The sequence below is a fragment of the Saimiri boliviensis genome, chromosome 4 (assembly GCF_048565385.1).
Source record: "Saimiri boliviensis isolate mSaiBol1 chromosome 4, mSaiBol1.pri, whole genome shotgun sequence".
Classification (NCBI taxonomy): Eukaryota; Metazoa; Chordata; class Mammalia; order Primates; family Cebidae; genus Saimiri; species Saimiri boliviensis.
In genome coordinates, this window is record NC_133452.1 from 134521581 (window position 1) to 135098296 (window position 576716).

The 576716-nt window shown below is 44.7% G+C and overlaps 9 protein-coding genes, 2 long non-coding RNA genes and 20 pseudogenes across 39 annotated transcripts in view; 13 read left to right on the forward strand and 18 right to left on the reverse strand.

Annotated features, from left to right (window-relative positions):
- The window catches only part of LOC141584205 (RWD domain-containing protein 1-like), a 21550-nt gene extending 3538 nt beyond the window's left edge, over positions 1-18012 (reverse strand). The window contains 4 exon segments of the mRNA XM_074397109.1: positions 11214-11295; positions 12527-12684; positions 13981-14150; positions 17952-18012. Of these exon segments, the coding sequence (XP_074253210.1) occupies positions 11214-11295; positions 12527-12684; positions 13981-14150; positions 17952-18012 (471 nt within the window).
- A 7760-nt stretch (positions 18013-25772) lies between these two features.
- LOC141584369 (keratin, type II cytoskeletal 8 pseudogene) lies at positions 25773-26718 on the forward strand (annotated as a pseudogene).
- Positions 26719-26851: 133 nt separating this feature from the next.
- Positions 26852-31443, reverse strand: LOC101029995 (mamu class I histocompatibility antigen, alpha chain F-like). 6 transcript variants are annotated; one of them, XM_074398355.1, is made up of 7 exons: positions 31295-31443; positions 30889-31164; positions 30369-30644; positions 29437-29712; positions 29191-29295; positions 28725-28757; positions 26852-27130 (listed from the first exon to the last, which is right to left on the reverse strand). In XM_074398355.1, exons 1-7 carry the CDS (start codon positions 31356-31358, stop codon positions 27123-27125), a joined length of 1038 nt encoding a protein of 345 aa, XP_074254456.1. In that variant the 5' UTR covers positions 31359-31443; the 3' UTR covers positions 26852-27122. The 6 variants fall into 6 exon arrangements, with proteins under 6 accessions (XP_074254456.1, XP_074254459.1, XP_074254460.1 ...); XM_074398354.1 differs by lacking the exon at positions 26852-27130 and adding an exon at positions 27935-28360 and having other exon boundaries at positions 29180-29295; positions 31295-31434; XM_074398358.1 differs by lacking the exon at positions 29191-29295 and having other exon boundaries at positions 31295-31401.
- An 11499-nt stretch (positions 31444-42942) lies between these two features.
- On the reverse strand, positions 42943-65303 carry LOC141584361 (HLA class I histocompatibility antigen, alpha chain G-like). 6 transcript variants are annotated; one of them, XM_074398340.1, is made up of 8 exons: positions 65009-65303; positions 64608-64877; positions 64090-64365; positions 63211-63486; positions 44245-44361; positions 43786-43814; positions 43565-43639; positions 42949-43421 (listed from the first exon to the last, which is right to left on the reverse strand). In XM_074398340.1, exons 1-6 carry the CDS (start codon positions 65301-65303, stop codon positions 43804-43806), a joined length of 1245 nt encoding a protein of 414 aa, XP_074254441.1. In that variant the 3' UTR covers positions 42949-43421; positions 43565-43639; positions 43786-43803. The 6 variants fall into 6 exon arrangements, with proteins under 6 accessions (XP_074254440.1, XP_074254441.1, XP_074254442.1 ...); XM_074398341.1 differs by having other exon boundaries at positions 43782-43814; XM_074398339.1 differs by having other exon boundaries at positions 42943-43421; positions 43565-43814.
- On the reverse strand, positions 45238-50060 carry LOC141584107 (saoe class I histocompatibility antigen, A alpha chain-like; annotated as a pseudogene).
- On the forward strand, positions 50890-51440 carry LOC141584163 (dihydrofolate reductase pseudogene; annotated as a pseudogene).
- A 1658-nt stretch (positions 65304-66961) lies between the features above and the next one.
- LOC101032413 (SH3 domain-containing kinase-binding protein 1 pseudogene) lies at positions 66962-71295 on the forward strand (annotated as a pseudogene).
- Positions 71296-71752: 457 nt separating this feature from the next.
- On the reverse strand, positions 71753-73932 carry LOC141584358 (heat shock protein HSP 90-beta-like; annotated as a pseudogene).
- An 11993-nt stretch (positions 73933-85925) lies between these two features.
- LOC141584206 (large ribosomal subunit protein uL4 pseudogene) lies at positions 85926-87204 on the forward strand (annotated as a pseudogene).
- A 15612-nt stretch (positions 87205-102816) lies between these two features.
- LOC141584365 (HLA class I histocompatibility antigen, B alpha chain-like) lies at positions 102817-106209 on the reverse strand. Its single transcript, XM_074398362.1, is given in 8 exon segments — positions 102817-103116; positions 103402-103449; positions 103591-103623; positions 104070-104186; positions 104306-104581; positions 105180-105455; positions 105713-105982; positions 106102-106209. Coding segments are annotated over 8 exon segments (1095 nt in total). The 5' UTR covers positions 106166-106209; the 3' UTR covers positions 102817-103105.
- A 22023-nt stretch (positions 106210-128232) lies between these two features.
- LOC141584207 (uncharacterized) lies at positions 128233-128932 on the forward strand (annotated as a pseudogene).
- A 1296-nt stretch (positions 128933-130228) lies between these two features.
- On the reverse strand, positions 130229-133668 carry LOC141584364 (HLA class I histocompatibility antigen, B alpha chain-like). 2 transcript variants are annotated; one of them, XM_074398361.1, is made up of 8 exons: positions 133412-133668; positions 133023-133292; positions 132490-132765; positions 131616-131891; positions 131380-131496; positions 130901-130933; positions 130713-130760; positions 130229-130546 (listed from the first exon to the last, which is right to left on the reverse strand). In XM_074398361.1, the coding sequence occupies exons 1-8, from the start codon at positions 133479-133481 to the stop codon at positions 130542-130544; spliced, it is 1095 nt and encodes a 364-aa protein (XP_074254462.1). In that variant the 5' UTR covers positions 133482-133668; the 3' UTR covers positions 130229-130541. The 2 variants fall into 2 exon arrangements, with proteins under 2 accessions (XP_074254462.1, XP_074254461.1); XM_074398360.1 differs by having other exon boundaries at positions 130229-130427; positions 133412-133542.
- Positions 133669-148104: 14436 nt separating this feature from the next.
- LOC120363098 (HLA class I histocompatibility antigen, alpha chain G-like) lies at positions 148105-261779 on the reverse strand. 2 transcript variants are annotated; one of them, XM_074398334.1, is made up of 7 exons: positions 261485-261779; positions 261081-261350; positions 260563-260838; positions 259685-259960; positions 259458-259565; positions 156183-156215; positions 148105-148232 (listed from the first exon to the last, which is right to left on the reverse strand). In XM_074398334.1, exons 1-7 carry the CDS (start codon positions 261777-261779, stop codon positions 148120-148122), a joined length of 1371 nt encoding a protein of 456 aa, XP_074254435.1. In that variant the 3' UTR covers positions 148105-148119. The 2 variants fall into 2 exon arrangements, with proteins under 2 accessions (XP_074254435.1, XP_074254436.1); XM_074398335.1 differs by lacking the exons at positions 148105-148232; positions 156183-156215; positions 259458-259565 and adding an exon at positions 156659-156775.
- On the reverse strand, positions 157178-158084 carry LOC141584372 (patr class I histocompatibility antigen, B-2 alpha chain-like). Its single transcript, XM_074398367.1, has one exon. It carries the CDS (start codon positions 158020-158022, stop codon positions 157789-157791), a length of 234 nt encoding a protein of 77 aa, XP_074254468.1. The 5' UTR covers positions 158023-158084; the 3' UTR covers positions 157178-157788.
- Positions 158117-160486, forward strand: LOC141584367 (uncharacterized; annotated as a pseudogene).
- LOC120363009 (RWD domain-containing protein 1 pseudogene) lies at positions 193090-193654 on the reverse strand (annotated as a pseudogene).
- On the reverse strand, positions 217969-228013 carry LOC141579940 (mamu class I histocompatibility antigen, alpha chain F-like). 15 transcript variants are annotated; one of them, XR_012517389.1, is made up of 9 exons: positions 227868-228012; positions 227462-227737; positions 226942-227217; positions 226010-226285; positions 225753-225868; positions 225290-225322; positions 223597-223692; positions 222335-222481; positions 217969-222243 (listed from the first exon to the last, which is right to left on the reverse strand). XR_012517389.1 is itself a non-coding variant. In XM_074398346.1 (7 exons), the coding sequence occupies exons 1-7, from the start codon at positions 227929-227931 to the stop codon at positions 223657-223659; spliced, it is 1077 nt and encodes a 358-aa protein (XP_074254447.1). In that variant the 5' UTR covers positions 227932-228013; the 3' UTR covers positions 223414-223656. The 15 variants fall into 15 exon arrangements, 9 of the variants coding, with proteins under 9 accessions (XP_074254447.1, XP_074254448.1, XP_074254451.1 ...); XR_012517393.1 differs by having other exon boundaries at positions 217969-219057; positions 220982-222481; XR_012517392.1 differs by having other exon boundaries at positions 217969-220333; positions 220982-222481.
- LOC101050220 (saoe class I histocompatibility antigen, A alpha chain-like) lies at positions 239651-287785 on the reverse strand. Of its 3 annotated transcripts, none has more exons than XR_012517386.1 (8): positions 287296-287785; positions 286898-287167; positions 286364-286639; positions 285493-285768; positions 240818-240934; positions 240359-240387; positions 240138-240212; positions 239651-239993 (listed from the first exon to the last, which is right to left on the reverse strand). XR_012517386.1 is itself a non-coding variant. In XM_074398332.1 (8 exons), the coding sequence occupies exons 1-8, from the start codon at positions 287768-287770 to the stop codon at positions 284291-284293; spliced, it is 1506 nt and encodes a 501-aa protein (XP_074254433.1). In that variant the 5' UTR covers positions 287771-287785; the 3' UTR covers positions 284117-284290. The 3 variants fall into 3 exon arrangements, 1 of the variants encoding a protein (XP_074254433.1); XR_012517387.1 differs by having other exon boundaries at positions 240355-240387; XM_074398332.1 differs by lacking the exons at positions 239651-239993; positions 240138-240212; positions 240359-240387; positions 240818-240934 and adding exons at positions 284117-284301; positions 284588-284635; positions 284778-284810; positions 285257-285373.
- LOC104650427 (saoe class I histocompatibility antigen, A alpha chain-like) lies at positions 241220-245840 on the reverse strand (annotated as a pseudogene).
- LOC120363099 (dihydrofolate reductase pseudogene) lies at positions 247437-247987 on the forward strand (annotated as a pseudogene).
- LOC141584371 (saoe class I histocompatibility antigen, A alpha chain-like) lies at positions 258568-432220 on the reverse strand (annotated as a pseudogene).
- On the forward strand, positions 265911-272001 carry LOC141584108 (SH3 domain-containing kinase-binding protein 1-like; annotated as a pseudogene).
- LOC141584109 (uncharacterized) lies at positions 282115-282817 on the forward strand (annotated as a pseudogene).
- Positions 284117-385875, reverse strand: LOC101047682 (saoe class I histocompatibility antigen, A alpha chain-like; annotated as a pseudogene).
- LOC141584368 (saoe class I histocompatibility antigen, A alpha chain-like) lies at positions 326458-328117 on the reverse strand (annotated as a pseudogene).
- LOC141584373 (uncharacterized) lies at positions 327387-329240 on the forward strand. Its single transcript, XR_012517394.1, has 2 exons — positions 327387-327612; positions 328131-329240. It is a non-coding gene; the product is annotated as an uncharacterized LOC141584373 (long non-coding RNA).
- On the forward strand, positions 390104-391061 carry LOC120362563 (heterogeneous nuclear ribonucleoprotein A1-like; annotated as a pseudogene).
- A 16090-nt stretch (positions 432221-448310) lies between the features above and the next one.
- LOC101040458 (nucleophosmin-like) lies at positions 448311-449178 on the forward strand (annotated as a pseudogene).
- Positions 449179-489984: 40806 nt separating this feature from the next.
- LOC141584360 (saoe class I histocompatibility antigen, A alpha chain-like) lies at positions 489985-494145 on the reverse strand (annotated as a pseudogene).
- Positions 494146-530260: 36115 nt separating this feature from the next.
- On the reverse strand, positions 530261-540190 carry LOC141584374 (uncharacterized). The gene is made up of 3 exons (XR_012517395.1): positions 533655-540190; positions 533398-533515; positions 530261-530768 (listed from the first exon to the last, which is right to left on the reverse strand). It is a non-coding gene; the product is annotated as an uncharacterized LOC141584374 (long non-coding RNA).
- A 291-nt stretch (positions 540191-540481) lies between these two features.
- Positions 540482-546734, forward strand: LOC101046732 (NHP2-like protein 1 pseudogene; annotated as a pseudogene).
- The last annotated feature ends 29982 nt before the right edge of the window (positions 546735-576716 follow it).

Consider the following 576716-nt stretch of genomic DNA (forward strand, 5'->3'; position numbering starts at 1 on the left):
AAGGACTGAGGGGGTGGGGCTAGTTGTGGAGTGGCAGAAGCCTCAGGTGCTGTGTGAAGCTGAGCCTCTGGATCGTCCTGCAAACCCACGTTTGGTTCCTTCCTGGGTGTCTGCCATCCCCAAGTAAATCAAACACTGCAGCTTTGGGGTGGGAAGCTCTCCAGGACTGGCGAGCTATGCACTCATTTATCCTGTACCTCTCCCTCCCAGCTTTCTTCTGATATTAGAAATCAAACCACATTGCCTTCGGGTGTTGGTTCTCAGGCATAGTCCTAGAACAAGTAGCATTGACATCACCTGGAAACTTGATAGAAATGCAATTTTCAGGTCCTGCCCTGGACGTACTGAATCAGAAACTGCATTTTAACCTCCCCTTACTCCGAAGAATTCTGCTTTTCAGATCAGGCTCTTTCTCTCTCTCCATCTGAAGACACAATATTGAGTAACTCCGACTTCTGGATAGTCAGATGTGGGACACACTTTCTTGCCAGAAAAGACTTGGTTTTCTAGTGAGCTTTATCCAAGTCCTGCCATGGCCTGGGGTAAAAAATTCACATCCTGGATTCTGAGCAATGCTCTGTTGTCCTGGACTCCTGTTGGGGTCCTATTTATACCTCAAAACATACCTCAGCATCTATTTTATGAAGCTTCTGTGACTCTGAGGTCAGAGCAGATGGTCTACATTTGGGTCTGCAAAGCAAATGCCTGTCCCACCAACCATTTGTGTTATAATTTCCACACTGATTTCTGCCTGAGCAAGACTGGGCCACTCTCAAGGTCAAGGAGGGTTTAGTTCCTTTTACCTCAGCTCCAGCTCCTCTAAACACAATGACCAGCACACAGTAGGTGTTTGAGAAATGTTCACCAAATGAGGGGATTGTCTTCAATGGCCTGACTGAGACGGTGGAATGCAAAACCACAAGCCAAAAGTCGCTGGAAGAAGATTTTCCAATCCCAGTGCTGTGTGAGCACAGGGTCCACTGACGTTCACTTGTGGATCCTTTCCCATCTGTCTTGTTTTCCTTTTATCAGAGACATCTGTGTCCCTCCTGCCAAGGGCTCTCCTAGTCACACATTACCTTTCAGGACCACCTTTCAGATCGGCCAGGTGCAAACCCTACAACGACTTCCCGCCTTAGCTCCAAAACCTCAGCTTCAGGCCTGGGGAGGTGGCTCATGCCAATCCTAGAAACTTGGGAGGCCGGGGCAGGAAGATCCCTTGAGCCCAGCAATTAGAGGCCAGCTTGAGCAACACGGTGAAACCCCATCTCTACAAAAAACACAAACATTAACTGAAGGTGGTGGCACATGCCTGTAGTCTCAGCTACTCAGGAGGCTGAGGAGGGAGGATCCCTTGAGTTGGGGAGTTCAAGGCTGCAGTAAGCCATGATCGTGCCACTGTATCCAACCTGGACAACAGAACAAAAACCAAAGCAAAAACAAAAACAGAAATAAATGGTTAGCTGCAACTCTGACGGCAATTTCAGTGGGAGTTAGAGCTTATTCTGTTGGGGTGTCACTGGAAGTGGCAGTGGCTGGGTTTATGATTAGTGGGTGTTACATTTAAAAAGAGAAGGCTGCTCCACGAGGGATGCAGTGATTTGGTGTGTGCAGGGGTGGGGTCTTCAGGAGGAAAATGGCAATAGCTCCAGGAATACTCAGTTGGTGACTGTCCCACCCACCTATCACCCACAACCCAGGGCAGGGGCTGGTCTCTCACCTTAGGCCCTCCTCTGTGTGCCCTGGATGTGGGTGGTCCTCAGTGTGAACCCACCTGGGCTCTGACCCTCACTGCTCTTCCCCTTGTGGATCCTCTGTGGGTGAGACGCAGACACAGGGGGGATTCACGATTCACAGGAGACTGAGTGACCTTTATGTCTCAAGATCTACATTTTTGGAGAATCCATGTCAAGTATTCAGGATTGCACAGACTCTGATGCTAAAATCATAAAAAATGAAAGAATCCATCCACTCTCTCTGATGTGGTGGAATATAAAATGTTTTCATCATCCCCCAAAGAACAGCCATGCAGTAAACTTCTATACAGTCATTGAAGGAACTAAGATCAATTTTAAGTGTCATTATGAATAGATGTGTGCCCAGAATTCTTTTAACCATTTTTAAAAGGATAAGGATATACCACATTATAATACCAGTAATTCCACTTACACATTACACATTTTAAGTAAGGGAAAACCTAGAAGATTTCTCACAAAAGTTTTGACAGTGACCCCAGGGACTGAAATAACTTTGTTACTTTCACTTTCTCTAAAATGTTGGAATTTTATATTATATTAAATACTGTTGCTGCAAAGGGGACTTTGGGATGGGGTTAGAGGAGTCTCTCAGGCCCCTCTCAGTGGTCTTCGTCTCTTTTTCCTGGAGGTGGAGGAGTCTGTACTCCATGAGGGGAAGTTCTCTGAAGAATGTGGGAGATACTCAGGAGTGGGGGCCAGAGAGGGACAAGGATGAGGAGGTGGAGACAAAGCACAGGGGGCAGGGCATGAAGGAAGCAGGTGAGAAACTGGGAGGGGGCAGGACCCTCTAGAGGTCAGAGAAGTCACAGGCAGATTTGGTTGTTGGTTTTTGTGTCTTATCGTGATGGATTTAGTAAACCAGCCGGGGTGGGAGATAAGGAGTCTACATTGCAGAGGACATGTGTTAGTCTCCTCCTAGTTGGAACTCATCAGTGGTAGCTGAGAGAAGGGAGCGGGTGCCTTGTGTAGGGGCTGCGATGTTCCTTTGCAGTAACATCCAGCTCAAAAGGAAGGAAGCGTAGGAGGGCTCTAGAGGCTTTGAGTCCTCCCTTGCTGCGCCTTCTCCCTCTGCTATTTATTCCCTGAGTGTCCTCACCTCTCCTCCAATACAAGGACTCCATTATAAAGAAGCACATCCTACACGCTGGAACCGGGAGTCCTCCTTTGGCCTCTGATTCACCCGTGCCATTTTGCTGCATCCTGTCTTTCTGGTCATCATCACCGGGTGAAGTTCAAGAGAGCATCGCCCAGACCCACTGGTTCCTACAGCGTCACTGCCCGCATAAGCATTCTTGAGACTTCAGACTCGAACCCAGCCCGAGTTTTCAGACTTCCTCTGAAAGCCTTTGGCCATTGGAAAGGGGAAACCAATACTCCAGGAAGAAGATTTGCCTCGACTTTGTCTCAACCCAAAGACACTATGGCAGTGCAGTTTTCAACGGTGCTTTGAGTATAAATGGGAAAGTGCGTCTGCCTCGATTTTGCATTTTTCTTTTTATTATAGCCTCTTTTGTAAATGTTATTAGCATCTCTCTACTACACTAAAAGCATTTCTATCAAGAGCACTTTAGGAAAACGTCAATGCCAAGAAAATATGACGAATCCTCTGAAAAGTGTGTTTCTGGTGTTGGGTTTTAATTAACACATTGGTTTTTAAAATATCTGCAACTAGTTGGGTTTGAGACTTAGCTTCATGTTTCAAACAAATATTGTTTTTTAACCTCCATACAAACCCATTTTTATTTTTATTTTTAATATAATTTTATTTTTCATGATTATTTATTTTCTTTTTTGAGACAAGGTCTCTTTCTGTCACCCAGGCTGAAGTGCAGTAGCACCACCTCAGCTCACTGCAGCCTCGAACTCCTGGGCTCAAGCGATTCTGCCTCATCTCTCAGAGCTGTAATATAGAATTCCAACATTTCAGATAAAGTGAAAGTTTCAAAGTTTTTTCAGTCCCAGGAGTCACTGTCAAAACTTTTTTCATTTATTTGTTCCCTTTCCACTCCTGCTGCTTCACCTGACTAGCCTTCTGAGAAAAGAAAAACAAGGAAATGATCCAAGATGGCCTAATAAAAACAGCTCTGGAGTGCAGTTCCTAGCGAGAATGCAGAGGGTGAGTGATCACCGCATTTCCAAACAAATTTTTACTGCCCACAAACCAGGAGATTCCCAGGCAGAAAAGTGCCACAAGTCTCCAGCACTGCTGTTTCAGCCAGCACAGCGGGTTTCCACACAAAAACCCACACAAATCTGGATGCCATTTCAACTGGTGCCGGGAATGCCTGGGAAACAGAGTCACCCATTCAACTGAATAAAAGGGGCTGAAACAGGGAGCTAGGTGATCTGGCTCAGCGGGTCCCACCCCCACAAAGACCAGCAATCTGAATCTGAAACGCTCTGGATTGAGAGTTTCAGAGGAAGCACAGCTGGACGTGGGATGGTCCAGCTCTGTGTGGGGAGGGGTGTCTGTCATTATAGAGGCAGTCCATTATTACTGAGGCAGTCCACCATTACTGAGGCAGTTCACCATTACCAAACAGCTCTAACTATACCTCTATAAACAAAACTGCAACAAAGTTCACACAGCAGCTGCTCAGACACCACGGCAGCTTAGCAGCCACTCTACTGGCCGACTGACTAGGCTACCTCCTCACTGGGCAAGGCATCTCTTAAAAAAGGGAAACAGCATGTCAGGAACTTATAAATGAAGCCCCACTTTCCCAGGACAGAGCACCTGGGAAAAAAAGGTGATTATGAGTTCCATTGTAGCAGACTTAAATGTACCTGCTCAGCATCTCTGAACGGAACAACAGAGTTCACAGCTCAGCACTTGATCTCCTATAAGGGACAGACTGTCTCCTCAAGCAGCTCCCCAGCCCCCATATATCCAAAGAGACACCTCACAAAGGAGAACTCAGGCTGACATCTGGCGGTTTTCCTTCTGGGACAAGATAACAGAACAAGAAACTGGCAGCAATACTTACTGTTCTGCAGCTGGCGCAGGTGATCCCCAGGCAAGCAGGGTCTGGAGTGGACCTCCAGCAGTCCTACAGCAGAGGGGCCTGATGGTCAGAAGGAAAACTAAAAAACAGAAATAACTTCATCATCAACAAAAAGGACGTTCACTCAGAGACCTCATCCGAAAGTCACCAACTACAAAGACCACAGGTAGATAAATCCACAAAGATGGAAAGAAACCAGCACAAAAAGGATGAAAACACCCAAAACCAGAACTCTCCTCCTCTAAGGGATCACAACTCCTCACTACCAAGGAAATGAGGCTGGATGGAGAATGAGTCTGATAAATTGACAGAAACAGGCTTCAGAAGCCTGTTTCTGTGAGCTAAAAGAACATGTTCTAACCCAATACAAAGAAACTAAGAACCTTAAAAAAAGATTTGATGAAATGCTAATGAGAATAAACAGCTTAGAGAAGAATATAAATGAATTGATGGAGCTGAAAAACACAACATGAGAACTTCATGAAGCATACACAAGTTTCAATAGCTGAATCAACCAAGCAGAAGAAAGAATATTAGAGATTAAAGATCAACTCAATGAAATAAAATGAGAAGGTAAGATTAGAGAGAAAAGAGTAAAAAGAAATGAACAAAGCCTCCAAGAAATATGAGATTATGTGAAAAGACATAATCTATGTTTGTTACATGTACCTGAATGTGACAGAGAGAATGAATCCAAGCTAGAAAACACTCTTCAGGATATTATCCAGGAGAACTTCCCCAATATAGCAAAGCAAGCCAATATTCAAGTCCAGGAAATGCAGAGAACACCACAAAGATATTCCTCAAGAAGAATAACCCCAAGACACATAATCATCAGATTCACCAGAGTTGAAATGAAGGAAAAAATGCTAAGGGCAGGCAGAGAGAAAGGTTTCCTCACAAAGGGAAGCCCATCAGACTCACAGCAGATCTCTCAGAAGAAATCCTATAAGCCAGAAGAGAGTGGGGGCCAATATTCAACTTCATTAAAGAAAAGGACTTTCAAACTAGAATTTCATATCCAGCCAAACTAATCTTCATAAGCAAAGGATAAATAAAATCCTTTACAAACAAGCAATTGTAGAGAGATTTTATCACCTCCAGGCCTGCCTTACAAGAGCTCCTGAAAGAAGTACTAAACATAGAAAGGAACAACCAGTACCAGCCAATCCAAAAACGTACCAAATGGGAAAGAGTCTTGACACAATGAAAAAACTGTGTCAACTAATGGGCCAAACAACCAGCTAGCACCAAAATGGCAGGATCAAATTCACACATAACAGAATTAACCTTAAATGTAAATGGGCTAAATGCCCCAGTCAAAAGACACAGGTTGGCAAATTGGATAAAAAGTCAAAACCCAATGGTGTGCTCTATCCAGGAAACCCATCTCACATAGAAGAATACACATAGACTCAAAATAAAGGGATGGAGGAAGATTTATCAAGCAAATGGAGAGCAAGAAAAAAGCAGGAGTTGCAATCCTAGTCTCTGATAAAATAGACTTTAAACCAACAAAGATCAAAAGAGACAGAGAAGGGCATTACATAATGGTAAGAGGATCAATGCAACAGGAAGAGCTAATGATTCTAATGATATACACACCCAATACAGGAGCACCCAGATACATAAAGCAAGTTCTTAATGACCTACAAAGAGACTTAGACTCCCACACAGTAATAGTGGGAGACTTTAACACTCCACTGTCAACATTAGACAGATCGATGAGACAGAAAATTAACAAGGATATCCAGGACTTGAGCTCAGATCTGGACCAAGCAATCCTAATAGACATTTACAGAACTCACCACCCACAACAGACAGAATATACATTCTTCTCAGCACCTCATTGCACTTACTCTAAAATTGGCCACGTAATTGGAAGTAAATCACTCCTCAGCAAATGCAAAAGAATGGAAATCGTAACAGTCTCTCAGACCACAGTACAATCAAATTAGAACTCAGCATTCAGAAACTAATTCAGAACTGCACAACTTCATGGAAACTGAACAACTGGCTCTTGAATGTTGACTGGAAAAACTGAATGTTGACTGGAAAAACAATGAAATGAAGGCAGAAACAAAGATGTTCTTCAAAACCAACAAGAATGAATACAAAAGGTACCAGAATCTCTGGGGCACATTTAGAGCAGTGTCTAGAGGAAAATTTATAGCAGTAAATGCTCACATGAGAAGCAAGGAAAGATATAAAATCGACACCCTATCATCGAAATTAAAAAGCTAGAGGGACAAGATAAAAAATAATTAAAGGTTAGCAGAAAACAAGAAATAACTAAGATCAGAGCAGAACTGAAGGAGACAGAGATACAAAAAAATCCTTCAAAAAAATCAACAAATCCAGCAGCTGGATTTTTGAAAAGATCAACAAATAGACAGACCACTAGCCAGATTCATAAAAAAGAAGAGAAAATATGATGCAATAAAAAATGATAAAGGGGATATCACCACCGATTCCACAGAAATACAAACTACCATCAGAGATTACTACAAACAACTCTATGCACATAAGCCAGTAAACCTGAAAGAAACAGAAAAATTCCTGGACACTTGCACCCTCCCAAGCCTAAACCAGGAAGAAGTCAAAATACTAAATAGACCAGTAACAAAGGCCGAAGTTGAGGCAGAAATTAACAGACTACAAACCATAAAAAGCCCAGGTCCACATGGATTCACAACCCAATTCTACCTTACATACAAAGAGGAGTTCTTATGATTTCCATTTTGTTATTGTTGGTTTGTTTTTGTTTTTGTTTTTGATACATAGTTTCACTCTGTTACACAGGCTGAAGTGCAGTTGTGTGACCGCGGCTCACTGAAAAATCTGCCTCTCAAGTTCAAGCGATTTCGATGCCTCAACCTTCCAAGTAGCTGAGACTACACGCATGTACCACCAGGCCTAGCAAATTTTTTTTTTTTTTTTTAGTAGAGATGAGGTTTTGCCATGTTGGTCAATCTGGTCTCAATCTCCTGATCTCAAGTCATCCACCAGCCTTGGCCTCCAAAAGTGCTGGAATTATAAGAATGAGTCAGGGCACCTGGCCCATTTTGTTGTTTTCTATGCATATATTTTTATAGATACTTTTATTGTACAAGTTACATTCATACGTTATAGGTTATTTTAAATGTTGCTTTTTGAATGTATTATTATACAAGTAGTTTTCCATGTTGTAAATTCTGTATAAAGTTTACATGCTTTTTTGGCCAGGCACAGTGGCTCATGCCTGTAATCCCAGTACTTTGAGAGGCCTAGGTGGATGGATCACCTGAGGTCAGAAATTTGAGACGAGTCTGGCCAACATGGTGAAACCCCATCTCTACTAAAAATACAAGAAACTAGCCAGCAGTCATGGCACGTGCCTGTAGTCCCAGCTACTTAAGAGGCTTAGCCAGAAGAATCACTTGAACCCAGTGGGCAGAGGTTGCCGTGAGCCAAGATCACTATCATTGTACTCCAGCCTGGATGACAGAGTTAGACTCCATCTAAAAATTAATTAAAACATTTAAAAGTTGACACACTTTTATAAGCTGCATTCCATCTCAAATAAGGAGATGATGTAACTGGAGGTCTTTTAGATCCATCTGCTTTCATCTTGTCTTTTGGTAGGTAATATTTTGACAAGCATGCTTGTACGTAAAGATTTTCTTATGATTGGGATTTTAAAAATTCATAGATTCCTTGGGCCAGGTGCAGTGCCTCAGGCCTGTAATATCAAGAGTGGGAGGCCAAGGAGGGTAGATTGCCTGAGCCCAGAAGTTTAAGACCAGCCTGGGCAACATGGCAAAGCCCTGTCTCTACAAAATATATATGTATATATATTGCTTGAGCCTGAAAGGTTGAGGCTGCAGTGAGCCGTGATTATGCCACTGCCCTCCATACCAGGCTACAGAGCAAGACCTTGTCTCCAAAAATAAATAAATAAATAAATTCATACACAACTCAAGTGATGAATATTAAACCAGAGACTGCTTTAAACATTTTAAAGCCTTACTATACTGTTATACTGTGATTGTACTGACATATTTATTTAACAAATACTTACTGAGCTCTGACTATTTACTGATTATGATGGTGGGAAACAGTGGTAAGGAAACAGACCAGATCCCTTTCTCAAAGAACAAATATTTCAGTGATACTGACTGTAATGGTTAATTTCAGGTGTCAAATTGACTGGATTAAGAGATGCCTAGATAGCTGGAACAGCATTGTTTCCGGTGTGCCTGTGAGGGTGTTTCTAAAAGGGATTGGCATGGGAGTGGGTGGACTGAGTGGGGAAGATTCTCCCTCACTGTGCGCAGCCACAATCCAATTGCTTAGAGGGCCAGATAGAACAAAAAGGCAGACAGGAGTCCAATTTTCTCTCTTTCTCTCTTTCAAGTTGGGACACCTTTCTTTTCTTGCCCTTGGACATCAGAACTCCAGGTTGTATGGTCTTTGGACTTTGAGTCTTGCACCAGTCAACACTTTACCCTCCCACACGTCCTCTGGCACCTCAGGCCTTTGGCCTTGGACTGAGTCATGCTACTTGCTTTCTTGATTCTCCAGCTTGCAGGTAGCCTCTCATGGAACAAAATTCACTTTGTGATTCTTAAAGTGTGGTCTCCTGAGCTGCCTTCAGAGTGTCCAGGAGGGAAACCTCTTTTTACAGTAATACAGAGATGCCATCTGCCTGTTTCATTATGTTGACTTTTTCATTAATGCTGCAAATGGCAAAATAGGTAACACACCCACCACCTTAGCAGAACCGAGGCAGTGGCACCAGACTGCATTCTCATTTAAGTTTTACTTTCACTAAATTTTTGATCCTTGAGTACATACCTTTTTAATATTCTTCATGAGAAAATGGGAAGTACACACAAAACACTTATTGCACTCATTGCACAATGGTAATCTTGAGGAAGGCTCCTGTGTGACTGAGTTATGAGTTGAACCAGCAGATCTTCTCATTCATGCACTGAAGGACATTTGTGTTGTAGTAGGGCGAGCATAGAAAGTCAACACCAAGACAAAAGTATGCCAAATTGCAGGGTCTTTATTGCCAGCATCCACGGAGGACTCGTGTCTCTCCAACCTGTGGCCCCGAAAGAAGGGTGTCAAGACCTTTTATACCTGTAAAACCACCTCAGGAGTGAGGGTGAGGGGCTGGGGTGGGGGTGAGGGGCTTCAGACATTCCGAGGGCTAGTGGATTCTGTAAACCACCTCCTGGGCGGAGATGACAGTGAGGGGCTCCGGAACCTCCGAGGGCCAGGGGACTTTGGGCATTTCGATAGTTACTTACGTGGTTCACAGAAGTCAAGATAAGCATTAGTTTACACATTGTCTGGGTAGGGTGGAAATTACAGATGATAATTACTTATTACAAGTCACAGGGGCCAAGTTGGCATGGGTTTGGACTGCTTGCCTGTCACATGTGGGTTACAGAGAGCAGTTTCAACAGAAAGCTGAGGTGTGGTTGAGGTATGCAGTTTTATGCGGCTTTTACCATGTCACATTCCCCCCTTGTTTTACTTACAGGAATGAAATCATTGATTCCTCCAAAAGGGTAGTATTGTTTCTTGGTTCTAAGGGCCCATATTGAGACAACAATATCATTAATTTTATGAGGTCTACCCTAGATTTTATTAACCTGAGCAGTTGGTTTAGGAGGCAGGGACCAAACATGAGTCCCAGTAGGAGTAGGGCCAGAGGTCCCAACAGGCCCGTAAGGAGGGAACTGAGCCAAGGGGACCAGGAAAACATTTTTTTGATACCATCTTTCTGAAGTCTCTCAAAGCTGTTTCTGGTTTTGAGATTCTGTCTGACCAGGGAGAGGCTCTCTCGGATGAGGCCTGACCTATTAGCATTGAAGCAACGTTGTTTATTGAGTGACACATAACCCCCCCTTGTTTTAAGAATAACAAATCTAGTTCTTGCCTGTTTTGCAGGACCATTTCAGCCAAAGACTTAACCTGATCAGTGAGTTGGGAAATGGTGTTTTCCAAGTGGCCTAAAGTAATATCTATGTGCTGGAGAGAGTTTTAAAATTTTGGTCCCCAGTTATAAAAGATGATATTTCAACTGTGAAGGAGCCAGTAATGTCTAATCCAGCCAGTAGAGGGATGACGATAGGGATTTACAGCATGGATTAGGGTGGTGACCACGAAGAGCGCACAAGTCTTAGCTTTAGTGAATCAGAGGATGAGTGTTTGACACTCCATTGTCCTTCCGTGGGGCAGTCTTGACCTGGGTGTGATGAATACAGGACAGTAGTCCATCCACCTTGAGTGCGGTGGGTATTGTCAGGATAACTGTGTAGGGTCCCTTCCAATGGAGGGTGAGGCCAGAGATGGCAAATGTTTTAACAAGGACAGAGTCTCCAGGCTGGAAGGGATGTCTCGGCTGGTCTGCAAGGTCCGATGGGGTGGGATGCGTCTTTTTAATGAGCTGGTGTACCTGGGATTGAACAGACTGGAACACCTGTAAGGACTTAAGGAGTGTATAATTATGGACTTTAGCATGCACGGTATCTGCAGGTCTGCAGAGTAAGGGGGGGGGGGGTCTGCTGAACATATTTTTAAAAGGGGAGAAGCCTTTCTGATAGGGTGTGCATCAGACACGGTGGAGGACAAAGGGAAGCAGGCTGACCCAGTTCTCACTCGTCTCTAGGATAAACTTTGTCAGGGTTTCTTTAAAGGTCCGGTTCATTCGTTCGACTCGCCGTGAACTCTGGGGATGATAAGCACAGTGCAATTTCCAGGATAAACCCAGGGCCTTTCCTAGGCCCTGAGAAATTTGTGCAGTAAAGGCAGGCCCATTGTCTGACCCCAGTGTTAGAGGGAGGCTGAACGGAGAAATAAGGTCTCGTAATAGTTTTATTGTGACCATCAAAGCAGTCTCAGACCTAGTGGGGAAGGCTTCGACCCATCCAGAGAACATATCTATAAACATCAGGAGGTATTTATAGCCATTTGCTGGGGGTTTATTTCAGTGAATTCCACTTCCCAGTCCTCCCCAGGGCTAGTCCCTCTGAGTCTTATTCCTACCTGGCTAGACCTGTTCCCTCCCGGATTTACCAGGGCACATACATCACACTGAGTAGTAATTTTCTTGATAAGTTCATGTAAGTGGGGAATGTAGTATTTGGCTTTTAGCAGCTCAGTTAGTTTGGTCTGTCCTAAGTGAGTGGCCTGGTGTGCGTCCTTAACTAGGGCCCATCTTAGTGCCTCGGGGACCACAATCTTTGTGTCAGGTAGAATTCACCATCCTGTGGAATCTGTGTGCCCTCTTGCTCTTTAGCAAAGTATTTTTTCCATCAGGTGAGTACCTAGGGGTAGGGGGCAGGGTTTGGGCCGGCAGAGTTACAAGAAGAGTCAGAGGTTTTACTGGTCCCCAGGCTGCCTGGCTTGTAGCTCAGCTGCCCTGTTTCCCCTCGCCTCTGGTGAATCTCCCTTCTGGTGTCCTTTGCAGTCTGTTAATGCCACTGCCTTGGGCTTCTATATAGCCTTTAGTAGGGCTAGGACTTTTCTCTGTTTTTGATGGTCTTTCCCTCTGAGGTAAGTAGTCCTCTTTCTTTATAAATGGCCCCATGTACATGAGCCGTAGCAAAGGCATACCGACTGTCTGTATAAATGTTGACAGTCTTTCCCTCTGCCCAGTCTAAGGCTTTTGTCAGAGCTGTGAGTTTTGCCTTCTGGGCCAAGGTTCCATGAGGAAGGGCCTGGGCCCAAATCACCCTATTGAGAGTGACCATGGCTTCCCCGGCATACCTGACTCTGTCGACCATGAAGCTGGTGTCATCAGTATACAGTACCTCCTCTGGGTTCTGTAGGGGGACATCAGTGAGGTCCATTATTTGCTGGCAGTCTTGTATGGGCTCCTCCAGCTCGCTGTCTCGTAGCAGCGTGGCATGGTTTAAAACTGTAGCCTTTAAAAATCTTATGCAGGGCTGGTCCAAAAGTAAGGCCTGATATTGAACTATGCGGGCATTTGACATCCATTTTCTAGGAGCTCCACAGAGTAGTGACTCCACCACATGGGGTGCCACTAAGTTTAACTCCTGCCCCAAGGTTAGTTTGTCCACCTCCTTGACGAACAGGGCTGTAGCTGCCACTGACCTCAGACAAGCTGGCTACTCAGAGGCTACGGGATCGAGTCTTTTTGAAAGGTAGGCAACTGACTGGGACAATGGTTCCAATGTCTGGGTGAGCACCCCCTTAATGACTCCCTGTTTTTCATGCAAAAACAACTGGAAGGGTTTAAAGATGTCTGGCAAGGCCAAGGCTGGGGCCGTAGTCAGGGCAGTCTTGAGCTTGTCAAAAACCCATTGCTCTATCTCTGTCCGTCTGTCCAAGTCAAGGGCTGATTTCCTTCAGTGCAGGCATACAGGGGCTTGGCTATCTCGGCAAATGCCAAAATCCATAGCCTGCAGTACCCTACAGCCCCAAGGAATTTTCTGACTTGGCTTTTTGTGGCAGTGGTGGGTATTTGCAGCACCACTTGGACTCAGCTAGGTGCCAGTGCCCAGTTGCCTTTCTCTATGATATAGCCAGGTAAGTAACTTTTGATTGCCAGAGTTGGGCCTTTTTAGCTGAAACCCGGTAACCCAAAGTCTGTAGGGTCTTTAATAATGACTGGGTGGTCTCTTTACAGGCCTCCTGGGTTTTTGTAGCCAAGAGTAAGTCATCCACGTATTCTAGTAGGGTACACTCAGGGAATTCAACTCGGAAGCCAGCAAGATCTTGGCTAAGTGCCTCATCAAACAGAGTAGGGGAGTTTTTGAACCCCTGAGGCAGTCTTGTTCAAGTGAGTTGCCCCAAGGCCCCAGTATCAGAATCAATCCATTCAAAAGCAAATATGGGCTGTCTAACAGGGGTCAGTGGGATGCAAAAGAATGCATCCTTGAGATCCAAGATGGTGTAATGGTGGTGTTCTGGGCCCAAGAGACTCAGGAGGGTGTACAAATTTGGAACCGTAGGGTGGACAGTTTCCACTCATTTGTTTACCTCCGTTAAGTCCTGTACAGGGCAATAGTCCTTTGTGACTGGTTTTAAGATAAAGAGCAAGAGGGTAATCCAGGGGGACTTACAGGTAGTAAGAATCCCTCCTTTTAGGAGTCCAGTTATATGTAGAGCAATTCCCCATCTGGCTTCCTGGCTCATGGGATATTGTCGTACCTGGACTGGAGTTGCCATTGCTAATACCTGGACCACGACTGGGGTACGGTGACTTGCCAAGCCTGGGGAATTTGTCTCCACCCACACTCCAGGTACATTCTCTTGGAACTGGCAGAAGAGGTCTGATGGTGGTGGTTGGTCTGCCTATGAGGAAAAGTTTCCTGCAAGAGACACTCATCTGGCAGAGCACAGGTGATGAGGATTTGCTGAGGTGGCCCTGATGCCGAAGGAGGAGGAATTGAGAGGCAAGCCTGACTCTCACTGAAAGAAATATTTGTTTGAAGTTTGTGAAGTAAGTCCAATCCTAGGAGTGAGTACGGACCCTCTTGAATGACTAAGAAGGAGTGGGTGATGGTACTGTTCCCCAGATCAATGAGTTGGTTGGTGGTCCAAGGGCTTCTTGTGGTTTTTCCTGTGGTCCCCTGGATAATTGTTTTTTACTGGATAGTGGTCCCAGAGGCTAAGGACCAAGTGGGCCACCCCAGTGTTGACTAAGAAGCTGACAAGTTTGTCCCCAATTTTTAAAGTAACCTGGGATCCTGGGAGCTTATTAAATAAGAGCTCTAGCCCCGTGAATCCTGACCTTCTAAATTGAGAATAACCCTCAGTGGCTTTTCCTGAGTGGTTACTGGTCTTTTTTTCTCTCAGGGCACTCATTTTTTCTAATGTTTTTTACAGTATGCACATTAATTTCTTTCTAATGGGGGTCGGCCACCCCAGGGGCCCTTTTTGCAAGGCCCCCTGCCCTCGTGGAATGACTTGTGTCTCCTGAAGGGCTGCTATTACTGCCTTAGTAACTTTTTGTTTTGAATGGTTCCAGGAGTATCCCTGTTATTAAAAACTTTCTGGGCAGTTTCCAGCAATTGGGTTAAATTTATTCCCTGGAATCCCTCTAACTTCTGTAATTTTCTTTTAATATCTGAGGCTGGCTGGAAAATAAAACCCAGATTGATGGTCCCCTGATTTTCTGGAGCCTCAGGCTGTATAGAAGTGTAGGTGCGATAAGTGGATAAGCCTCTTGTAGACACTTGTCAAGAAAGGCAGCCAGCGACTCCTGAGGACACTGAATTACAGTCCCTACCTTGGAGAGGTTAGTGGGCTTGTGGGCCGCTCCCCTAACCCCTTCTAAATGATGCCAGTAAAAAGTGTTCAGAGCCTGGTGACCCCTCAAGGTGTTGGCGTCGCATTGGAGTTGGGTAGAGAGAAAATCCTTTTCAATTCAGTCCTGTGTTTTTGTTTTTGTTTTTGTTTGTTTTTGTTTTTGTTTTTGTTTTTGTTTCCTACTGTTCCTCTCCCTGGACCTATGACGGCTTTCAGGGCTTCCTGTCTAATTTTGCCTTTTTTCTCTGTGGTGAACAGAATCAGTAGTAATTGTTGGCAGTCGTCCCAAGTGGGGTGATGAGTCTGGACTGCAGATTTTAAGAGCTCTGTCAAAGCCTGGGGCTTCTCAGAGAACGGGGGATGTTGAGCCTTCTGACAGAGCTTACTCCATTGTCAAACCCTGCCGCTGTCTCAAGTTTCCCAGCCTCCCAGCACGGCCCCCTCCTGGGGAACTTTCCATCTCAGCAGGTTTCTAACCCTCCCCTTCTCCCATCTACATTGTAGCAGTTCCCCAGCACGACCACCCGCTGGGAACTCTCTCAGCATTTCCCTAGCATGACTCCCTCAGGGGAACTATTAAACTCAGCAGTTCCCCAGCACCTCCCCTCCTGCACAGCCCCTCACACTGGATGCATCTGCCAGCTTGCAGGCCAAAAAAAAACCATTTTGCCCCGCCATGGATGCTGCATGCCAGTTTTGGGTGCAGCCTGCAACTTTTCCCTTGCTCTTAATAAAGCTTGTTCCAGCACTTGGTGTTTTGGCCCTATCTTTAATTTCTATCATCTTCCAGTTATATATGTCACTTGATGAGAAATGAACGTGAACAAAGAATGGACGACCCCCATTGTCTTCTCCCATTGGGGCACCTCTAGGAGAAGAAGGACCACCAGTGAGCGTGGAACACCGCTGTGAGTGTGCAGGGGTGACAAGGTTTGGTTACTGGTACTGTCCAGGGGGGTGCTGAGGCCCTGGTTCAGAGGGCCTTGAGTAGGGTGGAGGTAATTCTTGATCCTCTGCTGGGGTGGGGAGAATGGCTGGCCCAGAAGGGCCTTTCTTTGGGCCGTCTAACATGACCTGAAGTCTAGCCTGTTTTATGCAGCGTTTTAGCCATGGAGGGGGTTGTTGGACTAAATCCAACCATTGGTTAATGTATGGAAACGAGTTGGGGTGTCCAGGAGTTCCTGCGACCATTTTTCATACAGCCTGGGTAATTTTTTTTTTTGTCATAGGTCCCAGTGTCAGGCCACCCAACTCCAAAAGATGGCCATTCTAGTTTACATAAAGAGTGGAGTTTTCCAGAGGTTAATTTCACGCCATGTTGGCCTGAAAACCCAACCTTGAAGTTGGCTGTCATGGATTGGAGGGGGGTACAAGGCCGGGAGCTAGACTACAACCCCATTTGGTTTTTCCTTCAGCTTTTGAATTTACCCCAAGAGATTTCACTAATTTAAGACTGGCTTCACTGAAGATTTGAACCAACAACCTTGCAGTTGCTGGACCTATACCTTAACTACTGTGCTAACAGGTCACTTGCATTACAAAGAGTCAGAAAGCTTTCTGCTGTATTTTTGGATGCCATATTTTTGGATGCATTTACATGCACCCTGAGGTGGTGTGGCCTGCCTGAAAGCCAGGAAGGGCTGGTGGCCAGCAAAGAAAGAAAAAAAATGCTTTTCACATCAGTTTAAAACAGCTCACAGCCATCTGGCTGGCTGCAAGTTTCCCACACCTGCAGCTTTTGGTCACCTTGACACAGGACCCTAAAGAACATTAAATTCCTCTCTCCCTCTCTCTTCTCACTTTGTTTTTTTGTCTTTGTCTCTGTCTCCTCTCTCCTCTCTTTCTCCTCTCTCCTCTCTTTTCTGTCTATTTTCTCTCTCCCTCTCTCTCCCTGTCTCTGTCTCCTCTCTCCTCTCTCCTCTGCCTACTCTCTCTCTCTTTTCTGTTTCTTCTCTCTTCTTCCTCTCTCCTACTTTCTTTTCTCTCTTTCTCTTTCCTTTCTCTCTCCTAGTTTCTCCTCTCTCCTCTCATCTCTGTCTCCTCTCTCCTCTCTTCTCTGTCTCCTCTCTCCTCTTCACCTCCTCTACTTTTTTTCTCTCTTCCTCTCTTTTTCTTTTGACAGGAGAGACAATTACTCCACTTTTTACCCTAAATGGGCAAAGAGGGCTGGTAGTTTCTTATTTAAAGTTTGATTCCCTAAGACAGAGAAAAAAACTACACCCAAGTCATTGGGGGCATAATTTTCTCTCAGACATGGAAAAAAAAGGAAGAATGAGGCCTCAATGACAGAATAAGAAGAAAAGGAAAGAGAACAAAATTATTTCCAGGGGTGTAAACTCAGTTAGAGTTCCTAGAAGTCAGTGGTCACTTAGCCAATGGAGAATATTATCCACTCAAGAGTAACAGGTCTAAATCACTGTATATCAGCCAACAGGAGTCTAACAAAACTGGTAAATTTACAATAAAGGCAGAACCACATACAGGATTGACAGACAAAGGATGGGTGCCCCCCAGATGGAAGACCAGCCTGATGCCTGCCCGGCCACATCCTCAGAGGGATGTTACAGAGCATCATGGCTAAGGTGTACCCATATAAACCCTGGACTTGGTCACCTCAGAATTTTTAGTCCTGAGATAAATCACTGTTATGCCTTAGGACATCCCCGTGGAACCACAAGTGAGGCCCATACAAGCCCCGTAGCCTTCCAGCTGTGGAACTACATATATACACAGTCACTCTCTCACTCACACCGAGGTTATGAGAAACAACTAAAACTAAATTACCTGAGCCTCCAGTGAGGCAACCTGAGCCTCCAGTGACATCTCATGGTAGGCTTGCTTGGTCAGAGTTGCAATGAGCACATCTGGTCCCCTGACTCATGTCTCTCTGATGGACCAGTCCCCAGACCTGTCTTACCTCTGGAACTTCCTGGGACCCTGAGGAATTTCAGGTGAATGTCGACCAGATAGTTGCTCATCCTTCATGGGGCTGGAACTCCGGGGCCCTGGAACATCTCAGGGGGCACCTCCTCTAGAGGTCCCAAGGTGGGAGCGGTCACCTGGGTGAGACTCTGAGATGACTTTTGACTGGTGATGGACAAAGATAATATCTCGATGGGATATTGATAATATCTCCAAAATGTTGTAGTGGAGCGAGAAAGTCAACACCAAGACAAAAGTATGCCAAATTGCAGGGTCTGTATTGCCAACGGCCATGGAGGACTCGTGTCTCTCCAACCCTTGGCCCCAAAAGGAGGGTGTCAAGACCTTTTATACCAGTAAAACCACCTTGTAGGTGAGGGTGAGGAGTGGGGATGGGGGTGAGGGGTTTCAGACATTCTGAGGGCTAGTGGATCTGTAAATCACCTCCTGGGCAGAGATGAGGGTGAGGGGCTCCGGGCATTCCAAGGACCAGGGGACTTTGGACATTCTGATTGTTACTTAAGTGGTTCTCAGAAGTCAAGATAAGCATTAGTTTACACATTGTCTGGGTAGGGTGGAAATTACAGACCTTAATTACTTATTAAAAGACACAGGGGCCAAGACGGCATGGGTCTGGACTGCTCGCCTGTCACATTAGGGTTACAGAGAGCAGTTTCAATGAAGAAAGTCGAGGTATGGTTGTGATATGAAATTTTTGGGGGCTTTTACCATGCCACATTTGCATTATTTCCAGTTTGTAACTATAATAAATAAAGCTGCTATGAGAATTTGTGTAAAGTTTTCACTTGTTTGGGATAAGCATCCAGAATGGCAATTGCTGATCATACGGTAATTCCACGTTCAGTTTTGTAGAAAACTGCCATGCTCATTTCCAGAGTGGCTGTACCATTTTACATTCTTACCAGAAATATGACGAGTGACCCAGTTCCTTTGCAACCTTGTCAGCATCTTATGTTATTTTTATTTTGTATTTCAGCCATTCTTACAGGTGTATAGTGATGTCTCATTGTGATTTTAGTCTGTATTTCCTTAATAATGATGTTGAGCATGTTGTCATCGGCTTCTTAGCCTTGTGTTTATCCTCATCAGTGAAACGTCTGTTCATGTCTTGCTCATTGCCTCTTTGGTAGTTGGATTTCATTTTTTCTGTTGAGTTTTGAAAGTTCTTCATATATTCTGAATACAAGTCTTTACAGAATATCTTCTCTCATTCTGCAGCTTGTCTTTTCACGTTCTTCATATGTCTCTCACTGAGCAACTATTTTTAATTTTGATAAGATCTGATCTATTACCTTTTTCTTTTATGGATCATACTTTTGGTATTATGTGTAAGAACTCTTTGTCCAGTTCTAATTCTGATGATTTTTTCTTAATAACTTTGTAATTTTAAATTTTTAATTATTTTATTATTTATTTTAGAAAAAACGTCTCACCCAGGCTGGTCTTGAACTCCTGGGCTCAAGGGATTCCTCCCCAATGTCAGCCTCAGCAGTAGCTGAGACTACAGGCCTTTGACACCATGCCTGGCTCAATGTTTGTCGTTTTAAACATATGCTTTACATTGAAGCCTGCGATCCATTTTGAATTATTCTTTGTATAAGACGTGAGAATTAGGCCGGGTTGTTTTTAATTTTTGCACAGTCGTTGTCCTGTTGCTCCAGCACCATTTGTTGGGAAAGCTCTCCTTCCTCCGTTGAGTGGCTTTTGTGCTTTTTTAAAAGTCACTTGAGCATATTTGTGTGTTTTGCTCATTTTTAGTTAAGATCTTCATCTTTTCATATCGAGTTTAAGAACTTGTCACATATTCTGGATACAAGTTCTTCATCACAAATGTGATTTGTGATAAATTGCGAAATATTTTCTCCCAGTCTGCAGTTTATCTTCTCATTTTCTTCATGGTGTCTTTTGGAGCACTCGAGTTTCAGATGTTAACGAAGCCCAATTTATCTTTTCTTTTTTCATTTATAGATCCTGCTTGTGATATGTTATTTAAGAATCTTTTGCCTAACCACTCAAAGTAAGAAAAAATTTATCCTTTATTTTGCTATAGAAATTTTATAGTTTCAACTCACATAGTTTAGCTCTTTAATTTGAGCTGATATTCTATATGGTGTGAGATGTCTAAATATATCTCTTTTTGTTTCTTGTATTCTTTTGCCCACCTGATCAGAGCTAACTACAGCTTCAACTCTTGGGCTCAAGTAATTTTTCTGCCTCAGTCTCCTAAAGCACTGGACGACAGGCACAAACCACTGAACACCGACTTCTCTTTTATATTTAGTTGTCCGGTTGTGTCTAAACCATTTATGGAAAAGACTATTCTTTTCGCATTGAACTACCTAGGCAACTTTGTTGGAAGTCAACTGAAAAAAAAAAGTAAGAATGTCTTTCTAGATTCTCACTTCTGTTCATTGACCTCTATGTCTCTCAGCTGTACACTGTCTGGATGATTATAGGTCTATATTATGTTTCAATATTTTTCAAATCTGTGTTGGTTCTTCTATATCTTTTCCATGTTCACAAGCATTTTAGAATTATTTTGTCAATCGCTAGAAAAGGTCTGCTGGAATTTTGATAGAGATTGTGTTGAATCCACAGATCGATTTGGGGGGAATTGCCATCTTAACAATAGTATTGAGTTTTCCAACCAGCATCTCTCCACTTATTTAAACCATTTATTGCTCTCAGTAACGTTTTGCAGTTTTCAGTGTACAAACACTGCTGGCTTCCTAAATTTATTCCTATTTCATAATTTTTGTAACTATTGTGAAAAGCAATTTTAGATTTTCATTGCAGGTCTGGAGAAATAGAATTGATTTTTGTGTACTCATTTTATATCCTGTGGGCTCTTCTGCACTCTTTTCTTAGTGCTCGCAGGCTTTCACCTGCATGTGAATTCTACAGACGGGATCATGTCGTCTGTGAGCGGAGTTTTGTCTTCCTTTTTGATCTGAATGACTTTAATTTTTAATTTTTATTTTTTACCTTATTGTACCAGCTAGGATCTCTAGCACAATGTCAAATAGAAGTGATGAGAGTGGACGTCTTTGCTTTGATCCCCATCTTAGAGGAAAGCATTCAGTCTTTCATCCTTATACATGATTTTAGCTGTGGGTTTTTCACAGATGCCCTTTATCAGAGTAAGGAAGATCCCCTCCATTCCTATGTTGTTGAAAGTTGTGAACATGAGTGGTGTTAAGATTTTTGTCAACTGTTTCTTCTGCATCTATTGAAATAATTATGTGGCTCTGGTCCTTTGTTATATTAATATGATGCATTACATTAATTGATTTCCAAATGTTAAGCCAATTTTGTATTTCTGGGATGAATCGCATTGGTCATGGAGTGTAATCCTTTTTATATGGTGTTGTATTCAGTTTGCCAATGCTTGTTAAGGACGTTTGCATTTATGTTCATTGGTGATACTGGTCTGTGTGGTATTCCTTTCTTGTGAGTCTTTGTCTGACTTTGATATTAGCGTAAAGCCAGTTCCACAAATGAGCTGGAAAGCCTTCCTTTCTCTCCTATTGTCTGAGAGTGCTTTTGAAGGATTGCCTTGTTATTTAAATATTGATAGAATTCAACAGTGAAAATATCTGGGCTTGGTTTTTTCTTTGTGAGAAGGTTTTTAAATTACTGATTTAGTGCAGAGTTCTATTCAGATTTTCTATTTATTCTGGAGTTGCTTTTGGCAATTTGTATCTTTTATGAATTTATCCATTTTACCTAAGTGGTCTAACTTACTGGCATAAATTTGTTCAAATTATTTACTAATACTTTTTAATTTCTAAAGGATCATTATTTTTCTGTTTTGTTCACAGTTTTGGTAATATATGTCTCATTTCTCATAATCCCTGTTTTGACTTTGGAAGTGAATAAAACTGTTTATCATTTTATTTGGATTTTTTTTTACAGATTTTCCTGCACTGTTCACCTTGCAGTAAAATTTAATTAGAAAGAAATTCAAATTTGGGGCCCCCTCTCTAGGAAGGTCTGGTGGGAGATGGTATCTGTGGCCATGGTGGTCTCAGGATGCAGAGGGTGGGCAGAGGCAGCCTCAGGCTGAAGGGTCTCAAGAAATCCCCTAGTCCACACGGAAAAGAAGATCCACTGTCAGCTGCCAGGGTAGTGGCCTAGGTGGAATCCCTGCTAGGAACGGGATAGGAAGGCCTTGCAGCCTCACTGCACAGCCGTCCTGGGGTGAAGCTGGATTTCCCAGGGCGAATGGACCAGGCAGGATCAGAGGTTGCCCAAGTGCAGTTCATGAGCCTGGGTGGGTTCAGGGGTTCAGGGGAGGCCGGACCTCCTCCAGCATGGGGCTCCCTAGGGTGAGGTCAGGTGCAGAACCGTGGCAGTCACGTGATTCGATGCTGGGCCCCGCGAACCCCGGGGCTTCCTGATGGGCTTTCCAGTTAGGAGCTGCCTGCTCAGGGCTGAGAGGAGAAGAACCCCGAGCAGTACATTGAGAGTAAATGTTTTGTTTCTTGGAGAGAGTTGCTGATGGAGTCACAGGAGGAAACATGAGGGCTGGGAAAAGCGAGATGGGAGAATCAATATGAACATTGTTGTTTCTTCTTTCTTTTTTTTTTCCTACGCGAAGTCATGACTTGAAATCTGGAGAGCCTGAGGAAGGATTATCTCTAAGAGGATACAAAGATTTCCCACCGAAACCTGATTTTTCTTTCCCCTCCCAACCCGCCCTCTCCCAGCCAGCCTCAGGAAGCCACAGGCCCAGTGTCAACACCAGGTGGCGCCAACAGGCCACGCAGGCACCTCTCAGTTGGGATTGTTTCTGGTGACCTCGTGGGTCCCTGATTTAACGGGGAAGCCTGGACGCTGCAGTCTGGTGACCTGGGTTCAGCCTGTGGCCCTGATCTCACTGGCGCTTTCTCGCTTGGTGCCTCAGTTTCTTCAACTGTGAAATGGTGAGGACGTTCTTGCACTTACCTCCAGGGTGGGTTTCTCACCAGCAGCCTTATTAACAGTTTGGGCCAGAGAATCCCTTGTGGAGGGCACTGTCCTGGGCATTGTGGGAGGTTTGCCAGAAGCACCCCACTGACCCCCTCCCGCCAATCCCCACGTGACAACCGAAAATGTCCCATGCTTTTGGGGTCTCCTTCGGATCTGGGAGCTGCACTTAGGCATTTTCCCACCCGACACTTGAGCTCATCTCTGCTTTGGTCCAAATAAGGCCTCTCTGTTTTAAAAATGTTTTTCTTGAAAGATTGTATCTATCTTTTAAACAAATCAATCTTCTTCCTTCATCTTTGCATTCAGTTAATTCTTCCACACCCTTTCTTTAGTATGTTTTGAAGTGTATCCATTCTAATTCTAGTAATTAGCATCTCTAACTTGCATGATAACCGCTACTACCCCAGAGCAGCTCTGATTCCTTGAGTACAGGGAATGGGGTGCGTGTTCCTGATTCTGCTCTGGATGATGTAATTCAATTTATTTTACGTTATTGTCTAGGATATTGCTTTTCATTTGTAAAATATAATTGTGGATGTGGCTTGAATCACTGGGTGGTTTTATTTCTTTATTCACCTAATATTTGTTGTGTACCTATGCAAGTCAAATACATGGCATGATATTGGTTCATGGATCAAACCACAGCAAATAGAAAACTATATTAAGGACCTTATAGCCAGGAGTGGTGGCATGTGCCTACAGTCCTAGCTACTTGGGAAGCTGAGGCAGGAGAATTGCTTGAGCCCAGAAGTTTGAGGTTGCAGTCAGCTCAGCTATGATCATCATTTCATTTCAGCCTGGGCAACTAAGCAAGACCCTGTCTCTGAAAAAAAGAAAACAGATGTAGTAAAGTGTCTACATGTACTCTATGTCTCAGGAGACTCATGTCCTGCAATTTTTCTAAGTGGTGTCTCCATGCGATTTTTCATGAATGTTTGCCTGGTATTTCTTTTCTATCCTTTTACTTTCAACTTTTCTGTATCTTCTACCAATAATATGTCTTTTAAAAAATTGTCTATGTTTGTTTATTTATTTATTTTGGCCCCTCTGTGTTATTTGCCTTGTAATTGGGGTGGTTGAGTTATGTTTAATGTCATTGTCGCCCTGGCTGGGTTTAAGTCCACCTTGTCATTTGCTGCTTTCTAACATTACCTCTTTTTTGCTCCATTATTTTTCTTTTATCGCCTTTTTTACACTAATCAAAATCTTTTCATTATTTTACCCTTCTTAATAAGTGTTCTAATTACCTATTGTCTTATCATTCCCTTAGTCATCCATGAAAGAACAATATTAATTAAAGAACAATATTAATAACTTATTATAACCAATTGGAAACTGTAACTTTCCTTTCACACACCTGTGTAAATAGCCCAGGGGAGAAGCAGTGCTCTGGCTCTGAGACACAGGGAGTGGAAGCAGGAGAGTAACTGGATGGTGAAGCTGTAGCTGCAGAGGCATCCGGGCCCCTCACCTGCACTCCTCGTAGATGTCTCCTCCACTGAACGCCTGCGATGCCCTCTCCTCCGTATGCTCCTGCCAGAGTCTCCCCATCTCCACTGACAGCAGCTCCACACTTCTACTTACTGAGTCCATTACTGTGGGTATCCTTGATTCTTCTTTCTCAGATCACACACACTATTGATTAGCAAATGCTATGATGCAAACAGAATCCCATCACTTCTCATTATTTCTACTGCTCACACCCAGGTCTAGGTAACCGAAATCTCTGTCCTGAAAAGCTACATACCTTTCCCACTGTTTTCTCCACTGCCTTGCTTGTCCACCACCTCTCAGTTCTGTTCTCAGTAAAGCAGCCAAAGAGAAGCTTTTAAAGAATATGTCCTACCATGTCCTACTTCTCAAAACAATACCCTAACACCCTATACCATTCAGAGCCGGGGCGGGGAGGGGGGGAACCCTTCCAATACCCTCCAGGCATGTCTGTTCTGGCCACATCTCAGAACTCATCTCAATTACTCTCTGTCCAGCCCTTCTGGCCTCTTCCCACTTCCCAGAACACAGACACCATCATGACCTAGTGTAATTGCATGGGAGCCTCCTTGCCTGGAAAGAACTTTCCTACACATCCTCCTAGATATGTCCTCATTTTCTTCAAATCTTCCTTAAAGACCTAGAAGCAACTTCTCTGCTCCTTCTTGAATCTCTCCCTAGCTCAGCACACTTTCCCCACCGTGTCCATCAGGGTGACCCAGAAGTACTGCAAGGTATTCCACACTGGCCCCCAGGCCTTCAGCAGCTGCTCCTACATGAGTGGGCCTGGCACCCACATCAGCTCCTCAAGCTTCTTCTAAGTGGACAGCAGTGGCAGCAGCTTTGGGGATGGCTTGTGTGCAGCAAAGGTCTGGGTGGAGGCTGTGGCAGGGCTTGTGGAATGTGGGGCATCACAAGCATCATGTTTAACCAGAGCCTGCTGACCCCCCTTAAGCTGGAGGTGAACCCCAACACCCAGGCCATGTGCACATAGGAGAAGGAGCAGATCAAGACCCTCAACAGCAAATGTGCCTCTTTCATCAACACGTTACAGTTCCTGGAGCAGTAGAACAAGGTGATGGCGACCAAGTGGAGCCTCCTAAAGCAGCAGAAGATGACTCAGAGGAAGACAGACCACATGACTGAGAGCCACATCAACCTTCGGCAGCAGCTGGACACTCTGGGCCAGGAAAAGCTAGAGCTGGAGGCGGAGTTTGGCAACACACAGGGGCTGATGGAAGACTTCGAGAATGAATATAAGGATGACATCAATAATCATACAAAGATGGAGAACGAATTTGTGCTCATCAAGAAGAATGTGGATGAAGCTTACATGAACAAGGTAGAGCTGGAGTCTCACTTGGAAGAGCTGACAGATGAGATCAACTTCCTCCAGCAGCTGTGTGAACAGGAGATCCGGGAGCTGCAGTCCCCGATCTCAGTCCCATCTGTGGTGCTGTCCATGGACAATATCCGCTCCCTGGACATGAACAGCATCATCACTGAGCTTAAGGCCCAGTAAGAGGAGATCGCCAACTGCAGCCAGGCTGAGGCGGAGAGCCTGCCCCAGACCAAGTAGAAGGAGAGGCAGGCTCTGGCTGGGAAGCATGGGATGACGTTTGTCACATTAACACGGAGATCTCAGAGATGACCTGGAACCTCAGATGGCTTCAGGCTGAGATGGAGGGCCTCAAAAACCAGTGGGCCCCCCTGCAGGCCATCATCACGGATGCCAAGAAGCATGAGGAGCTGGCCATTAAGGAAGCCAAGCTGTCCGTGCTGGAGGCCGCCCAACAGTGGGCAAAGCAGGACATGGCGTGGCAGCTCTGCCAGTACCAGGAGCTGAGAAACATCAAGCAGGCCCTGGACTTCGAGACCGCCTCCTACAGGATGCTGCTGCAGGGCAAGGAGGGCTGGCTGGAATCTGGGATATGGACCCTGAGTATCCATAGGAGCACCACCAGTGGCTACTCAGGTGAGCTGAGCTTGGCCTACAGGGGCCTCCCAAGCCCTGGCCTCAGCTACAGCCTGGGCTCCAGCTTTGGCTCTGGTGGGGGCTCCAGCTCCTTCCACTGCACCAGCACCTCCAGGGCCAGGGTTATGAGGAAAATTAAGACCATTAAGACCCGTGGTAGGAAGCTGCTGTCCGAGTCCTCGAACGTGCTGCCCAAGTAAACTGCCACAGCAGCTTCTGTCAATCTACCCCTTCCTGTGACTGCCCCAGAGCCTGTGGGGGAGGCCACTGTGCAGGGGAGCATCAGGAACAGGAGACCCACCTGAGGTTCAGCCCTCAGCCTGCCAGTGGGGGAGTTCACTGCCTGGGGTACCCCCACTTGCACATGCTTTCAGCTACAATGTAAGTGTGTGTGTGTCTGTGTGTGTGTGTTTCCAAAATAAAGCCACAATTAGCTCTGCCGACTGTGAAAAAGAAATCTTTCACTGAAGGTCACATTTGAAAGAAGGCCCACACTGACCACGGTACAGCAGCCACCTCCCTGTCCCCACAGCCCACACTCTGCATCACCCCCCACAGCACTTGCCACCATCTAACACGAGCATTTTCCTTCCTTGCTCTGTGTTCATAGTGTATCTTACCTCTGCCTCTTCTCCCTAGAACATATGCACCACGAGGCCAGAAATTTCTTTGTTTTTACTTTAAAGGTGTTTTCCAATGTAAAAACAGTCATTTACCTAGAAGACAAAAAATGTCAGTTCAATGAATGATCACCATAGATCACCTCCCTATTTGAAAGACAGTAGCTTTATTAATGTAGCCTCAGGCCAAATGCTGTTTTGTGGCAGCTACAGCACAACATCCTCTCACACCAACATCAGTGCCACTAGCGCTTTTGTCACCAGTGCTGCTTGTGTGTCCCCCACCCCTCATCCCTCCTCCCACACCAACCCTCCTGCACACTGCAGCACACAATCATATGTCTCTCTTCAGGGAAGATAATCCTAGGATTATAAGTCCCATTTTCTAATTGCGTATAAATCTAAATCAGACTCTGTTTTACAAATCCGTGGGTTTGTATTAGAGTTGGCACAAGGATCACTACAACTCGGGGCAAGAGGAAGAGTAGGAGAGAGAGCAGAAGGAGTTCCAACAGAAAGTTACCTATGATGAGAAAGTATGGGCCTTCCCCTCTCTGCAAACGTCAGAATCTGGTTCTGGTAGGAAGGCTGGTGAAAAGATGGAAAATACAATCCAGGAAGAGCCCTGGAAGGTGGGCAAGCACTGGACGGGACTGAAAACTCAGTCTCTTGATATAAGGACTTCCGTGTGCAGGGACTGCTCTAAACGACATCTGAGTCCCTGTGATCACAGGTCCTGGTGGGACGAGGTTCTACTGAAGGACCAAGGCCATTGGAGCAGCAAAGATGACCCAGCAGAGCAGTGACCACATAAAGCCCACAGTGGCCTGAGCTCCCACTGGCCACAGCCCATCTACTCTCCTCTGCAAGAGATCAGTAGAAGAAACACATAGACTCTGGAAGGTTCTCAGGTCTTCCATTTATTTTGTCTCATAAGTTTTAGTAATCTCCTCCTTTAATTAACTCATCAACCTCTCATGGCAAGAATTTGAAGAAGTAAATTTATATTCAGATTCTAATTTTAAGACGGAAGCAGGAAATTGCAGCTCAGTACACCATGAAATTCACATAGAGATAAAGACATCCAAGCCCCATGTCTCTGGAACAGGTAAGATAATTGGGTAGAAACAAGATGGGGCCGTGTGGGGAAGGGGGTCATGGAGGACATGGGGGTGGACTGGTCCCCCACCTTCTCACATTATACTAACAGGGATGAAGACACATTTGGACACCTTTGCAGAAAGAGAATTCAGGGTACTCGAAGTCACAAAAGGGAGGCATGAACAAATCTTGATTCTCAGTCGCACACAAGGCAGTTATCTCACACTACAGAGAAAATATTCATGAACAAATTCATATTGGTCACAGTGAGAGGTGACACTCTGAACTGCCCATCGCATACTCAGGACATCTAAGTCAAAGAAACCCCAAAGCACACTCATGTTCCCTCTGTTCCCCACAATACCCCACTTACATCAGGGCCCTTGCCCCCAAGTGTCACCTTTTAAGTTATGAGAGACAAATCAAAGCCCTGGGCAGTGTCAATGACTGGGGTAGAACACAAACAGGACCTGGTCAGAGCCCACAGGAGACATGGCTAGAGGAGGAACTGTGGGCTGGGCCAGCTTCCCCTTGGGCTCCCAACCACAATATCCCGATGATCTCAGGGTTCAGTCCCCTTCATACTTACTTGCAGCCTGTGAGTAGCTCCCTCTGTTTCTATCTGTGGGAATAAAATGTCCTGTGAGAGGCCGAAAAGGAGGCAGGGCTATAAGGTCCTAGAGCAACCCCCTAGTCTTTGATCCCAGAGAAGTTCTCAGAAATGTATAACTGCAGATCCAGGGCAGGATCAGAAAATAAGAAGAAAGCAGGTGTGGGTCATGGACCAATTGTCCTCCTAAGGTCTGTCCTCAGCAGGGACCTTCCCCTGTGATTTGTGACTGTTGGTAATCAGGTCCCCACCACCACAGTCTTCGAAGTGAAGAACCTGTCATTCATTTTTGCTTTAAAAATGAGTAAGTGTTGTCACACGGGTACCCGGCTGGGTAGGCCCGGATGGTGCTTCCCAGTAAGGAGACAGGGCACACTTCGACCTGGGGCTCAAAACCACCACTAGGACAAGAAAACTCAGATCCCACTCCTCACCCCTTCCCAACCTGAGATCTTCTTCCTCCACATTACAGCTCCAGTGACCACAGCTCCAAGGACAGCCAGGCCAGCAATGATGCCCATGGTGGGGATGATGGGCTGGGAAGATGGCTCTGGGAAAGGAGGGGAAGGTGAGGAGCCCTGATCCCCAGGCCTCAGCCCTGACCCTACTGAAGGGCTTCAGAAGGGCTCCTGCTTCTCCGGAGAAAAGACATGATCTCTCAACCTCCCCTTTATCCCATCTCACTCCTTACCCCATCTCAGGGTGAGGGGCTCAGGCAACCCCTCGTGCTGCACATGGCATGTGTATCTCTGCTCCTCCCCAGAAAGCACCACCACAGCCGCCCACTTCTGGAAGGTTCCATCCCCTGCAGGCCTGGTCTCCGCAAGCTCTGTGTCCTGGGTCTGTTCCTCCCCATCTCTCTGCCAGGTCAGCGTGATCTCCGCAGGGTAGAAGCCCAGGGCCCAGCACCTCAGGGTGGCCTCATGGTCAGAGATGGGGTGGTGGGCAATGTGTGCCTTTGGAGGATCTGAAAAGAGTCAGAAAATTCAGACACTTTGCACTCCTCATGGGACACCCAGCAGTGCTCACGTGACCATCCTGAGAATGGACAGGACACCTGGGATAATCTTTTATTCCTTGCAGAGTTCGAGTCTCTGAGGGGGAATAGGGACTTCTGGCCCTGACCTAAGTGGAGGCCGAGGGACTTAGAAGAACTGGAATCAGAGCACCACACACATTGTGTGTGAGGCAGAGAAGAAGGCCTGAGAGCAAAAGTCATGGAGCCCAAGGATGTTGCAGGGGTCAAAGGGGACCGATGATCAGTACTTCAGAGACTGTCTTCCCTTCCATTCCCTCAAAGACTTCATCCTTTAACTGTCCCAGCGAACAGGGTGGATACTCAAGAGACACTCTCTGGTACAGGATCCGGAAACCCAGGAGGATTCTTCCCACTCAGGACTAGAGGGAGGGCGATATTCTAGCGTTGGTCCCATTTTCCTCCCCTTGTGGAGGGAAGCCAACCCAGGAGATACACAGACGATGGAAAGCCAGGAAGATTCTTGGCACACAGGACTAGCGGGAGGACGATATTATAGCGTTGGTCCCTTTTTCCTCCACTACTTGTGCATGGCCAGCCCGGGAGATCTACGGGAGATGGTGAAGGCGCCCTGTGGCCCCTGGTACCCGCGCGCTGCAGCGTCTCCTTCCCGTTCTCCAGGTATCTGTGGAGCCACTCCATGCACCCGCCCTTCAGGTAGGTGCTGAACTCCTCTGCATAGTTCTCTGCCTCCCACTTGCGCTGGGTGATCTGAGCGGCCACGTCCGCCGCGGTCCAGGAGCGCAGGTCCTCGTTCAGGGAGATGTAGTCCTTGCCGTCGTAGGCGTGCTGGTGATACCCGCGGAGGAAGCGTCCATCGGGCCCCACGTCACAGCCATTCGTTCCCTGGAGGGTGTGAGACCCTGGCCCCGCCCCCGCGGTCAGCCCCGCCCACCGAGCCCCGCCCCCGCCCGACCAACCCGCGGGGATTTTGGCTTAAACGGAAAATGAAACCGGGTAAAGGCGCCTGGAGCTCTCCCGGGTGGAGAATCTGGGCAGGTCCCGTAGTCTCGGGGTGGATCTCGGACGGGAGACTCGGGGAGACCCAGGCCCTCCGTGGGGAATGCAGTGGGGTCGTGACCTGTTCCCCCACCCGGAGTCGCTCACCGCCCTCGCTCTGGTTGTAGTAGCGAAGCAGTTTCCGCAGGGCCACGCGGTCAGTTTGTGCGTTGGCCTTGACGACCCCTGTCTGGTCCTCCCAATACTCCGGCCCCTCCTGCTCCACCCACGGCGCCCGCGGCTCCATCCTCGGACTCGGGTCGTCGCTGTCGAACCGCACGAACTGCGTGTCATCCACGTAGCCCACACCGATGTACCTGTATCGGGGCTCCCCGCGGCCGGGCCGGGACGTGGCCGTGCTGAAATACCTCAAGGAGTGGGAGCCTGGGGGCGAGAAGGGTCTGAGGCCCACCTGATCCTCCTCCCAGCCTGGCTCTCTGGGTCCTGCGCCCCCGCTGGGCAGGCCCCTCGCTCCTCCCCGCAGAGGCCGTTTCCCTCCCGACCCTGCACTCACCAGCCCAGGTCTTGGTGACGGTCAGGGCCCCCAAGAGCAGCAGGAGGAGGGTTCGGGGCGCCATGACCCCAACCTCCGCATTTGGGGAGACTCTGAGTCACAGTGGGTGCGTGAGGACTTTAGAATCGGGACCACGGCCACGCTGATTGGCTTCTATAGAATCCCAACACCCAAGGGGAGTGAGAACTGGGTCTGCGTCATGAGTATCCTGGAAGAAGAACCCGACACAAGTTGGGAAAGAAAGAGAAACTCTGTGGAGATGGGGAATCCCCAAATGCTGAGCCTCCACACCCCGGACCTGAGCCACTGAGAGCCGCGCCTGGGGCGCTGGGACTTCACTCTGAACGTCCTCCTCCTGTGCAGGGTGTGTCTCAGGGTCTCCCTGAGCCTTCGCCCGGAGGCTGAGAAACCAGGGAGAAACCTTCGCATGGAACCCAGTCTCTCTACCTTCACTTTTCATCCCGGAATCCCTGTCCCTGGACTGAACGTTCTGCCTCCCACTCTGTAGCTGGACTCCCCTGGACTCTTTTGGAAGAAAACTCACTCCAGGAAGCTTGGCGCCAGGGAGTGAGCTTGGACTGGGAATGGAGGTGTAGAGACAGTTTTTATTTTTTCTTCTTTAAATCTGGAAAAGGTGTGCCTGAGTTCATGAGATAGAACGGAGACCAGTTTCGTTTTTATTAGCTGCAGTGAATAGTAGAATCTTGGTAAGCTTTGGATGATCAGGAATCTTATCTGTAAAAATGGTTACTTTGGCCCCTTGATATATAAATGTGTCTAAATATATTACAACCGACAACTCACAGAGCTCCTGTTTTGCTTTCCAAGACTATGTATCTGTGACTCTTATTGTAGTTTAAAATTACCTTCATTCCACTGCCTTGAGTTTCTGTGTGAGTCCCGGACATCTCTTCAATGCAAAGTACACACTGTGTTACTGTATGTTGCAACCAGGAGCCAGTACAGACTTCATTCACCTCACAGTCGCAAGTGTTCAATGCAGTCACAATGCCCCCACCAGTGCTCATGCACTGCCTGCTTTTAGGAAGTGTCCGCAACTAAGTGCTGTGCATATTTTATTGGAACACTTAGTATTTTTTAAAACCTGAAAAAAAAGCATAAAAAGCAGTTAGTTTTGAGGCAGTCTTACACAGGGTGTTAAAGACCAAATGCAAGGAACACCCTGCTAGGCTCTGTAGATGGATGTATTAAAAATCTGTAAAACAATGTGTTTAAACCTAAGAATTCTGCTGCTTTCGAATTCTTTCCCTCTGTTCCTTTTCCTCGCCTCCTGCTTCTCCAGCCCTTCCCTCCGTCCCTATCATCCCTCTCATCCCTCAGGGCTTCCTCTCCCTTTATTCCCCACCACCCTGTCACTCCTGAATTGTGACTCTAACACTGTCCTATTACCTGCTACATGACTGTTCTCTCCACAGTGATCCTGCTACTGTGAGTCAGAGTGTGTCATTTCTTCACCTAAAACACTACAGTGACTCCACCAATCTTGTGACGCTTCTAGTATGTCAGGCACGTGAGCATATGAGGGCATACCTGGTTCAGCTTAGGGACTAAATTAATTTTTCTTGGCTGCCTGAGTGAAATATGATTATTTTAAAATTTAATTGCATCACAGAATATTATACAATGAAAAATACTTGGAAAAGAGAGTATTCTATTTTAGGCATGTAGTGTGCCTATAAATTTATAAATTCATTCTGTTTGTCTGTTGAGCCTGTGTATGAATTTTATATGACTGCGGAACAAATTGCGACAACATTGGCTTTAAACAATGCCCTTTTATTGTACTTATTTATTTATTTATTTATTTATTTATTTATTTATTTATTTTTAGAGACAGAGTCTCTCTCTGTCATTCAGGGTGAAGTGCAGTTGCATGATAATGGCTCACTGCAGCCTCAAACTCCTGGGCTCTAGGGTCCCCCTGCCTCAGTCTGCTGAGTAGCTAAGACTACAGGGAAGTGCCACCATGCTCAACTAAATCCTTTTTTAAAAAATCTTTTTTGTAAAGAAGCTCTCCCTGTAGGACTGAGAGTCCCACAGGTTCATGGGGTGTCCCTTATGCTGTGCTGAGGTGCAGGATCCCAGAAATAAAGACACAGGACACAGAAGTACAAGGAAAATGCAGCTGGGCTCGAGGGGCCACACCACCTATGAGCGGGGTCAGGCGAGGCCCCAAATATCCAGACGCATGTATATTGATTGTGTATGGATTAAGGGGCAGGGCAGTGGGTGAAATCATCTTTAAGGATAGTGATAGGGTCATGAGCAATAAAACAAGGGGTCCACCCCCATTAGGTCACTGAGGCATGGAGGTGGGCTGTGTGCAGTGAAGAGGGTGCAGTGTGCAATATCTCTATCTATGGGCAAGCTACTTCTAATTTTTGTAGGAGGATGCTTTAAATCACACAGCAGTGACAGAGCTGTCAGGGTTACTGCCACCTGCTGGCAGCTTCCAATGAGTTCTATAGAAAGATGCTTTTGAGCAGCATAGTAACAAGAGCTGATAAAGTTCACAGTCACCAAAGTGCAATTACCGGTCTAAGGGCAGCCTTCCACAAGAACTGGAACAAAGTCCTACAACTTCTTTATCAGGAGGAGTGGCTCTTGCCCCAAGCCTGCCATACAGCGGGTATCTTTACAATACTGAACGCTGCCACCTGGGCCATGGGCTCTTGTCCTGGTATAACTGTTTTCCCTTAAATCATGCTCCACACTGTGTCTGTTCCAGACATCCCTCTGATTATAAGCTGCTTATTCCTTAATTCATGCTCTGTACTGTGTCTACTCTAGGCATTCCTCCAATTATAAACTAAGATATATATATATATATGAAAATAACTGAGGGGTAGGATATTCTCTAGACACTCATTCTATGAACTAACATATGATTATATAGAGAGGATTATATAAAGGGAAATAACTAAGTAGTGACACTATAAACTGAGATATTCTCCAAGGCCTAATTCTGTAAACTAATATTTGATTACATAAAGAATTATATAAAAGGAAATTACTAATAACACTATAGACTGAGATATTCTTCAGGCCTTAATTGTGCCAGGATTCTGCTTAGCTCTCCTTCCTATATGGGGGTTGCCCACATCTCCCAGATTGCCCAGGCTAGTCTCAAATTCCTGGTTGCAAGTCATCCTCCTCCATCATTTGCATAAACCTTAGGATTACAGTGGTGAGCTACCGTGCCTGAACAAACCACTTATTTATTTATTTACAGTTCCTCAGTCAGGAACCTGGGCATGATTGGAGGGTTCTCTGTTTAGGACTTCCCCAAGCTGTGTTTTCATTCTGAGGGCCTCCTTCAGGCTTATACAGAGGCGACAGAATTCAGTTTCCGGAAGTTGTAGGACTGAGGTTCCTGCTCCTTGCCTGCTGTCAGGGTAGAGAGAGGCTTCTCTCAATTCCTGCTGCCCACCAGCATTCTTTGCCACACAGTGGAGGAAACCCCTCATGCTGAATCCCTCTCACACTGTGAATCTCTATGCTCAGGAAGAACCCAGTCCTTGCAAGGGCTGGCCAGATGAGGATGGCCCGAACCAGGATAGTCCCTGTCTTAAACTCAATTGATTTAGGATCTCAATTGCATATGTAAAAATCCCTTCAAGGCAGCACCTACGTTATTGTTGGTTGAATAACTGGGGGCAGGTGAATGACCAGGGGCACACGTCTATCATGGGGACCGTGATAGAATCAGCCTAGCATGGCCTGGGTCTTTCTTTTGACTTTAATTGGGACACAGTTGGAAATTGAAGTTAAAATAAAGCAATCACTGTGAATGACAACAAAATGCATCACATTTAGCCATGGAAATTCTTCTTATCTCTTAAAACCAAATGTCATGTTTAATATTCTATAATCAATTTAGTCCGGAAGTCGTGGCGCATGCCTATAATACCAGCACTTTCAGAAGCAGAGTCAGGCAGAGAGCTTAATTTCACAAGTTCAAGATCAGCCAAGGCAGCATGGCAAAACCTTTGTCTCTACCAAAAATATAAAAATTGTAGTCAGGCATGGTGATGCATGCCTGTACTCCCAGCAACTCAGACAGCTGAGGTGGGAAGATCACTTGAGTCCAGAAGGTTGAAGCTGCAGTGAGCTGTCATCCTGCCACAGCACTCCCACCTGAGTGACAGAGCAAGACCCTGTCTCAATAATAATGATGATCATAACAATACTAATAAATTTAGAGCAAATGAAAATTAAAGTGCAATTATTCATCCTCTCTTTTGAAGCTGTATTAGTTATTTACTGTTGTATAACAAATTACTGGAAACTTAACAGCTCCCACATTTTTCAATACTCAGGAACCCAGGAGAGGTTTCCCTGAGTGCTTCTGGCTCAGGGCCTCTCACAAGGTTGCAGCCTAGTTGTCGGCCAAGGCTGCATCATCTGAGCATTCAACTGGAGCTGGGAATCCACGTGAAACATGGCTCAGTCAAATGGCCATTGCAGAAGGCCTTGTTCCTTGTTGTCTGGTCCCAGGAGTTCTCAGTTCTTAGCCACATGGACCTTCCTGTGCTCATGACACAGCATCTGGCTTCCCCCAGAGTTCATGATCCCAGAGACACAGAGAGAGAAGGGGGAAGTCACTGTGAGTTTTATATTCCACACTCAGAAACACAAACTCTTATGTCAGCATTACTCTATCTGTTACAAGTTGTATCAGTCTGCTCTCACACTGAGATAACTGAGACTGGGTAATTTATAAAGGAAAGAAATTTAACTGACTCACAGTTCTGCATGAGGAGGCAGCCTCAGGAAACTTACCTTCATGGCAGAAGGAGAAGCAAATGTGTCCTTCATCACATGGTTTCAGGAGAGAGAAATGCAGAGCAAAGTGAGGAAAAGCCCCTTATAAAACCATCAGATCTCATGAGAACTCACTCATTATTATGAGAACAGCATGGGGAACCATCCCATGATCCAATCAGCTTCCAAAAGGTCCCTCCCCCAGCACATGGGAATTACAATTCACATGTCCATTCAAGATGAGATTTGTGTGGGGACACAGAGCCAGACCATTTCAGAATTGCATCATTAAGTCCAAGCCCCACTCACAGGGAGGGAGGGAATTAAGCAGCGTCTCTGGAAGGGAGGAGTATCAAATAATTTGCATACATGTTAAAAGCAAAGTTAAAATTATTGTCTCAGGATTTTACAAATCAAAAGATTCTTTCATCTGATTATTTTTCTTTAATGCTTTAAGCTTCTTATTTTATTTTACTTTAAGTTTCAGGGTACATATGCAGGATATACAGGTTTGTTACATAGGTGGTTTGCTGCCCCCATCAATCCAGCACATAGGTATGAAGCCTAGCATGAATGAGCTATTTTTCCCAATGCTCTCTCCACCACTGCCCTCCCCCAACAGGCCCCAATATGTCTTGTTCCCCTCCTTGTGTTCATGTGTTCTCATTGCTCAGCTCCTACTTATAAGTAAGAACATATGGTGCTTGTTTTTCTGTTCCTGCATTAGTTTGCTGAGGATAATGGCTTCCAGCTTCATCTATGTCCTTCAAAGGACATGATCATATTACTTTTTATGGCTGCAGAGTATTCTATGGTGTCTGTGTACCGCATTTTCTTTATCCAGTTTATCATTGATGGCCATTTGGATTGATCCCATGTCTTTGCTATAGTGAATAGTGCTGCAATGAACTTAGACATGCATGTGTTTTTATAGCAGAATGATTTATATTCCTTTGGATATACACTCTGTAATGGGATTCCTGTGTCAAATGATATTTCAGTTCTAGATCTTTGAGGAATCTAATTTACATTCCCACCAACAGTATAAAATAGTTTCTATTTCCCCTCAACTTTGCCAGGATCTGTTGTTTCTCGACTTTTTTATAATGACCTTTCTGACTGGCATGAGCTGGTATCTCATTGTGGTTTTGATTTGCATTTCTCTAATGATCAGTGATGTTGAACTTTTTTATAAGTTTCTTGGCCACATGTATGTCTTCTTTTGAGAGCTGTCTGTTCATGTTCTTTGCCCACTTTTTAATGGGGTTGTTTCTTTATTTCTTGTAAATTTGCTTAAGTTCCTTGTAGATACTGGATATTAGACCTCTGTCACATGGATAGATTGTAAAAATTTTCTCCCTTTCTTTAGGTTGTATGTTCACTCTGATGATAGTTTTTCTGGCTGTGTAGAATCTCTTTAATTAGATCCCATTTGTCAATTTTCACTTTTGTACTGGCTGCTTTTGGTAATTTCATCAAAAAAACTTTGTAGATGCCTGTATCCTGAATGGTATTGCCTAGGTTTTCTTCTACGGTTTTTATAGTTTTGGGATTTACATTTAAGTCTTTAACTCACAGTGGGTTTATTTTTGTATGAGGTGTAAGAAAAGGGTCCAGTTTCTGTTTTCTGCAGATGGCTAGCCAGTTCTCCCAGCACCATTTATTAAATAGGGAATCCTTTCCCCATTGCTTGTTTTTCTCAGGTTTGTTGAAGATCAAATGGTTGTAGATGTGCAGTTTTATTTCTGAGTTCTCTATTGTCTTTCACTGGCCTGTGTGCCTGTTTTCATATCAGTACCATGCTGTTTTGGTTACTGTAGCCTTGTAGTATAGTTTGAAGTCTGGTAGCCTGATGCCTTCAGCTTTGTTCTTTTTGCTTAGGATTGTCCTGGCTACATGAGCGCTTTTTTGATTCCATATATTTTAAAATGGTTTCTTTTAATTCTCTGAGAAGCTTCTCTTTTTAAATTAATGATTAAAAGTTTGAGTCATCACGGATCCTTGGGTACTGAGGGGAAAACAGTTTGGGATAGAAAAAAAAGCTACAACAGTATCTCTGAATTTTTCTTATACATACTTTTAATAACAATGTTCTCTTCAATGAGTTAACACCTTTGAGAACATAAAGTAACCAGATCAAATAGTCCCAAGAGTTCAGTCCCATAAAAATAATGGCTTGAAAATATGTCTTTGTTTCGTCTCAAATTTAGTGGAAGTATGCCCCAAGTGCCAATTTTGTTATTGAAGTATCATCTTCAAAAAACATTAGCCTACACTTTAAAAAAATAAAATAAAATAAAATAAAAAATAAATAAATAAAAGGTTACTCTGTCTATGGAGTAGCGATTCTTTTGTTTCTTTACTTCTCTAATAAAGTTGCTTCCACTTAAAAAAAATGCTTAATCAGATTGCTTTTCATTTACAAAATGTGACTCTTGTACCTGGGACAACACATGTAGCTTAGCATAATGCCAATAACTTTGGTCCAATACAGTAGCCTGAAATAGATTAGCTGTTCTGGCAATTTGTATTTTTCTATAAATTTATCCATTTCATGTAAGTGTTCTAACTAATTGGCATAGAGTTGTTCAATGTATTTACTTATTTTTTTGTTAATTTCTAAAGAGTCATTAGTAATATCCCATTTTGTTAACAATTTTGATAATTTATATCTCATTTCTCATAATCCTTGTTTTGACTTTGGAATTGAATAAAACTGTTTATCATTTTATTTGGATAAGCTTTGCAGATTATCCTGCATTGCTGACCTTGTAGTAAAATTTAATTAGAAAGGAACTCACATTTGGAACTCCTTCTCCAGGGGGTCTGATTAGAGAAGGTGTCTGTGACATTGGTGATATCAGGGTGCAGAGGGTGGATAGAGGCAGAATCAGGTTGAAGGGTCTCAAGAAACCCCCTAATTCACATGAGGAAGATCCACTGTTGGCTGCGAGGGCAGTGGCCTGGGTGAAATCCCTGCTGGGAAAGGGGAAGGCCTTGCAGCGTCACCACACAGCAGCCTTGGGGTGGAACTGAGTTTCCAGGGGTGAATGGACCAGGCAGGAGCAGGGGTGGCCCAAGTGCAGGTCATGTGCCTGGGTGGGCTCAGGGAGTCATGGGAGAGCTGGCCTCTCCAGCATGGGTCTCCCCAGGATTAGGTCAGGTGCAGACTTGTAGCAGCCATGTATTGTGATGCTGGGCCTGCAAGTCTTAGGGCTTTCTGATGAGCTGACTTGAACTGACTTGCACAATACCTGCTATTACCCCAGTAGAGCTCTGATTCCTTGAGTACAGGGAATGGAATGTGTTTTCCTGATTCTGCTCTGGATCACCTAATTGAATTTATTTTACTTTACTTGTCTGGGATGTTGCTCTTCATCTATAAAATATAATTGTGGATCTGGCCTGAATTAATGGGGGTGGGTTATTTCTTCATTCACCTAATGTTTGTTGTGTACCTACTGCACGTCAAATACATGGCATGATATTGTTTCACGGATCAAACCACAGCAAATAAGAAACTATATCGGGGTGCTACAGCCAAGTGTAGTGGCATGTGCCTATAGTTCTAGCTACTTGGGAGGCTGAGGCAGAAGAATTGCTTGAGCCCAGGAGTTTGATGTTGCAGTCAGGTACGATCACCATTGCATTTCAGCCTGGGCAACTGAGCAAGACCTTGTCTCTGAAAAAAAGAAAACAGACGATGTAAGGTGTCTACATGTACTGCAGGTCTCAGGAGACTCATGTCCTATAGTTTTTCAAGGTGGTGTCTCTATGTGGTTTTTTATGAATGTTTGTCTGACATTTCTTTTCTGTCCTTTTACTTTCAATTTTCTGGATCTTCTACCAATAGAGTATGTCCTTAATAAATAACCTGTGGTTATTTATTTATTTATTTATTTATTTTTAACCCTCCACACTATTTGTCTTGTAATCATAGTGTTTGGGTCCATTATGTTTAATGTCATTGTTACCCTGGTTGGGTTTAAGTCCACCTTGTCGTTCGCTCTTTTCCAGTATTACCTCATTTTTGCTCCATTGTTTTTTCTTTCCTAGCTTTCTTTAGATTAATCAAAAACTTTTCACTGTTGCAGTCTTCTGAATAAGTGTTCTAGGTACACATTGTCTTATTATTCCCTTACTTATCCAAGAAAGCACAATATTAATCTGAGACTTACAACCAACTGGAAACCGTAACTTCCCTGACTTTCATCTGCCTGTGTAGACAGCCCAGAGGAGAAGCAGTGCTCTGGCTCTGAGATACAGCGGGTGTGGAAGCAGGAGAGTGATTATATGATGAAGCTGTAGCTGCAGAAGCATCTGGGCCCCTCACCTACATTCCCTGTAGCCATCTCCTCCACCGAATGCCTGCGATGCCCTCTCCTCTGTATGCTCCTGCCAGAGTCTCCCCATCTCCACTGTCAGCAGCTTCACCCTTCTACACCCATAATCTAAAACTATGGCTGTCCTGGATTCTTGTTTCTCATAATACAGGCACTATCCATAAGCAAATGCTGTGATGCATCCAGATCCCGTGACTTCCCATGATTTCCACTGCTCACATGCCAGTCAAGTTAATGGACATCTGTATCGTGGAAAACTACACGGCTTTCCCACTGGATTCTCTACTCCCTCGTTTGCCCCCAACTCTTAAATTCTGTTCTCAGTAGGAGGCCAGATAGAAGCTTTTAAAGAATAAGTCCTGTTACATCCTACTTTTTGAAACTGTAATCTAACACCCCATCTCACTCAGAGGAAAAGTGAATACCTTGGCCACACCCTACCTGCTGTGGTCACATGTCTGACTTCATCTCAATTACTCTCTGTTGAGCCCTTCTGGCCTCTTCCCACTTCCCAAAACACAGACACCTTCCTGCCCTAGAGCATTTGTACAGGAGCCTCCCTCCCTGGAAAGAACTTTCCTAGACATCCTCATAGATATCTCCTCATGTCCTTCAAAGCGTTCTTCAAACCTAGAAGCAACTTCTCTGCTCCTTCTTGCATCTCTGCCTGGCTCAGCACACTTGCTCCCAACATGACCATCAGGGTGACCCAGAAGGACTACAAGGTATTCCACTGTGGCCCCCAGGCCTTCAGGAGCTGCTCCTACATGAGTCGGCCTGGCACGCAAATTAGCTACTTGAGCTTCTCCTAGCTGGGCAACAGTGGTGGCAGCTCTTGGGGTAGCTTGGACGCAGCAAGGGTCTGGGTGGAGGCTGTGGTGGGGCTCATGGTATGGGGGTCATCAAAACTATCAGGGTCAACCAGAGCCTGCTGAGCCCCCTTAAGCTAGAGGTAGACCTCAACATCCAGGCCATGTGCACACAAGAGAAGGAGCAGACCAAGACTCTCAAAACAAATGTGCCTCCTTCATCAACAAGGTCCAGTTCCTGGAGCAATAGAATAAGATGCTGGAGACAAAGTGGAGCCTCCTAAAGCAGCTGAAGATGGCTCAGAGGAACATGGATGCATGATCGAGAGCTACATCAACCGTTGGCAGCAGCTGGACACTCTGGGCCAGGAAAAGCTAAAGCGGGAGGCGGAGTTTGGCAACACACACGGGCTGGCGGAAGACTTCAAAAACTAGTACGAGGAGGATATATTCATATAGAGATGGAGAATGAATTTGTCCTCACCAGGAAGGATGTGGGTGAAGCTGACATGAATCAGGTAGAGCTGGAGCCTTGCCTGGAGGAGCTGACGGACGAGATCAACTTCCTCCGGCAGCTTTGTAAACAGGAGATCCAGTAGCTGCAGTCCCTGATCTCAGACCCATCTGTGGTGCTGTCCGTGGACAATATTCACTCTCTGGACATGGACAGCATCATCACTGAAGTCCAGGCCCAGAAAGAGATCGCCAACAGAAGGTGGGCTGTTGCTGAGAGCCTGCACCAGATCAAGTAGGAGGAATGGCAGGCTCTGACTGGGAAGTACCGGACTACATGTGTCACACAAAGACAGAGATCTCAGAGATGACCTGGAACCTCAGCGTGCTCCAGGCTGAGAATGAGGGCCTCAAAAGCCAGTGGGACCCCCTGCAGGGCATCATCTAGGATGCTGGGAAGTGTGGGGAGCTGGCCATTAAGGAAGCCAAGCTGTCCGTGCTGGAGGCCGTTCAGCAGTGGGTGAAGCAAAACATGGCGCAGCAGCCGTGCCACTACCAGGAGCTGAGGAACATCAAGCAGGCTCTTTACATTGAGATCGCCACCTACAGGAAGCTGCTGCAGGGCAAGGAGGGCTGGCTGGAATCTGGGATATGGAACGTGAGTATCCATAGGAGCACCACCAGTGGCTACTCAGGTGAGCTGAGCTTGGCCTACAGGGGCCTCCCAAGCCCTGGCCTCAGCTACTGCCTGGGCTCCAGCTTTGGCTCTAGCGGGGGCTCCAGCTCCTTTAGCTGCACCAGCTCCTCCAGGGCCATTGTTATGAGGAATATTGAGACCCGTGGTAGAAAGCTGGTGTCCAAGTTCTCAAATGTCCTGCCCAAGTGAACTGGCACAGCAGACCCTCCCAGCCTACCCCCTCCTCTGACTGCCCCACAGCATGCGGGGGAAGCCGCTGTGCAGGGGAGCATAGGGAACAGGAGACGCACCTGAGGCTCAGCCCTTGCCCTCAGCCCACCCATGGCGGCAGTTTACTGCCTGGGGTACTCCCATTTGTACATGCCTGCAGCTACAACAGAATTGTTTTCCTTATCTTTTTTTCTTTTCTAAATAATAAAGCCACAATTAGCTCTGCCAACTGTCAAAAAATAAAATAAAATCTTTCCTCGAAGGTCACATTTGCAACAAGGCCCACGTTGACCACATAGTACAGCAGCCACCCCCCTGTCCCCAGAGCCCACACTCTGGGTCACCCCCACAGCACTTGCCACCTTCTAACACAAGCATTTTCCTTCCTTACTCTGCTTATGGTGTATCTTACGTCTGCCTCTTCTCTCAGGAACATATGCACCACAAGGCCAGAAATTATTCTGTTTTTAATTGAAAGATATTTTCCAAATGGAAAAACAGTCATTTACTTAGCAGATAACAAATGTCAGTTCAATGAAAGGTCACCGTAGAGCACCTCCTTATCTGAAAGGCAATATCTTATTAACACAGCCTCAGGCCAAATGCTGTTTTGTGGCAGCTACGACACACATGGGGCTGTGCAGTGAAGGGAGTCACGATGGACGTGGGGTGGGCAATTCTCCCCACCTCGTCACATTATGCTAACAGGGATGAAGACACGCCTGAACACATTTCTCTTTACAGAAAGAGAAGTCAGGGTTCTTGAAGTCACAAAGGGGAGGTGTGAACAAATCTCGCCTCTCAGTTCCACATAAGGCAGTTGTCTCACACTATAGAGAAAACATTCATGAACAAACTCGTATTAGTCACAGTGAGAGGTGACAAACAGCTCATTGCATGCTCAAGGTATTCAAGTCAAAGAAACACCATAGCACAGCTACGTCCCCTCTGCTCCCCCTAACACCCCACTTACATCAGGGCTCCTGTGCCAGGGTGTCTCCTTTACAAGCCGTGAGAGACACACCAGAACTCTGGGGACTATCATTGCCTGGGGTAAAACAAAAATAGAACGCGGTCAGAGCCCACAGGAGATGTGGCTAGAGGAGGAACTGTGGGCTGGGTGAGCTCCCCGATGGGCTCCCGACCACAACATCCCAAGGATCTCAGGGATGGGAGACCTTCACACTTACTTACAGGCTGATAGTAGCTCACTCAGCATCTATCTGTGGGAAGAAAATGTTCTATGACAGGCCAGAAGGGAGTCGGGACCAGAGCAACCCCCCTCGTCTTTGATCCCTGAGAAGTTTCCAGAAAAGTGTAACTGCAGCTCCACGACAGGATCAGGAAATATAAAGAAAGCAGGCATGGGTCTTGTATCAACTGGCCTCCTGAGGTCTGTCCTCAGCAGGGACCTTCCCCATGATTTGTGACTGCTGGGATCAGGTCCCCACCACAGTCACTGAAGTGAAGAATCTGTCATTCATTCTCATAAGTGCTTTACAAATAATTGTTGCCACACAGGGCACCAGGCTGGGTCGGCCCATGTGTGGATGGTGCTTACCAGTAACAAAGCCCAAGGCACATTTCTAACTGGGACATAAAATCTGCAGTGAGACAAGAAATTTCAGACCCCACCCCTCAACCTTTTCCCACCTGAGCTCTTCCTCCTCCACATCACAGCAGCGACCACAGCTGCAGTGACCACAGCTCCAAGGACAACCAGGTCAGCAATGACGCACACAATGAGGATGGTGGCCTGGGAAGATGGCTCTGAGAAAGGAGGGGAACGTGAGGGACCATGACCCCAGGCCTCAGCCTTGACCCTGCTGAAGGCTCCAGAAGGGCTCCTGCTTTCCCTAAGAAAAGATGTGACCCCCTTGTTACCCATCTCAGGGGAAGGGATTCCAGCAGCCCCTCCTGCTTGCACATGGTACGTGTATTGCTGCTTCTCCCCAGAAAGCACCACCACAGCTGCCCACTTCTGGAAGGTTCCCTCCCCTGCAGTCCTGGACTTCAAAAGCTTCGTGTCCTGGGTCTGCTTCTCCTCATCCTGCTGCCGGGTCAGTGTGATCTCCGCAGGGTAGAAGCCCAGGGCGCAGCACCTCAGAGTGACCTCATGGTCAGAGATGGGGTCGTGGGTCATGTGCACCTTTGGAGGATCTGAGGGGAAGAGTCAGAAAATTCAGGCACTTTGCACTCCTCATGGGACACCCCAGCAGCACCCATGTGACCATCCTGAGAAGGAACAGGACACCTGGTGTGGGGAAGGGAGCACAGAACCCAGACACCAGCCTGGACACAGGCACCTGGGTTAATGTATTCCTTAGAAAGTTCTAGTCTCTGAGGGGGGAACAGTGACTTCTGGTCCTGACCTAAGTGAAGGCGGAGGGACTCAAAAGAGCTGGAGTCAGAGCCCCACAAACATTAAGTGTGAGGCAGAGAAGAAGGCCTGAGAGGAAAAGTCCTGGTGCCCAAGGCTGCTGTGGGGTCAAAGGGAACCCCTGATTGTCTTCCCCTCCACTCCCTCAGAGACTCCATCCCTTAATTGCCCCAGAGAGTAGGGCGGACCCTCAGAGTCACTCTCTGGTACAGAATCCGGAAACCCAGGAGGATTCTTCCCACTCAGGACTAGAGGAGGGCGATATTCTAGCGTTGGTCCCATTTTCCTCCCCTCCTGGCGGGAAAGCAGCCCGGGAGATCTACAGGAGATGGGGAAGGCGCCCCATGGCCTTGGACCCCAGCGCGCCGCAGCGTCTCCTTCCCGTTCTTCGGGTATCTGAGGAGCCCCTCCACACATTCGCCCTCCAGGTAGTCCCTGACCTGCTCTGAGCATCTGTTCGCCTCCCACGTGCGGTGAGTGATCTGAGCCGCCTTGTCCGCGGCGGTCCAGGAGCGCAGGTCCTCATTCAGGGCGTTGTAATCCTTGCTGTGGTAGAGGAGCTGTTCACACCCTCGGCGGAGACGCTAGTCTGACCCCAGGTCGCAGCCAATCACCCTCTGGAAGGTGTGAGACCCTGGCCCCGCCCCCGCGGTCAGCCCCGCCTACCGAACCCCGGCCCCGCCCCCGCGGTCAGCCCCGCCTACCGAACCCCGGCCCCGCTCCTGCGGTCAGCCCCGCCTACCGAACCCCGGCTCCGCCCCCGTCCCACCAACCCTTGGGGATTTTGGCCAAAACTAAAAATGAAACCTGGTAAAGGCGCCTGGGGCTCTCCCGGGTCGAGGGTCTGGTCGGGTCCCGCAGCCTCAGGGTGGATCTCGGACCCGGAGACTCGGGAGGACCCGGACCTTCCGTAGGCGATGGGGAAGGGTCCTGATCTGCGCCCCGGGCCGGGGTCACTCACCGGCCTCGCTCTGATTGTCGTAGCCGTGCAGGGTCCGCAGGTTCACTCGGAAAGCCTGTGCTGGGCCTTGATTCCCCGTCTCCTCCTCCCAATACTCCGGCGCCTCCTGGTCCATCCACGCCACCCGCGGCTCCATCCTGGGACTCGCAGCGTCGCTGTCGAACCGCAGGAACTGCGTGTCGTCCTCGTAGCCCATGGCGATGAAGCGGGGCTCCTCGCAGCCGGGCGGGACACGGAGGTGCTGAAATACCTCACGGAGTGGGAGCCTGGGGGCGACGAGGGGCTGAGACCCGCCGACCCTCCACCCTCGCGGCTACCCTAGTCCTGCGCCCGCGCAGGCGGGCCCCTTACTCCTCTCCGCAGAGGCCGTTTCCTTCCCTACCCCGCACTCACCCGCCCAGGTCTTGGTCCGAGCCAGGGACCCCGAGAGCAGCAGGAGGAGGATTCGGGGCGCCCTGACCTCATCCTCGACATCTTGAGAGAATCTGAGTCCGGGGGAGTCCGCGGGGACTTTTGAACCTGGACCGTAGCGACGCTGATTGGCTTCTCTAGAAACCCGACACCCAATGGGAGTGGGATCTGGGGACGCGTCATGAGTATCCAGGAAGAAGGACCTGACAACGTGGATAGTGGGAAAAGTGAATCTGCAGGGATGTGGGGAATCCCCAATACTGCACCTCCCCAGTGCAGACACCCCCTGATAGCTATGCCTGGGGTCCTGGGACTTCGCCCAGACCCTGTTCCTCCTGCACCAAACGCTCTGTCTCAATATGTCCCTGAGTCTTTGACCAGCGGCTAAGAAACCAAGGAGAAACCCTGGGCATGGACCTAGTCCCACCCCCTTCACTTTTCATCCTGGAATCCCTGTCCCTGTATGGGACTTTCTGCCTCCAACCCCATATCTGGACTCCCCTGGGCTTTTTCAAAAGAAAACTCACCCCAGGGAGCTTGGTGCCAGAGAGTGAGCTTGTTCTGGGAATGGAGGTGTAGAGACTGGTTTTTTGTTTTTGTTTTTTTTTTCATCTGGAAAAGTTTTGCCTGAGCGCCTGAGATAGGATAGAGACCAATTTCCTTTGTATTAGCTTCAGTGAATAGTACAATTTTGGTAACCCCTGAAGAATCAGGAATCTTATCTTTAAAAAAGGTTACTTTGGCCCCTTGGTATATAAACGTGTCTAAATGCATTACAACTGACAACTCACAGAGCTCCTAAGTTTTGCTTTCTCAGACTATGTGTCTGTGACTCTTGTAGTTTAAAATTACCTTCATTTCATAGCCCCGAGGTTCTGTGTGAGTCCAGGACATCTCCTCAATACAAAGGACACACTGCGTTACTGTATGTTGCAACCAGGAGCCAGTACAGACTTCAGTCACCTCACAGTTGAAATGTTCCATGAGGTCACAATGCTCCTTACCAGCGCACTTTTTTTTTTTTTTTTTTTTTTTACAAAATGTCCACATCTAAGTGCTGTGTGCGTATTTTATTGAAACAATTAGTATTTTTTTAAACTTAAAAAAAAAACATAAAAAGCAATTTGTTTTTAGGCATTTCCACATAAGACAGTTAAAGGAGAAATGTAAGGAACACCCTCCTAGGCTTTGTAGATGGATATACTAAAAATCTGTAAAACAATGTGTTTAAACGTAACAATTCTGCTGCTTTTGAATTATTCCCCTCTGCTCCTCCTCACCTCCTGCTTCCCCAGCCCTTCCCTCTCATTCCTCTCAAACCTCAGGCCTTCCTCTCCCTTTAGTCCCCACCACCGTGTCACTCTTGAATTGTGGTTCTAGCACTGTCCCATTACCTGCTATCCGACTGTTTTCTCCACAGTGATCCTCCTACTGTGAGTCAGAGTGTGTCATTTCTTCACCTAAAACACTTCAGTGGCTCTACCTCAGTCTTGTGAAGTTTCTAGAATGTCAGGCAGGTGAGCACATGAGGGCATACCTGGTTCAGTTTAGGTACTAAATTTTTGTTGACTGGTTGAATGAAATGTGATTGTATTAAAATTTAATTCTATCACAGAACATTATAAAATGAAAAATACCGGAAAAAGGAAATATTTTATTTTAAGCATGTAGGGTGCATTTCAATTCATAAATTTATTTCATGTGTCTGTTGAGCCTGTGTATGAATTTTACATGACAGCATAACAAATTACAAATTACTACAAACGCTGATTGTAAGCAACACACATTTATTGAGTTTATCTATTCAGTTTTAGAGACAGAGTCTCCCTCTGTCGTCCAGAGTGAAGTGCAATTGGGTAATCATTGTTCCCTGCAGCCTCAAACTTCTGACCTCAAAAGGCTCCCCTACCTCAGTCTCCAGACTAGCTAAGACTACAGGAAAGTGCCACCATGCCCAACTAAATTAAAATGTATGTAATTCTTTGGAAGGGGAAGGGTCTCCCAAAATGCCAGAAGCACCTTGTACCTCACCTGCACAGGCCCAGGGTCCCAGCTCCCCACACACCTTCCCCTGCTTTTCCTTTTCTGTCCTTTCCTTTTTTTGATAAACTACCTGCATAAAGGAAAAACCACTCTGAGAACTAGAAACATCTCAATGAGAAATCCATGGTTGCCAGAGGGTAGAAGGCCCTGTTCATTCACACTGAAAAGCCCAGGCATTTCTGTTAAAGTCTCTCCTTTTACTTTGGAATGCTGACTTCTGCGTCCATCTCAACCTGGGCATCATGTCACCACCTTCAAGAGGAGATAAACTAAGTAGTGCTTTGCAAAGGGGCAGCAGCGTTTTTCATTTCTGACTGTGTCAGGCGTACAGCCATGCAGATGAGCAGGTGGGGGACACAGGTCAGGCCCTAGAACTGCTCTCCTCTGTACATTTTTGAGTATTTTTAAAGAGTTGTGAAAATGCCACAGATACTAGCACCTGTGCGCCACCCCCATGGGGACCATTGCACAAGGCAGTGCCACTCATTCCCAGAACCCCCTACCATGGGCTGCACTTAGTGACCCAAGGCCAAGCCGAGGAGGACACCAGCCACAGCGTTCCATCCTCAGTTCCTAGGGGCATGCTGCCGGCAGGGGCAAAGTTAACCTTAGCAACGAGACACCGAAAGAAAGGAAAAAGTACGGAAGTGTTGTCAGTGGACCGGTTCCAGCTCTTGACTTTGCCACACAAAAGGATTTGAGAGGAAGTCCAAAGTAAAAGTAAGCAAGAGAGTTTATTGCAAAATGAAAGTAAACCCTGACAGCTGATCAGGGCAGCCTGCTCAAAAGTGAGGCAATACCGCGGGCATGGTGGTGCGTGCCTGTAGTCCCAGCCACTCGGGAGGCTGAGGTGGGAGGATCGCTTGGGCCCAGGAGTTCTGGGCTGTAGTGCGCTATGCTGATTGGGTGTCTGCACTAAGTTCGGCATCGATATGTTGAGCTCCCGGGAGCAGGGAACCACGATGTTGCCTAAGGCAGGGTGAACCGGCCCAGGTCGGAAAGAAGCAGGTCAAAACTCCCGATGCTGATCAGTAGTGGGATCGCGCTTGTGAATAGCCACTGCACTCCAGCCTGGGCAACATGGCAAGACCCTGTCTCTAAAAAAAAGAAAACAAAAAGAAAAAGAAATGAGACAGTACCTTCCCCTCATGGGAGTCTTATATGATTATTCATGAAGAGGTGGGAAGTGGTATTGTTTTAAGCATGTCTGTGGTCTCCTGAGCATGTGTGCACTGTGGTTGTACACTCTAGCACATACATCTCATGTCTCATTAGTATCTTAACTTCTCATTCAGGGCTGTGTTTCTGCTATTATAATGAGCATAAATCAGCCCAAGGACACTAATTGTGGGTTTCTGTGCTTGCACAGATTTGGAGATTTTTCTCTTCTGCTCTTCCACCTCCTTGCTGCAGGATGTTCTAACCACAAGCTTAGGACATGGTGTGTGCACTGTGGAACAGCTTGTTCTCTCCATCGACCTAACAAGTCTCTTGTTTCCTTTAAAGGGAGGCTGTGAACACTGATCTCACCTACCTCAGAAGGACAATGCAGCAGTAGCCACCATGACCAAGAGAGATGATTCCAGAAGTGCAGGACAAGTCCCCAGATGCTGTGGCTGTGCAGTTACACACGAGTTGAGTCCAGCTGGCTCTCAGGGTGCTCACTACCTTCATCTGGGGGCCTGGAGGACATCAAGTCCTGAGAACGCCACATTCTAGAGGAGTAGAATGAACTGACAGATACGCAGCAAAGCCCCACGGACTTTTCCTGTTCTCTGTGCTGCCGTGTTCTTCATCAGTGTCCTCTCTCTTTCCAGCTACTACTGTTGACTGGCTGGAAAAAATAGAACAATAATAAAAATTGGAGATGAGTCTTTGGTGATGAGACAAACGTTGACTACTTCCAGGATTTTCTAGCTTTGGCTATGATTGCAGTTTTCCAATTCACCTTATGGGGATGGATTCAGAGAAATCTTCTATTACAAATCAAAATGAACATGGCAGAAATATTGGCTCAAATCAACTTTGTCTGATTAAGCCACTCAGTGAATCAAAAAACCACAGGCTGGGCTCAGTGGCTCATACAGCACCGGAACTTCAGATGTTAAAGAGAAATGGTGTTCATTTTTTTTGTTTTGTTTTTGTTTTTGTTTTTGAGACAGAGTCTTGCTCTGTTGCCAGGCACCAGGCTGTAGTGCAGTGGCACGATCTCGGCTCACTGCAACCTCTGCCTCCCAAATTCAAGCAATTCTCTTGCCTCGGCTTCCCAGTAGCTGGAACTACAAGCACATGTCACCACGCCCAGCTAATCTTTTTGTATTTGTAGTAGAAACAGTATTTCACCATGTTGGCCAGAATGATCTCGATCTCTTGACCTCGTGATCCACCCGCCTCGGCCTCCCAAAGTGCTGGGATTACAGGTTTGAGGCACCACGCCAGGCTGAAATGGTGATCTTAAAAGCAGCCACAGTGAGTGGGCTCAGAGGTGCTCACCGCTGCTGTCATGGTTCATTTGCTGAACTGCCTCATCGCTGTGTCCCAGATCATGGGCATCGGCAAGATCCGGGACCTGCCATGGTCACTGCTCAGGAATGAATTCAGGTATTTCCAGAGAATGACCACAACCTCTTCAGTAGAAGATCAACAGAATCTGGTGATTATGGGTAGGAAGACCTGCTTCTCCATTCCTGAGAAGAACCGACCTTTAAAATACAAAATTAATTTAGTTTGCAGCAGAGAACTCAAGGAACCTCCACAAGGAGCTCATTTTCTTGCCAGAAGTCTGGCTTATGCCTTAAAACTTACTGAACAATGAGAATCAGTAAATGAAGTAGATATGATTTGGATAGTTGGTGGTAGTTCTGTTTGTAAGGAGGCCATGAATCACCCAGGCCATCTTAAACTATATGGAACAAGGATTATGCAGGACTTTGAAAGTCCTATTTGTATTTAGAGAAATACAAACTTCTGCCAGAATACCCGGGTGTTCTCTCCGATGTCCAGCAGGAGAAAGCCATTAAGTATAAATTTGAAGTATATGAGAAAAATGATTAATATGAAGGTGTTTTCTGGTGTATTTTAAGTTGTTCTCCCGTCCCAGAAAAAAAGTATGGATTTTCCATTAGAAAAAAAAAAAAAGACTTTTGTTGACTTTAGATCTATGGATAATTATTTCTAAACAATGTATTTTTATTCCCCATGAATCTTGACTCTATCAGATACCATTTGTGAAATGTTCTTGCTAAAACCAAGTGCCTCTGCAAGACCCCGACTGAGTTCCCAGCACCTGCTCCAGTGAGCTGCCGTTCCACACCCATCACACGTGGCACTCATGGCAGTCCTTGACATTGTCGGGCTTTTCGAATGTCGGTAGTATTCATTAAAGATGAAGATGCACATGCCCTTCAACTGAGCAGTTTTGCTCGTGGGAAATACTGAAAGCTTCCTTCGTGTGTATCCAGAGGTTTGTGGAGACATGTTGCAGCCTTGATTGTAAGCAGCGAAAAACTGGAAACAACCTGGAAGTCCAGTGATGGGAAAATGAACATATTTCTCTCTTTAATTAGAGAACCCAACGCAGGTTCCAAGAGTGACATTTCAGTGAAAGCAGTTTATTTGCTAGATCATATCAGAAATCATCAATTGAGGTATGGAGAAATGGAGCTGAGAAGGTAGGAAAACCAGTTTAAAGTCAGTGAGCGGGTTCTCAGTGGTAACAAGCTCCACACTGCTGAGCTACAGGGACACGGAGGGGAGAAAGCTGGAGTACTGACCCCCCACTCCTTGGTTGTCAGCTCCCTGTCCTGCGTGTGGGCGGAACATACTCCAGCTGCTCCACAGCAAGTCCCAGGTGTCTGCAGTAAGAAGCTGCTGGCATGCACGGGAACAGTGAATGCCAAACACTTAAAGCAATTCCATGTTTAAGTATGGAAGCTCTCCATACTTTTATTTTTCTTTTTTAGACAGAGTTTTTTTCTTTTTGCCCAGGCAGAGTGCAATGGTGTGATTTCAGCTCTCTGAAACCTCCGTCTTTCCTGGTTGAAGCGGTTGTTCTGCCTCGGGATCCCAAGTGGCTGGGCCTGTAGGCGTGTGCCACCACACCTGGCTAATTTTGTGGTTTTGGTGGAGACAGGATTTCACAGTGTTGGTCAGGTTGGTCTTGAATCTCTAACCTCAAGTGATCTGACCCCCTCAGACTCCCAAGGTGCTGGGATTACAGGCATGAGCCACCGCACCCAGCAGATCTTTATTCTTTTTATATAGTAAAAAGTATAAAGCAACACATGGTTTATTTGAAATATTTTATAATTTAAAAAAATACAGAAGGAGGAAAAGCAATTCTACGTTCAAGTGACAGATGATGGCAGTGTGAACCAAAAAGTTGCATGTAGTAAGTAATTGTGATTTAAGATACATTTTAAAGTGGGAAGTAGCGGAATATTCTGATGGAGTTTGACTTTGCTTTTGGGCCCACTGAGTTTGAGATGCTTTTGAGAAATGAAGGAATTAGAGAGAAAAAAACAAGCAAACAAACAAACAAAAAAACTGGCCAGGCACAGTGTCTCACACCTGTGGTTCCTGCACTTTGGGAGGCCGAGGCAGGAGAATCACTTGAGACCAGTTTGGGCAAGATGGTGAGGCCCCATCTCTACAAAAAATACAAAAATTGTCTGGGCATTGTGGCACACACCTATAGTCCCATCTTCTCAGGGGGATGAGATGGAAGAATCAATTGAGCCAGCAGTTCAAGGCCACAGTGAGTCATGACTATGTCACTGCACTCCAGCCTGGGTGACAGAAGAGACCCTGTCTCAAAAAAGAATCTGAAAACAATGGAGCCACGTCTTCAGAATTCTAGAATGAACATTATTTTCAGCTGATAAATCTACATTCACCCAAATAATCAAGGATGAAGGTAAAATAATACATCTTTAGACAAGCAAAGACTCAGGGGTTACCTCCATGTACCCTTTCTTGGGAAGCTATTAGAGAAAATACTCCAGCAAAATGAAGGAGTACACAAACCAGAGAATGACATGGATCCAGCACGTGGGATCCAGCACAAACAATATTCCAGCTATGGAGCTGGCTTTCAAAGGAAACCGTAAAAATATTAATAGATTAGCTGGGTGGAATGATCCAGGCCTGTTGTTCCAACTACTCAGGATATATTGAGCCCAAGAGTTCCAGATTAGCCTGGCCACCATAGTGAGATCCCTTCTCTTAAAAATCATAATAGGTTATTGACAGATTTGGGATATTTGGAAAGAAGTTTATTGAAGAAAAAGCAAAAGTAAAAAATACAAACAAGGCGGAAGGGTTGGTAAGGCAACCATTAATTCTAGGACAGAAAGAAGTACAGGATAGGAAGAAAGAGCATAATACGCTGTTTTCTTCAACAATGTACAATATGCATAGTCATAATGACGTGGTGACTGCTTAGCCCCTGAATCGGGTAACTACTTTGGGACAATATGGGAGGAAAAATGAGGATAGTGATGATGTAAGAGCTAAATCCTCATCTTTTGTATCAAGAAATTCCTATATAATGCATAAAATAATCAAGAAATGATTAAGCAGTTATGTGAGAAACAACAGAAGACATTGTTAAAAGAGTTAAAAGCCATTGCTCTGGAGAATTAGGAAGGACAGGGCCAGGGATTGTTAGGATGCATTATAAACTGAAGAAACTTTTCAACATTACACGTATTAAAATATATGCATTGACTTGAAAAACTAAAAGCATAACTATGTGGAAAAAGTCATGGAAGTATCTACCCGAAGGAAAAACTGAGAGAATGGAAAGTGCTTGCCTCTGGAAGGAACAACTGGCAGGACTGTTGTTTTCATGAGAAGGCTTTTGGTGCCATTTGACTTTACTTAACCATTTTCACATATTTCTTTAATAAAAACAGTTCTATCTTAATAAAAAGTTACATTTGTTTATATATATATATATATATATATATATATATATATATATATATATAGTAGCCACAGAAGAAACACGGATCATCTAAGAAGCAATTGGGTTAAGATGTGACTGATTTTTCCCTGTCAGCCACAGCAGCCAGGAGAGACATACTCATTAAAGAGCTGAGAGCAAACATGTCACACTAGAGATCTGTGGCTGACAAATCCATCTTTCATGAATAAGACTGAAACAAAACATCATTGTATAAATGAAACTTTTGAACTATCCAAAATGTCCACTCTAAAAATAATTACAAAGACAGAGGAATATATAAGAAAGAAATGAGAAGGAAAGCAGATATTTTAATTTGTAATTATTGGTACATGTAAGTCGGTACAGTCATTATTTCCTTACTCATCTTCCAACCTCTTACCTTTGCCATCTATGAGGTCCAGTGTAGTTTGATTCTTTTTTCTGAGATCAACTCCATAGAGTATAGCACCAAGAATAAGTTACTTGATGAATTTTTGCCATGTGAATAATTTTCCTGAAAGTACTTGGCAGATCAGGAATTGTGAGGCATAAACACAATTCAAAAGTGGCTGAGAAGTGACACCAAAGGACATGGTGACATAGGAACTCCAAGGAACCCCTCCGCAACAACAATGTGCTTGTTGAAACACCAGTATAAAAAATTCTCGATGACAGTTGTGATTGGATTTAGTGTTGATATATATTTTTTAATTGTGGTAAAACATACAAACCACGTAATTTACCTTCTAACTATTTTTTCAGTGTACAATTTCATGTCACTAAGCACATTTACAGTGATGTGTAACCACCACCAATATACATTTCCAGAACATTTTCATCATCCCAAACAGAAACTGTACTCATTGAACCATAACTGCCCAACCTCCCTACCCCAACCCCTGGTAACCTCTATTCTACTTTCTGTTTTTACGAATTTGTTTACCTGTTTTTATGAATTTTATGAATTTTTTTGTGAACTTGCTTGCCTGTTTTTATGAATTTTAGCTGCCTCATATAAGTAAAATATTATATTTGTTTCTCATTTCTGGCTTACTTCTCCTATAGTGGTTTTAAAGTTCATTCTTAGAATTTTATTCCCTTTTAAGACTGAATAATAATCCATCTGCATGTACATCATGGGTTATTTACCCGGTCGTCTGCTGATGGTGCACATGCTGAGGGAACAGTGCTGCTATGGGCTTGAGGGTACAAATATGTGTGAGAGTTTCTGCTTTCAGTTCTTTTGGGTATACGCCCCAAAGTGGAGTCATCGGCTCATATAGTAATTCTATTTTGACTTTCCTGAGGAACCACTGTACTGTTTCCATGGTGGCTGCACCACTGTTCACTCTCACCGGCAATGCACAAGTGTTCCAATTTCTCCACATCTTCACCAACACTAGGCCTAGAGAAGTTTAGCCTATGTTCTTATTGGAATTCCTTATTTTTATGTCCTTATTTTATATCTTCTTTGGAAAATTGTCTATTTATGTCTTTTACCCATTTTTGAATGAGATTGTTCTGCTATTGTTGAATTGTGTTTCTTTACCTATTCTGGATATTAATTCTTGATCAGATATGTGATTGGCAAATACTTCCTCCTATTCTGTGCATTTTCTTTTGACTCTGTTAATAGTGTTCTTTGATGCAAAAAAGATTTTAAATTTTGATGCAGTTTAATTTGTCATTTGTCTTATATTACTTGTGCTTTTAGTCACCCACCAAGAAACCACTATCAATTCTAATGTCCATAAGATTTGCCTAAGTGTTTTCTTACAGTTTGTTTGTTTGTTTGTTTTCTTACAGAGTCTCACTCTTGTCACCCAGGCTGGCATAATCTTGGCTCACTGCAATCTCCACCTCCCAGGTTCTATCACTTCTCCTGCCCCAGCCTCCTGAGTAGCTGGGATTATAGGTGCCTGGCACCATGCCCGGCTATTTTTTTTTTGTCTTTTTAGTAGAGGCAAGGTTTTACCATGTTGGCCAGGATGGTATCAAACTCCTGACCTCTGGTGATCAGCCCGCCCCAGCCCCACAAATTGCTGGGATTACAGGCATGAGCCACTGAGCCCAGCCTTTCTTAAGGAGTTTACAGGTTCAACTCTTAAGGTTAGTTCTTTGAGTCATTCTGACTTAGTTTTTAAAAGGGTATAATGGGAGGGTATGAAATTTGTCCAGCATCATTCTTTTGTATGTGGATATCCAGGTCTCCAGCACCATTTGAGATGCGCCATGTGTTGGAGTGGGGCTGATCCATTTGTAAGATGCAGTGAGCCCTAACACATGGGAGCACCATGCATTTATTTACCTGTCTTTACTCCATAGTTGTTTCAAGAAGGCTTTCACTGACAAACCCAACAGAAATTAATATATGTGACTTCTCATATAATCAAAACCAAGTATATTTATAAATTTCAAAATGTTAAGACTGGGGCAAGACTGGAACAGACAAGCTGAAACACAGGCTGAAATGGAGGGTTTATGTTTACCTTGCTACAAATTCTGTTGGCCTACAATCTCTTATGCTTATTGCATAAGAAGCCACAGAGTGGGGTGAGAGCTCACATAATCAGTTCCTGGTTTTCTGCTTCAGAAACAATTTCAAATTATCTGCTTAGATTAAGAAAATTAACTTAAAGATGTCGAATATGAAGTTGGCATCTATGTCAAAGAGTGAGTAGTGTAAACATCAGGAATCCAAGAAAATTCTGTCTTTTTACACAGAAATGGGCTTACTATGCACTGCAGAAGGGAGCAGGTCCCTTCAGGGGAACTTCGTGATAGAGAAAAACTCTATATGATATAGGGATTTTCTGCTGCAGCCCCAAATTGAATTGTCTTTCTCTCTAACTACAGGTCTCACAAAGTTTTATAGCTTCAATGATTTCAATTAGGCCAAGATTTTGGTTTTTTGATGTTTGTTTTGAGCTGCTGCCTAAGACTTAGAAAAATGACTTGGATATTTTGCCAAAATGATATTTTTTATGGAATTTGAAATCCATGAGCACTCTGCTTTCCTGCTGTATCCCCAGAGCAGGTTGAGTACCTTGCACTTCTGGTCAGAACTTCACTAGAAATGGTGGAAGATTTGGAGTTAGGGCCGCCCTCAATCTTTACAGTTTCTTTAATTCAGAGGATCACAAGCTGTTGGGGGAGGAGTTGTGTCTTGGGCCCCAACTGACTTGATGAATATTAATAGCCAGTATCTTGTAAGGAAGTCACGTGTGCACGTAACATCACTTAACATACACGTAGGATTGTGTGCAGTGTCACGGGACAGTGGGTTCCTGGGCCCCAGGTAAGAGCCTAAGCACTACAGGCACAGAGCTAGAGCTCTGGAAGGGGAGGGATGGCTGGGATGGAACCTGGTCTTGTCCTTTAGTCCTGGGGCCTTTTCACTCCTCACACAGTGGGTGGTGGGTGTCTGGCAGGTGACGATGTTGATGGAGTCGAGGGAGGACACTGGTCTGGACTAGGAAAAGCAAGACTGGAGAAATAATTAAGGTGGACATTATTTTTTCTGAGCATAAGTCATGGCTTGAAATCTGAAGAGCCTGAAGGACTATCCCGCTACCCAAACCTGTTTTTCCCTTTTCCCGCAAGCCTTGTTTAGCCACAGGCCCCGTGCCAACACCAGGGGGCGCTCACAATCCATGAAGGCACCGCGGAGCTGGGATTGTTTGTGGTGGGCTCCTGGGTGCCTGACTTAACCAGGGGAGCCAAGACCCTGTAGCCAGGTGGCCTGGATTCAAGCTGCAGCTCTGGTCCTACTGACACTTTCCCTCCCGGTGCCTCAGTTTCTTCATCTGTGAAATGGTGAGGACATTACAGCACTTACCTCTGGGACGAATTTCTCAACAGCAGCACTATTAACAATTCGGGACAGAGAGTGCCTTGTGGAGTGGGCTGTCCTGTGCACTGTGGGAGGTTTGCCAGGAGCACCCCACTCACCCCTCCCAGCAACCTTCATATGACAACCGAAAATGTCCCAGGATTTTGAGGTCTCCTTTGGGTCTGGAAGCTGCACTTAGGCACTTTCCCACCTGACACTTCATATATGACATGGTCTGTGGGCCTTATACTTTGGTCCACATAAGGCCACTTTTAAAGAAGGAGTCTGTCCATCTTTTAAACAAGTCAATTTTCTTCCTTTATCTCTGCATTCAGTTATTCCTTGGACACCCTTTGTTTAGTATATCTTGAAATGTATCAGTTTCAATTCTAGTAGCAATTCAGGCCACCTGCTATGACTTCAGTAGAGCTCTGATTTCTTTAGCACAGGGAACGTGTTCTCGATTCTGCTCTGGATGATGTAAATCAGTTTATTTTGGTCTACTTGTTTGAGATGTTGCTCCTCACCTGTCAAATGTAAATGCGGACATGGCTTGAACTACTAAGTGGTTTTATTTTTTCATTCCCCTGATATTTGTTGCATACTTACTACAAGTCAAATACAAGGCATAATATTGCTTCCTTGATCACACCACATCAGATGAGAAAATCAAACATTATAGCCAGCTGTGGGGGCACACACCTGTAGTCCTAGATACTCGGAGGGCTGAGGCAGGAGAACTGCTTGAGCCCAGGAGTTTGAGGTTACAATGAGGTATGATATCACCAATGCATTTCAGCCTGGGCAACAGACCCTGTCTCTGAAAAAAAAAGTAAAGACACTGTGAGCTGTCTACGTGGACTCTGTGTCTCACAAGATCCATGTCCTGTAATTTTTCTAAATGGCATCTCTGTGTGGTTTCCATGAAGGTGTGTCTGGTGTTTCTTTTCTATCCTTTTATTTTCAGCTTTTCTGTACCTTCTACTGAAATTATGGCTCTTAGGAAAAGCCTACAGCAATTTATGTATTGACTTAGTTTTCCCCCTCTGCACTATTTGTCTTGTCATTGGAGGGTGTGAGTCCACTATGTTTAATGTCATTGTTGACCTCACTGGGTTTAAGTCTGTACATTGTCATTGCTGTCTTCTAATATTGTGTCTTTTTAGCTCAACTATTTTTCTTGTGTTGCCTTCCTTAGATGAATAAAAAGTTTTCATTATCATAGTCTTCTAAGTAAGTGTTCAAGATACAACTTCTCTTATCATTTACTTAATTATCTGAGAAAGCACAATAATCCATGACTTACAACTGACAGCAGATCATAACTTCCCTGACTTTCACCTACCTGTGCAGACAGCCCAGGGGAGAATCAGTGCTCTGGCTCTGAGACACAGTGGGTGGAAGCAGGAGAGTAACTGGATGGTGAAGCTGTAGCTGCAGAGGCATCCGGGCCCCTCACCTGCACTCCTCGTAGATGTCTCCTCCACTGAATGCCTGCGATGCCCTCTCCTCCGTATGCTCCTGCCAGAGTCTCCCCATCTCCACTGACAGCAGCTCCGCCCTTCTACTCACTCAGTCCAACACTGTGGGTGTCCTTGATTCTTCTTTCTCACACCACAGATACAATCCATTAGCAAGTGCTGTGAAGTCCATCTTCATATTCATCCGGAATTCCATCACTTCCCACCATTTCCCCTGCTCACACCCCAGTCAAGGTAACCAGTGTCTCCATCCTGGAATACTGCACTCCTTCCCCACCGATTCCCTACTGCCTCACTTGTCCCCCGCCTCTCAATTCTGTTCTCAGCACAGCAGCCAGAGAGAAGCTTTCAAAGGATAAGTCCCACCATGTCCCATTTTTCAAAACTGTCCTCTAACTCTCCATGTTATTCATAGCAAAGGTCAAAACCCTTCCCACACCCTCCAGGCCTCCCTGCTCTGGCCACACCTCTGACCTCATTTCAGTTTCTCTCTGTCCAGCCCTTCTGGCCTCTTCCTCCTTCCAGGAACACAGACACTTTCCTGCCCTAGTGCATCTGCACTGAAGGTTCCTGACGGAAAAGAGCTTTCCCAGTCATCCTTGGGGACAGCTCCTCACATCCCTCAAATGTTCACTCAAAGGTCACATGTGCAACAAGGCCCATGCTGACCACCCAGCACAACAGCCACCCCCTGTCCCCACAGCCCACACTCTGATCACCTGCCCACAGCACTTGCCACCTTCTCACTCAAGCATTTTCTGTTCTTACTCTGCTTATACTGTATCTATCATCTGCCTACAGAGGTGTCCAATCTTTTGGCTTCCCTGGACCACATGGGAAGAAGAATTGTCTTGAGTCACACATAAAATACACTAATGACAGCTGATGAGTAGAAAAAAAAATAGCAAAAAGGGGGAGAAAAGTATGTGCGTAATTTTCATGACATCTACCACCACAGATAAGCAAAAACGTCCTTACATTTGAAGCTATCCTGAGCCACATGCAGCCTGTGAGCCGTGGGTTGGACCAGCTTGCACCTAGAACATATGTACCACAAGGCCAGAAATTTTCCTGTTTTTACTTTAATGATGTTTTCTAAATGCGAAAACAGTCATATACCTAGCAGACAACAAATTTCAGTTGAATGAGTGATCACTGAAGGGCACCTCCCTATTCTAAAGGCAATATCTTTATTACTGTAGCCTCAGGCCAAATGTTGTTTTGTGGCAGCCACAGAACAACATCATCTCACACTGACATCAGTGCTGCCAGAGCTTTTCTCACCAGGGCTGCGTGTGTGCCCTCCGTCCCTCCCTGCCTCCTCCCACACCAAGCCTCCTGCACGCTGCAGCACACAACCATATTTTACTCTTCAGGAAAGATAACCCTAGGTTTATGGCTCTGATTTTCAAATCACATAGGAATCTAAATTAGAGTGTGCTTTATAAATCCATGAGTTTGTATTGGAGCCAGTACTAGGAGTATTACAACTCAGGGCAGCAAGAAGAGTAGGAGAGAGAGCAGAAGGAGTTCCAACAGAAAGTTACCAAGATGAGAAACTACGGGAGCCCTCCTCTCTGCAAGTTTCTGAATCTGCTTTAAGAAGGCTGGGGAAAGGATGGAAAATGCAATTCAGGAAAGAGAACCTGGAAGGAGGGCGAGAGGAACTTGGGTCTGAAAATTTTTCTCCTGATATCACATAGAAGGATGTATCTCTACATATGTATGTATATATCTCTACATACGTATGTATGTATATATCTCTACATACGTATGTATGTACATAGAAGTATGTATCTCACATACTTAGGTTACATCCAAGCCTCTGTGATCACAGGTCATGATGGGACAAGGTTCTACTGAAGGGCCAAGGACAACAGACAGCAAAGATGACTCAGCTGAGCAGTGACCACATAAAGCCCACAGTGGCGTGCGCACCCACTGGGCACAGCCCCATCTACTGTTCACCCCCGCAACAAATCAGCACAAGAAATACATGGACTATGGGAAGATCTCGGGTCTTCCATTTATTTGGATGCTCACATTTCAGGAATCTTCTCCTTTAATTAACCCATCAATCTCTCATGGAAATACTTTGAAGAAGTAAATTATATTCAGATTCTAATTTTAATAGGAAAGTAAGAAGTTACAGCTCAGTGCACCGTAAAGTAGAGACACAAATGGAGACATACCAGCCCCACATCTCTGGAACAGGAAAGGTGATGGAGAAGAAATGCAGGTCAGCGTGGGGAAGGGGTCATGGTGGATACGGGGCTGGTCTCTTCTCCTCACCTTATCACATTATGCCTATGTGATAAGACACAGACAAATTCAGATGCCTTTGCAATAAGAGAAGTCAGGGTTCCTGAAGTTACATATTGAAGGTGTGAATAAATCTTGACTCTCAGTCCCACTCAAGGCAGCTGTCTCACACTATAAAAAAAATTCATTAACAAATTTATATCAGTCACACTTTAAACAACCCATCACCAGCTCAATACATCCTAGTCAAAGAAACCCCATAACACAGCTGTGCCCACTGTTCCCCCCCAACAACCTACACACATCATCCTCCCGCCCCAGGGTCTTATTTTTACAAGCCGTGAGAGACACATCAGAGCGCTGGGCACTGTCACTGCCTGGGGTACAACAAAAACAGGACCTTGTCAGAGCCCATAAGAGATGTCCTAGAGGAGGAATTGTGGGCTGGGTGAGCTCCCCCATGGGCTCCCGACCACAATATCCCAACAATCTCGGGGTTCAGCCTCCTTCACACTTACCTGCAGCCTGAGAGTAGCTCCCTCTTCTACTGTCCGTGGGAAGAAAATGTCCTGTGCGATCTCAGGGATCAGCTTCCTTCACTCTTGCAGCTGGATGGTAGCTCCTGCCTTTGCTATCTGTGGTAATAAAATGTCCTGTGAGAGGCCAGAAAGAAGGCAGGGCCATGAGGTCCTAGAGGAATCTCCTACTCTTAGAAAGTAGAGAAGTTTCCAGAAATGCGACTAGAGACCCAGGGCAGGATAAAGAAACATGAAGAAAGCAGATGTGGGTCCCAGACCTATTGCCCTCCTGAGGTCTGTCCTCAGAAGGGACCTTCCTCTGTGTCCTGTGACTGCTGAGATTAGGTCTCCATCGCGACAGTCATCAAGGTGATGCATTTGTCCTTCATTGTCACAAGTGTTTTACATAAGTAAGTGCTGGCACATGGCCCAGGCTGGGTCAGTTCATGAGTGTGGATGATGCTTCTCAGTAACCAGGCAGGACACACTTCTACCTGGGGCTTGGAACCCTCAGTGGGACAAGAAATCTCAGACCCCACTCCTCACCCCTTCCTCACCTGAGCTCTTCTTCCACCACATCAAAGCAGCTCCAGTGACTACAGCTCCAAGGACAGCCAGGCCAACAATGATGCCCACAATGGGGATGGTGGGCTGGGAAGACAGCTCTGGGAAAGGAGGGGAAGGTGAGGGGCCCTGACCCCAGGCCGCAGCTCCAACCCTGTTGAAAGGTTGCAGAGGGGCTCCTGCTTTCCCTAAGAGACATGACACCCCATCCCCTCCTTACCCCATCTCAGGGTGAGGGTCTCGGGCAGCCCCTCGTGCTGCACATGGCATGTGTATCTCTGCTCCTCTCCAGAAGGCACCACCACAGCTGCCCACTTCTGGAAGTTTCCATCCCCTGCGGGCCTGGTCTCCACAAGCTCCATGTCTTGGGTCTGGTCCTCCCCATCCCGCTGCCAGGTCAGTGTGATCTCCGCAGGGTAGAAGCCCAGGGCCCAGCACCTCAGGGTGGCCTCATGGTCAGAGACGGGGTGGTGGGTCACGTGCGTCTTGGGGGGCTCTGAAGCGAAGATTCAGAAACTTCAGGTACTTTGAATCTCTCATGGGACACCCCAGCAGCACCCATGTGACCATCCTGAGAATGGACAGGACACCTGGGGTGGGGAAGGGAGCACAAAACTCAGACACCAGCCTGGACACAGGCACCTGGGATAATCTCCTATTCCTTAGAAAGCTCTAGTCTCTGGTGGGGGAACCGGGACTTCTGGCCCCGATCTGAGTGGAGGCCAAGGGACTCAGAGGAGCTGGAGTCAGACCCCTGCACACGTTGAACGTGAGGCAGAGGACAAGGCAGGAAAGGAAAAATCCTGGTTCCCAACGCTGCTGTGGGGTCACAGGGAACCCCTATCAGTATTCCAGGGATTGATTCCCCTCCTTTCCCTCAGAGACTGCAAGCCTTAATTGTATCAGAGAACAGGGCAGGCCCTCAAAATCACTCTCTGGTACAGGATCTGGAAACCCAGGAGGATTCCTCTCCCTCAGGACCGCAGGGAGGGCGATATTCTAGTGTTGGTCCCATTTCCTCCCCTCCGTGTGTAAGGCCAGCCTGGGAGATCTACAGGAGATGAGGGAGGTGCCCCACAACCCCTGTGGCCCCTGATACCAGCGCGCTGCAGCGTCTCCTTCCCGTTCTCCAGGTGTCTGCGGAGCCACTCCACGCACTCGCCCTCCAGGTAGGCTCTCATCCTCTCAGCCTCACTGGCCGCCTCCCACTTGCGCTGGGTGATCTGAGCCGCCGTGTCCGCGGCCGTCCAGGAGCGCAGGTCCTCGTTCAGGGCGATGTAGTCCTTGCCGTCGTAGGCGAACTGTTCATACCCGCGGAGGAGGCGCCCGTCCGGCCCCAGGTCGCAGCCGTACATCCTCTGGTAGGTGTGAGACCCTGGCCCCGCCCCCGCGGTCAGCCCCGCCCCCGAGCCCCGCCCCCCGCCCAACCCGCGGGTATTTTGGCCTAAACTGAAAATGAAACCGGGTAATAGGCGCCTGGGGCTCTCCTGGGTTGGGGGTTTGGGCGGGTCCCGCAGCCTCGGGGTGGATCTTGGACCTGGAGACGCAGGGCAACCTGGGCCCTCCGTCGGGGATGGGGAGGGGTCATGACCTGCTCACCGGGCCGGGGTCACTCACCTGCCTCGCTCTGGTTGTAGTAGCCGCGCAAGGTTTGCAGGTTCGATCTCTGAGTCTGTGCGGTGGCCTTGGAGATCTGTGTCTGCAGGTCCCAATACTCCGGCCCCTCCTGCTCAACCCATGGCGCCCGGGGCTCCTCTCTCGGACTCGCGGCGTCGCTGTCGAACCGCACGAACTGCGTGTCGTCCACGTAGCCCACGGTGATGAAACGGGGCTCCCCGCGGCCGGGCTGGGACACGGAAGTGTCGAAATATCTCAAGGAGTGGAAGCCTATGGGCGAGGAGGGGCTGAGACCCGCCCGACCTTCCTCCCGACTCCGCTCCCCGGGTCTGCGCTCTCACCCGGCGAGCGTCCAGCCCCTCTCCTCTCAGAGGCGATTTATTTCTTGACCCCGCACTCACCCGCCCAGGTCTCGGTCAGGACCAGGGCCCCCGAGAGCAGCAGGAGGAGGGTTCGGGGCTCCATGACCGCATCCTCGGCGTCTGGGGAGAATCTGAGTCCGGGTGTGCGACTGGGGACTTTGGAACCCGGACCGCAGAGACGCTGATTGGCTTCTCTAGAAACCCGACACCCAGAGGGAGTGGGAACTGGGTCCAAGTCGTGAGTATCCAGGAAGAAGGACCCGACACAGGTTGACAGAGGAAGAGAAACTCTGCGGAGATGGGGAATCCCCAGCGCTGCGTCTCCCCAATCCATACACCGCCTTCGGGGGGAATGGAGGTGTAGAGATAGGGTGTTTTTTTTTTTTCTTTAAATATAGAACGATTTTACCTGAGAGCATGAAATAGCACAGAGACCAGTTTATTTTTTGTTTATTAACTACAGTGGGCAGCAGAATCTTGGTAACGCCGAAATGATTAGGAACTTAATCGATTAAAAGTAATATGACTTTGGCCCCTTGATATATAAATGTGTATAAAAGCATTACAACAGGACTCAGAAATCTCCTAAGTTTCACTTTCCCAGACAGTGTATCTGTGATTCCAACTTGTTGTATTTTAAATTTACCTTCATTCCATAGCCCTGAGTTTCTGTGTGAGTCCAGGACATCTCCTCAATACAAAGTAGCACACTGTGTTACGTATGTTGCAAACAGGAGCCAGTACAGACTTCATTCTCCTCACAGTCGCAAGTGTTCAATGCAGTCACAAGGCCCCTCACCAGTGCTCATGCACTGCCTGTTTTTAGAAAGTTGTCATATCTAAGTGGTGTGTGCATATTTTATAGGAACACTTAGTATTTATTTAAACCTGATTAACATGAAAATCAATTTGTTTTCGGGCAGACCTACATAAGATATTAAAGGCCAACTGCAAAGAACACCCTTGCAGTCTCTGTAGATGGATGTATTAAAAATCTGTAAAACAATGTGTTTAAACTAAGAATTCTGTTGCTTTCTATTTCCTTTCCTCTGCTCCTTCTCCTCACCTCCTCTTTCTCCAGCCCTTCCCTCTGTCCCTCTCATCCCTCAGGCCCTCCTCTCCCCTTAGTCCCCACCACCCTGTCACTCCTGAATTGTGGCTCTAGCACTGTCCCATTACCTGCTACATGACTGTTCTCTCCACAGTGGTCCTGCTATTGTGAATCAGAGTATGTCTTTCTCCACCTAAAACACTCCAGTGGCTCCACCTTGGTCTTGTGAAGCTTCCAGAATGTCAGGCATGTGAGCATGTGAGGGCAGACCTGGTTCGCCACAGGCACTAACTTAATTTTATTGACTGAATGAATGAAATATGAGTGTATTAAGTTGTATCACAGAAAATTATAAAATGTAAAACACTGAAAAAGTTAAGAAAGATTTTACGTAACTAGTGTGCATATCAATTCATCAATTCATTCCATAAGTCTGTTGAGCCTGTGTATAAATTTTATAAGACTGTGTAATTATTGAAAATATTGGCTTTAAATAACACTCATTTATTGTATTCATTCATTTATTTTTAGAGACAGAGTCTCCCTCTGTGATCGAGGGTGAAATGCAGTCACATGATCATGGCTCACGGCAGCCTCAAACTCAAGGGATCCTCCTGCCTCAGTCTTTAAAGTAGCTAGGACTGCAAGTACCACCATGCTCAACTAACTGGAAAAAAAAAAAAAGCTGTAGAGATAATGGTCTCACTACATTATCCTGGTGGTCTCAAACTCCTGGCTACAAGTGATCCTCCTATGTCAGCTCTTCAAATGTTAGGATTACAGGTGTGTGCTACCATGCCTGGCCTAACAACACCCATTTATCTGTTTATAGTTCCTTAGTCAGAAATCCTAGCATGATGTGGATGGAATCTCTATTCTGTGCTTCCCAAAACTGTGTTTTCATTTTGAATTCTCCTTCAGGCTTATACAGAGGTGGCAGAATGCAGTTTTTGGCAGTTGTAAGACTGAGGTTCCTGTTCCTTGCTGGATGTCAAGGTAGAGAACAGGGAGGGATGTGGTCAGTTCCTGGTGCCCACCAGCGTTCTTTCCCACATAGCCCCTTCATTTTCAAAGTCCACAGTGGAGGAAACCCCTCATGCTGAATCCCTCTCACACCATGAATCTCTATACTCAGGAAGAACCCAGTCTTTCAAGGGCTCAGCTGATTAGGACAGTGCAAGCAGGATAAACCCTACCTAAAGTCAACTAATTGAGACCCTTAATTATATCTGCTGAATCCCTTCACAACAGCACCTACATTAGAGTTGGTTGAATAACTGGGGGAAGGTGAATGACCAGGAAGTGGTTGTTGGGGCCATCACAGAATCAGCCTAGCAAGGGTTGGATCTTCCTTTTGTGTTTAACTGAGACACAGTTGGAATTGAAGTTCAAGTAATGTGATCATTGTGAACGGTAATAAAATACATCCTCTTCAGCCATGGAAATTCTCCTTACCTTTTACAACCAAGTTATATATTTAGTATCTTCAATTAATTTAGGCCAGTTGTGGTGGCTCATGCCTGCAATTTTACCACTGTGGAAGGCAGAGGAATGTGGATCCGTTGATTCCAGAAGTTCAAGATAACCTGAGAAACATGGTCAAACCCCCATCACTGCCAAAAAATTAGAAAATTAGCCAGGCATGGTGGTTTATGCCTGTCATCCCAGCTACTCAGGAGGCTGAGGTCAGAGGACCCCTTGAGCCCAGGAGGTTGACACCACAGTGCATGGTGATTATGCCACTACACTTCAGCCTGGGTGACAGAGAGAGACCCTGTCTCAAAAATAATAAGATTGATGATGTCAAATTTAGAGCACAAGCAAATTAACGTGTAATAATCCATCCTCTCTTGTGAAAATCTATTAGTTATTTACAATTGCATAACAAATGATGTAAAACATAGCAGCTCAAAACGACAAATATTTATCATCTTCCACAGTTTCCAATGGTCAGGAATCCAGGAGAGGTTTCCCTGAGTGCTTCTGGCTCAGTTCCTCTCACAAGGCTGTAGTCCAGTTGTCAGCCAAGGGCTGCATCATCTGAGTGTTTCCCTGGGGCTGAGGATTCACATGAAACATGGCTCAGTCACAGGGCTGTTGGAAAAGGCCTAGTTTCTTGTTGTCTGGTTCCAGAAGTCCTCAGTTCTTAGCCACAGGGAACTTCCTGCAGGGCAGCTAATGGGACAGCACCTGACCTCTCCCAGGGCTCATGATCCCAGAGACAGAGAGAGAGAAAGTAAAAGCCACAGTGACTTTTATCTTCTACACCCAGAGTCACAAACTGTTATGTCATCATTACTCTTTCAGTTAGAAGTTGCATTAGTTCATGCTCACACTTCTATAAAGAAATACCTGAGACTGGGTAATTTCTAAAAAGAAGTTTAATTGACTCACAGTTCTACATGGCTGAGGATGCTGCCCCAGGACACTTACAATCATGGCAGAAGTAGAAGCAAACACGTCCTTTTTCACATGGTGGAAAGAGAGAGAAATGCAGAGCGAAGCAGGGAAAAGCTCCTTGTAAAACCATGAGATCTCATGAGAATTCACTCACTATCATTAGAACAGCATAGGGGAACCGTCCTCATGATCCAATCACCTTCGATGCGGTCCCTCCCCCGATATGTCAGATTACAATTCGTAAGACAATTCAAGATGAGATTCAGGTGGGAACACAGAGCCAGGCCATATCAGAAGTGCATCATTAAATCCGAGCCACACTCAAGAGAGGGAATTAAGCTGTACCTCTGGAAGGGAGCAGTATTAAAGGATTTGAATATATGTTAAAAGCAAAATTAAAATTATTGTTTCAAGATTTTGTAACTCAAAGGCTTTTTTAAATCTAATTGTTTTTCATTAATGCTTTAAGCTTGTCTTTTAATTTAATTAATTTTAAGTTCCAGGGTACAGGTGCTGGGTGTGCAGGTTTGTTACATAAGTAAACATGTGCCATGGTGGTTTGCTGCACCTATCAACCCATCATCTAGGTATTAACCCCGGCATGTGTTAACTATTTTCCCTAATGCTCCCGCCACCACTGCCCACCCTCAACAGGCCCCAGTGTGTATTGTTCCTTTTCTCTTGTCCAAGTGTTCTCATTGCTCAGCTCCCAATTATATGTAAGAACATATGGTGTTTGGTTTTCTGTCCTGTGTTAATTTTCTGAGGATAATGACTTTCAGCTTCATCCATATCTTTTTATGCAACCATAAAAAGAAATGAAATCAAGCATAGGACTTGATTTCATTTATTTTTATGGCTGCATAATATTCTATGGTGTATATGTACCATCTTTTCTTTACCCAGTTCATCACTGATGGGCATTTGGGTTGATTCCATGTCTTTGCTATTGTGAATAGTGCTGTAATGAACATACACATGCATGTATCTTTATAATAGAATGATTTATATTCCATTGGGTATATACCCTGTAATAGGATGGCTGGGTCAAATAGTATTTCTGGTTCTAAAATTTGAGGAATCGTCACACTGTCTTCCACAATCATGGAACAAATTTATGTTTCCACGAAGAACATAAAAGCATTTCTATTTTTCTGCAACCGTGTTCGGACTCCCGTGTTCTCAACGGGAAGACTGGAATGTTTCCTTCCAACTTCATCAAGGAGTTTTCAGGGTAGTCAGATAAGCTTGGCATTTCCCAGGATGAGCATCTGTCCAAGCCAGGTTTAAGGGAAACCACAGGCTCTGAGAGTGATGGGGGTGACTCAAGCAGCACCGAGTCTGAAGGTGCCAACAGGACAGTGGCGACGGAAACAATCCAGCCCAAAAAAGTTAAAGGAGTGGGCTCTGGAGCCATTTTCAAAGACAAGCCAATCTAACTAAGACCAAGATCAATTGAAGTAGAAAATGACTTTCTGCCGATGGAAAACACCATTGGGAAGAAGTTACCTAAAACTCTGGCAACTCTAGACTCCTCAAAAACAGAAATGGACAGCAGGACAAAGAGCAAGGATGACTGCAGAGTAACATTTCCATATGAGGCACAGAATAGTGATGAAATGACAATCAAAGAAGGAGACATAGTCATTCTCATCAGTAAGGACTGCAGTGAGGTACGCTGGTGGGAAGGAGAGCTGAACGGCAGACGAGGCGTGTTCCCCGATAACTTTCTGAAGTTATTTCCACCGGACTTTGAAAAAGAAGGGAATAGATCCAAGAAACCACCGCCTCCATCCACTCTGTCATCAAACAAGGGACAGGTGCCACTGAGAGAAAACATGAACTTAATAAGATACCTCCTGAAAGACCAAAAATGCTTCCCAGCAGAACAGAAGAAAAAGAAAGACCAGAGACAGAGCCGAAACTGGATTACAGAAGCCCTCCGTTCCTGCCATACCGCCAAAAAAGCCTCGGCCACGTAAAACCAATTCTCTCAGCAGACCTGGCACACTGCCCCCAAGAAGTCCAGAGCTACCAGTGGGTCCACTGACACACACCAGGGGTGATGGTCAAAAGATTGACTTGGCGGGCAGTTCACTTTCAGGCGTCTTGGACAAAGATCTCTCAGACCGCAGCAATGATATCGACCTAGAAGGTTTTGACTCCGTGGTGTCATATAAAGAAACTCAGTCATCTGATCACAGCAGACCAAAAGCTACGGGGAGGCGGCCTCCATCCTAGTCCCTCACATCTTCATTGCTTTCAAGCCCTTATATCTTCGACTCCCCAAGTCCCAAAGAGGTTAAGGAGAAACACATCCCACTTGCGCACAGAGTAGTGGATGCGCCAAAGAAAACTTCCAAGACTGTTACCATATCCCAATTGTCTGAAAACAAAGCATCCCTGCTGCCCAAGCCAGAGACCATGGCAGCAGCTGGTGGTGGGCCAGCTCCTCTGTCCTTGGCGGCGCCCTCCCCACCATTATCCTGTTTGGGAACAGCTGGACACAGAGCCAACTCCTGGTCTCTGTTCGGCACAGAATGAAAACCAAAGATGGAGCCTGCAGCCAGCAGCCAGGCAGCCATGGAGGAGCTAAGAACACAGGTCCACGAGGAGAAGTGCATCATCAAGAACATGAAGGACCAGCAGAAAGGTGAGATTACACAGTTATTGTCTGAGTTGGATGAAGAGAAGGAAATCTGGCTTCGGTTGCAGATGGAAATAAATGACAAAAAAAGCTCTACAATCAAAATTAATACTTGATCAATGGAATGTCACATTATTCATCCTGGGTCCCAGACTCAAATTTTCTGCCCCAGCCAAAATACTCTTGTGCCAAAAGATTGAAGGTTTGCCTCAACATATCCGTGTTTGAAAGATTAGCACAAAAGTCTTGATAGAACAACACAGATTCCATCCAAGAGGAAGATCTTTCCCAGGGTTTAGTCCTGGGGCTGGCACTTGCTGTGACTTACGTAGAGCAAAATTGTGCTTTTCTACTCTGAGATCTCAATGTGAAATGAAAACTCAGGTAGTTTAGTCCATAGTGGTACTATTTTGATGATATTTTCCATTAATAAAATGTAATTTCAGATTTTAAAAATTTTTAATAAAAATTTATTTATTTTTTATTTTGCATACTTTAATTTCAGAACAAAATGAACAAACAAAATAAAAAACCACAATACACAACATCCAATCCTGCTGTCAGAGTAGGGAAAGAATGGGGGCTTGACACCCTTGTTTCCTGCCTTCAACAGAAGGACAGAAGAGAAAAAAACACCAGTCATCAGGAGGGGGAGCCAGGTGGGACAGGGGCACTCATGGGGACACTATACAAGGGCAGTTTTCCAACTATGAACTCCTAAACTACTTCTTCCATGTGAGACGCATCCTGATCACCTTCAAGAGGGGGGATCTCATCAGGAACTGCAGCACTGGGTTCCTCTGCTACCATTTCATCTTCATCGATACCTAGACCTAGCTTGATCATGCAGTAGATGCGGTTGGAGTGGGTCTGGGGATCCTCAAGGGAAAAGCCAGAAGAGAGCAGGGCAGTTTCAAACAGCAGCACCACAAGGTCCTTGACTGCCTTGTCATTCTTGTCTGCCTCAGCCTTCTGCTGCAGCGTCTCCACCATAGGGTGGTCAGGGTTGATCTCCAGGTGCTTTTTGGCCATCGTGTAGCCCATGGTGGAGTTGCTCCGAAGTGCCTGGGCTTTCATGATCCACTCCATATTGGCTGTCCAGCTGTAGGTGCTGGTCACAATGCAGCAGGGTGAAGACACAAGCGTATCAGAGATTGTCACCTTCTCAACCTTCTTATCTAAGATTTCTTTCATGAGCTTGCAGAGGTTCTCAAACTTTGCCTTGCTCTCTTCCATTTTCTTCTTCTTCTCATCCTCCGGTAGCTGCAGACCCTCCTTGGTAACTGACACCAGGCTCTTCCCATCAAACTCCTTTAGCTGCTGTACACAGTATTCATCAATGGGCTCGGTCATACATATCACCTCGAAGCCCCGCTACCACAAAAGCTGAGTTGGCCACCTGCCCTTTGCTCTCACCAGTGATGTAATAGATGCACTTCTGTGTCTCCTTCATGCAATGACATCTCTGACAGAGATGTCATCTCATCTCCAGACTGGGAGGTGTGATAGCACAGCAGCTCAGACCGGTGGCGTTGGTTAGTGGAATCCTTGTGAATTCCAAGCTTGAGATTTTTAGAGAATGCCTCACAGAATTTCTTGTAATTCTCCTTGCCTTCTGCCAGCTCAGAGAAGAGCTCGAGGCATTTCTTAACAATGTTTTTGCGAATGACTTTCAAGATTTTGCTCTGCTGAAGCATTTCTCAGGAGATGTTCAGAGGTAAATCCTCAGAGTCAACCACACCACGGATAAAGTTGAGATACTCTGGTATCAGCTCATCACAGCTGTCCATGATGAATACACGATGGACATAGAGTTTGCTGTTGTTCTTTTTCTTGTTCTCAAAAAGGCCAAAGGGAGCCCAACGAGGAATGAATAGCAATGCCCTGAATTCCAACTGACCTTCTACAGAAAAGTGCTGGACTGCCAAGTGGTCTTCCCGGTCATTGGTGAGGCTTTTGTAGAATTCTTCATACTCCTCTTGAATGATGTCATCAGGGTTTCTGGTCTTGTTTAGTTTTTCCTGATTAATGTATTTCTCTTTGATCTTCTTAGTTTTCTTCTTCTTATCCTTACTGCTATCATCCTCCTCATCTGAACCCACATCTTCAATCTTGGGCTTTTCTTCATCATCTTTATCTTTTCTTCTTTCTCACCTTTCTTTTCCTCTGCCTCATCATCACTAATTTCCTTCTCTCATTCCTTCTCCAAATAAAAGGTGATAGGATAGCCTATGAACTGGGAGTGCTTCTTCACCACTTCTTTGACCCACCTTCCTTCAAAGTACTCTGTCTGATCTTCTTTAAGGTGGAGTATCACTTCGGTACTCCTGCCAATGTGCTCACCATGGTCAGCATGCACAGTGAAGGATCATCCAGCAGAAGACTCCCAGGCATACTGTTCATCATCATTGTGCACTGTGATCAGGACCACTTTCTCTGCCACCAGGTAGGCAAAATAAAAGCCAACACCAAATTGCTCAATCGTGGAGATGTCTGCACCAGCCTGAAGAGCCTCCATGAATGCTTTAGTACCAGACTTGGCAATGGTTCCCAAATTATTTATAAGATCTCCTTTGGTCATGTCAATGCCTGTGTCTACCAAAGTCAAGGTATGTTCCTGAGGGTTGGGGATGATGTCAATTTTCAGCTCTTTACCATTGTCCAACTTGGAAATGTCTGCCAGGCTCTCATAGTGAATCTTGTCCAAGGCATCAGAAGCATTAGAGATCAACTCCTGAAGGAAAATCTCCTTGTTGGACTAGAAAGTATTGCTGATGAGAGACATGAGTTGGGCAATTCCTGCCTGAAAGGCAAAAGTCTCCACCTCCTCCTCTCCATGGTGCACTTCCTCAGGCATCTTGAAAAGAAAAGGCTCACGGGTATTAGAAAGCAAGGTGGGCTAGCTGTCCAACACACCTGAGGCCCAAGAGCAGCATCAGAGTGACTCTAGAGCAATAAAAATTTATTAATAAAAAATTATTTAAAAGTCAAGAAAAAAGATAAAATCAGGTATATCTGTTTTTTCTTAACGTTTTAATAATTGCCATTCTGACTGGCATTAGATGGCATCTCGTTTTGGTTTTGATTTGCATTTTTCCAATGATTAGTGATGTTGAGCTTTTTTTCTTATGTTTTTGGCCTCATGTATGTCTTCTTTTGAGAAGTATCTGTTCACATCCTTTGTCCACTTTTTAATGAAGTTGTTTTTTTTGTAAATTTGCTTAAGTTATTTGTTGATTCTGAATATTAGAACTTTGTCAGATGAACAGATTGCAAAATTTTCTCCCATTCTGTAGGATGTTTATTTGCTCTGATGATAATTTCTTTTGCTGTGCAGAATTTCTTCTCCTTAATTAGATCCCATTTTTCGATTTTTGCTTTCGTGGCAGTTGCTTTGGCAATTTCATCATAAACCCTTTTCCCAGTGTGTATGTCCTGAATGGTATTGCCTATATTTTCTTCCAGGGTTTATACAGTTTTGGGTTTATACTTAAGTATTGAATCCATCTTGAGTTAACTTTTATGTAAGGTGTAAGGAAGGGGTCCAGTTTCAATTTTCTGTATATGGGTAGCCAGTACTCTCAACACTATTTATTAAATAGGAAATCCTTTCCCCATTGCCTGTTTTATTTATCACAAGCACATAGTTGTAGATGTGAGGTCTTCTTTCTGATTTCTGTTTCTGTGCCATTGGTCTACATGCCTGTGGTTTTCTTTTTTCTTTTCTTTTCTTTTTCTTTTTCTTTTTTTTTTTTTTCCTGTACCACACTGTTTTGGGAACTGTAGCCTTGTAGTATAGTTTTAAGTCTGGTAGTCTGATGCCTCTAGTTTTGTTCTTTTTGCTTAGGATCCTCTCAGGTATACAAGCTCTTTTTTTGTATCCACATGAATTTTAAAATAGATTATTTTTTTCTGATTCTGTAGTAAGCTTCTCTTTTTAAATTAATGATTAAAAGTTGAAGACATCACAGAGCCTTGGGTGCTGAGGGGGAAACAGTTTGAGACAGAGAAAGGAGATAATATGGTATCTCTGAGTTTTTCTTGCAAACACCTATAATAACAATGTTCTCTTTAATGAGTTAACACAGTTTTGAACATAGAGTAACTAGATTAAATAGTTCCAAGGCTTCATTTCCATAAAATAATGCCTTGAAAATAAGTCTTTGTTTTGTCTAAGATGTCTCAAATTTAGTGGAAGTATGCCCCAAGGGCCAGTTTTCTTATTGAAATATCTTCTTCAAAAAACATCTGCCTACATTTTAAAAAAAGAAACACTGCTCTGTCTCTGGAGTAGCCATTTTTTTATTTCTTTACTTCTCTGATAAACTTGCTTTCACTTAGAAAGAAATTGCCTTATCAGATGGCTTTTCATTTACAAAAATGTAAATTTCATACTCCATTCAGCATATCTAACTCAGCACGATGCCAATAACTTTGGTTTGATGTAGTAGCCCAAAATGGTTTGCATTAATTGAGAAACAAGTTTTTTCAAAACCTAGCTGTTTAGTGGGCATTCTATAATAAACTTAACATTGTTTGTTCTGATATTGAATGGATGTGATAGAAGTAATTTAGACACCGCTTTGATTCTAAATAGCAATGGTATTATGTGCTTCTGAAGTTTTTTTTAATTGTATTTTTGCAGTCCTATTTTGTTATCCATTCATATTTGCTATCCTATCACTTGTTATCCTTTTCTACTCTTTTCTTGTTTCATTATTTTGATCAATGATGTTCATTTCCAATTTGATAAAAGTTTAATTCAGATGTATGTGTAGTAAAATGTAACATAACATCCTTTGCAAGAAGGAATTACCTTGCACATCAGATTGAACATTGTATACTTAAAAATCTAGAGAAATGCCAGGGAGCCAAGGATCAAATGACCTATTTTTAGCCAAGGCCATTTTCATGGCATCCTCATCCTCTCTGTCATATGGCTCCTTACAATCCTCTATGGTTTTCTTCCAATGTAAGTAGTTCTCGTTAAGGAGACTTGCAATGAACTTCAGTATTCTTTTCTCTTTCATTTTAATAAAAACCAGGTATATTTTAATTTGGAAAACTCTGTTTAAGGAATTATAATCAAGTAACCACCAGGGTGCCCAGCACTGTTGTAAAACACAGAACCTGTAAAGCTACCCTGGGCTGCTGCCCATTCCCATTCCCCAGAAGGAAACTCCATCCTGAGTCTTCGGATTATTATTTCTTTGCATTCCTTAAAAGATTTGTGCAGTAAGTGTATATCTGTATCTACCTATTATCTATATATAATATATACATACAAATGTATCTCCAAACCAAATATGAGTTTTGCTAGTTTTTAAGCTTCTAGTACAGCAAATTTCTACTGCATTTATTTTTTCATGATGCACATTACATATAGGAATTATCTGTGGTGTGGGAGGCTGTCGTTCATTTTTTTTTTTTTTTTTTTTTTTTTTGCTGCTGAAGGTTTACATTTTATGGTTATACCACAATTTCACCAACTTCCTATTGATGTATAGGAGGCTGATTCCAGTTTTTACCATAAACATTAGTGTGCTTGTCTCCTTGGAACATAAGCAAGAAAGTCCCCAGATTGGACAATTAGGAGTGAGGTTGGATGATATATTGCATGGAGGACTTTAACAATACTGGATAATGATAACATGATTTCCAAAGTGATTCTGCCTACTTAAACTTTTTTTTTTTTTTTTTTTTTTTTTTTTTTTTTTTTTGAGACTGAGTCTTGCTCTGTCGCCTGGCTGGAGTGCAGTTGTGTAATCTTGGCTTACTGCTCTGCCACCCCATTCAAGTGATTCTCCTGCCTCAGCCTCCCGAATAGCTGAGATTACAGGCACACAGCACCATGCCCAGCTAATTTTTGTGTTTTTAGTAGAGACGGTGTTTCACCATGTTGGCCAGACTATTCTTGAAATCCTGACCTCTGGTGATCCGCATGACTTGACCTCCCAAAGTGCTAGGATTACAGGCGTGAGCCACCGCACCTGGCCTAAACTTTTAAATAAATGTGTAACACTTGATGTTGATGATGTGTTCTGAAAACACTGGGTTGAAGGAATTGAGTTAAAAGCCAGTGTCTTGGCTGCAGGTTTATAACAGGCATTTTTATTCAGACTCTGTTAATAATTTCCTGCTGTTTACTTGTTTCTCATATACCGTGGCATTATAGTTTTGAAATATAGATTCAGAAAATGCTTACTTATGGCACAATCAGATAGCGTTGTTTTATATGTTAGGAAAATGTTATAATAAAAAGCAAAAAAAAAATGGAGAAAGGGAGGGAAATAACGAGGAATAGAGGAAAGAGTGAAAGAAGAAAAAAGAGAAAAGAGAAAAAAGGAAGAAAAGGGGAGCGAGAGGGAGGGATGGTGAGAGTTTGAATAGAAATAGAGAAGAAAGAGAGGGAGGGAGGAAGAGAAGGAAGGAGAAAGGAAAGGAACAAAGGAGAAAAAAAACTAAAATATAGACAAGACTAGGCGTTGAGAAACTAGAAACTTTATGTATGGCTAATATAATCAAAATAGGAGGAAATAAAACAGAGGTAGTAAACCTCTGTAGAATAATGGAAATGTGAGAGGGCTTTATTAGTTATCCATTGCTGTGTAACAAACTACCCCCAAATTTAGTGACTTAAAGCAACAAACATTGACAAACTCAAAAACATAATACAAATACCAGCAGAATGGAGCCAATGCAGGTAGAAAAATTTGAATAAACAAAAGGATTACAAATTGGAATAACTAAGAGGCCATTGAAATAACTAAGAGGCCATGAAAATGATTTTGTAGTCCAAATGCTCGAAAAAGCAAGTGCCAAAATGGGATTCAAGTTACAGCATTTTATTAGGGGCCACACTGGGAAAGACAACAGAGCAAGACGCAAGTGTGACCCCCAGTGATGGACAGAGGGGAGAAGGTTTACTGGATGTGTCCTAGACCACAATCTAAGGAAAGTTGAGCAAGGCCATGGAGGAGTCCTGGAGTCATAGTTTGCCATCAGAGGTGTCCTCTGTCTCCCTGAAATGTCCTGCCTTAGTGTCACTGGTGTGACCCATCACTGGTTGGGAGCAGCCCATAGGAAGGAGCCCCTCACCACCAATGCTACTGAGGATGTCAGGAGAAGGGCCTTGGGAGATCACCCAGGAGTGTGACTCAAACCTTCTGCCCTGATAGATCTAGGCCCTTGGAAATCAAATGATCTTAAGCTGAATTGCTGGATGATTCTGCTCACACTTACAATGGGGGAAGGGAAACCGGAAGGCTCCCAGGTGGAACTCTGGTTTCCACACATACTTCTGCTCTCATTGTGTGAAAGTAGCCATGCCTCCTCTTGGCTGGATCTATTCAGCCAAGGATGAGGATCTATTATCTGGTCCCGGAGATGAGGAGACTCCTCTTCTGACCAGGTGGTCTCTGGATACATACTATTTACACTTCTCTGGTGACAATCATAATGTGTAGTTCAATGGGCTGTCTCTTGTCTCCTTTTAAGGGTACTCTGGAAACCAGGACCTCCTACCCTACACAGCCCAGTGTTGGGAGATAAAACATGCAAAATACCTCACTGGGGGAATCTAAGAGATTGGACATGGAGCCATATCTGCTTCCACCTTTTGGTTTCTGGACCCACATGTTCTTCCTTTTGAGAACACAGCACTGTAGAGACGTCTCTGATTCAAGCAATGCACCATGTCCTGAAAGATGGCACCCACCCCTGAGTGCTTCCTCCAGACTGGCACTGAGTTTTGCCTGTAGAAGGTCTGTCCAGCATTCCTTCAGGGTGGCAGCCCCTCGGTGGTGCAGATGGTGATAGGATTAGTGGAACCCACAGCCATGGAAACACTGAAACTTTCCCTGCCAAGTGGGTCCTGCAGGCAGATAATGGGCTAGGAGCGATGCCTAGCCTGAAGATCAGGAATGTAACAGCACCCGGAGAGTGGTGCTGACTGAGTGTCTGAGAGCAGGACAGGAAAACATGGCATATGGAATAGGGCCCTAACCCGGTGAAAATGAACCTGTGGCCTTTCCAGGATGGAAGTGTCTAAATGTAGTCACCTTGTTACTTAGATGCTAGTCACCTAAAGAAATAGTGCCCCTCTAGGGCACATCATGGGCCTCAAATGCTGATGAGATGGACATTCAGAGGTGGCAGCAGCTGGATCTGCCTTGGTAGGGGGAAGTCAGTGCTTCTGGTCCCACATACAGCCCCATGCCTGCCACTGTGCTTGCTCCATTCATGAGTCCATCCTACCAGGCCTGGGCTGACCCACGGTGAGGGCCGGCTCATTTCAATTGTCTGTTTGGTTGTTCAGTGCCACTTCAGACTTGGATGTTTTCTGAAGGTGTCAACATGGAATTCAATTCAACCCAGGTGGGCAATTGTCACCTCATGATGGATGCTGTTGGGCCTGTGCAATCTGTGACTTTGTGGTTCACACAGGCACTTGGAACCACATAGTTGCTTGGTGTCCTGTGGTCAACCAGTCTATGAAATCAGGACCAGTAGTATTAAAAGTTGCTTCTAACAGGGGGATTTGGTCTCTGCTGTGGATATTATGATCTTACTCTAGAATTCAGGCCCTCCGTTGTGATTCTCTCACTGGTGCTTGGTTCAGCTCCATTCTCCATTTTTCCCCACCACTGGCACCACCAGCACTAGGGGGTCTGAGGGATGGTGGCTTCTTGCACCATGGCCTGGATCTGCTGCAGGGTCCTTTCCTGTGTAGACCCCACTTGAAGCTGGCCCCCTCCTATGTCACTTAGAGTGTGGGCCAAGGCAACATACCTAAATGTGGAATGTGGTGTCAGAACTCAAAGAGGCTCTTCAGGTGGTGTGCTTCCTTCCTTCTGGTGAGGATGCAAGATAAAGCAGTTTGTATTTTCCCTTGGAGGGGACACATCAGCTTTTCCCTAAACACTCGGCACTTGTTCACCCATAAAATGTCCCTTCAATGGCCACTCCTGAAGCTCTGTAAGGTTTATCTTCACCTGGATATTTTCCAGTGAAGTCCTTGCAGTGCACAAGGACTCCAGTGAACTTTCTAACTGCTGCTTATCTACCCCAGTCAACATGAAATTGTCAATTGAAATGAGCTGATTTAATATCTGATAGGATACCCAGTATGACTAATATAGTCTTAAGACTATATTACAGAGGGCAGGGGAGTTATACTAGCACTGAGGGAAACTATAAATGCATGTCTTGTGGATGCCACATGAATGTGAATCACTCTATATCCACTTCCTAATTGGAGAGGAAAGAATGCACTCACCAAATCCACAGCTGCATGCTGTGTGCCCAAGGCTTTATTAGTCCACTCTACCAGTGATATCAGACAACATAAACACTGCAATTATAACTCCTGCTTGGCCAGACCTGGAGTAATCTTACTCATTCTGTAGGCCTCATCCGGCTTTCTCAGGGACAGGTTGCTGGATTACATAGAGACAATAGAAAGCTCTAACACCACCTCACATCCTTCAGCCCTTCAGCTCTCTAATGATGGTGTGACCCTCACAATACTTTCAGTGTCTTCCACAAGACCCACCCTGGGACACACTATGATTTTTTATTTTCCCAGGATGGGGGTAGTGTCAGAGGTTTCCCTTTGTCTTTCAGCAAAATGAGAGCCCTTACTCCACAGACTAGGGACCCAGTGTGGGGGTGACTCCACTTAGCAGGGCATCAGTGTCAATTATGCACTCAGGGAATTAGAGGATAACCAGGTTTGGGTTATGAGTCCAGTGGTTCCATTGTGGGCCATAATGTGTCCAGGTTTGCTCTCTGGCCTCTGTAAGCCCCGCTGTGATGGGAGACATGATAGTGCTGTGGGCATGTGGGTGTCAATGTCAGCTCACACCCAGTGTCAGTAATCCCCTTAGTTCTGCCTATTTCCCTTCACCGGTGTACAGTCTCCTGAGTAAATAGCTGTGGGTTCCTTTTCCAAAGGACTGAGGGAATTGTCTCAGCATACACTTCCATGGGGTTGCAGGGTATTTTTCCTAGGGATATGGACTCCTCTTCTGTCACTGAGATCTGAATCTGAATCTTGGCTGAGGTCTAGGCACTGAGGATGGGATCATGACTTTGTATTAGGTCAAACACTTTCACCCACGTGCTCCTCAGTTCTTGCTTTCTTATCATAGATATCAAGCAGTGCCATTGATGGCTGCCTGTCCTAATTCTGAGACACCACCTTCTATTAACCTTTTCCAAACTACCTGGAGGGTGAGCCCTCCTAGCTGCTCCTCTGAAGTTGCCATAGTAACTGTGCCCTCTGGTTTTCGCAAGTCACTGCCACTACTTGGTCTTTGTCTCAGCAGGGCCATCTTATCCCCAGACATATTAATAAATGCAACTCTGGGACCATCTTTACTACCGTCACCCCCAGCCTGCAGGGGACAATTCCCCGACACTTGTTAGTGATGCAGGTCCCTCTTACCAGCACGTTCCTGAGGCTCTGGTGGAAGGTGTGCCCTCTGGGTCCTCCTGTGGAGCATGGTCCTGGTGGGCCTTAACCACACCCACTCCCCTCAGCCTTGTTATTCCATCCTCTACGTGTTCCACAAACTAAGCCAAAGGATTTTTATTCATCCAGGCAGAAATTCTGGTTCCTTGATCAAGTGACCTCAAATTCCAGTCCCTGAAGTGCTCCTCTGGCTCCTATGGGGTCGTGCCGGCTAGTTCCTGCAAAACTCCTGAGTGGGATTCCCGCTGCATCCTAAGTGTGAGGCTTCTGCAGCATCTTCCAGCATAGGAAGTGGGAACCATTGCTAGAGAAGGGTGGGCTTCCTCTGCATACCCATTGGATAACCCTGCTCCAGTTTGCAAATCTCAGGTTTCCCCACCAGGGCCGTGACTTTCCTGTAACAGGCCTGCCTTGGCTGAGTGTCAAACATCTCTGGAGCACTGTGGCCCTCATAATGATGTTTTCAACTGTAATTTCACACTACCTTTCTCTACAGGAGATAAAGACCTCTCCATGAGACACAGCAGAGGCTGTCACATGTAGCCAGTGATGGCTGTTAACAATCTGCAGGTTCTCATGATCTTTTTATAGGGCATCAGCACAGCCGAGCAGTAACCAGCCAACTTCACTGCCTTTGTAGGTTTCCTCCCAACTCCATAATTATTGTGCAGGGCATTCTATCACCGCACCTGCCATGGCTTCCCCTAACCAGGGCATCTTCTCAGCTCAGCACTGGGGAGACCCACAGCAGCTCAGCTGCACCTTGTGCTGTGGACTTTCTGTGTCCCCCACCAACCCATGTGGCATCCTCTTGGCCTGGCAAACAAATTCCGGGGAGTCAGACCCTGGGATCTCAGAGAAGGGGCCACTGGGGCCTTATGTCCAGGAAAGGGATAAACAGTGAGGCTCCTGGGGAAGTGAAGACAGGGGGAGAACAGGACATAAGGTGGGTAGAGGGCACCAGGAGAGGAGAAGGAACCAAGGAGAAGGGTGGCAGGGGAAGGGTTGGCCTAGGGCCTTCCTGGAGGGTTGTGTTTGGAGAGTATTTTCCAGGTCCTGGACTACAGAGAAGGAAGGGCAGGTGTCTGTGCCACACCTGTAGGGACCAAGCCTGCTCCAACATTTTCAGGGTTTCTGGGGTACCACTCCCTGCCCTAGGATCTAATGGTCATATATGAGCTTAGCACAGATCAATAAACTGTCATAGACTTCAACTATCCCTTCCTTCCCTATGATAATGGGAGCTTTTGTGCCAGGTTGAGAAGCCCTGGACAACTGTACACTGGATATGCAGGGGGGCCAGGTGCCATCATGGGATACAAGGACCTCAAGGCAGGACCCAGACAACCAACTACCCATTTCCAAGACTTCCACGTGCAGCCCCTGCCCCCTTTGCAACTCACTGTCCATAGGCCCAGGGATGCTGTCTCTGTCTTCTTTGGTGCCCCAAGCACCTATAACCTCAGCCCAGATCCCTCAGGCCCTCTTTCTGCCACCCCAAACCCTGGAACTCAGAAAATCTGCAGCCTCAATGAAAGCCAAAATTTCATTCCTACCCTGATGACTCATCTGGGCATTGGGGATCCAGAGACCTGGGGAGAGTTCCCCAGAGTCCCCCACACTGCAGCTGATCCACGGTTGTCATCTGGACAGCAGCAGCCCGTGACCCTGCAACCTAGACGCCCCCTTCCTGGGTCCAAGAGACATCAGAGGCAGGTGGTCATTGAGGGCTGTGGGGCTGCGGTGCTGGTGTGGCTAGACCATGTATGAGCCTGGGGCAGTGCTGAGCATCATGCTTTTGAGGAACTCAGGAAAGTGAGACCAATTTATTGGTGCCTGACACACATGCACCTCACAGCAGACCCCTGTTATGCACTGAATTGTGTCCCCAAAATTCATATGCTGAAGCCCTATCCCTCAATTTGATTGCCTTTAAGGCAATGTAAAACCTTTAAGGAAATAATTTTGGTTAAACGAAGTCATAAAGGTGAGGCCAAAATCCAATAACACTCATGTTTATAAGAAGAGGTAGAAACACCAGAGTCTCCTCTCTCTCTCTCTCTCTCTCTCTCTCTCTCTCTCTCCTCTCTTGCAATGCCTTGAAGAAAGGCTATGTGAGGATATAGTGAGAATGCAGCTGTCTAAAGCCAGGAAGGAGACCCTCACCAGAAACCGAATTTCCTGTCACCTTAATTTTAGACTTTCGGTCTTCAGAATTCTAAGAAACAGATTTCTGTAGTTTAAGCCACCTCTCTGTGGTATTTTGTTATGGGAGTGCGAGCTGACTAAACAAACATGAAAACTAAACCCCAGTAACCCCCCTTGCAGTCTCAGACCCAGCATTAAAGAATCGTGGTCACAGATTTTATTCATCTATTTAACAAATGTTTAGTGAGTGCCTCTGTGCGAGGCATCGTTTTAAGCCTGGTGATTAATCAAAAGAGAAAAACACTTGATCCTTGATGCCTCCAATCTGACAGGAAAGAAAGACAATGAATAAAGACATGATAGTAGTTAATTTTATAGTGTGTGCTCCTATTATCTGTTATTAAGTAATAAACAATGCACAAAACATGCCCAAAATAAAATATCAAGCTTGCTATGATTTCACTTTCTGTGGGTGACTGGGCTCAACTGGGCAGCTCATCTGCTCTGTGTGATATGGGCTGGGGCTGTCTTCATTTGGAGCCTGCCCTGTTCAGAGCATTCAGGAGGCTCCTGCACAGGGCTACACTCAGTGCTTGCCGGCTGTCAGCTGGGAGCTCACTGCGGCGAAGACCCAGTGCGTGACTTCACATCCACCTGCTGCTTCATCTGAACCTGGCTGATCCCAGCACTGTCCCTGGGACCGAGGAGGCAGTGGTTGAATTGGCCAAGTCACAGCCACAAGGCATCCTGTGTCAGAGGCTCAGAAGTCAGGCAGTGTCACCTGCCCCATGTCTAGTCACCAAAGCTAGTCCCAGATCCAAGGGGAGGAAGATTCGGCTCAGATCTGGATAGGGGATGGCAAGGTTGCATTGCGAAGGAGCAGAATGGGAGATACTAGTGAGGACATCTTTGGACAAAGAAATCTTTACAGTATGTTAGAGAGTCACAGAAGATATATAAAAAAATGCTAAGTCAACAATCATGCAAAATAAAAACAAGGTGACAGTTCTAATTGGGTGATCAAGTCAGGCCGCACAAAGGTGCCATTTGAGCAGACTTGACAAGGAAATAAACAGCCCGGCAGGTATGTGTGAAGAAGGAACCTTCCAGGATCACCCTCTGCACAGACCCAGCACTCTGTGCTGCCACAGGCCCTAAAGCTGCAGTGAGAATAAATGTGGGCATGCTTATGAAAGACATCTGGCAGGGAGTGGTGGGGACCCAGGTCTCCCCTTCCTGCTGGGGCTTTTAGATGTCCCAGGGTTGGGGAGCAGAAGACACTGGCATATGCAGAAAGACTAGGAGACAAGAGGGAAGCTGAGATGTGTCCCAGCCTCATTCCACCTCTCTGTCCTGCATCCAGTTCTCTACCCAGGTTTGGGTTATTGGTATGCAGGACTCTGAGGACAATCACACCTTGCCATGCAGAGCACCTGGCTTCTCACTTGCTAACCTCACTCAAATCTAGCTGCAGGAAGGGAAAGAGCTGACCCTGGACTCGAGGCTCACTGGGACTATACCTGGGGCAGTGTGGGGGGAATGAGACATACCATGGCTAGGGATTTTGGGGGTCCTCCCTAGAGAGAAGCTGAGACATACCTGCCTGAAGGAGCCCCTGGGCTTTTCTGGGCTCCTCAGTGACTGGGTAGGTGTTGTCAGAAAACCAGGGGTATGGATAGGACCGTCTCATCTGGACTCTACCCCCTTCTCTTTTCCTGCACCCAAGTCCCTTTCCTCCCTCCTAAATGGAGATGCTGAGGATGTCCTTAGTCATTCAAGGAGCACTCACACATCACCCCTCGTTTGGAAGTCCTTCTCACTCTAACATCCCTCATTCCTACTAAAACTTCTGCCCCAGCCTCAGGATCTGGCCTTTCTCTCCTCTTCTACAGTCAGGGTGTAATGACTGACTTCCCACTGAACAGCCAGCTCTAGGTGAGAGTCCGGGCTCTCTGTGAGGCTGGGAGAAGGAAAAGGCTCAGAGGTCAGGGAAGGGCAGGGAGAATGGGCACAGCCAGAGCAGAAATGGAAATGTTGGGGGAGGTGATGAAGGCAGATGTTTCCACATCACCATTTCTGTCTCATGGTCCAAGGGAACAATCTTTCCTCCTCTTCCAGGGACATGGAAAGCACAGCAGGAACAGGGAAATATTCCACAGGAAAAAAAAAATGTAAGTGAGCTTCTCCTGCAGCAGCTGCCAGGTTGAGAGGAGCATGACTTTCTTCTCTCCACACCATGGTGTGTGTTTGTCCTCTGATATACTCCGAAAACGGGGGTGTCATCAGGAAGAATGTCACTTTGCCTGCTGTGTTCAACACTCTCATTGAACCAGGTATCATGAGCTTTGTTCACACCAGTTTGCACAAAAAGAGCAGGCAACCCCATGATGTCAGTGACTTAGCAGGTTATCAGACCAGTGCTGACACATGGGATCCTGACATTGCTGTGTCTGTAATATCCAGAGCACCAGGTGGTGGAACTCACTGTTCTGGTCAGAGTGCTTTTGGAAGTATGTGTTACAGATGCCCTAAGTTTGCACTAATCAAAGTCTGTCACCACTGGCACCACAGAGTGAACACAAACCAAAAACAATATGCCATCTGCTCTGACCTGGATGCCTCAGCCTGACCAGTGTGAGTCATGTCTAAAGGTCATCATATTGAGGACACTCCTGTACTTCTTGTGATGGCCAAAGATATAGTTGAAGTCTACAAGAAGCAAGGAGGCTCTTTTGCTTCTTAAGAAATGTAGAGCATGGGATGATATCAAAAAGTCTGTGCCTCTCAGCTAATGAGAGCTGGCAAGGACTAAATGAGAAAACGTGATTGCATCCAGTGCAGGGGACCCCATTTCACCTATAATGAATGAGGTTAGATGGTATCAGCAAGGTCTTCAGAAACATCCCTGAAATTACTCTACTTAATGTAGCAAATTGAGCATTTTGAAACCTGTATCTAGTGGGCATGTGGGATGTTCTGCATTTGGACTGAAAGCGCTTTCCAGAAGTTAGATGAATTGCATGGCACTTGGCACAAATCTGTTTCCCTCAAGAGTAACTACAACCTTTCCAGATACAAGATGATTAATACAGACCTCAGCAGAATCTTGAAAAGCCCAGAGATCCAAAGAGACCCTTGAGCACTGCACAAGAATATTCACTGAAGAGTCCTGAAGAAGAACCCACTGATGTGTTTCTGAGAATGACATTTAAACTAAACCCATAGGCAAAGACCATGTGCTGGAACACCATTCTTCCCCAGACCAGGAACCACAAACTCTGGGTGGATAATGCAGCCACAGTAGCAGCATTAGAGGTCAAATCAGAGGAGAAGGGGGTTGCAAGCAAGAAGTCTGTGGTAGAGAAGTAAGGAAAGAAGGCTGTTGATTCTAAGAAGCAAAAGAAGCCTCTGGTGGGAAAAAGGCAGCAGCTACACAGAAAGCAGTAGCTGAAAAAAAGCCAGCAGGAAAGAAACCTACCACAGAGGAAAAGAAGCCTCCTGCACAAATGCCATAAGGCTCAAATCGTTGTGAGTAAGTTACTTTGGAAAAAGACCTGATCAAAGGGAGAGTGAAAAAATAAATAAAGAAAAAATGATCCCTCTCTCTACACTATTTTTCCTTGAGCTTATTCTGGCAGTTTTGTAAATAAAATCCGTTGCTGAAATGTGAAATTCTTATTTGATGAAAGTCTCCAGATATTTTAGAATAAAATTATCAATGTCTAAGCCATGCAGACTGAAAAAAAAAATAGAAACTTTAGGAAATAAAGCTGTGCATGGGGATCTGATCATCTTGTGGGGGATGTCAAAGGCTGTGCTGAACAAGCTCTGAGGTGGCACTGAAGTGAGAGCCTCTTACTGGACTACGTGATCTCGGGCAGCTCTTGGAATTCCTGTGTCCTCTTAGAAAAGTCAAATGAGGACCCAGTGCCCAGATCATAATTTATACATGTCACTCTTCAGTAAGAAAAACCAGGGCATCTTAGAAAAATAGCTGATTACAAGGTTAGGATAGAGAAAATACAACATAAGCTTAGAACATCATGTAATTCCTCAAAGGAAGCACCACTCCCCACCTAAAAATTGAGAATGTGCCAAAGGGCCACAGGTGGCAATCTGAAATAGCTCCCTATGGACAAACCTAGAATAATTTGAGCAATAACATAACAACAGTATTGAATTATAACCCAAAATATAAAATTATTATCCATTTTATACGGAAAAAAATCATTAAGAAATAAATAATTGAGAGTGAAGGGACCAATCTTTCTTACAGAAGAATTTCCAATAATACATGAAGAGAATTCTTTTCCCAGAAGATGAAACTTAATTTCCATCTTTTGAGTGTGGGCTGGACATGGTGACCCACAGAGAATGGAATACAGGATATAAAGAATCATAAACTTACAGAGGAGAAACTTGGCAGACACCACCTTAACCAAGTGATCAAAGTCCTGTTGATATCATGCACTCCTTGACATGAAGTGATGAGAAAGGCACTTACCACTGTGGTACTTGTCCCCTAAACCCATCACCCTAACCTAATCATGCAAAAACATCAGACAAACCCAGACTGATTGACATTCTGCAGATTATCTGTCTAGTACTCTTCAAAACTTTCAAAAACATAAAAACAGGGAAAGACGAGAAACTCACAGATCAGAGGAAATATGACTACTAACAGCATTAAGGTGACCTGAACTGAATCCTGGAATAGACATAAGACATTAATGGGAAAAACTAGTGAAATTCAAGTAAAGCCTATAGTTTAACCAATAATATTATGCTAATGTTAATTTCTTACATTCCTAGCCTTAACATGGTTTTATTAAATTGTAACATTAATGGAACTTGAAAGTAGGGTAGATAGAACTCTGTGCTCTAGCTTTATAACTGTTCTGTAAATCTAAACATATCAAAAATCAATTAAAATTAAACAAAATAGATAATCTAAGTATCTATTAAAGAAATTTAAGGAAATTAAATTAATTCTTAAGGAGAATTAATTTGAGAATTAATCCTCAAGAAACTGCATCAGTAATTAATACCATTTCAGAACAGAAAGGATTAGGCCCAGATGCATTCAGTGTTGAATTCTACAAAACATTTAAGGAAGAAATTATGCCTCATCTCTGCAGTCTCTTCCAGAAGATAGGCACAGAGGGACTACTTCCCAACTCATCATATTGACACCAGCATTCTCCTTATACCAAAACACATAAAGACTTTAAAAGTAACAAAAATTACAGACTGTGATCTCTCTCATGAAAATAAATGAAAAAAAATTTATAAGTGATCATCAGCATATAGAGTACACAATGCATAAAAAGAACAATATACTACAACCAACTGATATTGCACAGATGTGCAATGGTGATTCAACATTTGAAAATCCATTAATATAATCGATCACATGAATAAGTTAAAAAAGAAAAATTAAATGGTCACATTGATACATGCAGAAAGAGCATTTGAGATGATCCAACATTTATTCATGAAAAACAAAACAAAACAAACAAACAAACAAAAACCCTTTAACACACTGGAATACATTGAGAACTTCTTCATCTTGATAAAAAATATTTACAAAAGTTCATAGCTAACATTATAGTTAATGGTGAGAAATTGGAAGCTTGTCCGCTAAAATCAGAAACAAGTAAGGATGTCCCCTTTCACCACTGTTTTTCAACATTGTATTGGAAGTCCTGGCCAACACAATAAGACAAAAAAAGAAAAAAGAAAAAAAAAAAAGGAAATAAAAGGTATTCAGAGTGAGAAGGAAGAAATAGAACCGCCTTTGTTTGCAGATGTCATGATTGACAATTTAGAATATTTGAAAGAATTAACTACAAAACTAGGGATTATAGAAAGGTTGTGTGAAATGTTTAACATACAAGTCAATCACTTTTCTATATACAGCAATGAACAATTTGAATTTGAAATTAAAAAGGCAATATCGTTTATATTAGCATGCCCAAAAGTGAAAAACTTAGGCATAAATTTAACAAAAAATGTACAAGATCTATATGAGGAAAACTACAAAGCTCTGATAAAAGAAACAAAAGAATTAAATCAGTGAAGAGGTGTTCTATGTTCATGGACAGAAAGACTCAATATTGTTAAATGTTGGTTCCTCCCTGCTCAATTTATAGAATCAATGAAATCCCAACCAAAATCTCAGCAAGTTATATGGATATTGGCAAAATGAACTGATCTAAAGTGTTTTTTTTTTCCTTAAATTTTATGAAAGCACAAGAGTCTCAGAATAGCCAGCACAATATAAGAGGACAAAGTCAGAGGACTGGCTCTACTTTACTTTAAGATGTACAGTAAACTCCAGTAATCAATACAGTGTTGTATCGGTGAAGGAATTGTCAAATAAATCAATGGAGCAGAACAGAAAGCCCAGAAATAGACCAACATAATTATAGTCAACTAATCTTTGACAAACCAGAAAAATGATAAAATGGATAAAAGAGTATTTTAAACAAATGGTGCCAGAAAAACTGGACATCCACATGCAAGAATAGTGAAATGAAAAGAGCTGTCTTGAAAGATTGCTGTGAAGGTCACCTGTGACAGGAGCAGAAAATGCTCATCAGGATCTCTGACACTTAATAAGCTCTCACAGTAATGTAATGGTTGGATTTCAATATCCCTCAGCCACCATCTTCATAAGACTTTCCATGAAAGCTACAATGATTACTGTCAGTGATCTGGCCCTACCAAACTGCTAGGTGGGATGCAATTTTGAGGGGGCCATCAGCACATTGGCCTCAGGACGCTCTGCAGCCCCTTGACCTTGAGGATGATGCTGACCTTAATCCCCTGCTTGTCTCTGGCTAAAGACAGGCTCCTTCTGCAGAGGCTAGAACAGGATGCCTATCTATTTAAGATTATATTAAGATGCAGGTATAACAAGAACAAATAAATATACACAGTAACATAAAACTAGGTAATCTACTTTATGCATATTTATCATTATTTCTTAATTTTTATGATTATGAGACTCAATTCTCATTTTAGGGATTCAAACTGACCCAAAGCCCAGCCCTTTCTTTAGTTCTGAAAGGAAGAAATTCAAATACATAAACTCTGTTGTAACTTATGGTTTAGGACTACTTACTGTAAATTATGGGGGTTAGACCGGTTTGAAATGGCCTACATAAGAAACTCAGATGTTTGGAATATCCAGTTCTCAGGAAGCATACAGAACATCCCATCCAAAAACTGCAGAATACAAATTCTTTCCTTCAGCACATAGATCATTCTCAAGAATAGAGCAAATGTTAAGTCACAAAACAGGTTTTAAAACCTTAAACAAATTGAAATAATACCAAACATCTTATCGGACTAAAGTCTAGATAAAACTAGAAATCTATAACAAGAAGAATTTGGAAACTATATAAACACAAGGAAAGGAAACAATATGCTCCTGAATGACCAGTGGATCAATGAAGAAATAAAATTAAGAAGAAAACTAAAAAGTTTCTTGAAACAAATGGTAATGGAAATATAGCATACCAAAACCTATGAGATACAGCAAAAACAGTACTAAAAGGGAAGTGCCTAAATCGAAAAAGAAAAAACCTCAAATAAACAACCTAGGCCAGGTGTGGTGGCTAACACCTGTTATCCCAGTACTTTGGGAGGCTGAGGCAGGCAGATCACCTGATGTCAGAGTTTAAGACCAGCCTGGCCCACATGGTGACATGCCATCTCTACTAAAATTACAAAAATTAGCTGGGTTGTGGGTGCCTGCAATCCCAGCTACCCGAGAGGCTGAAGCAGGAGAATGGCTTAAACCCAGGAGGCAGAGATTGCAGTGCACCAAGGTTGCGCCCCTGAACTCCAGCCTGGGCAACAAGAACAAAACTTTGTCTCTTAGAAACAAAAACACAAAACAACACAAAAGCAATCTACTGATGCATCTTAAAGAACTAGAAAAGCAGCCAGGCACAGTGACTCTCACCTGTAATCGCACCTATTGAGTCACGAGAATCACTTCAACCTGGAAAGAGGAGGTTGCAGTGAGCTGAGATTGTGCCACTATACTCCAACCTGGGCAACACAGTGAGACTCTGTCAAAAACAAAAAACAAAAACTGAAGAAGCAAGAGCAAACCAAACCTAAAATTGGTAGAAGAAAAGAAACATCAGAGCTTGAATTTGAAGTGAAAAATAAAATACAAAAGATCAATGACACAAAAACGTGGTTTTTTGAAAAGTTGACCTAAATTGACAAATGTTTAGCTACACTAACAAAAAAGAGAGAGAGAAGACCAAAATAAACAAAATCAGAAATGAAAAAGGAGATATTACAACTGATACCATAGAAATTGAAAGAATCATGAGAAGATACTATGAGCAAATGTATGCCAACAAATTGGAAAATCTAGAAGAAATGAACAAATTCCTAGACATATAAAACTTAACAAGATTGAAGTAGAAAGAAATCCCAAACCTGAATAGGCTAATAGTAAGCAAAAAGATTGAAATCGTAATATGTCTCCAGGTGAAGAAAAACCTGGGACCTAATGGCTTCACTGCTGAATTTTACCATACATTTAAAGAAGAACTAATATCAAGTAATATCATTTCTACTCAAACTATTCCAAAAAATAGAAAAGGGGAGAATACTTCCAAGCTCATTCTATGAGGCCAGTGTTATCCTGATACCAAAGCCAGCAAAAGATATATCAAAATAAAACAAAAACACTACAACGAAAACTACAGGCCAGTATCTCTGATAAATATTGATGCAAACATCTTCAACAAAATACTAGCAAAACGAATTCAACAATACATTAGAAAGAACATTCATCATGACGAAGTGGGATTTATCCCAGGGATGTAAGAATGGTTTAACCTATGTGAATCAGTCAATGAGATACATCATATTAACAGAATGAAGGATTTAAAGCCATATGAGCATTTCAATTGATGCTGAACGGCATTTGATAATATTTAACCTTCCTTCATGATAAAAATCCTAAAAGCACTGGATACGGAAGTAACATACCTCAACATAATAAAAACTTTATACAACAGACCACCAGCTAGTATCACACTGAATGGAGGATAAAGCCTTTTCTCTAAGATCTGGAACATGATAAGGATGCCCACTTTCACCACTGTTATTTAGCTGGAATCCTAGAGCAATCAGACAAGAGAAAAAAATGGTGGGCATATAGATTGGAAAGGAAGGAGTCAAGTTATCCTTGTTTACAAATGATAAAATCTTATATTTAGAAAAACCTAAAGACTTCACCAAAAACTATTGGAATTGATAAATTCAGTAAAGTTGCAGGATTCAAAATCAACATACAAAAATCAGTAGCATTTCTATATGCCAACAGTGGACAATCTGAAAAAGAAACTAAAAAGCAATCCTATTTACAATAGCCAGAAATGAAAGTAAATACCTGGTAATTAAGCAAATAAGTGAATGATCTCGACAATAAAAACTATAAAACACTGATGAAAGAAATTGAAGAGGGCACTACATAATGGTAAAATACTCCATGTTCATTTGCTGGAAGAATAAATATTGTTAAAATGTCCATACTACCCGAAGCAATCTACAGATTCAATGCAATCCCTATCAAAATACCAGTGGTATTCTTCACAGAAATAGAAAAAAATTCCTAAAATTTATATGGAACCACAAAAGACCCAGAATATCCACATCTTTTTGCTTGTCCTAAGCAAAAGGAACTAAACTGGAGGAATCCAATAACCTGACTTCAAATTATATTAGAGCTATAGTCACCAAAACAGCATGGCACTGACATAAAAACAGACACATAGGCCAATGCAATGGAATAGAAGGCCCAGAAACAGGTCCACACACCTACAATGAACTCATTTTTGACAAAGGTATCAAGAACATATACTGAAGAAAAGTCACTTCAATAAACAGTGCTGGGAAAACTGAATATCCACATATAGAAGAATGAAGCTAGACCCCTATCTTTTGCCATATATGAAAATAAAATCAAAATTGATTAAAGATTTAAAGGTCTTAAACTATGAAACTACTATAAGAAAACATTGGGAAACTCTGCAGAACATTTGCCTGGGAAAGAATTTCTTGAGCAATACACCACAAGCAAGGCAACCAAAGCACAGATGGACAAATGGAATCACATCAAGTTCAAAAGCTTCTGCACAGCAGAGGAAACAATCAACAAATTGGAGAGACAACCCCCAGAATAGGAGATTTAAAAACTACTAAACTGACAAGGGATTAATAACCAGAATGCATAAGGAACTCAAACAACTCCATAGGGAAAAATGTAATAATCCATTCAAAAATGGGCAAAATATATGCGTAGACACTTCTGAAAAGAAGACATGCAAATAGTAGGCAGGTATATGAAAAGGTGCTCAGCATCACGAAACTACGGAGAAATTCAAATCAAAGCAGTGGATTATCTCATCCCAGGTAAAATGGCTTCTATTCAAAAGACAGGCAATAACAAATGCTGGTGAGAAAAGGGAACCCTTGTCCACTGTTGGTGGGAATGTAAATTAGTACAGCCACTATGAAGAATAGTTTGGAGATTCCTCAAAAAACTAAGGTATAGCCATCAGACGATCCAGCAATCCTACTGCTGGTTATATACCCAAAAGGCAAAAAATTAATATATTAAAGATATAGCTACCCTCCCGTGTTTGCTGCAGCACTGTTCACACTAAGATTTGGAAGCCATAAAAGTGTCCATCGACAAATTAATGGATAAAGAAAATATGGTATATATACACAATGGAGTACCATTCAGCCGTAAAAAGAATGAGATTCTGTCATTTGCAACAACATGGATGAAACCGAAAATCATTATGTTAAGTGAAATAAGCAGAACACAAAAAGACAAGCATTGCATATTCTTACTTATTTGTGGAATGTAAAAATCAAAACAATGAAACTCAATGGGCATAGAAAGTGGGATGATGGTTACTACTGGTTGGGAAGGGCGGTAGAAGGGAGGTGGAAATGGTCAATGGTTGCAAAAATATAGAAGAAATGAATATGACTATTTGATCATACAATGGGGTGACTATAGTCAATAAAACTTAACTGTACATTTCAAAGTAACTAAAATCGTGCAATTCAATTGTTTGTAGCACAAAGGATAAATGCCTGATAGGATGAATACCCCATTCACCATGATGTGATTATTGTATATTGCATGTCTGTATTAAAACATCTCATGTACTCCATGAAGAAATACATCTACCATGTACTCACAAAAACTGAAAAGAAAAAGAACTGTGGACATTAAAATTATAATAGGGTCAGGCTGCTTCTGGAGTGAAGAGCATGCTCGGGAGATGTGGACTAAATTGAGGAAGAATAAATGAACTGGGAATCTGGATGAGTAAAGCAATCCAGATTCCCAGTTCAAGCAATCCAATCTTCTCCTATCAGTTCAGACTGATTGGAAAAGAGAAGTGGGGAGGTGAGACAGTTCCCCACCCTGTTGCTCTGGGTCCTTCTAAGAGTATCAGTGAGGTGGTGGGGGCTGTCAAAACAGACGCAAGGCAGGGATGAGAGCCCTCTGTACAGTAGGACTGGATGCAGGACCTGCCTGGAAGCAGAAGGATGAGAGACCTTAGGTCCTGATACCCGCTGCCTCAGTTCACAGGGCAACCAATAAAGGAGAAGGGGTAGAGAATTCATTTGTGGGCTATTTATCCAGAGATGCGTTTATTGACATATTCTTCTGTGTTTTTATTCAGGGTTGATGTTACATACATATTTAGGCATGACTGTGTTATGTTAAAGTATTTTTATATTTTAGTAAGATTATTGTTATATTGAGTTATAACTAAATATAACTATATTAATTACATTTAGTTATCCCTATAGTTATAACTATATTATATTTAATTATATCATTGTTGAATACAGTTGTCGTTAGGCATAAACTTGCAGATTCGCTATGGTTTTTTCTTTTACTTTAAGTAAATTTACAATTGTCCATAATTGAAAGAGTCAAATATTTGCACAGGATTGCTTGAGAAAAATGAGAGCCTTCTCCGTTTCTTATCAGTTTCTGCTTTTCTAGGGAGCAACCACTTTCGACATTCTTAGCTGATTTTTTTTGACTTGACTTCTATAGCTATAAGTACCATTTGTTTATTAATACTGTGTGTTGTTTTTTTTCAGTTACAGCCATTGTTGCACAGCACAGCGGTGGGCAGATGCAACAGTTACAACACTTGCTCCCTTTCACCCTTTCCATTCCTTCTTCTTCCCAGTATATTATATAGTAATTATGTTTGGTTCAGTCATTCCTTGTTTCCTTCTCCATGACTAATACTCTAATGTCAGCTTTAATATTTTTCACTTCTGGCACATTTGTTCTTCCTGGAGTTAATACTTGCCTTGTTTTTGTTTATTTTCTAGATAACTCTCATTAATTTGATACCTCTTCTGTTTGTATGACTCTTCTAATAAGTTAGAAACTTTGGGCATTCTATTAATTTTACTTTCTTGGAAATATCACTCCTGGGCCCTTCTGGTATTCTCCCATCTGAAATGGAGGCTTCTGACTATGAGCAGAGCCACCGTCCTAGGATGTCCCTCCACCACCATCTGGGACAGTGCTTCTACATGAAGTGGAGCCACCTGGGGTCCTGCCAAAATTCAAACTGATTCAAGATGTCAAGGCTGGGCCTTTGAATCTTGAAAGGCCCAGATGCTGAATCTGCTGGGTCATGGATGATAGCAAGAATCTCTCATGGTTGTCTGTATCACTTTCTTCATGGTAAGCATATACTAGCATATTTTTAATGAATTTCTGTAATTTTTTTCCTCAATTAGTAACAGGGCTTTTTTTTTCATGTGCCAGAAAACATATTACATAAAATTTGGTATCTTCACTGTTTTGAAGTGTGCAGCACGGTGGTGTTATCTGTAAGCACATCTGCTGTGCCACAGATCCCGATAACATTTTATCTTACAAAACTGAAACTCTATGCCGATTGAACAAAAACCCTTCATTAATCCCCATTCCCCCCACCCAGCCCTTGGCAATCACCATACTACTTTCAGGTTCTAAGGGTTCAGACACCACATACAAATGGAATTGTGCAGCACTGGAGCTTCTTTGTGATTGGCTTATTTCACTTAGCCATGTTCTCCAGGTTCATCCATAGTGCAGCCTATAACAGGATTTCCTCTTTTAGGCTGAATAATATTCCATTGTCTTTATGTACCACATTTTTTTGATCAATTCATCTGTTAAGTGATGCTTTGGTTGCCTCTATTTCGTGGCTGTTGTGAATAATGCTGCTATGGACATGGGTGTGCAGATGTTTTTTTCTGTACCTTCCCTCATTTTGGAGGAATTAATCTTTCAGTAGCTACTTCTGACAGCATATATTTAAAGTAAGTTTGTATGTTTCAATGTTGTCCATTATTGTTTTGCTCCTCTCCAGGAGGAGGATAGGAGTGCATGAGGGCGCCCTTTAGCACAGCATTTTATAGGGAAGAAAGAGATAGTACAACTGACCAGTGCTGGGTCTGGACATTCTGCAATTTCATAACTAATGTGGATACAAAAATAATTTTTTAAAAAAGTCCTTCCCAGAAGGGAGAGTCACCCCCAAATATGGGGGACCTGGGACAGCAGACTCCCCTGCCAAGCCTCTTCCATGGGGGCCCTTTTTGCAGTGACTGAGATTTCTTCCCATTTTACTCTAACCAGTGTCTTGACTCAAGGAACAAGGTGTGTCTGCTGCTGTGCCCACACTTGGAGGAAATCTCAGTGGTGTCAGCACATTATAAATATTTGCTTATTATGGGTTAATTATGTATGATGTATGTATTTTGATTTCATTTTACTGGCAACACAATAAACGAGGATGTGGTGAACCTAACAATCACATCCACTTTTCTGGGTCAAAAAGGTCTGCCTGCTCAAAAAGACCTGTCTGAGAAAAAGAGAGTCCTTGCAGCCATAAAAAGAGAATGCGTTCATGTCCTTTGCAGGGACATGGATGAAGCTGGGAGCCATTATCTTCAGTAAACTAACACAGGAACAGAAAAGCAAACACCGCATGTTCTCACTTATAAATGGGGGTTGAACAATGAGAACACATGGACCCAGGGAGGGGAACATCATACATTGGGGCCTGTCAGGGGGTGGAGCAGAAGGGGAGGGAGGGCATTAATAGGTGCAGCAAACCACCATGACACATGGATACCTATGTAACAGACCTGCATGTTCTGCACATGTATCCCAGAACTTAAAGTTAAAAAAAAAAAGGAAACACAGTCCTTGTTAGATTGAGGATTCAGGAAGAGCCAGATGGGCAGGACAGGAGGGTTTTTACTTGGAACCTGGAAAATGAGTAATGACATCCTCTTCTATCCTGCAGCTCAGCCCCAGCATCCACCTCCTGGGTGCAGGAGCAGCACAATGGCGCCACCTGGTGATCGGTGCTCTTCTTTTTCCAAATCAAGCACATCCCTGAAATCCACCTCTCCCTCCTGTGTGCCTGGGATTTCAGAGTCAGCTTTCCTGTAAAGCAGAAAAAGCACGAGGTGAAACCATTTTACGGGAGGAATAGTATCATCTCCACCTCTGGAGAGATCCCTGTCACTGTGTTCAGGGCAAGGGCCAAGCCTCACCCATGCAGAGAGGAGGCTCTGGCCACAGTGGCACCTGTGGAGAGCTGAGGACCTGTGTCTTCTACACTGATGGCCAAAGCCCGTAGACTGGGTGATGGCTTCCCCTGAGCTGTGTCCTATCAGGTTCATCTAGGCCTCAAGGAATAGACCACGCTCACTGCCTCCAGTGGTGTTGAAACTGTTACATTGTATGGCATAAATACCAAGGCTTGTTGTCCTGTGCCAAGGTGGTTAATGACAAGGACACACACGTGGAGCAGGTTAAGGAGTGGAGCGTTTAATAGACAAAGAAGAGAGAGAAATCTTTATCATGCAGAGAAAACAGGTTGCCCCAAGAGAGTTTCAGGGTTTGGGGTGGGATGCAATCAACTTTATGGAGAGGATTCAGGAGGCAGTGATTGATTTACATAGGGCTCAGGGGATTGGTTTGACCAGGTGTGCCATTTACATAGCCCGTGAAGAAACTGGCCCTCCCACCCTAGTCTTTTATTATGCAAATGTGGCCTCTACCTGACTGGCATCCTGACCTGCACACTTGGCTTTAACTGACCAGTGCCATGAAACCCACACATGGGTAGACAAAGAAAAGGGAGGGGAACCGCCATGTTGGGTGTACCTGGCTTTTCGTACAGCTGCCGGCATTTACCCATGCAAGCTTCCAGTTTGCTTGCAGCTTTTCAGGCTGCTTTCTGTTAGAAAAGAAATGGTTTGGGGACTGCTTTTTATTAAAGGGAAATTCCACCGAGAACTCTTTTATTCTCTCTGTTTAAAATAACTTCTTAATAACTTCTGTATTATTCTCCTCAGGAGTGATATCCGTAACTGCTGTTAGGAGGTGTTGGACAATGATTTTTTTGGCTACTTTCTGCTGAGAAGGGGGTGTTGTGTGGGGACAGCAGTTGGGGCTTCTCCTGAGATTGATTTAAGGGTCCTCAGAAGAATGCCATGAACATGTGCGGCTCTGTTTTCAGCACCACTTGGAGTTTGGTTGCTTCTAGGTGAAAGGAGATAGATTTTACAAAAGGGTTTAAAATATAGAGTTAGAATACAAGGATTAAAATTACCATCATTAGTGAGGGTACTATACACCGCAATTACGACAGTAGAGTTTGACACCTGTTAGTTATTTTAATGGATTGTAACACCAGTTTGCCTCCACTAGATGTCACTGTACAATATTAGAAACTGTCATATAAAAATAACATTTTACTTTGGGAAAAACATATATTTTTCTGCTTGACTTGCCATTAGGTGATAACTTTAGGTTTATTCCATTTTTTATAACTTGCAATATGATTGTGAGACACATAATTGGGTGGCTAAAATATCTGCTTTCGTCCACATAAATCTACTTTTAAAAAATTAAAGATTTTGTCCATCTTTTAACAAATTCATTTTCTTCCTTTATCTCTGCATTCAGTTAATCCTTGCACACCCTTTGTTTAGTATATCTTGAAATGTATCAGTTCCAATTCTAGTAGCAGTTCATGATACCTGCTATGACCTCAGTAGAGCTCTGATTCCTTTAGCACAGGGAACATGTTCTCGACTGTGCTCTGGATGATGAAAGTCAATTTATTTTACTTTACTTGTTTGAGATATTTCTCCTCATCTGTAAAATGTAAATGTGGACATGGCTTGAATTACTAAGTGGTTTTATTTCTTCATTCCCCTGATATTTGTTGTATTCTTACTGCAAGTCAAATACATGGCATGATATTGCTTCCCACATCAGATGAGAAAATGAGACATTATGGCCAGCTGTGGTGGCACACACCTGTAGTCCCAGCTCCTTGGGAGGCTGAGGCAGGACAATCACTTCATCCCAGGAGTTTGAGGTTACAGTGATGTATGATATCACCATTGCATTTCAGCCTGCACAACAGACCCTGTTTCTGAAAAAAGTAAAGACATTGTGAGCTGTCTACATGGACTCTTTGTCTCATGAGATTCATGTAATTTTTCTAAATGGCATCTCCATGTGCTTTCTCATGAACGTGTGTCTGGTATTTATTTTCTATCCTTTTACTTTCACCTTTTCTGTACCTTGTACTGAAATTATGGCTTCTGCAAATAGCCTATGGTTATTTATGGATTGACTTCTCTTTCCCCCTCTGCACTATTTGTCTTGTCATTGGAGTGTGTGAGTCCGTTATGTTTAATGTCACTGTTGGCCTCATTGGGTTTAAGTCTGTACATTGTCATTTGCTGCCTTGTAATATTATCTCTTTTCGTCTTGACTATTTCTCTTCTGTTGCCTTCTTTAGATGAATAAAAAACTTTGCGTTATTGTGGTCTTCTAAATAACTGTTCTAGTTGCAACTTCTCTTATTATTTCTTTAATTATCTGAGAAAGCACAATAATCCGTGGCTTATTATAACCAACAGCAAACCCTGACTTTCACCTACCTGTGCAGACAGCCCAGGGAGAATCAGTGCTCTGGCTCTGAGACACAGGGGGTGGAAGCAGGAGAGTAACTGGATGGTGAAGCTGTAGCTGCAGAGGCATCCGGGCCCCTCACCTGCACTCCTCGTAGATGTCTCCTCCACTGAATGCCTGCGATGCCCTCTCCTCCGTATGCTCCTGCCAGAGTCTCCCCATCTCCACTGACAGCAGCTCCCCACTTCTACTCACTCAGTCCAACACTCTGGGTGTCCTTGATTCTTCTTTCTCATACCACAGATACAATCCATTAGCAAGTGCTGTGAAGTCCATCTTCAAATTCATCCAGAATCTCATCACTTCCCACCATTTCCTCTGCTCACACCCCAGTCAAGGTAACCAGCATCTCCATCGTGGAATATTGCTCTCCTTCGCCACCGATTCCCTACTGCCTCCCTTGTCCCCCACCTCTCAATTCTGTTCTCAGCACAGCAGCCAGAGAGAAACTTTCAAAGGATAATTCCTAACATGTCCCACTTTTCAAAACTGTCCTCTTACTCCCCATGTCATTCGGAGCAAAAGTCAAATCCCTTCCCACACCCTCCTGGCCTCCCTGCTCTGGCCACACCTCTGATCTCATTTCAGTTTCTCTCTGTCCAGCCCTTCTGGCCTCTTCCTCCTTCCAGGAATACAGACACTTTCCTGCCCTAGTGCATCTGCACTGAAGGTTCCTGCCTGAAAAGAGCTTTCCCAGTCATCCTTGGGGACAGCTCCTCACATCCCTCAAATCTTCACTCAAAGGTCACATGTGCAACGAGGCCCATGCTGACCACCCAGCACAGCAGCCACCCCCTGCCCCCACAGCCCACACTCTGATCACCTGCCCCACAGTACTTCAGACCTTCTAACTCAAGCATTTTCTGCTCTTACTCTGCTTATACTGTATCTATCATCTGCCTACAGAGGTGTCCAATATTTTGGCTTTCTTGGGCCACATGAAAAGAAGAATTGTCTTGAGCCACACAAAAATACACTAATGACAGCTGATGAGCAGAAAAAAATAGAAACAAACAAAAAAAAAAGTATGTGCATAATTTTCATGGTATCTGCCGACACAGATGAGAAAAAACGTCCTCATATTGGAAGCTGACCTGGGCTACATGCAGCCTGTGAGCCACAGGTTGGATAAGCTTACATCTAGAACACATACACCACATGGCTGAAAATCCTTGTTTTTACTAAAGTGTTTTCTAAATGCAAAGGCAGTCATATACCTAGGAGACAACAAATGTCCGTTGAATGAATGATCACTGAAGGGCACTTCCTTATTCTAAAGGCACTATCTTTATTAATGTAGCCTCAGGCCAAATGCTGTTTTAGGCAGCTGCAGAACAACATCATCTCATACTGACATCAGTGCTGCCAGAGCTTTTCTCCCCAGGGCTGCCTGTGTGCCCTCCTTCCCTCCCTCCCTCCCTCCCTCCCTCCCTCCTCCCTCCCTCCTCCCTCCTCCCACACCAACCCTCCTGCACGCTGCAGCACACAACCATATTTTTCTCTTCAGGAAAGATAACCGTAGGCTTATGGCTTCGATTTTCCAATCACATATGAATCTAAGTTAGACTGCTTTATAAATCCGTGAGTTTGGATTGGAGGCAGCACTAGGATTACTACGACTCAGGCAGGAAGAAGAGTAGGAGAGAGAGCAGAAGGAGTTCCAATGGAAAGTTACCTACCATGAGAAACTACGGGACCCCTCTTCTTTGCAAGTTTCAGAATCTGCTTCAAGATGCTTGGGAAAAAAGATGGAAAATACAATCCAGGAAAGAGACCTGGAAGGAGGGCGAGAGGGACAGGGGACTAAAAATTTCTCTCCTGATACCACAAGGACTTCTAGAGACCACCCTAGGTGACACTCAAGTCCCTGTGATCACAGGCCATGGTGGGACAAGCTTCTACTGAAGGGCCAAGGACAATGGAGCAGCAAAGATGACCCAGCCGAGCAGTGACCACATAAAGCCCACAGTGGCCTGCGCACCCACTGGGCACAGCCCCATCTACTCTCCACCCCCGCAACAAATCAGCACAAGAAACACATGGACTGTGGAAGGTTCTGAGGTTTTCCATTTATTTTGTCTTTCAAATTTCAGGAATCTTCTCCTTTAATTAACCCATTAATGTCTCATGGAAATAATTTGATGAAGTAAATTACATTCAGATTCTAATTTTAATAGGAAAGTAAGTTACAGCTCAGTGCACCATGAAGTTGAGACAGAGATGGAGACATGACAACCCCACATCTCTGGAACAGGAAAGGTGATGGGGAAGGAATGCAGGTCAGCGTGGGGAAGGGGTCATGGTGGACACGGGGCTGGGCTGGTCTCCCCACCTCCTCACATTATGCCTATCGGGACACAGACACATTCAGATTCTTTGTAGTAAGAGAAGTCAGGGGTCTTGAAGTCCCAAATCAAAGGTGTGAATAAATCTTGCCTCACTCCCACACAAGGCAGCTGTCTCACACTATTAAAAAAAATTCATTAACAAAGTTATATCAGTCACACTTTCAACAACCCATCACTTGGATGTTCTTTGACATCCAAGTCAAAGAAACTCCATAACACAGATGTGCCCGCTGTTCCTCCCTAAAACCCACACACATCAGCCCCCTCCCCTCCCAGGGTCTCACCTTTACAAGCCGTGAGAGACACATCAGAGCCTTGGGCACTGTCGCTGTCTGGGGTTAAAAAAAACAGAACCTGGTCAGAGCCTACAGGAAATGCTGCTAGAGGAGGAACTGCGGGCTGGGTGAGCTCCCCCATGGGCTCCCGACCACAATATCCCAGTGATCTCAGGGATCGGCCTCCTTCATACTCACTTGCAGTCTGAGAGTAGCTTCCTCCTTTTTTATCTGTGGGAAGAAAATAATCTGTGAGGGCTCAGAAAGGTGGCAAGACCATGAGGTCCTAGAGGAAACTTCTAGTCTTGAAACCCAGAGAAGTTTCCAGAAATGTGTGACTAAAGACTCAGGGAAGGATCAGGAAAAACAAGGAAAGCAGGTGTGGGCTCTGGACCAGCTGCCCTCCTAAGAACTGTCCTCAGCAGGGACCTTCCCTAGTGACCTGTGACTGCTGGGATCAGGTCCCCATCACCACAGTCATCAAGGTGACACATCTGTCCTTCATTGTCACAGGTGCTTTACACAAGAGTAAGTGCTGGCACACAGGGCCCAGGCTGGGTCGGCTCATGAGTGTGGATGATGCTTCCCAGTAACCAGGCAGGACACACTTCTGCCTGGGGCTTGGAACCCTCAGTGGGACAAGAAATCTCAGGCCCCACTCCTCACCCCTTCCTCACCTGAGCTCTTCTTCCTCCACATCACAGCAGCGATCACAGCTCCAGTGACTACAGCTCCAAGGACAACCAGGCCAGCAATGATGCCCACGATGGGGATGGTGGGCTGGGAAGACGGCTCTGGGAAAGGAGGGGAAGGTGAGGGACCCTGATCCCAGGTCCCAGCCCCAACCCTGCTAAAGGTCTCCAGATGGGCTCCTGGTTTCCCTGCGACATGACACCCCCATCTCCCTCCTTACCCCATCTCAGGGTGAGGGGCTCAGGCAGCCCCTCATGCTACACAAGGCACGTGTATCTCTGCTCCTCTCCAGAAGGCACCACCACAGCCGCCCACTTCTGGAAGTTTCCATCCCCTGCGGGCCTGGTCTCCACAAGCTCCATGTCCTGGGTCTGGTCCTCCCCATCTCGATGCCAGGTCAGTGTGATCTCCGCAGGGTAGAAGCCCAGGGCCCAGCACCTCAGGGTGGCCTCATGGTCAGAGATGGGGTGGTGGCTCACGTGTGTCTTGGGGGGCTCTGAAGGGAAGAGTCAGAAAATTCAGACATCTTGCATCTCTCATGGGACACCGCTGCAGCTCCCATGTGACCATCCTGAGAATGGACAGGACACCTGGGGTGGGGAAGGGAGCGCAGAACCCAGACACCAGCCTGGACACAGGCACCTGGGATAATGTCCTGTTCCTTGGAAAGTTCTAGTCTCTGAGTCGGGAATAGGGACTTCTGGCCCTGATCTGAGTGGAGGCCAAGGGACTCAGAGGAGCTGGAGTCAGACCCCTGTACACACTGAGTGTGAGGCAGTGGACAAGGCAGGAGAGGAAAAATCCTGGTGCCAACGCTGCTGTGGGGTCACAGGGAACCCCTGATCAGTTTTCCAGGGATTGACTTCTCCCCCCCCTTTCCTTCAGAGACTGCAACCCTTAATTGTATCAGAGAACAAGGCAGGCCCTCAGAGTCACTCTCTGCTACAGGATCTGGAAACCCAGGAGGATTCCTCTCCCTCAGGACCAGAGGGCGGGTGATATTCCAGTGTTGGTCCCATTTCCTCCCCTCCTTCTGCAGGGCCAGCCTGGGAGGTCTACAGTCGATCAGGGAGTTTCCCCCTGGCCCCTGGTACCCGCGCGCTGCAGCGTCTCCTTCCCGTTCTCCAGGTATCTGCGGAGCCACTCCACGCACGTGCCCTCCAGGTAGGCTCTGTCTTGCTCTGCCGCATTGGCCGCCTCCCACTTGCGCTGGGTGATCTGAGCCGCCGTGTCCGCGGCCGTCCAGGAGCGCAGGTCCTCGTTCAGGGCGATGTAGTCCTTGCCGTCGTAGGCGTACTGGTTATACCCGCGGAGGAGGCGCCCGTCCGGCCCCAGGTCGCAGCCGTACATCCTCTGGTAGGTGTGAGACCCTGGCCCCGCCCCCGCGTCAGCCCCGCCCATTTTCATTTTAGGCAAAAGTCCCCGCACCGCCCCAGCAACCCGCGGGGATTTTGCCCAAACTGAAAATGAAACCGGGTAAAGGCGCCCGAGTTTCTCCCGGGTCGAGGGTCTGGGCGAGTCCCGCAGCCTCGGGGTGGATCTCGGACCCGGAGACTCGGGGCGACCCGGGCCGTCCGTGCGGGATGGAGAGGGGTCGTGACCTGCGCCCCGGGCCGGGGTCACTCACCGGCCTCGCTCTGGTTGTAGTAGCCGCGCAGGTTCCGCAGGCTCCTTCGGTCAGTCTGTGCGGTGTCCTTGTAGATCCGTGTGTTCTTCTCCGAGTACTCCGGCTCCTCCTGCTCCACCCACGCCGCCCGCGGCTCCTCTCTCGGAATCGCGGCGTCGCTGTCGAACCGCACGAACTGCGTGTCGTCCACGTAGCCCACGGAGATGAAGCGGGGCTCCCCGCGGCCGGGCCGGGACACGGAGGTGTAGAAATACCTCAGGGAGTGGGAGCCTGGGGGCGAGGAGGGGCTGAGACCCGCCGACCCTCCTCCCGGCGCGGCTCCCGGGGTTCTGCGCCCGGGCCCTCGCTCCTCCCCGCAGAGACCGTTTCCCTCCCGACCCCGCACTCACCCGCCCGGGTCTCGGTCAGGGCCAGGGCCCCCGAGAGCAGCAGGAGGAGGGTTCGGGGCGCCATGACCCCATCCTCGGCGTCTGGGGAGACTGAGTCCTGGTGGGTGACTGGGGACTTTAGAACCGGGACCGCGGCGACGCTGATTGGCTTCTCTAGAAACCCGGCACCCAATGGGAGTGGGAACTGGGTCCGCGTCACGAGTATCCAGGAAGAAGGACCCGACACAGGTTGGGAGAGGAAGAGAAACTGCGGAGACGGGGAATCCGCAACGCTGCGCCTCCCAATCCACACACCGCCTTCCGGACCTGAGACCCTGAGAGCCACGCCTGGGCCCTGGGACTTCGCCCTGACCCCGCTCCTCCTGTGCCAAGCGCTCTGTCTCAGTGTCTCCCTGAGTCTTGGCCCAGGAGCTTCTGAGAAACCAGAGGGAAACCCTCAGCATGGGCCCCGTCCCTCTCCCTCCACTTTTCATCCCTGCATCCCCGTCCCTGAACTGGACTCCCTGCCTCCCACTCCTCACCTGTCCCTCCGAACTCTGCTAGAAGAAAACTCACCCCATGGAGCTTGGTGCCAGAGACTGAACTCGCCCTGGGAATGGAGGTGTAGACACAGAGTTTTTTGTTTTTTGTTTTTTTTTTCTTCAAATCTGGAAAAATTTTGCTTGAGTGCATGAGATAGCATAGGGACCAGTTTGCTTTTTGTTTATTAACTACAGTGGGTAGCAAAATCTTGGTAATCCCTGAGTGATCAGGGATCTAATAGGTAAAAAAATGTGACTTTGGCCCTTTGATATTTAAAAGTGTCTAAAAGCTCTCACAGAGACAAGGCAAGAAAAATAAATAAATAAAAAAATAAAAGCATTGCAACAAGACTCATAAAGCTCCTGTTTCACTTTCCCAGAAAATATATCTGTGACTCCGGCTTATTGTATTTTAAATTTACCTTCACTCCATAGACGTGAGTTTCTGTGTGAGTCCAGGACATCTCCTCAGTACAAAGTAGCACAATGTTGCAACCAGGAGCCGGTACAGACTTCATTCACCTCACAGTCGCAAGTGTTCAATGCAGTCACAATGCCCCTCACCAGTGCTCATGCACTGCCTTTTAGAAGTGTCCACATCTAAGTGGTGTGTTTATTTTATAGGAACACTTAGTATTTTTTAAACCGGATGAACATAAGAAACAATTAGATTTTAGGCAGACCTACATAAGGTATTAAAGCCCAAATGCAAAGAACACCCTGCTAGGCTCTGTAGATGGATGTATTAAAAATCTATAAAACAATGTGTTTAAACCTAAGAATTCTGCTGCTTCTGAATTCCTTCCCTCTGCTCCTTTTCCTCACCTCCTGCTTCTCCAGCCCTTCCCTCCGTCCCTCTCATCCCTGAGGCCCTCCTCTCTCCTTAGTCCCCACCGCCCTGTCACTCCTGAATAGGGGCTCTAGCACTGTCCCATTACCTGCTATGTGACTGTTCTCTCCACAGTGAGTCTGCTACTGTGAGTCAGTGTCTCATTTTTCCTTATAAAAAACTCCAGTGGCTCCACCTCGGTCTTGTGAAGCTTCTGGAACATCAGGCACATGTGCATATGAGGGAGTACCTGGTTTAGTATAGGCACTAAATTAATTTTTGTTGACTGAATGATTAAAATAGGAGTGTATTAAAATGGACCACAGAAAATTACAAAATATAAAACACTGAAAACGTTAAGCAAGATTTTATTTTATGTAACTACTGTGTATATCAATTCATCAATTCATTCCATGAGTCTGTTGAGACTGTGTATGAATTTTATAAGACTGTGTAACAAATTATTATAAGCATTGGCTTTAAACAACACCTTTATTTTTCATTTATTTCTTATTAGAGACAGAGTCTCCCTCTGTCATCCAAGGTGAAGTGCAGTCACATGATCATGGCTCACTGCAGCCTCAAACTCCTGGGCTCAAGGGACCTACTGTCTTAGCCTTCAGAGTAACTAGGACTGCAGGCAAGTGCCACCATGCTCAGCTAATTAAAAAAATATATAGAGAGACGAGTGTCTCACTACATTATCCTGCTGGTCTCAAACTCCTGGCTGCAAGTGATGCTCCTGTGTCAGCTCCTCAAATGTTAGGATTACAGGCGTGCACTCCCACTCCCAGCCAAACAACACCCATTGAGCTGTTTATAGTTCCTTAGTCAGAAGTCTGGGCAAGATGTGGATGGAATCTGTTCTGTGCTTCCCAAAGCTGTGTTTTCATTTTGAATCCTCCTTCAGGCTTATACAGAGGGGGCAGAATGCAGTTTCTGGCAGTCGTAAGACTGAGGTTCCTGTTTCTTGCTGGCTGTCAATGTAGAGAACAGGGAGGGCTGTGTTCAATTCCTGGTGCCCACCAGCATTCTTTCCTACACAGTCCCTTCATTTTCAAAGCCCACAGTGGAAAAAACCCCTTATGCTGAATCCCTCTCACACTGTGAATCTCTATTCTCAGGAAGAACACAGTCTTTTCAAGGGCTCAACTGATTAGAACAGTGCAAGCAGGATAAACCCAGCCTAAAGTCAACTAATTGAGGCCCTTAATTATATCTGCTGAATCCCTTCACAGCAGCACCTACATTAGAGTTGGTTGAATAACTAGGGGAAGGTGAATGACCAGGAGGTGGTTGTTGGGGGCCATCATAGAATCAGCCTAGCAAGGGTTGGATCTTCCTTTTGAGTTTAATTGGGACACAGTTGGAAATTGAAGTTCAAGTAAAGTGATCATTGTGAATGGTAATAAAATACATCCTCTTCAGCCATGGAAATTCTCCTTACCTTTTACAACTAAGTTACATGTTTAATATCTTACAGTTAATTTAGGCCTGGTGTGGTGGCTCATGCCTGCAATGCTAGCACTGTGAAAAGTAGAGGAAGGCAGATTTGTTGACTCCAGAAGTTCAAGATCAGCCTGGGAAACATGGTCAAACCCCTATCTCTACAAGAAAAAATTAGAAAATTAGCCAGGCATGGTAGTTCATGCCTATAGTCCCAGCTACTCAGGAGGCTGAGGTCAGAGGATTCCTTGAGCCCGGGAGGTCGACAGTGCAGTGCATCGTAATCAGGCCACTGCACTCCAGCCTGGGTGACAGAGCGTGACCCTGTCTCAAAAATAATAATAACAATGATGATAAGTTTAGAGCAAATGCAAACTAATGTGTAATAATACATCCTCTCTTGTGAAAATTAGTTATTTACTATTGCATAACAAATTATGTAAAACTTAGCAGCTCAAAACAACAAATATTCATCATCTCCCACAGTTTCCAATGCTCAGGAACCCAGGAGTTTTCTTGAATGCTTCTGGCTCAGGGCCTCTCACCAGGTTGCAGTGCTGTCAGCACGGGCTTCATCATCTGAGGGCTTCACTGGGGCTGAGGATTCACATGAAACATGGCTCAGTCACATGGCTGTTGGAAAAGGCCTAGTTCCCTGTTGTTGGGTCCCAGAAGGCCTCAGTTCTTAGCCATATTGGCCTCCTGCAGGGCTACTATGGGACAGCAGCTGGCTTACCCCAGAGATCATGATCCCAGATACAGAGAGAGAGAAGGTAGAAGCCCCAGTGAGTTTTATGTTCTACATCCGGAGTCACAAACTGTTGTCAGGATTACTCTGTTAGAATTTGTATTAGTTCATTCTCACAGTGCTATAAAGAAATACCTGAGACTGGGTTATTTACCAAGGAAAGAGATTTAATTGACTCGCTGTTCTGCATGGCTGAGAAGACTGCTCCAGGAAACTTACAATCATGGCAGAAGTGGAAGTAACACATCCTTCATGTGGTGAAATTCACTCACTGTCATTAGAATACCATGGTTGGGGTGGGGGACAAGTGCAGTGGCTCATGCCTGTAATCCCAGCACTTTGGGAGGCTGAGGCAGGTGGATCACGGGGTCAGGAGTTCGAGACCAGCCTGGCCAACATAGTGAAACCCCGTCTCTATTAAAAATACAAAGATTAGCCGGGTGTGGGGCCTCATGCCTGTAATCCCAGGTACTTAGGAGGCTGACACAGGAGAATTATTTGAACCCAGGAGGCAGAGTTTGTGGTGATCTGAGATTGTGCCATTGCATCCCAGCCTGGGCATCAGAGTGAGACTCCATAAAATAAATAAATAAATAAATAAATAAATAAATAAATAAATAAAGAAGGGAAAGAAAGAGAACAGCAGGTGGGAACTGTCCCCATGACCTAATCACAATCACCTCCCATGTGGTCCCTCCCTCAATATTGAGGGGATTACAAGTCACATGAAAACTCAAGATGAGATTCAGGTGGGAACACAGAGCCAGGCCGTATCAGAAGTGCATCGTTAAGTTCGAGCCACACTCAAGAGAGGGAAGTAAGCTGCACCTCTGGAAGGGAGCAGTATTAAAGGATTTGCATATATGTTGAAGCAAAATTGAAAGTATTATTTCAGGATTTTGTAAATTAAAAGCTTCTTTTATCTAATTATTTTTCTTTAACATGGTTTAACCTTGTCTTTTAATTTAATTTTAAAGAATGCTTTAACCTTGACTTTTAATTTTATTTCATTTTAAGTTCTAGGGTACACGTACAGGATGTGCAGGTTTGTTACATAGGTCAACGTGTGCCATGGTGGTTTGCTGCACCAATCAACCCATTACCTAGGTATGAAGCTTGGCATGCATTAGGTATTTTTCCTAATGCTCCCCACCACCACCCTCCCACAACAGGCCCCAGTGTGTGTTGTTCCTCTCCCTGTGTCCCTCTGTTCTCATTGCTCAGCTCTCAATTGTACATGAGAACATGCAGTGTATGGTTTTCTGCTCCTGTGTTAGTTTGCTGAGGATAATGGCCTCCAGCTTCATTCATATCCCTGCAAAAGACTTGATCTCATTCCTTTTTTAGGGCTGCATAATATTCCTTGGTGTAGGTGTATCGTATTTTATTTATCCAGTCCATCATTAATGGGCATTTGGGTTGATTTCATGTCTTTGCTATTGTGAATAGTGCTGCAATGAACATACACATGCAGGTATCTTTATAATAAAATGATTTATATTCCTTTGGGTATATATCCTGTAATGGGATTGCTGGGTGAAATGGTAGTTCTGGTTCTAAATCTTTGAGGAATTGCCACACTGTCTTCCACAATGGCTGAACGAATTTACATTTCTACCAGCAGTGTAAAAGCATTCTTATTTCTCCTCAACTTCCCCAGCATCTGCTGTTTCCTGACTTTTTAATGATTGCCATTCTGACTGGCATGAGATGGTATCTCATTGTGATTTTGATTTGCATTTCTCTAATGATCAGTGATGTTCAGCTTTTAAAAATATGTTTGTTTCATGTATGTCTTCATGTATGTCTTCTTTTGAGAAGTGTCTGTTCATGTCTTTTGTCCACTTTTCAAGAAAGTGGTTTCCTCATGTACATTTGCCTAAGTTATTTGTAGATTCTGAATATTAGACCTTTGTCAGATGAATATGTTGAAAGATACATTGAAAATTTCTTCTCCCATTCTGTAGGATGTCTGTTCACTCTCATGATAGTTTCTTCTGCTGTGCAAAAACCCTTTTGTTTAATTAGATCCTATTTTTCAATTTTTGCTTCTGTGGCAGTTGCTTTCGGCAATTTCATTGTAAAATCTTTGCTATGCCTATGTCCTGAATAGTATTGCCTAGATTTTCTTCCAGGGTGTTTATAGTTTTGAGTTTTACATTTAAGTGTTTAATCCATCTTGAGTTAATTTTTGTGTAAGGTATAAGGAAGGGGTCCAGTTTCAATTTTCTCAATATGGCTAGCCAATTCTTCCAGCACCATTTATTAAGTAGGGAATCCTTTCCCCATTGCTTGTTTTTGTCAGGTTTGTTGAAGATCCAATGGTTGTAGATGTGTGGTCTTATTTCTGAGTTCTCTATTCTGTTCCATTGGTCTATGTGCCTGTTTTTGTACCATTACCAGGCAGTATTTGTTACTGTAGCCTTGTAGTATAGTATCAAGTCAGGTAGCCTGATGCCTCCAGCTTTGTTCTTTTTGTTTAGGATTCTCCTGGCTATACGAGCTCTTTTTGGGATCCATATGAATTTTAAAATAGTTTTTTTCTAATTCTGTGATAAGCTTTTCTTTTAAAATTAATGATTAAAAGTTTGAGATATCACAGAGCCTTGGGTGCTCAGGGAAAAACAATTTGAGACAGAGAAAGGAGATTCAACAATATCTCAGAGATTTTCTTGCAAATACCTTTAATAACAAGAATGTTCTCTTCAATGAGTTAACACAGTTGCAAACATGGAGTAACTAGATCATATGGTTCCAAGACTTCAGTGCCGTTAAAAATAATGCCTTGAGCCGGGCGCGGTGGCTCAAGCCTGTAATCCCAGCACTTTGGGAGGCCGAGGCAGGTGGATCACGAGGTCAAGAGATCGAGACCATCCTGGTCAACATGGTGAAACCCCGTCTCTACTAAAAATACAAAAAATTAGCTGGGCATGGTGGTGCGTGCCTGTAATCCCAGCTACTCAGGAGGCTGAGGCAGGAGAATTGCCTGAACCCAGGAGGCGGAGGTTGCAGTGAGCCGAGATGGTGCCATTGCACTCCAGCCTGGGTAACAAGAGCGAAACTCCGTCTCAAAAAAAAAAAAAAAAAAAAAAAAAGCCTTGAAAAAAGTCTTTGTTAAGATGTCTCAAATTTAGTGGAGGTATGCCCCAAGTGCCAATTTTCTTGTTGAAACGTCATCTTCATAATACATTTATCTACACTAAAAAACAAAACAAACAAACAAAATAACAAGAACAAACGCTGCTCTGTCTGCTCTGTCTGTGGAGGAGCCCTTGTTTTATTTCTTTGCTTCTCTAGTAAACTTGCTTTCACTTAGAAAAGCATTGCGAAATTTCCTAATCAGATTGCTTTTCATTTACAAAAAAGTGAATCTTATACTTCAGTCAACACATGTAGCTTAGCATGATGCCAATAACTTTGGTTTGATGGAGTAGCCAGAAATAGTTAGTTCAAAATGAGAAGCAAATTTTTTCAAAAACTGGCTTTTCCGTGGGCATTTTATATAAAACATCTTTTGTTCTGGTATTGAATGAGATATGATAGAAGTGATCTGGACACCACTATGATTCTAAATAGCACTGCTATTATGTGCATCTAAAGTTTTTTTTTTTTTTAATTTTTGCAGTCCTCTTGTTTTTCATGCATATTTGCTATTCCATCACTGGTTATTTCTTTCTACTGTTTTGTGGTTTCATTTATTTTGATCAATGATGTGCATTTTCAATTCTGTAAAAGTTTAATTCAGCTATATGTGTGGTAAATTGTAACATCATATCCTTTGCAAGATGGAATTACCATGCACATCAGATTGAACATTGTACACTTGAAAATCTAGAGAGATGCCAGTGAGCCAAGGATCAAATGACCTGTTTGTAGCCAAGGCATTTTCATGGTGTCCTGGTCCATTTGATCCAGCAATCCCATTACTGGGTACATATCCAAAGATTATAAATCGTTGTATTATAAAGACGCGTGCACACGTATGTTCATTGCAGCACTGTTTACAATAGCAAAGACCTGTAACCAACCCAAATGCCCATTGATGATAGACTAGACAAGGAAAATGTGGCACATATACAGCGTGAAATACTATGCAACCATAAAAAATGATGAGTTCATGTCCTTTGTAGGGATATGGATGAATCTGGACACCATCATTCTCAGCAAATTGACACAAGAACAGAAAATCAAACAGCGCATGTTCTCGCTCATTGGTGGGTGTTGAACAATAAGAACACATGAGCAAAGGGAGGGGAACATCATATACTGGAGTCTGTTGTGAGGGAATAGTGGAGGGACAATGGGTGTAGGGTAGGGAGGTTGGGGAGGGATAACATGGGGAGAAATGCCAGATACAGGTGATGGGGATGGAGAGAGAAAACCACATTGTTATGTAGGTACCTATGCAACAATCCTGCATGTTCTGCACGTCTACCCCAGAGGCTAATGTGCAATTAATATATATATATATATATATATATATATATATATATATATATATATATAAAAGAAAGAAATGAGGTCGCCCTCATTGCATGCAATGGAGTCCTGGGGCTGCTGGTTGTTCTGAGTGCTCAGTGTCCAGAAAGTGGGATGGAAGTGGAAGGAGGCTTTGTGCAGAACAGGAACCATGCCCCATAATTTATTATTTCAATCATTAGCCTTCTTGTCATAAAATCAAACACAAGTAACATAAAAGAAAAAAGATTTTAAAATGGGGACTTTTAATCAAAGGTAAACACCCGTTAACCATCAGAAAGAGAGAAGTTTGTCAACTGACCTGGAAAGCCTCATCAATTGTCCCAGCTCAATAATAAATTCTTCCCTTTTAAAAATAAAAATGAATCACATTCTGACTTTTATGGTCATCGCTTCTTTGCTATATTTTATATTTTCATCATCCATAATTATAGTTTAGTTTTACTTTTTAAAATGTTTTTTGTTCTCACTTGTTCTATAGCTTCTCCCTTTGAAATTAATATTGTCTGGTAGAGTTTCCTGTTGTTTGCATTTTGTGGATTGTATCCCCAAATACGGTTTAATATGTATCTCTATTACCTGTATTTTCAAGCATTTGTAGGTTGGTATAGAGGTTTGCTTCTATGCAGTTTTTTCCCCATGAGTTTTGATGGTACTATATAATGTTTTTCATCAAGAGAAAGAGTTTAATATTGGTTATATTCTTTTTTTGTGATGTAAATTGCCATTATTTTTCAATGGCTAGATCTGGTAATTCATTACAAATATCAAAAGAGTTGTAGTCTCAGTCTTCTATTTCTTCTCAAGTATTACTTTAATAATTTCTAAAATAAGAGATTTGTCCTCTTCTACTATTGGCCTATTCATAGAGACTTGATTATTGAGAAACTAAACCACACATCCAACAACCTATGACACAGCAGTTGCACTCCTGGATATATAAATGCATGCATTGGTGTGCCAAAAGATTTGAAAATATTATTTATCACAGCATGATTTGTAGAAATCTGGATGTAACACAAATGTCTATCAATAGTGGAGGGACAGGAAATATGAGCTATTATAAAGTGGGCCACCTGACAGCCATGGGAGTGTACAGGTTACGACCACACACAGCAAGACCCGGGACATAAGGTGACAGTATACAGAACTCACTAATCTCATTTATGCTTTTAGAAATCTAGACAGTGTCTGCTCTGGGGTCAGAGAGAGTGATTTGTGACCAAGCAGAACCCTAGGGTGCTTCCTGGAGGCTGGCAGTGCTGTTCCTTGATGTGGGTGCTGTTTACCCGAGTGTTCACTTTGTGAAAACCCACGGCCCATTTGTGGTTTGTCCACCTTTCTCCATGCATGTTGTCCTTCATTCAAGTATATATTTCTGGTGTTTTGAAACAATTCTCTCTAAACTCTTGCTGACAGTCCTTAGAAAGGCTTCATTGAAAAAATCAGTGCAATTATTAAAAATCCAGGAAATAAATGCCTATGACTCAGATATAAAGAGGAGAATCTACAATCAGAGCAGTCAACTTGGGAGCTGACATCAGAACACCTTTGGAAATGCTTTTTGAGCCAGGAACTAGGAGTTAAATCCCAAACAGGCCCACGGGAGGTGGGGGTGTGACATGATGTCCCAGCAGTGCATGAGTGAATGAAACATGGACAGTGGTTCATGGCTTGGTTGGTCAGTCTGGAACTTGGCGAAAATGAAGTTGGAAAACTGCAGGGTGGAGGAGAGAGGAACACATAGTCTTCTTGCCATGGGCAGAGCATGTGAAGATAGAGCTTCCATGTGAATGCCCACCAGTGGGTCTCTCAGAGAGTGGAGCTCTTGTAACCAGGTGGGCAGGATGGTTTGATGGTTGATGCCACTCAGCCACACAGGGCTTGCTCATGGTTCCTGCACAAAGCATCCATGATAACTGGGAGGGACACTGCATGGGCACAGCAATTAAGTCACCATTCACCAAGGCTGACCTGGCAGCTGCCACTGCTGAGGGCACAGTCGGCTAAATCAGATGTTTGTTTGAACACAGACTTAAAACAGGCAATGTTCACTGTGAATAAAAGTGTTATGACAGATAAAGACGACACTGCAGATATAGTACAGATTTACACCGTTTTGAAACTATGAAAAAGTTATGTCAATGGACTTTCTACAAGTAAAGAAATTAAAACCATTGTGGAAATTCTATTTTCCTTTAACCATATCCAGTGTTACAAGTAAGTTTACCAAACTTTCAAAGAACTTATATAAAGTATATACTGACCTTATATAAAATATTTAAGATGCATAGGAAAATATAGAGAAAGCCAGCAAATTCACTTTATTAGACAGGAGTTACATTGGTCACAAAACTAGTTAGGGAACAAAGAAGGAAAAATGTATTTTGGGAAAATTACTTTTAATAAATCAGATGTGAAAATTCTAAGAAAAATATTACTAGACAATATTAACCAATGTGTTATAAACAGACTATCTTGGCCAAGGTATATATCCCAAGAATGCAAAGATATTTAAAATTTAAACCTTTTAATACATTTTACCTTTTAATTAAAGATTAAAAATAGAGATGATGTTATTTTACTAATGTGAGAAATTATTCTGGATGAAATTTAGCACTCCATCTGACCCATATTTCTTCAGTCATCCCCACTTTAAAGAAATCATGCAATCAGACTGGGCCACTCACATAACCCAAAATAATCTTTCCATCTGAAGTCCATGCTCTCAGTCATATCAGCAAACTCCCTTTTGCTGTGTAAAGTAACATATCTAAATGATCTGGGTCTTAGTGCTTGTTCATATTTGTGAGGCCATTATTTTGGGCTCCACAGTGTATGTGGTCGCTAAATGAGGTTTAACATTAGTCTAATTAAATTCCTAGAAGATGACAAGTAAGTAAATGGAAAGAGGCATTCCAGAAAGAGGTTATTTTAAGACATTAAGCAAATGTATCATAATACTGTGAATAAAAAGAGATCCACATTTACTCATACTGCACTGGAACTTCACATGTTAAAGAGAAGCAGAGATCTTTCAAGTAGCCACAGAAGAAACACAGATCCTCTAAGAAACAACCAGGTTAAAGTGTAACTGACTTTTCCATCTCAGCCACAGCAGCCAGAATATACATCATCATCAACGATCTGACAGAAAACCAACGTCAGACTAAAAACTTGAGGCTGCCAAACCTCTCTTTCATGAATAAAGATAAAACAAAACATTATTGTGTAAATGAAATGTTTGCACTCTCCAAAATAGCCATCTAAAAATATCTACAAGAATGAAGAAATATAAAAGAATGAAAGAGAAAGAGAACAGAAATTTTAATTTGTAGTCATTGGTACATAAAACTCAGTACCGTCATTATAAAATATTAATAGTGTGGTTTTCAAAGAAAAAGGTCATGTCAAATACATAACATGTTGTGTTATAATTTCTTTATACTTGCACCCTCACTCTTGACTTCTATGAAGTCCAAGGAAGTTTGATTCTTTTTCTTGAGACTCAGTTCCATAGACTCAATTCCACAGGGCACAGTACACAGAATTGATGAATGTTTACCATATGCATGAGTTATGTGAAAGTACTTAGCAGAAATTGTGTTGCATATGCACAATTCAAACGTGGCTGAGGAGTGACATCAGAGAACATGGTGGCATAAGAACTTCAAGGGCCAGCCCTGCACAGAGACAATGTGCTTGTAAAACATCCGTATAAAAGAATTCTCTTGGAGAGCTGTTAAAGCACAGATTCTGGACTCATCATTAGATATTCTGATTGAGTTTATAAAGAATCAACTGCATTAAAACCCCGAAAAATCATTAAAGATTTATAGCAACCTAGCAAGTCCAGAGAAATGTACTGGAACACAGGAGCAGAGCTTTGTGGCACCATATCTTACCCTTGACTCATTCCTCCCTCTCCAAGTCTGCAGTGATCTTGAAGACAGCAGCCTAGTAACCCAGTTTGGTTCCTATGCCATAGGGAGCCAAGTGGACCACGTTCTCAAAGTATTGTGATTGTCTTTTCCTGTTGGGTGACTCCTTGAAGGAGGATAAGAAATGGCTTACATTGGTCTGAGCATGGTGACTCACGCCTATAATCACAGCACTTTGGAAACTGAGCTGGGTGAATTTCTTGAGCTCAGGAGTTTGACACCAGCCTGGGCAACATGGTGAGACCCCATCTCTGCAAAGAATACAGAAATTATTAGCTGGGTATAGTGGCACATGCCTGTAGTCTCAGCTACTCAAGAGGCTGAGATGGGAGGATAGCTTAAGCCCAGGAGTTTGAGACTATAGAGAGCCAGGATCATGCCATTGCACTCCATCTTGGGCTTCACAGCAAGACCTTGCAAAAAAAAAAAAAAAAAGTAAATCTTTTGCATTTATTTTCCCTACTGATAACTCCCTTAGTTTAGAGAGGCAGAGGGCACCTGATAAAAACATTTAAATGTCAGTGAACCAGCAGCTGCCCAGTTGGGGCAAAAATTATTACATAAGGGAAATCATAGACATACAGAAAATCCTGGAGGGAAAACTGGGTGAGTGAGATGGGGAGTATGGGGAATATTGGTTTTGAAAAGCTTCCATATCCCTGGAAGTGTGTATACCCTCCTCCATGACCCCCGTATGTAGCACATGCTCACAAAGCACCTGAGAATGCCCTATGTTCACACCTCTTTTTTGGCTAAAGATATTTAAGGAAATATCTGTCAAATCACAAGTTGATCACTGAGCTAACAAAATAGAGACTTCAGTGATTACACACAATACAGAATACAGTCTATACAAAAATAGTTTAGAAAATGTGATTTCCAAAGTTATCTTATGATAGTATTCAAAATAAAAATGAGGGATCCAATTAAGCTAGACAGTAAGACATATTCTCAAGAAAAAGGAGAAATAGAAACTATTCCTGAGAAAGGCCATTGAATGTACTTACTGGAAAAACACTTTAAATCAACAGTCATAAATACGTTCATAGAACTAAAGAAAACCATGGGCAAAAAAACTAAAGGAAATCAGAAGAACTATGTTAACTCAAATAGAGAACATCAATAAAAAGACAGAAAGTTTAAAAAGAGACCAAGTAGAAACTTTGAAGCTGAAAAGTGGAATAACTAAAATGAGAAAGTCACTAGAGGAGTTCAAAAGCAACTTTCACTGTGCAGAGTGAAGAGTCAGCAAGCTTAAAGATAAGACAATTGAAATCATACAGTTTGGGTGCAGAAAGAACAAAATGATGGAGAAAAATGAATAGAACTTAAATCTGTGAGACACCAAGCACATACACTTTGGGAGTCCTCAAAGAAAGAAAGGAGGGAGGAAAAGAAGAATGGCTTTTTGGAGGAATAATAACTCCAAACCTCCAAAATTTGATGAAAAATATGAATCTATACATCCAACACACTTGATAAATTTTAAGCAGTGAAAATTTCTAAATGTCCACACTGAGAAACATGGTAATCAACCAGTCAAACACCAAGAACAGACTGTCTTGAAAGCAATAACAGAGAAGGAACTTTTCAGGTACAATGGATGCTCAATAAGATTAACATAAAAGTTTTTGTCAGAAACCATGGAATTCAGGAGGCACTGAAATGACAAATTGAAAGTTAAGAAGGTAAAAGGACTGACAGCCAAGAATTGTATGTCTGCAACACTCTCTTTCAGAAATAATGGAGAAATTAAGACATTCACAGGTTTAAAAAAGCTGAGATTGTCTCAACCCTACAATGTGCGTGCGTGTGTGTGTGTGTGTAAGTGTGTGTGTGTGTGTGTGATTATTCTTTTGTTTTTCCTATTTGACTTAAAAGAAAAAGTCAATTGACTGATGAAAGGAGAAACAACATATAGTTTATTTCTACAATAAAATATTATTTGACCATAAAAATAATAAAGCCGTGGTATATGACAAAACATTGCTGAATCTTGAAAACATAAGTGAAGGAAGCCAGTCACAGAAGCCTATGTAATTTATTAACCCATTTTTTGGTGAAATATTTAGAAGAAGCAAATCTATAAAGAAAGAAAGTGGATTTGTGGTGACAGGGTCTGGTGGCAGGTGGAAATGGAGGGTGATTGATTAATAGGTAGAGAGTTTCCCCTGAGGTGACAAAACATTCTGGAACTCGGAAATGATCATGGTTATATAACATTGTGAACCTACTAATTGTCACTGCAATGTACACTTAAAATGGTTACAGTGTTCATGTATACTTTTGTGTTCATGTACATTTTATTTTTATCACAATAAAAAAGAGGCTGAGAAATAGATTCCATAGTCTTTTGTATGGTAAACCCCTGAATTTGCTTGAGAATCTGCCTGTCTCTTCTTCTCAGGACGTCATCTCCTACCCAGAGCTCGCCCTTGCTCTTCTGCAAGTAGAAAGCCTTCTTTCAGGACATTGTCCAAGATCAGTCAGGCCTAATCCAAAAAGTGACTTTCTGTCTTGGATCCAAATGCTCAAATGCAACTCCAGGGCTAATTTCAGTGGGAGTAAGAGATTATCTAATGAGGATAATTTATTTGGAGAGAAAATGTTTGGCCTTAGGAAAGTGCTTTGCTTTCCTAAAGTGGATCCTGCTTACCAGTAAGTACAGAGTTTTTGTATGTGTGAGGTGGAGTTCTCAGCAGAGTAATTAAAGATATCTCTAGGAACACCACACAGCTCATGTGTAGCTGACTGACTCACTCATCTGCCACCCCAACTGAAGGAAGGAACTGTATTCTTACCTTGGACCCTCCTTCAGCTGCATTCCACTGGACATGGACCATGACAAGTGTGAAGCTTCCAGGGTTTTCCGTTGCTCTTCCTGCTGTTGTGGAGCCTCCACTGGTGTGACTCACACCCAGGTGAGCCTAGAGGAAGCTGAGTGTCCCCTAATTCTCAAGGCCAACATTTTTAGTGAACCCAGACTAAACCCCTAGATTCTCAGGGACTCTGACTTTCAACTGTGGAAGGGAAGTATCCATCTCACTCTCTCAGGTGTGATGGTAATGACATATAATATAATGTATATATACATAATTATAATTTATATATATATAAATGAGATAATCAGCATTCCATAAACTGATTATATTTTTAGTGTTGACTTCATTGCTCAGCTGAACACTGTAACAGAAAGATGAGTCACGGATTGTAGAGGAAGAATTGTTTTTACTCTCTGAAAGAGCCATCAGCAGGCATTTCTGCCATAAGGACTTCAAATGAGAAATATGTTTTAGGCTAAGATTGGCAGAAGGTCTGAAATCTTTTTATTATTATTATTTTAAAGATGAGATCTTACTATGTTGCGAGGCTGGTGAGCAGTCACTATTCACAGGTGTGATCATAGCCTCAAACTCCTGAGCTCAAGCAATTCTCCTACCTCAGCCTCCTGAGTAGCTGGGACTACAGGTGACTGCCACAGTGTTCAGCCACTTTTCATTGTTATTTTACTTCAAATGTTTTATTTTGAATGTTAAAATATATGTTTCTACATTAGAAATGTGAAAATATATTTGATTACAGAAGACTTTAAAATGCACAGATCAATGCCTGGTTGAATTTTAAAGAAAATAAAATGCACAGAAGAGAGAAATACCACCCAGGTCTCCCCTCAAAAAAACCACTGCTATTATATTATTATTATAATTATTTTTTATTGCATTTTAGGTTTTGGGGTACATGTGTACCTATGCAAGATTGTTGCATAGGTACACACATGGCTATTATGTTATTAAACCTTCCTGGAATGTAGTATGAATGGTGGTTCCTGGAGCTGTCTTTTGCAGTGGTGCTGATTTCCATTCTGTTGTTTTCTATGTATATATTTTTGTATATGCTTTCATTGTACCAAGTTGCATTCATAAGTTGTGGGTTATCTTTTATTTGATAGCGTCTCGGTCCTGTCTGCAGTCACTGAGTGAATTGGTATGATCTTGTCTCACTGCAACCTCTGGATCCCGGGTTCAAGTGTTTCTCCTGCCTCACCCTTTTGAGTAGCTGGGACTACAGACATGAGCTACCAAGCCTGGCTAATTTAGTATTTTTAGTAGAGATGGATTTCACTTGTTGGCCAGGTTGATCTTGAACACCTGACCTCAAGTGATCCACCCACATTTGCTTCCCAGAGTGGTTGAGGGTTATTTTGAATGTTACTTTTTGGAAGTGTTATTATGCAAGTAGTTTTCCACGTTGTAAAGTCTGCATAGAGTTTACAGACTTTTACAAGCTGCATCTCATCTCCAACAAAGAGATGTGGCCAGTGTTCTTGTTCCTTTAGATCCATTTGCTTTCATTTTGTCTTTTGATAAGTAATATTTTGAGAACCATGTTTGTATGTAAAGATTCTTCTATGGTTGTGATTTTAAAAATTCACAAACGACTCAGCTCGGGCATGGTGGCTCATGCCTACACTCACAGCACTTTGGGAGACAGAGGTAGGCAGATTGCTTGAGCCCATGAGTTTTAGGCCAGCCCAGGCAACATGGAGAAACCCTATCTCTACAAAAAAATGCAAAAGGATTAGCCAGGCTTGGTGGTGCATGCCTGTAGTCCCAGCTACTCAGGTGGCTGAGGTGGAAGAATTGCTTAAGCCTGTAAGATTCAGGCTGCAGTGAGCCTTGAACACCTCTGCACTCTAGCCGGCGAGCCCCTGTCTCAAAAAAACAAATTATACACTATTAAAATGGTAAGTATTAAGCCAGTGTCTGTGAGGGTGTTTCTGGAAATGATTGGCATGTGAGTGGGTGTACTTAGTGGAGAAGATCCTCCTCACTGTGGGCAGCCGCAATCCAATCACCTCGGGGCCCAGATAGAACAGAAAGACAGATAGAAGGCAAATTTCTCTCTGCCTCTGTCTTTGTCTCTGTCTCTGTCGCTCTCTCTGTTAGTCTCTCTCTGGAGCTGGAGTTGGGACACCCTTCTTCTCCTGCCTTGGACATCAAAACTACAGGTTCAATTGTCTTTAGATTTTGAGTCTTGCACCAGTGTGCCCCTTTATCCTCCTGCTCCCTTTTCTGGGTCCTTGGGCCTTTGGCCTTGGACTGAGCCCGCTACTGGCTTTTCTAGTTCTCCAGCTTGCAGACAGTCTGTTGTGGGACTTCTCAGCCTCTATCCAATTGGCCCAATGAATCCCCTCTCTATCTATCTATCTATCTATCTATCTATCTATCTATCTAATCTATTATTTATCTATCTGTCCATCATCTATCTGTGCTCTTGGTTCTTTCTTTCTTGGTAGTCCTAATAAAGAACAGACAATAATGAGAAATATATGCTTAGGCTGGAAGACTGGTGGTGGAGGTGGAAATGGCAGGGGATAGATTTCAGAGAAGGTCACTGGACAAGACCTTTCCTAAAACTTGACCATGTGACATTTGGAAAGAGACATTAATGGTGTGAGGAGTGAGCCATGTGGATCCCTAGAGAGCAGGTGCGTGTGGGAGTCACAGCAGGGGCAGGTGACAGAGACAGGACAGAACAGACAAGAGGCTGGTGTCAGTGGAATCGAGTGAGCTGGGCTGAGAGTGGTGAGATGAGGCCAAAGTGGCCAGAGGGGCCCTGTGATAAGGAGCTCATAGGAAATGGTGGGAAAGTGGGGTTTCACTGTGCCCAAGAAGGGAAGGGGTTGGAGTGTTCATAGGATATGCTCGAATTGCCATTTGAAATGCACACTGGTCTGTTGTATTGGCATTGGACCATGGGCATGAGAGGCACTAGGCAGCCCAGCTGAAAGGCCCGTTCAGTTTACTATCCTAGAGATGATGGTTTTGGTGTGGAAGCGGCAGAGGAGTAAGAAGTAATTGGATTTAGTGTTGATATGTATTTTTTAAATTGTGGTAAAACATACATATCATATAATTTACCTTCTAACAATTTTTTTCAGTGTACAATTCATTGGCATTAAGTACATTTACAATTGGTGGTGGTTACAAAAACACCAATATGCATTTCCAGAGCATTTTCATCATCCCAACAGAAACTGTTCCCATTAAATGACAGCTTCCCATTGTTCCTACCCTCGACCCCTGGTAACCTGTACTCTACTTTCTGTTTCTTTGAATTTGCTTATTCTAGCTGCCTCATACAAGTGAAAAATCGTATTTGTCTTTTTCTGGCTTATTTCACTTATACTGCTTTGATGGTTCCATCCAATACAAATATTATTTACTTTTAAGGCTGAATAATAATCCATACACATGTGCACCATGGGTTGTTTAGTCATCCTCTAAAGGACATTTGGGTTGCATCTACCATTTGGCTATTGGGAATAGCGCTGCTATGAGCATGAGTGCACAAATATCTGTGTGCCTACCTGCTTTAAATGTTTGAGGGTATATGCCAAAAAGTGGAATTGTTGGGTCACGTGGAAATTCTATTTTTACTTTCTTGAGGCAGCATCACACTGTTTCTGTGGTGGCTGTACCATTGCTCACTCTCACCAGCAGTGCACAGTGTTCCGTTTCCTCCACATCCTCTCCAGTACTTGGACTAGTGAAGCTGAGCATTTTGTGATGCCTTTCTTGGAATTCCTTATTGTGTATCTTCTCTGGAGAATTGTCTATTCATGCATTTTATCCATTTTTGAATGTGACTCCCTTGCTATTGTTAAGTTGTAGTTCTTTATGTAGTCTGGATATTAATTCTTTATCAGATATGTCATTGGCAAATATTTCTTCCTATTCTGTGCATTTTCTTTTCACTCTCTTAACAGTGTCCAGTGATGTAAAAAAGTTTTTACATTTTGATATAGTTTAATTTGCCATTTTTATTTTATTATTATGCTTTTGTTACCTGCCAAGAAACCACTACCAATTCTAATGTCCCTAAGATTTTTCTCAGCATTTTCTTTTAAGAGTTTTACAGGTTTAACTCTTAAGGTCAGTTCTTTAAGCCATTCTGATGTAATTTTTGTATAGGGTGTAACAGAGGGGCAAGAATTTTTCTAGTATCATTCTTTTGCATGTGGCCATCCAGGTTTCCAGCACCATTTGCTAAAACACCACATGTTGGAGTGGGGCCGATCCATTTGTAAGATGCACTGAGCACTAATACATGGGAGCACCATGCATTTATTTGTCTTTCCTCTAGAGTTGTTTTGAGAAGGTTTTCACTGACAACCCAGCAAAAATAAATGCATATGACCTCCCATAAAATAAAATTCAAGTAAAATTATAAATATTGAAATGCTAAGACTGGAGAAAGATTAGAACATCACTAGAAAAGCCAAACATAGGCTGAAATGGAGGGTTGATGTTCACCTTGCTGCACATTCTGTTGTTGACCCACCATCTCTATGCTTATTGCATAAAAGAGCCACAGGGTGAGGTGAGAGCTCACATAACCAGTCCCTGGTTTTGTGCTTCAGTAACAATTTCAAATTCTCTGCTTAGGAAGAGTAAGAAATTTAACTGAAAGATGTTGAATGTGAAGTTGGCATCTACAAAGTCGAACAGCGAGTAGTGTCAACATCAGGAATCCAAGGAGATTCTATCTTTTTACACAGAAATGTCTCACTCTGCATTGCTGAAGGGAGCAGGTCCCTTCAGGAGAACTTCATGGTGAAGAGAAAAACGCTATATGATGTAGAGGTTTTCTGCTGCAGCCCTTAATTTCACTGTCCTTTTTTCTAACTGAAGGTCTCACAAAGTTTTATAGCTTCAGTTGTTTCACCTGGGTGCAATTTTTTTTGTTTTTGTTTTTGTTTTTTTTTTTTGATGTTGTTTATTAGAGCTTCTGGCTGGAGCTTAGAGAAGTGACGTGAATATTTTGCCAAAATGGTATTTCTTTGCTGGAATTTGAAATCCATGAACACTCTTTCCTGCTGTATCCCCAGAGCAGGTTGAGTACCTTGCACTTCTTGTCAGAACTTCACTAGAAGTGGTAGAAGATTTGGAGTTAGAGCGTCCCTCGATCTCTAGCCTTTCTTTAGTTCAGAGGATCGCAAGCTGTTGGGGGAAGAGTGGTGTCTTGAGTCCCTACTGATCTGATTAATATTACAATTCAATGTCCTGTAAGGAAGTCACATGTGGACGTAACATCACTTCTGCATGCAGTGTCATGGGATGGTGGGTTTCAGGGCCCCAGGTTAAGAGCCTAAGCACTACAAGCATGGAGCTAGAGCTCTGCGAGGGGAGGGATGGCTCGGATGGAAATTAGTCTTGTCCTTTAGTTCTGGGGCCTTTTCACTCTTCACACAGTTGGTGTTGGGCATCTGGCAGGTGCTGATGTTGATGGAGTCGAAGGAGCAAACTGGCAGGGACTGGGAAAAACAGGGTTGGAGAGATAATTAAGGTATAATTTTTTTTTTTTGAGGGTAAGTTATAGCTTGAAATCTGGAAAGGCTGAAGAAATATCACCCTACCCATACCTGTTTTTCCCTTTTCCCTCAAGCCTTGTTTAGCCACAGGACCAGTGCCAACACCAGGGGGCGTGCACAGACTATGAGGTCAAGGCACAACTGGGATTGTTCGTGGTGGGCTCCTGGGTGCCTGACTTAATCAGGGGAGCCAAGACCCTGCAGTCAGGTGGCCTGGATTCAACCTGCAGCTCTGGTCCTACTGACACTTTCCCTCCTGGTGCCTCAGTTTCTTCATCTGTGAAATGGTGAGGACATTACAGCACTTACCTCTGGGGCAAATTTCTCAACAGCAGCACTATTAACAATTTAGGACAGAGTCCCTTCTGGCCTGGGCTGTCCTGTGCACCGTTAGAGGTCTGCCAGGAGCACCCCACTCACCCCCTCCCACTAATCCCCATAGGACAACTAAAAATATCCCAGGATTTTGAGGTCTCCTTTGGGTCTGGAAGCTGCACTTAGGCACTTTTCCACCTGACACTTCATCTCATCTATGAGATGGTCTGTGGGCCTTATGCTTTGGTCCACATAAGGCCACTTTAAAAGAAGGATTCTGTCCATCTTTTAAACAAATCATTTTCTTCCTTTATCTCTGCATTCAGTTATTCCTTGCATACCCTTTGTTTAGTATATCTTGAAATGTATAAGTTCCAATTCTAGTAGCAACTCATGATGCCTGCTATGACCTCAGTAGAGCTCTGATCCCTTCAGCACAGGGAATGTATTCTTGATTCTGCTCTGGACGATGTAAATATATTTATTTTACTTTACTTGTTTGACATGTTCCTCGTCTGTAAAATGTAAATGTGGACATGGCTTGAACTACTAAGTGGTTTAATTTCTTCATTCCCCTGATATTTGTTGTATTCTTACTGCAAGTCAAATACATGGCATGATATTGCTTCCTTGATCACACCACATCAGGTGAGAAAATTAGACATTTTAGCCAGCTGTGGGTCCTCATGCCTGTAGTCCTAGCTACTCAGAGGGCTGAGGCAGGAGAATTTCCTGAGCCCAGGAGTTTGAGGTGACAGTGAGGTGTGATATCACCAATGCATTTCAGCCTGGACAACAGACCCCGTCTCTGAAAAAGTAAAGACATTGTGAGCTGTCTACATGGACTCTGTGTCTCACAAGAACCATGTCCTGTAATTTTTGTAAATGGCATCTCTGGGTGGTTTCCATGAAGGTGTGTCTGGTATTTATTTTCTATCCTTTTACTTTCAGCTTTTCTGTACCTTCTACTGAAATTACGGCTTTTGGAAACAGCCTAGTTATTTATTTATTGACTTATTTTTCTGCCTCGGCACTAATCCTCTTGTTATTGGAGTGTGTGAGTCCATTATGTTTAATGCCATTGTTGACCTCATTGGGTTTAAGTCTGTACATTGTCATTTGCTGCTTTCTAATATTATGCCTTTTTGGCTCAACTGTTTTTCTCTGTTGCCTTCTTTAGATGAATAAAAACGTTTGCATTATCACAGTCTTCTGAGTAAGTGTTCTAGTTACAACTTCTCTTATTATTTATTTAATTATCTAAGAAAGCATAATAATCCATGACTTATTATAACCAACAGCAGAGCATAACTTCCCTGACTTCCACCTACCTTGCAGACAGCCCAGGGGAGAAGCAGTGCTCTGGCTCTGAGACACAGAGGGTGGAAGCAGGAGGGTAACTGGATGGTGAAGCTGTAGCTGCAGAGGCATCCGGGCCCCTCACCTGCACTCCTCGTAGATGTCTCCTCCACTGAACGCCTGCGATGCCCTCTCCTCCGTATGCTCCTGCCAGAGCCTCCCCATCTCCACTGACAGCAGCTCCACACTTCTACTCACTCAGTCCAACACTCTGGGTGTCCTTGTTTCCTTCTCACACCACAGATGCAATCCGTTAGCAAGTGCTGTGAAGTCCATCTTCAAATTCATCCGGAATCCCATCACTTCCCACCATTTCCTCTGCTCACACCTCAGTCAAGGTAACCAGCATCTCCATCCTGGAATATTGCTCTCCTTCGCCACCGATTCCCTACTGCCTCCCTTGTCCCCCACCTCTCAATTCTGTTGTCAGCACAGCAGCCAGAGAGAAACTTTCAAAGGACAATTCCTAACATGTCCCACTTTTCAAAACTGTCCTCTTACTCCCCATGTCATTCAGAGCAAAGGTCAAAACCCTTCCCACACCCTCCTGGCCTCCCTGCTCTGGCCACACCTCTGATCTCATTTCAGTTTCTCTCTGTCCAGCCCTTCTGGCCTCTTCCTCCTTCCAGGAACACAGACACTTTCTTGCCCTGGTGCATCTGCACTGAAGGTTCCTGCCTGAAAAGAGCTTTCCCATTCATCCTTAGGGACAGCTCCTCACATCCCTCAAATCTTCACTCAAAGGTCACATGTGCAACGAGGCCCATGCTGACCACCCAGCACAGTAGCCACCCCGTGTCCCCACAGCCCACACTCTGATCACCTGCCCCACAGCACTTGAGACCTTCTAACTCAAGCATTTTCTGCTCTTACTCTGCTTATACTATATCTATCATCTGCCTATAGAGGTGTCCAATATTTTGGCTTTCTTGGGCCACATGAAAAGAAGAATTGTCTTGAGCCACACAAAAATACACTAATGACAGCTGATGAGCAGAAAAAAATAGAAACAAGAAAAAAAGTATGTGCATAATTTTCATGATATCTGCCACCACAGATGAGAAAAAAAACGTCCTCATATTGGAAGCTGACCTGGGCTACATGCAGCCTGTGAGCCACAGGTTGGGTAAGCTTACATCTAGAACGCATACATCACATGGCTGAAAATCCTTGTTTTTACTAAAGTGTTTTCTAAATGCAAAGGCAGTCATATACCTAGCAGACAACAAATGTCAGTTGAATGAATAATCACTGAAGGGCACTTCCTTATTCTAAAGGCAATGTCTTTATTAATATAGCCTCAGGCCAAATGCTGTTGTGTGGCAGCTACAGAACAACATCATCTCACACTGACATCAGTGCTGCCAGAGCTTTTCTCACCAGGGCTCCGTGTGTGCCCTCCCTCCCTCCCTCCCTCCTCCCACACCAGCCCTCCTGCACGCTGCAGCACACAACCATATTTTTCTCTTCAGGAAAGATAACCCTAGGTTTATGGCTTCAATTTTCCAATCACATATGAATCTAAGTTAGACTGCTTTATAAATCCGTGAGTTTGGATTGGAGGCAGCACTAGGATTACTACGACTCAGGCAGGAAGAAGAGTAGGAGAGAGAGCAGAAGGAGTTCCAACAGAAAGTTACCTACGATGAGAAACTACAGGACCCCTCTTCTTTGCAAGTTTCAGAATCTGCTTCAAGAAGCTTGGGGAAAAGATGGAAAATACAATCCAGGAAAGAGACCTGGAAGGAGGGCGAGAGGGACAGGAGTCTAACAATTTCTCTCCTAATACCACAAGGACTTCTAGAGACCACCCTAGGTGACACTCAAGTCCCTGTGATCACAGGCCATGGTGGGACAAGCTTCTACTGAAAGGCCAAGGACAATGGAGCAGCAAAGATGACCCAGCCAAGCAGTGACCACATAAAGTCCACAGTGGCCTGCACACTCACTGGGCACAGCCCCATCTACTCTCCACCCCCGCAACAAATCAGCACAAGAAACACGTGGACTGTGGAAGGTTCTCAGGTCTTCCATTTATTTTGTCTTTCAAATTTCAGGAATCTTCTCCTTTAATTAACCCATTAATGTCTCATGGAAATAATTTGACGAAGTAAATTACATTCAGATTCTAATTTTAATAGGAAAGTAAGAAGTTACAGCTCAGTGCACCATGAAGTTGAGACAGAGGTGGAGACATGACAACCCCACATCTCTGGAACAGGAAAGGTGATGGGGAAGGAATGCAGGTCAGCGTGGGGAAGGGGTCATGGTGGACACCGGGCTGGGCTGGTCTCCCCACCTCCTCACATTATGCCTATAGGGACACAGACACATTCAGATTCTTTGTAGTAAGAGAAGTCAGGGGTCTTGAAGTCCCAAATCAAAGGTGTGAATAAATCTTGCCTCACTCCCACACAAGGCAGCTGTCTCACACTATTAAAAAAAATTCATTAACAAAGTTATATCAGTCACACTTTCAACAACCCATCACTTGGATGTTCTTTGACATCCAAGTCAAAGAAACTCCATAACACAGATGTGCCCGCTGTTCCTCCCCAAAACCCACACACATCAGCCCCCTCCCCTCCCAGGGTCTCACCTTTACAAGCCGTGAGAGACACATCAGAGCCTTGGGCACTGTCGCTGTCTGGGGTTAAAAAAACAGAACCTGGTCAGAGCCTACAGGAAATGCTGCTAGAGGAGGAACTGCGGGCTGGGTGAGCTCCCCCATGGGCTCCCGACCACAATATCCCAGTGATCTCAGGGATCGGCCTCCTTCATACTCACTTGCAGTCTGAGAGTAGCTTCCTCCTTTTTTATCTGTGGGAAGAAAATAATCTGTGAGGGCTCAGAAAGGTGGCAAGACCATGAGGTCCTAGAGGAAACTTCTAGTCTTGAAACCCAGAGAAGTTTCCAGAAATGTGTGACTAAAGACTCAGGGAAGGATCAGGAAAAACAAGGAAAGCAGGTGTGGGCTCTGGACCAGCTGCCCTCCTAAGAACTGTCCTCAGCAGGGACCTTCCCTAGTGACCTGTGACTGCTGGGATCAGGTCCCCATCACCACAGTCATCAAGGTGACACATCTGTCCTTCATTGTCACAGGTGCTTTACACAAGAGTAAGTGCTGGCACACAGGGCCCAGGCTGGGTCGGCTCATGAGTGTGGATGATGCTTCCCAGTAACCAGGCAGGACACACTTCTGCCTGGGGCTTGGAACCCTCAGTGGGACAAGAAATCTCAGGCCCCACTCCTCACCCCTTCCTCACCTGAGCTCTTCTTCCTCCACATCACAGCAGCGATCACAGCTCCAGTGACTACAGCTCCAAGGACAACCAGGCCAGCAATGATGCCCACGATGGGGATGGTGGGCTGGGAAGACGGCTCTGGGAAAGGAGGGGAAGGTGAGGGACCCTGATCCCAGGTCCCAGCCCCAACCCTGCTAAAGGTCTCCAGATGGGCTCCTGGTTTCCCTGCGACATGACACCCCCATCTCCCTCCTTACCCCATCTCAGGGTGAGGGGCTCAGGCAGCCCCTCATGCTGCACAAGGCACGTGTATCTCTGCTCCTCTCCAGAAGGCACCACCACAGCCGCCCACTTCTGGAAGTTTCCATCCCCTGCGGGCCTGGTCTCCACAAGCTCCATGTCCTGGGTCTGGTCCTCCCCATCTCGATGCCAGGTCAGTGTGATCTCCGCAGGGTAGAAGCCCAGGGCCCAGCACCTCAGGGTGGCCTCATGGTCAGAGATGGGGTGGTGGCTCACGTGTGTCTTGGGGGGTTCTGAAGGGAAGAGTCAGAAAATTCAGACATCTTGCATCTCTCATGGGACACCGCTGCAGCTCCCATGTGACCATCCTGAGAATGGACAGGACACCTGGGGTGGGGAAGGGAGCGCAGAACCCAGACACCAGCCTGGACACAGGCACCTGGGATAATGTCCTGTTCCTTGGAAAGTTCTAGTCTCTGAGTCGGGAATAGGGACTTCTGGCCCTGATCTGAGTGGAGGCCAAGGGACTCAGAGGAGCTGGAGTCAGACCCCTGTACACACTGAGTGTGAGGCAGTGGACAAGGCAGGAGAGGAAAAATCCTGGTGCCAACGCTGCTGTGGGGTCACAGGGAACCCCTGATCAGTTTTCCAGGGATTGACTTCTCCCCCCCCTTTCCTTCAGAGACTGCAACCCTTAATTGTATCAGAGAACAAGGCAGGCCCTCAGAGTCACTCTCTGCTACAGGATCTGGAAACCCAGGAGGATTCCTCTCCCTCAGGACCAGAGGGCGGGTGATATTCCAGTGTTGGTCCCATTTCCTCCCCTCCTTCTGCAGGGCCAGCCTGGGAGGTCTACAGTCGATCAGGGAGTTTCCCCCTGGCCCCTGGTACCCGCGCGCTGCAGCGTCTCCTTCCCGTTCTCCAGGTATCTGCGGAGCCACTCCACGCACGTGCCCTCCAGGTAGGCTCTGTCTTGCTCTGCCGCATTGGCCGCCTCCCACTTGCGCTGGGTGATCTGAGCCGCCGTGTCCGCGGCCGTCCAGGAGCGCAGGTCCTCGTTCAGGGCGATGTAGTCCTTGCCGTCGTAGGCGTACTGGTTATACCCGCGGAGGAGGCGCCCGTCCGGCCCCAGGTCGCAGCCGTACATCCTCTGGTAGGTGTGAGACCCTGGCCCCGCCCCCGCGTCAGCCCCGCCCATTTTCATTTTAGGCAAAAGTCCCCGCACCGCCCCAGCAACCCGCGGGGATTTTGCCCAAACTGAAAATGAAACCGGGTAAAGGCGCCCGAGTTTCTCCCGGGTCGAGGGTCTGGGCGAGTCCCGCAGCCTCGGGGTGGATCTCGGACCCGGAGACTCGGGGCGACCCGGGCCGTCCGTGCGGGATGGGGAGGGGTCGTGACCTGCGCCCCGGGCCGGGGTCACTCACCGGCCTCGCTCTGGTTGTAGTAGCCGCGCAGGTTCCGCAGGCTCCTTCGGTCAGTCTGTGCGGTGTCCTTGTAGATCCGTGTGTTCTTCTCCGAGTACTCCGGCCCCTCCTGCTCCACCCACGCCGCCCGCGGCTCCTCTCTCGGAATCGCGGCGTCGCTGTCGAACCGCACGAACTGCGTGTCGTCCACGTAGCCCACGGAGATGAAGCGGGGCTCCCCGCGGCCGGGCCGGGACACGGAGGTGTAGAAATACCTCAGGGAGTGGGAGCCTGGGGGCGAGGAGGGGCTGAGACCCGCCGACCCTCCTCCCGGCGCGGCTCCCGGGGTTCTGCGCCCGGGCCCTCGCTCCTCCCCGCAGAGACCGTTTCCCTCCCGACCCCGCACTCACCCGCCCGGGTCTGGGTCAGGGCCAGGGCCAGGGCCCCCGAGAGCAGCAGGAGGAGGGTTCGGGGCGCCATGACCCCATCCTCGGCGTCTGGGGAGACTCTGAGTCCTGGTGGGTGACTGGGGACTTTAGAACCGGGACCGCGGCGACGCTGATTGGCTTCTCTAGAAACCCGGCACCCAATGGGAGTGGGAACTGGTTCCGCGTCACGAGTATCCAGGAAGAAGAACCCGACACAGGTTGGGAGAGGAAGAGAAACTCTGCGGAGACAGGGAATCCCCAAAGCTGCGCCTCCCAATCCACACACCGCCTTCCGGACCTGAGACCCTGAGAGCCACGCCTGGGCCCTGGGACTTCGCCCTGACCCCGCTCCTCCTGTGCCAAGCGCTCTGTCTCAATGTCTCCCTGAGTCTTGGCCCAGGAGCTTCTGAGAAACCAGAGGGAAACCCTCAGCATGGGCCCCGTCCCTCTCCCTCCACTTTTCATCCCTGCATCCCCGTCCCTGAACTGGACTCCCTGCCTCCCACTCCTCACCTGTCCCTCCGAACTCCTCTAGAAGAAAACTCACCCCATGGAGCTTGGTGCCAGAGACTGAACTCGCCCTGGGAATGGAGGTGTAGACACAGAGTTTTTTGTTTTTTGTTTTTTTTTTCTTCAAATCTGGAAAAATTTTGCTTGAGTGCATGAGATAGCATAGGGACCAGTTTGCTTTTTGTTTATTAACTACAGTGGGTAGCAAAATCTTGGTAATCCCTGAGTGATCAGGAATCTAATAGGTAAAAAATGTGACTTTGGCCCTTTGATATTTAAAAGTGTCTAAAAGCTCTCACAGAGACAAGGCAAGAAAAATAAATAAATAAAAAAATAAAAGCATTGCAACAAGACTCATAAAGCTCCTGTTTCACTTTCCCAGAAAATATATCTGTGACTCCGGCTTATTGTATTTTAAATTTACCTTCACTCCATAGACGTGAGTTTCTGTGTGAGTCCAGGACATCTCCTCAGTACAAAGTAGCACAATGTTGCAACCAGGAGCCGGTACAGACTTCATTCACCTCACAGTCGCAAGTGTTCAGTGCAGTCACAATGCCCCTCACCAGTGCTCATGCACTGCCTTTTAGGAAGTGTCCACATCTAAGTGGTGTGTTTATTTTATAGGAACACTTAGTATTTTTTAAACCGGATGAACATAAGAAACAATTAGATTTTAGGCAGACCTACATAAGGTATTAAAGCCCAAATGCAAAGAACACCCTGCTAGGCTCTATAGATGGATGTATTAAAAATCTATAAAACAATGTGTTTAAACCTAAGAATTCTGCTGCTTCTGAATTCCTTCCCTCTCTCTGCTCCTTTTCCTCACCTCCTGCTTCTCCAGCCCTTCCCTCCATCCCTCTCATCCCTCAGGCCCTCCTCTCTCCTTAGTCCCCACCGCCCTGTCACTCCTGAATAGTGGCTCTAGCACTGTCCCATTACCTGCTATGTGACTGTTCTCTCCACAGTGATTCTGCTACTGTGAGTCAGTGTCTCATTTTTCCTTATAAAAAAAACTCCAGTGGCATATGAGGGAGTACCTGGTTTAGTGTAGGCACTAAATTAATTTTTGTTGACTGAATGATTAAAACAGGAGTGTATTAAAATGGACCACAGAAAATTACAAAATATAAAACACTGAAAACGTTAAGCAAGATTTTATTTTATGTAACTAGTGTGTATATCAATTCATCAATTCATTCCATGAGTCTGTTGAGACTGTGTATGAATTTTATAAGACTGTGTAACAAATTATTATAAGCATTGGCTTTAAACAACACCTTTATTGTTCATTTATTTCTTATTAGAGACAGAGTCTCCCTCTGTCATCCAGGGTGAAGTGCAGTCACGTGATCATGGCTCACTGCAGCCTCAAACTCCTGGGCTCAAGGGACCCTACTGTCTTAGCCTTCAGAGTAACTAGGACTGCAGGCAAGTGCCACCATGCTCAGCTAATTAAAAAAATATATAGAGAGACGAGTGCCTCACTACATTATCCTGCTGGTCTCAAACTCCTGGCTGCAAGTGATGCTCCTGTGTCAGCTCCTCAAATGTTAGGATTACAGGCATGCATTCCCATTCCCAGCCAAACAACACCCATTGAGCTGTTTATAGTTCCTTAGTCAGAAGTCTGGGCAAGATGTGGATGGAATCTGTTCTGTGCTTCCCAAAGCTGTGTTTTCATTTTGAATCCTCCTTCAGGCTTATACAGAGGTCCAGAATGCAGTTTCTGGCACTTGAAGACTGAGGTTCCTGTTTCTTGCTGGCTGTCAATGTAGAGAACAGGGAGGGCTGTGTTCAATTCTTGGTGCCCACCAGCATTCTTGCCTACACAGCCCCTTCATTTTCAAAGCCCACAGTGGAGAAAACCCCTTATGCTGAATCCCTCTCACACTGTGAATCTCTATTCTCAGGAAGAACACAGTCTTTTCAAGGGCTCAACTGATTAGAACAGTGCAAGCAGGATAAACCCAGCCTAAAGTCAACTAATTGATGCCCTTAATTATATTTGCTGAATCCCTTCACAGCAGCACCTACATTAGAGTTTGTTGAATAACTAGGGGAAGGTGAATGACCAGGAGGTGGTTGTTGGGGGCCATCATAGAATCAGCCTAGCAAGGGTTGGATCTTCCTTTTGAGTTTAATTGGGACACAGTTGGAAATTGAAGTTCAAGTAAAGTGATCATTGTGAATGGTAATAAAATACATTCTCTTCAGCCATGGAAATTCTCCTTACCTTTTACAACTAAGTTGCATGTTTAATATCTTATGGTTAATTTAGGCCTGGTATGGTGGCTCATGACTGCAATGCTAGCACTGTGGAAAGCAGAGGAAGGCAGATTTGTTGACTCCAGAAGTTCAAGATCAGCCTGGGAAACATGGTCAAACCCCTATCTCTACAAGAAAAAATTAGAAAATTAGCCAGGCATGGTAGTTCATGCCTGTAGTCCCAGCTACTCAGGAGGCTGAGGTCAGAGGATTCCTTGAGCCCGGGAGGTCGACAGTGCAGTGCATCGTAATCAGGCCACTGCACTCCAGCCTGGGTGACAGAGCGTGACCCTGTCTCAAAAATAATAATAACAATGATGATAAGTTTAGAGCAAATGCAAACTAATGTGTAATAATACATCCTCTCTTGTGAAAATTAGTTATTTACTATTGCATAACAAATTATGTAAAACTTAGCAGCTCAAAACAACAAATATTCATCATCTCCCACAGTTTCCAATGCTCAGGAACCCAGGAGTTTTCTTGAATGCTTCTGGCTCAGGGCCTCTCACCAGGTTGCAGTGCTGTCAGCACGGGCTTCATCATCTGAGGGCTTCACTGGGGCTGAGGATTCACATGAAACATGGCTCAGTCACATGGCTGTTGGAAAAGGCCTAGTTCCCTGTTGTTGGGTCCCAGAAGGCCTCAGTTCTTAGCCATATTGGCCTCCTGCAGGGCTACTATGGGACAGCAGCTGGCTTACCCCAGAGATCATGATCCCAGATACAGAGAGAGAGAAGGTAGAAGCCCCAGTGAGTTTTATGTTCTACATCCGGAGTCACAAACTGTTGTCAGGATTACTCTGTTAGAATTTGTATTAGTTCATTCTCACAGTGCTATAAAGAAATACCTGAGACTGGGTTATTTACCAAGGAAAGAGATTTAATTGACTCGCTGTTCTGCATGGCTGAGAAGACTGCTCCAGGAAACTTACAATCATGGCAGAAGTGGAAGTAACACATCCTTCATGTGGTGAAATTCACTCACTGTCATTAGAATACCATGGTTGGGGTGGGGGACAAGTGCAGTGGCTCATGCCTGTAATCCCAGCACTTTGGGAGGCTGAGGCAGGTGGATCACGGGGTCAGGAGTTCGAGACCAGCCTGGCCAACATAGTGAAACCCCGTCTCTATTAAAAATACAAAGATTAGCCGGGTGTGGGGCCTCATGCCTGTAATCCCAGGTATTTAGGAGGCTGACACAGGAGAATTATTTGAACCCAGGGGGCAGAGTTTGTGGTGATCTGAGATTGTGCCATTGCATCCCAGCCTGGGCATCAGAGTGAGACTCCATAAAAAAAAAAAAAAAAAAGAAAAAAAAAAAGAAGGGAAAGAAAGAGAATAGCAGGTGGGAACTGTCCCCATGACCTACTCACAATCACCTCCCATGTGGTCCCTCCCTCAATATTGAGGGGATTACAAGTCACATGAAAACTCAAGATGAGATTCAGGTGGGAACACAGAGCCAGGCCATATCAGAAGTGCATCGTTAAGTCCGAGCCATACTCAAGAGAGGGAAGTAAGCTGCACCTCTGGAAGGGAGCAGTATTAAAGGATTTGCATATATGTTGAAGCTAAATTAAAAGTATTATTTCAGGATTTTGTAAATTAAAAGCTTCTTTTATCTAATTATTTTTCTTTAACATGGTTTAACCTTGTCTTTTAATTTAATTTTAAAGAATGCTTTAACCTTGACTTTTAATTTTATTTCATTTTAAGTTCTAGGGTACACGTACAGGATGTGCAGGTTTGTTACATAGGTCAACGTGTGCCATGGTGGTTTGCTGCACCAATCAACCCATTACCTAGGTATGAAGCTTGGCATGCATTAGGTATTTTTCCTAATGCTCCCCACCACCCTCCCACAGCAGGCCCCAGTGTGTGTTGTTCCTCTCCCTGTGTCCCTGTGTTCTCATTGCTCAGCTCTCAATTGTACATGAGAACATGCAGTGTATGGTTTTCTGCTCCTGTGTTAGTTTGCTGAGGATAATGGCCTCCAGCTTCATTCATATCCCTGCAAAAGACTTGATCTCATTCCTTTTTTAGGGCTGCATAATATTCCTTGGTGTAGGTGTATCATATTTTATTTATCCAGTCCATCATTAATGGGCATTTGGGTTGATTTCATGTCTTTGCTATTGTGAATAGTGCTGCAATGAACATACACATGCAGGTATCTTTATAATAAAATGATTTATATTCCTTTGGGTATATATCCTGTAATGGGATTGCTGGGTGAAATGGTAGTTCTGGTTCTAAATCTTTGAGGAATTGCCACACTGTCTTCCACAATGGCTGAACGAATTTACATTTCTACCAGCAGTGTAAAAGCATTCTTATTTCTCCTCAACTTCCCCAGCATCTGTTGTTTCCTGACTTTTTAATGATTGCCATTCTGACTGGCATGAGATGGTATCTCATTGTGATTTTGATTTGCATTTCTCTAATGATCAGTGATGTTCAGCTTTTAAAAATATGTTTGTTTCATGTATGTCTTCATGTATGTCTTCTTTTGAGAAGTGTCTGTTCATGTCTTTTGTCCACTTTTTAAGAAAGTGGTTTCCTCATGTACATTTGCCTAAGTTATTTGTAGATTCTGAATATTAGACCTTTGTCAGATGAATATGTTGAAAGATACATTGAAAATTTCTTCTCCCATTCTGTAGGATGTCTGTTCACTCTCATGATAGTTTCTTCTGCTGTGCAAAAACCCTTTTGTTTAATTAGATCCTATTTTTCAATTTTTGCTTCTGTGGCAGTTGCTTTCGGCAATTTCATTGTAAAGTCTTTGCTATGCCTGTGTCCTGAATGGTATTGCCTAGATTTTCTTCCAGGGTTTTTATAGTTTTGAGTTTTACATTTAAGTGTTTAATCCATCTTGAGTTAATTTTTGTGTAAGGTATAAGGAAGGGGTCCAGTTTCAATTTTCTCAATATGGCTAGCCAATTCTTCCAGCACCATTTATTAAGTAGGGAATCCTTTCCCCATTGCTTGTTTTTGTCAGGTTTGTTGAAGATCCAATGGTTGTAGATGTGTGGTCTTATTTCTGAGTTCTCTATTCTGTTCCATTGGTCTATGTGCCTGTTTTTGTACCATTACCAGGCAGTATTTGTTACTGTAGCCTTGTAGTATAGTGTCAAGTCAGGTAGCCTGATGCCTCCAGCTTTGTTCTTTTTGTTTAGGATTCTCCTGGCTATACGAGCTCTTTTTGGGATCCATATGAATTTTAAAATAGTTTTTTTCTAATTCTGTGATAAGCTTTTCTTTTAAAATTAATGATTAAAAGTTCGAGATATCACAGAGCCTTGGGTGCTCAGGGAAAAACAATTTGAGACAGAGAAAGGAGATTCAACAATATCTCAGAGATTTTCTTGCAAATACCTTTAATAACAAGAATGTTCTCTTCAATGAGTTAACACAGTTGCAAACATGGAGTAACTAGATCATATGGTTCCAAGACTTCAGTGCCGTTAAAAATAATGCCTTGAGCCGGGCGCGGTGGCTCAAGCCTGTAATCCCAGCACTTTGGGAGGCCGAGGCAGGTGGATCACGAGGTCAAGAGATCGAGACCATCCTGGTCAACATGGTGAAACCCCGTCTCTACTAAAAATACAAAAAATTAGCTGGGCATGGTGGTGCGTGCCTGTAATCCCAGCTACTCAGGAGGCTGAGGCAGGAGAATTGCCTGAACCCAGGAGGCAGAGGTTGTGGTGAGCCGAGATGGTGCCATTGCACTCCAGCCTGGGTAACAAGAGCGAAAACTCTGTCTCAAAAAAAAAAAAAAAAAAGCCTTGAAAAAAGTCTTTGTTAAGATGTCTCAAATTTAGTGGAGGTATGCCCCAAGTGCCAATTTTCTTGTTGAAACGTCATCTTCATAATACATTTATCTACACTAAAAAAACAAAACAAACAAACAAAACAACAAGAACAAACGCTGCTCTGTCTGCTCTGTCTGTGGAGGAGCCCTTGTTTTATTTCTTTGCTTCTCTAGTAAACTTGCTTTCACTTAGAAAAACATTGCGAAATTTCCTAATCAGATTGCTTTTCATTTACAAAAAAGTGTATCTCATACTTCAGTCAACACATGTAGCTTAGCATGATGCCAATAACTTTGGTTTGATGGAGTAGCCAGAAATAGTTAGTTCAAAATGAGAAACAATTTTTTTCAAAAACTGGTTTTTCCGTGGGCATTCTATATAAAACATCTTTTGTTCTGGTATTGAATGAGATATGATAGAAGTGATCTGGACACCACTATGATTCTAAATAGCACTGCTATTATGTGCATCTAAAGTTTTTTTTTTTTTAATTTTTGCAGTCCTCTTGTTTTTCATGCATATTTGCTATTCCATCACTGGTTATTTCTTTCTACTGTTTTGTGGTTTCATTTATTTTGATCAATGATGTGCATTTTCAATTCTGTAAAAGTTTAATTCAGCTATATGTGTGGTAAATTGTAACATCATATCCTTTGCAAGATGGAATTACCATGCACATCAGATTGAACATTGTACACTTGAAAATCTAGAGAGATGCCAGTGAGCCGAGGATCAAATGACCTATTTGTAGCCAAGGCATTTTCATGGCGTCCTGGTCCATTTGATCCAGCAATCCCATTACTGGATACATATCCAAAGATTAAAAATCGTTGTATTATAAAGACACGTGCACACGTATGTTCATTGCAGCACTGTTTACAATAGCAAAGACCTGTAACCAACCCAAATGCCCATCGATGATAGACTAGACAAGGAAAATGTGGCACATATACAGCGTGAAATACTATGCAACCATAAAAAATGATGAGTTCATGTCCTTTGTAGGGATATGGATGAATCTGGACACCATCATTCTCAGCAAATTGACACAAGAACAGAAAATCAAACAGCGCATGTTCTCGCTCATTGGTGGGTGTTGAACAATAAGAACACATGAGCAAAGGGAGGGGAACATCATATACTGGAGTCTGTTGTGAGGGAATAGTGGAGGGACAATGGGTGGAGGGTAGGGAGGTTGGGGAGGGATAACATGGGGAGAAATGCCAGATATAGGTGATGGGGATGGAGGTAGAAAACCACATTGTCATGTAGGTACCTATGCAACAATCCTGCATGTTCTGCACGTCTACCCCAGAGGCTAATGTGCAATTAAAATATATATATATATATATATATATATATATATAAAAGAAAGAAATGAGGTCGCCCTCATTGCATGCGATGGAGTCCTGGGGCTGCTGGTTGTTCTGTGTGCTCAGTGTCCAGAGAGTGGGATGGAAGAAGGCTTTGTGCAGAACAGGAACCATGCCCCATAATTTATTATTTCAATCATTAGCCTTCTTGTCATAAAATCAAACACAAGTAACATAAAAGAAAAAAGATTTTAAAATGGGGACTTTTAATCAAAGGTAAACACCCGTTAACTATCAGAGAGAGAGAAGTTTGTCAACTGACCTAGGAAACATCATCAATTGTCCCAGCTCAATTATAAATTCTTCCCTTTTAAAAATAAAAATGAATCACATTCTGACTTTTATGGTCATCACTTCTTTGCTATATTTTATATTTTCATCATTCATAATTATAGTTTAGTTTTACTTTTTAAAATGTTTTTTGTTCTCACTTGTTCTATAGCTTCTCCCTTTGAAATAAATATTGTCTGGTAGAGTTTCCTGTTGTTTGCATTTTGTGGATTGTACCCCCAAATATGGTTTAATATGTATCTCTATTACCTGTATTTTCAAGCATTTGTAGGTTGGTATAGAGGTTTGCATCTATGCAGTTTTTTCCCCATGAGTTTCGATGGTACTATATAATGTTTTCAATCAAGAGAAAGAGTTTAATATTGGTTATATACTTTTTTTGTGATGTAAATTGCCATTATTTTTCAATGGCTAGATCTGGTAATTCATTACAAATATCAAAAGAGTTGTAGTCTCAGTCTTCTATTTCTTCTCAAGTATTACTTTAATAATTTCTAAAATAAGAGATTTGTCCTCTTCTACTATTGGCCTATTCATAGAGACTTGATTATTGAGAGACTAAACCAAACATCCAACAACCTATGACACAGCAGTTGCACTCCTGGATATATAAATGCATGCATTGGTGTGCCAAAAGATTTGAAAATATTATTTATCACAGAATGATTTGTAGAAATCTGGATGTAACACAAATGTCTATCAATAGTGGAGGGACAGGAAATGTGAGCTATTTATAAAGTGGGCCACCTGACAGCCATGGGAGTGTACAGGCTACGACCACACACAGCAAGACCCGGGACATAAGAGTGACAGTATACAGAACTCACTAATCTCATTTATGCTTTTAGAAATCTAGACAGTGTCTGCTCTGGGGTCAGAGAGAGTGATTTGTGACCAAGCAGAACCCTAGGGTGCTTCCTGGAGGCTGGCAGTGCTGTTCCTTGATGTGGGTGCTGTTTACCCGAGTGTTCACTTTGTGAAAACCCACGGCCCATTTGTGGTTTGTCCACCTTTCTCCATGCATGTTGTCCTTCATTCAAGTATATATTTCTGGTGTTTTGAAACAATTCTCTCTAAACTCTTGCTGACAGTCCTTAGAAAGGCTTCATTGAAAAAATCAGTGCAATTATTAAAAATCCAGGAAATAAATGCCTATGACGCAGATATAAAGAGGAGAATCTACAATAAGAGCAGTCAGCTTGGGAGCTGACATCAGAACACCTTTGGAAATGCTTTTTGAGCCAGGAACTAGGAGTTAAATCCCAAACAGGCCCACGGGAGGTGGGGGTGTGACATGATGTCCCAGCAGTGCATGAATGAATGAAACATGGACAGTGGTTCATGGCTTGGTTGGTCAGTCTGGAACTTGGCGAAAATGAAGTTGGAAAACTGCAGGGTGGAGGAGAGAGGAACACATAGTCTTCTTGCCATGGGCAGAGCATGTGAAGATAGAGCTTCCATGTGAATGCCCACCAGTGGGTCTCTCAGAGAGTGGAGCTCTTGTAACCAGGTGGGCAGGATGGTTTGATGGTTGATGCCACTCAGCCACACAGGGCTTGCTCATGGTTCCTGCACAAAGCATCCATGGTAACTGGGAGGGACACTGCATGGGCACAGCAATTAAGTCACCATTCACCAAGGCTGACCTGGCAGCTGCCACTGCTGAGGGCACAGTCGGCTAAATCAGATGTTTGTTTGAACACAGACTTAAAACAGGCAATGTTCACTGTGAATAAAAGTGTTATGACAGATAAAGATGCCACTGCAGATATAGTACAGATTTACACAGTTTTGAAACTATGAAAAAGTTATGTCAATGGACTTTCTACAAGTAAAGAAATTAAAACCATTGTGGAAATTCTATTTTCTTTTAACCATATCCAGTGTTACAAGTAAGTTTACCAAACTTTCAAAGAACTTATATCAAGTATATACTGACCTTATATAAAATATTTAAGATGCATAGGAAAATATAGAGAAAGCCAGCAAATTCACTTTATTAGACAGGAGTTACATTGGTCACAAAACTAGTTAGGGAACAAAGAAGGAAAAATGTATTATGGGAAAATTACTTTTAATAAATCAGATGTGAAAATTCTAAGAAAAATATTACTAGACAATATTAACCAATGTGTTATAAACAGACTATCTTGGCCAAGGTATATATCTCAAGAATGCAAAGATATTTAAAATTTAAACCTTTTAATACATTTTACCTTTTAATTAAAGATTAAAAATAGAGATGATGTTATTTTACTAATGTGAGAAATTATTCTGGATGAAATTTAGCACTCCATCTGACCCATATTTCTTCAGTCATCCCCACTTTAAAGAAATCATGCAATCAGACTGGGCCACTCACATAACCCAAAATAATCTTTCCATCTGAAGTCCATGCTCTCAGTCATATCAGCAAACTCCCTTTTGCTGTGTAAAGTAACATATCTAAATGATCTGGGTCTTAGTGCTTGTTCATATTTGTGAGGCCATTATTTTGGGCTCCACAGTGTATGTGGTCGCTAAATGAGGTTTAACATTAGTCTAATTAAATTCCTAGAAGATGACAAGTAAGTAAATGGAAAGAGGCATTCCAGAAAGAGGTTATTTTAAGACATTAAGCAAATGTATCATAATACTGTGAATAAAAAGAGATCCACATTTACTCATACTGCACTGGAACTTCACATGTTAAAGAGAAGCAGAGGTCTTTCAAGTAGCCACAGAAGAAACACAGATCCTCTAAGAAACAACCAGGTTAAAGTGTAACTGACTTTTCCATCTCAGCCACAGCAGCCAGAATATACATCATCATCAACGATCTGACAGAAAACCAACGTCAGACTAAAAACTTGAGGCTGCCAAACCTCTCTTTCATGAATAAAGATAAAACAAAACATTATTGTGTAAATGAAATGTTTGCACTCTCCAAAATAGCCATCTAAAAATATCTACAAGAATGAAGAAATATAAAAGAATGAAAGAGAAAGAGAACAGAAATTTTAATTTGTAGTCATTGGTACATAAAACTCAGTACCGTCATTATAAAATATTAATAGTGTGGTTTTCAAAGAAAAAGGTCATGTCAAATACATAACATGTTGTGTTATAATTTCTTTATACTTGCACCCTCACTCTTGACTTCTATGAAGTCCAAGGAAGTTTGATTCTTTTTCTTGAGACTCAGTTCCATAGACTCAATTCCACAGGGCACAGTACACAGAATTGATGAATGTTTACCATATGCATGAGTTATGTGAAAGTACTTAGCAGAAATTGTGTTGCATATGCACAATTCAAACGTGGCTGAGGAGTGACATCAGAGAACATGGTGGCATAAGAACTTCAAGGGCCAGCCCTGCACAGAGACAATGTGCTTGTAAAACATCCGTATAAAAGAATTCTCTTGGAGAGCTGTTAAAGCACAGATTCTGGACTCATCATTAGATATTCTGATTGAGTTTATAAAGAATCAACTGCATTAAAACCCCGAAAAATCATTAAAGATTTATAGCAACCTAGCAAGTCCAGAGAAATGTACTGGAACACAGGAGCAGAGCTTTGTGGCACCATATCTTACCCTTGACTCATTCCTCCCTCTCCAAGTCTGCAGTGATCTTGAAGACAGCAGCCTAGTAACCCAGTTTGGTTCCTATGCCATAGGCAGCCAAGTGGACCACGTTCTCAAAGTATTGTGATTGTCTTTTCCTGTTGGGTGACTCCTTGAAGGAGGATAAGAAATGGCTTACATTGGTCTGAGCATGGTGACTCACGCCTATAATCACAGCACTTTGGAAACTGAGCTGGGTGAATTTCTTGAGCTCAGGAGTTTGACACCAGCCTGGGCAACATGGTGAGACCCCATCTCTGCAAAGAATACAGAAATTATTAGCTGGGTATAGTGGCACATGCCTGTAGTCTCAGCTACTCAAGAGGCTGAGATGGGAGGATAGCTTAAGCCCAGGAGGTTGAGACTATAGAGAGCCAGGATCATGCCATTGCACTCCATCTTGGGCTTCACAGCAAGACCTTGCAAAAAAAAAAAAAAAAAAGTAAATCTTTTGCATTTATTTTCCCTACTGATAACTCCCTTAGTTTAGAGAGGCAGAGGGCACCTGATAAAAACATTTAAATGTCAGTGAACCAGCAGCTGCCCAGTTGGGGCAAAAATTATTACATAAGGGAAGTCATAGACATACAGAAAATCCTGGAGGGAAAACTGGGTGAGTGAGATGGGGAATATGGGGAATATTGGTTTTGAAAAGCTTCCATATCCCTGGAAGTGTGCATACCCTCCTCCATGACCCCCGTATGTAGCACATGCTCACAAAGCACCTGAGAATGCCCTATGTTCACACCTCTTTTTTGGCTAAAGATATTTGAGGAAATATCTGTCAAATCACAAATTGATCACTGAGCTAACAAAATAGAGACTTCAGTGATTACACACAATACAGAATACAGTCTATACAAAAATAGTTTAGAAAATGTGATTTCCAAAGTTATCATATGATAGTATTCAAAATAAAAATGAGGGATCCAATTAAACTAGACAGTAAGACATATTCTCAAGAAAAAGGAGAAATAGAAACTATTCCTGAGAAAGGCCATTGAATGTACTTACTGGAAAAACACTTTAAATCAACAGTCATAAATATGTTCATAGAACTAAAGAAAACCATGGGCAAAAAAACTAAAGGAAATCAGAAGAACTATGTTAACTCAAATAGAGAACATCAATAAAAAGACAGAAAGTTTAAAAAGAGACCAAGTAGAAACTTTGAAGCTGAAAAGTGGAATAACTAAAATGAGAAAGTCACTAGAGGAGTTCAAAAGCAACTTTCACTGTGCAGAGTGAAGAGTCAGCAAGCTTAAAGATAAGACAATTGAAATCATACAGTTTGGGTGCAGAAAGAACAAAATGATGGAGAAAAATGAATAGAACTTAAATCTGTGAGACACCAAGCACATACACTTTGGGAGTCCTCAAAGAAAGAAAGGAGGGAGGAAAAGAAGAATGGCTTTTTGGAGGAATAATAACTCCAAACCTCCAAAATTTGATGAAAAATATGAATCTATACATCCAACACACTTGATAAATTTTAAGCAGTGAAAATTTCTAAATGTCCACACTGAGAAACATGGTAATCAACCAGTCAAACACCAAGAACAGACTGTCTTGAAAGCAATAACAGAGAAGGAACTTTTCAGGTACAATGGATGCTCAATAAGATTAACATAAAAGTTTTTGTCAGAAACCATGGAATTCAGGAGGCACTGAAATGACAAATTGAAAGTTAAGAAGGTAAAAGGACTGACAGCCAAGAATTGTATGTCTGCAACACTCTCTTTCAGAAATAATGGAGAAATTAAGACATTCACAGGTTTAAAAAAGCTGAGATTGTCTCAACCCTACAATGTGCGTGCGTGTGTGTGTGTGTGTAAGTGTGTGTGTGTGTGTGTGATTATTCTTTTGTTTTTCCTATTTGACTTAAAAGAAAAAGTCAATTCACTGATGAAAGGAGAAACAACATATAGTTTATTTCTACAATAAAATATTATTTGACCATAAAAATAATAAAGCCGTGGTATATGACAAAACATTGCTGAATCTTGAAAACATAAGTGAAGGAAGCCAGTTACAGAAGCCTATGTAATTTATTAACCCATTTTTTGGTGAAATATTTAGAAGAAGCAAATCTATAAAGAAAGAAAGTGGATTTGTGGTGACAGGGTCTGGTGGCAGGTGGAAATGGAGGGTGATTGATTAATAGGTGCAGAGTTTCCCCTGAGGTGACAAAACATTCTGGAACTCGGAAATGATAATGGTTATATAACATTGTGAACCTACTAATTGTCACTGCAATGTACACTTAAAATGGTTACAGTGTTCATGTATACTTTTGTGTTCGTGTACATTTTATTTTTATCACAATAAAAAAGAGGCTGAGAAATAGATTCCATAGTCTTTTGTATGGTAAACCCCTGAATTTGCTTGAGAATCTGCCTGTCTCTTCTTCTCAGGACGTCATCTCCTACCCAGAGCTCGCCCTTGCTCTTCTGCAAGTAGAAAGCCTTCTTTCAGGACATTGTCCAAGATCAGTCAGGCCTAATCCAAAAAGTGACTTTCTGTCTTGGATCCAAATGCTCAAATGCAACTCCAGGGCTAATTTCAGTGGGAGTAAGAGATTATCTAATGAGGATAATTTATTTGGAGTGAAAATGTTTGGCCTTAGGAAAGTGCTTTGCTTTCCTAAAGTGGATCCTGCTTACCAGTAAGTACAGAGTTTTTGTATGTGTGAGGTGGAGTTCTCAGCAGAGTAATTAAAGATATCTCTAGGAACACCACACAGCTCATGTGTAGCTGACTGACTCACTCATCTGCCACCCCAACTGAAGGAAGGAACTGTATTCTTACCTTGGCCCCTCCTTCAGCTGCATTCCACTGGACATGGACCATGACAAGTGTGAAGCTTCCAGGGTTTTCCGTTGCTCTTGCTGCTGTTGTGGAGCCTCCACTGGTGTGACTCACACCCAGGTGAGCCTAGAGGAAGCTGAGTGTCCCCTAATTCTCAAGGCCAACATTTTTAGTGAACCCAGACTAAACCCCTAGATTCTCAGGGACTCTGACTTTCAACTGTGGAAGGGAAGTATCCATCTCACTCTCTCAGGTGTGATGGTAATGACATATAATATAATGTATATATACATAATTATAATTTATATATATATAAATGAGATAATCAGCATTCCATAAACTGATTATATTTTTAGTGTTGACTTCATTGCTCAGCTGAACACTGTAACAGAAGGATGAGTCACGGATTGTAGAGGAAGAATTGTTTTTACTCTCTGAAAGAGCCATCAGCAGGCATTTCTGCCATAAGGACTTCAAATGAGAAATATGTTTTAGGCTGAGATTGGCAGAAGGTCTGAAATCTTTTTATTATTATTATTTTAAAGATGAGATCTTACTATGTTGCGAGGCTGGTGAGCAGTCACTATTCACAGGTGTGATCATAGCCTCAAACTCCTGAGCTCAAGCAATTCTCCCACCTCAGCCTCCTGAGTAGCTGGGACTACAGGTGACTGCCACAGTGTTCAGCCACTTTTCATTGTTATTTTATTTCAAATGTTTTATTTTGAATGTTAAAATATATGTTTCTACATTAGAAATGTGAAAATATATTTGATTACAGAAGACTTTAAAATGCACAGATCAATGCCTGGTTGAATTTTAAAGAAAATAAAATGCACAGAAGAGAGAAATACCACCCAGGTCTCCCCTCAAAAAAACCACTGCTATTATATTATTATTATAATTATTTTTTATTGCATTTTAGGTTTTGGGGTACATGTGTACCTATGCAAGATTGTTGCATAGGTACACACATGGCTATTATGTTATTAAACCTTCCTGGAATGTAGTGTGAATGGTGGTTCCTGGAGCTGTCTTTTGCAGTGGTGCTGATTTCCATTCTGTTGTTTTCTATGTATATATTTTTGTATATGCTTTCATTGTACCAAGTTGCATTCATAAGTTGTGGGTTATCTTTTATTTGATAGCGTCTCGGTCCTGTCTGCAGTCACTGAGTGAAGTGGTATGATCTTGTCTCACTGCAACCTCTGGATCCCGGGTTCAAGTGTTTCTCCTGCCTCACCCTTTTGAGTAGCTGGGACTACAGACATGAGCTACCAAGCCTGGCTAATTTAGTATTTTTAGTAGAGATGGATTTCACTTGTTGGCCAGGTTGATCTTGAACACCTGACCTCAAGTGATCCACCCACATTTGCTTCCCAGAGTGGTTGTGGGTTATTTTGAATGTTACTTTTTGGAAGTGTTATTATGCAAGTAGTTTTCCACGTTGTAAAGTCTGCATAGAGTTTACAGACTTTTACAAGCTGCATCTCATCTCCAACAAAGAGATGTGGCCAGTGTTCTTGTTCCTTTAGATCCATTTGCTTTCATTTTGTCTTTTGATAAGTAATATTTTGAGAACCATGTTTGTATGTAAAGATTCTTCTATGGTTGTGATTTTAAAAATTCATCAAACGACTCAGCTCGGGCATGGTGGCTCATGCCTACACTCACAGCACTTTGGGAGACAGAGGTAGGCAGATTGCTTGAGCCCATGAGTTTTAGGCCAGCCCAGGCAACATGGAGAAACCCTATCTCTACAAAAAAATGCAAAAGGATTAGCCAGGCTTGGTGGTGCATGCCTGTAGTCCCAGCTACTCAGGTGGCTGAGGTGGAAGAATTGCTTCAGCCTGTAAGATTCAGGCTGCAGTGAGCCTTGAACACCTCTGCACTCTAGCCGGCGAGCCCCTGTCTCAAAAAAACAAATTATACACTATTAAAATGGTAAGTATTAAGCCAGTGTCTGTGAGGGTGTTTCTGGAAATGATTGGCATATGAGTGGGTGTACTTAGTGGAGAAGATCCTCCTCACTGTGGGCAGCCGCAATCCAATCACCTTGGGGCCCAGATAGAACAGAAAGACAGATAGAAGGCAAATTTCTCTCTGCCTCTGTCTTTGTCTCTGTCTCTGTCGCTCTCTCTGTTAGTCTCTCTCTGGAGCTGGGGTTGGGACACCCTTCTTCTCCTGCCTTGGACATCAAAACTACAGGTTCAATTGTCTTTAGATTTTGAGTCTTGCACCAGTGTGCCCCTTTATCCTCCTGCTCCCTTTTCTGGGTCCTTGGGCCTTTGGCCTTGGACTGAGCCCGCTACTGGCTTTTCTAGTTCTCCAGCTTGCAGACAGTCTGTTGTGGGACTTCTCAGCCTCTATCCAATTGGCCCAATGAATCCCCTCTCTATCTATCTATCTATCTATCTATCTATCTATCTATCTATCTATCTAATCTATTATTTATCTATCTGTCCATCATCTATCTGTGCTCTTGGTTCTTTCTTTCTTGGTAGTCCTAATAAAGAACAGACAATAATGAGAAATATATGCTTAGGCTGGAAGACTGGTGGTGGAGGTGGAAATGGCAGGGGATAGATTTCAGAGAAGGTCACTGGACAAGACCTTTCCTAAAACTTGACCATGTGACATTTGGAAAGAGACATTAATGGTGTGAGGAGTGAGCCATGTGGATCCCTAGAGAGCAGGTGCGTGTGGGAGTCACAGCAGGGGCAGGTGGCAGAGACAGGACAGAGCAGACAAGAGGCTGGTGTCAGTGGAATCGAGTGAGCTGGGCTGAGGGTGGTGAGATGAGGCCAAAGTGGCCAGAGGGGCCCTGTGATAAGGAGCTCATAGGAAATGGTGGGAAAGTGGGGTTTCACTGTGCCCAAGAAGGGAAGGGGTTGGAGTGTTCATAGGATATGCTCGAATTGCCATTTGAAATGCACACTGGTCTGTTGTATTGGCATTGGACCATGGGCATGAGAGGCACTAGGCAGCCCAACTGAGAGGCCCGTTCAGTTTACTATCCTAGAGATGATGGTTTTGGTGTGGAAGCGGCAGAGGAGTAAGAAGTAATTGGATTTAGTGTTGATATGTATTTTTTAAATTGTGGTAAAACATACATATCATATAATTTACCTTCTAACAATTTTTTTCAGTGTACAATTCATTGGCATTAAGTATATTTACAATTGGTGGTGGTTACAAAAACACCAATATGCATTTCCAGAGCATTTTCATCATCCCAACAGAAACTGTTCCCATTGTTCCTACCCTCGACCCCTGGTAACCTGTACTCTACTTTCTGTTTCTTTGAATTTGCTTATTCTAGCTGCCTCATACAAGTGAAAAATCGTATTTGTCTTTTTCTGGCTTATTTCACTTATACTGCTTTGATGGTTCCATCCAATACAAATATTATTTACTTTTAAGGCTGAATAATAATCCATACACATGTGCACCATGGTTGTTTAGTCATCCTCTGAAGGACATTTGGGTTGCATCTACCATTTGGCTATTGGGAATAGCGCTGCTATGAGCATGAGTGCACAAATATCTGTGTGCCTACCTGCTTTAAATGTTTGAGGGTATATGCCAAAAAGTGGAATTGTTGGGTCACGTGGAAATTCTATTTTTACTTTCTTGAGGCAGCATCACACTGTTTCATTGGTGGCTGCACCATTGCTCACTCTCACCAGCAGTGCACAGTGTTCCGTTTCCTCCACATCCTCTCCAGTACTTGGACTAGTGAAGCTGAGCATTTTGTGATGCCTTTCTTGGAATTCCTTATTGTGTATCTTCTCTGGAGAATTGTCTATTCATGCATTTTATCCATTTTTGAATGTGACTCCCTTGCTATTGTTAAGTTGTAGTTCTTTATGTAGTCTGGATATTAATTCTTTATCAGATATGTCATTGGCAAATATTTCTTCCTATTCTGTGCATTTTCTTTTCACTCTCTTAACAGTGTCCAGTGATGTAAAAAAGTTTTTACATTTTGATATAGTTTAATTTGCCATTTTTATTTTATTATTATGCTTTTGTTACCTGCCAAGAAACCACTACCAATTCTAATGTCCCTAAGATTTTTCTCAGCATTTTCTTTTAAGAGTTTTACAGGTTTAACTCTTAAGGTCAGTTCTTTAAGCCATTCTGATGTAATTTTTGTATAGGGTGTAACAGAGGGGCAAGAATTTTTCTAGTATCATTCTTTTGCATGTGGCCATCCAGGTTTCCAGCACCATTTGCTAAAACACCACATGTTGGAGTGGGGCCGATCCATTTGTAAGATGCACTGAGCACTAATACATGGAAGCACCATGCATTTATTTGTCTTTCCTCTAGAGTTGTTTTGAGAAGGTTTTCACTGACAACCCAGCAAAAATAAATGCATATGACCTCCCATAAAATAAAATTCAAGTAAAATTATAAATATTGAAATGCTAAGACTGGAGAAAGATTAGAACATCACTAGAAAAGCCAAACATAGGCTGAAATGGAGGGTTGATGTTCACCTTGCTGCACATTCTGTTGGCCCACCATCTCTATGCTTATTGCATAAAAGAGCCACAGGGTGAGGTGAGAGCTCACATAACCAGTCCCTGGTTTTGTGCTTCAGTAACAATTTCAAATTCTCTGCTTAGGAAGAGTAAGAAATTTAACTGAAAAATGTTGAATGTGAAGTTGGCATCTACAAAGTCGAACAGTGAGTAGTGTCAACATCAGGAATCCAAGGAGATTCTATCTTTTTACACAGAAATGTCTCACTCTGCATTGCTGAAGGGAGCAGGTCCCTTCAGGAGAACTTCATGATGAAGAGAAAAACGCTATATGATGTAGAGGTTTTCTGCTGCAGCCCTTAATTTCACTGTCCTTTTTTCTAACTGAAGGTCTCACAAAGTTTTATAGGTTCAGTTGTTTCACCTGGGCGCAAATTTTTTTGTTTTTGTTTTTGTTTTTGTTTTTTTTTGATGTTGTTTATTAGAGCTTCTGGCTGGAGCTTAGAGAAGTGACGTGAATATTTTGCCAAAATGGTATTTCTTTGCTGGAATTTGAAATCCATGAACACTCTTTCCTGCTGTATCCCCAGAGCAGGTTGAGTACCTTGCACTTCTTGTCAGAACTTCACTAGAAGTGGTAGAAGATTTGGAGTTAGAGCGTCCCTCGATCTCTAGCCTTTCTTTAGTTCAGAGGATCGCAAGCTGTTGGGGGAAGAGTGGTGTCTTGAGTCCCTACTGATCTGATTAATATTACAATTCAATGTCCTGTAAGGAAGTCACATGTGGACATAACATCACTTCTGCATGCAGTGTCATGGGATGGTGGGTTTCAGGGCCCCAGGTTAAGAGCCTAAGCACTACAAGCATGGAGCTAGAGCTCTGGGAGGGGAGGTATGGCTCGGATGGAAATTAGTCTTGTCCTTTAGTTCTGGGGCCTTTTCACTCTTCACACAGTTGGTGTTGGGCATCTGGCAGGTGCTGATGTTGATGGAGTCAAAGGAGCAAACTGGCCGGGACTGGGAAAAACAGGGTTGGAGAAATAATTAAGGTATAATTTTTTTTTTCAGGGTAAGTTATAGCTTGAAATCTGGAAAGGCTGAAGAAATATCCCCCTACCCATACCTGTTTTTCCCTTTTCCCTCAAGCCTTGTTTAGCCACAGGACCAGTGCCAACACCAGGGGGCGTGCACAGACTATGAGGTCAAGGCACAACTGGGATTGTTCGTGGTGGGCTCCTGGGTGCCTGACTTAATCAGGGGAGCCAAGACCCTGCAGTCAGGTGGCCTGGATTCAACCTGCAGCTCTGGTCCTACTGACACTTTCCCTCCTGGTGCCTCAGTTTCTTCATCTGTGAAATGGTGAGGACATTACAGCACTTACCTCTGGGGCAAATTTCTCAACAGCAGCACTATTAACAATTTAGGACAGAGTCCCTTCTGGCCTGGGCTGTCCTGTGCACCGTTAGAGGTCTGCCAGGAGCACCCCAATCACCCCCTCCCACTAATCCCCATAGGACAACTAAAAATATCCCAGGATTTTGAGGTCTCCTTTGGGTCTGGAAGCTGCACTTAGGCACTTTTCCACCTGACACTTCATCTCATCTGTGAGATGGTCTGTGGGCCTTATGCTTTGGTCCACATATGGCCACTTTAAAAGAAGGATTCTGTCCATCTTTTAAACAAATCATTTTCTTCCTTTATCTCTGCATTCAGTTATTCCTTGCATACCCTTTGTTTAGTATATCTTGAAATGTATAAGTTCCAATTCTAGTAGCAACTCATGATACCTGCTATGACCTCAGTAGAGCTCTGATCCCTTCAGCACAGGGAATGTATTCTTGATTCTGCTCTGGACGATGTAAATATATTTATTTTGCTTTACTTGTTTGACATGTTCCTCGTCTGTAAAATGTAAATGTGGACATGGCTTGAACTACTAAGTGGTTTAATTTCTTCATTCCCCTGATATTTGTTGTATTCTTACTGCAAGTCAAATACATGGCATGATATTGCTTCCTTGATCACACCACATCAGGTGAGAAAATTAGACATTTTAGCCAGCTGGGGGGCCTCATGCCTGTAGTCCTAGCTACTCAGAGGGCTGAGGCTGGAGAATTGCCTGAGCCCAGGAGTTTGAGGTGACAGTGAGGTATGATCTCACCAATGCATTTCAGCCTTGGCAACAGACCCCGTCTCTGAAAAAAAAAGTAAAGACATTGTGAGCTGTCTACATGGACTCTGTGTCTCACAAGATCCATGTCCTGTAATTTTTGTAAATGTCATCTCTGGGTGGTTTCCATGAAGGTGTGTCTGGTATTTATTTTCTATCCTTTTACTTTCAGCTTTTCTGTACCTTCTACTGAAATTATGGCTTTTGGAAACAGCCTAGTTATTTATTTATTGACTTATTTTTCTGCCTCGGCACTAATCCTCTTGTCATTGGAATATGTGAGTCCATTATGTTTAATGTCATTGTTGACCTCATTGGGTTTAAGTCTGTACATTGTCATTTGCTGCTTTCTAATATTATGTCTTTTTGGCTCAACTATTTTTCTCTGTTGCCTTCTTTAGATGAATAAAAACGTTTGCATTATCATAGTCTTCTGAGTAAGTGTTCTAGTTACAACTTCTCTTATTATTTATTTAATTATCTGAGAAAGCACAATAATCCATGACTTATTATAACCAACAGCAGAGCATAACTTCCCTGACTTCCACCTACCTTGCAGACAGCCCAGGGGAGAAGCAGTGCTCTGGCTCTGAGACACAGGGGATGGAAGCAGGAGAGTAACTGGATGGTGAAGCTGTGGCTGCAGAGGCATCCGGGCCCCTCACCTGCACTCCTCGTAGATGTCTCCTCCACTGAACGCCTGCGATGCCCTCTCCTCCGTATGCTCCTGCCAGAGTCTCCACATCTTCACTAACAGCAGCTCCACCCTTCTACTCACTCAGTCCAACACTGTGGGTGTCCTTGATTCTTCTTTCTCACACCACAGATACAATCCATTAGCAAGGGCTGTGAAGTCCATCTTCAAATTTATCCAGAATCTCATCACTTGCCACCATTTCCCCTGCTCACACCCCAGTCAAGGTAACCAGTGTCTCCATCCTGGAATACTGCGCTCCTTCTCCACTTATTCCCTGCTGGATCACTTGTCTCCCACCTCCCAATTCTGTTTTCAGCACAGAAAAAAAGCACAAGTCCTACCATGTCCCCTTTTCAAAACTGTCCTCTAACTCTCTATGTCATTCAGAACAAAGGTCAAAACCCTTCCCACACCCTCCAGGCCTCCCTGCTCTGGCCACACCTCTGACCTCCTTTCAGTTTCTCTCTGTCCAGCCCTTCTGGCCTCTTCCTCCTTCCAGGAACACAGACACTTTCCTGCCCTAGTGCATCTGCACTGAAGGTTCCTGCCTAAAAAGAGCTTTCCCAGTCATCCTTGTGGACAGCTCCTCACATCCCTCAAATCTTCACTCAAAGGTCACATTTTCAACGAGGCCCATGCTGACCACCCAGCACAATAGCCACCCCCTGTTACGACCACAATATCCCAACGATCTCAGGAATCAGCCTCCTTCATACTTACTTGCAGCCTGAGAGTAGCTTCCTCCTTTTTTATCTGTGGGAAGAAAATATTCTGTGAGGGGTCAGAAAGGTGGCAGGGCCATGAGGTCCTAGAGGAACCTCCTAGTCTTGGAACCCAGAGAAATTTCCAGAAATGTGTGACTAAAGACTCAGGGAAGGATCAAGAAAAACAAGGAAAGCAGGTATGGGTCCTGGACCAACTGCCCTCCTAAGGACTGTCCTCAGCAGGGACGTTCCCTTGTGACCTGTGACTGCTGAAATCAGGTCCCCATCACAATCATCAAGGTGATACATCTGTCCTTCATTGTCACAGATGCTTTACACAAGAGTAAGTGCTGGCACACAGGGCCCAGGCTGGGTCGGCTCATGAGTGTGGATGATGCTTCCCAGTAACCAGGCAGGACACACTTCTACCCGGGGCTTGGAACCGTCAGTGGGACAAGAAATCTCAGACGCCACTCCTAACCCCTTCCTCACCTCAGCTCTTCTTCCTCCACATCACAGCAGCGACCACAGCTCCAGTGACTACAGCTCGAAGGACAGCCAGGCCAGCAACGATGCCCACGATGGGGATGGTGGGCTGGGAAGATGGCTCTGGGAAAGGAGGAGAAGGTGAGGGGCCCTGACCCCCAGGCCGCAGCCTTGACCCTGCTGAAGGGCTGCAGAGGGGCTCCTGCTTTCCCTAAGAGACATGACATCCCATCCCCTCCTTACCCCATCTCAGGGTGAGGGCCTTGGACAGCCCCTCGTGCTGCACATGGCATGTGTATCTCTGTTCCTCTCCAGAAGGCACCACCACAGCCGCCCACTTCCGGTAAGTTCCATTCCCCGTGGACCTGGTCTCTACCAGCTCCATGTTCTGGGTCTGGTCCTCCCCATCCTGCTTCCAGGTCAGTGTGATCTCCGCAGGGTAGAAGCCCAGGGCCCTGCACCTCAGGGCGGCCTCATGGTTAGAGACGGGGTGGTGGGTCACGTGTGTCTTGGGGGGCTCTGTAGGGAAGAGTCAGAAAATTCAGGCACTTTGCATCTCTCATGGGACATCCCAGCAGCTCCCACGTGACCATCCTGAGAACGGTCAGGACACGTGGGGTGGGGAAGGGAGCACAGAATCCAGACACCATCCTGGACACAGGCACCTGGGATAATGTCCTGTTCCTTGGAAAGTTCTAATCTCTGAGGGGGAACGGGGACTTCTGGTCCTGATCTGAGTGGAGGCCAAGGGACTCAAAGGAGCTGGAGTCAGACCCCCGCACACATTGAATGTGAGGCAGAGGACAAGGCAGGAGAGGAAAAATCTTGGTTCCCAACGCTGCTGCGGGGTCACAGGGAACCCCTGATCAGTATTCCAGGGATTGACTTCGCCTCCTTTCCCTCAGAGACTGCAACCCTTAATTGTATCAGAGAACAGGGCCGGCCCTCAGAGTCACTGTCTGGTACAGGATCTGGAAACCCAGGGGGATTCCTCTCCCTCAGGACCGGAGGGCAGGTGATATTCTAGTGTTTGTCCCATATTCCTTCCCTCCTTCTGCAAGGCCAGTCTGGGAGTCTCCAGGCGATCAGGGAGGTTCCCCCTGGCCCCTGGTATCCGCGCGCTGCAGCGTCTCCTTCTAGTTCTGCAGGTGTCTGCGGAGCCACTCTAGGTATGCGCCCTCCAGGTAGGCTCTCATCCTCTCAGCCCAATTGGCCGCCTCGAACTTGCGCTGGGTGATCTGAGCCGCCGTGTCGGCAGCGGTCCAGGAGCGCAGGTCCTCGTTCAGGGCGATGTAGTCCTTGCCGTCGTAGGCGAACTGGTCATACCCGTGGAGGAGGCGCCCGTCTGGCCCCCAGCTACAGCGAAACATTCTCTGGATGGTGCGAGACCCTGGCCCCGCCCCGGCGGTCAGCCCCGCCCACCGAGCCCCGCCCCCGCCCCACCCGCGGGGATTTTTGCCGAAACTGAAAATGAAACCGGGCACAGGCGACCGACTTTCTCCCTGGTTGAGGGTCTGAGCGGGTCCCGCAACTGCGGGGTAGATCTTGAACCCAGAGACTCAGGGCGACCCGGGCCGTCTGTGGGAAATGAGGAGGGGTCCGGACCTGCGCCCCGGGCCGGGGTCGCTCACCAGCCTCTCTCAGGTTGTCGTAGCCGCGCAGGGTCCGCAGACCCACTCGGTAAGTCTGTGCGTGGACCTTGTGGTTCCGTGTGTTGTGGTCCCAGTACTCCGGCCCCTCCTTCTCCACCCACGCCGCCCGCGGCTCCATCCTCGGAATCGCCGCGTCGCTGTCAAACGTCACGAACTGCGTGTCGTCCACGTAGCCCACGGAGATGCAGCGGGGCTCCCCGCGGCTGGGCCGGGATAAGGAAATGTCGAAATACCTCAGGGAGTGGGAGCCTGGGGACGAGGAGGGGCTGAGACCCGCCGACCCTCCTCCGGGCACGACTCATAGGGTCCTGCGCCCCCGCCCGGCGTGGGGGTCCTCACTCCTCTCCTCAGAGGCCGTTTCCCTCCCGACCCCGCACTCACCCGCCCGGGTCTGGGTCAGGGTCAGGGCCAGGGCCCCCGAGAGCAGCAGGAGGAGGGTTCAGGGCGCCATGACCCCATCCTCGGCATCTGGGGAGACTCTGAGTCCGGGTGGGTGACTGGGGACTTTGGAACCGGGACCGCGGCGACGCTGATTGGCTTCTCTAGAAACCCGGCACCCAATGGGAGTGGGAACTGGGGACGCGTCATGAGTATCCAGGAAGAAGAACCCGACACAGGTTGGGAGAGGAAGAGAAACTGCGGAGACGGGGAATCCGCAACGCTGCGCCTCCCAATCCATACACCGCCTTCCGGACCTGAGACCCTGAGAGCCACGCCTGGGCCCTGGGACTTCGCCCTGACCCCGCTCCTCCTGTGCCAAGCGCTCTGTCTCAATGTCTCCCTGAGTCTTGGCCCAGGAGCTGCTGAGAAACCAGAGAGAAACCCTCTGCATGGGCCGCGTCCCTCTCCCTCCACTTTTCATCCCGTATCCCCGTCCCTGAACTGGACTCCCTGCCTCCCACTCCTTACCTGTCCCCCTGGACTCTGCTAGAAGAAAACTCACCCCAGGAAGCTTGCTACCAGAGAGTGAGCTCGCCCTGGGAATGGAGGAGCAGAGACAAGGTTTTTTGTAGTTGTTCAAATATGGAGAATTTTTGCCTGAGAGCATGAGATAGCATAGAGACTAGTTTGCTTTCTGTTTGTTAACTACAGCGAGTAGCAGAATCTTGATAACTCCTGAATAATCGGGAACCTAATTGGCAAAAAATGTGACTTTGGCCCCTTAATATATAAATGTGTCTAAAAGCATTACAACAGGACTCATAAAGCTCGTTTCACTCTCCCAGACAATGTGTCTGTGACTCCCCCTTGTGGTATTTTAAATTTACCTTTACTCCATAGCCCTGAGTTTCTCTGTGAGTCCAGGACATCTCCGCAGTACAAAGTAGCACACTGTGTTACCGTATGTTACTGTACTGCTCCTGGTTAGGAGCCAGTACAGACTTCATTCACCTCACAGCCGCAAGTGTTCAATGCAGTCACAATGCCCCTCACCAGTGCTCATGCACTGCCTGTTTTTAGGAAGTGTCCACATCTAAGTGGTGTGTTTATTTTATAGGAACACTTAGTATTTTCTAAACCTGATTAACATAAACAACAATTAGTTTTAAGGCAGACCTACATAAGGTATTAAAGCCCAACTGCAAAGAACACCCTGAGAAGTTCTGTAGTTGAGTATATTAAAAATCCCAAATCATTTTACGAGACAAACATCATCCTGATACCAAAACCCGGCAGAGACTCAACAAGAAAAGAAAATTTCAGGCCAATATCCATGATGAACATAGATGCAAAAATCTTCAATAAAATACTGGCAAACCGATTGCAACAGCATATCAAAAAGCTCATCCACCATGATCAAGTAGGATTCATCCCGGGGATGCAAGGCTGGTTCAACATACGCAAGTCCATAAACGTAATTCACCACATAAACAGAACCAAAGACAAAAACCACATGATTATCTCAATTGATGCAGAGAAGGCTTTTGACAAAATTCAACAACACTTTATGCTAAAAACCCTCAATAAACTGGGTATTGACGGAACGTATCTCAAAACAATAAAAGCTATTTATGACAAACCAACAGCCAATATCATACTGAATGGGCAAAAACTGGAAGCATTACCTTTGAAATCTGGCACTAGACAAGGGTGCCCTCTCTCACCACTCCTATTCAATATAGTACTGGAAGTTCTAGCCAGAGCAATCAGGCAAGAAAAAGAAATAAAGGGTATCCAAATTGGAAAGGAGGAAATCAAATTGTCTCTATTTGCAGATGACATGATTGTATATCTGGAAGACCCCATCATCTCAGCCCAAAATCTCCTGAAACTGATAAACAACTTCAGCAAAGTCTCAGGATACAAAATCAACGTGCAAAAATCACAAGCATTCCTATACACCAGTAATAGACTTCAAGAGAGCCAAATCAAGAACGAACTGCCATTCACAATTGCTACAAAGAGAATAAAGTACCTAGGAATACAACTAACAAGGAACGTAAAGGACCTCTTCAAGGAGAACTACAAGCCATTGCTCAACGAAATAAGAGAGGATACAAACAGATGGAGAAAGATTCCATGTTCATGGTTAGGAAGAATCAACATCATGAAAATGGCCATACTGCCCAAAGTAATTTACAGATTCAACGCTATTCCCATCAAGCTACCACTTCACAGAACTGGAAAAAAACACCTTAAACTTCATATGGAGCCAAAAGAGAGCCCGCATAGCCAAGTCAATTCTAAGCAAAAAGAACAAAGCAGGAGGCATCACACTACCGGACTTCAAACTATACTACAAGGCTACAGTAATCAAAACAGCATGGTACTGGTACCAAAACAGAGAAATAGACCAATGGAACAGAACAGAGGTCTCAGAGGAAATACAACATACCCACAACCATCTGATCTTCGACAAACCTGACAAAAACAAGCAATGGGGAAAGGACTCCCTGTTTAATAAATGGTGTTGGGAAAACTGGCTAGCCATGTGCAGAAAGCAGAAACAGGACCCCTTCCTGACACCTTACACCAAAATTAACTCCAGATGGATTAAAGACTTAAACATCAGACCTAATACCATAAAAACCTTAGAAGAAAATCTAGGCAAAACCATTCAGGACATAGGTGTAGGCAAGGACTTCATGACCAAAACGCCAAAAGCAATGGCAACAAAAGCCAAAATAGACAAATGGGACCTAATCAAACTCCACAGCTTCTGCACGGCAAAAGAAACAGTCAGTAGAGTGAATCGGTAACCAACAGAATGGGAAAAAATTTTTGCAGCCTACCCATCTGACAAGGGGCTGATATCCAGAATTTACAAAGAACTAAAGCAGATCTACAAGAAAAAAACAAACAAGCCTATTCAAAAAAGGGGCAAAGGATATGAACAGATACTTTACAAAAGAAGACTTACAGGAGCCCAACAAACATATGAAAAAATGCTCATCATCACTGGTCATCAGAGAAATGCAAATCAAAACCACATTGAGATACCATCTCACACCAATTAGAATGGCGATCATTAAAAAAATCGGGAAACAACAGATGCTGGAGAGGATGTGGAGAAATAGGAACACTTTTACACTGTTGGTGGGAATGTAAATTAATTCAACCATTGTGGAAGACAGTGTGGCGATTCCTCAAGGACCTAAAAATAGAAATCCCATTTGACCCAGCAATCCCATTACTGGGTATATATCCAAAGGATTATAAATCATTCTACTACAAGGACACGTGCACACGAATGTTCATTGCAGCACTGTTTACAATAGCAAAGACCTGGAACCAACCCAAATGCCCAGCGATGATAGACTGGATAGGGAAAATGTGGTACATATACACCATGGAATATTACGCAGCCATCAAAAACGATGAGTTCACGTCCTTTATAGGGACATGGATGAACCTGGAAACCATCATTCTCAGCAAACTGACACTAGAGCAGAAAATCAAACACCGTATATTCTCACTCATAGGTGGGTGTTGAACAATGAGAACACATGGACACAGGGAGGGGAGCACTACACACTGGGGTCCGTTGGGGGGAAATAGGGGAGGGGCAGCGTGTGGGGAGGTGGGAAAAGATAGCATGGGGAGAAATGACAGATACAGGTGAGGGGACGGAAGGCAGCAAACCACACTGCCAAGTGTGTACCTATGCAACAATCTTGCATGTTCATCACATGTACCCCAAAACCTAAAATGCAATAAAAAAAAAAAGTATTATTTTTATACTGTTGCAACTTCTGCTTTGGAATTAACAACATCTTAACTGCATGCTTTTTTTTGATTTATTTAAAATTTATTGTCAAATATAATAAACTTAACGCAATGAGAACGTGAGAAAAAAAAAATCTGTAAAACAATATGTTTAAACCTGAGAATTCTGCTGCTTTCGAATTCTTTCCCTCTGCTCCTTCTCCTCACCTCCTGCTTCTCCAGCCCTTCCCTCCGTCCCTCTCATCCCTCCGTCCCCCCTCTCCCCTTAGTCCCCACCACCCTGTCACTCCTGAATAGTGGCTCTAGCACTGTCCCATTACCTGGTACGTGACTGTTCTCTCCACAGTGGTCCTGCTACTGTGAGTCAGAATGTGTCATTTCTCCACAGAAAACACTCCAGTGGCTCCACCTCCATCTTGTGAAGCTTCTAGAATGTCAGGCACATGAATATATGAGGGTATACCTGGTTCAGTGTAGGCACTAAACTAATTTGTGTTGACTGAGTGATTGAAACATGAGTGTGTTAAAATGGACCACAGAAAATTACAAAATGTAAAACACTGAAAACATTAAGCAAGACTTTATTTTATGTAACTAGTGTGTATATCAATTCATGAATTCATTCCATGAGTCTTTTGAGCCTGTGTATGAATTTTATAAAACTGGGTAACAAATTATTGCAAACATTGGCTTTAAACAACAAACATTTATTGTTGATTTCTTTATTTTTAGAGACAAAGTCTCCCTCTGTTATCCAGGGCGAAGTGCAGCCACATGATCATGGCTCACTGCAGCCTCAAACTCCTGGGCTCAAGGGATCCTACTGCCTCAGTCTTCAGAGCAGCTAGGACTGCAGGCAAATGCCACCATGCTCAGCTAATTAAAAAAAAAATTGTAGAGACAAGTGTCTCACTACATTATCCTGATGATCTCAAACTCCTGGCTGCAAGTTATCCCTGTGTCAGCTCCTCACATGTTAGGATCACAGGTGTGCACTACCACTCCTGGCCAAACAACACCCCTTGAGCTGCTTATAGTTGCTTAGTCAGAAGTCTGGGCAAGATGTGGATGAAATCTCTGTTCTGGACTTCCCAAAGCTGTGTTTTCAGTTTGAATCCTCCTTCAGGCTTATACAGAGAAGGCAGAATGCAGTTTCTGGCAGTTGTAAGACTGAGGTCACTGTTTGTTGCTGGCTGTCAAAGTAGAGAACAGTGAGGGCTGTGCTCAATTCCTGGTGCCCACCAGCATTCTTGCCTATACAGCCCCTTCATTTTCAAAGCCCACAGCAGAGGAAACCCCTCATGCTGAATCCCTCTCACACCGTGAATCTCTATGCTCAGGAAGGACCCAGTCCTTTCCTAGGCTCACCTGATTAAGACAGTCCACACAGAAAAAACCCAGCATAAAGTCAACTAATTGACACCCTTAATTATATCTGCTGAATCCCTTCACAACAGCACCCACATTAGAGTTGGTTGAATAACTGGGGGAAGGTGAATGACCAGGAGGTGGTTATTGGGGCCATCATAGAATCAGCCTAGCAAGGGTTGAATCTTTCTTTTATGTTTAATTGAGACACAGTTGGAAATTTAATTTCAAGTAAAGTGATCTTTGTGAACAGTAACAAAATACATCCTCTTCGGCCATGGATATTCCCCTTATGTTTTACACCTAAGTTACATGTTTAATATCTTTTAGTTAACTTAGGCCTGCTCTGTTTGCTCATGCCTGCAATCCTAGCACTGTGGAAAGCAGAGGAAGACAGATTGGTTGACTCTAGAAGTTCAAGATCAGCCTGGGAAACATGGTCAAACCCCCATCTCTATAAGAAAAATTAGAAAATTAGCCAGGTATGGTGGCTCATGCCTGTAGTCCCAGATACTCAGGAGGCTGAGGTCACAGGATCCCTTGAGCCCAGGAGGTCAACACTGCAAGTTATGGTGATCATGCCACTGCACTCCAGACTGGGTGACAGTGTGTGATCCTGTCTCAATAATAATAGTAATGATGATGATAAATTTAGAGCAAATGCAAATTAATGTCTAAATTAATGTGTAATAATACATACTTTCTTGTGAAAAATATTTACTATTGCATAACAAATTATGTAAAATTTAGCGGCTCAAAACAACAGATATTCATCATCTCCACAGTTTCCAACAGTCAGGAATCCAGGAGAGGTTTCCCTGAGTGCTTCTGGCTCAGTTCCTCTCACAAGGTTGTAGTCCAGTTGTCAGCCAGGGCTCCATCATCTGAGTGTTTCCCTGGGGCTGAGCATACACATGAAACATGTCTCAGTCACATGGCTGTTGGAAAAGGCCTAGTTTCTTGTTGTCTGGTCTCAAAAGGCCTCAATTCTTAGTCACATGGACCTTCCTGCAGGGCAGCTTATAGCACAGCAGCTGGCTTACCCCAGAGCTCATGATCCCAGAGACAGAGAGAGAGAAAGTAGAAGCCGCAGTGAGTTTTACATTCTACACCCGGAGTCACAAACTGTTACGTCAGCATTACTCTATCTGTTAGAAGTTGTATTAGCTGGTTCTCACAGTGCTATAAAGAAATACCGGAGACTGTGTTATTTATAAAGGAAAGAGGTTTAACTGCCTCACAGTCTGCATGGCTGAGAAGGCTGCCCCCAGAAACTTAACGATCATGGCAGAAGTGGAAGCAAACACATCCTTCACGTGGTGGTAGGAGAAGGTGGTAGGGGAAACCCCTTATAAAACCATCAGATCTCATGAGAATTCACCCACTATCATTAGAACACCATGGGGGGCAGGGCGTAGTGGCTCACGCCTATAATCCCAGCACTTTGGATGGCAGAGGCAGGTAGATCACGAGGTCAGGAGTTCCAGACTAGCCTGACCAAACACTGTGATACCCTGTAGCTACTAAAAATACAAAGAGTAGCCGTGAATGGTGCCACATTCCTATAATCCCAGGTACTCAGGAGGCTGAAACAGGAGAATCCCTTGAACCCAGGAGGCAGAGGTTGTGGTGAGCCGAGATTGTGCCATTGCACTTCAGCCTGGGCATCAGAGCAAGACTCCATCTAAAAAAAAAAAAAACCACCCAGCTTGTGGGAACCGTCCTCATGATCCAATCACCCCCAATGTGGTCCCTCCCTGAATATAGGGGGGAGTACAATTCACATGAAAATTCAAGATGAATTTTGAATTTTGAATTCTCTGGACCCCCTTTGTCCAGAGACTTAAGTGGGAACAGACAGCCAGGCCATATCAGAAGTGCATCATTAAGTCCAAGCCACACTTGAGAGAGGGAAGTAAGCTGCACCTCTGGAAGGGAGCAGTATTAAAGGATTTGCATATATGTTGAAAGCAAAATTGAAAGTACTGTTTCAGGATTTTGTAAATCAGAGACTTCGTTTATCTAATTTTTCTTTAATACAGTTTAAGATCTTTTAATTTTAAATAATGGTTTAACTTGTAATTTTATTTCATTTTAAGTTCTAGGGTACAAATGCAGGATGTGCAGGTTTGTTCATATGTAAACATGTGCCATGGTGGTTTGCTGCACATATCAACCCATCACCTAGATATGAAGCCTGGCATGCATTAGGTATTTTTCCTAATGCTCCCCCCTCACCACCACCCTCCCACAACAGTCCCCAGTGTGTGTTGTTCCTCTCCCTGTGTCCTTGTGTTCTCATTGCTCAGCTCTCAATTATACATGACAACATGTGGTGTATGGTTTTCTGTTCCTGTGTTAGTTTGCTGAGGATAATGACTTCCAGTTTCATCCATATCCTTGCAAAAAACTTGATCTCATTCCTTTTTGTGGCTGCATAATATTCCATGGTGTAGATGTACCACATTTTATTCATCCAGTCCATCATTAATGGGCATTTGGGTTGATTTCATGTCTTTGCTATTGTGAATAGTGCTACAATGAACACATACATGCATCTGTCTTTACAATAGAATGATTTCTATTCCTTTGGGTATATACCCTGTAATGGGATTGTTGGGTCAAATGGTATTTCTAGTTCTTAATCTTTGAGGAATTGCCACACTGTCTTCCACAATGGTTGAACAAATTTACATTTCTACCAGCAGTGTAAAAGCATTCCTATTTCTCTGCAACTTCACCAGTATGTGTTGTTTCTTGACTTTTTAGTAATTGCCATGCTGAGTGGCATGAGATGGTATCTCATTGCGGTTTTGATTGAATTTCTCTAAAGATCAGTGATGTTCAGCTTTTAAAAATATGTTTGTTGGCTGCGTGTACATCTTCTTTTGAGAAGTGTCTGTTCACGTCCTTTGTCCACTTTTTGATAAAGTTTTTTTTCTTTTCATGTAACTTTGCCTAAGTTATTTGTAAATTCTGAATATGAGAATTTTGTCAGAGGGATATGTTGAAAGATGTATTGAAAATTTTTTCTCCCATTCTGTGGAATGTCTGTTCACTCTGATGATAGTTTCTCTTGCTGTGTAGAAGCTCCTTTGTTTAGTTAAATCCCATTTACTAATTTTTGCTTTTGTGGCAGTTGCTTTTGGCAATTTCATCATAACATCTTTGCCTATGCCTATGTCCTGAATGGTATTGCCTAGATTTTCTTCCAGGCTTTTTATAGTTTTGAGTTTTACATTTAAGTCTTTAATCCACCGTGAGTTTATTTTTGTGTAAGGTGTAAGGAAGGGGTCCAGTTTCAATTTTCTACATATGTCTAGCCAGTTCTCCCAGCACCATTTATTAAACAGAGAATCCTTTCCCCACTGCTTGTTTTTTTCAGGTTTGTTGAAGATCCAATGGTTGTAGATGTGCAGTCTTATTTCTTAGTTCTCTATTCTTTTCCATTAGTCTATGTGCCTGTTTTTGTACCATTACCATGCTGTTTTGGTTACTGTAGCCTTGTAGTATAGTTTTAAGTCAGGTAGCCTGATGCCTCCAGTTTGTTCTTTTTCCTTAAGATTCTCCTGGCTATATAAGCTCTTTTTTGGATTCATATGAATTTTAAAATCTTTTTCTTTTCTAATTCTGTGACAAGCTTCTCTTTTTAAATTAGTGATTAAAATTTTAAGACATCATAGAGCCTTGGGTGCTGAGGGAAAAACAGTTTGAGGCAGAGAAAGGATATTCAGCAATATTTGAGTTTTTCTTGAAAATTGTAAGGTCTGACTATGCCTTGGACTGCATGGTGACCCCCATGAACTGGACGTCCACCTCTGGAGGGCCTTCTGGAATTAGAAAACCTGAAGTAGCTGGAAGGAAAAACAATCAACCCCTGTGATGACTAACCTGAGACATTCTTCTATTGTTTCTTATTCCTGCCTCAATTGACAAGGCCATTGGTTTTGTAACTAACCTTGTCCCAACCTCCTGACTCCACACCCTACAACCGCCTCCCAGCTTGCAAAAAACCACCATAAAATAACTTCTGTAACTTTCTACTGCCCACCTGAAACCTATAAAACCAACTCCTATCCCATCACCCTTTGCTGACACCCTTTTCCACCTCAGCCCACCTGCACCCAGGTGAATGAACAGTCATGTTGCTCACACAAAGCCTGTTTGGAGGGGTCCCTTCATTGAAAGCACACGTTTTAACATTTCGTGCCAGAAAACTGGGATGGGGGAACTCCTATGGGAGACCAAACCCCCATCCCTGTTCTTGTGCTCCCTCCATGAAAAGATCTACCTACCGACCTGGGACCATCAGACTAGCCCACAGACGCACACCACAGGCCATTTTGGTAAGCAGTGTCTCTTCTTTGCTTTCCCGTTTTGTTTTATCTTTTCCTTTCCATTTCCTCCCCCTTCCATTTTCATTGTTTTTCCACTGCAAAGACTAGGAAAATCAGTTAAATCAGGTTCTTCCGTGTAGTTCAGGACCGGAAAAATCCTATATATGTAACAGATCTGGGGACCCAGTTTTCCCCAGGGGTTTGACTATCATGGAGACGTTCACCCTACTCACTTGCCCACCAGGCTCAGGGCCCATATTGGAGGCAGGTCAGGCAGGTCAATGTAGACACACTCTCTTTGGCCACTCACCAATGAGGAGGTTCAACCCAGGCACAAAGAGAGACTTCTACTGAGTGGCTGGGTTGCGTGCACATTTTGCTTGTCTCTGCTGCCTTTTCAGAACCATGGGTGATCATCCGTCTTCTATCCCTTCCTCCTCTCCACTGGCCTGTGTTCTAAAAATCCTCAAGCCTCTTCAAATGTCTCCTGACCTAAAACCCAAATGTCTCATCTTCTTCTGTAACACTGCATGGCCACAGTACAAGTTAGACAACGGCTCTAACTGGCCAAAAAATGGCACCTTCAATCTCTCTATTTTACAAAATTTAGACAATTTTTGTCACAACATGGGAAAATGGTCTGAAATTCCCTACATCCAGGCATTTTTTTTACACACCCATCCCTCCCTAATTTCTAATCCTTCTCTTCCCTTCTGTCAGCCCCTCCTTCCTCTGCTAGTAACCCAGAATCCTCCTTGTCCATCAACCCTTCCAACCTTTCTCCCTCCTGCCTGTCCAAACCAGGTCCTATTCCAGAACCTAACCCCATCCCCCAGAGCCTTCCTCCTCTTCCTCTGCCCACAGCCCACCACCTTATGCCCCTCCTGTCACCTCCCCACCTCATACATGGCCCAGCTTACAGTTTAGTTCCTCAGCTACCTCCTCTGTCCCTGCCCAACAATTCCCCCTTCAAGAGGTGGCTGGAGCCAAAGGCATAGTTAGGGTGCACATTCGTTTCGCTTTATCCAACCTTTCCCAAATTGGCCACCGGTTAGAATTCTTTTCATCAAATCCTCCAATATTTAACCCAGTCCTGTAATCTCACCTGGAGTAATTTAAATGTCACCCTTACTTCTACTCTCACCCCTGACGAATGCTTAATAGGTATTTTATCACCCAGTCAGCCCCTGACATTACAAAAAGGTACAGAAATTAGAATATAGTCCTCAAACCCCACAACAGGAATTAAGAAACCTAACCTTCAAGGTGTTCAATAATAGGGAAAAATCTGCCCTACAACAGCACATCTCAGAACTACAGATGCTTGCCTCTTCCCTAAGACAAACCCCAGCCACACCACTGGCTCACAAAGACTTCAAAGCACTCAGACTGCAGCACATCCAGCCACCCCTTCAGGACTTGCTTCAAGTGTTGGAAACCTGGTCACTGGGCCAAGGAATGCCCGCAGCCTGGGATTCCTCCTAAACCCTGTCCCGTCTGTGCAGGGCTCCCACAGAAAGTAAACTGTCCAACCGCTGCTCCTAAAGCTCCTGGAGCTCCAATCCTGGGCTTGGTGGCTGAAGACTAACACTGCCCAAGCATCTCAGAATCCCCCCGGACCATCGCAGACACTGAAAGTCAGGTAACTCTTACTGTGGAGGGTAAGTCCATCCCCTTCGTAACCAACACAGAGGCTACCTACCCTATACTGCCTTCTTTTCAAGGACCTGTCATCCTGGCCTCCATGACTGTTGTGGGAATTGATGACAAGACCTCCAGGCCTCTCAAAACTCCCCGAATCTGGTGTCAATTAGGCCAGCACTCCTTTCCACATTCTTTCCTAATCACCCCCACTTGTCCAGGTGCCCTGTTAGACTAAGATATCCTAGCAAAATTGTCTGCCTTTTTAACTATTCCTGGGCTACAGCCACACTTGATTGCCACCCTCTTTCCCGAACCCGTATCTCCCTCAATAGCTCCCCTTATGTCCCCCTACCTTAACCCTAGGGTGTGGAACATCGCCTTCCCATCTGTTGCTACAAGTCACTCACCCCTCATCATCCCCTTAAAACCTAGCCACTCTTCCCCTGCCCAGCACCAGCACCCCATCCCACAAGAGGCTTTAAAAGGTGTAAAACCTGTTATTATCTGTCTATTGCAACATGGCCTTTCATTCACCCTCCTGCTTCTTCAGCATCTATACTCAAAGGGGTATAGTGTATCCCCTTCCAAAGCCCAAATTTCTTCCCCTATCCTAGCTGTCCAAAAAAAACAGACAAATTCTTTAGTCCAAGAACTCCGCCTCATCAATCAGATTGTACTTCCCAACCACTTGATGGTACCAAACTCCTGTAGCCTCCTATCTTCCATATCCCCTTTCGCAACTCACTATTCTGTTCTTGACCTCAGAAACGCTTTTTCTAAAGCCCAAATTTCTTCCCCATCTGTTATAATCTTTCACAACCATACACGTGTTCTCCCTGCCAACCATATCCAGTTAATTTCCCAACTCCCAACCCCATCCACTAAACAACAGCTTCTCTCCTTCTTAGGCGTTGTGAGATACTTACACCTCTGGATACCAGGATTTTGCCCCTGTAACCAAACCACTTTATGAAGCTATGAAAGTAAACTTTGCTAACCCCATAAACCAAAAAATTTTCCCTCATTTTTCTTTTGGTTGTTAAAGAAGGCCTTGGGGTAAGACCCTACACTAGCCTACACTAGCACTCTGCAACTCCCCTCAACATTTCTCTATCTACACAGCAGAAATAAAAGACTATGCTGTCAGAATTCTTCAACAGAAGCCAGGCCCACAGCCTGTAGCCATTTTTTTTTTTTACTTACTTTTTTCTTAAATTATACTTTAGGTGCTGGTATACATGTGCAGAACATGCAGGATTGTTGCATAGGTACACACAGGACAATGTGGTTTGTTGCCCCCATCCCTCCATCACCTATATCTGGCATTTCTCCCCACCAACCTCCACAACCCCTCACTGTCCCTCCCTTGCCCCCCCAGTACCCCCCAGTGTGTGATGCTCCCCTCCCTGTGTCCATGTGTTCTTACTGTTCAGCACCCACCTATGAGTGAGAACATGCAGTGTTTGATTTCCTGTTCTTGTGTCAGTTTGCTGAGAATGATGGTTTCGAGATTCATCCATGTCCCTACAAAGGACATGAACTCATCATTTTTTATGGCTGCATACTATTTCAGGGTGTATATTTTCCACATTTTCCTTGTCTAGTTTATCATTGATGGGCATTTGGGTTAGTTCCAGGTCTTTTCTATTGTAAAGAGTGCTGCAATGAACATATGTGTACATGTAACTTTATAATAGAACATTTATAATCCTTTGGGTATATACCTAGTAAAGGGATTTTTTAGTCACATGGAATTTCTATTCCTAGGTCCTTGAGAAAGCACGACACTGTCTTCCACAATGGTTGAACTAATTTACATTCCTACCAACAGTGTAAAAGTGTTCCTATTTCTCCACATCCTGTACAGCATCTGTTGCCTCCAGAATTTTTAATGATTGCAATTCTAACTGGCATAAGATAGTATCTCAATGTGGTTTTGATTTGCATTTCTCTAATGAACAGTGATGATAAGCATGTCTTCATATGTTTCTTGGCCTCATATATGTCTTCTTTTGAAAAGTGTCTGTTCATATTCTTTGCCCACTTTTGAATGGATTTGTTTGCTTGTTTTTTTTTCTTGTAAATCTGTTTTAGTTCTTTGTAGATTCTGGATATTAGCCCTTTGTCAGATGGGTAGACTGCAAAGATGTTTTTTCCCATTCTGTTGGTTGCTGGTTCACTCTAATGATTGTTTTCACTCTAATGATCGTTTCTTTTGCTGTACAGAAGATCTGGAGTTTAATTAGGTCCCATTTGTCTATTTTGGCTTTTGGTGTTTTAGTCATGAAGTCCTTGCCTTTGCCTATGTCCTGAATGGTTTTGCCCAGGTTTTCTTCTAGAGTTTTTTAGGTCTTACATTTAAGTTTTTGATTCATCTGGAGTTAATTTTAGTGTAACATGTCAGGAACGGGTATAGTTTCTGCTTTCTACACATGGCTAGCCAGTTTTCCCAACACCATTTATTAAACAGGGAATTCTTTCCCCATTGCTTGTTTTTGTTCAGTTTGTCAAAGATCAGATGGTTGTAGCTGTGGATAAGCAACTTCAGCAAAGTCTCAGGATACAAAATCAATATGCAGAAATCAATCATTCTTATACACCAATAACAGACAAACAGAGAGTCAAATCACCATCAAACTCCCATTCACAATTGCTACAAAGAGAATAAAATACCTAGGAATAGAACTAATAAAAGATGTAAAGGACCTCTTTAAGGAGAACTACAAACCACTGCTCAAGGAAATGAGAGGACACAGATGGAGAAGCATTCCAAGCTCATGGTTAGAAAGAATCAATGTCATGAAAATGGCCATACTGCCCAAAGTAATTTACCGATTCAACGCTATCCCCATCAAGCTACCAATGATCTTCACAGAACTGGAAAAAAACACTTTAAACTTCATATGGAATTAAAAGAGAGCCCGCATAGCCAAGACAATCCTAAGCCAAAGAACAAAGCTGAGACATCTGGTTACCTGACTTCAAACTATACTACAAGGCTACAGTCAACAAAACAGCATGGTACTGGTACCAAAACAGAGATATAGACCAATGGAACAGAACAGAGGCCTCAGAGGCAACACCACACATCTACAGCCTGCAGTCTTTTTATCCAAACAACTTAACCTCACAGTCCTGGGCTGGCCCTCATGACTATGTGCTGTAGTAGCTGCCACCCTAATACTCTTAAAATCCTTCAAATTCACAGGCTATGCCACACGTACCCTCTATAGCCCTCACACCCTCCAAAGTGTTCTCTTTACACTTCACACACTTACTTTCAGCCCATCACCTTCTCCAGCTTTATGCAGTTGCCCCTACTACTTAAACCACACCACAGAAAATCTCTGTTCTATTATGTTTTGTCTAACTGTAATCAAATTCACTGTACTCATTTCCTTTTACATGACTTGCTTTTGTTTATATTGTCAGTTTACACTTTTCCTCCAAGCAATTACATGTAATATTTCACTCAATCTGGCTCTCATTCTCTGCTCGTATCCAATATTGTTAATGAAAGGAAGTGGTTGCTTATAGATATCACACGCTTCCTCATACACCATGAAATCAAAAGCTCTCCCTCCACACAGTTACCCTACCAAGCCCCGCTACAACCTTTAACAGCTGCAGCCCTTGCTGGTTCACTTGGCATTCAGGTCTAAAGCTCCAGCCCCCTCAGAACACTTTCTCACCTTTTCAGTTTACACTTCCAATTCTGTCTAAGTCATGGACCTATTTTTTCCTCTGTGGTTCTTCTTACGTCTGCCTTCCTACCAACTGGACAGGCACTTGTACCCTAGTTTTCTTTACTCCCAAAATAGTTTACCAATGGGGACGAAAGCCTCCCTGTTCCCCTTGTGGTCCTGACATGACACAAGTGAGTCATTCCATTAATGCCCTTACTTGTAGGGTTAGGAATTACTACTGCACTCGGCACAGGGCTTACCACTTCAATTGGCACCTTCTGTAGCCTCTCTAATAATTTCTCTGCCAGCATTAATTAAATCCATCATTGTCCCTCCTTCAAGCTCAAGTAAATTCCCTAGCTGCAGTTGTCCTCCAAAACCACAGAGATCTTGATTTACTAACTGCTGAAAAAAGTCTTTGTCTATTCCTAAATAAAGAATGTTATTTTTAGTAAACCAGCCTGGCCTCTCATATAATGTCATCAGTAAATTAAAAGACAGAGCCCAAAAGCTTGTTAATCAGGCAAATGGTTATTCTGGACCTGGCTGGACTGGCTGGACACTCTCTAACTGGAAGTCATGGCTTCTTCCAGTCCTTAGTCCTCTAATACTATCTTTCTACTTAAACCCTATGTTTTTCCAATTAATCCCTTAATTCCTACAAAATCGTATACTCATGATAACCAATCAGTCAATACCATAAATCCTTCTTCTAATAATCTCACAATTGCACCCCTTCCCCAAGATCTCCCAGCAGTCTAAATTCTTTCCCATTTTTACGTTTCCATGCCACCCCCAATCCCACTCAAAGAAGCCCTGAGAATCATCACCCCATCACCCCTCTCTTGCCCGCCTTCCTAATATTCCACTGTCCTACATTCTTCATTTATTTTTCCTTTATATTACTAATATAAAAGACAGGAATGTGAGGTCTGGCTGCATCTTGGACTGCATGGTGACCCCTATGAACTGCACGTACACCTCTGGAGGGCCTTCCGGAATTAGAAAACCTGAAGTAGCTGGAAGGAAGAACAATCAGCCCCTGCGGTGACTAACTAACCTGAGACATTCTTCTATTGTTTCTAATTCCTGCCTCAGCTGACAAGTCCACTGGACTTCTTAACTAACCTTGGCCTAACCTCCTGACTCCACACGCTACAACTCCCTCCCAGCTTGCAAAAACCACCCTAAAGTAACTTCTGTAACTTTCCACTGCCCACCACAAACCTATAAAACCAACTCCTATTCCACTGCCCTTTGCTGACGCCCTTTTCAGCCTCAGCACACCTGCTCCCACATGAATAAACAGCAATGTTGCTCACACGAAGCCTGTTTGGTGGTGGGGTGGGGTGTCTCTTCATTCAAAGCGCTTGTCTTAACACAAATACCTTTAATAACAACGATCTTCTCTTCAGTGAGTTAACACAGTTGAGAACATGAGTAACTAGATCAAATAGTTCCAAGACTTCAGCGCCATAAAAATACTGCCTTGAAAATAAGTCTGTTTGTCTAAGATGTCTCAAATTTAGTGGAGGTGTGCCCCAAGTGGCAATTTTCTTGTTGAAATGTCATCTTCATAAAACATTTGCCTACACTAAAAAACAAAACCAACAAACAAAACAACAAGAACAACAACAAATGCTCTGTCTGTGGTGCTGCCTTGTTTCGTTGCTTTACATCTCTAGTAAAGTTGCTTTCACTTAGAAAAACATTGCCAAATTGCCCAATCAGATTGCTTTTCATTTACAAAAATGTGAATCTCATACTTCAGTCAACATATCTAGCTTAGCATGATGCCAGTAACTTTGGTTTGATGGAGTAACCAGGAATTGTTAGTTCAAATTGAGAAACAAGTTTTTTCAAATTCTGTCTCCAGTGGGCATTCTATTATGAACATTTTATGTTCTGTATTGAATGAGATATGATAGAAATGATTTGGACACCACTATGTTTCTAAATAGTGCTACTATTATGTGCATCTGAAGTTTGTTTTTGTTTTTGTTTTTAATTTTTTGCAGTCTTCTTTTAGGATGGGGGCAGTGGCTGTGACACGGTCTGACAGTTAAGGAAGACCAAGGCCTGGAGCTCCTGGTGGCTGCAGCTCAGACAGCCCCTGCCTCACCCTCTCAGGTGACCTTAGTGATCATCCTGCAGGTACTTGCATAGATTTCTTCTCGGGACTATCACTTTCTGTAGACAGTCAAGTTCCTCTTTGTTCTCAGAGTTCAGCCTGGGCAATGAGGTGACCAAACACGCTGTGAGGGCAGAGGCCTCTTCAATATCAGCTTATGACTTCACTCCTTGCCACCTCCAAAGGTTGGAAAATAGCACTTCAATCCATGATCCACTGATTATTACCATAGTAGAAATTAGTCCTCAGACACAAGGTTCTTCTCCAATATATAAGCAGCAACCACATGCAAGCCAGAAACTGTGAGAGTCTCTCCAGGAGGCTCAGGGGCCAGCAATGACTCAACCTGACATCTGTGCCTGGCAGTTCCCTTGTATGTCTGGCTGTGGCTTGGAGGGCTTGGGTCTGAAAAGTGGGGCCAAGGACGTGGTGTCCAAACAAAGCTTCAATTGCTAGGGGTCGCGGATAGGGTGCCATCCTCGTCATTATTGCCTGATCAAGGTTCTTGTGCCAAGAGTCCTGGCACACTCATCTCCCTGGGGGTTGGCTGAGGTAATAGAAATGGGGAGGGGAGGCTAGAGGGCTGGCAGAGCCACTGTGTGTGGGTTTCCTCTTCTCTGACCTAGCAGATTCAGAGCTCACTGAGGTAAGATGCTCTTCTATGGAGCCTCTTGTGCCCCCACCCAGTTTTTCCTGTTGTCAAACTTGCCTGTGTGCCTGTGTATTGAGATGGGATAGAAGCTGAGAAGCAATCACCAGGTATCTATTTGAGCATCCCCTTGCTCCTCCCGGGGAATACCCAGCCTGCTACCCTTGGAGAACTGTGGGTTGTGGAGCCTCAAGGAGTCCAGCATGTCAGGGTCCCAGTCTAGGCCAGGAGGTCTGACCTTCTACCTCTCCACCCTCAAAAGAGTCGTGGATGACACAATTTCCAGTATCCAGTCTTTCACTGTCACTGATGTGCACCTGCCCGTCCTCACATTCGTTTGTCTTCTTCACCCAGTCCTGGCAGTGGACACAAGGTGGGCGAGTGTGCAGCATCATCATCAGCGTCACAGCAGAGGGGCAGGTGTGAGTCTTCACACTCACATCTTGACAACCAGCAGTAAACCTCTAATACTGCTATCCAGTATTTCAGCTACACAATGCATTTTAAAATTCCTTTTTTCTTCTTTCTCTTTAGTTTTAAGATGTGAGCTTGAAAATAGAAACATTTTTTCTTTAGCCTTAAAATATAGCCATAGCCTTGAGGTGTACTTGAAGACTCTGTTTCCCCTCCTCTCCCACCAAACACTCCCTGCACCATGACCTCATGACCAACATATGCATGTATATCTATTATAACTATATTCTTGCTTAGAAACTCCAAGTCTAATCTTGAAACAAGCCAGGCATAGAGACCCAGCTGTGGAATTATCCCCACTTGGAGATCATCTCAAGACAGATGATCTATAATCTGTCCACAGTTGAGATGTTGCCAGCCAGTACTCCAGGTGAACAGTATTTCCAGAGAGCCCTTGAAACAAGACATCCAGACCTGCACCCTGTGCCGCTTCTGCATGTTTCCAGCCCAGGATTTCACTTTTAAAACCTTGTCAGCCTAAAAATTTGAGATGGTTTCTTGAGGCTTGAGCCCAGCCTTCTCCTCAACTGCTGGTATTTGAATGAAGCTGCTTTCCTTTCACAACTCACCTCTTGTATATTTGCCTGTTAGAGCCGTGAGCAGCTGGACCTGAGTTCAGTTACATCCACCTTATCCAGATACCATGTGACTAAAGGCAAGGAGATTGAATAATTGGTGTTCATCATGGTTAACACCTCCAGCTGTGGTCACTCCACCCATCAGGATGAACAGGGTCACGGGCTGCAGGAATTCCTGCGGATTGCAGGCCACATGTGGGAATCTCAGAACTCACTTGCCACCTGCGTTGCTCTCAGGACTGGGCCAGTCCCCCTGGAGTGAGGCCTCTCCCCATTGCAGACCTGGGGGATCCTCTGAGCTGCTGGTAGTGCAAGGTCTTCTCTGATGGCCAGAGCAGGTCCTGAGGCTCCACCATCCATGCCCAACCGTTCCTGGAGGGTGGAGGTAGGCAGAGGAGGGCAGGAAGCAATGCTGGGGTGGATCAGGATGGGTGACTTTCGGGGTCCCAGGGTTTCCTGTGTCCTCTCTGCAGGACCCTCCATGCTCCGGGGGAAGCACCAGCTGTTTCCGCAGTGTGTGCCCTGGGTGGAGAACTGCAAGGGTGGCAAGTGTGGGAATCCTCTGCTCCTGGGGTCCCAATCCCGGTAGTCCGAGGTGCTTGGCTGTGGGTTCTGGGACAGGACCTCTTGTCCCTGTGACCTGCCCTTGCCTGTCTATGTCTGTCCAACTGGATGGTGCTGCCGAGGGCTCTGATGCAGGGAAGTGCGTTCTGTGCCCCACATGGGAGGATGCCTTCTGCCCATTGAGCTGGGCCTCAGGTCAGGGCTATGAGCCTGAGCTGGGAGAGGAGATGGAAGGAGATGGCCTTGGAGCAGCCATCTGTCTGCCCGTACTAGTGCATCCCGAAGGTACCATCCCAACCGCTAGTGCCTTGGAGGGACCCACTCCCTCAACCCTCCTCTTGGGGTGGTTCCTGGTGATGCCTCCTCAGGAGCTCCTGCCTCCAGCTGTGTGGAGGATATGCCGGAGAGGTGGGAAAAACTACAGGGAAAGGAGGCAAACCTTTTGAGAGGCTGGAAGGTTCTGTAGAGCTGCAGGGGAGAATAGCTGAAGGCAGCTGTTCTATAACCCTGAGGCAGAGGGCAAGGAGTAGGTACAAGGCAGTGCAGGGGAATTTATCTTAAACAGGCCTGTTTATTTATGTTGACCAGAAACTGACCTTTCATTATTCATATGCAGGGAACGATAAATGTTGATTATCTACAAGTTGTTTTTGCTCCAGGCTTTCGGCATTGGCCTGCACTGAATAAAAGTAAGCAGCTCCAGCTTCTGGAGGCTGCTCTCTGGCCACTAGAGCCAGGCAGTCACCTAGCTGCTCTTATACTGCATCCCTGTGTCTGAGTACTCATTTCATTCATCGGCCAGGGTGTGCGGGACAGACCAGGCACAGCTGCACAAATCCCTGAGAATGGCACATGTGTGTGAGGATGTCAGGAAATGCCATTCTCCAGTAATGACTTGAGAGTGTGTGTGTGTGTGTGTGTGTGTGTGTGTGTTTGTGCACAAGTGGGTGCATGTGCACAGGTGGGAATGGTAGTATGTGTGTGCACGTGTGTAAGCATGAGTGTGGAAGTGGAGCATGAGTGTGTGCATGCCCACAGGCAGCAGTGGGAGCGCCAGGGTCCTCACTCCTCCCTGCTTTGCTTTCTCTCCAAAATGTGACCATACAGCAGCTTGGCCATCATCTAGGTTTAAGTGTATTAAAGAGAAGGGAAACACAACTAGGATTCCAGGCTCAGCCCAGAGACGTGTGAGGCCTCCGACCTGGAGCAGAACCTGCCAATAAAGACCAGGCACAAATCACAGCACAAGGAGGGATCCAGACAAATAGACAAGAAGTGACCACAGCAGGAACTTATACTGAGCACAGAGTGAGGCCGCGCAGCACTCAGCTCCTGCCCCTCCACCCACCCTTCTCTCTCCACCTGCCCCTGCCTCAGCACGGCAGATCCTCAGAATCTGAAAAGAGAACCTGACTTCCATGTTTTATTAATAGTTGGTAATATTTCACCGCATCTTCATAGAAAGGATATGAGAACAGTTACTAACAGAACAAGACATCTGTTTAGTGTAAATGAGTGACAGGGGAGGTCTGGGAAGGAGACACTGACACTCTTTCATTCCTAGAAAAGGAGGGTGATCTAGGGAAGGGGACCCCAGGCCTGGATATTTGTATTATGTGGAAGGGGTTCTTGGGCATCTGTGGAATTGGCCCCTCTCTCCCCCATCCTCCCTGTGTTATGCTCGGAAGGAAATAGAGTTCATCACCTGAGCAGCTGGGGGAAAAAAGTAAGCAGCCAGAGAGACAAGGGAGGTGAGAACAATCTGTATCTTGCTGGTGTGCACAAGGTAGTTCTCAGATTGTGGAGAACACGGTAATGACCAGATTCAGCTCAGTCACTCTCAGCCTCCACACCCTGGGCATTACGGGCAGCCCATCGCCATCCCCTACCTTCAAATGCAGAGATCCCCACAGCTGGAAGCTGCTCCACTTCCTCAACTTCTGTTGGCTTCAGTCCCCAGGAATCATATCTCAGGAAGCTGTGAGCACAGCTTCAGGACCCTGTCACCACCTGGAGAATGACAATAAAGAGGACCCAGCAGAGCTGGATCTTTCTTTATTTCCAGAAGGAAACTATTTGAGGTAGGACTGTGAGATGGGAGAGGCGCAGGACTGTGGCCCCATCCTCTCTATTGCAGGGGTTAGAGATGAGCAGCCCCTGCCACCCCTTCAGTGCTGGAATTTATAGAGTAGACTCCTGCGGAAGTTCTTAGGACAGAAGATCCTGTTAGGTGCCAAGGTAGAGAAGGTCCTTGAATCTCTTAAATACCTGGTTAATATTGCTACTTAGCTGAGATTTAAACTTCAAACCCAGGGCATAGGAGAGGAGGAAGAGACAGCATGGCACCATGCAGTCACCCTCCTGGATGTCTGTTTATAGACAGGACCTTCCCTGCAGGGTGGGGGCACCCAGCATCAAGGTCCTGAGTACTGCTACCCTGCTATTCTCATCTGTGAATAGGGTTGGACCTGTGTCTTCCTCCAATATAAACGACCAGGGGAATCTATCCACGTAATATCTGGTACCCTCACATTAATCCTGTATTACTGTTTGATTTAATATTTCATATCTTATGGAAATAAACCAAATGGAAAGATGATCCTTTGCTAAAGGTAATTCAGATGATATGAGAACCAAATTAGAACTTATCTTGATGTTTAGAATCCTCATGGAGGATAAGGGGTGTAAAGAACCCAGAAATGGTCGTGAGGCCTGAAGCTCCCTTTGTCTGAAGCTCCCTGGTGTAAAGGACCCTCCCCTGCACCCTGGAGCTCAGAGGAAACAGCACAGCTTACTACCAGGGTCTCCAGCCTCCGGCCTCTACTGTCGGCCTGCACTTTCTCAGCCTCCCGGCTGCCAAGCTTCTGGTTCCCAGCAGCCTCCTCGCTTACCCGTCACCTCTTCTGATTGGGGCCATTGGCCACTTGACAGGCAGTGCTCTCCTCGTCAGTCTGCTTGGTTCCCTCTCAGCGTTTGTGACTTGACTGAGTTCACCATCCCCAGTCTCAGGGGGAACAGGGGGAAGTGACTCAGTGACTCCCCCAATAGCAGTGAAATCCCTACACGTGAGATAGGGCGAGACCATCATTCTAGTCCCTCCCATGCCTGAGAACTTCTTCACCTGCCTCAGTATAAGATGGCTGGGCAGCCCCTCATGCTACACAGTCATAGGGATCCCTGCCTCTCCCCAGAAGGCACCACCACTGCTGCCCACTTCTGGAAGGCCTCATACCCCTGAGATCCGGGGGCCCCATGATGTGCATCCTGGGTCTGGTCTTCCCTGTCCAACAGAAAAGCAAGTGTGACCTCTGCTCGGTAGAAGCCCCCAGCCCAGCACCTCAAGGTGACATTCCCATTAGAACTTAGGTGACAGGTCACAAGTGCTGTGACTGCTCTGAGGAAAGTCAGAAGTCTACAGCATAATGAGCCATAGACAGTAGGATTCTCGTGGGTGGAGAAAATTAATGAGAATGCCAGCTCTCAGCCTCCTGGCCAGAGGTCTAGCACCAAGCAGTTCGAGGACTCTGATCCTGAGCTGAGGTTTGCGCAGCTGTCAGGTCTGTAGGTCCTGACTCTTCTCCGTGGTAGGTAGACTGAAAGTGTCCCCCGACGAAGCTCCCGTTCAGAGCCACCACACAGCCGCGCAGCATCTGCAGGTGCCGGGCCCAGGCCCTGGACCTGTCCTGGGGTCCGCTGAGGCAGGACATGGGAGGGAAGGGCGGTGGCCCCGCTGCTCCCACCTCGCCCCGCCCACTTCAGCTCCTGCCTCCCTCCGTGATTGGTCACAGCAGAAGTCAATCACCGTCTAGACTGAAGGACAAACCTGGAGTAAAACGTCAGTTGTAAAATGTGGCTCCTCCCCCAGAGAGGGGTCAGCTGAGGCCCCGCCCCCACGCCTGGGAGTCCCAGGCCTGTCAGTGTCTGGTTGGGGGACGCTCGCGCCCGGAGCCTGACGTCACTCACCGGCTGGTCCTGGTGCTGGTGGCAGTCCAGGCATCTTAGGCCCCTCAGTAGCACATTCCCCGCGATCTTCGAGAACTTTCCTCAGAGCGCTCACGGTCCTCTCCCATCTTCTCCACCCGGGGCTTCCAGCTCTGATCCTCGCTGAGGCTGTGGAAGCGCAGGAACCGCGTGTCCCCCACGAAGGCGCCGCTGAGGAGCCCAGGGCGCGTGCGGTGGAGGCGGACCCCGGCAGCCTCCAAGCTCCCGGGAGTGCGGCACTGGGCCCCCGGAACCAGGGTATTGGGGCCCGGAGAGGCGCTGGCAGCCTGGGACCCCACCCCGCTTCCCTTCGGTACCCACTCGACTCCAGTCTCCGGGACGCGCTCGCGCCGCCCCCCGGGCTCCCTCCCACGTCCCGCCCCGCCCCGGAGCCGCTCACCTGGGAGCTTCTTACCGTGTCCCCGGGAGGAGACAGGGACCGGAGGAGGGGAGCGCGTGCGGGGGGCGGCGCCTGGAGAAATGACCTGGGGAGTCTGCAGACCCCAGCCCAGGACACAGGCGCCGCGGGAGGAGCTGCTGAGCCCTGCAGGCCGCCCCTTCCCTCCTGCCTGCCCAGCCCAGTTCATCCTGCTGCCCTCCTCACCAGCCCAGGACTCCCCAAGATCAGGGCCCACAGAGGAGCAGGAGGGGGTTCCGGGACGCGGCATCCTGCTTCTCTGGGTGTCTTAGAGTCCAGGGAGGATCCTGGAGATATTAATGAAGCCCATTCTCCACTCACTCTGATGGCTTCTCTAGAACCCGGGAACCCGGTGGAAACTAGATAGGACGCCCTCATGAGTCCTGGGGGAAAAACAAGAGCAAAGGGTGAGAGGTGGCCATGAGGTCAGGGAAACTCCTGGAGAATTCTCAGAAGAGGAAATCCTTCAGAACTGGGCCCTTGGCTAATTTTGTCATCCCTGCTCTGTCACCTGTCCCAGAGCTAAAGACACTCAGATTTAAGCCAGAGACTTCGGATATTTTCCTTGATAGCAACATAACTTTGGCACCCTTCTGTCCTGGAAAGGGATCCCCAGAGCCATCAGAGTGACCCACTCTGCCCACTCTTCTTCTCTCTCTCCAATCTCTCTTCTGGGAGCTGGACTCTCCACCCACCCTCATGGCCCTGGGGCAGGATTGCCTGCTTGCAAACCCAGCTCCTCCGTAACCTGTGGGTGACCTTGATCCCTATTCCGTCATTCGAAAAGGGGAAAATTATCAGTCACACCCCACGGATGTGTTGTGAGAATTAAATGGGTTAGAATTTTTTAAGTGCTAAGGACACTGATTAACACATAGGGCAATGACAGTGCATGACATTATCACTGTTGCTATTTCCTCAGTCCGTTTTGCCTGAGCCTCTTCTCCTCCCTTTGTGTTCCCGAGAAACGTCTCTCTGTTGGAAGTTTATGTGTGCAGGAGACCTCCACCTGGGAAGTGCTGGCCTGTGGTTGGAGCTTCCTTTTATAAAAGGAAACAATTGTTGGCGAATCGACACCTAGTGAGCAACTTACAGTCCAGTACTTGTAAGAAAGGACCACATGCCTGGAATTAACATTTTAATAAGAACACTTCCCACACATCATAACTCTAATGTCATTTGTGAGGAGATGACTATAATTTTTTTTTATGTAGAATGTTACCCTACTTTCTTTGAGAGAGTTTTGCAGCACATTTCAAATCTCTGCTTCTCATCTCACACTATCTGGCTCATGTCATGAGTGAAGGTGATGAGAAGTGTCTTCGTACTCTGCTCCCAGGTTTTTCTATCAAAGCCATAGTCATATATTACACATAAAGATTGTTTTCTTACAAGTTACCATTTATTAATACATGCATTATAATTATAGAATATAGATAGACATTATTAAGCTGCTTAAATGGCCACTGCTGGTGTCTATGCATTTTCTCTCTTGGCATATGACATTAACATATAAAATTGTACACTGTTTTTAGTTTCTAGCAATTGCTGATTATGTCATTTGGACCACTCCTTCCATTGAGTACAACTGAAAAAGTGGTAGGAAGATACATACTTGAAAAGTCTGGTTGAATTTATAGATGAGCTAAGAAAGCAGTGAAGATTTGCCAGGCCAGGAACCAGGAAGAGGCAGAAATCCAGAAGAGCACCTTGAGCTGAGGGGCCGCTTTTGTGGAGCAGATGCAGTGACACCTGTCTCCCAGGCCAGAAGCCGACTTTTGGGATTCAGAATTAAAGTGTCCTAATATTTAGATTGTCTCTTAGTCTCTCTAGAATGCATTACCCATTTGGCCAGGGCTAAGATGCTCACACTCATTCACTGGAGGATCCAAGTTTAGGATTTGGCTGTCTCTGGGAAATTTGATGCTAGAGAAAGCCCAACATGTGTAGATAAATGGTGTAGAGGGCACCAGCCTCCCTTCCATGGAGCTCTGCCCAGTGGTCTCCCCTCACTTCCAGTCAGAGACAACATGGGCATTTCACTAAGTTTCTGAGGACACTGCTGTCATAAGAAAGAGAACACTGGGAGGTACCTCGGACAGAATTCTGGGCAGGCATATTTGCGTCTCTGTCCTTCCCCTTCTTCTCAACCAGAGAGCATTTGTGGATGCCTAAGAACAAAAGACTTTAAATATCAGAGGTGAATCTAGGACCACTGATCCATTGTGGTCAGAAGGCTGAACTCATATGACCCAGCAGTAATGAAATCTATGAGGCCTTGGTCACCCCAAAGCTCTCCCCCATTGGGAGCTGCCTCTCACTGCCATCAGGGACCCCAGGAGCTGGACATGGCATTCTTTGTCATTTCTGATGAGAAATCCCAGAACATATAAACCTTGATCAAACTGGGGCCAGAGAGCACTCAAGCAAAACTCTGCAATGACTCAGAGACACCTATGTGTAAAATTAAATCTCAAAATTCAGAGCATCAGGCTCAGTAGTAGCTTCTTTCTGCTGTTACTGTATTTGCACTGTGACAGCTGGGGCTTGATGGAAAGAGAAATAGTTACATGTGCAGAAAAACATATGTAAAAACACTGGGATATGATCCAAGGTGTGGGGAGGCAGGTGGGCTTCGGCTGCTCCATGGTAGACAGTGGGGATTTCTGTCATATTGGTTCTGATTCCCCAAGTGCAGAAGATAAACCTTCCTGCTTTCAGTTGAGTGACTGAGAATAGAAGCCAGAATTAAGAGAATCATTGGCAGCCACTCTCTCTCTCTCCATCCTGCAGCCCAGCAAATCTAGGACAAGGGCTGGGAGCGCTGGTACTTTATTCTTACTGTGAAGTCTCCTTCTCTGGCTCAGAAAAGAAACGCATGTAAGAGAAACCAAAGGCTACAAGTCTCATGACACCCAAAAAGCTGGACTAGAGACCTGAAGAGTCATGTGCCTGTCATTGCTCCACCACTCAGGTGCTGCGTGACCTCAGAAGAAACTCTCTACTCCTAGTGCCTCTCTGATTCATCTGCGAGTTGTGGATTAACACATCCTTTCCATTGTACCAACCTTACTGAAATGCAAGGAGGACCAAGTGATCAACTAAGAGGAAAAAAGCGAAGTTGTGACATTCATTCCTAGAAAAGACTTTTTTTTTTTTTTTTTTTTGAGACAGAGTTTCGCTCTTGTTACCCAGGCTGGAGTGCAATGGCGCGATCTCGGCTCACCGCAACCTCCGCCTCCTGGGTTCAGGCAATTCTCCTGCCTCAGCCTCCTGAGTAGCTGGGATTACAGGCACGCACCACCATGCCCAGCTAATTTTTTGTATTTTTAGTAGAGTCGGGGTTTCACCATGTTGACCAGGATGGTCTCGATCTCTTGACCTCGTGATCCACCCGCTTCTGCCTCCCAAAGTGCTGGGATTACAGGCGTGAGCCACCGCGCCCAGCCAAAGACTTTTAAGGAAAATACATCTTAAAGGATTTGGAGAACTGCACAGCCCCATGTCTTGGTGTCTGGGATTACCCAGACTTAGGAAGAGTTCACTTTCTGGGAAAAACTAAATATTGATTACCTTTCTTTATTGTTGTTATTGCAAGACCAAAATTTCAGAAAACTAAGAGAAAGCATAAAGCCAAAGGTATATACTCTCTTTTGAGATTATATATATTATCCTTTTTTTTTTTTTTTTTTTTTTTTTTTTTTTTTTTTTTTTTTTTAAAGAAGAGGAAGAAAGAGAAAGAGGAAGAGGGAGAGAGGATGGGGTATTGCTTTATTGCCCGGGCTAGAATGCAGTCTAAATATGGGTATGCCTATAATTGTCCTTAATAATGGAGACTTGAAAGAAAATGAGGGAAGAGAATAGCAAACAAGGAGCCAACCAAGATTTCTTTTAAACTTCTAAGTTGATATGATGTGGTACTGATAAGAGTGTATATTTTGTATATTTAAAATGGAGAGTTCTATAAATATTAATTACATTTATTTGTTCCAGATCTGAGTTCAAGTCCTGAATATCGTTAATTTTCTGTCTCATTGATGTGTCTAATATTAATGTTGAAGTCTCCCAATATTATTATGTGGGAGTCTAAGTCTCTTTATAAGTCTCGTATGTCTGCATATTCCTGTATTGGGTGCGTATATATTTAGGATCTTTAGCTCTTCTTGTTGTTGCATTGATCCTTTTATCATTATATAATGTCCTTCTTTGCTTCTTTTGATCTTTGTTGCTTAATTGTAACTTCTGCTTTTTATTTATTTATTTTAGCTCTCTGTTTGGTTGGTAAATCTTTCTCCATCCCTTGTTTGGAGTCTTTGTGTATCCTTGAATGTGAGATGGATCTGGATGCAGCATACTGATGGGTTTTAGTTTTTTATTCAAATTGCCTGTCTTTGGATTGGGGGATTTAGTCAATTTAAATTTAGAATTAATAATAATATATGTGAGTTTAATACTGCCATTAGCTGGCTATTTTGTCCATTAGTTGATGTAAATTCTTCATTATATTGATGCTCTTTTTGATAATTTTTTTAGAAAGGCTGATACTGTTTGTTCCTTTCATATGTGTAGTGGTTCTTTCAGAAGCTCTTGTAAAGCAGGCCTAGTGGTGATGAAATCTCTGAGTGCTTGCTTATTCACAAAAAACTTTATTTTTCCTTCATTTGTGAAGCTTAGTTTGGCTGGATGTGAAATTCTGGGTTGAAAGTTCTTTTCTTTAAGGATGTTGAATATTGGCCCCCACTCTCTTCTGGCTTGTAGGGTTTCTGCTGAGAGATCTGCTGTAAGTCTGATAGGCTTCCCTTTGTGGGTAACCTGACCTTTCTCTCTGGCTGCCCTTAGTATTTTCTCCTTCATTTCAACCCTGGTGAATCTGACGATTATGTGCCTTGGAGTTGCTCTTCTTGAGGAATATCTCTGTGGTGTTCTCTGTATTACCTGGAGTTGAATATTATCCTGCCTTACTAGGCTGGGAAAATTTTCCTGAATAATGTCCTGAAGCGTATTTTCCAGCTTGGATTCATTCTCTTCATCACATTCAGGTACACCTATCAAGCGTAGATTAGGTCTTTTCACATAGTCCCATATTTCTTGGAGACTTTGCTCGTTCCTTTTTATCCTTTTTTCTCTAATCTTGTCTTCTTGTTTTATTTCATTGAGTTGGTCTTCGACCTCTGATATCCTTTCTTCTGCTTGATCAATTCGGCTGTTAAAACTTGTGCATACTTCACGAAGTTCTCCTATTGTGTTTTTCAGCTCCATCAATTCACTTATATTCCTCTCTAAATTGTGTATTCTTGTTAACATTTCATCGAATCTTTTTTCAAAGTTCTTAGTTGCTTTAGATTGGGTTAAAACAAGTTCTTTTAATTCGCAGAAGTTTCTCATTATCCACATTTTGAAGCCTGCTTCTGTAATTGGAACACACTCGTTCTCCATCAAGCCTTGTTCCGTTGCTGATGAGGAACTGTGATCCCCCGCTGAGGGAGAGGCGTTCTGGTCTTGGGCATTCTCAGCCTTTTTTGGCCGTTTTCCTCCCTTCGTTATAAATTTATCCATCTGTGCTCTTTGAATTCACCGTCTTTGTAATTAGGTTTCTGAGTGGACGTCCAACTTACTGATTCTCAGCGCCGAAATCTGAGCAACCCACTGCACCGACCAAATCAGCGGCGTTAAGATTGATGGTGCTTTTCCGACTCTGCACCAAGAACCGTCGCTCCCAGGCGCCGGCAAAACCGCCTCGCCGGTCACAAGAGTCGCGCTGGCGACCCGTGGGGCTCCTCCGCTGGGAATCTCCTAGTGCGTGAGCAACAAGAATTCATGTGAAGGTGTGGCGTCCTCTCATTCTTTGCGCTTTCAGTGGGAGCTACAATCCCGAGCTGTTAGTGATCAGCCATCTTGGATCTCGAGACATATTATCCTTTTTCAATTGACTCACTATATGCTTTGGAATCCCAGGTTCATCCATATGACAGTGTAAAAATGTAATATTTCTGTTTTAATTTGCTAGAGCTACAATTACAAAGTACCACAGGCTGGGTGATTTAAACAATGAATGTTTATTTTCCTACAATTCTGGAGGCTACAGGTGCAAGATCAAGGTGCTGCAGCGTTGATTTGTTCTGCGGTCTCACTCCTTGGCTTGTAGATGGCCACTTATTCTTCTGTCTTCTCAACACAGGACTTCAACCTGTGGATTTTGGTGATGGAGGAACACAATTCCTCTCGTAACAGTCTGGATCATCCTTGGCAATAAATATTCTAGAAAATAAAAGAGAGTATATCCCTTTGGCTTCTTGCTTTCTCTTAGTTTTCTGAAATTTTGTCTTGCAATAAGAACAAAAAAGAAAGGGAACCAAAGTTTAGTTTTTCCCAGAAAGTGAACTCTCCCTAAGTCTGGGTAATTCCAGACACCAAGATGTGGGCTGTGTAGTTCTCCAAACTCCTGCTTCCCCCAGTGATGCTGTTTCTGCCTTTTTAAATGGGAAGAACATTCTGTCTCAGGAGAGCAACTCCTTCTGATGCTGCATGGGCTTCATTCTCCTGAAATTTACAGACGATAAAAGTTAACCTTAATAAAAAGTGAATATTTGCCAAATTTTATCATGCTCATAATTTTCGTATTTTCTCACTCATAAGTGGGAGCTAAGCTGTGAGGATGTAAAGGCATAAGAATGACACAATGGACTTTGGGGACTTGGGAGGAAGGGCTGGAAGTGGGTGAGGAATAAAGGACTGCAAATTGGATGTAGTGTATACTGCTCAGGTGATGGGTGCACCGAAATCTCACAAATCACTGCTAAAGAACTTACTCATGTAACCAAACACAACCTGTTCCCCAATAATCTGTGGAAATAAAAATACTAATATTAATACTAATATTAATTAAATCAGGCAAATCTTGAGAGTTATCAACATTAACTGTAATGCAGACATACAACTTATTCCATCTGAGTTTACTAGTCAAGTAAACATATTATCTTTATAGATGCTCAAGATTATTAATTCAACCTAACAACAGAATACATGATGAAAGTAAATTGCTTGACACATGACAACCATTGCAATAAAAAAAACAAAAACATTGGAAACAACTTTTGTATTCTTTACTTCTGTGATTTTTTAAATACTTGCCTGATTTATCTACAAGGAAAATAAGATGATTACTAGCTTCGTTTAATGTCTCATAAAATTTTCACAAACAGTTAAAACATAATTGTTAAAAGCAAGTAAGTCAAGTAAGGTGATACAAATGTTTATAAATGGAAAAAATAAAATAAATAAAATAAAATGCCCTATATTGTGTTGAGATATTTTACAAATATTTTTAAAATTTGTGCATAATATTTGTACATATTTATGGGGTAGATGTGATATTGTGATACATCCAGAGAATGTGCAATAAGATAGGACATTTAGACTATCCATCACCTCAAGCATTTGTCATTTCTTTGTGCTGGGAACATTTGAAATCCATTCTTCTAGCTATTTTGAAATGTACATTTTTGTTAACTGTAGCTGGCCTACTGTGCAGATTAGAACAGATTAGAACTAATCTGTTCAATGTAACTCTACATTTGTACCCACGAACCTGCCTCTCTATGTCTTCCTACCCCTACATTCTTCCCAGCTTCTTGTAATTGTCATTCTACCTTCTGCATCTATGAGATTAATTTTTTTAGCTCGCACATATGAGTGACAATATGTGACGTTTGTCTTTTTTTGTTTGGCATATTTTGCCTAACATCGTGAGCTCCAGTTCCATCCATGTTGCTGCGACTGACAGGATTTCATTACTATTTATGGCTGAATTGCATTCTATTGTGTAAATATACCACAGTTTCTTTATTAATTTACCCACTGATGAATTCTCCCACAGATTTCATATATTTGCTACCTTGAATAATTCTTCAATAAACATGAGGGTGCAGTTACTCTTTTTATACGTTGATTTCTTTTCCTTTGGATAAATACTCAGGGGTGGAATTGCTGGATCAGATAGTAGTTCTATTTTTAGTTTTCTGAGAAATCATATGCGGTTTCCCACAGTTGCTGAACTTACTCACTTTCCTGCCAACAGTGTACAACAGTCCTCCTTTCTCCACATGCTCACCAGCATCTATTATTTTTTATTAACAGCCATTCTAACTAAGATAAGATGATAGTTCATTGTATTTTTGATTTGCATTTTCCTGATATTTAGTAATACTGAGTGTTTTTCATATACCTGTTAGCAATTTGTATGTCTCCTTGTGAGAAATATCTATTCAGACCCTTTGTCCACTTTTTAAATTGGATTGTGTTTTTTACTGCAGAGTTTTTGAGTTCCTTGTATGTTCTAGACATTAGTTCCTTGTTGGATGAATACATAGCAAATATTTTCTCTATTCAGAAGGTTGCCTCTTCATTCTGTTGATTTTTTCATTTGCTGTGCTGAAGCTATTTAGCTTAATATAGTCCCATTTGCCTATTTTTTTTTTTTGTGTGTGTGTGTGTGTGTGTGTGTGTGTGTGTGTGTGTGTGTGCCTTTGCTTCTGAGGTCTTAGACATAAAGTCTTTGCCTAGATGCCTGTCTGGAGTGTTTTCTATAAGCATTTTTCTAGTAGTTTTACACTTTTGGGTCTTACGTTTAAGTCTTTAATCCATTTTGAGTTGATCTTTGTATATGGTGAGAGACAGGGGTCTAGTGGCATTCTTCTGCATCTGGTAACATCTTCCCAGCACTGTTTATTTAATAGACTGTTCTTTCACCATTGTATATTCTCGGTTTCTTTTTCAAAAATGAATTGGCTATCAATGCATGGACTTATATCTGAGTAATCTTTTGCGTTTGATTAATCTATGTGTCTGTTTTTATGCCAGTACCATGCTGATTTTTTTTTTTTTACTATAGCTTTATAGTATATTTATAGGGTGGTGTGATGCCTCTAGCTTTGCTCTTTTTGCTCATAATTTCTTTGGCTATTTGGGATATTTTATGGTTTTATATAAATTTCATAATTGCTTTTTCTACTTCTGTGAAGAATAATATTGGTATTTTGACAGGCATTGCATTGAATCTGTAAATTGCTTAGAGTAGTATGACATTTTAACAATATTAATTCTTCTAATCCCTGTGCATGAAATGTTGCCTTTTTCCTTAGAGACAGGACCTCACTGCGATTCCCAGGATGATCTTGTACTCCTGGCTTAAAACAGTTCTCCTGCCTTGGCCTCCCAAAGTTGTGGGATCACAGGAATGAGTCACCATGCCCAGTTCTTTCCATTTCTTTTTGTACTCTCCAATTTATTTCATAAATGTTTTATAGTTTTCATCTTACTTCCTTAGTTAATTGATTCTTAGATATTTTGTCTTCTTGGTAGTTATTGTAAATGGTGTTGCTTTCTTGATTTCTTTTTCAGGTTGCATGCTGTTGGTATATATGAATTATATGAAATTTTGCATGTTGATTTTGTATCTTGCTACTTCAGTGAATTCTGTGCTAATTTCAAACTAATAAACTAACATTTATTAGTTCTAACAATTTAGTTGGTGAATTCATTAGGTTTTTCTAAGTAAAGCATCATGTCATATATGAACAAGGATAACTTGGCTTCCTGCTTTCCAATGCGCCTTATTTCCTCCTCTTCCCTGATTGCTGTGGCTAGGAATTCTAGTATTGTGTTGAATAAAAGTGGTGAAAGTGGGAATCGCCTTGTTCCAGATCCTAGAGGAGAGGCTACCAGCTTGTCCTCATTCCGTATAATATTAGCTGTGGCTTTGCCATATGTGGCCTTTATTATGCTGAAATATGTTTCTTCTATGCCTAGTTTCTTGAGAGTTTTTATTAAGAAGCAATGTTAAGTTTTATCAAATGCTTTTTCAGCATTTACTGAGATGATTATATGGTTTTGTCCTTTATTCTGTTGATGTGGTATATCACCTTTATTGATTTACATATGTCAAATCATCCTTGCATCCATGGTATAAAACTAATTTAATCATGGTGTATATTTTTGGTGTGTTATTGGATTTGGTTGCTAATATTTTTAACTAGTATTTTTATCACTAACATTAAAATTGTTATTATTAGCATTTTAAATTTGTTAAATTTACATAAACCCAAAAAATTAGCTTTTATCAAATTCATCAACAAATTTTGACAAATACAGCTATATCACCCATGGCACGGTCAAGATACAGAAAATTCCCTTCTTCTCCCTGCACCTCAGCCCCCCTCCTCCAGCAGCCATTGATCTGATGACTATCATGACACAGTCATTCTTCCTGTTTTAAAACTTCATACAAATTCACTCATCCACTGTGGCTTCCCTTGCATCTCGCTTTTTGTACTTGTAATATTAACTATGTGATATATCCGTGTTGTTGCACATATCAGTAGTTCATTTATTTTTATTGGTGATAAACATTCCATTCTATGACTGATTCACAATTTTTTTTGCACATTGGGAGTATTCCTGATATTTTACTATTACAAATAAAGGAATTACGAACATTCTTATGCAGAAATTTTTGTTCATAATTTTCATTTCTCTTGAGTAAATACCTAGGAGTGAAAATGCTAGCCATAGAGTACTAGTTTGTTTCACTTTATTAGATGATACAAAATTGATTTTAAAAGTGGCTGTACTTTTTTTTTTTATTTGAAATTTTAAGGTCAGTTTATTAAGTTCAATGATGAAAGCTATCAGAAGAATATTCTCCTGAAAATAATTTTTTCCTAGAAAAAAAGAAAGGAAAACCAAAACCCTCTGAGCATAGCCACCGATGCTGTGGCAGTCAAACCTCTCTGCAGATGGGGACAGTCCATTAATCAGCTGAGTCACTCTCTGGGTCAGCAGGATTGTCGTCGGGATCATCTTCATCATCCTCCAGCTCCAAGTCGTCCATTTCTTGGAACAAAGACTCATCTACCTCCACATTGTTTCCGGCATCCTCCAAGAACTGGATATCAGATGTGTCAAGATTATGATCTGTTTCAAATAGTTGTTTCCCACTTAATTTATTTTTTCCTGCTTGTTCTTCTTCTTTCATCCTTTTCTTTTTAATTTCCAAGAGTTCTGCATCAAACTTGGCCTTCCAATTTAAGAAATTCTCAATTGTAACTGGAGTGCCATGGAATAATGGCTTTTCAGCTTCTTCTGCTTCTTTTTCTTTTTGTTTCTCTTCTTCTTCTCTTCTAGTTTTTATCTGATCTACTATTTCATTTAATTTTTCTTGCACAGCTGTCACTAGAGTAAAGATCATCACCATACCAAGATTTTCTTCAGCCTGTAATGCTAGTAATTTTAAAATGTCTGAGATATCATTATCTTCTAGATTTTCCTGAGAGAATATTTCATAAAGGGGCGCTTCGTCTGGCGCCCGCCTGGCTGCAGCCTGCTCTCCCAGCGCGGCAGCTGTCGCGGCAGCTGCGCGCCGCCTAGGTGTCTGGGCAATCCATGGGCAAGAGCAAGGGCCGCGATGACAGATTACGGCGAGGAGCAGCACAACAAGCTGGAGGCTCTGGAGTCCATCTACCCTGACTCCTTCACAGCTTGATTGCACATTGATCCAACCCTCCTAACAACTAGTCTTCCAAAATATAAATGGACTCTCCTGATACCACATTCTCCTTCAGTAGTGCTTCACTTGACAAGGTCCTGCTAACTATTATCAGAAAGTCCACCCAGCTTCACCATTACTGTGACATCTGAGGCTGGAGAAAATGATGAAACTGTCCAGACTACCCTCAAGTTTACATACAGTGAAAAATACCCAAGTGGCTGTACTTTTATCCACAGATTGGATAAGAGTACAGATTGGTCCACATCCTTGCCAACATTTACAGTTGTTACTCATTTTAGCTTTAGCCATTTTAATGGGTGCACAGTGGTCTCTCACTGTGGTTTTACTTTGCATTTTTCCCTGAAGACTACTGGCCATTCATATCTTTTCTTCTGTAATGTTTCAGAAGATTTCTCTAAAGATTGTAGAAGGAGGTAAATAAAGCTGATTTCTCTTTCTGTAAGTGCTAGACCTAAAGCGGAGTGTTCAGAATCCATTCTCACTTCTTAGTCTGGCCCACCCAACCCCATATTTGCACCCTGAAGTCCTCACTCCTTCATCCCTTTTATGTATTTCATCCACTTCATTCTGGCTTTAGCTCACACTCCTCCAGAAAGTCTGTTATTGTGAAGGTCACTGACATCTGGGTATTGTAATCTCTCCATCTGTCTGTACCTCTCCACAGCTTTCCTCACACTCAATACCTCTTTTTCATTCTGCTCAACTCCTGTGGATTCACTTCACAAATGTTATGATGAAGTAGGTTTAGCTGGAAAAAAGACTAGAGAATTACAAGAAACCTTTGTAAAGCCACCACCCAAGTTTGTCAGTTTCTGACATTTTAATATTATTGGCTACATGTCATATATACAGAAAATAGTAGAAATACGTGTAGATAGCCCTGATTTCCACAGTTCTGATATGCATTTGTTTTAGCCAATACTGTACTGAGCAGAGCAAGAACTGCTGGTGGACGCATGTTTTGAATTTGGTGTATGCCTTTATATTTTTAGTAAGATTTAGACAACATCTTCATTTTATATGCTTTTGAATATTTGTGCGTGTGCGTGTGTGACAGGTTCTTGCTGTGTCACCTAGACTGGAGCACAGTGTCACACATACAGCTCAGTACAGTCTCGACCCTCAGGCTCAAGCAATTCTACTATTTCAGCCTCCGAAGTAGCTGGGACTATAGGTGTATGTCACCATGCCTGGCGAATTTTTTTAACTTTTGTTGAGACAGGGTTTTGCCATGTTGTTCAGGCTAATCTCCAAATCCTGGGCTCAAGCAATCTTCCCAACTCAGCCTCCCGAAGTGCTAACATTGCAGACATGAGGCATCACATGCGGCCTTGCTTTTAGACTTCTTAAAAGTTGTTTCTTGCTGATTTTATCATTTTCTTGCTTTTCCAGTTGGTATGGTTCTGTGAGATGAATGCATGTCTACACAAATAGTTAATTTGTTTTCATTGCTGGATAATATTCCATGGGAGGAATCTGCTACAATTTTTCTCTTCCCCTCTTCAGACCTTTAGGTTGTCTCAATTACAGACATTGCTGCAATGAACATCCTGGGATGTTGCTTTCTGGTCACTGGGATACGTGAGTTTCCTTAGAATATGCAGGTAAGAGTAGGGTCACGGCACCCTTCCCACATGATGCTACATGATGCCAAATTGTTCTCTGAAAGAAATAATCCAAATGCCTATCAGATAGGGGTTGGTTAAAAAGCACAACTTTCGAAAAGAGTAACCTCTATTTTTTATTAGATGATAAAAAACTGATTTTTAAAAGTGGCTACAAAGGAGTAATTTCTGTTTTTTAAAAAAGCGCATAGCATATCTGCACAATGGGGTATCATGAGAATTTTGAACCAAAAAAGAAAGATGCAGCAAATCTCTTCATATTTCATAATGGATGGTCTCCAGGATACGATGTTAAGAGAATGCAACAAGGTGCAGAAAAGCATATGGAGTTTATTAAAATCTGTGTGAAAAGGTAGATAGAACATATACGTATACATTTATATTTGCTTGCATATGCATAAAATGTCTTTGAAGGAATAAACAAGAGACTGATATCAGTGGCTTCCTGATAAGGATGTGATGGGGTAAAAGAGACACTTTTAAACTTTTGAATTTTGAGACAAGTCAGAAGATAATTCCAAAAAGGACAAAACAAACAAAATAAAATACCTCAAAATTAAAAAAAAAAAAACTTTAAAAAACCCTGATAGAAATAATTATCTTCTCTTCTCTAAGATTAAAAACAGTCTAAAAACTGCCTCACTCCTTAAGGATGTTTGTTACCGTTTTAATTCAGTATGTTGCTTTCTTTTTAATTGCATTATCTTTCTTTATAGATCTGTCTTTCATTTGTTAAAGGAAGCCAAACAAGAGCATGGGCAATGAACAAATGTAATTGGTTTGGTGAAAGAAACTTTGGCCAAATCTTGGTTTAAATAGGAAAGTCGAACCTACAAAGGCATTGTAAGGGGGACTCATGTGAGAATGCTGGCTTCCGTGGGGTCGGAACACACCCTACTGCCTATGTTGGCTCAAGAATGTGATGTTTAGACAAGAGAATGGTAATACTGGAAAACACATTTGCCAAATTTTCAAAGTCCTCATTATTAGCCTGTTCTAAGTACTTGTCCCACTAGGTCAACCTGTATTTGGATCACAAGGTACACTCACAGCTACCCTCTGCCATCCCTGGAGGGGCCCTACTTCCCAGAGACCAGCACCTCTGAGTCTCAGTTCAGGGCATTAGGGCAAATCCTGGAGGTTGTGAGGGGAGGGAAGGACTGAGGGTGGGGCTAGTTGTGGAGTGGCAGAAGCCTCAGGTGCTGTGTGAAGCTGAGCCTCTGGATCGTCCTGCAAACCCACGTTTGGTTCCTTCCTGGGTGTCTGCCATCCCTAAGTAAAGCAAACACTGCAGCTTTGGGGTGGGAAGCTCTCCAGGACTGGCGAGCTATGCACTCATTTATCCTGTACCTCTCCCTCCCAACTTTCTTCTGATATTAGAAATCAAACCACATTGCCTTTGAGTGTTGGTTCTCAGGCATAGTCCTAGAACAAGTAGCATTGACATCACCTGGAAACTTGATAGAAATGCAATTTTCAGGTCCTGCCCTGGACCTACAGAATCAGAAACTGCATTTTAACCTCCCCTTACTCCGAAGAATTCTGCTTTTCAGATCAGGCTCTTTCTCTCTCTCCATCTGAAGACACAATATTGAGTAACTCCGACTTCTGGATAGTCAGATGTGGGACACACTTTCTTGCCAGAAAAGACTTGGTTTTCCAGTGAGCTTTATCTGAGTCCTGCCCTGGCCTGGGGTAAAAAATTCACATCCTGGATTCTGAGCAATGCTCTGTTGTCCTGGACTCCTGTTGGGTTCCTATTTATACCTCAAAACATACCTCAGCATCTATTTTATGAAACTTCTGTGACTCTGAGGTCAGAGTAGATGGTCTACATTTGGGTCTGCAAAGCACATGCATGTCCCACCAACCGTTTGTGTTATAATTTCCACACTGATTTCTGCCTGAGCAAGACTGGGCCACTCTCAAGGTCAAGGAGGGTTTAGTTCCTTTTACCTCAGCTCCAGCTCCTCTAAACACAATGCCCAGCACACAGTAGGTGTTTGATAAATGTTCACCAAATGAGGGGATTGTCTGCAATGGCCTGACTGAGACGGTGGAATGCAAAACCACAAGCCAAAAGTCGCTGGAAGAAGGTTTTCCAATCCCAGTGCTGTGTGAGCACAGGGCCCACTGACGTTCACCCGTGGATCCTTTCCCATCTGTCTTGTTTTCCTCTTATCAGAGACATCTGTGTCCCTCCACCAAGGGCTCTCCTAGTCACACATTATACCTTTCAGGACCACCTTTCAGATCGGCCAGGTGCAAACCCCACAATGACTTCCTGCCTTAGCTCCAAAACCTCAGCTTCAGGCCTGGTGAGGTGGCTCATGCCAATCCTAGAAACTTGGGAGGCGGGGGCAGGAAGATCCCTTGAGCCCAGCAATTAGAGGCCAGCTTGAGCAACACGGTGAAACCCCATCTCTACAAAAAACACAAACATTAACTGAAGGTGGTGGCACATGCCTGTAGTCTCAGCTACTCAGGAGGCTGAGGAGGGAGGATCCCTTGAGTTGGGGAGTTCAAGGCTGCAGTAAGCCATGATCGTGCCACTGTATCTAACCTGGACAACAGAACAAAAACCAAAGCAAAAACAAAAACAGAAATAAATGGTTAGCTGCACCTCTGACGGCAATTTCAGTGGGAGTTAGAGCTTATTCTGTTGGGGTGTCACTGGAAGTGGCAGTGGCTGGGTTTATGATTAGTGGGTGTTACATTTAAAAAGAGAAGGCTGCTCCACGAGGGATGCAGTGATTTGGTGTGTGCAGGGGTGGGGTCTTCAGGAGGAAAATGGCAATAGCTCCAGGAATACTCAGTTGGTGACTGTCCCACCCACCTATCACCCACAGCCCAGGGCAGGGGCTGGTCTCTCACCTTAGGCCCTCCTCTGTGTGCCCTGGATGTGGGTGGTCCTCAGTGTGAACCCACCTGTGCTCTGACCCTCACTGCTCTTCCCCTTGTGGATCCTCTGTGGGTGAGACGCAGACACAGGGGGGATTCACGATTCACAGGAGACTGAGTGACCTTTATGTCTCAAGATCTACATTTTTGGAGAATCCATGTCAAGTATTCAGGATTGCACAGACTCTGATGCTAAAATCATAAAAAATGAAAGAATCCATCCACTCTCTCTGATGTGGTGGAATATAAAACGTTTTCATCATCCCCCAAAGAACAGCCATGCAGTAAACTTCTATACAGTCATTGAAGGAACTAAGATCAATTTTAAGTGTCATTATGAACAGATGTGTGCCCAGAATTCTTTTAACCATTTTTAAAAGGATAAGGATATACCACATTATAATACCAGTAATTCCACTTACACATTACACATTTTAAGTAAGGGAAAACCTCGAAGATTTCTCACAAAAGTTTTGACAGCGACCCCAGGGACTGAAATAACTTTGTTACTTTCACTTTCTCTAAAATGTTGGAATTTTATATTATATTAAATACTGTTGCTGCAAAGGGGACTTTGGGGTGGGGTTAGAGGAGTCTCTCAGGCCCCTCTCAGTGGTCTTCGTCTCTCTTTCCTGGAGGTGGAGGAGTCTGTACTCCATGAGGGGAAGTTCTCTGAAGAATGTGGGAGATACTCAGGAGTGGGGGCCAGAGAGGGACAAGGATGAGGAGGTGGAGACAAAGCACAGGGGGCAGGGCATGAAGGAAGCAGGTGAGAAACTGGGAGGGGGCAGGACCCTCTAGAGGTCAGAGAAGTCACAGGCAGATTTGGTTGTTGGTTTTTGTGTCTTATCGTGATGGATTTAGTAAACCAGCCGGAGTGGGAGATAAGGAGTCTACATTGCAGAGGACATGTGTTAGTCTCCTCCTAGTTGGAACTCATCAGTGGTAGCTGAGAGAAGGGAGTGGGTGCCTTGTGTAGGGGCTGCGATGTTCCTTTGCAGTAACATCCAGCTCAAAAGGAAGGAAGCGTAGGAGGGCTCTAGAGGCTTTGAGTCCTCCCTTGCTGCACCTTCTCCCTCTGCTATTTATTCCCTGAGTGTCCTCACCTCTCCTCCAATACAAGGACTCCATTATAAAGAAGCACATCCTACACGCTGGAACCGGGAGTCCTCCTTTGGCCTCTGATTCACCCGTGCCATTTTGCTGCATCCTGTCTTTCTGGTCATCATCACGGGGTGAAGTTCAAGAGAGCATCGCCCAGAACCACTGGTTCCTACAGCGTCACTGCCCGCATAAGCATTCTTGAGACTTCAGACTCGAACCCAGCCCGAGTTTTCAGACTTCCTCTGAAAGCCTTTGGCCATTGGAAAGGGGAAACCAATACTCCAGGAAGAAGATTTGCCTCGACTTTGTCTCAACCCAAAGACACTATGGCAGTGCAGTTTTCAACGGTGCTTTGAGTATAAATGGGACAGTGCGTCTGCCTCGATTTTGCATTTTTCTTTTTATTATAGCCTCTTTTGTAAATGTTATTAGCATCTCTCTACTACACTAAAAGCATTTCTATCAAGAGCACTTTAGGAAAACGTCAATGCCAAGAAAATATGACGAATCCTCTGAAAAGTGTGTTTCTGGTGTTGGGTTTTAATTAACACATTGGTTTTTAAAATATCTGCAACTAGTTGGGTTTGAGACTTAGCTTCATGTTTCAAACAAATATTGTTTTTTAACCTCCATACAAACCCATTTTTATTTTTATTTTTAATATAATTTTATTTTTCATGATTATTTATTTTCTTTTTTGAGACAAGGTCTCTTTCTGTCACCCAGGCTGAAGTGCAGTAGCACCACCTCAGCTCACTGCAGCCTCGAACTCCTGGGCCCAAGCGATTCTGCCTCATCTCTCAGAGCTGTAATATAGAATTCCAACATTTCAGATAAAGTGAAAGTTTCAAAGTTTTTTCAGTCCCAGGAGTCACTGTCAAAACTTTTTTCATTTATTTGTTCCCTTTCCACTCCTGCTGCTTCACCTGACTAGCCTTCTGAGAAAAGAAAAACAAGGAAATGATCCAAGATGGCCTAATAAAAACAGCTCTGGAGTGCAGTTCCTAGCGAGAATGCAGAGGGTGAGTGATCACTGCATTTCCAAACAAATTTTTACTGCCCACAAACCAGGAGATTCCCAGGCAGAAAAGTGCCACAAGTCTCCAGCACTGCTGTTTCAGCCAGCACAGCGGGTTTCCACACAAAAACCCACACAAATCTGGATGCCATTTCAACTGGTGCCGGGAATGCCTGGGAAACAGAGTCACCCATTCAACTGAATAAAAGGGGCTGAAACAGGGAGCTAGGTGATCTGGCTCAGCGGGTCCCACCCCCACAAAGACCAGCAATCTGAATCTGAAACGCTCTGGATTGAGAGTTTCAGAGGAAGCACAGCTGGACGTGGGATGGCCCGGCTCTGTGTGGGGAGGGGTGTCTGTCATTATAGAGGCAGTCCATTATTACTGAGGCAGTCCACCATTACTGAGGCAGTTCACCATTACCAAACAGCTCTAACTATACCTCTATAAACAAAACTGCAACAAAGTTCACACAGCAGCTGCTCAGACACCACGGCAGCTTAGCAGCCACTCTACTGGCCGACTGTGACTAGGCTACCTCCTCACTGGGCAAGGCATCTCTGAAAAAAGGGAAACAGCATGTCAGGAACTTATAAATGAAGCCCCACTTTCCCAGGACAGAGCACCTGGGAAAAAAGGGTGATTATGAGTTCCATTGCAGCAGACTTAAATGTACCTGCTCAGCATCTCTGAACGGAACAACAGAGTTCACAGCTCAGCACTTGATCTCCTATAAGGGACAGACTGTCTCCTCAAGCAGCTCCCCAGCCCCCATATATCCAAAGAGACACCTCACAAAGGAGAACTCAGGCTGACATCTGGTGGTTTTCCTTCTGGGACAAGATAACAGAACAAGAAACTGGCAGCAATACTTACTGTTCTGCAGCTGGCGCAGGTGATCCCCAGGCAAGCAGGGTCTGGAGTGGACCTCCAGCAGTCCTACAGCAGAGGGGCCTGATGGTCAGAAGGAAAACTAAAAAACAGAAATAACTTCATCATCAACAAAAAGGACGTTCACTCAGAGACCTCATCCAAAAGTCACCAACTACAAAGACCACAGGTAGATAAATCCACAAAGATGGAAAGAAACCAGCACAAAAAGGATGAAAACACCCAAAACCAGAACTCTCCTCCTCTAAGGGATCACAACTCCTCACTACCAAGGAAATGAGGCTGGATGGAGAATGAGTCTGATAAATTGACAGAAACAGGCTTCAGAAGCCTGTTTCTGTGAGCTAAAAGAACATGTTCTAACCCAATGCAAAGTAACTAAGAACCTTAAAAAAAGATTTGATGAAATGCTAATGAGAATAAACAGCTTAGAGAAGAATATAAATGAATTGATGGAGCTGAAAAACACAACATGAGAACTTCATGAAGCATACACAAGTTTCAATAGCTGAATCAACCAAGCAGAAGAAAGAATATTAGAGATTAAAGATCAACTCAATGAAATAAAATGAGAAGGTAAGATTAGAGAGAAAAGAGTAAAAAGAAATGAACAAAGCCTCCAAGAAATATGAGATTATGTGAAAAGACGTAATCTATGTTTGTTACATGTACCTGAATGTGACAGAGAGAATGAATCCAAGCTAGAAAACACTCTTCAGGATATTATCCAGGAGAACTTCCCCCATATAGCAAAGCAAGCCAATATTCAAGTCCAGGAAATGCAGAGAACACCACAAAGATATTCCTCAAGAAGAATAACCCCAAGACACATAATCATCAGATTCACCAGAGTTGAAATGAAGGAAAAAATGCTAAGGGCAGGCAGAGAGAAAGGTTTCCTCACAAAGGGAAGCCCATCAGACTCACAGCAGCTCTCTCAGAAGAAATCCTATAAGCCAGAAGAGAGTGGGGGCCAATATTCAACTTCATTAAAGAAAAGGACTTTCAAACTAGAATTTCATATCCAGCCAAACTAAGCTTCATAAGCAAAGGATAAATAAAATCCTTTACAAACAAGCAATTGTAGAGAGATTTTATCACCTCCAGGCCTGCCTTACAAGAGCTCCTGAAAGAAGTACTAAACATAGAAAGGAACAACCAGTACCAGCCACTCCAAAAACGTACCAAATGGGAAAGAGTCTTGACACAATGAAAAAACTGTGTCAACTAATGGGCCAAACAACCAGCTAGCACCAAAATGGCAGGATCAAATTCACACATAACAGAATTAACCTTAAATGTAAATGGGCTAAATGCCCCAGTCAAAAGACACAGGTTGGCAAATTGGATAAAATTCAAAACCCAATGGTGTGCTCTATCCAGGAAACCCATCTCACATGGAAGAATACACATAGACTCAAAATAAAGGGATGGAGGAAGATTTATCAAGCAAATGGAGAGCAACAAAAAAGCAGGAGTTGCAATCCTAGTCTCTGATAAAATAGACTTTAAACCAACAAAGATCAAAAGAGACAGAGAAGGGCATTACATAATGGTAAGAGGATCAATGCAACAGGAAGAGCTAATGATTCTAATGATATACACACCCAATACAGGAGCACCCAGATACATAAAGCAAGTTCTTAATGACCTACAAAGAGACTTAGACTCCCACACAGTAATAGTGGGAGACTTTAACACTCCACTGTCAACATTAGACAGATCAATGAGACAGAAAATTAACAAGGATATCCAGGACTTGAGCTCAGATCTGGACCAAGCAATCCTAATAGACATTTACAGAACTCACCACCCACAACAGACAGAATATACATTCTTCTCAGCACCTCATTGCACTTACTCTAAAATTGGCCACGTAATTGGAAGTAAATCACTCCTCAGCAAATGCAAAAGAATGGAAATCGTAACAGTCTCTCAGTCCACAGTACAATCAAATTAGAACTCAGCATTCAGAAACTAATTCAGAACTGCACAACTTCATGGAAACTGAACAACTGGCTCTTGAATGTTGACTGGATAAACAATGAAATGAAGGCAGAAACAAAGATGTTCTTCAAAACCAACAAGAATGAATACAAAAGGTACCAGAATCTCTGGGGCACATTTAGAGCAGTGTCTAGAGGAAAATTTATAGCAGTAAATGCTCACATGAGAAGCAAGGAAAGATATAAAATCGACACCCTATCATCTAAATTAAAAAGCTAGAGGGACAAGATAAAAAATAATTAAAGGTTAGCAGAAAACAAGAAATAACTAAGATCAGAGCAGAACTGAAGGAGACAGAGATACAAAAAAATCCTTCAAAAAAATCAACAAATCCAGCAGCTGGATTTTTGAAAAGATCAACAAATAGACAGACCACTAGCCAGATTAATAAAAAAGAAGAGAAAATATGATGCAATAAAAAATGATAAAGGGGATATCACCACCGATTCCACAGAAATACAAACTACCATCAGAGATTACTACAAACAACTCTATGCACATAAGCCAGTAAACCTGAAAGAAACAGAAAAATTCCTGGACACTTGCACCCTCCCAAGCCTAAACCAGGAAGAAGTCAAAATACTAAATAGACCAGTAACAAAGGCCGAAGTTGAGGCAGAAATTAACAGACTACAAACCATAAAAAGCCCAGGTCCACATGGATTCACAACCCAATTCTACCTTACATACAAAGAGGAGTTCTTATGATTTCCATTTTGTTATTGTTGGTTTGTTTTTGTTTTTGTTTTTGATACATAGTTTCACTCTGTTACACAGGCTGAAGTGCAGTTGTGTGACCGTGGCTCACTGAAAAATCTGCCTCTCAAGTTCAAGCGATTTCGATGCCTCAACCTTCCAAGTAGCTGAGACTACACGCATGCACCACCAGGCCTAGCAAATTTTTTTTTTTTTTTAGTAGAGATGAGGTTTTGCCATGTTGGTCAATCTGGTCTCAATCTCCTGATCTCAAGTCATCCACCAGCCTTGGCCTCCAAAAGTGCTGGAATTATAAGAATGAGTCAGGGTACCTGGCCCATTTTGTTGTTTTCTATGCATATATTTTTATAGATACTTTTATTGTACAAGTTACATTCATACGTTATAGGTTATTTTAAATGTTGCTTTTTGAATGTATTATTATACAAGTAGTTTTCCATGTTGTAAATTCTGTATAAAGTTTACACGCTTTTTTGGCCAGGCACAGTGGCTCATGCCTGTAATCCCAGTACTTTGAGAGGCCTAGGTGGATGGATCACCTGAGGTCAGAAATTTGAGACGAGTCTGGCCAACATGGTGAAACCCCATCTCTACTAAAAATACAAGAAACTAGCCAGCAGTCATGGCACGTGCCTGTAGTCCCAGCTACTTAAGAGGCTTAGCCAGAAGAATCACTTGAACTCAGTGGGCAGAGGTTGCCGTGAGCCAAGATCACTATCATTGTACTCCAGCCTGGATGACAGAGTTAGACTCCATCAAAAAATTAATTAAAACATTTAAAAGTTGACACACTTTTATAAGCTGCATTCCATCTCAAATAAGGAGATGATGTAACTGGAGGTCTTTTAGATCCATCTGCTTTCATCTTGTCTTTTGGTATGTAATATTTTGACAAGCATGCTTGTACGTAAAGATTTTCTTATGATTGGGATTTTAAAAATTCATAGATTCCTTGGGCCAGGTGCAGTGCCTCAGGCCTGTAATATCAAGAGTGGGAGGCCAAGGAGGGTAGATTGCCTGAGCCCAGAAGTTTAAGACCAGCCTGGGCAACATGGCAAAGCCCTGTCTCTACAAAATATATATGTATATATATTGCTTGAGCCTGAAAGGTTGAGGCTGCAGTGAGCTGTGATTATGCCACTGCCCTCCATACCAGGCTACAGAGCAAGACCTTGTCTCCAAAAATAAATAAATAAATAAATTCATACACAACTCAAGTGATGAATATTAAACCAGAGACTGCTTTAAACATTTTAAAGCCTTACTATACTGTTATACTGTGATTGTACTGACATATTTATTTAACAAATACTTACTGAGCTCTGACTATTTACTGATTATGATGGTGGGAAACAGTGGTAAGGAAACAGACCAGATCCCTTTCTCAAAGAACAAATATTTCAGTGATACTGACTGTAATGGTTAATTTCAGGTGTCAAATTGACTGGATTAAGAGATGCCTAGATAGCTGGAACAGCATTGTTTCCGGTGTGCCTGTGAGGGTGTTTCTAAAAGGGATTGGCATGGGAGTGGGTGGACTGAGTGGGGAAGATTCTCCCTCACTGTGGGCAGCCACAATCCAATTGCTTAGAGGGCCAGATAGAACAAAAAGGCAGACAGGAGTCCAATTTTCTCTCTTTCTCTCTTTCAAGTTGGGACACCTTTCTTTTCTTGCCCTTGGACATCAGAACTCCAGGTTGTATGGTCTTTGGACTTTGAGTCTTGCACCAGTCAACACTTTACCCTCCCACACGTCCTCTGGCACCTCAGGCCTTTGACCTTGGACTGAGTCATGCTACTTGCTTTCTTGATTCTCCAGCTTGCAGGTAGCCTCTCATGGAACAAAATTCACTTTGTGATTCTTAAAGTGTGGTCTCCTGAGCTGCCTTCAGAGTGTCCAGGAGGGAAACCTCTTTTTACAGTAATACAGAGATGCCATCTGCCTGTTTCATTATGTTGACTTTTTCATTAATGCTGCAAATGGCAAAATAGGTAACACATCCACCACCTTAGCAGAACCGAGGCAGTGGCACCAGACTGCATTCTCATTTAAGTTTTACTTTCACTAAATTTTTGATCCTTGAGTACATACCTTTTTAATATTCTTCATGAGAAAATGGGAAGTACACACAAAACACTTATTGCACTCATTGCACAATGGTAATCTTGAGGAAGGCTCCTGTGTGACTGAGTTATGAGTTGAACCAGCAGATCTTCTCATTCATGCACTGAAGGACATTTGTGTTGTAGTAGGGCGAGCATAGAAAGTCAACACCAAGACAAAAGTATGCCAAATTGCAGGGTCTTTATTGCCAGCATCCACGGAGGACTCGTGTCTCTCCAACCTGTGGCCCCGAAAGAAGGGTGTCAAGACCTTTTATACCTGTAAAACCACCTCAGGAGTGAGGGTGAGGGGCTGGGGTGGGGGTGAGGGGTTTCAGACATTCCGAGGGCTAGTGGATTCTGTAAACCACCTCCTGGGCAGAGATGACAGTGAGGGGCTCCGGAACCTCCAAGGGCCAGGGGAGTTTGGGCATTTCGATAGTTACTTACGTGGTTCACAGAAGTCAAGATAAGCATTAGTTTACACATTGTCTGGGTAGGGTGGAAATTACAGATGATAATTACTTATTACAAGTCACAGGGGCCAAGTTGGCATGGGTTTGGACTGCTTGCCTGTCACATGTGGGTTACAGAGAGCAGTTTCAACAGAAAGCTGAGGTGTGGTTGAGGTATGCAGTTTTATGTGGCTTTTACCATGTCACATTCCCCCCTTGTTTTACTTACCGGAATGAAATCATTGATTCCTCCAAAAGGGTAGTATTGTTTCTTGGTTCTAAGGGCCCAAATTGAGACCTTAATATCATTAATTTTATGAGGTCTACCCTAGATTTTATTAACCTGAGCAGTTGGTTTAGGAGGCAGGGACCAAACATGAGTCCCAGTAGGAGTAGGGCCAGAGGTCCCACCAGGCCCGTAAGGAGGGAACTGAGCCAAGGGGACCAGGAAAACATTTTTTTGATACCATCTTTCTGAAGTCTCTCAAAGCTGTTTCTGGTTTTGAGATTCTGTCTGACCAGGGAGAGGCTCTCTTGGATGAGGCCTGACCTATTAGCATTGAAGCAACGTTGTTTATTGAGTGGCACATAACCCCCCTTGTTTTAAGAATAACAAATCTAGTTCTTGCCTGTTTTGCAGGACCATTTCAGCCAAAGACTTAACCTGATCAGTGAGTTGGGAAATGGTGTTTTCCAAGTGGCCTAAAGTAATATCTATGTGCTGGAGAGAGTTTTAAAATTTTGGTCCCCAGTTATAAAAGATGATATTTCAACTGTGAAGGAGCCAGTAATGTCTAATCCAACCAGTAGAGGGATGACGATAGGGATTTACAGCATGGATTAGGGTGGTGACCGTGAAGAGTGCACAAGTCTTAGCTTTAATGAATCAGGGGATGAGTGTTTGACACTCCATTGTCCTTCCGTGGGGCAGTCTTGACCTGGGTGTGATGAATACAGGACAGTAGTCCGTCCACCTTGAGTGCGGTGGGTATTGTCAGGATAACTGTGTAGGGTCCCTTCCAATGGAGGGTGAGGCCAGAGATGGCAAATGTTTTAACAAGGACAGAGTCTCCAGGCTGGAAGGGATGTCTCGGCTGGTCTGCAAGGTCCGATGGGGTGGATGTGTCTTTTTAATGAGCTGGTGTACCTGGGATTGAACAGACTGGAACACCTGTAAGGACTTAAGGAGTGTATAATTATGGACTTTAGCATGCACGGTATCTGCAGGTCTGCAGAGTAAGGGAGGGGGCCTGCTGAACATAATTTTAAAAGGGGAGAAGCCTTTCTGATAGGGTGTGCATCAGACACGGTGGAGGACAAAGGGAAGCAGGCTGCCCAGTTCTCACTCGTCTCTAGGATAAACTTTGTCAGGGTTTCTTTAAAGGTCCGGTTCATTCATTCGACTTGCCGTGAACTCTGGGGATGATAAGCACAGTGTAATTTCCAGGATAAACCCGGGGCCTTTCCTAGGCCCTGAGAAATTTGTGCAGTAAAGGCAGGCCCATTGTCTGACCCCAGTGTTAGAGGGAGGCTGAACCGAGAAACAAGGTCCTGTAATAGTTTTATTGTGACCACCAAAGCAGTCTCAGACCTAGTGGGGAAGGCTTCAACCCATCCAGAGAACGTATCTATAAACATCAGGAGGTATTTATAGCCATTTGCTGGGGGTTTATTTCAGTGAATTCCACTTCCCAGTCCTCCCCAGGGCTAGTCCCTCTGAGTCTTATTCCTACCTGGCTAGACCTGTTCCCTCCCGGATTTACCAGGGCACATACATCACACTGAGTAGTAATTTTCTTGATAAGTTCATGTAAGTGGGGAATGTAGTATTTGGCTTTTAGCAGCTCAGTTAGTTTGGTCTGTCCTAAGTGAGTGGCCTGGTGTGTGTCCTTAACTAGGGTCCGTCCTAGTGCCTCGGGGACCACAATCTTTGTGTCAGGTAGAATCCACCATCCTGCGGAATCTGTGTGCCCTCTTGCTCTTTAGCAAAATATTTTTTCCGTCAGGTGAGTACCTAGGGGTAGGGGGCAGGGTTTGGGCCGGCAGAGTTACAAGAAGAGTCAGAGGTCTTACTGGTCCCCAGGCTGCCTGGCTTGTAGGTCAGCCGCCCTATCTCCCCTCGCCTCTGGTGAATTTCCCTTCTGGTGTCCTTTGCAGTCTATTAATGCCACTGCCTTGGGCTTCTATATAGCCTTTAGTAGGGCTAGGACTTTTCTCTGTTTTTGATGGTCTTTCCCTCTGAGGTAAGTAGTCCTCTTTCTTTATAAATGGCCCCATGTACATGAGCCGTAGCAAAGGCACACCGGCTGTCTGTATAAATGTTGACAGTCTTTCCCTCTGCCCAGTCTAAGGCTTTTGTCAGAGCTGTGAGTTTTGCCTTCTGGGCCAAGGTTCCATGAGGAAGGGCCTGGGCCCAAATCACCCTATTGAGAGTGACCATGGCTTCCCCGGCATACCTGACTCCGTCGACCATGAAGCTGCTGTCATCAGTATACAGTACCTCCTCTGGGTTCTGTAGGGGGACATCAGTGAGGTCCATTATTTGCTGGCAGTCTTGTATGGGATCCTCCAGCTCACTGTCTCGTAGCAGCGTGGCGTGGTTTAAAACTGTAGCCTTTAAAAATCTTATGCAGGGCTGGTCCAAAAGTAAGGCCTGATATTGAACTTTGCGGGCATTTGACATCCATTTTCCAGGAGCTCCACAGAGTAGTGACTCCACCACATGGGGTGCCACTAAGTTTAACTCTTGCCCCAAGGTTAGTTTGTCCGCCTCCTTGACTAACAGGGCTGTAGCTGCCACTGACCTCAGACAAGCTGGCTACTCAGAGGCTACGGGATCAAGTCTTTTTGAAAGGTAGGCAACTGACTGGGACAATGGTTCCAATGTCTGGGTGAGCACCCCCTTAATGACTCCCTGTTTTTCATGCACAAACAACTGGAAGGGTTTAGAGATGTCTGGCAAGGCCAAGGCTGGGGCCGTAGTCAGGGCAGTCTTGAGCTTGTCAAAAGTCCATTGCTCTATCTCTGTCCGAATGTCCAAGTCAAGGGCTGATTTCCTTCAGTGCAGGCATACAGGGGCTTGGCTTTCTCGGCAAATCCCAAAATCCATAGCCTGCAGTACCCTACAGCCCCAAGGAATTTTCTGACTTGGCTTTTTGTGGCAGTGGTGGGTATTTGCAGCACCACTTGGACTCAGCTAGGTGCCAGTGCCCAGTTGCCTTTCTCTATGATATAGCCAGGTAAGTAACTTTTGATTGGCAGAGTTAGGCCTTTTTAGCTGAAACCTGGTAACCCAAAGTCTGTAGGGTCTTTAATAATGACTGGGTGGTCCCTTTACAGGCCTCCTGGGTTTTTGTAGCCAAGAGTAAGTCATCCACATATTGGAGTAGGGTACACTCAGGGAATTCAACTCGGGAGCCAGCAAGATCTTGGCTAAGTGCCTCATCAAACAGAGTAGGGGAGTTTTTGAACCCCTGAGGCAGTCTTGTTCAAGTGAGTTGCCCCAAGGCCCCAGTATCAAGGTCAATCCATTCAAAAGCAAATATGGGCTGTCTAACAGGGGTCAGTGGGATGCAAAAGAATGCATCCTTGAGATCCAAGATGGTGTAATGGTGGTGTTCTGGGCCCAAGAGACTCAGTGGGGTGTACAGATTTGGAACCGTAGGGTGGACAGTTTCCACTCATTTGTTTACCTCCGTTAAGTCCTGTACAGGCCAATAGTCCTTTGTGCCTGGTTTTAAGATAAAGAGCAAGAGGGTATTCCAGGGGGACTTACAGGTAGTAAGAATCCCTTCTTTTAGGAGTCCAGTTATATGTGGAGCAATTCCCCATCTGGCTTCCTGGCTCATGGGATATTGTCATACCTGGACTGGAGTTGCCATTGCCAATAGCTAGACCACGACTGGGGTATGGTGACTTACCAAGCCTGGGAAATTTGTCTTGGTCCACACTCCAGGTACATTCTCTTGGAACTGGCAGAAGAGGTCTGATGGTGGTGGTTGGTCTGCCTCTGAGGATAAAGTTTCCTGCAAGAGATACTCATCTGACAGAGCACAGGTGATGAGGATTTGCTGAGGTGGCTCTGATGCCGAGGGAGGAGGAATTGAGAGGCAAGCCTGATTCTCACCAAAAGAAATATTTGCTTGAACTTTATGAAGTAAATCCCATCCTAGGAGTGGGTACGGACCCTCTTGAATGACTAAGAAGGAGTGGGTGATGGTACTGTTCCCCAGATCAATGAGTTGGTTGGTGGTCCAAGGGCTTCTTGTGGTTTTTCCTGTGGTCCCCTGGATAATTGTTTTTTACTGGATAGTGGTCCCAGAGGCTGAGGACCAAGTGGGCCACCCTGGTGTTGACTAAGAACCTCACAAGTTTGTCCCCAACTTTTAAAGTAACCTGGGATCCTGAGAGCTTAGTAAATAAGAGCTCTAGCCCCGTCAATCCTGACCTTCTAAATTGAGGATAGCCCTCAGTGGCTTTTCCTGAGTGGTTACTGGTCTTTTTTTCTCTCAGGGCACTCATTTTTTTCTAATGTTTTTTACAGTATGCACATTGATTTCTTTCTAATGGGGGCCGGCCACCCAGGGGCCCTTTTTGCAAGGCCCCCTGCCCTCATGGAATGACTTGTGTCTCCTGAAGGGCTGCTATTACTGCCTTAATAACTTTTTGTTTTGTATGGTTCCAGGAGTATCCCTGTTATTAAAAACTTTCTGGGCAGTTTCCAGCAATTGGGTTAAATTTATTCCCTGGAATCCCTCTAACTTCTGTAATTTTTTTTTAATATCTGAGGCTGGCTGGAAAACAAAACCCAGATTGATGGTCCCCTGATTTTCTGGAGCCTCAGGGTCAACAGACGTGTAGGTGTGATAAGTGGATAAGCCTCTTGTAGACACTTGTCAAGGAAGGCAGCCAGCGACTCCTGCGGACACTGAGTTACAGTCCCTACCTTGGAGAGGTTAGTGGGCTTGTGGGCCGCTCCCCTAACCCCTTCTAAATGATACCAGTAAAAAGTGTTCAGAGCCTGGTGACCCCTCAAGGTGTTGGCGTCACATTGGGGTTGGGTAGAGAGAAAATCCTTTTCAATTCGGTCCTGTGTTTTGTTTTGTTTTGTTTTGTTTTGTTTTGTTTTGTTTTGTTTTGTTTTGTTTCCTACTGTTCCTCTCCCTGGACCTGTGATGGCTTTCAGGGCTTCCTGTCTAGTTTTGCCTTTTTTTCTCCGTGTTGAACAGAATCAGTAGTAATTGTTGGCAGTTGTCCCAAGTGGGGTGATGAGTTTGGAGTACAGATTTTAAGAGTTCTATCAAAGCCTGGGGCTTCTCAGAGAACGGGCGATGTTGAGCCTTCTGACAGAGCTTACTCCATTGTCAAACCCTGCCGCTGCCTCAAGTTTCCCAGCCTCCCAGCATGGCCCACTCCTGGGGCACTTTCCATCTCAGCAGGTTTCTAACCCTCCCCTTCTCACCATCTACATTGTAGCAGTTCTGGAGCACAACCACCCCCTGGGAACTCTCTCAGCATTTCCCTAGCACGACTCCCTCTGGGGAACTATTAAACTCAGCAGTTCCCCAGCACCTCCCCTCCTGCACAGCCCCTCACACTGGATGCATCTGCCAGCTTGCAGGCCATAAAAAACCATTTTGCCCCGCCATGGATGCTGCACGCCAGTTTTGGGCACAGCCTGCAACTTTTCCCTTGCTCTTAATAAAGCTTGTTCCAGCACTTGGTGTTTTGGCCCTATCTTTAATTTCTATCACCTTCCAGTTATATAAGTCACTTGATGAGAAATGAACGTGAACAAAGAATGGACGACCCCCATTGTCTTCTCCCATTGGGGCACCTCTAGGAGAAGAAGGACCACCAGTGAGCGTGGAACACCGCTGTGGGTGTGCAGTGGGGACAAGATTTGGTTACTGGTACTGTCCGGGGGAGTGCTGAGGCCCAGGTTCAGAGGGCCTTGAGCAGGGTGGAGGTAATTTGTGATCCTCTGCTGGGGTGGGGAGAATGGCTGGCCCAGAAGGGCCTTTCTTTGGGCCATCTAACATGACCTGAAGTCTAGCCTGTTTTATGCAGCATTTTAGCCATGGAGGGGGTTGTTGGACTGAATCCAATCATTGGTTAATGGATGGCAACCAGTCGGGGTGTCCAGGAGTTCCTGTGACCATTTTTCATACATCCTGAGTAATTTTTTTTTTTTTTTTTGATTCATAGGTCCCAGTGTCAGGCCACCCAACTCCAAAAGACGGCCATTCTAGTTTACATAAAGAGCGGAGTTTTTCAGAGGTTAATTTCACGCCATATTGGCCTGAAAACCCAACCTTGAAGTTGGCTGTCATGGATTGGAGGGGGGTACAAGGCCGGGAGCTAGACTACAACCCCATTTGGTTTTTCCTTCAGCTTTTGAATTTCCCCCAAGAGATTTCACTCATTTCAGACTGGCTTCACTGAAGATTTGAACCAACAACCTTGCAGTTGCAGGACCTATACCTTAACTACTGTGCTAACAGGTCACTTGCATTACAAAGAGTCACAAAGCGTTCTGCTGTATTTTTGGATGCATTTATATGCACCCTGAGGTGGTGTGGCCTGCCTGAAAGCCAGGAGGGGCTGGCGGCTAGCAAAGAAAGAAAAAAAAAATGCTTTTCACCGGTTTAAGACTGAGCTCGCAGTCATCTGGCTGGCTGCAAGTTCCCCACACCTGCAGCTTTTGGTCGCCTTGACACAGGACCCTAAAAAGCATTAAATTCCTCTCTCCCTCTCTCTTCTCGCTTTCTTTTTTTGTCTTTTTCTCTGTCTCCTCTCTCCTCTCCTCTCTTTTCTGTCTACTTTCTCTCTCCCTCTCTCTCCCTGTCTCTGTCTCCTCTCTCCTCTCTCCTCTGCCTACTCTCTCTCTTTTCTCTTTCTTCTCTCTTCTTCCCCTCCCCTACTTTCTTTTCTCTCTTCCTCTGTCTTTCTCCTTTCTTTCTCCTAGTTTCTCCTCTCTCCTCTCATCCCTGTCTCCTCTCTCCTCTTCCCCTCCTCTACTTTTTTCTCTCTTCCTCTCTTTTTCTTTTGAGAGGAGAGACAATTACTCCTGTTTTTACCCTAAATGGGCAAAGAGGGCTGGTAGTTTCTTATTTAAAGTTTGATTCCCTAAGACAGAGAAAAAAACTACACCCAAGTCATTGGGGGCATAATTTTCTCTCAGTCAAAGATAGAATAAGAAGAAAAGGAAAGAGAACAGAATGATTTCCAAGGGTGTAAACTCAATTAGAGTTCCTAGAAGTCAGTGGTCACTTAGCCAATGGAGAATATTATCCACCTCAAGAGTAACAGGTCTAAATCACTGTATATCAGCCAACAGGAGTCTAACAAAACTGGTGAATTTACAATAAAGGCAGAACCACATACAGGATTGACAGACAAAGGATGGGTGCCCCCCAGATGGAAGATCAGTCTGATGCCTGCCCGGCCACATCCTCAGAGGAATGTTACAGAGTGTCATGGCTAAGGTGTACCCATATAAACCCTGGACCTGATCACCTCAGAATTTTTAGTCCTGAGATGAATCACCGTTATGCCTTATGACGTCCCTGTGGAACCACAAGTGAGGCCCATACAAGCCCCATAGCCTTCCAGCTGTGGGACTACATATATACAGTCACTCTCTCACTCACACCAAGGTTATGAGAAACAACCAAAAACTAAATTACCCGAGCCTCCAGTGGGGCAACCTGAGCCTCCAGTGGCATCTCATGGTAGGCTTGCCTGGTCAGAGTTGCAATGACCACATCTGGTCCCCTGACTCATGTCCCTCTGATGGACCGGTCCCCAGACCTGACTTACCTCTGGAAGTTCCTGGGACCCTGAGGAATTGCAGGTGAATGTCAACCAGATAGTTGCTCATCCTTCATGGGGCTGGAACTCCGGGGCCCTGGAACATCTCAGGGGGCACCTCCTCTAGAGGTCCCAAGGTGGGAGCGGTCACCTGGGTGAGACTCTGAGATGACTTTTGACTGGTGATGGACAAAGATAATATCTCGGTGGGATATTGATAATATCTCCAAAATGTTGTAGTGGAGCGAGAAAGTCAACACCAAGACAAAAGTATGCCAAATTTCAGGGTCTTTATTGCCAACGGCCACGGAGGACTCATGTCTCTCCAACCCTTGGCCCCAAAAGGAGGGTGTCAAGACCTTTTATACCAGTAAAACCACCTTGGAGGTGAGGGTGAGGAGTGGGGATGGGGGTGAGGGGTTTCAGACATTCTCAGGGCTAGTGGATCTGTAAATCACCTCCTGGGCAGAGATGAGGGTGAGGGGCTCCGGGCATTCCAAGGACCAGGGGACTTTGGACATTCTGATTGTTACTTAAGTGGTTCTCAGAAGTCAAGATAAGCATTAGTTTACACATTGTCTGGGTAGGGTGGAAATTACAGACCTTAATTACTTATTAAAAGACACAGGGGCCAAGACGGCATGGGTTTGGACTGCTTGCCTGTCACATTAGAGTTACAGAGAGCAGTTTCAACAGAAAGTTGAAGTTTGGTTGTGATATGAAATTTTTTGGGCTTTTACCATGTCACATTTGCATTATTTCCAGTTTGGATCTATAATAAATAAAGCTGCTATGAGTATTTGTGTAAAGTTTTCACTTGTTTGGGATAAGCATCTAGAATGGCAATTGCTGATCATATGGTAATTCCACGTTCAGTTTTGCAGAAAACTGCCATGCTCATTTCCAGAGTGGCTGTACCATTTTACATTCTTACCAGAAATATTATGAGTGACCCAGTTCCTTTGCAACCTTGTCAGCATCTTATGTTATTTTTATTTTGTATTTCAGCCATTCTTACAGGTGCATAGTGATGTCTCATTGTGATTTTAGTCTGTATTTCCTTAATAATGATGTTGAGCATGTTGTCATTGGCTTCTTAGCCTTGTGTTTATCCTCATCAGTGAAACGTCTGTTCATGTCTTGCTCATTGCCTCTTTGGTAGTTGGATTTCATTTTTTCTGTTGAGTTTTGAAAGTTCTTCATATGTTCTGCATACAAGTCTTTACAGAATATCTTCTCTCATTCTGCAGCTTGTCTTTTTACGTTCTTCATATGTCTCTCACTGAGCAACTATTTTTAATTTAGATTAGATCTGATCTATTACCTTTTTATGGATCATACTTTTGGTATTATGTGTAAGAACTCTTTGTCCAGTTCTAATTCTGACGATTTTTTCTTAAGAAGTTTGTAATTTTAAATTTTTAATTATTTTATTATTTATTTTAGAAAAAACGTCTCACCCAGGCTGGTCTTAAACTCTTGGTCTCAAAGGATTCCTCCCCAATGTCAGCCTCAGCAGTAGCTGAGACTACAGGCCTTTGACACCATGCCTGGCTCAATGTTTGTCGCTTTGAACATATGCTTTACGTTGAAGCCTGTGATCCATTTTGAATTATTCTTTGCATAAGATGTGAGAATTAGGCCGGGTTGTTTTTAATTTTTGCACAGTTGTTGTCCTGTTGCTCCAGCACCATTTGTTGGGAAAGCTCTCCTTACTTCATTGAGTGGCTTTTGTGCTTTTGTAAAAGTCACTTGAGCATATTTGTGTGTTTTGCTCATTTTTAGTTAAGATCTTCATCTTTTCATATCGAGTTTAAGAACTTGTCACATATTCTGGATACAAGTTCTTCATCACAAATGTGATTTGTGATAAATTGTGAAATATTTTCTCCCAGTCTGCAGTTTATCTTCTCATTTTCTTCATGGTGTCTTTTGGAGCACTCGAGTTTCAGATGTTAACGAAGCCCAATTTATCTTTTCTTTTTTCATTTGTAGATCCTGCTTGTGATATGTTATTTAAGAATCTTTTGCCTAACCACTCAAAGTAAGAAAAAATTTATCCTTTATTTTCCTATAGAAATTTTATAGTTTCAACTCACATAGTTTAACTCTTTAATTTGAGCTGATATTCTATATGGTGTGAGATGTCTAAATATATCTCTTTTTGTTTCTTGTATTCTTTTGCCCACCTGATCAGAGCTAACTACAGCTTCAACTCTTGGGCTCAAGTAATTTTTCTGCCTCAGTCTCCTAAAGCACTGGATGACAGGCACAAACCACTGAACATCGACTTCTCTTTTATATTTAGTTGTCCGGTTGTGTCTAAACCATTTATGGAAAAGACTATTCTTTTCGCATTGAACTACCTTGGCAACTTTGTTGGAAGTCAACTGAAAAAAAAAAGTAAGAATGTCTTTCTAGATTCTCACTTCTGTTCATTGACCTCTATGTCTCTCAGCTGTACACTGTCTGGATGATTATAGGTCTATATTATGTTTCAATATTTTTCAAATCTGTGCTGGTTTTTCTATATCTGTTGCATGTTCACAAGCATTTTAGAATTATTTTGTCAATCGCTAGAAAAGGTCTGCTGGAATTTTGATAGAGATTGTGTTGAATCCACAGATCGATTTGGGGGGAATTGCCATCTTAACAATAGTATTGAGTTTTCCAACCAGCATCTCTCCACTTATTTAAACCATTTATTGCTCTCAGTAACGTTTTGCAGTTTTCAGTGTACAAACACTGCTGGTTTCCTAAATTTATTCCTATTTCATAATTTTTGTAACTATTGTGAAAAGCAATTTTAGATTTTCATTGCAGGTCTGGAGAAATAGAATTGATTTTTGTGTACTCATTTTATATCCTGTGGGCTCTTCTGCACTCTATTCTTAGTGCTCGCAGGCTTTTACCTGCATGTGAATTCTACAGATGGGATCATGTCGTCTGTGAGCGGAGTTTTGTCTTCCTTTTTGATCTGAATGACTTTAATTTTTAATTTTTATTTTTTACCTTATTGTACCAGCTAGGATCTCTAGCACAGTGTCAAATAGAAGTGATGAGAGTGGACGTCTTTGCTTTGATCCCCATCTTAGAGGAAAGCATTCAGTCTTTCATCCTTATACATGATTTTAGCTGTGGGTTTTTCACAGATGCCCTTTATCAGAGTAAGGAAGATCCCCTCCATTCCTATGTTGTTGAAAGTTGTGAACATGAGTGGTGTTAAGATTTTTGTCAACTGTTTCTTCTGCATCTATTGAAATAATTATGTGGCTCTGGTCCTTTGTTATATTAATATGATGCATTACATTAATTGATTTCCAAATGTTAAGCCAATTTTGTATTTCTGGGATGAATCGCATTGGTCATGGAGTGTAATCCTTTTTATATGGTGTTGTATTCAGTTTGCCAATGCTTGTTAAGGACGTTTGCATTTATGTTCATTGGTGATACTGGTCTGTGTGGTATTCTTTTCTTGTGAGTCTTTGTCTGACTTTGATATTAGCGTAAAGCCAGTTCCACAAATGAGCTGGAAAGCCTTCCTTTCTCTCCTATTGTCTGAGAGTGCTTTTGAAGGATTGCCTTGTTATTTAAATATTGATAGAATTCAACAGTGAAAATATCTGGGCTTGGTTTTTTCTTTGTGAGAAGGTTTTGAAATTACTGATTTAGTGCAGAGTTCTATTCAGATTTTCTATTTATTCTGGAGTTGCTTTTGGCAATTTGTATCTTTTATGAATTTATCCATTTTACCTAAGTGGTCTAACTTACTGGCATAAATTTGTTCAAATTATTTACTAATACTTTTTAATTTCTAAAGGATCATTATTTTTCTGTTTTGTTCACAGTTTTGGTAATATATGTCTCATTTCTCATAATCCCTGTTTTGACTTTGGAAGTGAATAAAACTGTTTATCATTTTATTTGGATTTTTTTTTACAGATTTTCCTGCACTGTTCACCTTGCAGTAAAATTTAATTAGAAACAAATTCAAATTTGGGGCCCCCTCTCTAGGAAGGTCTGGTGGGAGATGGTATCTGTGGCCATGGTGGTCTCAGGATGCAGAGGGTGGGCAGAGGCAGCCTCAGGCTGAAGGGTCTCAAGAAATCCCCTAGTCCACACGGAAAAGAAGATCCACTGTCAGCTGCCAGGGTAGTGGCCTAGGTGGAATCCCTGCTAGGAACGGGATAGGAAGGCCTTGCAGCCTCACTGCACAGCCGTCCTGGGGTGAAGCTAGATTTCCCAGGGCGAATGGACCAGGCAGGATCAGAGGTTGCCCAAGTGCAGTTCATGAGCCTGGGTGGGTTCAGGGGTTCAGGGGAGGCCGGACCTCCTCCAGCATGGGGCTCCCTAGGGTGAGGTCAGGTGCAGAACCGTGGCAGTCACGTGATTCGATGCTGGGCCCCGCGAACCCCGGGGCTTCCTGATGGGCTTTCCAGTTAGGAGCTGCCTGCTCAGGGCTGAGAGGAGAAGAACCCCGAGCGGTACATTGAGAGAGTAAATGTTTTGTTTCTTGGAGAGAGTTGCTGATGGAGTCACAGGAGGAAACATGAGGGCTGGGAAAAGCGAGATGGGAGAATCAATATGAACATTGTTGTTTCTTCTTTCTTTCTTTTTTTTTTTTTTTCCTAAGCGAAGTCATGACTTGAAATCTGGAGAGCCTGAGGAAGGATTATCTCTAAGAGGATACAAAGATTTCCCACCGAAACCTGATTTTTCTTTCCCCTCCCAACCCGCCCTCTCCCAGCCAGCCTCAGGAAGCCACAGGCCCAGTGCCAACACCAGGTGGCGCCAACAGGCCACGCAGGCACCTCTCAGTTGGGATTGTTTCTGGTGACCTCGTGGGTCCCTGATTTAAAGGGGAAGCCTGGACGCTGCAGTCTGGTGACCTGGGTTCAGCCTGTGGCCCTGATCTCACTGGCGCTTTCCCGCTTGGTGCCTCAGTTTCTTCAACTGTGAAATGGTGAGGACGTTCTTGCACTTACCTCCAGGGTGGGTTTCTCACCAGCAGCCTTATTAACAGTTTGGGCCAGAGAATCCCTTGTGGAGGGCATTGTCTTGGGCATTGTGGGAGGTTTGCCAGAAGCACCCCACTGACCCCCTCCCGCCAATCCCCACGTGACAACCGAAAATGTCCCATGCTTTTGGGGTCTCCTTCGGATCTGGGAGCTGCACTTAGGCATTTTCCCACCCGACACTTGAGCTCATCTCTGCTTTGGTCCAAATAAGGCCTCTCTGTTTTAAAAATGTTTTTCTTGAAAGATTGTATCTATCTTTTAAACAAATCAATCTTCTTCCTTCATCTTTGCATTCAGTTAATTCTTCCACACCCTTTCTTTAGTATGTTTTGAAGTGTATCCATTCTAATTCTAGTAATTAGCATCTCTAACTTGCATGATAACCGCTACTACCCCAGAGCAGCTCTGATTCCTTGAGTACAGGGAATGGGGTGCGTGTTCCTGATTCTGCTCTGGATGATGTAATTCAATTTATTTTACGTTATTGTCTAGGATATTGCTTTTCATTTGTAAAATATAATTGTGGATGTGGCTTGAATCACTGGGTGGTTTTATTTCTTTATTCACCTAATATTTGTTGTGTACCTATGCAAGTCAAATACATGGCATGATATTGGTTCATGGATCAAACCACAGCAAATAGAAAACTATATTAAGGACCTTATAGCCAGGAGTAGTGGCATGTGCCTACAGTCCTAGCTACTTGGGAAGCTGAGGCAGGAGAATTGCTTGAACCCAGAAGTTTGAGGTTGCAGTCAGCTCAGCTATGATCATCATTTCATTTCAGCCTGGGCAACTAAGCAAGACCCTGTCTCTGAAAAAAAGAAAACAGATGTAGTAAAGTGTCTACATGTACTCTATGTCTCAGGAGACTCATGTCCTGCAATTTTTCTAAGTGGTGTCTCCATGCGATTTTTCATGAATGTTTGCCTGGTATTTCTTTTCTATCCTTTTACTTTCAACTTTTCTGTATCTTCTACCAATAATATGTCTTTTAAAAAATAGTCTATGTTTGTTTATTTATTTATTTTGGCCCCTCTGTGTTATTTGCCTTGTAATTGGGGTGGTTGAGTTATGTTTAATGTCATTGTTGCCCTGGCTGGGTTTAAGTCCACCTTGTCATTTGCTGCTTTCTAACATTACCTCTTTTTTGCTCCATTATTTTTCTTTTATCGCCTTTTTTACACTAATCAAAATCTTTTCATTATTTTACCCTTCTTAATAAGTGTTCTAATTACCTATTGTCTTATCATTCCCTTAGTCATCCATGAAAGAACAATATTAATTAAAGAACAATATTAATAACTTATTATAACCAATTGGAAACTGTAACTTTCCTTTCACACACCTGTGTAAATAGCCCAGGGGAGAAGCAGTGCTCTGGCTCTGAGACACAGGGAGTGGAAGCAGGAGAGTAACTGGATGGTGAAGCTGTAGCTGCAGAGGCATCCGGGCCCCTCACCTGCACTCCTCGTAGATGTCTCCTCCACTGAACGCCTGCGATGCCCTCTCCTCCATATGCTCCTGCCAGAGTCTCGCCATCTCCACTGACAGCAGCTCCACCCTTCTACTCACTCAGTCCATTACTGTGGGTATCCTTGATTCTTCTTTCTCAGATCACACACACAATTGATTAGCAAATGCTATGATGCAAACAGAATCCCATCACTTCTCATTTTTTCTACTGCTCACACCCAGGTCTAGGTAACCGAAATCTCTGTCCTGAAAAGCTACATACCTTTCCCACTGTTTTCTCCACTGCCTTGCTTGTCCACCACCTCTCAGTTCTGTTCTCAGTAAAGCAGCCAAAGAGAAGCTTTTAAAGAATATGTCCTACCATGTCCTACTTCTCAAAACAATACCCTAACACCCTATACCATTCAGAGCCGGGGCGGGGAGGGGGGGAAGCCTTCCAATACCCTCCAGGCATGTCTGTTCTGGCCACATCTCAGAACTCATCTCAATTACTCTCTGTCCAGCCCTTCTGGCCTCTTTCCACTTTGCAGAACACAGACACCATCATGACCTAGTGTAATTGCATGGGAGCCTCCTTGCCTGGAAAGAACTTTCCTAGACATCCTCCTAGATATGTCCTCATTTTCTTCAAATCTTCCTTAAAGACCTAGAAGCAACTTCTCTGCTCCTTCTTGAATCTCTCCCTAGCTCAGCACACTTTCCCCACCGTGTCCATCAGGGTGACCCAGAAGTACTACAAGGTATTCCACACTGGCCCCCAGGCCTTCAGCAGCTGCTCCTACATGAGTGGGCCTGGCACCCACATCAGCTCCTCAAGCTTCTTCTAAGTGGACAGCAGTGGCAGCAGCTTTGGGGATGGCTTGTGTGCAGCAAAGGTCTGGGTGGAGGCTGTGGCAGGGCTTGTGGAATGTGGGGCATCACAAGCATCATGTTTAACCAGAGCCTGCTGACCCCCCTTAAGCTGGAGGTGAACCCCAACACCCAGGCCATGTGCACACAGGAGAAGGAGCAGATCAAGACCCTCAACAGCAAATGTGCCTCTTTCATCAACACGTTACAGTTCCTGGAGCAGTAGAACAAGGTGATGGCGACCAAGTGGAGCCTCCTAAAGCAGCAGAAGATGACTCAGAGGAAGACAGACCACATGACTGAGAGCCACATCAACCTTCGGCAGCAGCTGGACACTCTGGGCCAGGAAAAGCTAGAGCTGGAGGCGGAGTTTGGCAACACACAGGGGCTGATGGAATACTTCGAGAATGAATATAAGGATGACATCAATAATCATACAAAGATGGAGAATGAATTTGTGCTCATCAAGAAGAATGTGGATGAAGCTTACATGAACAAGGTAGAGCTGGAGTCTCACGTGGAAGAGCTGACAGATGAGATCAAATTCCTCCAGCAGCTGTGTAAACAGGAGATCCGGGAGCTGCAGTCCCCGATCTCAGTCCCATCTGCAGTGCTGTCCATGGACAATATCCGCTCCCTGGACATTAACAGCATCATCACTGAGCTTAAGGCCCAGTAAGAGGAGATCGCCAACTGCAGCCAGGCTGAGGCGGAGAGCCTGCCCCAGATCAAGTAGAAGGAGAGGCAGGCTCTGGCTGGGAAGCATGGGATGACGTTTGTCACATTAACACGGAGATCTCAGAGATGACCTGGAACCTCAGATGGCTTCAGGCTGAGATGGAGGGCCTCAAAAACCAGTGGGCCCCCCTGCAGGCCATCATCACGGATGCCAAGAAGCATGAGGAGCTGGCCATTAAGGAAGCCAAGCTGTCCGTGCTGGAGGCCGCCCAACAGTGGGCAAAGCAGGACATGGCGTGGCAGCTCTGCCAGTACCAGGAGCTGAGAAACATCAAGCAGGCCCTGGACTTCGAGACCGCCTCCTACAGGATGCTGCTGCAGGGCAAGGAGGGCTGGCTGGAATCTGGGATATGGACCCTGAGTATCCATAGGAGCACCACCAGTGGCTACTCAGGTGAGCTGAGCTTGGCCTACAGGGGCCTCCCAAGCCCTGGCCTCAGCTACAGCCTGGGCTCCAGCTTTGGCTCTGGTGGGGGCTCCAGCTCCTTCCACTGCACCAGCACCTCCAGGGCCAGGGTTATGAGGAAAATTAAGACCATTAAGACCCGTGGTAGGAAGCTGCTGTCCGAGCCCTCGAACGTGCTGCCCAAGTAAACTGCCACAGCAGCTTCTGTCAATCTACCCCTTCCTGTGACTGCCCCAGAGCCTGTGGGGGAGGCCACTGTGCAGGGGAGCATCAGGAACAGGAGACCCACCTGAGGTTCAGCCCTCAGCCTGCCAGTGGGGGAGTTCACTGCCTGGGGTACCCCCACTTGCACATGCTTTCAGCTACAATGTAAGTGTGTGTGTGTCTGTGTGTGTGTGTTTCCAAAATAAAGCCACAATTAGCTCTGCCGACTGTGAAAAAGAAATCTTTCACTGAAGGTCACATTTGAAAGAAGGCCCACACTGACCACGGTACAGCAGCCACCTCCCTGTCCCCACAGCCCACACTCTGCATCACCCCCCACAGCACTTGCCACCATCTAACACGAGCATTTTCCTTCCTTGCTCTGTGTTCATAGTGTATCTTACCTCTGCCTCTTCTCCCTAGAACATATGCACCACGAGGCCAGAAATTTCTTTGTTTTTACTTTAAAGGTGTTTTCCAATGTAAAAACAGTCATTTACCTAGAAGACAAAAAATGTCAGTTCAATGAATGATCACCATAGATCACCTCCCTATTTGAAAGACAGTAGCTTTATTAATGTAGCCTCAGGCCAAATGCTGTTTTGTGGCAGCTACAGCACAACATCCTCTCACACCAACATCAGTGCCACTAGCGCTTTTGTCACCAGTGCTGCTTGTGTGTCCCCCACCCCTCATCCCTCCTCCCACACCAACCCTCCTGCACACTGCAGCACACAATCATATGTCTCTCTTCAGGGAAGATAATCCTAGGATTATAAGTCCAATTTTCTAATTGCGTATAAATCTAAATCAGACTCTGTTTTACAAATCCGTGGGTTTGTATTAGAGTTGGCACAAGGATCACTACAACTCGGGGCAAGAGGAAGAGTAGGAGAGAAAGCAGAAGGAGTTCCAACAGAAAGTTTCCTATGATGAGAAAGTATGGGCCTTCCCCTCTCTGCAAACGTCAGAATCTGGTTCTGGTAGGAAGGCTGGTGAAAAGATGGAAAATACAATCCAGGAAGAGCCCTGGAAGGAGGGCAAGCACTGGACGGGACTGAAAACTCAGTCTCTTGATATCATAAGGACTTCCGTGTGCAGGGACTGCTCTAAATGACATCTGAGTCCCTGTGATCACAGGTCCTGGTGGGACAAGGTTCTACTGAAGGACCAAGGCCATTGGAGCAGCAAAGATGACCCAGCAGAGCAGTGACCACATAAAGCCCACAGTGGCCTGAGCTCCCACTGGCCACAGCCCATCTACTCTCCTCTGCAAGAGATCAGTAGAAGAAACACATAGACTCTGGAAGGTTCTCAGGTCTTCCATTTATTTTGTCTCATAAGTTTTAGTAATCTCCTCCTTTAATTAACTCATCAACCTCTCATGGCAAGAATTTGAAGAAGTAAATTTATATTCAGATTCTAATTTTAAGACGGAAGCAGGAAATTGCAGCTCAGTACACCATGAAATTCACATAGAGATAAAGACATCCAAGCCCCATGTCTCTGGAACAGGTAAGATAATTGGGTAGAAACAAGATGGGGCCGTGTGGGGAAGGGGGTCATGGAGGACATGGGGGTGGACTGGTCCCCCACCTTCTCACATTATACTAACAGGGATGAAGACACATTTGGACACCTTTGCAGAAAGAGAATTCAGGGTACTCGAAGTCACAAAAGGGAGGCATGAACAAATCTTGATTCTCAGTCGCACACAAGGCAGTTATCTCACACTACAGAGAAAATATTCATGAACAAATTCATATTAGTCACAGTGAGAGGTGACACTCTGAACTGCCCATCGCATACTCAGGACATCTAAGTCAAAGAAACCCCAAAGCACACTCATGTTCCCTCTGTTCCCCACAATACCCCACTTACATCAGGGCCCTTGCCCCCAAGTGTCACCTTTTAAGTTATGAGAGACAAATCAAAGCCCTGGGCAGTGTCAATGACTGGGGTAGAACACAAACGGGACCTGGTCAGAGCCCACAGGAGACATGGCTAGAGGAGGAACTGTGGGCTGGGCCAGCTTCCCCTTGGGCTCCCAACCACAATATCCCGATGATCTCAGGGTTCAGTCCCCTTCATACTTACTTGCAGCCTGTGAGTAGCTCCCTCTGTTTCTATCTGTGGGAATAAAATGTCCTGTGAGAGGCCGAAAAGGAGGCAGGGCTATAAGGTCCTAGAGCAACCCCCTAGTCTTTGATCCCAGAGAAGTTCTCAGAAATGTATAACTGCAGATCCAGGGCAGGATCAGAAAATAAGAAGAAAGCAGGTGTGGGTCGTGGACCAATTGTCCTCCTAAGGTCTGTCCTCAGCAGGGACCTTCCCCTGTGATTTGTGACTGTTGGTAATCAGGTCCCCACCACCACAGTCTTCGAAGTGAAGAACCTGTCATTCATTTTTGCTTTAAAAATGAGTAAGTGTTGTCACACGGGTACCCGGCTGGGTAGGCCCATGTGTGTGGATGGTGCTTCCCAGTAAGGAGACAGGGCACACTTCGACCTGGGGCTCAAAACCACCACTAGGACAAGAAAACTCAGATCCCACTCCTCACCCCTTCCCAACCTGAGATCTTCTTCCTCCACATTACAGCTCCAGTGACCACAGCTCCAAGGACAGCCAGGCCAGCAATCATGCCCATGATGGGGATGATGGGCTGGGAAGATGGCTCTGGGAAAGGAGGGGAAGGTGAGGAGCCCTGATCCCCAGGCCTCAGCCCTGACCCTACTGAAGGGCTTCAGAAGGGCTCCTGCTTCTCCGGAGAAAAGACATGATCTCTCAACCTCCCCTTTATCCCATCTCACTCCTTACCCCATCTCAGGGTGAGGGGCTCAGGCAACCCCTCGTGCTGCACATGGCATGTGTATCTCTGCTCCTCCCCAGAAAGCACCACCACAGCTGCCCACTTCTGGAAGGTTCCATCCCCTGCAGGCCTGGTCTCCGCAAGCTCTGTGTCCTGGGTCTGTTCCTCCCCATCTCTCTGCCAGGTCAGCGTGATCTCCGCAGGGTAGAAGCCCAGGGCCCAGCACCTCAGGGTGGCCTCATGGTCAGAGATGGGGTGGTGGGCAATGTGTGCCTTTGGAGGATCTGAAAAGAGTCAGAAAATTCAGACACTTTGCACTCCTCATGGGACACCCAGCAGTGCTCACGTGACCATCCTGAGAATGGACAGGACACCTGGGATAATCTTTTATTCCTTGCAGAGTTCGAGTCTCTGAGGGGGAATAGGGACTTCTGGCCCTGACCTAAGTGGAGGCCGAGGAACTTAGAAGAGCTGGAATCAGAGCACCACACACATTGTGTGTGAGGCAGAGAAGAAGGCCTGAGAGCAAAAGTCATGGAGCCCAAGGATGTTGCAGGGGTCAAAGGGGACCGATGATCAGTACTTCAGAGACTGTCTTCCCTTCCATTCCCTCAAAGACTTCATCCTTTAACTGTCCCAGCGAACAGGGTGGATACTCAAGAGACACTCTCTGGTACAGGATCCGGAAACCCAGGAGGATTCTTCCCACTCAGGACTAGAGGGAGGGCGATATTCTAGCGTTGGTCCCATTTTCCTCCCCTTGTGGAGGGAAGCCAACCCAGGAGATACACAGACGATGGAAAGCCAGGAAGATTCTTGGCACACAGGACTAGCGGGAGGGCGATATTATAGCATTGGTCCCTTTTTCCTCCACTACTTGTGCATGGCCAGCCCGGGAGATCTACGGGAGATGGTGAAGGCGCCCTGTGGCCCCTGGTACCCGCGCGCTGCAGCGTCTCCTTCCCGTTCTCCAGGTATCTGTGGAGCCACTCCACGCACCCGCCCTTCAGGTAGGTGCTGAACTCCTCGGCATAGTTCTCTGCCTCCCACTTGCGCTGGGTGATCTGAGCGGCCACGTCCGCCGCGGTCCAGGAGCGCAGGTCCTCGTTCAGGGAGATGTAGTCCTTGCCGTCGTAGGCGTGCTGGTGATACCCGCGGAGGAAGTGTCCATCGGGCCCCACGTCACAGCCATTCGTTCCCTGGAGGGTGTGAGACCCTGGCCCCGCCCCCGCGGTCAGCCCCGCCCACCGAGCCCCGCCCCCGCCCGACCAACCCGCGGGGATTTTGGCTTAAACGGAAAATGAAACCGGGTAAAGGCGCCTGGAGCTCTCCCGGGTGGAGAATCTGGGCAGGTCCCGTAGTCTCGGGGTGGATCTCGGACGGGAAACTCGGGGAGACCCAGGCCCTCCGTGGGGAATGCAGTGGGGTCGTGACCTGTTCCCCCACCCGGAGTCGCTCACCGCCCTCGCTCTGGTTGTAGTAGCGAAGCAGTTTCCGCAGGGCCACGCGGTCAGTTTGTGCGTTGGCCTTGACGACCCCTGTCTGGTCCTCCCAATACTCCGGCCCCTCCTGCTCCACCCACGGCGCCCGCGGCTCCATCCTCGGACTCGGGTCGTCGCTGTCGAACCGCACGAACGGCGTGTCATCCACGTAGCCCACACCGATGTACCTGTATCGGGGCTCCCCGCGGCCGGGCCGGGACGTGGCGGTGCTGAAATACCTCAAGGAGTGGGACCCTGGAGGCGAGAAGGGTCTGAGGCCCACCTGATCCTCCTCCCAGCCTGGCTCTCTGGGTCCTGCGCCCCCGCTGGGCAGGCCCCTCGCTCCTCCCCGCAGAGGCCGTTTCCCTCCCGACCCTGCACTCACCAGCCCAGGTCTTGGTGACGGTCAGGGCCCCCAAGAGCAGTAGGAGGAGGGTTCGGGGCGCCATGACCCCAACCTCCGCATTTGGGGAGACTCTGAGTCACAGTGGGTGCGTGAGGACTTTAGAATCGGGACCACGGCCACGCTGATTGGCTTCTATAGAATCCCAACACCCAAGGGGAGTGAGAACTGGGTCTGCGTCATGAGTATCCTGGAAGAAGAACCCGACACAAGTTGGGAAAGAAAGAGAAACTCTGTGGAGATGGGGAATCCCCAAATGCTGAGCCTCCACACCCCGGACCTGAGCCACTGAGAGCCGCGCCTGGGGCGCTGGGACTTCACTCTGAACGTCCTCCTCCTGTGCAGGGTGTGTCTCAGGGTCTCCCTGAGCCTTCGCCCGGAGGCTGAGAAACCAGGGAGAAACCTTCGCATGGAACCCAGTCTCTCTACCTTCACTTTTCATCCCGGAATCCCTGTCCCTGGACTGAACGTTCTGCCTCCCACTCTGTAGCTGGACTCCCCTGGACTCTTTTGGAAGAAAACTCACTCCAGGAAGCTTGGCGCCAGGGAGTGAGCTTGGACTGGGAATGGAGGTGTAGAGACAGTTTTTATTTTTTCTTCTTTAAATCTGGAAAAGGTGTGCCTGAGTTCATGAGACAGAACGGAGACCAGTTTCGTTTTTATTAGCTGCAGTGAATAGTAGAATCTTGGTAAGCTTTGGATGATCAGGAATCTTATCTGTAAAAATGGTTACTTTGGCCCCTTGATATATAAATGTGTCTAAATATATTACAACCGACAACTCACAGAGCTCCTGTTTTGCTTTCCAAGACTATGTATCTGTGACTCTTATTGTAGTTTAAAATTACCTTCATTCCACTGCCTTGAGTTTCTGTGTGAGTCCCGGACATCTCTTCAATACAAAGTACACACTGTGTTACTGTATGTTGCAACCAGGAGCCAGTACAGACTTCATTCACCTCACAGTCGCAAGTGTTCAATGCAGTCACAATGCCCCCACCAGTGCTCATGTACTGCCTGCTTTTAGGAAGTGTCCGCAACTAAGTGCTGTGCATATTTTATTGGAACACTTAGTATTTTTTAAAACCTGAAAAAAAGCATAAAAAGCAGTTAGTTTTGAGGCAGTCTTACACAGGGTGTTAAAGACCAAATGCAAGGAACACCCTGCTAGGCTCTGTAGATGGATGTATTAAAAATCTGTAAAACAATGTGTTTAAACCTAAGAATTCTGCTGCTTTCGAATTCTTTCCCTCTGTTCCTTTTACTCGCCTCCTGCTTCTCCAGCCCTTCCCTCCGTCCCTATCATCCCTCTCATCCCTCAGGGCTTCCTCTCCCTTTATTCCCCACCACCCTGTCACTCCTGAATTGTGACTCTAACACTGTCCTATTACCTGCTACATGACTGTTCTCTCCACAGTGATCCTGCTACTGTGAGTCAGAGTGTGTCATTTCTTCACCTAAAACACTACAGTGACTCCACCAATCTTGTGACGCTTCTAGTATGTCAGGCACGTGAGCATATGAGGGCATACCTGGTTCAGCTTAGGGACTAAATTAATTTTTCTTGGCTGCCTGAGTGAAATATGATTATTTTAAAATTTAATTGCATCACAGAATATTATACAATGAAAAATACTTGGAAAAGAGAGTATTCTATTTTAGGCATGTAGTGTGCCTATAAATTTATAAATTCATTCTGTGTGTCTGTTGAGCCTGTGTATGAATTTTATATGACTGCGGAACAAATTGCCACAACATTGGCTTTAAACAATGCCCTTTTATTGTACTTATTTATTTATTTATTTATTTATTTATTTATTTATTTTTAGAGACAGAGTCTCTCTCTGTCATTCAGGGTGAAGTGCAGTTGCATGATAATGGCTCACTGCAGCCTCAAACTCCTGGGCTCTAGGGTCCCCCTGCCTCAGTCTGCTGAGTAGCTAAGACTACAGGGAAGTGCCACCATGCTCAACTAAATCCTTTTTTAAAAAATCTTTTTTGTAAAGAAGCTCTCCCTGTAGGACTGAGAGTCCCACAGGTTCATGGGGTGTCCCTTATGCTGTGCTGAGGTGCAGGATCCCAGAAATAAAGACACAGGACACAGAAGTACAAGGAAAATGCAGCTGGGCTCGAGGGGCCACACCACCTATGAGCGGGGTCAGGCGAGGCCCCAAATATCCAGACGCATGTATATTGATTGTGTATGGATTAAGGGGCAGGGCAGTGGGTGAAATCATCTTTAAGGATAGTGATAGGGTCATGAGCAATAAAACAAGGGGTCCGCCCCCATTAGGTCACTGAGGCATGGAGGTGGGCTGTGTGCAGTGAAGAGGGTGCAGTGTGCAATATCTCTATCTATGGGCAAGCTACTTCTAATTTTTGTAGGAGGATGCTTTAAATCACACAGCAGTGACAGAGCTGTCAGGGTTACTGCCACCTGCTGGCAGCTTCCAATGAGTTCTATAGAAAGATGCTTTTGAGCAGCATAGTAACAAGAGCTGATAAAGTTCACAGTCACCAAAGTGCAATTACCGGTCTAAGGGCAGCCTTCCACAAGAACTGGAACAAAGTCCTACAACTTCTTTATCAGGAGGAGTGGCTCTTGCCCCAAGCCTGCCATACAGCGGGTATCTTTACAATACTGAACGCTGCCACCTGGGCCATGGGCTCTTGTCCTGGTATAACTGTTTTCCCTTAAATCATGCTCCACACTGTGTCTGTTCCAGACATCCCTCTGATTATAAGCTGCTTATTCCTTAATTCATGCTCTGTACTGTGTCTACTCTAGGCATTCCTCCAATTATAAACTAATATATATATATATATATATGAAAATAACTGAGGGGTAGGATATTCTCTAGACACTCATTCTATGAACTAACATATGATTATATAGAGAGGATTATATAAAGGGAAATAACTAAGTAGTGACACTATAAACTGAGATATTCTCCAAGGCCTAATTCTGTAAACTAATATTTGATTACATAAAGAATTATATAAAAGGAAATTACTAATAACACTATAGACTGAGATATTCTTCAGGCCTTAATTGTGCCAGGATTCTGCTTAGCTCTCCTTCCTATATGGGGGTTGCCCACATCTCCCAGATTGCCCAGGCTAGTCTCAAATTCCTGGTTGCAAGTCATCCTCCTCCATCATTTGCATAAACCTTAGGATTACAGTGGTGAGCTACCGTGCCTGAACAAACCACTTATTTATTTATTTACAGTTCCTCAGTCAGGAACCTGGGCATGTTTGGAGGGTTCTCTGTTTAGGGCTTCCCCAAGCTGTGTTTTCATTCTGAGGGCCTCCTTCAGGCTTATACAGAGGCGACAGAATTCAGTTTCCGGAAGTTGTAGGACTGAGGTTCCTGCTCCTTGCCTGCTGTCAGGGTAGAGAGAGGCTTCTCTCAATTCCTGCTGCCCACCAGCATTCTTTGCCACACAGTGGAGGAAACCCCTCATGCTGAATCCCTCTCACACTGTGAATCTCTATGCTCAGGAAGAACCCAGTCCTTGCAAGGGCTGGCCAGATGAGGATGGCCCGAACCAGGATAGTCCCTGTCTTAAACTCAATTGATTTAGGATCTCAATTGCATATGTAAAAATCCCTTCAAGGCAGCACCTACGTTATTGTTGGTTGAATAACTGGGGGCAGGTGAATGACCAGGGGCACACGTCTATCATGGGGACCGTGATAGAATCAGCCTAGCATGGCCTGGGTCTTTCTTTTGACTTTAATTGGGACACAGTTGGAAATTGAAGTTAAAATAAAGCAATCACTGTGAATGACAACAAAATGCATCACATTTAGCCATGGAAATTCTTCTTATCTCTTAAAACCAAATGTCATGTTTAATATTCTATAATCAATTTAGTCCGGAAGTCGTGGCGCATGCCTATAATACCAGCACTTTCAGAAGCAGAGTCAGGCAGAGAGCTTAATTTCACAAGTTCAAGATCAGCCAAGGCAGCATGGCAAAACCTTTGTCTCTACCAAAAATATAAAAATTGTAGTCAGGCATGGTGATGCATGCCTGTACTCCCAGCAACTCAGACAGCTGAGGTGGGAAGATCACTTGAGTCCAGAAGGTTGAAGCTGCAGTGAGCTGTCATCCTGCCACAGCACTCCCACCTGAGTGACAGAGCAAGACCCTGTCTCAATAATAATGATGATCATAACAATACTAATAAATTTAGAGCAAATGAAAATTAAAGTGCAATTATTCATCCTCTCTTTTGAAGCTGTATTAGTTATTTACTGTTGTATAACAAATTACTGGAAACTTAACAGCTCCCACATTTTTCAATACTCAGGAACCCAGGAGAGGTTTCCCTGAGTGCTTCTGGCTCAGGGCATCTCACAAGGTTGCAGCCTAGTTGTCGGCCAAGGCTGCATCATCTGAGCATTCAACTGGAGCTGGGAATCCACGTGAAACATGGCTCAGTCAAATGGCCATTGCAGAAGGCCTTGTTCCTTGTTGTCTGGTCCCAGGAGTTCTCAGTTCTTAGCCACATGGACCTTCCTGTGCTCATGACACAGCATCTGGCTTCCCCCAGAGTTCATGATCCCAGAGACACAGAGAGAGAAGGGGGAAGTCACTGTGAGTTTTATATTCCACACTCAGAAACACAAACTCTTATGTCAGCATTACTCTATCTGTTACAAGTTGTATCAGTCTGCTCTCACACTGAGATAACTGAGACTGGGTAATTTATAAAGGAAAGAAATTTAACTGACTCACAGTTCTGCATGAGGAGGCAGCCTCAGGAAACTTACCTTCATGGCAGAAGGAGAAGCAAATGTGTCCTTCATCACATGGTTTCAGGAGAGAGAAATGCAGAGCAAAGTGAGGAAAAGCCCCTTATAAAACCATCAGATCTCATGAGAACTCACTCATTATTATGAGAACAGCATGGGGAACCATCCCATGATCCAATCAGCTTCCAAAAGGTCCCTCCCCCAGCACATGGGAATTACAATTCACATGTCCATTCAAGATGAGATTTGTGTGGGGACACAGAGCCAGACCATTTCAGAATTGCATCATTAAGTCCAAGCCCCACTCACAGGGAGGGAGGGAATTAAGCAGCGTCTCTGGAAGGGAGGAGTATCAAATAATTTGCATACATGTTAAAAGCAAAGTTAAAATTATTGTCTCAGGATTTTACAAATCAAAAGATTCTTTCATCTGATTATTTTTCTTTAATGCTTTAAGCTTCTTATTTTATTTTACTTTAAGTTTCAGGGTACATATGCAGGATATACAGGTTTGTTACATAGGTGGTTTGCTGCGCCCATCAATCCAGCACATAGGTATGAAGCCTAGCATGAATGAGCTATTTTTCCCAATGCTCTCTCCACCACTGCCCTCCCCCAACAGGCCCCAATATGTCTTGTTCCCCTCCTTGTGTTCATGTGTTCTCATTGCTCAGCTCCTACTTATAAGTAAGAACATACGGTGCTTGTTTTTCTGTTCCTGCATTAGTTTGCTGAGGATAATGGCTTCCAGCTTCATCTATGTCCTTCAAAGGACATGATCATATTATTTTTTATGGCTGCAGAGTATTCTATGGTGTCTGTGTACCGCATTTTCTTTATCCAGTTTATCATTGATGGCCATTTGGATTGATCCCATGTCTTTGCTATAGTGAATAGTGCTGCAATGAACTTAGACATGCTGTGTTTTTATAGCAGAATGATTTATATTCCTTTGGATATACACTCTGTAATGGGATTCCTGTGTCAAATGATATTTCAGTTCTAGATCTTTGAGGAATCTAATTTACATTCCCACCAACAGTATAAAATAGTTTCTATTTCCCCTCAACTTTGCCAGGATCTGTTGTTTCTCGACTTTTTTATAATGACCTTTCTGACTGGCATGAGCTGGTATCTCATTGTGGTTTTGATTTGCATTTCTGTAATGATCAGTGATGTTGAACTTTTTTATAAGTTTCTTGGCCACATGTATGTCTTCTTTTGAGAGCTGTCTGTTCATGTTCTTTGCCCACTTTTTAATGGGGTTGTTTCTTTATTTCTTGTAAATTTGCTTAAGTTCCTTGTAGATACTGGATATTAGACCTCTGTCACATGGATAGATTGCAAAAATTTTCTCCCTTTCTTTAGGTTGTATGTTCACTCTGATGATAGTTTTTCTGGCTGTGTAGAATCTCTTTAAATAGATCCCATTTGTCAATTTTCACTTTTGTACTGGCTGCTTTTGGTAATTTCATCAAAACAACTTTGTAGATGCCTGTATCCTGAATGGTATTGCCTAGGTTTTCTTCTACGGTTTTTATAGTTTTGGGATTTACATTTAAGTCTTTAACTCACAGTGGGTTTATTTTTGCATGAGGTGTAAGAAAAGGGTCCAGTTTCTGTTTTCTGCAGATGGCTAGCCAGTTCTCCCAGCACCATTTATTAAATAGGGAATCCTTTCCCCATTGCTTGTTTTTCTCAGGTTTGTTGAAGATCAGATGGTTGTAGATGTGCAGTTTTATTTCTGAGTTCTCTATTGTCTTTCACTGGCCTGTGTGCCTGTTTTCATATCAGTACCATGCTGTTTTGGTTACTGTAGCCTTGTAGTATAGTTTGAAGTCTGGTAGCCTGATGCCTTCAGCTTTGTTCTTTTTGCTTATGATTGTCCTGGCTACATGAGCACTTTTTTGATTCCATATAAATTTTAAAATGGTTTCTTTTAATTCTCTGAGAAGCTTCTCTTTTTAAATTAATGATTAAAAGTTTGAGTCATCACGGATCCTTGGGTACTGAGGGGAAAACAGTTTGGGATAGAAAAAAAAGCTACAACAGTATCTCTGAATTTTTCTTATACATACTTTTAATAACAATGTTCTCTTCAATGAGTTAACACCTTTGAGAACATAAAGTAACCAGATCAAATAGTCCCAAGAGTTCAGTCCCATAAAAATAATGGCTTGAAAATATGTCTTTGTTTCGTCTCAAATTTAGTGGAAGTATGCCCCAAGTGCCAATTTTGTTATTGAAGTATCATCTTCAAAAAACATTAGCCTACACTTTAAAAAAATAAAATAAAATAAAATAAAAAATAAATAAATAAAAGGCTACTCTGTCTATGGAGTAGCGATTCTTTTGTTTCTTTACTTCTCTAATAAAGTTGCTTCCACTTAAAAAAATGCTTAATCAGATTGCTTTTCATTTACAAAATGTGACTCTTGTACCTGGGACAACACATGTAGCTTAGCATAATGCCAATAACTTTGGTCCAATACAGTAGCCTGAAATAGATTAGCTCTTCTGGCAATTTGTATTTTTCTATAAATTTATCCATTTCATGTAAGTGTTCTAACTAATTGGCATAGAGTTGTTCAATGTATTTACTTATTTTTTTGTTAATTTCTAAAGAGTCATTAGTAATATCCCATTTTGTTTACAATTTTGATAATTTATATCTCATTTCTCATAATCCTTGTTTTGACTTTGGAATTGAATAAAACTGTTTATCATTTTATTTGGATAAGCTTTGCAGATTATCCTGCATTGCTGACCTTGTAGTAAAATTTAATTAGAAAGGAACTCACATTTGGAACTCCTTCTCCAGGGGGTCTGATTAGAGAAGGTGTCTGTGACATTGGTGATATCAGGGTGCAGAGGGTGGATAGAGGCAGAATCAGGTTGAAGGGTCTCAAGAAACCCCCTAATTCACATGAGGAAGATCCACTGTTGGCTGCGAGGGCAGTGGCCTGGGTGAAATCCCTGCTGGGAAAGGGGAAGGCCTTGCAGCCTCACCACACAGCAGCCTTGGGGTGGAACTGAGTTTCCAGGGGTGAATGGACCAGGCAGGAGCAGGGGTGGCCCAAGTGCAGGTCATGTGCCTGGGTGGGCTCAGGGAGTCATGGGAGAGCTGGCCTCTCCAGCATGGGTCTCCCCAGGATTAGGTCAGGTGCAGACTTGTAGCAGCCATGTATTGTGATGCTGGGCCTGCAAGTCTTAGGGCTTTCTGATGAGCTGACTTGAACTGACTTGCACAATACCTGCTATTACCCCAGTAGAGCTCTGATTCCTTGAGTACAGGGAATGGAATGTGTTTTCCTGATTCTGCTCTGGATCACCTAATTGAATTTATTTTACTTTACTTGTCTGGGATGTTGCTCTTCATCTATAAAATATAATTGTGGATCTGGCCTGAATTAATGGGGGTGGGTTATTTCTTCATTCACCTAATATTTGTTGTGTACCTACTGCACGTCAAATACATGGCATGATATTGTTTCACGGATCAAACCACAGCAAATAAGAAACTATATCGGGGTGCTACAGCCAAGTGTAGTGGCATGTGCCTATAGTTCTAGCTACTTGGGAGGCTGAGGCAGAAGAATTGCTTGAGCCCAGGAGTTTGATGTTGCAGTCAGCTACGATCACCATTGCATTTCAGCCTGGGCAACTGAGCAAGACCTTGTCTCTGAAAAAAAGAAAACAGACGATGTAAGGTGTCTACATGTACTGCAGGTCTCAGGAGACTCATGTCCTATAGTTTTTCAAGGTGGTGTCTCTATGTGGTTTTTTATGAATGTTTGTCTGACATTTCTTTTCTGTCCTTTTACTTTCAATTTTCTGGATCTTCTACCAATAGAGTATGTCCTTAATAAATAACCTGTGGTTATTTATTTATTTATTTATTTATTTATTTTTAACCCTCCACACTATTTGTCTTGTAATCATAGTGTTTGGGTCCATTATGTTTAATGTCATTGTTACCCTGGTTGGGTTTAAGTCCACCTTGTCGTTCGCTCTTTTCCAGTATTACCTCATTTTTGCTCCGTTGTTTTTTCTTTCCTAGCTTTCTTTAGATTAATCAAAAACTTTTCACTGTTGCAGTCTTCTGAATAAGTGTTCTAGGTACACATTGTCTTATTATTCCCTTACTTATCCAAGAAAGCACAATATTAATCTGAGACTTACAACCAACTGGAAACCGTAACTTCCCTGACTTTCATCTGCCTGTGTAGACAGCCCAGAGGAGAAGCAGTGCTCTGGCTCTGAGATACAGCGGGTGTGGAAGCAGGAGAGTGATTATATGATGAAGCTGTAGCTGCAGAAGCATCTGGGCCCCTCACCTACATTCCCTGTAGCCATCTCCTCCACCGAATGCCTGCGATGCCCTCTCCTCTGTATGCTCCTGCCAGAGTCTCCCCATCTCCACTGTCAGCAGCTTCACCCTTCTACACCCATAGTCTAAAACTATGGCTGTCTTGGATTCTTGTTTCTCATAATACAGGCACTATCCATAAGCAAATGCTGTGATGCATCCAGATCCCGTGACTTCCCATGATTTCCACTGCTCACACGCCAGTCAAGTTAATGGACATCTGTATCGTGGAAAACTACACGGCTTTCCCACTGGATTCTCTACTGCCTCGTTTGCCCCCAACTCTTATTCTATTCTCAGTAGGAGGCCAGATAGAAGCTTTTAAAGAATAAGTCCTGTTACATCCTACTTTTTGAAACTGTAATCTAACACCCCATCTCACTCAGAGGAAAAGTGAATACCTTGGCCACACCTTACCTTCTGTGGTCACATGTCTGACTTCATCTCAATTACTCTCCGTTGAGCCCTTCTGGCCTCTTCCCACTTCCCAAAACACAGACACCTTCCTGCCCTAGAGCATTTGTACAGGAGCCTCCCTCCCTGGAAAGAACTTTCCTAGACATCCTCATAGATATCTCCTCATGTCCTTCAAAGCGTTCTTCAAACCTAGAAGCAACTTCTCTGCTCCTTCTTGCATCTCTGCCTGGCTCAGCACACTTGCCCCCACCATGTCCATCAGGGTGACCCAGAAGGACTACAAGGTATTCCACTGTGGCCCCCAGGCCTTCAGGAGCTGCTCCTACATGAGTCGGCCTGGCACGCAAATTAGCTACTTGAGCTTCTCCTAGCTGGGCAACAGTGGTGGCAGCTCTTGGGGTAGCTTGGACACAGCAAGGGTCTGGGTGGAGGCTGTGGTGGGGCTCATGGTATGGGGGTCATCAAAACTATCAGGGTCAACCAGAGCCTGCTGAGCCCCCTTAAGCTAGAGGTAGACCTCAACATCCAGGCCATGTGCACACAAGAGAAGGAGCAGACCAAGACTCTCAAAACAAATGTGCCTCCTTCATCAACAAGGTCCAGTTCCTGGAGCAATAGAATAAGATGCTGGAGACAAAGTGGAGCCTCCTAAAGCAGCTGAAGATGGCTCGGAGGAACATGGATGCATGATCGAGAGCTACATCAACCGTTGGCAGCAGCTGGACACTCTGGGCCAGGAAAAGCTAAAGCGGGAGGTGGAGTTTGGCAACACACACGGGCTGGCGGAAGACTTCAAAAACTAGTACGAGGACGATATATTCATATAAAGATGGAGAATGAATTTGTCCTCACCAGGAAGGATGTGGGTGAAGCTGACATGAATCAGGTAGAGCTGGAGCCTTGCCTGGAGGAGCTGACGGACGAGATCAACTTCCTCCGGCAGCTTTGTAAACAGGAGATCCAGTAGCTGCAGTCCCTGATCTCAGACCCATCTGTGGTGCTGTCCGTGGACAATATTCACTCTCTGGACATGGACAGCATCATCACTGAAGTCCAGGCCCAGAAAGAGACCGCCAACAGAAGGTGGGCTGTTGCTGAGAGCCTGCACCAGATCAAGTAGGAGGAATGGCAGGCTCTGACTGGGAAGTACCGGACTACATGTGTCACACAAAGACGGAGATCTCAGAGATGACCTGGAACCTCAGCGTGCTCCAGGCTGAGAATGAGGGCCTCAAAAGCCAGTGGGACCCCCTGCAGGGCATCATCTAGGATGCTGGGAAGTGTGGGGAGCTGGCCATTAAGGAAGCCAAGCAGTCCGTGCTGGAGGCCGTTCAGCAGTGGGTGAAGCAAAACATGGCGCAGCAGCCGTGCCACTACCAGGAGCTGAGGAACATCAAGCAGGCTCTTTACATTGAGATCGCCACCTACAGGAAGCTGCTGCAGGGCAAGGAGGGCTGGCTGGAATCTGGGATATGGAACGTGAGTATCCACAGGAGCACCACCAGTGGCTACTCAGGTGAGCTGAGCTTGGCCTACAGGGGCCTCCCAAGCCCTGGCCTCAGCTACTGCCTGGGCTCCAGCTTTGGCTCTGGCGGGGGCTCCAGCTCCTTTAGCTGCACCAGCTCCTCCAGGGCCATTGTTATGAGGAATATTGAGACCCGTGGTAGAAAGCTGGTGTCCAAGTTCTCAAATGTCCTGCCCAAGTGAACTGGCACAGCAGACCCTCCCAGCCTACCCCCTCCTCTGACTGCCCCACAGCATGCGGGGGAAGCCGCTGTGCAGGGGAGCATAGGGAACAGGAGACACACCTGAGGCTCAGCCCTTGCCCTCAGCCCACCCATGGCGGCAGTTTACTGCCTGGGGTACTCCCATTTGTACATGCCTGCAGCTACAACAGAATTGTTTTCCTTATCTTTTTTTCTTTTCTAAAAAATAAAGCCACAATTAGCTCTGCCAACTGTCAAAAAATAAAATAAAATCTTTCCTCGAAGGTCACATTTGCAACAAGGCCCACGTTGACCGCATAGTACAGCAGCCACCCCCCTGTCCCCAGAGCCCACACTCTGGGTCACCCCCACAGCACTTGCCACCTTCTAACACAAGCATTTTCCTTCCTTACTCTGCTTATGGTGTATCTTACGTCTGCCTCTTCTCTCAGGAACATAGGCACCACAAGGCCAGAAATTATTCTGTTTTTAATTGAAAGATATTTTCCAAATGGAAAAACAGTCATTTACTTAGCAGATAACAAATGTCAGTTCAATGAAAGGTCACCGTAGAGCACCTCCTTATCTGAAAGGCAATATCTTATTAACACAGCCTCAGGCCAAATGCTGTTTTGTGGCAGCTACAACACACATGGGGCTGTGCAGTGAAGGGAGTCACCATGGACGTGGGGTGGGCAATTCTCCCCACCTCGTCACATTATGCTAACAGGGATGAAGACACGCCTGAACACATTTCTCTTTACAGAAAGAGAAGTCAGGGTTCTTGAAGTCACAAAGGGGAGGTGTGAACAAATCTCGCCTCTCAGTTCCACATAAGGCAGTTGTCTCACACTATAGAGAAAACATTCATGAACAAACTCGTATTAGTCACAGTGAGAGGTGACAAAACAGCTCATTGCATGCTCAAGGTATTCAAGTCAAAGAAACACCATAGCACAGCTACGTCCCCTCTGCTCCCCCTAACACCCCACTTACATCAGGGCTCCTGTGCCAGGGTGTCTCCTTTACAAGCCGTGAGAGACACACCAGAACTCTGGGGACTATCATTGCCTGAGGGAAAACAAAAATAGAACGCGGTCAGAGCCCACAGGAGATGTGGCTAGAGGAGGAACTGTGGGCTGGGTGAGCTCCCCGATGGGCTCCCGACCACAACATCCCAAGGATCTCAGGGATGGGAGACCTTCACACTTACTTACAGGCTGATAGTAGCTCACTCAGCATCTATCTGTGGGAAGAAAATGTTCTATGACAGGCCAGAAGGGAGTCGGGACCAGAGCAACCCCCCTCGTCTTTGATCCCTGAGAAGTTTCCAGAAAAGTGTAACTGCAGCTCCACGACAGGATCAGGAAATATAAAGAAAGCAGGCATGGGTCTTGTATCAACTGGCCTCCTGAGGTCTGTCCTCAGCAGGGACCTTCCCCATGATTTGTGACTGCTGGGATCAGGTCCCCACCACAGTCACTGAAGTGAAGAATCTGTCATTCATTCTCATAAGTGCTTTACAAATAATTGTTGCCACACAGGGCACCAGGCTGGGTCGGCCCATGTGTGGATGGTGCTTACCAGTAACAAAGCCCAAGGCACATTTCTAACTGGGACATAAAATCTGCAGTGAGACAAGACATTTCAGACCCCACCCCTCAACCTTTTCCCACCTGAGCTCTTCCTCCTCCACATCACAGCAGCGACCACAGCTGCAGTGACCACAGCTCCAAGGACAACCAGGTCAGCAATGACGCACACAATGAGGATGGTGGCCTGGGAAGATGGCTCTGAGAAAGGAGGGGAACGTGAGGGACCATGACCCCAGGCCTCAGCCTTGACCCTGCTGAAGGCTCCAGAAGGGCTCCTGCTTTCCCTAAGAAAAGATGTGACCCCCTTGTTACCCATCTCAGGGGAAGGGATTCCAGCAGCCCCTCCTGCTTGCACATGGTACGTGTATTGCTGCTTCTCCCCAGAAAGCACCACCACAGCTGCCCACTTCTGGAAGGTTCCCTCCCCTGCAGTCCTGGACTTCAAAAGCTTCGTGTCCTGGGTCTGCTTCTCCTCATCCTGCTGCCAGGTCAGTGTGATCTCCGCAGGGTAGAAGCCCAGGGCGCAGCACCTCAGAGTGACCTCATGGTCAGAGATGGGGTCGTGGGTCATGTGCACCTTTGGAGGATCTGAGGGGAAGAGTCAGAAAATTCAGGCACTTTGCACTCCTCATGGGACACCCCAGCAGCACCCATGTGACCATCCTGAGAAGGAACAGGACACCTGGTGTGGGGAAGGGAGCACAGAACCCAGACACCAGCCTGGACACAGGCACCTGGGTTAATGTATTCCTTAGAAAGTTCTAGTCTCTGAGGGGGGAACAGTGACTTCTGGTCCTGACCTAAGTGAAGGCGGAGGGACTCAAAAGAGCTGGAGTCAGAGCCCCACAAACATTAAGTGTGAGGCAGAGAAGAAGGCCTGAGAGGAAAAGTGCTGGTGCCCAAGGCTGCTGTGGGGTCAAAGGGAACCCCTGATTGTCTTCCCCTCCACTCCCTCAGAGACTCCATCCCTTAATTGCCCCAGAGAGTAGGGCGGACCCTCAGAGTCACTCTCTGGTACAGAATCCGGAAACCCAGGAGGATTCTTCCCACACAGGACTAGAGGAGGGCGATATTCTAGCGTTGGTCCCATTTTCCTCCCCTCCTGGCGGGAAAGCAGCCCGGGAGATCTACAGGAGATGGGGAAGGCGCCCCATGGCCTTGGACCCCAGCGCGCCGCAGCGTCTCCTTCCCGTTCTTCGGGTATCTGAGGAGCCCCTCCACACATTCGCCCTCCAGGTAGTCCCTGACCTGCTCTGAGCATCTGTTCGCCTCCCACGTGCGGTGAGTGATCTGAGCCGCCTTGTCCGCGGCGGTCCAGGAGCGCAGGTCCTCATTCAGGGCGTTGTAATCCTTGCTGTGGTAGAGGAGCTGTTCACACCCTCGGCGGAGACGCTAGTCTGACCCCAGGTCGCAGCCAATCACCCTCTGGAAGGTGTGAGACCCTGGCCCCGCCCCCGCGGTCAGCCCCGCCTACCGAACCCCGTCCCCGCCCCCGCGGTCAGCCCCGCCTACCGAACCCCGGCCCCGCTCCTGCGGTCAGCCCCGCCTACCGAACCCCGGCTCCGCCCCCGTCCCACCAACCCTTGGGGATTTTGGCCAAAACTAAAAATGAAACCTGGTAAAGGCGCCTGGGGCTCTCCCGGGTCGAGGGTCTGGTCGGGTCCCGCAGCCTCAGGGTGGATCTCGGACCCGGAGACTCGGGAGGACCCGGACCATCCGTAGGCGATGGGGAAGGGTCCTGATCTGCGCCCCGGGCCGGGGTCACTCACCGGCCTCGCTCTGATTGTCGTAGCCGTGCAGGGTCCGCAGGTTCACTCGGAAAGCCTGTGCTGGGCCTTGATTCCCCGTCTCCTCCTCCCAATACTCCGGCGCCTCCTGGTCCATCCACGCCACCCGCGGCTCCATCCTGGGACCCCAGCGTCGCTGTCAAACCGCAGGAACTGCGTGTCGTCCACGTAGCCCACGGCGATGAAGCGGGGCTCCTCGCAGCCGGGCGGGACACGGAGGTGCTGAAATACCTCACGGAGTGGGAGCCTGGGGGCGAGGAGGGGCTGAGACCCGCCGACCCTCCACCCTCGCGGCTACCCTAGTCCTGCGCCCGCGCAGGCGGGCCCCTTACTCCTCTCCGCAGAGGCCGTTTCCTTCCCTACCCCGCACTCACCCGCCCAGGTCTTGGTCCGAGCCAGGGACTCCGAGAGCAGCAGGAGGAGGATTCGGGGCGCCCTGACCTCATCCTCGACATCTTGAGAGAATCTGAGTCCGGGGGAGTCCGCGGGGACTTTTGAACCTGGACCGTAGCGACGCTGATTGGCTTCTCTAGAAACCCGACACCCAATGGGAGTGGGATCTGGGGACGCGTCATGAGTATCCAGGAAGAAGGACCTGACAACGTGGATAGAGGGAAAAGTGAATCTGCAGGGATGTGGGGAATCCCCAATACTGCACCTCCCCAGTGCAGACACCCCCTGATAGCTATGCCTGGGGTCCTGGGACTTCGCCCAGACCCTGTTCCTCCTGCACCAAACGCTCTGTCTCAATATGTCCCTGAGTCTTTGACCAGCGGCTAAGAAACCAAGGAGAAACCCTGGGCATGGACCTAGTCCCACCCCCTTCACTTTTCATCCTGGAATCCCTGTCCCTGTATGGGACTTTCTGCCTCCCACCCCATATCTGGACTCCCCTGGGCTTTTTCAAAAGAAAACTCACCCCAGGGAGCTTGGTGCCAGAGAGTGAGCTTGTTCTGGGAATGGAGGTGTAGAGACTGGTTTTTTGTTTTTGTTTTTTTTCATCTGGAAAAGTTTTGCCTGAGCGCCTGAGATAGGATAGAGACCAATTTCCTTTGTATTAGCTTCAGTGAATAGTACAATTTTGGTAACCCCTGAAGAATCAGGAATCTTATCTTTAAAAAAGGTTACTTTGGCCCCTTGGTATATAAACGTGTCTAAATGCATTACAACTGACAACTCACAGAGCTCCTAAGTTTTGCTTTCTCAGACTATGTATCTGTGACTCTTGTAGTTTAAAATTACCTTCATTTCATAGCCCCGAGGTTCTGTGTGAGTCCAGGACATCTCCTCAATACAAAGGACACACTGCGTTACTGTATGTTGCAACCAGGAGCCAGTACAGACTTCAGTCACCTCACAGTTGAAGTGTTCCATGAGGTCACAATGCTCCTTACCAGCACACTGTCTTTTTTTTTTTTTTTTTTTTTTACAAAATGTCCACATCTAAGTGCTGTGTGCATATTTTATTGAAACAATTAGTATTTTTTTAAACTTAAAAAAAACATAAAAAGCAATTTGTTTTTAGGCATTTCCACATAAGGCAGTTAAAGAGGAAATGTAAGGAGCACCCTCCTAGGCTTACTAAAGGATATACTAAAAATCTGTAAAACAACGTGTTTAAACGTAACAATTCTGCTGCTTTTGAATTCCCCTCTGCTCCTCCTCACCTCCTGCTTCCCCAGCCCTTCCCTCTCATTCCTCTCAAACCTCAGGCCTTCCTCTCCCTTTAGTCCCCACCACTCCTGAATTGTGGTTCTAGCACTGTCCCATTACCTGCTATCCGACTGTTTTCTCCACAGTGGTCCTCCTACTGTGAGTCAGGCTGTGTCATTTCTTCACCTAAAACACTTCAGTGGCTCTACCTCAGTCTTGTGAAGTTTCTAGAATGTCAGGCAGGTGAGCACATGAGGGCATACCTGGTTCAGTTTAGGTACTAAATTTTTGTTGACTGGTTGAATGAAATGTGATTGTACTAAAATTTAATTCTATCACAGAACATTATAAAATGAAAAATACCGGAAAAAGGAAATATTTTATTTTAAGCATGTAGGGTGCATTTCAATTCATAAATTTATTCCATGTGTCTGTTGAGCCTGTGTATGAATTTTACACGACAGCATAACAAATTACAAATTATTACAAACACTGATTTTAAGCAACACACATTTATTGAGTTTTTCTATTCAATTTTAGAGACAGAGTCTCCCTCTGTCGTCCAGAGTGAAGTGCAATTGGGTAATCATTGTTCCCTGCAGCCTCAAACTTCTGACCTCAAAGGGCCCCCCTACCTCAGTCTCCAGACTAGCTAGGACTACAGGAAAGTGCCACTATGCCCAACTAAATTAAAATGTATATATATTTTTTGGAAGAGGGAGGGTCTCCCAAAATGCCAGAAGCACCTTGTACCTCACCTGCACAGGCCCAGGGTCCCAGCTCCCCACACACCTTCCCCTGCTTTTCCTTTTCTGTCCTTTCCTTTTTTTGATAAACTACCTGCATAAAGGAAAAACCACTCTGAGAACTAGAAACATCTCAATGAGAAATCCATGGTTGCCAGAGGGTAGAAGGCCCTGTTCATTCTCATTGAAAAGCTCAGGTATTTCTGTTAAAGTCTCTCCTTTTACTTTGGAATGCTGACTTCTGCGTCCATCTCAACCTGGGCATGGTGTCATCACCTTCAAGAGGAGAAAAACTAAGTAGTGCTTTGCAAAGGGGCAGCGGCGTTTTTCATTTCTGACTGTGTCAGGCGTACGGCCATGCAGATAAGCAGGTGGGGGACACAGGTCAGGCCCTAGAATTGCTCTCCTCTGTACATTCTTGAGTATTTTTTTTTTTTTTTTTTTTTTTTGAGACGGAGTTTCGCTCTTGTTACCCAGGCTGGAGTGCAATGGCGCGATCTCGGCTCACCGCAACCTCCGCCTCCTGGGTTCAGACAATTCTCCTGCCTCAGCCTCCTGAGTAGCTGGGATTACAGGCACGTGCCACCATGCCCAGCTACTTTTTTGTATTTTAGTAGAGACGAGGTTTCACCATGTTGACCAGGATGGTCTCGATCTCTTGACCTTGTGATCCACCCGCCTCGGCCTCCCAAAGTGCTGGGATTACAGGCTTGAGCCACCGCGCCCGGCCCATTCTTGAGTATTTTTAAAGAGTTGTGAAAATGCCACAGATACTGGCACCTGTGAGCCACCCCCATGGGGACCATGGCACAAGGCAGTACCACTCATTCCCAGAACCCCCTACCTGCACTTAGTGACCCAAGGCCAAGCCGAGGAGGACACCAGCCACAGCGTGCCATCCTCAGTTCCTAGGGACATGCTGCCGGCAGGGGCAAAGTTAACCTTAGCAAGGAGACACAGAAAGAAAGGAAAAAGTAAGGAAGTGTTGCCAGTGGGTCAGTTCCAGCTCTTGACTTTGCCACACAAAAGGATTTGAGAGGAAGTCCAAAGTAAAAATAAGCAAGAGAGGTTATTACAAAATGAAAGTAAACCCTGACAGCTGATCAGAGCAGGTTGCTCAAAAGTGAGGCAGTACTGCTGGGTGCGGCGGCGCGTGCCTGTAGTCCCAGCTACTCGGGAGGCTGAGGTGGGAGGATCGCTTGAGTCCAGGAGTTCTGGGCTGTAGTGCGCTATGCTGATCGGGTGTCCGCACTAATTTCGGCATCAATATGTTGACCTCCCGGGAGCGGGGAACCACAAGGTTGCCTAAGGCAGAGTGAACCAGCCCAGGTCGGAAATGAGCAAGTCAAAACTCCCGATGCTGATCAGTAGTGGGATTGCGCTCGTGAGTAGCCACTGCACTCCAGCCTGGGCAACATGGCGAGACCCTGTCTAAAAAAAAAAAAAAAAAAGAAAAAAAAAGAAAAAGAAAAGAAAAAGAAATGAGACAGTATCTTCCCCTCATGGGAGTCTTACATGATTATTCACGAAGAGGTGGGAAGGGGTGTTGTTTTAAGCATGTCTGTGGTCTCCTGGGTGCATGCACTGTGGTTGCACACTCCGGAACATACATCTCATGCCTCATTAGCATCTTGACTTCGCGCTCAGGGCTGTGTTTCTATTATTATAACGAGCATAGGTCAGCCCAAGGACACTAATCGTGGGTTTCTGTGCTTGCACAGATTTGGAGATTTTTCCCTTCTGCTCTTCCACCTCCTTGCTGCAGGGTGTTCTAACCACAAGCTTAGGACACGGTGTGTGCACTGTGGAACAGCTTGTTCTCTCCATCGACCTGACAAGTCTCTTGTTTCCTTTCAAGGGAGGCTGTGAGCACTGATCTCACCTACCTCAGAAGGACAATGCAGCAGTAGCCACTATGACCAAGAGAGATGATTCCAGAAGTGCAGGACAAGTCCCCAGATGCTGTGGATGTGCAGTTACACACAAGAGGTGAGTCCAGCTGGCTCTCGGGGTGCTCACTACCTTCATCTTGGGTCCTGGAGGACAAGTCCTGAGAATGCCATGTTCTAGAGGAGTAGAATGAGCTGACAGATACACAGCAAAGCTCCGCATCCTTTTCCTTTTCCCTGTGCCTGCCGTGTTCATCAGTGTCCTCTCTCTTTTCACCTACTACTGTTGACTAGCTGGAAAAAATAAAACAATAGTAAAAATTGGAGGCAAACATGAAGACAAATGTTGGCTACTTCCAGGATTTTCTGGCTTTGGCTATGATTGCAGTTTTCCAATTCACCTTATGGGGATGGATTCAGAGAAAGCTTCTATTACAAATCAAAACGAACATGCCAGAAGTATTGGCTCAAATCAACTTTGTCTTATTAAGCCACTTAGTGAGTCAAAATACCACAGGCTGGGCTCAGTGGCTCATACAGCACCAGAACTTCAGATGTTAAAGAGAAATGGTGATCTTAAAAGTAGCCACAGTGAGTAGGCTTGGGGCTGCTCACCGCTGCTGTCATGGTTTGTTTCCTAAACTGCATTTTCGCTGTGTCCCAGAACATGGGCACTGGCAAGATCGGGGGCCTGCCCTGGCCACTGCTGAGGAATGAATTCAGGTGTTTTCAGAGAACGACCACAACCTCTTCAGTAGAAGGTCAGCAGAATCTAGTGATTATGGGTGGGAAGACCTGCTTCTCCATTGCTGAGAAGAATTGACCTTTAAAATATAGAATTAATTTAGTTCTCAGTAGAGAACTCAAGGAACCTCCACAAGGAGCTCATTTTCTTGCCAGAAGTCTGGCTGATGCCTTAAAATTTACTGAACAACCAGAATCAGAAAATGAAGTAGATGTGATTTGTATAGTTGGGGGCAGTTCTGTTTGTAAGGAAGCCATGAATCACCCAGACCATCTTAAACTATATGGGACAAGGATTATGCAGGGCTTTGAAAGTCCTGTTTTTATTTGGAGAAATACAAACTTCTGCCAGAATTCCTGGGTGTTCTCTCTGATGTCCAACAGGAGAAAGGCATGAGGTACAAATTTGAAGTATATGAGAAGAATGGTTAATATGAAGGTGTTTTCTGGTGTATTTTAAGTTGTTCCCCCTGTCACAGAAAAAAAGTTTGTATTTTCCATTAGAAAAAAAAAGAGACTTTTGTTGACTTTATATCTATGGATAATTATTTCTAAGCAATGTATTTCTATTCCCCATGAATCTTGACTCTATCAGATACCATTTATGAAACGTTCTTGCTAAAAGCAAGTGCCTCTCCAAGACCCCGACTGAGTCCCCAGCACCTGCTCCAGTGAGCTGCCGTTCCACACCCAGCACACGTGGCACTTATGGCAGTCCTTGACATTGTCGGGCTTTTCAAATGTCGGTAGTATTTATTAACGATAAGATGCACATACCCTTCAACTGAGCAGTTTCGCTCGTGGGAAATACTGAAAGCTTCCTTCATGTGTATCCAGAGGTTTGTAGAGATATGTTGCAGCCTTGATTGTAAGCAGTGAAAAACTGAAAATAACCTGGAAGTCCAGTGATGGGAAAATGAACATATTTCTGTCTTTGATTGGGGAACCCAAAGCAGGTTCCAAGACTGACATTTCAGTGAAAGCAGTTTATTTGCCAGATCATACCAGAAATCATCAATTGAGGTATGGAGAAATGGAGCTAAGAAGGTAGGAAAACCAGTTTAAAGTCAGTGAGCAGGTTCTCATTGGTAACAAGCTCCACCCTGCTGAGATACAGGGACATGGAAGGGAGAAAGTTAGAGTACTGACCCCCTACTCCTTGGTTGTCAGCTCCCTGTCCTGAGTGGGCGGGACGTACTCCAGCTAATCCATAGCAAGTCCCAGGTGTCTGCAGTAAGAAGCTGCTGGCACGCACGGGAACAGTGAATGCCAAACACTTAAAGCAATTCCATGTTTAAGTACGGAAGCTCTCCATACTTTTGTTTTTCTTTTTTAGACAGAGTTTTATTCTTTTTGCCCAGGCAGAATGCAATGGTGCGACTTTGGCTCCCTGAAACCTCCGCCTTTCTTGGTTCAAGCGATTGTCCTGCCTCGGGCTCCCAAGTGGCTGGGCCTACAGGCGTGCACCACCACGCCTGGCTAATTTTGTGTTTTTGGTGGAGACAGGGTTTCACAATGTTGGTCAGTCTGGTCTTGAACTTCTGACCTCAAGTGATCCAAGCCCCTAAGACTCCCAAAGTGCTGGGATTACAGGCATAACCCACCGCACCCAGCAGATCTTCATCCTTTTTATGTAGTAAAAAGTATAAAGCAACACATGGTTTATTTGAAATATTTTATAATTTAAAAAAATACAGGAGGAGGAAAAGCAATTCTACGTTCAAGTGACAGATGATGGTAGTGTGAACCAAAGGGTTGCATGTAGTAATTGTGATTTAAGATACATTTTAAAGTGGGAAGTAGCAGAATATTCTGAGGGAGTTTGACTTTGCTTTTGGGCCCACTGAGTTTGAGATGCTTTTGAGAAATGAAGGAAGTAGAGAGAGTAAAAGAAAAACTGGTTGGGCACAATGTCTCACACCTGTGGTTCCTGCACTTTGGGAGGCTGAGGCAGGTGAATCACTTTCGACAAGTTTGGGCAACATGCTGAGGCCCCATCTCTACAAAAAATACAAAAATTGTCTGGGCATTGTGGTGCACACTTGTAGTCCCATCTGCTCAGGGGGCTGATATGGAAGGATCATCTGAGCCTGCAGTTCAAGGCCACAGTGAGTCATGATTGTGTCACTGCACTCCAGCCTGGGTGACAGAAGAGACCCTGTCTCAAAAGAGAATCTGAAAACAATGGGACCATGCCTTCAGAATTCTAGAAAGAACATTATTTTCAACTGACAAATCTATATTCAGCCAAATAATCAAGGATGAAGGTAAAATAATACATCTTTAGACAAGCGAAGACTCAGGGGTTGCCTCCATGTACCCTTTCTTGGGAAACTATTAGAGAAAATACTCCAGCAAAATGAAGGAGTACACAAACCAGAGAATGACATGGATCCAGCACGTGGGATCCAGCACAAACAATATTCCAGCTATGGAGCTGGCTTTCAAAGGAAACTGTAAAAATATTAATAGATTAGCTGGGTGGAATGGTCCAGGCCTGTTGTCCCAACTACTCAGGATGAATTGAGCCCAACAGTTCCAGATCAGCCTGGCCACCATAGTGAGATCCCTTCTCTTAAAAATAGTAATAGGTTATTGACAGATTTGGGATATTTGGAAAGAAGTTTACTGAAGAAAAAACAAAAGTAAAAAATAAAAACAAGGGGGATGGGTTGGTTAGGCAATCATTAATTTTAGGGCAAAAAGAAGTAGAGATAGGATGTAAGAGCATAATACGCTGTTTTCCTCAACAATGAGCAATATGTATAGTCATAATGACATGGTGAGTGCTTAGTCCCTGAAATCTGGTAACTACTTTGGGACAATATGGGAGGAAAAATGAGGATAGTGATGGTGTAAGAGCTAAATCCTCATCTTTTGTATCAAGAAATTCCTATATAATATATAAAATAATCAAGAAATGATTAAGCAGTTATGTGAGAAGCAATAGAAGACATGTTTAAAAGAGTTAAAAGCCATTGCTCTGGAGAATTAGGAAGAACGGGGCAGGGGATTGTTAGGATGCATTATAAACTGAAGAAGCTTTTTAACATTACACATATTAATATATACGCATTGACTTGAAAAACAAAGAATAATAATGTGGAAAAGCTCATGGAAGTATCTACCCGAAGGAAAAACTGAGAGGATGGAAAGTGCTTGCCTCTGGAAGGAACAACTGGCAGGACTGTTGTTTTCATGAGAAGACTTTTGGTGCCATTTGACTTTACTTAACCATTTTCACATATTTCTTTAATAAAAACAGTTCTATCTTAATAAAAAGTTACACTTGTTCATTAAAAAAAAAAAAGGTAGCTACAGAAGAAACACGGATCATCTAAGAAGCAACTGGGTTAAGATGTGACTGATTTTTCCCTTTCAGCCACAGCAGCCAGGAGAGACATACTCATCAAAGAGCTGAGAGCAAACATGTCACACTAGAGATCTGTGGCTGACAAATCCATCTTTCATGAATAAGACTAAAACAAAACATCATTGTATAAATAAAACTGTTGAACTATCCAAAATGTCCACTCTAAAAATAATTACAAAGGCAGAGGAATATATAAGAAAGAAATGAGAAGGAAAGCAGATTTTTTAATTTGTAATTACTGGTACATGTAAGTCGGTACAGTCATTATTTCCTTACTCATCTTCCAACCTCCTACCTTTGCCATCTGTGAGGTCCAGTGTAGTTTGATTTTTTTTCTGAGATCAACTCCATAGAGTATAGCACCAAGAATAAGTTACTTGATGAATTTTTGCCATGCGAATAATTTTCCTGAAAGTACTTGGCAGATCAGGAATTATGAGGCATAAACACAATTCAAAAGTGGCTGAGAAGTGACACCAAAGGACATGGTGACATAGGAACTCCAAGGAACCCCTCCGCAACAACAATGTGCTTGTTGAAACACCAATATAAAAAATTCTCAATGACAGTTGGGATTGGATTTAGTGTTGATATATATTTTTTAATTGTGGTAAAACATACATACCACGTAATTTACCTTCTCACTATTTTTTCAGTGTACAATTTCATGTCATTAAGCACATTTACAGTGATGTGTAACCACCACCAATCATTTCTGGAACATTTTCATCATCACAAACAGAAACTGTACCCATTGAATCATAACTACCCAACCTCCCTACCCCAACCCCTGGTAACCTCTATTCTACTTTCTGTTTTTATGAATTTGTTTACCTGTTTTTATGAATTTTATGAATTTTTTATGAATTTTTTTGTGAACCTGCTTGCCTGTTTTTATGAATTTTAGCTGCTTCATATAAGTAAAATATTATATTTGTTTCTCATTTCTGGCTTACTTCTCTTATAGTGGTTTTAAAGTTCATCCTTAGAATTTTATTCCCTTTTAAGACTGAATAATATTCCATCTGCATGTACATCATTGGTTATTTACCTGGTCATCTGCTGATGGTGCACATGCTGAGGGAACAGTGCTGCTATGGGCTTGAGGGTGCAAATGTCTGTGTGAGTTTCTGCTTTCAGTTCTTTTGGGTACATGCCCACAAGTGGAGTCATTGGTTCATGTAGTAATTCTATTTTGACTTTCCTGAGGAACCACTGTACTGTTTCCATGGTGGCTGCACCACTGTTCACTCTCACCAGCAGTGCACAAGTGTTCCAATTTCTCCACATCTTCACCAACACTTGGCCTAGAGAAGTTTAGCATATGTTCTTATTGGAATTCCTTATTTTTATGCCCTTATTTTATATCTTCTTTGGAGAATTGTCTATTTATGTCTTTTACCCATTTTTGAATGAGATTGTTCTGCTATTGTTGAATTGTGTTTCTTTACCTATTCTGGATATTAATTCTTGATCAGATATGTGATTGGCAAATACTTCCTCCTATTCTGTGCATTTTCTTTTGACTCTGTTAATAGTGTTCTTTGATGCAAAAAAGATTTTAAATTTTGATGTAGTTTAATTTGTCATTTGTCTTATACTACTTGTGCTTTTAGTCACCCACCAAGAAACCACTATCAATTCTAATGTCCATAAGATTTGCCTCAGTATTTTCTTACAGTTTGTTTGTTTGTTTTTGTTTTCTTACAGAGTCTCACTCTTGTCACCCAGGCTGGCATAATCTTGGCTCACTGTAATCTCCACCTCCCAGATTCTATCACTTCTCCTGCCCCAGCCTTCTCAGTAGCTGGGATTATAGGTGCCTGGCACCATGTTGGGCTATTTTTTTTGTCTTTTTAGTAGAGGCAAGGTTTTACCATGTTGGCCAGGATGGTATCAAACTCCTGACCTCTGGTGATCAGCCCACCCCAGCCCCACAAATTGCTGGGATTACAGGCATGAGCCACTGAGCCCAGCCTTTCTTAAGGAGTTTACGGGTTCAACTCTTAAGGTTAGTTCTTTGAGTCATTCTGACTTAATTTTTGAAAAGGGTATAATGGGAGGGTATGAAATTTGTCCAGCATCATTCTTTTGTATGTGGATATCCAGGTCTCCAGCACCATTTGAGATGTGCCATGTGTTGGAGTGGGGCTGACCCATTTGTAAGATGCAGTGAGCCCTAACACATGGGAGCACCATGCATTTATTTACCTGTCTTTACTCAGTTGTTTCAAGAAGGCTTTCACTGACAAACCCAACAGAAATTAATATATGTGACTTCTCATATAATCGAAACCAAGTATAATTATAAATTTCAAAATGTTAAGACTGGGGCAAGACTGGAACAGACAAGCTGAAACACAGGCTGAAATGGAGGGTTTATGTTTACCTTGCTACAAATTCTGTTGGCCCACAATCTCTTATGCTTATTGCATAAGAAGCCACAGAGTGGGGTGAGAGCTCACATAATCAGTCCCTGGTTTTCTGCTTCAGAAACAATTTCAGATTATCTGCTTAGATTAAGAAAATTAACTTAAAGATGTCGAATATGAAGTTGGCATCTATGTCAAAGAGTGAGTAGTGTAAACATCAGGAATCCAAGAAAATTCTATCTTTTTACACAGAAATGGGCTTACTATGCACTGCAGAAGGGAGCAGGTCCCTTCAGGGGAACTTCGTGATAGAGAAAAACTCTATATGATATAAGTATTTTCTGCTGCAGCCCCAAATTGAATTGTCTTTCTAACTACAGGTCTCACAAAGTTTTATAGCTTCAATGATTTCAATGAGGCCAAGATTTTGGTTTTTTGATGTTGTTTGTTTTGAGCTGCTGCCTAAGACTTAGAAAAATGACTTGGATATTTTGCCAAAATGATATTTTTTATGGAATTTGAAATCCATGAGCACTCTGCTTTCCTGCTGTATCCCAGAGCAGGCTGAGTACCTTGCACTTCTTGTCAGAACTTCACTAGAAGTGGTGGAAGATTTGGAGTTAGGGCCGCCCTCAATCTTTACCGTTTCTTTAATTCAGCGGATCACAAGCTGTTGGGGGAGGAGTTGTGTCTTGGGCCCCAACTGACTTGATGAATATTAATAGCCAATATCTTGTAAGGAAGTCACGTGTGCACGTAACACCACTTAACACGCACGTAGGACTGCGTGCAGTGTCATGGGACAGTGGGTTCCTGGGCCCCAGGTTAAGAGCCTAAGCACTACAGGCACAGAGCTAGAGCTCTGGGAGGGGAGGGATGGCTGGGATGGAACCTGGTCTTGTCCTTTAGTCCCGGGGCCTTTTCACTCCTCACACGGTGGGTGGTGGGTGTCTGGCAGGTGACGATGTTGATGGAGTCGAGGGAGGACACTGGTCTGGACTAGGAAAAGCAAGACTGGAGAAATAATTAAGGTGGACATTATTTTTTCTGAGCATAAGTCATGGCTTGAAATCTGAAGAGCCTGAAGGAGTATCCCCCTACCCAAACCTGTTTTTCCCTTTTCCCGCAAGCCTTGTTTAGCCACGGGCCCCGTACCAACACCAGGGGGCGCTCACAATCCATGAAGGCACCGCGGAGCTGGGATTGTTTGTGGTGGGCTCCTGGGTGCCTGACTTAACCAGGGGAGCCAAGACCCTGTAACCAGGTGGCCTGGATTCAAGCTGCAGCTCTGGTCCTACTGACACTTTCCCTCCCGGTGCCTCAGTTTCTTCATCTGTGAAATGGTGAGGACATTACAGCACTTACCTCTGGGACGAATTTCTCAACAGCAGCACTATTAACAGTTCGGGACAGAGAGTGCCTTGTGGAGTGGGCTGTCCTGTGCACTGTGGGAGGTTTGCCAGGAGCACCCCACTCACCCCTCCCAGCAATCCCCATACGACAACCGAAAATGTCCCAGGATTTTGAGGTCTCCTTTTGGTCTGGAAGCTGCACTTAGGCACTTTCCCACCTGACACTTCATCTATGACATGGTCTGTGGGCCTTATGCTTTGGTCCACATAAGGCCACTTTTAAAGAAGGATTCTGTCCATCTTTTAAACAAGTCAATTTTCTTCCTTTATCTCTGCATTCAGTTATTCCTTGCACACCCTTTGTTTATCTTGAAATGTATCAGTTCCAATTCTAGTAGCAATTCAGGCCACCTACTATGACCTCAGTAGAGCTCTGATCCCTTTAGCACAGGGAACGCGTTCTCGATTCTGCTCTGGATGATGTAAATCAGTTTATTTTGGTCTACTTGTTTGAGATGTTGCTCCTCACCTGTCAAATGTAAATGCGGACATGGCTTGAATTACTAAGTGGTTTTATTTCTTCATTCCTCTGATATTTGTTGCATACTTACTCCAAGTCAAATACAAGGCATAATATTGCTTCCTTGATCACACCACATCAGATGAGAAAATCAGACATTATAGCCAGCTGTGGGGGCACACACCTGTAGTCCTAGCTACTCGGAGGGCTGACGCAGGAGAACTGCTTGAGCCCAGGAGTTTGAGGTTACAATGAGGTATGATATCACCAATGCATTTCAGCCTGGGCAACAGACCCCGTCTCTGAAAAAAAAAGTAAAGGCATTGTGAGCTGTCTATATGGACTCTGTGTCTCACAAGATCCATGTCCTGTAATTTTTCTAAATGGCATCTCTGTGTGGTTTCCATGAATGTGTGTCTGGTATTTCTTTTCTATCCTTTTATTTTCAGCTTTTCTGTAACTTCTACTGAAATTATGGCTCTTGGGAAAATCCTACAGTGATTTATGTATTGGCTTCTTTTTCCCCCTCTGCACTATTTGTCTTGTCATTGGAGTGTGTGAGTTCACTATGTTTAATGTCATTGTTGACCTCACTGGGTTTAAGTCTGTACATTGTCATTGCTGTCTTCTAGTATTGTGTCTTTTTAGCTCAACTATTTTTCTTCTGTTGCCTTCCTTAGATGAATAAAAAGTTTTCATTACTGTAGTCTTCTAAGTAAGTGTTCAAGATACAACTTCTCTTATCATTTACTTAATTATCTGAGAAAGCACAATAATCCATGACTTATAACTGACAGCAGACCATAACTTCCCTGACTTCCACCTACCTCTGCAGACAGCCCAGGGGAGAAGCAGTGCTCTGGCTCTGAGACACAGCGGGTGGAAGCAGGAGAGTAATCAGATGGTGAAGCTGTAGCTGCAGAGGCATCCGGGCCCCTCACCTGCACTCCTCGTAGATGTCTCCTCCACTGAACGCCTGCGATGCCCTCTCCTCTGTATGCTCCTGCCAGAGTCTCCCCATCTCCACTGACAGCAGCTCCACACTTCTACTCACTCAGTCCAACACCGTGGGTGTCCTTGATTCTTCTTTCTCACACCACAGATGCAATCCATTAGCAAGTGCTGTGAAGTCCATCTTCATATTCATCCAGAATCTCATCACTTCCCACCATTTCCCCTGCTCACACTCCAGTCAAGGTAACCAGTGTCTCCATCCTGGAATACTGCACTCCTTCCCCACCGATTCCCTACTGCCTCACTTGTCCCCACCTCCCAATTCTGTTCTCAGAACAGCAGCCAGAGAGAAGCTTTCAAAGTGTAAGTCCCACCATGTCCCACTTTTCAAAACTGTCCTCTAACTCTCCATGTTATTCATAGCAAAGGTCAAAACCCTTCCCACACCCTCCAGGCCTCCCTGCTCTGGCCACACCTCTGACCTCATTTCAATTTCTCTCTGTCCAGCCCTTCTGGCCTCTTCCTCCTTCCAGGAACACAGACACTTCCCGGCCCTAGTGCATCTGCACTGAAGCTTCCTGCCTAAAAAGAGCTTTCCCAGTCATCCTTGTGGACAGCTCCTCACATCCCTCAAGTCTTCACTCAAAGGTCACATGTGCAACAAGGCCCTTGGTGACCACCCAGCACAGCAGCCACCCCCGTCCCCACAGTCCACACTCTGATCACTTGCCCACAGCACTTGCCACCTCACTCAAGCATTTTCTGTTCTTACTGTGCTTATACTGTATCTATCATCTGCCTACAGAGGTGTCCAATCTTTTGGCTTCCCTGGACCACATGGGAAGAAGAATTGTCTTGAATCACACATAAAATACACTAATGACAGCTGATGAGTAGAAAAAAAATAGCAAAAAAGAGGAGAAAAGTATGTGCGTAATTTTCATGACATCTACCACCACAGATAAGCAAAAACGTCCTTACATTCGAAGCTATCCTGAGCCACATGCAGCCTGTGAGCCGCGGGTTAGACCAGCTTGCATCTAGAACATATGTACCACAAGGCCAGAAATTTTCCTGTTTTTACTTTAATGTTTTCTAAATGCGAAAACAGTCATATACCTAGCAGACAACAAATTTCAGTTGAATGAGTGATCACTGAAGGGCACCTCCCTATTCTAAAGGCAATATCTTTATCACTGCAGCCTCAGGCCAAATGCTGTTTGTGACAGCTACAGAACAACATCATCTCACACTGACATCAGTGCTGCCAGAGCTTTTCTCACCAGGGCTGCGTGTGTGCCCTCCCTCCCTCCCTCCCTCCTCCCACACCAACCCTCCTGCACGCTGCAGCACACAACCATATTTTACTCTTCAGGAAAGATAACCCTAGGCTTATGGCTCTGATTTTCAAACCACATAGGAAACTAAATTAGAGTGTGCTTTATAAATCCATGAGTTTGTATTGGAGCCAGTACTAGGAGTATTACAACTCAGGGCAGCAAGAAGAGTAGGAGAGAGAGCAGAAGGAGTTCCAACAGAAAGTTACCAATATGAGAAACTACGGGAGCCCTCCTCTCTGCAAGTTTCTGAATCTGCTTTAAGAAGGCTGGGGAAAGGATGGAAAATGCAATTCAGGAAAGAGAACCTGGAAGGAGGGCGAGAGGAACTCGGGTCTGAAAATTTGTCTCCTGATATCACAAGGACCTCTATGTGTAGAGATACATAGAAGGATGTAACTCTACATATGTATGTATATATCTCTACATACGTATGTATGCACATAGAAGTATGTATCTCACATACTTAGGTGACATTCAAGCCTCTGTGATCACAGGTCATGATGGGACAATGTTCTACTGAAGGGCCAAGGACAACAGACAGCAAAGATGACTCAGCTGAGCAGTGACCACATAAAGCCCACAGTGGCGTGCGCACCCACTGGGCACAGCCCCATCTACTGTTCGCCCCCGCAACAAATCAGCACAAGAAATACATGGACTATGGGAGGATCTCAGGTCTTCCATTTATTTGGTTGCTCACATTTCAGGAATCTTCTCCTTTAATTAACCCATCAATCTCTCATGGAAATACTTTGAAGAAGTAAATTATATTCAGATTTTAATTTTAATAGGAAAGTAAGAAGTTACAGCTCAGTGCACCGTAAAGTAGAGACACAAATGGAGACGTACCAGCCCCACATCTCTGGAACAGGAAAGGTGATGGAGAAAGAATGCAGGTCAGCGTGGGGAAGGGGTCATGGTGGACACGGGGCTGGTCTGTTCTCCTCACCTTCTCACATTATCCCTATAAGGACACAGACAAATTCAGATGCCTTTGCAGTAAGAGAAGTCAGGGTTCCTGAAGTTACACATTGAAGGTGTGAATAAATCTTGACTCTCAGTCCCACTCAAGGCAGCTGTCTCACACTAAAAAAAAAATTGATTAACAAATTTATATCAGTCACACTTTAAACAACCCATCACCAGCTCAATACATCCTAGTCAAAGAAACCCCATAACACAGCTGTGCCCACTGTTCCCCCCCCAACAACCTACACACATCATCCTCCCGCCCCAGGGTCTTATTTTTACAAGCCGTGAGAGACACATCAGAGCGCTGGGCACTGTCACTGCCTGGGGTACAACAAAAACAGGACCTTGTCAGAGCCCATAAGAGATGTCCTAGAGGAGGAATTGTGGGCTGGGTGAGCTCCCCCATGGGCTCCCGACCACAATATCCCAACAATCTCAGGGTTCAGCCTCCTTCACACTTACCTGCAGCCTGAGAGTAGCTCCCTCTTCTACTGTCCGTGGGAAGAAAATGTCCTGTGCGATCTCAGGGATCAGCTTCCTTCACTCTTGCAGCTGGATGGTAGCTCCTGCCTTTGCTATCTGTGGTAATAAAATGTCCTGTGAGAGGCCAGAAAGAAGGCAGGGCCATGAGGTCCTAGAGGAATCTCCTACTCTTAGAAAGTAGAGAAGTTTCCAGAAATGCGACTAGAGACCCAGGGCAGGATAAAGAAACATGAAGAAAGCAGATGTGGGTCCCAGACCTATTGCCCTCCTGAGGTCTGTCCTCAGAAGGGACCTTCCTCTGTGTCCTGTGACTGCTGAGGTTAGGTCTCCATCAGGACAGTCATCAAGGTGATGCATTTGTCCTTCATTGTCACAGGTGTTTTACATAAGTAAGTGCTGGCACATGGCCCAGGCTGGGTCAGCTCATGAGTGTGGATGATGCTTCTCAATAACCAGGCAGGACACACTTCTACCTGGGGCTTGGAACCCTCAGTGGGACAAGAAATCTCAGACCCCACTCCTCACCCCTTCCTCACCTGAGCTCTTCTTCCACCACATCAAAGCAGCTCCAGTGACTACAGCTCCAAGGACAGCCAGGCCAACAATGATGCCCACAATGGGGATGGTGGGCTGGGAAGACAGCTCTGGGAAAGGAGGGGAAGGTGAGGGGCCCTGACCCCAGGCCGCAGCTCCAACCCTGTTGAAAGGTTGCAGAGGGGCTCCTGCTTTCCCTAAGAGACATGACACCCCATCCCCTCCTTACCCCATCTCAGGGTGAGGGTCTCGGGCAGCCCCTCGTGCTGCACATGGCATGTGTATCTCTGCTCCTCTCCAGAAGGCACCACCACAGCTGCCCACTTCTGGAAGTTTCCATCCCCTGAGGGCCTGGTCTCCACAAGCTCCATGTCTTGGGTCTGGTCCTCCCCATCCCGCTGCCAGGTCAGTGTGATCTCCGCAGGGTAGAAGCCCAGGGCCCAGCACCTCAGGGCGGCCTCATGGTCAGAGACGGGGTGGTGGGTCACGTGCGTCTTGGGGGGCTCTGAAGCGAAGATTCAGAAACTTCAGGTACTTTGAATCTCTCATGGGACACCCCAGCAGCACCCATGTGACCATCCTGAGAATGGACAGGACACCTGGGGTGGGGAAGGGAGCACAAAACTCAGACACCAGCCTGGACACAGGCACCTGGGATAATCTCCTATTCCTTAGAAAGCTCTAGTCTCTGGTGGGGGAACCGGGACTTCTGGCCCCGATCTGAGTGGAGGCCAAGGGACTCAGAGGAGCTGGAGTCAGACCCCTGCACACGTTGAACGTGAGGCAGAGGACAAGGCAGGAAAGGAAAAATCCTGGTGCCAATGCTGCTGTGGGGTCACAGGGAACCCCTATCAGTATTCCAGGGATTGACTCCCCTCCTTTCCCTCAGAGACTGCAAGCCTTAATTGTATCAGAGAACAGGGCAGGCCCTCAGAGTCACTGTCTGGTACAGGATCTGGAAACCCAGGAGGATTCCTCTCCCTCAGGACCGCAGGGAGGGCGATATTCTAGTGTTGGTCCCATTTCCTCCCCTCCGTGTGTAAGGCCAGCCTGGGAGATCTACAGGAGATGAGGGAGGTGCCCCACAGCCCCTGTGGCCCCTGATACCAGCGCGCTGCAGCGTCTCCTTCCCGTTCTCCAGGTGTCTGCGGAGCCACTCCAGGCACTCGCCCTCCAGGTAGGCTCTCATCCTCTCAGCCTCACTGGCCGCCTCCCACTTGCGCTGGGTGATCTGAGCCGCCGTGTCCGCGGCCGTCCAGGAGCGCAGGTCCTCGTTCAGGGCGATGTAGTCCTCGCCGTCGTAGGCGAACTGGTTATACCCGCGGAGGAGGCGCCCGTCCGGCCCCAGGTCGCAGCCGTACATCCTCTGGTAGGTGTGAGACCCTGGCCCCGCCCCCGCGGTCAGCCCCGCCCCCCGAGCCCCGCCCCCCGCCCAACCCGCGGGTATTTTGGCCTAAACTGAAAATGAAACCGGGTAAAGGCGCCTGGGGCTCTCCTGGGTTGGGGGTTTGGGCGGGTCCCGCAGCCTCGGGGTGGATCTTGGACCTGGAGACGCAGGGCAACCTGGGCCCTCCGTCGGGGATGGGGAGGGGTCGTGACCTGCTCACTGGGCCGGGGTCACTCACCTGCCTCGCTCTGGTTGTAGTAGCCGCGCAAGGTTTGCAGGTTCGATCTCTGAGTCTGTGCGGTGGCCTTGGAGATCTGTGTCTGCAAGTCCCAATACTCCGGCCCCTCCTGCTCAACCCATGGCGCCCGGGGCTCCTCTCTCGGACTCGCGGCGTCGCTGTCGAACCGCACGAACTGCGTGTCGTCCACGTAGCCCACGGTGATGAAACGGGGCTCCCCGCGGCCGGGCCGGGACACGGAAGTGTCGAAATATCTCAAGGAGTGGAAGCCTGGGGGCGAGGAGGGGCTGAGACCCGCCCGACCCTCCTCCCGACTCCGCTCCCCGGAGAGTCTGCGCTCTCACCCGGCGAGCGTCCAGCCCCTCTCCTCTCAGAGGCGATTTATTTCTTGACCCCGCACTCACCCGCCCAGGTCTCGGTCAGGACCAGGGCCCCCGAGAGCAGCAGGAGGAGGGTTCGGGGCTCCATGACCGCATCCTCGGCGTCTGGGGAGAATCTGAGTCCGGGTGTGCGACTGAGGACTTTGGAACCCGGACCACAGAGACGCTGATTGGCTTCTCTAGAAACCCGACACCCAGAGGGAGTGGGAACTGGGTCCAAGTCGTGAGTATCCAGGAAGAAGGACCCGACACAGGTTGACAGAGGAAGAGAAACTCTGCGGAGATGGGGAATCCCCAGCGCTGCGTCTCCCCAATCCATACACCGCCTTCGGGGGGAATGGAGGTGTAGAGATAGGGTGTTTTTTTTTTTTTTCTTTAAATATAGAACGATTTTACCTGAGAGCATGAAATAGCACAGAGACCAGTTTATTTTTTGTTTATTAACTACAGTGGGCAGCAGAATCTTGGTAACGCCGAAATGATTAGGAACTTAATCGATTAAAAGTAATATGACTTTGGCCCCTTGATATATAAATGTGTATAAAAGCATTACAACAGGACTCAGAAATCTCCTAAGTTTCACTTTCCCAGACAGTGTATCTGTGATTCCAACTTGTTGTATTTTAAATTTACCTTCATTCCATAGCCCTGAGTTTCTGTGTGAGTCCAGGACATCTCCTCAATACAAAGTAGCACACTGTGTTACGTATGTTGCAAACAGGAGCCAGTACAGACTTCATTCTCCTCACAGTCGCAAGTGTTCAATGCAGTCACAAGACCCCTCACCAGTGCTCATGCACTGCCTGTTTTTAGAAAGTTGCCATATCTAAGTGGTGTGTGCATATTTTATAGGAACACTTAGTATTTATTTAAACCTGATTAACATGAAAATCAGTTTGTTTTCGGGCAGACCTACATAAGATATTAAAGGCCAACTGCAAAGAACACCCTTGCAGTCTCTGTAGATGGATGTATTAAAAATCTGTAAAACAATGTGTTTAAACTAAGAATTCTGTTGCTTTCTATTTCCTTTCCTCTGCTCCTTCTCCTCACCTCCTCTTTCTCCAGCCCTTCCCTCTGTCCCTCTCATCCCTCAGGCCCTCCTCTCCCCTTCGTCCCTACCACCCTGTCACTCCTGAATTGTGGCTCTAGCACTGTCCCATTACCTGCTACATGACTGTTCTCTCCACAGTGGTCCTGCTATTGTGAATCAGAGTATGTCTTTCTCCACCTAAAACACTCCAGTGGCTCCACCTTGGTCTTGTGAAGCTTCCGGAATGTCAGGCATGTGAGCATGTGAGGGCAGACCTGGTTCGCCACAGGCACTAACTTAATTTTATTGACTGAATGAATGAAATATGAGTGTATTAAGTTGTATCACAGAAAATTATAAAATGTAAAACACTGAAAAAGTTAAGAAAGATTTTACGTAACTAGTGTGCATATCAATTCATCAATTCATTCCATAAGTCTGTTGAGCCTGTGTATAAATTTTATTAAGACTGTGTAATTATTGAAAATATTGGCTTTAAATAACACTCATTTATTGTATTCATTCATTTATTTTTAAAGACAGAGTCTCCCTCTGTGATCCAGGGTGAAATGCAGTCACATGATCATGGCTCACGGCAGCCTCAAACTCAAGGGATCCTCCTGCCTCAGTCTTCAGAGTAGCTAGGACTGCAAGTACCGCCATGCTCAACTAACTGGAAAAAATAAAAAATAAAAAACTGTAGAGATAATGGTCTCACTACATTATCCTGGTGGTCTCAAACTCCTGGCTACAAGTGATCCTCCTATGTCAGCTCTTCAAATGTTAGGATTACAGGTGTGTGCTACCATGCCTGGCCTAATAACACCCATTTATCTGTTTATAGTTCCTTAGTCAGAAATCCTAGCATGATGTGGATGGAATCTCTATTCTGTGCTTCCCAAAACTGTGTTTTCATTTTGAATTCTCCTTCAGGCTTATACAGAGGTGGCAGAACGCAGTTTTTGGCAGTTATAAGACTGAGGTTCCTGTTCCTTGCTGGATGTCAAGGTAGAGAACAGGGAGGGATGTGGTCAGTTCCTGGTGCCCACCAGCGTTCTTTCCCACACAGCCCCTTCATTTTCAAAGTCCACAGTGGAGGAAACCCCTCATGCTGAATCCCTCTCACACCATGAATCTCTATGCTCAGGAAGAACCCAGTCTTTCAAGGGCTTAGCTGATTAGGACAGTGCAAGCAGGATAAACCCTACCTAAAGTCAACTAATTGAGACCCTTAATTATATCTGCTGAATCCCTTTACAACAGCACCTACATTAGAGTTGGTTGAATAACTGGGGGAAGGTGAATGACCAGGAAGTGGTTGTTGGGGCCATCACAGAATCAGCCTAGCAAGGGTTGGATCTTCCTTTTGTGTTTAATTGAGACACAGTTGGAATTGAAGTTCAAGTAATGTGATCATTGTGAACGGTAATAAAATACATCCTCTTCAGCCATGGAAATTCTCCTTACCTTTTACAACCAAGTTATATATTTAGTATCTTACAATTAATTTAGGCCAGTTGTGGCGGCTCATGCCTGCAATTTTACCACTGTGGAAGGCAGAGGAATGTGGATCCGTTGATTCCATAAGTTCAAGATCAACCTGGGAAACATGGTCAAACCCCCATCACTGCCAAAAAATTAGAAAATTAGCCAGGCATGGTGGTTTATGCCTGTCATCCCAGCTACTCAGGAGGCTGAGGTCAGAGGACCCCTTGAGCCCAGGAGGTTGACACCACAGGGCATGGTGATCATGCCACTACACTTCAGCCTGGGTGACAGAGATGGACCCTGTCTCAAAAATAACAAGATTGATGATGTCAAATTTAGAGCACAGGCAAATTAACGTGTAATAATCCATCCTCTCTTGTGAAAATCTATTAGTTATTTACAATTGCATAACAAATGATGCAAAACATAGCAGCTCAAAACAACAAATATTTATCATCTTCCACAGTTTCCAATGGTCAGGAATCCAGGAGAGGTTTCCCTGAGTGCTTCTGGCTCAGTTCCTCTCACAAGGCTGTAGTCCAGTTGTCAGCCGAGGGCTGCATCATCTGAGTGTTTCCCTGGGGCTGAGGATTCACATGAAACATGGCTCAGTCACATGGCTGTTGGAAAAGGCCTAGTTTCTTGTTGTCTGGTTCCAGAAGTCCTCAGTTCTTAGCCACATGGAACTTTCTGCAGGGCAGCTAATGGTACAGCACCTGACCTCTCCCAGAGCTCATGATCCCAGAGACAGAGAGAGAGAAAGTAAAAGCCACAGTGACTTTTATCTTCTACACCCAGAGTCACAAACTGTTATGTCATCATTACTCTTTCAGTTAGAAGTTGCATTAGCTCATGCTCACACTTCTATAAAGAAATACCTGAGACTGGGTAATTTCTAAAAAAAAGTTTAATTGACTCACAGTTCTACATGGCTGAGGATGCTGCCCCAGGACACTTACAATCATGGCAGAAGTAGAAGCAAACACGTCCTTTTTCACATGGTGGCAAGAGAGAGAAATGCAGAGCGAAGCAGGGAAAAGCTCCTTGTAAAACCATGAGATCTCATGAGAATTCACTCACTATCATTAGAACAGCATAGGGGAACCATCCTCATGATCCAATCACCTTCGATGCGGTCCCTCCCCCAATATGTCAGATTACAATTCGTAAGACAATTCAAGATGAGATTCAGGTGGGAACACAGAGCCAGACCATATAGGAAGTGCATCATTAAATCCGAGCCACACTCAAGAGAGGGAATTAAGCTGCACCTCTGGAAGGGAGCAGTATTAAAGGATTTGAATATATGTTAAAAGCAAAATTAAAATTATTGTTTCAAGATTTTGTAACTCAAAGGCTTTTTTAAATCTAATTGTTTTTCATTAATACTTTAAGCTCGTCTTTTAATTTAATTAATTTTAAGTTCCAGGGTACAGGTGCTGGATGTGCAGGTTTGTTACATAAGTAAACGTGTGCCATGGTGGTTTGCTGCACCTATCAACCCATCACCTAGGTATTAACCCCGGCATGTGTTAACTATTTTTCCTAATGCTCCTGCCACCACTGCCCACCCTCAACAGGCCCCAGCGTGTATTGTTCCTTTTCTCTTGTCCAAGTGTTCTCATTGCTCAGCTCCCAATTATATGTAAGAACATATGGTGTTTGGTTTTCTGTCCTGTGTTAATTTGCTGAGGATAATGACTTTCAGCTTCATCCATATCTTTTTATGCAACCATAAAAAGAAATAAAATCAAGCATAGGACTTGATTTCATTTATTTTTATGGCTGCATAATATTCTATGGTGTATATGTACCATCTTTTCTTTACCCAGTTCATCACTGATGATGGGCATTTGGGTTGATTCTATGTCTTTGCTATTGTGAATAGTGCTGTAATGAACATACGCGTGCATGTATCTTTATAATAGAATGATTTATATTCCATTGGGTATGTACCCCATAATAGAATGGCTGGGTCAAATGGTATTTCTGGTTCTAAAATTTGAGGAATCGTCACACTGTCTTCCACAATCGTGGAACAAATTTATGGTTCCACGAAGAACATAAAAGCATTTCTATTTTTCTGCAACCTTGTTCGGACTCCCGTGTTCTCAACGGGAAGACTGGAATGTTTCCTTCTAACTTCATCAAGGAGTTTTCAGGGTAGTCAGATAAGCTTGGCCTTTCCCAGGATGAGCATCTGTCCAAGTCAGGTTTAAGGGAAACCACAGGCTCTGAAAGTGATGGGGGTGACTCAAGCAGCACCGAGTCTGAAGGTGCCAACAGGACAGTGGCGACGGAAACAATCCAGCCCAAAAAAGTTAAAGGAGTGGGCTCTGGAGACATTTTCAAAGACAAGCCAATCAAACTAAGACCAAGATCAATTGAAGTAGAAAATGACTTTCTGCCGATGGAAAAGATTATTGGGAAGAAGTTAACTACAATTCTGGCAACTCCAGCCTCCTGGAAAACAGAAATGGACAGCAGGACAAAGAGCGAGGATGACTGCAGAGTAATATTTCCATATGAGGCACAGAATAGTGATGAAATGACAATCAAAGAAGGAGATACGGTCACTCTCATCAGTAAGGACTGCACTGAGGTAGGCTGGTGGGAAGGAGAGCTGAACAGCAGACGAGGCGTGTTCCCTGATAACTTCGTGAAGTTACTTCCACTGGACTTTGGGAAGGAAGGGAATAGACCCAAGAAACCATCACCTCCGTCCACTCCTGTCATCAAACAAGGGACAGGTACCACTGAAAGAAAACATGAACTTAAAAAGATACCTCCTGAAAGACCAGAAATGCTTCCCAACAGAACAGAAGAAAAAGAAAGACCAGAGGCAGAGCCAAAACTAGATTACAGAGCCCTCTGTTCCTGCCATACTGCCAAAAATGCCTCTGCCACGTAAAACCAATCCTCTCAGCAGACCTGGCACACTGCCCCCAAGAAGGCCAGAGCTACCAGTGGGTCTGCTGACACACACCAGGGGTGATGGTCTGAAGATTGACTTAGCGGGCAGTTCAATTTTTGGCATCCTGGACAAAGATCTCTTGGACCGCAGCAATGATATTGACCTAGAAGGTTTTGACTCTGTGGTGTCATACTGAGAAAGTCAGTGATCTGACCACAAGCAGACCAAAAGCTACTTGAAGATGGCCTTCATCCCAGTCCCTCACATCTTCATCGCTTTCAAGCCCTGATGTCTTCAACTCCCCAAGTCCCAAAGAGGATAAAGATGAACACATTCCACTTGCTCACAGAGGAGTGGATGTGCTAAAGAAAACTTCCAAGACTGTTACCATATCCCAAGTGTCAGAAAACAAAGCATCCCTGCTGCTCAAGCTGGGGACCATGGCAGCAGCTGGTGGTGGGCCAGTCCCTCTGTCCTTGGCAGCGTCATCCTGTTTGGGAACAGCTGGACACAGAGCCAACTCCCTGTCTCTGTTCGGCATGGAAGGAAAACCAAAGATGGAACCTGCGGCCAGCAGCCAGGCAGCGATGGAGGAGCTAAGGACACAGGTCCGCGAGGGGAAGAGCATCATCGAGAACATGAAGGACCAGCAGAAACGAGAAATTAAACAGTTATTGTATGAGTTGAATGCCCATGTAGTTCGATGGGTTGTCTCTTGTCTCCTTTTAAGGGTACTTTGGAAACCAGGACCTCCTCCCTGCACAGCCCAGTGTTGGGAGATAAAACATGCAAAATACCCCAGTGGGGGAATCTAAGAGATTGGACATGGAGCCATACCTACTTCCACCTTTTGGTTTCTGGACCTACATGTTCTTTCTTTTGAGAACACAGCACTGTAGAGACGTCTTTGTTGCCTGTCCAGCATTCCTTCAGGCTGGCAGCCCCTGGGTGGTGCAGATGGTGATAGCATTAGTGGAACCCACAGCCATAGAAATACTGAAACATGCTCTGACAAGTGGGTCCTTCAGGCAAATGCCTAGGAGCAATGCCTAGCCTGCAGATCAGGAATGTAACAGCACCCGGAGAGTGGTGCTGGGTGAGTGTCTGAGAGCAGGACAGGAAAACCTCCCCATGGAATAGGTGCCTAACCCTGTGAAGATGAACCTGTGGCCCTTCCAGGATGGAAGTGTCTAAATGTAGCCACCTTGTTACTTAACAGGTAGTAAGTCATCTAAAGAAATAGTTCCCCACTAGAGCACATCATGGGCCTCAAATGCTGATGAGTTGGACATTCAGAGATGGCAGCAGCTGGGTCTGCCTTGGTAGGGGGAAGTCGGTGCTTCTGGTCCCATATGTAGCCCCATGCCTGCCACTGTGCTTGCTCCATTCATAAGTCCATCCTACCAGGCCTAGGCTGACCCACGGTGAGGGCCGGCTAACTCCCATTGTCTGTTTGGTTGTTCAGTGCCGCTTCAGACTTGGATGTTTTCTGAAGGTGTCAACATGGGATTCAACTCAACCCAGGTGGACCATTTTCACCTCATGATGGATGCTGTTGGGCCTGTGCAATCTGTGATTTTGTGGGTCACACGGGCACTTGGAACCACATAGTTGCCTGGTGTCCTGTGGTCAAGCAGTCTATCGAATCAGGACCAGTAATATTAAAAGTTGCTTCTAACAGGGGGCTATGTCTCTGCTGTGAATAGTATGATCTTACTCTAGAATTCAGGCCATCCATTGTGATTCTCCCACTGGTGCTTGTTTCAGCTCCATCCTGCCTCTTTCCCCACCACTGGCACCACCAGCACCAGGGTGTCTGAGGGATGGTGGCTGCTTGCACCATAGCCTGGATCTGTTGCAGGGTCCTTTCCTGTGTAGGTCCCACTTGAAGCTGGCCTCCCCTTTTGTCACCTAGAGTGTGGGCCAAGGCAACATACCTAGATGTGGAAGGTGTCAGAACTCAAAGAGGCTCTTCAGGTAGTGTGCTTCCTTCCTTCTGGTGAGGATGCAAGATAAGACAATTTGTATTTTCCCTTGGAGGAGACACACCTGAATTTCCCTCAGCACTTCGCACTTGTTCACCCATAAAATGTCACTTCAGTGGCCACTCCTGAAGCTCTGTAAGGTTTCTCTTCACTTGCATGTTTTCCAGTGAAGTCCTTGCAGTGAACAAGGACTCCAGTGCACTTTCTAACTGCTGCTCATCTACCCCAATCTACATGAAGTTGTCAATGAAATGAGCTGATTTTATATCCTATAGGATACCCAGTATGGCTAATATAGTCTTAAGACTATATTATAGAGGGCAGGGGAGTTATACTAGCAGTGAGGGAAACTATAAATGCATGTGTTGTGGATCCCACATGAATGTGAATCACTCCATATCCACTTTCTAATTGGAGAGGAAAGAATGCACTCACCACATCCACAGCTGCACGCTGTGTGCCCAAGTCTTTATTAGTCCACTCTACCAGTGATATCAGACAACATAAAAGCTGCAATTATAACTCCTGCTTGGCCAGACCTGGAGTAATATAAGTCATTCTGTAGGCCTCATCCGGCTTTCTCAGGGACAGTTTGCTGGATTACATAGAGACAATAGAAAGCTCTAACACCACCCCGCATCCTTCAGCCCTTCAGCTCTCTAATGATGGTGTGACCCTCACAATACTTTTAGTATCTTTCACAAGACCCACCCTGGGACACACTATAATTTTTTATTTGCCCAGGAAGGGGGTAGTGTCAAAGGTTTCCCTTTGTCTTTCAGCAAAATGAGAGCCCTTATGCCACAGACTAGGGACCCAGTGTGGGGGTGACTCCACTTAGCAGGGCATCAGTGTCAATTATGCACTCAGGGAATTAGGAGATAACCAGGTTTGGGTCTATGGGTCCAGTAGTTCCATTGTGGGAACCACTGAGGTCTAGGCATTGAGGATGGGATCATGACTTTGTATTGGGTCAAACACCTTCACCCACGTGCTCTTCAGTTCTTGCTTTCTTATCATAGATATCAAGCAGTGCCCTTGTTGGTTGCCTTTCCTAATTCGGGGACACCACCCTCTATTAACCTTTTCCATGCTACCTGTAGCTAGAGTCCTCCTAGCTGCTCCTCTGAGGTTGCCATAGTAACTGTGCCCTCTGGCTTTTGCAGGTCACTGACACTACTTGGTCTTTGTCTCATCAGGGCCACCTCATCCCAAGAGAAATTAATAAATGCAACTCTGGGACCATCTTTACTACCATCACCCCCAGCCTGCAGAGGACAACACCCGACACTTGTTAGTGATGCAGGTCCCTCTCACCAGCACGTTCCTGAGGCTCTGGTGGAAGGTGTGCCCTCTGGGTCCTCCTGTGGAGCATGGTCCTGGTGGGCCTTAACCACGCCCACTCCCCTCAGCCTGGTTATTCCATCCTCTACATGTTCCACAAACTAAGCCAAAGGATTTTTATTTATCCAGACAGAAATTCTGGTTCCTTGATCAAGTGACCTCAAATTCCAGTCCCTGAAGTGCTCCTCGGGCTCCTATGTGGTGGTGCCGGCTAGTTCCTGCAAAGCTCCTGAGTGGGATTCCCGCTGCATCCTAAGTGTGAGGCTTCTGCAGCATCTTCCAGCATAGGAAGTGGGAACCATTACTAGAGAAGGGTGGGCTTCCTCTGCATACCCAGAGGGTCCTGGAGGACACCCATTGGATAACCCTGTTCCAGTTTGCAGAATCTCAGGTTTCTCCACCAGGGCCCTGACTTTCCTGTAACAGGCCTGCCTTGGCTGAGTGTCAAACATCTCTGGAGCACTGTGGCCCTCGTAATGATGTTTCCAACTACAATTTCACACTATCTTTCTCTACAGGAGATAAAAAGCCTCTGCATGAGACACTGCAGAGGTTGTCACATGTAGCCAGTCATGGCTGTTAACAATCCCGGGGTTCTCATGATCCTTTTATAGGGCATCAGCACAGCCGAGCAGTAACCAGCCAACTCCACTGACTTTGCAGGTTTCCTCCCAACCCCATCATTACTGTGCAGGGCATTCTATCACCACACCTGCCATGGCTTTCCCAAACCAGGGCATCTTCTCAGCTCAGCACTGGGGAGACCCACAGCAGCTCAGCTGCACCTCGTGCAGTGGACTTTCTGTGTCCCCCACCAACCCATGTGGCATCCTCTTTGCCTGCCAGACAAATTCTGGGGAGTCAGACCCTGGGATCTCAGAGAAGGGGTCACTGAGGCCTTAGGTCCAGGAAAGGGTTAAACAGTGAGGCTCCTGGGGAAGTGAAGACAGCGGGGGAAGAGGGACATAAGGTGGGTAGAGGGCACCAGGAGAGGAGAAGAAGGAGCCAAGGAGAAGGGTGGCAGGGGAAGGGTTGGCCTAGGGCCTTCCTGGAGGGTTGTGTTTGGAGAGTATTTTCCAGGTCCTGGACGATAGAGATGGAAGGGCAGGTGTCTGTGCCACACCTGTAGGGACCAAGCCTGCTCCAACATTTTCAGAGTTTCTGGGGTCCCACTCCCTGCCCTAGGATCTAATGATCATATGTGAGCTTAGCACTGATCAATAAACTGTCATAGACTTCAGCTGTCCCTTCCTTCCCTATGATAATAGGAGCTTTTGTGCCAGGCTGAGGAGCCCTGGGTAACTGTACACTGAATATGCAGGGGGGCCAGGTGCCATCATGGGATACAAGGACCTCATGGCAGGACACAGACAGCCAACTACCCATTTCCCAGGTTTCCAGGGGCAGCCCCTGCCCACTTTGCAACTCAGTGTCCACAGACCCTGGGATGCTGTCTGTGTCTTCTTTGGTGACCCAAGCACCTATAACCTCAGTCCAGACCCCTCAGGCCCTGTTTCTGCTACTCCCAACCCTGGAACTCAGGAAATCTGCAGCCTCAATCCAAAATTTCATTCCTACCCTGATGACTCATCTGGGCATTGGGGATCCAGAGACCTGGGGAGAGTTCCCCAGAGTCCCCCACACAGCAGCTGATCCACAGCTGCCATCTGGACAGCAGCTGCCCATGACCCTACAACCTAGATGCCCTCTATCTGGGCCCAAGAGACATCGGAGGCAAGTGGTCATCAGGGGCTGTGGGGCTGCGGTGCTGGTGTGACTAGACCATGAATGAGCCTGGGGCAGTGCTGAGCATCATGCCTTCGAGGAACTCAGGAAACTGAGACCGATTTATTGGTGCCTGACACACATACACCTTATGGAAGACCCCTGTTATGCACTGAATTGTGTCCCCAAAATTCATATGCTGGAGCCCTATCCCCCAATTTGATTGCCTTTAAGGCAATGTAAAACCCTTAAGGGAATAATTTCGGTTAACCGAAGTCATAAATGTGAGGCCAAAATCCAATAGCACTCATGTTTATAAGAAGAGGAAGAAACACCAGAGTCTCCTCTCTCTCTCACTCTCTCTCTCTCTCTCTCTCTCTCTCTCTCTCTCTCTCCTCTCTCTCACCACAAGGCCTTGAAGAAAGGCTATGTGAGGATATAGTGAGAAGGCAGCCGTCTGAAGCCAGAAAGGAGGCCCTCACCGGAAACTGAATTTCCTGGCACCTTAATTTTAGACTTTCAGCCTCCAGAATTCTAACAAACAAATTTCTGTAGTTTAAACCACCTCTCTGTGGTATTTTGTTATGGGAGTGCGAGCTGACTAAACACACATGAAAACCAAAACCCAGTAACACCCACTTCCAGTCTCAGACCCAGCATTAAAGAATCATGATCATAGATTTTATTCATCTATTTAACAAATGTTTAGTGAGTGCCTCTGTGTAAGACATGGTTCTAAGCCTGGTGATTAATCAAAAGAGAAAAACACTTGTTCCTTGATGCCTCCAACCTGACAGGAAAGAAGATAATGAATAAAAACATGATAGTAGTTAGTTTTATAGTGTGTGCTCCTATTATCTCTTATTAGGTAACAAAACATGCGCAAAATAAAATATCAAGCTTGCTATGATTTCACTTTCTATGGGCTCAACTGGGCAGCTCATCTGCTCCGTGTGACATGGACTGGGGCTGTCTTCATTTGGAGCCTGCCCTGTTCAGAGCATTCAGGAGGCTCCTGCACAGGGCTACACTCAGTGCTTGCGGGCTGTCAGCTGGGAGCTCAATGGGGCTATGACCCAGTGCGTGACTTCACATCCACCTGCTGCTTCAGGTGCCCTGGCTGCTCCCAGCACTGTACCTGGGACTGAGGAGGCAGTGGTTGAATTGGCCAAGTCACAACCACAAGGCATCCTGTGTCAGAGGCTCAGAAGTCAGGCAGTGTCACCTGCCCCATGTCTAGTCACCAAAGCTAGTCCCAGATCCAAGGGGAGGAAGATTCGGCTCAGATCTTGATAGGGGATCGCAAGGTTGCATTGGGAAAGAGCAGAATGGGAGATATTAGTGAGGACATCTTTGGACAAAGAAATCGTCGCAGTATGTTAGAGAGTCACAGAAGATATATATATGCAAAGTCAACAATCTGGCAAAATAAAAACAAGGTGACACTTCTAACAGAGTGATCAAGTCAGGCCTCACAAAGGTGCCATTTGCGCAGACTTGACAAGGAAATAAACAGCCCGGCAGGTATGTGTGAAGAAAGAACCTTCCAGGATCACCCTCTGCACATACCCAGCGCTCTGTGCTGCCACAGGCCCTAAAGCTGCAGTGAGAATAAAGGTGGGCACGCTTATGAAAGACATCTGGCAGGGAGTGGTGGGGACCCAGGTTTCCCCTTCCTGCTGGGGCTTTTAGATGTCCCAGGGTTGGGGAGGGGAAGACAATGGCATATGCAGAAAGACTAGGAGACAAGAGGGACCTGAGCGGCGTCCCAGCCTCATTCCACCTCTCTGTCCTGCATCCAGTTCCCCACCCAGGTTTGGGTTATTGCTATGCAGGACTCAGAGGACATCACACCTTGCCATGCAGAGCACCTGGCTTCTCACTTGCTAACCTCACTCAGACATAGCTGTAGGAAGGGAAGGAGCTGACCCTGGACTCGAGGCTCACTGGGACTAGACCTGGGGCAGTGTGGGGGGAATGACACATGCCAGGGCTAGGCAGTTTGGGGGTCCTCCCTAGAAAGAAGCTGAGGCACACCTGCTTGAAGAGGCCCCTGGGCTTGTCTGGGCTCCTCAGTGTAACTGGGTAGGTGTTGTCAGAAAACCAGGGGTATGGATAGGACCGTCTCATCTGGACTCTACCCCCTTCTCTTTTCCTGCACCCAAGTCCCTTTCCTCCCTCCTAAATGGAGATGCTGAGGATGTCCTTAGCTGCCCAAGGAGCTCCCACACATCACCCCTCACTTGGAAGTCCTTCTCATTCTAACATCCTTCATTCCTACTAAAACTTCTGCCCCAGCCCCAGGATCTGGCCTCTCTCTCCTCTTCTACCGTCAGCAGGTAATGACTGACTTCCCACTGAAGAGCCAGCTCTAGGTGAGAGTCCGGGCTCTCCGTGAGGCTGCGAGAAGGAAAAGGCTCAAAAACTATAAAACACTGATGAAAGAAATTGAAGAGGGCACTACATAATGGTAAAATACTCCATGTTCATTGGCTGGAAGAATAAATATTGTTAAAATGTCCGTACTACCCAAAGCAATCTGCAGATTCAATGCAATCCCTATCAAAATACCAGTGGTATTCTTCACAGAAATAGGAAAAATTTCCTAAAATTTATATGGAACCACAAAAGACCCAGAATATCCACATCTTTTTGCTTGTCCTAAGCAAAAAGAACTAAACTGGAGGAATCCAATAACCTGACTTCAAATTATATTAGAGCTATTGTCACCAAAACAACATGGCACTGACATAAAAACAGACACATAGGCCAATGCAATGGAATAGAGGGCCCAGAAACAGGTCCACACACCTACAATGAACTCATTTTTGACAAAGGTATCGAGAACATACACTGAAGAAAAGTCACTTCAATAAACAGTGCTGGGAAAACTGAATATCCACATACAGAAGAATGAAGCTAGACCCCTATCTTTTGCCATATATGAAAATAAAATCAAAATTGATTAAAGACTTAAAGGCCTTAAACTATGAAACTACTATAAGAAAACATTGGGAAACTCTCCAGAACATTTGTCTGGGAAAGAATTTCTTGAGCAATACACCACAAGCAAGGCAACCAAAGCACAGATGGACAAATGGAATCACATCAAGTTCAAAAGCTTCTGCACAGCAAAGGAAACAATCAACAAAGTGGAGAGACAACCCCCAGAATAGGAGATTTAAAAACTACTAAACTGACAAGGGATTAATAACCAGGATGCATAAGGAGCTCAAACAACTCCATAGGGAAAAATGTAATAATCCAATCAAAAATGGGCAAAATATATGCGTAGACACTTCTGAAAAGAAGACATGCAAATAGTAGGCAGGTGTATGAAAAGGTACTCAGCATCATGAAACTACAGAGAAATTCAAATCAAAGCAGTGAATTATCTCATCCCAGGTAAAATGGCTTCTATTCAAAAGACAGGCAATAACAAATGCTGGTGAGAAAAGGGAACCTTTGTACACTGTTGGTGGGAATGTAAATTAGTACAGCCACTGTGAAGAACAGTTTGGAGATTCCTCAAAAAACTAAGGTATAGCCATCAGACGATCCAGCAATCCTACTGCTGGTTATATACCCAAAAGGCAGGAAATTAATATATTAAAGATATAGCTACCCTCCCGTGTTTGCTGCAGCACTGTTCACACTAAGATTTGGAAGCCATAAAAGTGTCCATCGACAAATTAATGGATAAAGAAAATATGGTATATAGACACAATGGAGTACTATTCAGCCGTTAAAAGAATGAGATTCTGTCATTTGCAACAACACGGATGAAACTGAAAATCATTATGTTAAGTGAAATAAGCAGAGCACAAAAAGACAAGCATTGCATATTCTTACTTATTTGTGGAATGTAAAAATCAAAACAATGAAACTCAGTGGGCATAGAAAGTGGGATGATGGTTACTACAGGCTGGGAAGGGTGGTGGAAGGGAGGTGGAAATGGTCAATGGCTGCAAAAATATAGAAGAAATGAATATGACTATTTGATCATACAATGGGGTGACTATAGTCAACAAAACTTCACTGTACATTTCAAAGTAACTAAAATTGTGCCATTGAATTGTTTGTAGCACAAAGGATAAATGCCTGATAGGATGAATACCCCATTCACCATGATGTGATTATTGTATATTGCATGTCTGTATTAAAACATCTCATGTACTCCATGAAGAAATACATCTACTATGTACTCACAAAAACTGAAAAGAAAAAGAACTGTGGACATTAAAATAATAATAGGGTCAGGCTGCTTCTGGAGTGAAGAGTGTGCTCGGGAGATGTGGACTAAATTGAGGAAGAATAAATGAACTGGGAATCCGGATGAGTAAAGCAATCCAGATTCCCAGTTCAAGCAATCCAATCTCCTCCTATCAGTTCAGACTGACTGGAAAAGAGAAGTGGGGAGGTGAGACAGTTTCCCACCCTGTTGCTCTGGGTCCTTCTAAGAGTATCAGTGAGGTGGTGGGGGCTGTCAAAACAGACGCAAGGCAGGGATGAGAGCCCTCTGTGCAGTAGGACTGGATGCAGGACCTGCCTGGAAGCAGAAGGATGAGAGACCTTAGGTCCTGATACCCGCTGCCTCAGTTCACAGGGCAACCAATAAAGGAGAAGGGGTAGAGAATTCATTTGTGGGCTATTTATCCAGAGATGCGTTTATTGACATATTCTTCCGTGTTTTTATTCAGGGTTGATGTTACATACACATTTAGGCTTGACTGTGTTATGTTAAAGTATTTTTATATTTTAGTAAGATTATTGTTATATTGAGTTATAACTAAATATAACTATATTAATTATATTTAGTTATCCCTATAGTTATAACTATATTATATTTAATTATATCATTGTTGAATACAGTTGTCGTTAGGCATAAACTTGCAGATTCGCTATGGTTTTTTCTTTTACTTTAAGTAAATTTACAATTGTCCATAATTGAAAGAGTCAAATATTTGCACAGGATTGCTTGAGAAAAATGAGAGCCTTCTCCGTTTCTTATCAGTTTCTGCTTTTCTAGGGAGCAACCACTTTCGACATTCTTAGCTGATTTTTTTTTGACTTGACTTCTATAGCTATAAGTACCATTTGTTTATTAATACTGTGTGTTGTTTTTTTTCAGTTACAGCCATTGTTGCACAGCACAGCGGTGGGCAGATGCAACAGTTACAACACTTGCTCCCTTTCACCCTTTCCATTCCTTCTTCTTCCCAGTATATTAAATAGTAATTATGTTTGGTTCAGTCATTCCTTGTTTCCTTCTCCATGACTAATACTCTAATGTCAGCTTTAATATTTTTCACTTCTGGCACATTTGTTCTTCCTGGAGTTAATACTTGCCTTGTTTTTGTTTATTTTCTAGATAACTCTCATTAATTTGATACCTCTTCTGTTTGTATGACTCTTCTAATAAGTTAGAAACTTTGGGCATTCTATTAATTTTACTTTCTTGGAAATATCACTCCTGGGCCCTTCTGGTATTCTCCCATCTGAAATGGAGGCTTCTGACTATGAGCAGAGCCACCGTCCTAGGATGTCCCTCCACCACCATCTGGGACAGTGCTTCTACATGAAGTGGAGCCACCTGGGGTCCTGCCAAAATTCAAACTGATTCAAGATGTCAAGGCTGGGCCTTTGAATCTTGAAAGGCCCAGATGCTGAATCTGCTGGGTCATGGATGATAGCAAGAATCTCTCATGGTTGTCTGTATCAGTTTCTTCATGGTAAGCATATACTAGCATATTTTTAATGAATTTCTGTAATTTTTTTCCTCAATTAGTAACAGGGCTTTTTTTTTCATGTGCCAGAAAACATATTACATAAAATTTGGTATCTTCACTGTTTTGAAGTGTGCAGCACGGTGGTGTTATCTGTAAGCACATCTGCTGTGCCACAAATCCCGATAACATTTTATCTTACAAAACTGAAACTCTATGCCGATTGAACAAAAACCCTTCATTAATCCCCATTCCCCCCACCCAGCCCTTGGCAATCACCATACTACTTTCAGGTTCTAAGGGTTCAGACACCACATACAAATGGAATTGTGCAGCACTGGAGCTTCTTTGTGATTGGCTTATTTCACTTAGCCATGTTCTCCAGGTTCATCCATAGTGCAGCCTATAACAGGATTTCCTCCTTTTAGGCTGAATAATATTCCATTGTCTTTATGTACCACATTTTTTTGATCAATTCATCTGTTAAGTGATGCTTTGGTTGCCTCTATTTCGTGGCTGTTGTGAATAATGCTGCTATGGACATGGGTGTGCAGATGTTTTTTTCTGTACCTTCCCTCATTTTGGAGGAATTAATCTTTCAGTAGCTACTTCTGACAGCATATATTTAAAGTAAGTTTGTATGTTTCAGTGTTGTCCATTATTGTTTTGCTCCTCTCCAGGAGGAGGATAGGAGTGCATGAGGGCGCCCTTTAGCACAGCATTTTAAAGGGAAGAAAGAGATAGTACAACTGACCAGTGCTGGGTCTGGACATTCTGCAATTTCATAACTAATGTGGATACAAAAATAATTTTTTAAAAAAGTCCTTCCCAGAAGGGAGAGTCACCCCCAAATATGGGGGACCTGGGACAGCAGACTCCCCTGCCAAGCCTCTTCCATGGGGGCCCTTTTTGCAGTGACTGAGATTTCTTCCCATTTTACTCTAACCAGTGTCTTGACTCAAGGAACAAGGTGTGTCTGCTGCTGTGCCCACACTTGGAGGAAATCTCAGTGGTGTCAGCACATTATAAATATTTGTTTATTATGGGTTAATTATGTATGATGTATGTATTTTGATTTCATTTTACTGGCAACACAATAAACGAGGATGTGGTGAACCTAACAATCACATCCACTTTTCTGGGTCAAAAAGGTCTGCCTGCTCAAAAAGACCTGTCTGAGAAAAAGAGAGTCCTTGCAGCCATAAAAAGAGAATGCGTTCATGTCCTTTGCAGGGACATGGATGAAGCTGGGAGCCATTATCTTCAGTAAACTAACACAGGAACAGAAAAGCAAACACCGCATGTTCTCACTTATAAATGGGGGTTGAACAATGAGAACACATGGACCCAGGGAGGGGAACATCATACATTGGGGCCTGTCAGGGGGTGGAGCAGAAGGGGAGGGAGGGCATTAATAGGTGCAGCAAACCACCATGACACATGGATACCTATGTAACAGACCTGCATGTTCTGCACATGTATCCCAGAACTTAAAGTTAAAAAAAAAAAGGAAACACAGTCCTTGTTAGATTGAGGATTCAGGAAGAGCCAGATGGGCAGGGCAGGAGGGTTTTTACTTGGAACCTGGAAAATGAGTAATGACATCCTCTTCTATCCTGCAGCTCAGCCCCAGCATCCACCTCCTGGGTGCAGGAGCAGCACAATGGCGCCACCTGGTGATCGGTGCTCTTCTTTTTCCAAATCAAGCACATCCCTGAAATCCACCTCTCCCTCCTGTGTGCCTGGGATTTCAGAGTCAGCTTTCCTGTAAAGCAGAAAAAGCACGAGGTGAAACCATTTTACGGGAGGAATAGTATCATCTCCACCTCTGGAGAGATCCCTGTCACTGTGTTCAGGGCAAGGGCCAAGCCTCACCCATGCAGAGAGGAGGCTCTGGCCACAGTGGCACCTGTGGAGAGCTGAGGACCTGTGTCTTCTACACTGATGGCCAAAGCCTGTAGACTGGGTGATGGCTTCCCCTGAGCTGTGTCCTATCAGGTTCATCTAGGCCTCAAGGAATAGACCACGCTCACTGCCTCCAGTGGTGTTGAAACTGTTACATTGTATGGCATAAATACCAAGGCTTGTTGTCCTGTGCCAAGGTGGTTAATGACAAGGACACACACGTGGAGCAGGTTAAGGAGTGGAGCGTTTAATAGACAAAGAAGAGAGAGAAATCTTTATCATGCAGAGAAAACAGGTTGCCCCAAGAGAGTTTCAGGGTTTGGGGTGGGATGCAATCAACTTTATGGAGAGGATTCAGGAGGCAGTGATTGATTTACATAGGGCTCAGGGGATTGGTTTGACCAGGTGTGCCATTTACATAGCCCGTGAAGAAACTGGCCCTCCCACCCTAGTCTTTTATTATGCAAATGTGGCCTCTACCTGACTGGCATCCTGACCTGCACACTTGGCTTTAACTGACCAGTGCCATGAAACCCACACATGGGTAGACAAAGAAAAGGGAGGGGAACCGCCATGTTGGGTGTACCTGGCTTTTCGTACAGCTGCCGGCATTTACCCATGCAAGCTTCCAGTTTGCTTGCAGCTTTTCAGGCTGCTTTCTGTTAGAAAAGAAATGGTTTGGGGACTGCTTTTTATTAAAGGGAAATTCCACCGAGAACTCTTTTATTCTCTCTGTTTAAAATAACTTCTTAATAACTTCTGTATTATTCTCCTCAGGAGTGATATCCGTAACTGCTGTTAGGAGGTGTTGGACAATGATTTTTTTGGCTACTTTCTGCTGAGAAGGGGGTGTTGTGTGGGGACAGCAGTTGGGGCTTCTCCTGAGATTGATTTAAGGGTCCTCAGAAGAATGGCATGACCATGTGCGGCTCTGTTTTCAGCACCACTTGGAGTTTGATTGCTTCTAGGTGAAAGGCGATAGATTTTACAAAAGGGTTTAAAATATAGAGTTAGAATACAAGGATTAAAATTACCATCATTAGTGAGGGTACTATACACCGCAATTACGACAGTAGAGTTTGACACCTGTTAGTTATTTTAATGGATTGTAACACCAGTTTGCCTCCACTAGATGTCACTGTACAATATTAGAAACTGTCATATAAAAATAACATTTTACTTTGGGAAAAACATATATTTTTCTGCTTGACTTGCCATTAGGTGATAACTTTAGGTTTATTCCATTTTTTATAACTTGCAATATGATTGTGAGACACATAATTGGGTGGCTAAAATATCTGCTTTGGTCCACATAAATCTACTTTTAAAAAATTAAAGATTTTGTCCATCTTTTAACAAATTCATTTTCTTCCTTTATCTCTGCATTCAGTTAATCCTTGCACACCCTTTGTTTAGTATATCTTGAAATGTATCAGTTCCAATTCTAGTAGCAGTTCATGATACCTGCTATGACCTCAGTAGAGCTCTGATTCCTTTAGCACAGGGAACATGTTCTCGACTGTGCTCTGGATGATGAAAGTCAATTTATTTTACTTTACTTGTTTGAGATATTTCTCCTCATCTGTAAAATGTAAATGTGGACATGGCTTGAATTACTAAGTGGTTTTATTTCTTCATTCCCCTGATATTTGTTGTATTCTTACTGCAAGTCAAATACATGGCATGATATTGCTTCCTTGATCACACCACATCAGATGAGAAAATGAGACATTATAGCCAGCTGTGGTGGCACACACCTGTAGTCCCAGCTCCTTGGGAAGCTGAGGCAGGACAATCACTTCATCCCAGGAGTTTGAGGTTACAGTGAGGTATGATATCACCATTGCATTTCAGCCTGCACAACAGACCCTGTTTCTGAAAAAAGTAAAGACATTGTGAGCTGTCTACATGGACTCTTTGTCTCATGAGATTCATGTAATTTTTCTAAATGGCATCTCCATGTGCTTTCTCATGAATGTGTGTCTGGTATTTATTTTCTAACCTTTTACTTTCACCTTTTCTGTACCTTGTGCTGAAATTATGGCTTCTGTAAATAGCCTATGGTTATTTATGGATTGACTTCTCTTTCCCCCTCTGCACTATTTGTCTTGTCATTGGAGTGTGTGAGTCCGTTATGTTTAATGTCACTGTTGGCCTCATTGGGTTTAAGTCTGTACATTGTCATTTGCTGCCTTGTAATATTATCTCTTTTTGACTTGACTATTTCTCTTCTGTTGCCTTCTTTAGATGAATAAAAAACTTCGCGTTATTGTGGTCTTCTAAATAACTGTTCTAGTTGCAACTTCTCTTATTATTTCTTTAATTATCTGAGAAAGCACAATAATCCATGGCTTATTATAACCAACAGCAAACCCTGACTTCCACCTACCTGTGCAGACAGCCCAGGGGAGAATCAGTGCTCTGGCTCTGAGACACAGGGGGTGGAAGCAGGAGAGTAACTGGATGGTGAAGCTGTAGCTGCAGAGGCATCTGGGCCCCTCACCTGCACTCCTCGTAGATGTCTCCTCCACTGAATGTCTGCGATGCCCTCTCCTCCATATGCTCCTGCCAGAGTCTCCCCATCTCCACTGACAGCAGCTCCACACTTCTACTCACTCAGTCCAACACTCTGGGTGTCCTTGTTTCCTTCTCACACCACAGATGCAATCCGTTAGCAAGTGCTGTGAAGTCCATCTTCAAATTCATCCGGAATCCCATCACTTCCCACCATTTCCTCTGCTCACACCTCAGTCAAGGTAACCAGCATCTCCATCCTGGAATATTGCTCTCCTTCGCCACCGATTCCCTACTACCTCCCTTGTCCCCCACCTCTCAATTCTGTTGTCAGCACAGCAGCCAGAGAGAAACTTTCAAAGGACAATTCCTAACATGTCCCACTTTTCAAAACTGTCCTCTTACTCCCCATGTCATTCAGAGCAAAGGTCAAAACCCTTCCCACACCTTCCTGGCCTCCCTGCTCTGGCCACACCTCTGATCTCATTTCAGTTTCTCTCTGTCCAGCCCTTCTGGCCTCTTCCTCCTTCCAGGAACACAGACACTTTCTTGCCCTGGTGCATCTGCACTGAAGGTTCCTGCCTGAAAAGAGCTTTCCCATTCATCCTTAGGGACAGCTCCTCACATCCCTCAAATCTTCACTCAAAGGTCACATGTGCAACGAGGCCCATGCTGACCACCCAGCACAGTAGCCACCCCGTGTCCCCACAGCCCACACTCTGATCACCTGCCCCACAGCACTTGAGACCTTCTAACTCAAGCATTTTCTGCTCTTACTCTGCTTATACTATATCTATCATCTGCCTATAGAGGTGTCCAATATTTTGGCTTTCTTGGGCCACATGAAAAGAAGAATTGTCTTGAGCCACACAAAAATACACTAATGACAGCTGATGAGCAGAAAAAAATAGAAACAAGAAAAAAAAGTATGTGCATAATTTTCATGATATCTGCCACCACAGATGAGAAAAAAAACGTCCTCATATTGGAAGCTGACCTGGGCTACATGCAGCCTGTGAGCCACAGGTTGGGTAAGCTTACATCTAGAACGCATACATCACATGGCTGAAAATCCTTGTTTTTACTAAAGTGTTTTCTAAATGCAAAGGCAGTCATATACCTAGCAGACAACAAATGTCAGTTGAATGAATAATCACTGAAGGGCACTTCCTTATTCTAAAGGCAATGTCTTTATTAATATAGCCTCAGGCCAAATGCTGTTTTGTGGCAGCTACAGAACAACATCATCTCACACTGACATCAGTGCTGCCAGAGCTTTTCTCACCAGGGCTGCGTGTGTGCCCTCCCTCCCTCCCTCCCTCCTCCCACACCAACCCTCCTGCCTGCTGCAGCACACAACCATATTTTTCTCTTCAGGAAAGATAACCCTAGGTTTATGGCTTCAATTTTCCAATCACATATGAATCTAAGTCAGACTCTGCTTTATAAATCCGTGAGTTTGGATTGGAGGCAGCACTAGGATTACTACGACTCAGGCAGGAAGAAGAGTAGGAGAGAGAGCAGAAGGAGTTCCAACGGAAAGTTACCTACCATGAGAAACTACAGGACCCCTCTTCTTTGCAAGTTTCAGAATCTGCTTCAAGAAGCTTGGGGAAAAGATGGAAAATACAATCCAGGAAAGAGACCTGGAAGGAGGGCGAGAGGGACAGGAGTCTAACAATTTCTCTCCTGATACCACAAGGACTTCTAGAGACCACCCTAGGTGACACTCAAGTCCCTGTGATCACAGGCCATGGTGGGACAAGCTTCTACTGAAAGGCCAAGGACAATGGAGCAGCAAAGATGACCCAGCCAAGCAGTGACCACATAAAGTCCACAGTCGCCTGCACACTCACTGGGCACAGCCCCATCTACTCTCCACCCCCGCAACAAATCAGCACAAGAAACACGTGGACTGTGGAAGGTTCTCAGGTCTTCCATTTATTTTGTCTTTCAAATTTCAGGAATCTTCTCCTTTAATTAACCCATTAATGTCTCATGGAAATAATTTGACGAAGTAAATTACATTCAGATTCTAATTTTAATAGGAAAGTAAGAAGTTACAGCTCAGTGCACCATGAAGTTGAGATGGAGACATAACAACCCCACATCTCTGGAACAGGAAAGGTGATGGGGAAGGAATGCAGGTCAGCGTGGGTGTGATGGACACCGGGCTGGGCTGGTCTCCCCACCTCCTCACATTATGCCTATAGGGACACAGACACATTCAGATTCTTTGTAGTAAGAGAAGTCAGGGGTCTTGAAGTCCCAAATCAAAGGTGTGAATAAATCTTGCCTCACTCCCACACAAGGCAGCTGTCTCACACTATAAAAAAAAAATTCATTAACAAAGTTATATCAGTCACACTTTCAACAACCCATCACTTGGATGTTCTTTGACATCCAAGTCAAAGAAACTCCATAACACAGATGTGCCCGCTGTTCCTCCCCAAAACCCACACACATCAGCCCCCTCCCCTCCCACGGTCTCACCTTTACAAGCCGTGAGAGACACATCAGAGCCTTGGGCACTGTCGCTGTCTAGGGTTAAAAAAAAACAGAACCTGGTCGGAGCCTACAGGAAACGCTGCTAGAGGAGGAATTGTGGGCTGGGTGAGCTCCCCCATGGGCTCCTGACCACAATATCCCAATGATCTCAGGGATCAGATTCCTTCATACTTACTTGCAGCCTGAAAGTAGCTTCCTCCTTTTTTATCTGTGGGAAGAAAATAATCTGTGAGGGCTCAGAAAGGTGGCAAGGCCAGGACGTCCTAGAGGAACCTTCTAGTCTTGAAACCCAGAGAAGTTTCCAGAAATGTGTGACTAAAGACTCAGGGAAGGATCAGGAAAAACAAGGAAAGCAGGTGTGGGCTCTGGACCAGCTGCCCTCCTAAGGACTGTCCTCAGCAGAGACCTTCCCTAGTGACCTGTGACTGCTGGGATCAGGTCCCCATCACCACAGTCATCAAGGTGACACATCTGTCCTTCATTGTCACAGGTGCTTTACACAAGAGTAAGTGCTGGCGCACAGGGCCCAGGCTGGGTCGGCTCATGAGTGTGGATGATGCTTCCCAGTAATCAGGCAGGACACACTTCTGCCTGGGGCTTGGAACCCTCAGTGGGGCAAGAAATCTCAGGCCCCACTCCTCACCCCTTCCTCACCTGAGCTCTTCTTCCTCCACATCACAGCAGCGATCACAGCTCCAGTGACTACAGCTCCAAGGACAGTCAGGACAGCAATGATGCCCACGATGGGGATTGTGGGCTGGGAAGACGGCTCTGGGAAAGGAGGAGAAGGTGAGGGGCCCTGATCCCAGGTCCCAGCCCCAACCCTGCTAAAGGTCTCCAGATGGGCTCCTGGTTTCCCTGCGACATGACACTCCCATCTCCCTCCTTACCCCATCTCAGGGTGAGGGGCTCAGGCAGCCCCTCATGCTGCACATGGCACGTGTATCTCTGCTCCTCTCCAGAAGGCACCACCACAGCCGCCCACTTCTGGAAGTTTCCATCCCCTGCGGGCCTGGTCTCCACAAGCTCCATGTCCTGGGTCTGGTCCTCCCCATCTCGATGCCAGGTCAGTGTGATCTCCGCAGGGTAGAAGCCCAGGGCCCAGCACCTCAGGGTGGCCTCATGGTCAGAGATGGGGTGGTGGCTCACGTGTGTCTTGGGGGGCTCTGAAGGGAAGAGTCAGAAAATTCAGACATCCTGCATCTCTCATGGGACACCCCTGCAGCACCCATGTGACTATCCTGAGAATGCACAGGACACCTGGGGTGGGGAAGGGAGCACAGAACCCAGACACCAGCCTGGACACAGGCACCTGGGATAATGTCGTGTTTCCTGGAAAGTTCTAGTCTCTGAGTGGGGAACAGGGACTTCTGGCCCTGATCTGAGTGGAGGCCAAGGGACTCAGAGGAGCTGGAGTCAGACCCCTGTACACATTGAGTGTGAGTCAGAGGACAAGGCAGGAGAGGGAAAATCCTGGTGTCAACGCTGCTGTGGGGTCACAGGGAACCTCTGATCAGTATTCCAGGGATTGATTTCCCCTCCTTTCCCTCAGAGACTGCAACCCTTAATTGTATCAGAGAACGGGGCGGGCCCTCAGAGTCACTGTCTGGTACAGGATCTGGAAACCCAGGAGGATTCCTCTCCCTCAGGACCGCAGGGAGGGCGATATTCTAGTGTCGGTCCCATTTCCTCCCCTCCTTCTGCAAGGCCAGCCTGGGAGGGCTACAGGAGATCAGGGAGGTTCCCGCTGGCCACTGGTACCCGCGCGCTGCAGCGTCTCCTTCCCGTTCTCCAGGTATCTGCGGAGCCACTCCAGGCACCTGCCCTCCAGGTAGGCTCTCGTTCGCTCCGCCTCATTGGCCGCCTCCCACTTGCGCTGGGTGATCTGAGCCGCCGTGTCCGCGGCCGTCCAGGAGCGCAGGTCCTCGTTCAGGGCGATGTAGTCCTTGCCGTCGTAGGCGAGCTGGTTATACCCGCGGAGGAGGCGCCCGTCCGGCCCCAGGTCGCAGCCGTACATCGTCTGGAAGGTGTGAGATCCTGGCCCCGGCCCCGCGTCAGCCCCGCCCATTTTCATTTTAGGCAAAAGTCCCCGCCCCGTCCCACCAACCCGCGGGGATTTTTGCCTAAACTGAAAATGAAACCGGATAAAGGCGCCCGAGTTTCTCCCGGGTCGAGGGTCTGGGCGGGTCCCGCAGCCCCGGGGTGGACCTCGGACCCGGAGACTCGGGGCGACTCGGGCCGTCCGTGCGGGATGGGGAGGGGTCGTGACCTGCGCCCCGGGCTGGGGTCACTCACCGGCCTCGCTCTGGTTGTAGTAGCCGCGCAGGTTCCGCAGGCTCACTCGGTAAGTCTGCGCGGCGGCCTTGAGGTTCCGCGTCTCCCGGTCCCAATACTCCGGCCCCTCCTGCTCCATCCACGGCGCCCGCGGCTCCATCCTCGGAATCGCGGCGTCGCTGTCGAACCGCACGAACTGCGTGTCGTCCACGTAGCCCACGGCGATGAAGCGGGGCTCCCCGCGGCCGGGCCGGGACACGGAGGTGTAGAAATACCTCAGGGAGTGGGAGCCTGGGGGCGAGGAGGGGCTGAGACCCGCCGACCCTCCTCCCGGCTCGGCTCCCCGGGTCCTGCGCCCCCGCCGGGCGGCCCCTCGCTCCTCCCCGCAGAGACCGTTTCCCTCCCGACCCCGCACTCACCCGCCCGGGTCGGGGTCAGGGCCAGGGCCCCCGAGAGCAGCAGGAGGAGGGTTCGGGGCGCCATGACCCCATCCTCGGCGTCTGGGGAGAATCTGAGTCCGGGTGGGTGACTGGGGACTTTGGAACCGGGACCGCGGCGACGCTGATTGGCTTCTCTAGAAACCCGGCACCCAATGGGAGTGGGAACTGGGTCCGCGTCATGAGTATCCAGAAGGAAGGACCCGACACAGGTTGGGAGAGGAAGAGAAACTGCGGAGACGGGGAATCCGCAACGCTGCGCCTCCCAATCCACACACCGCCTTCCGGACCTGAGACCCTGAGAGCCACGCCTGGGCCCTGGGACTTCGCCCTGACCCCGCTCCTCCTGTGCCAAGCGCTCTGTCTCAATGTCTCCCTCAGTCTTGGCCCAGGAGCTTCTGAGAAACCAGAGAGAAATCTTCAGCATGGGCCGCGTCCCTCTCCCTTCACTTTTCATCCCGTATCCCTGTCCCTGAACTGGACTCCCTGCCTCCCACTCCTTACCTATCCCTCCGAACTCTGCTAGAAGAAAACTCACCCCATGGAGCTTGGTGCCAGAGACTGAAATCGCCCTGGGAATGGAGGTGTAGACACAGAGTTTTTTGTTTTTTGTTTTTTGTTTTTTGTTTTTTTTTTCTTCATATCTGGAAAAATTTTGCTTGAGTGCATGAGATAGCATAGGGACCAGTTTGCTTTTTGTTTATTAACTACAGTGGGTAGCAAAATCTTGGTAATCCCTGAGTGATCAGGAATCTAATAGGTAAAAAATGTGACTTTGGCCCTTTGATATTTAAAAGTGTCTAAAAGCTCTCACAGAGACAAGGCAAGAAAAATAAATAAATAAATAAATAAATAAATAAATAAAAGCATTGCAACAAGACTCATAAAGCTCCTGTTTCACTTTCCCAGAAAATATATCTGTGACTCCGGCTTATTGTATTTTAAATTTACCTTCACTCCATAGACGTGAGTTTCTGTGTGAGTCCAGGACATCTCCTCAGTACAAAGCAGCACACTGTGTTACCGTATGTTGCAACCAGGAGCCGGTACAGACGTCATTCACCTCACAGTCGCAAGTGTTGATTGCAGTCACAATGCCCACCAGTGCTCATGCACTGCCTTTCAGGAAGTGTCCACATCTAAGTGGTGTGTTTATTTTATAGGAACACTTAGTATTTTTTAAACCGGATGAACATAAGAAACAATTAGATTTTAGGCAGACCTACATAAGGTATTAAAGCCCAAATGCAAAGAACACCCTGCTAGGCTCTATAGATAGATGTATTAAAAATCTATAAAACAATGTGTTTAAACCTGAGAATTCTGCTGCTTTCGAATTCCTTCCCTCTGCTCCTTTTCCTCACCTCCTGCTTCTCCAGCCCTTCCCTCCGTCCCTCTCATCCCTCAGGCCCTCCTCTCTCCTTAGTCCCCACCGCCCTGTCACTCCTGAATAAGAGCTCTAGCACTGTCCCATTACCTGTTATGTGACTGTTCTCTCCACAGTGATTCTGCTACTGTGAGTCAGTGTCTCATTTTTCCTTATAAAAAACTCCAGTGGCTCCACCTCGGTCTTGTGAAGCTTCTAGAACATCAGGCACGTGTGCATATGAGGGAGTACCTGGTTTAGTGTAGGCACTAAATTAATTTTTGTTGACTGAATGATTAAAATAGGAGTGTATTAAAATGGACCACAGAAAATTACAAAATATAAAACACTGAAAACGTTAAGCAAGATTTTATTTTATGTAACTGGTGTGTATATCAATTCATCAATTCATTCCATGAGTCTGTTGAGACTGTGTATGAATTTTATAAGGCTGTGTAACAAATTATTACAAGCATTGGCTTTAAACAACACCTTTAGTGTTGATTTATTTCTTATTAGAGACAGAGTCTCCCTCTGTCATCCAGGGTGAAGTGCAGTCACGTGATCATGGCTCACTGCAGCCTCAAACTCCTGGGCTCAAGGGACCCTACTGTCTCAGCCTTCAGAGTAACTAGGACTGCAGGCAAGTGCCACCATGCTCAGCTAATTAAAAAAAAAATAGAGAGAGACGAGTGTCTCACTACATTATCCTGCTGGTCTCAAACTCCTGGCTGCAAGTGATGCTCCTGTGTCAGCTCCTCAAATGTTAGGATTACAGGCATGCATTCCCACTCGCAGCCAAACAACACCCATTGAGCTGTTTATAGTTCCTTAGTCAGAAGTCTGGGCAAGATGTGGATGGAATCTGTTCTGTGCTTCCCAAAGCTGTGTTTTCATTTTGAATCCTCCTTCAGGCTTATACAGAGGTCCAGAATGCAGTTTCTGGCACTTGTAAGACTGAGGTTCCTGTTTCTTGCTGGCTGTCAATGTAGAGAACAGGGAGGGCTGTGTTCAATTCCTGGTGCCCACCAGCATGCTTTCCTACACAGCCCCTTCATTTTCAAAGCCCACAGTGGAGAAAACCCCTTATGCTGAATCCCTCTCACAACTGTGAATCTCTATTCTCAGGAAGAACACAGTCTTTTCAAGGGCTCAACTGATTAGAACAGTGCAAGCAGGATAAACCCAGCCTAAAGTCAACTAATTGATGCCCTTAATTATATCTGCTGAATCCCTTCACAGTAGCACCTACATTAGAGTTGGTTGAATAACTAGGGGAAGGTGAATGACCAGGAGGTGGTTGTTGGGGGCCATCATAGAATCAGCCTAGCAAGGGTTGGATCTTCCTTTTGAGTTTAATTGGGACACAGTTGGAAATTGAAGTTCAAGTAAAGTGATCATTGTGAATGGTAATAAAATACATCTTCTTCTGCCATGGAAATTCTCCTCACCTTTTACAATTAAGTTACATGTTTAATATCTTATGGTTAATTTAGGCCTGGTGTGGTGGCTCACGCCTGCAATGCTAGCACTGTGGAAAGCAGAGGAAGGCAGATTTGTTGACTCCAGAAGTTCAGGATCAGCCTGGGAAACATGGTCAAACCCCTATCTCTACAAGAAAAAATTAGAAAATTAGCCAGGCATGGTAGTCCCTGCCTGTAGTCCCAGCTACTCAGGAGGCTGAGGTCACAGGATTCCTTGAGCCCAGGAGGTCGACAGTGCAGTGCATCGTAATCAGGCCACTGCACTCCAGCCTAGGTGACAGAGCGTGACCCTGTCTCAAAAATAATAATAACAATGATGATAAATTTAGAGAAAATGCAAATTAATGTGTAATAATACATCTTCTCTTGTGAAAATTAGTTATTTATTATTGCATAACAAATTATGTAAAACTTAGCAGCTCAAAACAACAAATATTCATCATCTCCCACAGTTTCCAATGCTCAGGAACCCAGGAGTTTTCTTGAATGCTTCTTGCTCAGGGCCTCTCACGAGGTTGCAGTGCTGTCAGCAAGGGCTTCATCATCTGAGGGCTTCACTGGGGCTGAGGATTCACATGAAACATGGCTCAGTCACATGGCTGTTGGAAAAGGCCTAGTTCCTTGTTGTCGGGTCCCAGAAGGCCTCAGTTCTTAGCCACATTGGCCTCCTGCAGGGCTACTATGTGACAGCAGCTGGCTTACCCCAGAGATCATAATCCCAGATACGGAGAGAGAGAAGGTAGAAGCCCCAGTGAGTTTTATGTTGTACATCCGGAGTCACAAACTGTTGTCAGGATTACTCTAACTGTTAGAATTTGTATTAGTTCATTCTCACAGTGCTATAAAGAAATACTTGAGACTGGGTTATTTATCAAGGAAAGAGATTTAATTGACTCGCTGTTCTGCATGGCTGAGAAGGCTGCTCCAGGAAACTTACAATCATGGCAGAAGTGGAAGTAACACATCCTTCACGTGCTGAAATTCACTCACTGTCATTAGAACACCATGGTTGGGGTGGGGGACAAGTGCGGTGGCTCATGCCTGTAATCCCAGCACTTTGGGAGGCTGAGGCAAGTGGATCACGGGGTCAGGAGTTCGAGACCAGCCTGGCCAACATAGTGAAACCCCGTCTCTATTAAAAATACAAAGATTAGCCAGGTGTGGTGCCTCATGCCTGTAATCCCAGGTACTTAGGATGCTGAGACAGGAGAATTGTTTGAACCCAGGAGGCAGAGTTTGTGGTGATCTGAGATTGTGCCATTGCATCCCAGCCTGGGCATCAGAGTGAGACTCCATAAGAAAAAAAAGAAAAGAAAAGAAAAGAAAAGAAAAAAAGAAGAAGGGAAAGAAAGAGAACAGCAGGTGGGAACTGTCCCCATGATCTAATCACAATCACCTCCCATGTGGTCCCTTCCTCAATATTGAGGGATTACAGTTCACATGAAAATTCAAGATGAGATTCAGGTGGGAACACAGAGCCAGGCCATATCAGAAGTGCATTGTTAAGTTCAAGCCACACTCAAGAGAGGGAAGTAAGCTGCACCTCTGGAAGGGAGCAGTATTAAAGGATTTGCATCTATGTTGAAGCAAAATTAAAAGTATTATTTCAGGATTTTGTAAATTAAAAGCTTCTTTTATCTAATTATTTTTCTTTAACATGGTTTAACCTTGTCTTTTAATTTAATTTTAAAGAATGCTTTAACCTTGACTTTTAATTTTATTTCATTTTAAATTCTAGGGTACACGTGCAGGATGTGCAGGTTTGTTCCTAAACATGTGCCATGGTGGTTTGCTGCACCTATCAATCCATCACCTAGGTATGAAGCCTGACATGCATTAGGTATTTTTCCTACTGCTCCCCCCCCCACCACCCTCACACAACAGGCCCCAGTGTGTGTTGTTCCTCTCCCTGTGTCCCTCTGTTCTCATTGCTCAGCTCTCAATTGTACATGACAACATGCAGTGTATGGTTTTCTGCTCCTGTGTTAGTTTGCTGAGGATAATGGCCTCCAGCTTCATTCATATCCCTGCAAAAGATATTATCTCATTCCTTTTTAGGGCTGCATAATATTCCTTGGTGTAGGTGTATCATATTTTATTTATCCAGTCCATCATTAATGGGCATTTGGGTTGATTTCATGTCTTTGCTATTGTGAATAGTGCTGCAATGAACATACACATGCAGGTATCTTTATAATAAAATGATTTATATTCCTTTGGGTATATATCCTGTAATGGGATTGCTGGGTGAAATGGTAGTTCTGGTTCTAAATCTTTGAGGAATTGCCACACTGTCTTCCACAATGGTTGAACGAATTTACATTTCTACCAACAGTGTAAAAGCATTCTTATTTCTCCTCAACTTCCCCAGCATCTGTTGTTTCCTGACTTTTTAATAATTGCCATTCTGACTAGCATGAGATGGTATCTCATTGTGATTTTGATTTGCATTTCTCTAATGATCAGTGATGTTCAGCTTTTAAAAATATGTTTGTTTCATATATGTCTTCATGTATGTCTTCTTTTGAGAAGTCTCTGTTCATGTCTTTTGTCCACTTTTTAAGGAAGTAGTTTCCTCGTGTACATTTGCCTAAGTTATTTGTAGATTCTGAATATTAGACCTTTGTCAGATGAATATGTTGAAAGATACATTGAAAATTTCTTCTCCCATTCTGTAGGATGTCTGTTCACTCTCATGATAGTTTCTTCTGCTGTGCAAAAACCCTTTTGTTTAATTAGATCCCATTTTTCAATTTTTGCTTCTGTGGCAGTTGCTTTTGGCAATTTCATTGTAAAATCTTTGCTATGCCTATGTCCTGAATGGTATTGCCTAGATTTTCTTCCAGGGTTTTTATAGTTTTGAGTTTTACATTTAAGAGTTTAATCCATCTTGAGTTAATTTTTGTGTAAGGAATAAGGAAGGGGTCCAGTTTCAATTTTCTCAATATGGCTAGCCAATTCTTCCAGCACCATTTATTAAGTAGGGAATCCTTTCCCCATTGCTTGTTTTTGTCAGGTTTGTTGATGATCCAGTGGTTGTAGATGTGCGGTCTTATTTCTGAGTTCCCCATTCTGTTCCATTGGTCTATGTGCCTGTTTTTATACCATTACCATGCGGTATTTGTTACTGTAGCCTTGTGGTATGTTTCAAGTCAGGTAGCCTGATGCCTCTAGCTTTTTGCTTTTTGTTTAGGATTCTCCTGGCTATATGAGCTCTTTTTTGGATTCATATGAATGTTAAAATAGTTTTTTTCTAATTCTGTGATAAGCTTCTCTTTTAAAATTAATGATTAAAAGTTTGAGATATCACAGAGCCTTGAGTGCTCAGGGAAAAACAATTTGAGACAGAGAAAGGAGATTCAACAATATCTTAGAGATTTTCTTGCAAATACCTTTAATAACACCAATGTTTTCTTCAATGAGTTAACACAGTTGCGAATATGGAGTAACTAGATCAAATGGTTCCAAGACTTCAGTGCCATAAAAATAATGCCTTGAAAATAAGTCTTTGTTAAGATGTCTCAAATTTAGTGGAGGTGTGCCCCAAGTGCCAATTTTCTTGTTGAAATATCATCTTCATAAAACATTTGCCTACACTAAAAAACAAAACAAACAAACAAAACAACAAGAACAAACGCTGCTCTGTCTGCTCTGTCTGTGGAGGAGCCCCTGTTTTATTTCTTTGCTTCTCTAGCAAACTTGCTTTCACTTAGAAAAGCATTGCGAAATTTCCTAATCGGATTGCTTTTCATTTACAAAAACATGAATCTCATACTTCAGTCAACAGATGTAGCTTAGCATGATGCCAATAACTTTGGTTTGATGGAGTAGCCAGAAATAGTTAGTTCAAATTGAGAAACAAATTTTTTCACAAGCTGGCTTTTCGGTAGGCATTCTGTATAATAAACTTAACATCTTTTGTTCTGGTATTGAATGAGATATGATAGAAGTGATCTGGACACCACTATGATTCTAAATAGCACTGCTATTATATGCATCTGAAGTGTTTTTTTTTTAATTTTTGCAGTCCTCTTGTTTTTCATTCATATTTGCTATTCCATCACTGGTTATTTCTTTCTACTATTTTGTGGTTTCATTTATTTTGATCAATGATGTGCATTTCCAATTCTGTAAAAGTTTAATTCAGCTATATGTGTGGTAAATTGTAACATCATATTCTTTGCAAGATGGAATTACCATGAACATCAGATTGAACATTGTACACTTGAAAATCTAGAGAGATGCCAGTGAGCCAAGGATGAAATGACCTATTTGTAGCCAAGGCATTTTCATGGCATCCTGGTCCTCTCTGTCACATGGCTCCTTACAATTCTCTGTGGTTTTATTCTAATGTAAGTAGTTCTTGTTAAGGATTCTTGCAGTGAACTTTGCTATTCTTTTCTTTTTCCCTTCCACAAAAACCAGGTATATTTTAATTTGAAAATCTCTGTTTAAGGAATTATAATGAAGTAACTATCAGGGTGTCCAACACTGGGGTAAAACACAGAAACTATAAAGATACCCTGGGCTGCTACCCATTCCCATCCCCCAGAAGGAAACTCCATCCTGAGTCTTGTGATTATGATTCCTGTACATTTCTTTAAAGATTTGTGTAATATATATATATTGCAGCACTTTGGGAGGCCGAGGCGGGTGGATCACCTGAGGTCAGGAGTTCAAGACTAGCCTGGCCAACATGGTTGAACATCATCTCTATTTCTTTAAAAAATAAAAAAAAAGAAAAAGAAAAAAAGAAGAAATCACATACAAAAGGGTCTCGGGTGCTTGCTTTGACAGCACATATCCTAAAATTGGAAAGGGTCTAGGGTTTACAGTTTTAGAAATCACATATGAAAGGGTCTTGGGTTTACAGCTTTAGAAATTACATATGAAAGGATCTTGGGTTTACAGCTTTAGGAATTACATGTGAAAGGTTTCTGGAATCCAGTGGAGGAGTGGGGTGGGGGTTTGATCTTGTTCAAATAAAAACAGTGTCTTCCGGAGAGATTCCCCCAACACCATGCCTGCTATTTACAGGAAGGTGATTCAGGAGGTGCCTGTCAGCCAGACTTTTCTTCTATTGAAATGCAGTATGGAGGTCAAGGGGGAGGTGATCCTAGATGCCTGTGTTACTGTTACCACTCGATTTCTCACTGTTACCACTCGATTTCTCTTTTTACAGACCTTAAACAATTTCTATTGTACCGCACCATAGTTTGGAGTTTTCTTAACTCAATATTTGATACACGGCACAAATCTCAGGTATAACAAGCAAAGCAAGCTTGTAATCATTTAACTAGAAGTAGCACAGGTCTGCCCCTGGTCATCCTGGCCTACACCAAGAATGTCCTACCTTAGCGTCACTGGTGTGACCCATCAGTGGTTGGGAGGAGCCCACGGGAATCAGGACCTCAGCAGTAATGCTACAGAGTATGTCAGAGCACAGGAGCGGGGCCTGCGGAGATTACTCAGGAGTGTGATTCAAACCTTCTGTCCTGACATGTCTGGGTCCTTGGAAATCAAATTGTCTCAGGCTGAATTGCTGGATGATTCTGCTCACATTTACAATGGGGCAAGGGAAATGGGAAGGCCCCCAGGGGATCTCTGGTTTCTACACACACTTCTTCCTTCATTGTGTGAAAGTAGCCATGCCACCTCCTGGGGATGAGAGTCTATTACCTGGGCCTGGAGGGGAGGAGACTCCTCTTCTCACCAGCTGGTGTCTGGGCACACACTGTCTAACCTTCTCTGGTGACAACCATAATGTGTAGCTCAGTGGGCTGTCTTTTGTCTCCTTTGAAGGGTACCCTCCAGTGGAAACCAGGACCTCCTACCCTGCACAGCCCAGTGTTGGGAGATAAAACATGCAAAATACCCCAGTGGGTGGATCTAAGGGATTGGACATGGAGCCATGCCTGCATCCACCTTTTGATTTCTGGACCCACATGTTCTTCCTATTGAGAACACGGCACTGTAGATATGTCTCTGATTCAAACAATGCACCAAATTCTGAAGATTGCACCCACCCCTCAGAGTGCTTTCTCCAGGCTGGCACTGAGTTGTGCCTGTAGAAGACCTGTCCAGCATTCCTTGTGGCTGGCAGCCACCTCCTGGTGGTGCAGATGGTGATAGGATTACTGGAACCCATAGCCATTGAAACACTGAAACTTTCCTGCCAAGTGGGTCCTTCAGGCAGATAATGGGCAGGGAGCACTGCCTAGCCTGCAGATCAGGAATGTAGCAACACCTGGAGAGTGGTGCTGACTGAGTGTCTGAGAGCAGGACAGGAAAACCCTCCCAGGGAATATGTGCCTAACCCTGTGAAGACGAACCTGTGGCCCTTCTGGGATGGAAATGTCTAATGTAGTCACCTTGTTACTTAGTGGCTAGTCACCTTAAGAAATATGGGCATATCACGGGGCTCAAATGCTGATGAGTTGGACATTCAGAGGTGGCAGCAGCTGGGTCTGCCTTGGTAGGGGGAAGTCAGTGCTTCTGGTCCCATATATAGCCCCATGCCTGCCACTGTGCTTGCTCCATTCATGAGTCCATCCTACCAGGCCTGGGCTGACCCACAGTGAGGGCTGGCTCACTTCCACTGTCTGTTTGGTTGTTCAGTGCCACTTCAGACTTGGGTGTTTTCTGAAGGTGTCAACATGGGATTCAACTCAACCCAGGTGGGCCATTTTCACCTCATGATGGATGCTGTTGGGCCTGTGCAATCTGTGACTTTGTGGGTCACACAGGCGCTTGGAAGTGCATAGATGCTTAGTGTTCTGTGGTCAAGCAATCTATGAAATCAGGACCAGCAATATTAAAAATTACTTCTAACAGGCAGCTATGTCTCTGCTGTGGATGACATGATCTTACTGGAGAATCCTAGGCCCTCCATTGTGACTCTCCCACTGGTGCTTGGTTCAGCTCCTTCCTGCATTTTTCCCCACCACTGGCACCACCAGCGCCAGGGAGTCTGAGGGATGGTGGCTGCTTGCACCATGACCTGGATCTGCTGCAGCATTCTTTCCTGTGCAGGCCCCACTTGAAGCTGGCCTCCTCCTATTTCACTAAGAGTATGGGCCAAAGTAACATACGTAAATGTGGAATGTGGTGTCAGAACTCAAAGAGGCTCATCTGGCAGTGTGCTTCCTTCCTTCTGGTGAGGATAAAACAGTATGTATTTTACCCTGGAGGGGACACACCTGCAATCCTCCAAACACTTGGCACCTTTTCTCCCATAAAGCTTCACTTCAGTAGCCATTCCTGAAGCTCTGTAAGGTTTATTTTCACCTTCTGGAGACATGTGTTTTGCTAAGGACTCCAGGGCACTTTCTGATTGCTGCTCATCCACTCTTGTCTATATGAAGTTGTCAGTGAAATGAGCTGATTTAATATCCTATAGGATATCCAGTATGTCTAGTATAGTCTTAAGACTATACTTTAGGCAGATCCAAGATGGTCAAATAGGAAGAGCTCTGGAGTGCAGTTCCCAGCAAGAACACCACAGAGGGTGAGTGATAACCACATTTCCAAATGAGTTATTACTGCCCAGAGACCTGGGCTGAAAAAAGCCAGGAGTTTCCAGCATGGCTGTTTCAGCTCGTGCAGCAGGTCTCCACACAAAAATTTACACAAATCTGGGTGGCCATTTCAACTGGCATCTGGAATGCCTGGGAGACAGAGTCACCCATTCAAGTGAAAAAAAGTGGGCTGAAACAGGCAGCCAGGTAATTTGGCTTGGTGGGTCCCACCCCCAGATAGACCAGCAATCTGAAATGCTCTGGATTGAGAGTTTCACAGCAAGTGCAGCTATACCTGGGACGGTCCAGCTCTGTGTGGGGAAGGGCGTCCACCATTACTGAGGCAGTCCGCCAACACCGAGGCAATCCACCATTACTGAGGTAGTCCACCATTACCGAGGCAGTCTGCCATAACTGAGAAAGATCGCCATTACTGAAGAAGAGCACCATTACCGAGGCAGTTCTAACTATACTTCTATAAACCAAACTGAAAGGAAGTTTATGTGGCAGCTGGGCAGAGCCCATGGTAGCTCAGCAATGCCTCTGCTTTCGGACTGTGACTAGGCTACCTCTTTGCTGGGCAAGGCATCTCTGAAAAAAGGCAGCATATCAGGAACTTATAAATAAAGCCACACCTTCCCAGGACAGAGCACTTGGGAAAAAAGGTGGTTATGAGTTCTGCTGCAGCATACTTAAGCTAACCTGCCCAGCAGCTCTGAACAAAACAATGGATCTCACAGCTCAGCAGTTGAGCTCCTATAAGGGTCAGACTGTCTCCTCAAGCATCTTCCTGACCCCACGTATCCAAAGAGACATCTCATAAAGAAGAACTCTGACATCTGGCAGGTATTCTTCTGGGACAAAGATAATAGAAGAAGAAACTGGCAGAAACCGTTACTGTTCCACAGGCACTACAGGTGATCCCCAGGCAAGCAGGGTCTGGAGTGGACCTCCAGCAGTCCTACAGCAAAGGGGCCTGACTGTTAGAAGGACAACTAAGAAACAGAAAGAAATAACTTCAGCTTCAACAAAAAGAATGTCCACTCAGAGACCCCATCAGAAAGTCACCAACTACAAAGACCACGGATAGATAAATCCACAAAGATGGGAAGAAACCATTGAAAAAAGGATGAAAACACCCAAAACCAGAATGCCTCTCCTCCTCCAAGGGTTTACAACTCCTCACCAGTGAGGGAACAAAGCTGTATTGACAATGAGTCTGATGAATTGACAGAAACAGTCCTCAGAAGTTGGGTGACAACAAAATTCTCTGAGCTAAATGAACATGTTCTAACCCAATGCAAAGAAACTAACAATTTTGAAAAAAGATTGCACAAAATGCTAATGAGAATAAACAGCTTAGAGAAGAATATAAATGACTTGATGGAACTGAAAAACACAAGACAAGAACTTGGCAAAGCATACAAAAGTTTCAACAGCCAAATTGACCAAGCAGAAGAAAGGATATCTGAGATTGAAGATCAACTCAATGGAATAAAATGAGAAGGCACGTTTAGAGAAAAAAGAGTGAAAAGAAATAAACAAAGCCTCCAAGAAATATGGGATTATGTGAAAAGACCTAATCTACATTTGATAGGTGTACCTGAATGTGACAGAGAGCATAAATCCAAGCTGGAAAGCATTCTTCAGGATATTATACAGGAGAACTTCCCCAACCTAGCAAGGCAGACCAATATTCAAGTCCAGAAATACAGAGAACACCACAAAGATATTCGTCAAGAAGAGCAACCTCAAGGCACGTAATTGTCAGATTCACCAGGGTTGAAATGAAGGAAAAAATGCTAGGGGTAGCCAGAGAGAAAGGTCAGGTTACCCACAAAGGGAAGCCCATCAGACTCTCAGCAGATCTCTGAGCAGAAACCATACAAGCCAGACGAGAGTGGGAGCTAATATTCAACATCTTAAAGAAAATAACTTTCAACCTAGAATTTTATATCCAGCCAAACTAAACTTCATAACTGAAGGAGAAGTGAAATCCTTTATGGACAAACAATTGCTGAGGGATTTCACCACCACCAGGCCTGCCTTACAGAGCTCCTGAAAGAAGCACTAAGCACAGAAAGTATACCAGCCACTCCAAAAATGTACCAAACAGTAAAGACTGTCGACACAATGAAGAAACTGCGTCAACTAATGGGGAAAACAACCAGCTAGCATCAAAATGGCAGGATCAAATTCACACATAACAATATTAACCTTAAATGTAAATGGGCTAAATGCCCCAATCAAATGACACACACATTGGATAAAAAGTCAAAACCCATTGGTGTGCTGTATCCAGGAAACCCATCTGACATCAAGGACACACATAGGCTAAAAACAAAGGGATGGAGGAAGATTTAACAAGCAAATGGAGAGCATAAAAAAGCAGAAGTTGCAATCCTAGTCTCTGAAAAAATAGACTATCAACCAGCAAAGATAAAAAGAGACAAAGAAGGGCATTACATAATGGTAAAAGGATCAATGCAAAAAGAAGAGCTAACAATTCTAAATGTATATGCACTTAATACAGGAGCACCCGGATACATAAAGCAAGTTCTTAATGACTGACAAAGAGACTTAGACTCCCACACAATAATAGTGGGAGGCTTTAACATTCCACTGTCAATATTAGACAGATTAACAAGACAGAAAATTAACAAAGATATCCAGGACATGAACTCAGATCTGGACCAAGCGAAACTAATGGACATCTATAGAACTCTCCACCCCAAAACCAAAGAATATACATTCTTCTCAACACCACATCACACCTACTCTAGAACTGACCACATAATTGGAAGTAAATCACTCCTCAGCAAATGCAAAAATGGAAATCATAACAGTCTCTCAGACCACAGTGAAATCAAATTAGAGCTCAGGATCAAGAAACTCTTTCAGAACCAGACGACTTCATGGAAACTAAACAACTGGCTCCTGAATGTCAACTGAATAAACAACGAAATAAAGGCATAAATAAAGATGTTCTTTAAAACCAATGAGAATGAAGACACAATGTACCAGAATCTCTGGGACATATTTAAAGTAATGTTTAGTGGAAAATTTATAGCAATAAATGCCCACATGAGAAGCAAGGAGAGATTGAAACCCGACACCCGATTATCGAAATTGAAAGAGTTAGAGGAGCAAAACAAAAAACAACTCAAAACCTAGCAGAAGACAAGAAATAACTAAGATCAGAGCAGAATTGAAGGAGATAGAGACACAAAAAACTTCAAAAAATCAATAAATTCGGGAGCTGGTTTTTTTAAAAGATCAACAAAATAGACAGATTGCTAGCCAAATTAATAAAAAAGAAAATAGAGAAGAATCAAGTAGATGCAATAAAAAACAATACAGGGGATATTACCACCAATTCAACAGAAATAGAAACTACCATCAGAGATTACTACAAACAACTGTATGTACATAAACCAGTAAACCTGGAAGGAATGGATAAATTCCTGAACACTTGCATCCTCCCAAGCCTAAACCAGGAAGAAGTCAAAACCCTGAATAAACCAGTAACAAGGGCTGAAGTTTAGGCAGTAATTAATAGCCTACCAACCAAAAAAAGCCCAGGTCTAGATGTGTTCACAGCCAAATTCTACCAGACATACAAAGAGGAGCTGGTACCACTCCTTCTGAAACTATTCCAAACAATCCAAAAAGAGAGAATTGTTCCCAAATCATTTTATGAGACCAAAATCATCCTAATACCAAAACCCAGCAGAGACTCAACAAAAAAGAGAAAACTTCAGGCCAATATCCATGATGAACATAGATGCAAAAATCTTCGATAAAATACTGGCAAACCGATTGCAACAGCACATCAAAAACTTATCCATCACGATCAAACAGGCTTAATCTGGGGGACGCAAGGCTGGTTCAACATACCAAAGTCTATAAACGTGATTCACCACATGAACAGAACCAAAGACAAAAACCACATGATTATCTCAATAGATGCAGAGAAGGACTTCAGCCAAACTCAATAGCTCTTTATCCTAAAAACTCTCAATAAACTAGGTATCGACAGAATGTATCTCAAAATAATAAAAGCTATTTACAACAAACCCACAGCCAATATCATACCGAACGGACAAAAACTGGAAGCATTCCCTTTGAAATCTGGCACTAGACAAAGATGCCTTCTGTCACTACTCTTATTCAATATAGTATTGGAAGTTCTAACCAGAGCAACCAGGCAAGAAAAAGAAATAAAGCATATTCAGTTAGGAAAGGAGGATGTCAAATTGTTTTTATTTGCAGACGACATGATTGTATACTTAGAAGACCCCATCATCTCAGCCCAAAATCTCCTGAAACTGATAAGCAACTTCAGCAAAGTCTCAGGATACAAAATCAATGTGCAGAAATCACAAACTTTCCTATACACCAATAACAGACTTAAAGAGAGCCAAATCATGAGTAAACTCTCATTCACAATTGCTACAAAGAGAATGAAATACCTAGGAATACAACTAACAAAGGATGTAAAGGACCCCTTCAAGGAGAACTACAAAACACTGCTCAAAGAATTAAGAGAGGACACAAACAGATGGAAAAACATTCCATGCTCATGGTTAGAAATAATCCATATTGTGAAAATTGTCACACTGCCCAAAGTAATTTATAGATTCAATGCTATCCCCATCAAGCTACCAATGACCTTCTTCACAGAACTGGAAAAACCACCTTAAACTTAATATGGAAACAATAGACAGCCCACAGAGTCAAGACAATTCTAAGCCAAAAGAATAAAGCTGGAGGCATCATGCTACCTGACTTCAAACTATACTACAAGGCTACAGTAATCAAAACAGCATGGTACTGGTACCAAAACAGATATAGACCAATGGAACAGAACAGAGGCCTTGGAGGCAATGCCACACATCTGCAGCCATCTGATCTTTGACAATCCTGACAAAAAGAAGCAATGGGGAAAGGATTCCCTGTTTCATAAATGGTGTTGGGAAAACTGGCTAGCCATGTGTAGAAAGCAGACACTGGACCCCTTCCAGACACCTTTCACTAAAATTAACTCCAGATGGATTAAAGACTTAAACATCAGACCTAACACCATAAAAACCCTAGAAGAAAATCTAGGCAAAACCATTCAGGACACAGGCGTAGGCAAGGACTTCACGACCAAAACACCAAAAGCTAGGCAACAAAAGCCAAAATAGACGAATGGGATCTAATTAAACTACAGAGCTTCTGCCAAGGAAAAGAAACATTAGAGTGAACTGGCAACAGAACGGGAAATTTTTTTTTGCAATCTACTCATCTGACAAAGGGCTAATATCTAGAATCTACAAAGAACTAAAACAGATTTATAAGAAAAAAGAAACAAACCCATTCACAAGTGGGCAAAGGATATGAACAGACACTTTTCAAAAGAAGACATTTATAAGGCCAACAAACATGAAAAAATTCTCATCATCACTGGTCAATAGAGAAATGCAAATCAAAACAACATTGAGATACCATCTCACGCCATTTAGAATGGCAATCATTAAAAAATCTGGAGGCAATAGATGCAGGAGATAACGTGGAGAAACAGGAACACTTTTACACTGTTGGTGGGAGTGGAAATTAATTCAATCATTGTGGATGACAGTGTGGTGATCCTTAAGAATCTAGAAATAGAAATTCCATTTGATCCAGCAATTCCATTACTGGGTACATATCCAAAGATTATAAATCATTGTATCATAAAGACACGTGCACAAGTATGTTCATTGCAGCACTGTTTACAATAGCAAAGACTTGTAACCAACCCAAATGCCCATCGATGATAGACTAGACAAGGAAAATGTGGCACATATACAGCATAAAATACTATGCAACCATAAAAAATGATGAGTTTATGTCCTTTGTAGGTATATGGATGAATCTGGACACCATCATTCTCAGCAAATTGATACAAGAACAGAAAATCAAACAGTGCATGTTCTCACTCACTGGTGGGTGTTGAACAATAAGAACACATGAACAAAGGGAGGGGAACATCATATACTGGAGTCTGTTGTGAGGGAATAGTGGAGGGACAATGGCGGGGAGGGTAAGGAGGTTGGGGAGGGACAACATGGGGAGAAATGCCAGATAAAGGTGACGGGGATGGAGGCAGAAAACCACATTGCCGTGTATGTACCTATGCAACAATCCTGCATGTTCTGCACATCTACCCCAGAGACTAACGTGCAATAAAATATATATATATATACACATATATAAAAGAAAGAAATGAGGTAGCCCTCATTGCATGCAATGGAGTCCTGAGGCTGCTGGGCTGCTGGTTGTTCTGTGTGCTCAGTGTCCAGAGAGTGGGATGGAAGGAGGCTTTGTGCAGAACAGGAACCATGCCCCATAATTTATTATTTTCGTCATTAGCCTTCTTGTCATAAAATCAAACACAAATAACATAAAAGAAAAAAGATTTTAAAATGGGGACTTTTAATCAAAGGTAAACACCCGTTAACCATCAGAGAGAAAGAAGTTTGTCAACGGACCTAGAAAGCCTCATCAATTGTCCCAGCTCAATAATAAATTCTTCCCTTTTAAAAATGAAAATGAATCACATTCTGACTTTTATGGTCATCACTTCTTTGCTATATTTTATATTTTCATCATCTATAATTATAGTTTAGTTTTACTTTTTAAAATGATTTTTGTTCTCACTTGTTCTATAGGTTCTCCCTTTGAAATTAATATTGTCTTGTAGAGTTTCTTGTTGTTTGCATTTTGTGGATTGTACCCCCAAATACGGTTTAATATGTATCTCCATTACCTATATTTTCAAGCATTTGTAGGTTGGTATAGAGGTTTGCATCTATGCAGTTTTTTCCCCATGAGTTTTGATGGTACTATATAATGTTTTTCATCAAGAAAAAGAGTTTAATATTGGTTATATTCTTTTTTTGTGATGTAAATTGCCATTATTTTTCAATGGCTAGATCTGGTAATTCATTACAAATATCAAAAGAGTTGTAGTCTCAGTCTTCTATTTCTTCTCAAGTATTACTTTAATAATTTCTAAAATAAGAGATTTGTCCTCTTCTACTATTGGCCTATTCATAGAGACTTGATTATTGAGAGACTAAACCAAACATCCAACAACCTATGACACAGCAGTTGCACTCCTGGATATATATATATGTATAAATGAATTCATTGGTGTGCCAAAAGATTTGAAAATATTATTTATCACAGCATGATTTGTAGAAATCTGGATGTAACACAAATGTCTATCAATAGTGGAGGGACAGGAAATGTGAGCTATTTATAAAGTGGGCCACCTGACAGCCATGAGAGTACAGGCTACGACCACACACAGCAAGACCCAGGACATAAGAGTGACAGTATACAGAACTCACTAATCTCATTTATGCTTTTAGAATCTAGACAGTGTCTGCTGTGGGGTCAGAGAGAGTTATTTGTGACCAAGAAGAACCCTAGGGTGCTTCCTGGAGGCTGGCAGTGCTGTTGCTTGATGTGGGTGCTGTTTACCTAACTGTTCACTTTGTGAAAACCCACGGCCCATTTGTGGTTTGTCCACCTTTCTCCATGCATGTTGTCCTTCATTCAAGTACACATTTCTGGTGTTTTGAAACAATTCTCTCTAAACTAATCTAGAATCTCTTGCTGACAGTCCTTAGAAAGTCTTCATTGAAAAAATCAGTGCAATTATTAAAAATCCAGGAAATAAATGCCTATGACTCAGATATAAAGAGGAGAATCTATAATAAGAGCAGTCAGCTTGGGAGCTGACATCAGAACACCTTTGGAAATGCTTTTTGAGCCAGGAACCCAAACAGGCCCATGGGAGGTGGGGGTGTGACATGATGTCCCAGCAGTGCATGAATGAATGAAACATGGACAGTGGTTCATGGCTTGGTTGGTCAGTCTGGAACTTGGCGAAAATGAAGTTGGAAAACTGCAGGGTGGAGGAGAGAGGAACACATAGTCTTCTTGCCATGGGCAGAGCCTGTGAAGATAGAGCTTCCATGTGAATGCCCACCAGTGGGTCTCTCAGAGAGTGGAGCTCTTGTAACCAGGTGGGCAGGATGGTTTGATGGTTGATGCCACTCAGCCACACAGGGCTTGCTCATGGAGTTCCTGCACAAAGCATCCATGGTAGCTGGGATGGACACTGCATGGGCACAGCAATTAAGTCACCATTCACCAAGGCTGACCTGGCAGCTGCCACTGCTGAGGGCACAGTCGGCTAAATCAGATGTTTGTTTGAACACAGACTTAAAACAGGCAATGTTCACTGTGAATAAAAGTGTTGTGACAGATAAAGATGCCACTGCAGATATAGTACAGATTTACAGTTTTGAAACTATGAAAAAGTTATGTCAATGGACTTTTTACAAGTAAAGAAATTAAAACCATTGTGGAAATTCTGTTTTCCTTTAACCATATCCAGTGTTACAAGTAAGTTTACCAAACCTTCAAAGAACTTATATCAAGTATATACTGACCTTATATAAAATATTTAAGATGCATAGGAAAATATAGAGAAAGCCAGCAAATTCACTTTATTAGACAGGAGTAACATTGGTAACAAAACTAGTTAGGGAACAAAGAAGGAAAAATGTATTATGGGAAAATTACTTTTAATAAATCAGATGTGAAAATTCTAAGAAAAATATTACTAGACTAATATTTTATTGTAGAAATAAACTATATGTTGTTTTCTCCTTTCATAAGTCAATTGACTTTTTCTTTTAAATCAAATAGAAAAAACAACAGAATAATTACACACACACACACACACACACACACACACACATTGTAGGGTTGAGACAATCTCAGCTTTTTTCAACCTGTGAATGTCTTAATTTCTCCATTATTTCCATAAATATAAATGCATTTTAAACAGACTATCTTGGCCAAGGTATGTATCCCAAGAATGCAAAGATATTTAAAATTTAAACCTTTTAATACATTTTACCTTTTAATTAAAGAATTAAAAATAGAGATAATGTTATTTTACTAATGTGAGAAATTATTCTGGATGAAATTTACCACTCCATCTGACCCATATTTCTTCAGTCATCCCCACTTTAAAGAAATCATGCAATCAGACTGGGCCACTCACATAACCCAAAATAATCTTTCCATCTGAAGTCCATGCTCTCAATCATATCAGCAAAGTCCCTTTTGCTGTGTAAAGTAACATATCTAAATGATCTGGGTCTTAGTGCTTGTTCATATTTGTGAGGCCATTATTTTGGGCTTCACAGTGTATGTGGTTGCTAAATGAGGTTTAACATTAGTCTAATTAAATTCCTAGAAGATGACAAGTAAGTAAATGGAAAGAGGCATTCCAGAAAGAGGTTATTTTAAGACATTAAGCAAATGTATCATAATACTGTGAATAAAAAGAGATCCACATTTACTCATACTGCACTGGAACTTCACATGTTAAAGAGAAGCAGAGATCTTTCAAGTAGCCACAGAAGAAACACAGATCCTCTAAGAAACAACCAGGTTAAAGTGTAACTGACTTTTCCATCTCAACCACAGCAGCCAGAATATACATCATCATCAACGATCTGACAGAAAACCAATGTCAGACTAAAAAATTGAGGCTGCCAAACCTCTCTTTCATGAATAAAGATAAAACAAAACATTATTGTGTAAATGAAATGTTTGCACTCTCCAAAATAGCCATCTAAAAATATCTACAAGAATGAAGAAATATAAAAGAATGAAAGAGAAAGAGAACAGAAATTTTAATTTGTAGTCATTGGTACATATAACTCAGTACTGTCATTATAAAATATTAATAATGTGGTTTTCAAAGAAAAAGGTCATGTCAAATACATAACATGTTGTGTTATAATTTCTTTATTTATACTTGCACCCTCACTCTCGACTTCTATGAAGTCTAAGGAAGTTTGATTCTTTTTCTTGAGACTCAGCTCCATAGACTCAATTCCACAGGGCATAGTACACAGAATTGATGAATGTTTACCATATGGACGAGTTATGTGAAAGTACTTAGCAGAAATTGCGTTGCATATGCACAATTCAAACGTGGCTGAGGAGTGACATCAGAGAACATGGTGGCATAAGAACTTCAAGAGCCAGCCCTGCACAGAGACAATGTGCTTGTAAAACATCCGATAAAAGAATTCTCTTGGAGAGCTGTTAAAGTACAGATTCCTGGACTCACCATTAGATATTCCGATTGAGTTGATAAAGAATCAACTGCATTAAAACCCCGAAAAATCATTAAAGATTTATAGCAACCTAGCAAGTCCAGAAAAATGTACTGGAACACAGGAGCAGAGCTTTGTGGCACCATATCTTACCCTTGACTCATTCCTCCCTCTCAAAGTCTGCAGTGATCTTGAAGACAGCAGCCTGGTAACCCAGTGTGGTTCCTATGCCATAGGGAGCCAAGTGGACCACGTTCTCAAAGTATTGTGATTGTCTTTTCCTGTTGGGTGACTCCTTGAAGGAGGATAAGAAATGGCTTACATTGGTCTGAGCATGGTGACTCACGCCTATAATCACAGCACTTTGGAAACTGAGCTGGGTGAATTTCTTGAGCTCAGGAGTCTGACAGCAGCCTGGGCAACATGGTAAAACCCCATCTCTGCAAAGAATACAGAAATTATTAGCTGGGTATAGTGGCACATGCCTGTAGTCTCAGCTACTCAAGAGGCTGATATGGGAGGATAGCTTAAGCCCAGGAGGTTGAGACTATAGAGAGCCAGGATCATGCCATTGCACTCCATCTTGGGCTTCACAGCAAGACCTTGCAAAAAAAAAAAAAAAAAAAAAAGTAACTTTTGCATTTATTTTCCCTACTGATAACTCCCTTAGTTTAGAGAGGCAGAGGGCACCTGATAAAAACATTTAAATGTCAGTGAACCAGCAGCTGCCCAGTTGGGGCAAAAATTATTACATAAGGGAAGTCATAGACATACAGAAAATCCTGGAGGGAAAACTGGGTGAGTGAGATGGGGAATATGGGGAATATTGGTTTTGAAAAGCTTCCATATCCCTGGAAGTGTGTATACCCTCCTCCATGACCCCCGTATGTAGCACATGCTCACAAAGCACCTGAGAATGCCCTATGTTCACACCTCTTTTTCGGCTAAAGATATTTAAGGAAGTATCTGTCAAATCACGAGTTGATCACTGAGCTAACAAAATAGAGACTTCAGTGATTACACACAATACAGAATACAGTCTATACAAAAATAGTTTAGAAAATGTGATTTCCAAAGTTACCATATGATAGTATTCAAAATAAAAATGAGGGATTCAATTAAACTAGACAGTAAGATACATTCTCAGGAAAAAGGAAAAATAGAAACTATTCCTGAGAAAGGCCATTGAATGTACTTACTGGAAAAACACTTTAAATCAACAGTCATAAATATGTTCATAGAACTAAAGAAAACCATGGGCAAAAAAACTAAAGGAAATCAGAAGAACTATGTTAACTCAAATAGAGAACATCAATAAAAAGACAGAAAGTTTAAAAAGAGACCAAGTAGAAACTTTGAAGCTGAAAAGTGGAATAACTAAAATGAAAAAGTCACTAGAGGAGTTCAAAAGCAACTTTCACTGTGCAGAGTGAAGAGTCAGCAAGCTTAAAGATAAGACAATTGAAATCATCCAGTTTGAGGTGCAGAAAGAACGAAATGATGGAGAAAAATGAATAGAACTTAAATCTGTGAGACACCAAGCACATACACTTTGGGAGTCCTCAAAGAAAGCAAGGAGGGAGGAAAAGAAGAATGGCTTTTTGGAGGAATAATAACTCCAAACCTCCCAAATTTGATGAAAAATATGAATCTATACATCCAACACACTTGATAAATTTTAAGCAGTGAAAATTTCTAAATGTCCACACTGAGAAACATGATAATCAACCAGTCAAACACCAAGAACAGACTGTCTTGAAAGCAATAACAGAGAAGGAACTTTTCAGGCACAATGAATGCTCAATAAGATTAACATAAAAGTTTTTGTCAGAAACCATGGAATTCAGGAGGCACTGAAATGACAAATTGAAAGTTAAGAAGGTAAAAGGACTGACAGCCAAGAATTGTATGTCTGCAACACTCGCTTTCAGAAATAATGGAGAAATTAAGACATTCACAGGTTAAAAAAAGCTGAGATTGTCTCAACCCTACAATGTTCTTGTGTGTGCGTGCGTGTGTGTGTGTATGTGTGTGTGTAATTATTCTCTTGTTTTTCCTATTTGATTTAAATGAAAAAGTCAATTGACTGATGAAAGGAGAGACAACATATAGTTTATTTCTACAATAAAATATTATTTGACCATAAAAATAATAAAGCCGTGGTATATGACAAAACATTGCTGAATCTTGAAAACATGATAAGTGAAGGAAGCCAGTTACAGAAGCCTATGTAATTTATTAACCCATTTTTTGGTGAAATATTTAGAAGAAGCAAATCTATAGAGAAAGAAAGTGGATTTGTGGTGACAGGGTCTGGCGGCAGGTGGAAACGGAGGGTGATTGATTAATAGGTGCAGAGTTTCCCCTGAGGTGACAAAAACATTCTGTAACTAGGAAATGATAACTTTTATATAACATTGTGAACCTACTAATTGTCACTGCAATGTACACTTAAAGTGGTTACAGTGTTCATGTATACTTTTGTGTTCATGTACATTTTATTTTTATCACAATAAAAAAGAGGCTGAGAAATAGATTCCAAAGTCTTTTGTATGGCAAACTCCTGAGTTTGCTTGAGAATCTGCCTGTCTCTTCTTCTCAGGACATCATCTCCTACCCAGAGTTCACCCTTGCTCTTCTGCAAGTAGAAAGCCTTCTTTCAGGACATTGTCCAAGATCAGTCAGGCCTAATCCAAAAAGTGACTTTCTGTATTGGATCCAAATGCTCAAATGCAACTCCAGGGCTAATTTCAGTGGGAGTAAGAGATTATCTAATGAGAATAATTTATTTGGAGAGAAAATGTTTGGCCTTAGGAAAGTGCTTTGCTTTCCTAAAGTGGATCCTGCTTACCAGTAAGTACAGAGTTTTTGTATGCGTGAGGTGGAGTTCTCAGCAGAGTAATTAAAGATATCTCTAGGAACACCACACAGATCATGTGTAGCTGACTGACTCATTCATCTGCCACCCACAACTGAAAGAAAGAACTGTATTCTTACGTTGGCCCCTCCTTCAGCTGCATTCCACTGGACATGGACCATGACAAGTGTGAAGTTTCCAGGTTTTTCCATTGCTCTTCCTGCTGTCGTGGAGCCTCCACTGGTGTGACTCACACCCAGGTGAGACTAGAGGAAGCTGAGTGTCCCCTAATTCTCAAGGCCAACATTTTTAGTGAACCCAGACTAAACCCCTAGATTCTCAGGGACTCGGACTTTCAACTGAGGAAGGGAAGAATCCATCTCACTCTCTCAGGTGTGATGGTAATGACATATAATATAATGTGTATATATATAATTATAATTTATATATCTATAAATGAGATAATCAGCATTCCATAAACTGATTATATTTTTAGTGTTGACTTCATTGCTCAGCTGAACACTGTAACAGAAGGATGAGTCACGGATTGTAGAGGAAGAATTGTTTTTACTCTCTGAAAGAGCCATCAGCAGGCATTTCTGCCATAAGGACTTCAAATGAGAAATATGTTTTAGGCTGAGATTGGCAGGAGGTCTGAAATCTTTTTATTATTATTATTTTAAAGATGAGATCTTACTATGTTGCGAGGCTGGTGAGCAGTCACTATTCACAGGTGTGATTATAGCCTCAAACTCCTGAGCTCAAGCAATTCTCCCACCTCAACCTCCTGAGTAACTGGGACTACAGGAGACTGCCACAGTGTTCAGCCACTTTTCATTGTTATTTTACTTCAAATGTTTTATATTGAATGTTAAAATATATGTTTCTACATTAGAAATGTGAAAATATATTTGATTACAGAAGACTTTAAAATGCACAGATCAATGCCTGGTTGAATTTTAAAGAAAATAAAATGCACAGAAGAGAGAAATACCACCCAGGTCTCCCCTCAAAAAAACCACTGCTATTATATTATTATAATAATTATTTTTTATTGCATTTTAGGTTTTGGGGTACATGTGTACCTATGCAAGATTGTTGCATAGGTACACACATGGCTATTGTTATTAAACCTTCCTGGAATGGAGTGTGAATGGTGGTTCCTGGAGCTGTCTTTTGCAGTGGTGCTGATTTCCATTCTGTTGTTTTCTATGTATATATTTTTGTATATGCTTTCATTGTACCAAGTTGCATTCATAAGTTGTGGGTTATCTTTTATTTGATAGAGTCTCGGTCCTGTCTGCAGTTACTGAGTGAAGTTGTATGATCTTGGCTCACTGCAACCTCTGGATCCCGGGTTCAAGTGTTTCTCCTGCCTCACCCTTTTGAGTAGCTGGGACTGCAGACATGAGCTACCAAGCCTGGCTAATTTTGTATTTTTAGTAGAGATGTATTTCACTTGTTGGCCAGGTTGATCTTGAACACCTGACCTCAAGTGATCCACCCACATTTGCTTCCCAGAGTGGTTGTGGGTTATTTTGAATGTTACTTTTTGGAAGTATTATTATGCAAGTAGTTTTCCATGTTGTAAAGTCTGCATAGAGTTTACAGACTTTTACAAGCTGCATCTCATCTCCAACAAAGAGATGTGGCCAGTGTTCTTGTTCCTTTATTTTTTATTTATTTTTTTTTTTGAGACGGAGTTTCACTCTTGTTACCCAGGCTGGAGTGCAATGGCGCGATCTCGGCTCACCGCAACCTCCGCCTCCTGGGTTCAAGCAATTCTCCTGCCTCAGCCTCCTGAGTAGCTGGGATTACAGGCATGCGCCACCATGCCCAGCTAATTTTTTGTATTTTTAGTAGAGACGGGGTTTCACCATGTTGACCAGGATGGTCTCGATCTCTCGACCTCGTGATCCACCCGCCTCGGCCTCCCAAAGTGCTGGGATTACAGGCTTGAGCCACCGCGCCCGGCCTGTTGTTCCTTTAGATCCATTTGCTTTCATTTTGTCTTTTGATAAGTAATATTTTGAGAACCATGTTTGTATGTAAAGATTCTTCTATGGTTGTGATTTTAAAAATTCACAAACGACTCAGCTCGGGCATGGTGGCTCATGCCTACACTCGCAGCACTTTGGGAGACAGAGGTAGGCAGATTGCTTGAGCCCATGAGTTTTAGGCCAGCCTAGGCAACATGGAGAAACCCTATCTCTACAAAAAAATGCAAAAGGATTAGCCAGGCTTGGTGGTGCATGCCTGTAGTCCCAGCTACTCAGGTGGCTGAGGTAGAAGAATTGCTTAAGCCTATAAGATTCAGGCTGCAGTGAGCCTTGAAAACCTCTGCATTCTAGCCGGCGAGCCCCTGTTTCAAAAAAATAAATTATACACTATTAAAATGGTAAGTATTAAGCCAGTGTCTGTGAGGGTGTTTTTGGAAATGACTGGCACGTGAATGGGTGGACTTAGTGGAGAAGATCCTCCCTCACTGTGGGCAGCCGCAATCCAATCACCTCGGGGCCCAGATAGAACAGAAAGGCAGATAGAAGGCAAATTTCTCTCTGCCTCTGTCTTTGTCTCTGTCTCTGTCGCTCTCTCTGTTAGTCTCTCTCTGGAGCTGGGGTTGGGACACCCTTCTTCTCCTGCCTTGGACATCAAAACTACAGGTCCAATAGTCTTCAGATTCTGAGTCTCGCACCAGTGTGCCACTTTATCCTCCTGCTCCCTTTCTGGGTCCTTGGGCCTTTGGCCTTGGACTGAGCCCCACTACTGGCTTTTCTAGTTCTCCAGTTGCAGACAGTCTGTTGTGGGACTTCTCAGCCTCTATCCAATTAGCCCAATGAATCCCCTCTCTATCTATCTATCTATCTATCTATCTATCTATCTATCTATCCATCTATCTATCTATCTAATCTATTATTTAACTATCTGTCTATCATCTATCTGTGCTCTTGGTTCTTTCTTTCTTGGTAGTCCTAATAAAGAACAGACAATAATGAGAAATATATGCTTAGGCTGGAAGACTGGTGGTGGAGGTGGAAATGGCAGGGGATAGATTTCAGAGAAGGTCACTGGACAAGACCTTTCCTAAAACTTGACCATGTGACATTTGGAAAGAGACATTAATGGTGTGAGGAGTGAGCCATGTGGATCCCTAGAGAGCAGGTGCGTGTGGGAGTCACAGCAGGGGCAGGTGGCAGAGACAGGACAGAGCAGACAAGAGGCTGGTGTCAGTGGAATCGAGTGAGCTGGGCTGAGAGTGGTGAGGTGAGGCCAAAGTGGCCAGAGGGGCCCTGTGATAAGGAGCTCATAGGAAATGGTGGGAAAGTGGGGTTTCACTGTGCCCAAGAAGGGAAGGGGTTGGAGTGTTCATAGGATATGCTCGAATTGCCATTTGAAATGCACACTAGTCTGCTGTATCAGCATTGGGCCATGGGCATGAGAGGCACTAGGCAGCCTAGCTGAAAGGCGCTTTCAGTTTACTATCCTAGAGACGATGGTTTTGGTGTGGAAGCGGCAGAGGAGTAAGAAGTAATTGGATTTAGTGTTGATATGTATTTTTTAAATTGTGGTAAAACATACATATCATATAATTTACCTTCTAACAATTTTTTTCAGTGTACAATTCATTGGCATTAAGTACATTTACAATTTGTGGTGGTTACAAAAACACCAATATGCATTTCCAGAGCATTTTCATCATCCCAACAGAAACTGTTCCCATTAAATGACAGCTTCCCATTGTTCCTACCCTCGACCCCTGGTAACCTGTACTCTAATTTCTGTTTCTATGAATTTGCTTATTCTAGCTGCCTCATACAAGTGAAAAATCGTATTTGTCTTTTTCTGGCTTATTTCACTTATACTGCTTTGATGGTTCCATCCAATACAAATATTATTTACTTTTAAGGCTGAATAATAATCCATACACATGTGCACCATATGTTGTTTAGTCATCCTCTGACAGACATTTGGGTTGCATCTACCATTTGGCTATTGGGAATAGCGCTGCTATGAGCATGAGTGCACAAATATCTGTGTTCCTACCTGCTTTAAATGTTTGAGGGTATATGCCAAAAAGTGGAATTGTTGGGTCATGTGGAAATTCTACTTTTACTTTCCTGAGGCAGCATCACACTGTTTCAATGGTGGCTGTACCATTGCTCACTCTCACCAGCAGCGCACAGTGTTCCGTTTCCTCCACACCCTCTCCAGTACTTGGACTATGAAGCTGAGCATTTTGTTATGCCTTTCTTGGAATTCCTTATTGTGTATCTTCTCTGGAGAATTGTCTATTCATGCATTTTATCCATTTTTGAATGTGACTCCCTTGCTATTGTTAAGTTGTAGTTCTTTATGTAGTCTGGATATTAATTCTTTACCAGATATGTCATTGGCAAATATTTCTTCCTATTCTGTGCATTTTCTTTTCACTCTCTTAATAATGTCCATTGATGTAAAAAAGTTTTTACATTTTGATATAGTTTAATTTGCCATTTTTCTTTTATTACTATGCTTTTGTTACCTGCAAAGAAACCACTACCAATTCTAATGTCCCTAAGATTTTCCTCAGCATTTTCTTTTAAGAGTTTTACAGGTTTAACTCTTAAGGTCAGTTCTTTAAGCCATTCTGATGTCATTTTTGTATAGGGTGTAACAGACGGGCAAGAATTTTTCTAGTATCATTCTTTTGCATGTGGCTATCCAGGTTTCCAGCACCATTTGCTAAAACACCACGTGTTGGAGTGGGGCCGATCCATTTGTAAGATGCACTGAGCACTAATACATGGGAGCACCATGCATTTATTTGTCTTTCCTCTAGAGTTGTTTTGAGAAGGTTTTCACTGACAACCCAGCAAAAATAAATGCATATGACCTCCTATAAAATAAAATTCAAGTAGAATTATAAATATTGAAATGCTAAGACTGGAGAAAGATTAGAACATCACTAGAAAAGCCAAACATAGGCTGAAATGGAGGGTTGATGTCCACCTTGCTGCACATTCTGTTGGCCCACCATCTCTATGCGTATTGCATAAAAGAGCCACAGGGTGGGGTGAGAGCTCACATAACCAGTCCCTGGTTTTCTGCTTCAGTAACAATTTCAAATTCTCTGCTTAGGAAGAGTAAGAAATTTAACTGAAAGATGTTGAATGTAAAGTTGGCATCTACAAAGTCGAACAGCGAGTAGTGTCAACATCAGGAATCCAAGGATATTCTATCTTTTTACACAGAAATGTCTCACTCTGCATTGCTGAAGGGAGCAGGTCCCTTCAGGAGAACTTCATGATGAAGAGAAAAACGCTATATGATGTGGAGGCTTTCTGCTGCAGCCCTTAATTTCACTGTCCTTCTTTCTAACTGAAGGTCTCACAAAGTTTTACAGCTGCAGTTGTTTCACCTGGGCGCAAATTTTTTTTGTTTTTGTTTTTGTTTTTGATGTTTTTTTTTTCTTTTTTTTTTCTTTTTTTTTTTTTAATTTAATATAACTTTTTTTTTATTGCATTTTAGGTTTTGGGGTACATGTGATGAACATGCAAGATTGTTGCATAGGTACACACATGGCAGTGTGCTTTGCTGCCTTCCGTCCCCTCACCTGTATCTGTCATTTCTCCCCATGCTATCTCTTCCCACCTCCCCACCCCCCTGCCCCTCCCCCATTTCCCCCCAACGGACCCCAGTGTGTAGTGCTCCCCTCCCTGTGTCCATGTGTTCTAATTCTTCAACACCCGCCTATGAGCGAGAATATACGGTGTTTGATTTTCTGCTCTTGTGTCAGTTTGCTGAGAATGATGGTTTCCAGGTTCATCCATGTCCCTACAAAGGACGTGAACTCATCGTTTTTGATGGCTGCATAATATTCCATGGTGTATATGTACCACATTTTCCCTATCCAGTCTATCATCGTTGGGCATTTGGGTTGGTTCCAGGTCTTTGCTATTGTAAACAGTGCTGCAATGAACATTCGTGTGCACGTGTCCTTGTAGTAGAATGATTTATAATCCTTTGGATATATACCCAGTAATGGGATTGCTGGGTCTAATGGGATTTCTATTTTTAGGTCCTTGAGGAATCGCCACACTGTCTTCCACAATGGTTGAATTAATTTATATTCCCACCAACAGTGTAAAAGTGTTCCTATTTCTCCACATCCTCTCCAGCATCTGTTGTTTCCCGATTTTTTAATGATTGCCATTCTAACTGGTGTGAGATGGTATCTCAATGTGGTTTTGATTTGCATTTCTCTGATGACCAGTGATGATGAGCATTTTTTCATATGTTTGTTGGCCTCCTGTATGTCTTCTTTTGTAAAGTATCTGTTCATGTCCTTCGCCCATTTTTGAATGGGCTTGTTTGTTTTTTTCTTGTAGATGTGCTTTAGTTCTTTGTAAATTCTGGATATCAGCCCCTTGTCAGATGGGTAGACTGCAAAAATTTTTTCCCATTCTGTTGGTTGCCGATTCACTCTACTAACTGTTTCTTTTTCCATGCAGAAGCTGTGGAGTTTGGTTAGGTCCCATTTGTCTATTTTGGCTTTTGTTGCCATTGCTTTTGGCATTTTGGTCATGGAGTCCTTGCCTACACCTATGTCCTGAATGGTTTTGCCTAGATTTTCTTCTAAGGTTTTTATGGTATTAGGTCTGATGTTTAAGTCTTTAATCCATCTGGAGTTAATTTTGGTGTAAGGTGTCAGGAAGGGGTCCTGTTTCTGCTTTCTGCACATGGCTAGCCAGTTTTCCCAACACCATTTATTAAACAGGGAGTCCTTTCCCCATTGCTTGTTTTTGTCAGGTTTGTCGAAGATCAGATGGTTGTGGGTATGTTGTATTTCCTCTGAGGCCTCTGTTCTGTTCCATTTGTCTATATCTCTGTTTTGGTACCAGTACCATGCTGTTTTGATTACTGTAGCCTTGTAGTATAGTTTGAAGTCCGGTAGTGTGATGCCTCCTGCTTTGTTCTTTTTGCTTAGAATTGACTTGGCTATGCGGGCTCTCTTTTGGTTCCATATGAAGTTTAAGGTGTTTTTTTCCAGTTCTTTGAAGAAGGTCATTGGTAGCTTGATGGGAATAGCGTTGAATCTGTAAATTACTTTGGGCAGTATGGCCATTTTCACAATGTTGATTCTTCCTAACCATGAACATGGAATGTTTCTCCATCTGTTTGTATCCTCTCTTATTTCGTTGAGCAATGGCTTGTAGTTTTCCTTGAAGAGATCCTTTACGTTCCTTGTTAGTTGTATTCCTAGGTACTTTATTCTCTTTGTAGCAATTGTGAATGGCGGTTCGTTCTTGATTTGGCTCTCTTGAAGTCTATTACTGGTGGATAGGAATGCTTGTGATTTTTGCACATTGATTTTGTATCCTGAGACTTTGCTGAAGTTGTTTATCAGTTTCAGGAGGCTTTGGGCTGAGATGATGGGGTCTTCCAGATATACAATCATGTCATCTGCAAATAGAGACAATTTGATTTCCTCCTTTCCAATTTGGATACCCTTTATTTCTTTTTCTTGCCTGATTGCTCTGGCTAGAACTTCCAGTACTATATTGAATAGGAGTGGTGAGAGAGGGCATCCTTGTCTAGTGCCAGATTTCAAAGGGAATGCTTCCAGTTTTTGCCCATTCAGTATGATATTGGCTGTTGGTTTGTCGTAAATAGCTTTTATTGTTTTGAGATACGTTCCGTCAATACCTAGTTTATTGAGGGTTTTTAGCATAAAGGGTTGTTGAATTTTGTCAAAAGCCTTCTCTGCATCAATCGAGATAATCATGTGGTTTTTGTCTTTGGTTCTGTTTATGTGGTGAATTACGTTCATGGACTTGCGTATGTTGAACCAGCCTTGCATCCCTGGGATGAATCCTACTTGATCATGGTGGATGAGCTTTTTGATATGCTGTTGCAATCGGTTTGCCAGTATTTTATTGAAGATTTTTGCATCTATGTTCATCATGGATATTGGCCTGAAATTTTCTTTTCTTGTTGAGTCTCTGCCGGGTTTTGGTATCAGGATGATGTTTGTCTCGTAAAATGATTTGGGAAGGATTCCCTCTTTTTGGATTGTCTGGAATAGTTTCAGAAGGAATGGTATCAGCTCCTCCTTATATGTCTGGTAGAATTCAGCTGTGAACCCATCTGGACCTGGGCTTTTTTTGGGTGGTAGGCTCTTTATTGCTGCCTCGACTTCAGACCATGTTATTGGTCTATTCAGGGTTTCGGCTTCTTCCAGGTTTAGGCTTGGGAGGATGCAGGTGTCCAGGAATTTATCCATTTCTTCCAGGTTTACTAGTTTATGTGCATAGAGTTGTTTGTAATAATCTCTGATGATGGTTTGGATTTCTGTGGAATCTGTGGTGATATCCCCTTTATCGTTTTTTATTGCATCAATTTGGTTATTCTCTCTTTTCTTTTTTATTAATCTGGCTAGTGGTCTGTCTATTTTGTTGATCTTTTCAAAAAACCAGCTCCTGGATTTATTGATTTTTTGAAGAGTTTTTTGTGTCTCTATTTCCTTCAGTTCTGCTCTGATCTTAGTTATTTCCTGTCTTCTGCTAGGTTTTGAGTTTTTTTGATCTTGCTCCTCTAGCTCTTTCAATTTTGATGATAGGGTGTCAATTTTAGATCTCTCCTTTCTTCTCATGTGGGCACTCATTGCTATATATTTTCCTCTAGAGACTGCTTTAAATGTGTCCCAGAGATTCTGGTATGTTGTGTCTTCGTTCTCATTGGTTTCGAAGAACATCTTTATTTCTGCCTTCATTTCATTCTTTATCCAGTCGACATTCAAGAGCAAGTTGTTCAGTTTCCATGAAGCTGTGCGGTTCTGAGTTAGTTTCTGCATTCTGAGTTCTAATTCGATTGCACTGTGGTCTGAGAGACTGTTTGTTATGATTTCTGTTCTTTTGCATTTGCTGAGGAGTGATTTATTGCCAATTATGTGGTCAATTTTAGAGTAGGTGTGATGTGGTGCTGAGAAGAATGTATATTCTGTGGATTTGGGGTGGAGAGTTCTGTAAATGTCTATTAGGTTTGCTTGTTCCAGGTCTGTATTCAGGTCCTGGATATCCTTGTTGATTTTCTGTCTGGTTGATCTGTCTAATATTGACAATGGGGTGTTAAAGTCTCCCACTATTATTGTGTGGGAGTCTAAGTCTCTTTGTAAGTCATTAAGAACTTGCCTTATGTATCTGGGTGCTCCTGTATTGGGTGCGTATATGTTTAGGATCGTTAGCTCTTCTTGTTGCAGTGATCCTTTTACCATTATGTAATGTCCTTCTTTGTCTCTTTTGATCTTTGTTGCTTTAAAGTCTATTTTATCAGAGATGAGAATTGCAACTCCTGCCTTTTTTTGCTCTCCATTTGCTTGGTAGATCTTCCTCCATCCCTTTATTTTGAGCCTTTGTGTATCCTTGCATGTAAGATGGGTTTCCTGGATACAGCACACTGATGGGTTTTGGCTTTTTATCCAATTTGCCAGTCTGTTTCTTTTGATTGGGGCATTTAGTCCATTGACATTTAGGGATAGTATTGTTATGTGTGAATTTGATGCTGTCATTTTGATGCTACCTGGCTGTTTTGTTGGTTAGTTGATGCAGATTCTTGATTGTGTTGATGCTCTTTTACCATTTGGTGTGTTTTTGGAGTGGCTGGTACTGGTTGTTCCTTTATATGTGTAGAGCCTCTTTCAGGAGTTCTTGTAGAGCAGGTTTGGTGGTGATGAAATCTCTGAGTGCTTGCTTGTTCACAAAGGATTTTATTTTTCCTTCACTTATGAAGCTTAGTTTGGCTGGATAGGAGATTCTGGGTTGAAAGTTCTTTTCTTTAAGGATGTTGAATATTGCCCCCCAATCTCTTCTGGCTTGTAGGGTTTCTGCTGAGAGATCTGCTGTGAGTCTAATGGGCTTCCCTTTGTGGGTAACCCGACCTTTCTCTCTGGCTGCCCTTAGCATTTTCTCTTTCATTTCAACCCTGGTGAATCTGACGATTATGTGCCTTGGGGTTGCTCTTCTTGAGGAATATCTTTGTGGTGTTCTCTGTATTTCCTGGATGTGAATATTGGTCTGCCTTGCTAGGTTAGGGAAGTTTTCCTGGATAATATCCTGAAGAGTATTTTCCAGCTTGGATTCATTCTCTTCATCACATTCAGGTACACCTATCAGACGTAGATTAGGTCTTTTCACATAGTCCCACATTTCTTGAAGATGTTGTTCATTCCTTTTTGCGCTTTTTTCTCTGTTCTTGACTTCTCTTTTTATTTCATTGAGTTGATCTTCGACCTCTGATATCCTTTCTTCTGCTTGGTCAATTCGGCTGTTGAAGCTTGTGCATGCTTCACGAAGTTCTCGTGTTGCGTTTTTCAGCTCCATCAATTCACTTATACTCCTCTCTATGCTGTCCATTCTCGTCAGCAGTTCGTCCAATCTTTTTTCAAGGTTCCTATTATCTTTGCGTTGGGTTAGAACATGTTCTTTTAGCTCATTGTAGTTTCTTACTACCCACCTTCTGAAGTCTGATTCTGTCATTTCATCACCCTCCTTCTCCATCCGGTCTGGTTCCTTTGCTGGTGAGGAGTTGTGATCCCTTTTACGAGGAGAGGTGTTCTGGTTTCGGGAGTTTTCATCCTTTTTGCGCTGGTTACTTCCCATTTTTGTGGGTTTATCCACCTGTTGTCTGTCTCTGTCCCAGGGAGTTGGAGCTTTATGAGTTTCCGTTGCACTACTGCCTTTTTTGATTTTTCTTTCAGGTCAGACCCGCCCAGCTAGCAGCACGCCTAGCCTCTGCCTGCCCGCAGGGGCTTTGCTGAGCTGCTGTGGGCTCCGCCCAGCTGCCCTGAGCTCTTCCCTGTAGTCCTTTTTATATGGGCGTAGTTAGAACTGTCTCGGCAATGATGGCCCCGCCTCTGTTATGGCGGACTCTCTCTGTTGTGGCAGGTTGCCTCGACAACGGCGGGTTGCCTCGGCAACGGCAGCCTGCCTCCTTAGCTGTGGAGAGTCTCAGTAATGGTGGAAGCCCCTCCCCCACGGAGCCGGACCATCCCGGTTCAGCTGTGCTTGGTTTGAAGGGCTCAACCCAGAGGGTTTCCAATTACTGTTTTTGTTTTCGTTGTTGTTGGGGGTGGAGGGGTGGGACCAACCGAGCCTGATCACCTGGCTCCCTGACTCAGAGTCTTTTCTTTTAAGTTGAATGACCCCGCGTTCTGGTCGCTTGTTGAAAAGGCGCCGGGATCTCCCGTGCTGCGACTCACGGAGTCGGCTCGAACTGCGGTGCTGGCTCCTGGCGGATTTTTTGCCTAGGAATCTCCTGGCCTGACTCGCTATTTCAGATGAATGGGCTATTCTGCCGTCTCAGGGCTCTGCTCGCCAGCTAAGAGGGCTCCCAGACCAGTGGCTTTTGTACGGAGAACTGCAGCAACAGGGCGTGGTCACAGCAGCTGCGCGGGCGGAATCAGCCCCATGGGGGCCAAAACAGCCACACCGGCTGGGACTGCGACGCTGGCGACCCCTCTGCCTGGGTATCTCCTGGTCTGTGGGCAGTAAGAGTTCGTCTGGAAATGCGGCGTCCACTCACCCTCTGCGCTTTCACTGGGAGCTGAAGTCCTGAGCTGTTCTTAGGCGGCCATCTTCCCAGCATTCCGATCCTTAGTCTTTTTTGATGTTTATTAGAGCTTCTGGCTGGGGCTTAGAGAAGTGACATGAATATTTTGCCAAAATGGTATTTCTTTGCTGGAATTTGAAATCCATGAGCACTCTTTCCTGCTGTATCCCCAGAGCAGGTTGAGTACCTTGCACTTCTTGTCAGAACTTCACTAGAAGTGGTAGAAGATTTGGAGTTAGAGCGTCCCTCGATCTCTAGCCTTTCTTTAGTTCAGAGGATCACAAGCTGTTGGGGGAAGAGTGGTGTCTTGAGTCCCTACTGATCTGATTAATATTACGATTCAATGTCCTGTAAGGAAGTCACATGTGGATGTAACATCACTTCTGCATGCAGTGTCATGGGATGGTGGGTTTCAGGGCCCCAGGTTAAGAGCCTAAGCACTACAAGCATGGAGCTAGAGCTCTGGGAGGGGAGGGATGGCTGGGATGGAAATTAGTCTTGTCCTTTAGTTCTGGGGCCTTTTCACTCTTCACACAGTTGGTGTTGGGCATCTGGCAGGTGCTGATGTTGATGGAGTCGAAGGAGCAAACTGGCAGGGACTGGGAAAAACAGGATTAGAGAAATAATTAAGGTATAATTTTTTTTTTTTTTGAGGGTAAGTTATAGCTTGAAATCTGGAAAGGCTGAAGAAATATCCCCCTACCCATACCTGTTTTTCCCTTTTCCCTCAAGCCTTGTTTAGCCACAGGACCAGTGCCAACACCAGGGGGCGTGCACAGATTATGAGGTCAAGGCGCAACTGGGATTGTTCATGGTGGGCTCTTGGGTGCCTGACTTAATCAGGGGAGCGAAGACCCTGCAGCCAGGTGGCCTGGATTCAACCTGCAGCTCTGATCCTACTGACACTTTCCCTCCTGGTGCCTCAGTTTCTTCATCTGTGAAATGGTGAGGACATTACAGCACTTACCTCTGGGGCAAATTTCTCAACAGCAGCACTATTAACAATTTAGGACAGAGTCCCTTCTGGCCTGGGCTGTCCTGTGCACCGTGAGAGGTCTGCCAGGAGCACCCCACTCACCCCCTCCCACTAATCCCCATAGGACAACTAAAAATATCCCAGGATTTTGAGGTCTCTTTTGGGTCTGGAAGCTGCACTTAGGCACTTTTCCACCTGACACTTCATCTCATCTATGAGATGGTCTGTGGGCCTTATGCTTTGGTCCACATAAGGCCACTTTAAAAGAAGGATTCTGTCCATCTTTTAAACAAATCATTTTCTTCCTTTATCTCTGCATTCAGTTATTCCTTGCATACCCTTTGTTTAGTATATCTTGAAATGTATAAGTTCCAATTATAGCAGCAACTCATGATGCCTGCTATGACCTCAGTAGAGCTCTGATCCCTTTAGCACAGGGAATGTGTTCTTGATTCTGCTCTGGACGATGTAAATATATTTATTTTGCTTTACATGTTCCTCGTCTGTAAAATGTAAATGTGGACATGGCTTGAACTACTAAGTGGTTTAATTTCTTCATTCCCCTGATATTTGTTGTATTCTTACTGCAAGTCAAATACATGGCATGATATTGCTTCCTTGATCACACCACATCAGGTGAGAAAATTAGACATTTTAGCCAGCTGTGGGGCCTCACGCCTGTAGTCCTAGCTACTCAGAGGGCTGAGGCAGGAGAATTGCCTGAGCCCAGGAGTTTGAGGTGACAGTGAGGTATGATCTCACCAATGCATTTCAGCCTTGGCAACAGACCCCATCTCTGAAAAAAAAAGTAAAGACATTGTGAGCTGTCTACATGGACTCTGTGTCTCACAAGATCCATGTCCTGTAATTTTTGTAAATGTCATCTCTGGGTGGTTTCCATGAAGGTGTGTCTGGTATTTATTTTCTATCCTTTTACTTTCAGCTTTTCTGTACCTTCTACTGAAATTATGGCTTTTGGAAACAGCCTAGTTATTTATTTATTGACTTATTTTTCTGCCTCGGCACTAATCCTCTTGTCATTGGAGTGTGTGAGTCCATTATGTTTAATGCCATTGTTGACCTCATTGGGTTTAAGTCTGTACATTGTCATTTGCTGCTTTCTAATATTATGTCTTTTTGGCTCAACTATTTTTCTCTGTTGCCTTCTTTAGATGAATAAAAACGTTTGCATTATCATGGTCTTCTGAGTAAGTGTTCTAGTTACAACTTCTCTTATTATTTATTTAATTATCTGAGAAAGCACAATAATCCATGACTTATTATAACCAACAGCAGAGCATAACTTCCCTGACTTCCACCTACCTTGCAGACAGCCCAGGGAAGAAGCAGTGCTCTGGCTCTGAGACACAGGGGATGGAAGCAGGAGAGTAACTGGATGGTGAAGCTGTGGCTGCAGAGGCATCCGGGCCCCTCACCTGCACTCCTTGTAGACGTCTTCTCCACTGAACGCCTGCGATGCCCTCTCCTCCATATGCTCCTGCCAGAGTCTCCCCATCTCCACTGACAGCAGCTCCACCCTTCTACTCACTCAGTCCAACACTGTGGGTGTCCTTGATTCTTCTTTCTCACACCACAGATACAATCCATTAGCAAGGGCTGTGAAGTCCATCTTCAAATTTATCCAGAATCTCATCACTTCCCACCATTTCCCCTGCTCACACCCCAGTCAAGGTAACCAGTGTCTCCATCCTGGAATACTGCACTCCTTCTCCACTGATTCCCTGCTGGATCACTTGTCTCCCACCTCCCAATTCTGTTTTCAGCACAGAAAAAAAGCACAAGTCCTACCATGTCCCCTTTTCAAAACTGTCCTCTAACTCTCTATGTCATTCAGAACAAAGGTCAAAACCCTTCCCACACCCTCCAGGCCTCCCTGCTCTGGCCACACCTCTGACCTCATTTCAGTTTCTCTCTGTCCAGCCCTTCTGGCCTCTTCCTCCTTCCAGGAACACAGACACTTCCCTGCCCTAGTGCATCTGCACTGAAGGTTCCTGCCTAAAAAGAGCTTTCCCAGTCATCCTTGTGGACAGCTCCTCACATCCCTCAAATCTTCACTCAAAGGTCACATTTTCAACGAGGCCCATGCTGACCACCCAGCACAATAGCCACCCCCTGTTCCGACCACAATATCCCAACGATCTCAGGATTCAGCCTCCTTCATACTTACTTGCAGCCTGAGAGTAGCTTCCTCCTTTTTTATCTGTGGGAAGAAAATATTCTGTGAGGGGTCAGAAAGGTGGCAGGGCCATGAGGTCCTAGAGGAACCTCCTAGTCTTGGAACCCAGAGAAGTTTCCAGAAATGTGTGACTAAAGACTCAGGGAAGGATCAAGAAAAACAAGGAAAGCAGGTATGGGTCCTGGACCAACTGGCCTCCTAAGGACTGTCCTCAGCAGGGACGTTCCCTTGTGACCTGTGACTGCTGAAATCACGTCCCCATCACAATCATCAAGGTGATACATCTGTCCTTCATTGTCACAGGTGCTTTACACAAGAGTAAGTGCTGGCACACAGGGCCCAGGCTGGGTCAGCTCATGAGTGTGGATGATGCTTCCCAGTAACCAGGCAGGGCACACTTCTACCTGGGGCTTGGAACCCTCAGTGGGACAAGAAATCTCAGACCCCACTCCTAACCCCATCCTCACCTCAGCTCTTCTTCCTCCACATCACAGCAGCAACCACAGCTCCAGTGACTACAGCTCGAAGGACAGCCAGGCCAGCAACGATGCCCACGATGGGGATGGTGGGCTGGGAAGATGGCTCTGGGAAAGGAGGAGAAGGTGAGGGGCCCTGACCCCCAGGCCGCAGCCTTGACCCTGCTGAAGGGCTGCAGAGGGGCTCCTGCTTTCCCTAAGAGACATGACATCCCATCCCCTTCTTACCCCATCTCAGGGTGAGGGCCTTGGGCAGCCCCTCGTGCTGCACATGGCATGTGTATCTCTGTTCCTCTCCAGAAGGCACCACCACAGCCGCCCACTTCTGGTAAGTTCCATTCCCCGTGGACCTGGTCTCTACCAGCTCCATGTTCTGGGTCTGGTCCTCCCCATCCTGCTTCCAGGTCAGTGTGATCTCCGCAGGGTAGAAGCCCAGGGCCCTGCACCTCAGGGCGGCCTCATGGTTAGAGACGGGGTGGTGGGTCACGTGTGTCTTGGGGGGCTCTGTAGGGAAGAGTCAGAAAGTTCAGGCACTTTGCATCTCTCATGGGACATCCCAGCAGCTCCCACGTGACCATCCTGAGAACGGTCAGGACACCTGGGGTGGGGAAGGGAGCACAGAATCCAGACACCATCCTGGACACAGGCACCTGGGATAATGTCCTGTTCCTTGGAAAGTTCTAATCTCTGAGGGGGAACGGGGACTTCTGGTCCTGATCTGAGTGGAGGCCAAGGGACTCAGAGGAGCTGGAGTCAGACCCCCGCACACATTGAATGTGAGGCAGAGGACAAGGCAGGAGAGGAAAAATCCTGGTTCCCAACGCTGCTGCGGGTTCACAGGGAACCCCTGATCAGTATTCCAGGGATTGACTTCCCCTCCTTTCCCTCAGAGACTGCAACCCTTAATTGTATCAGAGAACAGGGCCGGCCCTCAGAGTCACTGTCTGGTACAGGATCTGGAAACCCAGGGGGATTCCTCTCCCTCAGGACCGGAGTGCAGGTGATATTCTAGTGTTGGTCCCATTTTCCTTCCCTCCTTCTGCAAGGCCAGTCTGGGAGTCTCCAGGCGATCAGGGAGGTTCCCCCTGGCCCCTGGTATCCGCGCGCTGCAGCGTCTCCTTCTAGTTCTGCAGGTGTCTGCGGAGCCACTCTAGGTATGTGCCCTCCAGTTAGGCTCTCATCCTCTCAGCCCAATTGGCCGCCTCGAACTTGCGCTGGGTGATCTGAGCCGCCGTGGCCGTTGGGGTCCAGGAGCGCAGGTCCTCGTTCAGGGCGATGTAGTCCTTGCTGTCGTCGGCGTACTGGTCATACCGGCGGAGGAGGCGCCCGTCTGGCCCCCGGCTACAGCGAAACATTCTCTGGATGGTGCGAGACCCTGGCCCCGCCCCGGCGGTCAGCCCCGCCCACCGAGCCCCGCCCCCGCCCCACCCGCGGGGATTTTTGCCGAAACTGAAAATGAAAGCGGGTACAGGCGACCGACTTTCTCCCTGGTTGAGGGTCTGAGCGGGTCCCGCAACTGCGGGGTGGATCTTGAACCCAGAGACTCAGGGCGACCCGGGCCGTCGGTGGGAAATGAGGAGGGGTCCGGACCTGCGCCCCGGGCCGGGGTCGCTCACCAGCCTCTCTCAGGTTGTCGTAGCCGCGCAGGGTCCGCAGACCCACTCGGTAAGTCTGTGCGTGGACCTTGTGGTTCCGTGTGTTGTGGTCCCAGTACTCCGGCCCCTCCTTCTCCACCCACGCCGCCCGCGGCTCCATCCTCGGAATCGCCGCGTCGCTGTCAAACGTCACGAACTGCGTGTCGTCCACGTAGCCCACGGAGATGCAGCGGGGCTCCCCGCGGCTGGGCCGGGATAAGGAAGTGTCGAAATACCTCAGGGAGTGGGAGCCTGGGGGCGAGGAGGGGCTGAGACCCGCCGACCCTCCTCCGGGCACGACTCATAGGGTCCTGCGCCCCCGCCCGGCGTGGAGGTCCTCACTCCTCTCCTCAGAGGCCGTTTCCCTCCCGACCCCGCACTCACCCGCCCGGGTCTGGGTCAGGGTCAGGGCCAGGACCCCCGAGAGCAGCAGGAGGAGGGTTCGGGGCGCCATGACCCCATCCTCGGCGTCTGGGGAGAATCTGAGTCCGGGTGGGTGACTGGGGACTTTGGAACCGGGACCGCGGCGACGCTGATTGGCTTCTCTAGAAACCCGGCACCCAATGGGAGTGGGAACTGCGGACGCGTCATGAGTATCCAGGAGGAAGGACCCGACACAGGTTGGGAGAGGAAGAGAAACTGCGGAGATGGGGAATCCCCAACGCTGCGCCTCCCAATCCACACACCGCCTTCCGGACCTGAGACCCTGAGAGCCACGCCTGGGCCCTGGGACTTCGCCCTGACCCCGCTCCTCCAGTGCCAAGCGCTCTGTCTCAATGTCTCCCTCAGTCTTGGCCCAGGAGCTTCTGAGAAACCAGAGAGAAATCTTCAGCATGGGCTGCGTCCCTCTCCCTTCACTTTTCATCCCGTATCCCTGTCCCTGAACTGGACTCCCTGCCTCCCACTCCTTACCTGTCCCCCTGGACTCTGCTAGAAGAAAACTCACCCCAGGAAGCTTGGTGCCAGAGAGTGAGCTCGCCCTGGGAATGGAGGAGCAGAGACAGGGTTTTTTGTAGTTGTTCAAATATGGAGAATTTTTGCCTGAGAGCATGAGATAGCATAGAGACTAGTTTGCTTTCTGTTTGTTAACTACAGCGAGTAGCAGAATCTTGATAACTCCTGAATAATCGGGAACCTAATTGGCAAAAAATGTGACTTTGGCCCCTTAATATATAAATGTGTCTAAAAGCATTACAACAGGACTCATAAAGCTCGTTTCACTCTCCCAGACAATGTGTCTGTGACTCCCCCTTGTGGTATTTTAAATTTACCTTTACTCCATAGCCCTGAGTTTCTGTGTGAGTCCAGGACATCTACGCAGTACAAAGTAGCACACTGTGTTACTGTATGTTACTGTACTGCTCCTGGTTAGGAGCCAGTACAGACTTCATTCACCTCACAGCCTCAAGTGTTCAATGCAGTCACAATGCCCCTCACCAGTGCTCATGCACTGCCTGTTTTTAGGAAGTGTCCACATCTAAGTGGTGTGTTTATTTTATAGGAACACTTAGTATTTTCTAAACCTGATTAACATAAACAACAATTAGTTTTGAGGCAGACCTACATAAGGTATTAAAGCCCAACTGCAAAGAACACCCTGAGAAGCTCTGTAGTTGGGTATATTAAAAATCTGTAAAACAATATGTTTAAACCTGAGAATTCTGCTGCTTTCGAATTCTTTCCCTCTGCTCCTTTTCCTCACCTCCTGCTTCTCCAGCCCTTCCCTCCGTCCCTCCTCTCCCCTTAGTCCCCACCACCCTGTCACTCCTGAATAGTGGCTCTAGCACTGTCCCATTACCTGGTACGTGACTGTTCTCTCCACAGTGGTCCTGCTACTGTGAGTCAGAATGTGTCATTTCTCCACAGAAAACACTCCAGTGGCTCCACCTCCATCTTGTGAAGCTTCTAGAATGTCAGGCACATGAATATATGAGGGTATACCTGGTTCTGTGTAGGCACTAAACTAATTTGTGTTGACTGAGTGATTGAAACATGAGTGTGTTAAAATGGACCACAGAAAATTACAAAATGTAAAACACTGAAAACATTAAGCAAGACTTTATTTTATGTAACTAGTGTGTATATCAATTCATGAATTCATTCCATGAGTCTTTTGAGCCTGTGTATGAATTTTATAAAACTGGGTAACAAATTATTGCAAACATTGGCTTTAAACAACAACCATTTATTGTTGATTTCTTTATTTTTAGAGACAAAGTCTCCCTCTGTCATCCAGGGCGAAGTGCAGCCACATAATCATGGCTCACTGCAGCCTCAAACTCCTGGGCTCAAGGGATCCTACTGCCTCAGTCTTCAGAGCAGCTAGGACTGCAGGCAAATGCCACTATGCTCAGCTAATTAAAAAAAAAAAATTGTAGAGACAAGTGTCTCACTACATTATCCTGATGATCTCAAACTCCTGGCTGCAGGTTATCCCCGTGTCAGCTCCTCAAATGTTAGGATCACAGGCGTGCACTACCACTCCTGGCCAAACAACACCCATTGAGCTGCTTATAGTTGCTTAGTCAGAAGTCTGGGCAAGATGTGGATGAAATCTCTGCTCTGGACTTCCCAAAGCTGTGTTTTCAGTTTGAATCCTCCTTCAGGCTTATACAGAGGAGGCAGAATGCAGTTTCTGGCAGTTGTAAGACTGAGGTCACTGTTTGTTGCTGGCTGTCAAAGTAGAGAACAGCGAGGGCTGTGCTCAATTCCTGGTGCCCACCAGCATCCTTGCCTATACAGCCCCTTCATTTTCAAAGTCCACAGCAGAGTAAACCCCTCATGCTGAATCCCTCTCACACTGTGAATCTCTATGCTCAGGAAGGACCCAGTCCTTTCCTAGGCTCACCTGATTAAGACAGTCCACACAGAAAAAACCCAGCATAAAGTCAACTAATTGACACCCTTAATTATATCTGCTGAATCCCTTCACAACAGCACCCACATTAGAGTTGGTTGAATAACTGGGGGAAGGTGAATGACCAGGAGGTGGTTGTTGGGGCCATCATAGAATCAGCCTAGCAAGGGTTGGATCTTTCTTTTATGTTTAATGGAGACACAGTTGGAAATTTAATTTCAAGTAAAGTGATCTTTGTGAACAGTAACAAAATACATCCTCTTCAGCCATGGAAATTCCCCTTATGTTTTACACCTAAGTTACATGTTTAATATCTTTTAGTTAACTTAGGCCTGGTCTGTTTGCTCATGCCTGCAATCCTAGCACTGTGGAAAGCAGAGGAAGACAGATTGGTTGACTCTAGAAGTTCAAGATCAGCCTGGGAAACATGGTCAAACCCCCATCTCTACAAGAAAAATTAGAAAATTAGCCAGGTATGGTGGCTCATGCCTGTAGTCCCAGATACTCAGGAGGCTGAGGTCACAGGATCCCTTGAGCCCAGGAGGTCAACACTGCAAGTTATGGTGATCATGCCACTGCACTCCAGACTGGGTGACAGCGTGTGACCCTGTCTCAATAATAATAGTAATGATGATGATAAATTTAGAGCAAATGCAAATTAATGTCTAAATTAATGTGTAATAATACATACTTTCTTGTGAAAATTATTTACTATTGCATAACAAATTATGTAAAATTTAGCGGCTCAAAACAACAGATATTCATCATCTCCACAGTTTCCAACAGTCAGGAATCCAGGAGAGGTTTCCCTGAGTGCTTCTGGCTCAGTTCCTCTCACAAGGCTGTAGTCCAGTTATCAGCCAGGGCTCCATCATCTGAGTGTTTCCCTGGGACTGAGGATTCACATGAAACATGGCTCAGTCACATGGCTGTTGGAAAAGGCCTAGTTTCTTGTTGTCTGGTCTCAGAAGGCCTCAATTCTTAGCCACATGGACCTTCCTGCAGGGCAGCTTATAGCACAGCAGCTGGCTTCCCCCAGAGCTCATGATCCCAGAGACAGAGAGAGAAAGTAGAAGCCGCAGTGAGTTTTACATTCTACACCCAGAGTCACAAACTGTTATGTCATCATTACGCTATCTGTTAGAAGTTGTATTAGCCGATCCTCACACTGCTATGAAGAAATACCTGAGACTGGGTTATTTATAAAGGAGAGAGGTTTAATTGACTCACAGTTCTGCATGGCTGAGAAGGCTGCCCCAGGAAACTTACGATCATGGCAGAAGTGGAAGCAAACACATCCTTCACATGGTGGTAGGAGAGAGAAATGCAGAGTGAAGGGGGATCCCCTTATAAAACCATGAGATCTCATGAGAATTCACCCACTATCATTAGAACACCATGGGGGGCAGGGCGTGGTGGCTCACGCCTATAATCCCAGCACTCTGGATGTCAGAGGTGGGCAGATCACGAGGTCAGGAGTTCGAGACCAGCCTGACCAAACATTGTAAAACACTGTCTCTACTAAAAATACAAAGAGTAGCCGTGAATGGTGCCACACTCCTGTAATCCCAGGTACTCAGGAGGCTGAGACAGGAGAATCCCTTGAACCCAGAAGGCAGAGGTTGTGGTGAGCCAAAATTGTGCCACTGCACTCCAGCCTGGGCATCAGAGCAAGACTCCATCTCAAGAAAAAAGAAAAAAAAAAAAAAAAAAAAAAAAAAAAAAAAAAAAAAAGCTTGTGGTGGGAACTGTCCTGTGAGCCAATCACCTCCCATGTGGTCCCTCACTCAATATAGGGAGGATTACAATTCACATGAAAATTCAAGATGAGATTCAGGTGGGAACACAGAGCCAGGCCATATCAGAAGTGCATCGTTAAGTCCGAGACACACTCAAGAGAGGGAAGTAAGCTGCAAGTCTGGAAGGGAGCAGTGTTAAAGGATTTGCATATATGTTGAAAGAAAAATTAAAAGTACTGTTTCAGGATTTTGTAAATCAGAGGCTTCTTTTATCTAATTTTTCCTTAATATGGTTTAAGCTCTTTTAATTTTAAATAATGCTTTAACTTGTCTTGTAATTTTATTTCATTTTAAGTTGTAGGGTACACGTGCAGGATGTGCAGGTTTGTTCATAGGTAAACGTGTGCCATGGTGGTTTGCTGTACCTATCAACTCATCACCTAGGTATGAAGCCTGGCATGCATTAGGTATTTTTCCTAATGCTCCCCCCACCACCACCCTCCCACAACAGGCCCCAGTGTGTGTTGTTCCTCTCCCTGTGTCCTTGTGTTCTCATTGCTCAGCTCTCAATTATACATGAGAACATGCGGTGTATGGTTTTCTGTTCCTGTGTTAGTTTGCTGAGGATAATGGCTTCCAGCTTCATCCATATCCTTGCAAAGGACTTGATCTCATTCCTTTTTGTGGCTGCATAATATTCCATGGTGTAGATGCACCACATTTTTTCATCCAATCCATCATTGATGGGCATTTGGGTTGATTTCATGTCTTTGCTATTGTGAATAGTGCTGCAATGAACACACACGTGCATCTGTCTTTATAATAGAATGATTTCTATTCCTTTGGGTATATACCTTGTAATGGGATTGTTGGGTCAAATGGTATTTCTAGTTCTTAATCTTTGAGGAATTGCCACACTGTCTTCCACAATGGTTGAACCAATTTACATTTCTACCAACAGTGTAGCATTCCGATTTCTCTGCAACTTCACCAGTATGTGTTGTTTCTTGACTTTTTAATAATTGCCATGCTAAATGGCATGAGATATTATCTCATTGTGGTTTTGATTTGCATTTCTCTAAAGATCAGTGATGTTCAGCTTTTAAAAATATGTCTGTTGGCTGCATGTATGTCTTCTTTTGAGAAGTGTCTGTTCATGTCCTTTGTCCACTTTTTGATAAAGTATTTTTTCTTTTCATGTAACTTTGCCTAAGTTATTTGTAAATTCTGAATATTAGACTTTTGTCAGAGGGATATGTTGAAAGATATATTGAAAATTTTTTCTCCCATTTTGTAGGATGTCTGTTCACTCTGATGATAGTTTCTCTTGCTGTGCAGAAGCTCCTTTGTTTAGTTAAATCCCATTTGCTAATTTTTGCTTTTGTGGCAGTTGCTTTTGGCAATTTCATCATAACATCTTTGCCTATGCCTATGTCTTGAATAGTATTGCCTAGATTTTCTTCCAGGGTTTTTATAGTTTTGAGTTTTACATTTAAGTCTTTAATCCACCTTGAGTTTATTTTTGTGTCAGGTGTAAGGAAGGGGTCCAGTTTCAATTTTCTGCATATGGCTAGCCAGTTCTCCCAGCACCATTTCTTAAATAGAGAATCATTTCCCCACTTCTTGTTTTTGTCAGATTTGTTGAAGATCAAGTGGTTGTAGATGTGTGGTCTTATTTCTGAGTTCTCTATTCTGTTCCATTAGTCTATGTGCCTGTTTTTGTACCATTACCATGCTGTTTTGGTTACTGTAACCTTGTAGTATAGTTTTAAGTCAGGTAGCTTGATGCCTCCAGCTTTGTTCTTTTTGCTTAAGATTCTCCTGGCTATACAAGCTCTTTTTTGGATCCATATGAATTTTAAAATCATTTTCTTTTCTAATTCTGTAGTAAGCTTCTCTTTTTAAATTAATGATTAAAAGTTTAAGACATCACAGAGCCTTGGGTGCTGAGGGAGAAACTGTTTGAGACAGAGAAAGAATATTCAACAATATCTCTGAGTTTTTCTTGAATTTTGTAAGGTCTGACTATGCCTTGGATTGCATGGTGACCCCCATGAACTGGACGTACACCTCTGGTGGCCCTTCCAGAATTAGAAAATCTGAAGTAGCTGGAAGGAAGAACAATCAATCCCTGTGATGACTAACCTGAGACATTCTTCTATTGTTTCTAATTTCTGCCTCAACCTACAAGGCCATTGGTCTTAGTAACTAACCTTGTCCCAACCTCCTGACTCCACACCCTACAACCCCCTCCCAGCTTGCAAAAACCACCCTAAAGTAACTTCTGTAACTTTCCACTGCCCACCTGAAACCTATAAAACCAACTCCTATCCCACTACCCTTTGCTGACGCCCTTTGCCGCCTCAGCCAACCTGCACCTAGCTGAATAAACAGCCGTGTTGCTCACACAAAGCCTGTTTGAGGGTTCCCTTCATTCAAAGCACACGTTTTAACATTTGGTGCCGGAAAACTGGGATGGGGGAACTCCTATGGGATACCAAACCCCCATCCCTGTTCTTGCACTCCCACCATGAAAAGATCTACCTGCTGACCTGGGATCATCAGACTAGCCCACAGACACACACCACAGGCTGTTTTGGTAAGCAGCGTCTCTTCTTTGCTTTACTGTTTTGTTTCGTATTTTCCTTTCCACTTCCTCCCCCTTCTGTTTTCATTCTTTTTCCACTGCAAAGATAAGGAAAATCAGTTAAATCAGGTTCTTTCATGTAGTTCATGACTGGAAAAATCCTCTGTATGTCACAGATCTGGGGATCCAGTTTTCCCCAGGGATTTGACTATCATGGAGACTTTCACCCTAGCCACCCACCCACCAGGCTCAGGGCCCATATTGGAGACAGGTCGGGCAGGTCAATGTAGACACACTCTCTTTGGCCACTCACCAATGAGGAGGTTCAACCCAGGCACAACCAGGGACTTCTATTGAGTGGCTGGGTTGCGTGCCCGTTTTCCTTGTCTCTGCTGCCTTTTCAGAACCATGGGTGATCATCCGTCTTCTATCCCTTCCTCCTCTCCATTGGCCTGTGTTCTAAAAATCCTCAAGCCTCTTCAACTGCCTCCTGACCTAAAACCCAAACGTCTCATCTTCTTCTGTAACACTGCATGGCCACAGTACAAGTTAGACAACGGCTCTAACTGGCCAAAAAATGGCACCTTCAACCTCTCTATTTTACAAAATTTAGACAATTTTTGTCACAACATGGGCAAATGGTCTGAAATTCCCTACGTCCAGGCATTTTTTTTTTTTACACACCTATCCCTCCCTAATTTCTAATCCTTCTCTTTCCTTCTGTCTGCCCCTCCTTCCTCTGCTTGTAACCCAGAATCCTCCTTGTCTATCAGTCCTTCCGACCTTTCTCCTCCCTGCCTGTCCGAATCAGGTCCTATTCCAGGACCTAACCCCACCCCCCAGAGCCTTCCTCCTCTTCCTCTGCCCACAACCCACCTCCTTATGCCCCTCTTGTAACCTCCCCATCTCATGCATGGCCCAGCTTACAGTTTAGTCCCTTAGTTACCTCCTCTGTCCCTGCCCAACAATTCCCCCTTTGAGAGGTGGCTGGAGCCAAAGGCATAGTTAGGGTGCACGTTCGTTTCGTTTTATCCAACCTTTCCCAAATTGGCCACCAGTTAGACTCCTTTTCATCAAATCCTCCAATACTTAACCCAGTCCTGTAATCTCACCTGGAGTAACTTAAATGTTACCCTTACTTGTACTCTCACCCCTGACGAATGCTTAATATGCATTTTATCACCCAATCAGCCCCTGACATCCCAAAAGGTACAGAAATTAGAATCTGGTCCTCAAACCCCCCAGCAGGAATTAAGAAACCTCACCTTCAAGGTGTTCAATAATAGGGAAAAATCTTCCCTGCGGCAGTATATCTCAGAACTACAGATGCTTGTCTCTTCTGTAAGACAAACCCCAGCCACATCACTGCCTCACAAAGACTTCAAAGCACCCAGACTGCAGCACATCCAGCCATCCCTTCAGGACCTTGCTTCAAGTGTTGGAAACCTGGTCACTGGGCCAAGGAATGCCTGCAGCCTGGGATTCCTCCTAAGCCTTGTCCCATCTGTGCAGGGCCCCCACAGAAAGTTGACTGTCTGACCAATGCTCCCAAAGCTCCTGGAGCTCCAACCCTCGGCTTGGCAACTGAAGACTAGTGCTGTGGGAGCATCTCAGAAGCCACTGGACCATCGCAGATACTGATTTTCGGGTAACTCTTACTGTGGTGGGTAAGTCCCTCCCCTTCTTAATCAACACACAGGCCACCTACCCCACATTGCTTTGTTTTCAAGGACCTGTCACCTTGGCCTCCATAACTGTTGTGAGAATTGACAGCAAGACCTCCAGGCCTCTCAAAACTCCCAAGTCTGGTGTCAATTAGGCCAGCACTCCTTTCCACGTTCTCTCCTAATCATCCCCACTTGTCCAGGTGCCCTGTTAGGCTAAGATATCCTAGCAAAATTGTCTGCCTTCTTAACTGTTCCTCATCTACAGCCACACCTCTTTGCCGCCCTCCTCCGCAAACCCGTACACCCCTCAATAGCTCCCCTTATGTCCCCCTACCTTAACCCTAGGGTGTGGAACATCGCCTTCCCATCTGTTGCTACAAGTCACTCATCCCTCATCATCCCCTTAAAACTTAAGTACGCTTACATTGCCCAGCACCAGCACCCCATCCCACAACAGGCTTTAAAAGCTGTAAAGCCTGTTATTACCCGTCTATTGCAATATGACCTTTTAATTCACCTTCCTGCTTCTTCAGCATCTATACTCAAAGGGGTATCATGTATCACCTTCCAAAGCACAAATTTCTTCCCCTGTCTTAGCTGTCCAAAAAACCAGATAAATTCTACAGATTAGTCCAAGAACTCTGCCTCATCAATCAGATTGTACTTCCCATCCATTTGATTGTACCAAACCCCTATACCCTCCTGTATTTCATATCCCCTTCCACAACTCACTATTCTGTTCTTGACCTCAAAAACACTTTTTCTAAAACCCAAATTTCTTTCCCATCTGTTACAATCTTTCACCAGCATACATGTGCTCTCCCTGCCAACCATATTAGGTTAATTTCCCAACTCCAACCCCATCCACTAAACAATAGCGTCCCTCCTTCCTAGGCATTATAGGATACTTTCATTTCTGGATACCAGGTTTTTGCCCCCATAGCCAAACCACTTTGTGAACCTATGAAAGGAAACTTAGGTAACCCAATAAATCAAAAATTTTTCCCTCATTTTTCCTTTTGGTTGCTAAAGAAGGCCTTAGAGACAGCCCCTACACTAGCCTACACTAGCGCTCTGCAACTCCCCTCAAGTTTTCTCTATCTACACAGCAGAAATAAAAGACTGTGCCATCAGAATTCTTACACAGGAGCCAGGCCCACAGCCTGTAGCTTCTTTTTTCACTAACATATATATTTTTTTATTGTACTTTAAGTTCTGGGGTACATGTGCAGATCATGCAGGATTGTTGCATAGGTACAGACATGGCAATGTGGTTTGTTGCCTCAATGACCCCGTCACCTATATCTGGCATTTCTCCCCATGTTTTCCCTCCCCAACCTCCCCATCCCCCCAGTGTCCCTCCCCTGGCCTCCCAATAGACCCCAATGTGTGACGCTTCCTTCCTTGTGTCCATGTGTTCTCATTGTTCAACACCCACCTATTAGTGAGAACATGCAGTATTTGATTTTCTGTTCTTGTGTCAGTTTGCTGAGAATGATGTTTTCCAGATTCATCTGTGTCCCTAAAAGGACACTAACTCATCATTTTTTATGGCTGCATAGTATTCCATAGTGTATATGTGCCACATTTTCCTTGTCCAGTCTATCATTGATGGGCATTTGCGTTGGTTCCAAGCCTTTGCTATTTTAAATAGTGCTGCAGTGAACATATGTGTGCATGCATCTTTATAAAAAAATGATTTATAAACCTTTGGATATTTATCCAGTAATGGGATTGCTGGGTCAAATGGAATTTCTATTTCTAGGTCCTTGAGGAAGTGCCACACTGTTTTCCATAATGGTTGAACTAATGTACACTCCCACCAACTGTGTAAAAGTGTTCCTATTTCTCCACATCCTCTCCAGCATCTGTTGTCTCCAAATTTTTTAATGATGGCTTCTAACTGGTGTGGGATGGTATCTCAATGGGTTTTGATTTTCATTTCTGTAATGACCAGTGATGATAAGCATTTTTCCATATGTTTGTTGGCCTCATATATGTCTTCTTTTGAAAACTCTCTGCCCATATCCTTCACCCACTTTTGGATGGGTTTGTTTTTATTTCTTGTAAATCTGTTTTAGTTCTTTTTAGGTTCTGGATATTAGCCCTTTGTCAGATGGGTAGGTTGCAAAATTTTTTTCTCATTCTGTTTGTTGCCAGTTCACTCTAAGGATTGTTTCTTTTGCAGTGCAGAACTCTGGAGTTTAATTACATCCCATTTGTCTATTTTGGCTTTGGTTGCCAATGCTCTTGGTGTTTTAGTCATGAAGTCCTTGCTATGTCCTGAATGGTTTTGCCCATGTTTTCTTTAGGGTTTTTATGGTGTTAGGTCTTATGTTTAAGACTTTAATCCATCTGGAGTTAATTTTAGTGTAAGGTTCCAGGAAGGGGTCGAGTTTCTGCTTTTTGCACATGGCTAGCCAGTTTTCCCAACACCATTTGTTAAACAGGGACTCCTTTCCCCATTGCTTGTTTTTGTCAGCTTTGTCAAAGATCAGGTTGTTGTGGATGTGGATAAGCAACTTCAGCAAAGTCTCAGGATACAAAATCAATGTGCAGAAATCACAATCATTTCTATACACCAGTAACAGACAAACAGAGTCAAACCATGAGTGAACTGCCATTCACAGTTGCTACAAAGAGAATAAAATAACTAGGAATATAACTAACAAAGAATATAAAGGACCTCTTCAAAGAGAACTACAAACCACTGTGCAAGGAAATCAGAGAGGACACAAACAGTTGGAGAAATATTCCATGCTCATGAATAGAAAGAATTAATATTGTGAAATTGACCATACTGCCCAAAGTAATTTATAGAGTCAACACTATCCCCATCAAGCTACCAATGATCTTTTTTTTTTTTTTTTTTTTTTGAGACGGAGTTTTGCTCTTGTTGCCCAGGCTGGAGTGCAATGGCGCGATCTCGGCTCACCGCAACCTCCGCCTCCTGGGCTCAGGCAATTCTCCTGCCTCAGCCTCCTGAGTAGCTGGGATTACAGGCACACACCACCATGCCCAGCTAATTTTTGTATTTTTAGTAGAGACGGGGTTTCACCATGTTGACCAGGATGGTCTCGATCTCTTGACCTCATGATCCACCCACCTCGGCCTCCCAAAGTGCTGGGATTACAGGCTTGAGCCACCGCGCCCGGCGACAAGATAATCTTAAGCAAAAAGAACAAAGCCAGAGGCATCATGCTACCTGACTTCAAACTATACTACAAGGCTACAGTAATCAAAACAGCATGGTACTGGTACCAAAACAGAGATATAGACCAATGAAATAGAACAGAGGCCTCAAAGGCACTACCACACATCTACAGCCTGTAGCATTTTTATCCAAACAACTTAACCTCACAGTACTGGGCTTGCCCTCATGACTATGTGCTGTAGCAACTGCCACCCTAATACTCTTTTTTTTTTTTTTTTGACAGCAACCTCTTTAGCCAGTAACAGAGCTTGCAGGAGGTTCCTAATACTCTTAAAATCCCTCAAATTTACAGTCTCTGCCCTACTTACCCTCTATAGCTCTGACAACCTGCAAAGTTTTCTCTTTACACCTCACACACTTACTTCCAGCCCATCACCTTCTCCAGCTTTATGCAGTTGCCCCTACTACTTAAACCATACCTCAGAAAGTCTCTGTTTCTATTATTTTCTGTCTAACTGTCATCAAATTCATTGTACTCATTTACTTTTACATGCTCTGCTTTTGTTTAAGTTGCCAGTTTACACTTTTCCTTCAGGCAATTACAGTTAATATTTCACTCTTAATCTGCCGCCCAATCTCTGCTCATATCCAGTCTTGTTAATTAAAGTAAGTGATGGCTTATACATACCACATGCTTCCTCATACATCATATAAACAAAAGCTCTCCCTCCACACAGTTATCCTACCAAGCCCCACTACAACCCTTAACAGCTGCAGCCCTTGCTGGTTCCCTTGGCATTCAGGTCCAAAGCTCCAGCCCCCTCAGAACACTTTCTCATCTTTCAGTTTACACTTCCAATTCTGTCTAAGCCAAGGATCTATTTTTTCCTCTGTGGTTCTTCTTATGTTTGCCTTCCTACCAACTGGACAGGCACTTGTACCCTAGTTTTCCTTACTCCCAAAATTCAGTTTGCTAATGGGGATATAAGCCTGTCTGTTCCCCATGTGGTCCTGACACAACACAAGTGGGTCATTCCATTAATGCCCTTACTTGTAGGGTTAGGAATTACTACTGCACACAGCACAGGCCTTACCACTTCAATCGGCACCTTCCATAGCATCTCTCATAAATTCTCTGCTAGCATTAAAGAATTAACTCCATCATTATCCTTCCTTCAAGCTCAAGTAAATTCCCTAGCTGCAGTTGACCTCCAAAACGACAGAGGTCTTCATTTACTAACTGCTGAAAAAGAGTCTTTGCCAATTCCTAAATAATGTTGTTTTTGGCCAGGCACGGTGGCTCACGCCTGTAATCCCAACACTTTGGGAGGCCAAGGCGGGCAGATCACGAGGTCAAGAGATCGAGACCATCCTGGCCATAGTGACCATCATGGTGAAACCCCATCTCTACTAAAATACAAAAAAATTAGCTGGGCGTTGTGGCGAGTGCCTGTAGTTCCAGCTACTTGGGAGGCTGAGGCAGGAGAAATGCTTGAACCTAGGAGGCAGAGGTCGCAGTGAGCCGAGGTAGTGCCACTGCACTCCAGCCTGGAGCCTGGTGATGGAGTGAGACTCTGTCTAAAAAAAAAAAAAAAAAAAAAAAATGTTGTTTTTATGTAAACCAGCCTGGCCTCGTATATAATGCCATCAATAAATTAAGACAGAGCCCAGAAGCTCACTAATCAGGCAAATGGTTATTCTGGACCTGGCGGACTGGCTGGACACTCCCTAACTGGGAGTCATGGCTTCTTCCAATCCTTAGTCCTCTAATACTATCTTTCTCCTTCTCTTATTTAAACCCTGTGTTTTTCCAATTAATCTCTCATTTCCTACAAAATCATATACAAGTGATAACCAATGAGTCAATGTGACAAATGCTCCTTCTAACAACCACACAACATCACCCCTTTCCCCAAGATCTCCCAGCAGTCTAAATTCTTTCCCATTTTTAGGTTTCCACAGAAGCCATGAGAAACATCACCCCATCACCCCTCTGTTGCTGGCCTTCCTAATATTCTACTGCCCTCCACTCTTCATTTATTTTTCCTTTCGATTACTAATATAAAAGATGGGAATGTAAGATCTGACTGAGCCTTAGACTGCATGGCGACCCCCATGAACTGCACGTACACCTCCGGAGGGCCTTCCAGAATTACAAAACCTGAAGTAGCTGGAAGGAAGAACCATCAACCCCTGCTCTGCCTAACTAATCTGAGACATTCTTCTATTTTTTCTTATTCCTGCCTCAATTGACAAAGACATTGGACTTTGTATCTAACCTTGTCCCAACCTCCTGGCTCCACACCCTACAACCCCCTCCTAACTTGCAAAAATAAAACCCTAAAGTAACTTCTGTAACTTTCCACTGCCCACCTCCAAACCTATAAAACCAATTCCTATTCCACCACCCTTTGCTGATGCCTTTTTCAGCCTCAGCGCACCTGCACTCAGGTGAATAAGCAGCCATGTTGCTCACACAAAGCCTGTTTGGGGGGGGGTCTCTTCATTCAAAGCATGCATTTTAACACAAATATCTTTAATAACAATAATGTTCTCTTCAGTGAGTTAACACAGTTGAGAACATGGCGTAACTAGATCACATAGTTCCAATACTTCAGTGCCATAAAAATAATGCCTTGAAAATAAGTCTTTGTCTAAGATGTCACAAATTTAGTGGAGGTCTGCCCCAAGTGCCAATTTTCTTGTTGAAATGTCATCTTCATAAAACATTTGCCTGCACTAAAAAACAAAACAAACAAACAAAAAAACAACAACAAAAACGCTGCTCTGTCTGCTCTGTGGAGGATCCCTTGTTTTGTTTCTTTGCTTCTCTAGTAAACTTGCTTTCACTTAGAAAAGCGTTGCCAAATTGCCTAATCAGATTGCTTTTCATTTACAAAAATGTGAATCTCATACTTCATCAACACATCTAGCTTAGCATGTTGCCAGTAACTTTGGTTTGATGGAGTAGTCAGAAATTGTTGGTTCAAATTGAGAAACAAGTTTTTTGAAAAACTGGCTTGTCAGTGGGCATTCTATAATAAACATCTTTTGTTGTGGTATTGAATGAGATGTGATAGAAGTGATTTGGACACCACTATGATTCTAAATTGCACTGCTATTATGTGCTTCTGAAGTGGGGTTTTTTTTTCTTCAGTTTTTTGCAGTCCTCTTTTTTTTCTATTCATATTTGCTATTCCATCACTGATTTTTCATTTCTACTATTTTGTGGTTTTATCTAGTTTGATCAATGATGTGTATTTCCAATTGTGTAAAAGTTTAATACAACTGTATGCATAATAAAATACAACATCAAGTCTTTTGCACGGTTGAATTACCATGCACATCAGATTGAACATTGTATACTTGAAAATCTAGAGAGATGCCAGTGATTCAAGGATCAAATGACCTATTTCTAGCCAAGGCCATTTTCATGGCATCCTGGTCCTTTCTGACACATGGCTCCTTACAATTCTCTGTGGTTTTCTTCCAATGTAAGTAATTCTTCTTAAGGATCCTTGCAGTGAACTTTGGTATTTTCTTTTTCCTTTCTACAAAAAACAGATATATGTTAGTTTGAAAAACTCTGTTTAAAGAATTATAATCAAGTAACTATCAAGGTAGCCAGAACTGGAGTAAAACACAGAGCTTGTAAAGCTACCCTGAGCTGCTGCCCATTCCCGTCACCCAGAAAGAAACTCCATCCTGAGTCTTCTGATTGTTATTCCTTTGCATTTCTTTAAAGATTTATGCATATATATATATGTATATGTATATATACATATATATGTGTGTGTGTGTGTGTGTGTGTGTGTGTGTGTGTATGGTAAAACTATTTGGTTTTGATGTATATTTGATATGTACATATATATATATGAAATATTAGTTTTGCTGGCTTTTATGCTTCCTGTACAGCAAATAAATCATGCGTTTATTTTCCCATATGCACATTTTTAATAGAAGTTATCTGTGTTGTGGGAGTGAAAGAAGAAAAGAAGGAAGGGGAAAAGGAAGGAAAGGGAAGAAAAGGGAGTGATGAAAAGGGAGGGTGAGGGTTTGAATGAAAATAGAAAAGAAAAAGAGGGAGGGAGGGACAGAAGGAAAAAAAAAACAAAAGGAACAAAGATGAGAAGAAACTAAAATAAAGAAAAGAATAGACTTTGAAAAACTAGAAACTCCCTGTGTGTTGCCAATATTCTTCAAATGTGACGGGGGAATAAATCAGATGTGGATAACCTGTACAGAATAATGAAAATATAAGAGGTCTTAATTAGGTATCCTTTGCTGTGTAACAAACTATCTCCAAGTTTTGTGACTTAAATCAACAAACATCAACTAACTCAAAAGCATAATACAAATACCAGCAAAATGAAGCCACTGCAGGTAGAAGAAGTTGAGTAAACAGCAGGATTTTAGGAATTGGAATAAGTAAGAGGTCACTGGTGCACGGATAAAAATGATTTTGTAGTCCAAAGGCTCCAAAAAGCAAGTGCTGCCATTGGATTAAAGTTACAGCATTTTATTAGGGGACACACCTGTCAGATGATACAGCGAGAAAGGTAGGTTCCTCTGGGAAAGGCCACAGATGAAGATGTAAGTGATGGACAGAAGGAGAGAAGGTTCACTGGACATGTCCTAGACCAAAGACAATCTAAGGAGAGTTGAGGAAGGCCATGGAGGAGTCCTGGAGCCACAGCTGGCCATCAGAGAAGTCCCCTGTCTACCAGGTGTAGGGAGCCCAACCCTGTATATGGGTGCCTGGAGTCCTGGTGGTGACCAGGGAATGAGAAAAGATAAGACAATGACAAAAGTAGAATTTCACAGTATGGGTCCAGGGGGCCAACACACTCTAGCACAGGAGTGACCACGTTGGCACTGAGCTCTGGGCTTCATGCTCTTTTATTAGGGGCATTACCTTGTGGGGAGGGGAGATGAAAGGGAAGATGGCCAGGGGGAGAGCGTGAGTCTGCAGCATTCAATAGCAAATGTGGTTCTTCTAAGAAATGCTAACTTAGGACACTGAGTTTGACCACCCATTGTTAATCAGGGTGCATCTGTAAAGAGGCACAGCAGATAAGGCTCCATAAGCTCTGACCACACACAATGCATCAAGGGGCTTTTATCTCCCAAGTGTTGTGGACACAGAGCAATTAGAATTACTCCATATTCTGAGAACATAGGCCGAGCCTGTGGCATTCTGGTCATCTCTGTCCTGCAAGGCCTTCCAGCCTCACAAGCTCCCATCTGCAAAGACCCTCTCGAGTCTTGTGAGCAGAGGTTGCATTCCTTCCCAGAGCTCTTACATCAGCCCTCTTTATGAGACCCTCATGCAGACTCTATTTTGGGAAGAGATCCTGGGACCAAAACCGTCTTTGACACCCTGCAACCACACAGCAGCGTTCCGCGGGTTTAAAGCACTCTCAGATTGTCTTTACTATAGGCCTGCTGTTATGACTTGATTTCTGTTTTTACAGACATTAAACAATTTTTATTTTACTGCACCATAGTTCAGAGTTTTCTTAATTGAATATTTGATCTGTGGCACAAATCTCAGTGTATAACAAGCAAAGCAAGCTTGTAATCAGTTAACTAGAAGTAGCACAGGTCTGCCCCTGGCCATCCTGGCCCACACTGGAAATGTCCTGCGTTAGTGTCACTGGTGTGACCCATGACTGGCTGGGAGCAGCCCATGGGAAGCAGGGCCTCAGCACTGATGCTACAGAGGATGTCAGAGCACAGGAATGGGGTCTTGGGACATTACCCAGGAGTGTGACTTAAACCTTCTGCCCTGACAGGTCTGGGCCTTTAGAAATCAGATTGTCTCAGGCTGAATTGCTGGATGATTCTGCTCACACTTATGTAACATGGCTAGCCTAAAAGTTAGAACCTGAGAAATGCCATTTTGTAAAAGACAAAGCTGTTCTTAAAATAAGCTGTAACGGCTTCCCCATTCTCTTTGCAATAACTGCTGACCTTGGCTTCTATGATAAGTGCTTGCTTCTGCTTATCAATAAGTGCTGAAAAGTTGCTTGCCCTGCATCCCCTCACCCTAAAACCAGGATGTGGTTTTTCAGCTTAAAAACCCCGTTCCCCCTGAAGTCAGGGCCACAGGTTGGAGAAACGCGGGTCCTCCGTGGTCGCCGGAAATAAAAGACCCAGCAATTTGGCATATTTTGTCTTGGTGTTGACTTTCTATGCTCAGTCCAGTACAACACTTACAATGGGACAAGAGTACTTAAGGGCACCCTCCTTTGGAAACCAGGACCTCCTACTCTACAGTGCAGTGTTGGGAGATAAAACATGCAAAATACCCCAGTGGGTGGATCTAAGGGATTGGACATGGAGCCACACCTGCTTCACAGTTTAATTTCTGGACCCAAACGTTCTTCCTATTGAGAACACAGCACTGTAGAGACGTCTCTGATTCAAACAATGCACCAAGTCCTGAAAGATGGCACCCACCCTTCATACCACTTATGTTAGTTAGGTTTCCCTGAGAAGCAGACCCCAATACAGTATTAAAGGCGCAAGGATTTACTAGGGGAAAATACTTGTGAGAAATTCAGAAAAGAGACAGAAAATGCAAGGACCACAATGCAACTCTGAGGCCCAGTGAAGGAGGGAGGGCAGGAAGGTCAGCTGGAAGCATCCTAGACCCTGTGCAGGCTACGGGAAGTTCAGTAAAGTTGGAGGGAGCCCTGGAGCTTCAGTCAGCCTTCAGAGGAGAAATGTTCCTGCCTTAGTTTCTGCCCTGCTTTTCTCAATCATTGGCTGGAAAAGACCTAGGGCAGGTGTGGTCTCAGAGCAAATGTGGCAATAGATTTCAAGCTTCAAGAGCTGGGGCCATCACCAGTTACGCTTCCTCTAGCTGAGGGGCTGGGATGTGCATTCTCATGACTGCCACCATGATCCAGTGGGGAGGGAGGGAAAAGGGTGATGAGAAAGAGAAAACAAGTATTAATTGATGATGTGACACCTTTAAGTAGATGAGAAGGGATGACATTTGGGGCACCAGAAGAGGGACTGGCTCTGGTTGAGGACAGAATGGTTCACCCACAACAGTCCCCCACGTAATAAAATGCCTGACATGCAGTGCAGCTGCAAATGCATGAGCAGACAGTGGTGGAATCTGTGAAGTTGTTTTCTCCTAGGTTCAGTTATCTTAGTGAAGTAGGAAGCAATGTCATCAGCTGAGTTAAGAATGGACAGGAAAGGTTTGGATGTGTGAGCATAAAGAGAAGGTGGGTAAGAGTCACCCAGGACAGGAGGCTGAGGGTGAGCCATGCAGGGAGAGGGTGATTCTGGCCCTGGTGGGGGCTCTCAATGAGGTTTGGAATCCTAAATTTAAAGAGACCAGTCAGCATGCTGTGTGCTGCTCCCCAGCCTCCTGCAGCTCATGGGGGCAGGTGCAGTGTAGGCAGAGGTGGAACTCACCAGCTGTGTCGTTTTACCAGGTGAGTGTGACAACGCAAGGGAGAGGCAAGGGAGGGTGGAAATTATTTACCATAGAATTCAAATGGGTGAGGGGGGAGGAGAGGACACCAAGGCTGAGGGACAGTGAGTCGATGGCAGGATCACTAGATTGGGAATCCCAGCAGGGTGGAAGGATTGTTGGAACTGACATACTACAGGGGGGACTCCAAGTCTGGAAAACAGGCACATATGCAATGTGTGGTTCAGTGATATTACATCACAGCACACAATAAAATGATCTGTGTCCTCGGAGTCTGTGCCCACCCTGCAAGGGGATGAGTGGAAAGATGGTCAGAGAGTGGGAGGTGTGAGATGGAGAGTATGGAAGGGCTGGGGTCCTTGGCTATGACAAGACTGAGGAGGTGACAAGGGTGTGGGGCCCAGGTAGAGAGAGGAGAAGGTCATGGAAGAGAGGAGTCCCGGGTTCTGAGAGGCCAGGGAATGAGGGCATCCTCTCTTCCGTATGGGTGTCAATTGCTGCCATAAAAATCAACACAAACCCAGTGGCTTTAAACAGCACCTATTTATCATGTCACAACTATGCAGGATGCAAGTCCAACACAGTCTCACAGGAGTCAAATCAATATCTGGGCAGTTCTGTGTTCCTTCATGGAGACGGGAGAAGAATCCACTTCCAAGCTTATTCAGGTTCTTATCTGAATTCACTTTGTGCAGAGAGGACTGAGGGCCCCACTTCCTTGCTGGCTGTCATCTCGGACCTCAAGACCTCTCTCGGGTCCTCACAATTGGCCCCTATGGCACATCCAATCCTCCCACTTGGAACCTCTGACCTCCCCTCTGCTGTGTCTCCTCTGCCTTCCTCCTCTGCAGCAGCTGACTCCAGCCAGAGGAGCTTGCAATGGCTCATATGATTTGATTGGGCCCACACAGATAGTCTGGATAATCTCCCTATTTTAAGGCCCTTAATCTTCACTACATGAATAATGCTCCTTTTTTCATGTAATGCAACCTGTTCATAAGTCCCAGGAACTGAGATTTGACTTTGGGGACCATAACTGAGCCCATCACATCTGCATATGCTGAGTCACAATGGATCAAGGAGAGAGCTCTGCTGGAGGGGGTGACAGTGAACCAGGAGCTACAAGAGTCAGGATTGAGAGTAACGGCCTGGGACCCATAGGCAATGGCTGCAGTGAGAGGAGTGGGACCATAAACTGATGACAGCTTAGGGGTTTTAGGGAGGCAGGAGGCAGAAAGTTCTGAGAATCACAGTGAAGAGCAAGGACCCTACCCCACCCTACCTCTGGGCCCAGGGTACAAGATTCCTGGGGAAACTCCCCCATGTGGGAAGACTTAGGAGAAGCCATGTCTTCAGGAAGACCCAAGTACCTGATCATACTGGTAAATGCTCTGTAAAGGCTTAGCTGATCATGGACTGATAATTTCAGGGCACACGTTGGAAAGATTTCTGGAGGTGGGGAGAGGGAATGGAGGGACAGAATAGGGGTGTGCAGAGCCTTGTGGCCATTGTGGGGATGTGAATGCAGGGTATTGGAGGGACACAGCGTGAGTTACACAAACAGGGAAAGGCCATAATGAGCTCATTCCTAGTGGACTCGAGTCTGACAATGGTGCTGAGGCTGTGGGAGATGAGGGAGGAGGAGCAGGGGTGGCTGCACCTGGGCTCTGTCCATGGAGGTGAGGATGGAGGAGTGGTTGGGTCTCAGTGCTGTGAGCACTTCCTGATGACTGGATGGAGTGTCTGAGGGAGCAGGGGTCTTAGAGGATTCACTCATAACCCTGAGGGAGGGGTGTGCTAACTCCAGATCTCAGGTCAGCTCTGATGCCTTTCTTTGTGGCTTAGAGCTTCCTACTGTAAATTACTGGGGGTTACTCTATTTTGAAGTTATAACCTAAAGCAGAAACACAGATGGCTGAAATGTCATTTTCAAAATGGATTGTTATTAGTGTATCATTTAGATTGTCTTGCAAAAGTCTCATTTGTGTCTTTTTCCTAGATGGCTGCCAATATTCTTTTAATTTTACCAATGTGATTATTTTATCTTCAATGTAAATTGGTTGCAGATTGTTTAACCTCATGCACATAGCTTCACATATCTATAACAACAGTAGTTTGGGCCTTTTTATTCTAATAATTAAGACTCTAAGCTTTGTTCACATTGCAATGCAAGTATGAGTCATGCATAACCCTAGCACTAAGAGTCAAGAGGGAAAGTCCCTCTCCTGTAAAATTTTACACAGTTTCTGGGTTCTTTTTCTGCTGAATGGGAACAAGTCAGCTAATGAGGAATATAGGATCTTTGTCCTCATCTAGAGGTGCTTCAGGTCCCAACTGTGAAGAGTGCTGACCACTAGGAAGGCCTCCCTGCCTGGGTCCTGGACCCCTACACCATGGCAGAGGCCATCTTCCCTCCCAGTGCAGAGTGACATCCCAGATAGTAAGCTGGCTAGCAGCTGTCCACTCTCGGGCAGTTTTGCCTTCTAAGGCATGGGTTTTTGTCTGAGGACCTTCCTGTGTCCTGATGATCAACTGATGTCATTTACTCTCATCTCTGCCCAGGGGCCTGTGGCTGTGCCCACCACTCACAACAGGACATCCCTTCAGAATATGCTGCAGGAAGCCAGTATCTCTATATAGACTCACACGTGCACCGTGTGTGCACGAGCTTCAGTTCTAGTTCAGGAGGTGTGGAGAGAGGCTCACTAGTCCAACAGAGGTTGGTACCAGTGTCATATGCCAGGAGCCAAGACTATAAGGGATACAAGGTTCCCAGACCTACCAGAGAAGAGAAACCCCTACAGCATGCAGGGCTAGACAGGGACAAGAAACAAGGTCATGCTTAGTCAGCAAGAAGAATGAAAGGGAAATGACAGACATACCTTGGAGATTTTGCAGATTTGGTTCCAGCCCAGGACAACAAAGCAAGTCACACAGTTTTTTGTTTATCTAGTGCACACAAAAGTCATGTTTATACTCTACTGTAGTCTATTAAGTGTACAATAGCATATGTATTAAAGGAGCTATGTACATACCTTAATGTAAAATCACTTTATTTCTAAAAAATGCTAACAATCATCTGAGGCATCAGCTAATCCTAATCTTTTCGTGGCTGCAGACTCTTGCCTCAGTGTTGATGACTGCTGACTGGTCAAGAGAGTGGTTGCTGAAAACTGCCAGCAATTTCTCAAAATAAGACAATGATGTCTGTGGCATGGATCAATTATTCTATAACCTGAACACTTAGAGGGCACTGTAGGGTTACTAATCTGCCTACTTTCCATGCTGTTGAGTCTCAGGGCATAGGGGGTGCCAGGAGAGGGAGAGTTGAGAGAACAGCCAGGTGGTGGAGACAGTCACAACAAAGGCAACATCTAGCATTAAGTTCACCATTTAATAAGGGTGTGGTTCATGGTGCCCAAAAACCATTACAAGAGTAACAGGTATAATCATGACAAAGTTTGAAATATTTCAAGAATGACTGAAGTGTGACACAGAGACATGCAGTGAGCACGTGCTGTTGGAGAAATGGTGCTGGTAGACCTACTCGACACAGGGTAGCCAAAAACATTCAATCTGTTAAAAAAAAAAAAAAAAGGAAGGAAAAAGAAAAGAAAAGAATGTAGTGTCTGCAAAGATTAATAAAGGGAAGTATATTAAAAATTCCACCTGCATTGCTGGACGTGGTGGCTCACACCTGTGGTGGCTCCCAGCACTTTGGGAGACCAATGTGGGAGGATCACCTGAGGTCACGAGTTTGAGACCAGTTGACCAACATGGTGAAACCCCGTCTCTACTAAAATTACAAAAATTAGCTGAGCATGGTGGCACATACCTATAATCCCAGCTACTCACGAGGCTGAGGCAGGAGAATCACTTGAACCCAGGAGGTGGAGGTTGCAGTGAGGCAAGATCAACCACTGCACTCCAGCCTGGGTGACAGAGTGAGACTCTGTCTCAAAAATAAAAATAAAAATAAAAAAGATACACCTGCAAAGGGGAAATCAGTACTTAGGCAAGGTCAGGATGAGCTTTCCAGTCCAGTGGAGCTGGACCCGGACCTGGACATGAAACTTCCAGGCTCTTCCACCAACCAGCTGTGGAGTCCTGGGAGTCCTGTACACATCTGGCCCACAGCTGGCCTTGATAGACACTTGCCCAGTGAGTGCTGAATGAAACCACCTAAGTCAGTTTTCTCATCTGCAACCCAGTGATGTAATTCCTTCCTTGCATAATTCAGGAGAATAAGTGAGAAGAGACACAATGCCAAGAGAAACAGACGGAAGACCTGCGGAAGGCCGGGCCCAGTGCTCTAAAGCAAGCTGTACCTAAACTGATGGGAATGTTTTTCAGATCAGGAACAGGAGTTGTTCTGGATTCTGTCTGGGGCCAGGCTGGGAGGGACACTGGGGACAGCAGAACAGGATGGGGGCAGTGGCTGTGACAGATCTGGCACTTAAGTAAGGCCAAGGCCTGGAGCTCTTGGTGGCTGCTGGGCAGCTCAGACAGCCCCTGCCTTACCCATCATGGTCCTGCCTCTGCCTTGGCTCTCTCCGTGCTGTTTCCTTTGCCTCCTCCTGAACTTCTGGTCCCTGGCACCCCAGGGCTTCTGAAGATGTTACTCCAAAATCCCCAAGGCAAGCAGAGAAGAGCAGAACAGCTCCAGGGGCAGTGAGAAGCTGAGGTCACCCCCAAAGGTAGGTGGCACCAAACATGGGGGTGGAGGAGGTAAAGGGGATCACACAAGAGTAAGGAAAATCCTTCCGAATCCCACCTCGCACCCTCCAACACCTGAAGCCCCTTGTCTGTCTCCAGCTCTCAGCTCCAGCTCCTGCCTCCAGCCCAGCTCAGACATCAGGGCTTTGTCTTCCCTCAGCCCTCTCCACAGCAGCACAGTCCACGAAGTCCCTGAACAGGAGTTCTCCCATCTAACACTTAATTATTTCCTACTGGTGAGGGACAGCTGTTCCTCTCTTTCCAGGGACCCCCTATCCTTGTTCAAGGTATCTAGATAAAGCCCCTCAACAGGGATCTCTATCAGTCCCTCCAAAGGCCTATACCCAAGACAGGGAGCTCCCTGTGCTTAAGCTAATGGGCTAGAAAAGGAGACAGGGAGGTCCAATTCCTCCCTTACACCCAGACCCTGCAGCACAGGTTCCCAGGGCCTCAACACCTGCCCCGGCTGATGCTCCCTCCCTAATTTTCCTCACCAGGCCCCAGGACCCGCCATACAGCTGAGCTGGCCCAAGCGAGGAGTTGCTGAAGCAGCAGCTGGATCTGGATCAGGCCCTGCTGGAAGGGCAGGAGGGAGTGGGGGCCCAGGCCCTGGCTCAACATCCAGAAGCTGAAGGAACAGATGAGGAGGCACTGAGAGAGCCTGGGAGGAGACACCCAAGCTTCCCACCAGTGCCCAGGCCCCTCCATCCCTGGAAATACTGCCCATCCCCCCAGGTGCCCCAGGATCAGAAACACCCCAGCCTCTCTCAGGTCAGAGAAAGCAGAAGAGACCCCCAGGAAGGCCAGCAATTGGCAGGTAGTGGGGAGCCAGGACTCTGCAATCTTAGTCCCACCCCCCTCTGACCTCACAGCAGGGCACCCAAGCCTCACAGGAATTTACCCTGGACTATGCCCTAAAATAACCTCACCCCAAGTACAGTTAAACAAGACAGCACCCACACATAATGCAGATGCACTTGTGTTTCATTTTTTGGTATGATGAAAATTCTGACAATCAGGAATGGGGGTATAGGAGTGGTACTGATGCAGAAGGAAGCCAGAGGGTGCGGGTGTTGGTGGGAGGAGTAGATTTTCCATCACACTCCCTTGGGGTCCTCTCCTGCAGGGCAGACGGTCACATTCCAGAATGGGAGAGTCTTGTGTCATGTCTGTTCAACTGAGGGGAAGACATGACACATTCAGAGTAAGGAATGAAAAGGGGAAAATGAGGCAGAAACATAACAACACACATGCAGGTGCTGGTGTACTGTGTGGGGTCAGAGGACATTCTTGGGGCTGGGGAGAGAGATGTAATATGATGAGAGAAGAAAGAATCTCCGCATAGAGGCCAGGAAAACATCCCAACAAAGCATCAAAGGCCAGGGGGCATGAACCAGTCACGTGTCCATTATGCATCAGGTGCCCATGACCTAGACGATGGGATTGAAGACAAACATACTAAGGAACAGGGAGGACCTCAGGGTTCCATGAGCTCAGCACTCACTGTGGGGGACACGTCTGTCTCATCAGGCAGCTCCTAATACTGACCTCAACGTGATGCTGCTCATCACGGAGGATCCTGGCGTCATTCTTATCAGACACACACTGCCAGCTCTGGCCACCTGGAAGGAGACAGAGGGTGGGACTAGTAGATCCCAAAACAGGAAGACACCGAGAGGGTGGGATGAGGATGTAAAGTGTGAAAAGATACAAAATGTAAGGAGGTGGAGGAGCGGGTATCTTTCTGGGTGTGGGGCTTACCTGATGGGTGGAGGTCTTGAATCCTCAGGCATGTCATAGGTAAAGACAGTGTTCACTCATGCTCTCCATGTCCATGACCCAGCCAAATAGTTTGGTTGCTAAATACTTGGTCTTTAAAAATCTTTTGGAGTCTTTCTATGACTTGTGGCAAGTAGCAAAATATTTTAGTCACCCAAGATGCAGTCCCTGGCTACCTGGTCAGTTTTCCCAAAGCCTCAACTGCCTCTCATGCACCTTGGGTGCCCTCCACACTCTCTGAGGTTCCTGATGCACATGACAAGGTAAGGGGAGGAGGAATTAGTGGATAGTGGATTGAGGTGCCATTTCCCATCTCCGGAGGTGGGAAGGAGTAGAGTCATAAGCTGGCATTGAAGAGGCCTCTGCCCTCGCAGGGTGTTTGGTCACCTCATTGCCCAGGCTGAACTCTGAGAACAAAGAGGAACTTGACTGTCTACAGAAAGTGATAGTCCTGAGAAGAAATCTATGCAGATACCTGCAGAACAATCACTAAGGTCACCTGAGAGGGTGAGACGGGGATCTGGCCGCAGACTCAGGGTTCTTCTCCAAGACAGAAGCAACAACCACATGCAATCCAGAAACTTCAAGAGCCTCTCCAGGAGGCTTAGGGGCCAGCAATGACTCAGCCTGACATCTGTGCCTGGCACTTCCCTTGTATGTCTGGCTGTGGCTTGGAGGGCTTGGGTCTGAAAAGTGGGGGCAAGGAGGTGGTGTCCAGACAAAGCTTCAACTGCTAGAGGGCATGGATATGGTGCCACCCTCATTGTTGCCTGATCAAGGCTCTTGTGCCTGAGTTCTGGCACACTCATTTCCCTGGGTGTTGGCTGAGGGAGTGGAAGTGGGGAGGGGAGGCTAGAGGCCTGGCAGAGCCACTGTTTGTGGGTTTCCTCCTCTCTGACCTAGCAGATGCAGAGCCCACTCAGGTGAACTGCTCTTCTGTGGAGCCTCTTCTGCTCCCACTCAGTTTCTCCTGTTGTCAACCTTGCCTGTGTGCCTGTGTACTGAGATGGGATCGAAGCTGAGAAGCAATCGCCGGGCATCCACTTGGGTATCCTCTTGCCCTTCCCGAGGAACACCCAGCCTGCTGGCTTGGAGAACTGTGGCCTATGGAGCCTCCATAAGTCCAGCATGTCAGGGTGCCAGTCTGAGCCAGGAGATCCCACCTTCCATCTCTCCACCCTCAAAAGAGTCATGGAAGACTCACAGTTTCCACTACCCGGTCTTGCACTGTCACTGCTGTGCACCTGCCTGTCCTCACATTCTTTTGTCTTGTTCACCCAGTCCTGGCAGTGGACACAAGGTGGGCGAGTGTGCAGCATCAGCAACAGCGTCACCGCAGGGGGCAGGTGTGAGTCTTCACACTCACATCTTGACGTCCAGAAGTAAACCTCTCAAACTGTTACCCAGTATTTTAGCCACATAATGCATGTTCAAATTCCTTTTTTTCTCCTTTCTCTTTAGTCTTAAGATGCAACCCTGAAATAAATTACGGGAACTTTTTTTTTTTTAGTTTTAAAATATAGCCACAGCCTTGAGGTGTACTTGAAGACTGTTTCCCCTCCTCTCCCACCAAGCACTCCCTTCACCATGACCTCATGACCAACATATGCACATGTATCTATAAGAACTATATTCTTGCTTACAAACTCCAAGTCTAATCTTGAAACAAGCCAGGCATAGAGACCCAGCTGTGGAATTCCCCTTGCTTGGAGATCACCTCAAGACAGATCATGTATAATCTGTCCACAGTTGAGGTGTTGCCAGGCAGTACTGCAGGTGGACAATATTTCCAGAGAGCCCTTGGAACAAGACATCAAGACCTACACCCTTTTCCGCTCCTGCATGTTTCCAGCCCAAGATTTCACTTTTAAAACCTTGTCAGCCTAAAAATTTGAGATGGTTTCCTGAGGCTTGAGCCCCACCCTCTCCTCAACTGCTGGTATTTGAATGAAGCTGCTTTCCCTTCAAAACTCACCTCTTGCATGTTTGCCTGTTGGAGCCGCAAGCAGCTGAATCTGAGTTCAGTTACATTCACCTTACCCAGTTACCATGTGACTAAAGGTGAGAAGGTTGAATAATTGGTATTTATTAAGATCAACACCTTCAGCTGTGGGCACTCCACCCAATCAGGATGAACAAGGTTACTAGCTGCAGGAATTCCCATGGATTGCAGGCCACGTGTGAGAATCTCAGATCTCAGTTGCCACCTGTGTTGCTCTCAGGACTGGGCCCATCCCCCTGGAGTGAGGCTTCTCCCCACTGCAGACCTGGGGGTTCCTCTGAGCTGCTAGTAGTGCAAGGTCTTCTCTGATGGCCAGAGCAGGTCCTGAGGCTCCACCATCCATGCCCAACTGTTCCTGGAGGGTGCAGGCAGGCAGAGGAGGGCAGGAAGTGGTGCTGGGGTGGATCAGGATGGGCGAATGGGTGACTTTCGGGGTCCCGGCGTTTGCTGTGTCCTCTCTGCAGGACCCTCCATGCTCTGGGGGAAGCACCAGCTGTTTCTTCAGTGTGCGCTCTGGGTGGAGAACTGCAAGGGTGGCAAGTGTGGAAATCCTCTGCTCCTGAGGTACCTAATCTCAGTACTCTGAGGTGCTTGGCTGAGGATTCCATGACGGGAACCTCTTGCCCCTGTGACTTGCTCTGGCCTGTCTATGTCTGTCCAACTGGATGGTGCTGCCGAGGGCTCTGATGCAGGGAAGCAAGTTGTGTGACCTGCATGGGAGGACACCTTCTGCCCATCTAGCTGGGCCTCAGGTCAGGGCTATGAGCCTGAGCTGGGAGAGGAGATGGAAGGAGATGGCCTTGGAGCAGCCATCTGTCTGCCCTTACTAGTGCATCCCGAAGGTGTCATCCCATCCGCTAGTGCCTTGGAGGGACCCACTCCCTCAACCCTCCTCTTGGGGTGGTTCCTGGTGATGCCTCCTCAGGAGCTCCTGCCTCCAGCTGTGTGGGGGATACGTCGGAGTGGTGGGAAAAACTACAGGTAAGGGAGGCAAACCTTTTGAGAGGCTGGAAGGTTCTGTAGAGCCCCGGGGAGAAGAGCTGAAGGCAGCTGTTCTATAACCCTGAGGCAGAGGGCAAGGAGTAGGTACAAGGCAGTGCAGGGGAATTTATCTGAAACAGGCCTGTCTATTTATGTTGACCAGGAACTAACCTTTCATTATCCAAGTGTGGGGAATAGTAAATGTTGATTATCGACAGGCTGTGTTTGCTCCAGGCTTTCGGCATTGGCCTGCACCAAATAAAAGCGAGCAGCTCCAGCTTCTGGAGGCTGCTCTCTGGCCACTAGAGCCAGGCAGTCACCTAGCTGCTCTTACACTGCATCCCTGTGTCTGAGTATTCATTTCATTCATCGGCCAGCATCTGCAGGAGAGACCCAGCACAGCTGTACAAATCCCTGAGAATGGCACATTAGGTGTGAGGATGTCAGGAATTGCCGTTCTCCAGTGCTGACTTGAGTGTATGTGTGTGTGCACAAGTGTGTGCATGTGCACGGGTGGGAATGGGAGTGTGTGTGCACGTGTGTAAGCGTGAGTGTGGAAGTGGAGCATGAGTGTGTGCATGCCCACAGGCAGCAGTGGGAGCGCCAGGGTCCTCACTCCTCCCTGCTTTGCTTTCTCTCCAAAATGTGACCACACAGCAGCTTGGCCATCATCTAGGTTTAAGTGTATTAAAGAGAAGGGAAACACAACTAGGATTCCAGGCTCAGCCTGGAGATGTGTGAGGCCTCTGACCCGGAGCAGAACCTGCCAATAAAGACCAGGCACAAATCATAGCACAAGGAGGGACCCAGACAAGTAGACAAGAAGTGACCACACCAGGAACTTTACTGAGCACAGAGCGAGGCCACGCACCACTCAGCTCCTGCCCCTCCAACAGCCCTTCTCTCCCCACCTGCCCCTGCCTCAGCACAGCAAATCCTCAGAATCCAAAAAGAGAACCTAATCTCCAAGCTTTCTTAACAGCTTATAATATTTTACCACAGCTTTGAAGAAAGGATATGAGAACAATAACTAACAGAGTAAGAAATCTCTTTGGGGTGAGTGAGTGAGTGACAAGGGGAATCTGGGAAAGAGGTACTGTGACTCTTTCATTACAAGAAAATAAATGATGGTCCAGGGAGAGACCTCAGGCCTGGATATTGGGAATATGTGGAAGGGGTTCTGGGGCATCAGGGGAATGGGCCTCACTCCCCCCATCCTCCCCATGCTATGCTTGGGAGGAGATAGAGCGTATCAGCTGCACAGCTGGGGGAAGAGAAGTCAGGTCTTCTGAGAGACAAGGGGAGATGAGAACAATCTGTGTCTTGCTGGTCTGCACAAGGCAGCTCTCAAACTGTGGAGAACATGGTAATGACCTGATTCAGTTCAGCCACTCTCAGCCTCCACACCCTGAGCATTATGGGCAGCCCATCACCATCCCCTACCTTCAAATCCAAAGATTCCCCACAGCACAAAGCTGCTCCTGGTCTCAACTCCTGTTGATGTCAGGTCTGAGGGATCATATTTCAGTGATCACTGCATCGGTGTCCAGGATTCTGTTATGACATGGAGAGTGACAAAAGACCCAGCAGAGCCTGCAGGAGGAGGCTGTATTTGAGGCAGGACTACGGGACAGGTGACGAACAGGACTGTGGCTCCATCCTCTCTATTCCAGGGTTAGAGATGAGCTGTCCCTGCCACCCTTTCCATGCTGCTTTTTATAGAGTTACTTCTAAAGTTACTTCTAAGAACAGAAGACCCTGTTAGGTGCCATGGTGGAGGGGTGCCCTGAGGGTCTTGAATACCTGGTTAACATTGCTACTTAGCTGAGATTAGGAAGGTAAACCCAGGAAGCATGAGAGGAGAGACAGCATGGGACCATGCAGTCACCCTCCTGGTCATCTGTTTGTAGGGAGGGTCTTTCCTGCAGGGTTGGGGGTGCCCAGTATTGAGGTCCTCTGTGTATGGCTACCCTGCTGTTCTCATCTGTGAATGGGGCCAGACTCACTTCTTTTTCCAATAGAAACAACCAGCAGAATCCATCCACAAAACACCTGCTAGCTTCACATTAATCCTGTAATAGTTTGAATTAATATTTCATATCTTATATGAAATAAAATGGAAGAATGATCTTTTTCATAAAGGGAATTCAGATTACTGGGGTCCTGCATACTTTACCTCACTGTTTAAAATCCTCAGGAGAATCAGGGGAGTACAGAGCCCAGAAAGAGTCATGAGGCCTGAAGCTCCCTGGTGTAAAGAAGCCTCCCCTGCATCACGGGGCTCAGAGCAAACAGCAGAGCTGACTCCAGGGTCTCCAGCCTCCGACCTCTACTGTCAGCCTGCACTTTCTCAGCCTTCCTGGCTGCCAAGCTTCTGGTTTCCAGCAGCCTCTTCTCCCACCCTTCACCTCTTCTGACTGGGGCCTTTGGCCACTTCACAGGCGGTGCCCTCCTTGTTAGTCTGCCTGGTTCCCTCTCAGAGGTTGTGGCTTAAGTGGGTTCTCCATCCCCAGCCCCAGCAGGAACAGGAAGAAGTGACTCAGCAAATCCCCCATTAACAGTGTGATCTCTACACATGAGATGGGGTGAAGACATCATTCTAGTCCCTCCCATTCCCGAGAACTTCTCGCACATCACAGGTCCAAACACGAGAGCAGGAAGTAGCTCTGTGTCAGAAATGATTTCCATGATGGTGAGGATAAGCTGGGAAGTGGGGGTCTGAGACATGAATGAAAGAGGTGCCAGCCTTCAGGTCAAAATGCTGACCCTGCCACAGGGCCCAGAATAGCTCCTGCTTGCCAGTTCTGTGAAGGGGTTTCCGCCTTATACCTGTTTCCAACCACCTCAGTGGAAGAGGCCTGAGCAGCCCCTCATGCTGCACACAGCACGGGGATTCCTGCTTCCCCGCAGAACGTCCCACCAAGCTGCCCACTTCTAGAAGGTTCCATTCCCCTGAGGTCCGGGGTTCCCAAGCCGTGCATCCTGGGTCTGGTCTGCCCGCTTCCACTGTCATATCAGTGTGATCTCTGCTTCATAGAATCCCTGGGCCGAGGACCTCAAGGTGACCTTCCCGTTAGGTCCTTCCTCATGGGTCACCAGTGCTCATGGCTGCTCTGTGGAGAGTCTCAGAGGTGGAAAAAAATTCATGAGAATCCCAGCTCTCAGCCTCCTTGCCAGAGGTCCAGCAGAAAATTTCAAAGTTAAAAGTAGGTTCCACATAAACAATTTTCCTCATCTCTAGGGCTCTCTTTCTACAAATGTGTCTCATTGTCTGTGAAGCCACTATTACGCTTCTAAGGTTGGTGATATTATTTTTCAGTTTTAAAATGTCTATGTTTTTTACTAGTTTGCACTCAGTGTTTACAGCCTCCGATACTGTCTGTTCCATTCTGATATTAGAGCCTAGCAGTCATTGGTGTTATTTTCATGCACTGTGTATCTGCTGATCCGCTTTCCTGGTATTTCATCTTCTGGTTGTGTTAAAGTTTGTCTCTAATTGTTGGGAACAGAAGACCAGGGAAGAAAAAGATTCCCCGGTGAAGTTCACCACTATTGACAAGTACATCACTGTTGACAAGGGGAACTGTCGCCCCTTCTATTTTCCTCCCTTCACTCCTTCCTGTCCCTCCTCCCACCCACTCTCAGGACAGCCTCAAGAGCCTGGGCAGAATCCCCAGACCCACAGTAGAAATGCTGAGGAGGAGGAGGAGGAGAAGGAAGAAGGAGCACCATTTGGGCATCATTCCCTCCTATAGGGAGGCCTCGAGGTAACATAATTCCAGCTTCAGGAGGTCCTCACGTGCGGCCCGAGGACTACAGTATCTTCCAGCAGCCTTATCTCCTTGCCATGCTTCAGGCTTCTGCACTGCGTGCAGCCTCCGCGAGCCAGAACCTCTCCCAGGTGCGCTTGATCCTCTGAGCCGCGGATCGCGCTGCTGTCCAGGTCTTTACATCCTGGTTCAGGGACGTGAACTATTCTCCATCTTAGGCGGGTTGGAAGTGTTCCCCAAGGAAGTTCCCAGGTGGTGCCACCACGCAGCCGTGCAGAAACTGCAGGTGCAGAATCTGTCCCCGGGCCAGCTGGAGGCAGGGCCAGAATCCCCGCTTCGCCCCGCCCACCTCAGCTCCTCCCTCCCTCTGTGATTGGTCACAGTAGAAGTCAGTCACCATCCAGAATGAAGGACAAACCTGGAGCAAAAGGTCCCCAGCGCTTCCCACCCGAGGGAGGTCAGCTGAGGCCGCGGCCCCACCCCCGGGAGACCCGGGCAGTCAGTGTGGGGGGGAGGACAGTGGCCCGGAGCCTGACGTCACTCACCGGCTGCCTCCGGCGGTGGTGCTGACCCAGGAGCCTCAGTCCCCTCAGAAACACATTCCCTGCGGCCATCGAGAACTTTTCTCAGGGCGCCCACATCCTGTCCCGTTACCCGCGGCGCCCTCAGCTTCTAGCTCTGATCCCCGCCGCGGCTGTGGAAGCGCAGGAACCGCGTGTCGCCCACGAAGGAGCCGCTGAGGAGCCCAGAGTGCACGTGCTGGATGCGGAGCCCCGCGGCCTCCAAGTACCCCGGAGTGCCGGCCTGGGCAACAGGAACGGGCACATTGAGGGCGCGAGAGGGCGCAGGGAGCCTGGGACCCCGACCCGTTCCCCCCGGGTCGCCACCAGACCCCTATCTCCTGGACGCGCTCGCTCCGCCTCCCCGCGGGGACTCAGATTCCCAGGCTCCCTTCCACATCCTTGCCTGGCCCCGGAGCCGCTCAACCGGTAGCTTCTTACCTTGTGTGGAGAGCCGGGGAGAGGATAGAGGGACAGGGACCAGGGGAGGGTGCCGTGGGGCTAGGGGGCCTGGAGAGATGACCTGAGGAGTCTGCAGACCCCAGCCCGGGGGCCGAGGCGCCGCGGGAGGATCTGCTGAACCCCGCAGGCCGCCTATTCCCTCTAGCCTCCCCAGCCCAGTTCATCCTGATCCTCTCCTCACCAGCCCAGGTCTCCCCAAGGTCAGGACACACAAGGGAGCAGGAGGGGGTTCCGGGACGCGGGATCCGGCTTCTCTGGGTATCTTGGAGTCCAGAGAGGATCCTGGAGGTCTCCAACTTTATGAAGAACATTCTCTAATCACTCTGACGGCTTCTCCAAACCCCGGTGGAAACCGGACAGGAGGCCCTCATCAGTGCTGGGGGAAAAACAAGAGCAAAGGATGAGAGGTGACCATGAGGTCAGGGAAACTCCGGCAGAATTCTCAGAAGAGGAAAATCTTCAGAACTGGGCCCTTGGCTTAGTTTGTCCTCCCTGCCCAGCCACCTGTCCCAGAGCTGGATACCCACAGGATTAAGCCAGAGACTTTAGATATTTTCCTTGATGGTGACATCATTTTTGTCTTCTTCTCTCCTGGAAGGGGACTCCCAGAACCATCAGAGTGACCCACTTTGCCCCCTCTTCTTATTCTTCTGTCTCTCCAATCACCCTCCCTGAGCTAGACTCTCCACCCACCCTCACATTCTGGAGAGTGCAGAGCCCTGAGCATGGCCCTGGGGCAGGACTGTCTGCTTGCAAACCCAGCTCCACCACGACTCCCTCACTTCCACTCGGAGACAACGTGGCCATTTCACCAAATTCCTGAGGACCTGGTAAACTTAAGTAACAGAACACTGGGAGGTACCTTGGACAGGGCTCAGGCACAGCTTGTGGGTCTCTGTGTCCTTACCCTTCATCTCAACCAGAGAGCATTTGTGGAGGCCGAAGAAAAAGGACTCTAAAAATCAGAGGTGAATCTAGGACCACTGCTTCATTTTAATCAGGAAACTGAGCCATGTGTTCCTGCAGTAATGGAGTCTCTGAGACCTTGGTCACTGCAAGGCTTCCCCCATTAGGAGCTGCCTCTCACTGATATCAGGAACCCCAGGAGCTGGACATGGCTTTTTTTTTTTTAAGTCATTTCTAAAGAGAACCTGGAGAGTTCCAAGATCACATAGACCTTGATCAAAATGAGGTCAGAGTGGAGTCAGGCAAAACTCTGCCACAACTCAGAGGCACCTAAGTTTAAAATGGATGCAGGATGTGCACATGTACCCCAGAACCCAAAGTGCAATTAAAAAGTAAAATAAAATAAAATAAAATCTCAACTCAGAACTTCCATCAGAGCATCAGGTTCAGAAGCTTTATATGCACGTAGCTATTTTTCCACAGTTCTGATATGCATGTGTTTCAATCAATACTGTGCTGAGCAAAGCAAGAACTGCTGGTGAATGTGTGTCTTGAAATTGCTGTAAGTTCTTATATTCTTACTAAGTTTTAGAAAGTTTCTTTGTTAGACACATTTTTAGGCTTTGTTTTTCTTTTCTTTTTTTGAAATAGAAACTTGTCACTTGGGCTGAAATGAAGTGGCACAAACACATTTCACTTCAGCCTTGACCTGCCAGGCTCAAGAGATTCCTCTCACCTCGGCTTCTCAAGTAGCTGAGACTAGAGGTTCTTGTCACCATGCCTGGCTAATTTTTATATTTTTTGTAGAGACTAGATTTTGTTATGTTTCCCAGGCTAGTCTAGAACTCCTGGGGTCAATCACTCTGCCTTTCTTGGCCCCCCAAGTTGCTAGGATTACAGACATAGGCCCCCTAGTCTTTCTTTACTTTTAGATTTTTTATGAAGTGTTTTTTGCCGATTTTATCATTCATTTGCTTGCTTTTTCAGTTAATATGGTCTATATGATGAATCAATGTTCATAAAAATAGTTCATTTGTTCTCATTGCTGGATAGTATCCAGGGGAGGAATCTGCTACAATTTGTCTCTTTCCCTCTTCACTGACCTCTGCATAGTCTCTGTTACAGACATTACTGCAGTGAACATGCTGGGACGTTGTGTTCTGGTTCCAGGAAAATGTGAGCTCCCCTAAGATATGCAGGTAGGAGTGGAATCACTGCATCCTTCCCACATGACGCTACATGATGTCACATTGTTCTCCAAAAGAAATAATCCAAATGCCTTTCGGCAAGGGACTGGTTAAAAAGCATTGCATTCAAAAAGAGTCATTTCTATTTAAAAAAACTCCGTACCTACACAATGGATTGCCATGAAAATTTTGAACAAAGAAAGAAAAACATAGTGTGGCTCTTGATATTTCTTCATGGGATGGTCTCCATGATACAATGTTAAGGGAAAACAGCAAGGTGCAGAAAAGCATAGTAATCTGCTAAAATTTGTGTGAAAAGAAAGAAGCATATTCACAAAATGTCCTTGAAGAATAAACACTGCCCAGTAAGTTTGGAGTAAGAGATGGTCAGGATGATCCCCCCACATTCAGGTTGTTGGAGTGGAGAGGGAAAGAGTAAACAGGAAGTTTTGTGCTTCTGCAAAGACAGAGACAGTGCAGGAGACTCTGTGAGGATGGAGTGTCCAGGAAACCCGAGTCTTTCTGCCATTTCCCCACTTCTGTGTGTCTGGCGGGGGTGGGGGAGGGTGGCGGTTTCTCATCCTTGAGCTTAATTGCACTGTCAGTCGGCCCCTCTGATGGGAAGGTTCATCCCGTGCCCTGCAGCAAGAGGGCCCCGTCCAGGATGCACCCACAGCAGGGGCAGTGCAGGTCTGTGGTGACTCCTGCTCTCACCTGCGGAGTCTCCTGTGGAGGGACTGTCAGTGCTGGTTCCCTGTGGGCAGGAACGGTTGCCTTGTAAGTCACTGGGGCATTGGCCAGGAAAAGGATATGAAAGTTATGTGCTAATTTCTCCAAATTCCTGCTCTAAATGTTGACGTCCAATCAAGATGTTCATTATTTCAGCTGGGTCTTAAAAGGATTTTCACCAATACTAATGTTGTAAAGCATATTAAATGAAACAGGAACTCACACTTGGAGCTCCCACTCCAGGAAGGTCCATAGGGGAGATGGCGGCTGTGGCAGTGACAATCCCTGAGTGCAGAGGGTGGGCAGAGGCAGCCTCAGGCTGAGGGATCTCAAAAAACTTTCTACTTCACAGGAAGAAGAAGAGGCTCCTCTATGGGCTGTGAGGTCAGTGGCTTGGGTGGAATCTCTGCTAGGAATCGCTGCTAGGAACGGAAGAGGAAGGTCTTTTGGCTTCACCAAGCAGCAGCCCTGGGGTGGAGCTGTGCTTCCCGAAGCAAGTGGACCAGGCTGGAGCAAGCATGGCCCAAGTGCAGGTCATAGGCCTGGGGGTCAGGCTAGGCTGGGCCTCCTTGAGCAAGGGGGTCCCCAGGGTCAGGTCAGCTGCAGACTCCACGTGTTTCCACGCTGAGCCAGCTGTGGCGATGGGCTTCTTAATGGGCTGCCCAGTTAGGAGCTGCCTGCTCAGGGCTGGGAGGAGAGGAGCGCTGAGCTGCAGGAGGGCAGAGCCACAGTGTGCAGGGCCAGCCTGGTGTGCAGGGGCCTCTGCAGGTGACGTGAGACTGGGGACTGAGAGGGAGAAGGACTGTGTGTGTCACCCAGCCCAGGCCTGGGAGAACATAGAGCCAGGGCCAGGAACTGTCTTTGGGGAGTCCTCCTGCTACCAGAGCTGGCCAGGCTTGAGAGGAGGGGAGGGCACTGGGTTTTCTCCCAGGTCTTGTCCTTTAGACCTGGGTCTTTTTTCCACCTTGCATGGTGGGTGGTGGGCACAGGGTGGGGGCAGATGTTAATGGAGTCACGGGAGGGGACTGGCAGGGGCTGTGAAAAGTGCCCTGGGTGGGAGAAACGAGAACAGACATATCTTCCCTCAGAGAAAGGGTGAATCTGATTTCGGAGTGACGGAGAAGGCAGAAGTCCTCAGGGAATAAAACATCTGCACCCAGTGGAGCAGTAACTCTTTTCTCGAGTGTGTGAGCCTACGAGGCCCAGATCAACACCCAACTGGACAGGAGAGCACCAGGGCGCCGCACAGCTGAGATTTCAGCCTCTGCTCTCAGCTCCTGGGTCCACTGGCTCCACTGAGGGCGCCTACACTCTGCAGCCAGGCGGCCTGGATTGAATCCCCTGCCCAGGTCTCACCAGCACTTTCTCTCTTGGTGCCTCAGTTTCCACACCTATGAAATAGGGAAGTAACAGCGTTTATTTCTTGTGGTAGAGTGGATGGAAAGGGTTAATATATATGAGGTGCTTGCAGCTGTGCCACGTTATTTTTATTATTTTGTTATGATTTTATCATATTTTAACACATGACATGTGCAGTAATTGTACCATCACAGGTGGGCTTTATGAGTGAGTGTCCTGGTGACGGCTCCTCCAGAGGAGTCCAGGACCAACCTTCCTGGCACCTTGAGGTCCCCTCGCCCTGTCACACTCTCATGCATGACCGCATTCTACTCTGTCTTCATATTTTATGCTATAAATATTTAGCTTTTAAATAGACATTTCTGGTCTGTGTTTTATTTCAAGAGTCTCAGAAGAAACAGAGTTGAATTTTGGGGGAGAAGGAGAGGTCTGTCTTGATGCCTTGACACAGCACAAAGAAATCTCCCCTCCCCTCTGACATTTTCCCACCAGTTCTCAATGAGGGACAGATTCACAGTAACACCAACAGACCTGGGAAGGGATGGGGGGACATCTGCTGTAAATGTTCAGGGCTGACCTGTGGGGGACACCTGCCCTGCAGAGTTTGAGCCCTCATGTGACGATGCAGAGCTGAAGTGTGATATTCCGGAGGGGATAAAAAGTGCTCTGGGGTTTTCTGATTATGAAGAGAAGGAAACAGTCTGCTTCTGGGAAGATGCGGACTGAATTAATGAAAAATAAATGAACTGGGAATGTGGATGAGTAAAGCAATCATCAGCATCTCCCGCCATCAGTTCTGACTGACTGGGAGATGGGGAGGTAGGATACTTCCTGAACTTGTGAGTTTCCTCCTAACTGTCTGGTCTTGGGGCACACAGATGGATGGTGCCCTTCTTAGTCAGGGTAGCCTCAGCTCCACCCAGATAAGGCAGTGGTGGCAGAGAGAGTTACAGGAGCGCCTGTGAAAGATACCAAGGCAGGGATAGGAGCCCTCTGTGCAGCAGGAGCAGATGCAGGACCTGCTTGGGAGTAAGAGGATGAGGGACCCTAGTCCTGGTCCCTGCCCACCTGTGTTCACAGGACAACCAGGAAAGTTCTGGAGTAGAGAATTCATTCATGGGCTACCTACCCAGAGTTGTGTTTATAGACATGCGCTTCCGTGTTTGTATTCAGGGTTGAGGTCACATACACATTTGTACATGCTGTTTTGTGTCTAAGTGTTTTTATATTTTAGTTAACCCTTTATCATTGTTAAACAAAGTTGTCATTAGCCAGAAACTTGCATGTTAACTGAAGCTTTTGTTTTTATTTTACTCAAAGTTACAATTACACATAATTGAAAGAGTCAAATATTTGTGCAGAACTTCCTGAGAAAAATCTTCTCTGCCTTCCTAGGGAGAGTCCTCTCTCCTCTATTTCTCCCTTTCTAGGGAGCAATCACTTTCAACAGTTTCAGCTGATTCTTCTGACTTTCTTCCGCATATCTAAGTCCCATTTCTTTATTAACATGGCTTGAGTTTTCAGACAGCACAGTGGTGGAGTCAGTAGTTCAGAGTACTTACTCTCCTTGCTTTTGTGTTCTTTCTTATTTATTTTTGTATTTATTTTAATACATAAATAAAAATTCCATCTCCCCAAACCTCTTCAGGACCCACATGCAGGCACTGCAGCGGTGACCGAAGGAGGGGCTGCTGGGAACAGGAAGGACACCCCGCTTGGCCTGCGGCACCTCAGGGACAACCTGGAGGGCTCCGGGAGCACCGCAGAGGTCCAGGCGGGGCCGGCCTTCCTCAAGTTAATACTTGCTTTTGTTTTTGTTTATTTTCTGGATAACTCTCATTAATTTAACTTTGATATCTCTTCCGTTTGTGTGACTCTTTTCAGAAGTTAGAGACTTTGGGTGTTCTATTCATTTTGCCTTCATGGACATGTCCCTCTTGGGCCCTTCTGGAAGCTCCCATCTGGACTGGAGGCTTCCACCTGTGGAGCAGAGTCACCATCCTAGGACCTCCCTCCCCCAGCATCCGGGTGGTGCTTTACATGCAGCGGAGCCACCTGGGGTCCTGCCAGCTGCAGACTGATTCACAACATCAAGGCTGGGTCTGTGAGCCTGTCTGTCTAGTTTCATGGGCTGCTGATTCAGCTGGTTCATGGATGACAGCTGGGGTAACAAGGATCTCTCTTTGTCTCACAGTTTTCTGTATCTCTTTTTCAAAATAAGTACATACTAATATATTTTTAGTGAATTTATTTGCTTTTTTTCTAAATTAGTAACAGAGCTAATTATTTTTTTCGTTGTGCCATAAACCGTATTATATAAAATTTGGCATCATAACCATGTTTAAGTATGCAAGACTATTATATTAACTGGAAGCATGTTGTTACACAGCAGATCTCTGGAACTTTTCACCTTGCAAAACTGAAACTCTATACCCAAAAGCTTCTCATTAATCCCCTCAACCTAACCCCTGGCAATCACCATTCTAATTTCAGGTTCTAAGAGTTTAGACACCTCTTTTAACTGGAATTGTGCAGTATTGGAATGTCTTTGTGATTGGTTTATTTCACTAGCAATGTTCTCCAGGTTGATCCATGTTGCAGCATGTAACAGAATTTCCTACTTTTTATGGGTGGATAATATTCTATTGTCTACGTAGACCACATTTTCTTAATCTATTCACTTGTTGATGGGTGCTATGTTTGCTTTCTTGTCTTGGCTATGGTGAATAATGCTGCCGTGAATACGGATATGCAATGTTTTTATTTTTCACATGCTCTCTCATTTTGGTGGAATTAATATTTAGTAGCTACTTCTGACAGCACATGTTTAAAGTATGTTCGCATGTTTCCATCTGTCCATTGTTGTTTTAATTCTCTCCTGGAAGAGGATAGAAATGTATGAAGGTGCTGTTTGGCACAGCATTTAATGGTGAAGAAAGGGACAGTGTAACTGATCAGTGCTGGGTCTCAGCACCTGCAATTTCAGAACTACTGTGAACAAAAAGAATTTTTTAAAAATGTTGCCCAAAAAGGGGGAGTCATCCCTAAATATGGTGGCCCTGGGACAGCTGGCCTCCCTGCCAGACTTCTTCCATGGGGGTCCTTTCTGCAGTGACTGTTGTTTCTTCCCATTTCACTCTGACCCGTGTCCTGACCCAAGAGACAAAGCGTGTCTGCAGCTGTGCCCACACTTGCAGTGTGCCAGTACATTATAAACACTAGCTCAGTGGTACCAGTACATTATAAACAATGGCTGATTATGGATTATTTTATTATTTATTAAGTGTGTATTTAGATTTCACTATACTGACCACACAATAAACCAGGACCTGGTGACCCTAGCAATCCCATCCTCCTTCTTGTGTCAAAAAGCACCATCCAGGGAGGTCAGGAGGAGACAGTTTTCACTAGAGTTGAATAAGGGAGGGCCAGATGGGCTGGGCAGGAGGATTTTTCCCTGGAACCTGTGCCTTGAGCTCTGACATCCTTCTCCCCACCTTCAAGTGCAGCCCCAGCGGCCACCTCCTGGGAGCAGAAGCAGTGCAGCGGCGCCACCTGGTGGTCACTGCTCTTCCTTTCCCAGATCGGCCACAGCCCTGAAATCCACCTGTCCCTCTTCTGCGCCTGGGATTTCTTCACTGGACACGAGCGTGGGTCAACTTTCCTTTAAAGCAGAACACGCATGAGATTATATCATGTTAGAAAAGGAATGGTGTCATCTCCACCTCTGCAGAGATGCCTGTCCCTGTGTTCAGGGGACGGACCAAGCTTCACTTCCATGCAGAGAGGAGGCTCTGGTTGTAACTGCTGGTGGAGAGGTGAGGAGCTGCTCCCTCTATGCTAATAACCAAAACCTGCAGACTGGGGCCAGGCTTCCCCTCAGATGTGTTCTGTTAGTTTCATCCAGGCCTCAAGGAATAAACCGTGGACGTTGCCTCCATCGACGTGGATCTGGATGCACACTCAGAAATGAGGGAGCCCTGCAAGGGGTCCTTTGGCTGCCAGTTGTTCTGGGTGGTTAGTGTCCAGAGAGGAGGATGGGGAGGAGGCTTTGTGCAGAACAGGAACATACCCTGTAACTTATTTTATTCTGCATTAACCTTTTTGTCATAAAATAAAACACAGGTAACATAAAAGGAAAATGTCTTAAAATGATGACCTTTAATCAAAGGTCATCTTGCCATCAGAGAGAGAGAGAGACAGAGAGAGACAGAGAGAGAGAGAGAGAGAGAGAGAGAGACAGAGAGACAGAGAGAAATTTGTCAGCTGACCTAGAAGCCCCATCAATTGCCCCAGTTCAATAATAAACTCTTCCCTTTTTCAAATAAAAATCAATCACATCCTGACTTTTATGGTCATCACCTCTTTGTTCTAGTTTATATTTTCTTCATCCAAAATTATAGTTTTGGTTTACTTTTAAAAATATGTTTTTTGTTCTCACTATAGGTTTCTCCTTGAAATTTATATTGTATTGTAAGGTTTCCTATTGTTTGCCTTTCATGGATTGCACACCAAGATGTGATTTACTATGTATCTCTATTACCTGTATTTTCTATAAATTCATAGTTTGGTATCGAGGTTTGAGTATGATCAGGTTTTTTTCTTTTAGTATTGTTCGTACTGCAGAAGGAAAATAAATCTTGAGTCACCATACTCACTAAGCTAAGAGGGAAAGTCAGGCAGGGAACTGCTTAGGGCAAACCTGCCTCCCACTCTATTCAAAGTCACCCCTCTGCTCACCGAGATAAAAGAATGTCTCATTGCTTTCTTTGGAGAAGCTAATCAGAAACTCAGAAGAATGCAACCATTTGTCTCTTATCTACCTGTGACCTGGAAGCCCCTCCTTGCTTAGAGTTTCCTGCCTTTCTGGAATGAATCAATGTTCATCTTACACATGATGATCAATGTCTCACATCTCCCTAAAATGTATAAAACCAAGTTGTGCTCTGACCACCTTGGGCACATTTCATGAGGACCTCCTGAGGCTGTGTCATGGGCATGTATCCTCAACCTTGGCAAAATAAACTTTCTAAATTAACAAATCTGTCTCAGATTTTTGGGATTCACAGTGCTGTATTATATTTTTCATTAACGAGAATCATTTAATACTGGTTATTTCTTTTCTTCTGATGTTGTCATTGCTGTTCAGTGGTGAAATCTGTAAGTTGATTGTGGATTGCAAAAGGGTTGCAGTCTTAGTCTTTCATTTATTTTCATGTATTAGCTGAATAATTTCTAGCATAAGAGATTTACCCTTGTCTATGATTTGTCTATTCCATATACCTTTGTGTTTTGAGAGACTAAACCAAGCATTCACTCACTCATGACCCAAGAATTACACTCTTGGTTATATACCTATAGAAATGCATGCACTTATGTGCCATAATATGTGAAAGTATTATTTATAGCAGCATAGTTTGTAAAATCTGGACATAACACGTTTGTCAACAGTAGAGAGACAGGAAGAGTGAGCTATTTGTGAAGTGGAGCACCTGACCGCCATGGGAGTGAATAGGCTACGGCCACACACAGCAAGACCAGAGACATGAGGGTGACTGTATTCAAAACGGACACATCCCATCTGTAGTGTTAGAAGTGAAGACAGTGGCTGCTCTAGCATCAGGGAGGGTGATTTATGATTAAGTAAAACCGAAGGGTGTTTTCTGGAGGCTGGAAATGCTGTACCTTGGTGTACGTGTTGTCTACTCAACTATGGCCTGTCCACCTTTCTGCATGCATGCTGTCCTTCATTCCAGTATGCATTTCTGAGGTTTTCAAATAATTCTTTCTAAGCTAACATAGAATCTCTCTCACTGGAAGTCCTTAGAAATGCTGCATGGAACAAATCAGTGCAATTATTAAAAATCCCAGGAAATAAATGACTGTGACTCCGTGTAAAGAGGAGAACCTGCACCAAGAGCAGTCGGCTTGGGAGCTGAAACCGGAACAGCCTTGGTAATGGCTGCTGAGTCAGGTACTAGGAATCAAAACCCAAACAGGCGCACGGCAGGTGGAGGGTGGGAAGTGATGCCCCTGTGGTGCATAAGTGAGTGACTCATGGGTTGGCTTGCCAGTCGGGAACTCAGGAAAAATAAAGATGAAAAATTGGGGGTAGGATAGACAGATGTATACAGGCCTCTTGCTATGGGCAGAGCGTGTGATGATAGCGGATCATGTGGATGCCCAACAGAGGGACTCCAAGGGGCTCCCTGTAATTGGGTGAGCGAGATGGCTTGATGGGTGGTGTCATCTCAGCTGCACAGGGCTTGCTCATAGAGTCCCGGCACAAAGTGGCCGCGGTGGCTGAGACGGACACTGCGTGGGCAGCAGCTGAGCCGTCACTCACCAAGGCTGACTAGGCAGCTGTGACTGTTGAGAACCCAGCCTGCTAAAAGCAGCTGTTCACAGAACAGAGAAATAAAACAGGCGATGTTAATTAAGAACAAGACAGTGTTAGACAAATATACCACTGCAGATAGAGCAGAGATTGAAACAGCCTTGAAACTGAAAAAAAATATGTCAACAGAAAGATTTGTTACAAGTAAAGAAGTTAAAAGAGTTGAAATATTCCATTTCCATTCAAACATATCCAGTTTTATAAGTACGCTCATGTATCAAATATATACTAGGCTTATATAAAATATGTGAGATATATAGGAAAGCATACCAAGCAACTCAAATTATATTAAGCATCAATAACATTGATTCTAGAGCCAATTAGAAAATCAACAAGGAAATACTGTTATAGGAAAAGACTTTTATGTAATTATGTGTGAAAATACCAAGAAAAATAGTAGACTCTACCTGTGTGCAATGAACAGACTATGTTGACCAAGATATGTATCCTAAGAAGGCAATAATATACAAACTTTAAATGTTTAATGCATTTTACCACTTAAACAATTAAAAAACAGAAACGGTCATATTTTAGTAGATGAAAAATTACTACAAAAGAAACTCAACATTTCATCTGACACACATTTCTTCAGTCATCTCTATTTATAAGAATTCACGTGATCAGATTGGGCTCACCTAGAAAATCCAAGACGATCCATGCTAAAGGTCCATGCTCTTAGTCATATCAGCAAATCTCTTTTGTGTGTAAGGTAACATATGTACAGGTTATGAACCTTAGGGCTTAGACACATTGTGAAGCCATTATTTTGGATTTCACAATGTGTATCGTGATCAAATGAGATTTAACATTACTCTAGTCAAATTCCTACACATCAAAAAGTGAGTAAATGTGTGAGGCATTCCATAAATAGGTCTGGGTAAAGATGAAGCAGGTGTATACACAACACAGTGAATACAGAGATCCACATTTACTCACACTGCACTGGAACTTCAGCTGTTAAAGAGAAACAGAGATCTTAGAAGTAGCCAGAGAAGAAATACGGATCATCTAAGAAGCAACTGGATTAACATGTAACTGATTTTTCCCTGTCAGCCACAGCAGCCAGAAGAGACATACTCATCACAGAGCTGAGAGAAAGCCAGTGTCAAACTAGAAATTTGTGGCTGGAAAATCCATCTTTCAGGAATAAGAATACAATAAAACATCATCACATAAACGAAACTGCTGAACGATCTCTGAAAAGTCCACTCTAAAAATATTTACAAAGACAGAGAAATATATAAGAAAGAGACAAGGCTGGGTGCAGTGGCTCATGCCTGTAATCCCAGAACTTTGGGATGCCAAGGCAGGTGGATCACAAGGTCAGGAGTTTGAGGCCATCCTGGCCAGCATGGTGAAAACCCATCTCTACTAAAAGTACAAAAATTAGCCGAGCATGGTAGTGTGCATCTGCAATCCTAGCTACTCAGGAGGTTGAGGTAAGAGACTCTCTTGAACCCTGGAGGCAGAGGTTGCAGTGAGCAGAGATGGCACCATTGCACTCCAGTCTGGGTAACAGAGCCAGACTCTGTCAAAAAAAAAAAGAAAAAAGAAAAAAGAAAAAACAAAGAAAGAAAGCAAGCAGAATTTCTTACAATCATTGGTATGTGTAAGTCAGTACAGTCATTATAAAATATAATGTAGCATTCAAAGGAAAAAGTAACGTAATATAAAATATTTTAATATGTTGTGCTGTAATTTCCTTACCCATCTTCCAACCCTCCACCTGTGCCATCTATGAGGTCCGATGAAGTTTGATTCTTTTTTCTGAGATCAATTCCATAGAGTACAGCACCAAGAATAAGTTAGGTGCTTGGAGAATTTTGCCATGTGAATAACTTTTCTGATCAGGAATTGTGATACATAAGCACAATTCAAAAGTGGCTGAGAAGTGACACCGCAAGGACATGGTGGCATAAGAACTCCAAGGACACCCTCCACGGCGGCAATGTGCTTGTGGAAACCCCAGTATAAAAAAATCTCCATGAGAGCTGTGATTGGATTCAGTGTTGATATATATTTTTCAATTGTGATAAAACATACATACCATATAATTTACCTTCTAACCATTTTTTCAGTGTACAATTTGGTGGCATTAAGCACATTTACAGTGTTGTGTAACCACCACCAAAATTCATTTCCGGAACATTTTCATCATCCCAACCAGAGACCGTTCCCAGTAAACCATAACTGCCCATCCTCCCTACCCCAACCCCTGGTAACCTCTATTCTACTTTCTGTTTCTATGAATTTGCTTATTCTAGCTACCTCATATAAGTAAAATATCACATTTGTTTTTTATTTCTAGGTTATTTCACTTATAGTGTTTTCAAGGTTCATCCATTCAGAACTTTATTTCCTTTTAAGGCTGAGTAATATTCCACGCGCATATGCACCAGGGGTTGTTCATCCTCTGATGGACACTCTGTTGCTTCCACCTTTTGGCTGTTGGGAACAGTGCTGCTATGGGCCTGAGGGTGCAAATGTCTGTGTGAGTTCCTGCTTTCAGTTCTTTTGGGTATATGCCCACAAGTGAAGTTGTCGGCTCATATAGTAATTCTATTTTGACTTTCTTGATGGACCACTGTACTGTTTCCATAGTGGCTGCACCACTGTTCACTCTCACCGGCAGTGCACAAGTGTTCCAATTTCTCCACATCTTCACCAACACTTGGCCTAGTGAAGCTTAGCATACTTTTATGTCCTTATTGGCATTCCTATGATTGGCACATATTTCCTCCTATTCTGTGCATTTACTTTTGACTCTCTTCATAGTATCCTTTGATGCAAAAAAAGTTTTAAATTTTGATGCAGTCTAATTTGTCATTTTTCTTATATTACTTGTGCTTTTGATCACCAGCCAAGAAACCACTACCAATTCTTACGTCCATGAGACTTTCCTCAGTATTTTCTCAAGGGTTTACAGGCTCAACTCTTAACGTTAGTTCTTTGAGTCATGCTGACTTAATTTTTGGAAAGGGTGTAATGGGAGGGTGTGAATTTTGTGCATCATCATTCTTCTGCATGGGGATATCCAGGTCTCCAGCACCATTTGTTGGTGCACCATGTGTTGAGTGGGGCTGACACGTTTGTAAGATGCAGTGAGCACTAACACATGGGAGCACATGCACCTATTTACCTGTCTTTCCTCCACAGTTGTTCTGAGAAGGCTTTCACTGGCAAATCCAAAAGAAATGAATATACATGACTTCTTATAAAAACAAATTCAAGTAAAATTATTATTATTATTATTATTTTTTTTAGAAGAGGAAGAAAGAGAAAGAGGAAGAAGGAGAGAGGATGGGGGTATTGCTTTATTGCCCGGGCTAGAATGCAGTCTAAATATGGGTATGCCTATAATTGTCCTTAATAATGGGGACATGAAAGAAAATGAGGGAAGAGAATAGCAAACAAGGAGCCAACCAAGATTTCTTTTAAACTTCTAAGTTGATATGATGTGGTACTGATAAGAGTGTATATTTTGTATGTTTAAAGTGCAAAGTTCTATAAATGTTAATTACATTTACTTGTTCCAGATCTGAGTTCAAGTCCTGAATATCGTTGTTAATTTTCTGTCTCATTGATCTGTCTAATATTAATGTTGAAGTCTCCCACTATTATTATGTGGGAGTCTAAGTCTCTTTATAAGTCTTGTATGTCTGCGTATTCCTGTATTGGGTGCGTATATATTTAGGATCTTTAGCTCTTCTTGTTGTTGCATTGATCCTTTTATCATTATATAATGTCCTTCTTTGCTTCTTTTGATCTTTGTTGCTTAATTGTAACTTCTGCTTTTTATTTATTTATTTTAGCGCTCTGTTTGGTTGGTAAATCTTTCTCCATCCCTTGTTTGGAATCTTTGTGTATCCTCGAATGTGAGATGGATCTGGATGCAGCATACTGATGGGTTTTAGTTTTTTATTCAAATTGCCTGTCTTTGGATTGGGGAATTTAGTCAATTTAAATTTGGAATTAATAATAATATATGTGAGTTTAATACTGCCATTAGCTGGCTATTTTGTCCATTAGTTGATGTAAATTCTTCATTATATTGATGCTCTTTTTGATAATTTTTTTAGAAAGGCTGATACTGTTTGTTCCTTTCATATGTGTAGTGGTTCTTTCAGAAGCTCTTGTAAAGCAGGCCTGGTGGTGATGAAATCTCTGAGTGCTTGCTTATTCACAAAAAACTTTATTTTTCCTTCACATGTGAAGCTTAGTTTGGCTGGATGTGAAATTCTGGGTTGAAAGTTCTTTTCTTTAAGGATGTTGAATATTGGCCCCCACTCTCTTCTGGCTTGTAGGGTTTCTGCTGAGAGATCTGCTATAAGTCTGATAGGCTTCCCTTTGTGGGTAACCTGACCTTTCTCTCTGGCTGCCCTTAGTATTTTCTCCTTCATTTCAACCCTGGTGAATCTGACGATTATGTGCCTTGGAGTTGCTCTTCTTGAGGAATATCTCTGTGGTGTTCTCTGTATTACCTGGAGTTGAATATTATCCTGCCTTACTAGGCTGGGAAAATTTTCCTGAATAATGTCCTGAAGTGTATTTTCCAGCTTGGATTCACTCTCTTCGTCACATTCAGGTACACCGATCAAGCGTAGATTAGGTCTTTTCACATAGTCCCATATTTCTTGGAGACTTTGCTCATTCCTTTGTATCCTTTTTTCTCTAATCTTGTCTTCTTGTTTTATTTCATTGAGTTGGTCTTCGACCTCTGATATCCTTTCTTCTGCTTGATCAATTCGGCTGTTAAAACTTGTGCATACTTCACGAAGTTCTCCTATTGTGTTTTTCAGCTCCATCAATTCACTTATATTCCTCTCTAAATTGTGTATTCTTGTTAACATTTCATCAAATCTTTTTTCAAAGTTCTTAGTTGCTTTAGATTGGGTTAAAACAAGTTCTTTTAATTCACAGAAGTTTCTCATTATCCATATTTTGAAGCCTGCTTCTGTAATTGGAACACACTCGTTCTCCATCAAGCCTTGTTTCGTTGCTGATGAGGAACTGTGATCCCCCGCTGAGGGAGAGGCGTTCTGATCTTGGGCATTCTCAGCCTTTTTTGGCCGTTTTCCTCCCTTCGTTATAAATTTATCCATCTGTGGTCTTTGAATTCACCGTCTTTGTAATTAGGTTTCTGAGTGGACGTCCAACTTACTGATTCTCAGCGCCGAAATCTGAGCAACCCACTGCACCGACCAAATCAGCGGCGGTAAGATTGATGGTGCTTTTCCGACTCTGCACCAAGAACCGTCGCTCCAAGGCACCGGCAAAACCGCCTCGCAGGTCACAAGAGTCGCGCTGGCGACCCGTGGGGCTCCTCCGCTGGGAATCTCCTGGTGCGTGAGCAACAAGAATTCATGTGAAGGTGTGGCGTCCTCTCATTCTTTGCGCTTTCACTGGGAGCTACAATCCCGAGCTGTTAGTGATCAGCCATCTTGGATCTCTCGCCCAAATTCAAGTAAAATTATAAATTTTAAAATGTTAAGACTGGAGCAAGACTGGAACATCACCGGACAAGCTGAAACATAGGCTGAAATGAAGGGTTTATGTTTCCCTTGCTACAAATTCTGAAGGTCCGCAATCTCTTAGGCTCATTACATAAGAGAGCCACAGGGGTGGGTGATAACTCACATAACCAGTCCCTGGATTCTGCTTCACAAACAAGTTCAAATTCTCTTCTTCCACGGAGCATATAAATTAACTGAGAGAAGTTGAATGTGAAGTTGACATCTACAAAGTCGAAGAATGAGTAGTAAGTGGCAACATCAGGAATCCAAGGAGATTCTGTCTTTTTACACAGAAATGTTCTCACTCTGCACTGCAGAATGGAGACGGTCCCTTCAGGGGAACTTCATGTAAAACGCTATATAGTGTAGGAGTTTCTGCTGCAGCCCTAAATGGAATTGCAGCCCTTCTCTCTAACTACAGTTATTACAAAATTGTATAGCTTCAGTGATTTCACCTGGGACAAGATTTTCCTTTTTTGATACTGTTTGCTTTGAGCTGCTGCCTGGGGCTTAGAGAAGTGACATGAATATTTTGCCAAAATGGTATTTCTTTGCTGAAATTTGAAATCCATGAACACTCTGCTTTCCTGCTGTATCCCCAGAACAGCTTGAGTACCTTGCACTTCTTTTCAGAACTTCACTAGAAGTGGTAGAAAATTTCGAGTTAGGGCGTCCCTCAAGCTCTACCCTTTCTTTAATTCAGAGGATCACAAGCTGTTGAGGGAAGAGTGGTGTCTTGGGTCCCTTCTGGTCTGATTTATATTAATATTCAATGTCCTGTAAGGAAGTCACATGTGCACGTAACATCACTTCTGCACGCAGTGTCATGGGACAGTGGGTTCCTGGGCCCCAGGTTAAGAGCCTAAGCACTACAGGCACAGAGCTAGAGCTCTGGGAAGGGAGGGATGGCTGGGATGGAACCTGGTCTTGTCCTTTAGTCCTGGGGCCTTTTCACTCCTCACATGGTGGGTGGTGGGCGTCTGACAGGTGACAATGTTGATGGAGTTGAAGAAGAAAACTGGAAGGGACTGGGGGAAGCAGGATTGGAGAAATAATTAAGATGGACATTATGTTTTCTGAGTGTAAGTCATGGCTTAAAACCTGGAGAGCCTGAAGGAGTATCCCGCTACCCAAACCTGTTTTTCCCTTTTCCCGCAAGCCTTGTTTAGCCACAGACCCCATGCCAACACCAGAGGGCACCCACAGACCGTGAAGGCACCGCACAGCTGGGATTGTTTGTGGTGATGGGCTCCTGGGTCCCTGACTTAACCAGGGAGCCAAGACCCTGCAGCCAGGGGGCCTGGATTCGACCTGCAGCTCTGGTCCTACTGACACTTTCTCTCCTGGTGCCTCAGTTTCTTCATCTATGAAATGGTGAGGACATTACAGCACTTACCTCTGGGGTGAGTTTCTCAACAGCAGCACTATGAACAATTTGGGACAGAGAGTCCCTTGTGGAGTGGGCTGTCCTGTGCATTGTGGGAGGTTTGCCAGGAGCACCCCACTCACCGCATCACACCAATCCCCATATGACAACCAAAATATCCCAGGATTTTGAGGTCTCCTTTGGGTCTGGAAGCTGCACTTAGTCAGGCACTTTCCCACCTGACACTTCATCTCATCTATGACATGGTCTGTGGGCCTTATGCTTTGGTCCGCATAAGGCCACTTTAAAAGGATTCTGTCCATCTTTTAAACAAATCCATTTACTTCCTTTATCTCTGCATTCAGTTATTCCTTGCACACTCTTTGTTTAGTATATCATGAAATGTATCAGTTCCAATTCTAGTAGCAATTCATGACACCTGCTATGACCTCAGTAGAGCTCTGATTCCTTTAGCACAGGGAATGTGTTCTCGATTGTGCTTTGGATGATGAAAATCGATTTATTTTACTATACTTGTTTGAGATGTTGCTCCTCATCTGTCAAATGTAAATGTGGACATGGCTTGAACAACTGAGTGGTTTAATTTCTTCATTCCCCTGATATTTGTTGTATTCTTACTGCAAGTCAAATACATGGCATGACATTGCTTCCTTGATTGCACCACATCAGATGAGAAAATTAGACACTATAGCCAGCTGTGGGGGCACACACCTGTAGTCCTAGCTACTTGGAGGGCTGAGGCAGGAGGACTGTGTGAGCCCAGGAGTTTGAGGTGACAGTGAGGTATGATATCACCAATGCATTTCTGCCTGAGCAACAGACCCTGTCTCTGAAAAAAAGTAAAGACATTGTGAGCTGTCTACATGGACTCTGTGTCTCACAAGATCCATGTCCTGTAATTTTTCTAAATGGTATGTCTGTGTGGTTTTCATGAATGTGTGTCTGGTATTTCTTTTTTGTTGTTGTTTTTTTTTTGTTTGTTTGTTTGTTTGTTTTTGAGACGGAGTTCCGCTCTTGTTACCCAGGCTGGAGTACAATGGCGAGATCTCGGCTCACCGCAACCTCCGCCTCCTGGGTTGAGGCAATTCTCCTGCCTCAGCCTCCTGAGTAGCTGGGATTACAGGCACGTGCCACCATGCCCAGCTAATTTTTTGTACTTTTAGTAGAGACGGGGTTTCACCATGTTGACCAGGATGGTCTCGATCTCTTGACCTCGTGATCCACCCGCCTCGGGCTCCCAAAGTGCTGGGATTACAGACTTGAGCCACCGTGCCCGGCCTTCTTTTCTATCTTTTACTTTCAGCTTTTCTGTACCTTCTACTGAAATTATGACTTCTGTAAACAGCCTACAGCTATTTATGTATTGACTTATTTTTCCCCCTCTGCACTATTTGTCTTGTCATTGGAGTGTGTGAGTTCATTATGTTTAATGTCATTTTTTTACCTCATTGGGTTTAAGTCTGTACATTGTTATTTGCTGCCTTCTAATACTATGTCTTTGTGGTTCAACTATTTTTCTTCTGTTGCCATCTTTAGATGAATAAAATGGTTGCATTATTGTAGTCTTTTGAATAAGTGTTCTAGTTACAACTTCTCATTATTTATTTATCTGAGAAAGCACAATAATCCGTGACTTATTATAAATGACAGCAGACCATAACTTCCCTGACTTTCACCTACCTCTGCAGACAGCCCAGGGAGAATCAGTGCTCTGGCTCTGAGACACAGGGGGTGGAAGCAGGAGAGTAACTGGATGGTGAAGCTGTAGCTGCAGAGGCATCCGGGCCCCTCACCTGCACTCCTCGTAGATGTCTCCTCCACTGAACGCCTGCCATGCCCTCTCCTCCGTATGCTCCTGCCAGAGTCTCCCCGTCTCCACTGACAGCAGGTCCGCCCTTCTACTCACTCAGTCCAACACTGTGGGTGTCCTTGATTCTTCTTTCTCACATCACAGTACAATCCATTAGCAAGTGCTTCAGATTCATCCAGAATTCCATCACTTCTCCCCATTTCCCTTGCTCACATCCCAGGGCAGATAACTGATGTCTCCATCCCAAAATACTGCTCTCCCTCCCCAGCATTTCCCTACTGCCTCCCTTGTCCCCCACCTCTGAATTCTGTTCTCAGCACAGCAGCCAGAGAGAAGCTTTCAAAGGATAAGTCCCACCATGTCCCACTTTTCAAAACTGTCTTCCAACTCTCCATGTCATTCATAGCAAAGGTCAAAACCCTCCCCACACCTTCCAGGCCTCCCTGCTCTGGCCACACCTCTGACCTCATTTCAGTTTCTCTCTGTCCATCGCTTCTGGCTTCTTCCTCCTTCCAGGAACACAGACACTTTCCTGCCCTAATGCATCTGCACTGAAGGTTCCTGCCTGAAAAGAGCTTTCCCAGTCATCCTTGGGGACAGCTCCTCACATCCCTCAAATCTTCACTCAAAGGTCACATTTGCAACAAGACCCATGCTGACCACCCAGCACAGCAGCCACCTCCCTGTCCCCACAGCCCACACTCTGGATCACCTGCCCCACAGCACTTGAGACCTTCTAACTCAAGCATTTTCTGCTCTTACTCTGCTTATGCTATATTATCTGCCTACAGAGGTGTCCAATCTTTTGGCTTCCCTGGACCACATGGGAAGAATTGTCTTGAGCCACACATAAAATACACTAATGACAGCTGATGAGCAGAAAAAAAATCAAAAAAAGAAAAGAAAAGGAACATGCATAAATTTTATGATATCTGCCACCACAGACAAGCAAAAACAGCCTCACATTCTAAGCTGTCTTGGGCCACATGTAGCTGTGAGCTGCAGGTTGGACAAGCTTGCATCTTGGATGTATACACCAGAAGGCTGGAAATTTTTCTAGTTTTACTTTAATGATGTTTTATAAATGTGAAAAGTCATATACCTAGCAAACAACAAATGTCAGTTGAATGAATGATCACTGTAGGGCACCTCCTTATTCTAAAGGTAATATCTTTATTAATGTAGCCTCAGGCCAAATCCTATTTTGTGGCAGCTACAGAACAACATCATCTCACACTGACATCAGTGCTGCCAGAGCTTTTCTCCCCAGGGCTGCATGTGTGCCCTCCCTCCCTCCCTCCCTCCCTCCCTCCTCCCACACCAACCCTCCTGCACGCTGCAGCACACAACCATATTTTTCTCTTCAGGAAAGATAACCCTAGGCTTATGGCTCCAATTTTCCAACCACATATAATCTAAGTTAGACTCTGCTTTATAAATCCGTGAGTTTGGATTGGAGGCAGCATTACGACTACTACAATTCAGGCAGGAAGAGAGTAGGAGAGAGAGCAGAAGGAGTTCCAACAGAAAGTTATCTACAATGAGAAACTACGGGAGCCCTCCTCTCTGCAAGTTTCAGAATCTGCTTTTAGAAGGTTGGGGAAAAGATGGAAAATATAGTCCCAGAAGAGACCTGGAAGGAGGACGAAAGGAACAGGGGACTGAAAATGTGTCTCCTGATGCCACAAGAACTTTTATGTGTAGAGACCACCACAGGTGACATCCAAGTCCCTGTGATCACAGGTTGTGTTGGGACAAGCAAGGGTCTACTGAAGGGCTAAGGACAATGGAGCAACAAAGAGGACCCAGCCAAGCAGTGGCCACATAAAACCCACGGTGGCCTGAGCACCCACTGGGCACAGCCCCTTCTACTCCCTCCCCTGCAACAAATCAACACAAGAAACACGTGGACTGTGGAAAGTTCTCAGGTCTTCCATTTATTTTGTCTCTCGAATTTCAGGAATCTTCTCTTTTAATTAACCCATCAATCTCTCATAGAAATAATCTGAAGAAGTAAATTATATTCAGATTCTAATTTTAATAGGAAAGTAAGAAGTTACAGTTTAGTGCACTGTAATGTTGAGACAGAGATGAGACATCCCAGCCCCAGGTCTCTGGAACAGGAAAGGTGACCGGGGAAGGAATGCAGGTCAGCATGGGGAAGGGGTCATGGTGGACATGGGGCTGGTCTGGTCTACCCACCTCCTCACACTATACCTATAGGGATACAGACACATTCAGATGCCTTTGCAGTAAGAGAAGTCAGGGTTCTTGAAGTCATCCACGGAAGGTGTGAATAAATTTTGCCTCTCAGTCCCACACAAGGCAGCTGTCTCACACTATAAAAAATATTCATTAATAAATTTATATCAGTCACACTTTAAAAAACCCATCACAAGCTCAATACATCCAAGTCAAAGAAACCCCATAACACAGCTGTTCTCACTATTTCCCAAAACAACCCACACACATCAGCCCCCTCCCCTCCCAGGATCTCACCTTTACAAGCCGTGAGAGACACATCAGAGCTCTGGGTGCTGTCACTGCCTGGGGTAAAACAGAACCTGGTCAGAGCCTACAGGAAATGCCTCTAGAGGAGGAATTGCGGGCTGGGTGAGCTCCCCTATGGGCTCCTGACCACAATATCCCAATGATCTCGGGGAACAGACTCCTTCATACTTACTTGCAGCCTGAGACTAGCTTCCTCCTTTTTTATCTGTGGGAAGAAAATGCCCTATGAAAGGTCAGAAAGGTGGCAGGGCCATGAGATCCTAGAACCTCCTAGTCTTGGACCCCAGAGAAGTTTCCAGAAATGTGCGACTAAAGACTCAGGGAAGGATCAGGAAAAACAAGGAAAGCAGGTGTGGGTCCTGGACCAACTGCCCTCCTAAGGACTGTCCCCAGCAGGGACCTTCCCTTGGGACCTGTGACTGCTGGGATCAGGTCCCCGTCACCAAAATCATCAAGGTGATACATCTGTCCTTCATTGTCACAGGTGCTTTACACAAAAGTAAGTGCTGGCACACAGGGCCCAGGGTGGGTCGGCTCATGAGTGTGGATGATGCTTCCCAGTAACCAGGCAGGACACACTTCTACCTGGGGCTTGGAACCCTCAGTGGGACAAGAAGTTTCAGATCCCACTCTTCATGCCTTCCTCACCTGAGCTCTACCTCCTCCACATCACAGCAGCGACCACAGCTCCAGTGACTACAGCTCCAAGGTTAGCCAGGGCAGCAATGATGCCCACGATGGGGATGGTGGGCTGGGAAGATTGCTCTGGGAAAGGAGGGGAAGGTGAGGGTCCCGGACCCCCAGGACCCAGCCCTGACCCTGCTGAAAGGTTGCAGAGGGGCTGCTGCTTTCCCTAATAGACATGACACCCCATCCTCTCCTTACCCCATCTCAGAATGAGGGGCTCGGGCAGCCCCTCGTGCTGCACATGGCATGTATATCTCTGCTCCTCTCCAGAAGGCACCACCACAGCCACCCACTTCTGGAAGTTTCCATCCCCCGTGGGTCTGGTCTCTACCAGCACCGTGTCCTGGGTCTGGTCCTCCCCATCCTGCTGCCAGGTCAGTGTGATCTCCGCAGGGTAGAAGCCCAGGGCCCAGCACCTCAGGATGGCCTCATGGTCAGAGATGGGGTGGTGGGTCACATGTGTCTTGGGGGGTTCTGTAGGGAAGAGTCACAAAATTCAGGCACTTTGCACCTCTCATGGGACACCACAGAAGCTACCATGTGACCATCCTAAGAATGGACAAGACACCTCAGGTAGGGTACGGAGCACAGAACCCAGACACTAGCCTGGACACAGGCACCTGGGATAATGTCCTATTCCTTGGAAAGTTCTAGTCTCAGGGGGATCCGGGACTTCTGGTTCTGATCTGAGTGGAGGCCAAGGGACTCAGAGGAGCTGGCGTCAGACCCCCGCACACACTGAGTGTGAGGCAGAGGACAAGGCAGGAGAGGAAAAATCCTGGTGCCCTACGCTGCTGTGGGGTCACAGGGAACCCCTGATCCGTATTCCAGGGATTGACCTCCCCTCCTTTCCCTCAGAGACTGCAACCCTTAATTGCATCAGAGAACAGGGCAGGCCCTCACTGTCACTCTCTGGTACAGGATCTGGAAACCCATGAGGATTCCTCTCCCTCAGGACCGAAAGGAGGGCAATATTCTAGTGTTGGTCCCATTTTCCTCCCCTCCTTCTGCAAGGCCAGCCTGGGAGGTCTACAGGTGATCAGGGAGGTTCCCCCTGACCCCTGGTACCCGCGCGCTGCAGCGTCTCCTTCCCGTTTTCCAGGTATCTGCGGAGCCACTCCATGCATGTGCCCTCCAGGTAGGCTCTCATCCTCTCAGCCTCATTGGTCGCCTCCCACTTGCGCTGGGTGATCTGAGCCGCCGTGTCCGCGGCCGTCCAGGAGCGCAGGTCCTCGTTCAGGGCGATGTAGTCCTTGCCGTCGTAGGCGAACTGGTCATACCCGCGGAGGAGGCGCCCGTCCCGCCCCAGGTCGCAGCCGTACATCCTCTGGAGCGTGTGACACTCTGGCCCCGGCCCCGCGGTCAGCCCCGCCCACCGAGCCCCGCCCCCGCCCAACCCGCTGGGATTTTTGCCTAAACTGAAAATGAAACGAGGTAACGACGCCGGAGTTCCTCCCGGGTTAAGGGTCTGGGCGGGTCCCGCAGAATCCGGGTGGATCTTAAACCAGGAGACTCAGTGCGACCCCGGCCGTCTGTGGGGAATGTGGAGGGATCGTAACCTGCGCCCCGGGCCGGGGTCACTCACCGACCTCGCTCTGGTTGTAGTAGCCGCGCAGGGTCCGCAGGTTCACTCGGTCAGTCTGTGCGTTGGCCTTGGCTCTCCGTGTCTCCTCCTCCCAATACTCCGGCCCCTCCTGCTCCATCCACGCCGCCCGCGGCTCCATCCTCGGACTCGCAGCGTCGCTGTCGAACCGCACGAACTGCGTGTCGTCCACGTAGCCCACGGAGATGAAGCGGGGCTCCCCGCGGCCGGGCCGGGACACGGTGGTGTCGAAATACCTCAGGGAGTGGGAGCCTGGGGGCGAGGAGGGGCTGAGACCCGCCGACCCTCCTCCCGGCGCAGCTCCCCGGGTCCTGCCTCCCCGCCGGGCGGGCCCCTCGCTCCTCCCCGCAGAGACCGTTTCCCTCCCGACCCCGCACTCACCCGCCCGGGTCTCAGTCAGGGCCAGGGACCCCAAGAGTAGCAGGAGGAGAGTTCGGGGCGCCATGACCCCAGCCTCGGCGTCTGGGGAGAATCCGAATCCGGGTGGGTGACTGGGGACTTTAGAACCGGGACTGCGGCGACACTGATTGGCTTCTCTAGAAACTCGACACTCAATGGGAGTGGGAACTGGGTTGGCCTCATGAGTATCCAGGAAAAAGGACCCGACACAGGTTGGGAGGGTAAGAGAAACTGGGGACTGTAATCCCAGCACTTTGGGGGGCCGAGGCGGGTGGATCACGAGGTCGAGAGATCGAGACCATCCTGGTCAACATGGTGAAACCCCGTCTCTACTAAAAATACAAAAAATTAGCTGGGCATGGTGGCACGTGCCTGAAATCCCAGCTACTCAGGGGGCTGAGGCAGGAGAATTGCCTGAACCCAGGAGGCGGAGGTTGCGGTGAGCCGAGATCTCGCCATTGCACTCCAGCCTGGGTAACAAGAGCGAAACTCCGTCTCAAAAAAAAAAAAAGAGAGAGAGAGAGAAACTGAGGAGAGGAATCCCCAACGCTGCGCCTCCCCAATCCATACACTGCCTTCCGGACCTGAGACCCTGAGGGCCACCCCTGGGGCCCTGAGACTTCGCCCTGACTTCGCTCCTCCTGTGCCAAGCGCTCTGTCTCATTGTCTCCCTGCGTCTTGCTTGGCCCAGGAGCTGCTGAGAAACCAGAGAGAAACCCTCAGCGTGGGCCCTGTCCCTCTTCCTTCACTTTTCATCCCGTATCCCCGTCCCAGAACTGGACTCTCTGCCTCCCACTCCTTACCTGTCCCCCTGGACTCTTCTAGAAGAAACTCACTCCAGGAAGCTTGTTGCCAGAGTGTACTCGCCCTGGGAATGGAGGTGTAGAGACAGGCTTTTTTTGTGTTCTACTGTTGTTGTTCAAATCTGGAAAAATTTTGCCTGAGAGCATGAGATAGTATAGGGACCAGTTTGCTTTTGGTTTATTAACTACAGTGGGTAGCAAAATCTTGATAACTCCTTAATGATCAGGAACCTAATTGGTAAATAATGTTGACTTTAGCCCCTTGATATATAAATGTGTCTAAAAGCATTACAACAGGACTCACAAAGCTCCTGTTTCACTTTCCCAATGTATCTGTGACTCTCGCTTGTTGTATTTTAAATTTACGTTCACTCCATAGCCCTGAGTTTCTGTGTGAGTCCAGAACATCTCCTCAGTACAAAGTAGCACACTGTGTTACTGTATGTTGCAACCAGGAGCCAGTACAAACTTCATTCACCTCACAGTCGCAAGTGTTCAATGAAGTCACAATGCCCCTCGCCAGTGCTCGTGCACTGCCTGTTTTAACGAAGTGTCCACAACTAAGTGGTGTGTTTATTTTATAGGAACACTTTTTAAACCTGATTAACATAAGAAACAATTAGTTTTTAGGCAGACCTACATGAGGTATTAAAGGCCAGCCTCATAGAACACCCTGCTAGGCTCTGGAGTTGGATGTATTAAAAATCTATAAAACAATGTGTTTAAACCTGCGAATTCTGCTGCTTTCAAATTCCTTCCTCTGCTCCTTCTCCTCACCTCCTGCTTCTCCAGCCCTTCCCTCCATCTCTCTCATCCCTAAGCCCTTCCTCTCCCTTTAGTCCCCACCACCCTGTCACTCCTGAATTGTGACATTAGCACTGTCCCATTACCTGCTATGTGACTGTTCTTTCCACAGTGGTCCTGCTACTGTGAGTCAGAATGTTGTCATTTCTCCCCACAAAACAGTCCAGTGGCTACAACTCGATCTTCTGAAGCTTCTAGAATGTCAGGCACATGAATATATGAGGGCATACCTGGTTCAGTGTAGGCACTAAATTAATTTTTGTTGACTGAGTGATTGAAACATGAGTGTATTAAAATGGACCACAGAAAATTACAAAATGTAAAACACTGAGAAAGTTAAGATATTTTATTTTATGTAACTAGTGTGCACATCAATTCATCCATTTATTCCTCGAATCTGTTGAGCCTATGTATGAATTTTATGACTGGGTAACAAATTATCACAAACACTGGCTTTAAACAACATCCATTTATTGTTCATTTATTTATTTTTAGAGACCTAGAGTCCCCTCTGTCATCCAGGGTGAAGTACAGTCACATGATCATGGGTCACTGCAACCTCAAACTCCTGGGCTCCAGGGATCCTACTTCCTCAGTCTTCAGAGCATCTAGGACAGCAGGCAAGTACCACCACACCCAGCTAATTAAAAAAAAAATTGTAGATACAAGTGTCTCACTACATTATCCTGGCTGGTCTCAAACCCCTGGCTGCAAGTGATCCTCCTGTGTCAGCTCCTCAAATGTTAGGATCACAGGCGTGCACTACCATGCCTGGCCAAGCAACACCCGTTGAGCTGTTTATAGTTCCTTAGTCAGAAGTCTGGGCAAGATGTGGATGGAATCTCCATTCTGTGCTTCCCAAAGCTGTGTTTTCATTTTGAAACCTCCTTCAGGCTTATATAGAGGAGGTAGAATGCAGTTTCTGGCAGTTGTAAGACTGGAGTCCTTGTTCCTTGCTTGCTGTCAAGGTAGAAAACAGGGAGGGCTGTGCTCAATTCCTGGTGCCCACCAGCATTCTTACTTACACAGCCCCTTCATTTTCAAAGCCCACAGTGAAGGAAACCCCTCATGCTGAATCCCTCTCACACTGTGAATCTCTATGCTCAGGAAGGACCCAGTTCTTTCCCAGGCTCACCTGGTTAGTACAGTCCAATCAGAATAAACCCAGACTAAAGTCAACTAATTGAGGCCCTTAATTATGTCTGCTGAATCCCTTCACAGCAGCACCTACATTAGAGTTGGTTGAATAACTGAGGGAAGGTGAATGACCAGGAGCTGGTTGTTGGGGGCCATCATAGAATCAGCCTAGCAAGGGTTGGATCTTTCTTTTGTGTTTAATTGAGACACAGTTGGAAATAGAAGTTCAAGTAGAGCAATCATTGTGAATGGTAATAAAATACATCCTCTTCAGCCATGGAAATTCTCCTTATCTTTTATAACTAAGTTACATGTTTAATATCTTATAGTTAATTTAGGCCTGGTGTGGTGGCTTAGGGCTACAATTGTAGCACTGTGGAAAGCAGAGGAAGGCAGATTTGTTGACTCCAGAAGTTCAAAATCAGCCTGGGAAACATGGTCAAACCCCCATCTCTACAAAAAAAAAATTAGAAAATTAGCCAGGCATGGTAGTCCCTGCCTGTAGTCCCAGCTATTCAGGAGGCTGAGGTCACAGGATCCCTTGAGCCCAGGAGGTCGACACGGCAGTGCATGGTGATCATGCCACTGCACCCCAGCCTGGGTGACAGAAAGTGACCCTGTCTCAAAAATAACTGATGATAAATTTAGAGCAAATGCAAATTAATGTGTAATAATATGTACTTTCTTTGAAAATTAGTTATGTACTATCGTGTAACAAATTATGTAAGACTTAGCATCTCAAAACAACAAATATTCATCATCTCCCATAGTTTCCAACAGTCAGGAATCCAGGAGAGGTTTCCCTGAGTGCTTCTGGCTGAGGGCCTCTCACAAGGCTGTAGTCCAGTTGTCAGTTGAGGGCTGCATCATCTGAATGTTTCACTGGGGCTGAGGATTCACATGAAACATGGCTCAGTCACATGGCTGTTGGAAAAGGTCTAGTTTCTTGTTGTCTGGTCCCAGAAGGCCTCAGTTCTTAGCCACATGGACCTTCCTGCAGGGCTGCTTATAGCACAGCAGCTGGCTTCCCCCAGAGCTCATGATCCCAGAGACAGAGAGAGAGAAAGTAGAAGCCGCAGTGAGTTTTATGTTCTACATCCAAAGTCACAAACATGTCATCATTGTGCTATCTGTTAGAAGTTGTACTAGCTCATTCTCATAATGCTGTAAAGGAATACCTGAGACTGTGTTATTTAAGGAAAGAGGTTTAATTGACTCACAGTGCTGCATGACTGAGAAGACGCTCCAGGAAACTTACAATCATGGCAGGGGTGGAAGCAAACACATCCTTCATGTGGTGGTAGGAGAGAGAAATGCAGAGTGAAGGGGGAACCCCTTATAAAACCGTCAGGTCTCATGAGTTCACTCACTATCATTAGAACAGTATGGGACAGGGTGAGGTGGCTCACGCCTATTATCCCAGCACTTTGGGAGGCCACGGCGGGCAGATCATGAGGTCAGGAGTTCAAGATCAGCCTGACCAAACATAGTGAAACCCCATCTCTACTAAAAATACAAAGATTGGGAAGAAGCATCATTAAAGTCTCTCTTCTCCTTGAGATCATGTCTAAGTGAGAGTCTCCTAAAGAGCTGGAACAGCTGAGGAAATTCTTCATTGGAGGGTTGAACTTTGAAGAAGTTTGAGGAGCCATTTTGAGGAGCCATTTTGAGCAATGGGGAATGCTCACAGACTGTGTGGTAATGAGAGATCCAAACACCAAGCACTCCAGGGGCTTTGGGTTCATCACGTATGCAACTGTGGAGGAGGTGGATGCAGCCATGAATGCAAGGCCACACAAAGTGGATGGAAGAGTTGTGGAACCAAAGAGAGCTGTGTCAAGAGAAGATTCTCAAAGACCAGGTGCCCACTTAACTGTGAAAAAAATATTCGTTGGTGGCATTAAAGAAGACACTGAAGAACATCACCTAAGAGATTATTTTAAACAGTATGGAAAAATTGAAGTGATTGAAATAATGACTGACAGAGGCAGTGGCAAGAAAAGGGGCTTTGCCTTTGTAACCTTTGATGACCATGACTCTGTGCATAAAATTGTCATTCAGAAAAACCGAATGGCCACAACTGTGAAGTTAGGAAAGCCCTGTCAGAGCAAGAGATGGCTAGTGCTTCATTTAGCCAAAGAGGTCGAAGTGGTTCTGGAAACTTTGGTTGTGGTCATGGAGGTGGTTTCGGTGGGAATGACAACTTTGGTTGTGGAGGAAACTTCAGTGGTCATGGTGGCTTTGGTGGCAGCCATGGTGATGGTGAATATGGTGGCAGTGGGGATGGCTATAATGGATTTGGTAATGATGGAGGCAATTTTGGAGGTGGTGGAAGCTACAATGATTTTGGCAGTTACAACAATCAGTCTTCAAATTTTGGACCCATGAAGGGAGGAAACTTTGGAGGCAGAAGCTCTGTCCCCTATGATGATGGCGGGCAATACTTTGCCAAACCACGAAGCCAAGGTGGCTATGGTGTTCCAGTAGCAGCAGTAGCTATAGCAGCAGCAGAAGATTTTAATTAGGAAACAAAGGTTAGCAGGAGAGGAGAGCCAGAGAAGTGACAGGGAAGCTACAGATCACAACAGATTTGTGAACTCAGCCATGCACAGTGGTGGCAGAGCCTAGCTGCTACAAAGAAGACATGATTTAGACAAATACTCATGTGTATGGGCAAAACACTCAAGGATTATATTTGTGACTAATTGTATAACAGGTTATTTTAGTTTCTGTTCTGTGGAAAGTGTAAAGCATTCCAACAAAGGGTTTTAATGTAGATTTTTTTTTCTTTTTCTTTTCTTTTTTCTTTTTTCTTTTTTTTTTTTTTTGCACTTATGCTGTTGATTGCTAAATGTAATAGGCTGATCATGACGCTGAATAAATGTCTTTTTTTTAATGTGCTGTGTAAAGTTAGTCTACTCTGAAGCCATCTTGCTAATTTCCCCAACAGTGTGAAGTTAAAATTCCTTCAGGGTGATTCCAGGTTCTACTTGGAATTTATATACAACTTGCTTGGGTCGAGAAGCCATTGTCTTCAGAAACCTTGGTGTAGTTGAACTAATAGTTACTGTTGTGACCTGAAGTTCACAATTAAAAGGGATTACCCAAGAAAAATCATGGAATTTTTGGTTATAAAGATGATTGTTGGCACATCCTATGCAATGTATCTAAATTGAATAATGATATTGGATAAAATTATAGATGGGAATGAACCTTGTGTATTATCCATTATCATGTGTAATCAATAAATGATTTAATTCTCTTGAAAAAAAAAATACAAAGATTAGCCAGGCATGGTCCCACAATCCTATAATCCCAGGTACTCAGGAGGCTGAGACAGGAGAATCGCTTGAACCCAGGAAGCAGAGGTTCTGGTGAGCTGAGATTGTGCCATTGCACTCCAGCCTGGGCATCAGAGCAAGAATCCATCTAAAAAAAAAAAAAAAAAAAAAAAAAAAAAAAAAAAAAAAAGCATGGGGAAACCATCCACATGATCCAATCACCTCCCAGGTGGTCCTTTGCTCAATATGGGGGGTATTACAATTCACATGGAAATTTAAGATGAAATTTAGGTGGGAATATAGAGCCAGGCCATATCAGAAGTACATCATTAAGTCTAAGCCACACTCAAGAGATGGATGTAAGCTGCACCTCTGGAAGGGAGAAATACTAAAGGATTTGCATATATGCAAAATTTATTGTTTCAGGATTTTCTAAATCAAAGACTTCTTTTATCTAATTATTTTTTGTTAATATGGTTTAACCTCTTTTAATTTAATTTTAAATACTGCTTTAACCTTGACTTTTAATTTGATTTCATTTTAAGTTCTAAGGTACATGTGCAGGATGTGCAGATTTGTTCATAGGTAAACGTGTGCCATGGTGGTTTGCTGCACCTATCAAACCATCACCTAGGTATGAAGCCTGGCATGCATTAGGTATTTTTCCTGATTCTCCCCCCACCCCCACCCTCCCACAACAGTCCCCAGTGTGTGTTGTTTCTCTCCCTGTGTCCCTGTGTTCTCATTGCTCAGCTCTCAATTATACATGAGAACATGCAATGTATGATTTTCTGTTCCTGTGTTGGTTTGCTGAGGATAATGGCTTCCAGCTTCATCCATATCCCTGCAAAGGACTTGATCTCATTCCTTTTTATGGCTCCATAATATTCCATGGTGTAGATGTATCATATTTTTTTATCCTGTTCATCATTGATGGGCATTTGGATTGATTCCATGTCTTTGCTATTGTGAATATCACTGCAGTGAAAATACACATGCATCTAACTTTATTTCTATTCCTTTGGGTATATGGAATGATTTCTATTCTTTTGAGTATATACCCTGTAATGGAATTGCTGGGTCAAATGGTATTTCTGGTTCTAAATCTTTGAGGAATTGCCACATTGTCTTCCACAATGGTTGAGCCAATTTACATTTCCACCAACAGTGTAAAAGCATTCCTATTACTCTGCAACTTTGGCAGCATCTGTTGTTCTTGACTTTTTAATAATTGCCATTCTGACTGGCATGAGATGATATCTCATTGTGGTTTTGATTTGCATTTCTCTGATGATCAATGATGTTCAGCTTTTAAAAATATGTTTGTTGGCTGCATGTAGGTCTTCTTTGAGAAGTGTCTGTTCATGTCCTTTGTCCACTTTTTGATAAAGTTGTTTTTTATGTAAATTTGCCTTATTGTTAGATTCTGAATATTAGACCTTTGTCAGATCGATATGTTGAAAGACACATTGAAAAATTTTTCTCCCATTCTGTAGGATGTCTGTTCACTCTGATGATAGTTTGTTTTGCTGTGCAGAAGCTCTTTTGTTTAATTAGATCCCATTTGTTAATTTTTGCTTTTATGTCAGTTGCATTTGGCAATTTCATCTTAAATTCTTTGCCTATGCCTATGTCCTGAATAGCATTTCCTAGATTTTCTTCCAGGGCTTTTACAGTTTTGAGTTTTATATTTAAGTTTTTAATCTATCTTGATGTAGTTTTTGTGTAAGGTGTAAGGAAGTGGTCCAGTTTCAATTTTCTGCATATGGATAGCCAGTTCTCCCAGCATCATTTATTAAATAGAGAATCCTTTCCTCACTGCTTGTTTTTGTCAGGTTTGTTGCAGATTGAATGGTTATAGATGTGCGGTCTTATTTCTGAGTTCTCCATTCTGTTCCATTGATCTATGTGCCTGTTTTTGCACCATTACCATGCTGTTTTGGTTACTGTAGCCTTGTAGTTTGAAGTCAGGTAGCCTGATGCCTACAGCTTTGTTCTTTTTGCTTTAGATTCTCCTGGCTATACAAGCTCTTTTTTGGATCCATATGAGTTGTAAAATAGTTTTTTTCTAATTCTGTGATAAGCTTCTCTTTTTAAATTAATGATTAAAAGTTTAAGACATTACAGAGCCTTGGGTGCTGAGGGAAAAACAGTTTGAGACAGAGAAAGTAGATTCAACAATATCTCTGTTTTTCTTGCAAATTGTAAGGTCTGACTGCACCTTGACTGCATGGCAAACCCCATGGACTGCACATACACCTCTGGGGGGCCTTCCAGAATTAGAAAACCTGAAGTATCTGGAAGGAAGAATGATCAACCCCTGTGGTGCCTAACTAACCTGAGACATTCTTCTATTGTCTCTTATTCTGGCCTCAATTGACAAGGCCATTGGACTTTGTAACTAACCTTGGCCCAACCTCTTGACTCCACACCCTACAACTTCCTCCCAGCTTGCAAAAAACCATCCTAAAGTAACTTCTATAACTTTCCACTGCCCACCTCAACGCTATAAAACCAACTTCTATCCCACCACCCTTCACTGACGCCCTTTTCCGCCTCAGCCCATATGTACCCACATGAAAAAACAGCCATGTTGCTCACAGGAAGCCTGTTTGTGGGGGAGCAGGGTCTCTTCATTCAAAGCGCTTGTTTTAACACAAATAGTTATAATAACAGCAATGTTCTATTCAGTGAGTTAACACAGTTGAGAACATGGCATAACTAAATCAAGACTACAGTGCCATAAAAATAATGCCATGAAAATAAGTCTTTGTTTTGTCTACGATGTCTCAAATTTGGTGGAGGTATGCCCCAAGTGCCAATTTTCTTGTTGAAATGTCATCTTCATAAAACATTTGCCTACACTAAAAAACAAAACAAACAAGTGAAAAAACAACAACAAAAATGCTGCTCTGTCTGCTCTGTGGAGGATCCCTTGTTTCGTTTCTTTGCTTCTCTAGTAAACTTGCTTTCATTTAGAAAACCATTGCCAAATTGCCCAGTCAGACTTCGGTCAACACATCTAGCTTAGCATGATGCCAATAACTTTGGTTTGATGGAGTAACCCGAAATTGTTCAAATTGAGAAACAAGTTTTTTCAAAAACTGCCTATTCAGTGGGCATTCTATAATAAACATCCTTTTTTTCTGGTATTGAATAAGATGTGATAGAAGTGACTTGGACACCACTATGATTCTAAATAGCACTGCTATTGTGTGCTTCTGAAGTGGTTTTTTTCTTTTCTCATTTTTTGCAGTCCTCTTTTGTTTTCTATTCATATTTGCTATTGCATCACTGATGATTCGTTTCTACTATTTTGTGATTTCATTTATTTTGATCAATGGTGTGCATTTCCAATTCTGTAAATGTTTAATTCAGTTGTATGTATGATACAATATAACATCAAATCCTTTGCAAGGTTGAATTACCTTGCACATCAGATTTAACATTGTATACTTAAAAATCTAGAGAGATACCAGTGATTCAGGATCAAATGACCTATTTTTAGCCAAGGCCATTTTCATGGCATCCTAGTTCTTTCTGTCACATGGCTCCTTACAATTCTCTGTGGTTTTCTTCCAATGTAAGTAATTATTCTTAAGTATCCTTGCAATGAACTTTGGTATTCTTTTCTCTTTTCTTTCTACAAAAACCAGGCATACGTTAATTTGAAAAATTATGTTTACAGAATTATAATCAAGTAACTATCAAGGTGCCTAGATCTGGGGTAAAACACAGAACCTATAAATCTACCCTGGTCTGCTGTGCATTCCGATTCCCCAAAAGGAAACTCCATCCTGATTCTTGTGATTATGACTACTTTCTACTTTGTATTTCTTTAAGATTTGTGACATATATATATATATATATATATATATATATTTATATATATATATATATATATACATACACACACACACATATATCTATATATATATGCAGGAAAACTAATATTTGGTTTTGATATATATATCAAATATATGTGTATCTATATATATATCAAATATATATCAAACCAAATATTAGTTAGTTTTTCTGGCTTTTATGCTTCCTGAACAGCAAATAAATTATGCATTTATTTTCTCATGATGCATATTGTGTATTGGAGTTATCTGTGGCGTGGGAGGGAAAGAAGGAGGAAGGAGTGAAAGAAGAAAAGAAGGAAGGGGAAAAGGAAGGAAAGGGAAGAAAGTGGAGGGATGAAAAGGGAGGGCGAGAGTTTGAATGAAAATAGAAAACAAAGAGAGGGAGGCAGAGACAAGAAGGAAGGAAAAAAGGAAAGGAACAAAGAAGAGAAGAAACTAAAATAAAGAATAGTACCCCAAAACCTAAAATGCAATTAAAAAAAAATAAAAATAAAATAAAGAATAGAATAGGCTTTGAGAAACTAGAGACCCTATGCATTGCTAATATTATCCAAATGGGGGGAAATAAAACCTATGTGAATAACCTGCTTAATTAGTTATCCTTTGCTGTATAACAACCTATCCCCAAATGTTGTGACTTAAATCAACAAACATCAATAACTCAAAAGCATGATACAAATACCAGCAAAATGGAGCCACTGCAGGGAGAAGAAATTGAATAAACAAGAGGATTTTAGGAATTGGAATAAGTAAAAGGTCACTGGTGCATAGATGAAAATGATTTTGTAATCCAAATGCTCCAAAAAGCCAGTGCCGCCTTTGGATTAAAGTTACAGCATTTTATTAGAGGACACACCTGTCAGATGACACAGTGATAAAGGTAGGTTACTCTGGTAAAGGAAACAGATGAAGATGTAAGTGATGGACAGAAGGAGAGAAGGTTCACTGGACGTGTCCTAGACCACAGACAATCTAGGGAGTTGAGCAAGACCATGGAGGAGTACTGGAGCCACAGCTGGCCATCAGAGGAGTACCCTGTCTCCCAGGTGTAGGGAGCCAGCCCCAACCCTGTATGTGGGTGCCTGGAGTCCTAGTGGTGACCAGGGAATGACAAAAGAAATAAGACAAAGAAACAGTAGAATTTCACATTATGGTTCCAGGGAACCAACACACTCTATCACAGGGCTTACCAAGGTAGCGTTGAACTCTGGGCTCCACATTCTTTTATTAAGTGCATTATCTTGTTAACCTTCCTGGCTGTGTGGAGAGGAGATGGAAAGAAAGATGGCTAGGGGTAGAGCATGAGTCTCCAGCATTCAACAGCAAATGTGGTTCTTCTAAGACATGCTAACTTAGGACACTGAGTTTGACCACCCATAGTTAATCAGGGTGCATCTGTAAAGAGGCACAGCAGATAAGGCCCCATCAGGACTGGCCACACACAATGCATCAAGGGGCTTTTATCTCCCAAGCATTGTGGACACAGAGCAATTAGAATTACTCCATATTCTGAGAACATAGGCCGAGCCTGTGGCATTCCGGTCATCTCTGTCCTGTCCGGCAAGGCTCTCTGGCCTCTCAAGCTCCCATCTGTAAGACCCTCCAGAGTCTTGTGAGCAGAGATTGCATTCCTTACCAGAGCTCTTGCATCAGCCCTCTTTAGGAGACCCTCATGCAGACTCTATGCTGGGAAGAGATCCTGGGACCAAAGCCGTCTTTGCTGCCTTGCAACCACACCGCTGTGTTCTGTGGTTTTAAAGCACTCTCAGATGGTCTTTACTATAGGCCTGCTGTTATGATTTGATTTCTGTTTTTGCAGACATTAAACAATTTTTATTTTACTGCACCACAGTTCGGAGTTTTCTTAATTCAAAATTTGATTCCTGGCACAAATCTCAGTGAATAACAGGATTATTCTAGTTAGAAGTAGCACAGGTCTGCCCCTGGCCATCCTGGCCCACACCAGAAATGTCCTGCCTTAGTGTCACTGGTGTGACCCATCACTGGTTGGGAGCAGCCCATGGGAAGCAGGGCCACAGCAGCAATGCTACAGAGGATGTCAGAGCACAGGAGCAGGGCGTTGGGAGATTACCTAGGACTGTGACTCAAACCTTCCGTCCTGACAGGTCTGGGCCTTTAGAAATCAGATTGTCTCAGGCTGAATTCCTGGATGATTCTGCTCACACTTAAAATGGGGCAAGGGAGCCAGAAGGTCCCCAGGTGATCTCTGGTTTCTACACACACTTCTGCCCTCACTGTGTGAAAGGAGCCATGCCTCCTCCTGGGGATGAGGATCTATTACCTGGTCCTGGAGAGGTGGAGACTCCTCTTCTCACCAGCTGGTCTCTGGGCACACACTGTCTAACCTTCTCTGGTGACAACCATAATGTGTAGTTCAGTGGGCTGTCTTTTGTCTCCTTTGAAGGGCACCCTCCTGTGGAAACCAGGACCTCCTCCCTGTACAGCGCAGTGTTGGGAGATAAAACATGCAAAATACCCCAGTGGGTGGATCTAAGGGATTGGATATGGAGCCATACCTGCTTCCACCGTTCGATTTCTGGACCCACATGTTCTTCCTATTGAGAACACAGCACTGTAGAGACGTCTCTGATTCAAACAATGCACCAAGTCCTGAAAGATGGCACCCACCCCTCAGAATACTTCTAGATAGTGTACGTAGATAACTCTGATTTTCCACAGTCCTGATATGCATGTGTTTCAGTCAATACTGTACTGAGCAAAGCAAGAACTGCTGATGAATGTGTGTCTTGAATTTGCTGTTTGCCCTAACATATTTACTAAGTTTTAGAAAGTCTCCTTGTTTGACACGCTTTTGATTTGTTTTTGCTTTTCTTTTTCTTTTTCTTTCTTTCTTCCTTTCTTCTTCTTTTTTTTTTTTTTTTTTTTTTTTTTGAAACAAGATCTCACTCTGTCACCTGGGCTGAAATGCAGGGGCATAAACACAGCTCACTTCAGCCTAGACTTGCTAGGCTCAAGCCATTCCTCCTACCTCAGCCTCTCGAGTAGCTGGGACTAGAGGTTCATACCACCATGCCTGATTAATTTTTGTATTTTTCGTAGAGATGGGGTTTTGTCATGTTTCCCAGACTGGTCTGGAGCTTGTGGAGTGAAGCAGTCTGCCCACCTTGGCCTCCTAAGGTGCTAGGATTGCAGGCATAGGCATTGCTTTTAGACTTTTAAAAAAGTGTTTCTTGCTGATTTTATCATTCATTTGCTTGCTTTTTTAGTTAACATGGTCTATGTGATGAATCAATGTTCATACAAATAGTTCATTTGTTTTCATTGGATAGTATCCATGGGAGGAATCTGCTACAATTTATCTCTTCCCCTCTTCACTGACCTCTGTGTAGTCTCTGTTACAGACATTACTGTAATGAACATGCTGGGACATTGCCATCTGATTCCAGGAATATGTGAACTCTCATAGGATATGCAGGTAGGAGTGGAATCACTGCATCCTTCCCACATGATGCTACATGATGTCAAGTTGTTCTCTGAAAGAAATAATTCAAGTGCCTATCAGCAGAGGGCTGGTTAAAAAGTAATGCAGTCAAAAAGAATACTCTTTTTTTAAAAAATGCATACCTATGCAATGAATTACCTCAAAATTTTTGAACAAAAAGAAAGACGTAGTGTAGCTCTTGATATTTCTTCATGGGAATGGTCTCCATGATACAACATTAAGGGAAAACAGCAAGGTGCAGAAAAGCATATGCAATTTGCTAAAATTTGTGTGAAAAGGGAGAAAGAATATACATATACATTCATATTAGCTTGCATATTCGCAAAATGTCTTTGGAAGAATAATCCCTGCCTGGGAAGTCTGGAGTAAGAGATGCTCAGGATGATTTCCACACAGTTAGGTTTTCTGAGGGCAGAGGAAAAGAGCAAGCGGGAAGTTTGGTGTTTCTGCAAAGACAGAGACAGTGCAGGAGACACTGAGAAGCTGCAGTGTCCAGGAGACCCACATCGTTCTGTCATTTCCCCACTTCTGTGTGCCTGGCAAGGGGGTGGTGGTATCTCATCCTTGAACTATTGCTACATCCACAGCAGGGGCAGTGCAGGTCTGTGGTCTCTCCTGCCCTCACCTGCGGAGTCTCCTGTGGAAAGACTGTCAGTTCTGGTTCCCTGTCGGCAGGAATGGGTTTTTTGTAGATCACTGGGGCATTGGTCAGGAAAAGGATATGAAAATTACATGGTAATTTCTCAAAATTTCTGATTTAAATGTTGATGTCCGATAAAGATGTTCATTATATCAGCTGGGTCTTAAAAGGATTTCCACCAATACTAACATTGTAAAGCAGATTAAATGACACAGGAACTCACACTTGGAGCTCCCGCTCCAGGAGGGTCCATAGGGGAGATGGTGGCTGTGGCAGTGGCAATCCCCGAGTGCAGAGGGTGGGCAGAAGAAGCCTCAGGCTGAGGGGTCTCAAGAAACTTTCTACTCCACAGGGAGAAGAAGAAGATCTATGGGCTGTGAGAGAAGCAACTTGGGTGGAACCCCTGCAAGGAATCTGTGCTAAGAATGGGAGAGGAAGACCTTTCAACCTCACCAAGTAGCAGTCCTGGGTGCTTCCAAGGGTGAGTGGACCAGGCTGAAGCAAACACAGCCCAAGTGCAGGTCATGGGCCTGGGGGTCAGGCTAGGCCGGGCCTCCTTGAGCAAGGGGGTCCCCAGGGTCAGGTCAGCTGCAGACCCCATGGCAGCCACATGTTTTCATGCTGGGCCAGCTTTGCCAGTGGGCTTCTTAACATGTTGCCCAGTTAGGAGCTGCCTGCTCAGGGCTGGGAGGGGAGGAGCGCTGAGCTGCAGGGGGGCAGAGCCGCAGTGTGCAGAGCCTGCCTGGTGTGCAGGTGCCTCTGCAGGTGACGTGGGACTGGGGACTGAGGGGGAGAAGGACTGTGTGTGTGACCCAGTCCAGGCCTGGAAGGACATGGAGCCAGGGCCAGGAACTGTCCTTGGGGGGGGGGGGTGGTCCTCCTGCTGTCAGAGCTGGCCAGGTGAGAGGAGGGGAGGGCACCGGGTCTTTTTGTTTTTGTTTGTTTGTTTGTTTGTTTGTTTGTTCATTTACCAATTTTCATCCTTTAGACCTGGGTGGGAGAAAAAAGCCAGACCATCATTCCTCAGAGAAAGGGTGAATCTGATTTCGGAGTGACTGAGGAGGGAGAAGTCCTCAGGGAATGAAAAGCAGCACTCTGAACCCAGTGGAGTATTTACTGTTTTTTCTCTTTTCTCCAGAGCTTGTGAGCCTACAAGGCCCAGATCAACACCCAACTGGACAGGAGAGCACCAGGGCACCGCACAGCTGAGATTTCAGCCTCTGCTGTCAGCTCCTGGGTCCACTGGCTCCACTGAGGGCACCTACACTCTGCAGCCAGGCGGCCTGGATTGAACCCCCTGCCCAGGTCTCACCAGCACTTTCCCTCTTGGTGCCTCAGTTTCCACACCTATGAAATAGGAAAGTAGCAGCATTTGTTTCTTGTAGTTGGGTGGATGGAAAGGGTTAGTATATATGAGGTTTTTGCAGCTGTGCCATGTTATTTTGTTATGATTTTATCATATTTCAACACATGACATGTGCAATAATTGTATCATCACGGGTGAGCTTGATGAGTGAATGTCCCGGTGACGACTTCTGCAGGGAAGCCCAAAACCAGCTTTCCTGGTACCTTGAGGTCCCCTCACCCTGTCACACTCTCATGCATTACTCCATTCTACTCTGTATCTATATTTTATACTATAGATATTTAGCTTTTAAATAGACATTTCTGGTCTGTGTTTTATTTCAAGTGTCTGGGAAGGAACAGAGTTGTGGTTCAGGGGAGAAGGAGCAGTCTGTCTCAATGTTTTGACACAGCACAAAGAAATCTCCCCTCCTCCGTGACATCTCCCTGCCAGTTCTCATTAAGGGACAGATTCACAGTAACACCAACAGGTCTGGGAAAGGATGGGGGGACATCTGCAGCCACGGTTCAGGGGCTGACCCTGTGGGGGACACCTGCCCTGCAGAGTTGGAGCCTTATGTGACGATGCAGAGCTGAAGTGTGATATTCCGGAGGGTATAAAAAGTGCTCTGAGGCTTCCTGATTATTAAGAGTAGTAGTCTGTCTTCTTGTAGGGAGATGTGGACTGAATTAATGAAGAATAAATGCACTGGGGATGTGGATGAGTAAAGCAAGCGTCAGCATCTCCCACCATCAGTTTCGACTGACTGGGAGGTGGGGTAGTTCCTGAACCTGCTTCGAGGTTCCTCCTGTCTGGTCTTGGGGCACATGAATGGGTGGTGCCCTTCTTGGTCAGGGCAGCCTCAGCTCCACCCAGGTAAGGCAGTGGTGGCAGAGAGGGTTACAGGAGCGCCTGTGAAAGAGACCAAGGCAGGGATGGGAGCCCTCTGTGCAGCAGGAGCAGATGCAGTACCTGCTTGGGAGTAAGAGGATGAGGGACACTAGTCGGGTGCTGGTCCCTGCCCGCTTGTGTTCACAGGACAACCAGGAAAGTTCTAGAGTAGGGAATTCATTCATGGGCTACCTACACAGAGTTGTGTTTATAGACATGTTCTTTCATGTTTGTATTCAAGGTTGAGGTCACATACACATTTGTATATGCTGTTTAAGTGTTTTTATATTTTGGTTAACCCTTTATCATTGTTAAACAAAGTTGTCATTAGGCAGAAACTTGCAGGTTGACTGAAGCTTTTGTTTTTATTTTAATCAAAGTTACAGTTGCACATAATTGAAAGAGTCAAATATTTGTGCAGAACTTCCTGAGAAAAATCAGTCTTCTCTGCTTTCCTAGGGAGAGTCCTCTCTTCTCTATTTCTCCCTTTCTAGGGAACAATCACTTTCAACAGTTCCAGCTGATTCTTTTGACTTTCTTCCGCATATCTAAGTCCCATTTGTTTATTACCATGGCTTGAGTTTTCAGTTGCAGCCATTGACTGTCGCACAGCACAGTGGTGGAATCAGTAGTTCAGAGTACTTGCTCTCTTCCTTTTTGTATATTTTAATTTATTTTACGTATATATTTAAAAACATAAAAAAATTCTACCTCCCCAAATTCCTAGTGATCCACATGCAGGAACTGCAGCTGCGACCAGAGGAGGGGGTGCTGGGAACAGGAAGGACACCTCCACTTGGCTTGGGGCACCTAAGGGACAACCTGGAGGACTCCAAGATCGCCAGGAGATCAAGGCAGAGCCAACCCTCACAAACCCAAGGAAGGGCGGCATGACAGCCCCACCTCCCCAAAGAGAGGCCCCCCAAAAAGCCACAGCCATAGGAGATGAGCAGTGGTTCCTGCTGTGTCAGGGGACTCATCTCCTCAATTCCACAGACATCATGAGGCAGATGGCAGGGACAGCCAGGTCAGTGGGATTCTGCACCCCTGCCTCCAATGCACCACCCCTGGATGGGGAGGGGAGACTATGGGACGCAAGCAGAAGGAGAAGCGCGGTCCCGTTAGCCATGAATGTCAGTCCCTCATCTGTAGCACCTCATGCCCCACCCCAGAGAATGTGACATCACCACATCATTCACTGGTTCTCTTTCACTCTTCCCATTCCTTCCCCTTCTTTGTATATTTATGTAATAATTATGTTTAGTTCAGGCATTCCTTGGTTCTTTTTCCATGACTGATCTCATATGTCAACGTGACTACTTTTCACTTGCTTTGCAATATTTGTTTTTCCTCAAGTTAATACTTGCCTTTGTTTTTGTTTATTTTCTAGATAACTGTCATTAATTTAACTTTAATATCTCTTCCATTTGTGTGATTCTTTTAAGAATTTGGAGACTTTGGGCATTCTATTAATTTTGCTTTTTTCGTCATGTCCTTCCTGGGCCCTTCTGGCAGCTCCCATCTGGACTGGAGGCTTCTACCTGTGGAGCAGAGTCACCATCCTAGGATCTCCCTCCAGCACTGTCTGGGGTGGTGCTTTACATTCAGCGGAGCCACCTGGGATCTTGCCAAATGCAGATTGATTCACGATGTCAAGGCTGGGCCTGGGAGCCTTTCTGTCTAGTTTTATGAGATGCTGATTCTGCTGGTTGATGGATGATAGCTGTGGTAGCAAGGATCTCTCTTTGTGTCTCACGGTTTTCTGCATGTCTTTTTCATGGTAAGCACATACCAATATATTTTCAATAAATCCATGAGCTTGTTTCCTATGTCAATAACAGGACTGATTTTTTTTATTGTTCCAAAAACCACATTATGTAAAATTTGTCATCATAACCATTTCAAAGTATACAGTACTATAATATTAACTGTAGAGGAGATCCAAGATGGCTGATTAGAAGGAGCTTTGGATTGCAGCTCCCAGCCAGAGCAAGGAGGGTGAGTGGACGCCACATTTCCAAAGAGATTTTTATTGCCCACAGATCAGGAGACTCCCGGGCAGAGGAGCCCCACAGGTCACGAGTGCGGCTGCTTTGGCATGGGTCACCACACAAAATACACAGGTCCGGGTGCCATTTTAGCTGGCAATTGGAACACCTGGGAGACAGAGTCACCCATTCAACTGATAAAAAGGGGACTGAAGGCCGGGTGCAGTGACTTGCACCTGTAATCCCAGCACTTTGTGAGGCCAAGGTGGGTGGATTATGAGGTCAAGAGATCGAGACCATCCTGGTCAACATGGTAAACCCCATCTCTACTGAAAATACAAAAATTAGCTGGGTGTGGTGGCACACTCCTGTAGTCTCAGCTACTTGGGAGGCTGAGGCAGGAGAATTGCTTGAATCTGGGAGGGGGAGGTTGCAGTGAGCCAAGATCATGCCATCACACTCCAGCCTGGCACCTGGCTATCGAATTAGACTCTGTCTCGAAAAAAAGGAAGGGGAGGACTGAAACAGGGAGCCAGGCCAGGAGATTCCCAGGTGAAAAAGTGCCACAAATCTCCAGCATGGCTGTTTCAGCTGGCGCAGAGGGTTGCCACTTGGGAAATTACACAGATCCGAATACCTTTTCAACAGGTTACTGGACCACCTGGGAGACAGAGTCACCTGTTCAAGTGAAAAAAAGGGGACTGAAACAGGGAGCCAGGCTAGGAGATTCCCAGGCTAAAAAGCTCCACAAGCCCCTAGTGCAGCTGTTTCAACTGGTGCAGTGGGTCTCTGCACAAAACCTCACACAAATCCAGGTGCCTTTTCAACTGGTGACTGGAACAACTGGGAGACAGAGTTGCCCATTCAACTGAAAAAAAGAGGACTGAAACAGGGAGCTAAGCCAGGAGATTCCCCAGTGAGAAAAAACACCACCGGTCTCCAGTGGCTGTTTCAGCTGGCGCAGCGGGTCTATGCACAAGAAATCACACAAATCCAGGCACTGTTTCAACTGGTGATTGGGAATCCTGGAAGACTGAGTTACCCATTCAGCTGAAAAAAAGGGGGGTCAGAAACAGGGATCGAGGTGATCAGGTTCAGCTGGTCCCACCCCCACAAAAACCAGCAATCTGAAATGCTCTGGATTGAGAGTTTCACAGCAAGCACAGCTGAACCCAGGATGGTCTGGCTGTGTTGGGGAGGGGCGTCCGCCATTACCAAGGCAGTGCACCAATACCGAAGCAGCCTGCCATTGCCAACATGGTCTGCCATTACAGAGAGAGTCAGTCATTGCAGAGGTGGCCTGCCATTGCTGAGGCAGTTCTAATTATACCCCTAGGAACAGGACTGCAGGGACGTTCACATGGCAGCTGGGCAGAGCCCACAGCAGCTCAGCAAAGCCTCTGCAGGGAGACTGTGACTAGGTTCCACCTCACTGGGTGGGACAGCCCTAAAAAATGGCAGAAGCATGACAGAAACTTATAAATAAAGCCCTACCTTCCCGGGACAGAGAACCTTGGGGGGGAAAGGCATATATGAGTTCTACTGTAGCAGACCTAAACATACCTTCTCAGCAGCTCTCAATGGAACAACAGAGCTCACAGCTCAGCACTTGAGCACCCATAAAGGACAGACTGTCTCCTGAATCAGCTCCTTGACCCCCATATATCCAAAGAGTCACCTCATAAAGGAGAGCTCAGACTGACATCTGGCAGGTACCCTTCCAGGACAAAAATAGCAGAAGAAGAAACTGGCAGGAACCCTTACTGTTCTGCAGCCACTGCAGGTGATCCCCAAGCAAGCAGGGTCTGAAGTGGACCTCAGCAGTCCTACAGCAGAGGGGCCTGACTGTTAGAAAGAAAACTAAGAAACAGAAAGAAATAAACTCATCTTCAACAAACTGGAGGACCATTCAGAGACCCCATCTGAAAGTCAACAACTACAAAGAGAACAGGTAAATAAATCCGTAAAGATGAAAAGAAACCAGTGCAAAAAGGATGAAAACACCCAAAACCAGAACGCCTCTTCTCCTCCAAGAGATCACAACTTCTCACCAGCAAGGGAACAAGGCTGGATAGAGAATGAGTCTGATGAAGGGACAGAAACAAGCTTCAGAAGGTGGGTAAAAACAAACTTCTCTGAGCTAAAAGAAGATGTTCTAACCCAATGCAAAGAAACTAAGAATGTTGAAAAAAAGGTTTGATGAAATCCTAATAAGAATAATCAGCTTAGGGAGAAATATAAACAAATTGATGGAGCTGAAAAACACAACATGAGAACTTCATTAGGCATACACAAGTTTCAACAGCCGAGTTGACCAAGCAGAAGAAAGGACATCAGAGGTTGAAGATCAACTCAAGGAAATAAAACGAGAAGGCAAGATTAGAAGGAAAAAGGTAAAAAGAAATGACAAAGTCTCCAAGAGATATGGGACTATGTGAAAAGATCTAATCTATGTTTGATAGGTGTACCTGAATGTGAAGGAGAGAATGAATCCAAGCTTGAAAATACTCTTCAGGATATTATACAGGAAAACTTCCCCAATCTAGCAAGGCAGGCCAATATTCAAGTCCAGGAAACACAGAGAACACCACAAAGATATTCTGCAAGAAGAGCAACCCCAAGGCACATAATTGTCAGATTGACCAGGGTTTAAATGAAGGGGAAAATGCTAAGGGCAGCCAGAGAGAAAGGTCAGGTTACCCACAAAGGGAAGGCCATCAGACACACAGCAGATCTCTTGGCAGAAATCCTACAAGCCAGAAGAGAGTAGGGGGCCAATATTCAACATCCTTAAAGAAAAGAACTTTCAACCCAGAATCACATATTCAGCCAAACTTCATAAGCAAAGGAGAAATAAAATTCTTTATGAAAGAGCAATTACTCAGAGATTTCATCACCACCAGGCCTGCTTTACAAGAGCTCCTGAAAGAAGTACTAAACATAGAAAAAAAAACAACCAGTACCAGCCACTCCAAAAACGTACCAAACGGTGAAGAGCATTGACACAATAAAGAAACCGCATCAACTAACAGGCAAAACTATCAGCTAGCATCAAAATGGCAGGATCAAATTCACATATAACAATATTAACCTTAAATGTAAATGGGCTAAATGCCCCAATTAAAAGACACAGACCGGCAAATTGGACAAAAAGCCAAAACCCATTGGTTTGCTGTATCCAGGAAACCCATCTAACATGCAAGGATACACAAAGGCTCAAAATAAAGGGATGGAGGAAGATCTACCAAGCAAATGGAGAGCAAAAAAAGGAAGGAGTTGCAATTTTCATCTCTGATAAAATAAACTTTAAAGCAACAAAGATCAAAAAAGACAAAGAAGGACATTACACAATGGTAAAAGAATCAATGCAACAAGAAGAACTAACTATCCTAAATATATATGCACCCAATACAGGAACATCCAGATATATAAAGCAAGTTCTTAATGACTTACAAAGAGACTTAGACTCCCACGCAATAACAGTGGGAGACTTTAACACTCCACTGTCAATATTGGGCAGATCAAAGAGACAGAAAATTAACAAGGATATCTAGGACTTGAGCTCAGACCTGGGCCAAGCAAACCTAATAGACATTTACAGAACTCTCCACCCCAAATCCACAGAATATACATTCTTCTCAGTACCACATCACACCTACTCTAAAATTGTCCATATAATTGGAAGTAATTCACTTTTCAGCCAATGCAAAGAACGGAAATCATGACAAACAGTCTCTCAGACCACAATGCAATCAAATTAGAACTCAGAATTTAGAAAGGAACTCAGAACCACACAGCTTCATGGAAACTGAACAACTGGCTCTTGAATGTTGACTGGATAAACAATGAAATGAAAGCAGAAATAAAAATGTTCTTTGAAACCATCAAGAACAAAGACAAAACATGCCAGACTCTCTGGGACACATTTAAAGCAGTGTCTAGAGGAAAATATATAGCAATAAATGCCCACATGAGAAGCAAGGAAAGATCTAAAATCAACACCCTATCATCAAAATTGAAAGATCTAGAGGAGCAAGATCAAAAAAACTCAAAACCTAGCAGAAGAAAAGAAATAACTAAGATCAGAGCAGAACTGAAGAAGATAGAGACACAAAAACCCTTCAAAAAAAATCAATAAATCCAGGAGCTGGTGTTTTGAAAAGATCAACAAAATAGGCAGACCACTAGCCAGATTAATAAAAGAGAAAAGAGAGAATAATCAAATAGATGCAATAAAAAACAATAAAGGGGATATCACCACAGATTCCACAGAAATACAAACCATCATCAGAGATTACTACAAACAACTCTATGCACATTAACTAGTAAACCTGGAAGAAATGGATAAATTACTGGACACCTGCATCCTTTCAAGCCTAAACCAGGAAGAAGTCGAAACCCTGAATAGACCAATAACAAGGGCTGAAGTTGAGGCAGCAATTAAGAGCCTATCACACAAAAAAAATCCCAGGTCCAGATGGGTTCACAGTTGAATTCTACCAGACATATGAAGAGGAGCTGGTGCCATTCCTTTTGAAACTATTCCAAACAATCCATAAAGAAGGACTCCTTCCCAAATCACCCTCATACCAAAATCCGGCAGAGACTCAGCAAGAAAAGAAAACTTCAGGCCAATATCCATGATGAACATAGATGCAAAAATCTTCAATAAAATACTGGCAAACCGATTGCAACAGCACATCAAAAAGCTTATTTACCATGAACAAGTAGGCTTCATTCTGGGCATGCAAGGCTGGTTCAACATATACAAGTCAATAAACGTAATTCACCACATAAACAGAACCAAAGACAAAAAAACCACATGATTATCTCAATAGATGCAGAGAAGGCCTTTGACAAAACTCAACAGCCCGTTATGCTAAAAACACTCAGTAAACTAGGTATTGATGGAACATATCTCAAAATAATAAAAGCTATTTATGACAAACCCACAGCCAATATCATACTGAATGGACCAAAACTGGAAGCATTCCCTTTGAAATTTGGGACTAGACAAGGATGCCCTCTCTCACCACTCCTATTCAATATAGTATTGGAAGTTCCAGCCAGAGCAATCAGGCAAGAGAAAGAAATAAAGGGTATTCAGTTAGGAAAGGAGGAAGTCAAACTGTCTCTATTTGCAGACGACATGATTGTATATTTAGAAGACACCATCGTCTCAGCCCAAAGTCTCCTGAAACTGATAAGCAACTTCAGCAAAGTCACAGTATACAAAAACAATGTGCAAAAATCAAAAGCATTCCTATACACAAATAAAAGACTTAAAGAAAGCCAAATCAAGAATGAACTGCCATTCACAATTGATACTAAGAGAACAAAATACCTAGGAATACAACTAACAACGAATGTAAAGGACCTCTTTAAGGAGAACTACAAGCCATTGCTCAATGAAATAAGAGAGGACACAAGCAGATAGAGAAACGTTTTTTGCTCATGGTTAGAAAGAATTAATATTGGGAAAACGGCCACACTGCCCAAAGTAATTTACAGATTCAATGCTATTCCAATCAAGCTACCAATGACCTTCTTCATAGAACTGGAAAAAAACACCTTAAACTTCATATGGAACCAAAAGAGAGCCCACATAGCTGAGTCAATTCTAAGCAAAAAGAACAAAGCGGGAGGCATCACACTACCAGACTTCAAACTATACTACAAGGCTACAGTAATCAAACAGCATGGTACTGGTAGAAAAACAGTGATATAGACCAATGGAACAGAACAGTAGCCCTGGAGGCAATGCCACGCATCTATAACCATCTGATCTTTGACAAACCTGACAAAAACAAGCAATGGGAAGAAGTTTCCTGTTTAATAAATGATGCTGGAAAAACTGGCTAGCCATATGCAGAAAGCAGAAACTGGATCCCTTCCTGACACCTTACACTAAAATTAACTCCAGCTGGATTAAGAACTTAAACATAAGACCTAACACCATAAAAACCCTAAAAGAAAATCTAGGCAAAACATTCAGGACATAGGCATAGGCAAGAACTTCATGACTAAAACACCAAAAGCATTGGCAACAAAAGCCAAAATAGACAAATGGGACCTAATCAAACTCCACAGCTTCTGCACAGCAAAAGAAACAGTCACTAGTGTGAATCAGCAACCAACAGAAGTGGAAAAAAATTTTGCAATCTACCCATCTGACAAAAGGCTGATATCCAGAATTTACAAAGAACTAAAACAGATTCACAAGAAAAAAAACAAATAAGCCCATTCAAAAGTGGGCGAAGGAGATAAACAGACACTTTTCAAAAGAAGATATGTATGAGGCCAATTGACGTATGAAAAAATGCTCATCATCAGTGGTCATTAGAGAAATGCAAATCAAAACTACATCGAGATACCATCTCACACCAGTTAGAATGGCGATCATTAAAAAACCTGGAGACAACAGATGCTGGAGAGGATGTGGAGAAATAGAAACACTTACACTGTTGGTGGGAGTGTAAATTAATTCAAACATTGTGGAAGACAGTGTGGCAATTCCTCAAGGACCTAGAAATAGAAATTCCATTTGACCCAGCAATCCCATTACCGGGTATATATCCAAAGGATTATAAATTGTTCTATTATAAGGACACATGCACACGAATGTTCATTGTGGCACTGTTTACAATAGCAAAGACTTGGAACCAACCCAAATGCCCATCGATGATAGACTGGACAGGAAAAATGTGGCACATATACACCATGGAATACTATGCAGCCATAAAAAGCAATGAGTTCTTGTCCTTTTTAGGGACATGGATCAACCTGGAAACCACCATTCTCGGCAAACTGACACAAGAACAGAAAATCAAACACCACGTGTTCTCACTCATAGGTGGGAGTTAAACAATGAGAACACATGGATACCGGGAAGAGAGCATCACACACTCTGGGGTCTGTTGGGGGGGGGAAATAAGGGAGGGACATTGGGGGGTGGGGAGTTAAGGAGGGATAACATGGGAAGAAATGCCAGATATAGGTTATGGTGAGGAAGGCAGCAAATCACACTGCCATGTGTGCACCTATGCAACAGTCTTACATGTTCTTCACATGTACTCCAAAACCTAAAATGCAGTTAAAAAATTAACTGTAAGCACATTGTTATGCAACAGATCTCTAGAGCTTTTCATCTTCTAAAACTGAAACTCTGTACCCCAAAGTTCCTCATGAATCCCCCAACTCAATGCCTGGCAGCGACTATTCTACTTTCAGGTTCTGAGTTTGGACGCCTCATATAACTGGAACTGTGCAGTATTGGAATGCCTTTGTGATTGGCTTATTTCACTTAGAATGTTCTCCAGGTTCATCTATGTTGCAGCATATAACAGAATTTTCATCTTTTTATGGTTGATTAATATTCCATTCTCTACATAGACCACATGTTCTTAGTCTGTTCACGTGTTGATGGGTGCTTTCTTTGCTTCCTTCTCTTGTCTATGGTGAATAATGCTGCTGTGAATAGGGGTATGCAATGTTTTTCTTTTTCACACCCTCCCTCATTTTAGTGGAATTAATGTTTTAGTAACTACTTTGCCAGTACATATTTAAAGTATGTTCGCATGTTCCGATGTGTTCATTGTTGTTCTGATTCTTTTCTGGAAGGGGATAGAAACGTATGAAGATGCTGTTTGGCACAGCATTTAATGGTGAAGAACGGGACAGTATAACTGACCAGTGCTGGGTCTCAGCATCCTGCAATTTCAGAACTGCTGTGAACAAAAAGAATTTTTTAAAATGTTGCCCAGAAAGGGGGAATCATCCCTAAATATGGTGGCCCTGGGACAGCTGGCCTCCCTGCCAGACTTCTTCCATGGGGGCCTTTTCTGCAGTGACTGGGATTTCTTCCCATTTCACTCTGCCCCATGTCCTGACCCAAGAGACAAGGCGTGTCTGCAGCTGTGCCCACACTTGGAGTGTGCCAGTACATTATAAACAATGGTTCAGTGTCGTCATTACATTAAAAACATTATTGTCTTATGGGTTATTTTATTATTTATTAAGTGTGTATTTAGATTTCACTTTACTGGCAACACAATAAACCAGGACCTGGTGACCCTAGCAATCGCATCCTCTTTCTTGCGGCAAAAAGCACCATCCAGGGAGGTCGGAAGGAGACAGTTTTCACTAGAGTTGATTAAGGGAGGGCCAGATGGGCTGGGCAGGAGGATTTTTCCCTGGAACCTGTGCCTTGAGCTCTGACATCCTTCTCCCCACCTTCAAGCCCAGCCCCAGCGGCCACCTCCTGGGAGCAGAAGCAGTGCAGCGGCGCCACCTGGTGGTCGATGCTCTTCCTTTCCCAGATCGGGCATAGCCCTGAAATCCACCTGTCCCTCCTCTGTGCCTGGGATTTCTTCACTGGACACCAGCGTAGGTCAACTTTCCTGAAAAGCAGAACAAGTATGAGATTGGACCATGTTAGAGAAGGCATGGTGTCATCTCCACTTCTGGAGAGAGCCCTGTCACCGTGTTCAGGGGAGGGACCAAGCCTCACTTCCATGCAGAGAAGAGGCTCTGGCTGTCACTGTGCCTGTGGAGAGGTGAGGACCTGCTTCCTCTATGCTAATAAGCAGAGCCTCCATACTGGGGCTAGACATCCCCTCAGCTGTGTCCTGACAGGCTCATCTAGGCCTCAAGAAAGAGATCGTGGACATTGCCTCCAATGACATGGAGCTGGATGCACACTCAGAAATGAGGTAGCCCTCACTGCATGCAACAGAGTCCTGGGGCTGCTGGTTGTTCTGGGTGCTCAGTGTCCAGAGAGAGGGATGGGGAAGAGGCTTTGTTAAAAAACAGGAACCATGGCCCATAACTTATTTTATTCTGCATTAGCCTTTTCCTCATAAAATCAAACACAGGTAACATAAAAGAAAACAGATCTTGAAATGATGACCTTTAATCAAAGATAAACACCCTTTAACCACCAGAGAGAGAGAAGTTTGTCAGCTGACCTAGAAGCCCTATCAATTACCCCAGATCAATAATAAATTTTTCCCTTTTTCAAATAAAAATCAATCACATCCTGACTTTTATGGTCATCACTTTTGTGTCCTATTTTATATTTTCACCATCCAAAATTATAGTTTAGTTTTACTTTTAAAATATGTCTTTTGTTCTCATTTGTTCTATAGTTTCTGCCTTTGAAATTAATATTGCCTGATGGAGTATCCTGTTGTGTGCATTTTGAGTATTCCACCCCAAGGTGTGGTTTAATATGTGTCTCTATTACCTGTATTTCCTAGAAATTTGTAGTTTGGTATAGAGGTTTGCATTTGTTCAGTTTTTTTCCCCATGAGTTCTGATGGTACTATATCATGTTTTTAATCAAAAGAAATAGTTTGTACTAGTTGTTTCATTTTTGTGATGTAAATTGCCATTGTTTTTCAATGCCTAGGTCTGTTAATTCATTACAAATATCAAAAGAGTTGCAGCCTCAGTCTTTTATTTCTTCTCATGTATTATTTGAATAATTTTTAAAATAAGGGATTTACCCTTTTCTACTATTTGCCTATTCATGTAAACTTGTTTTTTGAGAGACTAAACCAATCATTCAATAACCTATGACCCAGCAATTGCACTCTTGGATATATATACATTATTTATCGCAGCATGATTTGTAGAAATCTGGATGTAACACAAATCTATATCAATAGTGGAGGGACAAGAAGTGTGAGGTATTTATAAAGTGGAGCACCTGACAGCCATGGGAGTGAAGAGACTACAACACACAGCAAGACCCGGAACATAAGAGTGACTGTATCCAGAACTGACTCATCTCGTCTATGCTATTAGAAATCAAGACAGTGTCTACTCTGGGGTCAGAGAGGGTTCTGATCACAAAGCAGAACCCCAGAACGTTTCCTGGAGGCTGGCAATGCTCTTCCTTGATGTGGGTGCTTTTTACTCGAGTGTTCACTTTGTGAAAACCCACAGCCCATTTGTGGTTTGTCCACCTTTCTCCATGCATTTTGTCCTTCATTCATATATACATTTCTGATGTTTTGAAACGATTCTCTCAAACTAATATAGAATCTCTTACTAACAGTCCTTAGAGAGGCTGCATTGAAAACAATCAGTGCAATTATTAAAAATTCCAGGAAATAAATGCTTATGACTCAGATATAAAGAGGAGAATCTACAATAAGAGCAGTCAACTTGGGAGCTGACACCAGAACACCTTTGGAAATGGCTTTAGAGCCAGGAATTAGGAATCAAAACCCAAACAGACCCACAGGAGGTGCAGGTGTGACATGATGTCCCAGCAGTGAGTGAATGAGTGAAACATAGATGGTGGCTTATGGCTTGGTTGGCCAGTCTGGAACTTGGGGAAAATGAAGTTGGAAAACTGGAGAGTAATGGAGAGAGGAACACATAGATTTCTTTCCATGGGCAGAGCATGTGAAGATAGAGATTACATGCAAATAACCACTAGAGGGTCTCTCAGTGGGTGGGGCTCCTTGTAACCAACTGGGCAAGATGACGTGATGGTTGATGCCACTCAGCCACACAGGGCTTGCTCATGGAGTTCCTGCACAAAGTGTCCATGGAGGCTGGGATGGACACTGCATGGGCACAGCAATTGAGTCACCACTCACCAAGGCTGACTTGGCAGCTGCCACTGCTGAGGGCACAGCTGGCCAAATCAGATGTTTGTTTGAACACAGACATAAAACAAGCAATGTTCACTATGAATAAATGTGTTATGATGGATAAAGATGCCACTGCAGATATAGTAGAGATTCATACAGTTTTGAAGCTATGAAAAAATTATGTCAATGGAAAGACTTACTACAAGTCAATAAATTAAAACTATTGTAGAAATTCTATTTCCTTTCAACCACATCCAGTTCTACAAGTAAATTCTTCCAAACCTTCAAAGAACTTATATCAAATACATACTGACCTTATATAAAATATATAAGATACACAGGGAAATGTAGGGAAAGCCAACCAATTCACTTTATAAGGCAGGAATAACATTGATCTCAAAGCTAGTTAGTAAACAAAGAAGAAAAATGAATTATAAGACAATCACTTTTAATTAATTCGATGTAAAAATTCTAAGAAAAATATTAGTAGACTCTATTAACCAATGTGTTATAAATAGACTGTCTTGACCAAGGTATATATCCCAAGAATGCAAAGATATTTAAATGTTAAACCTTTTAATGCATTTTGTCTCTTAATTAAAAAATAAAAAACAGAGATGATACAATAATTATGATTATTATCATCTCCGTTTTTTATTTTTTAATTAATCATCTCCAATGATTATTATATCATCTCCATTTTTTATTTTTTAATTAAGTGGCAAAAAGATATTTTATTAGATTAATAAATTATTCTAGATGAAATTTACCATCCCGTCTGACCTACATATCTTTAGTTATCTCCACTTTAAAGACATCATGTAATCAGATTGGTCCACTCAAATAATCCAAAATAATCTCTCCATCTAAAGTTCCATGCTCTTAGTCGTATCAGAAAAGTCCCTTTTGCTCTGTCAAGTAACATATCTAAACGGTCTGGGCCTTAGGGCTTGAACATATTTGTGAAGCCATTATTTTGGGTTTCTCAGTGTATATGGTGATTAAATGAGGTTTAACATTAGTTTAATTAAGTTCCTAAAAGATGAGAAGTGAATAAATGGAAAGAGGTTATTTAAAAATATTAAGCAATTGTATCATAGCACTGTGAATAAAAAGAGATCCACATTTACTCACACTGCACTGGAACTTCACATGCTAAAGAGAAGCAGAGATCTTTAAAGCAGCCACAGAAGAAACACAGATCATCCGAGAAATAACTGTGTTAAAATGTAACTGACTTTTCCCTTTCAGCCCAGCAGCCAGAAGATACATCATCATCAAAGATCTGACAGAAAACCAATGTCAAATTAGAAACATGTGGCTGGCAAATCTCTTTTTCATTAATAAAGGTAAAACAAAACATTATCTAACAAATAAAACTGTTGCACTGTCTCCAAAATAGCCAGTCTAAAAATATCTAAAAGAACAGAGAAATATATAAGAAAGAGATAAAGCAAGCAGAAATTTTAATTGTGATCATTGGTACATGTAACTCAGTACTGTCATTATAAAATATTAATAATGTTACTTTCAAAGAAAAAAGTTATGTCAAATACATAACATGTTGTGTTATAATTTCCTTACTTATCTTCCCAACCCCACCTGTGACTTCTATGAAGTCCAGGGAAGTTTGATTCTTTTTTCTAAGACTCAGCTCCATGAAGCACAGTACCCAGAATAAGGCAGGTGCTTGATGAATGTTTACGATATATATGAGTTTCCTGGGAGTACTTAGCAGATCAGGAATTGTGATGATTGAGCACAATTCAGAAGTGGCTGAGGAGTGACATCAGAGAACATGATGGCATAAGAACTCCAAGGGCCACCCCTGCACAGAGACAATGTGTTTGTAAAACACCAGTATATTTTTAAAAATCCCTTGGAGAGCTATTAAAGCACAGATTCCTGGACTTACCACCAGATATTCTGATTAGATTGATACAAAATCAACTGCATTGGAACCCTGAAAAATCATCAAAGGTTTGCAGCAACCTAGCAGTCCCAGAATGAACTCAACTGGAAGTCAGAAGCGGAGCTTTGTGGCATCATATCTTACCCTTGGCCCATTCTTTTCTCTTCGAGTCTGCAGTGATCTTGAAGACAGCAGCCTGGTTCCCCAGTGTGCATTCCTATGGCAGAGGGAGCCAAGTGGACCATGTTCTCAAAGTGTTGTGGTTGCTTTCCTTTTCCTGTTGGGTGACTCCATGAAGGATGATAAGAAATGGCTTACATTGGACTGGGCATGGTGACTCATGTCTGTAATGAAAGCACTTTGGGAAGCTGAGCTAGGTGGATTTCTTGAGCTCAGGAGTTTGAGACAAGCCTTGGGAACATGGTGACACCCCATCTTTACAACGAATACAGAAATTAACTGGGCATGGTGGCACATGCCTGTAGTTTCAGCTACTCAAAAGCTGAGGTGGGAGAATTGCTTAAACCCAGGAGGTTAAGGCTACAGTGAGCCCGTATCATGCCACTGCACTCCAGCTTGGGCTTCTGAGCAAGTCCTCGCCAAAAGAAATAAAGAAATAATAACAATGAATGAATGAATGAAAAAGAAAGTAAGTGGTTTGCATTCACTTTTTCCTACTCAGAACACTCTTAAGTCAGAGAGGCACAAGGCATCTGATAAAACCATTTAAATGCCAGTGAGCCAGCAGCTGCCCCTTGGGGCAAAAATACAAGACAAAAGTGATAGACATATAGAAAAGCCTGGAGGAGAAACTGGGTGAGTGAGATGGGGAATATGGGTTTTGAAAAGCTTCCATATCCCTGGGAATTTGTATAGCTTCCTCCATGACCAGTATGTAGCACAGGCTCACGAAGCACCTGAGAATACCCTGTGTTCACACTTCTTGCTCATTTTCACTATCTGCACAAGCAGAACATCAAAGCCAAGGAAGAATTGCAAACTGCTCAGAAGAGTGTTAAGAGCATGCCCCAAAACACACAGAGAGCCCAGACAAATAGACTGATTTTTTTCTAATTATTATTAATTTTTTTGGCTGCAGACATTGAAAGAAATATCTGTCAAATCTCGAGTTGACCACTAAGCTAACAGAATAGAGACATCTGTGATTACATACAATATAAAATACAGTCTATAAAAAAATTGTTTAGATAATGTGATTTCCAAAATTATAGCATGATAGCATTCAAAATTAAAATGAGATATGCAATTAAACTACACAGTAAGACCTATTCTCAAGAAAAAAAGAAATGGACAGAAACTGTTCCTGAGAAAGGGCATTGAACATACTTACCGGAAAAAAACGCTTTAAATCGACTGTCTTAAATATATTCATAGAGCTAAAGGGAACCATGGGCAAAAAAAACTAAAGGAAATCAGAATAACTATGTTAACTCAAATAGAGAACATCAATAAAAAGATAGAAAGTTTAAAAAGAGATCAAATAGAAATTTTGGAGCAGAAAAGTGCAATAACTAAAATGAAAACTTTACTGGAGGAGTTCAAAAGTAAATTTCATTATGCAGAATGAAGAATTGGAAATCTTAAAGATAAAACAATTGAAATTATCCATTTTGAGGTCTAGAGAGAAAAAAATTTATGAAGAAAAATGAACAGAACTTAAGAAATCTGTGAGACGACATGAAGAACATGCACTTTGGGAGTCCTCAAAGAAATGAAAGAGCAAAAGAAGAATGGCTATTTGGAGGAATAATAACTCCAAAACTCTTAAATTTGATGAAAAATATGAATCAATTCATCTAACAGACTTGATTAACTTTAAGCAGGAAAAAAATTTAAATATCCACACTGAGAGATTTTATAATCAACCAGTCAAACACCAATAACAAACAGACTATCTTGAAAGCAATAATACAGAAGGAACTTTTCAGATACAATGAATCCTCAATAAGATTAAAATACAAATTTTTGTCAGAAAACATGGTGTTCAGGAGGCATTGGGATGACAGATTTGAAGTCGAGAAAGTTAAAGGACTGTCAACCAAGAATTGTATGTCTGCAACACTCTCCTTCAGAAATAATGTAAAAATTAAGACATTCACAGGTTTAAAAAAGCTGAGACAGATTGTCTCAACCCTACAAGATATATGTATGTAATATATGAATACACACATATATATATGTGTGTGTGCATGTGCTTGCGTGTGTGTGTGTGTGTGTGCACGCATTTGTAACTCCTCTCTTGTTTTTCCTATTTGACTTAAAATAAAATGTCCATCAACTGATGAATGGAGAAAAACATATAGTTTATTTCTACAATAGAATATTATTTGGCCATAAAAATAATAAAGCACTGGTACATGCTAAAACATTCTTGAATCTTGAAAATATGATAAGTGAAGGAAGCCAGTTACAGAAGGCTGCATAATTTATTAATTCATTTTTGTGAAATATTCAGAAGAGGCAAATCTATAAAGAAAGAAAGTGGATTTGTGGTGACAGGGTCTGGTGGCAGGTGGAAATGGAGGGTGATTGATTAATAGGTGCAGTTTCCCCTGAGGTGACAAAAACATTCTGGAACTAGAGGGATGATGGTTACATAACATTGTGAACCTACTAATTGTCACTGCACTGTACACTTAAAATGGTTATAGTGGTATCTTTTGTGTTCATGTACATTTTATCACAATGAAAAAGAGGCTGAGGAATATATTCCAAAGTCTTTTGTAAGGTAAACTCCTGAGTTTGCTTGAGAATCTGCCTATCTGTCTTTTCTTCTTAGGACACCATCTCCTACCCAGAGCTCACCCTTGCTCTTCTGCAAGTAGAAAGCCTTCTTTCAGGACATTGTCCAAGATCAGCCAGGCCCAAACCCCAAAATGACTTTCTGTCTTGGATCCAAATTCTCAAATGCAACTCTGGGACTAATTTCAGTGGGAATAAGAGGTTATCCAATGAGGATAATTCACATGGAGAGAAAATGTTTGGCCTTAAGTTACGAAGGTGCTTTGCTTTCCTAAAGAGAATCCTGCTTACCAGTAAGTACAGAGTTTTTGTATGTGTGAGGTGGAGTTCTTAGCTGAGTAATATCAGATATCTCTAGGAACACCACACAGCTCATGTGTAGCTGACTGATTCACCCATCTGCCACCCCAACTGAAGGAAGGAGCTGAATTTTTACCTTAGCCCATCCTTCAGCTGCATTCCACTGAACATGGACCATTACAAGTGTGAAGCTTCCAGGGTTTTCGGTTGCTCTTCCTACTGTTGTGGAGCCTCCACTGGTGTGGCTCACACCCAGGTGAGCCTAGAGGAAACTGAGTGCCTCCTAATTCTTAAGGCCAACATATTCAGTGAACCCAGACCAAAAACCCCGAAGTTCTCAGGGACCCAGATTTTCAACTGTGGAAGGAAAAACTCATCTCACTCTCTCAGGTGTGCTGGTAATTACATATCTATATTTATCTATATCTATATCTATATATTATAATATAATGTATATGTACATACTTATAATTTATATACCTATAGATGAGATAATCAGTATTCCATAAACTGATATTTTTAGTGTTGACTTCATTGCTCAAGTGAACACTGTAAGAGAAGGATAAGTCATGGATTGTAGAGGAAGAATATTTTTTTGCTCTCTGGAGGAGACATTAGTAGGCATTTCTGCCATGTAAACTTCAAATGAGAAATATGTTTTAGGCTGAGACTGGAAGGAGGTCTGAATTCCTTTTATTATTATTATTATTTTCAAGATGAGGTCTCACTATGTTGCCAGGCTAGAGAGCAGTCACTATTCACAGGTGTGATTATAGCCTCAAACTCCTGAGCTCAAGCAATTCTCCCACCTCAGCCTCCTGAGTAGCTGGGACTCTAGGTGCCCGCCACAGCGTTCTGCCACTTTTCATTGTTATTTTACTTCAAATGTTTTATTTTGAATGTTAAAAATATATGTTTCTACATTAGAAATGTGAAAATTTGACTACAGACAACTTTAAAATGCACAGATCAATGCCTGCTTGAATTTTAAAGAAAATAAAATGTACACAAGAAAGAAATATCACCCAGGAATCCCCTCAAAAGAATCACTGCTGTTACATCATTGAAGCTTCCTGGAATGCGATGTGAATGTGGTCCCTGGAGTTGTCTTTTGCAGTGGTGCTGATTTCCATTCTGTTGCTTTCTATTTATATATGTTTACATATGCTTTCGTTGTACACAGTTGCATTCATAAGTTGTGGGTTATCTTTTTTTTTTTTAAGGAGTCTCACTCCTGTCTGCAAGGCCTGGAGTTCAGTGGCATGATCTTGACTCACTGCAACCTCTGCATTCCAGGTTCAAGTGATTCTCCTGCCTCAGCCACTCGAATAGCTGCAATTACAGACATGCACTACCACGCCTGGCTAATTTTGTGTTTTTAGTAGAGATGTGGTTTCACTTGTTCGCCAGGCTGGTCTTGAACACCTTACCCCAAGTGATCCACCCACATAGGCCTCCCAGAGTGGCGGTAAGTTATTTTGAATGTTGCTTTTTGAATGTATTGTTACGCAAGTCGATTTCTGTGTCATAAAGTCTGCATAGAGTTTACAGACTTTTACAAGCTGCATCCCTTCTTTAACGAGATGTGGCCAGGGTTCTTTTAGATCACTCTGCTTTCATTTTTTTCTTTTGATAAGTAATATTTTGGCAATAATGTTTGTACATAAGGATTCTTTTGTGGTTGTGATTTTAAAAATTCGCAGACTACTCAGGCTGGGCATGGTGGCTCGTACCTGTACTCTCAACACTTTGAGAGGCTGAGGCAGGCAGATTGCTTGAGCCCACGAGTTTGAGACCAGCCTGGACAACATGGAGAAACCCTACGTCTACAAAAAATACCAAATAATTAGTCGGACTTGGTGGTGCATGCCTGTAGTCCCAGCTACTCAGGTGGCTGGTGTGGAAGGATTGCTTAAGCCTGAAGATTCAGGCTGCAGTGAGCCATGAGCACCACTGTACTCCAGCCAGTGAGCCCCGTCTCAAAAAATAAATTACAGACTATTCAAATGGTAAGTATCAAATCAGTGTCTGTGAGGGTGTTTCTGGAAATGATTGGTATGTGAGTGGGTGGACTTAGTGAAGAATATCCTCCCTCACTGTGGGCAGCAGCAATCCAATCACCTTGGGGTCCAGATAGAACAGAAAGGCAGATAGAAGGCAAATTTCTTGATGCCCCTCTCTGTCTTTTTTTTTCTCTCTCTCTCTCTCTCCCCCTCTCTCTCTCTCTCTCTCGCTCTCGCTCTCGCTCTCACTTTCACTCTTTCTCTGTCTCTGGTGTCTCTCCACAGCTGAGACAACCTTATTCTCCTGCCTTGGACATCAAAACTCCAGGTTTGATGGTCTTTAGACTCTTGAGTCTCGCACCAGTGCGCTCCTTTATCCTCCTGCTCCCTCTTCTGGTTCCTTTGACCTTTGGCCTTGGACTGAGCTCCGCTACTGGCTTTTCTAGTTCTCCAGCTTGCAGACAGTCTGTCGTGGGACTTCTCAACCTCTATAATGGTGTGAGCCAATTAGCCCAATAAATCCTCTCTAATCTATCTATCTATTTATCTACTTATCATCTATCTGTGCTATGCTATTGGTTCTTTCTTTCTTGGTAATCTTAAAGAACAAACAGATAATAAACTAGTAAAATCTGTCATAGTATCAGTGATAATTGCCATAGAGCAATATATGCCTAAGCTGGAAGATTGATGGTGGCGGTGGTGGAAATGGCAGGGGATAGATTTCAGAAAAGGTCACTAGATAAAACATTTCTGAAAACTTGATCATGCGACATTTGAGGAGAGACATTAATGGTGTGAGGAGTGAGCTGTGTGGATCCCTAGAGAGCAGGTGCATATGGGAGTCACAGCAGCAGCAGTTGGCAGAGATAGGACAGAGCAGACAAGAGGCTGGTGTGAGTGGAGACGAGTGAGCTGGGCTGAGAGTGGTGAGATGACGCCAAAGTGGCCATAAAGGGCCGTTATAAGGAGCTCATAGGAAATGGTGGGAAACTGGGGTTTCATTGTGCCTAAGAAGGAAAGGGGCTGGACTGTTCATATGATGTGCTCGAATTCCCATTTGAAAGACACACTCTGGCTGTTATATGGGTGATGGACAGTGGGAATGAGAGGCAGCAGGCAGCCCAGCTGGAAAGCCCTTCCAGTTTACTCCCCTAGATAGGATGGTTCTGGGGTGGAGACGGCAGAGGAAGGAGAAATGATTGGATTTAGTGTTGATATATATATATTAAATTCTGGTAAAACATGTGTACCATACAATTTACCTTCTAACAATTTTTTCAGTGTACAATTCATTGGCATTGAGCACATTTACAATTGGTGGTGGTTACACAAACACTAATCTAATCTGCATTTCCAGAACATTTTCTTCATCCCAACAGAAACTGTACCCATTAAATGACAGCTGCCCATTGTTCCTACCCTCAGCCCCTGGTAACCTGTACTCTACTTTCTGCTTCCATTAATTGGCTTATTTTAGCTGCCTCATATAAGTGAAATATCTTATTTGTCTTTTTTTTTTTTTCTGGCTTATTTCACTTATACTGTTTTCAAGGTTCCATCCAATCCAGATATTATTCACTTTTAAGGCTGAATAATATTCCAGGCGTATGTGCACCACATTTTGTTTATTCAGTCATCCTCTGGTGGACATTTGGGTTGCATCCACCTTTTGGTTTTTGGGAATAATGCTGCTACGAGCATCAGTGTACAATCATCTGTGTGTAATCATCTGTGTGTATACCTGCTTTCAATTTTTGAGGGTATCTGCCCAAAAGTGGAATTGTTGGGTCGTATGAAAATTCCATTTTTTCTTCCTTAAGGAAGAATCATACTGTTTCTATGGTGGCTGCACCATTGCTGACTCTCACCAGCAGTGCACAGTGTTCCGTTTTATCCATGTCTTCTCCAACACTTGGACTAGTGAAGCTGAGCGTATTGTTATGTCCTTATTGGAATTCCTTATTTTGATGTCCTTATTGTGTATCTTCTCTGGAGAATTGTCTGTTCATGCATTCTACCCATTTTTGAATTTGATTGCTTTGCTACTGTTAAGTTGTTGTTCTTTATGTAGTCTGGATACTAATTCCTTATCAGGCACATGATTGGTAAATATTTCCTCCTATTCTGTGCATTTTCTTTTCACTCTCTTAATAGTGTCCTTTGATGTAAAAAAGCTTTTACGTTTTGATAAAGTCTAATTTGTCATTTTTCTTTTACGACTTGTGCTTTTGGTCACCAGCCAAGAAACTACTATCAATTCTAATGTCCATAAGTTTCCTCAGCATTTTCTTTTAAGAGTTTTACAGGTTTAACTTCTTAACATAAGTTCTTTAAGCCATTCTGACTTAATTTTTGTATAGGGTGTAATAGAAGGGCAAGAATTTTTTATAGCATCTTTCTTTTGCATGTGGATATCCATATTTCCAGCATCATCTGTTGGATCTGCACATTTGTAAGGTGCCATGAGCACTAATACACGGGGGCACCATGCATTTATTGATCTTTCTTCTAGAGTTGTTTTGAGAAGGTTTTCACTGACAACCCAACAGAAATGAACACATATGACTTCTTATAAAATCAAATTCAGGTAAAATTATAAATATTAAAATGTTAAGAATGGAGAGAGACTGGAACATCACCAGACAAGCTGAATCATAGGCTGAAATGGAGGGTTTACGTTTACTTTGCTACACATTCTGTTAGCCCACAATATTCTATGCTTCTTGCATAAGAAGCCATAGAGTAGGCTTAGAGTTCACATAACCAGTCCCTGGTTTTCTGCTTCACAAACAATTTCAAACTATGCTTAGGCAAAGTAAGGAAATTAACTATGTGAAGTTGGCATTTACAAAGTCGGAGAGTGAGTAGTAAGTTTCAACATCAGGCATCCAAGGAGATTCTACCTTTTTACACAGAATAGTTCTCATTATGCACTGCAGAATGTAGAAGGTCCCTTCAGGGGAACTTCATGTAAAACCCTGTATGGTGTAGGGGTTTCTGCTGCAGCTCTAAATTGAATTGCAGCCCTTTTCTGTAACTACAGGTCGAACAAAGTTGTATAGCTTCAATGATTTCACCTGGGCCAAGATTTTGCTTTTTTGATGTTGTTTGCTTTGAGCTCCTGCCTGCAGCTTAGAAAAGTGACTTGGATATTTTGCCAAAATGGGATTTCTCTGATGGAATTTGAAATCCATGAACACTGTGCTTTCCTGCTGTATCCCCAGAGAAAGTTGAGTACCTTGCACTTCTTTTCAGAACTTCACTAGAACTGGTAGAAGATTTGGAGTTAGGGCCTCCCTCTATCTCTACCCTTTCTTTAATTCAGAGGATCACAAGCTGTTGGGGGAAGAGTGGTGTCTTGGGTCCCTCTAATCAGATTTATATTAATATTCAATGGTCTGTGAGGAAGTCATGTGTGCACATAACATTATTTCTACCTGCAGTGTCATGGGAGAGTGGGTTCCTGGGCCCCAGGTTAAGAGCCTAAGCACTGCAGGCACAGAACCAGAGACCTGGGAGGAGAGGGATGGCTGGGATGGAACCTAGTCTCGTCCTTTAGTCCTGGGGCCTTTTCACTCTCCACACGGTAGGCGTTGGGCATCTGGCAGGTGACGATGTTGATGGAGTTGAGGGAGGACACTGGCAGGGGCTGGGAGAAGCAGGGTTGGAGAAATAATTAAGGTGGACATTATTTTTTCTGAGTGTAAGTCATGGCTTGAAATCTGGAGAGCCTGAAGGAGTATCCCCCTAACCAAAACTGTTTTTCCCTTTTCCCACAAGCCTTGTTTAGCCACAGGCCCAGTGCCAACACCAGGGGGCGTGCACAGACCATGAAGCGCAGCTGGGTTGTTTGTGATGGGCTCCTGGGTCCCTGACGTAACCAGGGGAGCCAAGACCTTGCAGCCAGGTGGCCTGGATTCAACCTGCAGCTCTGATCCTACTGACACTCAGTTTCCCTCCTGGTGCCTCAGTTTCTTCATCTGTGAAATGGTAAGGATATTACAGAACTTACCTCTGGGGCGAGTTTCTCCACAGCAGCACTACTAACAATTCGAGACAGAGAGTCCCTTGTGGCGTGGGGCTGTCCTGTGCACTGTGGGAGTTTTGCCAGGAGCACCCCACTCACCCCTCCCAGCAATCCCCATACGACAACTGAAAGTTTCCCAGGATTCTTAGGTCTTCTTTGGGTCTGGAAGCTGCACTTAGTCAGGCACTTTCCCACCTGACACTTCATCTCACCAATGACATGGTCTGTGGGCCTTATGCTTTGGTCAACATAAGGCCACTTTAAAAGAAGGATTCTGTCCATTTTTTAAACAAATCCATTTACTTCCTTTATCTCTGCATTCAGTTATTCCTTGCACACTCTGTTTGTATATCTTTAAATTTATCAGTTCCAATTCTAGTTGCAACTCATGATACCTGCCATGACCTCAGTAGAGCTCTGATTGCTTTAGCACAGGGAATGTGTTCTCGCTTCTGCTCTGGATGATGTAAATCAGTTTATTTTACTTTACTTGTTTGAGCTGTTGTTCCTTATCTGTCAAATGTAAATGTGGACATGGTTTGAACTAGTAACTGGTTTTATTTCTTCATTCCCCTGATATTTCTTGCATACTTACTGCAAGTCGAATACATGATATGACATTGCTTCCTTGATCACACCGCATCAGATGAGAAAATTAGACATTATAGACAGCTGTGGGGGCACACACCTGTAGTCCTAGCTACTCGGAGGGCTGAGGCAGGAGAACTGCTTGAGCCCAGGAGTTTGAGGTGACAGTGAGGTGTGATATCACCAATGCATTTCAGCCTGGACAACAGACCCCGTCTGAAAAAAAAAGTAAAGGCATTGTGAGCTGTCTACATGGACTCTTGTGTCTCACAAGATCCATGTCCTGTAATTTTTCCAAATTGCAACTCTGTGTGGCTTTCATGAATGTGTGTCTGGTATTTCTTTCCTAACCTTTTACTTTCAGCTTTTCTGTACCCTCTGCTGAAATTACAGGTTTTGTAAATGGCCTACAGCTATTTATGTATTGACTTAGTTTTCCCCCTCTGCACTATTCCTCTTGTCATTGGAGTGTGTGAGTCCATTATGTTTAATGTCATTGTTGACCTCACTGGGTTTAAGTCTGTACATTGTCATTTGCTGCTTTCTAATATTATGCCTTTTTGGCTCAACTATTTTTTCTTCTGCCCAGGGGAGAATCAGTGCTCTGGCTCTGAGACACGGCGGGTGGAAGCAGGAGAGTAACTGGATGGTGAAGCTGTGGCTGCAGAGGCATCCGGGCCCCTCACCTGCACTCCTCGTAGATGTCTCCTCCACTGAACGCCTGCGATGCCCTCTCCTCCGTGTGCTCCTGCCAGAGTCTCCCCGTCTCCACTGACAGCAGCTCCACCCTTCTACTCACTCAGTCCAACACTGTGGGTGTCCTTGATTCTTCTTTCTCACACCAAATACAATTCATTAGCAAGTGCTGTGAAGTCCATCTTCAAATTCATCTAGAATCCCATCTCTTCCCACTATTTCCCCTGCTCACACCCCAGTCAAGGTAACCAGCGTCTCCATCCACCCTGGAATACTGTGCTCCTTCCCCACCGATTCCCTACTGCCTCACTTGTCCCCCGCCTCTCAATTCTGTTCTCAGCACAGCAGCCAGAGAGAAGCTTTCAAAGGATAATTCCTAACATGTCCCAATTTTCAAAACTGTCCTCTAACTCCCCATGTCATTCAGAGCAAAGGTCAAAACCCTTCCCACACCCTCCAGGCCTCCCTGCTCTGGCCACACCTCTGACCTCATTTCAGTTTCTCTCTGTCCAGCCCTTCTGGCCTCTTCCTCCTTCCAGGAACACAGACACTTCCCTGCCCTAGTGCATCTGCACTGAAGCTTCCTGCCTGAAAAGAGCTTTCCCAGTCATCCTTGTGGACAGCTCCTCACATCCCTCAAATCTTCACTCAAAGGTCACATGTGCAACAAGGCCCATGCTGACCACCCAGCACAGCAGCCGCCTCCCTGTCCCCACAGCCCACACTCTGATCACCTGCCCCACAGCACTTGCCACCTTCTCACTCAAGCATTTTCTGCTATTACTCTGTTTATATTATATGTATCATCTACCTACAGAGGTGTCTTCTTTCCTGGACCACATGGGAAGAAGAATTGTCTTGAACCACACAGAAAATACACTAATGACAGCTGATGAGGAGAAAAAAAAATCAAAAAAAGAAAAAAGTACATGCATAGTTTTTATGATATCTGCCACCACAGATAAGCAAAAACATCCTCACATCTGTAGCTGTCCTGGGCCACATGCAGCCTGTGAACCACAGATTGCACAAGCTTGCATCTAGAACATATACATTGGAAGACTGGAAATTTTTCTATTTTTACTTTAATGATGTTTTCTAAATGCGAAAACAGTCATATACCTAGCAGACAACAAATGTCAGTTGAATGAATCACTGTAGGACACCTCCCTATTCTAAAGGCAGTATCTTTATTAATACAGCCTCAGGCCAAATACTGTTTTGTGGCAGCTGCAGAACAACATCATCTCATACTGACATCAGTGCTACCAGAGCTTTTCTCACCAGGGCTGCGTGTGTGCCCTCCCTCCCTCCCTCCTCCCACACCAACCCTCCTGGAAGCTGCAGCACACAACCATATTTTTCTCTTCAGGAAAGATAACCCTGGGCTTATGGTTCCAATTTGCCAACCACATACGAATCTAAGTCAGACTCTACTTTATAAATCCATGAGCTTGGATCGGAGGCAGCACTAGGATCACTACAACTCAGGGCAGGATGAATAGGAGAGAGAGCAGAAAGAGTTCCAACAGAAAGTTACCTACAATGAGAAACAATGGGAGCCCTCCTCTCTGAAGTATCTGAATCTGTTTTAAGAAGGTTGGGGAAAAGACGGAAAATACAGTCCAGGAAGAAACCTGGAAGGAGGGTGAGAGGAACAGGGGACTGAAAATGTGTCTCCTGATACCACAAGAGTGTTTATGTGTAGAGACCACCATAGGTGACATCCAAGTCCCTGTGATCACAGGTTGTGTTGGAATAAGCAAGGCTCTATTGAAGGGCTAAGGACAATGGAGCAACAAAGATGACCCAGCCAAGCAGTGACCACATAAAGCCCAAAGTGGCCTGAGCACCCACTGGGCACAGCCCTATCTACTCCCTCCCCTGCAACAAATCAGCACAAGAAACACATGGACTGTGGAAGGTTCTCAGGTCTTACATTTATTTTGTCTCTTGAATTTCAGGAATCTTCTCTTTTAATTAACTCATCAAGCTCTCAGAAATAATTTGAAAAAGTAAATTATATTCAGATTTGAATATTAATGTGAAAGTAAGAACTTACAGCTCAGTGCACCATGAAGTAGCGACAAAGATGGAGATGTCCCAGCCTCACATATCTGGAACAGGAAAGGTGATCGGAGAAGGAAGGCAGGTCAGTGTGGGGAAGGGGTCATGGTGGACACGGGGCTGGGCTGGTCTCCCCACCTCCTCACATTATGCCTCTAGGGACACAGACACATTCAGACGCCTTTGCAGTAAGAGAAGTCAGGGTTCTAGAAGTCACAAATGGAAGGTGTGGGTAAATCTTGCCTCTCAGTCCCACACAAGGCAGCTGTCTCACACTACAAAAAATATTCATTAACAAATTTATATCAGTCACACTTTAAACAACCCATCACCAGCTCAATACATCCAAGTTAAAGAAACCCCAAAACACAGCTCTTCTCACTGTTCCCCCTAACAACCCACATACATCAGCCACCACACCCCCCAGGATCTCACCTTTACAAGCCGTGAGAGACACATGAGAGCCCTGGGCCCTGTAGCTGCCTAGGGTAGAACAAAAACAGAACCTGGTCAGAGCCTACAGGAAATGCCACCAGAGGAGGAACTGTGGGCTGGATGAGCTTCCCCATGGGCTCCCAATCACAATATCCCAATGATCTCAGGGATCAGCCTCCTTCATACTTACTTGCAGCATACATACTTACTTGCAGCCTGAGAGCTTTCTCCTTTTTTATCTGTGGGAAGAAAATGTCCTGTGAGGGCTCAGAAAGGTGGCAGGGCCATGAGGCCCTAGAGGAACCTCCTAGTCTTGGATCCCAGAGAAGTTTCCGGAAATGTGTGACTGCAGACTCATGGAAGGATCAGGAAAAACAAGGAAAACAGGTGTGGGTGCTGGACCAACTGCCCTCCTAAGGACTGTCCCCAGCAGGGACATTCCCTTGTGACCTGTGACTGCTGGGATCAGGTCCCCATCACCACAATCATTAAGGTGATACATCTGTCCTTCATTGTCACAGGTGCTTTACACAAGAGTAAGTGCTGGCACACAGGGCCCAGGCTGGGTCGGCTCATGAGTGTGGATGATGCTTCCCAGTAACCAGGCAGGGCACACTTCTACCTGGGGCTTGGAACCCTCAGTGGGACAAGAAATCTCAGACCCCATTCCTCACCCCTTCCTCACCTGAGCTCTTCTTCCACATCACAGCGGTGACCACAGCTCCAGTGACTACAGCTCCAAGGTTAGCCAGGGCAGCAATGATGCCCACGATGGGGATGGTGGGCTGGGAAGACGGCTCTGGGAAAACAGGGGAAGGTGAGGGGCCCTGACCCCCAGGCCCCAGCCTTGACCCTGTGGAAGGGCCGCAGAGGGGCTCCTGCTTTCCCTAAGAGACATGACACCCCATCCCCTCCTTACCCCATCTCAGGGTGAGGGGCTCGGGCAGCCCTTCATGCTGCACATGACATGTGTATCTCTGCTCCTCTCCAGAAGGCACCACCACAGCTGCCCACTTCTGGAAGGTTCCATCCCCCGTGGGCCTGGTCTCTATTAGCTCCATGTTCTGGGTCTGGTCCTCATCATCCTGCTGCCAGGTCAGTGTGATCTCCGCAGGGTAGAAACTGAGGGCCCAGCACCTCAGGGTGGCCTCATGGTCAGAGATGTGGTGGTAGGTCACGTGTGTCTTGGTGGGCTCTGTAGAGAAGAGTCACAAAATTCAGGCACTTTGCATCTCTTATGGGACACCCCTGCAGCACCCATGTGATCATCCTGAGAATGGACAGGACACTTCGGGTAGAGAAGGGAGCATAGAACCCAGACACCAGCCTGAACACAGGCACCTGGGATAATGTCCTTTTCCTTGGAAAGTTCTAGTCTCAGGGGAGATCCAGGACTTCTGGCCTTGATATGAGTGGAGGCCGAGGGACTCAGAGGAGCTGGAGTCAGGCCCCCGCACACATTGAATGTGAGACAGAGGACAAGACAGAAGAGGAAAAATCCTGGTGCCCTACGCTGCTGTGGGGTCACAGGGAACCCCTGACTAGTATTCCAGGGATTGATTCCCCTCCTTTCCCTCAGAGACCGCAACCCTTAATTGTATCAGAGAACAGGGCAGGAAGGCCCTCAGAGTCACTCTCTGGTACAGGATCTGGAAACCCAAGAGGATTCCTCTCCCTTAGAACCGGAGGGAGGGCGATATTGTAGTGTTGGTCCCATTTTCCTCCCCTCCTTCTGCAAGGCCAGCCTGGGAGGTCTACAGGAGATCAGGGAGGTTCCCGCTGGACCCTGGTACCCGCGCGCTGCAGCGTCTCCTTCCCGTTCTCCAGGTGTCTGCGGAGCCACTCCAGGCACTCGCCCTCCAGGTAGGCTCTCATTCTCTCAGCCCAATTGTTCGCCTCCCACTTGCGCTGGGTGATCTGAGCCGCCGTGTCCGCGGCCGTCCAGGAGCGCAGGTCCTCGTTCAGGGCGATGTAGTCCTTGCCGTCGTAGGCGTGCTGGTAATACCCGCGGAGGAGGCGCCCGTCTGGCCCCAGGTCGCAGCCGTACAGAATCTGGATGGTGTGAGACCCTGGCCCCGCCCACGCGGTCAGCCCCGCCCGCCGAGCCCCGCCCCCGGCCAAACTGCTGGAATTTTGGCCTAAACTGAACAAGAAACCCGGTAAAGGCGCCCGAGTTTCTCCCGGGTCTAGGGGCTGGGCGGGTCCCGCAGAATCCGGGTGGATCTTGGACGCAGAGACTCGGGGCGACCCGGGCCGTCCGTGCGGGATGGGGAGGGGTCGTGACCTGCGCCCCGGGCCGGGGTCACTCACCGGCCTCGCTCTGGTTGTAGTAGCCGCGCAGGGTCCGCAGGTCCACTCGGTTAATCTGTGCATGGGCCTTGGCTCTCCGCGTGTTCCGGTCCCAATACTCCGGCCCCTCCTGCTCCATCCACGGCGCCCGCGGCTCCATCCTCGGAATCGCGGCGTCGCTGTCGAACCGCAAGAACTGCGTGTCGTCCACGTAGCCCACGGAGATGAAGCTGGGCTCCCCGCGGCCGGGCCGGGACACGGAGGTGTAGAAATACCTCAGGGAGTGGGAGCCTGGGGGCGAGGAGGGGCTGAGACCCGCCGATCCTCCTCCCGGCGCGGCTCCCCGGGTCCTGCGCCCCCGCCGGGCGGGCCCCTCGCTCCTCCCGGCAGAGACCGTTTCCCTCCCGACCCCGCACTCACCCGCCCGGGTCTGGGTCAGGGCCAGGGACCCCGAGAGCAGCAGGAGGAGGGTTCGGGGTGCCATGACCCCATCCTCGGCGTCTGGGGAGAATCTGAGTCCGCGTGGGTGACTGGGGACTTTAGAACCGGGACCGCGGCGACGCTGATTGGCTTCTCTAGAAACCCGGCACCCAATGGGAGTGGGAACTGGGTCCGCGTCATGAGTATCCAGGAAGAAGGACCTGACACAGGTTGGGAGAGGAAGAGAAACTGCGGAGACGGGGAATCCCCAACGCTGCGCCTCCCAATCCACACACCGCCTTCCGGACCTGAGACCCTGAGAGCCACGCCTGGGCCCTGGGACTTCGCCCTGACCCCGCTCCTCCTGTGCCAAGCGCTCTGTCTCAATGTCTCCCTGAGTCTTGGCCCAGGAGCTGCTGAGAAACCAGAGAGAAACCCTCAGCATGGGTCCCTCTCCCTTCACTTTTCATCCCTGCATCCCCGTCCCTGAACTGGACTTCCTCCCTCCTGCTCCTTACCTGTCCCCCTGGACTCTTCTAGAAGAAAACTCACCCCAGGAAACTTCCTGCCATAGTGTGCTCGCCATGGGAATGGAGGTGTAGAAACAGGATTTTTTGGTTTTTTGTTGTTATTCAAATCTGGAAAAATTTTGCCTGAGAGCATGAAATAGCATAGGGACTAGTTTGCTTTCTGTTTATTAACTATGGTGGGTAGCAGAATCTTGATAACTCCTGAATGATCAGAAACCTAATTGGTAAAAAATGTGACTTTGGCCCCTTGATATATGAATGTGTCTAAAAGCATTACAACAAGACTCACAAATCTGTTTTATTTTCCCAAACAATGTATCTGTGAATCCTGCATGTTGTATTTTAAATTTAGCTTCAATACGTAGACCTGAGTTTCTGTGTGAGTCCAGGACATCTCTCAGTACAAAGCAGCACACTGTGTTACTGTATGTTGCAACCAGGAGCCAGTACAGACTTCATTCACCTCACAGTCGCAAGTGTTCAATGCAGTCACAATGCCCCTCACCAGTGCTCATGCACTGCCTGTTTTTTACGAAGTGTCCACATCTAAGTGGGGTGTTTATTTTATAGGAACACGTAGTATTTTTTAAACCTGATTAACATAAGCAACAATTAGTTTTTAGGCAGACCTACATAAGATATTAAAGCCCAACTGCAAAGAACACCCTGCTAGGCTCTGTAGATGGATGTATTAAAAATCTGTAAAACAATGTGTTTAAATCTAAGAATTCGGCTGCTTTCGAATTCTTTCGTCTGCTCCTTCTCCTCACCTCCTACTTCTCCAGCCCTTCCTTCTGTCCCTCTCATCCCTCAGGTCCTCCTCTCCCTTTATTCTACACCACCCTGTCACTCCTGAATTCTGGTTTTGGCACTGTCCTGTTACCTGCTATGTGGCTGTTCTTTCCACGGTGGTCCCACTACTGTGAGTCAGATTGTGTCATTTCTCCCTGTAAAACACTCCAGTGGCTCCACCTTGATATTGTGAAGCTTCTAGAATGTCAGGCATGTAAACATATGAGGGCATACCTGGTTCAATGTAGGCACTAAATTAATTTTTGTTGACTGAGTGATTGAAACATGAGTGTATTAAAATGGGCCACAGAAAATTGCAAAATATAAAACACTGACAAAGTTATGACAAATTTTATTTTATGTAACTAGTGTGCATATCAATTAATTTATTCTGTGAGTCTTTTGAGCCTATGTATGAATTTTATGACTGGGTAACAAATTATCGCAAACATTGGCTTTAAACAACACCCATTTATTGTTGATTTATTTATTTTTAGAGACCTAGAGTCTCCCTCTGTCATCAGGGTGAAGTGCAGTCACATGATCATGGGTTACTGCAACCTCAAACTCCTGGGTTCAAGGGACCCTACTGCCTCAGTCTTCAGAGCATCTAGGACAGCAGGCAAGTGTCGCCATGCCCAGCTAATTAAAAAAAAATGTAGAGACAAGTGTCTCACTACATTATCCTGGCTGGTCTCAAACTGCTGGCTGCAAGTGATCCTCCTGTGTCAGCTTCTCAAATGCTACAATTACAGGCGTGCACTACCACTCCTGGCCCAACAACACCCATTGAGCTGTTTATAGTTCCTTAGTCAGAAGTCTGGGCAAGATGTGGATGAAATCTCTGTTCTGGGCTTTCCAAAGTTGTGTTTTCATTTGGAGTCCTCCTTCAGGCTTATACAGAGGAGGCAGAATGCAGTTTCTGGCAGTCGTAAGACTGAGGTCCCTGTTCCTTGTTGGCTGTCAAGGTAGAAAACAGGGAGGGCTGTGCTCAATTCCTGGTGCCCACCAGCATTCTTGCCTATACAGCCCCTTCATTTTCAAAGCCCACAGTGGAGGAAACCCCTCATGCTGAATCCCTCTCACACTGTGAATCTCTATGCTCAGGAAGAACCCAGTCCTTTCCCAGGCTCACCTGGTTAGGACACTCCAAGCAGAAAAAACCCAGCCTAAAGTCAACTAATTGATGACCTTAATTATATCTGCTGAATCCCTTCACAACAGTGCCTGCATTAGAGTTGGTTGAATAACTGGGGGAAGGTGAATAATCAGGAGGTGGTTGTTGGGGGCCATCATAGAATCAGCCTGACAAGGGGTTGATCTTCCTTTTGTATTTAATTGGGACACAATTGGAAATTGAAGTTCGAGTAGAGCAATCATTGTGAACGGTAGTAAAATACGTCCTCTTCAGCCATGGAAATTCTCCTTACCTTTTACAACTAAGTTACCTGTTTAATATCTTATAGTTAATTTAGGCCTGGTGTGGTGGCTCATGCCTGCAATCCTAGCACTGTGAAAAGCAGAGGAAGACAGATTGGTTGACTCCAGAAGTTTAAGATCAGCCTGGGAAACATGGTCAAACCCCCATCTCTACAAGCAAAAATTAGAAAATTAGCCAGGCATGGTGGTTCATGCCAGTAGTCCCAGCTACTCAGAAGGCTGAGGTCACAGGATCCCTTGAGCCCAGGAGGTCGACACGGCAGTGCATGGTGATCATGCCACTGCACTCCAGCCTGGGTGACAGAGAGTGACCCTGTCTCAAAAATAATAAGGATGATGATAAATTTAGAACAAATGCAAATCAATGTGTAATATTACATACTTTCTTGTCAAAATCAGTTATTTACTATTGCATAACAATATATGTAAAATTTAGCAGCTCAAAACAACAAATATTCATCATCTCCCACAGTTTCCAATGGTAAGGAATCTAGGAGAGGTTTCCCTGAGTGCTTATGGCTCAGATCCTCTCACAAGGCTGTAGTCCAGTTGTCAGTCAAGGGCTGCATCATCTGAGTGTTTCCCTGGGGCTGAGGATTCATATGAAACATGGCTCAGTCACATGGCTGTTGGAAAAGGCCTAGTTTCTTGTTGTCTGGTCCCAGAAGGCCTCAGTTCTTAGCCACATGGACCTTCCTGCAGAGCAGCTTACAGCACAGCAGCTGGCTTTCCCCAGAGCTCATGATCCCAGAGACAGAGAGAGAGAAAGTAGAAGCCGCAGTGAGTTTTGTATTCTACACCCGGAGTCAGAAACTCTTATGTCGTCATTACACTATCTGTTAGAAGTTGTATTAGCTGGTTCTCACAGTGCTGTAAAGAAATAGATCTAAGACTGAGTTGTTTATAAAGGAAAGGGTTTTAATTGACTCACAGTTCTGCATGGCTGAGAAGGTGCCCCAGCAAACTTACAATCATGGCAGAAGTGGAAGCAAACCCATCCTTCACGTGGTGGTAGGAGAGAGAAATGCAGAGTGAAGGGGAAAAAACCCCTTATAAAACCATTGTATCTCATGAGAATCCACTCACTATCATTAGAACAGCATCGGGGCAGAGCGTGGTGGCTCACGCCTATAATCCCAGAACTTTGGATGGCAGAGACAGGCAGATCATGAGGCCAGGAATTCGAGACCTGCCTGACCAAACACAGTGAAACCCTGTCTCTACTAAAAATACAAAGATTAGCCAGGAGTGTAATCCCAGGTACTCAGGAGGCTGAGACAGGAGAATCGCTTGAACCCAGGAGGCAGTAGGTGTGGTGAGCCGAGATCGCGCCATTGCACTCCAGCCTGGGTAACAAGAGCGAAACTCTGTCTCAAATATATATATATATATATATATATATATATATATATATATATATATATATATATATTTGCTGGCTGCATGTATGTCTTCTTTTGAGAAGTGTCTGTTCATATCCTTTGTCCCTTTGTCCACTTTTTGATAAAGTTGGTTTTTTTCTCGTGTAACTTTGCCTAAGTTATTTGTAGATTCCGAATATTAGAATTTTGTCAGATGGCTATGTTGAAAGATATGTTGAAAATGTTTTCTCCCATTCTGTAGAATGTCTGTTCACTCTGATGATAGTTTCTCTTGCTGTGCAGAAGCTCTTTTGTTTTATGAGATCCCATTGTTAATTTTTGCTTATGTAGCAGTTGCTTTTGCAAATTTCATCATAGAATCTTTGCCTATGCCTATGTCCTGAATGGTATTGCCTAGATTTTCTTCCAGGGGTTTTATAGTTTTGAGTTTTACATTTAAGTCTTTAATCCACCTTGAGTTAATTTTTGTGTAAAGTGTAAGAAAGAGGTCCAGTTTCAATTTTCTGCATATGGCTAGCCAGTTCTCTCAGCACTATTTCTTAAATAGCGAATCCTTTCCCCACTGCTTGTTTTTGTCAGGTTTGTTGAAGATCAAATGGTTGTAGATGTGCAGTCTTATTTCTGATTTCTCTATTCTGTTCCATTAGTCTATGTGCATGTTTTTGTAGCATTACCATGCTGTTTTGGTTACTGTAGCTTTGTAGTATAGTTTTAAGTCAGGTAGCCTGATGCCTCCAGTTTTGTTTGTTTGTTTGTTTGTTTAAGATTCTCCTGGCGGGCCGGGCGCGGTGGCTCAAGCCTGTAATCCCAGCACTTTGGGAGGCCGAGGCGGGTGGATCACGAGGTCAAGAGATCGAGACCATCCTGGTCAACATGGTGAAACCCCGTCTCTACTAAAAATACTAAAAATTAGCTGGGCATGGTGGCGTGTGCCTGTAATCCCAGCTACTCAGGAGGCTGACGTAGGAGAATTGCCTGAACCCAGGAGGCGGAGGTTGCGGTGAGCCGAGATCGCGCCATTGCACTCCAGCTTGGGTAACAAGAGCGAAACTCCGTCTCAAAAAAAAAAAAAAAAAAAAAAAAAGATTCTCCTGGCTATACAAGCTCTTTTTTGGATCCATATAAATTTTAAAATATTTTTTTTTCTAATTCTGTGATAAGCTTCTCTTTTTAAATTAATGATTAAAAGTTTAAGACATCACAGAGCCTTGGGTGCTGAGGGAAAAACAGATTGAGGCAGAAAAAGTATATTCAACAGTATTTCGGAGTTTTTCTTGCAAATTGTAAGGTTTGACTATGCCTTGGACTGCATGGTGAACCACATGAACTGCACGTACACCTCTGGCGGACCTTCCAGAATTAGAAAACCTAAGGTAGCTGGAAAAAAGAACAATTAACCCTTGTGATGCCTAACTAACCTGAGACATTCTTCTATTGTTTCTTATTCCTACCTCAATTGACAAGGCCATTGGTCTTTGTAACTAATCTTGTCCCAACCTCCTGACTCCATACCCTACAACCCCCTCCCAGCTTGCAAAAACCACCTTAAAGTAACTTCTGTAACTTTCCACTGCCCACATGAAACCTATAAAACCAACTCCTATCCCACTACCCTTTGCTGATGCCCTTTTCAGCGTCAGCCCACCTGCACCCAGGTGAATAAACAGACACGTTGTTCACACAAAGCCTGTTTGGGGGGTCCCTTCATTCAAAGCATGCGTTTTAACATTTGGTGCTGGAAAACTGGGATGGGGGAACTCCTACGGAAGACCGAACCCCCATCAATGTTCTTGTGCTCCCACCATGAAAAGATCTACCTACCAATCTGGGGTCATCAGACTAGTCCACAGACACACACTACCAGCTATTTTGGTGAGCAGTGTCTCTGCTTTCCTGTCTTTTCCTTTCCACTTCCTCTCACTTCCATTTTCATTCTTTTTCCACTGCAAAGAAAAGGAAAATCAGTTAAATCAGGTTCTTCCATGTAGTTCAGGATTGGAAAAATCCTATGTATGTCACGGATCCAGGGACCCAGTTTTCCCCAGGGTTTTGACTATCACGGAGACGTTCACCCAAGTCACTCACACACCAGGCTCATGGCCAATATTGGAAGCAGGTCAGGCAGGTCAGTGTAGATCAATGCTCAATACTCTCTTTGTAGGTCAATACTCTCTTCGGCCACTCACCAACGAGGAAGTTCAACACAGGCACAACCAGGGACTCCTAATGAGTGGCTGGGTTGCGTGCCCATTTTCCTTGTCTCTGCTGCCTTTCCAGAACCATGGGCAATCGTCCGTCTTCTATCCCTTCCTTTTTTCCATTGGCCTGTGTCCTAAAAATTCTCAAACCTCTCCAACTGTCTCCTGACCTAAAACCCAAACATCTCATCTTGTTCTGTAGGCCAAAAATTGGCACCTTCAACCTTTTTATTTTACAAAATTTAGACAATTTTTGTCACAACATGGGCAAATGGTCTGAAATTCCCTACATCCAGGCATTTTTTTTACACACCTATCCCTCCCTAATTTCTAATCCTTCTTCTTCCCTCTGTCAGCCCCTCCTTCCTCTGCTGGTAACCCAGAATCATCCTTGTCCATCAACCCTTCCAACCTTTCTCCTCCCTGCCTGTCCAAACCAGGTCCTATTCCAGAACCTAACCCCATCCTCGAGAGCCTTCCTTCTCTTCTTCTGTCCACAACCCACCACCTTATGCCCCTCCTGTCACCTCCCCACCTCATAAGTGGCCCAGCTTACTGTTTAGTCCCTCAGCTGCCTCCTCTGCCCCTGCCCAAAATTCCCACTTCAAGAGGTGGCTGGGGCCAAAGGCATAGTTAGGGTGCACATTCCTTTCCCTTTATCCAACCTTTCCCAAATTGGCCACCGGTTAGGCTCCTTTTCATCAAATCCTCCAAAATTTAACCTAGTCCTCTAATCTCACCTGGAGTAACTTAAATGTCATCCTTACTTCTACTCTCACCCCTGAAGAATGCTTAATATGCATTTTATCACACAATCAGCCCCTGACATTACAAAAAGGTACACAAATTAGAATCTGGTAGTCAAACCCCACAACAGGAATTACAAAACCTCACCTTCAAGGTGTTCAATAACAGGAAAAAATCTGCCCTGTGGCAGCTCATCTAAAACTACAGATTCTTGCCTCTACTGCAAGACAAACCCCAGCGACACCACTGGCTCACAAAAACTTCAAAGGGCTCAGACTGCAGCACATCCAGCCACCCCTCCTGGACTTGCTTCAAGCGTTGGAAACCTGGTCACTGGTCCAAGGAATGTCCGCAGCCTGGGATTCCTCCTAAGCCATGTCCCATGTGTGCAGGGCCCCACAGAAAGTCGACTGTCCGACCACTGCTCCCAAAGCTCCTGGAGCTCCAACCTTTGGCTTGGCAGCTGAAGTCTAATAATGCCCGGGCATCTTGGAAGCCCCCTGGACCATCACAGACACTGAACTTTGGGTTACTCTTACTGTGAAGGCTAAGTCCATCCCCTTCTTAACACAGAGGCCACCTACCCCATGCTGCCTTCTTTTCAAGGACCTGTCACCTTGGCCTCCATAACTTTTGTGGGAATTGACAACAAGACCTCCGGCCTCTCAAAACTCCCCAAGTCTGGTGTCAACTAGGCCAGCACTCCTTTCCACACTCTTTCCTAATCATCCCCACTTGTCCAGGTGCCCTGTTAGGTCAAGATATCCTAGCAAAGTTGTCTACCTCCTTAAATGTTCCTGGGCTATAGACACACCTCATTGCCGCCCTCCTCCCTTAACCTGTACCTCCCTCAATAGCTCCCCTTATGTCCCCCTACCTTAACCCGAGGGTGTGGAACATCGCCTTCCCATCTGTTGCTTCAAATCACTCACCCTCTATAAACCTCTTAAAACTTAACTACCCTTGCCCTGCACAGCACCAGGACCAGATCCCAAAACAGGCTTTAAAAGGCATAAAGCCCGTTATTGCCCATCTATTGCAACATGGCCTTTTAATTCACCCTCCTGCTTCTTTAGCATCTATACTCAAGGTGATATAGTGTATCCCCTTCCAAAGCACAAATTTCTTCCCCTATTCTAGCTGTCGAAAAAAACAGACAAATTCTACATCAATCAGATTGTACTTCCCACCCACTTGATAGTACCAAAACCCTATACCCTCCTATCTTTCATATCCCCTTCCATAACTCACTATTCTGTTCTTGACCTCAAAAATGCTTTTTCTAAAGCCCAAATTTCTTCCCCATCTTTTATAATCTTTCACCAGCATACACAAGCTCTCCCTGCCAACCATATCCAGTTAATTTTCCAACCCCCAATCCCCATATACTAAACAACACCTTCTCTCCTTCCTAGGCTTTGTAGGATACTTTCATTTCTGGATACCAGGTTTTTACCCCCATAACCAAACCACTTTATGAACCTATGAAAGGAAACTTAGGTATCCCCATAAACCAAAAATTTTCACCTCATTTTTCCTTTCGGTTGCTCAAGAAGGCCTTAGAGAGAGACCCTACATTAGCCTGCACTAGTGCTCCACAATTCCCCTCAACCTTTCTCTATCTACACAGCAGAAATAAAAGACTGGGCTGTCAGAATTACTACACAGGAGTCAGGCCCACAGTCTGTAGCCCTTTGTTTTTTTTCCATATATATATATATACATATATATATAGTACTTTAGGTTCTGGGGTACATGTGCAGATCATGCAGGATTGTTGCATAGGTACATACATGGCAGTGTGGTTTGTTGCCTCAATACCCCCATCACCTATATCTGGCATTTCTCAATGTTGTCCCTCCCCAATCTCCCCACCCTCCCCACTCTTTCTGCCCCGGCCCCCGCCAATATACCCCAGTGTGTTACGCTCCCCTCCCTGTGTCCATGTGTTCTCATTGTTCAACACCCACCTATGAGTGAGAAAACACAGTGTTTGATTTTCTGTTCTTGTGTCAGTTTGCTGAGAATGATGGTTTCCAGATTCACCCATGTCCCTACAAAGAACACTAACTCATCATTCTTTATAATTGCATAGTATTCCATGGTGTATACGTTCCACATTTTCCTTGTCCAGTCTATCATTGATGGACATTTGGATTGGTTCCAGGTCTTTGCTATTATAAATAGTGCTGCAATGAACATATGTGTGCATGTGTCTTTATAATAAAATGATTTATAATCCTTTAGACATATACCCAGTAATGGGATTGCTGGGTCAAATGGAATTTCTATTTCTAGGTCCTCTAGGAATTGCCACACTGTCTTCCACAATGTTGAACTAATTTACACTCCCACAGCAGTGTAAAAGTGTTCCTATTTCTCCACATCCTCTCCAGCATCTGTTGTCTCCAGATTTTTTAATGATCGCCATTCTAACTCATGTGAGATAATATGTCAATGTGGTTTTGATTTGCATTTCTGTAATAACCAGTGATGATAAGCATTTTTTCATGTTTGTTGGCCTCATATATGTCTTCTTTTGAAAAGTGTCTGTTAATATCCTTCACCCACTTTTGGATGGGTTACGTTTTTTTGTTTGTTTTTTGTTTTTTGTTTTTTCTTGTAAATCTGTTTTAGTCCTTTGTAGATTCTGGGGCTGAGGAATAGATTTCAAAGTCTTTTGTATGGTAAACTCCTGAGTTTGCTTGAGCATCTGCCCATCTGTCGTTTCCCCTCAGGACATCATATCCTACTCAGAGTTCACCCTTGCTTTTCTGCAAGTAGAAAGTCTTTCTTCACAACAATCCCAGATTTGCCAGACCCAACCTCGAAAATGACTTTCTGTTTGGATCCAAATGCTCAGGTGTAACTCTGGGGCTATTTCAGTGAGAGTGAAGAGATTATTCAACTGGGATAATTCATTTGGCGGGAAATGTTTGGCTTTATATTAGGAGAGTTATTTGCTTTTTAAAAAGGATCCTGCTCATCAGTGAGTATAGAGATTTTGTATGCATGCAGGGAGTTTACAGCAGAGGAACTAACAATGGCTCTAGGAACACCATATACCTCATGTGTAGCTGACTGACTCACCCATCTGCCTCCCCTAGCTGAAGAAAGAATTAAAGAAAGCTGGATTATTAGCCATCCTTCAGCTGCATTCCACTGGATGTGCACCCTCTACAAGTGTAAACCCTCCAGGGTTCTCAGTTGCTCTTCCTGCTGTTGTGCAGCCTCCACTGGTGTGGCTCATGCCCAGGTGGCCTGCAGGAGGATAAGTGTCTCCTAATTCTCAAAGCCAGCATTTTCACTGAGCCCAGACTGAGTTTTATATACTCAGGGACTCATATTTTCATCTGTGGAAGGGAAAAATCCATCTCACTGTCTTAAGTGTGATAATTTTACACAAATACATATAATTATTATTTTAAGCCTATAAATGAGACAATCAGTATTGTATAAATTAATGGTATTCTTAGCATTGATTTCATTTCTCAGCTAAACACTGTAACTAAAGGATGAGTCATGGAGTGGAGGAAGAATATTTTTCTACTCTCTGGAGGTGCCATGATAGGCATTTCTGCCCTATGGACTTCAAATGAGAAGTTTGCTTTGGGCTGAAGTTGGGAGGAGCTCTGAACTTCTTTGTGTTATTATTTTAGATGGGGTCTCACTATAATGTCCAAGCTGGAGAGAAGTGACTCTTCACCGGTGTGATAATAGCTCACTACAGTCTCAAACTCCTGGTCTCAAGCTATACTCCAACCTCAGCCTCCTGAGTAGCTGGGACTACAGCTGTGCACTCAGCCACTTTTCATTGTTATTTTACTTCAAATGCTTTATTTTGAATATTAGAAATGTGAAAATTTATTTGAGCACAGAAGACTTTAAAATGCACAAATCAATGCCTGCTTGAATTTAAAAAAAAAAACCAGAATGCACAGAAGAAAGAAATATCACCTAGGTCTTCCCAGAAAAATACTCGCTGCTATTCTATTGTTGAACTTTTCTGTACTCAGTGTGAATGTAGGTCCCTGGAGCTGTCCTTTGCTGTGGTGCTGATTTCCGTTTTGTTACTGTTGGTTGGTTTTCATTTTTGGTTTTGAGACACAGTTTCACTCTGTCGCACAGGCTGGAGTGCAGTGATGTCACCCTGGCTCATTGAAACCTCTGCCTCTCGGGTTCAAGCGATTTCCATGCCTCAGCCTCCCAAGTAGCTGAGACTACAAACACGCGCCACCAGGCCTAGCAATTTTTTTGTTTTTTTAGTAGAGACAAAGTTTTCCCATGTTGGTCAATCTGGTCTCGAACTCCTGACCTCAAGTCATCCACCAGCGTTGGCATCCCAAAGTCTTGGAATTACAAGAATGAGCCAGGGCACCTAGCCCATTTTGTTGTTTTCTATGTACAGCTAGTGTTTGACTTACGACCATGATTGGTTCTGACCGGTCGTAACACGATTTGGTCATAAGTTGAGTAAGCTATATGTGCAGTACTGTGAAATGATGTTATAAAAATCTTTGTCATATTTTATCATAATTTTCTTTCATTATTGTTATATATTATAATTTTCTTTGTTCATTTTATGTCATTTGTATCATCTCTACACCATTTTGTTTCTCATTTTTACATTCGTGAGGTTTAAGTAAAACTCTGCATTACCAGTACAACTGGTTTAATACTTGCAAAACATACAAAATTACAAAATACCTGTACAGATGCATGCAAAAATACAAAATGCAGGTGTAAAATAATACCATAGGAAACATTTTCCCAATTGCAAAACATATCAAAATATATAAACGTGTATGAAATATTTTATTAACCACTGGTGCTTCACTGCAGATCGTTGATGTCATCATCTGAGGCAGCAGTTGGGGTTACCGGAGTTGGTTTTTTCATAAACATGGTGAGCTTTGTCTGAATTGTATGTTTCTTTTTTTCTTCATAAATTTCATGATACGGACGAAACAGTCGAGTATGATAACTTTGTATCACATGCAATCACATTCACTTTCTTTCCTCCTTCATACTGCTTAATTACCTTCATTTTCGTGTTGAGATCGATGGCCTTTCTTGGCAGGCTGAGGCATAGACAAAGACAATTTCCTCTTCGTAGACATCTTGGGAGGGGTTTGATGAAAAATATCCAAGACACAAAATGCAAATTGCTGTACCGAGTCTGGGATAACAGTTGAAATGGTGCATATGGAGATGGTAATGCTGCCAGAAGCTGGTCTGCACTGTTGTGTGCCCAGCTGGGCAACGTTTGCACTGCCAGACGTGGAGCAGTCGTGGCTAGCAATTGTGGTCGTAAAGTCGAATGGTCGTAAGTTGCATAGGTCATTAGCCGATAAATACTTGTATACAGTTTTATAGTTACTTTTATTGCACAAGTTGCATTTATATGTTATGGGTTATTTTGAATGTTGCTTTTTGAATGTATTATTATACAAGTAGTTTTCCATGTCGTAAACTCCATATAAAGCTTACACCTTTTTATGGCCAGGCACAGTGGCTCACATCTGTAATCCCAGCACTATGAGAGGCCGAGGTGGATGGATCCCTGAGGTCAGGAATTCGAGACCACTCTGGCCAATATGGTGAAACCCCATCTCTACTAAAAATACAAAAAACTAACCAGGAGTCATGGCATATGCTGTAGTCCCAGCTACTCAAAAGGCTTAGCCAAAAGAATTACTTGAACCCAGTAGGTAGAGGTTGCAGTGAGCCAAGATCACTACCATTGTACTCCAGCCTGGATGACAGAGTTAGACTCCATCTAAAAAAAAAAATTTAATTTAAAAAGTTAAAAGACTTTTATGAGCTGCACTCCATCTCAAATAAGGAGATGATGTAAGCAGAGTTCTTTTAGATCCATCTGCTTTCATCTTGTCTTTTTGTAGGTAATATTTTCACAAGCATGCTTGTACATAAAGATTTTCCTATGGTTGGGATTTTTTAAATTCGTAGATTGCTCAGGCCAGGAGCAGTGCCTCAAGCCTGGAATCTCAAGAATGGGAGGCCAAAGAGAGTGGATTGCCTGAGCTCAGAAGTTTAAGACCAGCCTTGGCAACATGGCAAAGCCTTGTATCTACAAAAAATACCAAAAAATATAGCTGGGCATGGTGGCATGAGCCTGTAATCTTAGGTACCCAGGTGGTTGAGGTGGGAAGATTGCTTCAACCTGGGAGGCTAAGACTGAAGTGAGCTGTGATTATGTCACTGCCCTCCAGACCAGGCTACAGAGCAAGACCTTGTCTCCAAAAATAAATAAATAAATAAATAAATAAATAAATAAATAAATAAATAAATAAATAAATTCATAGACTACTCAAATGATAAATATTAAATCAGAGACTGCTTTAAATATTTTAAAGCCTTACTATTCTGTCATACTGTGATTGTACTGACATATTTATTTAACAAATACTTACCGAGCTCTAACTATTTGCTGTTTATGACGGTGGGAAACAGTGGTAAGGAAACAGACCAGATTCCTTTCTCAAAGAACATATATTTCAGTGATACCGACTGTAATGATTAACTTCAGGTATCAAATTGACTGGATTAAGAGATGCCTAGATAGCTGGTACAGCATTGTTTCCGGTGTGCCTGTGAGGTGTTTCTGGAAGGGATTGGTATGTGAGTGGGTGGACTCAGTGGGGAAGATCCTCCCTCACTGTGGGCAGCCACAATCCAATCACCTAGAGGCCCAGATAGAACAAAAAGGCAGACAGGAATTAAATTTTCACTCTCTCTCTCCTTCAAATTGGGACATCTTTCTTTTCTTGCCCTTGGACATCAGAACTCCAGGTTGTATGGTCTTCGGACTCTGAGTCTTGCACCAGTCAACACTTTACCCTCCCACACCTCCTCTGGCCCCTCAGGCCTTTGGCCTTGGCCTGAGTCACACTACTTGTTTTCTTGATTCTCCAGATTGCAGGTAGCCTCTCATGGAATGAACATAATTGACTGTGATTCTTAAAGCCTGGTCCCCTGAGCTGCCTTCAGAGAGTCTAGGAGGGAAACCTGTTTTCACAATAATACAGAGATGCCATCTTCCTGTTTCATTATGTTGATTTTTTCATTAATACTGAAAATGGCAAAATAGGTAACATACCCACCACCTTAGGAGAATCAAGACAGAGGCACCGGACTGCATTCTCACTTAAGTTTTACTTTCACTAAATTTTGATCCTTGAGTACATATTACTTCATGATAAAATGGAAAGTACGGAAAGTACGTGTAAAATACTTATTGCACTCATTACACAATGGCAATCTTGAGGAAGACACTTGTGTGACTGCGTTAGCAGTTGGACCAGCATATCTTCTCATTCATGCACTGAAGGACATTTGCATAATTTCCAGTTTGAAACTATAATGAATAAAGCTGCTATGAATATTTGTGTACAGGTTTTACTGTGAACATAAAGTTTTCCCTCGTTTGGGATAAGCACCCAGAAGGACAATTGCTGATCATGTAATTTCATGTTCAATTTTGTAGAAAACTGCCATGCTCATTTCCAGAGTGACTGTACCATTTTACATTTCTACCAGAAACATATGAGTGATCCAGATACTTTGCAACCTTGTGAGAATCTTATATTACCTTTATTTTGTATTCCAGCCATTGTTAACAGATGTATAGCAATATCTCATTGTGATTTTATTTCCTTAATAACTGATGATGTTGATCATGTTGTCATCGGCTTCTTAGCCTTGTGTTTATCCTCATCAGTGAAACATCTGTTCATGTCTTGCTCATTGCCTCTTTTGGATTTGGATTTCATTTTTTCTTTTTTTTTTTTTTTTTTTTTTTGAGACGGAGTTTTGCTCTTGTTACCCAGGCTGGAGTGCAATGGCTCGATCTCAGCTCACCGCAACCTCCGCCTCCTGGGTTCAGGCAATTCTCCTGCCTCAGCCTCCTGAGTAGCTGGGATTACAGGCACACGCCACCATGCCCAGCTAATTTTTAGTATTTTTAGTAGAGACGGGGTTTCACCATGTTGACCAGGATGGTCTCGATCTCTTGACCTCGTGATCCACCTGCCTCGGCCTCCCAAAGGGCTGGAATTACAGGCTTGAGCCACTGAGCCTGACCTTGCTTAATATCTTATAGTTAATTTAGGCCTGGTGTGGTGGCTCACGCTTGCAATACTAGCACTGTTGAAAGCAGAGGAAGGCAAATTGATTGACTCCAGAAGTTCAAGATCAGCCTGGGAAACATGGTCAAACCCCCATCTTTACAAAAAAATATTAGAAAATTAGCCAGGCATGGTGTTTTATGCCTCTAGCCCCAGATACTCAGGAGGCTGAGGTCACAGGATCCCTTTAGCCCAGGAGGTCGACACTGCAGTGCATGGTGATCATGCCACTGCACTCCAGCCTCGGTGACAGAGTGAGACCCTGTCTCAAAAATAATAAGGATGATGATAAATTTAGAGCAAATGCAAATTAATGTGTAATATTACATACATTCTTGTCAAAGTTAGTTATTTACTATTGCATAACAATATATGTAAAACTTAGCAGCTCAAAACAACAAATATTCATCATCTTCCACAGTTTCCAATGGCAAGGAATCCAGGAGAAGTTTCCCTGAGTGCTTCTGGCTCAGTTCCTCTCACAAGGTTGTAGTCCAGTCGTCAGCCAAGGGCTGCATCATCTGAGTGTTTCACTGGGGCTGAGGATTCACATGAAACATGGCTCAGTCACATGGCTGTTGGAAAAGGTCTAGTTTCTTGTTGTCTGGTCCCAGAAGGCCTCAGTTCTTAGCCACATGGACCTTCCTGCAGGGCTGCTTATAGCACAGCAGCTGGCTTACCCCAGAGCTCATGATCCCAGAGACAGAGAGAGAGAAAGTAGAAGCCACAGCGAGTTTTATATTCTACACCCGGAGTCAGAAACTCTTATGTCATCATTACACTATCTGTTAGAAGTTGTATTAGCTTGTTCTCACACTGCTATAAAGAAATACCTGAGCTGGTGTGAGTCCATCCTGAGTGGCTGTTCTTTTGAGCAGTCGTCGTTTATCTCCATCCGCCTTCTCTTCCACCTAAGTGCGTGTTGCCACCCGATGGAAGATTCGATGGACATGGACATGAGCCCCCGGAGGCCCCAGAACTATCTTTTCGGTTGTGAACTAAAGACCGACAAAGATTATCACTTTAAGGTGGATAATGATGAAAATGATCACCAGTAAGAACGGTCAGTTTAGGAGCTAGTGCAAAGGATGAGTTGCACATTGTTGAAGCAGAGGCAATGAATTACAAAGGCAGTCCAATTAAAGTAACACTGGCAACTTTGAAAATGTCTGTACAGCCAACGGTTTCCCTTGGGGGCTTTGAAATAACACCACCAGTGGTCTTACGATTGAAGTGAGGTTCAGGGCCAGTGGATATCAGTGGACAGCACTTAGTAGCTGTGGAGGAAGATGCAGAGTCAGAAGATGAGGAGGAGGAGGATGTGAAACTCTTAAGTATGTCTGGAAAGCAGTCTGCCCTTGGAGGTGGTAGCAAGGTTCCACAGAAAAAAGTAAAACTTGCTGCTGAAGATGATGATGATGAAGAAGAAGATGATGATGATGATGATGATGATTTCGATGATGAGGAAACTGAAGAAAAAGTGCCAGTAAAGAAATCTATACACGATACTTCAGCCAAAAATGCACAAAAGTCAAATCAGAATGGAAAAGAATCAAAACCATCATCAACACCAAGATCAAAAGGACAAGAATCCTTCGAAAAACAGGAAAAAACTCCTAAAACACCAAAAGGACCTAGTTCTGCAGAAGACATTAAAGACAAAAAATGCAAGCAAGTATAGAAAAAGGTGGTTCTCTTCCCAAAGTGGAAGTCAAGTTCATCAATTATGTGAAGAATTGCTTCCGGATGACTGACCAGAAGGCTATTCAAGATCTCTGGCAGTGGAGGAAGTATCTTTAAGAAAATAGTTTCAACAATTTGTTAAAAATTTTCTGTCTTATTTCATTTCTGTAACAGTTGCTATCTGGCTGTCCTTTTTATAATGCAGAGTGAGAATTTTCCCTACCGTGTTTGATAAATGTTGTCCAGATACCATTGCCAAGAATGTGTTGTCCAAAATGCCTGTAGTTTTTAAAGATGGAACTCCACACTTTGCTTAGTTTTAAGTATGTATGAAATGTTATGATAGGACATAGTAGTGGTGGTCAGACATGGAAATGGTGGGGAGACAAAAATATACATGTGAAATAAAACTCAGTATTTTAATAAAGTAAAAAAAAAAGAAAAAAGAAAAAAGAGAAATACCTGAGACTGGGTTATTTATAAAGGAAAGGGTTTTCATTGACTCACAGTGCTGCATGGCTGAGAAGGCTGCCCCAGGAAACTTAATGATCATGGCAGAAGTGGAAGCAAACACATCTTTCACATGGTGGCAAGAGAAAGAAATGCACAGTGAAGGGAGAAGCCCTTATCAAATCATCAGATCTCATGAGAATTCACTCACTATCATTAGAACAGCATGGGGCCAGGGCACGATGGCTGACCTCTCTAATCTCAGTACATTGGAAGGCTGAGGCGGGCAGATCATGAGGTCAGGACTTCAAGACCAGCCTGACCAAACATGGTGAAACCCTGTCTCTACTAAAAATACAAAGATTAGCCAGGAGTGGTGCCACACTCCTGTAATCCCAGGTACTCAGGACACTGAGACAGGAGAATCTCTTGAACACAGAAGGTGGAGGTTGTGGTGAGCCGAGATTGTGCCATTGCACTTCAGCCTGGGTATCAGAGAGAGACTCCAACTCAAAAAAAAAAAAAAAAAAGAACAGCATGTGAGAACATCCCCATCATCCAATCACCTCCCACGTGGTCCCACCCTCAATATGGGGGGATTACAATTCACATAAAAATTCAAAATGAGATTTTGGTGGGAACACAGAGCCAGGCTATGTCAGAAGTGCATCGGTAAGTCCAAGCCACACTCAAGAAAGGGAAGTAAGCTGCACGTCTGGAAGGGAGCAGTATTAAAGGATTGGCATATATGTCGAAAGCAAAATTAAAAGTATTGTTTCAGGATTTTGTAAACCAAAGCCTTCTTTTATCTAATTATTTTTGTTTAATATGGTTTAAACTCTTTTAATTTAATTTTAAATAATACTTTAACCTTGTCTTTTAATTTTATTTCATTTTAAGTTCTAGGTTACATGTGCAGGATGTGCAGGTTTGTTACATAGGTCAACGTGTGCCATGGTGGTCTGCTGCACCTATCAACCCATCACCTAGGTATGAAGCCTGGCATGCATTAGGTATTTTTTCTAATGCTCCCTCCACCATCACCCTCCCACAACAGGCCCCAGTGTGTGTTGTTCCTCTCCCTGTGTCCCTGTGTTCTCATTGCTCAGCTCTCAATTATACATGAGAACATGCAGTGTATGGTTTTCTGTTCTTGTGTTAGTTTGCTGAGGATAATGGCTTCCAGGTTCATCCATATACTTGCAAAGGACTTGATCTCATTCCTTTTCATGGCTGCCTAATATTCCATGGTGTAGATGTACCACATTTTATTTATCCAATCCATCACTGATGGGCATTTGGGTTGATTCCATGTCTTTACTATTGTGAATAGTGCTGCAATGAACACACACATGCGTCTATCTTTATAATAGAATGATTTATATTCTTTTGGGTATATACCCTGTAATGGGATTTGTGGGTCAAAGATTTAGATTGTTCTAAATCTTTTAGGAATTTCCACCCTGTCTTCCACAATGGTCGAACCAATTTACATTTCTACCAACAGTATAAAAGCATTCCTATTTCTCTGCAACTTCACCAGCATCTGTTGTTCCTTGACTTTTTAATAATTACCATTCTGACTGGCATGAGATGGTATCTTATTGTGATTTTGATTTGCATTTCTCTAATTATTAGTGATGTTCAGCTTTTAAAAATATGTTTGTGGGCTGCATGTATGTCTCTTTTGAGAAGTGTCTGTTCATGTACTTTTTCTACTTTTTAATAAGTTGTTTTATTATGTAACTTTGCCTAAGTTATTTGTAGATTCTGAATATTAGACCTCTGCATCGTCAGATGGATATGTTGAAAGATATATTGAAAATATTTTCTTCTATTCTGTAGGATGTCTGTTCATTCTGATGATAGTTTCTTTTCCTGTGCAGAAGCTCTTTCGTTTAATGAGATCCCATTTGTTAATTTTTGCTTTTGTGGCAGTTGCTTTTGGCAATTTCATCATAACATCTTTGCTTATGCCTGTCATGGATGGTATTGCCTAGATTTTCTTCCAGAGTTTTTATAGCTTTGAGTTTTATATTTAAGTCTTCAATCCATCTTGAGTTAATTTTTGTGTAAGGTGTGAGGAAGGGGTCCAGTTTCAATTTTCTGCATATGGCTAGCCAGTTCTTCCAGCACCATTTCTTAAATAGAGAATCCTTTCCCCACTGGCTGTTTTTGTCAGGTTTGTTAAAGATCAAATGGTTGTAGATGTGCAGTCTTATTTCTGAGTTCTCTATTCTGTTCCATTATTCTATGTGCCTGTTTTTGTAGCATTACCATGCTGTTTCGGTTACTGTAGCCTTGTAGTATAGTTTTAAGTCAGGTAGCCTGATGACTCCAGCTTTGTTCTTTTTGCTTAAGATTCTCCTGGCTATACAAGCTCTTTTTTGGATCCATATGGATTGTAAAATGGTTTTTTTCAAATTCTGTGATAAGCTTCTCTTTTTAATGATAAAGAGTTTGAGACATCACAGAGCCTTGGGTGCTGAGGGAAAAACAGATTGAGACAGACAAAGGAGATTCAACAATACCCCTGAGTTTTTCTTGCAAATTGTAAGGTTTGACTGCACCTTGGACTGCATGGCAGCCCCCATGAACTGCACTTATACCTCTGGAGGGCCTTCTGGAATTAAAAAACCTGAAGTAGCTGAAAGAAAGAATGATCAATCCCTGTGGTGCCTAACTACCTGAGACATTATTCTACTGTTTCTTATTCCTGCCTCAATTGACAAGGCCATTGGAATTTGTAACTAACCTTAGCCTAACCTCCTGACTCCACACCCTACAACCTCCACCCAGCTTGCAAAAACCACCCTAAAGTAACTTCTGTAACTTTCCACTGCCCACCACAAACCTATAAAACCAACTCCTATCCCACCGCTTTTTGCTGATGCCCTTTTCAGCCTCAGCCCACCTGCACCAAGGTGAATAAATAGCTGTGTTGCTTACAGAAAGCCTGTTTTGGGGGTGGGTCTCTTCATTTAAAGCACATGTTTTAATATTTAGTGTCAGAAAACTGGGATGGGGGCACCCGTATGGGAAACCAAACCCCTGTCACTATTCTTGTTTTCCCACCATGGAAAGGTCTACCTAGAGGTCATCAGACTAGCTCACAGTCGCACACCAGAGGCTATTTTGGTAAGCAGTGTCTCTTCTTTGCTGTCACATTTTTTGCCTTTTCCTTTCCACTTCCTCCCCATTTCAGTTTCATTCTTTTTCCACTGTAAAGACAAGGAAAATCAGTTACATCAGGTTCTTCCATGTAGTTCAGGACTGGAAAAACCCTATGTGCGTCACAGATCTGGGGTCACCAGGGGTTTGACTATCGTGGAGTCATTCACACTAATCACTCACCCACCAGGCTAATGTCAAATATTGGTGGCAGGTCAACGTAGAGACACTCTCTTTGGCCGCTCACCGATGAGAAGGTTCAACCCAGGCTCAACTATGGATGCCTATTGAGCGGCTGGGTTGCATGCCCATTTTCCTTGTCTCTGCTGCCTTTCCGGAACCATGAGCAATCGTCCATCCTCTATCCCTCCCTCCTCTCTGCTGGCCTGTGTTCTAAAAAACCTCAAACCTCTTCACTGTCTCCTGACCTAACACCCAAATGTCTCATCTTCTTCTGTAACACTGCATGGCCAAAATACAAGTTAGACAATGGCTCTAACTGGCCAAAAAATGGCACCTTCGACCTCTCTATTTTACAAAATTTAGACAATTTTTTTCTAAAAATGAGCAAATGGTCTGAAATTCCCTACATCCAGGCATTTTTTTTTACACACCTATGCTTCCCTAATCTATACTTCTCTTCCCTTCTGTCTGCCCCTCCTTCATCTACCGGTAACCCAGACTCCTCCTTGTCCATCAACCTTTCCATCCTTTCTCCTCCCTGCCTGTCCAAAGCAGATCCTATTCCAGAACCTAACCCCATCCCCCAGAGCTTTCCTCCTCTTTGTCTGCCCACAATCCACCTCCTTATGCCCCTCCTGTCACCTTGCCACCTCATACCTGGCCCAGCTTACAGTTTAGTCCCTCAGCTGTCTCCTCTGTCCCTGCCCAACAATTCCCCCTTCGAGAGGTGGCTGGAGCCAAAGGCATAATTAGGGTGCATGTTCATTTCCCTTTATCCAACCTTTCCCAAATTGGCCACTGGTTAGGCTCCTTTTCATCAAATTCTCCGATACTTAACCCAGTTCTATAATCTCACCTGGAGTAACTCAAATGTCATCCTTACTTCTACTCTCACTTCTGAAAAATACTTAGTATGCATTTTATCACCCAATCAGCCCCTGACATTACAAAAAGGTACACAAATTAGAATCTGGTCCTCAAACCCCACAACAGGAATTAAGCAACCTAACCTACAAGGTGTTCAATAATAGGGATAAATCTGCCCTGTGGCAGCACATCTCAGAACTACAGATGCTTGCCTCTTCCTTAAGACAAATCCCAACCACATCACTGCCTCACAAAGACTTCAAAGCACTCAGACTGCAGCACATCCAGCCACCCCTTCAGGACTTGCTTCAAGTGTTGGAAACCTGGTCACTGGGCCAAGGAATGCCTGCAGCCTGGGATTCCTCCTAAGCCCTGTCCCGTCTGTTCAGGGCCCCCACAGAAAGTTAACTGTCTGACCGATGCTACCAAAGCTCCTGAAGCTCCAACCCTCAGCTTGGCGGCTGAAGACTAACACTGCCTGAGCATCTCAGAAGCCCCTGGACCATCACACTGACCTGCAGGTAACACTAACTATGGAGGGTAAGTAAATCCCCTTCTTAATCAACACAGAGGCCAACTACCCCACGCTGCCTTCTTTTCAAGGACCTGTCACCTTGGCCTCTATAACTGTTGTGAGAAGTGTTGGCAAGACCTCCAGGCCTCTCAAAACTCCGCAAGTCTGGTGTCAATTAGGCCAGCACTCCTTTCCACATTCTTTCCTAATCATCCCCACTTGTCCAGATACTCTGTGAGGCTAAGATATCCTAGCAAAATTGTCTGCCTCCTTAACTATTCCTGGGCTACATCCACACCTCATTGTGACAAAGGGCTCTCCCCTGAACCCGTATCTCCCTCAATAGCTCCCCTTACGTCCCCCTACCTTAACCCTAGGGTGTGGAGCATCGCCTTCCCATCTGTTGCTACAAGTCACTCACCCCTCATCATCCTCTTAAAACCTAACTATCCTTACCCTGCCCAGTAACAGCACCCCATCCCACAACAGGTTTTAAAAGGCGTAAAGCCTGCTATTACCCATCTATTGCAACATGGCCTTTTAATTTACCGTCCTGCTTCTTCAGCATCTATACTCAAAGGGGTATCGTGTATCCCTTTCCAAAGTGCAAATTTCTTCCCCTTTCCTAGCTGTCCAAAAAACCAGATAAATTCTACAGATTAGTCCAAGAACTCCGCCTCATCAATCAGATTGTACTTCCCATTCACTTGATTGTACCAAACCCCTATAACCCTCCTATCTTTCATATCCCCTTCCACAACTCACTATTCTGTTCTTGACCTCAGAAATGCTTTTTCTAAAGCCCAAATTTCTTCCCCATCTGTTATAATCTTTCACCAGCATACACGTGCTCTCCCTGCCAACCATATCCAGTTAATTTCCCAAACCCCAACCCCATCCACTAAACAACAGCTTCTCTCCTTTCTAGGCATTGTAGGATACTTTCACCTCTGGATACCAGGTTTTTGCCCCTGTAACCAAACCACTTTATGAAGCTATGAAAGTAAACTTAGCTAACCCCATAAACCAAAAAAATTTCCCTAATTTTTCTTTTGGTTGCTAAAGAAGGCCTTAGAGACAGACCCTACACTAGCCTACACTAAGCACTCTGCAACTCCCCTCAACATTTCTCTATCTACACAGAAGAAATAAAAGACTGTGCTGTCAGAATTCTTAGACAGAAGCCAGGCCCACAGCCTGTAGCCCTTTTGTTTTTATTTGACTTACATTTTTTTAAAAATTGTACTTTAGGTTCTGGTATACATGTGCAGATCAAGCAGGATTGTTGCATAGGTACACATATGACAATGTGGTTTGTTGCCTCCATCCCTCCATCACCTATATCTGGCATTTCTCCCCACCAACCTCCACACCCCCTCTCTGTTCCTCCCCTGGACCCCTCAGTACACCCCAGTGTGTGACGTTCCCCTCCCTGTGTCTATGTATTCTCATTGTTCAACACCCACCTATGAGTGAGAACATGCGGTGTTTGATTTTCTGTTCTTGTGTCAGTTTGCTGAGAATGATGGTTTCCAAAATCATCCATGTCCCTACAAAAGACATGAGCTCATCATTTTTTATGGCTTCATACTATTTCATGGTGTATATGTTCCACATTTGCCTTGTCCAGTTTATCGTTGATGGGCATTTGGGTTAGTTCCAGGTCTTTCCCATTGTAAAGAGTGCTGCAATGCACATATGTGTACATGTGTTTTTATAATAAAACAATTTATAATCCTTTGGGTATATACCTAGTAAAGGGATTATTGGGTCAAATGGAATTTCTCTTTCTAGGTCCTTGAGGAAGCACAACAATGTCTTCCACAATGGTTGAAGTAATTTACACTCCCACAACAGTGTAAAAGCGTTCCTATTTCTCCACATCCTCTACAGCATCTGCTGCCTCCAGAATTTTTAATGATCACCATTCTAACTGGCATGAGATAGTATCTCAATGTGGTTTTGATTTGCATTTCTCTAATGACCAGTGATGATAAGCATTTCTTCATATGTTTGTTGGCCTCATATATGTCTTCTTTTGAAAAGTGTCTGTTCATATTCTTTGCCCACTTTTGAATGGATTTGTTTGCTTTTTTCTTGTAAATCTGTTTTGGTTCTTTGTAGATTCTGGATATTAGCCCTTGGTCAGATGGGTAGATTGCAAAGATTTTTTTCCCATTCTGTTGGTTGCTCCTTCACCCTAATGATTGTTTTCACTCTAATGATTGTTTCTTTTGCTGTACAGAAGCTCTGGAGTTTAATTAGGTCCAATTTGTCTATTTTGGCTTTTGTTGCCAATGCTTTTGGTGTTTTAGTCATGAAGTCCTTGCCTACGCCTCTGCCCTGAATGGTTTTCCCCAGGTTTTCTTCTAGGGTTTTTTAGGTCTTATGTTTAAGTCTTTCATTCATCTGGAGTTAATTTTAGTGTAACGTGTCAGGAAGGTGTACAGTTTCTGCTTTCTGCACATGGCTAGCCAGTTTTCCCAACACCATTTATTAAACAGGGAATTCTTTCCCCATTGCTTGTTTTTGTTCAGTTTGTCAAAGATCAGATGGTTGTAGGTGTGGATATAAGCAACTTCAGCAAAGTCTCAGGATACAAAATCAATGTGCAGAAATCTCAATCATTCTTATACACCACTAACAGACAGAGTCAAATCACCAGCAAACTCCCATTCACAATTGCTACAAAGAGAATAAAGTACCTAGGAATACAACTAACAAGGAACTTAAAGGACCTCTTCAAGGACAACTACAAGCCACTGCTCAACGAAATAAGAGAGGACACAAACAGATGGAGACACATTCCATGCTCATGGTTAGGAAGAATCAATGTCATGAAAATAGCCATACTGCCCAAAGTAATTTACTGACTCAACACTATCCCCATCAAACTACCAATGATCTTCACAGAACTGGAAAAAAAAAAAACACTTTAAACTTCATATGGAATTAAAAGAGAGCCTGCATAGCCAAGACAATCCTAAGCAAAAGAACAAAGCCGAGATATCTGGTTACCTGACTTCAAACTATACTACAAGGCTACAGTCAACAAAACAGCATGGTACTGGTACCAAAACAGAGATATAGACCAATGGAACAGAACAGAGGCCTCAGAGGCAACACCACACATCTACAGCCTGTAACCTTTTTATCCAAACAACTTAACCTCACAGTCCTGGGCTGGCCCTCATGACTATGTGCTGTAGAAGCTGCCATCCTCATACTCTTAAAATCCCTCAAATTCACAGGCTATGCCACACGTACCCTCTATAGCTCTCACACCCTCCAAAGTTTTCTCTTTACACTTCACACACTTACTTTCAATCACCTTCTCCAGCTTTATGCAGTTGACCCTACTACTTAAACCACACCACAGAAAATCTCTGTTTCTATTACTTTTTGTCTAACTGTAATCAAATTCACTGTACTCATTTACTTTTACATGACTTGCTTTTGTTTATATTTTCAGTTTACACTTTTCCTCCAGGCAATTACATGTAATGTTTCACTTTTAATCTGGCTCTCATTCTCTGCTCATATCCAATATTGTTAATGAAAGGAAGTGGTCACTTACAGATATCACACGCTTCCTCATACACCGTGAAATCAAAAGCTCTCCCTCCACACAGTTACCCTCCCAAGCCCCACTACAACCTTTAACAGCTGCAGCCCTTGCTGGTTCACTTGGCATTCAGGTCTAAAGCTCCAGCCCCCTCGAACACATTCTTACCTTTTCAGTTTACACTTCCAATTCTGTCTAAGTCATGGACCCATTTTTTCCTCTGTGATTCTTTACATCTGCCTTCCTAATAACTTGAAAGGCACTTGTAATCTAATTTTCTTTACTCCCCAAATAGTTTGCCAATGGGGACAAAAGCCTCCCTGTTCCCCTTGTGGTCCTGACATGACACAAGTGGGTCATTCCATTAATGCCCTTACTTGTAGTTAGGAATTACTACTGCACTCAGCACAGGCCTTACCACTTCAATTGGCATCTTCTGTAGCCTCTCTAATAATTTCTCTGCCAGCATTAATGAACTCAATCATTATCCTTCCTTCAAGCTCAAGTAAATTCCCTAGCTGCAGTTGTCCTCCAAAACCACAGAGATCTTGATTTACTAACTGCTGAAAAAGGTCTTTGTGTATTCCTAAATAAAAATGTTGTTTTTATGTAAACCAGCCTAGCCTCGCATATAATGTCATCAATAAATTAAAAGTCAGAGCCCAAAAGCTTGTTAATCAGACAAATGGTTATTCTGAACCTGGCTGGCCTGGCTGGGCACTCTCTAACTGGGAGTCATGGCTTCTTCCAGTCCTTAGTCCTCTAATACTATCTTTCTACTTAAACCTTGTGTTTTTCCAGTTACTCTCTTAATTCCTACAAAATCGTATACTCATGATAACCAATCAGTCAATACCATAAATCCTTCTTCTAATAATCTCATAATTTCACCCCTTCCCCAAGATCTCCCAGCAGTCTAAATTCTTTCCCATTTTTAGGTTTCCATGCCACCCCCAATCCCACTCAAAGAAGCCCTGAGAAACATCGCCCCATCACCCCTCTCTTGCCCGCCTTCCTAATATTCCACTGCCCTACATTCTTCATTTATTTTTCCTTTATATTACTAATATAAAAGACAGGAATGTGAGGTCTACCTGCACCTTGGACTGCATGGCGACCCCTATGAACTGCACATACACCTCTGGAGGGCCTTCCAGAATTAGAAAACCTGAAGTAGCTGGAAGGAAGAACAATCAGCCCCTGTGGTGACTAACTAACCTGAGACATTCTTCTATTGTTTCTAATTCCTGCCTCAACTGACAAGGCCACTGGACTTTGTAACTAACCTTGGCCTAACCTCCTGACTCCACACGCTACAACTCCCTCCCAGCTTGCAAAAACCACCCTAAAGTAACTTCTGTAACTTTCCACTGCCCACTCCAAACCTATAAAACCAACTCCTATCCCACCGCCCTTTGCTGATGCCCTTTTCAGCCTCAGCCCACCTGCTGCCACATGAATAAACAGCAATGTTGCTCACACGAAGCCTGTTTGGTGGTGGTGGGGAGGGTCTCTTCATTCAAAGTGCTCGTTTTAACACAAATACCTTTAATAAAAACAATGTTCTCTTCAGTGAGTTAACGTAGTTGTGAACATGGTGTAAGTAGATCAAACAGTTCCAAGACTTTGCTGCCATAAAAATAATGCCTTAAAAATAAGTCTTTGTTTGTCTAAGATGTCTCAAATTTAGTGGAGGTGTGCCCCAAGTGCCAATTTTCTTGTTGAAATGTCATCTTCATAAAACATTTGCCTACACTAAAAAACAAAACAAACAAATAAAACAACAAGAACAACAACAAATGCTCTGTCTGTGGTGCTGCCTTGTTTTGTTTCTTTGCTTCTCTGGTAAACTTGCTTTCACTTAGAAAAACATTGCTAAATGCCTAATCAGATTGCTTTTCATTTACAAAAATGTGAATCTCATACTTCAGTCAATACATCTAACTTAGCATGATGCCAATAACTTTGGTTTGATGGAGTACCAGACATTATTAGTTCAAATTGAGAAACAAGTTTTTTTTCAAAAACTGGCTCTTCAGTGGGCATTCTATTATGAACATCTTATGTTCTGGTATTGAATGAGATGTGATAGAAGTGATTTGGACACCACGATGATTCTAAATAGCACTGCTATTATGTGCATCTGAAGTGTTTTTTGTTTTTGTTTTAAATTTTTTGCAGTCTTCTTTTAGGATGGGGGCAGTGGCTGTGACAGGGTCTGGCACTCAAGTAAGATCAAGGCCTAGAGCTCCTGGTGGCTGCTGGGCAGCTCAGACAGCCCCTGCCTCACCCTCTCAGGTGACCTTAGTGATCATCCTGCAGGTAGATGCATAGATTTCTTCTCAGGACTATCACTTTCTGTAGACAGTCAATTTCCTCTTTGTTCTCAGAGTTCAGCCTGGGCAATGTGGTGACCAAACACCCTGTGAGGGCAGAGGCCTCTTCAATGCCAGCTTATGACTCCACTCTTTGCCACCTCCAAAGGTGGGAAATGGCACTTCAATCCATGATCCACTAATTATTACCGTAGTAGTAATTAGTCCTCAGACACAAGGTTCTTCTCCAAAATAGAAACGGCAACCACATGCAAGTCAGAAACTGCGAGAGTCTCTCCATGTGGCTCAGGGGCCAGCAATGACACAGCCTGACATCTGTGCCTGGCACTTCCCTTGTATATCTGGCTGTGGCTTGGAGGGCTTGGGTCTGAAAACTGGGGGCAAGGAGGTGGTGTCCAGATAAAGCTTCAATTGCTAGGGGACATGGATATGGTGCCACCCTCATCATTGTTGCCTGATCAAGGTTCTATGCCAAGAGTCCTGGCACACTCACCTCCCTGGGGGTTGCTGAGGGAATGGAAGTGGGGAGGGGAGTCCCGAGGCCTGGCAGTGCCACTGTGTGTGGTTTTCCTCCTTTGTGGCCTAGCAGATGCAGAGCCCACTCAGGTGAGCTGCTCTTCTGTGGAGCCTCTTCTGCCCCCACCCAGTTTCTCCTGTTGTCAACCTTGCCTGTGTGCCTGTGTATTGAGAAGGGATCAAAGCTGAGAAGCAATCACCAGGCATGTACTTGGGCATCCTCTTGCTCTTCCCGGGGAATACCCAGCCTGCTGCCCTTGGAGAACTGTGGCTTGTGGAGCCTGAAGGAGTCCAGCATGTCAGGGCCCCAGTCTGAGCCAGGAGGTCTGACCTTCTACCTCTCCATCCTCAAAACAGTCATGGGTGACTCACAGGTTCCGGTCTTGCACTGTCACTGATGTGCACCTACCTGTCCTCACATTCTTTTGCCTTCTTCACCCAGTCCTGGCAGTGGACACAAGGTGGGTGAGTGTGCAGCATCAGCATCAGCGTCACAGCAGGGGGGCAGGTGTGAGTCTTCACACTCACATCTTGACATCCAGGAGTAACCTCTAATAATATTACCCAGTATTTCAGCTACAAAATGCATTTTAAAATTCCTTTTTTCTTTTTCTCTTCAGTCTTAAGATGTAAGCTTGAAATATAGAAACGTTTTCTTCAGCCTTAAAATATAGCCATAGCCTTGAGGTGTACTTGAAGACTCTGTTTCCCCTCCTCTCCGACCAAGCACTCCCTTCACCATGACCTCATGACCAACATATGAACGTGTATCTATTAGAACTATATTCTTGCTTATAAACTCCAAGTCTAATCTTGAAACAAGCCAGGCACAGAGACCCAGCTGTGGAATTCCCCCCACTTGGAGATCACCTCAAGACAGATGATCTATAATCTGTCCACAGTTGAGATGTTGCCAACTAGAACTCCAGGTGGACAATATTTCCAGAGAGCCCTTGGAACAAGACATCCAGACCTGCACCCCATGCCGCTCCTGCATGTTTCCAGTGCAAGATTTCACTTTTCAACACTTTGTCAGCTTAAAAATTTGAGATGGTTTCTTGAGGCTTGAGCCCCACCCTCTCCTCAACTGCTGGTATTTGAATGAGGCTGCTTTCCTTTCACAACTCACCTCTTGTGTATTGGCCTGTTTGAGTCATGAGCAGATGTACCTGAGTTCAGTTACATCCACTTTATCCAGTTACTATGTGACTAAAGGCGAGAAGGTTGAATAATTGGAATTTATCATGGTCAAACCTCCAGCTGTGGTCACTCCACCCATCAGGATGAACAGGGTCATTGGCTGCAGGAATTCCTGTGGACTGCAGGCCACAATGTGGGAATCTCAGAACTCACTTGCCACCTGTGTTGTTCTCAGGACTGGGCCAGTCCCCCTGGAGTGAGGCCTCTCCCCACTGCAGACCTGGGGGTTCCCCTGAGCTGCTGGTAATGCAAGGTCTTCTCTGATGGCCAGAGCAGGTCCTGAGGCTCCACCATCCATGCCCAACCGTTCCTGGAGGGTGGAGGTAGGCAGAGGAGGGCAGGAAGCGGTGCTGGGGTGGATCAGGATGGGTGACTTTCAGGGTCCCGGGGTTTCCTGTGTCCTCCCTGCAGGATCCTCCGTGCTCCAGGGGGAGCACCAGCTGTTTCCACAGTGTGCTCTCTGGGTGGAGAACTGCAAGGGTGGCAAGTGTGGGAATCCTCTGCTCCTGGGGACCCAATCCCTGTAGTCCGAGGTGCTTGGCTGTGGATTCCAGGACAGGACCTCTTGTCCCTGTGACCTGCCCTTGCCTGTCTATGTCTGTCCAACTGGATGGTGCTGCTGAGGGCTCTGATGCAGGGAAGAAGGTTTTGTGCCCCACATGCGAGGATGCCTTCTGCCCATCTAGCTGGGCCTCAGGTCAGGGCTATGAGCCTGAGCTGGGAGAGGAGATGGAAGGAAATGGCCTTGGAGCAACCATCTGTCTGCCCTTACTAGTGCATCTCGAAGGTATCATCCCATCCGCTAGTGCCTTGGAGGGACCCTACTCCCTCAACCCTCCTCTTGGGGTGGTTTCTGGTGATGCCTCCTCAGGAGCTCCTGCCTCCAGTCACATGGGGGATTCGTCAGAGTGGTGGGGAAAACCACAGAGAAAGGAGGCAAACCTTCTGAAATGTTGGCAGGTTCTATAGAGCCCCAGGGGAGAATAACTGAAGGCACCTGTTCAACAACCCTGAGACCGAGGGCAAGGAGTAGGTATAAGACAGTGTTGGGGAATGTATCTGAAACAGGCTTGTTTACTTACGTTGACCAGAAGGTGACCTTTGATCATGGGGGAGCACGGAGAACAATAAATGTTGATTATCTATAGGTTATGTTTGCTCCAGGCTTTCGGCATTGTGCCTGTACTGAATAAAAGCGAGCAGCTCTAGTTTCTGGAGGCTGCTCTCTGGCCACTAGAGCCAGGCAGTCATCTAGCTGCTCTTACACTGCATACCTGTGTCTGAGTATTCATTTCATTCACCCGACAGGGTCTGCGGGACAGACCAGGCACAGCTGCACAAATCCCTGAGAATGGCACATGCATGCAAGGATGTCAGGAACTGCTGTTCGTCAGTGCTGACTTGAGAGTGTGCATATGTGTGTGTCTGCACAAGTGTGTGCATGTGCACGAGTGGGAATGGGAGTATGTGTGTGCACGTGTGTAAGCGTGAGTGTGGAAGTGGAGCATGAGTGTGTGCATGCCCACAGGCAGCAGTGGGAGTGCCAGGGTCCTCACTCCTCCCTGCTTTGCTTTCTCTCCAAAATGTGACCACACAGCAGCTTGGCCATCATCTAGGCTTAAGTGTATTAAAGAGAAGGGAAACATATCTAGGATTCCAGGCTCAGCCTGGAGACGTGCAAGGCCTCTGACCTGGAGCAGCACCTGCCCCTAAAGACCAGGCACAAATCACAGCACAAGGAGGGATCCAGACAAATAGACAAGAAATAACCACAGCAGGAACTTTGCAGAGCACACAGTGAGGCTGTTCACCACTCAGCACCTGCCCCTCCACCCGCCCTTCTCTCCCCACCTGCCTCTACCTCAGCACGGCAGATCCTCAGAATCCAAAAAGAGAACATGACTTCCATATTTTATTAATAGATGGTAATATTTCACCACATCTTCATCGAAAGGATATGAGAACAGGAACTAACAGAACAAGACATCTATTTAGTGTACGTGAGTGACAGGGTCCATGTGGGAAGGAGAGAGTGTAACCCTATCAATCCTAGAAAAGGAGGGTTGATCCAGGGAAGGGGACCCCAGGCCTGGATATTGGGATTATGTGGAAGGGGTTCTTGAGCATCTGTGTAATTGGCCCCTCTCCCCCATCCTCCCTGTGCTATGCTTGGAAGGAGACAGAGCTCATCAGCTGAGCAGCTGGGGGAAAGAAGTAAGGGTCCACAGACAGACAAGGGAGCTGAGAATAATCTGTCTTGCTGGTCTGCACAAGGCAGCTTTCAAACTGTGGAGAACACGGTAATGACCAGATTTAGCTCAGCCACTCTCAGCCTCAACACCTCAACTCCACTTCCTCAACTCCTGTTGGCATCAGGCCCCAGATATCAGATTTCAGGAAGCTGTCCAGCTTCTAGGACCCTGTAGCCACCTGGAGAATGACAATAAAGAGGACCCAGCAGAGTTGGGTCTTTATTTACTTCCAGGAAGAGACTATTTAAGGTAGGACTGTGAGATGGGAGAGGCACAGGACTGTGGCCCCATCCTCTTTATTCCAGGGGCTAGAGATGAGCAGCCCCTGCCACCCCTTCAGTGCTGGAATTTATAGAGTAGACTCCTCCAGTTCTTAGGACAGAAGATCCTGTTAAGTGCCAAGGTAGAGAAGGGTTCCAAATACCTTAAATACCTGATTAACATTGCTAATTAGCTGAGATTTAAAAGTTAAACCCAGGGCATAGGAGAGGAGGAAGAGACAGCATGGCACCATGCAGTCACCCTCCTGGACATCTGTTTATAGAGAGGGCCTTCCCTGCAGGTTGAGGTGCTCAGTGTCAAGGTCCTGAGTACTGTTACCTTGCTATTCTCATCTGTGAATAGGGTTGGACCTGTGTCTTCCTCCAATATAAACAACCAAGGGAATCTATCCACGTAACATCTGGTACCCTCACATTAATCTTGTATTACTGTTTGATTTAATATTTCATATCTTATAGAAATGAACCAAATGGAAGGATGATCCCTTTGGTAAAGGTAATTCAAGTGATGTGAGAATCAGATTCCTGGGGCTCTTGGGTACCTTGTCTTGATGTTTAGAATCCTCATGGAGGATACGGGGTGTACAGAACCCAGAAATGGTCATGAGGCCTGAAGCTCCCTTGTCTGAAGCTCCCTGGTACAAAGGACCCTCCCTTGCACCCTGGAGCTCAGAGGAAACAGCACAGCTGACTCCCAGGGTCTCCAGCCTCCGGCCTCTACTGTCAGCCTGCACTTTCTCAGCCTCCTGACTGCAGAGCTTCTGGTTCCCAGCAGCCTCCTCTCTCACCATTCACCTCTTCTAATCAGGGCCATTGGCCACTTGACAGGCAGTGCCCTCCTTGTCAGTCTGCCTGGTTCCCTCCCAGGGTTTGGACTTGACTGGGTTCACCATCCCCAGCTCCAGCAGGAACAGGAAGAAGTGACCCGGCCAGTCCCCCAATAACAGTCAGTTCCCTACACGTGAGATGGGGTGAGGCCTTCATCCCAGTTCCCCCCATGCCTGAGAACTTCTTGCACATCACAGGTCCAAGCACCAGAGCAGGAAGTAGCTCTAAGTCAGAAACGGTTTCCAGGGTGGTGAGGATGAGTTGAAAAGGGGGTTCTGAGAAGGGAATGAAAGGGGCCTGGGCCTTCAAGTCAAAACTCTGACCCTGACACAGAATAGCTCCCACTGTGCCGGTTCTGTGAAGGGGTTTCCACTCACACTCACCTCTTCACCCACCTCAATATAAGAGGCCTGGACAGCCCCTCAAGCCGCACAGCCATGGGGATCCCTGCCTCTCCCCAGAAGTCAGCACCACAGCTGCCCACTTCTGGAAGGCCTCATACCCCTGAGGTCTGGGGTCACCAGCTGCATGTCCTGGGTCTGTCCCACAGCCAAGTCAATGTGATCTCTGCTGGGTAGAAGCACCCACCCTAGCACCTCAAGGTGACATTCCCATTAGAAACTTCGTGAAGGGCCACAAGTGCTGAGACTGCTCTGAGGAAAGTTAGAAGGCTGAGGCATATTAAGTGATAGTAGGATTCTTGTGGGTGGAGAAAATTAGAAGTCCAGCTCTCAGCCTCCTGGCCAGAGGTCTAGCAGCAAGCAGTTCGAGGACAGCTTGATCCTGAGCTGAGGCTGAGGTTTCGTAGCTGTCCAGGTCTGTAGGTCCTGACTCAAGGACATGAACCCTTCTCCATCGTAGGTAGACTAGAATTGTCTCCCTACGAAGCTCCCGTCTGGAGCCACCACACAGCCGCTCAGCATCTGCAGGTATGGGGCCCTGGATCTGTCCCTGGGTCAGCTCCAGGCTGGGCAATGAAGCAAGGGAGGTGACCCTGCCACTCCGGCATCACCCCGCCCACCTCAGCTCCTCCCTCCCTTTGTGATTTGTCACAGCAGAAGTCAATCGCCGTCTAGATTGAAGGACAAACCTAGAGTAAAATGTCCCCAGCGCTCCCCAACCCTTGAGGGGTCAGCGGAGGCCCCTCCCGCCACGCCTGGGAGACTGTGGCCCGTCCACTGTGCGGGAGCCTGATGGCACTCACCGGCTGGCCCCGGTGGTGGTGCCGGTCCAGGAACCTCAGGGCCCTCAGTAACACATTCCCTGCGGTCATCGAGAACTTTCCTAAGGGCATCCACAGTCCTGTCGCTTCTTCTCTCGCTGCGCCCTCGGCTTCACGCTCGCCGCGGCTGTGGAAGCGCAGGAACCGCGTGTCTCCCACGAAGGCGCCGCTGAGGAGCCAGGGCGCGCGTAGTGGAGGCGGAGCGGGGGTTGGGGAGGCCTCCAAGTACCGGAGAGTGCGGGCCTGGGCCCGGGGAACCGCTTTGGAGGCGAGAGAGGCGCAGGGAGCCCAGGACCCCGCCCCGCTCCCCTCGGGTCATCTCCCGCCCCCTGCCTCCTGCTTCCGGGACGCACTCCCTCCGACTCCCCGCTGGGATCCAGTCTCCCGGGCTCCCTCCCACTTTCCGCCCCCGCCTTGGAGCTGCTCACCTGGGAGCTTCTTACTGTGTGTGGAGAGCTGGGGAGGGGACAGAGGGACGGGAACCAGGGGAAGGTGGCGTGGGACTGAGGCGCCTGGAGAAATTACCTGAAGAGTCTGCAGACCCCGCGGAGGCGCCGCGGGAGGAGCTGCTGAGACCTGCGGGCCGCCCTTTCCCTCCAGCCTCCCCAGCCCAGTTCATCCGTGTCCTCTCCTCCCCAAGCTCAGGGCCAAAGATAAGCAGGATGGGGTTCCGGGACGCGGGATCCGGCTTCTCTGGGTATCTTGGAGTCAGGGAGGATCCTGGAGATCTCCCACTTTATGAAGCCCACCCTCCACTCACTCTGACGGCTTCTCTAGAACCCGGGACCCAATAGAAACCAGATACGACGCTCTCATCAGTCCCTGGGGAAAAACAAGAGCGAAGGATGAGACATGGCCAAGAGATCAGAGAAATTCCCGAAGAATTCTCAGGATAGAAAAACCTTCAGAAGGCCGGGTGTGGTGGCTCATGCCTGTAATCTCAGCACTTTGGGAGGCTGAGGCAGGTGGATCACAAGGTCAGAAGTTCAAGACCAGCCTGGCCAAGATGGCAAAATCCCATCTCTACAAATTACAAAAATACAGACATTAGCCAGGTGTGGTGGCGGGTGCCTGTAACCTGACTACTCAAGAGGCTGAGGCAGAGAATTGCTTGAACCTGGAAGGCGGTGGTTGCAGGGAGCTGAGATTGTGTCCTGTACTCCAGCCTGGGAGACAGTGAGACTCTATTTCAAAAAGTAAATATAAAAGAAGAAGAAGAATATTTTCAGGCTGGGTGCAGTGGCTCACGCCTGTAATCCCAGCACTTTCGAAGGCCGAAGCAGGTGGATCACTTGAGGTCAGGAGTTCGAGACTAGCCTGGCTAACATGGTGAAATCCCATAGCTACTAAAAATACAAAATGTAGCTGGACATGGTAGCTTGTGCCTGTAGTCTCAGCTACTTGGAAGGCTGAGGTGGGAGAATTTCTTGAGGCGGAAGTTGCTATGAGCCAAGATCGTGCCACTGCACTCCAGCCTGGGAAACAAAGCAAGACTCTATCTAAAAATAAAATTTAAAAAAAAGTAATATCTTCATACTTTACTCCCACATTTGTCTATTAGAGTCGCAGTCATGTATTACACATATAGTTTATTTTCTTAGAATTTATCATTTATATATAATTACATATATAATTATATGTATATAAAATTGTCCCCTTTTCTCCTGGAAAGAGAGTCCCATATATATGGGATATATAGATATTATTCAACATTTTGTTTGTATTACCTATAAGTTACACTGCTTAAATGGCCATTTTTGGTATTGGGTAATTTGGGCCACCCCTCCCATTGAACACAAGTGAAAAAGTGGGCAGAAAAATAAGTATTTGAAAAATCTGGTTAAACCTGTAGATGAACTAACAAAGCAGTGAAGATCTTCCAGGCCAGGAATCAGGAGGAGGCAGAAATCCCAAAGAGCAAATTAAGCTATGGGGCTGCTTTTGTGGACCACATGAAATGACACCTGCTCCCTTGGCCAGAAGCTGACTTCCAGGATTCAGAACTCAGAATTCAGAACTGAACTGGCCCAATATTTAGATCTTCTGATCTCTCTAGAATTCAGTGCTCATTCAAAATGCCTAAGACCCTCACACTCATTTATTGAAGAATTCAAGTTTTGGGTTTGGCTGCTTCTAGGACACTTCATGCTAGAGAAAGCCCAACAAGTGTTGGTAAAAGGCCTAGAGGACACCAGCCACCATTTCATAGAGCTCTGCCCAGTGATTTCTCCACACTTCCACTCAGAGACAATATGGCCTTTTCACTAAGTTCCTGAGGACATGGCCAACATAAATAAAAGAACACTGGAAGGTACCTTGGACAGAGTTCCAGGCAGTCACAACTTTGGAGTTTCTGTGTCCTTTCCCTTCATCTCAACCTTAGACTATTTCTGGAGGGTCATGAACAAAAGACTTTAAATGTCAGAGGTGAAACCAGGACCTTGATCCATTATGATCAGGATGCTGGACCCATGTGGCCCAACAGTAATGAAATCTATGCAGCCTTGGTCACTCCAAGGCTCTCCCCAGTTAAAAGCTGCCTCTCACTGCCATCAGGGACTCCAGGAGCTGGCCATGGCATTTGTTGTCAGTTCTGATGATAAACTGGAGAGGTCTCAGAGAATATAGATCTTGATCAAATAGGTACCAAAGTGGAGTCAGGCAGCCTCTACAATGACTCAGAGGCACCTACCTATGCCTCCCAATAAAATAAAATAAAATCTCAACTCAGAGCTTCCATCAGAGCATCAGGCTCATTAGTAAGCTCCTTTCTGCTGTTGCTATGTTTGCACTGTGACAACTGGGGCTGGATGGTAAGAGAAATAGTTATATGTGCAGAAAAGCATATGCAATTGGAAAACTGGGACATGATTCAAGGTGTGGTAGGGACCCTTGTCTTTCCTATGGTCGCAGTGGGGCCCTCTGTCATAAAGGTTCTGATGCCCCAAATGCAGAAGGTAAGTCTTCCTGCATTCAGCTCAGTGACTGACAGTAGAAGCTGGAATTAAGAGAGTCAGTGGCAGTGTGTGTCTCTCTCTCTCTCCATCTCTCAGCCCAATAAATCTAAGGCAAGGACTTAGGACTTGGCACTTCATTCTCAGTGTGCATTCTCCTTCTCAGGTTCAGAAGAGAACCACATGTAAGGAAAACCTGGGGCTGCAATTCTTAACAGCACACAGGAAACTGGACTAGGGACCTGGAGTGTCATGTACTTCTCATTGCTCCACCTCTCAGGCGCTGTGTGACCTCAGTGGAAACTCTCTACTCCTAGGTCCTTTTTGATTCATCAATGAATCATGGATAAACACATCTGTTCTAGCAACCTTACTGAAATGCAGGGAGGAGCAAGTGATCAATGGGGAGGAAAAAAGCAAAGTGATGACATTTACTCCTAGACATAATTTTTTAAGAAAATGCTCCTTAAAAGTAGGAGGAAAAAACCTATAGTACCTGAAATCCCCTGCCAAAAAGGCTCTTTAGTTTACTAATTATGACTGTTCATCATCTTCCCATACAGTTAGAGCAAAGATAGCTCCCACAATATTTCAATGAAGTTAAATATAGTTTGTGATTCTATGTCTGTCTAGATCCACAAGTTTTGCTCTTTGTAAAACTGAAAAGTAATGGGACATCTCCATTTTCATGTGGTGACCATGGGATCTTCAGATGCTTAGAAATGGCCCAGTATTTTTCCATTTTTAATTTATTCACTCTATGCTTTGGAATTCCAGGTAATTTATACTCTTAAGAAATCTCATGTTTATACACAGTCTTTGGTAGAAAAGGTAATATTTCCATTTTAATTTGCTAGGGCTGCGATAACAAAGTACCACAGCCTGGGTGACTTAAATAATAAATACTGTCTCACAATTCTGGAGGATAGAGGTGCAAGGTCAGGGTGCTGCAGGGTTGATTTCTTCTGAGACCTCTCTCCTTGGTTTGTAAATGACCACTTCTATCTTCTCAACATAGGACTTCAACATAAGGATTTTGGTGGGGGAGGGACAAAATTTATCCCGCAACAGTCTGAATCGTCCTGGGCAGAGGATATTCTAATAATAAAAGATAGAACATCCCTTTGGCTGGACTCTTTCTTTTGGTTTTCTGAAATTTGGTCTTACAGTAAGAAAGAAAGAGCCGGGCGCGGTGGCTCAAGCCTGTAATCCCAGCACTTTGGGAGGCTGAGGCGAGTGGATCACGAGGTCGAGAGATAGACCATCCTGGTCAACATGGTTAAACCTCGTCTCTCTAAAAATACAAAAACTAGCTGGGCATGGTAGTGAGTGCCTGTAGTCCTAGCTACTTGGGAGGCTGAGGCAGGAGAATTGCCTGAACCCAGGAGGCGGAGGTTGCGGTGAGCCGAGATCGCACCACTGCACTCCAGCCTGGGTAACAAGAGCAAAACTCCGTCTCAAAAAGAAAGAAAGAAAGAAAGAGAGCCGAAGTTTAGTTTTCCCCAGAAGGTAAGCCCTCCTAAATCTGACTGCCTCTGGTCACCAGGGCCCAGTGCTGTGTAGTTCTCCAAAGCCCTGCTTACTCCAGTGATACCATTTTTGTCTTTTTAACTCGGAAAAAGATTCTCAGGAGTGCCTCTCCTTCTGATGCTGTATGGGCTTCATTCTCCTTAAAGATACAAAAGGAGAAAGTTGATTTTAATAAAAAGGAAATATTTGCCAAATTTTTATCATGTTCATAATTTAGTACCCTTTTCAATAACACATATGGTGTTCAGTTTATTTTAAATTTTTTAAAATTGATATATAATATTTGTACATATTTATGGGGTAGATGTGATATTTTGATAAATGCATAGAATATGTAATAAGTCAGGATATTTAGGATATTCATCACCTCAAGCATTTATCATTTCTTTGTGTTGGGAACATTTGAAATCTAATCTTCTAGCTATTTTGAAACGTACATTTTTGTTAACTGTAGTCGGCCTACCATGCTATTAAACATTAGAGCTTACCTTTTCTATGTAACATTTTTTCCATATAATGGGAACATTTGTACTCATTAAGCTGCCTCTCTATATCTTCCCACCCCTACACCCTTCCCAGCCTTGGGTAACTGTCATTCTACTCTCCATTTCCGTAAGATTAAACTTCTTAGCTTGCACGTAGGAGTGATAACGTGTAATACTTGTATTTCCTTGTTTGGATTATGTCACCTAACATGACCTCCAGTTCCATCCATGTTGCTGCAATGGACAGGATTTCATTATTTCTTATGACTGAATTGCATTCCACAGTTTCTTTATCCATTCACCCACTGACGAATTCACCCATTGATTTCATATTTTTGCTACTGTGAATAATTCTTCAATAATCTTTGGTGTGCAGGTACTCTTTTGATATATTCATTTCTTTTCCTTTGTATAAATACCCAGTATTAGAATTGTTGGATCAGATAGTAGTTCCATTTCCAGTTTTTAAAAAATCACTCTACTGTTTTTCATAATTGCTGTACTTACTTACTTTTCCCACCAACAGTGTACAACAGTTCCCCATTCTCCACATGCTCATCAGCATCTATTATTTTTTATTTTTTAATAATGGTCATTCTAACCAGGATAAAATGATATCTCATTCTAGTTTTGAATTTCATTTTCCTGATATTTAATAATGTTGAGCCAATTGTATGTCTTCTTTTGAGAAATATCTAATCAGACCCTTTGTCCACTTTTTAATTGGATTATTTGTATTTTTACTGCTGAGTTTTTAAATTCCTTGTGTATTCTAGATATTAGTTCCTTGCTGGATGAATGCATAGCAAATATTTTCTCCATTTAGCAGACTGCTTCTTTCATTCTGTTGGTAGTTTCATTTGCTGTACTGAAGCTATTTTGCTTAATATAGTCCCAGATGTCAATTTTTATTTTTGTTGTCTGTGTTTCTGAAGTCTTAGACATAAAGTCTTTGTCTAAACTCATGTCTGGAGTGTTTCCCCCATGCACTCTTCTAGTAGTTTTATAGTTTGGGGTTTTATATTTAAGTCTTTAACTTATTTTTAGTTGATTTTTGTATATGGTGAGAGACAAGGGTCTAGTGGCATTCTTTGGCATATGGTAGCATTTTCCCTGCACCATTTATTTAAGACACTTGTTCTTTCCCCAGTGTATATTCTTGGTTCCTTTTTCAAAATGGGTTGGCTATCAATGCATAGCTTTATGTCTGAGTTCTCTTTGGTTTCATTAGTCTATGTGTTTGTTTTTATGCTAGTACCATGCTGATTTGGTTGCATAGCTTTGTAGTATATTTTGAATTCAGGTAATGTGATGTCTTTAGCTTTGTTTTCAAACTCCTGTGCTCAGGTGATTCACCCACCTTCACCTCCCAAAGTGCTAGGATTACAGATATGAGCCACCACGCCCAGCTATACCTCTAGCTTTGTTCTTTCTGCTTATGACTGCTTTGGCTATTTGGTATATTTTATAGTTCACATACATTTTATAATTTGTTTTCAATTTCTGTGAAGAATATTATTAGCAGTTTTATAGAGATTTCTTTAAACCTATAAATTGCTTTCAGTAGTATAAACATTTTAACAATATTAATTATTCCAATTCCTGTGCATGAAATATGTTTTAATTTTTTTCCTTAGAGACAGGGTATCAGTATGTCTCCCAGGCTGGTTCTGAATTCATATGCTCAAGCAGTATTCCCACCTCAGCCTCCCAAAGTGCTAGGACTACATGTGAGAATCATTGTGCCCAGCTCTTTCAATTTTTTGTGTATGTATTCTTCAATTTCTTTCATCAGTGTTTCATAGTTTTCATTTTACTTCTTTGGTTAAATTGATTCCTAGGTATCATTTCTTCTTTGTAGTTACTGTAAATGGTAATGCTTTCTTGATTTGCTTTTCAGATTGTAAACCATTGGTTTATAAAAATTCTATGGAAGTTTGCATATTGGTTTTATCCAGAAATTTTATGAAATTTGTTTAGTAATTCTAACCATTTGGTGGAATCTTTAGGTTTTTCTAAGAAAAGGATCATGTTATATGGGAATAAGGCTAATGTGACTTTCTTCTTTCCTATTTACATGCCCTTTATTTTCTCTTCTTTCCTGATTGCTCTGGCTAGTGAGAATCTTTGCCTTCTTCCCGATATTAGAGGAGAGGCTATCAGCTTGTCCCTATTCAGTATAAAATTAGCTGTGAGTTTGTCATATATGGCCTTTATTATGTTGAAGTATGTTTCTTCTATACCTAGTTTGTTGAAAGTTTTTTTTAAGATGAAGTATATTTCTTCTATACCTAGTTTGTTGAAAGCTTTTTTAAGAAGAAATGTTGAATTTTACCAAATGCTTTCTCTGCATCTATTTAGATGATCATATGGTTTTTGTTCTTCATTCTGTTGATGTGATATATCACATTTCTTGATTTATGTATGTCAAACCATCCTTGCATGCCAGGTATAAAACTCACTTGATCATGATGTATTGTTTTGATGCATTGTAAAATTTGGTGGTAAATATATATATATATATTTGAGACAGAGTCTCTGTTACCAGGCTGGAGTGCAGTGGCACAATCTCGGCTCATGGCAAACTCCACCTCCCGGGTTCAAGTGATTCTTCTGCCTCAGCCTTCTGAGTAGGTGGGATTACAGGCACACACCACCATGCTCAGCTAATTTTTTATATTTTTAGTAGAGACAGAGTTTCACCATGTTGGCCAGGATGATCTTGATCTCCTGATCTTGTGATCTGCCCACCTCCACCTCCTATACTGCTGGGATTACAGGCATGAGCCACTGCACCTGGCCAGTTGCTAATATTTTTAAGTACCTTTTTTGTTACTAACAACAAAAATTTATTATAAGCATGTTAAACTTATAACATTTACATATACTGAAATGATCTGATCTTTATCAAATTAATCAGTGGATACTGACAAATACAGTCATATAACCCATGCCACGACCAAGATACAGAAAGTTCCCTTTTTCACTCTCCCCCCAACAGCCTCTTATGATTATCATGACAGCATAGTTCTTACTGTTTTAAAACTTCACACAAATCCATTCATGTAGCATGCCCCACCCCTCTTGTGTCTGGCTTTTTGTGATTTGTGTAATACCTATGTCATCCATCCATGTTGTTGCATGTATCAGTAGCTAATTCAATTTTATTGCTGATAGTATTCCATTGTATGATTGCATCACAGTTTTTGTGCGTTGGGGGCATTTCTGGGTTTTTTACTATTACAAATAAAGAAACTATGGACATTCCTGTACAGAGATTCTTTGATATACTCTTCATTTTTTTTGAGTAAATATCTAGGAATGAAAATGTTAGCCATAGAGTACTAGACTGTTTAACTGTATTGGATAATACAAAACTGATTTTCAGAGTGGTTGCTTCATATTCCTATAGGCAAAAGGAGAGCACAAATTGCTCAGCATCTTTGCTAACATATAGTCATTAATAGTTTGAATTTTAGCCATTCTAATAGATGCTAAGTGGTTTCTCACTATGCTTTTATTTAGCATTTTTTCCTGAAGACTACTGGCATTCAGATATCTTCTCTTATGTTTTAGAAGATTTCTCTAAAGATTGTGGAAGAAGTCAAATAAATATGACTTATCTTTCTCTAAGTACTGGACCTAAAGCAGAATATTCAGAACACAACTGCACCTCTCAAGTCTGGCCCACCCCACCCGACATTTACTCCTTGGAGTCCCCACTCCTTCATCCCTCTTTTATTTTCTATCCACTTCATTGTGTCTTCAGTTCACACTCCTCCAGGAAATCTGTTACTGTGAAGGTCGTTAACATGCTCAGTATTATCATCTCTCCATCTGTCTTTACCTCTCTGGAGCTTTCCTCACACTCTATAACTCCTTTTTTATTTTGTTTAATTCCTGTCGACTTAGTTCACAAATTATATTATGAAGTAGTCTAGCTGGAAAAAAAGAGTAGAGAATTAATAGGAAATGTTCATGAAGCCACCATCCATGTTTGCCAATTTGTGACATTTTAATATTATTGCCTATATGTAGTATACAAGAAAATTATAGCAATATATGTAGATTGCCTTGATTTTCCACAGTTCTAATATGCACGTGTTTCATCCAATACTGTACTGAGCAAAGCAAGAACTACTTACTGGTGGGTTTGTGTCTAGAATTTGCAATATGCCTTTATATTTTAATAAGTTTTAGGCAATCTCTTTATTTGACGTGTTTTTAGACTTTTTTTTTTTATAGAGTCTTGCTCTGTCACTGAGGCTGGAGTGCAGTGGCGCTGTCTCAGCTTACTTCAGCCTTGACCTCCCCAGCTTAAGCAATTCTCCCATCTCAGCCTCCCAAGTAGCTGGGAGTATAGGTGCACGCCACCATGACCAGTTAATTTTGTATTTTTGGTAGAGATGGGGTTTTGTCATGTTTCTAAGGCTGGTCTCAAACTCTTGCTTGAGCAATCTGGTCACCTTGGCCTCCCAAAGAACTAGAATTACAAAAGTAAGCCACTACTCCTGCCCTTGCAGTTGGACATCGTGTAAATTGTTTCTTGCTGATTTTATCATTTGTTTCCTTGCTTTTTCAGTTAACATGGTCTATCAGATCAATCCATGTTTATACAAATAGTTCATTTAATTTAACTTTTGGACAGTATTGAATGGGAGAAATCTGCTACAATATATCTCTTCTCCTCTTCACTGATGTCTACATAGTCTCTATTATGAACATTGCTGCAATGAACATGCTGTGACATTGCTTTCTGGTTCCAGGAATATGTGAGCTTCCCTAGGATATGCATGCAGGAGTGGAATCACCTCGCCCTTCCCACATGATGCTACATAATGTCAAATTTTTCTCTGAAAGAAGTAATTCAAATGTCCACCAGGAAAGGGCTGGTTAAAAAGCAATACAGTCAAAAGAAGTAATGTCTATTAGAAAATCTTTACATATCTATACAATAGAGTACCACAAAAACTTTGAACAGATGAAGATGTAGTGAAGTGCTTGATATTGCTTCATGAGATAGTCTCCATGATACAATGTGAAAGGGTAAAAGCAAGATGCAGGAAAGCATATGTAGTTTGCTAAAATTTGTGTGAAGAGATAGAAAGAATATATATGTATATGTTTATATTTGCTTGCATATGCATAAGAAGTCTTTGAAAGAATAAGCAAGGGACTGATATCAGTGGCTACCTGTCAGAGATGAGATTGGTTGAGAGACTTTTAACCTTTTGAATACCTCAGTATTTCTAAGTAACTTTATTTTTTATTCAGTGTATCTTTGTCCGGAGTACCTTAGTTTTATAGAAAATGAGATGGTAGCTCACACCTTTAATCTTAGCACTTTGGGAGGCCAAAGTTGGCTGATCACCTGAGATCAGGAGTTTGAAACCAGACTGGCCAAAATGGTGAAGCACCATCTCTCCTAAAAATACAAAAACATTAGCTGTGTGTGGTGACACACGCCTGGAATCCCAGCTACTCAGGAGGATGAGGCAGGAGAATTGCTTGAACCCAGAAGGCGGAGGTTGCAGTGAGCCGAGTCATACCATTGCAATCCAGCTTAGGAGACAAAAGTGAAACTCCGTCTGAAAAAAAAAAAGAGAGAAACTTTTACAACCTCTTCTGCCGCACACACACTTACATACTGTACACACATACTGTACACACACAAGCAGTAGAACATCTGTTCTCCTGTTCCCACTAGACAGGGTACCCTCTAGTGCAGTCAGCTACTGTCCTTCACTTCACTTTGGGAACTGATCTCTAAGCTCACAATCCATATTAACTTAGTTCCATATTTTCCTCCTTAGGTTTATTCTGTTAATTCAGGGATTAATATGTTTCAACAGATCAAAAATATGTAGCATTTGGGAAAACTTGCATTAAGAAGAAAGACTGGTGAGCTTTTGATGGGATTATGTGTTGTATCTTTTTATATTAATATGGAGAAAATTGACATCTTAACATGTCAGCTAGTAGATATAACTCAGAGTGAATCCAGTCTATTACATGAATTTTTATGTAATTGTCTAAAATTTGTAGTTTTTAGTGTACATGTGTTTAACATCTTTTGTCAAATTTGCCCTTAAGTATTTGATATTTTTATGTTGATAATTTCAATTCTAATTGCTCATTGCTAGAATATAGAAAATTGATTTTTGTGTGTTAATCTTATTTCCTATAAGCTTGTTAAACTCACTTCTAGGAGCTCTTATGTAGATTCCATCGGATTTTCTGCATAATCATGTCATGAACAAGTAAAGACATCTGTACTTCCTGTGTAATCTAGATCATCTCTCCTTCCTTCCTTCCTTCCTTCCTTCCTTCTCTGTTTCACTCTTTCTCTCTTTTTCTTTTTTTTTTTTTTTAATATCTCTGTCTCCATTCTACTCTGTCACCCAGGCTGGAGTGTAATGGCACAATCTTGGCTCACTGCAACCTCCGCCTCTCGTGTTCAAGTCATTCTTGTTCCTCAACCTCCCAGGTGGCTGGGATTACAGGTACCCACCACCGCATGTGGCTATTTTTTTAATTTTTAGTAGAGATGGAGTTTCACCATGTTGGCCAGTGTGGTCTCAAACTCCTGACCTCAGGTGTCGTGTGTGACTCACCAAAGTGCTGGGGTTACAGACTTGAACCATTGCACCTAGCCCAAAAACACAATTTTTTAAAATCTGGATTTAAAGTTTCAATTATTGTTTACAGCATTTATTTGAATTCTTTTTAACCACTTTTGCCAGCTTTTCAGAGGTAGCCACGTTGAAATTTTCAGGTCTTTTAGAGTTGCTAAATCACATTCTAATAATTTTTGATTTTTTAATTTGAAGCATTATTATTATAAAATCATGTCTCACTTTGGAAAATCAGAATTTGGAACAACCTTTACCCAGTGGCCCTCTTCTAATAAAATTTATGATTTTTGTCTTAGAATATTTTCTCACATTTATTTTGACTATTTCAATACCATTCATTTCTGAGCCATGTATTGTGCAGTGGTTGCCATTCTGTTTTTTTCTATAATTTTTTTCTGTAGTTAATAGTTTTTCCATTTTCAGTATGTTTTGTTTTCAAGTTTTAAACCTTACAAGACTACTTTATTCCTGCATCTTCTCAATTGTTTCTTCTTTGTATTTGCTCTTTTCTATTCTTACCTGGGGAGATTTGGCTTTCTGTTCAAAACTCTTTTTGTGGTCTTTGCCCAGTTTTAGCCTAGGGATAACTACCTTGCTGGGTGAATGCCTACATGGACAGTTGTGCCATTAGCCTTTCCCACTGCACCCATTCAGTATAGATGACATTTCTTCCGTAAACCTGGACTACTTTGCCAAGTTGCTGACCTTTATAGTGTCCTCGTACAACCTGAACTTCATCATCCTTTTGGGTGGGCATGGATCGAACATTGTACTTCTATCTCAGCTCTTTGGAAAGAGAGGAAGACATACTCTTCCTGCGAATGTGGAAAGGTACATTGAAATGCCTTTTGTGGTTCTTGCTTCGGTCAGAAGTCACAAAGGGATTGAACTTTATTTTGGCCACTTCCACTTCAGGGATGGCTGCAAAAGGAAAGGGCTCCATGTTCTTATTCTTAATTCATTTCCAAACTGTCCCCTGCAGTTGTCTAATTTTCTGCATTCATTAGCTTTCTAATAATGTACATGAGAAAGAAAGTTTTTAAGACCTGTGTGTCTGAAAATGTCTTTGGTCTATCCTGATATTTAACCAGAAGATTTTTAGGGCCTGGAATTACATTTTTAAAACATCTTACTCTTACATAGTTTTAACCTTTTAAATTGGGAAATATATTATTATGATATCTGTCATGTATTATGAAATATATTAGCATGAATGTGAAAAAAAGAAAAGAAAAGCTGAAAACAACCTGGAAGTCCAGTGATGGGAAAATGAATATATTTCTGTCTTTAATTGGGAAACCCAAAGCAGGTTCCAAGACTGACATTTCAGTGAAAGCAGTTTATTTGCTAAATCATACCAGAAATCATCAATTGAGGTATGGAGAAATGGAACTGAGAAGGTAGGAAAACCAGTTTAAAGTCAGCGAGCGGGTTCTCATCGGTAACAAGCTCCACACTGCTGAGATACAGGGACACGGAGGGGAGAAAGCTGGAGTACTGACCCCCTACTCCTTGGTTGTCAGCTCCCTGTCCTGTGTGTGCGCAGAACGTACTCCAACTGCTCCATAGCAAGTCCCAGGTGTCTGCAGTAAGAAGCTGCAGGCATGCACAGGAACAGTGAATGCCAAACACTTAAGGCAATTCCATGTTTAGGTATGGAAGCTCTTCATACTTTTTAATTTTTTTTTAAGACAAAGTTTCACTCTTGTTGCCCAGACAGAGTGCAATGGCACCACCTCAGCTCACCTCAACCTCCTCTTTTCCAGGTTCAAGTGATTCTTCTGCCTCAGGCTCCCAAGTGGCTGGGACTACAGACATGCACCACCACGCCAGGCTAATTTTGTGTTTTTGGTGGAGATGGGGTTTCACCATGTTGGTCAGGCTGATCTCGAACTTCTGACATCTAGTGATCTGCCTGCCTCAGACTCCCAAGGTGCTGGGATTACAAACATGAGCCACCACATGCAGCAGATCTTCATTCTTTTTATCTAGTAAAAAGTATAAAGCCACACATGGTTTATGTGAAATATTTTATAATTAAAAAAATAAAGAAGCAGGAGAACTAATTCTAAGTTCAAGTGAGGGATGATGGTACTTTGAACCTAAGGACTGCATGTAGTAAGAATTTGTGATTTAAGGTACATTTTAAAGTGGGAAGTAGCAGGATCTTCTGATGGAGTCTGACTTTGGTTTTGCGGCCACTGAGTTTGGGATGCCTTTGAGAAGAGAAGAAAGAAGAGAGAATAAAAGAAAAACTGGCCAAGCACAGTGGCTTATGACTGTGGTTCCTGCACATTGGGAGGCCAAGGCAGGCAGATGACTTGAGACCAACTTGGGCAACATGGTGAGGCCCCATCTCCACACAAAATACAAAAATAGGCTGGGCATTGTGGCACATACCTGTAGTCCCGTTTACTCAGGGGGCTGACATGGAAGGATCAATCGAGCCTGGGAGTTCAAGGCCGCAGTGAGTCATGATTGTACCACTGCACTGCAGCCTGGGTGACAGAAGAGACTCTGTCTCGAAAAAGATTCTGAAAACAATAGGACCATGCCTTCAGAATTCTCAAAAGTTATTTTCAATGAGTAAATCTATATTCAGCCAAATAATCAAGGGTGAATATAAAATAATAAATTTTTAGGCAAGCAAAGACTCGGGAGTTTTCTCCTTGTACCCTTTCTTTGGAAGCTATTGCAGAAAATACTCCAGCAAAATAAAGGGTACACAAACTAGAGAATGACATGGATCCAACAAATAAGATCCAACACCAGCAATATTCCAGGTTTGGAGCTGGCTTTAAAAAGTAAAGGTAGGCCGGGCACGGTGGCTCAAGCCTGTAATCCCAGCACTTTGGGAGGCCGAGGCAGGTGGATCACGAGGTCAAGAGATCGAGGCCATCCTGGTCAACATGGTGAAACCCCGTCTCTACTAAAAATACAAAACATTAGCTGGGCGTGGTGGCTCGTGCCTGTAATCCCAGCTACTCAGGAGGCTGAGGCAGGAGAATTGCCTGAATCCAGGAGGCGGAGGTTGTGGTGAGCCGAGATCGCGCCATTGCATTCCAGCCTGGGTAACAAGAGTGAAACTCCGTCTCAAAAAAAAAAAAAAAAAGTAAAGATAAAAATACTAATAGGTTAGGTGGGTGGAATGGCCCATGTCTGTAGTCCCAGCTACACAGGAGGCTAAGTGAGAGGATGGCTTGAGCCATCCAAACCAGCTGGGCCACCATTGTGAGATCCCTTCTCTTAATAGTAAAAATAGGTTATTGCCAGATTTGGAGCATTTGGAAAGAAGTTCATTGAAGATAAAGCAAAAGTAAAAAACAATCAAACAAGGCGGAAGGGTTGGTTAGGCAATCATTCATTCTAGGACAGAAAGAAGTACAGGATAGGAAGTAAGAGCATAATACACGGTTTTCCTCAACAATGAGCAATATATATAGTCACAATGACGTGGTGACTGCTTAGCCTCAAAATCTCAGAACTGCTTTGGGACAGTATGGGAGGAAGAGTGAAGACAGTGATGGTGTAAGAGCTAAAACATCATCTGTCATATCAAGAAATTACTATATCATGTATAAAATAATCCAGAGATGACTAAGTAGTTATGTGAGGGAAAAATGGAAGACATCACTAAAAGATTTAAAAGTCATTGCTCTATAGAATTAGGAGGGACGGGGCAGGAGACTGTTAGGATGCATTATAAACTGAAGAGGCTTTTTAACATTACGTGTATTCATATATACGCATTCACTTGAAAAACTAAAAAAATAATAATGTGGAGAAACCCATGAAGGTATCTACCCAAAGGAAAAACTGAGAGGGTGGAAAGTGCTTGCCTCTGGAAAGAACAACTGGCAGGACTGCTGTTTCACTAGAAGACTTTTGGTGCTATGTGATTATACTTAACCATTTCATATATTTCTTTAATAAAAACAATTTTATCTTAATAAAAAGTTACACTCATTCATAACAAAAAAGAGGTAGCCACAGGAGAAACACAGGTCATCTAAGAAGCAACTGGGTTAAGAGGTAACTAATTTTTCCCTGTCAGCCACAGCAGCCAGAAGAGACATAATCATCACAGAGCTGAGAGAAAGCCAACGCCAAGCTAGAAATCTGGGGCCTGCAAATGCATGTTTCATGAATAAGAGTAAAACAGAACATCGTCATAGAAAAGAAACTGTTGGACTATCTCCAAAATGCCCACTGTAAAAATATTTACAAAGACAGATAAATGTATAAGAAAGAAACAGAGAAAGAAAGCAGAATATTTAATTTGTAGTCATTGGTACAAGTAAGTCAGTACAGTCATTATAAAATGCTAATAATGTAGCATTCAGTCATATAAAATAGTGTAATATATTGTGTTGTAATTTCTTTACCCATCTTCCAACCCCCCACCTGTGCCATCTATGAGGTCCAACCAAGTTTAATTTTTTTTCTGAGATCAACTCCATAGAGTACAGCATCAAGAATAAGTTAGGTGCTTGATAAGTTTTTGCCACATTTATAACTTTCCTGAAAGTACTTAGCAGATGAGGAATTGTGATGCATAAACACCATTCAAAAGTGGCTGAGAAGTGACACCAAAAGACATGGTGGCATAAGAACTCCAAGGACCCCCCTCCACAACAGCAATGTGCTTATTGAAACACCAGTATAAAAAATCTCCATGAGAGCTGTGATTGGATTCAGTGTTAATGTATTTTTTTTCTAAATTGTGATAAAACATACATACCATATAATCAACCTTCTAACCATTTTTTCAGTGTACAATTTGGTGGCATTAAGCACATTTACACTGTTGTAAAATTACCAATATTTATGTCCAGAATATTTTCATCATCCCAAACAGAAACTGTTCCCATTAAACCATAACTGCCCATTCTTCCTACCCCCGGCCCCTGGGAACCTCTATTCTACTTTCTGTTTCTATGAATTAATTTACTTTAGCTACCTCATATAAGGAAAATATCATATTCATTTTTTTTATTTCTGGCTCATTTCACTTACAGTGTTTTCAGGGTTCATCCAATCAGAATTTTATTCACTTTTAAGGCTGGAATAATAATATTCCCTGCTCATGTCCACCATGGGTTCTTCATCCAGTCATCCACTGATGGACACTTGGTTGCATCACCTTTCGGCTATTGGGAATAGTGCTGCTATGTGCCTCAGTGTACACATATCTTTGTGAGTTACTGCTTTCAGTTCCTTTGGGTATATGCCCAAAATTGGAATTTTTGGCTCATATAGTAATTCTATTTTTACTTTCCTGAGGAACCACTATACTGTTTCCATGGTGGCTGCACCACTGCTCACTCTCACCAGCAGTGCACAAGTGTTCCAATTTCTCCACATCTTCACCAACACTTGGCCTAGAGAAGTTTAGCATGTTTTCATGTTCTTATTGGCATTCCTTATTTTTGTGTCCTTATTGTATATCTTCTTTGAAGAATTGTCTATTCATGTCTTTTACCCATTTTTGAATGAGATTGTGTTGGTATTACTGAATTATAGTTCTTTACATATTCTGGATATTAATTCTTTATCAGATATATGATGGGTAAATATTTCCTCCTATTCTGTGCGTTTTCTTTTGACTCTCTTAATAATGTCCTTTGATGCAAAAAAGTCTTACAATTTTGATGCAGTCTAATTGGCAATTTTTCTTATATTACTTGTACTTTTGATCATCAGCCAAGAAACCACTAGCAATTCTAATGTCCATAAGATTTTCCTCAGTATTTTCTTAAGATTTTTTTTTTTTTTTTTTTTGAGACAGAGAGTGTCACTTATCACTCTTGTAACCCAGGCTGGCATGATCTTGGCTCACTGCAACCTCTGTCTCCCAGTTCCAAGCAATTCTCCTGCCTCAGCCTCCCGAGTATATGGTATTACAGGTGCCTGCCACCACGCCCTGCTATTTTTCTTTTTCTTTTCTTTTCTTTTCTTTTTTTTTTTATTTTTAGTAGAGACAGGGTTTCACCATGATGGCCGGTATCGAACTCCTGACCTCTGGTGATCTGCCTGCCTAAGCCTCCCAAAGTGCTGGGATTACAGACATGAGCCACCACACCCAGCCTTTCTTAAGGGTTTTACAGGTCCCACTCTTAAGGTTAGATCTTTGAGTCATTCTGACTCACTTTTTGAAAAGGGTGTAATGGGATTGTATAAATTTTGTTGAGCATCATGTGGAAATCCAGGTTTTTTGCACATGGAAGTCCAGGTCTCCAGCACCATTTGTTGATGTCTTATGTGTTGGAGTGGGGCTGTTACATTTATAATATGCAGTGAGCACTAACACATGGGAGCGTCAAGCATTTATTTACCTGTCTTTCCTCCATAGTCGTTTTGAGGAGGCTTTCACTGACAAATCCAACAGAAATGAATAATTTTACTTCTTATTAAATCAAATTCAAGTAAAATTGTGAATTTTAAAATGTTAAGACTGGAGCAAGACTGGAACATCAGCAGACAAGCTGAAACATAGGCTGAAATGGAGGGTTTATATTTACCTTGCTACAAATTCTGTTGGCCTGCAATCTCTTATACTTATTATGTAAGAGAGCCACAGGGTGGGGTGAGAGCTCACATAACAAGTCTCTGGTTTTCTGCTTCAGAAATAATTTTAAATTCTCTGCTTAAACAGAATAGAAAATTAACTGAAAGATGTCGAATGTGAAATTGGAATCTACAAAGTCAGAGTGGGTAGTAAGTGTCAGCATCAGAAATCCAAGGAGAGTCTGTCATTTTACACAGAAGTGGCCTCACTATGCACTGCAGAAGGGAGCAGGTCCCTACAGGGGACCTTCATGATAAAGAAAATCCCTATATGAAGTAGGGGTTTCCTGTCTAATTAAATTGTCCAGAAATTAAACTGTCCTTCTTTCTAACTACAGGTCTCACAAAGTTTTATAGCTTTAATGATTTCACCTGGGCTAAGATTTTGCTTTTAGTATATTATTTGTTTTGAGCTGCTGCCTGGGGCTTAGAAAAGTGACTTGGATATTTTGCCAAAATGGTATTTCTTGGATGAAAATTGAAATTCATGAACACTCTGCTTTCCTGCTGTATCCCCAGAGCAAGTTGAGTAACTTGCACTTCTTTTTTTTTTGAGACGGAGTTTCACTCTTGTTACCCAGGCTGGAGTGCAATGGCGTGATCTCGGCTCACCGCAACCTCCGCCTCCTGGGTTCAGGCAATTCTCCTGCCTCAGCCTCCTGAGTAGCTGGGATTACAGGCACGCACCACCATGCCCAGCTAATTTTTTGTATTTTTAGTAGAGATGGGGTTTCACCACGTTGACCAGGATGGTCTCCATCTCTTGACCTCGTGATCCACCCGCTTCGTCCTCCCAAAGTGCTGGGATTACAGGCTTGAGCCACCGCGCCCGGCCACTTGCACTTCTTTTTAGAACTTCACTAGCCGTGGTAGAAGATTCGGAGTTAGGGCCTCCCTCCAGCTCCACCCTTTGGAAGAAAAATGGTGTCTTGAACTCCAGCTGTCCTGCTGAGTATTAATATCCAATGTCCTGTAATGAAGTCACGTGTGCACATAACATCACTCTGCATGCAGTGTCATGGGAGAGTGGGTTCCTGGGCCCCAGGTTAAGAGCCTAAGCACGACGGGCACAGAGCTAGAGCTCTGGGAGGGGAGGGATGGCTGGGATTGAACCTACCCTTGTCCTTTAGTCCTGGGACCTTTTCACTCCTCACATGGTAGGTGCTGTGCGTCAGGCAGGTGACGATGTTGATGGAGTCGAGGGAGGAAACTGCCTGGGACTGGGAAAAACAGGGGTGGAGAGGTAATTAAGGTGAACCTTATTTTCTCGGAGCTTTAGTCTTGGCTTGAAATCTGGAGAGGCTGAAGGAGTAACTCCCTGCTCATTTAGTCACAGGCCCAGTACCAACACCAGGGGGCGCCCACAGACGATCGGCGCAACTGGGATTGTTTGCGGTGGGCTCCTGGGTCCCTGATTTAACCAGGGAGCCATGACCCTGCAGCCAGCTGGCCTGGATTCAACCTGCAGCTCTGGTCCTACTGACACTTTCCCTCCCGGTGCCTCAGTTTCTTCATCTGTTAAACGGAGAGGACGTTACAGCCCTTAACTCTGGGGTGGGTTTCTCAACAGCAGCACTATTAACAATTTGGGACAGAGAGTTCCTTGCGGAGTGGGCTGTCCTGTGCACTGTGGGAGGTTTGCCAGCAGCACCCCACTCACCCCCTCTCACCAATCACAATACGACAACTGAAAATGTCCCAGGGTTTTGAGGTCTCCTTTGGGTCTGGAAGCTGCACTTAGGCACTTTCCCATCTGACACTTCATCTAATCTATGACATGATCTGTGGGCCTTATGCTTTGGTCCACATAAGGCCACTTTAAAAGGATTCTGTCCATCTTTTAAACAAATCCATTTTCTTCCTTTATCTCTGCATTCAGTTAATCCTTGCACACTCTTTGTTTAGTATATCTTGAAATGTGTGAGTTCCAATCCTAGTAGCAATTTCATGATACCTGCTATGACTTTAGTAGAGCTCTGATTCCTTTAGCACAAGGAATGTGTTATTGATTCTGATCTGGATGATGTAAATCCAGTTATTTTACTTTACTTGTTTGAGATGTTGTTCCTCATCTGTCAAATATAGATGTGGACATGGCTTGAACTACTAAGTGGTTTTATTTCTTCATTCCCCTGATATTTGTTGTATACCTACTGCAAGCCAAATACATGGCATGATATTGCTTCCTTGATCATACCACATCAGATGAGAAAATTAGACATTATAGCCAGTTGTGGGGGCACACACCTGTAGTCCTAGCTACTCAGAGGGCTGAGGCAGGAGAATTGCTTGAGCCCAGGAGTTTGAGGTGACAGTAAGGTATGATATCACCAATGCATTTCAGCCTGCCCAACAGACCCTATTTCTGAAAAAAAGTGAAGACATTGTGAGCTGTCTACATGGACTCTGTGTTTCACAAGATCCATGTCCTCTAACTTTTCTAAATGCCATCTCTGTGTGGTTTTCATGCATGTGTGTCTGATATTTCTTTTCTATCCTTTTACTTTTGGCTTTTCTGTACCTTCTACTGAAATTATGGCTTTTGCAAACAGCCTACAGTTATTTATATATAGACTTATTTTTCCACCTCTGCACTATTCCTCTTGTCATTGGAGTGTGTGAGTCCATTATGTTTAATGTCATTGTTGACCTCAGTGGGTTTAAGTCTGTACATTGTCATTTGTTGCCTTCTAACATTATGTCTTTTTGGCTCAACTATTTTTCTTCTGTTGCCTTCTTTAGATGAATAAAAAGGTTGCATTATTGTAGTCTTCTGAATAAATATTCTAGTTACAACTTCTCTTATTACTTATTTAATTATCTGAGAAACCACAGTAATCCATGACTTCTTATAACCGACAGACCATAACTTCCCTGACTTCCACCTACCTGTGCAGACAGCCCAGGGAGAATCAGTGCTCTGGCTCTGAGACACAGAGGGTGGAAGCAGGAGAGTAACTGGATGGTGAAGCTGTAGCTGCAGAGGCATCCGGGCCCCTTACCTGCACTCCTCGTAGATGTCTCCTCCGCTGAATGCCTGTGATGCCCTCTCCTCCGTATGCTCCTGCCAGAGTCTCCCCATCTCCACTGACAGCAGCTCCACCCTTCTACTCACTCAGTCCAACACTGTGGGTGTCCTTGATTCTTCTTTCTCACACCACAGATACAATCCATTAGCAAATGCTGTGAAGTCCATCTTCAAATTCATCCGGAATCTCATCACTTCCCACCATTTCCCCTGCTCACACCCCAGTCAAGGTAACCAGCATCTCCATCCTGGAATACTGCTCTCCTTCCCCACCGATTCCCTACTGCCTCACTTGTCCCCCACATCCCAATTCTGTTCTCAGCACAGCAGCCAGAGAGAAGCTTTCAAAGTATAAGTCCCACCATGTCCCACTTTTCAAAACTGTTCTCTGACTCCCCATGTCATTCACAGCAAAGGTCAAAACCCTTCCCACACCCTCCAGGCCTCCCTGCTCTGGCCACACCTCTGACCTCATTTCAGTTTCTCTCTGTCCAGTCCTTCTGGCCTCTTCCTCCTTCCAGGAACACAGACACTCCTGCCCTAGTGCATCTGCACTGAAGGTTCCTGCCTGAAGAGCTTTCCCAGTCATCCTTGGGGACAGCTCCTCACATCACTCAAATCTTCACTCAAAGGTCACATTTGCAACAAGGCCCATGCTGACATCCCAGCACAGCAGCCACCCCCCTGTCCCCACAGCCCACACTCTGGATCAACTGCCCCACACCACTTGAGACCTTCTAACTCAAGCATTTTCTGCTCTTACTCTGCTTATACTGTATCTATCATCTGCCTACAGAGGTGCCCAATGTTTTCACTTCCCTGGACCACATGTGAAGAATTGTCTTGAGCCACACGTAAAATACACTAATGACAGCTGATGAGCAGAAAAAAAATCAAAGAAATTAAAAAAAAATAAGTTCATAATTTTCATGATATCTGCCATCACAGATAAGCAAAAACGTCCTCACATTCGAAGCTGTCCTGGGCCACATGCAGCCTGTGAGCCACAGGTTGGACAAGCTTGCATCTAGAACATATACACCAGATGGCTAGAAATTTTCCTGTTTACTTTAATGATGTTTTCTAAATGCGAAAATAGTCATATACCTAGCAGAAAACAAATGTCAGTTGAATAAATGATCACTGAAGGGCACCTCCCTATTCTAAAGGCAATATCTTTATTAATGTAGCCTCAGGCCAAATGCTGTTTTGTGGCAGCTACAGAACAACATCATCTCACACTGACATCAGTGCTGCCAGAGCTTTTCTCACCAGGGCTGCGTGTGTGCCCTCCCTCCCTCCCTCCCTCCTCCCACACCAACCCTCCTGCACGCTGCAGCACACGACCATATTTTTCTTTTCAGGAAAGATAACCCTAGGCTTATGGCTCCAATTTTCCAACCACACATGAATCTAAGTCAGACTCTGCTTTATAAATTCATGGGTTTGGACTGGAGGCAGCACTAGGATCACTACAACTCAGGGCAGGAAGAAGAGTAGGAGAGAGAGCAGAAGGAGTTCCAACAGAAAGTTACCTACGATGAGAAACTACAGGAGTCCTCCTCTCTGCAAGTTTCAGAATCTGCTTTAAGAAGTTTGGGGAAGCCGGGCGCGGTGGCTCAAGCCTGTAATCCCAGCACTTTGGGAGGCTGAGGCGGGTGGATGACGAGGTCGAGAGTTCGAGACCATCCTGGTCGACATGGTGAAACCCCGTCTCTACTAAAAATACAAAAAATCAGCTGGGCATGGTGGCGTGTGCCTGTAATCCCAGCTACTCAGGAGGCTGAGGCAGGAGAATTGCCTGAACCCAGGAGGCGGAGGTTGCGGTGAGCCGAGATCGCGCCATTGCACTCCAGCCTGGGTAACAAGAGCGAAACTCCGTCTCAAAAAAAAAAAAAAAAAAAAAAAAAAAAAAGTTTGGGGAAAAGATAAAAAATACAATCCAGGAAGAGAACCTGGAAGGACGGCAAGAGGAACAGGGGACTGAAAATGTGTCTCCTGATACTACAAGGACTTTTATGTACAGCGACCACCATAGGTGACATCCAAGTCCCTGTGATCACAGGTTGTGGTGGGACAAGCAAGGGTCTACTGAAGGGCTAAGGACAGTGGAGCAGCAAAGATGACAAACAAAGCAGTGACCACATAAAGCCCACAGTGGTCTGAGCACCCACTGGGCACAACCCCATCTACTCCCTCCCCTGCAACAAATCAGCACAAGAAACACGTGGACTGTGGAAGGTTCTCAGATCTTCCATTTATTTTGTCTCTCAAATTTCAGTCATCTTTTCTTTTAATTAACCCATCAATCTCTCATAGAAATAATTTGAAGAAGTAAATTATATTCAGATTCTAATTTTAATAGGAAAGTAAGAAGTTACAGTGAAGTATTGGATTGAGTATAAAATTAACACCAAGACAAAAGTATGCCAAATTGCAGGGTCTTTATTGCCAGCGATCACAGAGGACTCACGTCTCTCCAACCCATGGCCCTGAAAGGAGGGTGACAAGACCTTTTTATGCCCACCTCCGGGGTGAGGGTGTGGGGCGGGGGTGGGGGTGAAGGGATTCAGACAATCTGAGGGCCAGAGGATTCCGTAAATCACCTCCCGGGCAGAGAGGAGGGTGTGGGTCTCTGGACATTCCAAGGGCTAGGGGACTTGTTGTCACTCCGACAGTTACCTAAGTGGCTTACAGAAGTCAAGATAAGCATTAGTTTACACATTGTCTGGGTAGTGGTGGAAATAACACATCTTAGTTACTTATTACAAGTCGCAGGGGCCAGGATGAAATTAGCTTGGGCTGCTTATTCTGGTCATTACTGGTAAGCAAAGGCTAGCAATTCTGGCAGTTACTGATGAGAAAAGGTAAGCAGCTTTACATAGTGGGCATTTTACAAAGCAAACTAGCAGTTTTATTTACAGAAGACAAGGCCAGCAGTTATTGTGAGGAGAATGGGGCAGCCGTTAAAACTTATTTTAAAAACAGCTTTGTCTTTTATAAAATGGTGTTGTTCAGGCTCTAACTCTAGGCCAGCTATAGCACACAGCTCAGTGCACCATGAAGTTGAGACACAAATGGAGACATCACAGCCCAGGTCTCTAAACAGGAAAGGTGACCGGGGAAGGAAGGCAGGTCAGCATGGGGAAGGAGTCATGGTGGACACGGGGCTGGGCTGGTCTCCCCACCTCCTCACATTATGCCTACAGGGACACAGACACATTCACATGCCTTTGCAGTAAGAGAAGTCAGGGTTCTAGAAGTCACAAACCGAAGGTGTGGATAAATCTTGCTTCTCAGTCCCACACAAGGCAGCTGTCTCACACTATAAAAAAAAATTCAAGAAGAAATTTTTATCAGTCATACTTTAAACAACTCATCACTAGCTCAATACATCCAAGTCAAAGAAACCCCATAACACAGCTGTGCCCACTGTTCCCCCCAACAACCCACACACATCAGCCCACCCACCCCCAGGGTCTCACCTTTACAAGCCGTGAGAGACACATCAGAGTCCTGGGCACTGTCGCTGCCTGGGGTAAGACAAAAACAGAACCTGGTCAGAGCCTACAGGAAACGCCACTAGAGGAGGAATTGCGAGCTGGGTGAGTTCCCCTATGGGCTCCCGACCACAATATCCCAACGATCTCAGGGATCAGCCTCCTTCATACTTACTTGCAGCCTGAGAGTAGCTTCCTCCTTTTTTATCTGTGGGAAGAAAACATCCTGTGAGGGGTCAGAAAGGTGGCAGGGCCATGAGGTTCTAGAGGATCTTCTAGTCTTGGACCTCTGAGAAGTTTCCAGAAATTTGTGACTGCAAACTCAGGGAAGGATCAGGAAAAACAAGGAAAGCAGGTGTGGGTCCTGGACCAACTGCCCTCCTAAGGACTGTCCTCAGCACGGACCTTCCCTTGTGATACCTGTGACTGCTGGGATCAGGTCCCATCACCACAATCATCAAGGTGACACATCTGTCCTTCATTGTCACAGGTGCTTTACACAAGAGTAAGTGCTGGCACACAGGGCCCAGACTAGGTCGGCTCATGAGTGTGGATGATGCTTCCCAGTAACCAGGCAGGGTACACTTCTACCTGGGGCTTGGAACCCTCAGTGGGACAAGAAATCTCAGACCCCACTCCTCACCCCTTCCTCACCTGAGCTCTTCTTCCTCCACATCACAGCAGCGACCACAGCTCCAGTGACTACAGCTCCAAGGACAGCCAGGACAGCAGTGATGCCCACGATGGGGATGGTGGGCTGGGAAGACGGCTCTGGGAAAGGAGGAGAAGGTGAGGGGCCCTGATCCCAGGTCCCAGCCCTGATCCTGCTGAAGTGCTGCAGAGGGGCTCCTGCTTTCCCTAAGAGACATGACACCCCATCCCCTTCTTACCCCATCTCAGGGTGAGGGGCTCGCACAGCCCCTCATGCTGCACATGACATGTGTATCTCTGCTCCTCTCCAGAAGGCACCACCACAGCCGCCCACTTCTGGAAGTTTCCATCCCCCGTGGGCCTGGTCTCTACCAGCTCTATGTCTTGTGTCTGGTCCTCCCCATCCCGCTGCCAGGTCAGTGTGATCTCCGCAGGGTAGAAGCCAAGGGCCCAGCACCTCAGGGTGGCCTCATGGTCAGAGATGGGATGATGGGACACATGTGTCTTGGGGGGCTCTGCAGGGAAGAGTCAGAAAATTCAGGCACTTAGCATCTCTCATGGGACACCCCAGCAGCTCCCATGTGACCATCCTGAGAATGGGCAGGACACCTGGGATAGGGAAGGGAGCACAGAACACAGACACCAGCCTGGACACAGGCACCTGGGATAATATCCTGTTCCTTGGAAAGTTCTAGTCTAAAGGGGGGAACTGGGACTTCTGGCCCTTATCTGAGTGGAGGCCAAGGGACTCAGAGGAGCTGGAGTCAAACCCCCACACACATTGAATGTGAGAAAGAGGACAAGGCAGGAGAGAAAAATCCTGGTGCCCAGCACTGCTGTGGGGTCACAGGGAACCCCTGATCAGTATTCCTGGGATTGACTTCTTCCCCTCCTTTCCCTCAGAGACTGCAACCCTTAATTGTATCAGAGAACAGGGCAGGCCCTCATATTCACTCTCTGGTACAGGATCTGGAAACCCAGGAGGATTCCTCTCCCTCAGGACTGGGGGATGGGAGGTGGGGGGAGACGGGTGATATTCTAGTGTTGGTTCCATTTTCCTCTCCTCCTTCTGCAAGACCATCCTGGGAGGTCCATAGGCTATCAGGGAGGTTCCCCCTGGTCCCTGGTACCCGCGCGCTGCAGCGTCTCCTTCCCGTTCTCCAGGTATTTGCGGAGCCACTCCAGGCACTCGCCCTCCAGGTAGGCTCTCTGTTGCTCCGCCACATTGGCCGCCTCCCACTTGCGCTGGGTGATCTGAGCCGCCATGTCCGCAGCGGTCCAGGAGCGCAGGTCCTCGTTCAGGACGATGTAGTCCTCGCCATCGTAGGCGAACTGGTTATACCCGCGGAGGAGGCTCTCGTCCGGCCCCAGGTCGCAGCCAAACATCCTCTGGAAGGTGTGAGACCCTGGCCCCGCCCCCGCGGTCAGCCCCGCCCACCGAGCCCCGCCCCCGGCCAACCCGTGGGGATTTTGGCCTAAACTGAAAATGAAACCGGGTAAAGGCGACAGTTTGTTCCGGGTCTAGGGGCTGGGCGGGTCCCGCAGAATCGGGGGGATCTTGGACCCGGAGACTCGGGGCAACCCGGGCGGTCGGTGGGAAGTGGGGAGGGGTCGTGTCCTGTACCCGCGCCGGGTCACTCACCGGCCTCGCTCTGGTTGTAGTAGCCGAGCGCGATCCGCAGGTTCACTCGGTTAATCTGTGCAGCGGCCTTGGAGATCAGTGTCTGCTGTTCCCAATACTCCGGCCCCTCCTGCTCCATCCACGGCGCCCGCGGCTCCACCCTCGGAATCGCGGCGTCGCTGTCGAACCGCACGAACTGCGTGTCGTCCACGTAGCCCACGGAGATGTACCGGGGCTCCCCGCGGCCGGGCCGGGATACGGCGGTGTCGAAATACCTCAGGGAGTGGGAGCCTGGGGGCGAGGAGGGGCTGAGACCCGCCCGACCCTCCTCCCGGCGCGGCTCCCCGGGTCCTGCGCCCCCGTCGGGCGGCCCCTCGCTCTTCCCCGCAGAGACCGTTTCTCTCCCGACCCCGCACTCACCCGCCCGGGTCTCGGTCAGGGCCAGGGCCCCCGAGAGCAGCAGGAGGAGGGTTCGGGGCGCCATGACCTCATCCTCGGCGTCTGGGAAGGATCGGAGTCGGGGTGGGTGACTGGAGACTTCAGAACCGGGACCGCGGCGACGCTGATTGGCTTCTCTAGAAACCCGGCACCCAATGGGAGTGGGAACTGGGTTCGCGTCATGAGTATCCAGGAAGAAGAACCCGACACAGTTTGGGAGAGGAAGGGAAACTGCAGCTGTCGGGGACCGTCAACGCTGCGCCTCCCCAATCCATACACTGCCGTCGGGGTCGAGACCGTCAGAGCCACCCCTGAGGCCCTGGGACTTCGCCCTGACCCCGCTTCTCCTGTGCCAAGCGCTCTGTCTCAATGTCTTCCTGAGTCTTGGCCCAGGAGCTACTGAGAAACCAGAGAAAAACCCTCAGCATGGGCCGCGTCCCTCTCCCTCCACTTTTCATCCCGTATCTCCGTCCCTGAACTGGACTTCCTGACTCCCACTCCTTACCTGTCCCCCTGGACTCTGCTAGAACAAAACTCACTCCAGGAAACTTGCTGCCGGAGAGTGAACTCGCCCTGGGAATGGAGGTGTAGAGACAGGGTTTTTTGTTGTTGTTCAAATCTGGAAAAGTTTTGCCTGAGAGCATGAGATAGCATAGAGACCAGTTTGCTTTTTGTTTATTAACTACAGTGGGTAACAAAATCTTGATAACTCCTGAATGATCAGGAACCTAATTGGTAAAAAAAAAAAATGTGACTTTGGCCCCTTGATATATAAATGTGTCTAAAAGCATTAGAACAGGACTCATAAAGTTCCTGTTTCACTTTCCCAGACAATGTATCTGTGACTCCTGATTGTTGTATTTTAAATTTACCTTTACTCCATAGCCCTGAGTTTCTGTGTGAGTCCAGGACATCTCCGCAGTACAAAGCATCACACTGTGTTACGTATGTTGCAACCAGGAGCCGGTACAGACTTCATTCACCTCACAATCTCAAGTGTTCAATGCAGTCACAATGCCCCTCACCAGTGCTCATGTATTGCCTGTTTTTAGGAAGTGTCCACATCTAAGTGGTGTGCTTATTTTATAGGAACACTCAGTATTTTTTAAACCTGATTAATATAAGAAACAATTAGCTTTTAGGCAGACCTACATAAGGTATTAAAGGCCAACTACGAAGAACACCCTGCTAGGCTCTGTAGATGGATGTGTTAAAAATCTGCAAAACAATGTGTTCAAAACTAAGAATTCTACTGCTTTCCAATTCTTTCCTGCTTCTCCAGCCCTTCCCTCCATCCTTCTCATCCCTCAGCCCTTCCTCTCCCTTTATTCCCCACCACGCTGTCACTCCCGAATAGTGGCTCTAGCACTGTACCATTACCTGCTATGTGACTTCTCTCCGTAGTGATCCTGCTACTGTGAATCAGAGTTTGTCATTTCTCCACATAAAACACCTCAATTGGCCGGGCGCGGTGGCTCAAGCCTGTAATCCCAGCACGCTGGGAGGCCGAGGCGGGTGAATCACGAGGTGAAGAGATCGAGACCATCCTGGTCAACATGGTGAAACCCCGTCTCTACTAAAAATACAAAAAAGTGGCTGGGCATGGTGGCACATGCCTGTAATCCCAGCTACTCAGGAGGTTGAGGCAGGAGAATTGCCTGAACCCAGGAGGCAGAGGTTGCCCTGAGCCGAGATCACGCCATTGCACTCCAGACTGGGTAACAAGAGCGAAACTCCGTCTCAAAAAAAAAAAAAAAAAAAAAAAAAACTCCTCAATCTTGAAGCTTTGGAATGTCAGGCACGTGAATATATGAGGGCATACCCGGTTCAGTGTAGGCACTAAATTAATTTTTGTTGACTGAGTGATTGAAACATGAGTGTATTAAAATGGACCACAGAAAATTACAAAATGTAAAACACTAACCAAGTTAAGACATTTTATTTTATGTAACTAGTGTGCATATCAATTCATCAATTTATTTCGTGAGTCTGTTGAGCCTGTAAATGAATTTTATAAGACTGAGTAACAAAGTTTCGCAAATATTTGCCTTAAACAATGCCCATTTATTGTTGATTTATTTATTTTTAGAGACAGAGTCTCCCTCTGTCATACAGGGTAAAGTGCAGTCACATGATCATGGGTCACTGCAGCCTCAAACTCCTGGGCTCAAGGGATCCTACTGCCTCAGTCTTCAGAGCAGCTAGAAGAGCAGGCAAGTGCCACCACACCCAGCTAATTTAAAAAAAAAAAAAATTGTAGAGACAAGTGTCTCACTACATTATCCTGGCTGGTCTCAAACTCCTAGCTGCAAGTGATCCCCCTGTGTCAGCTCCTCAAATGTTAGGATCACAGGCGTGCACTACCACTCCTGGCCAAACGACACCCATTGAGCTGTTTATAGTTCCTTAGTCAGAAGTCTGGGCAAGATGTGGATGGAATCTCCGTTCTGGACTTCTCAAAGCTGTGTTTTCATTTTGAATCCTCTTTCAGGCTTATACAGAGATGACAGAATGCAGTTTCTGGCAGTTGTAAGACTGAGGTTCCTGTTCCCTGCTGGCTGTCAAGGTAGAGAACAGGGAGGGCTGTGTTCAATTTCTGGTGCCCATCAGCATTCTTGCCTACACAGCCCCTTCATTTTCAAAGCCCACTGTGGAGGAAACCCCTCATGCTGAATCCCTCTCACACTGTGAATCTCTATGCTCAGGAAGAACCTAGTCCTTTCCCAGGTTCACCTGGTTAGGACAGTCCACTCAGAATAAACTCAGCATAAAGTCAACTAATTGACACCCTTAACTATATCTGCTGAATCCCTTCACAGCAGCACCTACATTAGAGTTGGTTGAATAACTGGGGGAAGGTGAATGATCAGGAGGTGGTTGTTGGGGGCCATCACAGAATCACCCTAGCAAGTGTTGGATCTTCCTTTTGTGTTTAATTGAGACACAGTAGGAAATTGAAGTTAAAGTAAAGTGATTATTGTGAACGGTAATAAAATACATCCTCTTCAGCCATGGAAATTCTCCTTACCTTTTACAACTAAGTTACATGTTTAATAGCTTAGTTAATTTAGGCCTGGTGTGGTGGCTCACACCTGCAATATTAGTACTGTGGAAAGTAGAGGAAGGCAGATTTGTTGACTCCAGAAGTTCAAGATCAGCCTGGGAAATATGGTCAAACCCTCATCTCTAAAAAAAAAAAAAAAAAAAAAAAAAAAAAAAAAAAAAAAATTAGAAAATTAGCGAGGCATGGTAGTTCATGCCTGTAGTCCCAGCTACTCCGGAGGCTGAGGTCACAGGATCCCTTGAGCCCAGGAGGTCGACACGGCAGTGCATGGTCATCATGCCACTGCACTCCAGCCTGGGTGACAGAATGAGACCCTGTCTCAAAAATAATAATGATGATGATGATAAATTTAGAGCAAATGCAAATTAGTGTGTAATAATACATACTTTGTTGTGAAAATTAGTTATTTACTATTGCATAACGAATTATGTAAAACTTAGCAGCTCAGAACAACAAATATTCATCATCTCCCACAGTTTCAAACAGTCAGGAATCTAGGAGAGGTTTCCCTGAGTGCTTCTGGCTCAGTTCCTCTCACAAGGCTGTAGTCCAGTTGTCAGCCAAGGGCTGCATCATCTGAGTGTTTCACTGGGGCTGAGGATTCACATGAAACATGGCTCAGTCACATGGCTGTTGGAAAAGGTCTAGTTTCTTGTTGTCTGGTCTCAGAAGGCCTCAGTTCTTAGCCACATGGACCTTCCTGCAGGGCAGCTTATAGCACAGCAGCTGGCTTCCCCCAGAGCTCATGATCCCAGAGTCAGAGAGAGAGAAAGTAGAAGCCACAGTGAGTTTTATGTTCTACATCCAGTGTCACAAACTGTTATGTCATCATTACTCTATCTGTTAGAAGTTGTATTAGCTTATTTTCACAGTGCTATAAAGAAATACCTGAGACTGGGTTATTTATAAAGGAAAGAGGTTTAATTGACTCACAGTTCTGCATGGCTGAGAAGGCTGCCCCAGGAAACTTATAATCATGGCAGAAGTGGAAGCAGACACTTCCTTCACGTGGTGGTAGGAGAGGGAAATGCAGAGTGAAGGGGAAAGCCCTTATAAAACCATCAAATCTCATGAGAATTCACTCACCATCATTAGAACACCATGGGGGGCATGGCGTGGTGGCTCATGCCTATAATCCCAGCTCTTTGGGAGGCCGAGGTGGGCAGATCATGAGGCCAGGAGTTTGAGACCAGCCTGACCAAACATGGTAAAACCCCATCTCTACTAAAAATACAAAGATTAGCCAGGAGTGATGCCACATTCCTGTAATCCCAGATACTCAGGAGGCTGAGACAGAAGAATCACTTGAACCCAGGAGGCAGAGGTTGCAGTGAGCCAAGATTGTGCCATTGCACTCCAGACAGGTGTCAGAGCGAGACTCCATCTTTTTTTTTTTTTTTTTTTTTTTTGAGCCAGAGTTTCACTCTTGTCACCCAGGCTAGAGTGCAATGGCGCAATCTTGGCTCACCGCAACCTCCGCCTCCTGGGTTCAAGCAATTCTCCTGCCTCAGCCTCCTGAGTAGCTGGGATTACAGGCACACGCCACCATGCCCAGCTAATTTTTTTTTTTTCTATTTTTAGTAGAGACGGAGTTTCACCATGTTGACCAGGATAGTTTTGATCTCCTGACCTCGTGATCCACCCACCTCAGCTTCCCAAAGTGCTGGGACTACAGGCGTGAGCCACCGCGCCCGGCGCGAGACTCCATCTTAAAAAAATAAAAATAAAAAAATAAAAGAACAGCATGCGGGAACCGTCCCCATGATCCAATCACCTCCCATGTGGTAACTCCCTCAATGTGGGGGGATTACAATTCACATGAAAATTCAAGATGAGATTCAGGTGGGAACACAGAGCCAGGCCATATCAGAAGTGCATCATTAAGTTTGAGCCACACTCCAGAGAGGGAAGTAAGCTTCACCTCTGGAAGGGAGCAGTATTAAAGGATTTAAAATTAAAAGTATTATTTCAGGCCGGGCGCGGTGGCTCAAGCCTGTAATCCCAGCACTTTGGGAGGCCGAGGCGGGTGGATCACAAGGTCGAGAGATCAAGACCATCCTGGTCAACATGGTGAAACCCCGTCTCTACTAAAAATACTGAAAATTAGCTGGGCATGGTGGTGCGTGCCTGTAATCCCAGCTACTCAGGAGGCTGGGGCAGGAGAATTGCTTGAACCCAGGAGGCGGAGGTTGCGGTGAGCCGAGATCGCGCCATTGCACTCCAGCCTGGGTAACAAGAGCAAAACTCCGTCTCAAAAAAAAAAAAAAAAAAAAAAAAAAAAAAGTATTATTTCAGGATTTTGTAAATCAAAGCCTTCTTTTATCTAATTATTGTTCTTTCATATGGTTTAACTTTGTCTTTTAATTTAATTTTAAATAATGTTTTAACCTTGTCTTTTAATTTTATTTCATTTTAAGTTCTAGGGTACACATGCAGGATGTGCAGGTTTGTTACATAGGTAAACGTGTGCCATGTTGGTCTGCTGCACCTATCAACCCATCACCTAGGTATGAAGCCTGGCATGCATTAGGTATTTTTCGTAATGCTCCCCCCACCCCCACCCTCCCACAACAGGCCCCAGTGTGTGTTGTTCCTCTCCCTGTGTCCCTGTGTTCTCATTGCTCAGCTCTCAATTATACATGACAACATGTGGTGTATGGTTTTCTGTTCCTGTGTTAGTTCGCTAAGGAAAATGGCTTCCAGTTTCATCTATATCCTTGCAAAGGACTTGATCTCATTCCTTTTTATGGCTTCATAATATTCCATGGTGTAGATGTACCATATTTTATTTATCCAGTCCATCATTGTTGAGCATTTGGGTTGATTTCATGTCTTTGCTATTGTGAATAGTGCTGCAATTAACATACACATGCATCTATCTTTATAATAGAATGATTTCTATTCCTTTGGGTATATACCCTGTAATGGGATTGTTAGGTCAAATGGTATTTCTGGTTCTAAATCTTTGAGGAATTGCCACCCTGTCTTCCACAATGGTTGAGCCAATTTACATTTCTACCAACAGTGTAAAAGCATTTCTATTTCTCTGCAACTTTGGCAGCATCTGTTGTTTCTTGACTTTTTAGTAATCGCCATTCTGACTGGCGTGAGATGGTATCTCATTGTGATTTTGATTTGCATTTCTCTATTAGTGATGTTCAGCTTTTAAAAATATGTTTGTTGGCTGCATGTATGTCCTCTTTTGAGAAGTGTCTGTTCATGTACATTTTCTACTTTTCGATAAAGTTGGGTTTTTTTCATGTAAATTTGGCTAAGTTATTTGTAGATTCTGAATATTAGACCTTTGTCAGATGGATATGTAGAAAGGTATGTTGAAAATTTTTTCTCCCATTCTGTAGGATGTCTGTTCACTCTGGTGATAGTTTCTCTTGCTGTGCAGAAACTCCTTTGTTTAGTTAGATCCCATTTGTTAATTTTTGCTTTTGTGGCAGTTGCTTTTGGCAATTTCATCACAACATCTTTGCTTATGCCTATGTCCTGAATGATATTGCCTAGATTTTCTTCCAGAGTTTTTATAGTTTTGAGTTTTACATTTAAGTCTTTAATCCATCTTGAGTTAATTTTTGTGTAAGGTGTAAGGAAAGGGTCCAGTTTCAGTTTTCTGCATATGGCCAGCCAGTTCTCCCAGCACCATTTCTTAAATAGAGAATCCTTTCCCCACTGCTTGTTTTTGTCAGGTTTGTTGAAGATCCAATGGTTGTAGATGTGCGGTCTTATTTCTGAGTCCTCTGTTCTGTTCCATTGGTCTATGTGCCTGTTTTTGTAGCATTACCATGCTGTTTTGGTTACTGTAGCCTGGTAGTATAGCTTTAAGTCAGGTAGCCTGATGCTTCCAGCTTTGTTCTTTTTGCTTAAGATTCTCCTGGCTATATAAGCTCTTTTTTGGATCCATATGAATTGTATAATAGTTTTTTTCTAATTATGTGATAAGCTTCTCTTTTTAAATTAATGATTAAGAGTTTAAGACATCACAGAGCCTTGGGTGCTGAGGGAAAAACAGTTTGAGACAGAGAAAGGAGATTCAACAATATCTCTGAGTTTTTCCTTGCAAATTGTAAGGTCTGACCACACCTTGGACTGCATGATGACCCCCATGAACTGCACGTACCCTCTGGAGGGCCTTCGGGAATTAGAAAACCTGAATTAGCTGGAAGGAAGAATGATCTACCCCTGTGGTGCCTAACTAACCTGAGACCTTCTTCTATTGTTTCTTATTCCAGCCTCAATTGACAAGGCCATTATCTTTGTAACTAACCTTGATTCATCCTACTGACTCCATAGCCTATAACTCCCTCCCAGTTTGCAAAAACCACCCTAAAGTAACTTCTATAATTTTCCACTGCCCACTCCAAACCTATAAAACTGACTCCTATCCCACTGCCCTTGGTTGATGCCCTTTTCAGCCTCAGCCCACATGCACCCAGGTGAATAAACAGCCATGTTGCTCACACAAAGCCTTTTTCCGGGCGGTGGGGGCGTCTCTTCATTTAGAGCACACATTTTAACATTTAGTTCTGGAAAACTGGGATGGAGGAACTCCTATGGGAGACCAAACCCCCGTCCCTATTCCTGTGCTCCTTCTATGGAAATGCGACATGGTAAAAACCCCATAAAACTGCATACCTCAACCATACCTCAGCTTTCTGTTGAAACTGCTCTCTGTAACCCTAGTGTGGCAGGCAAGCAGTCCAAACCCATGCCATCTTGGCCCCTGTGACTTGTAATAAGTAACTAAGGTCTGTAATGTCCACTCTACCCAGACAATGTAGAAACTAACACTTATTTTGACTTCTGTGAACCACCTAAGTAACAGTCAGAATGTCCGAAGCCACTCACCCTCATCTCAGCCCAGGAGGTGATTTACGGAATGTCCAAAGTCCACTGGCCCTCCGAATGTCTGAAGCCTCTCACCCCCACCCCCGCCCCTCACCCTCACCCCTGAAGTGGTTTACGGGCATAGAAGGTCTTAACACCCTCCTTTAGGAGCCAAGGGTTGGAGAGACAGTCCTCCTTAGCCGGCAGCAATAAAGACCCTGCAATTTGGCATACTTTTGTCTTGGTGTTGACTTTCTATGCTGGCTCCAGAACAACAAAATGATCTACCTACTGACCTGGGGTCATCGGACTAGTCCACAGTCGCACACCACAGGCTATTTTGGTAAGCAGTGTCTCTTCTTTGCTGCCACTTTTTTTTGTCTTTTCCTTTCCACTTCCTCCCCCTTTTGGTCTCGTCGTTTTTCCACTGCAAAGACAAGGAAAATCAGTTAAATCAGGTTCTTCCATGTAGTTCACTACCAGAAAAATCCTATAAATGTCACAGATCTGGGGACCCAGTTTTCCCCAGGGGTTTGACTATCATGGAGACGTTCACCCAAGTCACTTGCCCATCAGGCTGATGTCCAATATTGGTGGCAGGTCAATGTAAAGACACTCTCTTTGGCCACTCACCAATGAGGAGGTTCAACCCAGGCTCACTACGGACGCCTATTGAGCGGCTGGGTTGCATGCCCATTTTCCTTGTCTCTGCTGCCTTTCCAGAACTATGAGCAATCGTCCATCCTCTATCCCTCCCTCCTCTCCACTGGCCTGTGTCCTAAAAATCCTCAAACCTCTTCAACTGTCTCCTGACCTAACACCCAAATGTCTCATCTTCTTTTGTAACACTGCATGGCCACAATACAAGTTAGACAACGGCTCTCATTGGCCAAAAAATGGCACCTTGAACCTCTTTATTTTACAAAATTTAGACATTTTTTCCCAACATGCGAAAATGGTCTGAAATTCCCTACACCCAGACGTTTTTTTTACACACCTATCCCTACCTAATCTCTACTCCTTCTCTGCCCTTCTGTCTGCCCCTCCTTCCTCTGCTGGTAACCCAGACTCTTCCTTGTCCATCAAGCCTCCCAACCTTTCTCCTCCCTGCCTGTCCAAACCAGGTCCTATTCCAGGACCTAACCCCATCCCCCAGAGCCTTCTTCCTCTTCCTCTGCCCACAACCCACCTCCTTATGCCCCTCCCACTTACCTCCCCACCTCATAAGTGGCCCAGCTTACAGTTTAGTTCCTCAGCCACCTCCTCTGCCCCTGCCCAACAATTCCCCCTTCGAGAGATGTCTGGAGCCAAAAGCATAGTTAGGGTGCACGTTCCTTTCCCTTTATCCAACCTTTCCCAAATTGGCCACTGGTTAGGCTCCTTTTCATGAAATCATCCAATACTCACCTTGAGTAACTTAAATGTCATCCTTACTTGTACTCTCACCCCTGAAGAATGCTTAATATGCGTTTTATCACCCAGTCAGCCCCTGACATTACAAAAGATACAGAAATTAGAATCTGGTCCTCAAACCCCACAATAGGAATCAAGCAAGCTAACCTTCAAGGTGTTCAATAGGGAAAAATCTGCCCTGTGGCAGCACATCTCAGAACCACAGATGCTTGCCTCTTCCCTAAGATAAACCCCAGCCACATCCCTGGCTTACAAAGACTTCAAGCACATCCCAGACTGCAGCACATCCAGCCACCCCTCCAGGACTTGCTTCAAGTGTTGGAAACCTGGTCACTGGGCCAAGGAATGCCCGCAGCCTGGGCTTCCTCCTAAGCCCTGTTCCATCTGTGCAGGGCCCCCACAGAAAGTTGACTGTCCAACCACTGATCCCAAAGCTCCTGGAGCTCCAATCGTAGGCTTGGCAGCTGAAGACTAACACTGCCTGAGCATCTTGGAAGCCCCTGGACCATCGCAGACACTGAACTTCGGGCAACTCTTACTGTGGAGGGTAAGTCCATCCCCTTCTTAATCAACACAGAGGCCACCTACCCCACGCTGCCTTCTTTTCAAGGACCTGTCACCTTGGCCTCTATAACTGTTGTGAGAAGTGTTGGCAAGACCTCCAGGCCTCTCAAAACTCCCCAAGTCTGGTGTCAATTAGGCCAGCACTCCTTTTCACATTCTTTCCTAATCATCCCCACTTGTCCAGGTGCCCTGTTAGGCTAAGATATCCTAGCAAAGTTGTCTACCTCCTTAAATGTTCCTGGCCTTACAGCCACACCTCATTGCCGCCCTCCTCCCTGACCCTGTACCTCCCTCAATAGCTCCCCTTATGTCCCCCTACCTTAACCCTAGGGTGTGGAATATCGCCTTCCCATCTGTTGCTATAAGTCACTCACCTCTCATCATCCGCTTAAAACCTAACCACACTGGCCGGGCGCGGTGGCTCAAGCCTATAATTCCAACACTTTGGGAGGCCGAGGCGGGTGGATCACGAGGTCAAGAGATCGAGACCATCCTGGTCAACATGGTGAAACCCCGTCTCTACTAAAAAAATACAAAAAATTAGCTGGGCATGGTGGTGCGTGCCTGTAATCCCAGCTACTCAGGAGGCTGAGGCAGGAGAATTGCCTGAACCCAGGAGGCGGAGGCTGCGGTGAGCCGAGATCGTGCCATTGCACTCCAGCCTGCATAACAAGAGCGAAACTCCATCTCAAAAAAAAAAAAAAAAAAAAAAAAACCTAACCACACTTACATTGCCCAGCACCAGCACCCCATCCCACCACAGGCTTTAAAAGGCATAAAGTCTATTATTACCCTTCTATTGCAACATGGCCTTTCATTCACCCTCTTGCTTCTTTAGCATCTATACTCGAAGGGATATCATGTATCCCCTTCCAAAGCACAAATTTCTTCCCCTGTCCTAGCTGTCCAAAAAAACCCAGACAAATTCTACTGACTAGTCCCAAAACTCCACCCCATCACTCAGATTGTACTTCTCATCCACTTGACTGTACCAAACCCCTATACCCTCCTATCTTCCACAACTCACTATTCTGTTTTTGATCTCAGAAACGCTTTTTCTACAGCCCAAATTTCTTCCGCATCTGTTGTAATCTTTCACCAGCATACACGTGCTCTCCCTGCCAACCATATCCAGTTAATTTCCCAACTCCCAACCCCATCCACTAAACAACAGCTTCTCTCCTTCCTAGGCGTTGTAGGATACTTTTGCCTCTGGACACCAGGTTTTTGCCCCTGTAACCAAACCACTTTATGAACCTCTGAAAGTAAACTTAGCTAACCCCACAAACCAAAAAATTTTCCCTCATTTTTCCTTTCGGTTGCCTAAGAAGGCCTTAGAGAGAGACCCTACACCAGCCTACACTAGCGCTCTGCAACTCTTCTCAAACTTTCTCTATCTACAGAGTAAAATGAAAGACTGCCATCAAAATTCTTACACAGGAGCCAGGCTCACAGCCTGTAGCCTTATTTTATTCTATTTTTTTGACTTACATTGTTTTTTATTGTACTTTAGGTTCTGGGATACATGTGCAGATCATGCAGGATTGTTGCATAGGTACATACATGGCAATGTGGTTTGTTGCCTCCATCCCCCCATCACCTATATCTGGCATTTCTCCCCATGTTATCCCTCCCCAACCTCCCCACTTCCCCACTGTCCCTCCTCCCCTGGCACCCCCAATAGACCCCAGTGTGTAACCCTCCCATCATGTGTCCATGTGTTCTCGTCATTCAATACCCACCTATGAGTGAGAACACAAGGTGTTTGATTTTCTGTTCTTGTGTCAGTTTGCTGAGAATGATGGTTTCCAGATTCATCCATATCTCTACAAGGGACATGATCTCATCATTTTTTATGGCTGCATACTGTTTCATGGTGTATATGTGCCACATTTTTCTTGTCTGGTCTATCATTGATGGACATTTGGGTTGGTTCTAGGTCTTTGCTATTGTAAACTGTGTTGCAATGAACATACAGGTGCATGTGTCTCTATAATAGAACAATTTATAATCCTTTGGGTATATACCCAGTAATGGGATTGCTGGGTCAAATGGAATTTCTATTTCTAGGTCCTTGAGGAATCGCCACACTGTCTTCCACAATGGTTGAACTAATTTACACTCCCACAACAGTGTAAAAATGTTCTTATTTCTCCATATCCTCTCCAGCATCTGTTGTCTCCAGATTTCTTAATGATCACCATTCTAACTGGAGTGAGGTGGTATCTCAATGTGGTTTTGATTTGCATTTCTCTAATGACCAGTGACGAACATTTTTTCATATGTTTGTTGGCCTCATATATGTCTTCTTTTGAAAAGTGTCTGTTCATATCCTTTGCCTACTTTTGAATGGATTTGTTTGGTTTTTGTTGGTTTTTTTTTTTTTTTTTTTTTTTTTGCAAATCTGTTTTAGTTCTTCATAGATTCTGGATATCAGCCCTTTGTGAGATGGGTAGATTGCAAAAATTTTTTCCCATTTTATTGGTTGCTGGTTCACTCTAATGATTGTTTCTTTTGCTGTACAGAAGCTGCGGAGTTTAATTAGGTCCCATTTGTCTATTCTGGGTTTTGTTGCCAATGCTTTTGGCGTTTTAGTCATGAAGTCCTTGCCTACACCTATGTCCTGAATGGTTTTGCCCAGGTTTTCTTCTAGGATTTTTTTTTTTTTTAAAGAAGAGGAAGAAAGAGAAAGAGAAAGAGGGAGAGAGGATGGGGGTATTGCTTTATTGCCCAGGCTAGAATGCAGTCTAAATATGGGTATGCCTATAATTGTCTTTAATAATGGAGACATGAAAGAAAATGTGGGAAGAGAATAACAAACAAGGAGCCAACCAAGATTTCATTTAAACTTCTAAATTGATATGATGTGGTACTGATAAGAGTGTATATTTTGTGTATTTAAAGTGGAGAGTTCTATAAATGTTAATTACATTTACTTGTTCCAGATCTAAGTTCAAGACCTGAATATCGTTGTTAATTTTCTGTCTCATTGATCTGTCTAATATTAATGTTGAAGTCTCTCACTATTATTATGTGGGAGTCTAAGTCTCTTTATAAGTCCTATATGTCTAGGTATTCCTGTATTGGGTGCGTATATATTTAGGATCTTTAGCTCTTCTTGTTGTTGCATTGATCCTTTTATCATTATATAATGTCCTTCTTTGCTTCTTTTGATCTTTGTTGCTTAATTGTAACTTCTGCTTTTTATTTATTTATTTTAGCTCTCTGTTTGGTTGGTAAATCTTTCTCCATCCCTTGTTTAGAGTCTTTGTGTATCCTTGAATGTGAGATGGATCTGGATGCAGCATACTGATGGGTTTTGGTTTTTTATTCAAATTGCCTGTCTTTGGATTGGGGGATTTAGTCAATTTAAATTTAGAATTAATAATAATATATGTGAGTTTAATACTGTCTTTAGCTGGCTATTTTGTCCATTAGTTGATGTAAATTCTTCATTATATTGATGCTCTTTTTGATAATTTTTTTAGAAAGGCTGATACTGTTTGTTCCTTTCATATGTGTAGTGGTTCTTTCAGAAGCTCTTGCAAAGCAGGCCTGGTGGTGATGAAATCTCTGAGTGCTTGCTTATTCACAAAAAACTTTATTTTTCCTTCACATGTGAAGCTTAGCTTGGCTGGATGTGAAATTCTGGGTTGAAAATTCTTTTCTTGAAGGATGTTGAATATTGGCCCCCACTCTCTTCTGGCTTGTAGGGTTTCTGCTGAGAGATCTGCTGTAAGTCTGATAGGCTTCCCTTTGTGGGTAACCTGACCTTTCTCTCTGGCTGCCCTTAGTATTTTCTCCTTCATTTCAACCCTGGTGAATCTGACGATTATGTGCCTTGGGGTTGCTCTTCTTGAGGAATATCTCTGTGGTGTTCTCTGTATTACCTGGAGTTGAATATTATCCTGCCTTACTAGGCTGGGAAAATTTTCCTGAATAATGTCCTGAAGCGTATTTTCCAGCTTGGATTCATTCTCTTCGTCACATTCAGGTACACCTATCAAGCGTAGATTAGGTCTTTTCACATAGTCCCATATTTCTTGGAGACTTTGCTCGTTCCTTTTTATCCTTTTTTCTCTCGTCTTGTCTTCTTGTTTTATTTCATTGAGTTGATCTTCGACCTCTGATATCCTTTCTTCTGCTTGATCAATTCGGCTGTTAAAACTTGTACATACTTCACGTAGTTCTCGTATTGTGTTTTTCAGCTCCATCAATTCACTTATTTTCCTCTCTAAATTTTGTATTCTTGTTGACATTTCGTCAAACCTTTTTTCAAGTTCTTAGTTTCTTTAGATTGTGTTAGAACAAGTTCTTTTAATTCAGAGAAGTTTCTTATTATCCACGTTTTGAAGCCTGCTTCTGTAATTGGAACCCACTCGTTCTCCATCAAGCCTTGCTTCGTTGCTGATGAGGAACTGGGATCCTCAGCTGAGGAAGAGGCGCTCTGATCCTGGGTATTCTCAGCCTTCCTTGACCGCTTTCCTCCCTTCGCTGTAGACCTATCCATCTGTGGTCCCCACAATTACCGTCTTTGTAATTGGGTTTCTGAGTGGAAGTCCAACCTACTGATTCTCAGCGCCGAAATCTGAGCAACCCACTGCACCGACTCAATCAGCGGCGTTAAGATTGATGGTGCCTTTCCGACTCTGCACCGAGAACCGACGCTCCGAGGCGCCGGCAAAACCGCCTCGCCGGTCACAAGAGTCGCGCTGGCGACCCGTGGGGCTCCTCCGCTGGGAATCTCCTGGTGCGTGAGCAACAAGAATTCATATGAAGGTGTGGCGTCCTCTCCTTCTTTGCGCTTTCAGTGGGAGCTACAATCCCGAGCTGCTAGTGATCAGCCATCTTGGATCTCTCTCCTCTTCTAGGATTTTTATGTGTTAGGTCTTATGTTTAGAACTTAATCCATCTGGAGTTAATTTTAATGTAACGTGTCAGGAAGGGGTACAGTTCCTGCTTTCTGCACATGGCTAGCCAGTTTTCCCACCACCATTTATTAAACAGGGAATCCTTTCCCCATTGCTTGTTTTTGTCAGGTTTGTCAAAGATCAGAGGGTTGTAGATGTAGATAAGCAACTTCAGCAGTCTCAGGATACAAAATCAATGTGCAGAAATCACAATCATTCTTATACACAAATAACAGACAAACAGAGAGTCAAATCATGAGTGAATTCCCATTCACAATTGCTAGAAAGAGAATAAAATACCCAGGAATACAACTAACAAAGAATGTAAAGGACCTCTTCAAGGAGAACTACAAACCATTGCTCAAGGAAATAAGAGAGGACACAAACAGATGGAGAAATATTCTTTTTTTTTTTTTTTTTTTTGAGACGGAGTTTCGCTCTTGTTACCCAGGCTGGAGTACAATGGCGTGATCTCGGCTCACCGCAACCTCCGCCTCCTGGGTTCAGGCAATTCTCCTGCCTCAGCCTCCTTTGTAGCTGGGATTACAGGCACGTGCCACCATGCCTAGCTAATTTTTTGTATTTTTAGTAGAGACAGGGTTTCACCATGTTGACCAGGATGGTCTCGATCTCTCGACCTCATGATCCACCTGCCTCGGCCTCCCAAAGTGCTGGGATTACAAGCTTGAGCCACCGCGCCCGGCCCAGATGGAGAAATATTCTATGCTCATGGATAGGAAGAATCAATATCATGAAAATGTCCGTACTTTCCAAAGTGATTTATAGATTATTGGTAGCTATCCCCATCAAGCTGCCAAGAATCTTCTTCACAAAACTAGAAGAAACCACTTTAAATTTCATATGGAACCAAAAGAGAGCTGGCATAGACAAAACAATCCTAAGCAAAAAGAACAAAGCAGGAAGCATCATGCTACCTGACTTCAAACAATACTACAAGGCTTCAGTAATCAAAACAGCATGGTACTGGTACCAAAACAGAGACATAGACCAATGGAACAGAACAGAGACTTCGAGGCAATGCCACACATCTACAGCCTATAGACTTTTTATCCAAACAACTTAACCTCACAGTCCTGGGCTGGCCCTCATGACTATGCGCCGTAGCAGCTACACCCTAATACTCTTAAAATCCTTCAAATTCACAGGCTATTCCCCACTTACACTCTATAGCTCTTGTGATACCCTACTTTTTGTCAGCTAAAACAAACTCTCCTTTTCCCTGACAAAAGCTGTTCAGGCTTTATGTTAGCCTTTTTGAGCTGAACAGACTCTATCTCGGCTTCTTCATTTTAGTAACCTTTTCCCTATTAAGTATGTAACTATAGTATAAAGCAAGGTCAGACTGACTCTGGACACCTAGAAATGGCTTTGTCGTTAAGAGGCCGAGTAAAGTGATATCTGCAGAGCCTGGAAATGCAGCTGCACTTAGTGCCCAGAGCCCGCCTTATCTGTAAGTTGTATGTCTTTCATGATAGCTGTAGTCCTCACACCTGGCACTGTTTTATTTCTCAGGTTTCAGTTAATCTTTTTAACTTTTTGCCTACTCTGCCAGTATGAAAACTTTGTTTCAGCTAGGTTTTCCCCTTCCTGTTAAACTAGTGTATAAAATATCACCTAACTTTTTCTTTGGGGCCAAGAAAATTTTGGGCATTAGCCACTCTTGGTCGCTGCTTAATAAAAGACTCATAATCCATTCTCAGAGTGTGGCACATTCCTTGACTAGCTCAGGTACAACACTGTCACACCCTCCAATGTTTCTCTTTACACCTCACACACTTTCAGCCTCTCACCTTCTCCCGTTTTATGCCGTCACTCCTAGTACTTAAACCACACCTCAGAAAGTCTCTGTTTCTATTATTTTCTATCTAACTGTAATCAAATTCGCTGTACTCATTTACTTTTACATGTCCTGCTTTTAAGTTGCCAGTTTATACTTTTCCTCCAGGCAATTACAGCTAATATTTCACTCTTAATCTGGCTTCCGTTCTCTGCTCATGTCCAATTTTAATGAAAGTAAGTGGTTGTTTATAGATACCACACGCTTCCTCGTACACCATAAAAACAAAAGCTCTCCCTCCACACAGTTACCCTACCAAATCCCGCTACAGCCCTAAACAGCTGCAGCCCTTGCTGGTTCCCTTGGCATTCAGGTCCAAAGCTCCAGCAGCCCCCTCAGAACACTGTCTCACCTTTCAGTTTACACTTCCGATTCTGTCTAAGCCAAGGACCTATTTTTTCCTCTGTGGTTCTTCTTAAATCTACCTTCCTCCCAACTCGACAGTCACTTGTACCCTAGTTTTCCTTCCTCCCAAAATTTAGTTTGCCGATGGGCAAAAGTCTCCCTGTTCCCCTTGTGATCCTGACATGACACAAGTGAGTCATTCCATTAATGCCCTTACTTGTAGGGTTAGGAATTACTACTGCAGGTGGCATAGGCCTTACCACTTCAATCTGCACCTTTCGTAGCCTCTCTAATGATTTCTCGGCCAGCATAAAAGAATTAATCATTATCGCTCCTTCAACTCAGGTAAATTCCCCAGCTGCAGTTGTCCTCCAAAACCACAGAGATCTTGATTTACTAACTGCTGAAAAAGGTCTTTGCCTATTCCTAAATAAAGAAAACCAGCCTGGCCTCGTATAAAATGCCATCAGTAAATTAAAAGATGGAGCTCAAAAGCTCACTACTCAGGTAAATGGTTATTCTGGACCTGGCAGGACTGGCTGGATACTCTCTAACTGGGAGTCATGGCTTCTTCCAATCCTTAGTCCTCTAATACTCTTTCTCCTTCTCTTATTTAAACTCTGTGTTTTTCCAATTAATCTCTCAATTCCTACAAAATCATATACAAGTGATAACCAATGAGTCAATGTGACAAATGTTCCTTCTAACAACACCACAGCATCACCCCTTTCCCCAAAATCTCCCAGCAGTCTATATTCTTTCCCATTTGTAGGTTTCCATGCCACCCCCAATCCCGCTCGAAGAAGTCCTGAGGAACATGCCTCATCATCTGTCTGTTGCCAGCCTTCCTAATATTCCACTGCCCTACATTCTTCATTTATTTTTCCTTTATATTACCAACATAAAAGACAGGAATGTGAGGTCTGACTGTGCCTTGGACTGCATGATGACCCCCATGAACTGCATGTACACATCTGGAGGGCCTTCCAGAATTAGAAAAGCTGAAGTAGCTGGAAGGAAGAATGATCAACCCCTGCAGTCCCTAACTAACCTGAGACATTCTTCTATTGTTTCTAATTCCTGCCTCAGTTGACAAGGCCACTGGACTTTGTAACTAACCTTGGCCCAACCTCCTGACTCCACACCCTACAACCCCCTCCCAGCTTGCAAAAACTATCCTAAAGCAACTTCTGTAACTTTCCACTGCCCACCTCAAACCTATATAACCAACTCCTATCCCACACAAAGCCTGTTTTGGGGGGTCTCTTCATTCAAAGCACGACTTTTAACACAAATACATTTAATAAGAACAGTGTTCTCTTCAGTGAGTTAACACAGTTGAGAACATGGAGTAACTAGATCAAATAGTTTCAATACTTCAATGCCATAAAAATAATGCCTTAAAAATAAGTCTTCGTTTTGTCTAAGATGTCTCAAATTTAGTGGAGGTGTGCTCCAAGTGCCAATTTTCTTGTTGAAATGTCATCTTCATAAAACATTTGCCTGCACTAAAAAACAAAACAAAACAACAACAAAAACGCTGCTCTGTCTGCTCTGTCTGTGGAGGAGCCCTTGTTTTGTTTCTTTACTTCCCTAGTAAACTTGCTTTCAGTTAGAAAAACATTGCCAGATTGCCAAATCAGACTTCAGTCAACACATCTAGCTTAGCGTGATGCCAATAACTTTGCTTTGATGGCGTAACCAGAAATTGTTATTTCAAATTGAGAAACAAGTTTTTTCAAAAACTGGCTCTTCAGTGGGCATTCTATAATAAACATGTTTTGTTCTTGTATTGAATGAAATGTGATAGAAGTGATTTGGACACCACTATGATTCTACATAGCACTGCTGTGATGTGCATCTGAAGTTTTTTTTTTTTTTAATTTTTTGCAGTGCGCTTTTGTTTTGCATTCATATTTGCTATTCCATCACTGATTATTCATTTCTACTATTTTGTGGTTTCATTTATTTTGATCAATAATGTGCATTTCCAATTGTGTAAAAGTTTAATTCAGTTGTATGTATGATAAAATATAACATCAGGCCGGGCGTGGTGGCTCATGCCTGTAATCCAAGCACTTTGGAGGCCAAGGCAGGCAGATCACCTGAGGTCAGGAGTTCAAGACCAGCCTGATCAACATGGTGAAACCCTGTCTTAAAATAAATAAATAAATAAATAAATAAATAAATAAATAAATAAAAAGATAAAATATAACATCGACTCCTTTGCACGGTCGAATTACCACGCACATCAGATTGAACATTGTATACTTGAAAATCTAGAGAGATGCCAGTCAGCCAAAGATCAAATGACCTATTTCTAGCCAAGGCCATTTTCATGGCCTCCTGTTCCTCTCAGTCACATGGTTCCTTATAATTCTCTGTGGTTTTCTCCCAATGTAAGTAATTATTCTTAAGGATTCTTGCAGTGAACTTTGGCATTCTTTTCTCTTTCCTTTCTACAAAATCAGGTATATGTTAATTTGAAAAAAACCAAATATGTATATATGTATATATATATATGTATACATATATATGTGTGTGTATATATATATATATATATATATATATATATACATACCAAATATTAGTTTTGCTGGCTTTTATGCTTCCTGTACAGCAAATAAATCATGCATTTATTTTCCTATGATGCATGGGAAGTTATCTGTGGTGTGGGAGGGAAAGAAGGAGGAAGGGAAGAAGGAGTGAAAGAAGAAAAGAAGGAGGCCAGGCACGGTGGCTCAAGCCTGTAATCCCAGCACTTTGGGAGGCCGAGGTGGGTGGATCACGAGGTCAAGAGATCGAGACCATCCTGGTCAACATGATGAAACCCCGTCTCTACTAAAAATACAAAAAATTAGCTGGGCATGGTGGCACGTGCCTGTAATCCCAGCTACTCAGGAGGCTGAGGCAGGAGAATTGCCTGAACCCAGGAGGCAGAGGTTGCGGTGAGCCAAGATCGCACCATTGCACTCCAGCCTGGGCAACAAGAGCGAAACTCCGTCAAAAAAAAAAGAAGAAGAAGAAGAAGAAGAAGAAGAAGAAGAAGAAGAAGAAGAAGAAGAAGAAGAAGAAGAAGAAGAAGAAGAAGAAGAGGAAAAGAAGGAAGGGGAAAAGGAAGGAAAGGGATGAAAAGGGAGTGATGAAAAGGGAGGGTGAGGATTTGAATGAAAATAGAAAAGAAAGAGAGGGAGGGAGAGACAAGAAGGAAGGAAAAAGGAAAGGAACAAAGGAGAGAAGAAACTAAAATAAAGAAAAGAATAGGCTTTGAGGAACTAGAAACCCCATGTGTTGCTAATATTATCCAAATGGGGGGAAATCAAACAGATGTGGATAACCTCTAGAAAATAATGAAAATGTAAGAGGGCTTCATTAGTTGTCCTTTGCTGTGTAACAAACTATTCCCAAATTTTGTGACATAAATCAACAAATATCCACTAACTTAAAAGCATAATACAAATACCAGCAGAATGGAGCCACTGCAGGGAGAACTGTAGCAGGATCTGCCGCGAGAAACAGAACCCCAGAACACTGAATGGGAAAGGAAAGGGTTTATTATCACAGCCAGGAACAGTAATCAAAACAGCATGGTACTGGTACCAAAACAGAGATACAGACCAATGGAACAGAACAGAGGCCTCAGAGGAAATACAACATACCCACAACCGTCTGATCTTCGACAAACCTGACAAAAACAAGCAATGGGGAAAGGATTTCCTGTTTAATAAATGGTGTTGGGAAAACTGGCTAGCCATGTGCAGAAAGCAGAAACAGGACCCCTTCCTGACACCTTACACCAAAATTAACTCCAGATGGATTAAAGACTTAAACATCAGACCTAACACCATAAAAACCCTAGAAGAAAATCTAGGCAAAACCATTCAGGACATAGGCGTAGGCAAGGACTTCATGACCAAAACACCAAAAGCAATGGCAACAAAAGCCAAAATAGATAAATAGGACCTAACCAAACTCCACAGCTTCTGCAAGGCAAAAGAAACAGTCAGTAGAGTGAATCGGCAACCAACAGAATGGGAAAAAATTTTTGCAGTCTACCCATCTGACAAGGGGCTGATATCCAGAATTTACAAAGAACTAAAACAGATCTACAAGAAAAAATCAAATAAGCCCATTCAAAAATGGGCGAAGGATATGAACAGATACTTTACAAAAGAAGACATACAGGAGGCCAACAAACATATGAAAAAATGCTCATCATCACTGGTCATTAGAGAAATGCAAATCAAAACTACATCGAGATACCATCTCACACCAGTTAGAATGGCGATCATTAAAAAATCTGGAAACAACAGATGCTGGAGAGGATGTGGAGAAATAGGAACACTTTTACACTGTTGGCGGGAATGTAAATTAATTCAACCATTGTGGAAGACAGTGTGTCGATTCCTCAAGGACCTAAAAATAGAAATCCCATTTGACCCAGCAATCCCATTACTGGGTATATATCCAAAGGATTATAAATCATTCTACTATAAGGACATGTGCACACAAATGTTCATTGCAGCACTGTTTACAATAGCAAAGACCTGGAACCAACCCAAATGCCCAATGATGATAGACTGGATAGGGAAAATGTGGTACATATACACCATGAAATATTACGCAGCCATCAAAAACGATGAGTTCACATCCTTTGTAGGGACATGGATGAACCTGGAAACCATCATTCTCAGCAAACTGACACAAGAGCAGAAAATCAAACACCGCATATTCTCACTCATAGGCGGGTGTTGAACAATGAGAACACATGGACACAGGGAGGGGAGCACTACACACTGGGGTCCATTGGGGGGAAAGGGGGGAGGGACAGGGGGGTGGGGAGGTGGGAAGAGATAGCATAGGGAGAAATGACAGATACAGGTGAGGGGACGGAAGGCAGCAAACCACACTGCCATGTGTGTACCTATGCAACAATCTTGCATATTCTTCACATGTACCCCAAAACCTAAAATGCAATAAAAAAATAAAATAAAATAAAATAAAATAAATATTATCACAGCCAGGAGCTGAGGAATAATCTGTCCAAATTCAGCTCCTCTAACAAGTTCTGCCCTTATTTAGGCTTATACTTTGGATATTACACGTGGAAGAACCTTAGATTTATAGCTTTAGAAATCACATAGGAAAAGGCTTTTGGTTTATGGCTTTAGGAATCCCATATGAAAGAGTTCCGATTTACAGTTTTAGGACTCACACATGAAAAGGTTTCTGTTTATAGTTTCAGGAATCACATATGAAAGAGTTCCTGTTTACAGTTTTAGGACTCACACATGAAAAGGTTTCTGATTTGATCTTGTTTTAAGTAAAAATAATGCCTTCTGGAGAGTTTCCCCAAGACCAAGCCTGCCACGTACAGGAAGGTGAAACAGGAGGCGCCAGTGGTCAGCCTTTTCTTCTACTGAAATGCAGTGCGATAGTCAAAAGGGAGGTTGCTCTGAGATGCCTGGGTCTCCTTCTTCAGAAGAAGTTGAATAAACAGGAGGATTTTACAAACTGGAGTAAGAGGTCACTGGTGCACAGATGAAAATGATTTTGTAGTCCAAGTGCTCCAAAAAGCAAGTGTTGCCATTGAATTAGTTACAGCATTTTATTAGGGGACACACCTGTCAGACGATGCAGTGACAAAGGTAGCTTACTCTGGGAAAGGCAACAGATGAAGATATAAGTGATGGACAGAAGGACAGAAGCTTCAGTGGGTGTACCCTAGACCACAGACAATCTAAGGAGAGTTGAGCAAGGTCCTGGAGCCACAGCTTGTCATCAGAGGAGTCCCCTGTCCCCCAGGTATTGGGAGAGAGCCCCAACCCTGTATGTGGGTGCCTTGAGTCCTGGTGGTGACTAGGGAGTGAGAAAAGAAATAAGACAAAGACAAAAGTAGAATTTCACAGTATGGGTCCACAGGGGCCAACAAACTCTATCACAGGGCTGACCACGTTGGCATTGAACTCTGGGCTCCACACTCTTTTATTAGGTTCATTACTTGTTAATCTTCCTGGCTGTGGGGAGGGGAGATGAAAAGGAAGATGGCCAAGGGGAGAGCCTGAGTCTGCAGCATTCAATAGCAAATGTGGTTCTTCTAAGAAATGCTAACTTAGGGCCTGGCGTGGTGGCTCACACCTGTAATCCAAGCACTTTGGAGGCCAAGGCAGGTGGATCACCTGAGGTCAGGAGTTCAAGACCAGCCTGACCAACATGGTGAAACCTCATCTTAATTTAAAAAATTAAATAAAAAAGAAAAGAAAGAAATGTTAACTTAGGACACTGAGTTTGACCACCCATTGTTAATCAGGGTGCATCTGTAAAGAGGCACAGCAGATAAGGCCCCAAAAGGTCTGACCACACACAATGCATCAAGGGGCTTTTCTCTCCCAAGCATTGTGGACACAGAGCAATTAGAATTACTCCATATTCTGAGGCAGAACCTGTGGCATTTCCGGTCATCTCTGTCCTTCAAGGCCTTCTGGCCTAGCAAGCTCCCATCTGCAAAGACCCTCCCGAGTCTTGTGAGCAGAGATTGCATTCCTTACCAGAGCTCTTACATCAGCCCTCTTTATGAGACCCTCACACAGACCCTATATTGGGAAGAGATTGTGGGACCAAAGCCATCTTTGTTGCCTTGCAACCATGCCGCTGTGTTCTGAGATTTTAAAGCACTCTCAGATTGTCTTTACTATAGGCCTGCTGTTAACGTTCGATTTGTTTTTACAGACCTTAAACAATTTTATTTTACTACACCATAGTTTTAGTTTTCTTAATTCAATATTTGATTCGTGGCACAAATCTCAGTGTATAACAAACAAAGCAAGCTTGTAATCATTTAACCGGAAGTAGCACAGGTCTGCCCCTGGCCATCCTGGCCCACACCAGGAATGTCCTACCTTAGTGTCACTGGTGTGACCTATCACTGGTTGGGAGCAGCCCACGGGAAGTAGGGCCTCAGCAGCAATGCTACTGAGGATGTCAGAGCACAGGAGCGGGGCCTGCGGAGATTACTCAGGAGTGTGACTCAAACCTTCCGCTCTGACAGATCTGGTCCTTTAGAAATCAAAATGTCTCAGGCTGAATTGCTGGATGATTCTGCTCACACTTACAATGGGGCAAGGGAACCAGAAGGCCCCCAGGTGATCTCTGGTTTCTACACACACTTCTGCCCTCACTGTGTGAAAGGAGCCATGCCTCCTCCTCGGGATGAGGATCGATTACCTGGGCTTGGAAAGGAGGAGACTCCACTTCTCACCAGCTGGTCTCTGGGCACACACTGTCTAACCTTCTCTGGTGACAACCATAATGTGTAGTTCAGTGAGCTGTCTTTTGTCTCCTTTGAAGGGTACCCTCCTGTAGAAACCAGGACCTCCTCCTTGCACAGCCTAATGTTGGGAGATAAAACATGGAAAATACCCCAGTGGGTGGCTCTAAGGGATTGGACATGGAGCCATACCTGCTTCACCTTTTGATTTCTGGACCCACATGTTCTTCCTGTTGAGAACACAGCAAGCACTGTAGAGACGTCTCTAATTCAAACAACGCACCAATTTCTGAAAGATGGCACCCGCCCCTCAGAGTGCTTTTTACAGGGTGGCACTGAGTTGTGCCTGTAGAAAACCTGCCCAGCATTCCTTGTGGCTGGCAGCGCCTGGGTGGTGCAGATTGTGGTAGGATTAGTGGAACCCACAGCCATGGAAACACTGAAACTTTCCCTGCTGTGCTAGTCTTCCTGGAAGATAATGAGCTAGGAGCACTGCCTACTGCAAATCAAGAATGTCATCAGCACATGAAGAGTGGTACTGACTCAGTGTCTGTTAGCAAGACAGGAAAACTCCCCCATGAAATAGATACCTAACCCTGTGAAGATGAACCTGTGGCCCTTCCAGGATGGAAGTGTCTAAATGTAGTCACCTTGTTACTTAGTGCCAGTTAGTCACCTAAAGAAATAGTGCCCCACAAGAGGATATCATGGGCCTCAAATGCTGATGAGTTGGACATTCAGAGGTGGCAGCAGCTGGGTCTGCCTTGGCAGGGGGAAGTCAGTGCTTCTGGTCCCATATGTAACCCTATGCCTGCCACTGTGCTTGCTCCATTCATGAGTCCATCCTATGAGGCCTGCGCTGACCCATGGTAAGGGCCGGCTCACTTCCATTGTCTGGTTGTTCAGTGCCACTTCAGACTTGGATGTTTTCTGAAGGTGTCAACATGGGATTCAAGCTCAACCCAGGTGGGCCATTTTCACCTCATGATGGATGCTGTTGGGTCTGTGCAATCTGTGACTTTGTGGGTCACACGGGCACTTGGAACCACATAGTTCCTTGGTGTCCTGTGGTCAAGCAGTCTGTGAAATCAGGACCAGCAATATTAAAAATCGCTTCTGACAAAGGGCTGTGTCTCTGCTGTGGATGATGTGATCTTACTCTAGAATCCCAGGCCCTCCACTCTGACTCTCCCACTGGTGCTTGGTTCAGCTCCATTCTGTATTTTTCCCCACCACTGGCACCACCAGCACCAGGGAGTCTGAGGGAAGGTGGCTGCTTGCACCATGACCTGGATCTGCTGAAGGGTCCTTTCCTGTGCAGGCCCCATTTGATGCCGGCCTCCTCCTATGTCACTCAGAGTGTGGGCCAAGGCAACATACCTAGATGTGGAATGTGGTGTCAGAACTCAAAGAGGCTCTTCAGGCAGTGTGCTTCCTTCTTATGGTAGGGATGTAAGCTAAAACAGTTTGTATTTTACCTTGGAGGGGACACACCCTACATACCCCTAAACACTTGGCACATTTTTACCCATAAAACTTCCCTTCAGTGGCAACTCCTGAAGCTCTGTAAGGTTTATCTTCATCTTTTGGAGGCATGTGTTTTGCCAAGGACTCCAGTGCACTTTCTGCCTGCTGCTCATCCACCCCAGTCAACATGCAGTTGTCAATGAAATGAGCTGATTCAATATCCTATAGGACATCCAGTATGTCTAGTACAGTCTGAAGACTACACTATAGAGGGGAGGGGAGGTACAGTAGCCGTGAGGCAGACTAGAAATACATGTGTTGTGGATCCCACATGAATGTGAATCACTCCATAACCACTGTCTAATTGGAGAGGAAAGAATACACTCACCAAATCCACAGCTGCACGCTGTGTGCCCAAGGCTTTATTAGACCGCTCTACCAGTGATTTCAGACAACATAAAAGCTGCAATTATGACTCCTATTTGGTCATACCTGGAGTAATCCCATTCATTCTTTAGGACTCATCAGGCTTCCTCAGGGACAGGTGGGTAGATTAGAGACAACAGACCACCCCAGCACCACCCCGCATCCTTTAGGTCTCTAATGGTGGTGTGACCCCCACAATACTTTCACTGTCTTCCACAAGAAGACCCACACTGGAACACACTATGATTTTTGATCTGCCCAGGATGGGGGCAGTGTCAGAGGTTTCCCTTTGGCTTTCAGCACAATGAGAGCCCTTATGCCACAGACTAGGGGCTCAGTGTGGGGGTGACTCCACTTAGCAGGGCGTCAGTGTCAATTATGCACTCAGGGAATTGGGAGATAACCCAGGCTCGGTCTATGGATCCAATGGTCCCATGTGGGCCAAAATGTGTCCAGGTTTACTCCCTGACCTCTGTAAGCCCCACTGTGATGGGGGCATGATAGTGCTGTGGGCATCTGGGCATCAGTGTCAGCTCACACCCAGTGTCAGTCATCCCCCTAGTTCTTCATTTTTCCTTTCCTCAAGGTTTCTTTGCCAAAGGTCTGAGGGAATTGTCCCAGCATACACCTCCACAGGGTTGCAGGGTGTTCCTCCTGGGATATGGACTCCTCCTCTGTCACTGACATCTGAATCTGAATTGTGGCTGAGGTCTAGACACTGATGATGGGATCAGAAATTTGTATTGCATCAAACACCTTCACCTCCTGACCCTCGATTCTTGCTTTCCTATCATAGATATCAAGCAGTGCCCTTGCTGGCTCCTGTCCTAACCCTGGGATTCCACCCTCTATTAACCTTCCACTCGTTCCCTGCAGCTTGAGTCCTCTTGACTGCTCCTCTGCAGTTGCCATAGTTAACGGTGCCCTCTGGCTTTTGCAGCTCACTGCCACTACTCAGTCTTTGTCTCTTCAGGGCCACACTTTCCAAAGGATATAAATAAACGCAACCCTGGGACCATCGTTACTACCATCACCCCCAGCCTGCAGAGGACAACACCTTGACATTTGTTAGTGATGCAGGTCCCTCTCACCAGCACGTTCCTGAGGCTCTGACAAAAGATGTGCCCTCTGGGCCTTCTTGTGGAGCATGGTCCTGATGCACCTTCACCACGCCCATTTCCCCCAGCCTCATTATTCCATCCTCTACATGTTCCAGGACAACTGAGACATGTCTACCTTGTTGAGAGTTGGGAATCACTTTTTCTATTCCATATGGATTCACCCCAGCCATGGATTTACCCCACTTATCAAAGTTCTGGAGTGTTCGATAAACCCACATCCTAAGAAAGTGCCTCCAATCCAAAGGATTTTTATTCATCCAGCCTGAAATTATGGTTTCTTAATCAAATCCCTCAAATTTCAGTCCCAGAAGTGCTCCTCGAGCTTCTACAAGGAAGTTCCGGGAGTTGCTGCAAAGCTCCTGAGTGGGATTCCTGCTGTATCATAGGGGTGAGGCTTCTGCAGCATCTTCCATCACAAGAAGTGAGAACCGTTACTAGAGAATGGTGGGCCTCTACTGCATGCCCAGAGGATCCTGGAGGGCACCCATCAGATAACCCTGTTCCAGTTTGCAGAATCTCAGGTTTCCCCACACCAGGGCTCTGACTTTCGTGTAACAGGCCTGCCTTGACTGAATGTCAAACATTTCTGTAGCACTGTGGCCCTCAAAATGATGTTTTCAACTATAATTCCACACTATCTGTCCTTTCACTACAGGAGACAAAGGTCTCTCCATGAGACACTGCAGAGGCTGTCACATGTAGCCCATGATGGCTGTTAACAATCCGCAGGTTCTCATGATCCTTTTATAGGGCATCAGCACAGCCCAGCAGTAATCAGCCAACTCCACTGTCTTTGTAGTTTTTCCCCAATCCCTTCATTATTGTCAAGGGAATTCTCTCACCACACTTCCCATAGCTTCCCCTAACCAGGGCATCTTCTCAGCTCAGCAGTGGGGAGACCCACAGCAACTTGGCAGCACTTTGTGCCACCGAATTTCTGTGTCTCCCACTAACCCATGTGACATCCTCTTGGCCTGCCAGGCAGTGGGTGAGCTTATTTCAAATTTCCAGTTTTGCCTGTTTTCATGGATCACCCTTCATACCATTTGTGTTAATTAGGGTCTCCTGAGAAGCAGACCCCAATACAGTATTAAACGTGCAAGAATGCCAGGCGCAGTGGCTCACACCTGTAATCCCAGCACTTTGGGAGGCTGAGGCAGGTGGATCACGAGGTCAACAGATCGAGACCATCCTGGTCAACATGGTGAAACCTTGTCTCTACTAAAAATTACCAAAAAAAATATCTGGGCATGGTGGCACGTGCCTGTAATCCCAGCTACTCAGGAGGCTGAGGCAAGAGAATTGCCTGAATCCAGGAGGCAGAGGTTGCGGTGAGCCGAGATTGTGCCATTGTACTCCAGCCTGGGTAACAAGAGCAAAACTCCGTCTCAAAAAAAAAAAAAAAACCATGCAAGGATTTACTAGGGGAAAATATATGTGAGAGAAATTCAGGAAAGAGACAGAAAATGCAGGGACCACAATGTAACTCTGTGCCCCAGTGAAGGAGGGAAGGCAGGAAGGTCAGCTGGAAGCATCCTAGACCCTGTGCAGCCTAAGGGAAGTTCAGTAAGGGTGGCAGGGAGCCCCGGAGCTTCAGTCAGCCTTCAGAGGAGAAATGCTCCTGCCTTAGTTTCTGCCCTGCTTTCTTCAATCATTGGCTGGAAAAGACCAGGGTCAGGTGTGATCTCAGAGCAAACGTGGCAATAGATTTCAAGCTTCAAGAGCTGGGGCCATCACCAGTTATGCTTCCTCTAGCTGAGGGGCTGGGATGTGCATTCTCATGACTGCCACCATGATCCAGTGGGGAGAGAAGAAAAAGAGTGATGAGAAAGAGAAAACAAGGTATTAATTGATGATGTGACACCTTTAAGTAGATGAGAAGGGATAACATTTGGGTCACCAGAAGAGGGACTGGCTCTGGCTGAGGACAGAATGGTTCACCCACACAGTCCCCCACATAGTAAAATGCCTGACGTGCGGTGCAGCTGCAAATGCATGAGCAGACAGTGGTGGAATCTGTGAAAGTTGCCTTCTACTGGGTTCAGTTTTTTTTACCAAAGTAGGAAGCAGTGTCATCAGCAGAGGTAAGAATGGGAAAGAAAGGTTGGATGTGTGAGCACAAAGAGAAGGTGTCTAAGAGTCACCCAGGACAGGAGGAGGCTGAGGGTGAGCCACGCAGGGAGAGGATGATTGCTGGCCATGATGAGGGATCCCCATAAGGTTTTGAATCCTGAATTTAAAGAGACCAGTCAGCATGCTGTGTGCTGCTCTCCAGCCTCCTGCAGCTCATGGGGCAGGTGCAGTGTAGGCAAAGGTGGAACCCACCAGCTGTGTCGTTTTACCAGGTGAGTGTGACAACACAAGGGAGAGGCAAGGGAGGGTGGAAATTATTTACCATAGAATTCAAATGGGTGAGGAGGGAGGAGAGGACACCAAGGCTGAGGGACAGTGAGTCGATGGCAGGATCACTAGATTGGGAATCCCAGCAGTGTGGAAGGATTGTTGGAACTGATATACTACAGGGTGGACTCCAAGTCTGGAAAACAGGCACATATGCAATGTGTGGTTCAGTGATATTACATCACAGCATATGATAAAATGATCTGTGTCCTCAGAGCCTGTGCCCACCCTGCAAGGGGATGAGTGGAAAGATGGTCAGAGAGTGGGAGGTGTGAGATGGAGAGTATGGAAGGGCTGGGGTCCTTGGCTTTGACAAGACTGAGGAGGTGACAAGGGTGTGGGGCCCAGGCAGGGAGAGGAGAAGGTCATGGAAGAGAGGAGTCCCGGGTTCTGAGAGGCCAGGGAATGAGGGCATCCTCTCTTCCGTATGGGTGTCAATTGCTGCCATAAAAATCAACACAAACCCAGTGGCTTTAAACAGCACCTATTTATCATGTCACAACTATGCAGGATGCAAGTCCAACACAGTCTCACAGGAGTCAAATCAATATCTGGGCAGTTCTGTGTTCCTTCATGGAGACGGGAGAAGAATCCACTTCCAAGCTTATTCAGGTTCTTATCTGAATTCACTTTGTGCAGAGAGGACTGAGTTCCCCATGTCATGCCAGCTGTCATCTCGGAGTTGCTCTTAGTTTGTAGAACCCTCTCTCAAGTCCTCACAGTTGGTCCTTAAGGCACATCCAATCCTCCCACTTGGAACCTCTGACCTCCCCTCTGCTGTGTCTCCTCTGCCTTCCTCCTCTGCACCAGCTGACTCAAGCCAGAGCAGCTTGTAATGGCTCATGTGATTTGATTGGGCCCACACAGATAGTCTGGATAATCTCCCTGTTTTAAGGTCCTTAATCTTCACTACATGAATAATGTTCCTTTTTTCATGTAATGCAACCTGTTCATAAGTCCCAGGAACTGAGATTGGACATCTTTGGGGACCATCACTCAGCCCATCACATCTGCATATGTTGAAGTCACCATGGATAAAGGAGACAGCCCTGCTGGAGGGGGTGACAGTGAACCAAGAGCTACAAAAGTCAGGATTGAGAGTAATGGCCTGGGACCCATAGGGAATGGCAGCAGTGAGGGGAGTGGGAACATAAACTGATGACAGCTTAGGAGTTTTTAGGAGGGGGGAGGCAGAAAGGTCTGAGAATCACAGTGAAGAGCAAGGACCCCACCCTACCTCTGGGCCCAGGTTACAGGATTCCTGGAGAAAATCCCCCATGTGGGAAGACTGAGGAGGAGCCATGTCTTCAGGGAGACCCAGGTTCCTGAACATTCTGACAAACACTCTATAAAGGTTTAGCTGATCATGGGCTGCTAACTCCAGGGGGCAGAGTGGAAAGATTTCTGGAGTTGGGGAGAGGTAATGGAGGGACAGAATAGGGGTGTGCAGAGCCTTGTGGGCCTTGTGGGGATGTGAATGCAGAGCATTGGAGGGACCCAGCGTGAGTGACACAAACAGGGAAAGGCAATGATGAGCTCATTTCTGGTGGACTCGAGTCTGACAATGGCGCTGAGACTGTGGGAGATGAGGGAGGTGGAGCAGAGGTGGCTGCACCTGGGCTCTGACCATGGAGGTGAGGATGGAGGAGTGATTGGGTCTCAGTGCTGTATGGACCTCCTGATGACTGAATGGAGTGTCTGAGGGAGGAGGGGTCTTAGAGGATTCACTCATGACCCTGAGGGAGGGGTGTGCTCACTCCAGATCTCAGGTCTGCTCTGATGCCTCTCTTTGCGGCTTAGGGCTCCCTAATGTAAATTACGGGGGCTTACTCCATTTTGGACTTATAACCTAAAGCAGAAACACAGGTGGTTGAAATGTTACTTTCATAAAGGATTGTTATTAGTGTATCATTTAGATCAGAGGTCCCCAAACTTTTTACACAGGGGGCCAGTTCACTGTCCCTCAGACCGTTGGAGGGCTGGCGCTGCCACATACAGTACTCCACAGGATGCAGATGCATCCTGTGCTCCTCTCACTGACCACCAATGAAAGAGGTGCCCCTTCCTGAAGTGCGGTGGGGGCAGGATAAACGGCCTCAGGGGGCCGCATGCGGCCTGCGGGCCGTAGTTTGGGGACCCCTGATTTAGATTGTCTTGCAAAAGTCTCATTTGTTTTGTTTTTTCCTAGGTGGCTGCCAATGTTGTTTTAAATTTACAAATGTGATGATTTTATCTTCAATGTAAAATGGTTGCAGGTTGTTTAACTTTATGTATATAGTTTCACATATCCATAACAACTGTCATTTGGGCCTCTTATATTCTAATAATTAAGACTTTAAGCTGTGTCTACATTGCAGTGCAAGTATCAGTAATGCATAACCCTAGCACTAAGAGTCAAAATGGAAAGTCCCTCTCCTGTAAACTTTTACAAAGTTTCCGGGTTCTTTTTCCACTGAGTGGGAACAAGTCAGTTAATGAGGAACATGAGGTCTTTGGCTTCAGCTCCCATCTGTGAGGAGTGCCAACCACTAGGAAGGCCTCCCTGCCTGAGTCCTGGACCCCTACACCATGGCAGAGGCCAACCTCTCTCCCAGTACAAAGCGGTGTCCCAGATAGCCAGCTGGCTAGCAGCTGCTCATTCTCAGGCAGTTTTCCCTTCTAAGGCATGAATTTTTGTCTGAGGCCCTTCCTGTGTCCAGATGATCAAAACTGATGTCATCTACTTCCTTCTCTGCCCAGGGGCCTATGGCTGTGCCCTCCACTCGCAACAGGACATCCCTTCAAGACACCCCATAAGAAGCCAACATCGGGGCCTCGGGACGGCAGATCCTTGCTGGTTTGTCAACATCTTCGAGCAACTACAGCTCTGGAGGCTGGGGTGGGAAACTAGGTGAAAGAATCTTCCAATGTCATAATTTCTGGGTGTCACTGGAACATTTAATCATCATTCCTTTGGCAATTCCAGGCTTCTGTGGAAGGTTTTCAGTGAATTATACCTTTTCAGTGTGGGATCAAGCCAAGGAGGTTTCCAGTGGAAGGAGGAGATTCTTCAATTGGGCTGGAACCGGGGATGAGCTCCAGTGCTGCCTGTAATGGGAAGGAGATGTCACCAACCAGGCAACTCCGGAGATGCCCTGGAAGTCACTGTCTGACAATAACTGATGTTCCTGTCACTGTCCATGCAACAGAGAAAGCCACCTGCACAAAGCAGCAAGGAAATACATCCTAAATAGCATCATTAAGTCTTTTGTCAAGGTCTGACTAGGTCAAGGGTAATGGACCAGTATCATCTTGTGATCTGGTAAACAAATAAAAGTGGTGGCACCTTTGAATGATGACAACAATTGAACTATTTACTTTTAGTAAGACAGACAGAAATGTAGTCAATAAAACACACATAGTAATAGGTTATCAGTTATGCCTGACAGGTAAGACAGAATAATATTTCACAATTAGAAAGTACCTTGGAGATCATCTTGCTCACAGTAGGTCATTAATATCAATAATTGAAGATAAAGCTTAATTCGCCATGGTCATCAATCAGGTGGGGCTTATTCTAAATGCTTAATGTGTCTTAGGCTCATTTCCTTGTTCATATTTGGGTTGCTACTTAGCTAAATCCTTTTACCCTACTATCCCAAGCCAGTCCCTGTCTTGATATTATTTGATAATACTCTGCTCAGGAATAATTTTTTTTTTTTTTTTTTTTTTTTTTTTTTTTTTTTTTTTTGAGACGGAGTTTCGCTCTTGTTACCCAGGCTGGAGTGCAATGGCGCGATCTCGGCTCACCGCAACCTCCGCCTCCTGGGTTCAGGCAATTCTGCCTCAGCCTCCTGAGGAATAATTATATTGGGTGAGAAATGGAGCCCTGTGGTTGTGTTTTGGAAGAGTATTCAAGATCAGAGAAAGTTCTTAGTCCATGGTTAATCTGCAGGGCATTTAAGCTACTTCCATATAGGAGCCCAGATTATTGGTTAAATGTAAATGAAGTCAAAGCTGTGGTTCTAACCCTGATTTTTCCAAGAAAAATGATGTCCCATTATCACATTGTACCCTAAGTGCTAACCAGGTATCTTGATAAATTGTTTACGATAGATACTGAGAAACCTCATGCGGATTTTTCAATTTGGTTAGATGTAGAATCACTTTTGAGGTTGGGGCCAGCTCTCTGTGTTCTCTTTTTTTCTTGTGGTAGTCCCCAGAAACTCAGCCTGCTTTCCTTTTCTCTCAATGGCTGTCAGCATCCATCTAATGAAATTGTCTTTTCCAAAAGACTGACTTTAGGATCAGATACAATTTTCACCAGTGTGTGTGTGTGTGTGTGTGTGTGTGTGTGTGTGTTTTGTCTACCTTGCTGCTTCTGAAAATATACCTATAAGTCTTTTAAAATGAAAAAAAAGAAAGAAAGAAAAAAGCCAACATCTCCACACAGGCTCACACATGCTCCGTGTGTGCACCGAGCTTCAGTTCTAATTGAGGAGGTGTCGGGGGAGGCTCACTAGTCCAATAGAGCTTGAGGCCTGTACCAGTGTCATATGCCAGGAGCCAAGGTTACAAGGGATACAAAGTGCCCAGACCTACTAGAGAAGACAAACCCCTACAGCATGCAGGTCTAGACAGGGCAAGAAACAAGGCCATTCTTAGCCAGCAAGAAGAAGGAAAGAGAAATTACAGGTGTATCTTGGAGGTTTTGCAGATTTGTTATCAGACCATGACAACAAAGCAAGTCACACATTTGTTTTTGTTTTTTGAGTGCAAATAAAAGTCATATTTGGGCCGGGCGTGGTGGCTCAAGCCTGTAATCCCAGCACTTTGGGAGGCCGAGGCGGGTGGATCACGAGGTCAAGAGATCGAGACCATCCTGGTCAACATGGTAAAACCCCGTCTCTACTAAAAATACAAAAATTAGCTGGGCATGGTGGCACCTGCCTGTAATCCCAGCTCGGGAGGCTGAGGCAGGAGAATTGCTTGAACCCAGGAGGTGGAGGTTGCGGTGAGCAGAGATCGTGCCATTGCACTCCAGCCTGGGTAACAAGAGCGAAACTCCATCTCAAAAAGAAAAAAAAAGTCATATTTATACTCTACTGAAGTCTATTAAGTGTACAATAGCATTATGTATTAAATGAGCTATATACATACCTTAATGTAAAATTACATTATTTCTAAAAAATGCTAACAATCATCTGAGGCTTCAGCTAGTCCTAAATTTTTGTAGGTACAGGCTCTTGCCTCAGTGTTGATCTGCTGACTGATCAAGAGTGTGGTTGCTGAAAAACTGCTGGCAATTTCTTAAAACAAGACAATGAAGTCTGTGGCATGGATCAATTATTCCTTTAAAATGGACACTTACAGGGCATTGTAGGGTTACTAATCTGCCCACCTTCTATGCTGTTGAGTCTCAGAGAATAGAGGGTGCCAGGAGAGGGAGAGAACTGAGAAAACAGCCAGGTGACAAAAGAAAGCCCTCATAGCCAAGTCAATTCTAATCAAAAAGAACAAAGCTAGAGGCATCACACTACCAAACTTCAAAGTATACTACAAAGCTACAGTAATCAAAACAGCATGGTGCTGGTACCAAAACAGGGATATAGATGAATGGAACAGAAAAGAGGCCTCAGACGCAACAAAACACATCTACAACCATCCAATCTTTGACAAAACTGACAAAAACAAGCAATGGGGAAAGGAGTCCCTGTTTAATAAATGGTGTTGGGAAAACTGGCTAGCCACGTGCAGAAAGCAGAAACTGGACCCCTTCCTAACACCTTACACTAAAATTAACTCAAGATGGATTAAACACTTAAACATAAGACCTAACACAATAAAAACCCTAGAAGAAAATCTAGGCAAAACCATTCAGGACATAGGGTGTAGGCAAGGACTTCATAACCAAAACACCAAAAGCATTGGCAACAAAAGCCAAAATCAACAAATGGGACCTAATCAAACTCCACAGCTTCTGCATGGCAAAAGAAACAGTCATTAGAGTGAATGGGCAACCAACAGAATGGGAAAAAATTTTTGCAATCTACCCATCTGACAAAGGGCTGTTATCCAGAATCTACAAAGAACTAAAACAGATTTACAAGAAAAAAAAACAAACAACTTCATTCGAAAGTGGGCAAAGGATATGAACAGACACTTTTCAAAAGAAGACATACAGGAGGCCAACAAACATATGAAAAAATGCTCATCATCACTGGTCATTAGAGAAATTCAAATCAAAACTACATTGAGATACCATCTCACGCCAGTTAGAATGACGATCATTAAAAAATCTGGAGACAACAGATGCTGGAGAGGTTGTGGTGAAATAGGAACACTTTTACACTGTTGGTGGGAGTGTAAATTAGTTCAAACATTGTGGAAGACAGTATGGCAATTCCTCAAGGACCTAGAAATAGAAATTCCATTTGACCCAGCAATTCCACTCCTGGGTATATATCCAAAGGATTATAAATCGTTCTACTATAAGGACACATTCACACAAATGTTTATTGCAGCACAGTTTACAATAGCAAAGACCTGGAACCAATCCAAATGTCCATCGATGATAGACTGGACAGGCAAAATGTGGCACATATACATCATGGAATATTATGCAGCCATCAAAAACAATGAGTTCGTGTCCTTTGTAGGGACATGGATGAACCTGGAAACCATCATTCTCAGCAAACTGACACAAGAACAAAAAATCAAACATCACCAGTTCTCACTGATAGATGGATGTTGAACAATGAGAACATATGGACACAGGGAGGGAAGCATCACACACTGGGGTCTGTCGAGGGGAGATAGGGGAGGAACAGTTGGGGGTGGGGAGTTGGGGAGAGATAGCATGGGGAAAAATGCCAGATACAGGTGATGGGAAGAAAGGCAGAAAGTCACACTGCCATGTGTGTACCTATGCAACAATCTTGCATGTTTTTCACATGTACCCCACAACCTAAAGTGCAATTTAAAAAAAGCCAGGTGGTGGAGAAAGTCACAACACACACGACATTTATCATTAAGTTCACCATTTAATAAGGGTGTGGTTCATGGTGCTGAAAAACCATTACAAAAGTAACTTCAAAGATCACTGATTGTGGGTCACCATAACAGGTATAAAAATGATAAAATTGGAAATATTTCAAGAATTACCAAAGTGTGACACAGAGACATGCGGCGAGCACGTGCTGTTGGAAAAATGGTGCCAACAGAACTTTATAACACAGGGTGTCAATGTCACGAACAGTCAGTCTGTCAAAAAAAGAAAGAAAGAAAAAAGAATATGATATCTACAAAGAGTAATAATATAGGGTAGTCCATTAAAAGATACACCTGCATTGGCAGGTGCGGTGGCTCATGCCTGTAATTCCAGCACTTTGTGAGACCAAGGCGGGTGGATCACCTGAGGTCAGGAATTCGAGACCAGCCTGACCAACATGATGAAATCCCTTCTCTACTAAAATCACAAAAAGTATCTGGGCATGGTGGCACATGCCTGTAATCCCAGCTACTCAGGAGGCTGAGGCAGGAGAATTGCTTGGACCCAAGAGGCAGAGGTTGCAGTCACCCAAGACTGTGCCATTGTACTCCAGCCTGGGCGAGAGAGTGAGACCCTGTCTCAAAAATAAAAATAATAAAGATACACCTGCAAAGGGGAAATCAGTACTTAGGCAAGGTCGGGATGAGCTTTCCAGTCCAGTGGACCTGGACTCGGACCTGGACCTGGACCTGGACACGAAACTTCCAGGCTCTTCCACCAACCACCTGTGGAGTCCTGGGAGTCCTGTACACATCTAGCCCACAGCTGGCCCTGATACACACTTGCCCAGTGAGTGCTGAAAGAAACCACCTAAGTCAGTTTTCTCATCTGCAACCCAGTGATGTAATTCCTTCCTTGCAGCATTCAGGAGAATAAGTGAGAAAAGACACAATGCCAAGAGAAACAGACAGAAAACCTGCGGAAGGCCGGGCCCAGTGCTCTAAAGCAAGCTGTACCTAAACTGGCGGGAAGGTTTTTCAGATCAGGAACAGGAGTTGTTCTGGATTCTGTCTGGGGCCAGGCTGGGAGGGACACTGGGGACAGCAGAACAGGATGGGGGCAGTGGCTGTGACAGGTCTGGCACTTAAGTAAGGCCAAGGCCTGGAGCTCCTGGTGGCTGCTGGGCAGCTCAGACAGTCCCTGCCTTACCCATCATGGTCCTGTCTCTGCCTTGGCTCTCTCCGTGCTGTTTCCTTTGTCTCCTCCTGACTTTCTGGTCCCTGGCATCCCAGGGCTTCTGAAGATGTTACTCCAAAATCCCCAAGGCAAGCAGAGAAGAGCAGAACAGCTCCAGGGGCAGTGAGAAGCTGAGGTCACCCCCAAAGGTAGGTGGCACCAAACATGGGGGTGGAGAAGGTAAAGGGGTTTATACCAGAGTAAAGAAAATCCCTCCAAATCCTACCCCGCACCCCCCAACCCCTGAAGCCCCTTGTCTATCTCCAGCTCTCAGCTCCAGCTCCTGCCTCCACCACAGCTCAGACATCAGGGCTTTGTCTCCCCTCCGCCCTCTCCACAGCTGCACAGTCCACAAAGTCCCTGAACAGGAGTTCTCCCATCTAACACTTAATTATTTCTTACTGGTGAGGGACAGCTGGTCCTCTCTTTCCAGGGACCCCCCATCCTTGTTCAAGGCATCCAGATAAAGCCCCTGAACCAGGGATCTCTATCAGTCCCTCCAGAGGCCTATACCCAAGACAGGGAGCTCCTTGGGCTTAAGCTAATGGGCTAGAAAAAGAGACAGGGAGGTCCAATTCCTCCCTTACACCCAGACCCTGCAGCACAGGTTCCCAGGGCCTCAACACCTGCCCCAGCTGATGCTCCTTCCCTAACTTTCCTCACCAGGCCCCAGGACCCGCCATACAGCTGAGCTGGCCCAAGTGAGGAGTTGCTGGAGCGGCTGCTGGAGCTGGACCAGGCCCTGCTGGAAGGGCAGGAGGGAGTGGGGGCCCCAGGCCCAGGTGCTCAACATCCAGAAGCTGAAGGAACAGATGAGGAGATACCAAGAGAGCCTGGGAGGAGATACCCAAGCTTCCCACCAGTGCCCAGGCTCCTCCACCCCTGGAAATACTGCCCATCCCCCAGGTGCCCCAGGATCAGAAACACCCCAGCCTCTCTCAGGCCAGAGAAAGCGAAAGAGACCCCCACAATGGCCAAAAATTGGCAGGTAGTGGGGGAGCCAGGGCTCTGCAGTCTTAGTCCCATCCCCCACGACCTCACACCCAGGCCTCACAGGAATTTACCCTGGACCATGCCCTAAAATAACCTCACCCCGAATACAGTAAACAAGAGAGCACCCACACATAATGCAGATGCACTTGTGTGTCATTTTTAGTGATGATAAAAACTCTGACAATCAGGAATGGGGGATCAGGAGTGGTGCTGATGCAGAAGGAAGCCAGAGGGTGGGGGTGCTGGTGGGAGGAATAGATTTTCCATCACACCCCCCTGGTGTCCTCTCCTGAAGGACAGATGATCACAATCCAGAATGGGAGGGTCTTTTATTGTGTCTGTTCAACTGAAGGGAAAACGTTGCACAGTCAGAGTAAGAAATAAAAAGGGGAAAATGAGGCAGAAACATGCAGCATACATGCAGATGCTGGTGTACTGTGTGGGTTCAGAGGACAGACTTGGGGCTGAGAGAAGGGATGTAATATGATGCGAGAAGAGAGAGACCACACACAGAGGCCAGGAAAACATCCCAATAGAGCATCAAAGTCCAGGGGGCATGAACCAATCACGTGTCCATTACGCATCAGGTGCCCATGACCTAGATGATGGGATTGAAGACAAAGACACTAAGGAACAGGGAGGACCTCAGGGTTCCATGAGCTCAGCACTCACCGTGGAGGACGTGTCTGTCTCATCAAGCAGCTCTTAACAATGACCTCAACGTGATGCTGCTCATGACTGAGGATCCTGGCATCATTCTCATCGGACACACACTGCCAGCTCTGGCCACCTGGAAGGAGACAGAGGGTGGGACTAGTAGATCCCAAAACAGGAAGACACCCAGAGGGCAGGATGAGGATGTAAAGTGTGAAAAGATACAAAATGTAAGGAGGTGGAGGAGTGGGTGTCTCTCTGGGTGTGGGGCTTACCTGACGGATGGAGGTCTTGAGTCCTCAAGCGTGTAGTAGGTAAAGACAGTGTTCATTCATCCTCTCCATGTCCATGACTCAGCCAAATAGCTTGGTTGCTAAATAATTGGTCTTTAAAAATCTTTTGGGGTCATTCTCCAACGTGTGCAGAATAGAAAAAATATTAGTCACCTAAGGTTCATTCCCTGGCTTCCTGGTCAGTTTTCCCAAAGCCTCCACTGCCACCCATGCACCCTGGGTACCCTCCACACGCCCCAAGGTTCCTGATGCACGTGAGAAGGTAAGGAGAGGAAGAATTAGTGGATCGTGGATCGAAGTGCCATTTCCCATCTCCGGAGGTGGCAAGGAGTAGAGTCATAAGCTGGCATTGAAGAGGCCTCTGCCCTCACAGTGTATTTGGTCACCTCATTGCCCAGGCTGAACTCTGAGAAGAGGAACTTGACTGTCTACAGAAACTGATAGTCCTGAGAAGAAATCTATGCAAATACCTGCAGAACAATCACTAAGGTCACCTGAGAGAGTGAGACGGAGATCTGGCCTCAGACTCAAGGTTCTTCTCCAAGACAGAAGCAGCAACCACATGCAAGTCAGAAACTGCGAGAGCCTCTCCAGGAGGCTCAGGGGCCAGCAATGACTCGGCCTGACATCTGTGCCTGGCACTTCCCTTGTATGTCTGGCCGTGGCTTGGAGGGCTTGGGTCTGAAAAGTGGGGGCAAGGAGGTAGTGTCCAGACAAAGCTTCAATTGCTAGGGGACATGAATATGGTGCCACCATTGTCATTGTTGCCTGATCAAGGTTCTTGTGCCTGAGTCCTGGCACAATCACCTCCCTGTCCCTGGGTGTTGGCTGAGGGAGTGGAAGTGGGGAGGGGAGGGTGGAGATCTGGCAGAGCCACTGTCTGTGGGTTTCCTCCTCTCTGACCTAGCAGATCCAGAGCTCACTCAGGTAAGCTGCTCTTCTGTGGAGCCTCTTCTGCCGCCACCCAGTTTCTCCTGTTGTCAGCCTTGCCTGTGTGCCTGTGTATTGAGAAGGGATCAAAGCTGAGAAGCAATCATCACCAGAGGTCCCACCTTCTACCTCTTCACCCTCATAAAAGTCATGGAAGACTCAGAATTTCCACTACCTGGTCTTGCACTGTCACTGCTGTGCACCTGCCTGTCCTCACATTCTTTTGTCTTGTTCACCCAGTCCTGGCAGTGGACACAAGGTGGTCGAGTGTGCAGCATCAGCATCAGCGTCACAGCAGGGGGGCAGGTGTGAGTCTTCACACTCACATCTTGACGTCCAGCAGTAAACCTCTCATATTTCAGCTACTAAATGCTTTTTAAACTTTCTTTTTTTTTCCTTTCGCTTTAGTCTTAAGATGTAACCTTGAAATAAACTTTAGAAAATTTTTTCTTTAGTCTTAAAATATAGCCATAGCCTTGAGGTGTACTTGAAGACTGTTTCCCCTCCTCCAAGCACTCCCTTCACCATGACCTCATGACCAACATATGCATGTGTATGTATTATAACTATATTCTTGCTTACAAACTCCAAGTCTAATCTTGAAACAAGCCAGGCATGGAGACCGAGCTGTGGAATTCCCCTCACTTGGAGATCACCTCAAGACAGATGATCTATAATCTGTCCACAGTTGAGATGTTGCCAGCTAGAACTCCAGGTGGACAATATTTCCAGAGAGCCCTTGGAACAAGACATCCAGACCTGCACCCTGTGCTGCTCCTGCATGTTTCCAGTCCAAGATTTCACTTTTAAAACCTTGTCAGCCTAAAAATTTAAGATGGTTTCTTGAGGCTTGAGCCCAGCCCTCTCCTCAACTGCTGCTATTTGAATGAAGCTGCTTTCCTTTCACAACGCACCTCTTGTGAATTTGCCTGTTAAAGCCACCAGCAGCTGAACCTGAGTTCAGTTATATCCACTTTATCCAGTTACCATGTGACTAAAGGCAAAGAGATTGAATAATTGGTATTTATAAAGGTCAACACCTCCAGCTGTGGTCACTCCACCCATCAGGATGAACAGGGTCACTGGCTGCAGGAATTCCTGTGGATTGCAGGCCACATGTGGGAAACTCAAAATTCACTTGCCACCTGTGCTGCTCTCAGGACTGGGCCGGTCCCCCTGGAGTGAGGCCTCTCCCCACTGCAGACCTGGGGGATCCTCTGAGCTGCTGGTAGTGCAAGGTCTTTTCTGATGGCCAGAGCAGGTCCTGAGGCTCTACCATCCATGCCCAATCGTTCCTGGAGGGTGGAGGTAGGCAGAGGAGGGCAGGAAGCAATGCTGGGGTGGATCAGGATGGGTGACTTTTGGGGTTCTGGGGTTCCTTGTGTCCTCCCTGCAGGACCCTCCATGCTCTGGGGGAAGCACCAGCTGTTTCCACAGTGTGCTCTCTGGGTGGAGAACTGCAAGGGTGGCAAGTGTAGAAATCCTCTGCTCCTGGGGTACCTAATCTCAGTACTCTGAGGTGTTTGGCTATGGATTCCAGGACAGGACCCATGTGTCCCCTGTGACCTGCCCTTGCCTATGTCTGTCCAACTGGATGGTGCTGCCGAGGGCTCTGATGCAGGGAAGTGCATTGTGTGCCCCGCGTGGGAGGACGCTTTCTGTCTATCTAGCTGGGCCTCAGGTCTGGGCTGTGAGCCTGAGCTGGGAGAGGAGATGGAAGGAGATGGCCTTGGAGCAGCCATCTGTCTGCCCTTACTAGTGCATCCCGAAGGTATCATCACATCCGCTAGTGCCTTGGAGGGACCCCACTCCCTCAACCCTCCTCTTGGGGTGGTTCCTGGTGATGCCTCCTCAGGAGCTCCTGCCTCCAGCTGTGTGGGAGATTGGTCGGAGTGGTGCAAAAAACTATAGGGAAAGGAGGCAAACCTGAAAGCTGGAAGGTTCTGTAGAGCCCCAGGGAGAATAGCTGAAGGCAGCTGTTCTATAACCCTGAGGCAGAGGGCAAGGAGGAGGTAAAAGGGAGTGCAGGGGAATTTATCTGAAACAGGCTTGTTTACTTATGTTGACCAGAAACTGACATTTGATCATCTTTGTGGAGGGAACAATGTTAATTATCTACAGATTGTGTTTGCTCTAGGCTTTCGGCATTGGCCTGCACTGAATAAAAGCAAGCAGCTCCAGCTTCTGGAGGATGCTCTCTGGCCACTAGAGCCAGGCAGTCACCTAGCTGCTCTTACACTGCATACCTGTGTCTGAGTACTCATTTCATTCATCGGCCAGGGTGTGTGGGACAGACCAGGCACAGCTACACAAATCCCTGAGAATGGCACATGGCTGTGAGGATGCCAGGAACTGCCATTCTCCAGTGCTGACTTGAGAGAGAGAGTGTGTGTGTGCGCGCGCGCACACAAGTGTGTGCATATGCATGGGTGGGAATGGGAGTATGTGTGTGCATGTGTGTAAGCATCAGTGTGGAAGTGGAGCATGAGTGTGTGCATGCCCACAGGCAGCAGTGGGAGCGCCAGGGTCCTCACTCCTCCCTGCATTGCTTTCTCTCCAAAATGTGACCACACAGCAGCTTGGCCATCATCTAGGTTTAAGTGTATTAAAGAGAAGGGAAACACAACTAGGACTCCAGGCTCAGCCTGGAGATGTGTGAGGCCTCCGACCTGGAGCAGCACCTGCCCCTAAAGACTGGGCACAAATCACAGCACGAGGGATCCAGACAAATAGACAAGAAGTGACCACAGCAGGAACTTTACTGAGCACAGAGCGAGGCTGCATACCACTCTGCACCTGCCCCTCCACCCGCCCTTCTCTCCCCACCTGCCCCTGCCTCAGCACAGCAGATCCTCAGAATCTGAAAAGAGAACCTGACTTCCATGTTTTATTAATAGATGGTAATATTTCACCACATCTTCATAGAAAGGATATGAGAAAAGTAACTAACAGAACAAGACATCTATTTAGTGTAAGTGAGTGACAGGGGAGATGGGGGAAGGAGACACTGACACTCTTTCATTCCTAGAAAAGGAGGGTTGATCTAGGGAAGGGGACCCCAGGCCTAGACACCGGGATTAGGTGGAAGGGGTTCTTGGGCATCTGTGTAATTGGCTCCTCTCCCCAACCCATCCTCCCTATAATATGCTTGGAAGGAGACAGAGCTTATCAGCTAAGCAGTTAGGGGAAGAGAAGCAGCGGTCCACAGAGAGACAAGGGAGGTGAGAACAGTCTGTGTCTTGCTGGTCTGCACAAGGCAGCTCTCAAACTGTGGAGAATACGGTAATGACCATATTCAGCTCAGCCACTCTCAGCCTCGACACCCGGAGCGTTATGGGCAGTCCATCCCCATCCCCTACCTTTAAATCCAAAGATCTCCCACAGCCCAAAGCTGTTCCACTTCAACTCCTGTTGGCATCAGGCCTCAGGAATCATATTTCAGGAAGCTGTGAGGACAGCTTCCCTGACCCTGTCACCACCTGGAGAATGACAACAAAGAGGACCCAGCAGAGCCTGCAGGTGGAAACTGTAATTTTAGGTAGCACTATGAGATGGGGAGGCAGAATCTGTGGCCCCATCCTCTCTATTTCAGGGGTTAGAGACAAGCAGCCCCTGCCACCCCTTCAGTGCTGGAATTTATAGAGTAGACTCCTGCAGAAGTTCTTAGGACAGAAAACCCTGTTAGGTTCCAAGGTGGAGAAGGGCCCTGAATATCTTAAATACCTGGTTAACACTGCTAATTAGCTCAGATTTGAAAGTCAAACACAGGGCATAGGAGAGGAGAAAGAGACAGTATGTCACTATGCAGTCACCCTCCTGGACGTCTGTTTATAGAGAGGGCCATCACTGCAGGGTGGGGGCACCCAGCATCAAGGTCCTGAGTACAACCACCCTGCTATCATCATCTGTGAATAGGGTTGGACCTGTGTCTTCCTCTAATACAGACAACCAGAGGAATCTATCCAAGTAACATCTGGTACCCTCACATTAATCCTGTATTACTGTTTGATTTAATATTTCGTATCTTATAGAAATGAACCAAATGGAAGGATGATTCCTTTGGTAAAGGTAATTCAGGTGATATGAGAATCAGATTCCTGGGGCTCTGGGTATCTTGTCTTGATGTTTAGAATCCTCAAGGAGGATACAGGGCGTACAGAACCCAGAAATGGTCATGAGGCCTGAAGCTCCCTTGTCTGAAGCTCCCTGGTACAAAGGACCCTCCCCTGCACTCTGGAGCTCAGAGGGAACAGCACAGCTGACTCCCAGGGTCTCCAGCCTCCGGCCTGTACTGTCAGCCTGCACTTTCTCAGCCTCCTGGCTGCCAAGCTTCTGGTTCCCAGCAGCCTCCTCTCTTACCCTTCAACTCTTCTGATTGGGGCCATTGGCCACTTGACAGGCAGTGCCCTCCTTGTCAGTCTGCCTGGCTCCCTCTCAGGTTTGTGACTTGACTGGGTTCACCATCCCCAGCTCCAGCGGGAACCAGGAGAAGTGACTCGGCCAATCCCCCAATAGCAGTGGGATCCCCACACGTGAGATGAGGCAAAGCCATCATCCCAGTCCCTCCCATGCCTGAGAACTTCTTGCACATCACAGGTCCAAGCACCAGAGCAGAAAGTAGCTCTGTGTCAGAAATGGTTTCCATGGTGGTGAGGATGAGCTGGAAAGGGAGTTCTGAGAAGGGAATGAAAGGGGCCTGGGCCTTCAAGTGAAAACCCTGACCCTAACACAGAACAGCTCCTGCTGTGCCCGTTCTGTGAAAGGGTTTCCACTCCCACTCACGTCTTTACTCACCTCAGTGTAAGAGGCCTGAGCAGCCCCTCATGCTGCACAGCTATGGGGATCCCTGCCCCTCCCCAGAAGGCACCACCACTGCTGCCCACTTCTGGAAGGTCTCATACCCCTGAGGCCTGAGGTTCCCATGCTGTGCATCTGGGTCTGGTCTTCCCTGTCCCACAGCCAAGTCAGTGTGATCTCTGCTGTGTAGAAGCCCCCAGCCCAGCACCTCAAGGTGACCTTCCCATTAGAACCTGCGTGACGGGTCACAAGTGCTGAGACTGCTCTGAGGAAAGTCAGAAGGCTGAGGCATACTGAGCCACAGACAGTAGGATTCTGTCTATAGGAGAAAATTAAATGAGAATGCCAACTGTCAGCGTCCTGGCCAGAGGTCTTGTAGCAAGCAGTTGGAGACCGCTTGATCCTGAGCCGAGGTTTGCGCAGCTGTCTGGGTCTGTAGGTCTTGGCTCAAGGACATAAACTCTTTCCCGTCGTAGGTAGACTGAAAGTGTCCCCCGACGAAGGTACCGTCCGGAGCCGCCACACAGCCGCGCAGCATCTGCAGGTGCCGGGCCCTGGATCTCCCAGCCTTCAGCTCCAGGCTGGGCAATGGAGGGAAGAGAAGCGGCCCCGCCCCTCCAACATCGCCCGCCCACCTCAGCTCCTACCTCCAGTCCGTGATTGGTTAGAGCAGAAGTCAATCACCATCTAGATTGACGTACAAACCTGGAGTAAAACATCGCGACGGCTCCCCGACCCTTGACGGGTCAGCAGAGGCCCCGCCCCCTACGCCTGGGAGACCCGGGCCGGTCACTGTGGCTTTGAGGGGAACGCCGGTGCCCGGAGGGTGACACTCACCGGCTGGCCCCGGTGGCGGTGCCGGCTCAGGAGCCTCAGGGCCCTCAGGAACACATTCCCCGCGGCCGTCGAGAACTTTCCTCAGGGCGCCCACAGTCCCGCCCCGTCTTCACCCGCTTTGCCCGCGGCTTCACATTCTGATCCTCGCCGCGCCTGTGGAAGCGCAGGAACCCCGTGTCCCCCCCGAAGGCGCCGCGGAGGACCTCAGGGCGCGGCCGGTGGAGGCGGAACCTGGCAGCCTCCGACACCCGAGAGAGCGGGCCTGGGCGCCGGGAACTGGCACGCCGGGGGCGGGAGAGGCGGAGGAAGCCTGGTACCCCACCCCGCTCCCCTGGGGTCCCCCTCGCCCCCGTCTCCGGATGCGGAAGGGAGCCCGCGCGGTCTCAGCTTCCCGCGCTCCCTCCCACGTCCGGCCCCGCCCAGGAGCGGCTCCCCGGGAGCTTCTCACTGTGTGGTGGGAACTGAGGCTGGGACTGAGGGGCGGGGTCCGGGGGAGGGCGGCGTGGGGCGGCGGCGCCCGGAGAAATGGCCTGAGGAGTGTGCAGACCCCAAGCCAGGGCGGAGGCGCCGCGGGAGGAGCTGCTGAGCCCCGCAGGCCGCCCTTTCCCGCCGTCCTCCCTAACCCAGTTCGTCCTGCTCCTCTCCTCGCCAGCCCGGGTCTCCGCAAGGTCAGAGCCCACGGAGCAGCAGGAGGGGGCTCCGGGTCGCGGATCCGGCTTCCCTGGGAATGCTGGAATCCAAGGAGGATCCTGGAGATCTCCCACTTTATGAAGCCCATCCTCCACTCACTCTCTAGAACCCGGGACCCAGCAGGAACTAGACACGACGCTCTCATGAGTCCCTGGGGAAAAGCAAGAGCAAAGGGTGAGAGGTGGCGGTGAGGTCAGGGAAACTCCCGCAGAATCCTCAGGAGAGGTTGGCTTAGTGTGTCTTCCCCGTCCAGCCACCTGTCCCAGAGCTGGAGATGCTCAGGTTTAAGCCAGAAACTCTGTGTTTTTCTTGGTGGTGACATAATTCTTGTCCCCTTCTCTCCTGGAAAGAGAGCCCCAGACCATCAAAGTGATCCACTCTGCACACTTTTTTTTTCCTCTTTCTACCCTCTCTCTCCCTGAGCTGGACTCGCCACCCACCCTCACATTCCGGAATAGTGCAGCGGTGTGAGCGTGGCCCTGGGGCAGGGTTGTCTGGGTGTAAACCCTGCTCCACCACTACTTGTGTGTAACTGTGGTTCCAATCGCATCGTCTGCAAAAGGAAAGAAAACAGTCACAATCCAGAGATGTGCAGGTAGGATTAAGGTAATTAGCATTTCTAAAGTGCTGAAGCACTGATTTACGTATAGCACAATGACAGTGTATGATATTGTCACTGTTGCTATTTCTTTAGTCCCTTTTGCCTATTTTCTTTCCTTTGGGTTCCCAAAGAAACTTGCCTTGTTGAAGTTGATGTCAGCAAGAGACCTCCATCTGAGAAATGCTGCTTTGTGGTGGGATCTCTCTTTTATTAAAGGGAACAGTTGGTGGTGGAACAGCTGGTGAGTCACATAGAATCCAGTTCATGCAAAAAAGGATTTATCTACCTAGGATTAACTCCATTTTAGTAAGGACACACATTTCACACTTCATAAGTCCAAAGTCATTTGGAGGAGATTGCTTTCATTTGCTCATGTAGAATGTTACTCTGCTGTCTTTTAGAGAGACATTATCTGGCTCCTGGAGTGAAGGTGATTAGAAGTATCTTCAGGGGCCGGGCGCGGTGGCTCAAGCCTGTAATCCCAGCACTTTGGGAGGCTGAGGCGGGTGGATCACGACCTCAAGAGATCGAGACCATCCTGGTCAACATGGTGAAACCCCGTCTCTACTAAAAAATCCAAAAAAAATTAGCTGGGCATGGTGGCGCGTGTCTGTAATCCCAGCTACTCAGGAGGCTGAGGCAGGAGAATTGCCTGAACCCAGGAGGCGGAGGTTGAGGTGAGCCGAGATCGCGCCATTGCACTCCAGCCTGGGTAACAAGCGAAACTCCGTCTCAAAAAAAAAAAAAAAAAAAAAAGAAATATCTTCAGGGACAGGCGCGTGGTGGTTCACACCTGTAATCTCAGCACTTTGGGAGGCTAAGGCAGGTGGATTATGAGGTCAAGAGTTCAAGACCAACCTGGCCAAGATGGCAGAATGCCATCTCTACAAAATTATAAAAATACAAAAGTTCATTTCTGCTTATGATTGCTTTGGCTATTTGGTGTATTTTATAGTCCACATACATTTTATAATTTTTTTCCTACTTCTGTGAAGAATATTATTGGTAGTTTAATAGGGATTACTTTAAACCTGTAAATTGCTTTGAGTAATATGAACATTTTAACAATATTAATTCTTCCAATTCATGTGCATGAAATATGTTTTAATTTTTTTTCCTTAGAAACAGGTTATCAGGCGCCAGGCGCGGTGGCTCAAGCCTGTAATCCCAGCACTTTGGGAGGCCGAGGCGGGTGGATCACGAGGTCGAGAGATCGAGACCATCCTGGTCAACATGGTGAAACCCCGTCTCTACTAAAAGTGCAAAAAATCAGCTGGGCATGGTGGCGCGTGCCTGTAATCCCAGCTACTCAGGAGGCTGAGGCAGGAGAATTGCCTGAGCCCAGGAGGCGGAGGTTGCGGTGAGCCGAGATCGCGCCATTGCACTCCAGCCTGGGTAACAAGGGCGAAACTCCGTCTCAAAAAAAAAAAAAAAAAAAAAAAAAGAAACAGGTTATCAGTATGTTTTCCAGGCTGGTCTTGAATTCCTGGGCTCAAGCAGTTTTCCCACCTCAGCCTCCCAAACTGCTAGGATTACATGTGAGAGCCATTGCACCGAGCTCTTTCAATTTTGTTTGTGTCTTCAATTTCTTTAATCAGTGTTTTATAGTTTTCATTTTACTTCTTTGGTTAAATTGATTCTTAGGTTTTTTTTCTTCTTTGTGGTTATTGCAAATGGTATTGCTTTCTTGATTTCTTTTTTGGATTGTATGCTGTTGGTGTACATAAATGCTATGGAAGTTTGCATGTTGATTTTGTATCCTGCAAGTTTACTGAATTTATTTAGTTCTAACCATTTATTTGATGAAATCTTTAGGTTTTTCTAAGTAAAAGATCATGTTATATGTGAATTAGGCTAACCTGGCTTCCTCCTTTCCTATTTAGATGCCCTTTATTTCCTCTTCTTGCCTAATTGCTCTGGCTAGGACTTCTAGTACCATATAGAATTAAAAAATGGTAAAAGTGGGAATATTTGCCTTCTTCCAGATCTTAGAGGAGAGGCTATCAGCTTGTCCCTATTGAGTATAAAATTAGTTGTGGGTTTGTCATATAGGGCCTTTACTATGCTGAAGTATGTTGCTTCTAGCCCTAGTTTGTGGAGAGTTTTTATTAAGAAGCGATGTTGAGTTTTACCAAATGCTTTCTCTGCATCTATTGAAATGATCATATGGTTTCTGTTCTTAATTCTGTTGATGCAGTATATCACATTTCTTGATTTCTGTATGTCAAACCATTCTTGCATGCCTGGTATAAAACTCACTTGATCATGATGTATTGTTTTGATGCATTGTTAAATTTGGTTGCTACTATTTTTAACGACTTTTTTATTATTAATATTAAAAAATGTATTAAAAGCATGTTAAACTTAAAAAATTTACATACACTGAAATGATCTGATCTTTATCAAATTAATCAGTGGAATCCAAATGCAAATGATATGGCTATCAAGATACAGCAAGTTTCCTTTTTCACCCTCTCCCCAGCAGCCATTGGTCTGATGATTATCATGATAACATAGTTCTTCCTGTTTTAAAACTTCATACAAATACATTCACCTAATACGGCCTCCCTTGTGTCTGACTTTTTGTGCTTTGTGTCATACCTATGGGATCCATTCATGTTGTTGCATGTATCAGTACTTAATTCATTTTTATTGCTGATAGTATTCCATTGTATGATTGAATCACATTTTTTTTTGTGCATTGGTAGGCGTTCCTGAATTTTTTTACTATTAAAAATAAAGGAACTATGGACATTCTTGTACAGAGATTCTTGGACATATTCTTCATTTCTCCTGAGTAAATACCTAGGAAAAGAAATGCTAGCCATAGAGTACTAGTCTGTTTAACTTTATTAGATAATACAAAACTGACTTTTAGAGTAGTTGTTTTATATTCCTATAGACAATAGATGAGAGTACAGATTGTTCTGCATCCTTGAGAACATATAGTTATTAATAGTTTTAATTTTAGTCATTCTAATAGATGTGTAGTGGTTTATCACTATGGTTTTATTAGCATTTTTCCCTGAAGACTATTGGCCATTCATATATCTTTTTTGTTATGTTTCAGAAGATTCCTCTAAAGATTGTGGAAGGAGCCAAATAAATGTGACTTCTCTTTCTCTAAGTGCTGTATCTAAAGCAGAATGTTCAGAACCCAACTGCACCTCCCAGTCTGGCCCACCCCACCCCACATTTATCCCTTGGATTCCCCACACCTTCATCTCTCTTTTATATTCTATATACTTCATTCTGTCTTCAGCTCATACTCCTCCAGAAAATCTGTTACTGTGAAGGTCATTAACATGCTCAGTATTATCGTTTCTCCATCGGTCTTTACCTCTCTGGAACTTCCCTTGCACTCAATAAACTCCTTTTTTATTTTGTTCAATTTCTATGGATTTATTTCATAAATTATATTATGAAGTAGTCTAACTGAAAGAAGGGTAGAGAATTATAAGAAATGCTTGTGAAGCCACCACCCCGGTTTGTCAATTTGTGACATTTTAATATTATTGGCTATATTTAATATACAAAGAAAATTATAGCAATATATGTTGGTAGCTCTGATTTTGCACAGTTCTGATATGCATGTCTTTCATCCAGTACTGTACTGAGCAAAGCAAGAACTGCTGGTGGCTGTGTGTCTCGAATTTGCTATATGCTTTTATATTTTTAATATGTTTTAGACAATCTCTGTTTGACATGTTTTTAGATTTTTTTTTTTCCACATAGGGTCTTGCTCTGTCACCAAGGCTGCAGTACAGTGTCACCAAGGCTGGAGTGTAGTGGCGCTGTCTCTGCTTACTGCAGCCTCGACCTCCCAGGCTTGAGCAATTCTTCCATCTCAGTCTCCCATGTAGCTGGGACTGTAGGTGCACACCACCATGACCAGCTAATTTTTGTATTTTTTGTAGAGATGAGATTTCGTCATGTTTCCTAGTCTGGTCCTGAACTCCTGGGCTTGAGCAATCTGCCCACCTTGGCCTCCCAAAGTACTAGGATTACAAGCATAAGCCACTGCTCCTGGCCTTGCATTTAGACTTTGTTTAAACCGTTTCTTGCTGATTTTTATCATTTGTTTGCTTGCTTTCTCAGTTAACATGGTCTGTGAGTCCATGTTCATACAAATAGTTCATTTGATTTCATTGCCAGATAGTATTGAATGGGAGAAATCTGCTACAATTTATCTCTTCCCTCTTCACTGACCTTTTGGTTGTCTCTATTACAGACATTGCTGCAATGAACATGCTGGGACATTGCCTTCTGTCCCAGGAATATGTGAGCTCCCCTAGAATACGCATGAAGGAGTGGAATCACTCCACCTTTCCCACATGATGCTACATGATGTCAAATTGTTCTCTGGAAGAAATAATCCAAATACCTATCAGGAGGGGGCTGGTTAGGAAGCACTGCATTCAAAAAAAGTAATCTCTATTAAAAAAAAAAGTCTTTGCCATTGGTGTGCCAAGCCCTTGGAATCGCTGCCATGACTAAGGCGGATATGAATCCAAAGGCCTATCCCCTCGCTGACACCCACCTCACCAAGAAACTACTGGACCTTGTTCAGCAGTCATGTAGCTGTAAGCAGCTTCGGAAAGGAGCCAGTGAGGCCACCAAAACCCTCAAGAGGGGCATCTCTGAGTTCATTGTGATGGCTGCAGATGCCGAGCCACTGGACATCATTCTTTACCTCCCGCTGCTGTGCGAAGACAAGAACATGCCCTATGTGTTTGTGCACTCCAAGCAGGCCCTGGGGAGAGCCTGTGGGGTCTCCAGGCCTGTCATCACCTGTTCTGTGACCATCAAAGAAGGCTCACAGCTGAAACAGCAGATCCAGTCCATTCAGCAGTCCATTGAAAGGCTTTTGGTCTAAACCTGTGGCCTCTGCCACGTGCTCCCTGCCAAATTCTCCCCTGAGGTGGTTGTGTATCATATTGTTTGTGTTAACATGTAGTAGTTTCAGCTATTCTCTATTGTTATAAAATGTTGTAGTACAAAAAAAAAAAAAAAACTTTGCCAGCAAACTAAATTGCCATGTATGTACCTATGCAACAACCCTGCATGATCTATCTGCACATGTACCCCAGAACCTAAAGGGCAATAATATGTGTGTGTGTGTGTGTGTGTGTGTGTGTGTGTGTGTGTAATCTTTGCATATCTGTACAATGGAGTAACACAAAAATTTTGAACAAATAAAGATATACTGAAGCTCTTGATATTGCTTCATGGGATAGTCTCCATGATACAACGTGAAGAGAAAGCTTATGTGGTTTGCTAAAATTTGAGTGAAAAGGTAGAAGGAATATATACGTATACATTTGTATTTGCTTGCATATGCATAAAATGCCTTTGAAAGAATAAGCAAGGGACTGATATCAGTGGCTGCCTGTCAGAGGTGGGACTGGTTGAGAGACTTTTTTTAACCTTTTGAATTTTGAGTCAAGTCAAAACATAAAAAGCAGCCGGGCGCGGTGGCTCAAGCCTGTAATCCCAGCACTTTGGGAGGCTGAGGCGGGTGGATCACGAGGTCGAGAGATCGAGACCATCCTGGTCAACATGGTGAAACCCCGTCTCTACTAAAGATACAAAAAATTAGCTGGGCATGGTGGCGCGTGCCTGTAATCTCAGCTACTCAGGAGGCTGAGGCAGGAGAATTGCCTGAACCCAGGAGGCGGAGGTTGCGGTGAGCCGAGATCGTGCCATTGCACTCCAGCCTGGGTAACAATAGCGAAACTCCGTCTCAAAAAAAAAAAAAAAAAAAAAAAAAAACCATAAAAAGTAATTCTAAAAAGGACAAAACAAACAAAACCAAATGCCTCAAATGAAAAACTTAAAAAAAACTCTGATGGAAATAATTCTTTTATCTTCCTTAAGATAAAAAGTTCTAAACATTGTATCACCACTTAAACAAGGATGTTTACTAGTACTTTTTTTTTTTTTTTTTTTTTTTTTGAGACAGAGTTTCGCTCTTGTTACCCAGGCTGGAGTGCAATGGTGCGATCTCGGCTCACTGCAACCTCCGCCTCCTGGGTTCAGGCAATTCTCCTGCCTCAGCCTCCTGAGTAGCTGGGATTACAGGCACGTGCCACCATGCCCAGCTAATTTTTTGTATTTTTAGTAGAGACGGGGTTTCACCATGTTGACCAGGATGGTCTCGATCTCTTGACCTCGTGATCCACCCGCCTCAGCCTCCCAAAGTGCTGGGATTACAGGCTTGAGCCACCGTGCCCAGCCGTTTACTAGTACTTTAATTCAATATGCTGTTTTCTTTTTAATTGCACTATCTCTCTTTACATGTCTGACTTTCATTCATTAAAAGACAAAATCGGGCTGGGTGCGGTGGCTCAAGCCTGTAATCCCAGCACTTTGGGAGGCCGAGGCGGGTGGATCATGAGGTCAAGTGATCAAGACCATCCTGGTCAACATGGTGAAACCCCGTCTCTACTAAAAATACAAAAAAATTAGCTGGGCATGGTGGCACGTGCCTGTAATCCCAGCTACTCAGGAGGCTGAGGCAGGAGAATTGCCTGAACCCAGGAGGCGGAGGTTGCGGTGAGCCGAGATCGTGCCATTGCACTCTGGCCTGGGTAACAAGAGCGAAACTCCGTCTCAAAAAAAAAAAAAAAAAAAAAAAAAAAAGACAAAATGACAGCATGAGTAATTAACAAATGCGCTTGGTGGGTGAAGGAAATTTTGGCCAAATCTTGGTGTAAATGATGAAGCCCAATCTACAAAGGATTCTCAGGGGTCCAACGTGGCAATTGTGGCTTGAGTGGGCTCAGAACGCCCTCTACTGTCCATGAGCTCTCAATGATGTGATATTTAGAAATGAAAACACTGATAATTCTTCTGAAGGACAAGATTGACTCCATTTGTTAAATTTTCAAGGTCATAATCACTAGCACATTCTAAGTCCTTGTCATACTAGATCACCGTGTATTTGGATCAGAAGGTACCACTGAGAGCTCCTAGGGTCACATCCCAGGTCAAGACAGCCAAAGGCAGTAGCATAAGCCTGGTCAGTTTGTGAGGGGTGGGAAGAACTGAGGGTGTGGGGGCCAGTTGTGGAGTGGCAGGCCCCCCAGGTGCTGTGTGAAGTCAAGCCTCTGGATGGCCTCTTGCCTCACATTCAGCCCCTTCCTGGGTTTCTGTCATTCCCAGGATGCCCAGGAAATCAAACGGGGCAGCTTTGGGGTGGGGAGCTCTCCAGGAAGGGCTAGGCATGAACTTATTGATACTACACCTCTGCCTCCCAGCCCTCTTCTCATACTAGAAATCAAACTAAATTGCCTTAGAGTGGTGGTTCTCAAAGTGGAGTCTTGGTACAAACAGCATTGGAATTACCCAGGAGCTTGTTAGAAATGCAGTTTTCGGGCCGGGCACGGTGGCTCAAGCCTGTAATCCCAGCACTTTGGGAGGCCGAGGCGGGTGGATCACGAGGTCAAGAGATTGAGACCATCCTGGTCAATATGGTAAAACCCCGTCTCTACTAAAAATACAAAAAATTAGCTGGGCATGGTGGCGCGTGCCTGTAATCCCAGCTACTGAGGAAGGAGACTAAGGCAGGAGAATTGCCTGAACCCAGGAGGCGGAGGTTGCAGTGAGCCAAGATCGCGCCATTGCACTCCAGCCTGGGTAACAGGAGCGAAACTCTGTCTCAAAAAAAAAAAAAAAGAAAAGAAAAGAAAAAAATAAATGCAGTTTTCAAGTCCTGCCCCAGACCTACTGAATCAGAAACTGCATTTTAACAAGCCCCTTAGAGGAATTCTGCTTTTCAAACCAGCCCATCCCCCTCCCACCGACCCACCCACTCTCTTTCTCTCTCTCTCTCTCTCTCTCTCTGCCTCAAGACTCAATACTGAGCAGCTGTGACTTCTGGATACTCAGATGTGGGACACATTTCCTTGACAGGAATCACCTGACTCCTCAGTCAGCTTCATCTGAGTCCTGGCCTGGCCCAGGGAAAGAAATTCCTGTCTTGGATTCTGAGCAATGCTCTCCTGTTCTGGATGTCTGCCTTGGCTGGCAGCCTGTAATGGGCAGGTGCAGCTGGCACAGGGCACTGCCAGCCCAACAACTCAGAACTCAGAGCACTCTGGGCTCAGAAGTCTGAGCTACCGGGCTCAAGTGTGGCTCCAGTCACTGGCTGTGGACCCATTCCTAAGAACTGTCCAGGCTTGAGTCCTTCCCTCAACTACAGAAATGCAAACCCAACACTGACCTCATGGAGAGATTCTGAAGATAGAGGAGAAGAAACATGAAAAGTTCCTGGTGGACACTGGGGACATGAGTGTGGGCTGGGTGACAATGCTAAGGCTCAGGAAAGCTAGGGGAGAGGGGCAGCTCCCCCTCCTGGGTCCATCTCCCCCAGGCCCTGTGAGGGTGGTGGAGGCTCTCTCCAGGCCCCAGTCTGGCCCCACCCCAGCATGTCTCCAGGTTTCTCAGCCCTGGTTCCTTTTGGCCCTGCAGTCACAGTGGGCAACACTGCAATGCACCCTGTCCTGTGTCACCGTGTTGCCCACTCAGGCTCACATTGCCCCTGGGCCACTTGCCAGCTGAGAGATGTGGCCACATTTTGTGCCTTCTGCACCTCAGCCTCGCTTTCAAGTGCAGGTGACGATGGTGCCCATGCAGAGGATGAAGATCCTCTCTTCATCCAGCCTAATTATCCAATTTTCCAACCCTCAATGGGCAAGGAAGAGTCTGGTTTCCTCCAGAAGGCATGATGTTCGCAGTCACGGGGCAACCAACAGGCAAAGACACTTGAAAATAGAACCAGCAGGGAAGCACAGGGACCCAGTGAGGGTGGGAAGCCTGCAGCTTTGGCTGCCTTTAAGTACATTAGAGAGATTACCGTTACTAACAACTTAGCCATTTTCAAAAAGCATACAAGTATGTTATGTATATACTATACACACATATGTATACATATATATTGTATACACATACATATACACATATATATATTGAGACTTAGTTTTGCTCTTGTTGCCCAGGCTGGAATGCAATGGTGAGATCTCAGCTCACTGCAACCTCTACCTGCTGGGTTCAAGCGATTCTCCTGCCTCAGCCTTCCAAATAGCCAGGACTACAGGCACCCACTACCATGCCTGGCTAATTTTATATTTTTATTAGAGACAGGGTTTCTCCATGTTAAACAGGCTGGTCTCAAACTCCTGACCTCAGGTGATTCTCCCACCTTGGCCTCCCAGAGTGCTGTGATTACAGGCATGAGCCACCGCTCCTGGCCTAATAGAATATATATATATATATATATATATATATATATATATATATATATATATATATTTTGAGACGGAGTTTCGCTCTTGTTACCCAGGCTGGAGTGCAATGGCACGATCTCGGCTCACCGCAACCTCCGCCTCCTGGGTTCAGGCAATTCTCCTGCCTCAGCCTCCTGAGTAGCTGGGATTACAGGCACGTGCCACCATGCCCAGCTAATTTTTTGTATTTTTAGTAGAGACGGGGTTTCACCATGTTGACCGGGATGGTCTCGATGATCTCTTGACCTTGTGATCCACCCACCTCGGCCTCCCAAAGTGCTGGGATTACAGGCTTGAGCCACCGCGCCCAGCCTAGAATATATATTTTTTAAATTTCCATCAATTCAAAACTTGAGCACTGCAACTTCCAGTGAGCAACTGGGACAGACAGCATCATCAGGAAGGCAGCCCCTGCCGTGCCCCAATGCGCCAGTGCCCTGGATGGTGGCAGCCTCGCCAGAAGCACCTTGTACCTCATCTGCACAGGCCCAGTGTTCCAGCTCCCTACACACCTTCTCCTGCTTTTCCTTTTCTGTCCTTTCTATTTTTCAGTAAACCACCTGCAAAAAAGGAAAAACCACTCTAAGCACAAAAACATCTCAATGAGAAATCCACGGTTGCCAGAGGGTAAAAGGTGCTGTTCATTCACATTGAAAAGCTCGGGTATTTCTGTTACCCAGGCTGGAGTGCAATGGCGCGACCTCGGCTCACCGCAACCTCCGCCTCCTGGGTTCAGGCAATTCTCCTACCTCAGCCTCCTGAGTAGCTGGGATTACAGGCACGCGCCACCATGCCCAGCTAATTTTTATATTTTTAGTAGAGACGGGGTTTCACCATGTTGACCAGGATGGTCTCGATCTCTTGACCTCGTGATCCACCCGCCTCAGCCTCCCAAAGTGCTGGGATTACAGGCGTGAGCCACCGCGCCCGGCTGCATTTTTCATTTCTGACAGCGTCAGGTGCATGGCCATGCAGATGAGCAGGTGGGGGACACAAGTGAGGCCCCAGAACTGCTCTCCTCTGTACATTCTTTTTTTTTTTTTTTTTTTTTTTTTTTTTTTTTTTTTTTTTTTTTTTTTTATAAAGAAAACAGGTTTAATTGTTCCATGGTTCTGCAGGCTGTACAGGAAGTATAGCGACTTCTGCTTCTAGGGAGGCCTCAGAAAGTTTCCATCATGGCAGAAGACAAAGTGGGATTGAGACATTTCATATGGTGAGAGCAGGAGCAAAGTGGGAAAGTGCTATACACTAATAAACAACTAGATCTTAGAAGAACTCACTCAGCAAGGACAGTACCAAAAAGAATGGTGCTAAGTTATTCATGAGAAATCCACCCCCATGATCCAATCACTGCCTATCAGGGCCCACCTCCAACAGTGGGGATCCCAATTCAACAGGAGATTTGGGTGGGGACACAGACCCAACCCATATCATATACATTAGAAAGGATAGGTCAGCTTGAGGTTCAGAGGGATGTAAGAAGCTTGGGAGCATGGTATCTACTTCTCCTTTTCCTTCCTTTAGAAACAAAGTCAAACCACAGAGGAACTCTTAAAGTTTGAGTAACAAGACGAAAAATTATCTTAAAGGGCTAACACACCATTTCTAGATATTAACCATTTGAATATTTTAACCCCCATATTCTCCACAAGAATCTGTTGAAATGGGTACCATTCATATATTTATCACATCATATATTTATCACAGATTTGATTCAAGATGCTCTGATCAAATCTCAGATGGCTGATCAATTCTCTGTAAGTTATTTGCTTTCCTGAAGATCTTTCTGTGACAATGTCAACTCCAAAAATTCTATTTCTGTTTGAAGAGCTTCATAAACACTTTCCATGTCATCTTCTTTATAAAGTTCTAATTCTTTTTTAAGTCTTAAACATTCTGCATCATTTTGAGGCTTTTCATTGATTTTTATTTTTTCTGCCTCTAGATATTTGGTAGTACAAATGGATTCATTCTCTTCATCTTCAAAAACTTTAAGTTTTCTCTGGAGAGTAAATAATTCTTCTATCAATTCATTCTTTTGTTTTTGAAGTTCATTTAACTGGCTACTATCATGTTCCATTGATTTCATTTCACTTCTATGCTGCATCCCTGATCCAACTGCTCATCATCTCTCATCTGGATTACTGCCACCATCTTCTAGGTTTCCATTTCTGCTTTTAAACCTGTTTTTCTTTCTTTTTTTTTTTTTTTTTTTTTTTTTTTTTTTTTTTTTTTTTTTTTTTTGAGACGGAGTTTCGCTCTTGTTACCCAGGCTGGAGTGCAATGGCGCGATCTCGGCTCACCGCAACCTCCGCCTCCTGGGTTCAGGCAATTCTCCTGCCTCAGCCTCCTGAGTAGCTGGGATTACAGGCACGCGCCACCATGCCCAGCTGATTTTTTGTATTTTTAGTAGAGACGGGGTTTCACCATGTTGACCAGGATGGTCTCGATCTCTTGACCTCGTGATCCACCCGCCTCGGCCTCCCAAAGTGCTGGGATTACAGGCTTGAGCCACCGCGCCCGGCCCTCTGTACATTCTTGAGTCTTTTTAAACAGTTGTAAAAATGCCACCTAGCACCTGTGCACCACTCCCATGGGGACCATTGCACAAGGCAGTGCCACTCATTCCCAGAACCTCCTACCATGGGCTGCACTTAGTGACCCAAGGCCAAACCAAGGAGGATGCCAGCCACAGCGCACCATCTTCAGTTCTTAGGGGCATGTTGCTGGCAGGGGCAAAGTTATCCATAGCAATAAGATACAGAAAGAAAGGAAAAGGGAAGGAAGTGTAGCCAGTGGACCGGTTTGGGTCCTTGACTTTGCCACACAAAACAATTTGAGAGCAAGTCCAAAGTAAAAGTAATCAAGAGAATTATTGCAAAGTGAAAGTACACTCTGACAGCTGATCAGAGCAGGCTGCTCAAAAGTGAGACAGTACCTTCCCCTCATCAGGGAGGGTTTATTCATGAAGAGGTGGGAAGGGGTGTTGTTTTAAGCATGTCTGTGGTCTCCTGGGTGCGTGCACTGTGGTTGTACACTCTAGAACATGCATCTCATGTCTCATTAGCATCTTAACTTCCCACTCAGGGCTGTGTTTCTAATATTATAATCAGCATAAACCAGCCCAAGGACACTAATCGTGGGTTTCTACGCTTGCACAGGTTTGGAGATTTTTCCCTTCTGCTCTTCCACCTCCTTGCTGCAGGATGTTCTAACCACAAGCTTAGGACATGGTGTGTGCACTGTAGAACAGCTTGTTCTCTCCATCAACCTGACAAATCTCTTGTTTCCTTTCAAGGGAGGCTGTGAACACTGATCTCACCTACCTCAGAAGGACAATGCAGCAGTAGCCACCATGACCAAGAGAGATGATTCCAGAAGTGCAGGACAAGTCCCCAGATGCTGCGGCTGTGCAGTTACACACGAGTTGAGTCCAGCTGGCTCTCAGGGTGCTCTCTACCTTCATCTGGGGGCCTGGAGGACACCAAGTCCTGAGAACGCCACATTCTAGAGAAGTAGAATGAACTGACAGATACGCAGCAAAGGCCCACGTACTTTTCCTGTTCTCTGTGCCTGCCGTGTTCATCAGTGTCCTCTCTCTTTTCAGCTACTACTGTTGACTGGCTGGAAAAAATAGAACAATAGTAAAAATTGGAGACATCTTTGGTGATGAAGAGAAACACTGACTACTTCTAGTCGTTTCTAGCTTTGGTTATGGTTGCAGTTTTCCAACTCACCTTCTAGAGATGGATTCAGAAAAAGCTTCTGCTACAAATCAAAATGAACATGCCAGAAGTATTGGCTCAAATCAACTTTGTCCTATTAAGTCACTTAATGAATCAAAAGACCACAGGCCGGGTGCAGTGACTCATGCCTGTAATCCCAGCACTTTGGGAGGCCGAGGTGGCTGGATCAACTGAGGTCAGGAGTTTGAGACCAGCCTGGCCAACATGGTGAAACCCCCTCTCTACTAAAAATACAAAGATTAGCCAGGCATGGTGGCACATGCCTGTGGTCCCAGCTACTGGGCAGGCTGAGGCATGAGAATCGCTTGAACTCGGGTGATGGACGTTGCAATGAGCTGAGATCATGCCACTGCACTCCAGCCTAGGTAACAGAGCAAGACTCTGTCTCAGGAAAAAAAAAAAAAAAAAAAAAAAAGGACCACTTGTTGGACTGTTAATCTTGGTGGCTAGAAAAAGGCGTTGTCAGACCAGGGACAAATAATTGCAATGGCAATAGAAAATGGAAGGCCACTTGTTCATAACCATGTGAATAAGAGCAAGGTGTATAGAAACACATTGTGAACTAACATTTTTGCTTTTATTTGCAAGAAAAAGATTAATGGGGTGAAATAATTGAAGTATCACAGAAGACACATTTAAGAAGGAAGACTTTGCATAGTTTGCTGGAGCCACAGAAGCACTGCTCCAGAGCAGAATGATGCTTGAATCTTCAGATCCATTTGTGTGGCATTCACTAGCAGCCACAAATGTGACTTAATTTACTTTTGAAATAATGCTTACCTATTGTGAGATGCTGTAATATGAACCGTCATCACATGTTAGCATGGCACATGGAATTTTGAGTGCCTAAGTTACATCATTAGGGTTGTCATTTATTAGTATCCGTAAGAGTTGCCAGCCGGGTGCTGTGGCTCATGCCTGTAATCCCAACATTTTGGGAGGCCGAGGTGGGAGGATCACCTGAGGTTGGGAGTTCGAGACCAGCCTGACCAACATGGGAAACCCCATCTTTCAAAAAAAAAAAAAAAAAAGAAGAAGAAAAAAGAAAAAAGAGTTTCCACTCCAAAAACACAAGCCAAAAAGTTGTCTTAATTGAAGGACATCTCGGGCAAATGGTGGTTGAAAGTGAATAAGTTCCAAATTACCCTTGTTTGTACTGTATAAGGAAAAGAAAGTAACTGCTTCTCTTGTTGCATGTTTGCTAATTTCTAATTACTGTCTTATACTTTTCAACATTTTTAATAACTTTTTTTATCATTGGCTATAAACATTTGAAAAGGATTCTCTTCCTCTAGAACCACTCTAGGTACCAAAATCTGTATTATTGGGTTTGTCAGAGAAACAGAACATACACACACACACACACACACACACACACACACACACACACATATGTGTGTGTGTGTGTGCATGTGTATATACATATATATATATATAGAGAGAGAATATATATATAGAGAGAGTGTGTGTGAGTGTGGGGGGGTATATGTTTATTCATGTTATGAAATTGAGTCATGCAATTATTAGGGTGGCAAGTGTGAAATCTGTAGGATAAGCCAGCAAGCTGAAAGTGCAGACTGAAGTTGATATTGTAGTCTTAAGGCAGAATTTCTGCTTTTCTAGGAAACTTCAGTTTCTACTCTTAAAGCCTTCTACTTATTGGATGAGGCCCATCTACATTATTGAGGGTAATCTCCTTTTCATAAAGTAAGTAGATTGTAGACGTTAACCACATGTACTAAATATCTTCACAGCAGCACCTGGATTAGGTTTTGGTTAAATGACTGGGTACTGTGTCCTAGACAAGTGCATTGGGCATTGACTCTGCCTCAAGGCACTGTGTCTCCCTCCCATGCAGTTTTCCATCATCTGCACAAGATCTAGAAGAGAGAGTTGAGGGAAGCATCAGGGTTGGTGTGGGAGCAGGGCACAGGCCCCAGGTGGTGGCCATCTGTTCAAAAATCTCAATGTGAATATGAAATTAGAACAGAAACATCAGGCAGCATTTAAGTTTCCTAGAGGAATTATGAAGTCATCAACACCCCAGCTGTTAATATGAAGGACTGAGGTGTGTATTTTACCCTCCTAAGGTATGGGCTCAAATCCCACTTGAACAACTCCTCCTTTGAAGGACAGTAAGAAATGCCCATCCACATTTCATAAAATTCTTCAAGAATTTATAAAACCTGATATGAGAATTGAAATAATCTTTTATTCTGTAAAGAGAGGCATAAGTGTTTCCTGTATCATCAGTATCTGGAAAGATACATGAGACACTGGTGACAACGGTTCCTCAGGGGAGGTAACGAGGTGACTGGGGGCAGTGCAGTCAGGGCGACCGACTTTTCACTTCCCAGTGGGAGGAGGGGACGGAAAAGCAGAGACAGGAAATTGAAATGTTTTCTCTGCCATCTAGTGGGCACTTGCTTGAATAACCGGAAAGGCCTACATAAGATAGGCAGCCAGGAATACATTCCTTATCCTGTTTGTTTCAGGAAATTTCCCAGGGGCAGACAGAGCAAGAATGATGGCCAAAGGAATGGGAGTAGGACCCGGGGGAGGTCTGGTTGTGTGTTTGCATTTTTCCGTCCCCGTCTGTCATTGTCCTTCCTCACCAGGCCTGCAGATCACCTGCGATGACCTGGCCTCTTGCCATCCCTAGCTGAGCCAAAACTCCATCACAGGAACACACAGCACGGCAGAAGAGCAAGGCCTCGTTCCTGCTGGGGCAGCCTCCTGGAGACGTCTCAGAAGGGTTTCTGGGAATTTCTTTAAAACATGCACTACAGGCACCAATTACCCCAGTTATTCCACCCTTAAGTGAAAAGTCAACCACAGAGATGATTTATTGTAATAGCCTTATTTCAGTAGAAGAAGGTGAAAAGTGTTTCTTTTCATTGGTCCATTAGTTAAAATCAGGAGGGATCACTGAGCGAGCAGTGGGTGGTGCACTGATGACCACATCCTCTCACTGCAGCCCACCACTTTTGAGACAAGTTCCCACTTCGCCATTAGACGTGTCTTCTCCACATGCAGAAAATGTGGTCTTGGCTGGGTGCAGTGGCTCATGCCTGTAATCCCAGCACTTTGGGAGGCAGATCACCTGAGGTTGGGAGTTCGAGACCAGCCTGACCAACATGGAGAAACCCCGTCTCTACTAAAAATACAAAATTAGCTGGGTGTGGTGGCGCATGCCTGTAATCCCAGCTACTCGGGAGGCTGAGGCAGGAGAATCACTTGACTCTGGGACACGGAGGATGCAGCAAGCCAAGATCACATCACTGAACTCCAGTCTGGGCAACACAGCAAGACTCCATCTCAGCAAGAGAGAAAGAAAGAAAGAAGAAAGGCCGGGCGCGGTGGCTCAAGCCTGTAATCCCAGCACTTTGGGAGGCCGAGGCGGGTGGATCACGAGGTCGAGAGATCGAGACCGTCCTGGTCAACATGGTGAAACCCCGTCTCTACTAAAAATACTAAAAAAAAAAAATTAGCTGGGCATGGTGGCACGTGCCTGTAATCCCACCCACTCAGGAGGCTTAGGCAGGAGAATTGCCTGAACCCAGGAGGCGGAGGTTGCGGTGAGCCGAGATCGCGCCATTGCACTCCAGCCTGGGTAACAAGAGGGAAACTCTGTCTCAAAAAAAAAAAAAAAAAAAAGAAGAAAGAAGGAAGGAAGGAAGGGGGGGGGGAGGGAGGGAGGGAGGGAAGGAGGAAGGAAGGAAGGAAGGAAAGAAGGAAAGAAGAAAAGACAGAAAGAAGGAAAGAAGGAAAGAGAAAGTGTGGTCTCGTAACTTCCCTACTGGGTGTTGGCATGCTGGCATTTCGTTTTCTTTATCAGAGACATGAATATCCTTGTTCTTCATAGATTTCTAAGACTTCGGGGTTTCTTCAGGAAGTAGTTGCTTAAGGAGGCTGCTGGGTGGACCGAGTCCTTCCTGAGAGTTTGCTGGATGCCTGCAGACATGTGTGTGGCTGCCTCCTCCAGGATCCCAAAAGCTGGCACATTCTGCTGTGCACCCAGAGGTGGAGACAGAGGCTGCCAGCTCCATCTTACAGCTGCCACATGAAATTGACGTTAGAGAATTCTCTTGTCTTTTTTTTTTTTTTTTTGAGACGGAGTTTCGCTCTTGTTACCCAGGCTGGAGTGCAATGGCGCGATCTCGGCTCACAGCAACCTCCGCCTCCTGGGTTCAGGCAATTCTCCTGCCTCAGCCTCCTGAGTAGCTGGGATTACAGGCACGAGCCACCATGCCCAGATAATTTTTTGTATTTTTAGTAGAGACGGGGTTTCACCATGTTGCCAGGATGGTCTCGATCTCTCGACCTCGTGATCCACCCGCCTCAGCCTCCCAAAGTGCTGGGATTACAGGCTTGAGCCACCGCGCCCAGCCAAATTCTCTTGTCTTTAAGGGCCACACATTTGCCTTCTTTATTGTTTCAGGAAATCATAACTCTAGATTTAGAAAGGTTCACTTTTTTATTTACCTCTGGAAGGAAATATACCGAAAGCTCAGTTTATTTTCAGACATTGAATAGAATTGAAAAGTCAAACTGTTCATTTGCTTGCAGTGCACACAGAGAAACTGGGTGCTCCAAGCCACTGGGACATTTCCAGAAGCTCCATCCTTTTCCAGTAGGACAAGAGTAAAGTCAGTGAGGAGCCAACATGCAGTCCATGGGCGCCTCCAGGATTGAGGGAGGAGATCACATGTGTTTCTTAAGTGTGGAGTCCTGAGGACAGAGCCTGAGACCCTGCATTTCCCAAATGACTTGTTTACTAAGCCAGTGTTTCTGCTACTTGAAATAAACTCAGGGGACATGGAATCCACCTTGCAACCAACCAACCACAGATGAGAAAACGAATATGAAGTGTTCTAGGAGAAAGCAGAAAAGGCCATTACCATCATATTTCTTTATTTTTAATTCTCTTAAACAATGTTCCTGAGGTTATAACCACACCTGTTTTTAGCAACTTCTAAATGAGAAAATCATTGAAAGGGCATTAGTAAGTGGTGGATACAAAATAAATGCTGAAAATCAGTGCTTGATTCAAAGTAGTGATAGTCAGAGTCTCCCAGGTGTCAATAGAGAGGTGGGCCAGGGACTTTTCCCAGTGACCAGAAAGAAGAGCCTCCGGTAGATAAGGATGTCTCACAGCCAGGGACAGGATAGTGAAGGGCCCGTGTGAATGCATCACGGGGGTCTGCTCCTGTTCAGACTCCAGTGCTCAGCACCCAGTGCAGCATGTGGCAAAACCTCCACAAATACATCAGTTGGCTGGGTGAAAGAGGGCAGGTGTGAGCCAAAAAACAATTTTTGTTGGGGCATAAATGTAAAAGTGTTGATGTACCTATCTTGCAAGGAGATGGAAAGGTGCTGGGTGGAGAGAGAGATGGATACTCATTTTCTCTGTGTGTGCATACGTGTGTACCTATCTCTATGTCTATCTCTCTGCTCCTTCTCTTCATCTGCCATTGTCCCTTCACAATCATGTCTTCACTGTCATCAGTAACGTCTTTCACCAGGTCTTATAGGAACTTGCCTGTCTATTGCATTAGCGGTCACAAGACAGAAAGGAAAGGAGTGTGTGGAAAACAAGGAAATAGATGCTTCTGACGTTGGATAGTGGGAGGATGTGTGGGCCTGAGGCCCCGGGGGTGGGATGGGGGGAGACAGGGGCTGTGCCTCACTGCAGAGTTGCTCCTGCTGAACACAGAAGGGAAAAGTGCCCAGACAGCCCTGTGTGCTGATCAGAAGGGAGGGCTGCGCCTCCAGATCCTTCTCCCTGTGTCTTTCAACCTTTGCTCTCTAGGTGCAAGTTACTGCTATGAAAAGGGATTTGAGAATTCCCAGAGAAGCCTTCCAGCCTCTTTCCATGGCTCTTCCTGAACTTTCCAAAGCAAGTCAGAAGTCAGAAATGAAATTATCCATAACTCTTTTGGACTTTGCTGCAATCTTTGGAAAGAATGTTTGTAAATGCCCAGCTACATTTTGGCAATCCATCAGAGTCAGGTGTGCCCAGGGCAGAGTCAGCTCAGGCCCTGGACTCTCATTCTGGTTGGATTCTGTGCGAAACGTATCTGCAGTGAGAATTCTAGAGCCAGCTCCTGCTGCTCCACAATTGCCTCACGTTGCAAGACAAACAAATCTAGCCTGAGTCTGTGGATTCCAGGGCTGCTCAGGAGGAACCTCCATCCCCGCGGGGATGATCAGGCTCAGCCTCCTCTGCCCACTCAGCCCGCAGGCCCATCCCTGAGAGCGCTCAGTCAGAATCCCAGAGCAGCGCGGCAGCGCCCCCATGTGGCCACAGGCCGGAGGACAGAGGATCCCGATCCCCTCCCGACCCAGCCAAGGCCTCCCAGGCTCCCCCTCTGCTCCCAGCACCTGGACTGGGCTCTGCACACAAGGAAGTCTCCCGATCTCGATCTGAGCCCATCCAGCTTCCCAAAATCCATGTTGACACTGACGTTTCCTCCCACCACTGAGTGACTCTGGATTTTGGCCTCAAAGAAGCGATACCTCCAGGCCAAAATAGTAGGATCAGGTCTGGGGCTGACCCACCCCCAAAACCTTGCTAGCACATGACCAAATCTCTCAGCCTCCAAAATGAGGTCTTAGCCTCCTATCCCCTCCCTTGTTCCTGCTGCTGCTCCTGCAGGTGGAGGCTGCTCATCCCAAGAATCAGCCTGTGAGCTCCAACCCTGGAATCCTGGCCTGGGGCCTCAGTCCAGGAAGGAGGGAGGCTCCAGAGAGCAGAAGGGAGAAGAAATGGATCATAAAAGAAGGGAGAGATAGGCCGGGCGCGGTGGCTCAAGCCTGTAATCCCAGCACTTTGGGAGGCCGAGGCGGGTGGATCACGAGGTCAAGAGATCGAGACCATCCTGGTCAATATGGTGAAACCCCGTCTCTACTAAAAATACAAAAAATTAGCTGGGCATGGTGGCACATGCCTGTAATCCGAGCTACTCAGGAGGCTGAGGCAGGAGAATTGCCTGAACCCAGGAGGCGGAGGTTGCGGTGAGCCAAGATCGCGCCATTGCACTCCAGCCTGGGTAACAAGAGCGAAACTCCGTCTCAGAAAAAAAAAAAAAAAAAAAAAAAAAAAAAAAAAAAGAAGGGAGAGAGTGGAAGGAACCAGGGAGGAGAGAAAAATGGGAAGGGTCCTGTTAGAAGGTGTGTGTGTGTGTGTGTGTGTGTGTGTGTGTGTGTGTGATCAGGAGGGGGTATCTAGGAGCCTTAGGAAAGGAGAGCTAAGGGCAGGTGCTAAGGGACCCAGTCCTGTTAATTCCATGGTCTCACTTCCTGCAGTATCACTTCACGGTCATATCCCAGTCCAGCCCTGAGCAGCCCGTGTTCACAGAAAATTGTGAGAATAACCAGAGAAAAATGACATGTTACATACATGACAACAATTATGAGCATGACCAGTCCATGTGTTTACAATCTGTCATCAGAAACAATGGTGGTCGCCGGGCGCGGTGGCTCAAGCCTGTAATCCCAGCACTTTGGGAGGCCGAGGCGGGTGGATCACGAGGTCGAGAGATAGAGACCATCCTGGTCAACATGGTGAAACCCCGTCTCTACTAAAAATACAAAAAATTAGCTGGGCATGGCGGCGCGTGCCTGTAATCCCAGCTACTCAGGAGGCCGAGGCAGGAGAATTGCCTGAACCCAGGAGGCGGAGGTTGCGGTGAGCCGAGATCGTGCCATTGCACTCCAGCCTGGGTAACAAGAGCGAAACTCTGTCTCAAAAAAAAAAAAAAAAAAAAAAAAAAAAAAAAAAGAAACAATGGTGGTCAGAAGACAAGTAAATTACTTTTGTTGAATGCTGTAAGAAAACAACCTATCTCAGAATTACACATCCAGTAAAAATATTTTCAGGGAAGAAAAATAAAGAAGTGTCTCCAGATAATAAAACTAGGATAATTTGTTGCAAACGAACTTTACTACAAGAAAAATACCAAAGGAATTTCCCAGGTTGAAAGAAATCATAGCAGATGGTAACTTTAATCTTCAGATAGGAGTGACTAACACTGGAAATACTAAATATATGGTGGGAAGATAAAGATGCTCTATTTTTTCTTAGTTTTTTAAAAATACAAATGAAAACATTATCCACCATCTTGATCTGACATTTACAGTCACTGTATTCAACAACTCCAGAATATGTATTTTGTAAAGTGAGCATGGTACATTCATTAACATAGGTCATATGTTGAGACATAAAACAAATAGCATCATATTTCAAAGGACTGAAATCATACAGAGTATGTTCTCTGACCAAAATAGATTTTATTAGAAATCAGTAATAAGTCCTCTAGAGGCAAAAAAGTATTAAAAATTTTAAATCGTCCTTCTAAATAAGCAATGGATCAAAGAAGAAAACATAAGGGAAATTAGACAATATTGTCAACTGAATGATGATGAAAACAGACCTTTCAAAATTAGGAGATGGTATTTCCAGTCTTTCTGCAAACGACAGCGATCAAGAGAGTGTGGTATTGGCAAAAGGACAGACACAGAGATCAACAGAACAAAATGGCCTCTCCAGGCCAGAAATGGAACAACACAAATAGAGTCACCTGCTTTTAAATAGAGATACAAAGGTCATCCAATGAAGAAGGGAGTCTCCTTTCCACAATGATGCTGAAACAATTGGCATCCATATACTTTGGGAGGCTGAGGCGGATGTATCACTTGAGGTCAGGAGTTCAAGACCAGCCTGGCCAACAAGGTGAAACCCCGCCTCTACTAAAAGTACAAAAATTAGCTGGTGTGGTGACTTATGCCTGTAATTCCAGCTACTCAGAAGGCTGAAGCAGAAGAATCACTTGAACCCAGGAGGCAGAGGTTGCAGTGAGCTGAGATCACATCACCACACTCCAGCCTGAGCAACAGCCAGAATCCATCTCAGAAAAAAAAAAAAAAAAAAAAAAAAAATCTTGATAATACTTCACACCTATAAAAAAGTAACTCAAAATGTATCAGAGACCTAAAAATAGTATGTACAGCCATAAAACTTCTTACAAAATATAAAGGAGAAAATCTTAACCTTGAGCTTGAGTTTTTAGATAAAACACCAAAAGTGCAATCTGTGAAAGAAAAAACAAATCAATTAGACTTTACCATAATCAATAGCTCTGGCTTTACAAAAGCTCTGGTAAGCAGAAAATCAAACACCGCATGTTCTGACTCATAGACGGGTGCTGAACAATGAGAACACATGGACACAGGGAGGGTCTGTTGGGAGGAAATGGGGGAGGGATGGGGGTGGGGAGTTGGGGAGAGATAGCATGGGGAGAAATGCCAGATATAGGTGATGAGGAGGAAGGCAGCAAATCACACTGCCATGTGTGTACCTATGCAACAATCTTGCATGTTCTTCACATGTACCCCAAAACCTAAAGTGCAATAAAAACTAAAATAAAATATTTAAAAAAAAAAAATATATATATATATATATATATAAGCACACGCACAAAAATAAAAGCTCTGGTAAGTGAATGAAAAGACAAGGGACAGACTGAAAGAAAAACCTTTTTTTTTTGTTTTGTTTTTTTGAGACAGAGTTTCACTCTTGTTGCCCAAGCTGGAGTGCAATGGCACGATCTTGGCTCACCGCAACCTCAGGCTCCCCAGTTCAAGTGATTCTCCTGCCTTAGCTTCCCGAGTAGCTCGGATTAGAGACATGTGCCACCATGCCCAGCCAACTTTGTATTTTTAGTAGAGATGGGTTTTCTCCATGTTGGTCAGGCTGGTTTCAAACTCCCGACCTCAGGTGATCTGCCTGCCTCGGCCTCACAAAGTGCTGGATTACAGGTGTGAGCTATCATGTGCGGCTATTTTTTTAAAAAACTGGAAGTTATAGATGTGAAAAAGGTCTTATAAAAAGGCAATATATAGGCCGGGCGCAGTGGCTCAAGCTTGTAATCCCAGCACTTTGGGAGGCCGAGGCGGGTGGATCACGAGGTCAAGAGACCGAGACCATCCTGGTCAACATGGTGAAACCCCGTCTCTACTAAAAATACAAAAAATTAGCTGGGCATGGTGGCACGTGCCTGTAATCCCAGCTACTCAGGAGGCTGAGGCAGGAGAATTGCCTGAACCCAGGAGGCGGAGGTTGCGGTGAGCCGAGATCGCGCCATTGCACTCCAGCCTGGGTAACAAGAGCGAAACTCCGTCTCAAAAAAAAAAAAAAAAAAAAAAGGCAATATATAAATAAAATTAAAACACAATAATTGGGGGAAAAAAATCTTGATTTTAGAACTGGGTGAAAGATCTCAACAGACACCACCAAATAAGATATATGGGTGGGAAATTATACATGAAAATGTGCTTAACATCATCTGTCATTAGGGAAATGCCAATAGGGTACAGTGGCTCAGGCCTGCAATCCCAATGCTTTGGTAGACCAAGGCGGGAGGATCACTTGGGCTCAGAAACTTGACACCAGCCTGGGTAACATGGTGAGACAATGTCTCTACAAACAAAAATGAACCAGGTGTGGTGGGATGAACCATGATTCCCGCTACTTGGGAGGGTGAGATGGGAGGACTGCTTGAGCCTGCGAGGTGGAGGCTGCAGTGAGCTGTTATTGCACCACTGGACTTCACCCTGGGCAACAGAGCGAGACTTTGTCTCAAAAAACAAAACTGGGCACGGTGGCTCAAGTCTGTAATCCCAGCACTTTGGGAGGCCGAGGCGGGTGGATCACGAGGTCGAGAGATCGAGACCATCCTGGTCAACATGGTGAAACCCCGTCTCTACTAAAAATACAAAAAATGAGCTGGGCATGGTGGTGCGTGCCTGTAATGCCAGCTACTCAGGAGGCTGAGGCAGGAGAATTGCCTGAACCCAGGAGGTGGAGGTTGCGGTGAGCCGAGATCGCGCCATTGCACTCCAGCCTGGGTAACAAAAGCGAAACTCCGTCTCAAAAAAAAAAAAAAAAAAAAAAAAAAAAAGAATACAAAAAATTAGGCCGGGCATAGTAGTGGCTCATGCCTGTAATCCAAGCACTTTGGAGGCCAAGGCGGGTGGATCACCTGAGGTCGGGAGTTCAAGACCAGCCTGACCTACATGGTGAAACCCCGTCTTTAAAAGAAGAAAAAAGAAAGAATACAAAAAATTAGCCAGGCATGGCAGCGTGAGCCTGCAGTCCCAGCTACTCAAGAGGCTGAAGCAGGAGAGTCACTTGAACTCGAGAGGCAGAGATTACAGTGAGCTGAGATTGTGCCACTGCACTCCAGCCTGAGGTGACAGAGCGACACTCCATCTCCAAAAAAAAAAAAAAGTAATTCATCCTAATCAAAATGCCATCTTCTTTCTTCTCAAGCTAGACAAGTATATTATAAAGTTCACATGAGAAAATAAATAAGAAAATTAGAAAATCCCTGGAGAGGGAGAAACAAATTGAGGATTGGGTGTCTCGTCACTCCAAATATTTAAACATTTTACAAATTCACTGTTACTAGAACAGTGTGGCACTGTGCATGAAGAGACAAACCAATGGAACAGCACAGAAAGTCCAGAAAGAGCCAAGTGCATAGCAACCCAGTCCTCATTTAATGACTTTAATTCATTCCTGGACATCCTGCCACTAAATAAAAAGTATTAAACAAGGCCGGGCTCAGTGGCTAACACCTGTAATCCCAGCACTTGGGGGACTGAGGCTAGCAGATCACCTGAGGCCAGGAGTTCCAGACCAGCCTGACCAATATGGAGAACCTCTATCTCTACTACAAATACAAAATTAGCCGAGTGTGGTGGCATATGCCTGTAATCCCAGCTACTCGGGATGCTGAGGTAGAAGAATCACTTGAACCAACGAGGCAGATGTTGCATGAGCCAAGATTGTGCCATTGCACTCCAGTCTAGGCAGCAAGAGCAAAACTCCATCTCAAAAAAAAAAATCTACTTTTCATTTTTCCAGGGTGTTGTCGTCATCGAGGGGCTGGAGACAGGAGTTTTGGGGACAGAGATGGAAACCGCACAGACAGGGCAGGATTCCTCTTGGGGCTCTCCTCTAACTCCAGGCAGACCAGGGCTGCTCACCTTCACCCCCTCATTGACACTCAGGCTTCACACCAGCCACCTCTATCCAGTTCAGACTGCAGCCCAGTCCCCTCCCAGGCTGCTCAGTCAGAAGCCAAGAGAGCAGAGCATCGGCGCCTGTGTGTGGTCACCCGGCTGAGAACAGAAGACAGGACCCCTTTGGCCTCCACCGGTTGAGACCTCCCCGTTGTCACCCTTGGCTTTCAGTAACTGGACAGGACGATGTACACAAGGGGGCGCCCCAGTCCCATGTTAGGTTTGGAATCTGACATGTTTCCCAAATCCAAACTGACATAGATGTTTCCTCTCCGCCTACTGACCATGGACTCTGACCTCAGGACGGAGCAAGGTTTCCAGGTCATAACAGGTGGTTGCCAAGTTACGAGTGGACCCCACAAACATACTGTCACTTCTGCTGCTGCTTCCAGGGAGAAATGTGGCTTATCCTGAGGACCAACCCCTACTCTCCATCTGTAGGATGGGGGACAGGAAAGGAAATTCTCAGGGTATTGGCCCAAAGAGATGGAAAGGCTGCTGGTGACGTGAAAACAGGGACAGAACAGGGACATTAGAGAGAAAGGGGCATAGAAAGGCATCAGCTCCGATGACACCTGTGTGGGATCAGTGGGTTCGGCTTGGGAGAGGCTCACAGGTTTCTAACAGGTGCTGTTTTTCACATGGATGATAATTGCAGCTGTGTCTCCTTTAAAGGCAATCAGAAAACTACACTTAAATTTTAGACAATGTTCTGTGTTTACAGGGATAGTATAGTTTGCTCACACACGAAGAAAGGGAAGAAGATAAGGGAGAAGTAGTGATTGTGGGAATTAGGTTCCTGTTTCCTTGCTAGCTGTCAACCAAGGGTTGCTCTCAGCTTCTGGAAGTTGCCTGCATTCTTTTGCTCATGGCTGCCTCCATTTTGAAAGCCAACCATGGTGCACTGAATAATTCTTTTGCTTTGAATCTTTCCAACTTCTCTTCAATCTTTGCTTTTTCTTCCTATTAAGGAGTTCATGTGGTTAGATCAGGCCCAACCAGATAAACTGTTTTATGGTCAATTGACTTGGGACTTCAATTACAACAGCATAATCCCTGCATAGTGATCCTGATGGTCCCCGATTTACGATGGCTCAACGTAACATTTTTCAACTTTATGATAATGTGAAAGCAATACACATTCAGTATAAACTGCATTGTGCATTTTGATATTTTCCTGGGTTAGAGAGTATGATACTCTCTCATGGTGCTAGACAGCAGTTGTGAGCCACAACTCCCCATCAGCCACACAACTATGATGGTAAACAGCTGATACTGTACTCTACAGTATGCTGTATGCAACGAGTTACCTGAGGTAGTCAACACTATCACACAATAGGATTTCTGTTAAGTGATTTTGACCAACTGTAGGCAAATGTGTTCTGAGCACATTTAAGGTAGGCTAGGCTGAGCTAATATGTTCAGTAGGTTAGGAGTACTAAATACATTTTCCACTTAAAAAATATTAAACTGGCCGGGCGCGGTGGCTCAAGCCTGTAATCCCAGCACTTTGGGAGGCCGAGGCGGGTGGATCACGAGGTCAAGAGATCGAGACCATCCTGGTCAACATGGTGAAACCTCGTCTCTACTAAAAATACTAAAAATTAGCTGGGCATGGCGGCGCGTGCTTGTAATCCCAGCTACTGAGGAGGCTGAGGCAGGAGAATTGCTTGAATCCAGGAAGGCGGAGGTTGCGGTGAGCCGAGGTCGCGCCATTGCACTCCAGCCTGGGTAACAAGAGCGAAACTCCGCCTCAGAAAAAAATATATATATATATATATATATATTAAACTGGCCGGGCGCGGTGGCTCAAGCCTGTAATCCCAGCACTTTGGGAGGCCGAGGCGGGTGGATCACGAGCTCAAGAAATCAAGACCATCCTGGTCAACATGGTGAAATCCCGTCTCTACTAAAAATACAAAAAATTAGCTGGGCATGGTGGCGCGTGCCTGTAATCCCAGCTACTCAAGAGGCTGAGGCAGGAGAATTGCCTGAACCCAAGAGGCGGAGGTTGCAGTGAGCCGAGAGGGTGCCATTGCACTCCAGCCTGGGTAACAAGAGCAAAACTCTGTCTCAAAATTTATGTGTATACACACACACACACACACACACACACACACACACACACACACACACACACATATATATATATATTTAACTGGCCGGGCATGGTGGCTCTTGCCTGTAATCTCAGCACTTTGGGAGGCCAAGGTGGGTGGATCATGAGGTCAAGAGATTGAGACCATCCTGGCCAACATGGTGAAACCCCATCTCCACTAAAAATACAAAATAAAATTAGCTGGACATGGTGGTGCGTGCCTGTAATCCCAGCTACTCGGCAGACTGATGCAGGAAAATCGCTTGAACTGGGAGATGAAGGTTACAGTCAGCTGCAATTGTGCTACTGCACTCCAGCCTGGTGACAGAACGAGACTCGGTCTCCAAAAATATATATATGTGTATATATTTAACTTACAATGGTTTTATTGAGACATAACCCCATTTTAAATTGAGAAGCATCTGTACTTAGATTAGCAATTGACTGAATAACCAGAGGAAGGAATCTTGAGGGAGAAGGCATCTTTAGAATTCTGCCTATCACAGTACCTTGGAGGGGGAGCTCCTACATTTGTAAATGAATGTATCCCATTAGAACTTCTCTATACCTCTAATCACCTTTTGTCTTAAAGCGGCTGAGGTGACATATAAGGATCTAAAACAATTTGGGGGCCATGGAGGGAGAAACCAGTTCTCTTCCATTAAAGTTTCACATTTACTTTCAGTTCTTGCTTCGTGGCAAGCTTTCAAAGTTCTCAGCCCACCCAATACTTTATACGGAGCAGCAACATCCAGATGGCTGATGCCATCGGTTTTGGTCTTGGATCTATCACCCACAGCCATAGCCTCTGACTGAGGCCATGGGGTTTGCACCTTCAGGCTGACTTGAGCTTGACTTGCATAGGGGTAACCCTGAATGAGGATTCCATCCGTTACCAAGTTAATTTGAGTTTTCATCAGGTTTCAACATAAGGGCTAGGGAAATTTTTCAGAGGAACAGGGCTGACTGCAAGCCTGTATTTAGATTTCTGTAAGTCAGTTTGTTGTTCATCAATGGCTCGCCTTCGTCAGTATAGTAACACCAATCCAGAGCACTAAGAGACCGAGTGCTCACTTGACTTCCCGTAGTACTTTGTCTCGGAGAAATCGTACGTAGAGGGCCAGATCTTCCTGACGGCAGCCAGGGATCACTGCAATGAAAATTTGAGACCTTAGCCGGGCGCGGTGGCTCAAGCCTGTAATCCCAGCACTTTGGGAGGCTGAGGCGGGTGGATGGCGAGGTCGGGAGATCGAGACCATCCTGGTCAACACGGTGAAACCCCGTCTCTACTAAAAAATACAAAAAATTAGCTGGGCGTGGTGGCGCATGCCTGTAATCCCAGCTACGCAGGAGGCTGAGGCAGGAGAATTGCCTGAACCCAGGAGGCGGAGGTTGCGGTGAGCCGAGATCGCGCCATTGCACTCCAGACTGGGTAGCAAGAGCAAAACTCCGTCTCAAAAAAAAAAAAAAAAGAAAGAAAAAAAAAGAAAATTTGAGACCTTTTACTGTTGCCCACAAATGGATCTAAGGTTGGCCCCACAGACTGCAGGAGGCACTGAGCTGTAAAGACAGCACGGTTGTTGCCATTCTTTCTTTCTTTTTTTTTTTTTTGAGATGGAGTTTCACACTGGAGCGCAATGGGGCGATCTTGGCTCACTGCAACCGCCGTCTCCCAGGTTCAAGAGATTCTCCTTTCTGCCTCAGCCTCTCGAGTAGCTGGGATTACAGGCATGCACCACCACACCCGGCTAATTTTGTATTTTTAGTAGAGACAGGGGTTTCTCCATGTTGGTCAGGCTGGTCTCAAACTCCCAACCTCAGGTGATCTGCCCACCTCAATCTCCCAAAGTGCTGGGATTACATGTGTGAGTCACCGCACCCAGCCAGTTGTTGTCATTCTTTCTTAACAAGAATTGACACTCTACCCCCTTATACCCGCCACCGTCTCAACTCCCAGGTGAGTTGAAATGATTTGGTTGACTCTGCCCATAGCCATTGTTAATTTCTCTCCGTTCACATTCACTGAGCATCTCTATAATTTTTTGTGGAAAAATTGCAGAAACCAGGATAAAATCACTTTTGTCAGACCCAGATAAAGTAGGGTCAGGTCGGGTGCAGTGGCTCACACCTGTAATCTCAGCACTTTGGGAAGCTGAGGCGGGTGAATCACTTGAGGTAAGGAGTTTGAGACCAGTCTCGCCAACAAGGTGAAACCGCCTCTACTAAAAATACAAAAATTAGCCGGACGTGTAAGCACGTTCCTGAACACAGGAGGTGGAGGCTGCACTGAGCTGAGATTGCATCATTGCACTCTAGCCTAGGTAAAAGCAAGACTCTGTCTCAAAAATAAATAAATAAATAAATAAATAAATAAATAAATAAATAAAGGGCCAGGAAGGCATGAAGGAGAGGAAGGTCATGTTTACAGGTTTGAAATAAGAATTGGCCGGGCGCGGTGGCTCAAGCCTGTAATCCCAGCACTTTGGGAGGCCGAGGCGGGTGGATCACAAGGTCAAGAGATCGAGACCAACCTGGTCAACAAGGTGAAACCCCGTCTCTACTAAAAATACAAAAAATTAGCTGGGCATGGTGGCGCATGCCTGTAATCCCAGCTACTCAAGAGGCTGAGGCAGGAGAATTGCCTGAACCCAGGAGGCAGAGGTTGCGGTGAGCCGAGATCCCGCCATTGCACTCCAGCCTGGGTAACAAGAGCGAAACTCCGTCTCAAAAAAAAAAAAAAAAAAAAGAATTGTTTCAAAGTACTTTTTTAAAACTTCACAAAAAATATTTTCTTCATCCTTCATAAATGTCCTGTCACAAGGTTTAACAGCAGACATTCTTTTTTTGTTTTGTTTTTTTAGACCTCCCTCCATTGCCTAGGCAGGAATGCAATAGTGTAATCACAGCTCACTATAATCTCAAACTCCTGGGCTCAAGCAATCCTCCCACCTCAGCCTCCTAAGTGGCTAAGACTAAAGGCATGTACCACCACACCTGGCCAAATTGTTTTCATTTTTTCTAGAGAAAGGGTCTTGCTATGACTCTTAGGCCCGGCTTAGACATTCTTTTTTTTTTTCTTTTTTTTTTTTTTTTTCTGAGACGGAGTTTCACTCTTGTTACCCAGGCTGGAGTGCAATGGCGCAATCTCGGCTCACTGCAACCTCCACCTCCTGGGTTCAGGAAATTCTGCCTCAGCCTCCTGAGTAGCTGGGATTACAGGCATGCGCTACCATGCCCAGCTAATGTTTTGTATTTTTAGTAGAGACGGGGTTTCACTATGTTGACCAGGATGGTCTCGATCTCTTGACCTCGTGATCCGCCCACCTCGGCATCCCAAAGTGCTGGGATGAGCACAGGCGTGAGCCACCGCGCCCGGCTTAGAAGCTCTCTTATACCCTTTCCTCAGTGGCTGCACGCATGGCTTACCATCCCATGCATTCCAGCTTATAATCCTTATTTCTTATTCCTGAGTAAACCGAACATATTTAGAGATTATGTTCTAGTGTCTTTTTTTAGGCTGACATCTGAAGCAAGGCAGAACCCTCTGCCCACTGAATCTTAGTACTAGTTATTACAGTGGAGTGGAGGCCTGTCATTTTATTGCCTATTAATAAGGAAAAGTTGGAGTGGCAGCTGCTGTTGAATTAGGAAGTCAATTCAGAGACAGCTGCCCAAGTAGTACCCTGGCTGTTGCTAGACTCCTCCATACCCAGGTCTTCATCACCAATCTGGTAGGTAGCTCGAGGATTTGTGTTGATGTTTGAAACCATGAAGACCAGCAACAGGATGACTCGTCCTTTCTCTTTTCATATCAGCCCACAGTTCTCTTAAACCAGACCCCTAGAGTCTTTACACCCCAGGCTCCATAATAGAGGGTCCCACAGTACCCATCTCCCTTTAGCCCTCCTCCTTCAGCTCATTCTCTTCACACTCAAACCTCAACATCTGCTCACATCTTCTTACACCTCACTCATTTCCTTCTGCCTATCCCTACCCCACATGCAGAATGCTCCTGAGTCTCTGTCATCAGAGGTGAGTTAATTTCCCTTGCCTGGTTTCTTCTGTATTTCAAGACCACATTGCATCATAGTGCATATGGGGCTACTCTCCTGGCTAAGTAATAAGCTCCTGGAACACAGTTTAGTTTAGTGAATATTTACTGAGCATCTACTGTGAGCCAAGCATTACACTGAGGCTGTTGAGGCCGATGAAGAGACGAATTAAACTGTGTCTGTTCCCAGCCTTTCTCCCCAAATCTATAGTGTAATACTTCTTGAATGAATGGCTGAAGGAATGCCCTATTTATCCTGTATGTCTTTCTTGATCCTTAAGATCTGAAGATCAAATCAAATCAGTAAATTCTGATTTGGTCAGGGAGCTGGCTTTCCAGTTTTCTACATAGCAATTTGGAAACAGGGCTGGGATTAGCGAGGCAAGTGAGGCAAGGTCATGCAAGTGGGTCAGATCCTGTTACTATTGAAAAGTTGGCTTAGTTTCTTCATGTTTAATGGAAAGCATATTTGCTACTCCTGCCTCCAGCTTATTTTCATGTGGGTCGAAGATGGTGGTAATCTACATAACTGCTTCATTCTCTTGCCTCATGTGCTTCCCTGCACCCTCCCCACACATCAATCACCTTGTTCAGACTCTGTCTGAGCCAACTCAGCCCACAGATAAGGATTGTCTGCCTGCAAGGGACAGAGCACTCTCCCAGGTACCTTGGGAACACTAAGAGGTTTAAAACTTGCACCTGCCAGTCATCTGGTACTTTACCAAGGAGCCGAAGCACCAGTGTGGAGATCCAAAAGCAGGGGCTCTGGTTTTCAGTCCTGGTGCAGCAGGGCATGGTCTTTGGCAAGGCTCACCATCTCTGGGCCTGTTTCCTCACCTGCAAAAGACAGAATAGTAACTCCTGCCTCCCAGGATGGTTGTGAGGATTTGATGGAAGCTATTTTACACAAGCATTTTGTAAATTATTAAACCCCATGTCAATATCTACATTTAAAAAGATCATGGCTGCGCGCGGTGGTTCACGCCTGTAATCCCAGCACTTTAGGAGGCCAAGCTCACGAGATCAGAAGATCAAGACTATCCTGGCCAACATGGTGAAACCCCGTCTCCACTAAAAAATATAAAAATTACCGAGGGGAGAGAGATCCAAGATGGCTGATCACTAGCAGCTCGGGATTGTAGCTCCCACTGAAAGCGCAAAGAAGGAGAGGACGCCACACCTTCACATGAATTCTTGTTGCTCACGCACCAGGAGATTCCCAGCGGAGGAGCCCCACGGGTCGCCAGCGCGACTCTTGTGACCGGCGAGGCGGTTTTGCCGGCGCCTCGGAGCGTCGGTTCTCGGTGCAGAGTCGGAAAAGCACCATTAATCTTAACGCCGCTGATTTAGTCGGTGCAGTGGGTTGCTCAGATTTCGGCGCTGAGAATCAGTAAGTTGGACGTCCACTCAGAAACCCAATTACAAAGACGGTAATTATAAAGACCACAGATGGATAAATCTACAACGAAGGGAAGAAAACGGTCAAAAAAGGCTGAGAATACCCAAGATCAGAACGCCTCTTCCTCAGCAGGGGATCCCAGTTCCTCATCAGCAACGGAACAAGGCTTGATGGAGAACGAGTGTGTTCCAATTACAGAAGCAGGCTTCAAAACGTGGATAATAAGAAACTTCTGTGAATTAAAAGAACTTGTTATAACACAATCTAAAGAAACTAAGAACTTTGAAAAAAGGTTTGACGAAATGTCAACAAGAATACAAAATTTAGAGAGGAAAATAAGTGAATTGATGGAGCTGAAAAACACAATACGAGAACTACGTGAAGTATGCACAAGTTTTAAGAGCCGAATTGATCAAGCAGAAGAAAGGATATCAGAGGTCGAAGATCAACTCAATGAAATAAAACAAGAAGACAAGACGAGAGAAAAAAGGATAAAAAGGAACGAGCAAAGTCTCCAAGAAATATGGGACTATGTGAAAATACCTAATCTACGCTTGATAGGTGTACCTGAATGTGACGAAGAGAATGAATACAAGCTGGAAAATACGCTTCAGGACATTATTCAGGAAAATTTTCCCAGCCTAGTAAGGCAGGATAATATTCAACTCCAGGTAATACAGAGAACACCACAGAGATATTCCTCAAGAAGAGCAACTCCAAGGCACATAATTGTCAGATTCACCAGGGTTGAAATGAAGGAGAAAATACTAAGGGCAGCCAGAGAGAAAGGTCAGGTTACCCACAAAGGGAAGCCTATCAGACTTACAGCAGATCTCTCAGCAGAAACCCTACAAGCCAGAAGAGAGTGGGGGCCAATATTCAACATCCTTAAAGAAAAGAACTTTCAACCCAGAATTTCACATCCAGCCAAGCTAAGCTTCACATGTGAAGGAAAAATAAAGTTTTTTGTGAATAAGCAAGCACTCAGAGATTTCATCACCACCAGGCCTGCTTTGCAAGAGCTTCTGAAAGAACCACTACACATATGAAAGGAACAAACAGTATCAGCCTTTCTAAAAAAATTATCAAAAAGAGCATCAATATAATGAAGAATTTACATCAACTAATGGACAAAATAGCCAGCTAATGACAGTATTAAACTCACATATATTATTATTAATTCTAAATTTAAATTGACTAAATCCCCCAATCCAAAGACAGGCAATTTGAATAAAAAACTAAAACCCATCAGTATGCTGCATCCAGATCCATCTCACATTCAAGGATACACAAAGACTCTAAACAAGGGATGGAGAAAGATTTACCAACCAAACAGAGAGCTAAAATAAATAAATAAAAAGCAGAAGTTACAATTAAGCAACAAAGATCAAAAGAAGCAAAGAAGGACATTATATAATGATAAAAGGATCAATGCAACAACAAGAAAAGCTAAAGATCCTAAATATATACGCACCCAATACAGGAATACCTAGACATACAGGACTTATAAAGAGACTTAGACTCCCACATAATAATAGTGGGAGACTTCAACATTAATATTAGACAGATCAATGAGACAAAATTAACAACGATATTCAGGTCTTGAACTCAGATCTGGAACAAGTAAATGTAATTAACATTTATAGAACTCTCCACTTTAAATATACAAAATATACACTCTTTTTTTCTTTTTTTTTTTTGCCCGGCCAAATTTTTATTTATTTATTTATTTATTTATTTATTTTTTTTTTTTTTTGAGACAGAGTTTAGCTCTTGTTACCCAGGCTGGAGTCCAATGGCGCGTTCTCGGCTCACTGCAACCTCCGCCTCCTGGGCTCAGGCAATTCTCCTGCCTCAGCCTCCTAAGTAGCTGGGATTACAGGCATGCAAAATATACACTCTTATCAGTACCACATCATATCAATTTAGAAGTTTAAATGAAATCTTGGTTGGCTCCTTGTTTGTTATTCTCTTCCCTCATTTTCTTTCATGTCTCCATTATTAAGGACAATTATAGGCATACTCATATTTAGACTGCATTCTAGCCTGGGCAATAAAGCAATACCCCCATCCTCTCTCCCTCTTCCTCTTTCTCTTTCTTCCTCTTCTTTAAAAAAAAAAAAAAAAAAAAAATTACCTGGGCGTGGCGGTGCATGCTTGTAGTCCCAGCTACTCAGGAGGCTGAGGCAGGAGAATTGCTTGAACTCAGGAGGCGGAGGCTGCAGGGAGCCGAGATAGCACCACTGCACTCCAGCCAGGGTGACAGAGGGAGACTCCATCTCAAAAAACAATTAATTAATTAAAAATAATATATAGGCCAGGCGCGGTGGCTCACGCCTGTAATCCAGCACTTTGGGAAGCCGAGGTGAGTGGATCACAAGGTCAGGAGTTCAAGACCAGCCTGATCAACATGGTGAAACCTCGTCTCTAAAAATAAATAAATAAATAAATAAAATAATAAATAATAAAAAGATAATAATGCAAAAAGAATATGCTAAGTGTGAATTAAGTGAAAAGAAGT

Bases quoted from the DNA above. Each gene is read 5' to 3' on its own strand.
- LOC101029995 (XM_074398354.1), bottom strand. From the start codon at position 31,358: ATGGCGCCCCGAACCCTCCTCCTGCTGCTCTTGGGGGCCCTGACCGTC. The intron at 30,645-30,888 runs GTGAGCGACTCC...GGGCGGGGCCAG, and splicing joins CTACAACCAGAGCGAGGGCG to GGTCTCACACCCTCCAGGGA. The intron at 29,713-30,368 runs GTACCAGGGGCC...GACTCTTTTCAG, and splicing joins GGAGACGCTGCAGCGCGCGG to ATCCTCCAAAGGCACACATT.
- LOC141584361 (XM_074398337.1), bottom strand. From the start codon at position 65,303: ATGGATTGGGGAGACGCAGCGCTGGGGATTCCCCATCTCCGCAGAGTT. The intron at 64,878-65,008 runs GTGAGTGCGGGG...CCTCGCCCATAG, and splicing joins CCTGACCGAGACCTGGGCGG to GCTTCCACTCCTTGAGATAT. The intron at 62,562-62,983 runs GTGAGGAAGGGG...GGCCTCTCACAG, and splicing joins GTGGTGGAAGAAGAGCTCAG to GACATTTTATTACCACAGAT.
- LOC141584364 (XM_074398360.1), bottom strand. From the start codon at position 133,481: ATGGCGCCCCGAACCCTCCTCCTGCTGCTCTCGGGGGCCCTGGCCCTG. The intron at 132,766-133,022 runs GTGAGTGACCCC...GGGCGGGGCCAG, and splicing joins CTACAACCAGAGCGAGGCCG to GGTCTCACACCTACCAGAGG. The intron at 131,497-131,615 runs GTAAGGAGGGAG...CTCCTTTCCCAG, and splicing joins GCCCCTCACCCTGAGATGGG to AGCCGTCTTCCCAGCCCACC.
- LOC141584372 (XM_074398367.1), bottom strand. From the start codon at position 158,022: ATGTTTCGCTGTAGCTGGGGGCCAGACGGGCGCCTCCTCCACGGGTAT.
- LOC141579940 (XM_074398345.1), bottom strand. From the start codon at position 227,931: ATGGCGCCCCGAACCCTCCTCCTACTGCTCTTGGGGGCCCTGACCGTC. The intron at 227,218-227,461 runs GTGAGCGACTCC...GGGCGGGGCCAG, and splicing joins CTACAACCAGAGCGAGGGCG to GGTCTCACACCCTCCAGGGA. The intron at 225,323-225,752 runs GTGAGGAGTGGG...TTATTCCCACAG, and splicing joins AGATCTCAGGTTGGGAAGGG to ATAGAAACAGAGGGAGCTAC.
- LOC120363098 (XM_074398334.1), bottom strand. From the start codon at position 261,779: ATGGATTGGGGAGACGCAGCGCTGGGGATTCCCCATCTCCGCAGAGTT. The intron at 261,351-261,484 runs GTGAGTGCGGGG...CCTCGCCCCCAG, and splicing joins CCTGACCGAGACCTGGGCGG to GCTTCCACTCCTTGAGATAT. The intron at 156,216-259,457 runs GTGAGGAAGGGG...TTCTTCCCACAG, and splicing joins GTGGTGGAAGAAGAGCTCAG to ATAAAAAAGGAGGAAGCTAC.
- LOC101050220 (XM_074398332.1), bottom strand. From the start codon at position 287,770: ATGAAAAGTGAAGGGAGAGGGACGCGGCCCATGCTGAAGATTTCTCTC. The intron at 287,168-287,295 runs GTGAGTGCGGGG...CCTCGCCCCCAG, and splicing joins CCTGACCCCGACCCGGGCGG to GCTCCCACTCCCTGAGGTAT. The intron at 285,769-286,363 runs GTACCAGTGGCC...TCTTCCCTTCAG, and splicing joins GGAGACGCTGCAGCGCGCGG to AGCCCCCCAAGACACACGTG.